The sequence below is a fragment of the Pagrus pagrus genome (genome assembly GCF_965226575.1).
Source record: "Pagrus pagrus genome assembly, chromosome: 10".
NCBI lineage: Eukaryota > Metazoa > Chordata > Actinopteri > Spariformes > Sparidae > Pagrus > Pagrus pagrus.
Genome location: NC_140194.1, coordinates 26017873 through 26547851, shown reverse-complemented (window position 1 = coordinate 26547851; position 529979 = coordinate 26017873). Strand labels below are relative to the sequence as shown.

The following is a 529979-nucleotide window of genomic DNA, read 5'->3' as shown; positions in this document are numbered from 1 at the left end:
TATGGGCTTTTGCAGGTGTACAATGTCAGCGTGAAAAAGGAGTCGGAGACAATACCCAGACCCCCTTATCCCCAAAATGGCCACCCTTGAGGATTTACAGAGCGCTAATATCAGCCAAACCCTTGAGACCTTCTGAACACACCATTATGTGTGTTTTTTCAGCAGCTGGGACCTTCACCTCTCAGGACATCTACACTGATAGAACGTACTGTGTCTTCCGTCTGCCTCCACTGATGTGGGAAAGCGGGACTGCATATTCTCCGAGTTGGATGCCTGTGCCTGCGTGGGTGTGCATATGGTATATGTGTGTGTGTGGTAGCCAGAGAGGAGGCAGGTGGCCTGTGCGCATCGCTGCGTCAGGATCGATTAGTTCCAGAGACAGAGACAAGATGTGAAGATCCAGCAGTATACTGTCAAAACAACGGGCTTGTCTCCAGACAGCTGGATTTCCACTCAGACCATCACATGGACTGCATGCGTGCTCAGGGGGGAAGGACAATATTTATAGGTAGGTTGAGTGCGATCCAGTGTGGGCTCAGAGCGCCTTGGGCAGTATTTGCTGCAGTCAGAAGATCAATGTCGTGCAATAGACTGATAGACCTACAGAGAGGTCATTCCAGGTGATTTAACACACACTGCCAGCCATAACAGTCCTCAATAGTACGAGCAACACTGCTGGTGAACAGACTGTGACTTTTTAAATGACTTTTTTTAAGTGCATTCAGACAGTATGTGAAGTTAGCCAGCAACCAATACTCCAACCAGGGCCGGATTAAGTGGACAGATTACTCTAGACTATATTTTTAGGTTCCTTCCCTTATATGCACATTTTGATATTTGGTAAACAAACACAATTACTTCAATGCCACACTTACATTAGTTATATGATATTGTTAAAATATAAATATATAAAAATATGTAAATAAATAAAGTTTTTAGACTGGAGAATATTTTAGATTTTCAAAGTATTTTAATGTTGAATATATAAATAAGTATGTTAAACATTGTTTAAAGTAGGCAGTTCTTTTCTCCTCTGTCTTTGCTCCCTAGAGGCAAATGGGCCCAAGGCATGTGCCTAGAATGTCTATGCCTACATCCTGCCCGGCTCCAGCCGTGTCTTAGCCTCAGTGTTTGTGGTTAGCTTGTGGTGAACATTTTCAAGTCATTCGGATGCATCTTCACATCAATTTGCGCAAAAATTTGAGCCTGATCAGGTCTTTCCCATTGACTTTGGGTGCAATCACACCACCTCTAGAATCTGTCTCTTGTTTTGTCTGTACACAGTAGATCATTCCCAGGAAACAAGAGAAGAGAAAAACATGGTTCTGCTATACAAGATTATATCTTTTGTTCAACTGCTCACAATTTACAGACAGTGGTGCCTTAAAGGGTGGCCAGGGGTGGCCACTGCCGCCCTGATCTTTATGCTGGCCCCCTTATTGGTCCCCCCCCATGAGTTGCACAATGCAAGACAGGTTTCTGAGTAATGAGTATTGTGGACAGTTCACAGTAGGATTATATCTGATATTTTTCATAGGTACTATTTGTTTAGAGTAAATCAGCATCAATCAGTAATATGTATTTTCATAATAGTAAGTGTGAATAAAAGTTACAAATCTATAACCAGCCAGCTGCTTTTGACCATCCGTCATTGCGTCGAAAACAAGCAGACAGGACCGCCTCTTTATGGAGTTCTCTGCCCTGATTGGCTAAGGTGGGCAGGGATTCTTGAAAATGTCTTTTTTCTTTTACTGCATGAGCAGTGGGAGGAGAGGCATGGTTTACTGACCAAGCACTCTGTAACAGTGATTACTGTTGGAATATAGAGCTATTTAACACTTATTTCAATTAAAAAAATATCACTCACAGCAGCTTTAATAATGCCGGTCATAAGTCCCTCTCTCTGTACTTGCAGCGTGTTTCTTATGAATGAAATTGGTGAATGGTTCCTAATTGACTTGGGTTTTTTCAGTTGCTGTGCATTGAGCTCTTTCAGCCACCATACTGAAGTTACTTTTTTTTGTAGGCAGCTTATTTCAGCTGGAAGGTGTTGTGTGCAACTTGTACAACTATCAATCTGGGGCCAGCAGTGAGAGAAGAACCACAGCACAAAGAGTGATTCAGATTCAGTAAGACTTGGTTACTGTGCTAAGCAGTCACTTTCATTCAATTCAACCATCACATTTCATTGCAGTGATTCTGGGGCTATTTAAGGTCTTCACACTCACATCCGCCCTGGATGCAGATGTTTTTCTTACTCACTGTAGGTGCCGCTGTTGCCAGAGGCTCCTCGCTCCAGCCTCCACCTGCTTTAGCTTGGCTCTGTTTGTATGTACCTTGGATGGTGTTTACTCCTACTTATTACCCACTGAGTGATCATGTGTATGTCGTTTATCATGTGTTGTGTTTTCGCATTGTCCTGAGCTGTTGCTGCAGCAGGGAGTCTTCATGAGGGGGAATATACTGCCTAAGTCTGATTGCCATTAGCTGTAAGTGTTTCTGACAGAACTGAACTGATCCACGCCAACATTTAATGTTCACTGGTTGGTCACTGTTAAGTATTTAAACTTTTTTTTTTCTAATTTAATCAATACTGAGCATCACCTGGTTGTTTAACTGACCTAAATTTGACTGAAGTGAAGGTGTCATCTCCAATATGTTATCACTTAATCAACTCTTACATGTTGTATCAGTCAGGAACATGGACCTCTAATCTGCTTTTCAGAGCTGACATTGTATGGCTTTTTTATTTTTATCTTGGACACATCCAATTTACCATCAGAACCTCAATTACGGCACCAGTTGCAGGCGATTCATGATGCAACAGCTGAGCCTCTACATCCTGGCAGGTTCCCCGTATGTCCGGTTGCTGTGGCCGTGTTGATGGAGCACAGACTGCACTGCTCTGCCCGTCTTTCCGTTACGCAATCTGGATAAACCTCCAGCTCTGATGGATCAGAGATCCAAACGCTACAAAATAAGACCAGTATCTGAATGCCAGTTCTCATCTGTGTCGAGCAGAAGGGACACTCACATGAAGGGAGAATGAGCAGAATTTAGAGAAAAGCTTTCGGTAATGATGTCCTTTGGGTATCATCAACCGAGTCCCACATGGAAATGTGTAATAGCTACATTGGTCCGCCGCGCATGAAGTATTAGTTTAGCAATAATGGCTGTAAAATTGTGAGATATTTCGTCTTTTTCTGCCTTTTTTTCCCATCTGCATCTTTAAGGTGAATGCAGTGTTGTGACTCTCTGAAGATGAATGATAATGTTGGACTGGATAGACTGGAGTGCACACTGACAATGAAGCTGTTGGACTGGAGAGGCAAAGACCTCAGATAGAGATCATACTTGTTTGATGCATACTTGTGTTGCAGTGTATTTAGTTCCTTATTTTTGAAATTCACCAGAATGCAGGAAACAAAGTCTCTGAAAGTCAAAGACCCTGGCTTTGGTCTCGATATCCTCCCTATTTCTAAGGTCTCGAGGTCGGCAAGTATGGTTAGAAATTTTACCAGCAGAAACTGAAAAAGACTTTAGTTGGGATAGCGTCTGAAACTAGAGAGAGCGAAGGTGCAGTGTGTGTCAGGAGAGATGATAATTATGATTCATATTAAAATCCCCTCACACACAGTAGCTGCTGGAGTCTGTCGACCTTATTGACACAGAGAACTGTCAGAGAGAAAATTACTCAGAAATGTGTCATCCTCCTACAAAGTGTTTGTATTTACGATAATTACTGTTTACAGCTAGACTGAAATTCCCAGTTTATCTCAAGGAGCTTTCTTTTGAGTCTTTTCTTACATATTTTACCTCCTGTTGAAGAAAAAGCCCAGTTACACAGTATCATCTACAGACTAACACGACCTGAGTAGATGGCTTTATTTGCTGCCACTTTGAAATACAGCATGTGTATTGGTTTTACATACACGTACTTTGCCGCGCTCTCTTAATGAATATCAGCTTAAAGACAGAAAATGTAAACATCCTGAGCCCAACACTTCTTTACCCCACAGATTGAAACAGACGATATGTCAGGAAAATCAATCAACTTGCACCATTTCTCACTTTATCAGCGCATATTGCAGAGATCACTAACGACTGTGACTTCATTAGCCGTGCTGGCCAGAGGATGCTGTCCGCCCTGGCTCCTTCCTTCGCTGTTTCCAACCATCTGTTGCAGAATCATTTCCAAACACTCCATCAATACTTTCTTGACAGCTGCTGCCATTTATTTCAAGTAGCCACAGCTCTGCTCCTGTTCCTAATCACGTTAATGTAGTTATCTCACTCCATAAGAGCATGTATATGAGAAATGGAGGCCTGGATAAGAGTGTGTCTGGCTGTTTAAAAGTGTCGCACTTCACTTTGTTAAGTAGATATTTATAGTGAGAGCTCTTTGCACCCGGGCCAGTTTCCACTGAGAATGATCGTACTGCAGTGGAGTCTTTCTCACATATTACTGTCTAGAGTCTAAACACAGTGTGTGGTTTGACCAAGAACCGACGCACCTTTCTCTCTGCCTCGCCACAGATTTAGATGCCATGTGAATGCTCACAGATTGACAAGATTTTGGAAAGATGTATTTTCAGAATGTGTCTCAGTTTCTCAGCCTTCACTCTTCATTAGGCTCATTATCTTGCTAAAGGGAGCTCCTGCTATTTTTTTGCAGGAGTGCCATCAGTCTGCTCTTTCTTGGCCGCCCCCCCCCCCCCCCCAAAAGCAGAAATGTCCAGCTTGTTATTTATCCTCACGCTGTGGGAATGGCTGATTAAGTTCCTCAGAGACCCATTAGGGCAGGCAACCTGTCCCACTCAGCCAATGCTACCATCCATCATGCAAATCTAGAACACGGACACTGTGCTCAAGTCCACCACAGTCGGCTTTATTATACCCTCATGTCAAAAACCAGTAAAAAGTCTGCTGCTAACAACTCTGGACACTTCCTTTAAAAAACTCCCATAATAGCAGAAATGGGACACCGGTGGGCGAGCGTGGAAGGAGCAACAGGTCTCGTATCAGTAGGGTTCGGTTAGCCAGGTTTGACACCCCCCCTCGGTCCTGCCCCATATCTCTTCTCCCTGCGGTAGCTGACCCAGGTAGCTGGTTCTTGGACAGCCGGCTGGCTGCTGTGTGTTATTCTGCCCTCGACTCTGGTGAAGGAGGTAATTTGCAAATAAGCTTCAGGACTCTCAGCACCGGGGCTCCAGCCTAGAGGCCCCCTGACAGGTCTGATATGGTTTTCCAATGGAAAATCTCTCAGAGCTTTGGTTTGGATATCTACCAGTGGGCCTGACTGAGCTCCAGTTTACTCTGATAAAAAAAAGTTTCCTCTTTTTGATTCTTTTTTCGGATGTGAAATTCACAATCACGACTGTTTACTACAGAAATTAGAGAATGCGCAAGAGGAAAACGGTTATTAAGGCTTCTGATGAAATGCAACATTTATCTGTTTATTGGATACCAGTGGCAGACTCAGGATGTTTTGGAGCCACGATTTATTTTTATAATGACCTGGAAGGACACACTAGAGGGCACTTTATCACATTCTCCCACTGGAGGGGCACCCTAAAGGACCCTTTATCATGTTTTCTCCACTAGAAGGGCACCCAAGGGGACACCTTATCATGCTTTCTCTACTAGAAGGGCTTCCAGAGGGCACTTTATCACATTCTCCCACTGGAAGGGCACCCAAGAGGACCCTTTATCACGTTTTCTCCACTGGAAGGGCACCCTAGAGGGCACTTTCACTGTGTTTTTTCATACCCACCAGGTTCCACCAGAGCTAAAATCAATCTCTTGGGCACTTGTTTTTACCATCAAAATCTTTCTCTTGGCATCAGCTCCTGTGAGACACTCTTGATAAGGCCTTTGGGTCTGGTCCATCAGAGATATAAACACGCACAGACCATTTAAGGCTAAAACCCTGAGCTGATGAGGTTAAAACTGCTGTCTTAGTTTAAGTTTGTTACAATGATGAAGTGTTTATTTGGCTGAAACACATTCAGCGCTGTTAAAACAATTAACAGACACGACCGCATCTCAATTCATTGTCTGCCAAGACGTGTCTGTGTTTTTCATCTGTTTAAGCAACCTAAATGCAGCCTCATGCACATGTGTGGAGGATCTGGACTCACACGCAAATGTGTCTAAAAAAAAAAGATCCCCTTTTTTCCCTCCTGCGCCAGCGACTTTTTTGCAAATAAGCTCTTTCTCAAACAATGCAGAAAGCCCCATTACACGGCTGATTGTAATTGATGCCTTTGATTGTGTCGGGCCCCGCCATACACAGCCACGCAACTACAGCCCGAGGCCTCAGACCTTCATCAAGTGAGGAGAAATCCCAAAAACAGCACGCACTGCTGCTTCTGTTGTGTATCAAAGCAGACAGAGGAGAAACCAAACAATGTCTGCATTGAGACCAGCAGCGAAACTTAAAAAGCTGTTGACGCTGTGCATTTACAGCGAGAGTGTATGACCGATGAGAAAAAGCCTTTAGATTCCCTCCCAGTCCTCAGAGCTGAACCGTCCGCACTGATGTGTTGTTCCTCTCAAAATAAAGCAACTCATTTGATATCAGATTCAACTGTTTTTGTGGGAACTTTATGACTCTGCTGTTGTTGGATACCAGTTAAACATTTTTTATTCCTTTGGAGTAATTTCATATTTTTCTGTCACCAGCCTGGAGGTACCGAACACAAATCGTTTTTCATTCATCCCATCAGTCGTCAGAAGAGTGGATTTGCTGTGTTGGAGAGTGGGAAGAGCAAAGCAGAGCTCTGGAAGCAATCAAAAGATGTTTATATATTTGGCAAAATGATATTCACTTAAAGCTGAGTATAAAATGGAACTGAGACGACCGGTGGTTTAACTGCTTACTATCGCAGCCATTAGGCTGTCACTTTTAAACCAGTCATATTTCTTCATTAGCTTGAACCACAGTGATTTACTGGGCTTTGAGGGCTTTTTATGATGAGAGTCTAAGTCTTGGTGAATGTGTGCAGGACCGTGACCAGCTCCCCCAACTCTCTATTCAATAGCTGTCTTGGAGACTTCAGCATTTACTTTTGGGTGCATTTCAGTTTGGGTTTCATTTTTATGAATCATTTGTTCATCTTTTGACGTGCAGGGAGAATAACAGGCTTTTATATGAGGGCTTTCTTAGTGTCCAACACAAGTGTGAATGTGGTATATCTTTTGGTTTCACACGGGACACGAACAGTGGTCGTCTGAATGAAAATCGGGTTGTTTTTAAACCCCATCCATCCACCCAAACATTCTCTATACGCAGAGTTTCATAATGACGACAGCCACGAGAGGTTGCTGCCTAAAAACAAGCATTTAAAAAATTGATTTGGGTAAAAAAAAAGTTGCTTACATGGACAATCCAAACGGCCCAATCACTAAAATAAAAGTTTGGGGTTATGTTTTCCTGCAAACCATGGGTACATCAGAATTTGTACACTCCATACAACATCGCGCCATTTCACGATCAGATTACATGTAAGATCAGATAAGATATGTATATGAGCTGTCTTTCATGTGAGAAGGAGGGGATAGATACAAGAAGAACAACAAGAAGATGGGTTCAAGACGGGTTTTTTTTTTATTTTCAAGCATGAAATCATTGGATATTTTTAAGGAGAAGATGGGACATTCCACAGCCATGTTTTTGGCAACAGAACCAGGTAAGCCTAAACATGATCTGTTCCTTTCCCCAGTGTGGTAGTCAAGACCACCTAAACCGAGACCAAGTCATGGCCCAGTCCAAAGTGTGTCGAGACCAAGGCAGGGCCATTAAACCATAAACCACAGGACATAGGCACTCATAAAATTGATCTAAAACATTCATGTTCGCATAAAAACACCCACAGAAGACAAATGAAAATTCCCTTCATGTCAGTGTGAATAAAACATCCCAGATTGACTTTTTTGTTGTTTGTCTGTTGTACTTTTATATACAAATGCTGCTTTTCCACTGGGCTGAATGCAAAATGTTATGGCTGTGGTGCATGTTCTCTACAATATGAACTCTCTGGCATGTCCACAGTATTATTATCTACCAGTCAACATTAAGGAGCTCTGATATGGGAGTGTTACAGTCACTGCTGATGCGACTCATCTTAGTGAGGACAGTGATAGGGAAAAGTATGATGTTTCATTCTTCACATCCTTTACAACCACTGGGGGATATTAATTTAGTGGCATGTTTACAATGAGACACAACAGAGTAGCAGGACAGGACAGCCACAATTTAATTTAGAATGTTATGTAGTAAAAGAAACAAATGAATCAGATTCACATCTCGTCTGCAGTGTTTGTCCAAGCAGATGTGAGTGTTCAGGATATTAATTAAAGAGATTCAGATGAATTCAACCTTCCCAGGGGCGTGTGAAGCCAAATCATTACTGGTCACACACATGGAAGTGGATTTCCTCTCCATTTGCAAAACAAACAGATAAATTGCCTGTTTCTTGGTGGGTGACACAAGAGATCAGATGTGGCTTGTGTTAAACCTCCATTATCGCCTTCTGTTTAGAGAAGTGATGCTTATAAAGAGCTGATAAAATTGTTGTCTAAATAATGATGAAAAGTCAAGCCAGGTGCATGAAACTGACATTTTGAAATGCACGAGCCAGTCTGTGTTTTCTCTGCACAGTTTGAACAACAATAAAAAATAAGTTCTGCTTTCTGTTTTGGACCACTCAGCAGGATTTTAAAACTCGAAGCAAGAGTCTCACAGAAGCAGATTGGTTTCAGACGTCCTGACAGCCGGGCCTAAACTGAACACTTTTGATTTAATGTTTCATGACTCAAATTGCGGACTTTGTATGTTGCAAAATCAGTTCAGCAAAAACATAAATTCCATCCTACCCAAAGGGCTCTGTTAGTTAAGAACATAACTCAGCGGGATCCATTCAGCTCGTCCACTGCCTCGGCCCAGCCTTAGAAAAGAAGCATGATGTTTTAATAACGGCAATCTGTAGCAAAGATGGTTCTTTTTAGGCTCTCTGTCATCATACAGCACCACGCACACGCCTCAACATCTTTGATATCAAAAGGCAGCGTGTTCGGTCTTGTTACGATGAAATGTGCTGTAACCTTTTGCAGATATTCTGATAGTTTACATTGAAAATCTAGTCTGTGCTGTCAGCTGGTCAGGGGGTGGAAGCGCAAAGTGATGGCAGCAAATCTTTGTTTAAAGATTAAGTTGTGTTGGAAACTGAGACGGAGCCTGTTGGATTTACAGGACGTGAATTTTAGAGCGATGCTTTTCAAACTTCTTTTGAATGCACCAAAACACGCAGCACCTGAACAAAGAGTTCATTGTGTGAGTGCTGCTTTGTAATGACCCTAGGTGTGGTTTGAGTCACAGAGCAGCTCTTTGTGTGATGGACACCTGGAGGAAATAGTGGAGGAGGATGGAGGTGGTGCAGAGGCAGGACTGGTCTGTGGTTCAAAGACTCCACTTCTTCCTCTGTTCTAAATGATTTACTGTGTGATTCATAGCCCTGTAGACTGAATGAGTTCCTGGACATTAATTTAGTGAAGCTGCATTAGTCTGATTAATTAAGATTTTATCAATCAAGAAATCAAAGCTGTGGAGTCACAGGCGTCCAACAATCCTTTTTTTGTAAGTGCGACTCTGGTTGCCAGACCTCTGACCGGACAACAACGTCCAGTGACCTGCGAAGAGCTAAAAATGTTCCCCCGCAATTAAACGCTCACCACAATTTCCTGGAATTCCCAAGAGATCATAAATCACTTTTGGGTCGGTCGACTAAAACACTTGTGTTAATACAACATCAACTGCAAATGACCCTTCAAATGAACATCTGTGGGCCATATTAGGCAGACTTCCCTTTTAGCTCAAAATGCAGGAGACCACATGTGAAAGGTGCTGGTGATTCACAACTCACTAAACAAAAAGGTACAGGTGAGATGAAAAAAACAAACGAGGTTTTATGTTCTGCCACAGTGGGAGCAGGCTACCCTGCCTTGCTCAAGGGTGTTGTTGTAATAGTTGCTGAAAGGAGGTCGAGCCCAACTTTTTGTGTTTTATCTGCCCTTTTCCTTGTTTGTTGAAGGAATTAATGTGGTGACCTTTTGTTCACACCCAAGTTTTGTAAGCTTACAGCTACTGACACTACAGTGGTTCAGTCAGCAGACTCACATGGAATGTAAATCAGTGAAGAGCTGATGTTTGGCTCCCCACAGCAGGGATTGGGGAGTGACCGCATGGTTTCTCCTTTGGGGAATGCAGGCTCGGAGCCTACAGGTGGATGCTGGGGTAGAGGTGAGGTTTTGAAAATGATCTTTATGAACAGCAACAGTAGCAGCAAAATGGCATTCAGGTGAGCAGTGAGGCAGCAGGCCTGGTAGCAAAAATAATGAGCAGTCCACCGCCAAAATGCAAAAGGTAAGTTTGACACAGTTCAGCCTTTCGTGTTAATGAGGACACACTTCATTATTATCATTTACTTGCAAATACCAACATTCATTGCCAATGCCAACACGTCCTAACTAAACAACTGAATAGGTTGATTGCTAATGACTCCCAATTCTACATTTATGTCCATGAGTACAAGCAATAAGTGCACCAGACTGGTTGTCACATGGTTAACGTTGTGCCATGGTTGCAGTTTGATTAGGTTTTGGTACTAAAACTGTTGGCTAGTTTTAAGTATGGTCACTTAATTACATTTTATACCAGGCCTAAGTTATGTGCATTACGCTTTTTTGTTTTTTTGCAGGGAAGAAGATAGCATTGGAATAAATAACACACTGATGCAAAAATGGGGGAGTACAAAGTTAATTTGGTAAACCACATTCTTTCCTTAACCTAAAAGGTGCCATATGTAAGAATTGCAACCTGTTAAATTCATACCCAAAACAAATAGGGGGCAGCATGTCACAGCTAAATGCTGTTAATTGTAGCTGCCAATAGCTAATTAGCTCAGTTAGCTGTGCAGCTAGTGGCCCATACTGGGAACTCGGAGCACCTGAGACTCGTTGGTGTTTACACTGCTAGCACAGGAGGTTTGGACCAGGACAGGTCAGGGCTAGCTGGTTAGCATGCCAACTTCAGTAGATACATCTACCATTGATATCATAATGTCAAAACTGTTATTTCTTCACATTCTGTTAATTATTTTATTTTTCAACTAAAATCTTACATATTGCACCTTTAACCAGGCAGCAATATTCAAAGTGTACATACTCGACATACACATTGTCAGTACGTTCCAGGGTAAAGCAGAATAAGCCAAGTTTGACACTGTTGTTTGGCGACTGGGTTGGAACAGTATGTTCTATGAGACTACAGACTCAAGACTGCCTGAAATAGCTCGCAGGCCTCGTTTCATAAACACCAAGACTGCATGTGAATGGTATGTTTCCATACTGTTTGCTCTTATGAAAACAAAACATTGCAATCAACAGAACATGATCCAAACCATCTTCTGTTCACGATCCAACTCAAATGGTTCAAGTTTTGTTGAAAAGATTATAGTGTAAATCTGTAAGGTAAACACCAACATGCTGCAGTGCCTGCCGCCTCTGTGTTTGGCACATGTGCGCTCATGATTTCGTCGGTGAGGAGGGGAGAGTCGTGTATCAGATGTGAGTAAAGAGGGAGTTGGAGAGGGAGATGTAATCGAGATCGAGGTGAACTGTGCCAAAATATATTTCTTTCTTTTTTTTCATAAATAATCAACATGTCACAAGATTTGTTCGAATATTGTTTCAAGGTTGGTTTTATGACATCCATTTTCCCTATTTATCCTGCCACCATGTCGGCCTCCTCGGCTGGCTCCAACACGTGCCCAAGGTTATCACAGGACAAATTAACCAATCACAGCAGGATTATCCAACAAGTGAGCAAAGCGAGCCTCGGCAAACCTCCAGGGTAGAGATCTGAAGAGCTTTGTTTTGGTCGACTTAAGAAGCACGGGCTCGTTTTAATGTTCAGCGCTCAGCCACAGTGGATCGCTGCTGGTGTGCAGACCTTACATGAGATAATTATAGATTTCACCATGTAATCATCTCTTCTAATCACAAGAAAGACTTTTCTACTTTAGGCATCATACTTAAACGCAATTACTTAAACTTTATGGTCGACTGTCGAATTCTCAAGAGCTTGTTTATATGTAAGAAATGTGAGCTCGGGTTTTATCGCAGGGGCATCATTGAGTCAGATGTAAGAGTGGCCTGGGCTCAGGGCAGGGGGGCAAATATTGCTGCTGGGCGGTTGTGGTTTTTGGAACTGTTGTTTGTAAGAAGGAAGAGGGTAAAACGAGAAACCAGCTTATTTCAGTTGATTGGGTTAAAGGTATTTAAATGATAAGCTGACCCAAAAATGGAAATAAATAATGGAATTATTTCATAACTAGCCTCATGCTGATGGAGAGTCGGGTGAGGTTTCATAGACCGCAGAAGATTTAACAGCAATCCAACGATGCAGCATTCTCCTTAAAAACTGAAGTAGATGGGGACTTACGTAAAAAAAACAACAAGAAAATAAATAAAATGGCTCTACACAGCTAGTCTGTCATAAACCAAGTCTCCAGAAGCCCTAATATCACAAACTGGTTTAAGAAAAGACATTATTTACACATTTTTTTAACACTGAGGGTCAGTTACATCATCATGAGGGTGAATAGATAATGACTGAATTTTCATTTTTAGGTCAACTTACCCTTTAAAGTGATACTTCGGGTTTTTGATGTGGGGTTGTATGAGGTACTTATCCCCAGTCAGTGTATTACCTGCAGTAGATGACTGTCAGCTCTCCCCCACAGTTATAAGTACCTCATACAACCCTACATCAAAAGACACAAACTTTCCCTTTAAATAAGGGATAATGCCAGACGAGGTGTCCGTTATCAGGAACTATTATTATGATTATGAACACCCCGAAGGGCATTATCCCGCTTATACCACTATGTTACTTGGCAAAGAAAAAAACATTAAGACCGTTAAAGTATATTTTTATGTGTTTCGCCATTGAAAAAAGTTTTTCACGAGTAGTAAGTCTGTTTCCCTAGTAACACAGAAGAGTTTGACTTATAGCTGAAACAATCATTACAATCCCATAAGGTTCTCATGTAATGGAAACATTGTTCACTACTCCAGTAAATAGGACGGACCTTAGATACAACTTATGCTAGCAAGATACAAAGTCGATAACATTGCATACGGTTGACAAACTAGTAACTATAATTTCACAGGGTGTTAAACAACATGACTTGCTCTCTAACCAGCCATTTCACTGTCCCCAAGTCTATAAACATTTTCACAAATAATTGACGTTCATGAGTACTGTCGGACGCAGCCTGACATAGTGAGTTGAACAGCGAATGGGATTGTGGGAGGATCTCTTGGAGCCAGTAAGGACAGTGCAGCAGGGCTGTAGTGGGGAGTGAATGCACATAAAGTCAGTTCAGTTCAGTGTTTTTAAATCAAACGGGGTTTACTCAGCGTTTTACGAGTTATCTATTACTTATGGACAGTTTAGCCAGCGGACACTAAGGCTGCCCACTTTTTAATTTACAACAGCCCTGACTGTACGCCTCTTCTTGCGGCTTGTGTGTTATGAGCACCAAATTACACAAGAGAGAAAAAAGCACTTTTTATTCTCTTGCATGTTCTTAAAGCATCACACTTGTGTGTAATATACTGGTTTAACCCCGCAGATCTGACTTTTATCAAACATGACTTACACTCTCACCCAGATTGCAGTCTACAGCACGCATCCCTTTACATTAATCAAATGCTGTATATAAGTTCTCAGCCAGTGTACTCCACAGTTGTCTGCACTTCACTAGCATCATCAAAATTTTGATGCTCCACCATCTGTGACTAATCTAATGCATCCTCTCCCTGGATGACTCCTTTCACCACTCATAATTTTTTCAATAAACAATCCCAAAGGTCGACATGGCGGGGAAAACACAGGAACGCATGAAACAGGTCTGCTTTGGTAATCAGCTTGAACAGATGTGCATGGCTTTGTACCAAGAAAGAAAAGCATTTGGGAAATAAATGCAGCTTATCACTTAAAAGGCTCCCGGTGGGCAGGATGCTCCATTTGTTATGAACATGAAAAAGTGGAACCGGTTTTCAGTGCTGAGAAGAGCTTATCCATCATGCCATGGTATGACAGTGGAGACAGTGGCCTTATGAGCTGATGCATCGTCCTGTGTCATCACCCTGAGATCTGCCAGGGTTTAGCCTTCGATGGGTGCTGACTATATTAGTGAGAGGATCAGCTGCATTTAAAGATGGTTCGTATTTATGTGTCTCTGAGGCAAAGTGTGCTTTGCAGCCAGAAAAACTTCCAAATTGTATTTCTTGGTTAAAGTGTAAAAAAGTTGATGAGGGGTGTTGACAGTAATCAGAAAGCAGGAACTGTGCTTTGGCAGTGTTTTTACTGAACTTGTGTGGTCTAAGCACATTGTTTTAATCAAATCAACGAAAAAAATCTAAAAGAGAAAATTACTTGAGTTGAACAAGTTTCAAGCCTTCTCCACATCACCGAGCACTGAAGAACCTGACAATAGTAAAATTACAATCTGTCTACACATGAAAGCTGTGTACTGCATTGACCGAGACTCCTGACACGCATGTTAACATTCATTTCCCTGTCAGGATGAATCGTTCGGTGATCCCCTGACTTTCATCCAGCGCTGTGATCACTTCAATATTTTATTTTGTTTAATACTTTGATGTATAATAAATCATTACAGGGCGGCTGCTGTGGCTCTGGAGGTAAACAGGGAGATCCACTAATTGGAAGGTCAGTGGTTAAATACCCGGATCCCCCCGGTTGCACGTGGAAATATCTTTGGGCTAGATACTGAACTGAATGTGTGTGACTGGCTAAGCATAGGGCCCTTTGGATAGGAAGCACTGCACACTGTAGGTCCTGATGAACAGGTCAGCACCTTGCATAGCAGCCTCTGCCTCAGTGTGTATATGAATTGTAAATGTGACACTGTGTTGTTCAGCGCTTTGAGTAGTTAGTATAGCTATTCTTAGCATTAATGTGGTAGCCTTGTCACCATGTGCATGTTAGCACGCTGACATTAGCATTTAGCTCAAAGCACCAGTGTGCCTAAGTACAACCTCACAGAGCTGCTAGCATGGCTGTAGACTGTCACTCTTGTCACACCTTCCATCCACCCTGGCTATGTTCCACAAAGTCCGTGGACTATTGTCATTGAACGCAATCCAGACAGAACTTCTGTTATTTAATTTAACATTAATTTTGGGTTTTGCATTCACGGTCAAAATAAATAGGACATTTTTTTCTGACATATTGAAATCATCTGGCGAGGGAGAGTAGCCATATTTTAATATCAGTTTGATTTTAAAGCTCTGTATCGCAAATGCATCTCTTTTATTCATACTGACCTTCTACAGCTAGTGCCAATCTACATCACAGCGTATACACTTATACATAATAAAATCACTGTGAGGCAGAAAAATGTTGCAGGAATATTATCATAGTAAGTATTTCCAACTATGTCAGTAAATCCATCTTTTTGGCGCTTCAGCAAGGGTTTCTTCTCTGGCTGAAGCGCCACAAAATCCAAGTTTCCAAAGAGCCCCTAATAAATCATCACATTTATTCTTAGACTTCTTTGGAAGGAACATTTAAAACACAAATTCAAAACAAACCAGACTATTGAAACATTTCAGCATGGAGACAGAAATTATCAACTAATTAAACATCACACACTTGCAAAGCTTCTGGCTCTGACAAAACGGCACAGTATCTTGGCTCTGTACCTGACAAAAACCAAATACAGAAATCAATCTCAAAATAAACAGAGGATGATGTAGCATTTCTACACATTTCTTCTCTCACCCCCACCTGGGTGGTTACAAACTGGCAAAAACATCATTATTCTCTTGTCATTCATCACAGGCTTCACCATCCAACACAAGCACAGCCAAACCTTTTAGTGTGTTTGGTTTTCCATAAATTTGAAACCACGTTCCCACATGTGGGCATTGTTCATTATGAATAGGTTTGTGCATTTGAGGCATTATGTCTGATACTTTGCAGAAGGCCATTTGACTTCCACATCAGCGAGAAAAGGTCAGCAAATCATTTTCAGTGAAGAAAACAGAACACTACATTATATTAAAAATGCACACTGCTTGAAATCCTCCATGTTCCTGTAAAAACACAAGTTGCAGTGCATCTGACCCACGTGTGACACTTGTTGCATTATTTATCATTCATGAATAACGAAGCGAACATTAGAACAGCCCTGAACATCCCAGTGAGATATCAGACAATAATGTGCACAGTTCATTTTAGGGTAGCAAGCGGATAATTAATTTGACTTTGTGTAGCTGCTTCCAAAACCATGAACTGCAGGAAAATAAAGACTTGGATGCTCTAATTGAAAGCTGAAAATGATTTAAATATTTACATCTTGTAAACTATCCTTGCTGAAGTGAATTGTATTGCATCTGACTTTGGCATTTTTTTTGACACTGCTGCTGAATAATTATTCAACCACGCAGGCGGAGGAAATGTACCCAGTAATTGCTTTTGAAAGAAACCATTATGCCTCCATGAAAGACCAGTTTTCAACCAAGTTACATTAATACTGTTGGCTTGTTTTCATCGGGGGCTCAACAGACATTTTAGGATGTGGACCGTTGAGCAGCTTGGCTATGATAATTAGCTGCTGCCTTTTCCTTCATTTCATTGCTTTGTTCATTTAGCCAAGAGAGGAAATGGGACAGTGAGAGCAGCCCAAAAAATACAAAAAGTGCTTATGGAAATGCGGTTTAATCATTTGTCTTCCCAGCGTCCATGGAGTCTAAAATCAATCTTGAAAGAATAATTTACCATTTGTGTTCTTGCCGAGAATAAGATAAGAGGACTGACCGGCTACTACTGTCATGTCTGTACGGTAAATATACATGTAAAGCTACCGGTAAGCTGAGTTTAGCATAGCCCTACACATAACCTCTAAAATCAATTGTATTTACCATACAACCATGAGACTGGGAGCTAATCAATCTTCTTACGTCTCAACTCTCGTCACGACTGAGAGAACAGGCGGATATAGCTAGCCTAGCTCTGTCCAAACACAACATAACACCTTCCAGCACCTCCAAAGCTACACAATTAACACCTTACAACACATATGTGTTTAATCCATACAAAGTGTGAAAGCAACAATTCACCATTTTATGGGCGGTTTTGTGCCAGACTCGTTTCTGCCCCGGTTTCTTGTCTTTACATTAAGCTAAAATCTAACCAGCTGCTAGCGTTAGCTCAATTTCTGTATGGATGCAGAAGTGGCACAAATCTTCTCATCCAACTATTGGCAAAGTGAATATGAATGAATACTACATTTTTAAACTCACACTTAAATTCAATCGGTAAATCAGAGCAAACTTACAAGCATTACACTACAGTAGTTTAATAGTGTGCATTTTACATTGTGCAGTCGTGTCCTGAACGCAGCTGACACGGCCCGTTGTGAACCGTGTACTGCCCACTCACTAGCTTCCTCTCTGTGCTCAGATAAAGAGCCTGCTTTCACACTTGTCATTCCTTTGCTAATTCAAGATCAGCCTTACACTCCTAATTACTCACTCATTCATCCTCTTCACACAGTCTTTCTTCCTTTCTGTTTCACTGCACCAGCATGCAGGAATGCTGGGAGAGCGTCCTCATTACGGAGGAGACAGCAGTTTGGGAATAGTTCTTCAAACACAAGTTCGGTCGCCGCTTTACTCGGAGAGATACAATCGACCTTGGAGTGTCCCTGTGGGGAAAACACTAAAGCTGAGTTATGCGGTTGAGTGTGGGAAGAAAAGTGTAATAACTTTCACCTGAATGCCTCCACTCTACCAAACACCATGGGTTTGTCATTCACAGGCGTCAGACCCCCCTGTATTCAGAGAAGGAGGCCTGCAGGGATCTAGCACTAATGAGGCAGCAGGCATTTCTCTGGCTCGTTACAAACCGCTGTGTGTGAAGCCTTTCTCTTTACCAGAAGCTGCACCCAGTACCAGCTACTATTTCTTAGACTGAAAGGGATTCACAATTAATGATGCAATTATGCTAATGGAGTTGCCAAGCTGCTCGTTTGCCTCCCCTCCTACTAAGTATCAATCCTGCTGAAGAATGAGAAAGTGAAAGCATCGCTGCTCAGATTCAGAGCGTATATTTGCCCGTGAATCTGAGCTTTCCTGAGAAATGGCAGGCAGTGAAAAGTTGATGACAACAATTGGCTGAGAAATAACAGAACTCTTGTTTACTGTCGCTCAGCTTTCCATGCTAATGTGTAGGATAGCATTGGCAGGCAGGTCCAGAGTATTTTCTTGAGATTCAATCAAGTTTTGGCCACAAAGTGAGCCGTTTAATATTGACAGCATGACATCATTTATGTTGCTGCAGCCACAGAGCATAGTGTGAGCTATTCTGGCATGAAGGTGCTTTTTCCCTCTGTACAGCCAGGTCCAACTTTTCAAAATCCACCTTTAAGTTGTATAAGTCTAGTCGCGGATGGTCTGATTGAGTCCATTTTCTTGTCATTCATGGGCAAACTCAGTCATACTGTTGGCCTGTGTAATTCTCACCAGACCATATGGGCGCACCTTGACACCCGCCAGCCATACAGACGGTTGAAAAAGCTCTTAAGAAGACAAATGCCGGTGGGAAGGACTGGGCTTTTTCTCCATAGTGACAAATGGCCATTTAATGAAAAGAGGGCGGTAATTGTGCTTGAAGTTGCCATAACAGTGGCCACATTGGAAATCCAAGGGAGTAACCCATATTTTCACTGGCACTTCCACTATCATGTAATAACGATTGGTGTATTTCTTACGTTTCCATCCAAAACCAATGCTTAATTTCATGCAGTGTTTAGTTAACCTTCTAAATAGCGCCAGAACCGGAATCCAGCAGCAGCAGCAGACTGTGCTAACTCACCGTATCAGCTTGCGCTCTTGTTTTGAAAAGCAATGAGATGATAATCAGACTGACCCTTTGTACAATCATCTGCTGAGTAAGAGACACTGCCAGAGTCTTAGGTGAGTCTATCAGCCACTAGGGTTATAGAAACATCTCTTTGTGACATTTCTATGGTTTTGGCCGTGCAAAATTACAAGATTTTTGAAGCCATTTTGAACCACATTGTTTCCCTACTTTAATCCACTGACTTTATACGTCAAACTCTGTTTACAGCTCTTCAGGATTACTGCACTTTTGTGGCTCCATAGGGAGCTGCATGAAGCTGATATATCGCCTCAAATAATGTCACTTCTGTTGGTGTGAAGTCTGAAAAAGAGAAGACAAGAAAAAATCTGGGGGTGTGGCATTAGAAAGAAGTGAGTTTACAGACTTACTAGCTCTCTCCTTGTCTCTGCATGAAGCTAGTGGCCCGAGTCGTTCATGTGCTGTGGGAATTATCGGGGAAAAAAACATTTTTCCAACTGGGAAAATTCGCTCGAATGCCGTCTCAAGTCGGAACAACAACTCAGAAAAGTCTGAGAAAATGTTGGTACACGAGTTGCAGAGCTGATGTTATATGAAACTGAAAAATGGCGGACGAAAGTAAGCATTGGGTTGACGGTAAGAAACTTTTACCATAGTCATGTATTGTATAGTCACTGATAGTTTCCTTTGTGTGTCCTTGTCACTCAAAGACTGGAAACAGCTGTCAATGTGTTGTCGGTGCTCCCACACTGACTCACATGAACACACTGAAGATGGAAGAATGACTATACAGCTCTGAAAATGACACCGTCTGAGGAGCACCTGAATGCAGCATAATGTTCTCTGACTTTCTGATTTGTTGTTCCGACTTGAGGTGGTGTTCACATTAATTTTCCAGGTTTGAAAAATGTTTTTCTGATTATTCTGACACGCCATGAAGGCACAGTAACACCCATGTCTCCAACCAAACTCTCTGAAGCTGAGTTGCATTGTGGGTAACAGTAAAAAGCGATGCATTGTCTGAAATGCTCCTCACTTTATTTGTCTCTTTGCACAAAGACACAAAAAAGCATTCATCGTACAATAATCTGTGCTAGTTTGTGTAACTTTGAAGTGATACATGGGGATTCTTTTCAACACAACACAAGATAAATATCACAGTGTTCAGAAAGTGAAAATGTGGCAGCAGTTGTTTTGTCTGCCTTTGTTTCCAAGTGTTCAGCCTCGTTAACATAAGCTGTAGTCAGTCGCTATTGTTTGCCGTCTCGGCTCTGGAATCATCTCAACTGTTGGATTGCCAAATCGCTCACAGCTTGGATACACACAACTAGTGCCAAAGCTGGTAATCACACCTTATAATCAGGCAAATAAGATCAACACATCCACGAAACACCTCAACCAAAACACTTGTTTTGTCACTTCTATAAAGACTAAAATGACGGATTTTGATGTTAATGCAACACTGAGAGGATGTGATTATTTCAGCAGCTTTGACGGCACACCACCCACAGTCCAAACATCACACAGCGCAGTCAACCCTCTAAACTTCATTTCACAAACATGTGGATGGCTGTGCTCAGGGGTGGTTGTGTTTTGATTAAATTGAGAGCAGCAGTAATTGGAAATGTTGCACCTGCGAGTCCCTGCATAATCATATTACTTCCCATGCCAAGATCTTTCCACTGCTCCTCATTTCATCAGAGACAAACTGTTTTGGGAGCATGAACACATATGCTCGTTTGTTTCGCTCCACTGTGTTTTTGGCTTGCACGGATGAGAAAAGGTTAATTATATAAGCAATGCACAGAGGAGTCCTGTGTGTCAGCTGCAGATGAAATGATGAATTAAAAGGCTAGGACAGAACCTGTATAATGCCTTGAAGTATTTGCATTAAGTACTAAAACTTTTATAGCACCCTATCACTTTATTACAGCTTGATACAAAGTGTTATTGCATTTGCCCTTTAACGAGCCTATTGCCAGGTTCCTGTCGGCTTTACCAACAATAACTGTCACATTACACAACATCTAAAACCACACTACACAACCTGAACAATGGCTGACAATCAGGCAGTGGAAGAAATGAATACTAACTAATGGTAGACAATCGTGTCTGTGTATGAAAAGGGTTGTAAATGTGGGGGGAAGTCTGCTGACAGTTCCCAGGAGATTTCCCCACCGTGAACAATAGCATGGCTGCCTGAGTGTTTGCTCTTGTCAGTCAACTTCCAACACGATGACAGAGACGAACCAGCCAACGGCAGCTTAAGTCAACTCCAGACGATGATGAGAGACCCGTAAAACTGCAACTGAGCGGCCCTCTTCTTCACCCTGCTGCTTCCAAAGTCTTTACGAAGGCAAAGTGTGTTACGTGAGGGTGATGCAAAAACTAAAGCACTTGAATCGGTCGTGTTGTTTTTCTGGATGAGATGTTTTCGCCATGCCGTGCAAATGCAGGTACTTAATTTTGTTAAATCATCAGATGCATACTTCAAATGTCTGCATGTTTTAGTTTGTCACAGTTTTCTATTATAAATCACGCCGCACTTTGTTTTTCATGCTGAAAGCATCATTAATGAAATAAAAATAACCATGCTGAAATCATAATACCCATAATATTTTGTTAAACGGACTACATCAGCGCAGAGCACATTTCAGAAAGTGTTCTTGACATTTGGACCTCACAGGCTCTCCCAGTTTCCTCACAGAGTGACATTTCATACGTGTGATATATTGGAAGTGGAAAGCGTAACACAACACTTGCACAGACAATTAATGTTGTAAGTGAAATGTAGAATATGCGGGTAATCCTCCACAGATGGAAAGAGTTTACAGTGATTCAAGCTGGATCGTTATTCTTCTAGTCACGATGACAGTGTTTTTCATGAGAGTAACTTCACAAACAGAACACACATTAAGCTAGATGTTTCTTTTTAATAAGGGAGCATGATGATGACTGAGATTAAATCTAATCATACAGTAGATTTTGTTTATATTTACAAGATCACGTTACACACTCTTGAGGAAGGTCCAGAGGGACTGAAATGTCAGGAAAATAAATAAATGGTAAGAGCAGCGTGTGGGATCTGCTTTTTTCAAGACTGCCTGAATATCTTCTTTGATTTATATTCACAAAGAAGATGCTGTTGAACCATACAGCCAGTGTTGTAAATGTGCCCAAGTCATAATTGAGTAAGAGTAAAGATATCATGTTGAAATATATTTTGGTAAAAATCAGAGGTCACTTTATAGTAATACATGTACTTAGGTATCAAAAGTACAAGGTAAATTATATTACTGTAAATGCATACATACTGTTTACTACAAAAAAGAAAATAATATAGAAAATACAAATCACAGATTCCACACATAAATGTTGTTTTGATATTTTAGTATACAGTATAATTGTAATTGTAAATAAAGAACTTTTTTATATCTTGTTTGCACATCAAAATATTGTTCTAACGACAAAACTCAGAGTCTGTGGCTACGCTACATGTAGCAGTTTTGTGAGGCTGTACTCAGACACAGCAGTGCTTTAAGATAAATGCTAACGTCAGCATGCTAACATGCATACAGCGACAATGTTAGCATGCAGACGTTTAGCAGGTCCAATGTTCACCATCTTAGTTTAATATGCGTTGGTTTGCTAACATTTGTCAATTAGTGCTAAATGCAGTACAGCTGACGCCTGCAGTCATAAAACAAAGACAAATTGACATTTCGACCTGATGATCACGCCGCATGAAGGTGAACATCCTGACGAGAACATGAATGTGTGCACATAGAAATCCATCCATTGAGATATTTCAGCTTGGACCAAGTTTGTGTCATCAAAACCAGATACTTTTGACTGGACATCGGGACATCTCTGGCCATGTTTGTGATGACCAAAGCATGTATTTTATGGCAAAACATGATCTCTTTCCCAACCCTGACCAAGCTTGTTTGTTCCTAAGCCTAACCAGATCATTAGAAAAGCAATTTCACAACATAAAATAGAAAACTGAACCTAATGAATCATACAGTTGCATCATAAAGTAATGTAAAGTTTCAGCATATCAGTAATGTGCAGGTAAGTGCATTTCTGTTTATTCTGGTAAGTGGGTTTGACCAACATTACCACCTCTGGAGCTACGCCATTAGCATAGCAACAGTACCTGCTCTCATGCAACCGAGCACTTATTCAGTCATCCAGCAAAAGAGTCCTATTTTCTCCTCCTTAATGTGCCCGTCATTGTGTCATGTATATGCCACAGACTGCACCGCTGCAGATAAAAATGTCAGCTGATGGGAGATGAGCCGCTTTATTTATTCTAACATTAAAGCCCTTCACCTCAGCAACTTGCTTTTGAAATCTCGTCATCACAGAAAGGCCCATCAATGTTTAAAATATGCATTTTATCTCTATATTTAGATAATGTCATGATGAAATATTCCCCCCGGAGCTCTGAGCAACACATTAGGAAACAATGGCCGTTTTCATTTAGTCTCATTCCTTTTCAAATTTTCATATTTTTTTTGGACCACCTAATTTACATTACAGTGGCCGTTCTAGTGGTAAGACTAACAAGGGGCTTTCAAAGCCTTTGGCCCAGGGCTTCTTTTCAGATGTGGCCCACTGTTTGACAGATGAAACACCGGTCAATCCCCCTTTCAAATCCCGTTCCCATTGTAGGGAAATAGTGCGGGTTCTGGCAGTGGCTGACTTGCTCTGAGTCCACCGCTCATATTTAGACTGAGTCACAGTGAAAGGACCATACTGTGATGAGGTTTCTTCACGGTCAGATGGGAAAAAAGAAAGAACATACATCTACCTTAGCTTCCTAACAGTAAACCAGCAGGGTTTAAAGGAGCTTAACAATATTTTGAAAAATGCTTCTATAGTGTTGTAAATTACATGAAAATGCACCAAAAAAAAAAAGCTTTTCATTTGATTCTCACTGTAGGTTCTTGTTCTGAGGCCATATCAAGCCAGTAGCAACAGGTGTATACATAAACAAGGATAAAGAGCCTTCTCAGTGTGGCTTATCACCATGTGTCCACAGTAAATGAGCGTCCCCTGCCCATCCTTTCACATCCTGTTCTCCTCACACTGTGACATTTCAGTCATGTCCCCCATAACAGAATGTCAACCTGGGCGCTGTATCCCGGGCCATTAATCTCCCTAATTGAATAAAGATGAAGAGAAACCGCTGTGATGAGAAAGGGCAGAAGAGTGTCCTGGGTGTGATTTAATGACCCGAGTGATTTATGGCTGAGGATAACACCCCGTTTAGGACTGTGTGGGTGGCGTGTCAGAGGACAGCTCGCAAAAATGCCCTTTCCACCGTTCTCCCTGTTGAGCTCAGGGCGAACACCCCTGCTGCACCTCAGCATCGTAAATTTCAAGCCAAAAGAGAAGCCAGTGTGAGAAGGAAAGTTTGTCTCGTCTGTTGAATGCACAAGTAGTCAAACCTGAGAGGGAAGGAGAGGAAAGAGAAGACGTGAACAGAAAATGTACTGGAAACAAAGGGAAATGATGAGAAAGGTTAGGTAAGGAATACATAAGCAGTCAAAAGGAAAGGAAAGGAAAGGAAAGGAAAGGAAAGGAAAGGAAAACAAAGGAAAGGAAAACAAAGGAAAGCAAGGGGCTGCAGGTTGCCAGGTCAGTCCTTGTGGGGCCTGCTGTGCTGAATGCAGCATTAACTTGACAAATTAAAGGCAAACCTTTGTGGAATACAGTCCCTTTCAAGGCTCATTAGTGTGCAATCACAATTTGTTAGATATAGGTACACGGCTACTGGAGTGGCTACTGTAAATACTGTTTGATTCAGACGTCAGCACAGCGTCCATGAATAGAAAAAACCGAGAAACAGCGCACCATCCCCGGATCTGTCTTATCTTGTTTGATGGATTTCATGTGAATTATGAAAATGACTGGCACACTGCAGCCTCTAGTTTAAAAACCATAAGGAGATTTTTTTTTCACAGGAGGAAGCAAACGTGCGCGCACACACAACCACACACACACACACACACACACACACACACACACACCTGTTTTTAAAAAGCGAAGCCTCCTTCCTCCTATTCCCTTACATATTTCAAAGGAAGGCTAATGGCATTCACAGACGCAGCGTGATTACATGGCATGTTAACGCTCCTGAAGACAAAGTCATGTCTAAGGCCTAGAGGGGAAATTTATTTTACAGCAGGGGCAGCCTGACACAGATGTTAACAGAATTACAGCCATCTGCCTCGAGGTGGCCACCGCCGTATGCCCCTGCTGGTGAGTCATGCCATGTTTGAGCAAAGCCACACTGTGCCATCAGCTGTCAAGACATTCATAATGAAGCAAAGGGTTAAATGTGAGCGCAGACACACATACACGGCTGGACGGACAAGCAGCGGTATCGTGACAGCACACACAGACACCGGGGCTCCTGCTTGTCATTTGTACACTGTCGTCACGCCGCAATCTATCACACAAAGCTCAATGACTGCACGTCGGTGATTAATGAACTTCTCAACATGTCTGAGCCTCCGGGTGCCATCACAGAACGTGTGCGAGTGTAATATTAGATCCTCGAGTACAGCAGCCACGAGTGTGGTGCTGGAGTATTTTTACACAAGCCCCTGGCAGACTGTGTGGGCTTGTTTCAATATCTACAAATTTGCCTTTAATTCATTTATTGTTCCCATTATTCCAACCTCAAGACATCTGGGCTCAGCCAGGGAAGCTCAATACACACAAATGTGCCTAAATAGGGGCATATCTTTCATCCTTCAAGTTCAACAATGTGCTCCAAAAACATTTTCAAAGTAAATTCAGGCACTTCCCTCCATAGTGACTCTATGCAAACAGAGGATCAAGGACCCAGGATGCAGCAGGGGTTTGTTGCTCGGGCGAAGCTGGCAGAATCCTAAAAAAAAAAAAAAGAAAAAACAGGAAACAGGCAACAGCTGTGAAATTAATAGAAAGGCAGGGCACTATTCTTGGATGACTGGCACTAAAAGCATCGCCAGCCTGTGCTGAAAGTTTGGAAGAAGAGAAGAGGACTGTGATTTCAGATTTCTGTGAAACCGGATGTAATGAATGCAGAGGAAGAGGGTTGTATGGAAACGAATGAAGCAAACCACCAGTGTAGTCATGTAGGCCTCATTATACTCTTCATCTGTTTCATGACAAAAGAAGAGGAGTCAGAGAGTCTTCACTCTCACAACTTTTGCTGGAAATTGTTTGATGTCTCATCAAACATCCATGATCTGACTGAAGCTCTGAAGCTCTCCAGTGAGAAGTAATTGCACCTCAGTGGCAGCACCGCAGCTGCAGGCTCCCACCCTGCAAGTGCACATGTATTTAGGCCCCTTATTGCCACATTTACATAAAAGGAAGAGACGAAGGCCAGAGTGAGTTGGACGAGACAGCGAGATAAAGACAGTGGCCCCTCGGAGATTTAATGCAGGAAGCACGCATAGTCTATATTATGGTTACATAATGCCACCATGATGTCTTAAAAGGGAATTCACACACTGCATAAATATTGAATTATGCTCTCTCAGAGAAAGGTATATTCATGTATATTCATGCCCGAAGCAGGACATGGTTTCAAGACATTTCATAAGTATGTCTGTGAAATGCTGAAATAGGAACAGTTGCGTTCCAGCAGAGCTTGTTCTTCTCTTTTCTCAGGTTAGAATCTGAAATGAGGTAAATCAGGGCAGGTGAGTGAAAGTGAGCTCTGTTGCAGCTTTTGTAACAAAATGCTTTTGTAGTAGCAGCCATTAATTAAAGGAGAAATAATTGCCACCCATATTTACCCCTGATGTTGCACATCTAAAGCAGAATCAATCTTAAAAACTTTACTTTTTTTCCCATATGATATGATAGACGTGTCTCAAGTTGAATATATGTTTTAAAATGTTGTGGGCAATGTGTAGCCCTCTGCTGGCACGAAGAAGAAATGCATCTTTTTTTTTTTCTTTTGGAGTTAACAGGGAAATACATTACTGTGCCAAATGAGAGATTTGTGTGTGTGTGTGTGTGTGTGTGTGTGTGTGTGTGTGTGTGTGTGTGTGTGTGTGTGTGTGTGTGTGCGCGCGCGCGTGTGTGTGTGTGGTATGTATGATTTGTAGGACAGACCCACCCTTGATGACATGCGCGTTTCCTTCAACCAGAGGCAAATGGATAAGCCACTGGGGCAATGAGGCAATAAATTAATTAAATAGCACTGATGGTCTTTGAGTAATATTGGATTTTTATGTCTCTCATCAAATCCTCATTTTCCTCTGGTCGGCCTAATTTTCCAGCTTTGGAAACGGGTCAAACTGCAGTCCGTACAGAAAACTGCACTTCTTGGCACTGCCTTCAGTATCCCTGTGCAATATTAGTGGTGAAGTTGGGAGAGAGCCTCATATATTGAAGTTGTATTCACCATTTCCAGAGGTCAAGTAGTTTACCACCATGTGCCTGGTGTGACTCTTTTCAGCAGCATATAGGGGCAATATGAGGATAATAACAGCAGAATATATTATATATAATAGAACATATTATCACTAAATAAAAAAAGAAAATGAAACTACATTTCCTACAGACATTTTGCTGTGTCATGATAAATGTAATAATAATGCAAGACTGCCAAAGACTTTTGCATGTTTATATGACCAACCATCAGTAACATATTTAGTCTGGTCACAAATTGGCAGCTGTTTGACTGACAGCAGAGCAGATATCAGCTTCTATGACCAGCCTAGAGCCTACAACAGCCAACGAGTAATTGTGTTGACCCACTCTCTCGTCTTTCTCCTTTCTCCTGAGCCACTTATGTGCCAGCTGATTTGCTCTTTGAATAGGCTGTTCTCCACCTAAGCACTTGCTATATGCACAAAGTTAGTGTAAATAAGGAAATAAAGAACCATGATGAGTTTTTGCCCCCGTTACTCTCAAGCATGGGTATTTTGAGTTCACAAAATGGCAGGTTTTTTGCCAGGCGACTGAATATTTCTCTAGAAAAACATGTTAAGTGTTCATTTTCAGTGATATTGCTATCTAATTTGAACTTGGACCATGTAATAATACACAATGTGGATTTTCCTGCTAAAAGGGGCAGTTACAGGTCACCTGCTGGTTTATTTTTGCATTACAAAATTGAGGCGAGAAAAACAGATAAATAATTCAGTGTGTTCAAACTCCTATAGATCAATGACAGAAGCACTTACACAGCTTCTGGAAGCTTTGGGGGAAAAAACAGCTTATAACCTGTCAAAAGAGCCCCAAAACCATGCCTGTACTACAAATGTTGCAACAATAGCTTTGAATTTACTTTGGGCTGGACTGGGATAGGTGTTTAGGAAAATTTTACATCAATTTCCAGGAATGGTAACAGAAAGAAAAAGGGAAAGGAAAAGGAAATAGTACAGTTTAGAGTCCATTTTGAATGACTTTTCTTGCCCCACATTAGATAACTATAAATTGTGTCCTACTTTCATGACCGTGTAAAAGTCAAATAAATGTAAAAAAGGCACCCCATTTTATCCTGAAGGCTAACTGAGGCCTCCCTCTGTGATAACAGCAGCACTCTTACAAAACTTTATCGCCTCTTGCTCAAATGCTGCTCTGTCAGTCAGCAATGTCAGCATATATTTGTACACATGGAGCTTATATGACCATAAAGCCTGGAGAAAGAGAGCAAACAAACCATCTGTTTGGCAGTAGAGGACAGAAATAATATTCAGGGCAGTGACGTGGATCCTGTTGCGATTCCAAACCTCAACTTTTGGTCTTAATCATTAAAAGTGCCGACTGATTTCAAGTTTCTATAATCAAACTTAACTCCGACTCTCGAGCGTGCTAGAGTAGCAATCTAACTTTTGGTCTTAGTCCCACTGCAGATCAAGCAAAACCCCTAATACTGGATGTTTAATGTGGTAAGCTCGTCTGAAGTCATCACGATGCCTGTGCTTGTCCCTGGACGTCATGCTCGTTGTAAGAGGCTTTGAAATATTAGGAACAGTCAGATAGTCCCACAGACACAGTAGCTGAAGACTCCGGCATGACAGGCCGCGTCGAAAGGCCTAATCCCACTTTCCACTTGCGCCAATCCATCAATCTGTAATGATTCATAATGCTATAATCTGGTTCTCCTTACCCTTCAGTCCCTCTCTCGCACATGCACAATAATACTTTGTCATGTGCAAACAGTAAAAAGGTTGGATAATACTCTTTTCCTGTTGTTTTTAGCTGTTGAATTATGCATTAGTACATATATGACAGAAATAGAATTGTTGTTTTGACTCTGTCTCTGGCAGACAAGTGCAGAATGCTTTAAATTATAGATCTAGTCATCCTTTCTTGAATAATAGAACTGTTGAACTTTTTTGCCTCGCAAGATAATCATTGTAGTTGTAAAAATATTGAAAAAAAAAAAACCCAAAAACCTTGGTGTTTCTTTCTGATGCAAGGCATTTTTATCTCAAACTTATTCAGTGACTTTTTCATTCCAAACTTTTGGGCTCCGTGTTGAAAAGGGGCAAAGTTTATTTCCTTTGATCAACAAAAAACAGCAAGTGTTGAGAGGCACAAGTTTCTGCTATCTATGTCAGCACATATTTCATGAACCTGAGATCGGCTCTGGGAATAGTGTAATATTCCAAACAAATAACCGGATTTTCTCCTGCTCAGCTTTATGAGTGTGTGTCAAGTCTCCCATCCCTCAATATTCTATAAGAGGGAGAGCACACAGGCCGGGCCATCCTTCTCTGAGTGGATTAAAAAGAAAACTCCCTCGAGATAAAGATGAAGACAGATTCCTTTAATATCTTTGTCATAACACAACCAGGACACTCTGCCCTCAGACTACACTTCTCAGAGATATTGTCCAGTCAAAAATGATTACGGCTCTCTGGTTAGCAAGGCCACCGAGTTGATAAGGGATCAGCTGTCGGCTCTCACAGGGCACTGGGATGATCAATCATTTGTTGTCAGGGTGTAACAGACATTTAGAGGAAAGGAGTAAGTGCAGGGATAAGACGAAGACCTTTAGCTTTCAAAACTGAGGTTCTGCAAATAGTAATAAATTATTCATTAACACAAACCCTCGTGTTTGGTTTGCGGTGCAGACAAGCAGTGCCCGAGTACTTTCAGTCAGGGAATTATGTATAAAATGATACACAGGATATTTTCCATTTGCTGTAAAAAAAAAAAACAGCATCTTACTGTAGTTTTGACCTCGAAGAGTCCAGTAGTAGCCTATTCAGTGATTGAAAACTGGGTTTTGATATCCAACAAGACTGAGAGTCCATTCGTGCGCACGGCTGTGCTCTAAGCTAAATATAAACATAAGCATGCTAACAGGTTTGTTACGACAATACTAACATAATGATGTTTATCAGGTATATTCACCATTTTCACTATCTTAGTTTAGTGTGTTTGCATGTTAACATTTGCTAATGAGCAGATTTCATTTTTGACCTGATGATGGCACCAAATGGGAATATAAAGGACCAGTGTGTAGGATTAAGGGGGCCCTGTTGGCAGGAATGTGATATAATTCATTAGTATGTCTTCATTAGTGTATAGTCACCTGAAACTAAGATTCTTTGTGTTTTTGGTACCTTAGTTTATATCTAAAGCGGGAGCAGGTCCTCTTCCACTGGTTCCATTCACTATGTCTCACTGCCATGTTTCTACTGTAGCCCACAACAGACAAACAGAACACACTTTTTTTTTTTTACACTTTTTCACACATGCTCGTAAAAACATGCTAACATAATAATGTTTTGAAGGTATACCATTTCCACTATCTTGGTTTAAATTTTGACCTGATGATGGTGCTCGATGTAAAGTCATCACCACAATGATTACAATTAAGGGGAACACTATGAATGTCTGTACCTTATTGTTGAGACAGCCCGTCCTCATCAAAAAACCACCACAACTTTGAAAGCAGCTTATTATGACCCATATTTATGTCTGTTGTTACATTTTGACCTCCAGTGGCTGTAGTAAACATAACGGCCACAAAGGAGGAAGTCAGGGCAAAACAGCTTAGTCCATGTAGTGAGGGGGAGGACGGATGGTTAGATTAAACAAGCCAAGTGCTTTTACCCCAGGGACCACTGTTCATGTCGCATGTTTGACCGAAAGTAAACAGTGACTTTTTTTAACTTACAAACATAGTAAACTGGCTTCAAGTACATTGCATAACTGAAGTTATATAAGTAACGTAGTTCTTTTCCCTCAAACCACAATGTTTGCAACAGTCATGTTGGTTTGGGAACTGCGATATATGTCGTTTTGGGAGTCACTGGCAACACATCAACCTGTTCAGTCGTTTAGGTGTGAGGATGTTATGTTTGAATTGTGAATGTCTGCAGAGTTTTTCTGTTTTTACTGCACTAACCGCTGGAAAAGAAACTTTTGTCCAGAGTAATACTGATTTTAACATGTTTTTGATGAATTTCTATTGATTTCATCACGACAAATGAAGTTCCATTCACATTGGAGAGTAAACAGAAATCCCAGGGATGGATATACAAAAATGCATATAACACATATAAAACCAAAACTACCTGCATGAGGGAATTTTTATCACTGGAAGCAAGAGAAAAACAAATGTTTGAACTGATCCTCCAGTTAGGGTTTGATTCAGGGCATGATAGTTTAATATAGCAAATGTCTCTTTTCTTATTTTAATGATTTTTTATCATCTGCACATGTCATAAAAAACATCTTCTAAATCAGCCCAATAGTCCCACAGAGCTTGCATTTAGTGTTAACTCAAATCCAAAACATGTTTTATGGAAACCTCCTGGACCGAACACAAAAACCAGCTCTCCACAGCCCTTAAAAACCAATTTCTTAGCATCTTACTAATGTTTGAGACATTCCACAATGGTAATGTGGTTAAAAACAGCCTGAAGGAGCTCCCAGGGTGAGAAGAGAGTAGAAGATGTTAAATCTTATTCCTCCACTGTAATTCACGTATGACACACACAGGACAAAAAGAGAGAGGCTGGACCTCTTGAAAACAAGCCTCTTCCCGGCCACAAGAATGCAAGCGAGCAGTGTGTTTTCAATTATATGAAACCAGCTCGACCATAGGTTGCTTCATTTAGCTGCCTGTCTTGGAGTCGGCATAATTCTCCTTTTCAATGAATCACAGTTTAGAAAATAAAAACATGTCTTTGTTCGCACGCTGCTAATCACACAGTCAGTATCAGAAGCTTCTAATTTCCAGATCAAACTGGTTGTGGATTACTGGATTTGCATACAAAAACAGGCTCTCCGCCCTGAGCGAAATGTACATTTTTGTGGGATCTGACAAAAGAAAACGCCACAGCAACAATTCTGAAATCTGCACGACAGTATTATTTCATACAGCGGTGGCAAAGCAGTGAACTGTGTCAGCCCAACAGCGCCGGAGCATGGAAAGAAGTTTTTGGAAGCATTTGACATCATGTACTGACACCAAAAAATAAATTGCATTCAGAAATTTCTCATGAAAGATACATGTCATCATCCATAAAGCTGCAACAAATGACATCTGTAGTCACGGGGATCAAGTCTGGTGGTTTTTGCTTGGTGACACAACTTGGATTCTTTAAGTTCTCCGGACTGTGGTTTACCAAGTCTCCCAATAGACACATTAGCCCGACAAATCTTTCCCAGGCTCTGTGTGTGCCAGATAGAGATTTGCTTAATTATTCCCCATATGAAGGGCCTGGTGAGCACAATGTGTGTTATTATGCTCATCCACTGGGTGCCGGTTTTCACATTGTGCCCCCATGCACTCAGGTTTTTCAGACTCTGTAATTTCCCCCGGGTCTCTTGAACATGGCTGTCAGTTTGACTCTGGCTCATAGTTGGGAGAGTGGCCACCTTCTCCTAGGCAGACATCTCATACCCGCTTGCCTTGGCGTGGAGACAGGAGGCTCCCAGTTCCCATTCCAGCTTCCTGCTCTCCACGGAGGGCCCGGCTTGGTGTGCAGCCCTGGGAATAGAGGTTGAGAGGTTGGAGCGGGGACAGAGAGGAGGGAGCGGAGGCCGAGGGGAGAAGAAGGGGGCACATTTGAAGGGATATTTCCTTTCACGGCTTCCGCTCCTCTCATTTTCTCCTTATTATCAGCATGCCTGGTGCCAGACCTCCAGCTTGATCCAGCTGAGGTGGGAGATGACATACAAAGTGCAGACAAAAAACTCAAAGTGGCAGTTGATCATTTTAAGAGGAAAAAGAGCCGGCTCCTGTTCTGGGGGTCTGCTTCTGATTAAGCGTTCCCCGGTTCTCCGTGTTAAAGAAAGAACACCAGCCCCCTTTATTGGAAAAAATACAAACAAGTTATTTATTCATCTGCACACCCTCCCTTTTCTAAACCTCTCATTCTTCATCAGCAGCTTATTCCTCTTCACATCTCAGCATGTGTTGCACCTCCTTGACTTCAGCTGCCTCTCTATTCACGGGGACCCACATAGGCCTGTGCACATCCACTCCCACACTCCCACAGCCTTGAAGGCAGATAGAGCTTTATCTCATGTTTAATTTACAGTGAACACTAGCTGCTATACATCCAGCAGCGGGCTACTGCCCTCCTCCACCACACCACAACCTTTGTTGGCCGCCTGTGATGAGTTGTGCAGCCGCAGCCAGCGCTTTTATTCACTGCCAGAATAAGAGTTGGGCAGAGAATAAAATTGTGCTACAGGCCAAAGCAAGTCTGCAGGACTGCTGAGAGACTGAGTGGTTTCTCTACCACGGGGATCCACAGCACAGTGGGACGGACAGAGCCTCGTGCACGTGGAGACATTCCAGACGTGCACACACATCACTACAGACTACCGTCCATCCGTCTTACCTCAGGTTTCATGTGTTTCACGAGGGGCTGATTTGATTGGCCTGTAATGTATCAAGTTCAACTAAAGACATTTTCTATGTGATGTTATTATTTATAAAGCGAGTTAAAGTTGTCCTCCTCAACATTACAGTTTTTGTAACCACCTGTTGTTGGCATGGTAACAGCATGTGCAGTTTAATACTACAGCAAACACTCACTGAGCAGCTACTTTGTCAGAAATACACCAGATGGCTGTCGTGTGTGTTTGCACAGCAGTCAGCACTGTGTGAAACTAGGGATGAATCGATTGTGAAATTCTGCGCCGTTACTGATTCTGATGTTTAAAATGACAATTTGGCCGATAGCCAATGCAATTTGTTGTTTATTTCAAGTTTTGATGTGGATTCCAATAAAGTAACAGATTTTTTACGTTTTTCTAACATTGTGATTTTTCCCAAATCTAATTGTATTTCTTATAATTCATATCTGTATTTAATTGTTTCTGTGTTTTTATGTTTGAAAAGTTGAAATAGATAATTGAGAAAAATGACAGCAGTATTGTGAGGTTTGATTGTGAGGCTCGATTTATTTAGTGTCATTGTGAAACTGATGTAAAACTATTTTCAGAGTTATATGCTTCCATACAATATAATCTAGTGCGGGTCTTAATAGGCAGCTGTCACAGGGTGCAGTAACTACACCTACTGCAGTCTGCCTTGGATTTTGAATGTATTTAATAGCGACTGCAATTTTAACTTTGATTTCTCTTAGTGTAAGTCACATTCCTTCATTCCTACCAATGCTTTCATCAGTATTTGAGGACCTGGGAATGAGACTCAACAGTGTCAGCTCATGAGCTGTCTTTGAATGTTAAGAAACGTCCTGAACACAGCAAAATAAGGGAAAATAAGAAAGTGCAGGCAGAGGGCAGGGACGCAGATACAGACACCACCACACTCCTGCACAGTATACCTTTAAGGACTATAACTTTAAATGACTTTGATGCTTGTTTGTTTGTGACTTAAAGATAGTAACAGTAGCAGGTAAATATAAGCACCGCCAAACCTAATCTTACTCTCAGACTGCGTGCACTGACTTTTTAAATGGAGTCACAGCATGCATTTCCTTGGCAAATGGTTTTCTTTCTAGTCGGACCTTAAGCTTCACTGCTCTGCGTTCGCCGCCCTGTATTGAAATGGATTTAAAGCTAAATCAAAAGTGACTCCCAGGAAAACAACAGAGAGAACCTGCTGACAGCCTATGTATAGACAAATAAAGACTTTATTGACCCAGTCCCTTTTACAGTCCACTTTGAGGCTTTAAAAAGGGATTTTCTCTCCGGGCAACATTAATGAGGTTTACCAAACTCTGCTACCCGAAGGTATTGTGGTCTCCCTTACAGCTGAGAAACTCTCTAATTCTCCAGTATATGTGAATATTAAAATCTTATGGGGAGTATAAAGGATAGGGTCATGATTTTTGGGGTAGATGGCATCAGCCGCAATGACAACAAACATTATTCTGATGCGGTGTACAGTACATTAGCCTGAGACATTGATATATGACCGTTTCACAGCAGAGCTCCTGCTAAACGCTGAGGTGTGTGTTTACATTGATCATAATCAGTGATATTTCTGCAGCCAGTCCTGCTTCCCCTTCGCCATAAGTCACTGTCATAGCTGTTTGTCCCTGAATATGCACAAGTGGAAAAGCTCACAGTCAGGGGGTCAAACCGAGGCAGCATAAGCGGAACAACTTTGAGACGGTGATATTTTGCACGAGGCACTCCGACAGGACAGCGCAGAGGAGAAACCGGAGAGGGCGCTCATTATGCTGCCTTGACCTCCGAGGTCAGGGACAGGAAGGAAGCCGGCGGACACAGCGCCAAACTGGAACTGAGGTATTTTTCTGTTTTTAAACCAGCCACAGATAATGAGATTTATTGTTTACTAGAGTAATGAGAATATAAAAATCATCTGTGAACATCTCTACGTACTTTATTATCACAAGTCAGTGTTTATATCCAGGTTATTTATCTACTTTGAGAACATACAAATGTGCATGACGTGATATACTGTATATGAGAGAGGTCCCTCCCCCACCACAACACTTATAATGTGGGAAATACAGGAAATATGTAGTTAAATGAGGTATACTGATACAGTAGATAACTGCAAAGTGTCCTTTTGAGAAACTGGAATAAACAGCATACTGTTACTACAATAAGTTATTAATGTTTTATCACTTCAAATTAAGTAATCAAGCATTTATATTAGTATATGCATAGCAATATACTAACGTGTACAAAGTATCCTTGAAGTTGTTCCACTTTAGCAAAAGTACACTAAATACACTTCCAATTGTGCTTTTCTACAGTTTAATTCCAAACAAAATATACTTGGTACAAAATTAGTTTTTCTATTTTGGAACAACCGATCTTGCACTAAGTATATTTATTATTTTATATTTTAAATAGTAAACTTTAATTTACCTAATCATTAAGTATACTCAAGTATGCTTAGATTTAATATACTTTGTATATTTTGTTTTCAAAAGGGAAGAAAAGAAAAACAAGTAATGCTCCTCAATCAAACACGATATCAACTACATGTATAGCTTGTGTCTTTTGTGTCTAAAATAGTGAAAGTTCAATCTTTTTGATTCATACAAAATAATCTTTATAGGCACATGTCTGAAAAGGATAACTTTGGACGAAGAAACATGTCAACACGTGGCTTACTGATGTCCTTTTAATAGTTTTTGGGGAAATAGTGAAGCTTTGTGGCAAGAAATAAGATACACCAGGCTTTGGATAGAACAACAAAGTGTGTTATTTTGATGAATTCATTGTTGCTTTGGGTTGTCTTCCAGGTGCAAGCTCGAAAAAAGTTTGGAAACCAGTGCTGTTTAAAATGCACGTAGACCATATGAGTGAGGGTTTTGTCAAACTAGTGTCAAGTTAATATGTTTGTGCACAAAATGAAATCAGTGCATAAAACAACATGTTTGCCATCGTCTCTTGTGGTCCTACACAAAGAGCCTGGAGACCTGCACCAGGCTTTACACTTACTGAGAATGGAGCCAGTGATCTACAGCAGAGTCACTGCAAACGCCTTGGAAACATCCCATTGGTTTGTGAACGGGTCTGTTTTTTATTGCCTACAGTTGTGAATAAATGAATGTAAACTGGTTGCGCCTCCCATGAGACTAGACAACCAAGTCATTAAATGTGATGAAGCTTTGCTGGAAGGATGGAGGGGAAAAACCAGGAAGGGACGGAAAAGGGAGGGCTGGAGGAGTGAAGGAGAAGAGGAGGAGGAGGAGGAGGAAGGAGGATGCAGTCAGGAGAGAGAAAACACTTTGGTTTAATTAAGACTAATGTGCATTGGGTAAGAGTCATCATGTTTAGGGAGGACTAGTATGGAGAGTGCAGCACAGCAGGAGAGCGTTACAGAGGAGTTTCACAACAGATGAAGCATGGCCTGGTGAAATGAAGTGTTGATTTCCTGCTGTGTTGATCATGTTTTGCCCGATCCAGCTGGAAGCGAAGGTCAGCAGATATACCGGAAAACAATTAAGAGCACAAAGCTATTTTACACGAAGGAAGGAACTTAAAGGTAACTCCAAAACCCATGCATTTGATATTTAAAAGCACTTATAGTTTTAATTTGTAACAAATTTGGCTCCAATGAATCACACAGACTCATTACGAGTGAAGAGTTTTTTCTTCTATTCTGTAACAACCACACGCTCATCTGCAGCTGTTAACCCCAGCTTAGGAGGAGGCAGGCTTAATGACTTTAATGACTTAATGGATATGAACTTTATGATCAACATTTGGCTCAAAGCAAAGCCAAAAAAAAAAAAAAAAAACACAGAGTCAAAATCTGTGAGAAACTCATTTACAAAGAGATTTCCCAACACCAATAACCGTATAATGATCACAAGTAACAAGGATCACAGCACTGAAACAAGAACAGTTCATTTCTTACCATTTACATTTACTTGTTCAAGCAATTTTCCCTGTTTAAAACTTTCATCTTAATGACCCTGAATTCAACCAAATACCTCCCTTCATCTCACCGTTAAATTGATATTGATCTACATTATAGGGGTTGTGCACATTACTGTGAAAATAAGGCCCATAAATGAAATAGCAAAGGAATGCATGAAGTAAACCATGTGTAGGCCCATGTGTCTTGTTGTTTCACATGGACAGAGTGCTAATCTTAAGGGATTCTGAATCAACAATGTGGAATTTCTGCATTGTATGGACATAATATGGTTGTATGTGTATTAATATCTGTAAAAGTGCAGTGTCACTGATGATTTTTCTGATTTTTTTAATTTAGTCTCTGATCTGGCCCATCTGATTCAACTGGCCATATTATATCTACTGTCTATCATAACAATTACAGCAGTGTGGTGGTAGATCCACCACTTTGGTGCAGACTGGAGGAGCTTGAAAACTTTTAAATGGGTTCCCTTGAAATGTTGTGCTCATGCTCCCCAGAGGATGAAGCCTGCTGACTCTGGTGGTCTTGAATAAGGGTTCAAGGGGATTGAGTCTTTCTATTTATGCATTTTATTTAATGCTGATGGGATCATGTTAGCATGTTAACAGGTAAACTTAGTTGATAAACATTACATCTGCTTGACATCAGATTGTTAGCTTTGGTATTGTGAGCATGTTGGCATGCTGATGTTAGCATTTCAGTCTCACAAAGCTGCTAGCGTGGCTGTAGACTCTTAAGTCTGGTTCCCCAGCCCAGTCACCAGGAAAATATGTCAGCAGTTAATGTTTCTGCTCACCACTGATTTGTTGACATTTGTGTGTCATAGTACCATACTGATATTGTTATAATACGTGTCAGATCACGTTACCTGCAAACCCAATCAGCAGAATAAATGTTAGCCAAGTATGTTTCTGCAAAAACAACAGATAAATTCAAACTTAACAGTTCTTTTCTTGTCATAACGCTGTAGTTACTGACTGCTCTGCTTAGGTTTAGGTACATAAACTACTTGGTTATGGTTAGGAGAAGATCATGGTTTGGCTTAGGATACCTGTTTTGGTCACCATTAAACCAGCTGGAGATGGTCCGACTTCCCATTAAAAATAGCCAGTTTTTGGTCGCCACTTAAATGGATGGAAATGTCCCCACAGATTCCAACTGCGGTCGCCTATTTGCAGCCTTGTGTGTAATAACTTTTGACATGGGACCACAGCATTTCAGCATTTGTAAGCATGACATCATTTTATGTTTTTTTGGAGCCCTTAGGACAATTTCCAGCTGTGATTGTGGAAACCAAAGCAGGTAGTTTAAGCCAAAAACTAATCTTTTCCTAACCCAAGAGAGTGGTTTTTGTGATAAGCACAGCGTTGTCGAAACAAAAAAACTGGAAATTGAATCTAAAGAAATATAAAGTTGCATCATAAAATTTCTTTATGTTTCGACATATCCGTGGTTTGTAGAAGCTACTTTTATTTTGGCGATTGGGTTGAGTTCTCATACTCCTCTGGCCAGAGGCCCTTTCATCATGCACTGAATATATAAATGTTTGATCACAAAAGTACAGCTGTGAGTTGATTTTATCAGCAGCTGCTGTTACCGTATACTGTTTGTCTGCAGAGATGCTGTCAGTAACCATTTACACAGTTTTCAATTGTTTCTCCTCACATACCTCTGACCAGCACGGTCTCCAACATGTTGAGGTTTCAGCACACAGACAAAAGAAAAACCAGTGTTTACGAATGTGGTGAGATTTAATTCTTTTATTTATACATTTTCGTACCCACTTACTCCATTTCATGGTCACAGGGGTCTGGACTCTGTCCCAATGAGCACTTGGTTGGGAAGTCAGGTTGTGGCAGAATTTGATTTAGGCAGCGTGAGGTCTGGAGTTTATGGCACTCTGTGTCTAAACAGACAGTGAAACATGTCGTAGCTACTTCCTCCAGAGACAAATTTCAGAGTCATTTACCAATGGATGTGTTCACTTCAAACAGGAGGCACACACTGACACTGACATTAAATCATGTAAATGGTCATTAAAATCGGCTCTTTCATCAAATCTACATGCTCAGAGACACAGAAGATACGCATGTGTAACTCATTTCTGTTTTCTTCAAATTCCTGAACACTTAATAAACAGTCGCAATGCGAACAAAGCGGGGGAATGTGAAGTAACAACAGCAAAGTGATGCAGGGTGATCCTCAGCAGAGTGCTTGATGTATTTGATCCCTGTAACACATATCCACATGTGTATACACACACACATACTCATCAGCTGCTGTGAGGCAGCGCAGGCGAGCTGTGGAGACCAAACAGCTGCTCTCACGTATCACCTTTCACTACCACACTAGAAGAGTAGCTCTCTGGGCCCGCTAATGTCCATGTAGATACAGTCAGAGAGGAAATGTCACGGTTCCCCACAGAATGTTAATTGAGCGACCAAAACAAACAGTGTTTGAGCCAGAACAACACGCAGGAATCCTTTAATGACACTGTGGCGAGCAGCTTCTAACTCCTTTTAAATTACAAGAGGAGATAAAATAATGAAATGAAAGTAATTGCATTGTGTACAGTCATCAATTTGCCACGAGCGATAGACACAGAGTAATTGGTTTCATTTGTTCATTTTCGTCCACATACGCAATGTATTCTCATAACACACAATCCTCACCATTACGGGAAACTAGACAATCTGGCCTTCATTTTAAGCTGCATTATATTTTGAAATCATTATCCCAAGTATTCCATCCACTTAAAATTCCACCCACTTAAAATTGCAGCTAACAACCTGCCCAAGTGTGCTGATTAATGAGATCCTGCAGCAGATGAGGCCATTACACAAGGAAATCCATGTTGTTTGTACCAGACAATGAAGTTTCAGTTATGTAATCTGTCATCGGTGTTTGAGGAATGAGCGAGTTCAAAATGGATGATGGTGCCTCGCCTCCATTAATTTACACACACATACCATGTAACTGATTAGGAATCAGTTATTAGCTAACTTCAGCTCTTCTGTATCAGACAGCTGAATGAGGCGCACTGTAAATCTTCGCTTCTCAAATCAGTGTGACGGCTAAACTAAATATTTATATTGCTCTTTTATATGATACATTTCTTTCCCACTGAGTCATCACTGAGCTGTCTCCTGCCAGCACTCTGAGACAGTGGAGATGATGTAAGCCAAGGTCTGAGATCCTGTTCTTACGATCAGTGTATTGCTCATATCCCTGTTTCTACCTATGACAAACCATTAGTCACATTACTGAGCATTTGTCTTTGGCACACAGTGATACTTGTGGTCCACAGCATCCTTCTGTTATTGTTTACAATACAGTGATACCGCCCTCCTAAATCAATATATTCTGTTATTGGTATATTACATTGTTTGTTTTATGTCGCTTGTATGAGTTCTTGTAAATATGTACAATGTACCACAAATGAGAATCGTTAAGCGTGAGAAAAGTAGCCTTCACGGCTGAGTGTGCAGCAATTTGCTCCCCCAGGCAATAAAATTTAGCGGCTCACATTTTCAGTAAGTACCACAACAAACTACTGTAAATACCTGCGCACAGTCTGAACCAAGCTCTCCCGTAAGTGCGTGACACAGTTGGCGGTCGGACCACAGAAGGGGTGAGCCACCCACGCATCATTCCCGTAGACAGAGAGGTTGTTTTGATAGAAACTCTATTGCATGTGAAGGAGGAACTATCCATGAGACTGCACAAAACTGATTCCAGTAAAACAATGCGTCCCGCCAAGAGGCCGGCGTGGTCATCCAAGTGCAGCATTTTCATCATTAGTCATGTACATTGACAAAAGCTGTGGTGGCGCTGCAGATTTTGTTTCTCTGATACAGTGTTGTGTAGAGGATAGAGGATCAAAAAACACTGCAGATGCAAGACTTATATTTACTGTTAAACTTATCACTTGTAAGTTTGGATGATTAAGTTAGCCGTGTGTGCACATGTTGGATATGTTGTAACTTAAAAAGTCATCAATATTCACTGGCGGACTCGAGATTTTTGAGGGGCAGGGGCGAAAAAAATGAGAAGGGTACCATGTGCATGTCGGGGGGGCACCAGCGCAGAAAGTTGTGATACAGTACATTTATAGTGAAGAGTGGGCACTTCACCATATTTTGTCAACTGGAAGTGTGACCTACGGGGCACCCCTGCACCCCACCACCTGGATCCGGCAGTGTCGATATTTCTGCCATAATGCCTGAGAGGAGAGGAGAGGAGAGGAGAGGAGAGGAGAGGCTGGATGTTCTGGAGGACAAAGATCCATATCCAAAGACTGCATCATTTCATGCCATAAAACTGTCTACATGCTTTTTAATTTAAAAAAAGAGAGATAAAGATTACAGAATATTGCTGCCTCTGGACCAGGATACCCACACACGGGGACATGAAACATGAGTGCAGCAGTAACCTCATCACTCTTCCTGCATTAGAGCCGGATCCCTACGTTTAGCACTGCCTGGGTCTATGATTTCATTACAGATGCTTGATTCAATACTAACAACTCCGATGACTTCAGGTCAATTACTCAATGACAGCGCTGCAGGCAACACCATCCATCACCTACAACTAACCTTCATCTCTTCTCCCCCGTACACCGCAGCTCAACCTGTCCTGTTCACTGTTACAGCACACTCCGAGTGCCTTTCACCCCTCTTTTGAGCTCAGCTTGCCTGATATTATACATACCACTCACTCCAGCCAAGTGCACAGCTGTGAAAACAATCATTTCACATCTATTTCCCAATTCTATTGGCTTAAAATCATCTGTGCATGGGCTTTTGCTTGTACCTGTATATTCACATGAGGGGGTCTGAGTGAGCTGCCTTTTTATACTGTATGTGATGGGTTACTGAGATTGAAAGCCGTCAGATCGACTAGATAAGGCTTCTCTTTGCCGGCACGAGGTCAGACTATACCTGTCGCACAGAAACAGAGATGGTGCTTTACACTCACACAGTGGAAAAGATATAAAGAAACACGGCTAGTCCAATGGGTTTATTATTCACAATACAAGACAAAGGTGTCAAGCAGGTGACTTTGTGGTCAAGTGGGTTCAGCAAATTCTGAAAAAGGGGAGTTTCACCTGCTGACAAAGGAGCTGCAGAATATTCCTGATCACTTCCAGGTGTGTTTCAGGATGCCACTGGTCCAGTTCTATATGCCGCTAGCTGTACTGGAACCACTCATTAAAAAGAAGACCATAGTAGAGACACCACACACGTTAGGAAAGGTGCGAAGAAACACAGAAAATCAAACCTGTTCCAACAAAAATGACGAGCAAACGTTTCAGAGTCAGTTTGTTAACATGTATGAAACAACATGAGGTCGTATTTATTTAAACATATTTATTTGTTTAGGCAATTTCAGATGAAAAGATGGACTTGGTGCGCAAAGGCCTTTAGAGGGTACAGCCTTACTAGCTACTCCGGAACTAAATGCTAACGTTGCACGTGGCATGCTATCTAGCTCACAGTGACAATGCTAGCATGCTGCTGTATAATGTTCACCATCTTAGTTTAGCTTGTTAGCATGCCAACGTTTGCTGATTTGCACTGAAAACAAAAATGTTAGATCTAATAGAGGCTCATAAAACAATAAACAAAACAAAAGTATTTTATAAAACAAATGTTAGGTCAGGATTTTGGAATGGACTCAGTATGACCTCTGTATTTCTGAACTCCTGGCTGCGGTCCTATTTGGACCCAATGATATCGCTACAGGGCAAGTCAAGAGTTCACCAAAATTATCACATTTTGAGGGCGGTACGTCTTGAAACAACTTGCATAGCAATCTATGGATAGTTGCTGAAACATTTCACTGAAAACCAAAAATGTTAGCCTCGTGGTGGAGGAAGAATCTGGAGCTCACTGAAGTCAGCAGCACTGATCCTCTGGGGACTGTGTTTATCTGTCTAAAGTTTCATGGCAATCCATCCCGTAGTTGACGAGATATTTTAGTCTGGCCTAAAGTGGTGGACTGATAGACAACGCTTCCCCTATTCCCTGCCACTTGTAAAAAGGGAGGAGAAAATAGAAAAGAAAGAAAGGGAGGACTCCGGTCAAGTGGATTACGGGAGGAAGACAGAGTGAAAGAGACAGTAAAAGCTGGAGGGGGCTAATAGAATCTCCATCAGCCTGTGAAAGAGCTCATAGAGAAATTCAGGAGGCTTAATTGTCAGCTCAATGAAACTTAGGTCCATCAGGATATTGACCACCCTGTGACATAAACTGAGGCAAAATGAACACACGCCTCAAATCATTTAATCTAATGAGTTCATATTGACATTTTATTAGGCCTGTGTGACTGCATGTATAGAACTAGTTCAATGTTTACACACCAGACTGACTGTAGCTCACCGTCTCCCTTCTCTTTCTTTGTAATATTTTGTTTTATGGCCACTAAAAGATTCAAAGAATGAGTAAACGAATGACTTTGGCCAGTCGGGTGAGACACAGACCCACTCCCCAGCTCCCAGCAGGACCCGCAGTTATAACTGAGGTAATGGCCTTGAACTGCAGGAGTCTTTGCAGCCTCGAACAGAGCCCTACGGTCACTTGCCCAGATTATTGAGCCATTACTACAGCTTAACTAGGAGTAGGAGGTGGAACCAAACTCACTTCAAAGAGCCTGAAGTGAGCTGGTTGTAAAGTGAAGAATTCCCTGTGCAGTACTGACATAAAGATAATGTTTTTGTGTGCAATTTTGCGTGATGGTCTGTGTTCTGTATGCCTACGTTTTGATGTCTAAGGAAGACAGTGGGCAGTAGACTGCCTCTGTCAAGGTCAAGGCAGATGGGAGGAGGCGACAAAAGCTCCAAGAGCTGAAGAGGATGTGGAGGAAGAGGGATGTGTGGAAAGGAGCAAAAGACCTTGGATTTACGTCAATGACTATTGTGGATCTGTCTGAGGGTTTACAGACAGGCACAGTATATTCTAATAAAAGTGCACGCACAAACTCAAACAAAGACTCCGAGAAGTGAACGTGAGTGATGAGGGGCACATTCAAGGCCTCGCCACAGCAGACAGCTCATCTGTCGTCCTCAGAGATAAGAGGGGGATTCAGGCGGGATGGATTCAGAATGTGAGGCAGTCTGTGTCTCTGTCTGCAGGCCGAGCATTGAAGATTGAAATCTTTGAATAACAGCTTTGAATGAAATGACAAGCAATAATGCAAAACTGTGTATTCACGGATCTGTTTGAAGTCATTTTATATGAGTTCTTGGAAGTATGGAAGTTCAGGACTGACAATACTTTGTTCAAACGGAGGTTATTTATTAAGTTAATATGATTTTAATATTCTACAACATGTGTGCATGATACCATATATGACAACATTTAAATGTGAATACAATTAAATATGGTTTGCATTTACATTTTTTTAGAACGCATGTGTCATGCCAAAAATAAAACAAAAACTCAAGTATTCATCATCCCTAAAAGCATAATTCTTCTGTTGTTATAATGAAACTGCAAAATAGACCTTATGGATTATTATCATGTTTTTTTGTTCTGTCCAGTGTTTACAAAAAGTTTTGGAAAAGGGTAAAGAAAAACATCACTCTGATGAAAATGTAGAGTAACACATTAAATTGCAAGGGAGTTATTTCATTTTAAATGCAGAAGCCCAGTTTGCTTTATCATTTTCATATGCTGAAGTGAAATGCAAAAAAACATTTCATTTCAGAGTCTTTGCTGACAAAAATATACAGGAAAAGACACAGAAATACATCAGTTTGTCCAGTGATCATGAACAAAATATTTCAGCGATACCTCATTTATCGTTATTTCATTGATCAGTAATGAGAAACACCCCCCAAATTTTGCTTGCAGAGGCCCAGTCTGCAGAGATTGTTTGCCTATTTGAACATGACACAAATGCAAAAATAAATTTCATTAAGTGTTAGTAATTCTTTCTCAATATATATAAAGGGCCATGCATTCATACATTTTATTTCCTCCGTTTTCCCGTGATAACGAGTTAATTTCATTTGTTTTTTCGAGATCTCGAGTTATTATCTCGAAATAACAACTGCCGTTTGCCCGAGATAACACTATAATTTTCTCGACATCTCGAGATAACGAAACTATGTTTTCCCGAAATAACGATATAATTAATTAGAGATCTTGAGAAAACAAAACCATAGTGTAGTATATTAAATCATTGCAGGAAACATCATTCAGTGTAGCAATGTCAGAGGAGCAGGAGCATATCGATCACCGCGTCACATATCTTTTCAATCAAGGCCTGACACAGGCTGAAATAGCATTATGCCTTGCTATTACAGATAATATACACAGTAGTGTGCGTAATCTAAAAAGAAGGTAAGCAAGGCTTCAGCTATATCAGCGGTGCAATCTAAGTGAGCCTGATGTTGTCGTTAACTACATAGCTGACCAGATACGAGGTCCCGGGCATCTCCATAATCTCAGGCCTATCATATCACAGTCATTATCCTGAGATCTTGAATTAATTATATCGTTATCTTGGGAAAACAAAGTTTCGTTAAATCAAGATCTCGAAAAAATTATCCCGTTATCCCGTTTCGAGATAATAACTCAAGATCTCAAGAAAACAAATGAAATGAACTCGTTATCACAGGAAAACGGAGGAAATAAAATGTATGAATGCATGGCCCTTTAGGGCTTCCGTAGTCGTAGTCATTTTGGACATTGGTGTTTTATTTTTAAACATGAGAATGAAAACTCTTTTTTTTTTTAACCTGATTTATGCCACCGGCACATATATGGCCAATTACATTTCAAATGCATTTAATCATTTTAATATAGAATTGTCAGTTTGAGATTTGTATAGAATGAAAAAAACATCTCTTCTTTTGTGGAAAAGTACAGTTTATACATAAATACTCTACAGATTTCCGCCATCTGTCATTTATTTCCACACAAAGAGATGTTGAGCCTATTTTTTCTTTCTCGCTCAGTCTGCCTTTGTGCCTCCTTAAAACCCAAGAGAGAAAGATATACCAGCTCAGACAATGCAGTTGCTGTTTCGATGTCCTGATAGGGCTGGATACGTGTTGCAACCTAAACCCAAAACGCAAAAACACAGGTCATTTGTCAAAGTATGGTAGCTGCGTTCAGCCCAGAGCCCTGTTCCCACCATGCTATTTTTGGTAGTGATTTGGATGCAGACTGTCCCAGAAAGTCACGTTCTGAGCGCAGTCTGTGGGGATTTTGAACTTCTCCATCCAGCTAATTACAGTCGTGGCTCTGCTCTTATACTCTGTGTCTATGAGGAACAGATGGACAATGGGTTTGACAGTCTGACTGTGTGACGCGTTATTGCGCCAGCAAAAGATCTGGTCAGGGAGTGTGTCCCAGAAGTCAGAAATTATGGGAAGTTAGTATCATTTTAAAAACAGGAGGGTGGCTGAACGGATCATAAACTGGGTTTGGCCTGAAGACAGCAGCATACAATACAACGGCATAATGCTGACAGATGGTGTGTGAAAAAGCTGGGAAGTCTGCAGTATCAGGCTGTGAAGTGGCAACTGCCCAGGGTCTGTGGATGCTGTGTACAGTATCTCCAAACAGTGGCACAGAAAATGCTAATGTGTTGATATAAAGGCCGTACATATGACAGCTGACCAAGGTATTGTGTTTGGAGATGTATTAAAAGTTCACTGCTTTCCTGAGTAAGGTTGAATTTTAGACCCAAAATCAAAGAGTGATACAAAATTATGGTGCATGTTCACAAAGGTTTTCAGGATTATCATATTAGTGCTTCAGATGTGGAGGAGACACAACTAAAATCTTTGATTTGGGTTTTTCTGAGGGCATGCCACAGTGGGTGAGAGTTAATGCAGATTAATACTGCCATCTAGTGGAAAAGTGTTACTATTGCAGATTATAGGAGCTTTATTGAAATGGGTGAGGCATATCCTTTTTTTTCTTCATGCTGCATTATGTCTTTTTAGTCCAGTTTTGATATGAAAACATCTGACAAATTGGCATTTACATGTAGACTCACTCCATTTACATACTGAGGGGTTCTCCAGATGTATAATACTGCACTTCCATGAAGTTGGGAGGCTTGTAAAAATATGTTTTATAAAGCAAAAATACAGCAGCAGAGCTGGAGACAGCCTTACTTGTAGTCCCTAGCTTGGCTCAAACCCTGGTCCTACATTTCCCATGATGCAATGACATAAAGACGTGTCTATCATTATGCTCCGTTCACGTCAACGTCGGAAGTTGGACTTTCATAGTTGCAATTTTCAATTTCTGACATCAAATTAGATACAATATTACAAATCCTGTAGTCTACAAATACACCTACCTCCTCTCATGGGGGATGCCACTGTTGTGTAACATCAGACAAATTTACAAGTAAGAATTCAAGTGGTGTCAGAGGTTGGACATTTTTGATTAGCAGCGTTTAGACCCATCCTGCCTGATAAACAGCCACTCCTTGTAAGCTCCACACCCTGTTTGTAACATAGGCTTTCTAGTATAGGCTACGTGCAGAGTCTCTAACTCTCGTTATCAGAGTGTTTTTTTCCAGATAGATATTATGCAACAGTTTTCACATGTTGTATAGGATGTGTGTGTAAAATTGGCGGAAGCAGACATTTGGACTTGTCGTGGCAGGAAGAGCACAGGTGTTACTAATAACATTAATGATGGCCCTGTTCCATTTAAGTCCACTTGGCCATGTAAGTAAGGCCAGCATGCTCAATGCTGTGGCCCCGACACTGGCACTGCAAATGGATTGCAGCCATGAATAACATTATTAGTTACAACTGCGTGTGACGCTTCAGAGTGCCTGCCATGAGAAAGATCTGTGCCCTGTCCAAAATCACACACACACAAGCGCATTCCTGTGTTTAAATGTCAAAAATACTGTAATTAATTGAGTTATCTGTTCATTTATTTATTTATATTTGCATTAAAAAGGTCCAGTGTGTAAGATTTATGTTTTCATTTGGGTAAAATCACCTGAAAATAAGAGTTATTGGTTCTCCATTAACTTAGAATAATCCCTCTATATCCACAGAGGGAGCAGGGCCTCTTCCACTAAGTCCACCATGTTGTGTGGCATGATTTGTACGGTAGCCCAGAATGGACAAACCAAACAGTGGCTCTGAAGAGGGCCGTTTGCATTGTTTCCATTTTCTTTTGCATTTTTAGTGGCCACTTGGTTTAATCTCTATATCATATTATGAGCTGATCAAACATTTTGTATGTTTCATGTTATTCTGTAAAGTAAATAGCGAGAACAGCTGTTTTTAAAAAAGGATACATTTCACTCTGTATTGTGGTAGAGGTGATGTAGAAAGTGGCAAAGTGGAAGTACTCAAAGTATACTACAAACATATCATATATTATCAAATTTGACTGGTTTATTGTCTAAATAGATAGAGCTTTTTGTTTAAGTCACAGCGCAGAGGCCATGTACCACATCTGGTTGACAAAATAATCTGGCAGCGTGAGTAGAGGAGGCCAGGGCTTTTAACCTGCCGCTGATTACCTCAACCCGCTGCAGGTGTGTGTGATCAGCCATAGCTCAGGCCCCCAGAAAGCCACGCCCACCGACTCCACAGCACCTCTGAAACGCATAAGCACAGAACAACCATCCCAAAATAACACAAAAAAAATCCAAATGTAACACAGAAAACCAATAAATATATTCTTAAAAAAAGGAATAGTGATAAAGTGATAAAACAGGCAAAATCACAGAAAAAGAAAGAGAGAAATAAAAGTAATGCAAAAATAGAAATGAATAATAATAAATAAAGAATAAAATCAATAAAGGACGCTAATAACGATAAGGAGACAACATCAGACTTTAGTGTGTTTGAATGCTAACATTGGCTCAATATTACAGCTGAGGCTGATGGGAATGCCTTTACCTTTGATATATTGATATTTGATATATTGCAGTATGACATCACATATATGCAACAAACAAAGTCATTTCAAGCTGTAACTTGTAAATGAAAACATGTTGCCAAGTTTCCTTAGTGTCTCTTTGGTGTTTAGGAGGACAAAAGCATCAAAGCCAGATAGAACCTACAGCAGTCTACATAAGGTCTTCAACATTTCTTCAGTCCGAATCTTCTTCAACCACTGGACCAGCCGTGAAAACAAGAGAAAAGCTTCAAGAGGAAGACGTCTGATCTGTTCAACGGAGACAACAGCATTTTTCTGAGACAGATTATACCAGCCGAAGGAAATGGATTTCTACAGCGAGCAGCCCAGCGACATGTCTCGGCAGAGACTTCTTCAAGAGCTGGAAACGACAAAAGGACAGCTGAAAAAGCAGAAAACCCTGAAAGAAATGTACATCAACAGGGGGAAAGAAACAACCAGAGAGCTAGAGCGGCTGAGAAAGTACAGCGATGATGTAACTCTCAGCAGCGCAAAGATAGCTACTCAGGTGAGAGATAACACCAGGCAGAAGGAGGACCTTCATAAAGATGTCAAACAAAAAGTCGACATCTGGCCAATCAGAATTGCTCCCCATACTGTGTCTTTCCGAAGTAACTTCAAGCTATATGTGCTCCGGTTTCTCCCATAATTTTCAAAACAACTGTTTAAATTTGGATTTGAATAAAAAATAATAATAAATTGGGAAAAAAATAAAATTCCTGCTCAAATAACTTAATTCTGTAGTATGTAGTAGTTGTGTAGTAATGTATGTAAAATGTAGGACTTTGTCTTTCTTGAGGTGGGAACATGTTTTGCCCCTCAAGTGGTATTTCATTTTTTGCACACTGTCATCATGGTCAGTCAAATATCCTGATCAAGAGGGACATAACATTCAATATCAGCATGTTAACACGCTCAGAAGGAGAAGGCTAATATGTCACTGCAAAGTTAAATTGATCATGTTCAATGGCGTACTTTAATAATAATAACAATAATAATAATGATAATAATAATAAACTATATTTATATAGCACCTTTAAAAATAGAGTTTTCAAAGTGCTTTGACAGTTAAGCTAAAGCAGGAAACTGAGGAAGACAATATTACAGAATAAACACTCAACAGTCGAGCCAAACACAAGGAAGCCGAGTCTAAAGCTTGTTAAAACAGACAAGAACAGACCATGTTAAAACACAAAAAGACAATATGAGATAGTCCAAGTAAAAGAAATAAAAGCATCCTGTTCTGTCATGCCAAGCTTACCATTGCACTTGTTTTTGTATTCAGCAGATCGTAAACGCCTAAACAAAAATACAGACAACCCTTTTGTATCAAATATGATTAACCTTTGGTTTGAAACTTGTATATATATATTTGAATATCAATCCTTCCTGGTCACATTTTAGCCCCATTTGGGGCAATGTCAATGTTAAACCAGGGAAAAGTGATGCAGGATTTCGGCTGTGGGCTGATAAGGGGTTAACTAAAATGCACAATATGTACAGAGAAGATGAAATATTAATGTCCTTCTCAGAAATATCAACTAGTGACAAAACGGCTCTCTCTACAGATGAATCGTTACTGTTGAGATTCCCCTTAAGGATTACGTTGCAACCATTACAGCTGTGTCAACAGCTGCCAGCTGAGGAGATCTGCCAGACCTGTCCCAAAACTTTTGGTAAGAAAGAATCATTTACACACCAAATAAATACAGGCCCAGGTTTAAAAACAGCGGAATTCCCCTTTAACACTAAATCGCTTACTATGTATTGAGTTATACCTAAATTGAGTTCATAAATGATAAATTCTGTAGGATTTAACAGTTTGAAGTATCTGGAGACTTTTCTGTTGTGTAGCAGCTGCTGTCAGTCCACAGGCATGTCCCGTCCTCCTGTCGTCAATCTTTATTCTCGTCAGCACTGCCAACTTCCTTTCATTAAGGAAGAAGTTCAAGTGAAGTGAAGTGGAGTTCAAGGCATTATGCCTTCGTGATTGTAATTACCCATTATGATCATCCTCTTATTTAATATAATCACAATGCAAACCTAATACTCACCCCAGGCTCTATCCACGTATGAGTCACTCAATAAGTACACCAATTTGTGAAAGGAAATTATTTGGGGTACGGCCTAGAATAACATTTTCATTTAATTTGCCCATTGAAAGAATAATGTGTTTGTTCAAGTTTTTGAGCTGTAGTTCTTGGAGGTTTTGCAGAGGCCACAGCTCTCCTGCCAGTTTCAGCTCAGTCTGCGTCTGCATTCCTCTGCAGCAGCACGACTGCCACATCTGAGCCTGAGTCGCAGCTTTGTCCTATTCTGACTTCCACAGAAACACATCTGGGCGTCTGAGGGCCACATGTATGGAAATGACCTCTAGAAAACTGTGTGCTGTGCTCGCATGTTGGCAGTGCTGTGCATCCTAAATGAATGCTAAAATAGCTCTAAAACAAATAAAAATAATTTTATATGGTTGCACTTCTGGTAAGTGTTCCTTAGGCTTGTGGAGAAGGTGGACTGTGCCAAGCAGTGAACAAAGTCTTTCTTTGTGGTTTCTGCATTATGTTACGTTCCAGAGCGTGGGGTGCGTGCATTGTATAATTGGAAATAATCACTTAGCTGAGTTTCATGTTCACGGAGTGTGAACTTTCCACATTTGTCCTCCTGTGAACCACAAAACCCAGCTAGTCGCCGGCGGTCATTCTGGCACCGTCACGTACGCTTCGGCCCGCTGAGGGAGCATGCAGTTGGCAAAAACAGAATTAACTTGTACACAAACATAGCTCCAGAAGGACTATAAACATGGTCACTCACCCGATCAGTTCTGCAACCCACAGAGCGAAGCCAAGATAAACAAGATTGTTTGAAAGAAAAAGAGATAATGTCTTAACCATACCATCATTTCAATCTAAAAGTATGACGACAGCAGAGTCGCCAGATTAAAATGTTGGAGTTTTATATCACATCAACATTACTACTGTATGTATCATACATTTCTCATCAGGATAAGGAGGATGGTGTGGTGGCGGTAAGATAGACAGGTGCGAGGGCTGCCAGACGTTTCTGCAAAACATGGATATGTTGAAACTTTGGATTTCTTTCATTGTTTCTTTAGGTTTAATTATCTAGAATTTCATAATGTGACAATACTGTTTGTGATCTGGTTAGGTTCAGGCACAAAAAAACCTGTGGTTAGGGTTGGGAAAAGATCATGTTTTGGCTTAAAATACCTGTTTTGGTCGCCACAAATGCGGCTAGAGATGTTCCAACATCTGGTCAAAAACATCCTGGTTTTATCACAACAAACAGGGCTGGAAACTGCGCAGAAGTCCCCTTAAAAATATCCTAAATGTTGAAATGCATCCTCGAACTGCAGTCACTGGCGTGGCTTGCTGTCTGTATCTCCAGCACTGCCTTGGATATGGAAGTTAGGTCATAAACATGCGATTTGAAAATGCGAACATGCTAGTGCTTTGTAGAAATGTGCTCACGTTTTATTCTGGTGACTGGGCTGGAGAAACAATGTTCGAGACCAGTTTGCTTCCTGCTTCAACTGACAAAACTGGGTAATTTTAGCACCGATTGAGACATTTTCCAGCTGCTGCTAAACTGGCTGCCAAAATTTGATCTGTTCATTACCCTAACCAAGTGTTTTTTGCGCCTAACCTAGCCGTAAACCTTAACCATAGCGTTGCCACAACAACTGAAACATTTATCCTGGCGGCTGGGTTGGACTTGTTTCACTGTCGAGTTGCATTAGCACAACAGTGGATTTTAAATTGCTGCTAGAGATGAAAAGGATGCTGACCATCAAAGACAAAGAAGTGTCTTTAACATATAACATATCCCTGTAAGTGATGAGAAAAGGATTTTTTTTAAGACCGTCTATAAACCTGGTGACAAGCAGCTGAAAGCATTTAAAGAGACGAGGTGCACAGTCAGAAGAGGGAGGGAGAGAGGGAGAGAGAGAGATCAGATGTGGATGGGAGGGGGGGAGAAAACACAGTCCCGAGGACAGATGGGGTGGGAGAACATAAGTGATGCAGAAAGTGCACAGTCTGGTGTTGTGCGAGGCTGCAGATGCAGGGTAAAGAGAAGGAAGGAAATGCAGCAGAAGAGCATCCTGGGTACTGATGGGCAGAGACACAGTGGCAGATGATACAAGCAGCCAACACTGAGAGTGATCAGGCCACCATGCTGCCCTGGAGGATGGTCATTGTTGGTCTTTTCTACTGCTGCATCAAAACAGGTGTTACGCAGCATCAGGCTAAAGGTAAGACTCGAGCTGAAGTGTGATATTTGAATGCAGGTCAGCAAACATTTCAGTTTGTGTACGTAGACACAAGTTTTCTCTACATGGTTCTACACAGAGAAAACAGTACTTTGCAGCAGTGTGAATGTTGCTTGTGTTGGCTACAGGAGAATTTCACACAACAGAACATTAAGTCAATTATTTATACGGTGTTAATGATGTTTTTGTGCAGGGGAGGACAGTGATTGAATCAGTCCTGGCTGCAGACTGAGTGTACTTTGGTTTAGTGTAACATAATATTGAATCATGAAAACAGATTGACTTTTACTCAAAACAAATTAACAAAATCTTGTACAAGCATAGCTTTGTAATAGGAATGACCTCATTGTGTTTATTGGACACAGGAATATTTTTATCTCTGCAGTCCTCCTACATGCGTGGGAAATGATCCGTCTACAGCAGCCCATTGTTTTGTTTTTCACCTACAGTAAATTTAATAGAGCAGAATCCAGTACGGTACAATGCAAAAAATGCAAAATAAGTGCCGTCTCACTCATTTGTCAGTTGAATACTGTGTTTTTAAGTTGAAGCACTTTATATTCTCAGCATGCTTTTATTATCATCTCACTACTGAGTTCAGATGTCATCCGCACCTGTTTCTAATACAAAAGGAGGAGCAGGGGGATCTAAAGACAATCTGACAGAGGAAACTCATATTCCTCAAGTGAATGAAAAGCATACCGCTGAGATATCCAGCCCTGCTCCTGTCATGAATCTCTTTCGTCTCATCAGTTGGGATCTTTTGATGATTTGATCAAATGTTATTGGTTCTATCGTTCACGGAGACATGAATTGAAATTAAAATCCAGGGATAACATGGCAGTGAAATAACTCAGATGTTTGATGTTTTCTGGTTCTGGCTGGGGACACTTCTACATTGACAGGAAGCACAAGCAGCACTAATAAAGCACTGAGAGTCATCAAAAGCACATATTTGTTCTCTGTTATCCCTTTGATACAGAGTTCAGCTGGTAAACATATGAACTGTTCTGTGCAGTTTTACTGATGTGGGTAATTTTAGGTATGTCCAAATTGCTCCAAAATAAGCACTCAGTGTATTTCATCAGTATGTTTCACTAGAACATAGATTTATTTAATCGTGGTAATTTGGAGGACCCCTAAAGAGTAAAAGTAATCTTTCTCTATAGTGCCAGGCCTTATTGGCCTTATTGAACATAGATTAATGGCGATCATTATCTAAACATTACAACTGACTCGTGTAGATGATCTGATCCTGCAGAGTCTATTAAAATATCATCATCTTGTTGAGCTTGTTACTTCTGACACCAAGTCAGTGGCGAGACGGAAAGAGTTGGCAGCTGGGTCGTTGACTCTGGCTCAGACATCTAATGGATTTCTTGATTTTGTTTCTCTCTCTGGTCACAACATCTTTACTCCAGACTGGACTCCAGACAAAACTGTACAGGTTTAATGGTTTGGATTGTGCTGCTGCAGATTAAATGGATGACATCAAACAGCACAGTCCAGTTCAGTCACGAACTCTACCACTGTCTCCAATTCTGCGTGACAGGGTAGCTATCTGTCTGGATTTATGTCTGCACGATTTCCTCTTCAGTTTTTTTCTTCCATCTGTTTTTTCTTTTCATCTACACTACATAAACAGTCAGTTAAGGTCAGGGAGTGGTAACCTAGAATTTATCCCATATACCAATACTGAAAGGAAGTACTCAGATCTTTTCTTTAAAGGTGCATTGTGTAAGAACTGGCCACCTGTTGAGTTCATACTCACACATAGGGGGGCAGCATATCACCAGAGTGACCAACGACTGCTGCCAACTGCAGCTGCCGTAAGTTAGCTATGTTAGCTCAGTTAGCGGTCCGGACTGGGAGCTCAGAGATCCAGCTAAGTGTTGGCGGTAACGCTGCTAGCACAGGAGCCTTAGAATGAGGTGACCAGCTGGTTAGCATGCTAAGCATGGTTTACAATATAATACGTAGACGTCTTAATGTTAAAACTGTTATAAAGTCACACATTCTGTCATTTTAGTGAAGTTTTTCAACCAAACTTCTCACATACTGCACCTTAAATACAAGTAGCAATGCCACAGTGTAGAAATACTTTACAAAAGTTACGCAAGTTATTATATTATAGTTATTATTTTATAATAATAGTACATAAGTAAAATGGACTGTCAAAACATCCTTAATATACAAATTACAATATTTGTCTGCCTCTGAATAACCGTACAGTAGAAGTAAATATTGACAGAAAATGGAAATACTGAAATAAAGTAAGTACCTCAACTTGTACTTAAATATGGTACTTTATTTGAGTAGATGTACTTAGATACTTTCCACCACTGCTTTATACCAAATGAAATTTAACTGTCTGAGCTTCAGACTTAACATGCTTTCATAAAAAAAAAAATGTTACAGACACTGGACAGTAAGTGAAAACAGCAGTCTGAATTTCTTTCCTGTTTGTCCCCTCACAGCCATGATGGTGGATCCCCCGACTTTTCCTTTAGCGCCACCAGCAGAAAGTTTCTTCTTTCTACTTAAACTTCATCATAGCATTACCATTTGGAGCATTTAGCTCAAAGCGCAACTGTCCAGCCTCATAATGGTTCTTGTAATTCAACCCAATCTGCAGAATAAATGTTGGCAATCATGTTTCTGCACACATATCTTGAAACTTTAGATTTCTTTGCCGTTCTTTTTTAATTTTGTCTTCTGACAACACTGTGTTATTGATCTGGTTAAGTTTAGGCACAGAAAACACTAATTTTGGCCTATTATACCTTTTTTAGTCACCACAAACACGACAAGATATGTCCCAGAGTCTAAAAAATAGACCCGACAAAAAGAATCCCTTTCAATCATCACTCTAGATCCACTATAAGCGTGAGGCAGTGCAGAGCCCCTGCTCACTGCCTGTTTTTTTTTTTTTTTCTTAGTATTTTGCTGTGTTCAGGATGTTTCTTAGTGTTTACAATACTGGACAAAGATAGTCGATTGTTGAGTCTCATTCCCAGGTCGTCAAATATTGATGCAACCCAGAGCGAGGATACATTGAACTCAGCAATCAACTGTCTTTATCCAGAATTACTTACTGCAGCTCTGAGCTGTTTGTTTACAAACAGCAACTGACAAATCCTGCATAGCATGCCTTTATGTAATGTGACTGCACGGTATTCATGGGCTGTCTATGCAAGTGCATTACAGTATGGTTATACTTCCTCATCGTCAAATCAGGGGGAAGGTTTTTCTTGCCTGTGAGTTTTCTTTGGCCACACAAGATTTGTCGTGGTTAACAGCCTGCACTGAATCATGCGTCTGAGGAATGCTGTGAAGAGGCAGAAATGCTAAGCCAGTACACTTCATGTCGAAGTCATCTGGATCCTGTTGTGTAATCCGTGTGCTGCTCCGCCTTTGATTCTTCTGCTGCTTTTGAAGTTCGAGGTCACGTCTCATCGCCTGCAGATAGAAGTCATCTGTAAGGTCAGAGAGGTCAGCGTTTCGAATGCACAGTGTGCATATCGTAGACTAACTGCAGTATAACGTGGTGTGAGCCCGGTGAGCCTCGGCCTCACATGTGCCAAAAGTCAGCGCCCCACTGAAGCCTATATTTCACGGTGGAGTTTAGGGTTTGTTTTTTGCTTTGCCTTTGGTTCCCCAGCAGTAAATCACAAGACAAAAATGTGACGAAATTATGAAAGCAAAGGTTTGCTCAGGAATCTGTCCTGGCTTTTCTACCTCCCTAATTCTCACTTTCTGTCTCTCTTTACCCACAAGCCCTATTTCCAGCTGCAAGCAGAATAAAAAGGGAATCTGCAACCGCGGTGAACCCCACCTTCCAGGACTCCTTTGATGATGTTCACCTATTATTTGAGGTGAGACAAATCTATCTGTTTGAAGTGCAAAACCAGCAAATAAACCTCAATAATGAGCATTTCTTTTCCTTCATTTCATCTACTAGATCCTGCTGGCTGGCGTACACTTTGAGGCCAGTGGAGCATTTTCAGTGCGAGATGCCGAGCTGGCTTCCCTCCGCAAGACGAGAAACCTGAAAGTCATCTGTGAGGAGGTCATTCCCAGGGAGCTAACAGACATATATCGGCTCATCTCTGACCTTTCAGATCACAACGGTCACCTGCAACAGGACGATTTTGAGCGCACCCTGTTGACGTTGGTGTACACCACCCAGCGGATGGTCAATTCCACTATTGAAAACCAACGAGACATGTGGGAAGAGTCTTTTGTTAGTCTGTACAAAGCCATCAAGCAGGATCTGACGGGAACGAATTAAACAGATACTGTGTTGCTACACAGCGGCCCCGTGTTGGACACATGGGGGGTAGTCCTGATATGTGCATGGATGAAATGTTTTGCGTCTTGTACTGTATGTTGGCAGGTTGTAAATGAGCCTTAGGCCCTGCCCACACGTTCACAGGTATTTCTTAAAACAAAGCTATTTCAGCTAAGTCACATGTGAACTCTGAGTATGCGTTATGATTGGAGTATGTGAGTTTGTATGTTGACGGAATGGATGTTTTATTGTGTTGACGTATTTAGAAAGACACAAACAGACAGTGATAACACAATGATGAAAAAGAGAGACAAAAACGGTTTGTTTTCTGACAAATTATCCAAGAATTCTGTGAAGAGCAGTCACACTTCTGTGCCTCGTTCGTAGTATTTTCTGTAACTAAACAACCGACCACAGGGCAAACAGTCACTTTCTTGTGCATGTGAATGGCCATGGGATGTGTGTTTTCAGGTGTGTTGTGTGGATGGAGATTCTTTCAGAAGTGGTGCTAAAACACTTGGACAGAGGTATTTGTTTTAAAAACCCAGTTTCCAAAAATACCCATGTACATACAGTACTGTACTAGGCCTAAGAGAGAAGTCAGAAACTGTTGCCACAAATCGTTAAGGTGCATGGACTGTAAAGACACAGTTATTAAAAGTGTTAATTCAAACATGAGGTATTGTGTTTATATATGTATGAAACTATACATTGGATTAGTATGCTGAAAGTGGCAATAAACAGCATGGATCTACTTACATTCACTTGTCTCTTCAGTGTTTGTTCACGAGCACCTGGTTTTGACTGACAAGATCGAAGAAAAAAAGTCTAAAGCTTTAAACCAAAGAAATCGTTGTTTATATTCAACAGTGTAAGCTCTGTGAAAACCTCAGCTTACTGTCCAGAAAAAACTTCAAGATTATATATACATATAATATATATCAATGTCAGCTTTATATCATTTATAACAATAATTACAAAATATCAAATAAAACTACAACCCTACAGGAAGTCCATGTATTAATATTATGCACAATGTCAATCGCAAATGTCACTCCAAAAGTTCATGTGAAATACTTTGCACCATGTTGTTACAGTACAAGAGAAAGAGGTCCAAACTGAGCTGCCTCTGATGGTTTCGTTTTTGGAAAATCCTCAAACTGGCATGTTGACGTGAGTGCACCACTCACAGCGAGACTCCGATAATGATCTGCGAAGGCTCTGGATGTCCCAGCGGCTGCTTGGGCTCCAAGGCATTAGTATCTGTTCCAGATCCATCCAGTGAAGTGGGCACACCAGGAGGGCAGAAAGGTATGTACCGGAGCCAGGAGGAAGAAGACAAGTAAGAGGTGATGCCGAAGGGAAGGTTGTAGACTTCTCCGCTCTCCAGGGTGTTGCTGGAGTCGTCCTCGTGAGCCTTGTTCCAGGCCAGGATGCCTCGTTCATGCTTTGATCCTGTTGGACACGAGTTAGATGTGTTAAATCATAGTAGCATGGTCTACTGAAGGTGCTGACTGTCTTCACGTTATTTTCTGACTGGACTTGTTTTCTCAAAAAGCTTGGGAACGCTGCATTATGTTCCAGGAACAATTATTCTTAGAAAGTCTTCCTGTTCTACTACATGTAAAGTACAACTGCCTCTCCTCAAAAATAAGTGTGATTTCTAAACTGTTTTGGAATTGAGTTTCTCTTTTTCTACCTGGATTGTCTCCTATTGAACAGTGAAGGAGGATTAAAAGAAGGAAGTTGCCACAGTATAAGATGCTATAAGTTGCTAACAGTGTCTTCAGGCCCAGACTTACAAAAGCCAGAAAAACCTGTTGCTCTCAGGCCACGTATATCAAGATAGCCTTTTCATTTAGTCCCACCACCACCACCCCAGCATCCTCCTGCAGGCTCAAGCAAGAGGCTTCAAGATATCTGCTCATCAGTGCCGAATATTTCTATGTAAACATATCCACGGGGGCTGATGAGGTCAGAACTGGGACACCAAACTCACTTGTCTGACTGAAATATAGTAACCCTTGACCCCATTTTAACAGCCACTGTGTCCCTGTTGTGACCCTTTTTCTTAATCTAACCTAAGCCAAATGATTATGAAATAAGGTTTATTGTGTCGAGTATTTTGACCTAAATTGAATCTTTACTTGACACTTCTGCTGAGACTACAAGTTGCATATTTTTACAATGTGATTTCACTGTTAATAGGATGATAGTATAATAAAGTATACAGATTTAAATTACTTAAAGATGAGAGTTTAAGATTTCATGGCATCTAGCAGTGTGTGTGCAGACTGCAACTGAATAGCCCCTGTCTCACCCTCCCATAGGGTGGCTGCTTAAAACATGAAAAATGCAGAAGGCCCTCTCCAGTGCCAGTGTTTGCTTTGAACATTCTGAGCTAACGTAGAAACATGGTGGTGCAACATGGCAAACTCAGTTGAAGAGGACCCACTCCCTCTGTAGATACAAAGGGCTCATTCTCAGGTAATATAGCATTACTAATAAAGTAGACTAAATCAACTAAATATATAATTTAATGGAAGATAATACCTGGGATTGTGTTGTCCAGTATGAAGCCAAAGAAACCTCCAACAAACATACTGGTTGTCAGGAGGACCAGCAGCACCTGGTCGAGTTCAACCACACCTGAACACAACATAATGAAATGAGTTCAATCTTAAAAATTAGAATGATGCTTTTTGTAATTAAGATTATATGGTGTGATTTTATTCATGCACCTGTAGCAATAGCCTCAGGGTGCTTCATTATCCAATTAGGAATGACCAGGCCAGAGAACATGGAGAAGCCAAACACGAAGATGTTTCGAGATGAATTCATGTCTGCGTACTGAAAATGTGAGGAGAAAAAACAACATTGGAGAAAGTGTTAGTCCTGTTTTTATGCAATATTTATGTCACAGTATAAATGTTATTGCTGAAATGCTGAGTGTACCTGCAGATTAGATACTCCTGCTGCAGAGATGACGCCAAACATAACCATGAACATGCCTCCGATCACGGGAGTCGGGATAGTGGTGAATATAGCGCCCACTTTACCAAACACACCCATGACAACCATCAAGACTCCACTGGCTATTATCACCATGCGACTGCCAACCTTTGAAAAGAAAACTTGTATTAGTACAGCTTCAATATACCCTTAAAGAAAAAAAGCGGTTTTAATTATCACAAATCCATCAGATTGAATAACAGCGGCTCATCTTACCTTCGTAATACCAAGCGCTCCAACATTCTCGCTGTATGAGGTGGTACCGTTTCCTGTACCCCAGGCTCCAGCCAGCAGACAGCCCAGTCCCTCAATGCCAATCCCTCTGTTTATAGCATGTTTAGGGGGAGGTGGAGCCCCGGACAGCCTGGCACAAGCGTGGTAGTCCCCAACAGACTCTATCATGGAGGAAATCACACCAGCCAAGATGCCAACCACCCCTGCCAGGCTCACAGTCGGCATCCCCCACTGACCTAAGTTTGGATTCAGGCATAAGGAAACATAGAATGACACAGAACATAAGGCTTGCAAGACCTTTTTTTTTTATTCTTATTTTTTAAAAAGAGTCACTTCAAATGATAGTTTGGCAGCTTCTTACCCGGGTATGGAAAAGTGAACCAGGGAGCTCGGCTCATAACATCTCCCTTTAGATCAGTGCGTGCCATGTAACCGTACCGGTGTGGATCAGTAGGAAGTACATTGTAGATTGTCAAGATGTAGCAGATTAGCCAAGAAATAGTGATTCCAAGCAGCACCTGAGGATATGTACCAAAGAAAAAATCACCTCTTATGTCTTGTCAACTGATGTGAAGACAAAATGCATGATTTATTTTTATATATCTCAACAGTTTGATACATACAGGGAGAATCTGGAAGACGTAGACACGAGAGATGTGCAGTTTTTTATCCTTGCTGTACGAAGGAAATGGCACAGGTATGTGACGGAGGTACTGAGAGAACAGGGTGATCAGTGCTGTGGTTCTGTGTGGGACAGGGACAAGGAGAATAATTCACATTGTTACATTCACAGTGTAAAATATAAGTAGCACTGCACTTATTTGTGCTAAGTAGAGCAAACTTTTAATAGGCTTTCCTGCCCTGCAGAGAGATTAAGGCTTTACACAGATTTCAAGTCTATTATTAAATTTAGAAAACCTTGGCTGTACTCTCGACAGGGGATCAAGCAGATTTAACATCACCTATAAGATAAATTGTTTGGCAAAAGTGCATTAAACTTGCATGAACTCATTTTTACAGAGTTTTCCATTTAGTCGATATCTTGTGCTGCTGATCCCAAACTTTAAAATGACACTGGGGAATTTTACCCACATGGCAGCCAAGCCCCAGTGGTTCCCAGCACTGGTACCAGCTGAGTCAAACAGGGACAGTCCGATGAGAGAGATGGTGGGAGCGATGGTGAGAGGTCCAATGAAGCGCATGAAGAGACCAATGAGGCCAGAGAAACCAACGAACACCTGCAAGAGTGAGCCCACCATGATGGATCCCTGCAGCTGAGGAGAGACACAAGGAATTTACAGTCAAGACGTGGCATCACTCCTGTTACAAAGGTATTTACCAGAAATTAACATAAGTTATAATCTTCAAAACATAATATATCATTGTCATCTCATTTTTGTTACCATATACAATTTACACATTGGTTGAGATGGCTGTTCATTCTACAGTGATACCATTTGTGCTGCTTAAATACACTGATAAGTTGTATTGAGGTCTCAAAAAATCTCCTCTGATACAGAAAAGTCAATGTCTCGTGAGTTCAGACTGTTACTGTCAACCACAACTATCCATTACAAATAAGTTTTTTTGAGATCCATCTGTCCTATTCCCACACAGCTAGCCACTCACTACTGAACCTGAACAACAAACAATCAAAACAGCTGTGGCTCTGCATTGATGTTTTAACACGGAGCAGAATATGTTCAAACTAGCATGAAACATGCACACCTAATACACCCAATACATAACACAGCAATTGGACAATGGCTACTTCTGTGCAGCTGAAGGTTCTGTTAAACAATGAGCATCTGTCCCTGCCCAAGCACCAGGGCTGATACACAAATACTAATTTGACACACTCGTCCTTGCCCGTGGGACGGTCCTAAAAACCAACACTGTCACGTAGAGTGGTTGACCTACTTCCAGTGCGTGTAAAAACTCAAACCCAGTCTACCAGTATATCACATCTGGCTGTGGCCGGATCACCACACGAGCTGCAAGTGTTGTGCTAGCTTCGATACACAACTAAAAAAACAGGTAGAGAGGTCATCCACCAATTGGAGGGTCATTTGTTTGATTCCCAGCCCCTGCAGTCTACATGTGGAAGTACCCTTGGGCAAGATACTGAGAACCAAATTGCTCCCGGTGGCTCTTCCATCTGTGTGAGTGTGAATGGTTAACGCTCCTCATGAGCAAGTGGCAGCTCACATGGGAGCCTCTGCCACCAGTGTATGAATCTGTGTGTGTGAATGCTAACTTGTGTTGTAAAGCACTTTGAGTGGGAAAAACTCTATATAAATACATTAAATTTACAGTCCATTTGGGCTGTTTACACCTACTCATTTTGAAAGAGCAGTGGCCAGTTGGGGAAACTCCAACTCTCAACCAACTAATAGTTTAATTTCATCACTCAGTGAGTCAGAGACAGACTTCTTGTGGACTTGGCCGTCCACACAGAGCACCTGTTGTTTTGTCGTCGAGCAGAGCTTCGTGTTTTTCCTAAAAATAGTGAATTTTTGTCAATTTAGGGGCATAACTTTACAACAAGCTGAGCAACATTCACAATGATATCGATAGCCATGCTATGGCCTTATAGTTGACATGTTAGCAAACAGAGCAGCATTAGCAGCCATGTTTCTAGCTGCCTGATAAATGTATGTCCTATATTTGGTGTTATTTTAGTTCTGTTGCCTTTACCAATTCTTCAGAAATATACATGTGAAGAAAATAGTCTTTTGTCAACTGTTAACTAAAGTTCAGTTGGGATTAGAAACATCAGAAGGTTTACTCACTGCTCTCATTCGGCTCTGCCACACTTCTATGTATTCTGGGGAGGAGGTGTTGACTAGGGTGGCATTTTGGGTCCAAGCAGGACACGTCCACTCTGGCATGGACAGCATTGCCATGGAAGGTGCCAATAATGTGAACGTACCACCTTGGAGAATGGGCAGTCTGGAAATAAAGAGGTAAGGCAATTAAGAGAAGGGCACCAGACATCCTCAGATATCATCATGTCAGATGTTCTGCTCCTGTAGACATCCAGTTTGGAGCGTATAACAAAAGACATGAAAAGATTACGTTTGCTTGACGTCAAGAGTGTCTCTGTATCTACAGCCACTGCTTGGTTCACTCACATGTGACTGAATGGTTGATTTAAATCATGTGAAGGTGGAGAGAGTGACTCTCTTATTAGGCCGGTTGCTGTACTAGAGTTTAACTGAGTTAAAGTCATCTGCTATGCAATAATCCTCATTATGCTGCTCACTTGACTGTCAGCAATTCACATCAGATTGTTACAGACTTCAAATTTGTGTTTCCGTCTCTCACAGTGAGTCAGAATAGTCATATGACAAGTATATTTGTGGAAAACATGGAAAACTCAAGGAAATAGCAAAGACACATTTTAGCAAATATCTTTTGATGGGAGTTTATAATGTTTTCATCCTAAGGGGGTCAACAAAAAAATTGCATTATTTTTCTTTTGGCTTCTCTGAAACATTGAACGAACCCATTGTTTTCCTCACAGCTGACCTCCAGGTATTTGGAGAGAGACAAGAAAGCGTCAGTGGTGCTAAGCCAGGAGAATGTGGATTTAGCAAGAACTAGATTCCAAAAGTAATAAGACGGAAATTCCTTCACTAATCCTGCTGTGACACAAATATTCGGCCTGGCTGAGCCTGCGCAAGCACAGCACAAGTTCAGAGCAGCAAAACACGGTTTAAGTCTGTAGTTCTGATAAACAATAATCAGCCGTGACATCATTTCAAGTGTTCGGTGTTCATGCCACTGCACACAAGTGATGCTACACATTGAGTAACACTGAGAGAAGAGCTGCTGGTGTTGACTTCTTTATTTGGTTTATTTGGCTTTTTTATCGAGAAGAAAATTTATTTCACAACATCAAATTGTATCATGTTGTACCAGATCCTATTGTTTTGTGTTCATGCTGAATTACATGTATTTGGATTGTATTGTATCATATCATAACAGAATGTATGTTGTCAGATTGTACCGCATCATATTGTGTCATATTATACTGTATTAATCAGTACATGTACAGCAGTGTACTGTTGCCATGTCGAAGAAGAGTCAACAGATCAGTATCACATCAGAGCGTGAGGTTTATTGTTGTTACAAGATGTTTTCACTTTATAACTTGATATTTTCATATTTTTATGAAATACAATCTTGTTATTATGTAAAATGGTTCATGTTATAAAGATTTTTTTTTACATTTTATCACATTATAACATGAAATGTTTCACATTATCACATCATAACAAGATGAATAGTATATTGTTATAACAGGATAAATTATGATGGTATAAGATGAAACATTTTATGTTATAATAATAAATAAATTAATAAACAATAAATAAAATCTTGTTTCATGTTGGTTTCATGTTATAACAGGATAAATATCATATTTTTATAACAGAAGATTCCTATTATATTGTGATAAGTCTGCCTGAACATTTGAAAGCATCTTTATGTAAAAGCTCTACTTCCCCTCTGCTAATCACTCGACTAGAAGCTGTGCCTGCTGTACCCACACACTGGAACACTCCATTGTGTTTTTGTGGTTCAGGCTGCACTAACTTTGGCAGCCTCACAGTTCAACAAGGTTAAGAAGGACTTCTGAGAGATGTTTTGTTCTACCTGTTTAAGAAGCAGCCGCATGGTGAATTCCACTTTAATGAACCTGCTCCACACTCTTATCTTATCTTCTTATCTTACTTAGTAAATTAATGTTTGGAAACAGACATCTATTGTCTTTAACCATTCCTAACAAAAGTAAACATTTAATCCCCCAGCATCCTATCTGCCTGCTCATTAACTACTTCTTCTTTACTTGCTCACCTAATGCCGAAGGTAACTTGCAGCAGAGTGCAAATACCAGAGACGAAGAAGATGGTGCTGATGAGGTGGCTTTGTGTGAGGCCGTCGTGCTGCAGACACAACCCCTGAGACAGGATTAGGGGGATGGCGATGATGCCTCCAAATGCGGTCAGACAGTGCTGAGAGAGCAAAGAGAAAAAAAGGGGATGTTATGTGCTGCAGGGTAATATTCTGCCTGAGAGACTAAAGCATTATACCAAACATAAACTGATCTCTGCATGTGTGTGGGACACTGAACATTACTGTATGAGTGCATTACCCATAAAGTTTACCATCTCAACTGTATCTGAAGCAAATTTCACATCAGGCCTGCGAACATAAAACCAAGTCTAACCAACTGTGAAGGAAGCATCAAACAGAAGCTCTCATGCAGCCCTGCGGTCGTGTTTGCATTGTTACATAACATCATAAACAACACAGGCTCTTAATCAGGAAATGAATGGGGACTAATTGTCAACATGACCTTAAAACCACTCTACTGACGTACCTGGATGCCTAGAAGGATGCACAGGTACCAGGGAGGAACATCTGTCACACAGTATGCTAGCTTATTGCAGTCCCCCTCCGTGGACGTGTCCATTTCCTCTCCTTGTTTTGTGTCCGGTAGATCACAAAAGCGCCCTTCAAGCTTCAATTAGTGGGACAGAAAGGCAAACAGAGGTCAATTAGAGGTACAGAGGAAATGATGGCACACTGCAGCAGTCATTTATTTAAATAACAACAGAATGCTTCAACACGTTTGAACTCCCATTCAACCAGTCCATAAACTTGTATTTTCCTAGGGAGCGGATGTGATTAGCTTGTGACTTTTATCAGCCATAAAAATAAATGATTTGCTTCAGAAATCAATTTTCTCAATCAAAACAAAAAGCCACAGTCTAATTTTCAATAGGTTTGAAGCAAGAATTGTTTCCATAATCAATCATAGATTTGAAATACAAGTATGCATAATGTCTTTCTATATATTTTTTTACATCATTCAAAAAAGCAGTTTCTTCTTGTGTCTCTGACTAGACGGCGTTCCCTGTACCTTTTCAATAATGTGATTTTAGGCATGGAAGAGCAAGAATGTAAACAAGTACATTCATATGTATCCATGACTACGACTACTTTACTAGCTTATCTATCTGGTATCAATTATTAACTGACAATAAAATCTAGTTTCCACTACAATTAGAGGAGAGATTAGTTAATAACTAATACTTATATACAGTAGTCTGCTCACCTTCACAAAGTTTAAAAGTAAATCACTGGGATATTTACTGGTAGACACACTGGAATAAAACGTATAAACAAACTAATTAAAATAATATAGTTCAAGCTTTACAGCCATCAGAAAAAGCTTCACAAGTGTGCAGTCTTTTCAAATCACATCCTTGTAGTAGAGGGAGTAAAATCCATACTCACTGCAAATGCATAGTTGTCAAGACCGTTACTTTCCTTCTCTGGAGCCATGTCAACTTCAGCCTACAGGCTCAGGTGCAGGTGGTGGTCCTCTGAGCCCGAAAACAAAACAGAAAAGTGAAAAAACATGAGTGAGAGAGGAGGGAGCACATCAAGAGAGGACCGGGGGAGTGTGAAACAGAGGGCGTGGGCTGGGCAGCTTGCTGGGAAGGAGCAGAGTTCAGACATGAGACTGTAGCGCATGCTGATTGAAATGAGTCCCACCAGCAGCTCATGTGAACCCAATTACAACAGTAATAGCAGCTGACCAGGGGATAGGCTATCAGACTGGGGATGACATTTTTCCTGCCTTTGCTTGGCCTCAGAGAACTGTAAGGAGAATGAAAGAGCAGAAACATATATAACTCCTTGAGAGGAGTCTACAGGGAGCAGTACTGTACTTACTGCTTGTTCTCGCCGGCTGTTCGACACACAGTCAAGTCAAATTTCTGTAGTCAGAAGTACTGAATGGTTAAAAATCCAGTCTTCGGGGCATAGCTCGGGTATGTCTTGCCTTTTTCAGCCGACTTCCTTCTAATTTTAACACCGAATGTTTGTTTTGGGAGGGCAAACTTCCACAATCACATGTTGCCAGACTATCACATGGTGCAAAGCAGTTAATGATGACTGGGATATGTTCAGTAAATTGCATTTCCTTATTTACCGTATAGCTCTGCTTTCCCTGAAATGATGTTAGATTAAATAAGTTTATTAGACGGAATTAAGAGATTGATAGCAGCCCACATCTACTTCATTAAGAAGGTCCAAATGAGGACATTCGTTAGTGATATGGCAGCAGATTCTCACACTGCTGGCACCGCACCGGTGTGTGGGTGAGTTTTCACATGCTACAGGATTGTTTATCTGCGTCTTTTCTTGTTTCAAGGTAAAAGATCCAGGTCACAAACCGGCTGATGTGTCAAAAGGTAATTTGGTAAAACTCATCAAAGGAACACCTCAGCACATTATTCCCAGACACAGTCACAGCCTCCAGCTGCCCCTGCTGAATTTTATGTGAGGCATAATGTCTGGGCACTAGTTTTTCCACTATTTACTTCACAGTTTAGTAGGTGATTAGATTAAAAAAGCACTTTCCGCGTCTAGATCTACAAGAAATTTACACAAATCATTACTGCATAACCCACAATTGTCAGTCCTCATAAAGTACAAAGTATTTCAATAGTATAGCACCCTGTGGCCATATATATCTACATAGACTAGTATAGTCATATTACAACATGTGGAAAACTTTGAATATAAAATAATTTCAGGAAATTCATAAAAATGTATTTGACTGTATTTACTTGCCATAATATTAATAAAGTAGTCGTAGAAAATGTTAGTTGTGTTATGAAAATACATTCTAGCAACATCATTTTTTACAGCAAATCACATCTTGTAATCTATTAAAGGGGCAGTTCAATGCAAAACCAAAAATTGATATTTTTCGTCTTACCTTCAGTGCTATTTATCAATGAAAATAAATGGCGCTCGAGACCAATACGTGAAAAGACTGATGCTCGGGTCCGATCACATCACTTATAAAATCAGTGAGTTGATCAGTCTCCGTGTTCGGCATGATGTTGTTTAATGTCAGTGACAACTTCTGTAGTCTCATTTAGCCACTTGTTAGCAACCGCCGTTTTTAAGACACGTAAGCGCTTAATGATGTATTTGATGACGCAGAACAAAATGTGTAAATATGTTCAATCTGTGGTAACCACAGACCTTATTTCAGGCACTTAACTCAAACCCCATTCAAAAAACTCATTGACTTTCGGAGGAGGGAACCGGATGTGCAAAAATGCTAACAGATTTTTGTTGTTTAGGGCTCATTACTACAGCTCTCTCTATGACTGCTAACCTAGCTGCATGGCTAACTGCACTAGCTACCTAGCAACGAAGCTAGTGGTATCTGTCCATCAGGAAACGCCATTAAGCACCTTGGTGTTCTTGGAGGCTACGTACAGCACCAGTCTGGAGGTGTTCATTTGGAGGCTGCTTGTTAGCAGTAGCTAGCAGTTAAAGCTAGCTATCCAGAGCTGAGGCAGAGCAGCCAGAGGACAGCAGAGGGAAAACCAGACAATATTTTTCCATAAAATATGATCTGATATGAAGTTTGACCCAAATCAATCAACTGAAACTGTAACTCCATGAGACACGCTCATCAGAAAGCCTCCACTCTAGCTAGCTGCAACCTTTTCATACATCCATGATAGCGTGATAAAAATTAGGAGAGCATTTCATGGATGTTAAATTGAGTGCTGAGTGCAGGATGAGTCATTTTCAGGAAGTTACAGGCTGATCATTTAATCATTGTTAAGGCAATTAACTCAAAACCACAAATCACAAATGTCAACCTCAGTGCACTGCTGGAGGAAAAGTCAGGGGAGTTTTACAGCAACCCATCTAATATTCAAGATATTTCAGTGTGGGTTGACCAACCAGCAACCAACTGGTACCTAGTATTTATATACCATAGGGCTATGTAATGCTCTCCTCCAACAGTTTGAGCATATTTCAAAAAGTAGTTACAGTAGTTAAAGTAAAACTTTTCTCTTGACTTTTCATATAGTCGGAATGGGAGCTTGAAAAAATCCCCCAAACAGAGTAGATAAAGGAAATTGAGCTCACATGAAACTTGCAAAGCGAGAGAGAGGCAGTGCTGGCACATCATGAGGTCTCCTGCTTTGTGTGCATGTGACTGTGTGCAGTATACAGTGTAAGGATCCAGCACATGTCAGGTAGTGAAGGCCGGGGATTGGCAACAGTATTCTTTCAAAAGACTTTATTAAGACTGAATCAAAATGTAAAATGTGAGCCATAGAAATGAATGTATTTCAGCCAGTGGTTGAACTGGCAGTGATAATCAGCTAACACATTGTTGTCATCTCCTCATTAAAGCTTGCTGACAGCACTGACAACCTTGACATGGATCTTTGTTAATGTGTGTCCAATCACCAAAGCAAAGCCAAAGATCTTTCTTTCTTCTGGTCATGTCGTTCACATGTGAGCGTCAGAGGCACATGATCACATTAGGACACACAGACAGTGTACTTTTTAAATGTGTGTCTCTGAGACCGTTCCCTAATCAAATTGGGTGAAGGGCAGTCTGCAATCAGTCGCTGAGCGGACAGGGAACCTTTTACAGAGTAATGTGTTGCACGTGAAGAAATTAAAGGGAGAGAATGAATTGTTTTCATTTTAGGGTCAAATGTAAAAAAAAAAAGAAAAAAGAAGCAAAAAACAAAAGAAAATGATAACATTTCTGCTCCTGTGTATGAGAATTGGATTAAATGTGTTTATTAGGGTTTGGTCATTATATTGGTGATAAAAGATGAAAAATGTTGAATACTTTTTATAGTATTACAAAATATCAACTTTTTTTATTTTAATAAGAAGTGTACAATAGATGTTTTTGATGTATGATAACCAAAATATCTCAGAACCTAAATTTGGACAGCATAAAGAATAAAAAGTTGCGATCTTAGAGGTAAATTGTTGTCTCTCATTAATCAAATGAAGCAGTATGCAATCCTTCTCCTGTGGATACTCAGCATTAAATATCTTCTATCCAGTTCTCTTCTGTGTTCATGCAGGCTCAACTAGGCACTATACAGTTATATAAATAATACAGTATCATGGAAACAGCTGCACAAAAGAGGTTGAAGTAAAAAACAAACAATGAAGTCATTATCCTGGGAGACTGTAATATCATTCATACAAACTGCCTGAGTCACAACATTTGATCCAGAGTCTCACTGCATCTCGTGATCTTTCTAATTGTAATAAGAGTACAGCCTTGAGTGCCTTAACCTTTCTTTCCGCACTCATCTGTGACAGAAAGCAAAACTTTTATTCACAAAATATTTATTTTTTTCACCATACTTCATATAGTAACATGTATGTACTTGTTTCTTTTATGTAACTGTAAATTCTCCTTTGAATGGAGTCTATTTTTTCAGTCCACTCACAACTCCACACATTATTTACAGACCATGGCAGACACATGTGGGTCACATTTTGTGACTCATGTGTGTGCAGAGATGTAGAAAACAGCACCACCCAAAAAAGGGTTAACTTTCATGTTGCAAACCATATTGGATCAGAGAGTGAAATCTGTTTTGATTTTTATTTCCTTTTTTGAAAAAAAAAAAAAAAAGCATCATTGCTGCTGAATAGAGACCGAAACTTATATTTAGACATGCATTTACCATCTGTCATTAATGTTAAGTTATATCAACTTTGCATGTGTGGACGTACAGTATGTACAGAGGACTGAAACTGCCAGAAAAAAGAAAGAAAGAAAGAAAGAAAGAAAGAAAGAAAGAAAGAAAGAAAGAAGTGGTTCGATATATAAGTAAATATGCCATTAAATGCACCAAGAATAATACTAGAAATAAATGTAGGCATTAAGTAATTTTAAAAACGTGACATAAATTTACATTTCTGTTTTATTTTTTCAGTATTTTATTTATGTTGGTTTTAATTCAGCAATTTTTTTCATTCCCAATAATTGTATTATTTAATTTATTCATGTATTAATTTTTTTATTATTTTTTTTACTTACGTATAAATGTATTAATTAATTTATGCATTATCTTGGTAAATGCAAAGGGGGGCAAATACAGAAAAAGTAAATTAATAAAAACATTTGAATATTAAATGGAAAATGAAATGGCAAAGTAAAAAAAAGGGAAATTACTACAAACATAAATAAATACACAAGCAAACTAAAATATCAATTTGTGTCACATTTCATAAAAAATAATACCTACCTACTGTACCTGAAAATACCTACATTTATTTTTGTTTATTTTTGGTGCATTGAATATATGGAATATAATTTCTTTATTAAGCAATTTATTTATGTTTTTATTTTTGGTCAGGTTTGGTCCTCCATACATGTGTGTATGACGTTGATATATTAAAGGTGCACTCCAGTGATCTATCACATGAATGTCAACTTACTCTGCATAGGGAGTATATTCAGCTTGACTCTGAAGAAGTTTAATCATAAGAATGATCCTGACAGTCTCGTCTGGGTTATGTCACTTTTGGACCAGTTTTACAGAAACAGAAAACCTCCATTACAACTGGGAGCACCAAGCTTTAAAGACAAGGACATTTAGCAGGCAAGGAAGGTCTAACAAAAAGATCTTGTTGGTTGCAATACGGGGAACGTGTGCCTCAGATGCCAGATAAAACATGATAAAGTGTCCTCAAGGGCGTCCTCGAGGTGGAGAAAACGTGATGCAGTAAAGGCTTTACAGGCCATACATAACACGCTAGATAAGGGTTTGGAACTGTTTGACCATAAATGCATCCAGGCATCACTGGTCTTTGTCCAGCTGCATTTAAGATTGATCGCTATGTCACCATGTTGAAACTACTACGATTACTACTTGCACACCCAAACCACTTTGTTGAGACTTTTCACAGCAGATTTTTTGACTCGACTGGTGTGATTAAAATATTAACAATGTCTCACTTCTGTTAAGGGGTCCTGGTAAGAGCGAATCTGATGAAGCTACATGCTAACATGTAGTTCGCTCCCTCTTGTATTTAATGTAACTGTTAATAAAATTGTGTCAATTGTGTGTACTGGAATATTGATTGTTTGATTGTTTTTATCTACTGTTATTTGCCCTCTACTGGCTGCACCCAGAGGGGAACACTGCTGTACACGGTCTATCTTCTGTTTCCTAGTAAGATATTCAAGTGAGCCAGAGCAGGCAATACCAGGAACTCCTCTGAGTTAAGTGCAGCCATTGTTACATCATTAAATACACCTGCTATGAAATGACAGAATGTCTGCATTTAAAAAGGTCTATTAATATCAGGGAACCTCATGATGTTAAAATCTTATGGTCATAATCATCAAAAAATACATGCAATGATGAGCCACCACCAACAGATGGAGACACACCAGACACATAAGACAGTATGTGTTCCCATTATCATGTGTGGAAAGGTGAACTGAAGTTTGAGAGGGCATTCTGAGGACGAGGTGATAAAGGTTAGTCCTCCTGTAAATCTGTTGATAAGACAGAGAAGCTTTAATTTAAATATGTTTTATCTTTGAGTAATATCCAGGTGTTGATCCCACTACATAACCACAGAGGTTTTGTCTGAGCTCGGCCCCTGCAATGCAAGTATTTGTTTTTATGCTGGTTACACTGAAGGCAATAAAACTGGACAAACTCAGTTCTATTAAATGGTGTGTGATAAGAGCATATAATAATATCATCAGAGGTACACATTTACACGTTTACAATGAGCATGCTATGAAGAAAAGGTGACTTGGGGAAACTTTGACATCAATGGATGTTGATTGCAGAGCTTTCCTAGAAGTATTGAGACACTGCCAGACGCTCCTCCCTAATAATGACCATGTGATACAGGTCAAACAGAGGCTGACAGGATAGGGAGGCAACCTTACCTTCCTCACCTTGTGGAAAAGAGAGTGCAACACATATACCAGCGACTGGAAGAAGAGTCTTCTTATCCTGACAGCGGTGCAGATAAATATATTTTGTGTCTTCACCGTATAAATTCATCTGATGAAAAAGGATCAGATGGCAGGGGTTAAACTGCTGGAAATGTGGAATAGAGGAAATACAGAGAAAGAGTCCTGTATTGATGAAGAAAGGGAATCTCAGCCATGCAAGAAATTGTCCCATTCGATAGAAGAAATACTGAGGGAGCCTACATGTGTCAGAAAAGAGAGAAGAGTTCATCGTGAATGGTCTGTTATCAAGGAGAACACCAGAATATCTGACCAGCTCTCGTCTGCAGGTATGTTTTGTATTACTCTTTTATATACACTGTCCCAAAAGGGCTTTCATCATCAAAGAATGATTACAAAAAATATCTCTGTTCATGTTCAAATTTTCTCTTTTCCAACAGAATCTTCCCAAATGAGACTAGAATCTCCAAAAGCCACCACAAACTGCTTAAGTGAGTATAATAGTTTTTTAAATTAGGAACTGTGACAGCCACATGTTTAAGTGGATGTTTAAATGGTGTTGACGAGGAAGATGTCAGTGACGATAATTTGTTCGCAGGTCAGAGGAAAAAGAGGCAAACGAGGGTCACGTTCACACCGTTTCAGGTCCAGGAGCTGGAGAAAGTCTTCCAGCAGAGCCACTACCCAGACGTCAAGACCAGAGACCAGTTAGCCTCTCGCCTGCACCTCACTGAGGGCAGAATACAGGTACAGTAGGACACATGCAGCTCATTTCACATAAATAACTGCTCATTTAGGTGTATTTGTTGGACTTTTACTGTCTTTAATGTCTTAAAGGTTTTTTTATTATATATATATTCAGCGTTGTAAATGAGGCAATATTAATATTTGTGACATCACTCTGATAAATTTCCAGACATGACCGCACAAAGCCTTTTTCTTGCACCTGATTTATTGCTGATATAAAGGAGTCAATAAGTCAAACTGTGCTAACCAACAGTTTATTGAGTGTTAGACTGATTATACTAAATAATCATCAGTGGAACAATAGTAATGGTCTTTGGACAGTCCCAAATGATAAATGACACATAATAGTGTGCACTAAAAGCATTGATTCATTGTTGTGCACACTGAAGATGACTGGGCAAATATGGACCCAATTTAGGTCAATACACTGATGCCATAAAACTTTACCCAGAACTACCCAAAACCAGAGATTTCTTTGACCAAATGTTAAATTACACAAACTTTAATATGAACTGCAGTATGGCTGTGTGTGTTACATGTCACTTTGTTAATGATGGTTATTAATATTGCAATTTTGAATGTCCCTTTAAACATGGTTTTGTACAGCTACAATACATTTGTGACAGTTTTTAAGGTCAAACTTGAGCTTAAACTATTGTAGTTTGAATAAATAACTGTAAGATTTAAAAAACATAAACCGCTAACACTTGGTCAAATCAAACTTACTGGTTAAAAAAATGTTGTGTTGGTGCTATATTGATCAAACTGGGTGAATTTTTAACCCATTGATTTTTAGTGTGTATGAGCATTTGTCTTCAAAGTAAAGTGATGACAAAACAGGCCTTTCAATACACTGTTACACATGTGTTTATGACTACATTGAGAGTTTATTTCACTTCTTGTTTCACATATCTTCTCTGTGCTTTAGATTTGGTTCCAGAACCGCAGAGCCAAATGGAGGAAGACCGAGACACTGAAAGAAATAGAAGTGGTGACTAAACAGCACGTACAGTCTGCCCGTCATCCCCTGCTTTATTATGAGGTAACACACGACTTAAGATTTTGTAAATAGCACATATGATATGAGAATAATTTGTTTCAATGCACCATATTTATTTGTCCATCTCAATTACATTTATAATAAAACACTTTATTTATAGAGCGTTGTTCTTAACAAAGTTAAGTGCAATAAGTGCTTTACAAAAGAAAAGATAAAGTTAATTAAAAGTAAGTAATACAATTTTAAAATCAGTTCTAAAACTAACAGGGTGCCAGTGTAGGGACGCTTGGATTGGCTGCCAAGATAAACTCAAAGAGAGCTGGTGAAATCTGGAGAGCTGAAAAAAGAATGACCTCTGACTTATCATTGGAAACTTTGGAACAGGTTGTGAGTTTAGTTCGGCTGCTCGGATCTGAGGGAATTTAACGGCATGTACTGTAAAGCTGCGTGTCGACCGCATAAAAATGGTAAAATACATAATAATTTGAAACACCTGGACAAGACGCAGCATATAAATAAAAAACAGAAGGGGGCCAAGAGTAGAGCCGTGAGGGACACCACAAGGAGCAATATGAGCCTTGTAGGCTTAGAGCAGTGCCTTTGAGGCCTACCCAAGTCTTCAAGCGATTCAAGGGGATGATGTGATTAACAGTATCAAATGCGGCACTTAAAGAACTAAAATCAAACAGCCGCCTCTATCTGCAGTTAACATTATAAGCCGTTATAGCATCTTTCATACACAAAATGCAGCTCAAAGTGATTTACAAATAAAAAAGAAAAGAACGACAACTTAAAAAGCAGTTTAAACAGATTAGTACAATCAAATGCAGTGTCATTGAAGTACATTTAAAACACAGAAATAATGAATATATATATTGTCCATATATTACAGCAACAACAGCAATAATTGTTGGAAAAACAACCTTCATTATCAATATTATCCTAACAGTTGTAATCCACAAGTTGTATACAAAATCAAAAAAGATATGTAAGATATGGGACATTTTCTGTTGCAATAAGATGCATCATCAGCCTTATTACAAATACAATAACGTGAATTGATACTGGATAATTGACTGAAGCAGGTATCTAATCTAAAGGTAATCTAAAGGTGATCAAACTGTACAGTCATCACAGAGTGACTGAGTAACTGAGATAACTTCTCATCAGTATCTGCACTCTCTTACACAGCTCTTACAGAAGCCTCAGCTGCAGGCAGCTTGCTGGCTGCCGTGCTGTTTACCTGAACCGCTCCAGTCCAGGCAGTTCCTCAGAGCCGCATCAACACCCACCTTCCTGAGCGACACACATTTGGATCACACAACTCTGTATTTTGATTCTCTGCGGACGGACAGATACAGAAGCACCTTCAGTATTCTTACAAATGAGGGATCACATTGAGTTTCTGTAGACTGTAGTCTGTAATAACTGTTTAAATTATTTTTTGTAATGTGTTCTATGTGTTGTTTTTTCAACCTGGAAATAAAGTTTGCATGTTAAAGGTGTGAGGTGTAAGAACTGTGTAGTTCTGGGGAAGACATTATCATTTTTATGCCTTAACAAACTAAATAAACAAACTTTCTTTGTTTTCATGGCTGAATAAACTGAGTAAACACACTGATCTTAAAGGAAAACACAGTTTCATACTGTTTAACTTTGTTTATATGTGGCGGACCCTGCCACCTCTTTAGCTTCAAACAGTGTTCTGGGACCTTATTTTCCTCTGAGAACAGCTTGTTTATTCAGTTATGGAAAAAAATATTTCTGACTTTACAATATTAATGAGGTAATAATACAAATATTCAAATGTTGAGTTTGAATTTCTTCTCCAAAACTACATAGCGCCCCTTTAAAAACTAAACTTTTTTTTTCCTTTACCAATAAAGTTGACATTCAAAATCGGCCAGCTACTGTACTGAATGCATTCAACTCTTCCTTTGTAATAAAAGATCTTGTGATAAGTCTGCACTTGTGATGTATTATGTATTTCTACAGATCAAGGTTTGAGGACACTCAGTTCTGCGACATACTTCTTGGTAGAGAGCTGTTTGCACTCTGTTATTGTGCCGTTTGATTTTTTTCATGACACCACACTTCCTTGTCAGAGATAAGATACGGCACTGCCATAAACTGTTCATCTGTTTGACTCTCTGACAGCCTGTGCTTATCTTAATTTGGTATCATAAGTCGGGGTTACTGGCAGGTCAGCAGGGTTATTTAGAGAACATGTTAAATGTCATCATTGGGGAAAAGGTGTGGACAATTATTGTACATTGCTGCTGTAAAAATATGCAAATAATTGTGACTTAAACTTTAAAAAATCATGTTTGTACGGCTGTCTTTACCCATCTTTATTTATTTTGTTTAACCAGTATTACATGTTAGACTACTGTAAATGTATTTCACAACCCTCACTGTAATAACGTAACTGCCTCTGTTGCTTCATTTCACCATGAAACCTGCTTCTTGCGACAGTGATATTGTTCTGCAAAACGGCTCCGACGGTGACATGAACTGCTCCCATCCCCTCCTTTTCCAAAAAGTGTTACAGAGGGCATTTTCCAAATAATCATCAATTATAAGAAAGATAACACGGCCGCCTTCACTATCAATACCATAACTGATTACACTTAACAAGCCTCTGAGTGCAGTTAAACTTTTCACCCCGGTCTTATCCTCCTTTATTGCATCTATTTACTGTTAGATAACTTTATCTTGCTCCCGGTTAAGGAGGACAAAAAGGAAAGATTGGTGGAAGCAGTCACAAAAAATACTCGCTCTGCCATGCTTGTGTAACCATAATTTCATCATAACAAAGGTCTGGCTTTTTCTGCTATTATAAATTGGTATCATGACACGACGTTCCTCCTCTGAAATTTCACAATTTCCAAAGACATTTAAAGAAAAAATGGTTTTCATAACATGGAAATGGTAGACCATATATTAATTGTGATTGTCCAGTACAGAATGCCTTCAGGTCAAAGATGTGACACATCAGATATGACCAGTAGGCAATTTGTTAATTTTAAATGAAGGGAATGAAGCCGGTTTGTTTCGTTCACCTGCCACGAGCAAACTGACTCTTCTGGTTCTATGGTTTTCAGAGCCATGGTCGGGACCATGTATTCAAACCTAAGTCAGATAAAGGATCAGTGAGTCAGGCAGACTAGGCTAATATACTTAACTGAACAACCCCTCTGTCCCTGCATTCTTTCTGCTACAAGGGAATAGAGAATTTGGATGGCACGTTAACAAGGAGGATGAATTTTGGTCATTTTGTTAACAAGGGGGATGACATCCCCCCTCAAATTGACTGCCTGATATGCCTAAAATAAAGATGTTATAATAACTTGGCACTCAATGTGTGATAATTGCTCACTCATACAGTAACACAACAAGCACAGTTTTTCAGAAGTGCCATAAATCCATCCACACACACTGTACTGTAGAGCAAAGTCTTGTAGTCTTGTACTCACCCTGACTCTCCTGTATATAAAGCATGACAGTCAAGCAGTCAACACTACTGAGTGAACATGTCTGAAATTCAGTTTGGTTTGCTTTGTATACTTTTATCTTGAATCAAAAACGTCAACTGTAAATCCCCCGATCCTTGAATTGTGAATATAAGAAATATAGGATTAAATTCATATATTAGATTCAATTTAAAACAACAGTGTTTAGAAATGTTGTGCGATTTGGCGCCCCCCACAGTTTCTTTACTGTGGTAAATACAAATTCCAGGTCTGTAACAGTTTGTCAGATGTAATGTAGGTGCTAACTACAAACAAACTTTAGGTCAAAACAATGTTGTGTTTTGTTTTATGTAACGCTGTGATCCTGCCCTCTCACTGAAGTTAAACAGTGCAGATACATAATGTTGCTTTAATTTATGAAAACTAGTGAGACCAAATGAATGACAAAATTGTCACCCATTTAGTCAAAATAGGAAATTACAAAACAGCCTGTTTATAAAACAAACGTATATCACATCCCATGCAGTAAACTTTTAAAACGCATTACTGACCTGTACATAAGTCATATAGATGAATCCAGGGAACACATGCCAGGAGTAATATTGAACTGATGTCACTGCCATTTTTATTTTCTGTTCATATTTTCTGTCTGTTTTTCTTTTATAATTGTGAACAGAAATTCTCGGTTGTTCAGTACAATAAATGAAAACAGCTATAGAGTAGACAGCCGTGCAGTGGGTAATCAAGACATCTTGACTTGAACACAGGCGTCACTAACAACATGAACAGCTGCAGCCCATTAAGCCATCATTACTGTTATTAATAACACCTGCTGAACACCTGCACTGCTCCTGCTATCACAATGCAATGAAAGTGGTCTATAAGAGAGAAAATTATAGAGCACATCCAAAGTTGAAGTTGAACTTATTCTTTACTGATTTAATATTTTTTTAATAGCAAGTATGAAAGTGGACAATAAATACATACAGTGACAGCTTGGAGGCCTGTAGGCTGACTTTTCCTTGTAAAAGAGTTTTGTGGGGAGTTTTTTATGCCCCTTTGGGCAAATTTGTGATGTGTGATATTGGTCCATAAAATTATATATTATTATTATTATTATATTACTTAACTGACTTGGCAGACTTTATTGTGTTAAAACTGTACACACAAAGTAAAAGCAATTCCTTCGTTCCCTTACCCAGTGAGAGGTGCTCTCACTAGCAAGGACCGTGACAACAATATGTTTAATGTACCGTATAGTCAGGAGGTATTTGATATAAATGACAGCTGAATGGATGTAGAGGGGAGGACTATAGATACATACTATAGATATATTATATTTATAGATATATTATGTATATAAATATGTCATGTGGGGATTCTTACTCAGGTATGATTCCACCTGAGGAATCAGCTGAGCTCTAGAAATTCCCAAGAATTAGATATGGAAAAGATACAGTATATACTGGATTTAATTGTTGGGATGAGAGAGGATGATGTGATGGGAGTAGGGATGATGAGCAGAGTTATTGAAGGGGTAGGGATGAAGAAGGAGAGTGAATGGATGAAGGGAGGGCAGGTCGAGAATCTGAGACAAGCAGAGCACCAGGTTTCATGGCCCGTGCTCCTAAATCTAAGTAAATAACTTCATTTATTCATCCAACACAATAGTTTCATCAAATACTTGTTCATAATCAGTTAAATATGAGTAATGAGAGCGTGCAGGGACATTTCTCCTGATACAGTGTGTGTGGTTACATTATATAGGATTTGATAGGTTACACCCAGGACTTGGAGTCATGTTTAGAAATCTTCGACCCTATGCCTGAAAGCAGCAGACAGGTGGCGCCCTTTCACCCATGAATAAGCAGAAATGATGTTTTGCTGAGTGTCACACTGGAAGCAACCCTGACCTGATTTTATATCGCAGGGTTTCTCTCTGACAGCATTTCTGCTCGCTTCAGGGTGATTTACCTGCTGCTGGGTGCTGCTGACAACACCTCTGAGCTAATTGTAAACACTCTGTGTTTGTTTAGCTTGGTGTATTTCCACACACTGCCTGCACTGGCTCTCTCAGCAGAGGACAGGGGGGCGGATATTGAGCATCTCTCAGCCTCCGCCCGCCTCCGCGCCTCTGTCCAAAGCGAGCGCTGGAGACACAGTGGGCACCGCAGAGCGACCGGGGGACACACAGAGAGGGGCGATGGCCGCCGATGGAGGATGCGGGGAATCGGTGGATCAGTACCGGGCCGAGCTGGAGCGACTCACCCAGGAACTTGCCGAGGCCAACCGGGAGAAGATCAGGGCTGCGGAGTGCGGTCTGGTCGTGCTGGAGGAGAACCAGGCGCTGAAGCAGAAGTATGTAGACCTGGAGACCGAGCAGGAGACCCTCAGGAAGGAGCTGGAGCAGTTGCAGGAGGTAAGAGGAGCTGCTTGTTTTTCTGACGAGCCAAACGCACTGCGGGTCAGGTGTGATGAGCTGCGTCCAGACAGCAGGGTGTCCACAGCAGGTTAATGTGGCTGATGTCTTGTTTGTTGTGTTAATGTGCGCTCAGTGTGAGTCCAGACAGAGTGTGTGGGAACCAGCAGGGGTCGTTACGTGGTCTCCAGGGTCCCCAGCAATTAAGGAATACTTTAATATCACTTAAATTTGATTTAATTGGGGAGGATGTGGTGCATAATTCCCGTAGTGCTCTAGGTTTCATCCAGTAATCTATGCTGTTTCTGTGCAGGAACAGTGCTGGACAATGCATTAATTATATTGCAAGCTCAGGACTCAATAACATCCCACACCAGTGTGTTTCACTGTCTCAAGATTCCTTCCCTGTGTGTGCACAGCAACAGTCATCCCTCTCAAGCAACTGTGCTGGGACCCTGGGTGCTCTGGTGCTTTGCCAAGATATGTATTCTTTCTCAGAAACCCCTCAGTAATTGGATCTTCAGAGTTGTCCGCTACTGTTTGTGTGCTGGCTCAGTTGTCCATTGATCTTAATGTCAAGATATGCGCAAAGACACATCAAGACTTACTGTGAAGTTGTTAGATTGGAGTATATAAGTTTGGGGTTGATGATAACCTGGAGAAAGTGCAGAGAAGGGCTGTCTGCTCCCGCTCCAGCCTGAATAATGAATGCTGGCTGTGCTCATACATATAGTCATTAATGCATACATGCATATAGCAACAAGAAGCAGATGCTGACAGAGCTTCACAGCTCAAGGTCGCTCATGGAGATGCTCTTGAACCAGAGGGCCAAGAGGAGGAGGAGCTGAGGGCTGTGTTTTTGTGGATGCCTGTGACTGACAGAGAGGGGACATTAGCATATCAGGCCTTTGCTGCAAACTTGCCTCCTCATTAGTGAAACAGTGTCATCTCTAATCATAACAGGCAGTTCCCTTCTAAATTAAAAGTCACCAAGTCACAGGAAAATGCTTGAAGTATGAAACAAAGTAGAGCGGCAAGTGTATTGAAGTGTGTACACCTCTGACAGCCTAACTCCAATATAAGAATTTGCTGATTTTCTTGGTTTTACATGAAAGTGAATGCAACATTTACTGGTTTTGGACAGTTGGCCTGACAAAAACAACAACAAAGGACAACTTAAGGATGTTTCATTGCAATTTAGAATATTGTGATGAGTATTTTTCATTGCTTTCTGGTGTTTTACTGACCAAATGATTATCAAAAAATTGTGAAAATAATAGTTAGTTGCTATTAATTTATTATTATTATTATTTATACAGCACAAGTGCCCTTTTGGATGCCCCTTTGGTAGCAAAACATGATGACGTGCCCTTCTTGAGCCCTCTCTTCACTATAAATATATCACGACTTTTTGAGTGCTAGTGTAGTGTACATCTGGCTCCCTTATATATATAGTCAGGAAAAAAAACAAGTTAACACCACATACTGCCTGACTGGCAGCACCCACCACGATACATTTTGCATGCCCGGTTATATAACGTATTTACATCGTCCGCTGTCTTCCAACTGCCCTTTCCTTCCACTGCTTGACTAGTTGAATATTTTGTTTTGACTTGCATGCAGAAATCGCAATGATCTTTGTGCGCATTACAGCACAAAGTTAAAATGAAGAGACGGCCTGACACAGCCGGCAGCAGAGCACTGTCCAGCTGATATCTCACACTTATGGATTATTGGATGATGTGGCGGGTGATGGCGGAAAATGTGATGAGACAGAGAGGAGAAACAGAAAACTTTGACTGCGCAGGGGAGGGGATGAGATGGAGAGAGTAGACGTAAGGAAAACAGTCAAAGTGAGAGATGTTGGCCAAATAGATGCCAAGAGAGGGAGAGAAGATGATAGGCTAATAAGTCAATAACAGCTTCTTGATCTTTCTCAGTATCATGGATGGAGGGTCATGTCGTCACCTAACATACAATATGGTGCTTTTGCAAAATCCTGCGTAATAAAACTTTAATTTGTGCTCTAAAATGTCAGCTTTAACTCTGCTACTACAGCAGAAGTGCTGTTTTCTGTGATCTGTCATCCGTTAACATCTACACCCTTTGTATTCTCTGCTTCCCCACCTGCCTGTCTGTCTGTCTGTTTGTCTCTCTGTCTCAGCAAGAGGGAACATTTTCCGGAGGTGATATTACTTCCACAAAAAAAAACACGTCCTGGCTCATATCTGTCTGTCGCACACTTCTATGAATATGAGGCAGAATGGCACGGTGCAAACCTGCCGCCACAATAAAGTCACGTCTACTGTCGCCGTGCTCAGGAGAGGTGCATGATGAAAGGGCAGGCAAACCGCAAATGGAAACTGGAATTGCTTCTGGGACCGAGTGACCGAGCTCACAGCTGTTATTTATTCTTATGATAGACCAAAAATCTATTATACATTCTGACCAGCTTGTTTTGTTCTTTTTTTTTGAGAATAGATTGTATCTTCTGTTTCACCCAGCTGGATTTCAATTTTCAGAAGCTTTCAAAAAGTGTTTTACCAGATATTGAGTTATATCTTATGTATAAAAATCTCTGAAAAACACAATATTTCTGGTAATAAAAATACATTTTTTACTGGAATTTTGCGTGAATGTTTTGGCCTTTTACTGTTTAAATAATGATATTTACATGAAAACAATGACATTTCCCTTAAATATGGTTGAATACTGTCATAAAACAAATAATCAGACTTTAAATTGCAGAAGGGTGCTGTTATTGGTTTACGTTGTGAAAACTTCCTTAATGATTATACAGGATGTGTCAATTAACAAACAAATCTAACCACACAATTCTGGTAAAAGTACTGTACCTACAGAACAAATACTTATTTTAATTGTCACTAATTTTATCTGACAATTCACAATTCACATTCTTGTTTTTGTGATTTTGTGGAACGAGTGCGTATTTTAGAAATACAGGGAAAATCTGTAAAATAAACAGAAGAGATTCCATTAAATGTCAGTGTATGCTCTCAACAGAAAACAGAGTGCTGTATCCCATATGTTAAAATAATCGTGTCATGCCTGAAGCATATATTTTCCAAGTATATGGCACTGTGTGTGCAGGTGTGTTTGTGCACGTTAGCCAGATTTGCATGCATGTTCCTTCTGTGTTTGCATGTATTCTGTGGTGACACATATGTCCGCATGCACTGGTTGTCTGCCCTCAGTCCAAGTCCCAGCTGGTGGAGAAGAGTACTGCTTGTACTACACTCTGTCTCTCTCACACACACACAAACACACACACACAAACCCCACAGGACACTAGTGTCACAGCTGCTGTAGTTCTGGACTAATTTAATCTTTTTGTAAACTGAACTTTGCCTTTGTATGTGGCTGTATTTAATATTAGCCATGATTAAATGACCAAACACAGGGCCATGACGATGGGAACAAACAGACCAACACCCTCCAGGGGAAATTTTGGCTGTGTTTAGCGATTATTTTCATTATTGACTAATTTACTAATTGTTTTCTCCTCTAACAACTACCCAGAACCTCAGGCGACTTTTTCAAAGAGTTCATTTTGGTTGACCAGCAGTCAAAAACACAAAGCATTTAAATTTGAATTTTTGGCAATCTTGCTTGAAAAATGCCCAAAACTATTAATCAATTAATCAAATAGTTTCCAAACCATTTTCTGTTGGCTGACTCTTTGAATAAGCATCTAATTGTTTCAGCTCTTGTGGAGGCGCAGCAGTGCAAATCTAAAATTCAACATGGCCTCCTTAGTTTCCTTCTCAATTCACTGAAAAAAAACTAGAAACATCAATCCTATATTTCTCGACATAAAGCGGGCTTATTGTTGTCTTTTTCAAATAAATTCAAAGCTGCTATTGTGCATTGTTTCTCTCATTGTTTGCACAGTGCACTCTCCCGTCTCTGCGGGCTCAGGCAGAAACAGAATGCTAAGAGCGTGTATTGGCTCTTAAAGCAAGAACTGTTTTCTTCTCTCCTGTGTCCTCCCCTCTCTTATATTATTTTCCCTTCAGCCAGCTCTTTCTCTCAACCTCCCTCCCTCCCGTTTTTCTCTCTGCCTGCCGGCCCCGTCACTCTCTCGTTCCTTGTATCCCTGTGTGTGCATGTACTGTATGTCTCTGGATAGCTGCCGAAGCAGTGACGGAGACACCGTTACCCCCGTGGTTCTGGCTTGTTAGTGCTGTCTCTGGGCAGATCAACCTCAGATTGGAGGCGGTAAGGAGGAAGATTCCACCACTGCCACCACAGAGTGCTTGCTATGTGTTATGGTTTACAGTGATGTTTTCATGGCACTGTCAATAGGGCGTTAGATTGAGAGAACTGGAGGAGCAGCCTTGTAGTCATAAAGTCATTTTTTATTCAATTTAATCATTAGGTTGTTTTCTGAAAACTGCCCTGTACTCACTAATTTGGAGGTTAATCTCTCTGTCTCCCATTAAAAACAATCTATTCATCTCTGCAACTCACGTCTGAAGAGTGTGAAAAATAAGTTAGTCATTTCAGCCACTGTCATAGCTCATCTTCTCAGCCCTTCTGAAGTCTGCAGAAGAATTGACATTTATGATAAGTTGAGAACACGCATTTCTCAGGTCACTTCTGCTCTAAAGGCTTCAGGCTGAGAAAGATGCCAGAAGAAATCTACATCAGATTCTTCACAGAGTTACTTGAAATACCTTAAAAGAAAGATTCAGTCATGATTCATCAGGCCCACATGAAATCTGAATCTTGAAGACTGTCTCTTAATGTATCTTGCAGCTGTGTAGTCATCCCTCTCCTTTACACTGTTCTTGGTGGTGTTTGCACACATTTAATATTTTTGGCGTAAAGCGCTTGCAGCCATTGAACTTCCAGCAAACATAAAACATTTTTTGGTTTTATGGATTTACTGTTATTCTGATTAGTATTCATCTTGTGTAGAAGTCTGACACCACTCTCATGTCTGTAGCTAAGTTTGAAGTCAGAGCCAGCAGTCAGTTAGCTTAGCTTAGCTTAGCTTAGTTTAGCACACAGATACATACAGTTTCTTGTCGGGGAGTAGTGACTTCCTGGAGTCCTGCACACAACATAGATGACAGAAAATGTTGTTCTGAGCTCTACAGGCTCTGGTGGGTGGAGTTGTTTACCTTTAGACAGAGCCAGGCTAGCTGTTTCCCCCTGCTTCAAGTCTTTATGCTAAGCTAAGCTAACCCCTGCTGCCTCTCGTCTTATGTCTCATGTATCAAATGACTCTGCAGTAGTCACAAGTATTTATCGGCCCCAGCTCTGATCAGCAGTGATGAAACACAACACCCAGGAGGACACGCCATTTTGCCCCTTTCCTAGCGTGATGCTAGGATGCAGTTTAAAGTTAAGGAGGCCGGCTCGTTTAAACGTGTCCATCCGTCTCTGTTCAAGCAGCACTCGTACACTGTTTAGTTGGCACTGAGTTTGAAAGAGAGACTGAAGTAAAGAATACAAAAAAACAACCACCGTAACACTGGCATTGCTCTATTTGCCAGCTGCCTGATCAGTACTGCACATGTGCAACTCTCAACAGAGATGATAAGGAGGCGAGATGTCACTCCTCAGCTATTTCCATCATCAGCTGCGGAAAAAACTGATAGGTCTAATTTCTAATGTTGTTTAAACTCTTTTTTAAATAAGTTTTAATGTTTCTTGGACACAGTCTGCTGCGCCCTGTTTTCCCAAAACAAAACAAAATAACAGATATTCAAACATGTTTACTGGCAAAGGAAAAGGAGTCAGTCGGCTATATTCAGCAGGTTTACACATGTTTAAAAAAACCTGCATACACGTGCTAATTGTAGTGTAAAAATGTGACTCTAAAAAAAACTGCTCCTTTAAAGGTATCTTCCTTATCCAAAACTAAACAATTTGAAAAACAATTGAACCAGACAACACTGCAGTTGTCTAACTGCGTAGGCAAGCATGTTATCTCATGTGGCAAACTATGTTACAGTATAAAAGTTATTCTCAAGGGTCGGCTGTCAATTTCAGGAAGAGCAACACACACCTTGGCTGTACCGTAGATGATTGATTCGCTGTCAGTTCATTCCCTCTGGGATCTTCTCCACAGTAACCATCATCTGCACGAGTCAGGCTAATATCAGACGACTTCTTGGTCATCGGGGACCGGTGATGATGAGGGTGTGAAGCTGTTGGTTGACTCTACCTCCTTCTGAATTCATTATGAAGCCCCGTGAAGGACCTGCGCAAATTCACGCTTCAACCTTCAAGACTGAAGCAGCAGAGTTGTTCTCACGCTTACGTCTGCCGTTTTTTCTTTGAGGTGGTGAATCAGTGTTGAATAGAAGGATTAGCAAAACCTGAATAGTAATTAACCCTTTTTTTTTTTACTATTGTGGAACTTGCTCAGTACACCCTGGTGTGTTTGACTAGATGTCCAGTTCAGGGGCTACAGTCACGAAAGAGAGCAACTGTGGTTGTAAATCAGTCTTTTTATGAATGCGCAGAAGGGCTACATTACAGGTTTCTTGTTTGCTCCTCTTTTACATTAGCCGGGATTCGGAGGAGGGCATTAAACATGGATGGAGGAACTGAATCAATAGTATCTCTCGAGATGGTATTCCCTTCTTTCACCATGAGCCCACCATCCCCCTCCTCATCTCCTGGAGCCCCTCTCCCATCCACCCCTGTGATCCCTCCCCGGAGTGAAGTGGGAATTATGCATCGATTTCTGTTCTGTGTGGTGAAGATGTATCATGTCTGAGCTAAGCTGTGGACTATTGTGTGTACCGTCGCATGCGTTGGGGAAATCAGCGCTTGTTGGTGAAACATCTGATAGATGTAATTTCTTTAAAGTGGATCACACAGCTGCAGAATCACTAAAAAAAAAAGTATTTTAAATTATTGTAGCCATTTACTTTGCTCCTTCAGTTTGAATGGCATTGGCGTTTGAGAGGAAAAAAGGTGTGCTGTGCTGCAGGTTTCATGCTGTTGACCTGTGACCCCAGCAACAGGCTCGGGGATGCAGTTGAGCATATAGATAAGGACCTGTCTGCCCTTGTGTTATGGCCTCTGGTGTATTCTATGGCGGTGTTTGACGCGTGGGTGTTTTGTCAGGACCTGAAGGGAAGGTCATTTGTCTTTGTAGTTGAGTCACACATCGGGACCACTTTTTCCTGCATGTGTGTGTTCTTTTTTCTCTCCTGTGTCTGCTGCACATATAGCGGGAAAGGTTGGGGAGGGGAGGGCGGTGTTGGGTGTGGATGTTGTGATTGAGACCAGAGAGGGAAGGAGGGGCGGCAGGATAGAGTGGTGGTGGTGGTGGTGGTGGAGGTTGTGAGTGTCTCTTTGTTGTTTCAGGTTTTTTATGGTTGTGTTGACTTGATTTAGAGGATGTCAGGAAGAGAGAGAGTGCAGACCAATTGCTGTATAGACAATCTGACAACAGAGCTCATGATTTTGCTGAGTTATATCAGAATCTGACCCATATTCTTTTCTTTCCTCCCTGTTTCTGAAACCTCGTGATCCTCACATGAACAGGACTTAATGAAGCTGTTCTCTCCGCAGAAACCCTTCAGGCACGCCCCAGCCCCGCATAGATTATGTTTTTCAGAAAGCTCCTTTTTGCTGCAGTGAAATACAGTAGTTGGTGAGAGGGAAGAGGGAACAGGACTCCCCTGCCTGCAGGCTGCTGTATTGATTAGTCGTCTACTTTAGCTGTGTGCGCTGCAAACTCTGAAAGCATAGCAAAAAAAGCAATCCGCCCTCTCACAAGGAAAACTTTTGTTTTTGCAAATCAAAGGTCCTCCTTGTGTGCATTAAGCGCTGCGGTTGTGGCATCTGCTGCCCATGTTTGTTGTTATCGCTCACATGAATTACATCTTTTTTCATTAGTGCTTTAAAGCATCGCTGAGTCCAGTTATTCTGCCTTGGCTGTGTCTAGACAAAGCAATTTAGTCTCAGCTAAAGTCCTCTTTCATGCTTATCATCTCTGCGGCCTCCCATCTAGATGTCCAGAGGCCATTATATCCAGCAACGATGTAGAGCAAGAACGAGCATGATCCTCTGAACGTTCTGCCTACCCACCCTCGCCACAATTACAGTGCGCATGAGCATGAGCATGAGCATGAGCATGTACACGCCAAAACATGCACTTAGAGACTCAGAAACAGGGTCAGATGATCTGTCTTTGTCACTTCTACCCTGTTAGGGGATGTATAGGATTAGGCAGGTATTAAATCATCCCCTAGTTAACCCATTTAATTAACCCTGTCCTCCATCACAAGAGAGATGATGTCAAGTTAGGCCATTGAAGTGAAAGAGAGTACATTATATTAAGTATATGTATGTTGTTTTGGGCCTGCTTTTGGAGGGTTCGGAAAAATGCTGAAAAAGAAACGTGAATTGAATCATTTGGTCTATCAAATGCGAGAAAATACAAACAATTGCCATTACAGTTTCCTAGATCACTGTGTGAGCCACATATTTACAAAATTATAAAACAGAAAGGCAGCAAATCCTCACAGTAGAGAGCAGGAATCTGAAAATGTTTGGCATTAGGGAGGCATTTGTCATTCAGTCGGTCAGTTGGTCAAGAAGAAAACATTTCAATGTCTGTTATGTGGATTGCCCCCATATTCATGGTCACCTGAGGATGAATCCTAATGATTTCCCCTTTACCTCTAGTTCCCTTTTCTGCTCATACCCCAGTCAGGTTCAAGTTGTCATTTGTCAAAGTGAAATATATCTTCGTCTACAAGATGAACTGGCATCAAATTCAGGATTCCCAGAGGATGAACCTAATGTATTCTATGATCCCCTAACTGTTGCACCACCATGATTGATTAGCACAATATGTCCATGTTCTCCTCAGGATGAATTGCAGTAACTTAAGTGATCCCTATACTAAGCAGGTCAAAGCTTTTATCTGGCCAGTACTACTAGCAAAACCTGCAGAACTAATGGTATTCACAACAGCCTTAGCCATACTTTGTGTGTAGTGCTAACTAGCGATTGTTATTATGCTAACTTGCAAAACTAAGATGATGAACATGGTAAACATGTCACATGTAACTCCACTGAAAATAGCATGTCTACCTGGACAGTCAGTGTACCTTGAGTGAGTCTGGGTCGAAGTTGTCGCAAACTCCAGGGTTAACCAGCTTCACTCAAATCCATGTCACGATGTCTCTGTTGAAGGGATGCACTAATATAACAGCTGAACATTGGTATTAGCCCATATTCTCCTTGTTTACTGCTATGGGCCAATCTGCAAATAAGATAACATACACCCTTATGTTTATCTGACGTGTCACATCAATTTTGTGCTGGCACATTCACAGACTACTGGTTTGTGACATCCCTGCCGACAGTTTGTAAGGCTTCTTACAAATTCTTAGTAATGAGTTGATGGTTGTATAGCCGGCAAAATAATCTTTTGAAGCAGTAATTTTAAAAAAAAATCTCAATGTGAAATGTTATATTAAAGGTTGTTTCAAACATTTGAATTTGTATGTTATTTGTATGATGATTTATGTTTCCTTAGCACAAAAGGGGGAATAAATTTGAACCAAAACTAAATACACAACAGCAAAAGAAACATTGTACCGGCATCATCGGTCAAATTGTTATTTTAAAGTTAGTATCAGCCCAGAAATTCACAATAGATGCATCCCTAGTCTAATGGTAATGTCTTCTGATAAGAAAGAGATTGAATTCCAGCCAGAGAAAAAGTATAATGAGAAGGAACAACAATGTTTGGATAAAAGACAAAAACAGAGGTAAGAGAGTAAAGAATCCCATTTGCCTGATGAAATGCTGCTGCCGGCGTCTTCTTATTAGTATCCTGTACAGTGCGAGGGTTCCCACAGGTCTGCGGGCCTGGCATGGAGGCTCTCCTGTGGCTGCACAAAAGCACTGAGTCACCCAGAGGCCCCATGTGTCAATACCAAGAGGGTCAGTGTGTGCAGGCCGGCCGCTCCATTGTAGTCTGTGTTTGTCTGGCTTGACTGAGTCCTCTTTATCAGCAGAGACCAACTACAGAGACCGGAGACAATGTTATCAGTCGAATCTGTCTCCTGTCTTTCTGTCTCTCTGGCTGCCTCTCTGGGTGCGTCTGCTGGCGCTGACACAGAATACCAATCAGCCTGCGAGCTCTCCAACACCTCCATCTTTTTATTGCTCATTGCCATCGTCATTGCTCTCAGCACACTCGCTTTTCCCTGTCTCACATTCGGTCCCTTGTCTCATGGAATAGCACTTAGTCTTACAAAGCAATGAGAGACTTTAAGAAGGAGGGAGTGAAGTGTGCGGCAAAGAGGAAGCAGAGTGGGTCGATCCCCCCACTCCCCACATTAGCGCTCTAATTCTTCTTCACCCCGGGCAAGTCCCTGAACACTTGAATGACTGAGGAGACTCAGTGCTTGGATAAGGATCATAATGGAAGTGGTCTGTTGTCATTTAGGAGGATTATGATGGAATGAGAGAGCACTTAAAGGATTCTGGACAAGGGAGGATAAAAATATTTGAGTCAAAAAGATTTGACTTTTGAGAGATTAGGAACAGTAAGTCAGCAAGAAGTCGGTAAAACAGTAAAATAGGCCGTTTGCACTGTTATGTAAGACCTTAGGGATCATGATCACTGAAACCTTTTATTTAGCCCTGTTTGTTCTGTGAGTGTTCCTGAATCTGTGAGCATCAGTGTATTGCTGTGTTTATTAGGCTCTATCCTGAGGGAGAGAGGCAGCTTTAGTTTATTGCAACAGCCCATCCCCACTCACACAAACACCTGGAGGCACAAAAATACTGAGTGTCTTTAAATTTGGCTGCAGCACACCTGCCACAAGCTACAGCGAGAGGCTGCAGCACGGAGAACTCGTTGACATTAAGCATTAAAGAATGTGTGGCTGAGAGTGTAAAGTAGAGGACGGTGCACATCGGATGTTAAATTTCTTAAAGGTTCCATAGTGTAGAAAGTGAGACAACATAGACTAGGGACTTGTTATCTGCATTTTCTCACAATTTTGAGTTACTAACTTATGACTTAACTAATGAGTTCATCAGAAAATAACTGGCCAGTTAATGGATAATGAAAATACTCATTATGTGCAGCCCTATTCAAGTCTTTGTGTGTTGAGTTGAAACTGTTAAATGACCTGAGCATCAGTTAATCATTTATTTATCGAGAACCATTACTTCCAAATACTCTGAAATGTGATGATTTGTTGTTGTCTTAGTTTTATTTCATTTTAAGTGGAACCTTCTTCTTCCTTCCTTCCTACTGTCTGTGTCAGACACTCACTCTGCATTACAGCCTCGTCTCTTCCTTCTCACTCAGTGCTTTTATTATTTTCCCTTGCAGCCTGCTGGTACTTTCTGCCTCTACAAATGAATGGCAGGAGTCCGGGATGAATACCAGTGAAGTGCATGTCGGAGTGTCCCCGTAGCCATGCATGTTTTTTTTTTAATATCAATTTGTGTGCTGGGATGGCCCACAGGGTAGGACATGTGTTTTTATGGTTGACTTGCTCATGAGCTCCTGCAGGGCCCATTACCGAGCAGAGAGAAGGCTACATATGACACAGTTACAGCTGGTTTGTGCAGTGTGTATGTGCCTTAAAGTCTGCTTGTGCCGATCAGAGCTTGACAAAGCAAACAATCTGTCTACGTCCACGTCTTTATACTGTGACCCCTATCTTACAAAATGTCTCCCAAGATTGGTGTAATGGCTCATCGTGGAGCGGTCCACAATTTAATTTAACGCTGGGTCGATGTGTTGAATTCATGAAAAGAGTCAGCAGGAGAGGAGAGGAGAATGTAAAGATTCAAGGAGAAGTGAAAAAGGGAATAAAGAGTCACTTGGGCTCCGGCAAACAAATCTTATGCCCAGCTGCTTCTCACTCTTCAAATTCAATGTCCATTCAGCCAGGCACTGACTGAACACACTTAAGTGATAGGCATTCTGGGAAAAAATCCAAGCATCATTGTTATCAGCAGCAGACTTGAGCCAAATTGAATCACTTTAACAAGCCACATCTCTTCAACTAAACCCCACATGTCTCCTGGCAGACCTCTCAGCGTCACTCTGCATGTACTGTACGCATTGTGTCGGTGAGGAAGCGACAGATGTGATACCATTGTGGATTTGTTGTAACTGGCTGGGATTTTCCACTATAAAGCTTATTAAGGCGTTTTTTCAGCTGTTATCCTGCATTAGAGCTTTTTTTTCCTCGAGTGTCAGTATAATAGCATATTGTCATGGAGGAATAATAGGCCTCACTGAGCTGAATAGCACTTCAGTGAGGAGGAAGAGAAATCAGGGCAATACGCATTCCCCCTCCCGACTATCTATAAAGTATTCATATCATCCCCGGCTCAGTGTTTATGTAGACAGTAATTCATTAAGTAGAAGGGCTTTAAATGGTGCAGCGGAGCATGCCTGAGCACTCAGCATTATACTGATAAACTATACACATCCCTGTTGATTCACTGGAGGACAAGTCGCTTCCAGCACACACAAAAACACACAAAATTTAAATTTTATTTTTAGTGTTTGCACAACTTCAACTTCACACAGGACAACACACTACATGCAGGGTTCAGATCTCAACACGTGTCACCGAATGTGTTTTTGATCATGAAATTGCTCCTCAGCATCTGCTTTGTTTGTTAATTGTGTTAGTGTGACTGACCTCCATTCCTGCTGGGCTATGATTACCCAGCTTCCCCTCGCTCACGAAAATGTGCTTGTGTGTTTTTTATAGATGACAGATCTCTTGACTTGGCACTTTTCCCTGTGGCTGAGAAGCACATGGGGACGTTTCGGTGTCCTTGCTAAAGGGCAAGCTATGCCAGGGCGACGAGGCCCATAAACCTGTACATCAGTGGCTCATCATGGATATGGCTTTTAAGTACATCAGAGGATACTAAATACACAAGTCTGAGAGGGAATTGCATGTAGTAAACGTCCTTTAATGTCACACTTTAACGAGAGTCTGACTTTTGTGTGACACTTAATTACTTGCATTTAAAGAGGCACTCAGTTTGTCATGAAAAGTGCTATCTATGAGCTGTTTAATGTCCTCTGTGGTGCAGAAGTGAGCTTTCTTAAGTTTGTAGAAAAATAGTAACGTGATGTCGTTGTGATATCAGATTGATTTGATCAGGAGGCTTGTATTAAAAAAAGGAGGTGTGGAATTTAAAAGTAGGCTCTTAGAAGGCAGGGAGGGTCTATTGGATTATGATAGTTAGGAGGAGATAGTAGAATGTAAAGGTGGATCGGTGAAATAATAATAGGAATTCAAGTAGGGATGCATGCCGATTCTGATAACCAATAGCTAATTACCTGCTTCTTATGGTGAGTTATTATTTTAAAAGAAGTTCCTATAACCTGTAGACAACATGTTTGGCTCTCCAGTCTACGCTGTGTGGCTCTACTCAGGTCGTCTTCCTCTCCTCTTCTCTGTGTTTATTGGTGGACGGCGATCTAACTTTCAACATGCAGACAGTCGCCAACTGTATTGAGTTTGTAAATGCTGCTCTTGTTAAGTCAAAATGTCCAATATGCATCGTGCAATCCTGAAATAAACAGTCTTTTGGGCAATCAAATCTTTCACTCAGCTTTCTATTGTAGAATAATCATGGGGGAGTAAAGTATCATTTAAAGAGTTTGCACAATCACGTAGAGGTTATTCACTAACTAAACTGGCAAAGCCGGACTCCTGACTGACGGCTCTTCTATAATTTATGCTGTTGTGGTGTTTTGTACCTGCTGGTCTTTTGTTTTTAATGGATTTTTTGGCTCCGTCTCAGACACTCGTGACATGATTTAAAACTGATGATTGACACAATGCAAGTGACCTGAATACCGACTAGTGAATTCACACATTTCCTGGCATGCAGGTGCACATTTATCAAACTATCTGATCTCTAACACACACACACACACACACACACACACACACTTCTCGTCATGACGGCTGACAGCTGTGTGGCTTCTCAGCAGCAGTCCTGCATGTCTCTCTCCATGGTACTGAAATCCCTGATGTGGTTGGCTGGGTCGACCATCTGGACAGGACACAACAGCGTGTGTGTGTGTGTGTGTGTGTGTGTGTGTGTGTGTGTGTGTGTGTGTGTGTGTGTGTGTGTGTGTGTGTGTTTGCGTGCGTGTGTGTGTGACTCTGTACATGTACTGTGAGTGTGTGTGTTCATAAGAATTTTCCTACTTATGGCTTGACTAATACCCTGATTTCCCCATAACTTATCAAAATATTGGAGCAGCGGCAGAGATTAAAGCTCAGCAAGCTGTCTGGTTGACATTTCAATCATTCTCGTGATCCAAATTTAAAGATGTCATCTCTCAAATTGAGCCGTAAAAATTATGTGTTCCTTTCACAAAATAAATAAATGGCTTGCTGCGACTAATTGATTTTAAGTCTTTGAATCTTTAATCCACATCCATCACGGTTCAAATTAATTTCCCGTGAATGCATCAGTTAATTGTTAACTGTACAGTTAGAACAATTCATTAAGTCAATGTCATTATTAATAGGTTAGGTTATCTAGATCATGTCATTAAAATTCACATTAATTGGAATTTAAATAAACAAAGGCCCCATTTATAGATCACAAAAAAATTCTACTCTTGCCTCCGTCAATTTCTCATTTCCCTTCTGTTTGAATTTAAAGTGCAGCATTTAGCTCTAAGCTTTGCTCTGTGACCTTTACAATGTAATTAAGTCTATACCCCTTGCTAGCATTACATTTGTATCTATAAATAGACTTGTTTTGACACTGGGAAGACCTTGTACAGTATGACCCAATAATCATGAAAGTTTGCAGTAATAAATCAGACTTCTTCTCCCTCCTGGGTGTAAAAATAGCCTCCTCCTGCTGCTTACACACACACACACACATGCAGGATCGCACCCTCACAGGTCCTCCCCTGACTCCTCATTAAGAACTGCAGCAGTCAGGGAAGGATTTCAGGGTTGCACACGCTCCTCCTCTCACACTGGTGCAGCGATGGGTCGGTTCCCTCTTTCCATGGCCCCAGGGATGAATATCTATAGAGGGGGACTCTATTGTCTGGACTTTATCCACTGTGGCACAGAAGGCAGAGGAGCCTCAAGGTTGAATGCATTATCGGGTTTTCAGTACACAAAAACGAACAGTCTGCCAATCAGTGACTACATATTAATATCATCCTGTGGAAAATGGCATTAAACTTTAATTATCCACATTGTTCTTCACATGTTGTCTGGCTTGTTAGCTGTGTTGCATTTGCCAATTAGGGCACAGATACAGGGCCAATGCTAATTCATCAACATAATGAAACAGCGAGCAGGATTGTCAGTGACGTTGATGTAATTAGGGTGAAAAATGCAGAGCTGTCAAAGTGTTATTTTTAGCCCAACAGAAGCTATGGTGCAACAGCATCAGGAGGGCCAGAGCACACTGTGCTCCGTTATGTGTAAATGTTCGGCCTCAGTGTCAGTCACTGTGAGATCCTTTGAGAGGAAAAGGAAGCAGATGGAGCAGGCAGACTTGCAGTGTTGCTGCATCGGGAGGATTTCCATTGAGTTGGGTGATTTTGGATCTCTTTGTGTGGGATAAAATGGGGTGAGGAGGTGTACAGGATTCGGGCTGGTTTTTAAACACAGTTTACAATTAATTACAGTTACAAGATAATTACAATTAATTACAAGATATATTAAGAAATTTCACTCGTTGGTCGATCAAAGACTCTGAAACAACATTATTCGTTGGGATTGTGTGCAGTCTCTCTGTCGCTCTCTGTCTCTTATGCATGAGTGTGTGGGTAAAGCTGGCATATTGTCAAGGCTTGTTTCAGTTTACCAAGTTAGATAACACCTTATTTTTGTTATTTTAACCATCTTTTTATTTTTTTCTTCATTTTTAAGGTAGATGGCAGTAATGGTTTAGTAGTTGAATTGTACAACGTAGCCTCCTGTTTGCGATCTAGCACACATGTGAACACTTGAATTGTTGTCTTATCATTATGTCATATTGAAAGAATGTGATGAACCAAAATACTGTTGTTATTGTTTATTAATACATTTGTTTAGTTTATTATAAAGAATATTTGAGTGATTTTTTCTTTCCAAAGTTAATGAGCTGGAAAACATCAAACCAATCTGTCAGCACTGGCTTCGAGGAGCACAGCTCAGCCTGTGAGAGAGGGTTGTTATGAAACCTTCTGCCTTTTCTTACGCATCCAAGACCCACCGATTCTCCATGGATGACTTGCTGCTGAATCACTGTCTGCAACTCCTCCTGTCTGTGTGTCTGTTGCTGTGTGGTTCTGCCACACACCATCAGGCAGAATGAAAGGTGCCTGCAGAGTATTGAAAGTTGGGATAGAGTGCTTGGCCAGATTTTTCTTTACTTCGACAACAACTAGCCTGTCTCATTATTTCACCAAGACTTTAACACATTTGTTTAATCTGTACAAAACCAAAGTGTAAAAACAAGAAGATCTAGATTCGCAGGGGGGAATCTGCCAGCCTCTTTATTGGGAGCAATAACTGGGAAATCGATGCTAGTTGCCTGGTGCTCACCTCAGGTCATTCCTCCCACACAAGAAGTAATCCTGCATGTACACTCTGGTTTATGTAGGGATTAAAGAGACAAGATATAAGGTGTTAATTATTGAGCTTTAGAGGGCTTGGTAGGTGGGTTTTGTTTAAGACAGAGCCAGATGAGATGTTTCTTCAAGCTAACTGGCTTCTTCTGTCTGAAGCTTCTTAATTAGCCTGTTGACATGAAATGGGTGTCCATCTCCTCATCAAGCCCTCGGCAAGAAAGCAATTTAGCATATTTCCCACACACACGTCCATTTCTGTTTTCAAATTACCAGCACATGAAGGGCAAGACTAAAGCCTAAACTGTTGCATTTCACATTTCACACACTCTGCTCTTTTGGTAAATCTTTGCTCTCTCCTTCGACTGCGTCGGACTAAAAGCCCGACAGCAGGACTCTGTGGGTCCAGATTTTCCTCCTGCAGGGTCCAGCTGTTGCTGTGAGGCCTGCTCGGACGTTGACAGCCTCTCATCTGAAGCCAGAATGCGAGCTCATTCAGTCACATTGTGCTTGGAATTAATCAGCTGTTTTGTTCCTGAGGCCCTCCTTCTTAATCATTCACTACAATCACACTGTGCCTCCCCCGGAGAGCGACGGAGGGCGCGGGGCCGAGTGAACAAGAGAGTTTGAACATAAAAGATATGTGGTGAGCGACTCAGAAGGAGGAGGAGAGAGACAATTATAATACAGTACTTTTATTCTGCACGAGTGTTCCCAGTCATTAAAAAGCAAGCCCTTGAGTACAGTGTTTGTGGCTGGATGGCTAAATGTTCTGTGTATTTATAGCTGTTTTGCTGGGCTGATTATTGCTGGCTGTTATTCACATGCTAACTGTTACATTTGTAATTCACAGGGAAAACAAAGAGGTGTATTGAGTTTGAATAAATCCATCTACCTAGGGAATCGGTGCCCTTCTGAATAAATAGTGTTTTATTTACCTGATTTACAGCACGGAGATGAAATGTGGGTCCATATTGACAGAAAGGATAAGTGGGTGCACAATTTTAATTCATTTGACTAGTGACTGGATCTATTGTTCAACCTACATTTACTGGTGCTCTGCTGGCTGGTGTCGAGTACTCAAAAAGCAGGTGGCATTCGACAGAGGAAGGTGGTCAATGAAGCTCATTAACTGACATTTTGCTCCTGTAATTTACTCTCATGCAACGATACAGCAGATAATTCATCCCAAATTGTCATTGAGTCATACATTTAGATTGTTTTGTTTATTTTAAAGGAGGCAAAGTTTTTGTACAGCTGCTGTTAAACCTATAATAAGACATTTTGGGAAACACACTTAGTCACTCTCTTGCCAAGAAGTTAATGTTTTATATATTGTTATCTACAACACTGGGCTTGCAAAACAAAACCAAGTTTAGTTCCTTAATGCGACATAACAGAGAAAAAAGAAAGACAAACTAATTTATACAATGGAGCGTGGAGTATGAATGCTGCCCTGTAGTCTGACGGTACGGCAGTGGATACTTCTGTATCTTTTGCCAGATGGCTGTGACTGCTGGGGTGGGTGTTGTCTTTTAGTAGTATTAGTAGATGAGAGGATCAACACCACTGTCATATCTGTCTGGTAAAGCTGCTGTAAGCATTGTTTTGCAGTTAGCATTCCCTCTCTCCCTCCTCTCTACGTCACCACATGTATGCGCTGCAGTAATCGGCAGACATACAGTAGAAGCAAACAGGAGGATCCTGCTCTCTGTGTGTTCATTAGCAGACAGGACCGTCTCTTTATGGAATTCTCTGTCCTGATTGGATGCAGTGGGCAGGGATACCAAAAAAATGTTTTCCCTTTTTACTGACCAAACACTCTATAACAGTGATCACTGTTGAAATATAGAGCTATTTAAAACTTACTGTAATAAAAAATATATCACTTACAGCTGCTTTAAATGGAAGGCTACAACCAGCAGCCAGTTAGCTTCACTTAGCATAAACAAGAAACATTTGGAAAGTGAGGTTAACCTGCCTCACTTATTAGCACGTTTACACATATTTGTTAATAATCCTTCACATTTTAGACATTTGTGGTAGCATGTATATTAGTCACATATTGGCTCAATAGCAATCAATCATTCTGTATGACCATATTTGACGATAGGTTATTGAGAGTTTTCACTCAATCACCTCCTAATTACGGCTTCTCCATAGTGAGTAAGTACGTTTGCATGAATTAAGATCTTAATATGCTTTGCACAGTGTGGGCATGTAGCTTATTCTTATGTAACAAAAGACAAAACTACAAGTGTTAATAGTGTCCAAATTACTCTAAATTGAGTCCTTTTTTATCTTTCGAGCTGGGTTGATAACTGTCAAACTGCTTGTGAATAAGTTATGAGCAAGATGTCACTTCAGAATGGGGAACAGACTGAGTGATGAGGTTTTTCAGGAAAAGCTCTTAGTTAATAGCCTAGGAGTTGTAGAATAGGGTATTAGGAAGGGCTTTTACAATGACTATTAAAGAGCAACGAAGGCAACGAAGATGCAGGCTAAATAGTAACTAGAAAATGAGTAATATGTGTTCCCTATATAAAGTGTTTGCAGGAGCTCATAGGGGCTAAACATCCATGAGATTACCCCCTTCTCTCTGCGTTAGTGCTCTATATACTCTTTATGCTCTATATACTGATTCATGACCTGCTCGAAAACAGATTTCTAACTGTAATAAATCGCCCCTGTCTAACAAGAGGACCTCAATGTACTGCACGCTGCTCACTTAACCTGTTAGCTTGTGAATCAGAAGTAAATAGAAAAATGAAAAATGACCAGGAAGAAGAGACAGCTGCACACTGAAGCTTTTGTCGTCTCCAAATAATAGATGCTTGTACCTTATAAATGATTCATCTGGAATAGAGAAAATGTTGTTATTATGTCGAGGTGGGATTAGGAAGACTCATTGTGAATTATTAATACTCCAGGCTGAAATGTATGGCTCCCTTATGATTTATGCTGCATCGGCTCTCAGGTCGGGTAACTCTGTCCAGGAACTGCGCCCTGTAGACGTCACAACTGTACATGCTGCATTGTTTACAGTTTCATGTGGAAATTGTAAACCATAAAATATTTTTCAGAGGAGACGGTATTGATCCATTGTCTCTTACCGCGGGCAACATACCCATTTTTCCTGCTGATCTGCTGAGAAAGTGAAGGATGGCTCATAGTATTTATCGAGCCGCTGCCGCATGTGTGTCGAGGAGTGTGCGGTTACAAGTCATGAAATTCTGTCTGCACCCGAGGCAGCCTTGTCAGGGAAATACTGCAGGATTGCACTCTCATATAATATAAATGATGTGTTATTCCCTTAACCTTGCAGGAAGAAACTGTATATATCTGAATTTCACTGAGCTCGTGTGCGTTTGTTGCACCACTAGTTTAGGTACAGTATGGGAGGCCTGTTTTGCTGTTGATGCTCGCTTTGATTTTCTCAATCAAGCCTCGGCTCCTTTATCATGGCAAGTCAGCTCTCAGTGCCGTGAAAACCTGTGTCAGGAAAATGGGAACAGTGTGTCTATTGATCCCAGTGAAACATCATCCCACATAGACAGAAAGCAGGTATCCTTGAGGGACAGGCCCTGCAAGTGTGCTGTCGGTGGTCAAAAGTACAGCAGGAGTGCGCCTAGTGGCCGTAACTGTGAAAGACGTGGTAGATTTATTCTACATACCAGTGGGTGCAAATCCCTCGCATGGATTAGGATGTTGATGTTATATGACAGGATTTGCATCAGTGTCACTTCAATTTTGACTTCCCAGAAGATGATTGTTGGTCGTTTTATTCTTTTTTAAATTATGATTTCTTTTGCCGTTGCTCTGACCATCCCGTTTCTTCCTCCCCAGGCTTTCGGCCAGGCGTACACCAACCAGCGTAAGGTTGCAGAGGATGGGGAGACCAACGAGGAGACGTTGCTGCAGGAGTCGGCCTGCAAGGAGGCCTACTACATGGGCCGTCTGTTGGAGCTGCAGACGGAGGTGACGCTAAGCCGTTCTGTGGCGTCCAACGCCCAGGCGGAGAACGAGAGGCTCAACTCACTCGTGCAGGAGCTACGAGAGGTGAGGTAGTCCGCAGCAGACAGGGGATTTATCACTCCGTACAAGACAAGGAGAAGTCAGTCAAATGATAGATCTGAGAAAACAGCATGGTATTATCTGACAGTGGAACACATGAATGTATATATATCCCTCTTTTAGTAGTAGTGGTTTACATGATTAAGATGTTTTTATGTATACATCGTAATACGATAAAAATGCAAGATCCCTCAGGAAGACTTTTCAATGGCATGTCCTCTTTGAATATGCTTCAGTCGTGTATTAAAGACTATTATGCTTTTCCGTTTTTTTCCCTTTCCTTCAGTGTTTTATGTTCTTGTGCATGTAAAAGATCTTGAAAGTTAAAAAGGCTGAAGTCTGCACCAACAGAAGCTCCTCTCTCCCACAGAAAACACTGCTCCTGAAACACCTCATCAGAAGTCCCACCTTTAATTCTGTGACTTGGTGACATCACACTAAGTCATTGTGTCACACATTTGCTTAAAGCCAAAACAGAGTTGTTGTGTTTCATACAGAGCTGCAGCACTGAACAGGTTGAGAAAACTTTTGTTTTTTGGAACACTAAGGCATGTACATTTATTCTAGTAGTAACCCAAAATAAAATTATGAACCTGAAAATGATCATAATATGTCCCCTTTAAAAATGTGGCAACTGGTGATAACATTTTTGGTCTGTTAGTTTTAAAATGTATTATATGTTTAAGACATGCAAAATAAGTAGTAGTTGCATAGATTCTCATTTATTTTGGAAGTTGTGGGGACTAAATGGATTTAAGAAATATTAAAATCTGCAGCTTAGTCTATGGTTATGAAAACTTTGTGAAGAGTTCTAACAAAGGTACCTCTGGATTTAGAGAAAACTGGTAAAACATTATAAACATGCAATTATTTAGTTTTAAGCTGACTATTTTCCGGTTTCTGCCTTCTTTATGTACAGTACATAAACATACATGAGGTCAGTGTGTCTGATAAAGGCCCAAGGGTCACAGTGACAGGCAGGCAGATAGGGGGTCAGACCTCACACAGAGAAAACAATATGTATGTGTGAACGTGCGTTGATGCATCTGTACATGTCTGCAGCCACTGTGTCGGGCAGTGCAGGAGTTCGAGCGGGGGTCAGACGCCGCGGCCACGACCCCATTGTGGGGGGCAAATCCGGTGCTAAGCTGGGGAATAAGTGAAATGCCCTGAGCTCGGCACATGTGAGCCTCGCTGCTCTCATCACACAACTAGCGATACACCCACAGGACACACACTCATTCACTATATTCAACAGGGAGTGTTGTGAGGCTGAGTTGTTACTGTGACACAATAAACTGAGATATTCCAAATTATACAGTACGCTGAACAAACCAATATTTTCAATTGAGACGCTGCTCTTTCTCACATAAACACCTGTCACCTGTTGGCATCATGATCAGGGCTCTTTGAAGATGCACTCGTCTCTTTGAAATGTCTATTAACGAGGAGCAGTCGCCAGATGTTGCAGCCGCACTGGGAGATTTTCATTTGTCAGAAGTCGCATCTAATCAAAAGGTTTTTGCAGGTTCCAAGCAACTTTTCACAAACACCCATCTCCACATATACAGATTCAAACTCCTGGGAAAGTTAGATTCAGCCAGTGAATGTTTGCTTTTGCTGTTTTCAGTCAGAACATGAAATAATTAAGAAATAAGTTGAAATCCCAACCATACAAACATAGGACATTTAACAAATGATATGTTTTTATAAGCCTAAGCTTACAAAAAAATGACTACAGTTATCCAAAATGTTATTGCCTTTATTTTGATTTAAGTCACAGCACTGTCAGTGCATCCTCCGTCCTGTCAACATTTTGTATTTATTCCCCATTACCACTGCATCAGTGGTGTTAATGATGAATGAATACGAGATAGTTGGACCTCTGCCATATTTGCCATTGTGTCATGAATCCAATAAAGCTGTCTGTGCTGTGAACTCCAGATGAGGGGTGAGTCGCCCAGTTCTGCCCCTGTGGCGGGCTCGTTGCCAGCGTTGTGTGCCGCACTGTCCCTGACCCCGGCCGCTGTAGCCCCTGATCAGAAAAAGCCTCTATAGAGCCTCACTGACTGATAATTGGCTTCTAATCCTGTGCAGTTCATACCCAGCTCAGTGTAAATCCCTGCATTGACATGAATATGTAATTGGACAACAACAATACAGTGCGCTGTACAGCAGTGTATTATTGTATGACTGGTTATTTATGGGAATACTGTTTGTTCTTATAATGTCATTTGGTTTCTATTATCTGATCCTGTATTTGCAGTAGCCATTCTACTGTACTTCTGTGTACTTTGCAGTTTAGGCTCCATTAGCTTCTGAATATAAGAGCTGCTGTCAGCAACTGTACAAATCAAAAGGTTCACTGTATCATAACGGTCTTTAGTTTCAGTCCAGTTGCCACTTCAAATAGTACAGTCATCCCCACTCAACACACACACACACACACACACACACACACATACTGAGGTACTGAAGAGGCCATATGTGTCTCACGTCTCCGAGTTTCTTCCTCCTGTGCTTGTACCCACCCACCCCTGACACTGTCTCTGGGTCAGCACTTCTGCCATATGCACAGCGAGCTGCAGGGGAGGTGCAGGCGGCTCTGCATTGAGACAACTACACACATGCGCACATATACTGTAAATTCCACTTTATATAATGCTTCAGTCAAGTTAGATTGTACTGTACATGTCTTCGTTCAGAACCTCATTCCTATTCTGCTCGTCATTTCTGACTTGTGAGTACATCTTTAGGAATGAAACCATGACTGTGGGAAGAGATGATTTTGCTGGTCTGTCACTATATTCCCACCGCTGTACTTAGATTTATGACTTACGTGGCTGGTGCATTACTCTAATCGGCAGTTTATCCGCTCCAGCATATGCTCATGTTTCTATCGGTGCACAGCAGGTGACCCGATGATAATAATAATGATGTGTCTGGAGTCAGAGGGTGCTGACTCATTGCATTTAACATAATGAAACTCGCTGCCTCATTCCCATGCCATCAGAGGGGAAAAGTTTGCACGGTATGTGAGGGCTGAGATATGTTGATCCTCAGTACGAGACAAGTCTTCCAATCGTAAGCAGGAGGGAGAGTTTTTAAACTTTGGCTGGGATTAAGGTTATGAACCCTTCTTTCTCCAACTTATCTTCTTTCTCTGCTCCAGAGTAACGAGACGCTGGAGCTACAGAGGAGCAGGATGAGGGAGGAGATCAAGGAGTACAAGTTCAGAGAGACCCGGCTGCTCCAGGATTACACCGAGCTGGAGGAGGAGAACATCACGCTGCAGAAGCTGGTGTCCACGCTCAAGCAGAGCCAGGTCAGTATGAAGGCCGTCACCATTTTAGTACCTCAGAATACTTTTATAAAATAAATTGTCTCATTGCCTCTAATGATGAGGCACCATATGCCATCTCCGTTCAGATGCATGACTCAGACTAAATTTCGAAATATAGCCTTTGAATGTGGTCGCCTTTATGTCTCGGTATCAGTTCCAGGACGATAGAGTGATCTCATCTAGTTGTTCATCATCCTTTATTTCCCATAAGGACTTGCTGATCCCCCGCTCAATTACATAAAGTTTAAAGTGTCTTTATTGGCTTAAGACTCAATTTCTAATACCTGTGCTGGGCTGGAGTAGAGTAAGGTCATATATCAACATTAAATAACTACTTTTTTAACTGAAATAAAAAGTTAATGCTTTCTCCTGCATATTTCTCATGATGCAGGCGGTTTTTCAAATTTTAAGACGAAATATTGTATGAATGCACCAAACCTAACCAACATACTATGATATAAATTACAAGGTGCTGAGTTTAAAAGCAGTTTTTAGTGCTTGATTTAAGTCAATATTGACTGGATCTAAATTCTATGGTAACACGTTTTATAATGTCTAAAGTGTGCTTTTTCTTAACTTCTCACAAAGTAAATTTTTGTAGTTACTGGTCAAAAATATCTTATTACACTAAGGTGCAATATGTAGGAATTGGCCACCTGTCAAACTCATACATAAAACAAATAGCGGCAGCATGCTGGTAGGCAACCACCACCTGCTGCTACAGTACATATAGCTGCCATTAGCTAGTTACCGCTAGCACAGGAGCTATGGACCAGGACAGGCCAGGCCTAGCTGCTTAGCATGCTCACTTGTTTTCACTTGCCTCATCAGCAGATTTTTTTTTTTACTTATTACAAGCAAGAAACCAGTCAATGACCAGGGATTAGAAAATTCTAGCAGTATAATGGTTTGACAGTATACTGTGGTATGAACATTGACAGTTATTATTCCATGCACACTTGTTTATCTGCAGTATTGAATTTGAGTGTATGATTGTTATACAAGGTGAAGTTGTCTGTCAGGACATAATATTATCAGAAGTTATATTAAAGCATTTGTTCAACTGAAGAAAAAACAAACAAAATAACTTTTTTTTTTTTTTTTTTAATCCTTTTTGGGGTCATTCGAACTGATAGTAATATTGTATACTGTGACACTGTGAAACTGTGATATTTATAAAAATCTCAATCTCAATCCTTAACAAATAAGATTCTTGTGTTTTAGAATTGAATTAAGTAATTAAATTACATGTTTCCTTGACGTGTTCTGTCCTTTCTCCTCCTCCTCAGGTGGAGTATGAGGGACTCAAACATGAAATCAAAGTACTAGAGGAGGAGACTGTTCTTCTGAACAGTCAGCTGGAAGATGCATTACGTCTGAAGGATATCTCTGAGGGTCAGCTGGAGGAGGCCCTGGATGCCCTCAAGAGTGAGCGTGAGCAGAAGAACAATCTGAGAAAGGAGCTGGCCCACCACATCAGCCTGAGTGACAGCGTGTACGGAGCAGGGGCCCACCTGGCGCTCACCGTCACTGGTGTCGAGGGCCTTAAGTTCCCAGAGGAGACCAACGGCACCAATGGCACCAACGGCAGCACCATCCCTGCTGCTAATGGCAACAATGAGGACAGCAACCGACGCAATGGCCACCTCCACACAGCTGCCGGATTGGCTAAGATGAACGGGGAGTACCGACCCGGGCGGAAGGGAGAAGGCCTGCACCCCGTGCCGGATCTGTTCAGTGAGCTCAACCTGTCGGAGATTCAGAAGCTCAAGCAGCAGCTGCTACAGGTGGGTCATAAGAACAGGCCTCACAACAGAGTCAATCAGATTACCCATAATATCCAGTAAAAGTAAATCAGCAGTGCTGACTGCTTGAAAGCACTTAGTCTTTGTTCAGGGCTTTTAATCATGAATGTTCCTTTTAAAGGTCAGTGCTGACGTCACTGGAACATCACATTGTTTACTATCTAGTTGATTTCAGTCACTTTAGAGCTGGTTCAAATCCTAAACTGAAGATAATGTACTGCACAGAAGATGTATGAATTGCAGTGTAGAAACTTAGGGGTCTCTTCAGTCGTCTTGCTAAATTCTGTGTGGGCGTGCGTCTGAGGTTGTTTGGTGTGTGACATTTCTCTGTGCTCAGTGCATATTTGTAAACTGATGAAAGCAGCCCCAGCAAGGAAATTACAAGGTGATGACAAGAATATAGACAATGGCACAGCTGCAGTCAAACCATAATGACACAAAGTACATCTGGTGAATCATATAATGCTTATACAGTATTATTTTGACAGTGAGAGACCACACATTACACAGGAGCATTTTAGCCCATATGAACTCTATAGCACATGTTTTACATAACATATGCTTCCATAAGTGCTCATGCCTTAGTGGAAGTAATAAAGCCAAATCATAGCAAAAACAAGAAGAGTCCAGCAGTGGAGGCAGTACATTTGCGTGTACTATAGGGAGCCCTGTCAGGGAGATTATCGTCCAGTAGGCACAGGGAACAGATGCAGAGGCAAGGCAGAGACAGAGAGTTTAGAAACAAGGGGACAGAAATAGTCCAAAGATGGAGGGAAAATGCAGAGTACACTTACATTTATACCGCAGTGAGTTCAAGCCTTCTGCTGTGATAAGCTAAATCCATATAAACAGAGAGTATAAATATAGAGCTTACATAATGTAGTATAGCAGTCGTCTTTCTCTTCCAGTCACTAACGCACTGAGTCAGCTGAGTACACCACACGCTCATAAACATGGAATAGGCCCACAGTATGTATGTCTCAGGTAGATTAGATTCATGCTGAAATCTAGTTAAGTAATTACTGCACATTTTTGCCTTCGCTTAACTCCGCTGGGAAAATAGAAAATGAGATCAGTGGCTGCTACATGAGCGGTGTGCCTTTCTCTGTAAACACAATTACTCACTAATCAATTTTCTCTTTGGAGACGATTATTCTGGAAAAGATGTTAACGCCCGCAGCCTCTAGCTTTATAATTGCCAGTTAAATTGAGGAAAATCAATTTTGTCTTTCTTCAGTATGGACGCTGTTAAAAAATGTTCATAATATCACAACAGTAGGTATCAGTTATCATGATATTTTCTTCTCCTTCTTGATTTTCTTGTGTTTGTTCACTTCCTGGCGCATGATGATGGTTGCATGGTACATTGTCCTTATCTTTAATAGCCCCTTAATGTTATGGATTTCTGCAGGTCATATTGATTATACATTAGCATAATGGAGTCCTGCTTTTCTGTATTTTCTAACAGTGGAATCTAAATATTACTACTATTTAAATTTGACTGTGGGGAAATGCTATAGTTGGTGGTCAGAACTTGGAAGTCACACATTTTCATCTGTTAACATAACAGGAAACATCAGTGCAGTGAGTTCTATAAAAATATATAGATGTATAATATGATAATAGTTAAAGGATAAGTTCGCCCCACAAATAGATATTCACTCATTATCTACTCACCCCCATGCCTATGGATAGTCGGGTGAAGTTTCGTAGTCCACAAAACAATCCTGGAGCTTCAGTGTTGCAGCATTCTCCCAAACAACTGAAGTAAATGGGGACTTGTTTTAAACCCCAAAAAAACCCACATAAAATGGATCCATACAGCTAATCCTGCATAATCCAAGTCTCTGGAAGCCCTGAGATCTCAAATTAATTTGTTCAGACATTACTTACACCCTCAATGTGTTGTCGAGCTTGTGCATCCACTTCAGAAGGGTTGCGTGCTAATACTTTTAGCTTAGCAGCTATAGTGAAGATTTCAGCTTAGAGAAGGGTGTAAATAATGTCTTTTCAAATGAATTTTGAAAGTTGAGCTTTCCGGAGACTTGGATTACGCTGTATATGGCTATATGGTTGTTTTTTTGGTCAAGTCCCCATCTACTTCAGTTGTTTAGGAGAATGCTGCAACACTGTTTTGCTGTGAAGCTTCAGAAATGTTTTATAGACTACAAAACTTCACCTAGCTTTCCATCTGCATGGGACCAAGTAGATAATAACTGAATTGTCATTTTTGGTTGAACATGTCTTTTAACTAATTTCCTTGGACTCAAAAACACACTGTCCTGGGTTGTACCGTTAAACATATATGCAGTATTGTATTTTCCCCCCTCTGTCTTGACTGCCGCTCATGTCTTAGTGTATCCTCCCTTCCTGCAGGTGGAGCGTGAGAAGACTGTGCTGCTCATGAACCTGCAAGAGTCTCAGACCCAGCTGCAGCACACACAGGGCGCCCTGAGCGAGCAGAGCGACCGGGTCCACCGCCTCACAGAGCGCATGAATGCCATGAAATGTCTGAATGGAGACAAAGAGCTTGATGACCTACAGGAGAGGGAGAAACCTGATGGTGGCTCCTCATCACCGCCAGCCAACGGTCACCATGATCCGGATATCCACGGGTTCGAGATCCTGGAGTGTAAATACAAGGTGGCGGTGACGGAGGTGATTGACCTGAAGGCGGAGCTCAAGGCCCTGAAGGAGAAGTACAACAAGGCTGTGGAGGGGCAGGGAGACAACCACAGTGATGACAGGGTCCAGGCACTGAGTGAACAGGTTTGTCATCGTCCAAATCTTTTTCATTGGAGGGAATAAGCTGTTTTGCATCCCATGATGTTGCTTCTGATTTTGTCCAAGCAGGTAACTCATTTGGAGCGCAGTTATCGTGAGAGCCGGGAGAGGGTGGTGAGCCTGGAGGCAGAGCTTAAAGGAGCCGCGAGCACAGCCACAGAGAGCCAGGGCATGCTCAATGCAGCACAGGATGAGCTGGTAACCTTCAGTGAGGAACTGGCCCAGCTCTACCACCACGTCTGTCTGTGCAACAACGAGACACCCAACCGTGTCATGCTGGACTACTACCGCCAGAGCCGCATCACACGCAGCGGCAGCCTGAAAGGCTCAGACGACCCTCGCGCTCTGCTCTCCCCTCGCCTGGCACGACGCCTCGCTGCAGTATCTGCAGCCTGCTCCTCCGAACCCCCGCGCAGTCCCATGGACTCCCCATCCAAAGACGGCCATCACAATGAGACAACAACCAACACAACAGACCCTCCATCCCTCCATAGCAGCCCCACCCGCAACCCCCCAGGCTCCCCAGTCATCAGCATCTCTCCTTGCCCGTCTCCGGTGCCCTCAGAGGTAGGCGGGGACCTGCGGAAGGAGCCCATGAATATCTACAACCTGAACGCCATCATCAGAGACCAGATCAAACACCTGCAGAGGGCCGTGGACCGTTCGCTGCAGCTTTCCAGGCAGAGGGCTGCAGCCAGGGAGCTGGCTCCGATGCTTGACAAGGACAAGGAGTTGTGCATGGAGGAGATACTCAAACTGAAGTCCCTGCTCAGCACCAAGAGAGAGCAGATAGCCACACTCAGACTGGTGCTGAAGGCCAATAAACAGGTGAAAAATCATTTTTTCTTTGTAGGTAATATCTTCAAGGAACATTTGTTTATCCATGCAAACAAAATAAATGATGCAATATCTCTGGTAAACCAATCATTTTTGGGGGTTTTACAATCCAGACTTAATCTGAACTAGGCCCTACATGTTGTAATTAAATGTTAAATTATCGTTGCAGACAGCAGAGGTTGCACTGGCTAATTTGAAGAGCAAGTACGAGAATGAAAAGTCGATGGTGACAGAGACCATGATGAAGCTGAGGAACGAGCTGAAGGCTCTGAAAGAAGATGCCGCCACCTTCTCGTCTCTCAGGGCCATGTTTGCCACCAGGTGAGAGGGGAAATAGAAAGCCATACAAGCTGGGAAAGTGAAACTTTGTGGAATTTGCAGAAATCTCCTACTAAATCTTTGTTTCTTTGTAGATGTGATGAGTACGTCACCCAGCTGGATGAGATGCAGAGGCAGCTGGCGGCAGCGGAGGACGAGAAGAAAACGTTGAACTCCCTCCTCCGTATGGCCATCCAGCAGAAGCTGGCGCTGACCCAACGGCTGGAGGACCTGGAGTTTGACCAAGAGCAGACCCATCGTGGCCGTGGCCCTAAAGTGCCCAAGATAAAAAGCAGCCCGCCCAAAGTAAGTCGCAGAGGCACCTTGACAGCTCCCTCCAGCCCCACCAGGCTCCACAGCCCCTCCATTATCACCACCCACACCCTGAACACCTCCCTGACCCTCCTTAGTCCTCCCTCTGTCGAACTAACCGCCTGTCCGTCCATGTCTGCCTGTACCCCTGACACATTTTCCGAAACAATCCGGACCTCAACCCTGCCTAACATCAGCTACCCTAATTTGCCTCTGGGCACCCATCCCATCACGATAGACCCTGAGTGGCTAACCTTAGAGTTCAGACGAGTCATTTATTCAAGACAAGACTTAGTTCAACTGTCCCCGTCTCACAGCACCACTCGCCCTGTCTCAGTGTCTCCTCACCTTCGACGGAGGCGATGACTCATCATCATCTCCACACCCAGCACCAATATCTGCTAAATTCCCGCAAGCCTCTGGATTAGGTGGGATACAGAGAGGAGGAAAAACTGGTTTAACCTGTCTTTGGTTTGAATATGCAGAAATCCCCAGGATGAAGGAGCTCCTGTTAGCTCGCTACATCCTCAGAAACAGCCCAGAACAGCCTTTTGGTTATTGTTAAGGTTGTGTGAACATCGGACTGCGTAGATTTTTATAGATATCTGGCATCTTTCTCTGCATTTTAATAACTGCTGACATAAAATGTGACATCATGTATCACTCTTTAGAGTACAGGGATGGGTTTCGAATTGGAAACCAAGCACTGCAGCATTTGCTTCAGCATACAGTGACTCACAGCACCTCCCTGTGGCAGACTGCATAAATTACATGTCTTTTTGTGTATTTTTCGTAAAATGTATAATGTTCTATTCTATTATATGTTAGGAAACTATATTTCCTTAAGGGCACTCCTGCATGCTTTGTCTTGTCACATCCAAAGTTCTGTCAAAAAGCATTTGACAGGCTCAAAGTGTGTTACTGAGTCGTATAGAAACCAGTCAGACCTCCTCTCTGTGCCTCAGCCTCATGCCTGATTCTCCATCTTTTAACTTCTCCTCTTACCTCACTAAACCAATCCATGTATTCCTCCACTGATGGTCAAAGTCTTGACTAACCTCTCTCACAGTATTTGTCCACCAGATGTCAGTGTCTGAGCACATTTCCATTCTCCTTCCTGTCAAATGCTGTTTGACACCTCTCTGTCTTCGTATCCTACCTCAAATAATCAGATATGAGTGAAACAGCTTAAATAACATTAAGATACCATATAAACTAACAACTTTTAAGTGGAGCTAAAAGGAAGACCGACTTACAATTGAGTTCATGATTATGATTGAGCCGTGAGCAGCAGGTGATCTGGAGTTGAGCAGCGTTGTTCAGCATTAGCCTCACTGTGTGTATCCTTCCCTGTTTGTGCTGTACAAATCAATATAATAATGGCTTTTGGAAGTGTGTGTGTCTGTTGTGTCCATGTCTCTGACTCATTCAGTGTTTTGTGTTTCCCACTTCCAGTGCTGATTGTCTAGCTGTGCAGAGACTGGCCCTGTCAGTGTGGTCAGATGAGACTGGTTTACATTATTAGTTAGATTCACACTTTGCAAGCATTTACGTTAACTGACATGCAATAGAAGCAGTCACTTAGGTTGTACTTAAGTACTTCCACCTGGTTCTTCTGCTCTTTTGCTTAAATTTCCCCTCTTGCTCTCTCTGCATCTCTGCCTGCATTTACATTGTGCAACGCTGATTTTCACTGCAGGAAAATCAGATTTCTTACCCAAGAGAAACCCATGAAGTAAAACTACAAGAGGATGATTATCCTCTACATTATGTAAAATAATTAATAGTATTGTGCTTTAGTAGTGCCATAAGAACATATACACCAGGAGCAGACTGGTGCTTAAAGGGACAGTTTGCTCCAAAATCAAAAATGCATATATTTCTTTCTTTAACTGTAGTGCTACTTATTCATCTGGATTGTTTTGGTGTGAGTTGCAGAGTTTGGGAGATATCAACTATAGAGATATCTGTAGTCTTGCCAAAAAACCAAAACTAGTTGGCTTCTGGTGCCTAAGCATAAAAAAAGAAACATGAACTAAATACAAAAAGCACTGTCTGTTTCCACCTGCCAACCATATCACCATGCAGAAGGAAGCATGCCTCTATCCGTGACCAAGAGGCTGGCTAACTAAGCAAGCTAATGTTATAGCTCAGCTGAAGAGGATGCTTTTAATGTTTACATCCTGCACTGTTACGAGTCACTGGTCCATGAAAAGATGCATGCATGATTGTCTTAAGTAACCCGCTCATGATTTCTGGAGACATTGCTGTCGAGTTTTTCTATGTATTTTTCTTTTTGGGTGCTTTAAGCACCACAAGCTTAGTGCAATCCAGTTCCATAAGACTGGAGACATCTCTATGGCCGATATCTCCAAAACTCACACCAAAACAAACTACATGAATAAATAGGATTTCAGGTACAGTAAGAGAGAGATATTTGTTTTTGATTTTGGGGTGAACTGTCCCTTTAAGTATGAAAATCAGAGCTTCCATAGCAGCAAACCAGTAGTAGTCTCTTTATCTCTGACAAGGCCTCCCCCTGTCTAGTCTTCCGTGTTTTCTCTGTTGTATTGTCTAATCTGAGTGTCACCACTCTGTATATTTGTCTAATTTATCAGTCTCTTGTAGATTGTCAGCAGCCTGCTGCCTCAGTACCGTCACTCTCCCCACAACTAAGGCGAGGGAGAGCCTCCCTAGTCCGCAGGTAACAAGCTGTAAAACCGGTTAGTAGTAGGCTCACTGACATCTATCTATCTATCTATCTATCTATCTATCTATCTACCTATCTATCTATCACATGCCACAAAATTGTAGATGCAGCAAATCACATTCTATTTAATGCACCTTTAATATTTTAATAGTTGTCCTGCAGCTGAACAAGATTAATGGTTAATGCATGCTATCACTTTACATTACTAGTTGTGAACAGGTTATGGGTGACAGCCTTATGCTGCATAAATAATTAATAACAACTCTGGCGCGGCAGTGAAGGAATTGTATTTTACCTTGCATGTATTCTTGCATGGCATTTTTTTTATACATGCTTTCACTGTATATATAAACATCTAGATTCAAAGTTCAAGATTAACCTTCAATGTCTTTTGTAGTTTTCTCTCTTACATACTTTTTACATGGCAGACATTTTGATTTCCCATAGTTGTAATTGTCGGTGAACTGAGAGATTCATGCAAGGCAACAAGGAAACTGCTGACAGATCTGATGTCTGGTTTTATTGATGTGCTGGTTAGCCTTTATCTTCAAACCTGTGTTGTTCTGTAGAAGTTCTCACCACTACTTTATCTTGAAGTATGATATGAACAGCCCTATTTTTGTCTCTGGGGTTGTTTTAAAGGAACAATTGGCTTTTTGGGAAATACTCCATGCTTGTATGCTTTCTTGCCAAACTACTGTAGATGTGAACTCATGAATGTACAATGAATATGAAGCTGCTAGCAGCAGGTTAGCTTAGCTACGCACAAAGATTGGAAACTGGAGGAGACAGCTCACCGTGCTCTGTCAAAAGCACCTTAAAGGTTCATTAATCAACGCAGTATATCTAGTTTGAATAGTCTGTACAAAAACGTAAAAACAACAGTGTGTTTTACATGGAGGTGAGGCTATACGCTGGACTATTTCTTGGCTCGGCACAATAACTTCCTGTAGTGTCTGCCAGTTGCCTACCGTCCTCAAGATGACAACAAGACTACAGGAAGTGAACTTTGGACAGATTTTTTCACCTTATGACGGAGCGAGGCTAGCTGTTTCCTTCTTTTTCCAGTCTTTGTGCTAAGCTACGCTAAATCCCTGCTCACAATAGCTTTATATTTAGCATACCGACATGAGAGTGGTATTCTCATTTCAGTCGCCAGCAAGAAAGCAAATGTATTCCCCCCCAAAGAGTTGAAATTTTTCTTTAAGAAAACCATGTCAGTATTTTTTCCCTCATCACGTTGTTGGCTGTTTTCTTTGTTGATTTGGTTTGACCTTATCCTTCCAACTACTGTTCCCTTCTTTTCCAGCTCTTAGATCGCTGGTCTTTTTCACTCAATCTTATTTATTCTCTTCTCCTGTCTCTCTGCATTCTTACAGTCCTAAATATTTGGCCGACCTCCAGGAACACCACACTGTCCTGATCGGGAACAGTAGCCTTCTCTCCCCCTGCGACCCTCGTAACTGTCTGGCCCAGCAACTCCAGCCCCCCGGCACCTAACCCTGCTGCTCCGGCCCTGGCCCCGGCCTCGGTCTGGAAGGAATCATGCAGAGACAGAGACACTCTAGACGGGGGTTCCCGCAATTTAACTCCCCCAAATCTAGCAGTCCAACCTGGTGCTTACTGAACTCTGTGAATCCTCCCCAAGCCCTACTGTACATGGTCCAGCCCTCGGCAGGCCTCGTGGTTACCCGGGTCGCAGACGAAGAGCAGGACGCTCTCTTCTTCTCTGGAAGTCGAAGGACTGAACTGAGGCGCAAAATGCCAGAGTGACAAATCACGGGAATCTTCTCCCTTATTCGTATCAGTATTTATTTATAATTTATTTACTCTATTGATAATTTATTTACACATTGATTTGTGAGGTATTTATTACTGGAATGTTTTTTCTGTGTTTGTTGGTCATTCTTCAAGATGGAAATCAAGTTTTACTGCTGTGGTGAAGAAAAACCAAAAGCAGAACTTCTACATTGCAAAAGTTCTTTCGGGCCTAGAGAACAGGTTTAAAACTGGCCTAACCATACTATACGGCATTTCAAATGTTAGACTTTGTCATTATAATAATCCAAAAAATAGTACGCTGGGTTTGACATTGCAAACAGACTAATGAAGGTAAACATTTTATTACAAGAAAGTTATTTCTTGTGGTGGTGGTGATGGGTGATTTCAACTACCTTTCTAACGTCACTAGTCTTTCTTGGGATGCTTGTGTTTTTTTATACAAAGATTTTTTTTGCAAATCATGTGCATAAAGACTATTTTATACCTCCTATAATTTTTATTTATTTTTACAGCAGACTCTAGCGACATGGTTGTGTCTGTAACGTAGCCCAGATCTCTTCAGAGACTGGGATAGACGAGAGGCTGAGCGTTTGAGATCAGGACTAGGGCTGTTGGCCTGGTTTTTTTGCCTTTTGAATTGCACAGGTTTAAGTGACCGTGGAGTGAACTGACCTCCATCTTTTTAACCTTAATTAAGAACAGAGAATCCCCCCCTTCTCCCCAAAGGTGTGCCTCTTCTAGAGTTACCATCTTGGTCATGTCAGCATTGTACTCTCACCATAAAGTATTCTCTCTTTTCTCTGTGAGCTCGGTCACAACCCCAGATAACTGCTACTATCACCTTAGTTGCTCCTACAGTGACAGAAATGTCAATCAGATTGATATTTTCAGTATCCCAAATTACACTTGTCTGTCTCCATGTTTATTGTCTCTACATGCTTCCTCCAAACTGTATGCAGTACTGTCCAAGCACAATTATGCACTATGCATTATAGCAATACAGTAGCACGGGTTGTGGACTGATTTGATTAAGATGAATCAATCAATCTGTCACCATGAACTAACCAGCAGGCTGACAAGAAAGGCAAGCCAGCAGGAGTGTCCCCAGCTTTCTCAAACAAAATGGAGGCACAGCACTTCTGTCATTAGATGCTATCAAGATATTGTTTCGTTTTGAAACACTGTTTTGATCCGAGAGGAACGGGGCTACGTCAAACCAAGATGGATGTAATGTGTAGCGATTGTTGCATAATTGAAGTCCCATCTCTCTGTCGTTATACCATCATAATGTCTTTAAAGTTAATCTTCTCCTCACTGCACTGAATACATACTTTTCCAGATGGAGATGAAACGGATCAAGTGAAATAACATAGCCAGTATAGTGTTGTAATGACAGATAAAAGCATTTCTGTTACATCAGCAATGAATGAGTGGATCTTTTTGTTCTCAGTGTGTACATTTGTTGGATTTGTCTGTGTTAACAGTGTAGATTGTTACATTTGCAACTACAGAGTGATGAAAATGTCTGTGGTCCAAAAGTAGCTTCTGTACCCGTGCAGGCTCGTCAGTGACCTAACTCTCTTGGTTTGTTTGCACAATATAGCATTGGATGGAGAGAAACTAATTCAATGAAAGAAAGAAAAAAAAACTTGGAAAAAAACTGGTTTAAAAAGAATGATAGCTGTACTACAGTGGATTTGACAGTTTCTCCACCTTTAAAAACAGTGTTTAATTGGTTTCACAAGTAAATAAAAGACCTGCCCTTGGATTTGTATGTGACTTTGTGTTTGTGTCTGTTTTCTATCTCATCATTAGACTGAAATGAACTTTTTGCCTCTGAGCCTGGTACCTGTATCCACGCATCCACACAGAGAACACACAATAGATTAAAATGTTAAAAATAAAACCAGGTATAACCCTCATACTGTATATGGCTGGAACGGGTGTGGTCAATGTGCTAAATTGAGATCAGTATGTAATATACATGTAATAATTTTAGTTAAAAAATGTAGAAATTAACCAACACTTTAACAGAATGTGAAGAAATGTCTAGCTGCATAGCTTACTAGCTAATGAAAGCTAGCCGCTACAGCCACAGATAGCTTTAGTAAAGAGTATAGTGAACAGCAGCAGTGTGTGGTTACTCTACTGATATTCTTCCCTTTATTTGTTTGAAAAAAAACCTTTGACAGTTGACCAATTTTTACATAATGCAACTTAAAATGTCCATCTGAAATGTGTAATGGCCCCAGTAGCAGAGAGAGCACGACACACTGTGGCCTTGAGGACCTCACTCTGCAACCGGAATTCTTGGACTTCCTCACAAACAGATTTCAGAAAGCTCAGATTGGTAGTTATACCACCTCCAGTTGTAATGCTCAACACTGGAGTCCCTCAGGGCTGTGAGCTTAGCCCCCTCCTGTTAAAACTATACAGCCACTACTGCAATGCCACAAATAGAGAGAACTGATCTTGGCAGGATTTCAAACAACAATGACAGTTCACCTGCTTCTTCTGTGTGCAGCAGGTGAACAGTTTTAGGTTCCTGGGACTCAACATCACAGAGAATTCATCATGGTCTTTACACATCTCCACCCTGCATATCATAAGTTGAGAACTTATAATAAAGTTATTATTACTAACAAAAGTACCCGGTATAAGATACTATCTAACACTTTTGCAAATGCAAAACAAACAAAAACAAAGCAATTCCAGGTTGAGCTGAGCCTAACCCATACCTTTGAGGGACTAACCTGTTTGAAGAAGAACTATTTCACTAACATGTGTACATATGTACAGATGATGAACAGGTTCAAACAGGATTGTTGTGGAACTCCAAATGTTAACTGTAGTGGCAGTAATTAGAAACATTAACGTTAACATGAGAAACATTACACACATAATTCTCTTTAAGAAGTCTTTAAACTACAACAGCATAATAGAATTCTTGAAATGTGGTTATGTCTTTTGGTTTTGATGTGCAGGTTTGATTTATTATCTCATGAGCGATTTAGCATCTTAAAATGAATATATCATAATTATGACTTACTATCTCATAAATCTTAAGTGAGTCATACATTAGAATTGATGTTGACTTTATTGAGTGACAGTATCTAGTGACATCACTTCTTAACCTCTTAAATCTGATTTTCGATGTCCAACCAATAAAAATACAAGATGATCAACATAATGCATGAACATTTTAGTGTGTGTGTGTGTGTGTGTGTGTGTGTGTGTGTGTGTGTACAGCACGGACACTGTGTGGCTGTTATAATAAGGATCTCTGCACCATCAGTACGCGCTCAGCCTGAGGGGGGGGGGGGGGCGTGGCTTGAGAAACACCCCGTCAAGGTGACACTGATCGGAGAAAAGTGGGTGATGTCGACCGAGCTGACACATGTGCGTACAGCTGTTTACCAAACAAACCACTCTCTGATGTTACCGACCTGCACAGGGCTGGACTGAGTGTCGGAGGAAACTTTTGTCGTTATTTCCGGTCACTCTGAATGCGTTGCACTTTGGTATCTCAATGCTGGAGCGGTCGTTGTGTCACGGAAGAATGGACAGCTTCAGCAGGGTCGCTTTTCGGAGGAAACAGCGGAGTATGGACATTCATGAGGCGGAGGAAGCAGGTGAGTGTTGAGGGAATGCTTGAACAACACTTTCACAGCTTAACTATCCCAAAACTACTGCAGAAAGATTAGTCACTCTCCTTAGTATGTTATGATCTTTTACAAGCTGTTGTAAAAACCCAGTTCTCCTTATACCAAGAATGTATCATGTCTCAACTGATTTTATTTTGAAATCTTATTTTTACTAATTGTTTATGTGTCTTATTGGAAATGTTCTCCTGTGCAGCTCTATCTTACAGCATGAGTCAAAATCTATAAAGAATGACCACAGAAATCTTTGATTGACCTACTTGTGACTCACTTCTTGATTTCTTGGATTTGCCATCAGGTGTTTTTGTCAGTGTGGTTGAGAAAGCTTGGAATGACCAGACTGTAACACACCTACATTACAGAGATTGTTTACCTACCATTAAGTGGCTGCTCAGCAGGTATGAAGGTCTCAAAGACGAGCCCCAGCCTGTTGTGTAACCATCTACATGCTGGAGGGCACATTTTTTTCATTCCGGAGAAACACCACCTTATAGGAGCCCCTAGAAGATTGTCTTGCTCATGGTGACTGCAAAGACAAGTTATCTGCTCCTCTGCAGTCACGTATCTCAGTTTTTAAAGTCTTGGGATCTGTTTCCACGCAGCCGTCCAGATGGATCTCTGCAGAGCTGCAGCCTGCCAGCTGCAACTGAAAGTTTGCCCAGGCTTTAGCGTGATTAAGCAGTCTATATTTCTCTGAAAACTGGGATCCAAATACATGTCAGCACTGCTCCAGTCAGTGTGTACTGTCTGGGCATGAGAGTCTGAGACAGGAGGCGCCCACATGGCTTCGTCTTATCTCGCAACTCTGCGGAGTGCTTGTACAAACACGCAGCCGAGGATAAACTGTACTGTAGGTTGGATTTGAACTTTGCTCTGTGGTTAAAAGTGCCAAGGTGTCTTCAGCTCATGAGGTGTGTGTCAGCAGTCAGCCTCTGTCACTTATCTCAGGTAATGAGCTGTACCTCAGGAAGTGAGGTAAATGAGAGAATGCACAGAGATGTTATCCGTCAGTTAGTCACTGTGTGTTAGCAATACTGGAGTCAAATTTATAAAGGTTATATTCATCCTAATCTTCCCCTAGTATTGCACATCTCAACACATTTGGTTATATACTGTTGGCCTCCGATATATTGAATTCCTTATGCTTTATAAAAAACCTGCTTTGGCAGGAGATAACAAGAGAGCAGGCAGTACTGAGTCCAAGTACTGAGATTTATGTACTAATGTGAAATGTCAGCCAATAACCGGGATTGTCTGACGCTGGCAGAAAGGCTGTTGTCATGTGGGTTCATTCGCTTTGCACACCGTCCTCACAGCTCCTGAAACTATTGCCTTCATCCCAGTTGCTTTTGCTGCCCAGTCTGAAAGGTAGTCCCAATTATCTGTCAAGCTGTTTTTGCAAAAATCAAACTGACCTCGTCATGAACCGCCGTCGATTTTAGAAAGTAAAAAGTATAACTCAGTTTCCCTTGCGACAGTTAAATAGTCATTTCTTCCATTTGACCGGGTTCAACTCTTAATGGCGAAGACATTTCATCGTGGCTGGCTGACCGCGGATGGGATTTCAGTAGAGAAACTGCTTTTCGCTTATAATGATCTGTCATGCTGTATTATTTTGCCTTCATTCCTCCTGGACGAATGCTTAAGAAGTCTGTTGTCCTATCAGCCCACTCATCTTTAAATGTAAACTGCAATACATCATTATCCTCTCAGCTCTTGTGTAACAGTAAATGTCAACACTATACTCTCTGTGGATACAACTCAAAGAGGTCTTTTGTCTCTCTGTGAAGTTGAGATTGCAGTAAGCAAATAAATTGAACCCCTCCCAAGTTCCTCTCTTATTAAAGCTCACGCGTGGAGTGAAATCTATTTTGTGTTTACAGCACAAATAGCCCCGGGGGCATGTCGCAGCTTTGAGCTGGTGTTACTGTGAGGACAGCTGTATCTGTCCCCGACAATGAAGCTGCTTGTTTTTCTGTCTGCTAAGACAGAAGCTGTGGGACTGTATGAATCAGATGCTGTGTGGCCGGCTGCTAGCCTACTGCCTCTGGTATTGTTTTGCTGAACTGGTGCCTATTCATCCTGAACTGAGCCCTCTCACTGTCCTCCGCTGGCTTTAACTCACTGCAGGCAATAGTGGTTCCTTTGTGCGGCTCAGTTCATGATGGCTTAAAGATGATAACTTTTTATGCGTCGTGTATTGCTTTACCACATTAATATAAACTACCCATAAATCCTAGCTGCGGTAATAAATAGGCACTGAACATTTCATGTGTGATATTTGAATTGTCACAGCTAAATTGGAAAGTACTTCCTTTTCCCCTCGCTGCGTTGTTGAACAAGCAGAGTTTCAGTCGTATTAATACCCACTGAACAAGGTAGAAGGTTCATATTCTCAGAATAGAAAACTTGCTAAGAGAATGTAGATTAAAGTTCAAGTTCCCACAACCAGAAATGTACAAACTTCACAACTTCAACCAACAGCATATGCCTTGTTACTTCAGCTCTTCTGTTCTATAAACTTCTCTGTTCCCCATCATTGACTAGTAAACTCTCACTGAAGTTGCAATAATCAATATATTTGTTGTGCTCACTTCACACGAGGCACTATTATGTAGTGCTTCATACAACAGTAATAGGGAGTTTTGGGTTAAATTTGGCTATCAATAATAATGAATGATTATCAGTGATAATCATTAATTATGATTAATAATAAGATCCAATTTACATTAGATCACCTCGGGGCACCACCCTTGAAGAAGGGAAAAGATAGCCAATTCACCAAATCAGTCTCAGAAAAGGTACTAAACTGTTTGTAACTCTGATTAATAATGTGTGTTTGTGTGTGTGTGACGTGATGCCAGGTTATAAGATGGTTAGTTGCATGCAAAGACCCTGAGTCTGTGTGAAGCATCATTCGGCTAACATCGAATTAGCCATCTAGGAAAGCAAACTACCAATAACCCGACCTGAGATCACAATAACACTCAAACAGTGGACACACATAAATTGAACACATATGCATTACATCAACCAGAGTTTAAAGTCCTGTGCTTTGCCGGCAGAGGAGGAAACGGTTCGCTCCTTTCATTTGCAAGGATAGCAGTTCGGTGCGAACTTGCTTGGTGTTCCTCAGATTGTGAGGTTAGCTGGCAAGCTTTGTGCCGCGGCTGCTGGTGCTAACTGATCAGGAATACTGGCAGGATCTCGTGCTGCTGCAGTGAGGAGAAGTTCTTTGGGCCTGCTGCAAATGCAGCTTGCAGCTCTCCGGAGCTGTTAGGCCCAGAAGAAGAAATCTTGAGGGCAGGCAGCCCTGTGGGGTGAGATGGAGAGGAGCCCTTGAGGATAAGAAGTCGAAGTAGTGGAGGGTGTTGACTTGAAGAGAAGAGAAGAGAAGAGAAGAGAAGAGAAGAGGGAAGGTGCTGAAGTTTTGACTATCTGATCAGAGGGGGCTCTGTCACCCTGACCAATAGCTCAAAAGCTGAATTTTGCACCTAGTTGTGAACAATGGGGAATTCTGGGACACTGAGTTCAGTTCAGAGTCCATTTTGAAATCCACAATGAATGACTTCATCTGTGGGTCCCAACATATTCATGTTTGAAAATTAAAAAAAATGCGTGATGTCAGGGGTGTCGCTTGTAGTGACAGATCCACAGAGTGTTATTCCCCTCAGCTCTAATGGCTGTTTTAGTGTCCTTCAGCTCATTGTTTTGGTTTTACAACCTGCACCTTTGGTTCAGTCTCACCACTTGATTCCAGACAGGGTAGTCACCTGTTTTCCGCAGAAAAACAGGTGACTACCCTGCGCAGCTTGTGAACAGGCAAGGCAGGCAACTGCTTGGGGCCCCGACTTGCCAGGAGGCCCCCGAGACTCGGGGCCCAAGGGCTGTTTTAGGAATGTTTCAAAAATATATTCGACGCATGTCCCCCGCATGCACCCACAGAGGGGTGCTTTGGCACGGTCAAGATTAGGAACTGAGGAGGAGTCCTGAGGAGTGAGGAGTCCTCACACAACAGTCCCTCCCGGCTGCAGTCAGAGCAGGAGAAGTTCACCCCTCGTGTCCAGACTGCGAGTCAAGCATGCGCGAATTAATTTGCTAGCTTTGAGGGTAGAAGAAAGTAAATAAGCAAACTTATTATGTTATGGAAATTTTTGCTTGGGGCCCCAACAGACTCTAGAATCGCCTCTGCTTACACCACCTGTCTAGCACCAAACAGCACACACACAGTTAGCAACTTGCTGGTTAACATAGTGGATCATTTAGCAGGTAAAGAATACGAATACGAATACGAATACTGGACCTGCAGTTTTTTAAAGACGGCAAGCATGACTTCAAATAGAGGCTCGTGTTCCTCTGTGTTTCCTGGATGTGCACCTCGGCTGGTTGTTGGTCTTACGTTCACCTCTAAGCTTCATAAGTCGGCAGAGTTTGAAATCGATTAGTGTGAATTAAAGAAGAGTAGTAGTAGTAAAGTAGTAGTATAACTAATTATTATTTGCCACCCCTTGGTCTTCTTGGAACCTTTCTGCTAGTGACAGGACAATACAAAATGAGACAAAACTGAAACATGTCAGAGTGGCAAAGCCTCTAGCTGTGTCTCAAAAAGCTTGATCATTTTGTTGTCTTTGACATTACAATGACAGCTTTAATTCAATGCTGCATTCAGGGTTTTGTCATTTAGCTGTGCTGCAGGAATGACATTTTTGTCCTGTATTTAAAGGCTTTTTATGTCATTGATTTGTTTCCTGTTTTTATGTTGCCATGTTACTAAAGACAACCTGCACCATCTTGGATGTTTCGTACTGAGCCTGCTAATAAGTGAAGCACATCAGTAAATTGTTCTTCATCGCCTGAACGGACTTGAATGACTGCGTGACATATAAGTGATTATGGTGCATATTTCTGTCATGTGCCAACAGTGATTAATGCAAGGTGACTGATTGTTCTGAGAGCATATTCTTTCTTCAGGTAGACAAAGATCATAAAAAGTTCAACACCTCATCTAAGAGGATATCAATCTTTATAACTACCTAACGTCTTTCATTTCCTTATTTGAATTTTCCCCCTGAGTTTACACTGTGTCTAGTAGTGAAATTTCGGACTAGATACGATTGTGTGTGAAGGTGTGGAGGAGGTTATCAGTTTGCTCAGTTGATAAATTACAGTGGGTGTGGGCTGCCCTTAGCAGGAAATGTCTGATCTGTGTGTGTGTTTGTGAAATATTCCTCAGCAGTTGCACACACATGCTTTCACAAACAACAGTATCTAGGTTAGGTTTGAGGTACGCCAGTTTGCAAATGTTCCAGTAGGTGGAGGTAAATGCTCATAAATGTCTCACCCATTGGGCAGCTTTTGGACCGTCATGCTCAGTGTGAGATTAGGACACACGCAGAGTTATGTACTCCATTACAACAGAGGAACCATCCGCATACACTGTATCCTGGCATGAAACTGTGCTGTTGCTCCCAAATCAATTAGAAAACAATCAACAGTCGTCAGTTTAGTTAGATTGTCTCTATAAATCTAAATGCTCCTTCCATTTGAAAGCACATGACTGTGCTTTAGCTCTTTTGGTTATTTAATTTTGACTCAGTCTTAAAGGATATTTTTTTAAAAGATAGAAAATTGGAAATCGAATATAAAGTCTTACTGTAACACACAGACGCAGTAGTCCTGTGATTCTGGGAAGGCTGAGGGGGATTTCTCACAGATGTCTGCAGGAAAAACAATGAGGTGGACAGAGGAAGCTAACAATGAGCTACTTTTAGACTGTTTGTGTAGAAATGTGTAAATTTCTCAAGGAGAAAAAAAAGGCAGACAGAAACACAGCCTGTTGACACTTCCTTTATTGTTAACCGCGTGTTTTGCACATGCACCTTAAGTGTCGGACACCATCCAAGGTTTGTTATCCAAAGTCATCTTTTATTTGGCTGAACAGTTACTCTAAATATTATCCAAATGGCAATAAGGTTAAGTACAACATGACCGGAGATGAAATTCTTGGATAAAAATAAAATGTGTGACAAAACAGTAATATAATGAAGTACGGTAGATCTGCAGAGATGTTCTGGCAAACTAATCGTGTTCTCCTGATGTGAGATAACATGCTGGTTTGGCACAGAGCCCAACTAATGTCACATCATCATGATTTTAATAGTTTTTGCTAAACATGAATCATATCGCAATTGTGATATCTGTCAAAATAATCTTAAATGTTGGGGTTTTTTTTCACTGTTGTGTAACAGCACTGTTAATCAGTTTTTATGTTGCTTCCAAACCTAATGACTTTGGGTTTGTTAGGACAAACACGAAACACAGTCAGTACTCTCCATCTTGAATTAGAGCCACACAGAATATACTGTATACATAAACACACACACACACGCAAACGCATCCAACCATCAATGCAATATGTGACAAATAATGTATAATATGTGCCTTACTGCCAGTATTTTTGTTGGGCCATCAGCTAGTACACTTTGTATTGCTTTTACACCTTGTTTTTATACTTCCTGCTTTTAAACATTGTTGATGTTGATATTTTTGATATACCTATACACCTTTTTCCTTCTGTTCCATACCTATTCCCTGTTATACGTTTATTTGCTTTATACCTTATTGATTACTTTTACTGCTATTATACTCCGAGTGACAATAGACATATTGAATCTTGACTATAAACTCACATTTTTTGCAATGATCCCTCAAATGTGGTCATCAAGAACTTGTGACAAAGATTCAGGTATGTATGTAAAAGCAAACAAAAAATCATATGAGACAACATAAACACCAATATAAATTGATGCTTATATATATTTCATAGGCCAACTGCCGACCAGTATATCGATCGGGCTCTAGTCTGAATCCCAAGCCAATAGGTACCTAAGTATCTGCTGTGTTTTTCCTGTCCATGTGCCAGCCAGGGGTTTCCTGACTGCATCGTGTCATTTCCCCCTCCTGACTGGCATTGTTAGCCTGAGAGGTTCTTCCCAGAAAGCCCACTGTACTCTCTTGTTACCTTACAAGCGTCGTCTGAGCTCGGAAAAGGAGAATTCAGACCTGCAGCAGTGGCCTGCTGGACTCCGAAGTTCTTTGAGGAAGTAACTTTACAGAGAGGAAGATGTGAGGCGACTGTGCAACCCTTTTTTTTTTTTCTTACCTTTGCGAAATGAAGGACATCCTATTCGCAAAGGAACAGACATATGTGATGGTGTCTGTGGTCGGATGAGTCGTTTTTTTCTATAGTGCTGTCTGTGTGCTCTTACGCAGAAGAGACTCAGCATAGCAACCTGTTAGGGGGTCTCTTCAGCCTCTTCACTTCACCGACTGAAGTCGAGGAAGGAAGGGGTGAAAGTACTTAACAGAGGTGTATTTTTCGGCCACAGTTTCCACGTAGGAAGTGAAACAAACTAGTTGTTTGTACTTTTTCTTGACCTGAGCTTATACGCCTCACCTTCTCCCGCTGGTGTCTCTATTGCGCTCCGTCCACCGACGTGGACGCAGCATGGATTGGCTGGTCGCTCGTTACCGGAGGTCCCGTCTCAGACACATCGTCTCGGGTAGGTCATCCTTGCGGGCTGGAAGGCACAATGCGGATGAACACTGTCATTAGTTGAATATATATATTGGGAGGAGATCTTGGGTTGGTATTTCCTTTTTTTCTTTTTCAAAATAAAAGACACTGGACTGATCATGAAACGACGTCGCAAGTACTGGTTTTGGAGCCGGAAAGGTAAAAACGCAAAGATGTGTCTGCTCTGCTGTTATGGTAAGATTTGGAGATTCCATATTTGGCTTTACACTGAGAAATCATGGATTATTCTTAATAAGTGGAGAAAAGTATTCTGCCCATCCTTTCACAAACATCATCTGTGACTCATCTCTCATTACCACAAACATTTCCATGACTCGTTTAATCGCTTCTGCTCTGTTTGACTGGCATTCAGGGATCTTCTACTTTCTACCAGCAAGCAGCATTTTCAAATGTTATCATCTGGCTGCACTCCCACATAGACCATTTATTTACCACTCTGCTGATCTGCTGTTGTTCCTCTCTGACTGTGTGGTTTTTAGAAGTTCAGCGGCTGCGCGAAACCTGAGCAAATGATATGAAAAGCTTCCTCCCCTCTGCAGTATAAATTTGCAATGCTTATTTTGATCAGGTTTTGTTAGCAGCCAGTGGTTTTACCAGTGCCACTGTTTTGTAAAGGCATTTGTTTCAGCATTACTTGTCAGATACAGTGCTTGGATAGAGTGTGTTGATTCACTGAGCCGCAGCATCGGTCTCCATGTGGACCGGCTTGCTGCTGTGGAGCGATACAGCAGAGTGGAAGGCAGCATTTAAATCCACCATGCTGGAAAAAAAAGACAGTTTTGTTCTCAGAAGCCTGGGAACCGTTTCCCCCTCTTAAGACCCTCTTCCAACCACTCTGGCCTTTTGGCAACCTCCCTGAAGGCCCATTACCCAACTACATTTGTGCTGTGTGTGTTTATGTGCAGTGTAGTAGGGCGATGAAAGTGTGAGTATGTGTGTTTTGTAGCAGTGCAACCCCTCAACTGTGTACTTTCTTAGGGGGGGGGGTGAATTGTTGGTGGGCTGGGGGTGAGTCACCCGCATTTAATAGCAGAGGAGAGGAAACACAGTGAGGCTTTCTGCTTTCATTCTCATTGGCAGGAAGGAAAAGGCTGGGAACACCAGCAGGCCGGGTCCTTTCACCACGCTCATTGTTTCAACGTGGGAGAGGGTGTCACAAGCAGTAGTAACACTACAGAGCGTATACACTCATATGTTTGGATTAGTTTTTTGTCTATTTTTATAGAAAGCCTTTTAAAGGTAGTTCTAACAGTTCGGGAAAAGTTTGAGCGTTTGATGGTCTTGAAGATAAAGATTGAGTTTTCATTTTGAGGTGAACTGTTCCTTTAAAGGTGCAATATGTAAGAATATGTAAGGCCACCTCTTGGCCACCGCTTGGGGACGTTTGGTGTTTACACGGCTAGCACGGGAGCAACACATAGACATCATAATACCAAAACTACTATTTATGCACTCTGTTGATATTTTTTGTTAATTTTTTAATGTTTTAAACTCAAATGTTTACCCAGTGTCCAGATGGGCTCACAGGTACTGAAATGTGGCACCGATTGAATGCATGCTCTGTGGTACCGAGGTAATTTGTTCGATACCCTTAAAAGAATGGAGTTGTTGTTACTTATTGTTAGAAATATGTGTATAAATGTATATATAACTTCAAAACTAGGAATGACTACATTAGTTTCTGAATATTTAATGTAATAGTAATATAAATATTCAGTACGCGCAGAACCTAAAGATGGCCAGGTCAGGTCGTATCTCATTACTGTTCAATCTGTGATTTATTGTTGTACAGACATTCATAGTCTCCAGAGGATGATAGGCTTTTGATGACCTTTGATGACAGGATTTATTTTCTGTAGCAGCATCGTCAGGCCAAAACTTTCACATTTACAAAAGAAGTCTCAAGAAGTATGGGACTATTGACATTAGATGCATGAAATGAATTCATGCTCCCCAGAGGATAATCCCTTTCTATTTTTCGCACATTCAATGTGTTTGACTCCTGATTTGCACCATATTCAGGCCAAAATGTTCACAAACATTTAAGTAACTGTTTTCATCATTTAATATGGAGAAATGTGTTGAGGGCATTCATGGCTTAGCGGGATAAATCCTTTTAATTCCTGCCTCAGCACCTCTCTCATGACATAGTTTTTATTTTTAGCCCCATTTCTAGTCAGACTATACACAGATGTGTTCCATCTATTGTATTATGAACCCTGTAGCTTTAAGAGGCTTGACTGGTTGTTCCTAACATGGTTATTTATTCATTTCCCCTGTGGCTCATGTGTATACCCTATAGCTCTAAACAACAGCACGGTATGTTCTAACAAGAAGTGTGTGTGGATGCCTGGAGGCAAAACTAGACAGTCAGGTAGTCAGGTGAAGATGATGATGATGAGCTAAATATAGAGAGGATGTTTGTTTCCACTTTCTCTCTCAAGCCCGCTGTGGTTTTCAGCCTCCTCTGCCTTTTCTTTCTTTCTTCAGTCATCGGTTTTTCCTTTCTCATATTTACTGTTTCTTTAATTCAACCTTGTTTCTCTCTTTACCTCTCTGTACATTGATCCGCATTCCTCCTGTCATGCCTGAGTCCTGACATCATGCTCACATTGTTTTACTGGAATGAAATAAGAGATGTGTTGTCACGCACACACCAACAGACACTGAGAATGCTGAGATACACATAAAAACAAAGGCTAATGAATATGTTTATATTCCCTGAATCTTGTACTGTGTGTGCACCCATACACATTCAAGTAAAGTCTGTTTGCAGACTTTGTGCACGCAAATGAGTAACACCTACGATGTGGTACTCAGACACTTCAGACACCAGGCATGAGACGAGTGAACCGCATCAATATAGCGAACCTCTCAGCAGAGTTCATTCACTTCCTGCAGAGCTGAGCGATCAGAGGCATTTACCTGATGTGTGGACTGTCAGCAGTGGGCATAGTGTTCCAAGATGGCAGCCTTTTCATTTCAGTAAAATGTTCTCACCCTGTGCAGTCACTGAAAAAGTTTCCCAGACTTCTTTAGACCACTTTTAGATTGGATTCTTTCTGTGGTTCTGCCTGACTGACAGTGTGCACACGTTACACAAAAGTTAGATGGAAAAGTTTTTATTTATTTTTATATATATATATATATATATATATAGTATATATATATATATATATATATATATAATATATATATATATTTATTTGTTGACCATATGAGATGTTTTCATCCCACTCTTGCTGATGAATTCATCCCTTTGGATAACATTAATGTGAGGAAGCTTGATTTGTCATGTGTTTAATTCACTAGATTAGCCAGAAATAGACATTCCCATCTGTTTCTCCATGATAGGGCTGCAACTAATGATTATTTTCATTATCAGTTAATCTGCAGATTATTTTCATGATTGATCTATTAATAATTTTGTCTATAAAATGTCAAAAAAATTCAGCTCCTAAATCAATTTCGCAGAGCCCAAAGGAACTTAAATTTCGTATTTTTTCCAACAGTCCGAAACCCGAAGAAAAGCAGCAAATGTCTGATATTCTTGCTTAGAAAATGACTGAAACAATTAAGTGATTATCAAAAATAGTTAGACTAATTGTTGCAAAACAATTTTAGCAATTTAAACTGAAGAGAGTTTACCACTGGATGACGTGCAGCACATTGTATGAAGGAAAAGGGCTCTCTCATCAGTAGGCTTCATGTGGCCTGTACTGTAGACTGTGACCACAGGAGGGCTTGTTAACACTGTGTGAGCCACCAGAACAGTGGGCTTTCTTGTTGTTCCACCTATCAGAAGTAAAAACGGAAGTAGCTCATTGCAACCAGCACCTCAAAGTGACTGTACAGTGGTGACGTATATTTTTGGGTCAAGAGAGAAGTTGTTTTATTCAGTGTGATTCTGCAGATTGGGCTACCTTTAGTAACCAGCGCTTACCAGCTTATTGTGTTAAGATTATGAAAACCAGAAGTACAGCTTGCTGGTTGGTAAATGTTGTTCCAGTTAGTGCATGAATAAAATCTAAGCCTCCCACGTTGCCTGTTATCAGTCAAAGCAGAGAACTCGATCAGCCCAGTCTGCTGAAATGTGATTGCTCCCTAGGAGAGTTAAATGATGTAAAAGGGAGCGCAGTCAATCCTGTCGGCAAGGACGTGATTTGTGAAGCTTGCGCTGGATATTTGTTCCAGAAGGCAGAGTGGAAACTAGAAAGGTGAGCACATTACAATAACTTCACTATCACACACATCTATAGATAAGAATTATAATCTACTTGACTGCAAAGGCACTTGACTCAATAAACTGTTCATTTAAACAACAACTGTTTCATCTAGCTGGAATCCACTCACACAAACACACAGATACAGTCACTGATGCACTCCCAAACATGAAAATAATGAAGCACTTATCGCTCCCGGTGATCGCTCTCTTGTCTTGTTGTTAATTCAGGGTGGATTACGGTGGGACTTACCCTGTGTGTTTACTCCGAGGGAAGATGAGGAGGATAAGGTGGATAATGAAAGCAGCCGAGCATCGTCTGTGCTGAGATGGTTCTCAGACACTCCCAGTAAACTAATTGTTTAATCAATTTGGTGTCTAGATAAACGCTATTGTCTGGCAGCGTTATTATATCTCTCAAAGTGCAGAGCTCAGGACCGACTCTGCACAGTCACCATTGATTTAAGCCAGTTGTTGGTTGTTTCAGGGACAGATTGACAGCTGGGGTAGCATGGTGGTGTGTGTGTGTGTGTGTGTGTGCCAGGTTGATGGAACCAATCCAAGGTGGGTTGTTCCTGTGACGCCGGGGCAGATGTCGACCCGTGCCCTAACGACAGATGTGCCCTGCTGCTGTAGAGACAGCGGTTCAGCTCTTGTACCTTGTTTGTCGTGTCTTTGTAGCTTTTGTTCTTGTGTATGTGTGTGTCTGTAAACACGTGTGTGTCTGCAGACAATACCCATCATTCATCATTGACCTTCATAATGTGCATAGAGCACCGGGAGGAGGGGAGAGAGTCAATGAAAACAGCGAGGGGCTCAAATGCTGTGTGTGCATGCCAAGTGTGTGCATGTGTGTGTGCATTTTAAGTGATGTGGGTTTTAATTGATGGTGTGTGTGTGTGTGTGTGTGTGTGTGTGTGTGTGTGTGTGTGTGTGTGTGTGTGTGTGTGTGTGTGTGTGTGTGTGTGTGTGTGTGTGTGTGTGTGTGGAGGCCTGTGGTTCTATGCTCATAGAGACGTGGTGGGTAATGGCCTGGAGCCATGCTGCTGTCCTCCCCTCTCCCCTTTTCTCAGGCCAGGGAGAAGAAAGAGCTGGACGGTGGAGGGAGAGGTGGACTTGTAACAGAGTGGTAGGTGGATGTGACAGAGAGGAGGGGGGAGTGCTAGCCGCAGTGGTGAGGAGGTAGCGAAATTGTGAGATGGCCAGCGTTTGTGTCTGTGATGAGTGGGAGGAAGGTAGTGAGGCATGAGGAAAGAGAGGACAGAGGGAAATATATGCACATATATTATGTTGTTACAAGCTTGAAAGCAGGGTGACAAAAAATGAAGAAGACCATTTGCAATGCACAGAGATGAGGTTTAGAAACCAACTGAATCAATCAGATTTGCATGCTTTTAACTCAAAATGATTTGAAGGTGTTTCTTTTCAGTCAAACATTACAGCAACAGCTGAGAAATCTTGATAAAGTTGAGCGATTTTGACAGGTTCAGTGTTGATGTGTCTCCATTCTGCATAGCCAAGCAGAAGAGAAGTGTAAATCCAGGTGGGAATTCTCGAAAATCACACAGACACACTGAGCTGTTGGCATTTGACGCTTTAGTTTTGACCTGAAAATAAAACCAATATTTGGTGTACTGCCTTAAAGCTGCACTAATCAATATTTTCTTAAATAACAATAGATCCAATTATCTTGCGCAATGTCAAAAGTTTGGGCTTCAACCAATAATTACATTCATTGTCGATCAATCTGTTGAATATTTTCTCAATTAAACAATTAGTTGTTTGGTGTATGACATGTCAGAACATGATGTCAGTGTTTCCCTTAGCCTAAGACATTTAAGGAAGCCTGAAATGTCTTGTCTCTTGTCACAAGCCAAAGATATTCAGTTCACTGTCACAGAAGAGTAAAGAAACCAGAAGATATTCACATTAAAGAAGCTGAACTCAGAGGATTTTGACTGCTACTCTCATCAAAACCGTATCCTGCGGCAGGCAGATGTCTCCAGCAGAAAAGCCCTGATGAACCCAGGGGACGCTACCTGCGCTGCATTAAACAGCAGACAAACAAAGTTATTTCCCCTTAGGAGTTATGAGCAAGCAAATATTGCTCTTATGTTCATCTGTTACCTAGAAACCAAATTCAACGAACGCTTGCCAATATTTCTGTGTTTCTGGTGGATCTGTAATCAGGCAGTTTTTGCGAACACGTTCGCCATTTCATCTTCAATTCAGTGATAATGTGTCAGTGTTGTGTTTACACCTCGTCTCACTTCCCCTAAAAATCAATGAATGCAGCTTACTTATACATCTTTATTAACTCCTTAACAGTATGAAAGCCGACATCAGTGCGGTCCAAACAGAATTTAATCAATACTGTTTGGACCTATTAGACCCTCATTAGGAAGTATACAGTATTTGCAGTATTTAATCTTAATAGTCACCCATAACACAGTTTTAAACCAACAGGTTGAAGCCAGGAAAAAGGAAATTAAATTATAAAAATCCTGCTGCTTATTTTGTTGTCCTTCAAATCCTACAATTTGAAAGACAGTTTACTGGACTCTCTCTTTCACTGTGCTCCTGCTGTTGTGCTGAAGGGCGATCTGACACATCTCCACAAAAGGAATCCTTCAGAAATTTAATTAGGATCACAATGAAATTAGGCTGAATCCCTTGCCCAAAACATTTCTAATTAAAGACAACCATTTGTCCGAAGAGAGCAGGATGTGAGGAGCAGAACTCACAATAATTAAACCCAACAATTAAATGATTGTTAGACTTAATTGAATAATTAATTTGATGAATTCTTTGTTAAATTTTAGTTTAAATTGTACAGCAAACGCATAAAAACGAAAACACAGTTGTGAGTTCAGACTGCTAAGTGAGAGGTTTACCATCTTCCATCTCTTTTACCAGTGCAGCCACGCTGTCAGGGGTATGAGGACGTCTGCACGTTGGGACATGTGAGAGCTTCAGTGTCACCCAAGTTTGAAGAGGAGAGTTTGATTCTGACAGAAATAAGGTGCACAAATCATCCAGCACGTTGGTCTTACATAATGTGGTTGAATCTCACCTGGATTCCGACAGAGGGGGTTTAAATTAGGCAGTTTGTCTACAGTATGTGCGGAAAGGATTCTTCAAGCTGACGTTCACAGTGTGTGACAACAGATCGATCCGCGGTTGCACAGCAGCGAGGACGGGCTTATCTGCCACCCAGCAGCGTGCGTATTAAGTGTTTGATTGCATTTCTCCGTGTGTATTCCTGCTTTCGTTTGTGTGCGCTGTGTGCACGTGCTGTGCGTGACATAATGTAAATACAATCTGTGGATTTGTGGCCTGTCATCATGACGGTAATGCACTGTATATATGCCTGTGTGCTCACCTCACTTCATATTGCGTATTGTATGGAGAATACTTAAACAGACCCATTACTCACTGTCTGAAAACCAATACTTCAGTTAAGCATCACCATGGAAACAATAGGCATCTCTGCTGATGATAATCAATGAATGTGTTTGAGAGGTTTGATTTGCTAACATCATATTCCAATATTCAATGCCCTACAGGTGCCTGATATTCGTCCTGGTACGCTGTTCGACTCCCCGATGGCAATCTCCAAAACAGCCAGATGTTATCCTCTTATTTCACATCAATTCCAATAATGCTGTACATATTTTGAGATAATAGCACCATATTTTTTTTTCCCTAAATGACCCAAATGAGGCTGAACGTTGCTGTCACATTTACGCTACTAATTTGAAACGGTCTTACTAATGTTGAAACAATCCCTGCAAGTTTTTAACTAAATTAGCACCAATTAGGTTGAAAGCTGACAGGGACAGTACATTAGGATGAATTGAATGTGAGCTTGTTAGCGGCGGGTTTCTTGTTATATCCTCACATGTCACTTTTAGTTTGGCAGTAACTGCAGTGCTTAATTAGGTCCTGGACTGCTGTGCCTAGTGTTATTAGATTCATGAACAGTTTTTTTTTTGTCTCACCACTTAAAGCCCCGACTGTCTTCTCTCCTAGACTTTCTTTTATGGAATCAAAGTCAGCAAAACTCCATGAACACATACAAACGAGCTTGGATGATTACAATTCACTATGTAGATTAACATCATAAATAAGGACTGAAGCTGTAATGATGCACAAAATTCACAGTTGAGTTTGGAATATTTTGGGTACAAAATATGTAAAAGATGTTAATTAATTTTGAAACGCATCAACATGGATCTAGAAATCACCAAAAGTTCCTTAAAACCACGGCAGTCAAACATTTGCATAGAGATAGTAAGTGATTAAAATAAATACAAAAGAAGCATCACTCAACATGACACTCTACCTCTACAGTAGTTATGGAAGCACGCAGGTGATGCTGTTGAAAATAAGTGTGTGTGATGTAGACATCTCCACAGATATTACAGTACCCATGACGCGTATTGAACCTCCCCAATGACTTCACCAGGAAACTCGTGGACACAGAAGAATGTCATTATTTGGTTTGTTGGGTTTATCAAAATGTAACATCACATAAGCAAGTGATTACTGTACTGTTACTGATTTGTACCTCAGTAATTACATTACCCTTGCTAATCCCAGGAAGAGCACAGCTACTTCAACTATTTGGGGGCGGCCTTGTTTGCTGTCTTAGTTGGTGTTTTTCACACGTTACATGTTTTGTCGTCTTCCAGCAGCCAGCTTGGCAGCTTTGCTCGTACATACCTCCAGAACTTTTGAAGTGCTGCAGGCGGTCAGTCACCGGAGCTAAGCTAACGTTAGCTGTTGGTCATCTGTAAATACCTGTCGGCTGCCTGATGGTTTAACCAGAATGTCTTGTTTTCTATTTCTACATGTGTTAAATACTTGACAAGTTTACTTCTGTTGATGTATTAACAAAGTTATCTAAACTTTTAAAGTGGTAATTATTAATTGATTACTTTTTCAAGTAACTTGCCCAACACTGACCATTACATCGGCTCATTAAACCCAACAGAAGTGCTGCATGTCATATCTGTGTTTAACAATGCAATCGACTTGATAGTTGCACCTTTTCTTCCAAATACCGAATGTCTAAACTAATCCAGCAAGGAGTCTTTTTGATTTTTCAGCCTTTAGTTTGATATTTTTCCTCTCCTTTTGCTCAGGTTTTTAACTATTGCTGTAAACCTTTACTCACTCCTAGAATAAGGACCATGAACCCTCTAGTCCTCGGGGTCTGCATGTGTGTTTTTGTGTGAGTCTGTGGCTGCAGGCTCTGTGACCATAGAGCAGCAGTACTGACCTGTTGGCGGTAATGGCTCTACAGTTAAGATCCAGGAAGCGTACAGTTATTTCTGTAGCACCCTGAGTTCCTGTATGTGGTTTACACGTACACACAGTCCACAAAGACACACGTACCGCTGCTGATGGTGAGGTCTGGATACAGTTATTGCTCTCTCTGCCTTCCGGTCACTAATTAGCGCGTTGTGTAATGAGGTCTGCACAGACTCACAGTGTATCAAGGTGTGTGTGAGACTGAATGTGTGTATGGTCGTTTTATGTAACTGCTGAGAGGATTTCATTTTAATGAGCATCTGTCTGGGACTGCTTATGAAGGGTTAACATGAAAGCGGGTGTTGTGCAGAGAATCACCAGCTCCCCACTGAATTTCCAGCTGTGGTAAAACATAAGAAATTGCAGATCAGTGGAACAGGTTCAAACATGGATGATTCAAGTGAGGTAAGGTTAAAAGTACACAAAGACAAGATAAATGCAATGACTGAGAGGATAATAGAAAGGAGGTCAGGACTGTGATGGCTGCCAGTCTGATTTAGAAAACGAGATGGACGGAGTGCGGCTGCTTGACACAAACACAGTTTGTTATTAGCTGGATGCCTGAGGTGTGAATGTGTGTGCATGTATGTTTCCTCTTCACACAGCTTGTGAGAGCAACACTTCTCTCTGTGTGCTACAGTCACACTTAAGCCGTAGGTCATTTTCACAGACAGGTTTGACGCTATGACAACAACAGAGAGCTCTTTCTCACCCTGTCAACACTTCAGCCACTCCAGCCAACCACAGCAAAGATCTTCCCGCTCGGTAGTGCGCTTTATTCCGCTGATGAGCACAGAGTGACAGAAAATGCGAATAGAATAGACGCCACACTCTGAACCACGCCAACCGGAGGGAAAACAGTCGGCGCCACAATATGCAAGCAAACAAATGATGAAATGAAACAAAAAGCCTGAAGCTAGCTCAAAACATTAGATTTCAGCATGCCAGATGAGTATTTCTAAGCCTGCTACGTCTAATTATGAAAAGACTCTTACAGTACCAAAAAGCTATTTATGTGAACTTCATTTTTGGTATCTTCTTATTCTTTTACCTCAGCTGGAAGCTAAATTGGTTCTCTATGGGTTGATGACATACTACTACATGACTTCTTCAGCTTATGAAATCAGCACAAAACCCAAAATATGAAAAAAGTGCGTTGTCATCAAGCTAAAAAAAAATGGTTAGTTCCCGTAATTGAGACATTTTAGAGGCTTTCGCAAGACCTTCAAAATTTGAGACTTGATCCTGACTCAGACTCAGGCTTGAGACTTAAATGGACCTGACTGACTAGAAGTCACTTGAGATTTGAAAGCATAAAACATTAATGTCTTAAAGATATGATATGTAACACTTCTGCCTTAAAATGACTAAGTCGGCGAGCAAGACTAAACATAACATGAATAAAACTTTAAAACTTGGACATTTGAGCCTGCTTCATGCTGATTTTTATTAGTAATGGTGGTTGCTTAATAACTGCAACAACTCCAACGATCCTACGCTGCTTAGCCTACGTCTTTTGTTTTGTTTTGGCTGAGGCAATGGCAGAAATGACATAATGTGCGTTTAAGTTAATAAAGAAAACTCAGTCTACAGCCATGTTAGCAACTCTGTCAGGCTGTTCGCAGACACAGCAGTGCTAGAAGCTGATCACTATCTCTAGCATGGCATCGTGCTCACTTAATGGTCATGTTTTGACAATGATCTATAGCAGGTATAATGTCTACCCTGCTCACCATCTTAGTTTAGCATGCTAGAATGCTAACATTTGCCACTCAGCACTAAAAACAAATCACATTTGTATTAGCCATTTGAATTTATTATATTTCTTTAAGACTCAAGGGTTTAAAAAACAAAACTATGTTCGTGTCCTTTATGCTACATCTATTTTAGAAAACGAAGTGTTGATGATGAATTGGGATGTTTCTGGTGGTACGGCAGTGGGGACAGTCTGGGAATTTAGCCTTCCTGTGTTTTATTAACTACATTAATAATAGACACAATTAAAACAGGCAAAAATAAACCATTTGAGTAAAGAGCCTATTCACCCATGGAAGAACAGAAGCACAAGCAGCCATAGAGACGTGCCCGGAGGAGTCAAGGCATTACACTTGACTTTTAAGTCTGAGTCAAGTCTAATGCCTCCTCTTGTCTAAAGACCGCTACAGCTCTGGCTTTCACAATGTGGATTTCTACTCAATCCTTTTGTTGTTTTTGTAAATATTTCTCCATGTAACCACTCATTTGGTTGTCATGGGAAAAGAGTAGGTGGCCTTCACTCCCACTACCTCCAACCCACACAGTGCTGTTCACTATTAACCCTGAAAGACGTGAGTTCAAAGCACATCACACAAGCCACAGAGAGACACTGACAAATGATAACCCAAATTCTATAAACCTTTACCTCAGGCTCCTACAGATCAATTCCTCGTCATCTCTCTCTCTCTTGCCTTTCTAGCGTCACCCCCTCCTCTCTCTTCCTGGAGGGGGTTGTTTTGTGTCACGCTCAGCACCTATATCTGCTGTAGCCACCGGCAGCAGCAGCAGGGACAGCAGATGAGTACGGCCATTGGCTTCTTCCCCTCTCACTGGCCCTCCCCTCGCCCAACACAATGGGGCTGATTGTCCATGCGACACACACTCACACACAGAGGGGGCTTTACTCTTCGGGGCTGAGTGTCGCTTCCCCCGCCATATGCCCCATCTCCGCTGGAATGTGATTATCTTTAATCGGCATAGAGAGGAATGAGGAAAAGGGTGAAAGGAGAGAGAAGCATCACAGAAGGCAGGAGGGGAGGTTGAGTGAAAGGGCGAGCCGGTCTGTCACTGAGCGTGCAAGTGTGTAGTTGTGTGTGTGTGCGTGTGTGTGTGAAAGAGAGAGAGAGAGAGGGAAGGAAGGGAGGATGCAACCGATGCAGCGAGGCAGCAGTTTAACACAAGCCTGAACCTGCCAGTGCGAGCGACAGAGCGCAGAGAGGGAGAGAGGGAGAGGAGGGAGAGGTCTTCTCACTTCAGTCCAGCAGTGAGTGGATTTTAATTTCTTCACTGGACTCGGGACACAACCTCCACCCAGGTTAGTGCTTCTCTCTTTTGAGACCGGTTTACCAGTCAGCTGTGGAGCACTGTATCCACCGATGGCACAATGCAGCTGTGGGGCGTTGGGTTAACGGAGCCGATAGACAAAATGTGGGTGGTTCGCGACCACAGAGACACCGAAACGCCGTTGCTATTCAACACACACACACACAGACACACGTCGCCTGCTGAGGCTGATGGTTAACAAAGAGGGGAGCACACATCACAAAAGACAAACCCTGGATCTCACCGCAGCATGTTCCTCTGGCGGGTGCTGTAAACACGAGTGGCAGGGGTGGCTGTGTGTGTGTGCGTGCTATAACTATGTGTGTGTGAGGGAGCTGTGGGTGCCCTGAGCTGTGGGAGCTGTTCTGGCTGGAGGGGACTATTAATTTTCTTAAAGGCGTTTACTGAGCCTCTCAGCTGCAGGCTGTCTCAGGATGTGCACTTCAACTCGCATGCACACAAACACAGACACACGCCTGTGCACGTAGAGGCCACTGCTGCTGATTTCAGTTAACTCTGTTTGCCATGATTGCCGTAATCGGCCTCAGCTGTCCACAGTGAAGCTGTGGGAAAATATGCAAGTCCGTGCGCGTATGTGCAATTGCACGCGCGTGCGTGTGAACTGCACACTGTGATTTAAGTCACCTTGTCATTACAGCTGTAATGCAATCTCTTGATGATAGATGTAATCCTAACTGCCTGTAGTGGCTGCACTCTGTCTTCCCAACGCCGAGCGAGGAACATGGCTTTGTAAATGTTATTTAGAGAATGAATAGTTGCAATAATGACTTTTTTATTATCAGACAAATAATAGTCTCCTCTCTCCATCTTCCTGCTGTGTGCGCTCACTGTAACTCATTTGACTGGCTATCTCTGCAGTTAAAACCATTAACTTTATCTGCAGCGATATATTTTCCGTAGCGCTTCCTCCACTCACTAAGCCTGGCTTCCCATGCAGGCAGGCAGCGGCAGGGGTGTTATCCGATCCTGCTGTTTGTGCTGGGATGGAGGCAGCCGTTCAGCGGCCCTTATACTAACAAGGCACCTCGCTGGGTCTGTGTGTGATCCCACTGAGCCTGGGCCTCCCCCCCCCCCTCAGGATCAAGGAAGTCCCTGCAACAAATCCAAAAGCTCGGGTGGAGTCAACTGCAGGTTAGGAGCTCATACTGTAGGTGAGGCCTCACCTAGCCTCTGTGGTTTAAATATGAATCAGTAAGGGGATTTTCAATGGGTGTCGTAACTGTAAAAATCGTCATGGACAGCTGTGGTTTGGTGTTGCCTCATCAGAGAAAATCAGCCTTTCAGACGCTGATGAAGCCATTATGTGGGCCAAGATTGCAGCTTCTCAGAGTTAAAGGGAACTTGTCATATACGCAGCAGGGGTCAGGTATGAGTGAGCATTTTGTTTCTAAAGACAAGCTAAAAGGAGGAAGAAGCACTAAGAGCCTCAACCACAGTGAATGCTAATGTACGCACAAGGACACAAACTTCTAAGAACCCTGAAGTTCAGCTTGTTCTTGGATTTTTTCACAGGTGTCTGTGCATGTGTGTGTCTGCGTGCATAATTTGCATGGATATAAGTTGCTTGTGTTCTGTATCTGACTCTGTGCCGGGATCTATCAGCAGCTGCAGCGCTGTCGTCACGGGATTCTTCCTCCCCACCTTCCCTGCCTCCTCTCTCTCCTCTTCGCTTCCTGGATTATTTATCTTATTTCTTCGTCCCCACTTTTCTCTGAATGCTACAGTAAAAACGCTCCGTCACTGCCACGCACAGGCATCGCTGGCTCGGTTTTTGGCAGCTGTCTTGTCATTCTGTCTGCGTCTTTCTGCTGAGCCTCCTGTGACACAGAGAAGAAATGCTGATGCTGTTTGACACTTTATTCCAGCAGGACGTGTCAGATTAAGTGCTGCGTGAGCTCGCGCGTGTGAATGCAGACTTACAGAAAAGCAGATGAGTCAGTTTATGTGGGCTATGAGGAGTCCAGATCCGGTTTAAGAGAGGACTTTTTTGACAAACGTGGTGTCAGAAATGAGGAAGAGAGGATATAATTTCAGTTCAAGCTTTATCAGCTAAAGAGGAAGTTTATTTTGAGTTGAATGTTGGTCGTCTCTCTTTCTCTTTCTGCCTCATTAGCGTCTTGGCATCGGGCAGGCCTGCTTTCAGGCTTGCAGGGTTTTCTGTGCATTCCAGCTCTGCTCTGAGAATATGGGCTCCAGTGGCTCCAGTCAGAGGGGCTCATTCATACTGAGCACAATGATCCTGTTTGAGCCGCAAGTTTTGACCCACGCTGTTTGATTGGCATTATATTCAGCATCTATTTACTTCATCCATAATGCATTGAGTCCGATCTGCTAAGCATGAATCTCTGCTGCTCACTGTTTCTTCAGTGCAGTGGAATCAATAGACGGAGATAAACAAAGAGACGTTTTAATATGAACTTTGATGTGCTGAATTAATTGATGGTTCACTAAGCACCGCACAGTAAATCTGTACAGTATCTGTGACAGTTAAGTGTGGCAGCTTTACCACTCAGGTGGGAAGATAAAAGCGGGCTATTTGGGCTTTGCAAACTGATATGCCAGCCATCAGCTTTGTTTTATCAGTTGTAGATAGCTTGATAATTAAGCTTGCACTAGCTTCACAAGTGGGTTTGGAAACGTCATATGCCTAGTTGACTTTCATAACTTCAAACTGCTGCGATCCCAAACTGATTCAAAAAGACGTTTTTTTGTGCCCATTTTAAACCAAAGTATTTGCTGCTAAGCTAAAAGCCTTAGCACACATCCCGTCTGAAGTGAGCCAGCCATAGGTCAAGGGCATAAATTATGTTTTTTGAAAACAATTTGAGATTTCAGGGCTTCGGGAGACTTGGATTACGGCAGACGGGGTGTATGGAGCCATCGTCTGTTGTCTTTCTGTTTTTTAACATTTTTAAAACAAGTCCCCATCTGTTTGAGTTGTTTAGGAGAATGCTGCAACATCTACCTATCTCGACTTTCAATCAGCATTAGGGCGATCAGATAATGTCTCTATTTCCATCTTTGGCTGAACTTTAACTATAAGGAACAGCTGTGTATTTGTTTTGCATTGTAGAGCTGGTTAGCCGAGTCCCCAAGGAATGAAGAAGTATAAGGGAAATTTTGACTTGTATTTCCTTCTTACGTAACTCTGTTGAAATCTTGGCATACTTTGACAAGCACCTGAAAGATGATGAAGATGTAGCCTATTGTTTATTGTTTGTATTTTCAAACATTGTTTCAAGTTGAATGTTACAAAAGGCTTTCAGGCAAATGTCACACTAATACTGAGTTGCTAACACGACTAACACCACTCCAGTGTAGTTGCAGCGATCACACAGGGAAATACTACACAGCTTGTTTTTTTTTAAGCTCCGGCCCCACAAAGTTTGAAATGCACCTTGGCCGTGGATACAGCGCTGACTTGCTAATGTTGGTTAAAAGCTAAGTTAGGAGGACATGCTAACGCTTGCAGCTCACACGAGAGAACATAAACACATTGCTTAATCAACCTTCAAACACTTCCCCTCTTGTATGTCATGTTTTTTGGAGAAAAGCTTGAGAGAACACACTGCCATCCAAACTGTTTATATATGGAGTACCGTTTTTTGATTGTAAACAGTAAAATAGCCAAGTTACAATCATCCCTGCAATGATTCAGACTCGCTGCATGACAGTTAGAAATCAGCTCAGGAAATGTCTGCAAAATATCTGTCCACCGCGACCTTTCACAAGTGTCATGTGCTGTCTCTGGTCCTGTGTACAAGGCCTCTGTTGTGGCTCGATGCCTCATACTCAGCGCATTAGAATATGACCGAGTGTCTGTCTTTGTTTGCCTCATCAGACAGCATGAGTTGTAGCCGCATCAGATGAGCAACAACTTGCTCGTTAGCATTGTGAGAATTTCTCATGGGGTTATTTTTAGAGATGGGGCTGTATTTTTAGGTCCAGGAAGTCGTTTACTTTTGCCAAGCAGATGGGAAACTTGAATGGTTGTTTTTGGAGATGTTTTGATTATAAATGGGCTGCGTGGACATTGACTGGAAACATAGCTCAATTATAGGATGAAATACCCTTGGGGCATCTCTGCACAGTTCAACTTGACTGAATTAATATAAATATGAGAGTGCTGCTGGTGTGATTGAGTTTACTGTAGTTTATACTCACATTCTTGTGTGTGTGTGTGTGTGTGTGTGTGTGTGTGTGTGTGTGTGTGTGTGTGTGTGTGTGTGTGTGTGTGTGTGTGTGTGTGTGTGCGTTCTTTACACACCAAAAGAGGAATGGTCTTTTATGCTGCTGGATATAGGTCACTTTCACGTATCTGCTCCTAATCTGTGAGACATTTCAAATCCATTTGGTTCAGTCTTATCTTAAAAGAGCATGCTGTGAATAAGAGCCGTTGTCCATTTATGAGCAGTCTGCTGGGGCCCAGTCAGACGTGGTGATTGGGTGGACAGGAATATTGATTGACACATTTGGGAGCTCCTGCCCAGCAGCTGTGATCTGTTTTCCAAGGTATACAGGCAGGTCACAAGGGGGTTGGTGGGGAAGATAGAGGGAATAGAAGGTGAGAGAGAAAGACAGAGCAGGCTGGACGAGAAAAGAAAAGAGGTACATTGAAAGGGAGGAAGTGAGAGAGATAGAGTAGGAGAGAATGACTGCCTGTCGATGCTATCGCATAGTCTAGTTCCAACAATCAATCCCCTTTTCAGTGCCCAGTGGTCACAGAATCCACTGTCTCTGTGCTAGTGTTTGGATCTCAATCGTAGGACTCTCCGTCAGCTTCATTCATTAATGTTTCATACCTGCTTATATTAGTTATGGAATTAAATATGTCTGCCATCTGATATCCAGAGCACGTTTCAGTATTTAGTCATGGCTATTCTCCTCTGAATGGTAATTATCACTAAAATGGCAACCAACAAACATACAGTAAACCCCTCTCGCTTTCTTTATGTGTTCCCTGAGGTACGGACAGGAAGCATTTAATGCAGGGGGGCACCATTCAGGTTCAGGATCACAGGACGCTCAGTCGCCTGCCCTCATTAGGCATGGTCCGGAGAGCATGTTCAGATCATGCTAAAAGCTTATGTTCACATGCTGGGGCCATGTAAGAAGCACGCTGGGATCCAGAAAGTAGATGGACAGCGTCTGCACACGATGTACGAATTTGTGAGGCACACGTTAAAGTTAGTGGAATGTGAGGAAGAGCGAAGGGGAACAAAGTGTACTGATAGTTTTTGAGCTTAAAAGGAAGATTTTTTGAAGGAAGCTAAAGATCCAGCTATTTCCATTGGAAATAGCTGCAGCTGTGTGACAATATATCGATGTTGTATTTAAAGCTTGTTGACCTGCCCCCAGTTGTGCCAAAAAATCAATGAATACTGCCTTATAGTGACTATAATCAATATTTTGTATTACCAATTGATCAATCAATCAATCTATCACATGGCTGCTCGTGTGTAAAAGGGGTCGATTGCAGTAATTAAGCGTCAGAGAATTATCATCTGATTCGTTGTTTGCACTTCTCAATGTGCACTGTTCATGTTTTTGGTTCACACTTACCCAATTTAAACCAGCGTTTGTGGTGTGACAGGCAGCTTTCAGCTAGAAGGCTCTAAAACCTACTGTATGCTACCTGCCCAGTAACAAACAGCAGACACATAAAGTTAGCAACTAGCTGGTGAACACAGTGAGGCATTAAGCAGCCAAAGAGCCAGAGATTTCCCTCTGGAGTTTGTGGGGACCAAAACAAAACTAAAAGAATAGTGAATATTGGATTCTATTTGCCCAACAGGGAGCCGCTGCGCCAGATCACTAGAAATATGCTTGAAAGACTTTGTTGATTGGCTCGTTCTTTGTACAAGAACGATCACAGAACTGAATCGTTAGATTTTGAGTCAACTGAGCTGGAGACAGGGGTCTCATCTGGTTGCCTTGGCCACATAAAAGCCTTACAAGGCCCTTTTAATTTTCACTCTATTATGTTTGTGGCAGAAAACCATAACTCTTTTGGTAATTGTCCATTATGGAGGGACGAGAGAGGAGGAGGAGTGAGACAGACGCATCTGGTCTCATTCAATAGCCAATCTCCACTGTGTCAAGCATGAAAACCTCAGACATGTGCTCACACACATGCACGCGGGGACACACACATTATCACCAGCATGAAACTCAGTATGATTAAAGGGGTGTGACTTGGCATATTAATACATTCTAACCCTTTCCATTATTTATGAGTCACATTTGAATGGTAGTTATCTCAATCTAGGGCAGCCATGCAAATGAGGCCGGGGTTACTTTGCATTCTTGTGTCCTTATGGACCGAAACTGTCTTTTTTTTATATTTAATAGTATCCATTTCTAATCATTATAGGATGATACGTGCAGATTCCCCTCTGTGATTTAGATTTTTTAATTTCAGAATCTCTTTCTGCAACATCCATTTCTGCAGCAGTATATCAGGGTTGAGATTAGGTTAAAATTGGGCTTTGGGGGTTTGCAGCACTGGCACAAGAGCACAAAATAGGCGGTAGCGTGGTTCATCATGATAAAATGTGTTTAATAATGGGCTGTCAGAGAATTTGTCAGGCCTGCAGATGGTTAAATATTAACTGTTATGGCTGGTTAATCTTTATCTTTCTCACTTCTCCATCTTCACTCCCCGCTTCCTCTACCTTTCCTCACCAGTGGTACCAGTGATTTTATTCCCCTCCTTCGGTTTGCCTCCCCTCCCCAATTTCTCTCCTCCCACCCTGGGGTGACTTTGTCCTTGAGTGCTGGCTAACCCTCAAAACACTATTATGGAAATGGTTCAAAATGACCGTGAATCAACATCTTGAAGGACGGCCTCACCCTCCTCCTTCCCTCCTGTTCTCCCTCCCTCCCTCCCTCCCACTCGCTCCAACACCTGGTGACTCTGGTTTCCAGGGAACCGGTTTGTACAGTGACGGAGAAGGCACTCTGAGGGTTCAATGGGTAAATACTAGAGATAAAGTTACCAGCTGACGGGGAAACTTGTCTCTGAAGAACGGACTGCAATTTCCTTGTAGATGCTGATAAAACTAAACTAAAAGAAACACTGAGATGGATAAGCGTTATGTGATGGACAGGAGGGGGAAAACCCAGCTGTACTGGAGAGGAATACTCACAGGTACTGTTCACATGTTTGTTTTTTGTTCAACAGTCTGGCAGCTTAGAAACATCAAGAAAATACAGTTTGTTTTGGTTTCAGTTACGAGCCTTTACAGTTGAGTTGTAGATGAACCACTGAGAAAAAAAAATACTGGAGGAAGTGCTAGTTTTAACACAGAAACCACACACACAGGTGTTGTCAGACAAGTGGATCCGTCATTGTGGGTGCAGCCACCTTAAAAAATTTTAGATATGCAGGGTATCTGTTGTGGGGAAACCATGTGGATAATTATTTATGACAAGGTGACAGGTACATCGAGCTATATTTAGCGTGTATAAAAGGTCTGGTAATTTGTCTGGCTTAAAGTGTCCAGGAAAGAGATAATAGTAATGAATTAGATATAACTACTATGTTTTTTATGTCAGCCCGTGTGACATGTTGAATTACCATGTGTGAATATGGACAGAATGTAATTGTTGTCTGCACATGGTGTACTTTCTTTTGTTGTCGTTCCTTCTGTTTAGGAAACAGAAGTCTGAAATAAGTAGACTAGATAAGTAAACTTCAAGTTCAACAAGTTTCTTGGCAGATTTTTCAGAGGGGACTTCTTTATTTTTTGGATGAATTGTTTTTTATTGCTTTGGTTTTGCTATAGTTGGTATTCTTTTTATTTTCTAGTAGAATGAATGATGAAAAGACCAACACTACCAATTAATTGATCTTACTTTCAAGTATTGTGCACTTGATCTTCTCTGATGACGTCAATATTTAAAAACGTGTAACAAATAAATGGGTTGATTTTTTTTTTTTCTTTGCTTAATAATTTATTGAAACAGATGGGCACTGTAGTTTTTAGCAAATGTTACTCAAACACTGGTAATTAATGCATTTTATAGGGGCATCAAGCAGCAGGATGGCATATGTGTTTCTGAGGACTGAACACTATATGATGCCCATGTTGATGACGAGATTGATCTGCTTGCGATGGAAAGGTCGATGCCCTATGACTCCCAGTCACCCTTCTCAAAACGACATGACCATTGCAGCGTACACGTGACAAGCGTATCAGACTTTTTGGTTGTGTTTAGGCAACAAAAGCACTTGGTTAGGTTAAGGAAAAGATTGTGGTTTGGGTTAGAATAAGTATGTTACTTCTGTCACTTAACTTCCGTATGTTCATAACTTAGTCACATGCCGTATGTGACATGACGTAGTTATGTGACCAAGTCTGTCTGGTCTTTTCACAAGATTTTCATTGACAACAAGATCGATAATATCATTGGCCTTATCTTTAAGATATGAGTGAGTTAAGTTCAGTGTGATGTGTGTATTTTGTTTCCCCTTTAAACTCTAAATACTTCCATTGAGTAATATCTTATTTCTGCTCTGCTTGGCATCCGTAACCTATAGCATGTTAAATGGTCCAACTCCACATTTTCTGATGTGAAATACAAGGCGGCGAACGTGTGCAGTGAAGAGACCGGGATTTCATTTTGTGTGTTGACTGAAGGTCAGACTGGGGCCATAACTCATTTTGTGTTCGGCACCGTAAGCGTCTGTCTCTGTGTTGCTACAGAGCAGGTGAATGTAAACAGAGACAGAGCTGCTGTCAACAGTGATGATAGCTTGGTTCACACCATTTTTACATACACACACATGCACACACACAGTCTGAAGATTTAATATCACAGCTCATTAACTGTCCTTTGTCGGAGAAGTCACCGCTTTGCATTTGATCAGCCTCCATCTTTACAGCTTTGTGTAAATAAAACAAACAACCAGTTTATAGTGCTATTAGAATGATGATGGAGGCACTACAGCTTTCTTATGTGATACTTCGGTCGTTTCAGGAGAAGCTAAAGCGTTTATTCAGAGCACTGATTGGATTGCTGTGAACGTAACTGCTAAATTAGATTTTTATTTTTCTCTCGACTGCCATCACAGGAGGATGTGCTGCAGTTTGCCACCTGTCTTGATGTGTGTTTAATTCATGCCGCTGATAAGAGGAAGCTGAAGCCCAACACCATGCAGGAGGCAGATGATGGAGACCATGGCAGAAGTTACTTGAGATTCACTTTCACCTTTTGCTGTGACAGTAAATGAATAAAATTGCCCAGTTTGAACTTCCTCAATTTCTCTCACAGGATCGGTCATTTTGTTTGGACAAAAAGAATCGCTTCTTTGACGACGTATGCTACGTATTCAGGCCTCATCATGAACGGTGGGGATGGGTTTGTGTCCACTGTGCGTGTTAATGTGCAAGTTCATTCTCACAGATTCCCTTTCGTGCTCGGATCACAGTGGCCAGATTATAGAATAAGAAAAACAGGAAGTCGAGCGATAGGAAGAGGAAGTTTTAGGTCAGTCCAGTAGCTGGACCAGTAAACGCTTCCCATCATACATCACCCCTGAAGTAGGTTTCCCCCACACCCATGACTCAGAGCGGTCATTCGTTCAACCTTTGTATCCTTCTTGGATGTTGTCACTTATGTTCTGGCAGAGTGTGCAACATTTTCTTTTCTTTGTGTTCGTATGTTTTCAGTGCTGACATAGAAACACATCCCCCCACTTGAGGAAACAATAGGCGTATGATGACTCTGGTCACATGTCTGAGAGTCTGCTGGAGGGTGGGGGTCACAGTTGAGTGGGTGGGATGTGTCTATAGAGAAGTGTCTGATATTTGCGTCATGCTTTTGATAAGCTGCTTATGTCTGTTATATTCTGAATATAGAACTTATATAACAGATTGGGGTTCACCTAAAGTACTGCGCACACACACACACACACACGCATATAAACTGTAAAGTTGATATATGTGTGTGTGATAGAGGGAGAGAGAGAACAGCAGGCAGGCCTGTCATGAGGAGTCCAGATGGTGGGTGGAGAAAGCCCTCCTTTAATCCCTGAGCCAGGATATTATACCCCCCCTTCACACACATGCACGCGCTCAAACACACACAGACACAGTCATGTGTACATCCTCTTGACTGCGTGCACGGCCCCACACTGAGTTTGTCCACTTTTCTTTTACGTGACATTAGCCACACTCCATTATGTCGGTCTCAGTCCACCGCTCCTCTGTTGATATATCCTGACTGATACTAAACACTTGCAAATTATAGTTTGGTGCATTCTGGGAAATAATGACAGGTGATGTATTAACATTGACATGGCAAAATGTGTGTAAGTAGGCTCATAGTATTAACCTGTCATGCTTTCTTTTTTATACTTTTTGTGATTTTTGATGCATTGCTTCTTTATGTTCTTTATGATTTGTGAAAACATCAAAGAATAACTAATTCTACGATGATTTTTTTAGGCCGATGTCGATACTTTGATATTCTTTTAGTACACACATACAGTACACACATTCTGTGATAAAGATGTGTGTTAAATATTTTACAGCTAAAAGATACTTTTAAGGATCTTTTAGGAGATCTAAAAGATCTAAAAGATCTTTTTAAGGATTAAAGATGAAAGTAAAAATGATTTGAGGCTGAGGCTATGGCACTGTCATTTCTTTGGCGGACACTTGGTTGTAGACCAATGTAATGGACATGTTATAATTTTGACCTGATGATGGAGCTAGATAACGACGATTTCATTGAGGGAGACATGGATGTCTGTACCAGATTTAATGAGAATCTGTCAAATGATTGTGGAGATATTTCACTCTGAACAATGAGTATCAGCATCATGCTGCTGCTAGAAGAAAATCAAAGTCATTAGGATTTATAATCTGGGTGCATGAATGCCTTTGCAAAATGTGTCAGTGCATCCAGTAGATGTTGATCCACTGGATGAGTGACAGCTCTGACCTGACCAACATCTTCAATAACATTTGTACCCAGACAGTCAGGAATGAATTTGATATTTCAGTTTGGACCGAATTGGTGGACCGACTGCCACTAGCATGACGAAAAGTAAGATAACAGTCCATTTCTAACAGTAATATTCATTGGAATTTAACATATTTTAAATAATAACTCTAAATACATCATACAAAACTATATAATCAGATACTTGAATCATATTCTACAAAACATGAAAAATTAAAAAGGGATTAAAGACAATAACACAGATTTTTCACTGTTGTGATTGGTTGGTGTCATTGCCTTGCCAGCGCATTGAGTGAAGAAAAGTTGAATAAAGCCAACTTTAATTTGTCATGTTGTACAGCTGTTATCTTTTTCTACGTGTCACTCGCACCTGTTGCTGCCTGTCAGCGGCTACATTGATAATCCAGGAGCTTTGATGCCTCATAGTAGATCAGACAGAGCATCACTTTCTCTGTATGTGTGTGTGTGTGCGTGTGTGTATGTGTATGTGTGTGTGTGTGTGTGTGTTTGGAGGGGACTCGCTTATTCTCATGTGAGCCCATCATTGTTTTTACGACCGTTGCTATTTTCTCTTTAATCTTTTATGTGCATATTAAACGGCTGTGTTGAAAGAGTGTTAGCTCTCCCCACAGACGATGCCCTACATATCACAGACAGACTAATTAGGGTTTCTATCTCCAAGGGGCGGTATATTCCTTTTCATTTTCAAAACAAACATAAGTCGACTCCTGATCTTGATAAATGCAGCTACCAGAAGCAGCTATTTGAATATCTCCACCACCGTGCATGTCCAGCTTGTTGACTCAGCTGCTGTTTAGCTCATACAGCCTGTGGAAGGTATAAACTAGTACGATACGCTCCCTCCTGCCTCATATTCCACCATTCCTCATTTTCATCTGCTCTTCTTAAATAAAACATGGGGTTGCCTGAAACAGCTTGAAGCTCCTGCCTCAGATGCGGGTCGAGTATCAAAAATATCATCCTGCTCCCTAGCTTGCTCGTATTTCTATTTAAAGTGAATCTTGCGTTTTGTTGTTGCAGAGAGGAAAGAAAAAGCTGTCTGTTTCCAGTCTAAGAACGCTGATGAGGAGGCCTGCGTGGCGGTGAAGATCGAACACTCCAGAGGTAGGCTGCAACACTTTCACTCACCTTACAGCCTCCTTCTTTCTGCTTTTTTGATCTCTTTCCTTTAAATGCAGATTTTTCTTGTCGTGGCACAGAGAGACGCTCTCGGCGGTCAATTAATAAGGGCATAACTATCTCACAGCTTTACTTGTGCTAAGATGTGAGGAGCTTGTTCATTTCCTGTGGTTTCGTGCCTGTCTGTGTTTGCGCTGGGGTTTTGACGCAGCCCTTTTTTTTTTTTAATGCCTCTTCTGGATCCTCATCTTGTGATGTGTGGGAGGTATACCGCGCCACAAGCCGAATTAAGATGCAAAGCTTTGGTGCTTGTCAGTCACCAACGCTGATTCACAGCAGGAGGGCTGCACGTATTTGCATACAAAATCAATGTCACGGTGAGAGTTTGGAGCCCTTCAGTCCTCTGTAAGCCTGACCAAACTTAGCGAAATCTTTTGCTTCTTCTAAGTTAATTGGCCTTGGTTAAGTAAACTTTAAGATGAGGTTGAGATGCAGAGAGGGGTTGCAGTACGGCACTGTGGAGGGTGAGTATGAGCACTCCTCCCTGCAGCTCACAGCTATGCAGGGGTGTGAAGAAAGCTGCTGGTCTCTGCTCTATTTTTATATCAAACTTGTGTGTGAGCGTGTGTGTGTGTGTATCAGTGTGATGAATGGGTGCTTTCCTCCGGCCCCTAGTGTCTCCCTATTTTTCACCTTTTCTCATTTTCTCTCCTCTTCATGTGCAGCGTCTCGCTCCCGCTCATAAATCCCTCCATGCTCCATCCTTTCACCCCTCTTCCATCTCGCTTTTCATCTGTCTGTCTTCTCTGCGCTTGTCTGTTTACCTCGTGCCCTCACTCTTCCTTCCTTCCTGTCTGTTTCATCCTATCTTTCCTCAGCACTGATAAAACTTTTTTCTCACCTCTTGCCTTTAACACATTATCTCTGACTTGCGAAATAGATACCACTGTTCCCATTTACCCCCATCTCTTTCACCTCCCCACGTTTGCTCCTCTTTTTCACCACAACCCTCTGCCACTTTTGTCCCCCCGTCCCGCCTCCTGTTTCCGGGTCGACTGGGGTTCTAATCTCACAGTGGCCCTTGGATTAGGAGATGAGGCAGAGTTAATCTGAAGAAAGTCTGGGTAGTTGAACAGAAACAGCTAATCCTCCATTCCTGCTGGTTATCTGTCACCCTGTCTGTCACACACACACAGACACACACACACTGTGCCAGCATGATGCGCACAATGAACGCCTCGTGTACCAGAGCAGAGCCAGACGTGTACTGTAACTACACTCTCTCTAATCTCATTGACTGATGTAGGGCACCAGGAATGGTTTAAAATAGGGTTTTGTGTGTGTGTCCACAAAATCCACATCATGAGGGAATAAAACATACAATTGAAACATGAAAATATAAAACCTGCACCTAAGTAATTTGGATTTCTCATCTTTTGGCAGTAACCACATTTTTTACACTTGATAAGAATTAGATTGAGGTGTGAGAACGGCAGAGTTCGAGTGAAACCTGGCCTCTTTTGCTGTGTACGCTTTTTGACATCCGTGTGCACACACAAGATGAAGAATTCAGATAGGAGAAGTGTTTCTGTTGCAGCAGAATGGACGGATGAAAAGAAAATGTGGATTAAACAGATGAATCCACGAAGATAAATTATCCTAAATAAGCCAATCCTGCACATAAAGGGTTGGATAATTCACCAGAGAACCTGTCCTTTCATCAATCAGTCCAAACGCTTTGTCACAAAAACACCACAGGATTCAGCATCAAAATTGAGGGCATAAATCTGAAAATCGGATTAGCAGCATGTAAAATGTGGCTTCATAAAGTACCCAGGTGCCTGGAAAAACATTTCCTGTATTTCCTGCATAATAGTCAGTGAATGGAAGTGTTTGAATGCAGTTTTGCGGAGGGGCGAGGTTGGGTGCCAGTCAGTCCCGTCTGTAGAGACTCCACTGAGACCCTGCCAACAATCATGCTGCAGATGTTGGCTGCATCAAGTGTTTACTGGCAGCAAATAATCGTTGCGACACAGAGACGCGAGCATGAGAGTGCAGTTTTGGTCACCGTTGCACACTTCAGGGCTTTATCACCGTGCAAGATTTTTCTTTATCCCTTCAAACATAGATTTTGCATCATTTATGTGAAATGTAAAGAATGTGTTTATACTGTAAACTACAGCAGTGCTGCCAAGGTAATGTAGAAGGAATTGCTACTGGCCAACAGGTATACTGGGAGAGTAATTCCTGTCATTCATGCTCTGCTGACGCACGAGGCATGTCGGTGGGCATGACGCTGTGTGAGTGTGAATATTCATATTCAAAATTCACTCACACACACACATACCTATCACAGTTTCACATACATCACAAGAACAAGCATGATTGAAACTAAGGTTAAACTGAGGCTTCCTGTGTTTTCTTCTTTTGTCACCATGTGATGTGGCCTAAAGTTGAAATGTAACACTGTAGGTCAGCAATCACTCTAAAGCTCTGCACAGAGGATACATACAGAACATGGAGGCGCTCGACTCGCAGTTCCCTGTCCCGACTTCTGCAAAAGGTACATCTTGTTCATAATAAGTAGCGAGTTCCTGGGATCTTTGTTTCAATTTCATGTACGCTGCAGATTTAAAGGGGCACTATGTAGTTTTGGAGACGCAATTCATATTCTTTTAATATTTACAATATTAATGAGGTAATTATACAAACTCAGAAATATTTATTTTCTCCATAACTGAATAAACAAGCTGTTCTCAGAGGAAAATAAGGTCCCAGAGCACTGTTTGAAGGGTTTGAAGTAAAACAGCATGAATTTGTGTCATCCTTTAAAGCAGTTTATTCAATCATTAAAACGAAGAGGGATTGTTTATTTAGTTAGGCGTCAATGAAGATCTCTCTCCTCTGATTGAAATTCCTTTCCCAAACGACATAGTGCTCCCTTAAACTCATATGAAGTCGGTGGCTTTTACCACGTTTGTTCACTTTTCGCTCAGTTTGTCGACTGTTTTAACTCGCCCATCCTGTTCCTGCATCTTACATATTTGCACGAGAACTGTGCCTGAGGAGATGAAGTTGATGGGATGGTGGTTTGAAATAATAGATTAGAGGCTCTGGGCTTCATTTACATTGCGGCAAGCAGATGAGAGAAGTGGTGTGTGGCGCTCCGGGCTGCTTTACTGTGCTGATTGTTAATCATTGATCAGACTGACTGACTGATGGCAGGCGTAGACGGAATGAGAAGTGCATCGGCTGTTGCACAAGCGGGTCAGTCCTCTTCTACTTTTTTCCCAGCGACTCTCTCGGCATTGTTTGATCCTTTTATGATCTGATTAAAACGGATGAGATCTAACAGGTGAGAGGAAGCTGGAGAGCACTTAAATCATGCACGTACCGCACAGCTTCATACTCCCTGATTGATTTATTACTGTTACTTTCTACAATGCAGGAATGTGTTGCCGGTCTCTCAATAGTGCTGTTTGTATCTTATAAAGTCTAAATGTGCAGAGTTGTGTGTTGTGAACCACTGGATATGTGTGTGTGTGTGCCCCTGTACTTAAAAGCCACTTTAATAGGGGGTGTGTGAGCGAGAGCGAAGGAGGAGTCTCGTCTTGCTCTACTCTCTTCTCTGAGCTGAGTCACTCAGCGGCAGCGCTGCCTGGGAAGAATCGCATGTAACCTAAACTTAGTCGTGCTCTTCTGGGACACACACACTCTCACACACACAGCGTGGTCCCTCACTGAGGAGGATACACAGTTTTCCTCTCGGTTTCTAGCGCAGGGTGAGTTCATCCACAGGGATTTATTTCTTCTCTCTCTGTTTGATTCCTCTCAGATTGCCTTGCCTGAGTGTGAGCTTCTCTTCTTCCACTTCTTGTTAGATCTGTTTTTTATTTTTTTATGTTTGATTCGAGGTTATTTACAGCAGAACACGCAATCACACCTTGGTAATAGAACAGGCTTGTATGCTATCAGGCTGACCTGCTGTGGTTGTCTGTCGATTTATGAGAATGTTGCAATGTTTGCACTCCACAGCTGGCTGAGCCTTTCACTTAATAAATCACTTCATATGCAAACGTGCTCACATCACTACACTCCGTAATGTGCGCCTACCATAATGTATCATTTGCTGAAGACCGTGTACGTGAAGGATTTCTGATATTCTTCAGCTAACTCAAATTTCTCCTGTTAATCTTCTCTTGTTTTTCCTGACATTGCTGTAGCAGCGTAGAAGCCGCCCAGACCTTTTTTAATATGCCAACCCATTTAAAAAGAAGAAGCAGAATTTGTGATAAGTCCTCTCAGACATTCCGTGTGAAATGAATGTGGTGCCCGTGGGGCCACGAGGCAAAGCCGAGAGAAGACAAAGCTTTAGGTTCAAGCGGTGTCTGGCAGGGTGGGGACACACTGCGCCACCATTGCACAGGTGTGCCGTTTGTTTTGTTCACCTGGAGACCTAACACAGTATCGGCACACATTTAGCCAGCGGGGGTTTTGGAAGGAGGGACACGTAAAAAGACAGGTCAGGCAGGCCTACTGTCAGATGACAACGCTTCAAGGGGAAGTGTTGATCTCACGAGCATGAGGTAGAAATGTCTTGTACGTTCACTTGACTTAATGGTGTTTGACTGAGAGGCTGAGTGGAGATTAACCGACTGACACAGACCTGCCTGTCTGCAAAGGCAGGAGTTTGTTTGTGACAAGGAAGTTTCTCAGACTTCACTGCAGACGTTCGTCTCATGTTGTGTTGAAGTGCATTGTTGAACAGGTCAGCAAGTTTGTTTTGAACCATGCTCGCAGCAAGGCTCCAGGGATGACAGTGTTGGTCTGTGGGTCCACCAAGACTGTTCAAGATTGAAATATCTACAGTGTAAAATGGATTGCCATACATTTTTGTGAAGAAATTCAATGTCCCTACATCCAGTGACAGGATGTACAATTACTACAATTGCTACAAAGTACAGTTACTCAGTTTTGAGGTACTTGTTCTTTACTTGAGTATTTTTTTATTTCCTTTATACTTCCACTGCACTACATTTTGGAGGCAAAGTTGAGCTTTTTATTTAAGCTAAAGCTAAATTTAAGCTACTTGTTACTTTCAGATTGCCTGCTGCATCAGAACGAAAGTAGCGCATTTTTAAATACTTCAGATAAAACACTGAATACTCGCACTTTCACTCAAGTACTATTGTTATGGGTGCCTTCCACTTTTACCCAAGTTACAGTTTCGCACATTATCTTTACTTTTAATCAAGTATGACCACTGGGTACTTTTTAACAACACTGCCCAGATCCCAATGAATTCGGTGAGCCCCTGACTTTTCCTCTAGCACCACCAGCAGGTTGACGAGTGCCTTCATGTGAAATGTCCATACATTTCTCTGTCACATTACGGAGATTAATGGAGATTTGTAAATTCCATCCCCATCAAAATTTTACTTTTATACAGGTGAAAAACTGTACTGAAAAGCTTTGTGCTAGTGCTAATTAGCAAATGTTAGATGGTAAATATGACTGCTGTGACTGTATTGTCACTGGGAGAATGTCAGAATAAAACCTCTGGCATGACTGTTTGGATTGTTAAAGGTAGCCTTGTCCTGCAAGAGAGTACCATACATAGTCCGGCAGGTATTGGGGTGCCAATATTTATTATTCGTGGAAAGAAACTGTGCTTTTGTTGCTTTTGTCCAGTTACTTTAATGTGCTTTCTTAATCAGACTGAAATAAGAGTTAACCATACAGCTTGTGTGGGAACTTCAGTTCAAAAGTCATTAGGATTGCTTTTTTAGGGACCATAACTGTAGAAAAGTGTACAACATGTTGTGGAGAATCACCAAATAGTGTGTGACCAACAAAGTAACCGACCTTGCCATCCCTGGAGCCAAACTATTTTGGGCACAAGTTGGGATGATTCCCTATTTTCGGACACGGTTTGTTTTTTTGTTGCAGAGAAAGATATTTGTGCCGGAGTGATACATTCCTTCAGCCTCCTTTGCTGGCTTGCAGTGAACTCATTCCCCTACTGCTCTGTGGCAGAGCTGGAGGGGAGTGGGGGGGTGATACCTTTCATGCTGTAGTACTACGGCAACATTGACCACACACACACACACACACACACACACATGCACACAACCCGCTGAGCTCAGGTAAATGTTTAAAGTGAATTCTCCTTACTGATTCTCTTTGAAACATGGTGGATCTGGTTTAGTGTTTCCAGAGAGTTGACATATAGCTCCGTCTCACTGAGGGAAGATGCTGTTCATGTTTTCAGATAAGTGTGGAGGATATTTATAATAAAATCAAAAGATGCAGAGCACCTTGCGAGCCAGCACAGGTTGTTCTTCCTCATCTGCACTTCCACTGACACCTGACCTTTATGCGAGCCTTTCTCATTTTCTTGCACTCGCTGTGCAGTTTTGGATTTATTGAGATAGAAGCAGATGCCTTCAGGCTCAGTCCACTCAGTTGTGAAATAAATGATCTGAAGGTAACCGGCTGGTTGCCATGGCAGCATGTCTCACCATCCTTCAATAAGGACCGAGGCAAAGGTTAAGTCTCAGTTTGACGTGTGAACTCACACTTCCTGGATTGCAACTGTGCTCCAACAGGGTTTCGGTTTCTTTGTTAAACTTACAGTATGTAGATCAGAAGCATATCGTATCATCAGTTAAGTCCAGCTGAAGTTCCTCTTCTGTTTGTATCGTCTCACACCCAGACAGCAGGGTTCCTTCTCTGCTACACAGACGGAGGGGGATAATCAAAGTGTTTCTGCAGGGTGGTGGCTGGCTGCTTCTAATTTACTGTACAAGGCGGTCTGTCACTTGTGCCAAGCCAGCTATAATGAGAAGATGCCAGAATGAGTGTGTTACCAGGAGCAGTAGCTCCTGTAGCACTCCAGTTCTGAGAAAGGAAGTAGAGTTTGTCCTATTTTTACTGAAGAAACTGACTGTTTCCCTAATATGTTTCATAGAAGAGCTTCAAGATACTTGATACCATCTTAACCGAAAATCATTTTCTGCGCAGTTTACAAAAGAATTGGTTCGCAGATCCAATGGCAAATACATTTGCATTTCCGGACACATCTACTCATACCTCTGTTTACATCTCTCTTTTCTTATCTGAGGCAGTAACACTTAAAATACCTGCACGACTTTCTCAGGCTCAAGTGAAAGCAGAGGTGATTTAAAGCTGAAGGACTGGTGTTTGACACAGTTAATAACAACCCTCAGAGGGGAAGCCAGGCTGTGGAGAGTGGACCCCCTGCAATCATCCCAGATAAATGCCATATGTGCAGTACAATCTTCATTTTTAGCCATACATGCATAATATGGCGCATGAAGTTTTCTTATGATCTCTTAATGTGGCCACGAGGGGAAGCCAAGCACGTAATCAAGAGAAATTGGGGCCGTGTTTAGAAAGTCTGCTCTCCCAAACGCAGCGTGGGACTGTTTCCAGTCAGACGGTTGCTAGAGCTGTTGTCTTTAATTACGGTCAGGCTGTAAAAATAGGAACTGTGACTATATGATTCTGTGGTTGTTGTTTTCCCTTTCTGTTTCAGGATTGGTAAGATAAAGATCACTGTAAGGGAAAATAAACAAGGGGCCCCAAGCAGTAACTATAAACTGCATCTGGAAGGGTACACCATATAGTGTGTTTTTCACTCAAGTATCAGTCGTTCATATAATTTAGAGCCAGGGTTGCAACAGTGTACCGGTTTTCAGATATACTGTAATTGGGACCGTATTTAGGGCTGCAGCTGACATATTTTCATTATCAGTTAATCTTACGTTTATTTTACTTGATTAGATTGCTGATTGTTTGGCCTGTAAAATGTAAGAAAACAGGGAAAAATAGGCCCGCTTGTTACAGTTTCCTAAAACCCAAGTTTCTTCAAATCTAACAGTCGAAAACCCCCAAAACTCAATTTTCTCAAACGAAAGACAAAGAAAAGCAGCACAAGGTGGGTGTCTGCCGTAATGTATACAATTAGTGCTAATTAGCTGACGTTAGCATCAAAAATAGTTTTAACAGTGACTCAATAATTAAAATAGGTACCTCCGCAAATGAGGTTATGTTTTCACTCATGCCCGTTTGTTGGTTGGTTGGTTTGTAAGCAGGATTACACAAAAACTACTGAGCAGATTTCCACGAAACATGGATGGAGGATGGGTCTCAGCCCAGAGTAGACTCGATTACGTGTTGGTGGGGATCGACAAAGTTTTATCTCACTTCCTTTAACATGGCATTTTTTGAAATTTTCGTTAATTTCTCAGAGAATAAAACATGCCTCTTGATGGGGGAAAAAAACACGCCTATTGAGGTGGCTGGTATCTATGAGTGAGTGCTTTGATGTGGCTCCTAGATGTGGTGATCTTAAATTATGGTTAAGTGGTTCAAATGAAGAGTGATACAGGACTGTCAAGTTTGATATTGGATTCGGCTTGACTGAATTAAAGGGGACTGTTGGGCCGTGGTGGACATATGCGCTCTTTGCCTTTCTAGTTGCAGATGAGATTTTTTTTTTAGCTTTTTGATAGTGTATTCATCTAAAGTTCAGAAGCTTTTAACTATTTTCAGACATGAAACCAGGTCTATCAATGAATTAAGACCTCTAATCAATGATTTACATTAGGGGGTGGAAAATGTCTCTTTCAATATTAGCATCACTGAGTGCCAAACAAAGGTTGATTAAACTTTACTGTCTTTGTACTAGACGTTCTTGACTGAAAACAGAACAGATACTAATAAAAGGCGCCTGAAGGTCTAGTGCGGAACTGTAAGTCTGAATCCTCTAAGGTCCCCTCTATGGCTATTGCACTACACACACTGTTTATCCATGCAGGTTAGCCAAGCGCAGGGCTACATTGATTTCTGCATTCAACCCATACATCAGCGCCACTTGTTAAATCACAAACACCCATTTAAGTGACCACCTTAAATGGAAACTAATAGCTTGTAAAATAATGAGTGCACCTACCGGCTATTTAGTACCATATATGGGCATTTGCCTTACTGGGCTGCATGTCAAAGTACACGTGTTTCACATGCATGTGTGTATGTGTGTGTGTGTGTGTGTGTGTGTGTGCTGCTGAGGTCAGAGAGAGAGGCAGATTTAGGCTACTGTAAACACTGCCAGTCGCTTCATTAAATCAGTCTGTCTGCTCTATCTAAACACTGACGCTGTACCATCTGTGGCCAGCTGGTCGAGTAAAAGCCTCGCCGGAGCTGATCATCAACGGGATCATTAGCTGGATAATCAACTGAACTGCCTGACACTCTCTAATATTTACCCTGCAGCTGTTTATCATAAACGTATTTGCAGAAATTAATATATACAGTAAGCCCTGTGTATAGATGTCAGGAGGGATGAGATTTGGGAGGAACTGTGTCAGAGTGTATGAGGCACACTGAGACGTATGGAAGGGATCCTTCAGGCCTTTACAAAAAATTCTTGGGAATGGGCATGGATTGAGAAGATTTAACTACCTGTCCTCCACTTGTTTTATAATAATAGAGATGTCTTCATGTTCTCTCTCTCCCTGTCATTCAGCTCTAGGCAGTAGCACGGCGCACCAGCACCGCAATCCACCCAGTGTGCAGGCGTGCCTGAATCGGGCGGGCGGTGGGACGACTTACAAGAGCCGGGGAGGCGTCAATGGAACAGGCCCTAGAAACAGGCCGCCCTCGCTGTCTAAACCACAAGGTACATAATGACAACTCACAACAATTCAGCCAAACACTGCAGTGGGAGGGTCAGTTGACACAATTGTATCGGTCCATGATTCATGTGTGGAGTCAGTGAGAAGGTATCGGCACGCACATGCTAATTGTCTCAGAGTGACCTTTGTCCTACTTTCATATTGTCCCTGTAGTTCTTAAGGGACACAATGTATCCCATAAATTTCGGTGGTGGAGGAAGTATTTAGATCTTTTGCTGTGAAAAATGCTTTGGAACAGGTGAAGGTATTGGAAATGTTATTTGAGTAAAAGTATGATCAGGCAAACTTAATAATACTTTAAGCATGAAAAGTACTCAATGCAAAAATAAACTCTTGTGACTGTTATACTATAGTATATTATATCTTTACATTACTGTCACTCAGTCAAAAATATAAAAGCAGGATTTCACTGGTGTAGTTGGTTGAGACGGAGCTCATTTTGAACTGTTAAATCGTTTGAATGCTTGGTTTGTAAAAATTCTGAAAATAGTGAGAAATTAGGATACGAGGAACAGGCGGATGATGTCAGCTGTACTTGTTTATACTGTTGGGTGGTTTATTTAATAACAAAACATCATATTTATAAGCTCTTCATATGTTTTGTATAAATAAAATATACATTTTATATATATAAAAATCTTAATTTGTAAAGTTACTAGTAACTAAAGCTGTAATTTGACTCATACTTAAGTATGCATCACACCATGTAATCTACTCAGTTACTTTTAAAATGATAAATGAGTACCGAGTACAATTTGAATCGGTACCTAAAGCATTTATGTGCATTCTTGTAGCCAACAGAGCTATCTGATCACTAAGGGCCCAATGAAAACCCTGGCATACAGCCAAAAAACCAAAACTCCAGGTTTGGAGAGGAGACCACGACCACTGAGCAGAACAGAGCAGGAGCTGGCAGTAATTCAGACTGAAGATTTGGAGAAAGAGAAACCCTTCTGATTGAATGCCTGCTATTAATAATGTATAAAACCCCAATGGTTAAAAAGTAACTTATTCTCTGAGTAGTGTTTGAGAAGAATATCAGTGGTTTTACTTGTAGTTGAGTAATAGTTAAGTGCTGTAACTGTACCGGTACTTTTTCAGCACTCTTTCCACCACTGCTAATTACGTTATGGGTCCAAACGTTCTCAGTCCACCTCAGGGAGAGTGAAAACAGGAATAGAGTTACATAAGATGTCCTGGGATCAGTGGACCCTGTGCCTCGTTCCTCTTTTTATTTGCGCTGTGTAAATCATTGTACACAGATAAGACAAGGGACAGAGCTCCATTCTTTCCGCTGCTAATAATCATCCTGGAGCTTCAAGTCCTAACACATGACTTGTGAGTCAAGTGAAACTGATTGATTACTCTGTGCTGAGCTGGGTAACTTGTTTGTCACATTAAGGACGTTAACAGCTCAGTGTCCTGTGTGCTGGTCATTTGAGATAGCTTATACCGCCCCCTTCAGGTCCAACCCCACATTGTAGTAACATATCCCCTGATGAGTGAAATCAAAGCAATCATCTGCATCAACCAGCGTCCAAGATAATCACTAACTGCTCCTCTGTCTTCTCTCCAGTGCCACCAAAGCCAGCACATCTCCAGAGCCCGGTGACGGAGCTACCGTTCCCGCTGGGCCGCTTCCAGAAACCATCGCTTAGACCGGGCATGGAGGACGGAGGAGGAGGAGGAGGAGGAGGAGGGAGCAGAGGAAGAGGGGCTGTGAACCGGGAGAAAAACTCCAAAGTGTCACACCTCATCAGCCGCTTTGAGGAGAACAGGTAGGCGCACTTTACTCCCTGGTGTTGTGTGTGTGAGAGATCAGGACAGTATGCTTTGAAAAAGTTGATTTGTGGGTTTTTTGTGAGGAATTGCTCGTTCCTTTCGACCCGTGGTGCAGCGTTATTCAGTGAAAGTGGCTCTTCAATATTGAAGTTTGGCTGCGTCCAGCATGGCAGGGTTCATCATGACAGATGGCTGAATAGCTGCGAACTACGTCACTTAATAGCTTTTGTAACAAAACGACCTCATTCAGGCTGTTGCAACCCACAGTGGCGGAAAACTTTTCTGTCTTTCCTAACGTTTCCTATGCCGGTTATTTCAAGGATTAAAAGCAGAAGTGCTCTCGATCAAAGTCTCCAGCCTGACTCATTGATAGTAGCACAGACGAGGGCTGTAGACAGAACAAGCCGAGATTAGCCCGTGCTCGACAAGCCAAGCGTTAGCAAAGGGGATGAAAGGAGATTTACACAAGCAAGGGGGAAACACCGCTCCTCATTCAGTCGTGGGACAGTGCTGGGAGATGAAACCCAGGAGAACGAGGTAAGATCTCTCGCACTATCTTTAATGTGTCTGCTTTGATCGCGAGGCTCGTAGTGGTGATGTAAGTATTCTGTCGGCTTCTACGCAAACTCTTCCCAGCAGAATCTACTGAATCTAATGCAGGCTTCCAAGTGTTTCTCCCTTTTTTTTATCTTATATTCCAAGTCATGTAAGTTTTGATTGCTGCAGCCTTGTCTGTGCGAGGGAGGCCCGTTGAAAGTGGTGGAAAGGCACAACAATGGTGCCCTTGTCCCCGCCGGACAACTGCTCATACAGTAGAGCCCGAAAAAAATGCAAGCAGTGGCGTGCCTGCTTAGATTTCCCTCAGTATCATCAGTCTGTAGCCTTGTATTTTGGATCTCTGGAAACAGAATTGGAAACTCCAAGCGGGATCCCGCACCCTTTCATCACATGTCCTCGTGTCGAAGCGAGGTTAATCAGAGCAAACGGGTGTATCTTTCTCATTCAGACTCTGCGGGGGCTGTGGGGGATTAGCCCTCCAGTGGCCTCGGTACAGAAAAAAAGAGAAAGGCCCGCAGCTTCCGAGAAACAGAATTAGCCTACTAATATACTAATCTGGTTCACATGGCACTGAAGGCACCTTAGAGGACTGCCACATGGCAAGTGGAGCTGCTCTTAATTCTTGTCTCGTTCTGCTCACTTTAAAACACTGTCATGCACTGCTACACTTGGTGTGTTATTTATATGCAAAGAGGAACTGCTACGTGCACCTTCCTACACACTGCGAGGTGAACAGTGCGTTTGTGTTTTTTCTTATATAGTAATATGAAACAATGTCTGCCAATCAGGGTGTTATTCAGCCTTGCTCTGAGGGGGTTCGACGGTATTGTCTGAAATACAAGCATCTCAGGTGGCCGACAGCCCAGAAGTGATTCATCCGTAGAGTGTTTCACCAGCCTGTTGTTGTTCCTCTATTTATACATACTTCCTGTTTCAATCGGACAGTGACAGTCGTTGCAACAGCGAACAACTAAAGCTAAAAAACACCTGCGTGGCCGATGGGTTTTTTCGTGGGTTTTCATTTTTGTGTAGGTCATCTTGGTTCTTTGCTGCTAGAAATGGCGATGCTTTGACTCCTGGAAGTATTTTTTGTGGCCGGTTTTACGACCGAGTTGGGATCAGCAAGCCGAGCTAAGATACAGTAGCTACTGGAGGTTTCTGCTTGCTGCGAGACTGGAGGGTAATTTACAGGGAAACAGCTGGACCGACTGCCGGCACAGGATGTGGAGCAGATGAATGGTGACATTGTACATCCATGTGTGTGTGTCTGTGTGTGTTAATCTAGCCTCCATTCCTCCGCTGTATATCAAAACGTCTTGTTCAAACTGTTTTTTCCATTTCATTCATGCTCAAGCAAAGAATGGAAGAGACATTACAGCACAATATATAATGTGGGTTCTCCTTGGAAGTAGGACAGGGTCTGTCTCTGGGGAGTAGTGTTGTACCTCTCCCCCTCCTCCTGTCCTGCTCATTACTGTACTTCCATTCCTCCTCTGCTCATCCACGCACACACACTCACACACACACACACACTCACACACACACACACACACACACACACACACTTCCTCTGCACTACACCAGCTCTCAGCAGCCTCATAAGACAGAAAGAAGTTTTTGCATCTCCACAGTTTTATTTTTAACTCTCACACTCACGTGCAGAAGCTCTCTGCTTACCGTCGGGTCTCACACTCTCTGATCAACGTGCCGAAGAGACTCCTGCAATCTATCTTGTCTCTCTGCGCTCTTGCCGTACTGACCGACTTCCTCCTTTTGCCTTTTCCTCCGTTCCACCAGCAGCAACACAGAGAGCAAGAGAGACGGCTCGCCGCTGAAACAGATCAGCAAGTCAAACAACTGCAGCCCGGCTCACCGCGCCCACCAGAAGCAGAGCGAGACCGGGGGGACTCAGGAGAACGACTCCTCCGTACCGGCTGCGCCGCAGGATGCTCAGGAGCCGGCGTCTAACGGGGTGGTAGCGCAGATGGAGCAGGACAAGGAGAAGGCGGAGAGGAACAGTGAAAGCGTGAGGATAGAGACCGCCGGGCTGGTGAATGGAGATATGGGGGACGGGAGCGCAGAACAGAGCAATGATCATTCACCTCCACACACAGACAGGACTGGTACAGAAAGCCACACTAAGAATGAGGACAGTGGAACAGAAAGTGAGCACAGGAACGGAGAAGGGAGCACAGACCAGAAGGTACGTGCATGTCTGCTTTGTTAGAGTGTATTTACAGCCTTTGTGTCGTATATTTAAAGCCGTCCCGTTGCTCTGCAATCTCAGATATTCTCAGATCTCCAACATTCTGCATTGATTTACGTTCTGAGCGTTAAGTGAAATTAAATCTTGTGAACTAATTCAACCATGGGTTACTCTAACAGTGTAAGGGTAGAGTTACAGGAGTGTGTGCGTGCGTCTCAGAGGGGCTATTATCTGCGAAGGCCGAGCAGATGTCCAATGCTCGAGCAGCTGAGTTCATGCCTCAGTGAACTCCCCTGTGGGAACCTGCTGGTGACTGCAGATTATAAATATCTCAGGTTGAGATCAATCTCTGTCTTCTCCCCTGCTCAAAACAACCACACAGTCTCTCTGGCAACAGGAACAACAGATATCTTTACTGGTGCCGTGGCCCTGACAGAGAGCTTTGTCAAGTTGAAACTTACCGTTGGTGGTGAACATGAGTCTTTTATTTGTGGACATGAACATGATCTCTGGTCAAATCTAGTCAGTCAAACTGTTTGATCAGTTTCCAATCAGATTGTTTTTGCTGTTTGTGGAATTATCTTGAGCTAACATACAGTTTAGCTCCTCTGTGTGTCTTAAATACTTCTGTTCAGCTGGGTTATTGGTCTTTATGTGTGCCTTTTGCATTAGTGCATCAACTACATGAATCCCAATAAAACCATGTGGAAATAGTCCACTACAAGTTAGTAAGCACTGATTATTTTGTTATTATTAGCAGCAACATGTTAGAGCACTGCAGAGATTTAACTTTGCACATTTTCATGTCACGTTGATGCAGCAGAACCAAAGATTTCCTTGTCGTAAAGTGGCGCCTGCATTAACCACAATTCAACTCAACTGCCGAAAGTTTGAGTGGGGATTTGGGTGTGTTATGCTAGTGGCAGCTAATGTGACCACTTTACTCCACGCCCTTCATATTTATTCACGTTCAAAGGTGCAGTCTTCAGACCCAACCAGCACTGATTCAGGCTGAGGACAGTTCTCAGACTTCACAGCCCCTCTAGAGGGTCACAAGATATAATGGATAGGTCGTGAGATGATTAACGAGAGAGGAAAGAACAAACGAAGAAATTCTGCTACACAAAAAGGACGTACTTGGGATTTCTTTAATGGTATTTGTACTATTGTGAAGTATCGAAAGTGAAATGGGTTTTTTTTTTTATCTCTTTGTGGCCCGAGCAGTTATTTAAATGAAACCATCTAAGAGGTTTCACTCTTAGGTGGAACTGCTAACACCTCAGAGACATCTGAAAGGGGCCCCAGCTACACGCAATTACAGTTCCTTTTCTGTCAGGCGTCACAAGTCAGAAAAGATTAGGAACAACTGGTCCAGTCTTTAGAGATGCATTCAGTTTTAAGAAGCTCACCGTGTTTTGTTATTTGTTTGTTTTTGTTACCTTGTTTTGTATATCAGCCTGAAAAGAATTAGTCAAATTAAGGTGTCCAGTTAATGTAGTCAAATAAAAAGTGCAGTATTTCCCCCAGTAACTCAAGCAAAGTACCTCATTACAGAACCTAATTACTGTACTTGAGTACTTGTTCATGTGGAACTCTAGCGCTCAAATGCATTTCAGATATTTCTCTACTGATCAGCGTTGACTTGAAAACCATATTGAATTGCATTTCTCTTACTCTGTAGCATAGCATGCCCGGGAAAAAACACACTCAGCAGAGAACATTGCGAATGTGTCGACAAATGAATTGTGTTGAAATGAATGATGTGCTCTTGGGCCGCTTGAACCCACAGAGAGAGGAAGATACTTGTTCCTTGCAGTTGCGTAGTGCGAAATATTCTGCTGCCATGGTCATTGTCACGGGAAACCGTCCCAGCATGCCACAGTTCATCCGATCAGTATGCAAGAAATCTTGAGGCTACATTTGCAGTTTGTCATACGTATCAGTATGCATACGTACTGCATACATATCGACCTCTCACACAGACCTCACATGTTTGTGTCCTTTTTTGATTTAGAGTCATTTCCCTTATTCTATATTTTCATTTCCTGTTCTGAGAGCCTCAGTTTTGCCACAGTCTAGCCCACCATCAGCCCGGTGTTGCAGACACACACATCAGTGCCACATGCTGCTGTTTGCTGTATGCAGCAACTAATAGTACATACCTGAGCTCAAACAGCAGAGGAGTCACTGAGGCGTTGAACCTGAGTCGGTACAAGAATATGCACAATATGTAGAAAATGTCGTTCCTCAGCCGTTCACTCTCTGATGGCTGTTTTTAAAAGAAGTAGCGTCTCTTAAATCAGTGACCTACCCAAACAGGAACTTGCAAAGGGTCAGGAATCGAATTACAATAATGTGGGAATATAATACTGACCTCAAATGCATGCACTACAGACCGTTTATACCACACTTCTGCATTATTTTATTTTTATTTAGCTCCAGTCAGTGTCTCAAAAAGCTCGTAAGGCCCCATTTTCCTTTAAGCATTCGATGACGATACCAATTACTCACCGTTAGAGAAGTATTAGAGTGGAAAAGGTCATTATGCAGACTGTGAACTGTGAGACGGTGCGGCTGTCTTCCTGGCCCAACAGAATAAGATCACTTTCGCACCTCACTAAGTCACTAATGAGCAGAAGTTATATAAGATCACCACACATGTGAAAACTCACGGTGATGTGCTCTCTGTTCTCAGGAGACAAATGAACAGAAGCTGTTTAAGATCGCCAGCGAGCTCTTGCATACAGAGAAGGCCTACGTGGCGCGACTTAACCTGCTGGACCAGGTGAGGAACTCAGAGGGAGCTCCAGTTCCCTTTTTTTTTTTTTTACACAGGAGGAAAATCATCATGTGAAAACAGCCGGAAACTGAATTAACTTGGGCTTGTTCCTTTTATATGTCGTAATCGTTTCTATGTTGTGTACGGCTCTTCAGGCATTCTGTCTTAAGCTAATGGAGGAGGCAAATAAAGGGACGTTCCCTGTGGAGGTAGTGAAGAACATCTTCTCCAACATCTCCTCCATCCACGCCTTCCACAGCCAGTTTCTGCTTCCAGATCTGGAGAAACGCATGGGAGAATGGTGAGCTTCAGCGGGAATGGAATGAGAATGAATGCTAGAAAGTTCTGTATCAAACATTTTTTAACGTACTGTAAATAGATTTTTCATTGTAATGTAGTAACAACTTCAGGTCAAGCCCTACCTCCTCCTCTCCCTCCCTGCAGGGCGTCCAAACCTCGCATTGGAGACATCCTGCAGAAACTCACACCCTTCCTCAAGATGTACGCAGAGTACGTGAAGAATTTCGACAAGGCCATGGAGCTGCTGAAACAGTGGACTGATCGTTCGCCTCAATTCAAGGCCATCATTCAGGAGATACAGGTACTGCCAGCCAAAATCCAGTCCGGATAAATTAATTTATTTTTTAGAAATAGGTTCGAGTTTCTGAACAAACACAGACTCGTTGGATAAGCAGATTTTACGTGCACAAATTTGCTACAGAATGTAGAAAGTGAGCTAATATTACGTTTGGTTTGGTTATTTCTGGACAGAGTCAAGAGGCCTGTGGCTTCCTGACACTTCAGCATCACATGCTCGAGCCCGTGCAGAGAGTCCCTCGCTACGAGATGCTGCTCAAAGACTACCTGAAGAAGCTGCCTCAGGACGACTCCGACCGACGAGATGCAGAAAGTAGGTCGAAAATGCCTTAAACTCCCACTCTAAGGGGCCATTGTTATTTCAATTAGCCTATCTTAAGGTAACCCATCTTTTTTACCCCCCTAGAATCATTAGAAATTATCGCCACAGCCGCTACTCACTCCAACAGCGCCATACGAAAATCTGTAAGTACATTATGTTTCAAACCAAGACAGAATCTCTCCGACTCATCGACATCTGACTAAAATGAAATGACCCATCCTCATTTAGGAGAATCTGAAGAAGCTGATAGAGATCTACGAGATGCTGGGTGAGGAGGAGGACATCGTGAACCCCTCTAACGAGTTCATCAAGGAGGGCCACATCCTGAAGCTGGCAGCCAGGAACACCTCAGCCATGGAGCGATACCTCTTCCTGGTAAGAGATACTGTCAGGCACAATAACACCTTCTTATCTAATGAAGGACGCTGCAGGGAAATATGCTGCAGCGAGACTTCCTCTGCACAAGTCAATTGAAACAAGTGAATCATTTGGAGCCAGGAACACCTCCATGTGAGGATACACCAGGGGCACATGAACAAATCTCTCAATTACTGAGATTGCCAGATGATGTGATTACGTCGTGGCTGTTTCTTATTAGCTTCAGGTGGAATGTCTCCCGTCCGTGTAATTCATGTTACCCGCCGTGCGTAGGACTGCCCCAGCTGGAGGAAAACAATGCCAGAGAGCTGAACTAGAATAGTGCTGATCTATTCTCACACATGTTCTTGTGTTCCTTTTGCTGCCAGTTCAACAACATGCTGCTGTACTGCGTGCCCAAGTTCAGTCTGGGGGGGACGAAGTACACCGTTCGGACGCGGATTGGCATCGATGGCATGAAGATCCTGGAGACACTGAATGAGGATTACCCTCATACTTTCCAGGTGTCAGGGAAGGAGAGGACACTGGAGCTACAGGCCAGGTACAATTTATATCAGGCAAAGTGCAACAAGAGTAAAAATTTAAAATTCCAGAATATATGTTTATTAAAGGAGACATATGATGCTCATTTTCAAGTTCATAATTTTGCGTTACTGCTAGGATAGGTTTACATGCTTTAGTGCTCAAAAAAGAAATCCATCCTCTCATGCTGTCCAGTGCTGCAGCACTGTGTTCCCCCTCTGTATGAAACACTCTGTTTTAGTTCCTGTTTCTTTAAGGCCCCCTCCTCCCCTATACCCAGTCTGCTCTGATTGGTTAGCTCACACACGCTTGAGCACTGCTCACTGTGTCTCTGGTCAGCTCTGTCGTGTTTTCATCTTCCAGTTAGCTTCACTTCTACCGTGAATAGAGGCATAAATTACGCAAACGTATGACATGGTGATGAAGAGTGATGTCAAGAAGTCACAGAGAGAGGTGTTCTTGTTGGCGCAGACTTTGGGCTTTAACTTCAAGACCTTTTACATGCACAAGAACATTTATTTAAAAAAAAAAAGCATAATAGGTCTCCTTTAAACATTTTTTATTTCTCAAGTTCACCTGCTAGATGCAAGATGTCTCCTTCTTTACTGTAAAGTCCATTCTCAGTGTATGTGCACTGGAGGCTTCAAGTTTTCACATCACACTTGTGTGTGATGAATGTTGGACCAGGATTTTTCAACGAGATCAGAGAAAATGGCACTTTTAGCAAATGAAAGTGAAAACAGCCTTCTAGCATCAAACCCTGCACATACATCATTCTACACAGTGAGGATAAATATTCAAGTGTAGGAACAAGAGGAAAAGCACATTTTTGACTGCGGAGGGACAAACTAGATTTTTCCCGTGGGTAGCTCTGCTGTAGTTCAACTTCATCCAGTGTGAAGTTCTGGTAAGTTTGCAGAGCTATCCTTTCAAAAAGCTTCCCACTGGCATTCTGGACCACATACAGTATAATTTCAGTATGGACGACCACCACAGCACACCCAAGCTCCATATTTAAATCCTGTAAATCTCTAAATAAACTCTGACCACATGTAACTGCTATGTTGGTGTGCCTGTCACATAAAGTTAAGGTTTATACATTCTCAGTGTCTTAATGCTAATTCTGGCTTTGTTTTTACTCTTCAGCTCAGAGCAAGACAAGCTAGACTGGATTAAGGTACATACAGTACATATTGAACATGATTTTCACGTTTGATTATGTGTCTGTGAAGAGAATATAAAGTGACTCACATGTGTTTTTTTTATCCTTCAGGCTTTCCAGGCGACCATTGAGATTTTCCAACAAAAAAATGAATCATTCAAAAACGCCTTGAAAGATGTGGAGGAAGTGTCTGTAAGTGTCACATCACAGTTGTACACGCACAAATAAGCTGTCGAAAACCGTTGTGCACTGTCATAATGAGCGTGTTTTTATTTAACCACAGAACGCAGAGCTGGGGAAGCGTGCCCCTCGATGGATCCGCGACAATGAAGTGACAATGTGTATGAAGTGTAAAGAGCCTTTCAACGCTCTGACACGGCGGAGACACCACTGCAGAGCCTGCGGCTACGTAAGTCATCTTGATGGTGTCGTGTCATGCATAATGTATGTGCGGGAGGTGAATGAGAGTGCGTCAATCAGGATAGACTGGCACAACAGGGAACCTTTACTGCATTCAGAGCTCACAACTGCAGTTCAGATGTAGCAGTGGCACAATCTACAGGTGTCCTGTGTGTAGTCTACAACATGTAGGGATGCTGTTTCTTTGGTGAAACTTTTTGTCGCTGCTGTTTTTTTAAATCCAAGGCCACATAGAGGACTCCTCTCTAATGCAAGAGGAGCACTTTAAAAAAACAAAATAGTATTAGAGAAATCTATTGCCCTTTCAATGTTAGAGCTGCTGTCCTTCAAGGAATATGCACGTGCATTTAAAGTTTTAAGTCAGAGACCGTGTAACAGAAATGTCCCTGACTGGCAAGGGACATTTGTTGCACATCGTCCCTCACCACTGGCTTATAAATAGTCATGGTGAACTAAATGATGCTCAAAGATAGTTCCTGTGACAGTTTTAGTAAGCATGTGCTGTATATTTACCGCTCTTCTCTTCCTCTTTCTTACAGGTGGTGTGCTGGAAGTGCTCAGACAATAAGGTGGCGCTCGAATATGACAACAACAAGACGAACAAAGTCTGCAAAGACTGCTTCTTAATCCTGACTGGAGAAAGGGTAGCTGAGGGCAAAAAGAAGGGCATCCTAGAGGTAAACAGGATGTACTGATACATACAGAAATCTTTCTCTAAACAGAGACAACTGACCTAGAAGTAAAGTAGTGTTGCCTTATTGATTTTGTCCTCATTTGCCGTGGTCTTATTCCCACCGTGCAGATCGAGGCAGCTCAGTTCTCAGGCAGCAGCATCATGTGTGGCTTCCTGCAGTACTGTGAGAAGAACAAGCCTTGGCAGAAGGTGTGGTGCGTCATCCCCGAGAAGGAGAGTCTGGTGCTCTATCTCTACGGAGCTCCGCAGGTAAAACACCAAGACAAGAATCGAAAAATGTGATTACCAGCATTCATATAAAACTCATCAATTCACATGACGATCTGTTCATCCCTCAGGACGTGAAGGCCCAGTCTACCATCCCCCTCCTGGGCTACTCTGTGGATGACAGCGCCCGGCCCACAGACCCTCCGGCCACCTTCCGCCTCTCTCAGTCCAAGTCCATCCACAATTTTGCTGCTGAAAGCGAGGAGCTCAAGCAGCGCTGGCTGAAGGTGATCCGGGTGGCAGTGACGGGAGAGGTGCCGGAATGCCCTCCGACCAACGGCAGCAATACCACCGTGACGGACAACAACAACACACAGGAAGCGGGCACTGACAGCTCATAAGGTGCAGGCTGGAGGATGCTCAAGGAAGACAATATGTGCAGATGTGTGCTGCACGCACAATATACAAATGCACTTTCTCCATGCTGTCCTTAAATCTGAATCTTAAAGACAAAGTGGAAAAAAAATCAGTGCTGGATAAGCTGCCTTTCCTTGCCACTCAACTGTTTCCCACTTTCTTCATGGATTTTCTCAGCTAGAGCTGTGCTGGATTACTAAAAGACTTGTCTGGTACAATCAACACTAGAGCAAAGGGGCCTCAGGATTGATTGACTTCCCTCTAACAGGCACTATTAAAGACAGCTCAAACTTCATAGACTCTTAACCTGAATCAGCTCCTCTTGAGCCAGTGGACTACCATGGACTTGCGCAGCACCCTTTACAGGATGTGAATCAAAGCAAAAGGACGGTCCAAACGAAGTCTGCTGGTGCTGAAACTCAACTCCGTATACCTGTACAGTATAAATGTTTCGTTTTTGTTTTTCTCAAAAAGGAAAAATTGTGTTTTCATGTACAGAAATCAGTCTGAATCTTTGTTTTGATAATATAGAAAACATCTAAGTATGATATAAAGTATTTACAGTATTCCTGCTTTTCTTTGCTTGAGAAGATGGTTCCAAAACTGGGGGGAAATGATCATGTGGTTGGATAACGATGATCTCATCTCCCGCTCTCGTCACTCAGTGAAAATACTTCTAATCAAACTATGGATGCATGTTGGCTGATCTGTGTATGTTTGCAAATCTATGAAGCGAAGGAACTAACTTGCAAATCAGTATGACCACAGGAGAAATAGATTGTCCTCGAGTTGGTGGAGTTTTAAATACCAGCGTCTTATGCCGCTATATGGGAGGGTGATGTGGAACTGGACTGGCAATACACATTGTAATATCCTAAATTTCTGTACATTTTTTTTTTTATGTTTTTGGCTCGTTCAGAAATGCCTGACAAATCAAGGTGCTTCATCATCTTGGTGCAAATTCCTTACAATCCATTACTACAAGTCAGTCCTGCTCATTGACTATCCTGTGATGACATGTAGTGTAAACCAAGCTTCAAAAACAATGGATCCTACAATTCCCATAATGCAACTCAATACTGACTATCATTGAAACGGTCCCATTTCCTTAGTTAGGAAGTTGTTCGTTCGTTTACAACTCAATACCATATTACACATACATGTGAGCAAAAATTTGATATCTTATGTATGAATTTATAAAAGTTTCTAGCCATCAAGCAAACATTTACTTTCGTCTGCCATGTTTCTGCGCATATGACAACATTTTCGCTACTTTCAGAGTTGTTGCTCCAATTTTAGGGGGTGCTCACATCAGCAATTTATTTTTCCAATTATTCCAACATCATATAAATGCACAGTTTAGACATTATACAGCTTGAGTCTTTATCTCCTAGACAAGTAAACTGACCTTCATGTGGGAAAACCAATGGACCAGCCCTTTAATTATAAGTAGAAACAGTCCAAAAACATCTCAGATTTCTATGGTCTCCCACTATGTATTGTCTTACATCGCCCAACCCTGTGGCCCAGTCAGTGCTGTTAGTATTAAAAACTGAGAATGTTTGGTAAAAACTAGTCCAGCTACAGGACAGTCTAAAACTTTAGTTCACGCGGGGAGAGCTGAGCGGGGATCATCGTTGTCTTCATGTGCCAGGGTTTTCTATTTAGATGCAAATGCAGCACAATCAGTTATAGCAAAGCTGGTGCGACAAATGTAAATGTGTTTTTAATGCTGTAATTAATTTTATTATTTAAAGTAATTTATAGAGTATGATGACAAGCATGATCTGTTAAAAGTAGCACAAAGTCGTTCCCTCACTGTCAGCTAAGAAGTGCAGTAGGTAGATGTTAATTTTTCTTTCCGAGAGCAAATGTTTTTCCACTAACTCGTCAAAGATGTCACCTCGGTTGTTCAGCGTGACGGCGACCGGTCACTGCGCTGGATGGACCATGTTCATTCCCTCTCTGTGCTCGATGCTGGTGCTCACCTGAGTCTCACCCCTCTGAACTCGTTCCCTTCTTCACTATTCAAAATAATAAAACAAGAGCACAAAACTTTCCTGTCTGAAAGATCTGAATGTATATCCAGATTTTTTTTTATGTGTCCTCTCATCCCCCGCCCTAAAGGCTTGAGAATCTACGCACTTTACAGTCTTAAAAAGTGTACCTTCAAAGAAAATAAAACCAGATTAAATATGATTTATGTCAATCGAGCTTGTTTGTAATGTTCCTGCTTCAATGGCTTTACCTAGAATGTCCTATCAAACCAGTATGACATTTCTGGTCACATGAGTCATTGTGATGCTACTTTCACAAAGAAACTTCTTGTTTTAGTTCCTTGTTTTGTTTCTCCCGATAAGAACTTTTCACAATGAGTCAACCCAGACATGCACGCAACCATAGGTGAAGTTAATAGTTTGTCAGAAGTGGTTGACTGTCTCATGATGTACGTGATAAGCGAAGCACTAAACCATCTGCAGCTTGTCTGATAACCACAAAGTACAAGCAAAGTGAGAGTGCCATCGTGGAACTAAGAATTGCCGTAAACAGGGAAAAACACTGTATTCTCACCCGAGTACAGGTTAACAGAAAGTGACTCCAGTTTGCCATTACTAACAAAATAAATTCTGCTTATTACTGGTGTGGTTTAGGAGGGTTGTTGCATAATGTTTGAATGTGTATGGTGTACAACTACACAAACATTTAACAGATTTAGAAAACATTTATTTTCACAAAGAAATCAGAGCAAACAAAAGATATCAAACTTCTGAACGAGTAAAAATTCCATAAGTGTGTTGTGCAAGTTACTTTATCTCACTTCTTTGAGGAACACTCCTTGCACAACTTTCGCCAAATGTAATTATATTGGTCACGCAGAATGCACCACCTGTTGTGATGTGTTAACATACAACACTCAGAGAGGAGCTGCAACAGGTCAGGAAAAAGGAGCGATGTTGCCAGAAAAAACACACCGACACCTTGGGAGTCCTTGGATGTTTAGTCATCTGGCGTTGCTTGGCAAAGGTTTTCAGAGTGTTTTAGTCTTGGCCAGTCTTTGTATTTGTGTGTGTCTGCCTCAGCTTTTGGGCTGTCGCAGCAGGCCACGGATCCTGCGAACCAGGGCCTGGATGAAGGTGTAGCGGGAGCGGACCTGGCTGTACAAACCCTCCACCTCCAGCAGCTTCCTCTGCAGAGCCTCTCCGAAACCTGCGCCCATGTCGCTCTTCAGCTGCACTCACACAAACACAAGACAGAGAGATCAGGAATTATGTTGGTGGCAACCCACATATGTTGTCACAGCAGTATTCAAAGTGTACCAGCATTATGCTCATGCCAACGTGTGCAGCTGGTTGCCAGCTCACAGCCATTCTTACCAAGTCGAGGTCTTGCTGGCTGACTCTGGACAGACCGAGGCCACGGCCTCCGCTTGCCTGCAACCCGCCAAATGAGTCTGAAGAAAAGGAATATTGACATTAGTGATCGCAACCAAATATACATTTACTTAATTCCAACACTTGCTTAAATGTGCATCTATCTGTGACATCTTTTCTCACCATCTGTGAGCCGTGATCTATACAAACTGGCTCCAGGCAACAGGGAGTCCTTGGGGTCAGTGGGAGTACAATGCAACAGGTAGTACTCCAGGTGGCGCCACAACACAAACAAACAGGTCTCGATAACATCTGAGGAAGATGCAGGTCAAGGCATTTCACAGCAATTCATGATGTGGCGTTTATACATGGTTATTAATCGGATTCACTGAACAAAACTCCTAAAGACAAATGTGACAACCTAGTGATGGACAATTAGTGGGCCTATTCTTAATTCTGGTGCGCTGCAGTGGTCAAAAACTAATTTTGTTTAAGTCCTGTGAAAACAACCGTGCTTGCAGGTAACAAAGGATACAGGAACACAGGGCCAGCAGCTTGGCTCTGTTGTTGATAAGCTGGACCAGTCGCCTCTTAGCCAGCAAGCTCCTCTGGACTGATGAGATTTTCTCCACCCCTCCTGGGCCTGACACCAGGCCTTGGCACAACTACAGAGATGATGTCTAGTCAGAACTCAAGACAATGCATGTTGGAGCCAATTAGGTTCATTAAATAAAGAAGAGTTACCTCCTTGAGCTCCTCAGGAGGCAGCTGATCCAGGCTCTGCAGCTTGCCCAGGCTCTGTCTGTGACTCTGGTGGAACCGGAAGAAGTCTGCAGCACTGTTCTTCAGCAGGTACAGGACCATACCCAGGCTAGGGGTCCGGGAGTAAGTCATCGATGGCAGAGCGGATGAGAGATCTTTAAAAAGAAAAAGTTTAGTCTCATACCTGTAGAAACTTGTTGTAAAAGCTAAAAGAGCCTCAAGAAATTGTGGATTTCAAGCTTTATATATCAGGATCCTTTAGAAAAGTATGGCTATAGTATACAATAACACAAGTCAAATCTCTTTTCCTCTTCTACGGTATGGGCAGAATATTACTGACCTGTGCGTCCTCCGTCCCGGCCAGCTGGCTCGCTGCCTGATGGGCTGAAAAGGCAGATGCTGAACTGGGCCTGGGCTGAGCTCTGCAGCAGCAGGGTTTGGCAGTACTCCATGATGTTAGCACACACCTGGGCACAGAGGACAACACCTCTGAGGTCACTGACAGTGGACTTCTGATGAATAATAATGACTATGGATACAAGACCTGACACACATTGTTTCAGTGCCATATTATTATTTTACTGCTGGAGTATGTGAAGAGGTACACTTTCTAACTTCTTACAGGAAAATTACACTCATACTCCCTTATTAGAGAGCTTTTTGTCACACCTGTTGCATTGCCACCTCCATCTCTTCTCGTCTGTCTGCTGAGTCTCCGGGTGCAGCGATCTCGGCCTGCTTTAGCAACCTCTCCCGCTCGCTCCCCGCCAGACGACCAAGCAGGGACAGACACAGGCGCTAAAAAAGGGAAAAAAGAGACGTATTGGCAACTGTGCAATTTTCACACTGGGATGAATGTGCATTAGCAGGGAAGACAACAACAAAAAAACCCATTGATTAGATAGAAACCTGGAATCTGTTGATGTGACCCTGAAACTCCAGAAGAGCAGCACTGTTGACTTCCCCGCCCATCTCAAGGGCACCTGAGAGACCAAGCAGCAAATGAGCAACATCATTTACAGAATCTACATATGAATATGTGGTTTGCATGATGGAAAGGGGGAAATACAATAAAGGGTGAATAAAAAGAGAAGACTGTTATACTGTTATTGATTGTACCTGGCAGAGCCGTCTTACTGATGATGCCAGTAAGCAAAGAGAGCTCCTGCAGAACTCCCATACTGAGCTCCTGACAACGCAACAGGGACTGAATGGTGTCTGCATGGACTATCAGCCACTGGAGAACCTGTAGATTCAGAAAAGGAGAAAATTAGAATGCGAGTGCAATGTTTATAAAGCGAACACTGCAATGACATTTACATTTTTGCAAAATAATCATTTCTGTGCTTACCTGTGCTGCACCCTGCTGGTGATTCATGGTGGTAGAAGTCAGGATGACCTGAAAAAGCCTCAAGGTTGGTAACAGAATCTGCCTGTAGCGATCCATGGGACTGGGGATGAAGCCTGATGGGTCCCTCATCACCCTGTAAACAAACGAGGGAACAGACACACACTTAAGTAACACCATAAATAGACCTCTTAAGATTAGAGGTCACTTAGACGAGAGCAAAAGAAGCTACAATCAGCTAAATAATCCTCAAGGAACAATTTGCTGACTCACTATATCATCCTATTTTCTCCTTGCAGAGTAGCCATCCCAACATATATTTAAATCCTTATCCTAATTTGGTAAAAACCAATCTAGAAGTTAAGTATGAGTGAAATAAACTGACTTCTTCCTGTGACGTTTTTATTCAAAATGACCAGTCCAAAAAAAAAATATCAAGAACAACCCAAATTAAAATACAACTGGAAGCATTCTCCTTCACTTTCCACATTCATACCTGTGTGCATCGCTGTCAGGGACCATGTCAAACACCTGACACTCTATCAGCTGTGCCACCAGGCCACAGCGCAGCAGCTCCACAGCTCCCTGACCGGTCTTAGCCACACGAGTCAGCAGAGCCTGAAAACACCACAGCAGAGTTTTTACTTTCAAAATAATATTACAAACTTGCGTGTAATCAAAACATAGTGTGTCTCTCTCCTCACCATCTTGCTCTCATAGATGTAGAGTGGCTTGAGGAGGGGAGGCTGAGGTGTGAGCAGGCTCTGAAGGGCGACATCATCCTGTCTCAGGCTCTCAACCAGTGACCGCAGGTAGCCACTGTTGCAGACGTAAACCAGCCACTGATTCTGACGGTCTATGGACAGAATCCGGTCCAGCACGGCCAGAGCCAGCATCTGATAAACAGGGAAAGGAGACAAGGATGACAAAGGAGTCCTGAGAGTAAAAGAGTCTGGCTAGGTACTCATAACAAATATGTCCCAGCTAATTCAACTCAATAGACATTTGTAGTTTCACTAATACTACTGTTTGGCTCTTACCCTGCTAATTTCGTGGCCGTCGCAGGCGTCCCGACAGACCACCTCCATGAGAGCCTTGCCGTAGCTCTCAATGATAGCCAGGTTCTCTCTCTGCAGTTTGGAGAAACCATCTTCGGGGGCAGTGAGACGCTCCCACATTGCTTTCCCTGCTGGATGGATGGAGAGGAAGACAACACAATATCTATACATTGTCTCTTTGAAATAATATCAGATAAGGGACTTAATTACACACTTTCTCTATTAATGTCTCTTTGTTGTACCTGTCTGCAGAGTGTCTGGTTCATCAGGCTTCTGGGCGATTTGAAGGTAGTACAGCAGAGAGCCGTACAGGTGGGCACGCAGACGCTGGTATCCACCTCCTTAAAGTGCAAAAGACAATATTTTGAAATCTAAACTGACCATGGGTTATCTCAGCATGTGAGAAATGTGGATTTTTATGGATGAAAGCTCTTTAAAAGTCATCACTTACCAGTACAAAGGATGAAGTCCAGCAGCTTGCGGAGAATCAGGTGGAGGGCAGAGTTAGCGATGGAAGCAAAGCCGGAGGATGCCTCTAATCCCGCCCCCTGCTGCTGCTCAGACAGGACTGATTGACTGAGGTGGGCTGTCAGGGTGAAGACTGCCCCCGCAACAATGGGCATGAGCTCTCCTGCTGCGTCCTCAGATAACACCTGGACAACATACAGCAACATTGACACTGAGTTGTTATTACAACCTGCAGATTTGAGGCATTTGTTATCTGTCAGCTCTGACAGGAACTAACTAGCAACTCTGCATCATTTTACAGTAACAATGAACACTAAATAAATGCCATGACACCCTTGAGTATATCCCTTACTATGACTATAGGCTGATTCCATGGCTGTCAGGTCAACGACTTCATAAATGACTTCACCCAAAATACCCTCCATGAAACAAATGTCCTCACTGACCTTATCATGCAGGTCTAGCAGCAGGTCTCTGATGATGAGCTGCCTGTCATCAGCAGGTATGAGATCAGCCGGGCAGGCGGTCAGCAGCGTCTCCACCAGACTCCTCCAGGAACGCAGTGCATGTCGCTTTGCACTCAAACTGCGGCGCACACGATTGCGTTCCACCACCTGCTGCAGGATGGAGTTCACCTCCTGGAAGAACACAACCAGGGACAAAGATGAATGTGGGCACAACATTTCTAGCTCCAGGTTTACACAAAAAATTACAGAAGACTCAGTTTGAGTTCCCTCACCTCCATTAACAGGGGCCTCTGTCCAATGGCTGCCATTCCTTGCAATGCATTCACCTCAGCAACCAGCACTCTATGTAGCAACTGTGAGGAAAATTAAAAACAAAATCAGCGGAAGATCAAACATAAAAAACAACACAACAGAGAGATTATGTGTTCAACCTTTAGACCCACCTTCACGTTGCACACTGTGTGTCCTTGCTCATTGACGTGCTCACAGTTGGAGATCACCTGCTCTATTTGAGTGCGCTCGAAGAAGTCAAGCTGCAGCAGCTCGGGCATGTCCTGACTGAATTCGATGGTGTCCAGCACACTCAGCAGCTTCCTGCGCACTGATTGCATGGAACGAGGACAAGATGAGAGCAAAAGTCAGAATCAGTATGCTATAATATAACAGCCTGTATGTTGATTGTATTTAGTTCACAATATATTTGATCTAAATATCTACAGAGGTGGCACAAACCTTTAGATACAGTGTCAAAATGTAGGAAACCGCTGACTGATCTCGTTTCCTCTTCCATGCCTGATTCTCCATCAGCTAAAAAGAAAATAAATATGAGGTACTTAGGTTCATGCATTAATGAGCTTTGTTGTGTGGTCAGGGAGTTTGGGAGTTCGAGTTTAAAACAACGACCATTAACAATAAAAGGCCAGATTTCACTCAGTTGTTTTCACCAAGTGCTCATCATGGAGAATTAAATAGTTTTAGACAAGATATACCTGTATGTTGAGTGTGTGGCTGGTCATCCAACAGAAGGCTGACGAGGCGCTGAGTATGTGAACGCTGGCGGTTCAGCGAGGTCACTCTCAGCTCAATTGCAGCTGTTTTCATGAGCCAAGACATCTGGGAGAGGGCAGCGATCTGATTACCTGACGAGAGCAGAAAGAAGAATTGGGACAATGATAAGAGAAGACAATGTAGTTATTTTTATCTTTTTATCAACACAGTCAACAACAGTTTATCACTCACACACCTTTGTAATATTAAAATCATAATTTCAATTTTGCAGAAATTCAAAACAACCCCCAATTCCTGTTCTGTTCTGCATTTCCTGCTTTTCATTCATCACATCTGATACTCACTAGACAGGATGAAGGGTAAGTGCTGCAGGTGAGAGAACAGAAAGTCCTGGCTGGTCCTTAGATAACGCATGGTGGGTCCAGATGTTTCTGGGCAGGCACACAGCTGGTAGATCACCTGACAGAGGAAGACAAAAAAAAAAAAATCACATTACTCAGACAATCAAGGGGTGCTATATCGACATCGATTGCCTTTTTTAAGTAGAGGATGAAGAGTACCTGGTAGCAGAGCTCAGCCAGGTGTGGGGCCTGCTGTGTGAGTACAGGTCCTGATCTCTTCTCAGTGCCTCTCTGCAGCAGACTCAGGATGGCGTGCAGGCAGCTCCGTGGACATCCTAACACACCTATAACAAACAAATACACCTTCAGCTTAAAGATAATACTCAGGTCACCTGATTCCAATAAATACTGCTGAAATCACAACAGCCAGCAAAATTAACATGCCAGCAGCTAAAGCTGTGGTCTGACCTGGGTCCTGGAGGTTGGTGGAGGACACAGGCTTCTTCACTTCATATCCCAGAAGGTACAGGGCCAGATTTGGTGTCTTCAGCTCCAAGGATGTGATGAGCAGGTTCAGGATGTGGATCTGGGTTTCGTGTCGGATTCTTCCAACTGTCTTCTGTGGTTCAGAGTCTGGAAGTTTGGGGATAGTGAAGTGAGTGTGTTTGAGTGTGACAGCAGGACTTAAATCAAACACAGAAGATGGTACAGTTTTTCCACAACAAGTCTCTCTTACCATCTCCTTTCTCTGTTCCCTCTTCTGCCTCTTCATTGTCCAGACACTCTACAAAGCCTGCCATTAGCTTGTCACTCACAGACTGTAGGACAGAGGCAAAAAGTGTTGCCAACTTCAAACACAACAAAACTTTTCATAAACATTGAAGTGCCTATAAGTAGAATGCATGCAGGATTTTTTTCTATTCCACTTAAAAAAATGAAAATAAAATTTTTGTTATCTTGGTGACTTTTATTCTTTGCTTAAGGATTATAATTTTGTGAAATATCCAGAAGCTTTGAGGGGAAACAGTACTTTTTAATTCAATAAAACTTGAGACTTTATTTACCTGGTCATGTGTGAAATCTCCCACCAGCCGATTCTGAATGTTGGGGTAGTTGGCGATACGACGCAGGATCTTGGCACTCTGGAATGCAGCCTCTGGGTTGGAGCTGCTGTGGTACAGATACCTGTACAGGAAAAACATAGGTCACCATTAAGTTCTTCCACTCTGAACAAATTAGTCTTTGAAATGATAGTTTTCCTTAAATACAACCTACAATGACTTCTGATGAGGTTTTATTTTACATATAAACTTTGCTATCTAGAAAAGCATTAAAGGATGCAGGAAAAATAAACAAATCAAACAAAAACAGACTCAACAAACAGTATCTATCAGAGCCTGGATGCCCCTACCTGGCAATATTGACAATGTGATCAGCCTTCCTAGTTTGAGGACTGACCCCCTGGAGGAGCTGCTCCAAGGGGGACACCAGCAGGGAGGCCTGGCTCTCCCTGAGGAGGTCCATGAACACCACTTCCTTCTGCAGTGCCAAGTCTAGAAGGCGCAGGCAGTGCAGCACGGCCGACTCCAAGTGCTTCTTACCTGTAGGGGAGGAGTAACAGAGCATGACGTCAGAACACACAGACATGAACACAAGCGATCTTTCATTCTCGGAGCGCAGAGCAGCATATGATCTCTCACCAGGGAAGGGTGCATAGGTGTCCAGCTGCCGTACGCCCTCCTCCAGCAGGCTGAGGCAGAGCACGAGCATGGGCGAGTCGTTGAGCAGGTGGAACATGATGCTGTGTCCGGGGGGCTTGTGGGCCGGGACCTGCTCTCCCTGTAGCTCCACCATCTCTTGCACAAAGTCTGACGGCTGGGGCTCGTAGTCCCGCAGCAGCTTGTGGAACACCTCCAGGACAGCATCAGCAACCTCCCACTGAGATGGCAAAGGAAAGACAAAAGGAAAAACAAATAAAACAGAGTTATGTGTAGTTCAAAGACCATATATACATACATGCATGCAGGTAACTACATGTCTTCTCTTTTCAAAGACATGGTAAAAGCACTATACAGCAGTTTACCTTCTCCGCTGGACGGCGATATGCTCTGGTGGGGAAGGGCAGGAACACAGAATCACGCAAGAAGTCCAGGTAGGGCTGAAAGCCTGGCACGCGCAGTCCGGCGCCCAAATTAATGGGCAGGCTGTTCTCAACCAATGTGCTGATCAGATGGCAGAAGCCTCGTGTCAGGGGGTACTCCTCACAGCTGGACTCAATCTCATTCAGTTCCACCTGAGAGCCAAAACAAACTAATCAGAAAGTTTGCCGCCAAAATAGGCATCTCCTTACAGGTTATATAACTTCTGAACGGGACGTTTTTTAGACCGATGCAACAGAAACATCACATATAAGACCACAACACATCTAGGTTTTCACTCTATTTTGTTTGGTCATCAGTCAAATGTATCTTAATGCAAACAAATCAAAAACATCCTTGCAACCCCAAGTTGTCTAATTGCTCTCCGCACCAACTAATTAACTTTTTTGAATTTGAGCGTGACACAAACACTAAAAAATGTCCCTCAGATTGGGTTGAGCAGTGGGTATACAGCATTATATTCACTAACCACAAAACACTCACCTCAATTCCAGCTGCCTGCCTCTGTCCTGGGGCTCGCACTGTCTGAAGGATCTGTTGTAAAACAACATGAAGTTACAAAACTTTACATCTACTGCAAAGATATTTTAAACGCAGCAATCTGCCAAACTCAAAACAATGTCACAACCCTACAAGAATTAAGTGCTTCAGATAAAAAGAGATTACAGCCACCGTACAATTTAATGTTTGCATATTTGTTGTCTGATATTATTGACACTTTACAGATGCAAACCTGAGCTTTATATTAATATCAAAAGAAAAGCTTTCAGTAATTATTTTCATACTCCATATGACAAAAGGCAGACTCTCTTCATAGAAAATGAGTAAAAATTGTTTTTTGGTCAATTATGAAGGCTAACCTGTGTGTACTCCAGCGACTGCCAGAGTGAAGCAGCAATCTCTGGTGACTTCCCAAAGGCTGCCAGGCATTGCAGGACATCAGCCTTCAGGAGAGGAGGAACACTGCACTGAAGCAACCCCAACATCACTACAACTGGGGTCCACTGGGGATGCTCACACAACGCAAGTCGTGCATTTTCACTCTGAAGAAAAACATCACACACACACACACACACACACACACACACACACACACACACACACACACACACTACCGTTAGATAAGAACTATCTAAACAGCCTGTATATCACAGGGTTTTCAAAGATTAGATAAGGGATTTACACTCTTGATCTTATCCTGAATATTGTACCATACCCATGTGATGATGGTGGTGAGCAACTGAAAAAATGAGGTGAGTCCTTCCATCTCTCTTTGGGTGATGCCCCTTAGTGGCGGGTGGCGGTACTGTGCTGCGTCTGGATTTGGAAAGTCTCGTCGCAGGTTCTCATGGTAGAGCATAAGGGAGTGAAAAAAATGTTCCCAAGACACTGGGCTGCCTGAAACCCCCTGGATATTATCACCTGCACATATAAACATGAAGTTAGTTGGTATTTAATTCAAAATGTATAAAATCAATGCAATCAGCTTTTGAAGTCTGATTTCTACTATTGCTTCTCCCAAACTTAGAATAAAATAAAGAACTTGAACATGTACTGAACAGCCAGGAGCCAAGAGTCAATACTCTAATGGCAAATATTCCTGATCCAGATTACGAGTCAGTTCACATAGGGCAAACTGCACATCAAATGATATCAATTTCACAAATCAATCTGAAAATATCTACAATCTGCTCTTACTGTGTGTGGCTCCATTGGTTTTAAGCAGGCTGAAGCAGTAGTGGGCACACTGAGGACCATTAGCCAGGCCTTTTAGCATACGGAGATAGGAGATATAGAGGGTGGAGGGAAGAAGGTCTCCCATCTGACGCACAAACTTGGACAGAACCACCTGCATCAAAGCATACGGAGTGAAAAAAAAACAACAACTTTTAACAGAAAGAATGGCACCTAAAACTTTTATTTCAGGGTCTTTTCACCTTTAAGTACAATTCTTGCCATGAAGAGAGTCCAGAAAATACAGCTCTTACCTGTTTATGTGGAGGTCTTTGCAGTGCCATTCCCAGGTAGGATCCCTGCAGGGAGGTGTGTTGGAGAGACTCAGTCGGACACCAGAACTCCAGACCCAACTCCAGCCCAAACGAGTCCTTACTGTAAAACTCTCCTATCTGGAAAGACAAAGCAGTAACCAACACTGTGAACAAATATTATCAGTTAAACCCTTAAAATAACATTAATATATAATATTGATGATTAGCTGATATGTGTGTACTGTACAGCTGCAACTATAATCCATTAATTGATTGAAAGAAATTGCCAACTTTTTAAATAATCAACTAATCAATTTCAATTATTTTTAAAGCAAAATGTCAAACTTTTAAAGTCAGAGCCTTTAAACGTAAGGATTAGCTGCTTGTTTTGTCACTTATGATATTAAATGAAGAGTGTTTGGGTTTTAGACTGTTGGACAAAAGAAGCAATTTGAATAAATCGCCTCTGGCTCTGGGAAATTGTGGTGAGCATTTTTTTTTGCAATCTTATCATTGCTTATGATAAAATTCTTAATCATTTATTAAGCGATTATTCATGTTCAGTAACAAATGAAATGCTAGCTGCAGCACTAATGTAATGAATGTGTGCAAGAGTTTGTGGAAAACACTGACGAGGATCATGAGGTGGTCTAAGTCCTTGCGTAACGATGATGGAAGCTCACTGTCCATCTGTAGGGACATGTGCACCAGACGGGCATCCTCATCAGCGCGGTTACGAAGCTGTTTCACCTACAAAGACAATAAAGTGTTTATTAAATAATCTAATCAGTCAGTAGAATGATAAAACAATGTGATAACGAATCATTGAATTTTGACAAGCTGGTGCATGATATATAAACGAGTCAAACTCTTACTAAAGAATAAAAATTGGTTGTGGACAACTGTGGCCCCTCTCACCTTCATTGGCATAAGTGCTAGGAAGTCTGTAATGAGTGAATGGAGGCGGCGAATGTAAAACTCTTCCTGGCCAAAACTCTCACATCCCAGCACGCCCTCCTTCATAAACAGGAAGACGTCTCCTAGTAGAGCCTGGTCGGCCAGAGCCTCGTCTGCCTCCGTGAACTCAACCAGGGCTGCACAGAATACACAGAGAAATACACAACATTTAAATGGCTGCTATCTTTGAGAAATCATATTCTTTTAAAAAGGTTTTCTTCACACAGCTTGAAGGCATTTAATGCCTGTCAAAAGAATAGGGACCTTACCGCATCCCTGTGGTAGCTGAGAGAGGACCCTCAGAGAAAGAGCCCACGCCAGTCGACACAAAGCCTGCAGGCCTGGAAGCTTCCATGGCTGGCCGTCCATCAGGCGACTGTGCACTGCAGACACATACTGCCTCTCAGTGAGCAATGGCAATGCCTGGAGCAGATCTAGAGGAACACAACACACAGAGACAGTCCTTCATTAGCTGTAAAATCAAAGCATAACTCTAATCAATCAATCAAAATTATAGACATTTATTATTATTATTTTTATTTAAACGTGTTCTCACCTTCTCTATCTTCTGTTCCTTGTTCTATGAAGCTGACATCCAAGCAGTACAGCAGTGCCATGACCAGAGCCATGTTCATGCTGTCCAATGAGCCATCAGCTTGAGCTGTCACTGTCTCCAGGTGGCCAATAAGAGCCAGGGTGTCATCTTTACTCAGAGGTGATTGGCAGGTCCATAAAAAGAGGCTGTCTGCCAGGGCCTGTCTGGATTCTTTGATGAGGTCAGAAACCTGGGGGACAAGAGTGTGACTTAAGAGTTGTCCATATTCATCTCCGTATATTCTAAAACTCCATGTTTCTACTTCAGTTATAAACATTGTCTTTGCGTGAGTCAAGTATGATGGAAAATACATGCATGTTGAGAAGATGATTATCTCAGTTTCAAATTAACTCAGATATTTTGCTGTCACCTCTTTTCTGTGCTTCTCGTTGCCCAGGCCACGCTCCTTTTGCAGCCTTTCAAACTCACGCGTCACATTTATCTCTGACACCAAGGTTAGGATGCGTTTGGTCAGACCCTGGTTCATCAATTCATCCGTAAAACGTGTTGTCAAAGCCACCAGCTCCCCACTGAGTGAGAAAACAAACAGCAGTACAGATAAAAAACAAGATCACATAAGTATTACGGAAACATGCTCATCATGTAGACTTTTAAAGAACCTTTCGTTTTTTGAATGTACTACTTATAGACAGCATTATTACCTCAGGTCCAGTGTGAATGTCTTGCCCTGGCGTGACTGGAAGAGTGTGCGCAGGGAGTTGGCCACACAAAGCTTTCCATCCCAGTAGAGCAGCACAGCTACTAGACCTCGTGTCAGACCTGGAAAATGGGGCTGCTGCTGCTCACCTAGAGACAAATAGACACGTTCAGAGAATCAATCACAGCATGTAAGGCCTTGTCTCTAAGTCACTGATTTGATGAGGACAATTCTAAAACGAAATAGCCATTATAAAATAATGTGACCTCTGTATGATTAACACAGAAAACAACTTAATAAACACTCACCAAATTTGCTAAATCACATTCTTGATAAATTGCTTGCAAGTCATTACTTTTTCTCATGTCCACATACCTGCCAAGAGGAGCTCCAAAGCTGCCAACTCTCCAATATCAAACAGGTCACTGAGGATGAAGGCCTCTTTGAGAAGCTGCTCTGGAAGGAGCCGTGACCCCTGCTGACCTTGGATGGCGATACCCTCTGTGCTGGCTTTACGCACCTTCTCTCTCTGCTCTGCACTCTTTGGCTGAAAATGAGTAAAGAAAAGACTTGGTGTTATTTACATTACAGTCTCAGAAGACATACTGCATATGAAAAATGTGTCTGTCAGCACCAATGGAGTGGAAGCCTACTCAGGATGAATATTATTGTAACATCCAAATATGAAATGACAGAAGGACAAAGGATGTGTATTTGCACAAAAGCTTACCGGGTTCCTAAAGAGTGAGAGAAAATGCGATTTGTGTTTCTTCAGCTGCAGGTCAAGGAGGTGGACGCTCTCTGGCTGTCTCCTCAACACCGCCCCGTCCACCGTCTCCCATAACTCCTTCAGCGGCCCCCACAGACTGGCTCCTGGGTGGGAAAATGAGCTTTTAAATGTCTTGCCTCATCACACATACACAGAACTGATTTCTACCAATACCATTATTATCTTGTCCTAATAGTCATACAGGTTCTGCTGAATCCTACTCTCATAATCAGACTCAATTTTGATGAAAATCAAATTGTCTTCTGGCAATATACAGTAAGTGAATAATCTTAAATGCAGTAAATAATCCTGTATACTGTGAGGTAATTGACTGACCGGACTGATGTTTGGAAGTGACATTTTCATTATTTTGACATTGTGAGCCTCTATCTGACTTCGACAAAGTGTTATGACCAATACGAATAAGATGCTGATGTATATACACCATACAGTTCACTGATGAAAGATGGTCATGTGATGTGTAAATGACAGTACCAGTGAACAAATCTTATGAGGATACTTATATTTCTCTTGAATCTAGCAGTTTTCCCTTTTATGTTTGCTATTATAGATTTAGCTTCATTAAGCCATAACACTGTGGTTATTGATTATTGTATCACAGACCCCGAGGATGTCACCGAACATCAATCAGATCTGTACAAAGACACCTGACTGTCACCAGTAAACATCTGACACTCATTCGTCACTGACAGGACATGAATATAGTAAACCGGAGATTAGTTTAAATCTGGTCTGAACTGCTCCATGTGTGTCTGTGAGATGATCTAAGGCGCGGTGCACCAGTGTGCAGTGTGCCAAGTTATGATGCCAAACATTTCCTTGCTTGTTCGGGTCAGTTAGTTTCAGTTTTGTTGTTTCCAAATACGTAATCTGCTGACCCATTTGACAGATGAGGGAGGTCATGTTGCCCGTATGGCATCGGTTCTAACATGCTAATTTTTTAACGTTAGGTCTAAACGAGCTTGCCCTCTGGTTAATCGTTTAACTAACGTTAGCTAACTTAAGGTTTACTTGTAGGCTAGGCTAAATTAGCCTAAACTTGAATGGCCCGTCACCATGCGGTCATAACATATGACTTGCGGCACAACTCGCACTGAAAAGCGAACAAGTACATTCTCATATATGAAATGACAATCAATAGCAACTGTTAGATGTAAACGCATCAAAGTTACACTCGTTGAAAGACATATAATTCATACCCGAATTTACCGCCATCTGCGCCGCCATGATACGCTCGGAAAATTGGACAGAAGATTTTGGGATTGTGCCGGTGTGAAATTCAAAATTATAAATTCTCTAAACACGCTTTGCTGGCACTCGTTCAACAAAAAAACACACCAGTTCTAATTTAATGTGTATGCGTGTTAATTAAACGGGTAGGATATTTTGAACATTGCTATAAATCTGTGTAATCTCTTCAGGCGGGGTCCTCGGATCGTTGGAGTCGTCTAGCTGGACGGGACTTGTAGTTTACCAGTGCAGATTAACTCAAGAAGTGATTTAATTGTATTTCCTGTGGATTTGAGTTTTATTTTACAAATTCCATTCTTTTTCAGATATTATTCTCATAAAACTTTAATAAAGAAATGCTTGCTGCGCTGACACGCGTTCATGAACCTCATGTGGCAACAACATTGGTTCCGCCCTGGGTTGGTCCGAACGGTTTTGAGGTTACACCAAGATGTCCATGCTAGTCTGACAGTTGTATATCCGTGACCGCTGGGATAGAAATGTGTCATTCGTGATTTTCAAGCTTCGGTGCCTCCGTAAATGTAGCACCGCATTAAAATAAAGGGTTCGGGGACATTTTAATTAAAGCCATGGCTCGGGTTGTGAAAGTGTTTCGGACGCTGCGGAATCACTGGAAGAAGTCCACAGTCGCCGTGTGCGTCCTGTCTTACGGGGGTTACTGGCTGTATGGTAAACACTGGTGAGTATCTCAGCTTATGGCATTTCCACTGATCAGAGTACAGGCCTGTTCGTGTGTCTTACATTTTTTGTCTTTTGTCTTATCAGTGATAGTGTTCTGCGGACAGAGGCTTGTCTAGTGGCCAGGGTGAGGCATTACTTGTTCTTCCAAACTAATTGTCGGCCAAAGACATGATACAAATCAATCGTCTTCAAGTGCCCCTTATAAGTCCTAATCATCATCTTCATGTCTGATAGGAATTTGGGCGTCAACAGATCGCACCAGGGGAGCAGCTGAGGAAAGCAACAGTGATCTTGAACCCTGCAGCATGTGGGGGGTAAGAAAACAGAAATGTCAAACTTCTGACGTCAAGTTTGGTGTTGACTTCAAAAAACAGGTTTTTCTCAGAATATTTTCAGCTCCCTGTCTCAATCTTCCCTCAGGAAAGCCAACAACCTGTTTGAAAAGAATGCTGCTCCCATTTTACACCTGGCTGGTGTGGAGATAACAATAGTAAAGGTATGCCTATCTTTTCCCTTTCAATCCATCTGTGGTTTTAGTGTCTCTATTCAGGATTCTACTATGTGACACCATGATTGTTATTTATTGCCTGCTCCTCTACAGACAGATTATGAAGGCCAGGCAAAAAAACTGATGGAGTTGATGGAAAAGACAGACATGCTGATCGTAGCCGGAGGGGATGGCACCTTGCAGGAAGTCGTCACAGGCTTACTGCGAAGGCCAGATCAAGTAGGTGGCAGGCAGTCGTCGTGCTTTGGTTTAATGGTCACAGATCCAAACGTTTCTTTTAATAATGTCACTGATGGATGATTTATGGCTACAGGAAACACTCAGTAACACACCGATTGGATTCATTCCACTTGGCTCTCACAATTCCCTGAGTCCAAGTCTTCACCTCCTCAGTGACAACAAGGTCAAGTAAGTATCTCATCAGTATCATATCTAAAGATCCAGATGTGTAGTGGATGTGTCTCATTGAGTAAATATTTGCATTTTTCAGAGACATTACGTCAGCAACACTGTCCATTCTGCAGGGAGAAACTGTTCCTCTGGATGTGCTACAAATCAAAGTGAGAAAACTTAGAAAATTACAAAAGATTCCTGTTTATGTCCGCTCTTTTTTTTTTATGGTAAAATTAACAGATAGAATAAGTATGTTTTAAGTAATTTCATTCTTTCTTCATAATCAAGTAAAATGAAAGATTGTTTTATTTTTACAATGTGTGTGTTACTAGGGCGAGCAAGAGCAGCCAGTCTTCGCTCTGATGGGACTACGTTGGGGTGCATTCAGAGATGTGGCCGCAACAATAAGCAAGTAAGATTCCACAATTGGTCAATGGGACTATAATTCTGTGTAAACCGTGACATAATTCCCCATACATAAGAGTAATCAACCATATTTCCTCATAGATATTGGTACCTTGGACCACTGAAGACAAAAGCAGCACATTGGTTTAGCACTCTTCGGGTGAGGCTTTATTAAAACATGCGATTATCTCATTGATACAGTAGATGTTATGAGGTGAGATGTTGTATCTTACACTGTTGTAAAATCTTTCAGGAGTGGCCCCTTGTCCGAGAAGTCTCCGTGTCCTACTTGTCTCCCAGTCTTCGGCCACCTGACCTGCCCCCTCAGAAGCCCCTCAGACCCAGCCTGCTCTCCCGCATCGCCCGAAGATGGAGGAACTACTGGAACCCTCCTGTTGAAGGTAGCGTGTGTTACTGTGTCGATACTTGGACCACAGCATGGCAGTAAACTGAAGTTTTGAGAGTAAGAATGTTGGTGTGTGCGTGTTTGCTCAGAACCTCCAAAAGTGGAAGAGCCAGAGGTGTGGAGGGAGCAGAAGCTGTCTACGTTGGAGCTTTTTATTCAGACGCACAACAAAAACCCAGTGGAAATGGTCAGTGCAAAAAGAATTGTGCTTATAAAACCCTGTACCTGCTCTTATTGAGTGCTGACATGATCTCACATGTTGTAATTATTTCCTGTTTATTTGGACTTGCAGCGCATAAATGACTCCCTGATGATCTGTGCAGAACCAGACGACTTCACAGTGGGCGAGTTCATCACTGTCGGGTTAGTGGATTCTGTTTTTATAAGTAACAATAGAGGCCCAAACACATTATATGAAAGTTCATGTTTACGTTAATTCAATAAAAAATGCAAATGTTCTTCATTTTAGAAATAAAAAAGAAGAGGACCCAACTGTATTCACTAAAACCTCCACAAAACTGGAGGCCAGTGCTTGCCAGCTGCAGCTGCCAGAGGTCAGAAACCCTTTTACGTGACCTTATTGCAGTTTGTCACATCAAAGCAAAACTATTTTAGGATTGTCAGCTCACTTTTTAAAGCTCAGTATATTAGTTTTTGTCTTGACATCAAATTGTATGTCCTGACCCCGCAGGGTACCGCTGGCTTCTACAACATCGACAACGAGGAGTATGAAGCGGTGCCTGTGGAGATAAGGCTGTTGCCACGGAAACTACGCTTCTTCATCAATGCGGAGCGCAGGGAGCAGCTCCTCTTGCAGATGCAGTGATGGAAAAAAGAGATTAACCAGAAAGAAGACAGGAACAGTGAGACACAAACTGAAGTCAAGAAAAACACAAAAGCAAAGATCAAGATGCCATGAAACTCTGAAAACAGATGTTTGGATTAGGAGCCGTTTGAAATAAAAGAACGATTAATCTGTTTTGTTACATGTAAACATTACTTTAAATCATATGAGGAGGATTTTATTACATGTCATTGTATGTGAAAGGACCAAGGCTTTATTTCTTTAAGCCAGTAACTCATGTACAGGTTGTCTTACACATGGACTTTATGTTTACTAAATGGTTTTCTTTTTCCATCACAATTGAACTTGGTAAATAAATTAATGTCTGTCAAATTCAAGTGTGTTTAATCAGTGTGATATTTAGTATGGAAGAATTCAGCAGATGCCTGGTGTAGATAAGGGGCACAGGCATTTGTTTGAGGACTGAGAGTAGCTAATGAACCGAGAAGATTGTGGATACGTTTGAGGTAAATAGATGAAAGTATGAAAGAACACAGGTATGATCTGCAGCATTTGGAATGTGTTGCAAATGATCCAAGATCTTGGACCAGGAATTTGGCATCTCCCCGATGAGGCTGGGTCTGATCTGACAGATGGTGTAGACAGAAAATCTGCAGGATAAAACAAGTGGCTGCTATGCAGGCCTCTTATCATATTCGGTTGTTCAAGAAAACTAAGAGGAGGCTCTCGCTTTTATTTTGGTTGTGTTACTGGGCTGGTAAAATCTTTTTTGCAGAATGCTAGTGGATGACGGTACATTTACTTGATTACAATTTTGAGGTGGTTTTAGTTTATAATATAATGCTACTTTGTAGTTATAGCAACAGCTTCAGTTACTAGTTACTTTGTATATTAAGAATTTGCATACAAAGATCAACTTAATTTCAAATATAACATCTGAATATGATTAATTGTTATTGTGGTACCCCAGAGATTTAGTATCACATGTCCAAATAATTGGGGAATTCACAAGAGACAGATTAAACAAAAGAATGTTCACAATAGTCTCTCGTACAGGTCAACCTCTCAAAGTGCTGGAGCATACACTTCCCATAATACAACCAGGTAGCGGCGTTTTCTACTTGTCTTTTTCTAAAGGCCACCTCTTTCAAACCTCTCACTGCCAGTTTCTAACTTAAGGTTTCTGTTAAATCTTTAAGTCGGAGGCCCACACACTCAAAATAGCTCTGATGATGTCATCAGGGTCTTTTTAAAAAAACTTTGGAGCGCTCACTCCAGAGCCACAGAGGACATTGTACAACTGTTTCACAAGCTGAGCAGTTATCTTTTGTTTTGTACTTACAATCTGTGCATGTCTTGTGGCATATATTTTACACAAAAAAAATTGTTCACTTACAAAACTACAGTAGTGCATGTGTATTGTTACTGCTGCAACTTTTGAGTTTTGTCTGTTTGTTCTTGTATAGTTTCTATTTTATGCACATTTTTTTCTCTAAGTTTCTCCATTTAGCTGTAATCATTCTGTCCATGGGATCAACAAAGGATGATATTTTATAGGTTGCACAATTAATCATAATATAATCAAAATTGCAATATGGCCAAGTGCAATATCCTAAATCACAAGAAGCAGAAATTTTTTGATAAAGGTCAAATGTCTTTAAAAACATCTAATTTTCTTTACTCTGAAAGTTTGGGATAACAAGTCATGTAGTGTAGTGATTGGACACAATGTCAAAGAGATCTCTCTTTAAACGCAGGATTAGGAAAATGTGCCGATTACCATATTGTAGAAGAAGGGTTTTGCATATTTTAGGATCTTATTCAAATTCCCCCACAAGAAAAGATGTATTTTAAAAATGTATTTATTTTATAATTTTATATACACTATATTTATTTACAATGTTTGTGTGTGTTCACTGTTCTTTCTTAGGCAGACGACACATCAAATATGTCACTAGTTCATACAGCTGTTCTAATGACAGTGTCCTGCCGGGGCACAAAGCCCTGTGCTGTCTGGAAGTACGACTTCAGGCTGTCTCGGATTGACACTGCATCCTGCGATGCCCTGGCAGTTGACAGTCGTCCTGGCTCCAGCAGGCTGTTGTCCCCGGCAACCAGCCTCCTCCATTTACCTGGCAGAATCTCCCCTGATGCTGCTGTCCCGTCAACAAATTCAGGTGGGATGTATCTGGTTGTATGAGAGGCTGCAGCGTAGGTGTAGGTGAGCATGTTGTGCAGGGCCACACAGGCCTTAACCACGTCCACAGTCTGGTAGAGATCTATGGGCCGTCCCAGAATCCTCCAGCGGGCAGCCAGAACACCAAAAGCATTTTCGATCACTCTCCTGGCCCTTGAGTGGCGATAATTGTAGACTGTCTGTGCATCATCAAGGTTGATACCTACAAGCGAAGAGATGTAACACATTAGACCACACTGAAAGCAGAGAACAAATGTATGATGTTAAGGGAATGGCAAATCTGCTGATGTCAGAATAGATTACCTGAATATGGCCTCATCAAATGTACATTCAGTGGGAATGCTTCATCGCCCAGGAACACATGTGGTGTTGAGGTGTTCGTGTCATTCAGAGGGGCGGGTGGAGGAAGATCCAGGGTCCCCTGCAGAATTTGTGATCCAAATACACTCTCCCGGAAAATCCCACCGTCACTTTCGCGCCCAAATGCACCGATGTCCAGCACGGTGAAGCGATACTCTGCATCGCAGGCGGCCAAAAGCACGACAGACCTGTCTTTGTTATGGAAGCTGTCACTCCCCGGGCCGGCTGGTGCCTTGGTTTGCACGAGTCTCGCATCAATGGCTCCCACGCAGTTTGGAAAGTTCCAAACTCTCCAGAAATCACAGGCGATGCGGGTCCAGTCTCTGGCCGTGGGTGACAACACAAAGTCCTTTCTCAGCGCCTTCCAGATGGCCTGACACACCTCGGACACAATCGAAGACAACGTCGCCGCATCTAGCTGGCAGCTGAGCGCAAAACTTTCCTGGTCACTGCCTGATGCGAGTAACCTCAAAGTCATAGCCAGCTTCTCTTGCAAACTCACCGCCAGCCTGCTGCGAGTTTCGTGTTGTGTGAACGGTTCAATGCGATGCAGCAGCTCATCAAAACGGAGAGCGGACATGCGAAAGTAGCTGAAGTGCATTTCCTCGTCGAGAGCGCGCATTGGCCCCAGAACACGGTCAAATTCCCCGGCGACAAGTCGCTTTGCGAGTAAGCGACGGGCAGGCCGCCTCCTTTTGTGTTGCATTTGTCGTTTTAAAAGCCACAAACAGATCATTTCTTCCTCCGCAAGCAGGAGCTCCTGTGCACTGCGGGCCGCCATGTTGGATAGTGACGCTCTTCCGGCAACACGGTTGACGTTCTTCTTCGTTGGAAGTTCCGGCAGGCTGTACGAAGCTGCTGCCCTCCACCGGTATAAAGTAGTCACTTCAGTTCATATTCTAGTAGCCGACAATCAAATTTCAACTGAAAGGAAAGACTTCTAATCAACCAGGTGGTAACGGCTCCTTAACTGGATTGACACTTGCTACCTCTTGGCTAGTAACATTAGCTGTAATGTTAGCCTCCTGGCCATTGATCACCTCTTTAGCCTGGTTGGAGGCAGCTTTCTGAGCGCACAAAAAGAAAAAACACATTCTCCATTTCATAATAATTTGGGTTTAAAGCTCTTGCCAGCTCCATCCCGTTCTATTCCTCTTTCCTGGCATTCCAGTTTTTGTACAGGTCTTGGCACAGCAAGGAAATTCACTCCCAACATTAGCTAGTAGCTAGTTTAGGTGGGTAAATATCCAGCTCAGGTCATGTGGCTTCCACATGCAGTCCACTGTTGACATTTTAATAAAAATAAAAATCAAATTTGGTCACCTGTATTTCAGTTAAACATTATTATTGCAGGCCTCCACCACCCCCCTTAGCGGCTGGGCCCCATAAAGCCCTCCCCCATGGACGGCCCTGGATGTAGGTTAAATGGGATCGTGTAAGAGGAAACTGAAATTGTTTTTAAAGGATAAAAACAGAGGATTAGATAACACCTAAACTGTATCAATGTTTTATTGTTTTACAATGGCAGTACAGTGAAATTAACAGTTGCTCATGCTATTGAGTTCATGTGTACATTTACTGACATCTCTTTACAGTGTTTCACATTAGTAGAGGTGAAGACTTATTTGTTATTCAGTGAACACTCCTGATTTACATTACAATCAAGAAGAAAACAGATGTGTTTCGGATGTGTTGCTGCATGTGTGCAATATTTTTGCTGTCTTTGACATTCAGTAGAGTGACACGCTGTACAAACGACTTATTTAGCTAATGCTGGTACACACCGGTGAACGGCTCTACAAAGAAGGCATTTTATACAGTGGTGTGTGTTGTGTACATTCCCTTTTACATTAAACATACACCTGTAAAGCCAATATAGACAGAGGCAAGATTTGCCTATACGTCTGTTGACGAGTAAATAGACCAGTCAGAGTGAACAGGTTTCACTGGCGACGGTAAGGTCACTGGGAACAATGTACTTAATCTTTCAGCAAATACTGTTGACGCACATACAGAAATGAGTCAGTCACTTTGCTGCAGTAATTTTGAGAAAATCACATTTCTTTAAGGCCCCATTTAAACAACACAGCTTACGTGCCCTTCTCTTTCAAATACAATACTTAGTGCACTTTTTTTACTTTTTAACCAACCCAGAAAACATCTTTGGGGGCGGTCAAGTCAAAACAGTATAGGCCAAGACCATTAGTAGTTTTTAAACCTGGAGATCAGCCTGCGACAGATCATTACTGAAATTGTGACAATGAAAAAGAATGAATATTTGTAGACCATTGAATGAAAAAGACATGTTTTTAAAAATTACTTGGTGTTTTAGCTTGCAAATGCATACAAGGCGAGTATCAGCCTCATGTGTTCCAACATGGAACAAATTATCGCTCTGATTGGCAACGTGATGGATGAAATAAACCAGTCTGCCAGGGTAATTCAAAAGACACATTTGGCTCGTCTCTAGAGCTGGATACGCTCAATGGGGCTGTGATGAAAAGACCGAGAGAAACCGTCAGTTGAATCTGCCCGTAGAGGAGGAGTTAAAGCTTCTGCTCAGCCCTCACTGTGACAAACGCCACATCTCCAAAATCACAAAGAGATCTTTGTCAAGGACACAGACAAGCAGAGAGGGTCTCTTTGAAGCTGATCAACAAGTAAACTACAAACGGCTCCATCAAGGACTTAACAGTTTCAAAAGAGGTGGATAAGCTTATGCTGATTAACCAGCCTTGAGACTCAAATAAAAATTCAAGCCTGTATACAGTGCAACACACACACACACAAAACCCCTCCACTCCATAACCGTTGGATGGCTCAGTCGTAAACGTAGCAATAAAAAAAAGGTACAGTTAAGTATGATCACTGTGTGCATCAGGAGATAGTCCAGTGTTGGACATGGTGCAGCATTCATGATAAATTAGTGTTTAAGAGTCACAGTCATTGACAATTCAAGAACCTCAGCTGAACACGACGTATGACGGTAAAACAAAGCACAAAGGTTTCCAGAACAGCACGCTCAAACACAGAGACACATTATCAGACCGACCTCGTGTTGAAGGTGCATCAAGGTGAGCAAAGTATTTAACAGCATTTCCCCTCTTGTTCTTTGACTCACCGTCATAATAATCCATCCCAGTTATAAAAAGAGGATATCTTACAAACATATCTTACCTTACAATTGTGAGAGAATAGTTTTTAAAAAAAAAAAAGCATTTACATGGAGAAGCCCGATAATTTCAATTAACATAGAGACTCCTATTGCTTCCTTTTTAAAAGGCAAATTAAGTTTCCAAAGTAGCTTTATCAAGACGAGGAACATGATCATCCACGTATGGTATCATTTCAAATGGTCGCACATTATGACGGCTCAAATCTCTCATTAGATATATTTGAAGGATCTTCAGCAGTGGAAACGTGCCCACATTATATGAATCTATTCTTCAGACAAAGTGTTAAGTGGACACCAAAGCTGCAGGAGTGTGTTGTTTCAGTGTCTTCTTCATCGTGATGGGTGCAGATGAGAATCATTCTGCTGTGAAACCTGATGATACTTTTATCCAGTGCTTCAGTCATGGCCACATAAGCCGGAATCAAAGTCAAACAAGGACACACAAAAAAAAAATCATTACATGACATAAGGTGTGAGTGGCTTTAAGAGCTCACCGCTGTCAAGCGTCACTGTCCGCTGGGCAGGAGTTTCGTCAGCCACCACGGACCGGTACACAAAATGTCCTCAGCCTCCACAGCGGTTGGGAACAGTCTCCGCAGGTCAGATGAGACACACACAGAGGGAAAACAGACACCCAGGAGGGGACAGCAGGCAACAGATGGAAGTCCCGGGGTGGAGGCAGTGTCTTCAGTGTCTTGGTGTGTGCGTGGGCCTTGAAGGCACAAATATCCAGTGGCAATCCAAGTATCCCAGACTGAGGGGGGGCCCTCAGGGGCAGCAGAGGTTGTCTATGATCAGTGTGATGTCAAAACCGTACACCTCCAGCAGGTCGACCAGGAAGGAGCGATCGCCCTGGGGATCCAGCCCCATGGCCCTCACGTGCTCAGCGGTGAGGGTGGGATCAATGCTCCCTGCTACCTCGGACAGGGTCTGGAAGATGCGGTTATTCAGCTCCATGAAGAATCTAGGACAGGATTAAAAACAGCTCCGTCATGCCTTGGTCCCCCGCATTTTCCTACAATTATAACACCAACAGTACCACCTGTGATTATGACTCAAGTAGCAGCTACGAGTACGCTTGCCAAGGACTCACAGAATAAAAAGATCCTCTTCAGTTGATGTGCAGTCTCCATCCACCTCCTGAGAGTACAGCAACAATTGCCTGGGGAAAAAAAATTACAATCAATCAATCATTATGAAATCTGAATGATAGGATCTTGAGGCCTCTAATCTTTTTAATTTTGCAGCATTTTCTTTATAACTGAATAAAATCAGATCATTTGACAGTAAACATGATGCTATTTTAGCTGTGCTACAGTGCGTAGTGTACCTCTGCTCCGTCAGTTTCCTGTACTTTTCCTTATCTGCCGCATTCAGTCGGAGAAGCGGCTGCAAGTGGCTCCTGTGCGTTTTCACATTCTGGTTATCAATGTAGACGTCGTACAGCTCCTTCTTCTCCTCGAATATCTTCTCTGTTGTGCCTTGGAAAGGAAATATGGAAGCATGCTCACAAATAAGGGATCATTTCCATAGATTATACGTAGCATTTACAAGCATTTACATGCAGTAGAGCTTCACTCACAGGCCACGTATGACATCTCTGTTTCCAGGGCAGTGATGTCGGCTACGTTGATGTAGAAGAAAGGTCGTAATTCAGGCACAGAGACACCGATTCCAGGTAAAGAGACGTTGGCCAGACAGCAACAGCAATACACTGAGGGAGCACAAGAACACAGGGGATGAAACATATTCATGGAAAGAGAAATAAAAGACCAGTTAGGTTGCAGCATTAGTGCATTTATCAGACGCTGAGCTTTAAGTGTGGAAGAACAACAAGGACAGAATCTGTGCTGCAGCCACAGATTAAATAGCACTTGTCTTTGTGTGAGCATGCATGTTTGAGCTTCTCACCCCGGTAGCAGACCACGCCTACAGGTGGAGGCGAGAAGATGAGGAGACGTTTCCTAAGCAGCGCAAACTTCCACAGCACCATTATCTGCTCCCCGAAGAACTGGATGAACTGGGACATGCAGCCAGCTGGGTGGGTGATCTGCAGCGAGAAAACAAAAAAAGATTTTTTTAAATTATTTGTTGTTTTTTTATTTTGAGGTCGTTTTCTGACTGAGCAAACATGCTGTTCTGCTGCTGCCAGACCTTCATTTCTGGGTGCATACAGCGGTTGATGGTGGTGACGCTCCAGGTTGGGCAGGCGGTGACCAGCCCGTTTCCCATAGGGGGAAGGACCGCCTTCTTATCCTCATAGAAGGCCTCCAGGGGAGAATACTGTCCTGGACACTGCAGCTGGTGTCTACAAGGCAATAACAGGAGGAGGAGGAGAGAGAGAGAAGAATCATGTCGGGTCAGTTTTGGAGTTGTATATTTAAGCAGATTCAGCTTGCTTGAGTGTATTTACACAAATCACACATGCATATTAAAAGGTCCCATATTATGCACTTTTGTAGGTTAATACTTTTATTTTGGGTGCCTACTAGAAAATGATTACATGCTTTTAAAGGTCAAAAACAACATTATTCTTCTCAAACTGTTGATTTCTGCAGCACCTCTATTCACCCTCTGTCTGACTGCTCTGTTTTAGTGCCTGTCTCTTTAAAAAGGTGCAATATGTAAGAATTGGCCCTCTGTCAAATTCATACTCCAAACAAACAGGCGGCAGCATTTCACCAGAGTAGCCGCTAACTGCTGCTAACTGTAGCTGCCCTTCGCTAGTTAGCTCAGTTAGCCATGCAGCTGGCTGTTCAGACTGGGAGCTCAGGAACCAGGGGGCTGTTAGTGTTCACACCGCTAGCACAGGGGCTTTGGACTGGGACAGGTTGAGGCTAACTTCAGTAGGTAACTGCGCAACACAATACATAGACATCATAATGCAAAATTCCTACGTATTGCCCCTTGAAGGCCTCTATCCTAACAAGCTCTGCTCTGAGCAGGCAGGATGTTTCTGAAACCCTGGCTGCGCTGGGTGCGTGCAATTGTGACATCACAACCTTTCAGACGTCCTGATTCCTCGTTCAAAGTCACAGTCTCCAAGACCTGCTTTATACTAAGAAAGAAAGAAAATCTCACTTTCTACGTTATGAGACCTTTAATGATCTGCACGTCATGTTTGCAGCTCATGCAGAGTCATCCGACAGATTTACAGACAATTACTAAAGCACGCATCTGAAACTATCCACTCAAACTGATCCAATCTGCTACACACTGTAAAGGGAAGTCTATGTGGAGGAATTCTGTATTCAGTATCAGACACTATCAGGTCATCTATAATGCAAGATCACAGATTGTGCTTGGTTAGTCAGCATCGCTTGTTCTTAAATTGCATTGCGGGATCACTTGAGGCCACTCACATTACATAAACACCACTTTTTTAAATTAGATTCAGCCACATCGACTCATGCTTTACATATTTCTACCACCACCCGAGGCATCTGCTCACTACTGTAAAAAAGCCACAGTAGCCACACATAAACTAGATCACCACACTCCGTTCAGATGAATTCAGATCCACTTGTACTTGCTGGTAACCTGAGCCGACTGTGGCTGTGTCACATATTTATGCATAGTCAATGAGGAGATAAGCTTTTTTCGTGAGAGGACTGAAGCAGAAGAGCAGAGTTACTGAAGAGAGGAGAGGCTGTCAAGGCTCCTTCCACTTCCTCGCTTAGACTTCATACAAAAACTGCATGTAAATGGGCCCTGGTGACGATAGCTGTAACTGGGACTCGAGGCTCATGTTTAATAGATGAGAAGAAATTTGAACAAAGAAGCAAGGACAGGAGGTGCACACATAAGAAGGAAAACTAGGAGAGAAATAAGGTAAACAGAATACCAACAGGGTGGTGCACAGGCAGCAAAATAGGATACACACACAGGACAGTATGTCTTACCTGACTTGGTTCTCCAGGAAGTGCATGTAGCGGTAGAGCAGAGTGTAGGAGGGAGACAGAATTCCCACAGACTTCATCCTCGCTCCTCGCTCCAGCTCACTCTCCACAGGCATGTTCGCAAAACAGGCCAGCCCAAAGTAGGAGCCTTTACGGAAATATCTAGCCAAGGGGCAAAACAAAGGGGAGGGGTAAACACGCAGTGACAGAACTCTGGCAGGGATTGAAAAGACGCACGTTTCCTCTATACATACATGAAGTCGCTGGTGATCCGATGGGAACCGCTGGCCATTGACTTGAACTCAACTCCGTCTAGATTGACGTCGTGAGGCAAGCACCACTCCACCATATTCCCTGCCATTCACACGGAAATTAAACCATGAAGTTACTTCCCACACGGACTACTTTCATCCTGACCGCTTCCCCTAATTCTGCGTGTCAGTCACGCTGTCGCAGGAGGTCAGACAGAGAGAAAGTACTGACTCAGCAACTGTGACTTTCTATACCTTGGCCTCTTCCATATATTAAGGGGGCATTATGTAGTTTTGGAGAAGAAATTTACAAATTTACATAATCATAATACATCATCATAATGTCATAGGCATTTTTTTTTCCATAACTGAATAAACAAGCTGTTCTCAGAGGAAAATAAGGCCCCCAGATCACTGTTTGAAGCTAGAAAGGTGGCAGGGTCCGCCAGCTATAAACAAAGTTATAAAGTATGAGATTGTGTTGTCCTTTAAGGTCAGTTTGTTTAGGCATTAAAAAAAAAATCAGTCAATGAAGTTCCTTCTCTTCTGATTAAAAACAACATAGTGCACCTTTAAGTACCAACACCCTGGCCTTGTTTGCTGAACTATTGACTATATTTTTTGTCTATTTTGAAGTACAGTCTTCTATTAGGACTGTCTAATCTAATAATCTGATCTAATAATCCAATAGGACTGTTTTCCCTTGTTCCAGCCTGGGCTTCAGTCACTCAGCTCCTGCTCACAGTATGTTTGAAGGCGTGTAAATCAGACCAGGAAGTTCATTTCTTTTGGAAGGGCTGCCCCACTGGTTTGATTGTGAATCTTTATATCTGGGTCTTGAAAGTTAAAATGCTTGACAACACCACCTCTATAATGTCTTTGGTTAAGAGCAGCATTACCCCTTCACTCCCATGACTCAGTATAATGCACCGAAGCACATCAGACAGAGAGACGTTTCAGGATAACGATCCTTCAGATTGTCTGGTCGACAACAATTTGACCGATGACAGATAAGAAATCACATGCTTTTCCTGCAATTCGCTCGCTTACCTGATCTTGTATCAAAGGTAACCACGAACACAGCCACGATCTGGTCCTTTTCCTCCCACTGATCCCTCACCGAGAGGCCCGGGAAGGGAATATGACGGTCTGTGCCGAGGGTGTGCGGGCGATCCCACCCGTGCCCGCAGAGCACTGTTCGCGGGCGGCCCGGGCTTCCGTCCCCGCTGGCAATAACAGCTGTTAGACTCTTCGTCGGACTGCAGGTTATGGCGGTGGTGGTGGTGCCGCTGCTCCACCCAGTAACAGCCGCGGTGCCTGTCGGTGAGCGACGCCCGGCTGGCTGCGAACTTTTCGCCGGCGGTGCGTCGTCCTCCCTCGGCGGCGCGGGCTGCGGAGCGGCCGCCTGGTTCGGATCGGGCGGTGGGATCTCCTCCCAGTCCAGCAGCGGGGCTCGGTCCGACTGCTTCACCATGGTGCTGCGGCTGCCTCCGGGGACTCGGGAAGGGAGACAAATATGACTAAAGTCCGCTGTCCGGTTGAACTAAAACACACTAAACGCGGTGCTGGAGCCGGATCATGATGTCCTGCTGCCTGCTGGGTTGTTTTCTGTGTATTTGTAAGCGTGTCACATCCACCGACGGGCTGCCTCTCCTCCTCCTGTCTCACTGTTTTGATGACGTCGGTGACTTCCGCCCACGTGTCTATATTACTATTTAATACAATGACCTAATTTCAGTTATGGACTATTAACTTTGCCCACAATCATTCATTTTATTATAACATTCACACAGAGATTCCGCTTTAACGTGCTTGTTGTACTTTAGTCTATTACAGGTTGGTTAATGGTATTTTCATGTTGTTAACTCCGTGTATTTATGTACCCATACACATTTAACAGTTAGATTCTCATAGTTTTAGTGGGACCGCTGTAAAAAAAAAAAGTTGTTTACGCAATTAACAGCCATTTTAAAGTCAGGTGTGCTGTTTATGAACAAGTCAGCCAATCAGAGGGCTAGATGTGTTGACCCGGGGGCATAGATCATTTAAACAGGAAGTCATTTACATACAAGGCGCGAAATTTAAGCGTGGTGGTGGATGGGGGAAGGCGACTCGTTCGTGAGTATGCATCATGTATCATCATACAACATACATTATTACTCAAGCATAAAGTACACACTGGTGTGTGAGTGAGTGAGTCATAATGTGAAGCTTCTGTTGAGCTTTCAAATATGTCTGAAAATAACATCACAGCTTGACAGATGTGACGCTTTTCAACTGTCTTGCTTGATGTGGTGTGCAGAATGTGTTCTTCAATGGGTGTGGTGGAGGTCAACAGTGAGCTGACAGTAGGATATACTGGATATATATAGGCCTACTGCTTTTGAGGTCAAGAGAGTATAATTTTTTCTTCCAAAGAGACTTGAATGCAAGCATAATAATCTAAAGCGTGCTGAATTTAAAAAAACAGTATTTTTTGCTCTCCAGTGGTAATCAAATACAGGATTAAGCATATTAAACCAAACCTTTGCCAAAACTCAGGCCCCAAGCATGGCGGCATTGTATGACGGGATCAGCCAGCAGCTGGACTTCACTAGCTGTGGAGAGGAGGGGAGCAGCAGCAGTGACAACAGTTCAGATGACTATACCTCTAGGATCCGGAGTCCCAGGATTTGCAGTCCCAGGATCCAGAGTCCCAGGATTCGCAGTCCCAGCTCTGCGTGCAGGACGCCCCGGGTGCAGCGCCACCGCAGCAGAAGCAACACCATATCTTCCCCTGTAGAGTGCACCAGCCCCATACCTTACGCTTCCTGGAAGAAACTGAGGCTCTGTGACTCTCCGAACACTCCTAAGGTGGGGAATAATTCAGACTGATTGTACTTAAGTGTGCCCCCTGTGGTCATGAATTGAGTCTCAGTATGTCAAAGCAGTTTAACTTGATGAACTGTATTTCTCTCTATATTTCCCCTGTAGAGCTTACTATCAAAGTCGTCCCAGCCTTGCTCCAGCACTAAGATAAGTCGCAATCAGAGGGCCCTGCGTTTCACCGCAGCTGCTCCTAACTACGTCCATGCACCTTGTGTCAATGTGAATCCTTTCACCCCTGACACAGTGCGCAGGAACAGCGAGCTGCAGTGGAGGAACAGTTGTAGGAGTGATGATGATGAAGATTATGGACGCAGGTAACTATTGCTGAATGTTGTATCATCATCTGTATTAACTGTGAACCCTAGTGCATTTTCAGCCGCCTTATGCAGATTTGTTTAATGATCATGTCTGGAAAATCGCCCAAATGTGTAATTTAGAACATCTCCAGTCACATTGAAATCAGTCCATTAACTGTGTGGGTGTCTCATAAGATTGAATGCACTACTTTGGCTCTGATGCAGCAGGAATCTGCAAAGTAACTAGTAACTAAAGTTGTCAAAATAAAGTACAATATTTGTCTCCAAAATGTAGTGAAGTGGAAGTATCGGAAAACAGAAGTACTCAAGGAAGGTACAAGTGCCTCAAGATTGTACTTAGGTACAGTACTTGAGTGAATGTACTTCACTGGGTATGGCCTTAAAATGATATTGTGATATTTTTTGGCTATATTGCAATACATTATATACTGGTAAAGGCCAGTATTAGAACATGTAGAACAATCTGATAAGTTGAGGCATCAAATGTCATCACTTTACTGTAACACAGCCTTTTAAAACCAGGAAAAGGTACCACTTTGGCCATATCACTATATAAAAACATCCAAAATCAATTTGTTTTTAATGCCACTACTCATAGGCCTGACTTTAATCCCTTCATGATGCAGTTTTGTTCTGAACTATATAAAAAGGTCTAAAGGCCCTCTTTAACCTTTCAGGTTGAAACACAGCTTAACGTCATCTGAGGAGGATGATGAAGCCTTTCTCCCACCAAAGGTACAACTATTTTTATCAGTGCTTTCTGCTCGATGTGCGCCTCCCTCTCAGATGCCTCTGATATGATTTCATCATCAGGCTTTGTCATCCTCGCCTGCCTCCTCACTTCTTGTTTTGTCCAAAAATTACATGCTGCCAGTCCTGCTTCCGGGATTTCTCTAAGGAATCTCCAGCTCCGTCAGACTCTTCCACCTCTTTCATTATGGAAGTACGACCATATTTGGTGATGCATGAAAGAGGTTCCCCGGTTCTTCTGGCTAATCAAACTCGAGACTGATGACGCGTGTTGCTCCTTTTTAGAAATGTCTTTTGGTTTAACCACAAGGGCCTCCCGTCTGTTTATCTGGCAGAGACGAGCCATCCAAGCCTTCATGCTGTCGCGCTATGAGAGCGAGTTCCTGGAGCTGGAGTGCATTGGCGTGGGTGAATTTGGGGCAGTTTATAAGTGTGTGAAGAGGCTGGATGGTTGCTGGTACGCCATTAAACGCTCTCGCCGACCCCTGGCAGGCTCTGCCAATGAGTGAGTCAGCATTATGTCGTGTCTCTGCCAGAATCAGATCAGTCCACTTGTTTTACTGTTCCTGACTTGATCAAATTTATCCTTGACTGTATTTCTTTTTTTTTTTTATGTCCTCAGGCAGTTGGCCCTGAAGGAAGTGTATGCGCATGCTGTTCTTGGGCACCACCCACATGTTGTTCGCTATTATTCAGCATGGGCAGAAGACGATCACATGATTATTCAGAATGAATACTGTGATGGTTGGTTTCTCCTTACGGTCAAAAACGGTTTAGGAAGACTTTTGACAAGACAATTTTTGGTTGATTTTGAATTATGTGGTTTCTTTAACGTGTGTGTTTGTGGCAGGTGGAAGTCTCAACGATGCCATCGTGAAGAAGGAGATGCAGGGTGAGCTGTTTTCGGAGGCCGAGTTGAAAGATCTGCTCTTACAGGTGTCGATGGGGCTGAAGTACATCCACAGCTCGGGCCTCGTACACCTGGACATCAAACCAAGTATGCCTCATTGAGCAGTTTGTATTTCTTATATTGTCCAGTCTTTTAAAAAATCTGCCTTGTTTCAACTCTTTTGTAGGTAATATATTCATTTGCCAGCGTCCCAGTGCTGCAGCTGAAGGGGAGAGTGAGGAGGAAGATGATGGAAGCACTTCAGCAGGAGTCATTTACAAAATTGGTATTACTGTACATGGCATGTTTTCTAAATTTCTACCTTAAATGTTTGATTGCTGTAAAATCTGATTCTTGTTGTTTTCTACAGGGGATCTGGGTCATGTGACGTCAACCAACAGCCCTCAAGTTGAGGAAGGGGACAGCCGTTTTCTGGCCAGTGAGGTCCTGCATGAGGTAAAAATGTTAAAAGCAAAGTAGTCATGGTCTCTCATTTGGTTGAACCTCACTGCAGATCAAAAAATGTCCAGTGTGTAGAGTTTAGTGGCATCTAGTGGTGAGGTTGCAGATTGAAGATCCCTCGTGTCACCCTCCTATAGAAATGCTCAATGTCCACTGTAGACCCAGTGTCACTTGGTTTGTCCATTCTGGGCTACTGTAGAAAAATCGTTGCACAACCTGGGGGACTCTGTGGAAGAGGACCCACTCCTTATGTACTGTAGATACAAACTCATTCTAAGGTAACAAAACACTGAAAGAAAACATAATTATGAATATTAGATTTCTGAAACCCCAGTAAATCTTGCACACTGGACCTTTTTTAAAAAAATAAAATAAAATGAATAAAATCTAAAATTCACATGTTCAGTTGTATTTGCGTTGTTTCTCGTGCTCATTTCAGCTATGTCTCTGCTCTCCAGGATTACAGCAACCTCCCCAAGGCAGACATCTTTGCTCTGGGCCTCACGGTGCTGCTGGCAGCCGGCGCTCCTCCCATGCCGCAAAATGGAGATGAGTGGCACAGCCTTAGAGAGGGGAAGCTCCCCAAACTGCCCCAGGAGCTATCGGCTCCCTTCAGAAGCCTACTTCAGGTACTCCTTTATTTTTGGGCTGATGTTTTTGTCATGATGTTTGAATATTTTAATCCAAAATAATCTAAAGGGATTTGATTTTCAAGATGTCGTCTCAATGGATAGCATGTTTATGTTGTAACAAAAGCATTTAAATTCACTCCTGTTACTAGCGTAGCTTGTCGAAAATACCTTTTGTTTGTTTTTTTTCTTTATTTCAGTTGTTGCTGGATCCAGACCTCACAAAGCGTCTATCTGCCAGGGAGCTGTGCAAGCACACAGTCTTAAGGGAGGAGAGGACTGGGAGGCTGGCTGCTCAGCTACGAAGAGAGCTCAATGTAGAGAAGTTCAGGACTGCAATGCTTGAAAAGTAATAGGGGGGAAAATAAGTTTAAATTTAACCTTAATAAATTGGTCCTGCTTTATACTCGCATGCTGATGCCGGTTAAAAGCAGTCACTTATTTCCATTTTCTCCTCAGGGAGCTGCAGGAGGCTCGTCAGGCTGCTTTGTCACCCAAGCAGAGCCTCCCTCCTGGGCTGAAACCCCCTGCTAAGATGGGGCCTCTTCCAAAATCAGGGAGGAGGCTTGTCGGTAGGAAGACTGCCCGATCCATGAGCTTTGGTTGCCCAGGATATGGAGTGTGATGGGACGTTGTGAGGCCCCAAGGCTCGACCGCAGTGTGACTCCTTCTGCAACAAGGTGGTGGCACAAATGTAGCAATTCTTCATGAGAAGACCACGTGACAAAATCCCTGATACAGTAAAGGTTTTGCTGGAACTGATTGAAATAACTGGATGGACAACCCTACGAGTCGTCAGAGTGGACACAGTTCAACTGGTTTTAAAGGACTAATCTGCCTTTTTGAGTGATTTTCAACTGCTTGTTACTGCCACAGACCATTGTACTTAACCAAAGACTGTTTTTTTAAGTGTAAATAAACTTTTAAGCATTTTATCAGACGGGTTTTGTCTTTTTTGATTTTCGCTGTGCAGCTCCAGGGTTAATGGTTTACCCTGCAATCCAAAAAAGTCCACTGTTCAAGCAGGGACTTTCCAGTGGTGTGTTGCTCATCTTATCTTTGACTCCAGCTAACTGTGACTGTGGACTCAGGAAGTATGAGCCAGCGTGCTGTAAATTCAGTTGTTTTGTTTTGCAGGTCATGTGTTACACTGTTTGTGACAATACTTTAATAAACATCAGGTCACAGCTACCCAAAGTGGTAGTTTACTATCAATCTCACAGGTTTCTATTAAGATAATTAAAGATACCCTGGACACATTTCAGGCTCTGTCATATGCCTTTCCGAGGCCACTAGTGGAAGACTACTTTTCATTTTTCTGTTCCAACTAAACCCTTATTTGCGTTTTTTATAATGGGGTTTCAGTTTTGTTTTATGTTCAGACTTGCTGGGGCGATTTCCGACGACATGAACGCATCATTTGGACCTCCCGCTACTCTCGCTGTGTGACGTAAGTTCAGGACGTGCAGTTGTTTTCGTGCTGCTCACACAGTCACACTCAGATCAGCCACTGCAGCAGCGCGGCTGGCTGGTGCTCTACATGGCGCATCACTAACCAAGAAACTGTTAATTGTATGAAGTTAACGCTAAACGCTGACGCACCCGGCACAGGAAACGACTGTGAGTAAGATGAGAAACACTTTCGAAACTTATTTAGCTACAGACAACAGTTTTGGTTTTGCTAAGTCAAGTTAACTTTGACGCCCGCAAGATAAGATAGCTAATGTATCGATAACCAAACGTTAGCATTAGCTTGTCGTCCTAGCTAGCTTGCAGTCCAATCACAACAATTTCCTGAATGCGGTCTAGTTGTTGTGGTTTCCCCCGGATTACATTTGTTACATGTGACATGAATATAACTTTTTAAATGTCCCTTTGTGTAAACTGAAGTCACCTCCCTCCATGGTGCAACTTTTTGAGCTGGTTAGTGTTTGTTTCACTAACATTATCCTCATCGCTCTTCCTCAGGCTGAGATGGATGACCTGGGAAATCTTAACAGTGGCAAAAACGCCGCCCTGGTCATTTTAGCCTTCCTTCAAGCGGACTGTAGAGATTCAGAGTACAGCAAGAATCTTCAGTCCTTGGCCCAGGAAATAAACCTCAACCGGGACATCAATTGCAATGGCCTCGTGGAAGACCATTTGGAGGATGGAGACCTCGAATCTGATGGTGGTCATTTGTCTGGTAGCATCACAGATGCTGTACGTGATATCCAGCCTTCAGTTGGGGTGCTTGGTGAGTGATAGCTACGATGTGTATATTGTGTCAGATGATTCTGAAAACAAAATGCAAGCCTTAAGGTAACAGGCTCACTCACATCTGAAGTTTAACGCACCTGTTTAACCATGTAATGGAGAAGCTCTCACTTAATATCAGCCCAGAAGTCAAAGCATTGACATTCACATCTGATCAGTTGTTTTCAGCTGTTTAAAAAAACAACCTGTGCCTCAAATAGAAAGCAGGAAGTGACAGCCGTCAACCATTTCATGTAGCCAGTGTCTCATTAGATGCAAACTTACATCCACATTTATGCATCTCTCACTTGATTACTGTATGTGTTCAAAACCTACATCATAAAATGTGCTACAGAGGTGAAATATGTGATAGGTTTTTAATTTTATGATAGATTTACAAATACATTTAATGAGGGCTCATTTCTGCATGTTCATTTTCTGGAAAAGAATAATAATAATTTCTTTGTCCTTCCTGTTGGATCCAGAAACAAACATGTTGACTCCTTTTCCTGTAGGGAACCGTGCAGATGCAGAAGTCTTCCGGCAGGTTGCAGAGGGTCTGAGAGAAATTGCAGCCCAGCTTGAACACAATGTTGTAGCTCAGGCGACGCAGAACCTGAGCAGGAACATAAACGCCTCCACTTCTGAAGTGAGTCATTTTTGAATTGTTGATGTTTTGATGGTTAGTGTCTGTCACAGAGAGGACAAACTATTTAGTTTATAATTGCTTTCAAATGAACATTCAGTTTTTTTTGTTAGAGGCCAAATTTTCCTATATTTAACTAGGGCTCAAGTGACAGAAGTGTCTTTATCAATTTGTAGATTTTTCTTTTTAAAAGTTGGTCAAAAATAATGACATGATAAAAGTCAAATTGCCAATAGGTAAAAATATCCCAAACTGCTTTGTACAGAGACACAAACTCCATATGTAACAAAGAGATCATCACACAGCCTGAGCTTATCTGCACACTTTGTGGCTGACTAAAGTAACTTAAATACTCAGAACAGCACTTTTCTGTTGCTGCAGCAACATGCTGTTAATCTTACACACCTTCCTACTTGACGTTGGCCCTATTGGCTCCTATGAAAGCAGGATATTTTACTCTTTCTTTTTGTTTTCTAGGAGTGGGGAGAACACCTTTCCTTTGAGGTGGAGAGGGTGATGAGGCAGGGCGTAAGTCTGAAGGATCTACCCAAGGAACGTGTCATCTTGGCCCTGAGTCTCACCCTGGTGAAGGGAGTGTGCGAGCAGGCCCCCCAATGTCTAAAAAACCTCTTCCAAACGGCCGTGCAGTACATTATCAGCTCTGCATGGGCCAGGTGACTTTTGAGCTGCGGGCTGTGAGGAAATTACTTAGAACACAGCTGAAGCTGAAACTGACACCTGCTCCTTGTGACCAGTTGACTGTGTAATTGGTTGTGTTGACTTGCCGCTAGTGAGAACACTTCGTACGAAGGAAAGTGGTGATGACTCATTTTTGTCACCATAATTTGAAGAAGGGAAATTTTGTTTCTAACACTTGAATTTTTCCCTTCCTTGATGCGCTCTAATTTGCATTGCTTATGTTTACTGTTTAAGTGTATGTTTTCGTTTTATACTTGAAATACATGATTTCTTTGCATTCAATTACTTTACTTTTGACATATACAGTTCATGTATGTGTATTGTTTGTGTACCTTAAATAAATAAATTGTTACCAGGATTGAGTTTAATTTCAATCTCAAAACAATACTGTAAGTGTATATTTTTACATATCATATTTACATACATAGGGGCTGTGTGGAACGTCTGTATTGTGCTGGAAGTCAGTCGATAGTTTATGTTAGTGGACTCCTATTCTACAATAATGTTGGTTGCTTTTGCTCTTTGTTTGCCTACATGAAACCGCTCCTAACAAGGTCTGTGGAGTATCCTGGGTGATGATTTCTGGAAAGAGCGATTCTGTTGAGTTTTTAAAATGTGTTTTTTTGAGATTTGAGCACCACAAGCCAAGAAGAAAAGTCAGACATCTCGCAACTCTGCAACTCATACAAAAATAATGTGAACGGAAGAATAGCACTATATGAAAAAGTATAAAGTAAGTAAAGAATATATTTTAGATTTTGGGGTGAACTGTCCCTTTAAGCATTTTAACAAACCACCACAGAAGAGCTTCTCAAATATTTAAATCTTTTTATTATTCTCATTTTAAACAGTGTATTGTAGGAAACTCAAGGTACAAAGTGTCATGTTTGGGACCTTTTGACATCCATCCTGCTCTGTACTGTGACAGTTTCCCTTTGAGAGCAGGCATAGTTTGAGTCCACGAGTATTACTTGTGTGTAACACTGACTCACGTACATGGAAACATCCTTTCTGTATCAAAGAAGATGGTATCTATCCAACACTGTTTTAACAGCCATTCATGAATTTTCATAGTGATACAACTTACTGCAGAAGAGAAAATATTTAAGTGGTGAGGCAGCAGCAGCAATGAGGGCAGAACATGGTCACATTTTTTAAATCATAGAGTTCTCAGAGGAGGGGAAACTCGCTAATTTTCTGTCTAAATTTAATGTAAAAGTGGTAAGGAGACATTCCACCATAAACAGCTCACGTTTTCTGTTTAAGTACTGTATATTGGCGCACTAGTAATTGCAGAGTTTCACTAGCCAGGTGATCTAAAAATGTCATTTCATAGCAACACAAGAGGCTGAGTGGGTCTATATTATAACTGCTTACTGAATGCACATGTAAAGCCATAAAAACATGTTGATGCTGATTTGATTGTCACTTTTTGCCGTTAAAACCCTCACAGTGGCCTACCACCTCTTTTTCTACTTAGGGAGGGAATGAAGTTGAAATAATAACTGGACAAACTGGAGCAGATGCAATACTCACTAGAAAGCTGTGACTTGAGTCATGTGCATCAAACGTGGTGAAGTAAAAGAAAAGGGTAGAGAGCAAAATATGAAAGACTAAAGTAACCTGACAGGAAAGAAACTGCAGAGAAAAAGTTAGTCCAATAAATTCAATCAAGACTCAATTTATGTGCCGCAGTCACGTTCCTGCAACTCCTTATCTGGAGAAGCACTGCTCACTTTGGCAGGGTAAATATAAGCCATGGCTGACAAGTGCCACCTTGTTCTGTATAAATAAAATAGGAAAATCTATTGCAACAAGAGTTAACACCATGTTACATGCTGTATTTAACTGAACCTTCACAGTATATTCAGATTTACATACAAAGGATAGCAACAGAATGACTCGGGCTCCAAGTATATCAGCATACTTGATGTATCATTTCTACAAATGCAGCAGCAGTGCTGTATCTTAGGACACATTTGAATACTTTCATCCATTCTAGGGCAAACTCTTTAATGTTTCGACACACAACAACTAAAACACGCTGCTTGTGAAGTAATACAAATCATTTGTGCAATATGGAAAGATGGGACATAAATCTAATCGAATCTGTTTCTGTGTCAGTAGTAGTTTCAAACTGACAAATGAAATCAAATTATTGGTTTCATTTCCATATCATACATTTGTGGTTTGGTAAACAGAGGAAGTATCAGACCAACTCATCACAGTTAGTTAGAAGGGAAAATGTAAATAAGTGCGAAAGAAAGGCAGCTTGAAAGGCAGCTGGACAGCAACAGTAAATGTGGGCTTGAGGTTTACTTTAGCTACAGGGGGGGCGATGCCAGTGAATTTTCCATGGAAGCACACCGACTCAACTGGCACAAGACAATCCTAAACAGTGAGCCACAGACACAAAAGAAACCGAAAGTAGCAGAAGAGGGCTAGAAGTCAACACATTTTCCAGTCTAAGAGCTGCAGGGCTCGAGTCTAAAGAATCTTAACACAAAATTGCCCCAAAAGGACAACACAAAAACTGAGGAGAACAGTGGAGTGCATTGATTGTTTGCTGGGGGCATTTTCACATTGCCTTGAAACCTTCATAAGCATAGCAGATTTATTTATTTTTTATTTTTTTTAAATGCAGCCTCGTTTGATAAATCCAACAGAATTTGTAAAGGGAGTCCCACCATGTGTGCACTAATACATTTATTTCTACCTTAACAGCTTGTAATTTTTATTCTCCTTCCCTGACAAAGATACTTTTCTACTTCCTCCTGTAGCTTATGAGACCATACGCCATTACAGCAGCCACGACCGCCAGCGCAGCACCGCCATAAAACAGGAGCTCTGATGCTGGCTCTGTCTGCGCTGGGGGCTCCTCAGCTGGTGCTTCTTCTACAGGGGCTTCTTGGATTAAGGGTGCAGCCAACAGGGCCTCCGGCTCTGCCACAGTCTCTGGTTCTGGCTGGGGAGGCACTGCGACAACGGGCTCCGGCTCCTGTTCTGGTTCAGGAGCTGGTTCTGAGGTGGCTTCAGGCTCTGCTGGTGCTTCCGGGGCTTCCTTAGCTAGAGATGGGGGTGCCACCTCAGTAGGCACTGGGGCAGGGGCGGCAGCTGGTTCTGGCTCAGGCTCTGGTTCTACTGCAGGAACAGATAAGGGTGCTGGAGGTTCTGGCTCAGAAGGAGGGAAGACAGCAGCTTCTGCGACTGGGGGGAGCAGCTCTGGTTCTGAGGAAACGAGGGAAGGCTCTGCAGACAAGACTGCAGGCGTCTCTATTACAACTGGCTCCTCTAGTGAAAGCAGGGAGGCTGGGGTTGCGGAGTCTGCCTCGGCTGACTCTGGAACAGGTGGAGTCTGGCCCCTAAATTCTTCCCTGAGCTCAGCCAGCTCGCTCTCTGTCCCTAAAACACTCATCATGCTCTCTTCTATCGCTGCCACTTCACCGCCTTCCTCGAGCAGCTCGGCTTCCTCGCGTTCAACGTGGACAATGTCCGAGTTCGAGGAGTTGTTCTCGCTTCGCTCCTCGGCCAGAGCCACGCCCTCATTGCTGTCCAGGCTTTTGACGTCTTCAGGGTCCATCACACCGACCTGTGCCCAAGACTCGTGGCCGGCCAGAGACACAGGTAAGCTTTCCGTCTGCCAGGAGCTCTGCTCACTGCTGTTGTCTCCAGTGCAGAGCAGCGAGGAGGGGGGGCTGAGCTGGTCGTGATGCTGCTCCCCGGAGAGGATGTAGATGTCGTTGCTGTCTTCGGCGATGGTTACACCTCGCTCCTCATCTGACTCAAGGCTGTATATTTGACTCTGTGGTAGACAGAGACAGAGATGGTATCAACATTCTGTTTATTGTAAACCAGATGAGTAATATTAATATTAATATTTCACGATGAAGAATTTTGAGTTATAGATGGAAAAGTTTCATTTATTATTTTGTATAGTGAGTTTGCACTTTTGGTGCAACATGAGCTCAAAGAAAGTCAACAGCAATCCCCAAATGGCATACAAAATACAGTGTTCCCTCAACTTGTTAAACACCAAATTCAAGGACTTTCCAGGCCCAATTCCTTCAAATACAGATAGTTTGAGACATGGATCAAGGTTAGTTACTGTTTTAGAACACTGGGAATTTTTATGATGAGACCTTGCAGGCTTTACAGAAGCTCAGACAACAATTAAAACGAGAGAGGCCTGAATGTGTGAACACTTTTCAATTGCGCTGCTGTGTTACAGTGATGGCAGAAAACTACGAGAAATGCATAATAATGTACTTGATCTTGCATATCAAATATTGACCTGTGTCTGAATGTGACTGCATTGACTGTTTGTTTAGATAAGAACAATGCTGCAAAACACTGAGTGAAAAATTAAAAAGCTCTTGATATGACTACATACTGTACATAATATAATACCGCACTGCTTTACACCTTCAGTTACCCTTGTGTGCCACCTAGTGGTATGTAGCTACTAACCAACTACATCAGGAGCCATCTGCAAGGTTCTATTATATAACAGATAATATTTCATATGATCATGTGGGTATGAGTGACTAACACAGAGGTCAGCTCGCTGAAGCTGAATATGTCGAAATCAATCAAACTGTAGAGTCTGCTAAATTAAATCTGACCTCAAAATATTAAAACCTTTTCCCAAAGCTCATTTTTCATGTCAACTGCAAGAACCAAAACCAGTACTGAAGCATAACAGAGTGAGCGGACCAGCCATATCTTTTATATTGCTGTGAATGCAGTGATGTGATACAGAATCTACAGTATGTGGCTCATAAATAGGCGAGTAATCACAATGAGCACAAAACAACAAGATGCATACGGACATGCTTATTGTCTTGAAATACATAAAGAGGTTAACAAGATGCTGCTGTTGCAGCTTGCTACACTTGAGTTTTATCCTCTCCCACTGTCCAGCAGCAGAATCTAACGCCGCCTACATAACATCCCTGTAAGTCCACCTGTGCACATTAGCATCTCTCTCTTAAATCACAAAAGGGCAGTGATATACAGCTATACCAAAATACCCCAGTGTCTACAGCCACGCTAGCAGCTTCCTAAGGCTCAGTGGTGCTTTCAGCTAAATGCTAACACGCTCACAATGACAATGCCAACATGCTGATGTTTAGCAGCTATGATACATCTGGTTTTAGCATGCTAACGTTAACTACTTATCAGGAATCACAAAGTACAGGTGAGGTTGATGGAAATCATCAATTTAGCAGGTATTTGGTACAGTCCATCCTGAGGGAAACACAAATGTGCAAACACACTCCACAGCAATCTGTGTTAGAGCTGCACTAGAGGACAGGGCAGGGAATAATCGAAGTCTGCAGATCATGAATGACTATACAGATCAGTCTAATTCAGTCTGGACGGAAGTGGTTGACTGGCAGACCAACAATCTATCCACAGAACCATATTTGTAGCACAGCCAATAGTAGAGCTGCAACTAACAATTATTACTTTATTGATTACTCTGCCGATTGTTTTCACGTTTAATCGTATAGCGTAGGAAATGTCAAAAAATGGTGAAAAACCCTCCTCACATTATTCCAGTCCAAAGTCCTAAGTGATGTCTTTAAAATGCTTCTTTTGTCCAACCAATAGTCCAAAACGCAAAGCCTCTTCACTTACTGTCATAAATGACAAAGAAAAGCAGAAAATCCTCACATTCAAGAAGCTGGAACCAGTAAATGTTCGACATTTTTGCTTAAAAAATGCCTGATGAAGTTACTGTGGATCTGTGATGAGCAGGCTTCTCTGCTGTGTTTCCTTGCATGTCACACACCTGTAGGTGTGACCTGAACGGATGAGATTCAAACTGACAGTGTGTGTGTGTGTGTGTGTGTGTGTGTGTGTGTGTGTGTGTGTGTGTGTGTGTGCATGTGGTGGAGTGCGCGTGCAGCAGACAGACAGGTTCTGACAGCAGAGACAAGCTCCCGAGGCAACACCGTCTCATTTGAAAACATGATAATATACTATTGTGGTCTTCAGAGCTGTGTGCCATCTGACCTGCACAGTATTTAACCTCTGAGGAAGCATATAATATGTAAACTACTACTGACCTACGTAAATGAGATTGTTAAACAAACGGTCGAGCTGTGAAGGTTATTTTCCTTACAAGGACACTCACATGGCAGATGCATCCCGGGAGGCAGGGAAGAGATTAAATCTAACAGCGCTCCATCATTATCCAACATTTGCCTTCTTCATAAGCTGATTTACATGTGGGAGAGTGTTTCACCGAACGCTTGCCCTCAGGATACAGGCTCCCCATCAGCTGGACAGGGCACAACAGGGATGTCATGTGGGATAACATCCACAGCAAAAGGTTGCTGGTGGTATTCAGGAGCAATGACAATCAATCCTGCTGCATTTGTAGTTTCAAGTTCATACTGCTGCAACGTCCTCACTTATCTTATATCTAAACTGAAATTACACCTCTAAAAGGAGGATAGACTGAGTTAAAATTATGTACGCAGTTTAAAGGATAAGTACCGTTTTTTACAACCTGGACCTTATTTCTGGCAAAATATATGGTCATTTACTCACCCAGATAACTTTGGTGTCATTCGGCGTCGTTCGGACGAAATTAGATCCAGTGTAGCGGCGATATATCCATATAATGGGAGTAACGGGGCATCGACACACAGCCTCTATATAACACATTATCTGCCACGAAACTAGTTCATTTCATCAATATTTTGTTACGATATGCTAGCGCTATTAGCCTCTGAGTCCGGGCTCGTCTATTGTCAACATCCGGGGTCTGTAGGCTGATCTACTACCTCTGACCTGGAAGATGTCGTCTCTGAGCTGCGCGCGCACCCGCGACAGCGCGCCTTGTTTACCTGTAGCTGCTGCTGCTAGTTTGACCCCGGATGTTGATAACGGACGAGCCCGGACTCAGAGGCTAATAGCGCTAGCATATCGTAACAAAACATTGATGAAATGAACTAGTTTCGTGGCAGATAATGTGTTATATAGAGGCTGTGTCGATGCCCCGTTACTCCCATTATATGGATATATCGCCGCTACACTGGATCTAATTTCGTCCGAACGACGCCGAATGACACCAAAGTTATCTGGGTGAGTAAATGACCATATCTTTTGCCAGAAATAAGGTCCAGGTTGTAAAAAACGGTACTTATCCTTTAATGGTTGTGAATTACGCAACAAAAATTCCTCCGAAGCTAGAGGCACAAAAAGTAATAGTTAACGTCTGTGCAAAGGATTTATGAACAAACAAAAGGGATGAATAAACAACAGTTCTTGAAAAACAACTTTTAAACCTGCATCAATAATTAAATCAAGAATAAACAGTTAAAAGAAAACACACCTGAGGAGAAAATCCACTCTGAATGTGCTCTGTGCTCCGTGTTGTTGTCCTCCAGCACTGCTGAAGCTGGGAAACGCACCAACGTTTTAACTATTTGGTTGTCAGGTGTGTCCTACTGCTCTCCACCCTCCGCCCCAAGACAAAGACTAATCCATATAAAACACATTCCTGCTGTAGAGCCAAGGGTGTACAGCCTACCTGTCCTTGCCCTGCCTTTTCATGTCACACTAATCAACACTGCTTTGACATTCAGTCTGAAAAACCCTTAAAAATATCTCTAAACTTACTGACATATTCAGAGAAGAAATTAGCTGCCACATTTTGGGAAACTTGTCAAGTACTTGCTACGTTGCCACATGACTGCCACATACTGTCAACATGCAACATACAAAACAGGACGTAGTTGTTTTTTTCACAAGTAAAATACTTTAGATCAAATTAATGCAGTACGATGATACTTGACATTTATGAGGATTATGTCATCACTGTTCCTAATGGACAAGCACTGCAAAAGGTCACATGGTATTGGACTGAGATCAGCAAAACACAGGATAGAGAGGGACAGCTACACTGCTCATTAGGATTTAAATACTTCTTTGGAGGAAGAATTTTCATTACTAGCAGAGATCATTTTCTTGATATTTTAAATACTTGACTAGAATAGCCATTGCACACGTCTCCATCAACCCACAGTAAAACAATACAACAATATTATGGAAGAATACTGTGACCCAAGCTCACCCTGTCATCTACAAATAACAGGAATATAAACAATTTAATAGATTATCTTCCTCTAAAAATAGCCTCTGGCTCAATAATAGATGTGTTGCATTTACTTGCATTCTTTCATGATGTTAAGACACATAATATCGCCTTAAGTTTCATATAGAAGCCAAGACAAGTTTAGGACTGAACAATTTTATGGAATCTGACAACTCTGCATCAGCCTTGGGCAAACTCCTTTTAAAACTCGCCTCCTGCTGATGTGCAGTGAGAAAATTTGCAGCAGTTAATATTGGTTTTTGGCCAGTCATCATTAACGGTGTTGTGGTAGCGGGTACACTGACAGATAAACAGAAGGGCAGAGAGATGGTTTGGTGCCCTGTTTAAACCTTGGCACTCAGCCCGTGTGCTGCTGCTTATGCTGCTGTAGCAAGTCTTTTAGCAAGCCACAAGTGGGCCAGTCAAGCCCCTCGTGATGATGTTGTCGAAGGATTAAGAGTTATTTTTGGGGGCTTCTTCAGCCTGCAAAGATGCTGTACTCTAGTGGAGTCTAATGTTGATGCACAGAGATTATTGCATATTTCGACCTGGCGAGAGGGTGCTTACGTAACATGGGGGAGCACTGTTAGTGTGCAGGGTGCAGCGTGACGTGCCCTGACACGGCCTGGGCTGGAACCCTTGCAGCACCTTGTCCTTAAAATATCACCACTGCAGCATCATTGTTTCTACGCAGCACACAACGCAGCTACAGCCAATGTAAAACTGAATGCCTGTAGAAGTTGCTTTATTACCTTTTTAGATAAGCTGCTTTGACTATCGATTTGCTGCAGTAAAATAAAGTATGTCTTCATTATCTCATCGCTAAGAGGTCAGGTGCATTTGTCAGTGTGCCACTTTTAAACCTCAGGAGCCGCATTACATCACACTCACAAGGACTGTCATTTGAAATGGCTGTTGTGCACACTCAGTTCTCATGTAGCAGTTCTCACTCTGAAGGACAACTGTCTGACCGGTAAAAGCACGTAAGCATTCAGACTGACACCCAGGAGTCAGGCTGTGAACTAACTACTAGAGACAACCCAGAGAGGTTGGCTGGTGTACAGGCACTCGATTACAACCACCCCAGTTTGGCATCAATTCTGCTCTCCAGTTTTGTAGTACATCACTTTTATTTTAGAAGAGGGCTGCAAGATTTGGTAAAAAAAAATCATATTGCCATTATTCTGACAAATATTGCGATTCACGCTTAGTGGGAATGAGCGTCACAATTTTATTAGCCTCGGAAAAAACGATTAAAATCATGATGACGTGACATTTGTTGGGGTCTGTGCCAAACAAATTTGTTTTCTTACATCTGGAGAACCAGAGTCGTAAGCCATGACGTCTCTGCAGCACTACAGTACTTCATCATTACGCTGTTTTGTCACACATTTTACCTTTATCAAAAAAATAAATAAAATCGCAGCGATTTCAACTATATTTCGATTAATTCTGAAACCCTATTTTTTTCACCATGAACGCCATCTTTTTTTTTTGCTCCCCCCTTCCCCCCCTTGTGCTTCCCCATCATGTCCTCCCCCTGCCCCTGGCTGTGCGCTGTCTGAGGGCTGCTGGTTTTGTTCCTGCCAAATGAAGTGGACACCGCATTAGGGTCATAATAATCCGTATTGTATTCTGATGTAAGTAACAACGGCATTACGAGAGCCACCCAAACATGGTGCCTCACTTACACTACAGTCACACCATGTCCTCCGAAAAGAGAAAAGGCTGGTACTCATCGGCTCATTTAGGGTTCATTTTGTGTCGTTTCATCTAAACTAGAACATCGGATTAATAAATATGATAAACATTAATAAATGGTGTTCCTCATGCAGTAGCGATTAGCATTTTCATATTTTTGCCCTTTAAGTTCACATTTCACGATATTATACTATGATAAAAATCAATCTGTACGTAGTGTTCACTTGCGACCCCGAAACAATGACCAGAACTGGAAAGATTGACCTATTCTGCTGTCAAGAGTTTGTCACACACTAGCACGCACACATCCAGACCAATGAGCTCACTCCGTTTTCGCTTCAACATCACAAGTAAAACATCCTACCTCGGTATGAAGTCCTGCTTTCACTTGAATACACAAAACTCAAGTCGTAGAGATGAAGAGGATTCAGGTAGCTAGCTGAAGAGAAGCGTGCATGCAGGCAGCTGTCAAACTAATGGAGATTTCACTTTGCTCTCACTGGCACACCACGCTTCTCGCCCCCCCCTCCTTTTCTCCCTCATCTCTCACCCCTCCCTCCTTCGTATTCCCTCCCCTCCTATCGCAAACTCTCTCTCCGTCTCCTCCTGATCCTGCCCCAGCCGTTCATCTGTTCATCCCCTATGACATAACGCAGAGCAATAATGTATCTTTGTCTGCAGCCAGCACACTATGTTCAGTTTAGGTTGCACGAAACCAGGCAGAACGTCATGATAATGAGGCAATAGTGATAACAGCGGTGGCTAACAAGTCATGTGACCGTTCATCAGCATGACCTCTTTCACAGGGAGCCATCTGTGACGCAGTGCTCCACTTATTACAACGCTGGAACATTAAACCCATCTTCAACAAGAAAAGTTGCAAAAGTCATATTTCTATAATATGAAAACAGGGAAAGTGTGAGCATAGGAAACATTAAGAAATCATATAGCAAGGCGTACAGTATCACTATACTCGCAGTTATATATAGCTCATTTGTTGTCACCTGAGGACGTGTCAGTCACAACTTGCACAGCTCATCTGCATCTGCTAGGATTACTGTCCAGCTCTAGCAGCAGACTTCATGTTTTAATAGGCACGTTATCTTCATTAAATATGCAAATAATTATTATGTAACAGAAATACTATTGCGTTTTGTTCTGAACTATGATTGAATGTAGTCGAAAGATGGATAATAAAGTTTAAGTGACCACAAAGCATCCGACTCCTGACTGACAGCAATCTGGGGCTGCCAGTTTGGGTTTTAACCTTTAAACACCCACCCTTTTTTAAAAAGGAAACTTCCACCTATTTTGCATACCCAAATAGAAAAGCGTATAACAGAAGAGTGTGATACTTCAATTACATCCTCTAGTTTCTGAAAATGTGCTACCTAAATTACATCAGTTCAAACATAACTCAAAAACTTTTTTTTTTGTCCTCGTCTATATTAAGTCATATCTGAACAACAATGACTAGGACATGCTTAATGCCAGAACTATGCCACATCACCACACACCTTCTATATATTGTCAGCTGTGTGAAATTTGTAATGTCTAGGCCTAACTTTGTGTGAGCTAGGGACTTTTTAGTTTGTTGTGTCACTGGCGCCATCAACTGACTATAAAACCTTTTACCATTATTGAAAACATTACAGAATGCTAGTATATGATACATAAAGACAAACCATGTTGAACTTAATTCCAAACGAGGGTTTGTTTTGTTTTTTTATTTCAAAATGATTTGCACTGTGACAAAAAAATATACTGTAAAACTATATATAAGAAACCATACAACTACAAACCTAAATTTTTCAACATATACAAGATGCTATACAAAATACTATACAACTATATAGAAAACTATTATACAACTATATACAAGTATCCTGTACAACTATATATAAATGACTATACTATACAACTATTTCTAAAATTTCAAAATATTTGTAATGCTGTAACCAAGGCAGTGATCAGGGGGCCAATGAATTTCTTTCTGTGAGTTCCAGGTGTTGAAGCAGTTCCTCTGTGGCCCAAAACACACATTAAATACAGCCAGCTGGTGTCTTCCGGTGGCAGAGTGTGCATTTCCTTCTGCATGTTGTGGCTGCATCCTTTTTGGGCACATCAAGTGCCTCTGCAAAGAAGCGTGGCCTGTGTGAAGCAGCTGGCTTGGGGGGTGCAGTGTACCCCGAGCGTGGCGGTTGAGATGCTGACACAGAGCCGAGGTTTGCAATCACTTCTTTTTGTGTCATGGCAGGACCTCTCTGTCATTGTTGGTGGAGAATGTGGGCGTTCACTACAGCAATGTCTACAAAGGAAACCAGTTCTGTCTAGACCTATAGTGCCACAAGCCCTGAGCTTCTTCAACAAGTCCTGAAAAAGTTTAGGACTGGTGTAGAAGTTGTCAACATACAGGTGGAAACCTGTGCCCAGATCATCAAAATCCATAAGGGACATCACACCGTCATTACTCAGTCCATTTCCAGATCCAGATGACTTGCCCTCATACACAAAGAAGGTTCACGTGTAGCCACATTTAGAATCGGCCAGTACAAATAACTTGTACCCCCCAACTTAGTGAGCTTGTTTTTGATGCACTGTTTGATCGAGATCCCTTGTCTTTGACGCCACCATTCTTTCATCGATCGAAATGTGCTGACCAGGTTGGAAATGGGACTTGCAGGCTTGAACGATATGGTTGTAGAGAGGTTTTATCTCGCCGAGACGGTCATATTCTGCTGTCCCCTCTTGGCATCATTCTCCTCATCAGCTTTGATGTCACTCACGTGCAGAGCTCGGCAGATGGTCAGAAATGTATTCCGGGACATGACAGAGGCAGGGAATGGGAGACTGTAGAGTCAGGATCCTTTCCAGTAGTCAACCAGTGCAGAGCACTTCACCAAGCCCATGTAGATCATCATAGCAATGAAGGAGACCATGTCACTGATGGTGATGTCGTGCCATGGTCCTCTCTTCTCTTCTTGATTCTTCGCATCATATGCTTTGGTGTTGGTCAGCAGGGTCCTGAGCACGGCTTCTGTAAAAAAAAATTTTTTTCAAAAGCTTTTAAAAAATCCAGTGGACTGCAGGCAACCCTGGTCCCTTGCTGCGGTCCAGCCTGTCTTACAGGTATGAAGATCAGTGGAGCAGGCTCAACATCCTCATCATCAGATGTATGCCACTGCTCTTGAGCTGTGTAGAGGGCATGAGGAGTCTCTTGCAGTGTCTTTCCTCTAGCACGAGAATGTGTAAGTCCAGCAGTGGTAGATGTGTTGGGAGCGTCGTCCCCTGATCCAAAGCATTTTGAATAGCCATCGGAAGCCAGAAACAAGCACACTTGGCTTTCATTTAGATGTCACTCAGGGCTAGACAAGTCACAATGAAAACAAAAAAATAATTCCAGATACTCACTGATCTAAAATGTAGTGGAGGCCATCAGCAAACATGTCTTCTCTCTGTGAATCATATTCAATGTCCTCACTGACATCAGACGCTAATACCATCTCAATGACCTTCTTTTGGTTGAATCAGGTCTTCTTTCCCGCCAAAGACATGGTTAAATATACAACCAAATACAAAATACGAATACGTCAAAATGCGGTCAAAAAGTGCATTTCTCTCTGTGACGGTTGTGCTGTGCGTTCGGCTGCGTAAAAGGAGGGACGGCGCACAGTGACGCATTGAAATAGTCTGCTTAGATAGCTTGGCTCAAATGTAACCTAACTATCCATGCATACCAGCATTGGAAAGGTAGAATGATTGGCTCCAAGCGTGAATGATTGACGTGTTGAGAGGCAATAATACCTCGTTCTAGCATGGCCGCGAACAATACATGACAGAACCCACTGGCCTTTCAAGCTAGGAGCACTAGCTGTACTCCAGGGGTGGTCCCGAGGTGAAAAATAAACAGAAAGGGATAGGGTCACTTTCATGTTGTAGGCAGCAACATAAAGAAAACAAACATACCCAACAACACCGGTCAGGAAGAAGAGAAAACATCTCCTCATGAAAGTAGATTTGTTTTTGTTTTGCAACAAAACTAGTAAAGTCATGATGATGTGGCATTTTTCCCGGTCTCTGCCAAACAAACAAGTTTTATTACGTCTGGAGAACAAGTTTTGTAGGCCAGAGCATCTCTGCAACAACATTTCATTAAAACACTGTTTTGTGACACATTTTTCCTTTATAAAATAATTGCACTTCTTGCAATTTGGATTTTACACTTAGTCATATAGCAATTTCGATTATTTTGTGATTAATTGTGCAGACCCACTTCACAGGACACTTAATTTTATGAAAAATCCTTTTTGATTTTTTGATCACTGGACCCTTACAGGCTGAAGGAAAGTAAATTATCAAGCCATTGACACGTATTCAGGCCTCATGACCGCTTCAAAAGGTACGGAGTCGGCACTTTTTCCCCCCCCATCTCTTCAGTTTACTATGCTGGTAAATCTGAATGACTCATAATTTGGTAGTCATGGTTTCCCCAAAATGAACTATATGGCTATACTGTGGAGAATCTAACAAGGTATAACATGCCTATATTAGTGTATAGGCATGTTATAGTGTAAACATATTATTTTCTCATGTGTGGTGCCGACCCGCTTTGAACGAGCCGAACTGTTAACCCCCCTAAGCCGGTGGGCTTAGGGGGGTTTAGGTGGGGGTTAAATTCTGTCCGGTTATTTATGTAAATTGTCTGTTGAGGATTTACTGCCATGCATATTTAGGTATGATGTATGTCCTAATCTCGTGTATGGTAACGTGGCTGTTGTTGGAACAGAAACAGGGACTCAGGGGTATGAAACATCTGTATGGGAAGCACACTGACGCCCTCATCTGGCTATTCTGAGTTCTGTGCATCAATTTTGAGGAAGGTGGAGGCATTTTTTTCTCTTCACCTTACATGACATCCCAACTTTCTGTTCCTAACATGCTATCTCTGCACAATCTTGCAAACATATTTAGACACTAAGAAGCACCAAGTGGTTGCCTTTGATCATATGAATAACTAATAGGCTTAAACTTTACAATTTCAATGCTGTCACTATTTTTTTAACTGTTGGTAGGAGGGCACCCTGTAGTGGTAGCAGTACGGCAATCTAAAATCCTCACTCATCCAAATATGAATATTACAAAAACTATTTTTGAATTCCAGCTGGCCTCAGTATAAAGTATTGATATAAGCATAGAAAGGTGTTCCTCCATTGCATGCTTAAAAACTCACCCATCCCCCTTGCTGGATGATGTAGCCAGCTTCGTCCTCCTCTAGGAAGCGCACCCCCAGATGCAACAGAGTTGCCAGTGACTGGCCTTCGCTTTGTAAAGCCTGGAGCAGCACCAAGGGCACTAGCACCTGAAAGAAGGGGAGGAGAAAGGAGTTGAAGTTAGAGGTGAGGAGAAAATAAAACAACAAAAAAAAAGAAATTGGGACAACTTTTGCATGTCCTAAGAAATCTGTTTGTTTTTTTTCTTTTAAACCAGGCCTTTGTATAGAGAACAAATAAAACTCACCTTGCTCCAGCCTTCCTGTGTGTGTATTGAGAGATCCAGTGCTGTGTCTCTGAATCTCTGGTAATCCAAAGGCCTGAAACACACACATACATCATCCCTGGTGTTAAACACAAGGACTACATATAACTGTCCAGGAAATATTAAAATGTGCTTAAAGTCCAAGAATTATTGTATTGTTATTTCATGGCCAAACCTAGATTTATCTTCTAACCTGAGTGTAACCACTGAGATGTTGATGTGGTCACACCATAAATGTGTTTATATTGTCCAGGGACTTATTGCTTCTCTTGAATGTGTCGCAGTTTCTTTATATATCCATGATTTCTGTCATCATCTGCTTTCAGGGAGTCAGATCGAAGTTTTCCAACTGATCACTTGTGTACCAGAGATAACTTGTGAAGTCACACCTTCCCTTCCAAATGAGTTTGTCTTGCAACATGTGTGTCAGCCATGCTTTAAAATAAAGGATTTTACTATAGTCACAAATGTGTTTGCCTGTGGGGTTTTCTTCCTTTTTTTTGCATATGACTGTATATGCAAAGGGAACATCCAAAAAGCTGCTTTTTACTCTCTGGGTTAGTTCCCTTTGTATAAATGGTCTTTTGTAGCAATATTCTGCTCAGTTACACACAGTCACAGTTGTCCAGTACAACCACAGTCTTATCTGTTGGCCACAGAGCAACTCTACTGAAGCAGTGGATTAGGCGTCTCGCTTAAGTGTGCAACTTTTAGCAATCAGTATTTGACGACCCGAGAATGACACTAAGAAATCAACTCTCTTTCTTCGCAACCACTTTAAGAGTTTGCCTACATTACAGTGTGTTGCTTTAATTGTCCACATTAATGCACGGACACTGGCTTGTCTCACTTTTTCTCACTTGTCTCTTTCATTGTTACATTTTTTTTCCATCTGCGATTCTGTTGTCATAACAGCAGGTGAGCCGCATGTGGAGGAAGCTGGTTAATTATTTAGCCCATCAAAACCAAGGTGCACCCAATGACATTGCAACACCAGGGTGCACTTACAAGTTTATACAAAATAACGGCGGTCAGTAGGCTGAGATTAGATAAGATAAGTCGCATCACAATCAGTATGTTTCCAGGATGGATGTAATACCAGAGAGCCTCTCTCTCTCTCTGCAGAGCATGTGTAATTGACAGACGGGATGGGAAGAGCAAGGGCAGATTGTCCACTAGTTTAATCAATCACAAATGGCATTTTTCTCTCTGACTGATAAAAAAAACGATACAAGTGTAAAATAGGTCACCAAATATACTTGGGCAGGCATCAATATACACAGATCAAGTGTACGTGTAGGAAATACTGCATCTACAACAGTTGGGTTTGATTTCAAAATTCGAATTGATACAGTACAGCCTTTTTTTCCCTCATGTGACTGCATCACTGTGAAAGTTCAATAGTTCACTAAGGAGAAAAGAACTAAACAGCCGTTTATCAACACTGACTCGGTCATTCCTCTGAGATTGTAACGCTCACCATGTGGGCACACATTTCCACATACTGTCTGAGTGTAGTGTGAAAAGAGCAATCAGTCCTGATTAGTGTAGTTGCTGCACCGACCCTCACAATTCTGCTTCCATATGGACCAAGTTTTGGATCAAATATTTGTAAGCAGTCAAGAAATGCAGCAATCATGTCAAAGCAGCTTTTGTCACATAAACAAGTCAGAGTGCTGCAGACTGACCCTGCGAGGAGTGCGTGTACGGCTGCTGCCAGGTGTGCATCAAGCTCTCTGGCCACCTGGTCTCCCACTGCAGCGAGGCAGTCTTCAATAGACGTCTCCGGGTTGGCCGGATTAAACACCAGCGATGTGTGTCGGTCGAAGCCTGTTGTAGAAAAAGCTGCAAACACACAGGACAGAGTGATACCTCAGACAGGAAGTGCAGTTCATTTTTTAGGAATTATTCACATGACCAGAGAAGAAAATGTGGTGATAACACTGGAGAGAGGCAAAGAATTGTATCATATCTTTTGAAGGCAGAATAAAATCTAATGCACACTTAAACACACTGGTGATAACTCAGACAATCCACTCCACATAAAGAGTTTGGGAGACTCTATATGGTTCAGTGTCTGAGTAGCATGAGAAGAAAAAAAAAAGAAAGGATGCAAGTTGTCTGTGCACTGGCGTTACACCAAACAATCCGTCATTCGTGATGCTCAGCTCCTCCTTTCTACACAAGAGCAAGGACGATTGCCTGGAGCGTCACTCAACCGTGGCTATGTAAAGAAACCAAAGTTCTCTTTCAAAGCATACATTTCATGTTTTGCATTGACAGACTTTGACCTCTGGATTCCTTTGAACAGGCCAACCAACTGTCTGCATGACAGAAAAGCCAGAGTATTTACAACTGAGAAACTACAAGTACCACCTTGCAGTGTTTGCCTCTGCAGACAAGTCAAGTTACTGTTCCTGAGCTATACTGTTGAAAAGTGGCCAGTACGTTTTCTTGCAGAAATTATGACGTCACAGTGAAGTTGACTTTTGACCTTTTGGATATAAACAGTCATAACATCATCATAATCATCATCATCATCATTTTCAGCAATTAGACATTTGTGCAAAATGTTGTTGAATTTATCATAGGAATTGTTAAGTAATGGCTGAAATTGTGTTTTATGAGTTCACAATGACCTTGACAATCAAATCCTAATCACTTTATTCTTTAGTCCAGATGGACGTTTGTGCCCAATTTGAAGAAATTCCTTCAAGGAGCTCTGGGATGGAAGGACAGACAATTGCTATAGCTAGTACAGAGGCATAGATAAAGAGTTTTAAAACACATCAAGGTGTTTGATTATGCGTTTCCTTCCAGTTATTTAAGGAGAACTGTGCTTTAAAGCGTCATTATAGTGGTTCACATGCATATAAGCATTTGTGTTAAAATGTCTTTACAATGACTGAACCTATGCAGACTAAATTCCTTGATTTGAGACTTGAATATTATTTGGAATCTGTATCCAATAAAACAAACAAAATCCACTGGAACGGACTGTGTGCATATGTGTGTGCGTGTGCATGTGTGCGTGTACTTGTACAGCTATCTTTGTGTCCACTTACAGTCAGCGATTTCATCTTCCAGTTTTTTCAGCTCTTCCTCTATCTGCACTTTTATCATTGTGGTCCTCTCTCTCTCATTCTGGGCATCTCCTGAAAGAAATAAACACATAATGTAATGACCAACGACCTCACTCCCATCTCAAACACACACTCACTGTTCACAAACACTATACAGTACAACGCACTTTACAAGGTCATTTCTGTTTATGCATCTTAACATATTATTGCGTTTACTCTTTTGTAGTGTGTAACAGCTGTCTGAAGTCTTGTTTATGTTGTTTATAGTTATTGTTGTAACAACCTTTGGCTTGACACCAGTGATGCCTGCACATGTAGCATGACACTAAATACACACAGTTTGCTCAACAAGCCTGTTATGCATGTATAAATACTAACTCTCCTGTATGGAAGAACAGTGTTTGCAGGCTGAGGAGCAGCTAAAGTCATATCAACAACCTTTACTTTCAAGTCACTCATTTACTCCTCCCCAGCACGATGTTGCTGGAGTCGAACAAGAAAAAAAGAGGGAGAACTGAGCTCTCTCGTTGCGTGCATGTGGCAGCAACATGCAGCTTGTGCTTGAGTAAATAATTCAAGAGATTCAGTCTTCACTGCTGAGGACATAATGAATCAGACTAGGGGCAACAGTGACACAAAGGCTGCTTGGGTGTATGACCACGAGCTTCCACATTCATTCACTCACACACACACACACGCACACACACACACACACACACACACACACACACACACACACAAAGCCATTCAGCTTGTGAAGATCCAGCAGTCATTTGATTAAGAAGTGAAACAGTTGTTAGTGCTCAACTTGGGACTAACAGCCAAAAAAAGAAAATGGCATTTAAGTATTAGTCTTTATCAATTTAGCAGCTAGCTGATGTGACTTTTCCAATTAATGTTTTCATGACACAAATCAAACGCTGACGTTGTTCTAACAGGAAGGAAGAGGGCCCTCAGTCTTTTCTGTCTGTGTCCCTGCGGCCCATACATGACCGCCCTGAGGACCAGTGTTGGTTTTTACCGAGCTTGGTGCTGTTTCAGCACTGAGCCAGACAGCTAGCCGGCCAACTATTTGCTTCAGTCCATTGGCGTGTGAGTGATCCTGCAGTGATTACACATGACAGGCTGTCAGAAATTGGACCGGGTCAAGCGGAAAGCAGGGATCAGCCACTCCTCTGACTTTCTCCGCCCATTCCAAGCATGCACACAACAACAAAAAGGGACAGGAAATACTGAAAACTTCCCCTCTCTCTCTTTGACCATCTCTCCTTCTGCTTTTAATCCACCTGAGCTTCTCTTTTTCAGAGAGCTCTGTCCATACGCTGTGACAGAGGGAATGACAGGCATGGCCTAACATGGTCCTCCTGCAAACCTGTAGTACCTTCCAAGTGGGATGTTTCTCTCCCAGTAATTGATGTCACCACTAACTCACTGTGTCCATAGTTTTATTGCACAAAGTCAGAGCCATGACATGTTGTTGGTGGCTAGTGTGGGATTTAGTTTCACACAGCATTTCTCTAACAGTACAGGACACACACAAATATGACAATTATAGGTCAAAAACTGTTCAAAAACAGTCCACTGTGTGTTTTTTGTATGCCAGACACATAGGAAACCAGATGAAAAACAGCTGCAAGCCTAAGGTCACAACACAAGGCTGTTATAAATGCCTCTATAAAGACAGGCCTTCGGCTACTTTGGACACCATATTGGAAGGCTTATACAGAGTGTCACATGACATCTATTTGTTTACAAGCACTTCTTCACTGTCACATTTAAACAGACACACTAGTAGCTTGACGAGTTTCTATGCCAATGTCAGAGGAGGCCAAACTAAGTGGTGGTAAACAGGTGGCAACCTGCATACACAACCTGAATATTTTCCTGCTATGTGTGCATGTGCACACAAATCTATTTGTGTGCTGTGCGAATGCACAAGTGTGAGGTTTGCCCTCACATATGCGTCACATACCGCCTGAATAGACTGTGGAAAGCAATAAAAACAGGGTGTCCTTGGCAGTGGTTGCACTTCATTATGCGTGTCCCTTCAGGACATACAGACAACTCATTTTCAGATTTAAGCAATACTTTCTATCAGATTGTGTTAACTACATTTAGAGCCAAAATTAGTCTTTCTTCTCACCTTGAGTTGCAGTTGTGTGTGATCTACCAACAGGCAGCATTCCCAGGTAGTTGAGAACAATGTACTTGGTTTCATAATGGAAATCCTCAGGCACAGTGGCGGTAATGGAGGCAGAAGAGGTAGAGCCTGAGGTAGCCATTGAACAGACCTGTGTCAGACTCTCAGGCACATAAGTTCTTACAGTCAAAGATGGACGTATCACCTGAGGACATGACGGCAAGAAGAGAATAATGTACAATCAGGATTGGTGCAGTACAGTCACATGTTAACAGGACATGAGAGAATCCACATCAGACTCCGGAGAAAAGTCATTATGACATCTGTTGTGACACTGTAAAACAGCTGTTAGGCGTATGACATAAAACAAATGTCCCACTTAGTTTCATTGCAGGCATGATAGCACAATGTCCTTCTCCCATTGTGCCAGGTGGACATGTCCATCTGGCACAATGGGACAAGAAGCAAAACTTGATAAGTAAATGTAAATACTGCTGCATCCGAGACACAGATGGAGCTAGGCCCAAGACATGTTGATCTATTGCATGAGTACGTTTTGTACCTACATCATGACACACTAAAACTTACATAACACACGTGGCGGACAAAGGGGCGTGAAAGGTCTTTCCAATAGAGCCTTACTGAACAGATGTATGATGGATATTTAGATATCTCTGAGCTGTACTTATCAGCCCCTTAAACCACCGTTTACAAACTCACTGACTTGCAAAGTTTCACTTGAACAGCTCACATCGTCCTTAACAGATGAGCTGAGGTGTGACCATGTGGACCACGAGATCAAATTTACCAGATTAAAACAAAAAAACGGAAAACTTCCGGCTTGACCTGTCAGAATAAAGCGTCTTGCTGACTTGCTCCCAAACCGATAAATATCAAAGTTTAAATTACATTTTTTAACTACTATACTAATTAAAAATCAAGTTAATACAATCAATATTGTTTTTTCCAAATCGATAGCATGGCTCAGTGAATAGTACGATTTAACGTTAAACGCTCATATTCAATTAATAACCCGACGTACAGCCCGTTAGATAATTACCTGACATGTACCTTTAATGTCTGCCACACTGGACGCTCCGCTTTTAGTCAGACGAGCGCTCACTGGAGTATCTCACCACACATGCAGGCTACAGCTAGCTTAACATTACACGTTTTAGGGTGCTATTTCAGAGACGCAAAACTTCATTTGAACTTCAGTTAGGACCAGCGGGAGTCCATTTCTTACCGTCCGTGTCCAAAGGCAACCAGGTGCTGACAGACGACAAGCTGAATGGAAATATGCGACACAATCCCCAGCAGCGGCAGCGGCAGGAGCAGTGAAAGGGATAGTCCACCACTGGCAGGCAGCTACAGCACTAGCACACAGTGTGCTTTGGAGGCTACACAAGCTAGTGAGAGTGTAACGCCAACTTTCCGGTTGTGACCTTCAAAATTAAACTGTCACTAGTTAGCGGACAGGTGGTGCTACTTATTTACGCGACGCTAATTTTACACTGAAAGTGAATGATTGAGCGTTTCCTGTGTGTCATGGCAGAGCGGCAGTTGAGCAGGGGATTTTGGATGGCTATTTAACTGTGACTTCTTCTGAATGAAAATAATAAGCTTACATAATGATTAAAATTGCCTTTCTGGAAAGTAAAATTTAAGTTAGCACTAAAATCCACACCCCTTGTTTAATCTCAAAGATGGTAGACACAGTCGAAGATGACGCACGGCATTGTCAAAACTCACCCCAAAGCCAGTGAAGGGACTGAAACTACAGTCTGTATGTGAGGCGACGCCCCCCGACCTTTTACAGTAAGAGTCAGCATACACTGAGACACAGCATGTAGCTAGGCATTGTTGGAATAATTATGTTAGTAGCACTCTGCTTACGTAATATCTGGAAGTATGTGAAAACACACGTGTTTCTTTCTGCTATTAAAAAAGGAGGGGAGTGGCACTCTTTCCTCATTGCTCCATTCCAAGGACTTGACCTACTGAATGTGTGTCTTATTTTGAAAGTTACGACCGGATATTGTGTTCTGTCTTGTGTCTGTCTTCTTGTTTAAAGATTTTTCTCACATTTGATATACATTGATTAGTAGGCTACATACAACATCTTAGTCACAACTACAATGAGATTGCATACAATTAGGTTTGTGTGCATATTTATACATGCCATTAGAGGGCTTCAGTTTTGTCCCATTCGTCCCTGAATTAAATTCTTACATTTCAGTAATTGTCTAACACCACAGACAAGCATTTACACAGCACTGCCTATAAACTTCATTTTCTAAATGTGTTTCATTTCACAGTATTTGGATAATTGTTTGCTACCACGAACTTTAAAGTAATCCACTTTAATCAGTAAAACCACAGGCTTTTTCTCTGACTTTAGGCTACCTGTGTTCCAGTCTCAGGATTTGTTGATTCAGGCTTGTCAGAGACGTATGGTGTACTTTTAGCTTGGTGTCTTTAATGTTGCTAACTAAACAAGTCATCCTGTAATATGTGAGCATTTGTATTTTTCATAGGGTCCCCAAGAAAGCCCCAGTTCATATGTTCAGACTAAGACACCAAAGGTGAGACACCAGTCCTAATGTCAGCTTTAGATAAATGTCCAATGCGTGTGAGCATCAGAAAGCTTTCTTGGCAGGCTGAAGACTGAAACTGTACGCTTAGTTTATGAGCAGACTGTGGCCTCCGCACTTTACCTCGAAATTACACTGTTTGTTCTCATCCTGGCCGTTTTGACCAGTCTGAATAAAATAAAACCGCACGTATTAACACATAACATCCCACCATGAAATCCCACTGTATATGTGATGAAACACATAAACACTTAAAGGTTTGTGATTGACAGTCAGGCATTCAGTTTTGATTAAAAGCAATTCTGCTGGTTCAAATAAAAGTTGAATATAACTGGTGTAAAAATGTTCTTCCTGCCTAAAGACAGAAAAATGAACAATTGCAGCTTTCATTGCTAAAATGCATAAGCCTATCTAGTTTTCATATCAGTCTCCTGGCATCAGTGTCTACTATTTGGCACCGTTGCTTACATTTGCGGTCACAAAGCTGGAATCTAATACTGTCATAGTATCATAACCCACAAAGATTTCTCTGTGACAGTGTGTCACTGTCGGCCAAGATGTGTTGTAACTCCAGCCTTTGACAAAAAGGGGCAAGGAGATTACAGATTGCAAGAGCTGGCACCAGAAAGCCTCATGTCTTCATCAAGACTCCTGGTGGCAACAAGCCCTGTCACGTGTTAGTGTCAGAGTTTGAGTCAGAATGTTTTTTAACAGCTGCATTTATATTAACATTGGGGAAAAGTTAAAAATCACTGTTGACAGCAAATCCCAAGGAGCAACATGGTTGAAAAGATGTAGGAGACTGAGGATTTGAATATGACCACTGTACATCTGGAGTATATTACCTGTGAATAGGCTACCTGTAAGAGTAGTCAGTGGCTCTGAAACGGCCCTCAAGCTGCCTAGGTGAAAAAAAGGTAATACATAGAGTTTCTGGGACATAATTAGTGTTTTGTCTTCATTCGTTCAGTCTCAGTTTTTGCCCTTTAAACTCGTGATCACCGTCATATAGATCCTGTCTTAATGACTTTATTTCCTCCAACAATAGCACTATGAGGAGGATGAGAGGATATAATAAGACTGGGCTTAAATCAGGGGACTGCTGCCCCCTGGTGGAGCATTGCCCACCCAACTATAACTTCCTGAAGGCTGCCAGGTCCATAGGCTCTGGTAGGGGCCATGAGTGAGGTCATTGCAGTGGTTTATAAGAGCTACCACAGCTATTACACATTTAACACTGGTTCTATCCTCTGTTTAAACAATTTATTTTTATTTATCAGTTTATTTGTCAGTGGCAATACATGTACCTGAGGTGGACCAAGGTGACGTTGACCCCTGTTTCCATCCAGGGGGTCAGTGTGGAGCATTATAAGTATCTGGGGGTCGAATTTGATAATAAACTGGACTGGGTAAAGAACACAAATGCCCTCTACAGGAAGGGACAGAGTCGTCTCTATTTTCTGAGACAGCTGGGGTCATTCAACATCTGCCAGACTATGCTCAGGATGTTTTATGAGTCTGTGGTGGCCAGTGCTATACTCTATGCTGTTGTGTGCTGGGGCAGCAGGCTGAGGGTAGCGGACGCCAAAAGACTGAACAGACTGATCCGCAAGGCCAGTGACGTGGGGGTAAGGCTGGACTCTCTGGCGGTGGTGTCAGAGAGGAAGATGCTGTCCAAGTTACATGTCATCTTGGACAATGGCTCCCATCCACTCCATGACGTGGTGGTCAGCCACAGGAGTACATTCAGTACTAGACTGATCCCACCAAAATGCACCACAGAGCGCCACAGGAAATCATTCCTGCCTGTGGCCATCAAACTGTTCAACTCCTCGCTCTGAGAGGAGGAAGTGTCAGAAACTGAAGACGACACAGGATATAATCCAGACCAAGAATTAACTGATGGGGAGGAGTCCGGTGATGAAGGGGATGGCCATGCTGAGGCTGCTGTCACATTCAAGTCAAAGAATGGGAACTTATCCTGGTCTTCATCCCCACCTGAGAATCAAGGTAGGCTTTCAGATGAAAATGTCATCAGGATGACCCCAGGACCTACAAAATATGCCGTATCCCGAATTGATGACTGATTCCTGACTAGTACATCGAAACCATAGTGGTAAACCTGACCGACTTGGAGGGGAAACAGATTTACAAAGACAATTGGAAGGAGGTCACCCAGACAGACATCAAAGCATACATGGGTCACGAATCTACCAGCAGTTTATGGGATGCAGAAAAGGAAGCGGTGCAGTCTGTGTGCGCCAAGAGATGTGAAAACAAGCACAACGTGCCATAAATGCAATGCATATATTTGCAAGGCACATGCAACAACCTGCACATACTGTCCAACATGTGCATGAGAAAAAACACCATTGAAGTTTGAGTTAACCCACTCCACCAAGTTTAGAAGCCTGATTTTGTCATCAGTTTTCAGTTTTTTTCTGTTATCAGGTAAAAACACATCTGACAGACTGATGAACATTGTAACGTTATTGTAGTTTTGGGATAATTTCCTTTGTACACAAATAAAATCTTCCCGGTCACTTTTGACCGGGAACACAACAGGTGTTACTTTATGTGACTGTATAAAAAATTTAAATGGTTTCAAAACAAATGTCCTTGGTAACTTTGACCCAAAGTAGTCTGTGATAAACAGTATACTATGTTTCATCTGATTATTTCTAATAGTCAAAATAATCCAGAAATTATGTTTTTTAGAACTCAAATTCAAGATGTATAAGCTCAGATCATTGAGGTATGCAGACCATAAATAACAAATATAACTTAAAAACTTGTAATGTTCACAAGAACTTAAGTTGATAAAAAAATCTAACACAACAAGTAGTAATAATATATGTATTATTACAGTTTTTATGACAAGTCTTAATGGAGCGGTCATTTTTGACCGGGAACGCTAAATTGTTTAACATGAAATGAACACAACATGAGGGCTAGTCTTTCCTCTGTGGTACTAAAGATTAACAAGTTGTAAGTGATTTTAACTTTCACATTGAGGAAACATCTAAATCACTTGCCACAGATTTTTTTAAGCATTGCTTAATCATCTAACCCTTTTGCAACATGTTTCTTGCCTCACACATAACCGTGGGTACACCCTTGAGCTCAACCTGGCCTGACCCTAAACTTCTTGCACACGACTGAGTTAGTTTCCAAATGCAAACATATTATTTTTGACACAGTCTATATTGACTTCCAAAAAAACAAACAGTACAGTCTGCAGCTAAGTTCTCTGCTATTTTCTTCAATATGTCAAAAATAATTCCCAAGTTTACCAATATTTAATGAAACTGTTAACTGGCTCAATGATCTGTGCGCCTTAGCTCTTGATATTATAGCTCCAAATAAGACCAGACTAGCCCCAATTCTGAACCCGTTCCACTGGATAGGTGATTACATTAGACACCACAGAATGGCTGAGCGGAGAAAAAAAACAAAAACAAAAAAAGCCTCCACGTTTGAATAAATGATGTTCATCTGAGTTTCATGTGTCAAGTTGTCAAGTTTCAACTGCAAAGTGTGAACCACAAACCAAAAATAGCAAAAACTAAACAGGAAGCAGCAGGTTAGCGATGCATGTGCTTCATACCAGTTCTGACTCAAGGCAGAATGTGGGTACTACTTTAACCAGAAAACCACAGCTCTGTTTTCTTCATTCCACTGTATGAAGGGATGTTTTATAAGATCTTAAGGAAGGATCTTATCATAAAATATAAAACAACATAATATATAGAGCAGTATACTATAATATTATTATTATACTATTATAGTAATACTATAATATAAAATTAGCTGTTATAATACAATCATGTCTGCATCAGATCCAGGCCCATGGTTCAGCTTCAGTGTATTCATATGAAATAAATTGCATTTATTTTATTTTTTTTAAACATCTTGCTAATTTCCGTACTGTTCTGGGAAAATGGCAACATAAATTTTCCAGCATTACACCAACACCTCGGTGGAAAACCCTGTGATAGGTGTGACACTTTAGTCTCACATTTATTTAGGTCAAAGCTTCTTCTGTTTTTTCTTTGTTTTTTAAGGTCAAGTTGTGCTAACCATGGCACCAACTGACTTTGCGGTGAGGCTGTTCCAGGTAAAGGTAGAAGAACAACAGACGAGGAGGGAGAAACACCATTTCCCACAATGCTCCGCCCCTTGTCGTCAACGTTCTCTCTGCGGTCAGCTGATCCGTCTGAAGTCAGCCTACCGACGGAGACGTACAGCCTGTGGTACAGTGTAAAGTAGCTTAGTGAAATGACAGCAGGCTCCATATCTCTTCATTGGCTTACAGCCGAGATTTCACATTTTTAAATGTTATTTATTAGAGAACGAGACGAGTCCAACGGCTTCTCGTCACCAAGGAGCTATTAGCTTAATTGCTAACGTGAGTTAACCAACGCGACAGCTTTTTAATGCAGCTAGCTAGTGACCGGATAGTTGATTGACCTGTGATGGTCTGGAGCGCTTCATACTGACGAAGGAGAGGCTGAGATGGAAGACTGCGGTTGGGAGGACTTTACAGAAACACCTGAGCTGCCTCTGGAGGTCAGGTCATGTATTGGTCAGACAAAGATTAAGCTAGCACAGACTCTTTTTTTTCTTGTTTACAGTAACACTCTGCTGCATATTCATACTGTCACACACGTGTGGGAGGTGAGAGTGCAGCCACAGTGACCAGCATCATTTACTGTATTCAGTTAACATGCAGTATGCTGTCACTTGGGTCAATAAAGTGCAGTTAAGTAGGCCTATGGTGTACTCTTCTCCCAGGATCATAAACTTTAATGTGATCTAATGCTGTTTTTCCATCTCTCGCTGTAGATTATAGTTTACATCCTGAGCTTTCTGCACGCTTCAGACAGAAAGGAAGCCTCACTGGTCTGCCGCAGGTGGTACAGTGCCAGCCAGGACCTGCGCTTTCAGGTCATTTGCTTTGCAGCATGCTGTAACTACTGATTGCATTATACATTTGCATAATGAAAGTGCCCCTGGAAGGAAGAGTAAAAGTTAACCCCATGTTCCCTCTCCGTCTTCTCTTTGTGCAGAGGGACGTCACCTTCTGCTTCCCTGCTTCAGCCTCGTCCCTGGAGCTGATCAGGGGTCTGGGCAGAAAGTCACGCTGCAGTCTGATTATAAGTCAGCTCGATGGCTTCAGTCTGTCCAGATCGCTGCTTCTGGAGGTGCAGTGCGCCGTCGTTATTAAAAACACTTCACGGCATGAGTGTGGAAAGAGAGAGAGAGAATAATAAGATGATTAGTAATTACTGGATGACTCTGAGAGAGCTTTTATCGTGATAGATATTCCATGTGGTCATACACTTCTTTGCGAGTTCAGAGAATTCCCCCACCTCGAGGGCTTATAAAAGCTTTTTTAGGGAAAAAAAAAGTTAAAGGAGCCTAAGTCTCGTGGACTTTATTCAACTCTGAGTCAGACTGCTACCAGGCAAGACAGGAAGTCTGTGCTCCTGAAAGGAGTTGTTGTACAAGCCAGGAACAAGAAAATTCTGACAAAACTTTTTGGGTTTTTTTTGTCTCTTATCACGAGTGTTTGCATGGTTGATGTGACTCTTATCATTTTAATTTTCCATCATACTTACCAGGATGTGGGACAGTCATAATGAGACTTGTCATGGTCCAAAGTTCATTTCACCCTTATCACAAAATAATGTGTGTGTGGACGTGCAAGCATTGAATTTCCTGTTAAAGCTTTGCTGTAAATTCTCAACCGTTGCCTGTAACGATAAGGGGAGGGATCTGCTAGTGTTTATGCAAACTGTCAGAGATTGATTGTTTTAAGACATGGACTGATTGCTATGATCAATACACACTGTCCATTATGTCATTTTTAATGGCACAGAGAAAGCAGGAAGTGAAGTTACCTACTCTCTCTCTCTCTCTCTGTCCTCCTGTCACCTCCCCCGCCCAAATACTTCCATATTTGCTATACTTAACCCGTTTCTTTACCTTCTCTTCCCTCTTCAGGTGGGTCTGTGCTTGGGCCCTAAGTTGAAGAGCTTGGCCCTGCCTGGCAGCAGTATAACAGAGGCCTCTCTGCTGGCCCTCCTGCCTCGCCTCACCTCCCTCCGCAGGCTGGATCTCAGGGGCCTGGACAGCCTCTTCATGTCTGGGGCCTTCCTCTCCAGGGAGGAGCACAGACAGCAGGTATTTATTACTATTATGTAATAATAGTGGAATGGTGGGCTGAGGTCGGCCATTGTTTCAATAACACCTCAGCTGTTTTTACTTTTGCCTACATATTTACCTGTAGCTCTACTATAAACCAGGATTAGCATCTCTGTCTATCTGTAGTCCTCTGTGGAAAACAGGGCAGTGATTCCATGCAGTAAGTTTTGAGTGTCATTGCTTTATTGTTTTTCCACCTGTAGTAACGGTCCCATATCAGGTCAAACTCAATCCTCTTGTTACAGGTCAGATCAGCACTGTGTGGTTTGGAGGAGCTGGACCTCTCTGACCTGCGCTACCTCTCCGACCTCACCTTCAACCGGCTCACGGGCTGTACCCCGTGCCTCCGTCGCCTCTCGCTGGCCGGCTGCCACATCGCTTTCGAGTTCGACCCGTATCGAGGGTGCCCGGTTGGAGCCGTTGAGGATTCGTCAGCATTGCTGTCACTGAGGAACTTGCGGAGGTTGTTAACAGAGCAGAAATCCACCATTGTAGCTCTGGACCTCAGCAGAACCTCCATCACCCCCGAGTCACTCCGCATTGTTGCACAGGTCGGATAACCTTAAGTCACTGCAGCTTCTTTACTGCTTGAAGGAATGATTCTTGATCTTGGTTCCTATGGTTTATATAGACTAAGATTTTATTTATGATTAGAATCTTTTCATGATTTTAGCGTGTCCATCAGTTTCTGTAAAGATAGTTTCAACTGCTTATCTTCATAAGACCTTTTTTTAATTTCTTGATTTTCTCTCTGTTCCAGGTTCAGGGTTTAGTCTTAGACGAACTATGTCTGCACGGCTGTAAGGAGCTGACCGACTACTCAGTGGAGGTTCTGGTGAAGCACCAGCCGAGCCTCAAGAGACTGGACATTAGTGCCTGCACTGAGCTGACCAACAGGTCTGTAGAGGCCGTAGCCCGGGGCCTGAAGACACTGACACACCTCTCCTTGTCCCGTGACTGGAGGATCACTGAAAAAGGTGCCCATAGTGTGTTATTGTTTTTGAGTGAATTAAAGACTTAAAGATTGAAATTTAAAGAATTGTCAGTGTTGTGTTTACAGCTTGTTGTGCTGCCCCCATGTCGTCAAAGAAATACATTAACATGGGAGTGATGCTTGTGAAAAACATTATATTTCCATTTGACACCCTCTGTGCACATTAACTAGTAACTCTCTTAGTGTTCTACTTCAATTAATGATTTCCTGTCATCCACAGGCCTCGCTGACCTCCTGTCTGTGTCGTCCCTGAGGAGTCTGGATCTGTCCGAGTGTCTGCACATCAGTGGGACAGAGATAGTGAAAGGCTTGACGGGATCCGTAGCTGCCAGAGCACAGCTGGAGACACTCAGCCTTAAGAGCTGCACCTACATTCGGGTCAGATTGTGTTTGTACACTATGTGTGTTTATATCTTACTGTGTCTATGTAAAAAATACATGAGAAACCTATCTTCTTCCTCCTCTCTCTTCAGGATCTTGAAGTTTTCTCTCTGACCCAGCTTCTTGGGGATACTCTCCGTGAGCTAGACTTGACATCATGTGTCAACGTGACTGACCTGTCTGTGCGCTCTATCGCCACCTACCTGCACAGGCTGGTGGTTCTGCGGCTCGGCTGGTGTAAAGAAGTCACAGACTGGGGGTTGCTGGGGATGGTGGAAACAACCAAATGTGACCCTGACAACGAGACGGTGAGAAAGACAGACATTTTGTGGCTGTAAGGAAAGAGGGAATAGCTTTCCTTATACACTAGAAGTTACGGTAACTGTAGTTTTAGCAAAGTGTGCTAAAGCTGTGCATAAATATACTTATCTCAACAGAGTGACAAGGGTCCGAAGTTCACCCGGACCTTCGGCAACATGGGCTTCTTCAAGCCTCCTCGTTTGCCTTTTGAGGAGCGGCCCAAGCTGGTGACGCAGAACGACCTGCAGCAGTTCAAACAGCAGGCTGGAGCTTCACTTTTAGCTCTCAACAGACTGCAGGAGCTGGACCTGTCTGCCTGCGACAAACTCACTGACAGCAGCATCACACAGGTGGGAGGCTGAGGAGCGGCCAATGTGTGTGTGTTTGTAGTAGAAATGCAGAATATTTCCAAAAGTCAGGTGTCAGTACTGTTTCTCCTGTCCTCAGGTGGTGCGTTACCCGGACCTCCACAGTCTGTCACTCTCCATGCTGCCGGAGATCACCGACGCCAGCTTGGCATCAGTAGCCTGGCACTGCCGCAGCCTCACCAGCCTGGCCCTCAGCCACTGCCCGGGGATCAGTGACCGTGGAGTGGCGCAGGCTGTACCGTATCTCCACAGACTGCAGCATCTCTACCTCTCCTGTTGTAATAACATCACTGACAGGTGAGTGGCTTACAACCACACGTTGGCCTGTATCTGCAGCCTCAGACAAAAAAATGAATTCCTAATGTTTTAACCCTCGATCCATCCAGATCTTTGTTCCTCCTGGTGCAACATTGTAAACGTCTGCGAACACTCGACATCTCAAGGTGCAAAAACATCTCCATGACAACTCTGGAGCTCCTTCAGTCACAGCTGCCCTTCTTGGAAAATGTCCACTACAAATTCATAGGTGGGGCAGATCATATACTTGCACTCTGACTGACTCCGGCTGGACCTTTTTAATAAGAAAACCTGCTGACCTGCCTTCTCCGTGAGTTGAGCTTTTGCACATTTCAGTCATTTGCACAAGAACTGAAGGAAATGTTGAAATCTATATGTTAACTGTACTGTAAGTGGTTTTAAACAAGGATTGTCCAGGTACAACTTGTATGATACAACACCACATGGCAGATAAAATTGTATTTAACCACCATATTTAAAGGTCATTAACTGTTAAGTCCAAGGGGAGAAATTTGTAATATTTATGTTCACTTTATGTGATGCATCATCACTGAGGGCACAGATTTAAGTGAGGCATTCAAAGGTGGCGCATCTGTGCACAATTGTCTGTTTAAATCAAGAGAAACTCTGAAAACTGCAACATACAGCTGCCAAAGCAAAAAGTACTTTCACATTATCTCAGTAGAACGATGTGAAGGTGTCGACGAGGTGTAGATATCACTGAAAACATTTCCATCACTGAAGGTTGAAAGAAAATGGAGGAAGCTTTCTTAAGAAATCATTTTGTTGAGATTAAAAGTTGATTATTTTTGTAATGCTTTAGTTTTGTTGATTTCTTTTCTATTGCAGAGAAAAGAACGTTAATTCTTAATAGTGTGTTATTATATATTTAATACTTAATTACATTTAGTCTACAACTAATGACATTCCAATTTTGTTTTTTTTAAATGCTAAAAGGAGATCAGACTTCAGTTCTCATGTTTGTCCATTTCAGACTTTTTTCTTTACTTATTTTTTTAAATGGCAAAATAGGTTTAATATTTTTTGTAACAGTTTTGTGCTGCTGAAGTAGAAGTAAAGATGTGATATGAAGTGAAATAGTGGTTCTCAAATAGTTTTCTCAAGGTCAACTGTCAGACCAACCCCGATACCAACAAAGGTTGGATACTGTGTAAAACATAAATTAAACAGAATGTGATAATTTCCTTCTTGACATAAACTTGACTGAAAACATTACAAAGACGATGTATGTATCATGATTGCATTCTGTTTTTTCATTTATGTTTTACACCGTGTACCAACTCTTTCTAAATTGGGGGTTGTAGAAACAAATCACTCCGATGCTTAGGTGAATGATGAAGAGAAATTTATTTTGCATGGTCTCTTTCAGAGGTTTTCCTTTTAGAGGATGTCAGCTGCCCCTGACAGAGGCAGAGACTTACAGACTGTAAAAATGAAAAATCAAAGATAAAAGATGTTGATTTTATAAATAAACCAAAGCTTGGCTCTGAGCAAAACACACACATGCTTGTTTTTTTTTCTCAGTATAAATCAAACTGTTTATTCATGTGAAGTCCCCCAAAGCACATGACTCAAAGTGAAGGTTATCACAGAGGGTTGTGCATCAGGAATGCACTGCACAGGACAGTGCTGACTGAATAACATAATGTGAAAAAAACACTCGAACACACTCCGTGATTATGCTGTAGACCTGTGTCAGTTCTAACGTAGCTGCTTTGAGTGTCGCCACTACAGTGCTTTGTGAGTGAGAAAGTCGTACACTGTCAGAGCATGTCGCTTCTATCATAGTATTATAAAAATGTACCTTGTAGGCAATTGATCAGTTACAAAACAGTTCAGGAAAAGATCATTGATTGCATACTGTATCATACCGATTTCCTGGGATGATTGCTGGTTCGATATAAAACTTGTTACAAGTTTTTTTGTCATTATCAAACGGCTAATTATGGCAAAGGTTTACAAGTACCTATTGTTAAAAACCAAAAGGAGAAAGGTAAGTTTGGTACCTAATGCAAAATCAAAGTTGCACGGAGCATCTTATTGTATTGTCTATTTGTGGAAATGAGCATAACATGTACCACATCTCGAGAAAGCACTCAGTTTTAGTTAATGCCCATTAAAATAAAAGCAACTGAAGGTTCAAAGCATCTGTGACCTCCTCACACATGGGATCATTCCACGTATCTTACATTTTAGATATATTTAGAAATATAAAAAGATTAAAAAACAATTTAAAGTACCATTGCTTGACTGGCTGTATTGTATAAGAAGAAGTCTTTGTTGTTTTTGGAGCTGTTTTGAAGCTTCCAGACAGTTGAGGAGGAGGAATCATGAAAGGAGATATGAGCAGTGACAATGTGCAACATTAGTACAGTCAATAGCCATCTGGCAGCAGTGCACACACACACACACACAACCACTATTGTAGTTTAAAGACGTCACTTTCGGCAGGGTTCCTCCTTTTCATCGTTTCACTTGGATGCAGAAGAACGCAGAAGAAGAATCTAATGTCAAGGTTATAAATCTGTGTTATAGGAATAAGTGCACGGATGCACAGGTCGTCTCTCACCACACATACGCCTTATTTCACGCACACACACACACATATATATTTACACATTCACACATCCTAGTTGCACTCCAGCTGATGCACATGCTCTACTGCTCAGTCTGACTGAAGTCGTAGCAGAAGTTGTAGTTGCTCGGTGGTTTGGGGACGACCGGCGCGCAGTCGGGGATGGGAACGTTCTCGAGGTCCAGGAGGCGGAGCTTAATCTCCATCGAGAGGAGGATCTCCAGCTCGCTGCGCATGGATTCACTGCTCATCTCTCGGCCCAGGAGGACACTCAGTCCATCTGTCCACAGGCAGAACTAAGACAGAGAGAGAGAGGAAGCCTCTAATTAAACTGTTTATACATTGTAATGCACACAGAAAATAAGAAACTGTGATAATGAGGGGAATGTTCTGTAGATTTTGGGTACAAGTTCAGAGCGAGACTCACATCAGTTCTGGAGGGGGCGATGAAGTTCAGGCTGTACTCTTCTACATCATACATGATGCTAAATGCCAGGTCCAGCACCTCCTGAAGCAAGATGGATAAACACAGTGAGATCTCAACCAATGAGAGGTGAACATGGACAGAATCTGAAAACAAGAAGAGTGTCGTTGACCTTGTTCTGTTTGCCTTTATTCTCCTTCATGTGAGGACAGTCTTTTCCTGTCAGCAAGCCTTTGATATCTGCTACAGGAACTGAGGAAGAGTCATACACAGAGACAATCAAGTTTAATTAATTATTAATTGAAATAAATAAGTCAGGGCTCCAACTCATGTACAAGTTGCCAATTATTCCGTTTCGACTCACTCTTCTCTTGAAGTGTTTCGATTGGTGGATTGTCTGTGTCCTCCTCCACGTCACCGTAGTGAAGCATCTTGTGATTGGGTGACAGGCGGCAGTACCACAGTTTATCTGAGAAAATCAGATGATCACAGGGTTTAGGTCGATCAAGACAGGATCTACATTTTTTTCAATAGGGCGTTATGTATGTGCGTGTGCTGTCTCACCCTGTCTGCGTCGGCTGCTGATCTTCCTGAACATTGTTCCTTGACACAGCCGGTTGAGTCTCTGCTGGCGGATCAACTCGAGCAGCTCTGGCTTCAGGCGCTCTTTGAGCTCACTGAGATGACATGATAAAATCCTTCAGAATGCTTCATCACATGGGAGTACCGCTTCTTTTTGTTTTGCAGACACGGTTGCAAACTCAGAACCAGACAATCAGAATTTCATGGGAAGTCAGATGGGGATTCACAAATGCCAATAAACTCAATCTGCATGGATGACCCATTAATGTGGCAGCAACACACTGTTACACTCAGTGTTTAGTAACAAACACTGGCAAAATAAAGAACAGTGTAGCTGCTGACCTGTCAGCTGGCTCCATGAGGGTGGAAACTATCTGGAGTCGTCAATAAAGCAGCTGTTCAGGCTGCACTACAGACACTGTGTTGCTTTACTTTTTCCACATTTAAAAAAAAAAAACGACTTAACCAACAAGAATCTCAACCCATTAACTCATTTTTCTGGAGGGACATCGAGTTAAAATAGCTGCTCCAAGAAATGAAATGCCCGAAACAATCCACACAATTAAACAAATCCTAAACCCAGTGTGCATCAGGGCAATGAAACTGAAATCCATTCTAACTCTATTAAGCTGTTTCAACAGCTAACAAACAATTAGATTCAAGAATGGTTTCTTGTCTGAAGAAAATTCTTTGAAGTGTCAAGCTTCATAAAAATATTTATTTTAATACTCGCGACTATATGAGAGGGGCATCTTCTGTCATGCAGCTGAAACAAAGGAATCAAATAAGGCAACAAGAAGGTGCACATGTAAGTGGTAAGCATCCTGCTACTCACAGTACAGGTGGAGCAAGAGTCTCTTCTTGGTGCAGCCGTTCTGTCTGCCGCAGTTTGAGGATCTCGCTGTAGTTGAGAGCATTAACTTTGTTCTTGAAGAGCTCCAGGGAGGTCGGCTTACTGGACAACGTCCTGGTGATCTGCTCTCTCACCACCTGCATCACCTGGGGACGGACACACAGAGTTTAGTTAAGTTTGGTTGTGTTGATATTTCAGCTGTGTCCCATGCAGCTCTCCCTTACCAACACTTCCCCTTGTTTCAAAAACAGCCCTCAGGTTAAATTATCCTTCTGAGGAATGGTCCTCTACTAATAACTTGTACACATCGGAGGTCAACAGCAGAAAGGAATAATGATGAAGGTATGGAGAGCTATACATTTTTTTCCCTCTATTTTACTTTTCATTTTATTGGCTTTTAAGTTCAGTTGTGTACATCTGCCAAAGAAACATCAGTTTGTCACAGTCACAGTCATGTTTATGCTTGGCGGCGTCGGAAATTTCAACTGAGAAATTCCAGGAATTACCACAATCTGTCCACTGCACTTGCAATCAACTTCAATGAAACAACGTTTTGGTACTCAGACCTTAGTCAGGTTATCTAAACTGACAAATTCCAACCCCCAATACTGACCTACAGGAACACAGCTTAATTGCAGTTTGTGGGCTGAAGAGTACTTCACTTCCTCTCCTCTACTCTTTCATGACTCCTAAACCACACCCCCTGTCTTTGAGCCATTCATCCATTTTCCCGCCTACTCCTTTTATTAGTTTGAAGTTAAACTCCCTCCTGGGTCACACTGTCCAATCACATAAGCCTATATGTACCTCCCCTCTTCTCTGACCCACACAGTCATTGATCAGTTCGGTCATTATCAACCCAATTATCTGCTGCGTCCACCCAACACCGACCATGCTGAATTAGCACAATCAATGATGGAAAGACTGGGTGGTTATTTTACTGATGGAGTTCATTATTATAAATGGATGAACCTCAGGTGAAAAATCAAAAACACATTTAACTTCAAAACTAATGTGTGAGCAAGTCTCTCCACATTGAACTGCTGCAGCAATGACTCAGCATTTGCTCCGATTTTGTGTGTGTATGTGTGTATTCTGCATGACTTGTTAAACTGAAGCTAACACTGAGGGACGGGGGGTGACCCTGGCAACCCCAAAACAAGAACTCAGGGCAGTTGTTCAAACAGTGTACTTTCTTCAGTATACGTGCCTCAGCTGTAAAAAGAGGAAAATCTATTTAAAAATCTATAATGCGATGAGACCAAGCCAACTCCAGCACTATACGTCCCGCTCTCGCTGCTCTGACACACACTCTGCTGACCTAGATCATTCCTGTTCACACCCAATTTGACTGATTGTGAGCAATCAGTGACTAAAGTGTAATTTGATCCATTCAGTGCAGCTCTGTCCAGACTTCTCTCTGTGACAGCAATTCACATCAAAAGCAGAAATCTTTAGCCCATGACGATCCGATAAAGCGTGTAACCAACGGAGAGGGGTTTTTTAATGCGACCGGATGGTTTACGACGACAGAGAATGGCCGAGTCCATCCATCTGGCAGCCGTGCAAGTGCAGACGGTGAAATCCAGACTGTCATCCTAGATTGTGTGAACATGCAGGGACACAAAACAAGCGACTAGTGTTTCACACTGTCAAGCCCTCTGCGCCAAAATAACCTCACTGTCCAGCAACGTTCACATGACACAAGCCTTGGGCAGCCACTTCACACCGTTATGTCATCTTAACGCTCCTGCCACAATTCATGTCTGTTGATACGTGTAACCCTTTTAACAATTTAGCTAAACTGTGGATGACAAATCTGAGATTTGTCTTCACCTGGACCATTTGATATCACCAGCCTGATTAAACTGAATGAATAACAAACTAATTAAGTGAGAAATAATACCAAAGACAACCTTACCTCCATCTTTTTTTCCTTTCAGGCTGACTATTTCAACAAATATTTCAATCCCAACTTCAAATTCCACCCGTCGTCAACGATCAGAGAAAAGCGACGGGGATGATGAGCGGTTAACGTGAGGCAGAGAGAGGCAGAGATCACCTACATGACAGGAGAGGTGCAGGCCTGTGGCTGTTTTGTAAACAGACACCCTGATACTCTCACACACATGCACACCCCCTCCCGTCCAGCCCCTCTGTCATTGAGCTGAACTGGCCAATGGGAGCGATGACTGGCAGCTGTCCCTGTTCCCTGAAACCCTGCAGCATGTGCACATATGCAAAATGTGTGTCCATGTGTGCGTGTGGAGGATGACCGTTATCACAGCGGGTCTACAGAGCTACGCAAGTCCATTCACATGGTTAGATGGACAGAGAGCGTCCATCAACACTTCCAATTAATTCTCTTGGTAACGAAACCTAAATTTGTGATATCAAATATACCAACACCTCTCTTTTTCTCTGGTTTCTCCCCCACTCCGGCCTTCTCATTCTCTCCCTCTCATAATGTTTCCAGGAGTTTTAGGTTCCCTCTGTTGTTGTGTAATTACTGCTCATGCCCCTGAGCGCTTTGTTTTCCTCATTTCCTTCTCCCTCTGTTTCTGCCGCCCACCACGCTTCTCTTTGTCCACCTAATGCCTCTTTGTCCTTGCCCCAAAGCACCCTGGGTAGGGGGCCGCAGGCAGACACAAAGGCCGGACTGCTGGCCTGGCGCTCAGGACACTGGCCCGATGCTGAAAGGTCGAAAGGTCACTGAGTTTTATGACTGTCAGGAGAGACTATCTTTGTTGATGTGCGATGTTGAAATGCGGCTCAGGACAAAAGCTTGACCGCTCTTCTTTTCAGGACTGCAGATTCTCAATATTTCTCCCAGACAAGAGCCCGCTTCTGAAGGCTTGGCTCAACTTACTACCATAGTTTACACACTACATTGTGGTTGTAAGGTCACTGTGTGTTCCTAAATGCAGGGTAAACTATCTGTGGGGGTCGGGGATGTGTAGCATAAGAATGATCCTGTACAAAGCCACTAGTACAAACTTAAACAAGTCCATCATAAAACTCTTTTCATTTCATTTAAACTCTGTGTCTGGAGTCTGCCTTCAGTTCAAATTTAATTTGTTAGGCCTTCATTGTCCACATAACATAACTGAGATGACAGAAATCACTCAGAGCTTTTGAGGTTTGTTTTATGATTCATGATGCTACTGTGCAAGATAATAAGGGATTTATGAACAGAATGTGGTAATCGCTGCTTTGCTTTCATGCATTTAATAAGTAAAACAGTGGGTAGATACAAGGAAGTGACCAATTTCAACATCATTTCATCATTTATATAAGTGTAATTGTGGTTGGGCCTTTCCAGCTTAACGGAAAATGACCACAATTGAGTCCTTAAGTACTTAATAGAAAGCACACGGTTGCTATGTCACTGTATTTGTTTGCAATATTTGCAGTAAACAGGACCCTTCTGGCCATGGTAGGCTTGGATCTGAAATACCCTGTGTCATCTTTTTACCCACACAGCGACAGTCGGTGTGCCATTATTCATGCTAGACCAGCAGTCAAAAGTTATTTGTCTGTGTAGCAACTGTGAAATCTGCAGATTATACAAAATTCCCTTTGCAAAGCTGTAATATTTCCCATCTCTGTGGGAAGACCTCAATGCAACTGTCACCATAGCACAAGAAAAAAAAAATCACAACTGGCTTGTTGGCAATAAAATTTGTACATCCAAGAAATTCAACTTTGTCCTTCAGCCTCAGACATTTCTTTCAGCATCTTTGAGGAAACACCATTACTGTTTAATTGTATGTTCCTGGATTACAATGACCTAATTTATGCAACACGGCTTGCATCACAGACAAACTGTGTTGTCTGCTTTTAACTTAGTCAGTTAGCTTAGCTAAGCAGAGAGACTGGAAACAGGGCAAAGAGCCTAGCCTGGCTCTCTCCAAAGGTTTCAGAGCTGCTGGCTCAAGGTGCGTATTTTCCATACAGAAATAAGAGTGGTATAAATCTTCTCATCAAACTCTCAGCAAGAAACCGAATGAACACATTTCCCAAAAGGTTTAACTATCCCTTTAAAGTGAAAGAAATTTGAAGTTTGAAGTCGGCCTGCCTGATAAAAATCATCTTGTATGATCCAACAGTTGTCGCTAGGCCTTTAAAGATAGCGATGCTATGCTATTGTACCTTGTCGAAGTCCTCCTGTGTGGCTCTCATCTCCTTCCAGGTCTTGTTGAGCAGCTGAATGCAGACACAGAAAAGCTCCTCCATCAGCCGATCCTGACTGAAGAAGATGGGGTGGTAGTCAGATCCCGTTTCTGAGGCTGTTAACAGAGGAAGTGATGGAAAAGATGGAGGACAAAAGCAGCATGACGCAACATTAGTTGTTTGAGATTCAGTTTGGCCAAGACAAAGTTATGGCACTTGGTGGGTTGGAGTTGAACTTACGAGGCTCTCCAATACGAAGGATTTCACAAAGGATGAGTGTGAGCTGGATGCTGCTCCTTGCAAATGGACACTCATGTTTGTCTTCCCTACTGCTGTTCTCCAGGACAAACTGGGGGAGGGCAACAATTTTAGACTGAACAGTAAACACTCCAAATTAAACTTTAATTAGTCATAAGGTGAAGCATGGGTCATAGAGCGCTCACAAACATAATAAACATGACATTATGTAACCTCACGGTTAACAGTTGTTTTAAGATGTTTTATTGCGCCACTAATATAAATTTAAATGGAGAACTTATCAAATTGTCAAATGAACAGCAAATAAATCATGCTCACCCTACTGTAGGCGTCAGGATAGCGTGCTGCAAAATAAAACATGGTGTCCAAAGCTAAAAGACCAGGAGGCGTTCGCACCAAGTCCTGACCAGGGTTACTGTTGTTCTGAAAGGAAATCATCAAAGACAAAATCAATCACTGTAATGCGTTGCTAAAAAATAATACCGCAAGGAGTACTGATAATAATGCTAAACAGAAAAAATGTGAAATAACCTATGAGTCAGTCACTTACTGAGAAGCCTAACTTCTTGAACTCTTTGGCGCACAGCGAGCGCCGTCTCTCGTGGCTCAGGCTGTTCTCGCTCTCTGTCTCAAACGCTGCCTGACGCAAACCATGGAGGATGTCTCTCTGCTCCTGGAGTGACAGAGGGAAGAAGCAGATCAGAGATGGATGTTTACTACAGAGATGGATGTTGATCTTTGAGGGTTTTCAATATTTCAAGCTGCTATTTGTTTTTAACCTAACAGACAATTAATCGGGGTATTTAAGTAGTTCTTTCAGCCATGCACTTACTCCTAATCAAGTGTATCTGGTCATTTCCACTAAGAATGTTTGTTTTTTTTGTCTATGATTAACTGTGGCGGCTAATGTTTTTTTTTTGTTCCCGGGCAAATCTGTTAATCTTTCAAAAGGTCAATTGAGGACTGGTGATGAATGCTAAGGGGTGTGTGTGCAGGGTTAAGAAATTAAAGTATTAAATATCTACATTTTTATAAAACGTATAAGAAAATGTGTGTGGGTGTAACAGTCCGATAAATGAGTTTGACTTGTTATGTTGTAGCTCACCTGGTTGTAACAGTCCAGAGGCGTCCTCATGCGAGGCTCCAGGTGATTCAAGGTAACGGACTGTAGGACGTAGAGGTAGTGGGCCATCTCGTCCTGGACTGAACCAGAACTGTGGATGATGTTCTGCAACAAAATGCACATTTTTTGTGAATAGGCCAGATAGAGTGCTGGCTTATCTACATTCCTCTGCAACAATGTGGTCTTCTGGCATCATATAATCACTGAGATATGAATGTAAAAAAGTAAAAAAAGAAGATCATTTACTTTATAAATGTACTGACGGAGATTCTTCTTATTCAGGAACGCAAACATGTCCTGGAAAAGAGAAGACGAGAGAACAAAATGCGTAAAGGTAAGCTGTGTCACTGAGGTGCAATGACATGAGTGTAACATGGGGTGGCGATATAGTGTCAGTAACTGATTAGTGGGCGGGAGGAGAGTTAGTGTGTGAGACTTTGACCTCTGTGACGAAACCATCGCTTGCTGGTACATGCATCACTAACCCCACCTCGTTTTGTTCGGGACCAATTTGCTGATAAGAAGGGTGGATTTGTTGACCTACTGTAAAAGTGAGGAAGTGTGTGTGAGAGTAACAAAGAGAGTCTGAGAGAAAGGCGACAGAGCGCTGAATGAAGGAACTGTGTCCGTACAATGGGAGAGGAGCAGGAACAGAGCAGAGGGAGAGAAAGCCTCGACTGTCCGAGCTGACCAGACAGAAAGAGATAGATGGGTCATTTCCAGCTATAAGAAGTGGCTCTGACTCACAATGATGGCCTGCTCATGCAAATAACCACCCTCCAGCCCAAGTCAAAAACTTCACATCAGTGCAAGAATGCACCACAGTAAAGAGCTAAGATCAGTGAAGATGTAAAACATCCGCAAATTTAGGTATAAAAGTATGCACTGATTTCCAGCTGCATGGCGCCTCTGTCTTGAAGTCACAGACATTCAGGAAGGCCCCGAAACAAGCTAAATCCCTTCTAGTCTGCATGCTTTGAAGTTTGAATAGCTACGACAAGAGGAAGTTGATGAAAAGTGCGTTGGAAAGTGAGAAACAGATTGCAGCAGCACCTGTCTGTCTGAGTCCCCGGCTGTTTGTAGTAATGCCATAAGTAGGGCCATGGCTTTGGTCTGTATCTGCTGGTTCGTCCTGAAAGAGGTCAGAGAGGCCAGTGTGAAACAAACACACAAAAGTTAAAGGGTTTCAATTCTCCAACCAATACAGTACGTGTGAAATCTTAGTGTGATAAATAGCAGAGACAGTCAGCTCTAGTGTTTTACATATTTAAAAAACTTCCTGTTAAAGTGACTTTGTTGATACTCATCACACTCAAAGAGGTGTCAGTGTGTCAGAGTTTGTTTTCTCTTTTACTTACACTGATTAGAGATGATCTTGGTTAATTAAACTTATGTGAAAAATAGAGAGAATTTACTTTGAAAAGGTGCAAATGTTTCTAAAAATGTCTTCCTGTCACTTACACCTGGAGGTGAGCGATGAGCCTCTCCATCGTCACTTCCTGCTTGACCTGCAGGAAGAGGCTGTGGCTGCTCAGTACCATGCTCTCCAGGATGTCCAAGGACACCTGCTGTATTGAGGCATCGGTGGGCTTGGCGTTGACGAAGCTGGCAATCTGAGAGGAGAGGAAGAAGGTGGGAATAGTAAGAGAGAATGTGGCTAGGGTCAGTAAAAAATATAAAATGACAGAGAGAGCGCGGCAGACACAGCACCTTCTTGATAAAGACAGTCGAGAGGTTCTCCCAGGAAACTATCCCGTGATCCATCAGTTCCATGAAGGCCGTCAGTGTGTGGGTCATGATCACATTACTCCTGAATGACACACACCGAAACATTTATTTTGAATATTTGCACCCACATACACACATGCACTGACAAACAGCATTCAAAAGGACTGCTTGTGTAGAGCCCCTTCAGTCATTCAGCTACTGGTTTTAAGAGTAAATATTTATACAAATGGACTCAGAACATTTCCATCTTGTGACACAGCACTCAGGATTAAGCTCACTGTGCTACATGCTACAGTGATGCTTGTCAGTGTTATCTATGATCATGGAAACAGATCAAAATAAATGAGCTAACAGTCTCTAACTTTAACTTCTGCAGAAGATAGCTTAGTATTTGTGTCCCTCGATACAAAATTCTATACAGTCGGCTTAGCAGGATCTGCTGCTACATGCATGAGATCCAATCCATCCCTCAGACCACTGATATCTATCTGAGGAACAGGATTCCACCTCAGGGAGGGAAACCATGCAAGCACTGACACACATCGAGTACTAACTCATTAGAGTCCTCCACTATCTTGACCAATAACAGGTGTCCGTCTCGGCTGATGAACTCCTGAGCAAAGGTCACGTCTGTGGATACGCTGGCCAGTTCCTTCAGCGAGTCGCATCGCACGCCCGCGTCCGAGCTCTGGATGCCCTTGAACAAGTCGTCTGCACACCGGCCCTGCGTTCACCAGCATCGATGAAACACACAAAAACAAACACATATGCTCAAACACACCATACTCAACAGCTTTCTCCCTTTTTTCATTGTTCATATATTGCCGCTCTTCTTGAAACTTAGCTTCTTGTAGTTTGCAGTGACAGATGAGTGCTGACTTACTCTACCGACTGTGAATGCAGCCGATTGTGTGAATTTGCTTCATGCAGAATATAAAAGAAAGAGTGACAGAGTGAGAAACAGAGGGCGGCAGGAATGTGAGAAGAGGGAGGTGAGAGAGCAGTGTGGCAGGAGGATGCAGACGTACCGGTGCCTTGGTCAGACGCAGAATGCAGCCGTTCTTTATGTCCAGACGATTCTACAACGCACAAACAAACGGGCGCACGCACACACACGCACACACAAACACAGAGGTGTTTAGAAACGGGTGAAATCTAAAACACACTGACGTATACCGTTACATTTGTTCAGGAAGTAACACTGACAAAAATAAGTTGGCAACACAAACCTATACAAAGACCTATACGCACGCAGACACATAAACAGCACAGTAGCTCACAGACAACCTTACACTTTGATAAATATAGTCACCTATAAACTGCCAAAAAAGCTCTGGCTAGTAGTTAGGCCTGTCACTCTACTTGCTGTCAGTAAAAGAAAAAGCAGAAGGGTGTGATAAAATACATATTTAAATGCTGAGTCAATTATTTGTGTCAAATTTTTCTCCAGAGCGATAACAAGCTCTGCAGCTTCAGGCCAAGTACAGCTTTCTCTAAAGAGAAGACGCCCTGAACTCTCCTTTCAGGGCAAGAGCAAAATGTTTTGTGCTCTTACAGGGGATGAGGGGAGTGATGGGAGCTGACAGCCAAAACTCAACCTGCTGATACTGCATTGCTTCTAATATAAGTGCATTTGTCCTACTCCAGCCTTGTGTCTATTTTACAGGGACAATACAGACAAACCTTAAATACAACAGATGTAGTGTATCTAGCTTGTAGCTGATGTCATTTTTATCACATGTAGGGCCGAACACAAAAACAGATTTAGGATAAAAAAAAACAAAAGAAACAGAGCAAACAAAACAGACTGTGTGTATATTAATATTGATACATGTGTCAGTGCATGTCTGTATTGTAGATCTATATTGTGCACATAGCTGTTGGTTCCAAAATGTTCAAATTTTACCAGCCACAAATGTGAAGCAAATCTACCAACCACTTGCATATTTTACCATTTGTCTTGCCACTTGCATCTGGCGAGTGGCTGGTGCTAATTTTGAACAATGAGTGTGCGTACATGAGCATATACATGTACACGACCACTGGATGCATTCAAAAACAATTCTGTTGTGGTTAAGCTGCACATCTAGTCACCAGAATTGCAATATTTGGTGTCTTTGCTGCCCCAAATAGCGCCCACATTTGTGCTCTTGCCCACTTTGACAAAGACAGAGGCAAACGTGTTAGACTGGCATGCAACTCACAGATAAGTTTAGAAACTCTGAGTCTGACAGAGCAAAGAAGCTTACTTGAACTTTATGTATATGTGAATTCAGTATTTATCGTGCTAACCTGAATAAATAAGACAGTGTTGGCATCTCATTGTACTTTGTGTTGCCTGAATTGAGGAATCAGAATCAGTATTGGAAAATAAAAAATTGCAGGGATCTGTCTGAACTCAGGTAACTGTTGAAAACAGGAAATGAAGCATCATTACACTGCATGCATTCAAGCCAAGCTTTCCTAAGACTCATCAAGAGGTTGCTCTTAAACTGAAACATCTGCGTTTAACTACACTCACTTTAAAGTCTGAATGTTATCATGCAGAAAGTAAATGCCTGCTGTGTGTTTCAAGCTCTACACAGCAGCACACGTATGGTTGTCTCACTGCAGTTCAATAAATAAAGCATATTTCTTTGTATCTATCGGATGGCATTGTAATGGATTCTGCAGCCCTGTCTCCAGCCCAAAGAGGGGGAGGGCCTTCAGTAGCAACCTTTTCAAAAGGTCACTTGACACCAGCTGAGCGTAGTTCCAGCTGCTTTTCTCTTTTTTTCTTTTTTCCATGTCTTTTGCTTCTTCAGCCTGTCTCACTCAATTCTGAACAGCATTAATGACATTGTGTTACCTGGGTTTCATCTTAAGACAAGTAATTGAATGTACTTTTGGATTCTAGGGAAAAACCTGACAAAAGCAGACAGGGGTAACGAAGTGCTGACAGCGTTATGAATCACTGCTTCACTGCTGTGTTTTTAAATCTCACAGAGATTTACAACATTCTCGTCCTAAATGTAGAAGCATCAGAAAGAGATGACTCACGTCTGTTGCTCAATGTCCTCAAGATGTGCTCAGACGTTTACCAGACAGATTTCCTGGTGTAGATAAATATTTGTATCGATTTGTGCATAAGATGTGACTCACAGATTCAGTGATGTACGTCCGCACCCCATCAGCATACTGCAGAGCGTAGTTCTCAGGACCTGGGAGATTCCAGCTGCAGACACACAAACTGATATTAACTATCACGGTAATAGGAACAGTTTACTGATAATGATGTCAAACATTACAAAAAGAGACGCAGCACAACAAATCTGATCCATTACCATCAACTTACCCATCACACACCTCCTTTATTACAGCAGACAGAGGCTTTTTCTGCACAGACAGCAAAAAGGCATGTATTCAGTCAGCTACATTCACACATCATAAATAACACACACCTGCTGCATACATGTGGGTCATAACAACAGGATTTAGCGGACTCTACTACTAAGTATTTTCTCTGTCAGGGAGCTGAGGCATGCTTCAGTAATAACATGCTGTTATGGGATCACGATACCGCAGCTATTCTCTCTGGCTGCAAACCTTGTTTGCTGAGGAGAGGAAATCCTAGAGCTCCCCAACGCTTTCTGAACAATGTTACCCTCACTACCCAGATCCCTCTTTGTACGTAAATAAAAGCCAGACTACTTCCATGTCTGACTCTCAGCTATCCTGCTATTAGTGGTCAACCCGGTGGTCAACCAATCAAAATGTCTTCGGGTTCTGTGGTAGACCCAGTGGCTGCTCTGTTATTAGTGGCAGCCAAGAAGGTCGACCAATCGGATGAGTTTAGTGGAGAAGGCTGGGACAGGATTGGTTGTGATCTAAAATAAATGGGAATTCTCATCCAAATCAACACTCCTGGAGGCTCGATTGTTGAGCGACTCCAAAAAAGAGTCATGAAAATTGTTGGTTAAGGTACCAGGGCTTGAAAAAGTGTGAAACTGGGATCTGTTTTCATTCCAGTTTCAGTTCTGCAGTTTCAGTCCAACTGTGAAATTACCAGGCAGGCTAGCACGTACCAGTAAACCCACTCCCTTAGTTCAAAGTGATGTACAATGTGTGACTGTCAGAAACACACCCCTGCTGTCTGGGATACAGTTTAAACTTCTGTCTAGTTTCTTGCGCAAAGTACAAGTTCCCCAAAGTTTCTCAGAAAGACTGGCTCTGAGTAACGGAGCAAAATGCTGGCGAGGTCACTCTGAACTACTCGCTGCCATTTCTGAGTTTCTGTGCCTGAGTCTGAGTCTCTTGTTGATTCAGAATTATTTTGACGTTAACAGAAGCTAATTGGCTAAATCTGGTAGCAGGGGTGGAGCTTGCTTAAGAGGCAGAGGGCAGTTGATTGGCTGAAAGGTGAGGGCCTGTTGTGATTTTCACTGTCATGAAAATGAAGAAAAAAGATGGGAAATAAAAATAATAATAATATGAAATTAAGAATGATTAAATAACAATTTATAACAAAGAATTGAGTTTAAATAATTTCCTAAATCATTTCACATAGTATCATTTTATTTTATACATTTTACCCAATGTATTCATATTCATTTTATAATAACTTAGGCCATAGGTCATGGTAAGAAGATGTTGAAAGGCTGACCTGTTCTGCTGTAAGGCCTGTTCTGACCTGTTCATCAAACTACAAGCCAATGGCTTTACAAGCATTTAATATTGAGGCAGCAACATTGTAGGGCTAGTTTAAATATCACGTGCCACAGCAGTTTGTTTCAAACCACACTGGTAAGGAAGTGATGACAGTTGACTTCTGTAGGTACACACCCCACACTGTCACCCAAAGGCTTTATAGCACCATCATAATCTTCATCTTCCGGTTTACAGTGGAATAACAACTACCTCAGCTTTTGAAATGTAACATTTGTGTTGATGTTCACTGTATCAACATGTCAGCAGCATCTTGAGCAGATTGTCGAATTTCAGTGTGTATGTCTAAAACTGTCAAAGGCTGCTCAATGTAAACAGAATCTGTCTGCAAAATCAGATTGTCTGCAATCTAAAAAAGAATCACACAGCCAGAGTGATCACTTTAATCATGTGTGATTCTCGGCTTGATGTTTCAATTGTCCTCTCAGACCTAACTATATCTCCACCAATTGGTCACAGCATTAAAAGGATGAGCAGGTGTTGTGAAAAATATTGATTACTTTGTCACAATGCAATGTTCTGCTGGGAAACCTTGGGTCCTGGCATTCATGTGGATGCCACTTTGACACCCCCTCATGGCTGGAACAAGTCAGATGCGCCGCTAACGCCCTGGTGCCAGACAGCACGGGATCCCCCCAGAGGTCTTGTGCCGATGACTCTGTGGGTAAGAGCCAAATCTGATCTATGGTGTGGCCTCTGTGGATCAGGTTTGTTCCTGCACATCCCACAGTTGCACTGTCAGATTGGGATCTGTAAATCTGGAGACCAGGTCAACGCTTTTAGCATTGTCCTACTGGGGGCCACTGCCAGAGGGGAGTGCCCCCACCATGGGGGGGTTTAGTCAGTCTGCAATAGTGTTTGGGAGGGTGGTGCACGTCATGTGGCATCCACATGGATGCCAGGTCCCAAGGTTTATGAGCATAACATTGCACTATAACAAGATGATTAATTTTAAGCACTTAACCTGTCAGTTTTTCAATGTTGTGGTGTGATCGGTGTAAATGCTGAAATTCAGGTTTGTAAGCAACATGACAACAACAGCAACAGGGCTCCAGAGTGTAGGAAAATATATTTTATTTTGTTGTGGCCCGTAGCGCTGCTGTAGATTATTTGTCTGTTTTGCCTCGGAGAGCTTTCGAACCATACATTCAACTCCTGAGCTCATGTTTATGTCCTGGCAGAACTAACATTAGACTCAAAGCAGCATAATCAACATCTCTTAAAAAGTTAGGGTTATGGTTAAATGAAGCAGCTGAGAGGAAGTGCTGCCTGAAAAGGCTCAACTAAGAGCAAGAAATTCCCATGGTGGTTTGCTGTCAAAGCAGCTAGCTTGATCCAAGTCTGAGAACAGGCAGACACCAGAGACTATACTGTATACTATACCGTATGTGTGTGTGTGTGTGTGTGTGTGTGTGTGTTACCTGGTCCAGTTGTATGAGCTGGGGGTAGGCCCCAGGCATCTGGATGGCTATCTTCACTATGTCCTTTTGTTGTGGCATGTTGGCACCTCTTGACTCCACCACTCTGTAGCTGATGATAACAAAAGAGATGAAAGGGTAAAAAAAAAAAAGTGGAACATCACATTACAGTAGTATGTCCCTTCACCAAATGTCATGACATTTACTAGCTGGAACCAGAAAAAAAAAAAAAAAAAGACTTCATTGTGTACCCTAGACAAGACAAAAAAGTATGGGCTCTAAACTGACGACAGACACAATGTTGATCATAAATCTGCAAAAATGTGGTCTAGTCTTGACTAAGACAGCTGTGAAGAACTGAACAATCATTCTGTTCAGTTCAAAGACTGTCAAATCTTTGCAGTGACAGGTGATCTGGCCGGAGATAATATTGCAATCTACTTAATCACGATCACGATCCACAATCTAAATTGCTTTTGATTCCTAAATTTTGACACGCCCTGTAGACTACAGCTAGACTTGAAAGAGCCGATACATTTCTCTATCTCTATCTCTCTCTCTATCATATCTAATTTGTCCAATCATTCAGCATAGCCATCTATTTGGCTACATTCATTGGTTTGTTCATGTAGGACAGATCTGTTAGTCAATGAGGTCATGTAAAGTTTGGAAACAGAAGTAAGAGGACATGAAATACAACAAGCTTTAAAATTCACCTGATATGTAGGTTTAGGTAAGATTGTGGTTGTTTTCAAGATCAATCCTGATCTAAAATCTGAGCTGTGCTGCTGTGTTAAGCTGGAAAAGTTCATAAAACTGAGAGCTGTCTCTCTGTCGTTTCATGAATGACTCATGTCTGTCAACTATCATTTTCAATATGAAGCTGTAGAACAGTGTTCCTCTTTCACTGGATATTTATGGATCACTCAGTAAAGAAGAGAGGTGTAATACCGTCTGTGCACGCACTATGGATTATTCACTCTTTTTTCCCTTTCCAACTCACACACACACATCTTCAACACTTCCTCCTCGGCCTTCAGACAGCATTCCCAGAGGATACAGAAGAAGCTGTTGTTGTGTTTCCAACCCTTCCCCCTTCCTTATCCTTCTCCGTCTCTCCCTCGCTCTCAGCACATGGAAACAATACAGTTGGATCTAAATTCTTCTGTACGTTCGTGAGCTCATGATGAAGGAAAAGAGGTGGAGCTTGTGTCTACAAGTGTTCGGTGTGATTAATAACCCCCGCCCTCTGCTCTGATCTCTTGAATAGTTCACATACCATTACTCCCGTCTAAAAAAGAAAGCCCTCACAGTTTATTGCAGGTTTCAAAGCAGCAATACTCAAACTGTCAAAACAACCACACGCCTTTACTGTCTTCTCACCTTACTCAGCCTGAAGCTGGATCTTTCCTGATAAAGAACACTTTCAAAGCAAGAATGAAAACAGGGAGGGCAAATCTTCCAACAGCAGGACTGACTGAGGCCTGCTGACTTTTTTTCAGGAATATGCAAAAAATAAATCACACAAGGTTTGATTTGGATCATTCAAATGGATTAGACGGCAAAGAAAACCTGTGGCGCTGAAATCATTATATCGGTGCTGGTGCCAAAGGTCAGCTTCACTACAACAAATAACAACAAGAGTTTGCAGACTTAGTCTTAAAGAGATTTGGGGGAATGCAGGTTTGTTCTGGGGCAGCTTATGAGTCAGCAGATATAAGGGCAAACTCTGGGTAATGGCATGTCATGTCTTTGCAACGGCAAAGACGGCCTGTGGGTTTTAACTGAGAATCTGTCTAAGATGCATAATGATGATTGTGAAACTGAGTCCACGTGTCAATTAGCTGAAACCCAAATTATTGCTTTGCCTGCTGAAAAATAATGAAAGGAGAGGCGGCTTTCTTTTCTAAAAACAATTCCTCACAGGTGCTTATTAATAATGAAATGCACACTGTGGGGCTTCCACAACAGCTGTATCTTAGAGTTGTTTTTAGCTAGCCACTGGGAACTTGACCTTTTATTTTTGTTTACTATGTTTTTTAATGTTACAGAGAACTACTTAAAGCATTTAAATGAAGTTTTAAACTGAATAAGGTGATTTTTGCAATACAATTTGTGCACCACTGTTGCTTTCAAATGATGTTTACAAAATATCAACATTTTGAGAAACTAGGGGTGGGAATCACAGAGTAACCCACGATATGATAAGATTCACAATACATTACCTGCGATACTATACATCAATATATCTATGTATTTCTTCACTTCACTGTGGTGCCATTTTCACAGAATTTGACATGAACTGAGACGAAACCACATATAGCAAGTGCATAGTGTCTTGGCTACGTGCCTCTTTATCACACACACGGACTGCAACTTGTCCATGTCCATGTAAATAAGCCATAATCTGGCAAAAGGCCAAACCAGTGGAAAGCAGAACAGTTAAAATGTTTAGAGGAAGGATACAACAACTATGCTTTACTAAAAACTTTTCAGCCAGTAAATTATGCTTATAGAAGTTTGCCCCCCAAGGGGTAATGAAGTAGTGACTCTGGTAAGACAAATTGTCAGGGAAATCTGTTTTGAGCAACTGCATGTTCTGATAAAAATATCAATATTTGGCGCCAGTTTATCAATAATCGCATCATTAAGGAAGTAATGTGATATATTGCCATATGGATATTATGTCCAACCCCACAAGAAACTGTCATTAATGTGGCCCAGCAGCATTCACTTTTTGGTGTATTCATCTTCTGTAAAGTCTAATCATTTAAAAAAAAAAATGTCTTCAATAACAAAAAAAGAGGCAACTGATATCATGATCTTACCATTTTCAGATTTTCAGAGAATTTCTTGTCTCATATCACAATACCATTAATGTTTTGATGTGTTTGGGTTTTCCTGAACTGCAGACTGAAGTGGAAGACCCACTTTCCAGTGCGCTCACACCCAGTAGTGAATTTAATCATACGACAGAGAAAAGGGCTGATAGAAAAAGGAAATAAATGTAGCCAGTTACATTTGTTACGACAGACTAGTCAGAACAGAGAGTTAAATATCTGGTTAAGTCCAGAGGACTTGTAGCTCTCTGGGTTAACCTGAGCTGATGACAGAGCACTATTAGTCTACATTCATCACGACCTGTCTGTACATGCTTCAGGCCCAATGCAACACTGGGAAGAGCTCAGGATGCACCGACATTCTCCCGTCATTACAACAAGACGAAGCTCGTTTCTTCCACTGCAAAATAGGACAAGCTTACAAAGTGTTGTAACCTGTATTGTGGTTCATCAAATGCCTTACATACTATTCAAATCAAATCCCATTAGGTATCAGTGAGAAAACAGATGAGATGTTAAAACATTCAAACCCTTGTTCTTAGATAATTCCACTATTTAGTTGTTCCCTTGTAACTAGAAGGCAGAACAACTGTTTTTTTGTACTTTTAAATAAACTGTCAAACCAGCCCTTGGTTTGTTGTGAACCTCAGCTCATGATTCTCAACAGAAAGATGCTGATGTGTAAAAACGATTAAGCTGTTCGATGTTTCCCTTTCTGAACTCAGCACAGAGAGACGGAGATTTTCATCTCCGTCTCTCCACAGTGGTTAACCACCGAAGTGAGTGTGTCTGTGCCTGTCTGTGGTGCCTCCTGAATTAGATGGAAGACGAAACTGCACCTTCTTTACATGTCTGTCTGCATTAAAGTAAAGGTGAACACTATTGTCAGCAGACTGATTCCAGTTAACATAATAAAACATTACGAAGGTTATCTATGATATAATCCAAGCTGATGTGACATTAGTCGCAAAACTGAACAATAAGTCAATTATTTGATTAAATCAGCAACAATTTTAATCTCAGATAGATAGATAGATAGATAGATAGATAGATAGATAGATAGAGAGAGAGGTCAGGTCATGCAGTGACGCCTGAAGCATTTCAGGGTGTTTTTTGCATGTCACATGAGCCATGCTGGCAAAATCCTTTACGGTGTCTAATTATTTTGGCATGTTTACTTATAGCCACAGCAAGTGTGCATTTCTGCTGTGAAATAGAGAAATGGTTGTTACTTACTAGTTTTATATCTTAGCCAGTCTGCTTTACATGGTTGTAAATGAAACTTTTGGCCCTAGATTGTATTTCCACAGAAATCGACAGACAGAAGGGAAATGCCAGGGTTTCTGCGTGCCTACCCTTGCTGATTTTGAGCAGTTATTGTGAATGCACTGCTGAATAAATGTTAAAAAAATAATGCTTTGTTGTGATGACAGTTTTAGTTTTGTTTAATTTCACAGCGAGCACCTCTGCGCTGTCCAACTTACTCCAGGCACTGTGGATTTGCGATGCATTCCCTGACTGTTTTTCTCCTCCTGACCCAGTCGAATAGCACCCTATTTTCTGGGATATCTTGATTTACAATTAAGCACTTGCCAACACTGATATATCTGCAATAGGCCAATATTGAGCGATAATGTCTGCTGATTGATACATTGGTCGGCCTCTGAATTCTAGACATCTTATAGACCGACCAATAAATAGACAAATCAATAAAACGGTTGTCAAGCTTCATGTTAAGCAAAACTGAAAAGTCTAAGATTGATTTATTTCTGAGGACAAATCATACTGATGTTACAGTACTAGGAATACATCTAGGCATACGTTTACAGCTGTCATAATATACTGTAACAAATACTTTGTTAACCACACACTACAAAGTGGAGAGGAGGGGGACTGATCTTACAAACCCAGATTTTACAGAATAAAGATTCAAATGTCCACCATGTTGCTGACCAGCTGTCAGTGCCTGTATTCTTCCATGAGCACTTTGCTTCATTAAGCTTAAAACCACCAGCATGGCCAGACCTTTTGTTAGCCTGCAGACTCACCAGTGTGTCTCAGACCCCCTGGACTGACTGACCTCCCCTCCCCTCCCCTCTGTGGTGGTGGTGGTGTGTGTGTGTGTGTGTGTGTGTGTGTGTGTTTTACCCTGTCAGGTTAGGAATTTCAGGCAGCTGAGAGCTTCCCCCTTCACACACACACACACACACACACACACACACACACACACACACACAAGCAAATAGATCTCAATCCTTCTACTGAGATTTAGTGGATTCTGACTTTGTCTCTATAAAAACATATACATATAAGATGTGAATTTGACACTGGTACCCATTCATTACAATACTACAGTTGTGTTTGACACATATTAATGTAGGCTAATTTAGGTGCACAGTCATGTGCTGCTGTATAAATTCAATTAGTTGAAGCTAACTTAGTGTGAAGTAAACCCATCGATGCAAAGTGAGGCGAAAACAGCACCTGAATTGTTCGTACGTGTTTAAAAGTAATGCCTCTTGTTAAATCTTTGTAAAAACACAGAATAGGGTGGAAACAGAAGTGTGAGAGTCAGCTGCAGAGCTTTTTTTCTAGCCTGCGTCCTACCTGGGTTGAAAAGACAAGTCGAGGGGCTACTGTCCTGCAGGAACCGCCGCAGTCCGACCGAGAAACATTTGCAACTGTGTTTTTCCCCTCAGACGGAGCTAACCGAGTCCTCAGAAGTGACTTATCTCACAGAAACATTCGGACTACTCGGAAAAACACAGAAGAGCCTCTTGCAATAAGCTCCCAGGAATGATTAGTTAACTTAAAAGTTCCGGGTTGGTTGGAGTCTTTCAGTCGAGTTTTTAAGTCAAGCTAGCTTGATTCAGACGACGAGTTTCCGGTGACGACTTTCAAGATAAAGCCCGTCCAGGCCAGTGTGTCTTTGCATGAGCATTAGCGTGGAAATAATGTCAAAGACAAGTAACTTGCCCTTATTGGATCTTTTCATGGCATTCAATTGCACTCGTATGCTATCATTTAAGATGTTACCTTTAAACCTTTCAGTGTGCTTCTTTATGACCAACATTGAAATAATTTAAATTTGAGCGAAACAGCGCTTTTATTTTGAAAGTAAAACGATATCAATTGTGGCAATGCTGTCGCTGCATATCCTGAGCTAGATCAACTTTTCTTAAACATTTCCAAGAAGTCGATGATGAACTAATTCAAAGTTCCGGGTCGGGTACAGCTGGTCACAGCCGCCCTCTGCTGTCCCTCCTGTCTCCAAGCGTTTTGTCATGAATAATATATACGCTCATTTTCACCGATTCTCACTGTTGTTCTCCACATGCTGGGTGTCCTGGTGGCTTATTGGGCCAACCATGACCTACACTACTGCACTGATTGCAAAGACATTGCTGCACGTAGTGTCTCTCCTCTGTACAGCCCTATAAGTATATTTCGTTTTTATGCCCTCGGCCCAGACATATGACAGTAGAGAGCTGACAGGAAATGAGGGGAGGAGGAGATAAGGAATGCAACGAAAGTCTCCAGCTGGAGTTAAAACTGGGTTGCAATAACATGGCCAGCACCCAGGGGCCACCAGGACACCCCGTGCAAACCTTTCATTTTCTAACCTATAATGTTGCTCATATTCTGACATCATGGCAATCTATATGTCAGCTGTGTGCTGGTGCATGTAATTAAGCCATTCATCTTGCATGGTAACCTGATGAGGCTGACGGGACTTATTACACTACCCTCCAAACAGATGACTCAGCTATATGTTGAGCGATGGAGTTGAAGGGATAACACTCTAATCTCAGAATCTAATTACCTTCATATTTAACAGGTCTTTTTAGATTTATGGATATTGTGAGGTCTCTGTGGCTTCATTTGAGGCCTGAGCACAACAGAAAAGGCGCTGTGTAAGCTTAGCAACAAACAACCATGAATTTTATACAAGTACTTAAGTAAAAGTATGCAAGTATAACCAATGAATCTTCTTAATGTGTTAAAAGTAAAAGCACTCAATGCAGAAAATTGTTCCCTGTGACTGTTAAAACTAGTATAGGAGATTAGCTTATTATTACTTATGCATTGGGATAAAAGCAGGGTTTCACTGCTGCTGTTCAGATATACATTTTTAACTGTTTTACACAGGACTGCAACTAATGTATATTTTCCTTTTTGAAATAATCTGCATATTATTTTCTCCATTAATCGCTTATTTGGTTTGTGCAAATTCTGACAATAGTGATAAATGTTGTCGCAATTATCCGGAGCTCAAAGTGACCTCTTCACTGTTTGTTTCGTCCAATCAACAGTCTAAACCTTTAACTTATATTTTCTTAAAAGCATACATTTAGGTTATTACAATAATTAAAAGGGAAGGCAGCAAATCTGCACATGTGCAATGCTAGAATCAGGACTTGTTTGTCAAAATAATCACACTAATCACTTCAGCTGTACATTTTGAGGTTTTGCATGCAAGAATCTTAATTTGCAAAGTAACTTATAATTGAGGCCTTCATTTAATCGTAAAAAGGACATTTCCCTTTGAAATGTACAAGAATAGCAGTAGAATTTGCCATGAGATTCAAAAACTCAGGTACCTCAGACTTATACTTAAGTACAGTCCATGTGTAAATGTACTTGTGTTTCATTTCACCACTAAATTTGAAACTCTCTTCTCAAGTTCTGCCCAATCAATGAGTTTTCAGCTCAGTGCACTGTTAAGAGACAAAATCAAATCAAGCTTCTGTTAACATTTGCATCTTGACTTAGTATAACTGCTTTTTCGTGCTAGCATGCGTGCATTCAGTTGGGACTTTACCTGCTGACTACAACTTCAAAAATAATTAACGGTCCTAGCTCACATCGACATATCAGGTCACCATTTTCAGGATTCCCCTCAAATGAACTTACAGTAACAGCATATATACTGAGAGGAAACAAGCACCAAGACTATGACTCGTCACTTTAGTTGGAAACCAAGGACCCCAGACATTACAAAGAATACCAAAGTGTTTATTTTGACTCATTTGATGCAACTACAGTTTAGCAATAGTGAGCCTGTTAAAAACAGTCTGTAGGATGGAGTCTCTCTCTCACATTCACACTCACACACCATTCATTCAACCCAGTACTGTTGAACTCCCTGGCTGCTCCATTTAAGGATTAGGCAAACTCACAACACTGTCCAAACACAATGGCTGGCTACTGATCAAGGAGTGGATGAGTAGCAACCAATCTGTCCACACACAGTGATGTAAAGTGCAACAATGAGACCAGATGCTTTTGATAAAGAAAGTTTTGTGGAAAAAGTCCTTAAACTATGACGTTTAGCCCCAAATTAGTAGCAGTAATAATATATCTATCAGGTATAAAAAATAAACGCTATTCTATACAAGCGGTAGAGAGGGATATACACAGTACATACATACATACATGTCATTCAGGGCAAAACAGCACATTAATACGCAAAAAGAAGAAAGCAATGTAGAAATATGAATACAGCCTGACTTGTAACAACTCATCCTGAACTGCTACTCACCTGCCCCCTGCACAGAGAGAACGATTAGAGTTGAGAAATAGATTTAGAGTGATAAGCAGTATTTCATTTACCAGAAACAGAAAGAACATTGGAAAAAAAACAAAAAAACTACTTAATAGGGATCTGTGCCAAATATACAAAAACAAGCAATAATAGGAGCATTTTTCATGGCATGACTATATTCAGTAAAAATACATCAGAAATACATACATATCCATTTACATACAAATGAACTCAGTACAATGGTATTCATATACATACATAATTGAAAGTCATTTTGGAGAGGGGGGAGCCATTCCTCTGACGTACACCAGTTAAGTCATATATAAATCAGAGCCAATAAAAATCTGCAAAGTCCAAAAGTCCAGAGGCAAAAATTTAACTCAAAGCAAGAGTTGTTTCATCACTAAACACCTCTGTGTAGAAGTGCCGATTCTGAACCAGTTAAAAAACAAGGTGACCATAATGTGGAGCATAGGAGGCTTTATTTTAATTTTAACAAGCACCTTAATTACCTGAAATTGTTCATTTAAAATAGTAAAAGTCTGACCCCCCCCCCCCCTAAAACCCCTGCATTATTTTGGTGCTTGGCTCTTTATGTCACAAAGTGTATTGGCTTCGGCAACTCAACATTAAGATCCTCTATTTTCTAGCTGGTGCACAAAAACACTGAAAGGTTTAATTTGGACAAATTTCCATTATTTTAAACAAAGCACTTCATAAATACAACATGATTTTTGAGTCTGGTGCCTTTGTTTATTTGCAAACATTTGCTCTGCCTGTGGTAGAAATGTAGTTCATTAATACACCATAGTTTTGCGTGCTGGTAATACAAAATATATATTCTTCTATGTACATGAGGACAGTGCATATTTAACCAGCTGTGTTTGGACTCGAGCCATGCATGAGCAGCTGCCGGGTGATAAAGGCTGTGCTGTTAGTCTGCCATGATTCTTTACCTGATAAGAAAAGGACTTCTTTTGTTTTACTGGAGACGTCTGACTCAAGTTAAGAGAGCGTTCAATACAAAACTCAAGCGCACACACGCACGCACGCACGCACACACACACACAAAGTTGCTTGCAAGTATGCCCACACACAATCGCTCACAAGCACACAGGAAAGCTGATACACAAACATTAACGCTTTATCATACATAACAATCCAAAAATATAATTATTTGTTTGACAATGTTTCCTTTGAAAAGCAGTAAGTAAAATGTTTTGTTCTCGCCTGCATTTCTTTACGATGCTGTACATCGAGCTACTGTCTGACTGAGCTCAGCTTGAGCTCACCGTGTCAGTGCAGAGGTGTCCTTGAACGCTCATCATATCACGCCAGCTTTCCTGCACCTCGTTTCACCTTCACTGTCAGTGAGGGGGGACATCTTGGGAGAAAATTAAGGTAGATTAGCATATTTGGGAAAATGCTTCCCGCTCTGACAACAATCTCAGGGGTCAGAGGTTGAGAATGGGGACGTCAAAGAGGTCACACAGGCCTTCTGTCTCATCCAGGTTGTATATGTAGTCGTGGTCGCTGGGTGGAGGGGACAGACGGAGGAGAGGCGAGAACACTGGAGGTGAAGCAGACAGAGACAGGGGTGAGACTATGCACAAAAAGAGGCCACGAGTCAAAGTGCTGAAATGTTTTCAACAACCTCTTTGTTACACATATTATACATAATCAATTTACACAATTTCAATTACACATTTTTCAAACTTTTACTAAGATTGCTTCTGTAAAGAAAACTCACCTTCTGATGACATCAAGTCCTCCAACAGGTCTCCACTCATGATCTCTGTCAAGATTACAGAAAAGCATTGAGAGATGATTTTAAAAGTGAAGAAGTGATTGACAGGTAATTACTACATAATCAATGGCGGAATATTTTAATTGTGTGTAATATTCAAGGGGAGTTTACCTTTTGTTGGATCAAACATATCAGAGAGCTCTTTGGGAAAGTCCAGCACTAGAAGGCAACAACAGGAAACTTTCAGCTGTACAGTCACTACATTACACTGAAGTGCATGATATGAATATTGAAATGTTCCTTATACTATGCCTCATGGTCCTGCAGTAGCCATTTAAATATATTGGTTTGCAAAATTAATATCATCTGTAAAAAGTGAAACTATCGAAATTAACATCCAATGAATCGGTGTGTAAGATGTGATTCCAATTACATATATGGCACCAAACTTTTGAAGCGAATGACAAAATATCAAAAAGTCTATAAACTTCATCATCCCTGACTAAATATCTTCATCCTTCCAGGCTGCATTTCAGAGCGAGCGATATATAAGGAGAGAGCGAAATTGAGGTTTCAAAAGAATTAGAAACACGGAAAACTCACATTCAGATGGATCCGATTTAATTGGTTCAAACACTGCAGAGGCAGCAGAGGCAGCAGATCCATCCAACGAGGCAGAAGATTGTAGTTGCTGAGTAACTGCAGCAGATGTATCTGTTGTAGGGGTGAGTGGCGTGGTGCTTGTCACTTCTGAAATAAGTGTGAGATAAAATAATGTTGTTCTTGGCATTATACTACAGTACATCACAAATGGTTCTGTGTAAAATATGATGAAAATGCAAAATTACAGACTAAAAATCTGCCTTAGGGCTCATGTATTCAAATCCAATGGTCACAGACTGGGAGTCATAGTCCACAGTGCAAGCATACTACATTAGGTGTAAATTAAGGCATGTAATATACAGTTGTTTTTCCTTAATTTTATAAACATAAATAGTGGGCAAAATTCTACCCCAGTCCCCGGGAAGAGGTTCTTGTCTGTCTTTGACACTTGATGAATGTTCAACATAAAGTAAAATGAAAGAAAAGTAACCCCACAGTTGTACTGAACTCACACACAACCATGACTCCGAAACCGTAATACTGCTATACCCCTAATTCAGCTCACAATGCACTCACTGGTCTGTTATCCCTCCTTACCTGTCACTGAGGCTGTCTGGTTAGCTGCTGTAGCCGACGTTGTGGGAGGACCAGGTTTTGTAGAAGTTGCTAAAGCTGCTTTGGGGACCTGGAGGGTAGAAGGACAGCAAAGTTATAACATTGTATCATGAAAAATCATTGTGTGATGAAAAAGAGAAGTCAGTGTTTTGATTAGTTCTTTTTCATTGGTGATTAAGCATTTATGAGCTCTATCTCAAATGCAACTGTCATATGAATGATGACCTGAAAAACAGAACAATATTGCTGTCTTGGGGTCGATGTCAATGTGAACTCCCAGACTCTTACAGTACACACATCAATACATAAATAAAACTAATTGCAGAGAGAAAGCTGGCATTTGTGTGGACCTGGGAGGCAGCAGTGGGCAGCATAGAGGTAGGTGTCGGTGCTGGGAGGCTTTGAAGGACATCATCTGGAGGAGGGACGGGCAAAACAACAGGAGAGGCACTGGACGGGTCCTTATTTACCAGCAAAACCTCAATGGGACCAGTTGAACTCTTGAGACGGATCTGGTATTTCCTTTGTCCATTGAGGACCTGGATAAGAACAAATATACCCAGTCTGAGATACAACACACAACAGCAGCTGGACGAAAGGAGCATTCAAAGTGCACACACCACACATCTAACTTACAGATTCTGGTATGGGGACCTCTAGTTGTGTGCCAATGGGAGCACGGATTGCTAGGAGTGTGTCACCTGAGGAGGAAGGAGAGGCAGGTGATGAGTGATAGAAACTGTTTGTCAACATGTCATAGATGAAGAAAAATGCCTATAAAGATTGAGCATCTGAAACAATTACCTTTGAAAGCTCCACAGAGGTCATCATGTTTTATATAGGCCATAGTATGAATGTGTTAAGGGTTTTCCAATAAACATCATGTATTCCATTCAAATGAGATGGTTGGTTAACTAAGGACATGATGGTTTAATGAACACTTTAATGAACAGTGTGAAAGGGGCATAAATACACCTTTCATTAGACCCTCCATTAAATAAAGTATTTAAAAAGCCCCCTTCAGGCTGAGTGATACTTTCCATGACCTTTATGTTAAAAAAAAAATTAAAAATCTTTGTAGTGGCCCTTTAAATGACCGGGACAGAGAGCCTCGATATGAGCTGCGTGGCCGGCCGATCTGGCAGAATCTGTGGGGATGCATGCCCAGGATTATCCCCTATGAGATGCCAGATGGTGCTGAGATTGGAACGTACATTCATTTCATTGTGTCTACTGTTGCCCAGTGCCACTGAGTGCCACATGCATGTCCCTAAATACTGAACACGAGTGGTTTTCACAAAGCATATGCTATATCCAACTTATTCATCATAGTACTTCAGGTCCATTTTATTCTCAGGTTAAACTGTCAGTGATTTGGCACTGCTCTGCTCAACCTCTGACCCCTGAGACCCCTTTTTCCATAAACAGGTGAAAGTTAGAGCACTACTGTCAGATGGGAATTTAGTACAACAAAAAGCATGCATCAACAGATTTTATTTTTATTAACATCCGTCCTGAGCGATCTGATCACAAGTAGATTGCTCCAAGTCCACCAGTTCATAACCGGCATTATAATACATCTCAGCATGCGTCTCGAGTGACCACATGTGACTGAATCAGATAGACAGTGTTTCATAAAGTTTGTTCTAACTCAAAAACTCATAAATTTGCACATTATTTTAGGAGATTTTCTCCACAGGTTACAAATAAGTAGACTATATTTTGGTTACTGTTTACTGTATTTGTAAAACATTGTTAATGTCAATTAAATATTGTTTTCTTCCATAAATTCAGCTGAACAGGCAGTCATTCAATTTGACCAGCGTACGTATGTGTACACACTGCTAAGCAAATGCGGTCAGAGTGGCCCAGACCACCTCTGAATGTTTTGTGTGAGTGATAGGATCTCAAATGCATCCTTAATGCATCTTGGGGGCATTCACACTTGGACTTAGAGCTGTCCACTTGTGATCATTCATAATGGATGTTAATACCAGGTCTGAACAGGTCCCAAGAAAATCACTACTGATGTCACAAGAGTTATCTTGGCTGGGGAGCTTGAAAAGCACCAATTATGAAAAAATGTTTTTAGGAATACTCGTCCGTGATTTAGAATCCAGGAGAATAAATTAATCGCCTAATAAAAATGACATCAGCACTAATCAGAGAATAGATCAGTGGAAAACTATTTCTAGCTTAAACATAAACACACTGCGCAGTGAAGGATATGGGCTGTTGTTGGAGTCGTCTGTGACATTCTTGATGCTCTGTTGGACCCAGACTCTCTGCTGGTCCAGCTCGTGTTCCCTGAGAGCCAAGTCATCTAGCTCTGCCTTCAGATCAATCAGCTTATCGGCTATCTCTCTGGTGTTGCAGCCTGGACCTACACCCCTGAAACACAGAGACACATAAATTGTGATGCACAGACAGCAGGCAAAGACAGATTCAAAAATATGCCATCTCTCAACACCCTGCTTTATCACGGATACGACTGCTGATCAACCTGCCTCATCTCAGAGCTAGGACAGAACAGGACAACTGCTGCGTTGACAGGTATCATGTTTTAAAACAGATGGTAAGTTTACCACATAGCTTGAAATAATGTTTTTTACTGTTACATTCTTTAATGAAGTGGTTTGACAAGTACAACAACAATATGTTCTGTTAAGCAATGACGAATAGTACTGAACCATATTGTGAGCAGTACTGAACACACCCAATCGGTTAAATGGAGCAGAGCCAACAATAATGTCATTAGTAACACCTGTGCTGTTCGGACTATGACACATCAGAAAGTGAATTGGAGGTTGACAAACAATTGATTTTCAAAGGCTGACACAATAATAATAATTTGGAGCACAAGCAGGACTTAAATGGTCTATACTAAACCACCACCCAACCCTGCAAAAACAATAAATAAATGAAATGATACTGTGGGAAATTAACAATGTTTGGCTTGATGATCAGTGATGTACATCCCCATGTGTCGTGTGGAGGCTGTGCAGCCACTGGCCATTATTGGAGCCAAGTTCAGTCAATACTGTCCTATTGGCCGACCTCTAATATGAATACAGTTCTGACGATGTGGAAGCAAACCTGCAATTAACAACTGAGAGCTGCTAATTTAACATCAAAATCATTTCATTATTCACTGAAATGTAATGCCAGACCTAAACCATCTTGACATTTTCATATGCGTTTGTAACTCTCAGCTTCAGTTCTGCAGGAGGTTTTGACAGCGTACATACTGTAGTCAGGTCAGGTGTTTTTCCATTCTTCAGGTCAGTTCCTTATAGCGTCAACAAATGTAAGTATAGGAAGGTGACATATAAAGCACACATTGTTTGCGATCAGTTCTAACACCTAAAATAGAAAATCTGATGCAAAATGGGATTCTAGTTAGTTTCATATGGTGGCACACTGTCCTGCTCAACACTACTTTCTCTACTGTTATGACTGAATAATGCAGTCAGTCACAGGCTCATGAGCATGTTTGTCACACAGATTAACACACAAGCAGAGTAGGTACATGTTATTTGACAAGGAGGGGTGGAGGTGGTGGTGGGGTTGCTGCAAGTGACTGCAAGACACATATTTAGTAGTATGGTTTCAAATAATTCAGCCCTCTCCTTACTTCAACACAATCACAGTTCTGTTATACATGTAAAGGTCATGCCAGGTCAGGAGAAAAAAAACCTCCAAAATATTATTTTAATTAACTAATGAAGTGTGGAGTTTTGTTTTGTTTTGTTTTTTAATTCACATTTACTAAGGGAAATTTTGCCTTTTCATGAAGGCAAAACGCACAGAATCCTTTTGGACAACAAATGCAGTACTTATTAAATGTTTTTTTCATTAAAAAGAGTCTTTCACACTTTGGGGAATAAAAAAATGTACTGGGGACTTACTTCCATTGGATGCTGTTCTTGGACTTCTTCTCTATCAGTCCAATTCCTTCCAACACATTAGTGATGTCGTAGATACGTCGTTTCTGCCGCACAGCCAATGTATCTGCGGCCTGAATGACAGGACAAAAGCAATACAAAATGTCAGAGATTACTGGCATTTCCTTCTTCATAGACTGAGAGACCACAGTATCTGTACCAAAGTATTCAATTCACTGCAGCCAAAAAACATGAGGTTTCACCACCCAGCAAATGACATTGTCATTTAAACTTCCTTCCCGACCCAACCACTTGCTGTTTAGCAAACTAATGATAACCATATGGGTGTTGCTGATAAGTGTAGGTCTGGGCCCTCTGAGTGCATTGGAGTCACAGACCTGCTGAATGGCTGCTAATGAGGCTAAATTTCACAGTTTATACAAAATAATACAATTATTCACTCATGCATAACAAAGATAAGGATGTCTAGTTCAGTATGGGTGCGGAAGCAAACTGAATGTCATGAGCTATGTTTTACCTTTTACAGCAGTGTCAACATATTAGGGTTGCAGCAGTACACTGGTGAATATGAATCTTTATGAATTGACAGTGTGCATTTGCTTACCTACGGCATTTAATTCTACCATACCAGTGTTATCATAATATATATATTTCAACTTTATATCAAGTTTCATGTCTATCAGGGCATTACATTTTGTTAAGTTATAATAAAGCAATTGCTCATAAAAAAACCCATCTGTTTTCATTCCTTTAAGGGTGAATGTAACAGACAATAAAAATAATAACTGCGTAACATCATATACAGAAAGACAGTGAAACTGATATTTTTCTGAGATGGCTATCGTACCATGAAAATCTCACACTTACTGCAACAACAAGTCAGAGCAGAGTTTCTATCTTACAAAACACATTTAAAACACAGCGTGTTTACAAAAACCCTTGTACTGTCTAAAAGATGTGTTATAACAGAAGAATTACCATATATCAATCCCCAAACATCTATGCTAAGACCTACACAGGGGAACAAGTCTGTTGTCTGTCCGGGACACAATGTTTAATTGCACAAAGTTAGCTGGTTTCATTATTCAAACATGTTGTATTTTTACAGACAGGAGAGAATAAAAAAAAAAAACTACATGTCTGGTATTTTCACATTCATAGGCTATAGATTGAGCAAACAAATGGCCCATCATGAGTGCCTGCGGCTATGAATCCAGTTTGTCCATCAAGTCACTAATGTCACTGTGAAAGAGAAACTGTTGTATAATATTAAGTAATGCTTGGCTGGTCAGGCTGCCATCTGGCTTCGTGGTTTTGGTTGAGACAAAAACATGGATGGAAGTGTTTAAGATGTTTCTATTTATATTCCAGGTAGACAAGTGTATTAACATCTTTTGATAGGTCTGGTCCAACCCCACTTTTTTGGTATTTGAGCTCAGAGTTTGCCAAGTGTTAGAGCCCCTGGCTGAGTAAACACCAACTCATTCTTCAAGAAAATGAGCTTAAGTGACTCTGACACCAACAGGCTGATCAGCAAGTAGGATCATAGTTTTGTGGGAGTTTTACTATAATATCTAAACAGCTCAAGAGTAGGATGATGACCTAGACTGCGGTGCAGGACACAGCGAATGTTATTAAATGTACATGTAATTGAAAAGCTAATGCATTGTCGTTAAAAGCCTTACGAGTAAATACTGAAAGCTAGCTCGGTGGATAAATGTCGTTAAGTGACAAAGACATTATCAATCAGAAAAAGGTTGTTCATGTGTAAAGATGCAGTAGCGTTAGCTCAAAAGGGGCACGACAAAAGCTGACCCACTTTTTTTTTTACTTTGAATCTGCAGGGGGCAGAGTCTGAAAAGTTGACCGGTGTTCTCAAAGTTCAGTTCGTAACCTCACTTTGCTCCCTGTTGAGGAAAGCCAAACTAGCAAGACACAGCATGTGAGAGGAAGTTTGAAAGTAACCTAGGTGCTTAAAAACTACAGAGCCAAAAGAGCTATCGCCCATTGAAATTAGCCTGTCACACGGCTAGGCTAGGCTAACAGGCAAGCTAGCGAAAGTGCATGTAACCGAACGACAGCGGGCTGGCTCAAAATGACATGTGCTAGCTAACAACAAAGACTCTGTGGCTGCATGCTCACCGCTTTCAAATCCAGCACTCCGTCCTTTGCCTCCTGTAGCAAAGTCACAAACTTGGTCGTGAGCAGTCCGAGGCTCTTTTCGTGCCTGCTGGGAGTCTGTGGCTGCAGCGAGTCCCCCACAGCTCCCAGTTCGCCTCTGTTACTGGCCGACTCCAGCTCCATCATCACTCGGGACCAGCTCCGTACTTCCCCCTGCCTCCCCGACCAAACCCAGCCAGCGAGCCCAGGAAAGCACGCTCTATCGCCGCAGTAAGACAAACAGAAGGTCGGGGAAGTGTGTGGCGGATAACAGGTGTTAAATGAGCTAGTCCGACCTGGTTTGCTCCAAATTATTTCACTAAATCGAGCCGAGCAGGCTGAGTGCGGCTATTCAATGAGCGGCGAGCAGTCGGCGGAGAGAGCCGTTGGCCACGCGAGGTATGACGGGACGGTTCAATCGCCAGAGGGACCGTCTGCAAGTACTCGCATCGATTCAAAAGCGTCTCACAAAGTTTATTTAAACTTGTGAAGTCAATAAATATAGTCGCAGCCGCCAATTTACTGCATCGTGGCCATACGTTAATAACATGCAATGATTACGTGTTATCGTTTTTTTTAGGTTTGTGAAAAAAGGGGGTTTCCGGATGTATCCAGGAGCGCTATTGTCACACAGTCCCTTGCCTACTCAAACTTGAAGAAAACACACGCACGCGTTGGTGAACGTGCACATATACACGCACACCTCACACACGCGCGGGCACACACGGTCATGAACATTTTCCAGACACATCCAGTAAACTGCCAATGAAAGCATCGAGTTGAAGTCTTTGTAAGTATACTGTAGAATTTTGACTTGATACATGACTCATGTTTTTATATTAATATTGAATTATATGGACTATAGTAATTTATATTTGTCTATGACAGTTCAAAGCCCTAGAAAAGTCATGTTGATATTTCATTAGACTGTGTAGTACTCAGCTACTACTACTATTCAGCTGCTAAAACAGCAAGCATCTAGTAAACAACCCTTGTGTAAGCTTACTTCGGTCTCTGTCAGTAGTTGCTTGCAGATTTATTAGATTGTATATCAAGTTACGCAGACAAACAAATTAACTATATTATCTACGTAAAATAAGTCTAAACTTTAAAAGGTTTAACTTTCTTCCAATAAATGGCAAGAACATGTTGGAAAAGGTAGTATAATTCTCATTTATTCATCTTAATTTATTTGGCAAATATAAATCCAGTGTATTGAGATAGTTAAATGTTACTTATAAGTTATGCTTGATGTCTTTTTCCATGTTGAGTGGGTTGCATATCTCTTTCAGATTATAGTGTCCTTTATGTACAAGAGTAATCTCCAACCTCTGCTACTGAGATGATGTTGTTAGGCTATGAAACATCATCATTACTAGGCCACGAAATATTATTGATTTAATATTGGTTAGGATTTTTATTCATCATAATTATGTATTTCTATTTATAATTATTTTTCTCTCTATATATTTTTTTTTACATTAGATTCACTTAAGTTCCACAGTTAGTGTGTCATAACAAATATTCATTGCTTAAGTGTCTATTTTCCTTTTTAATCTAAACCTTACTTTGTCTATAACATCGTTTCCTTACTTAATATTTGAAGAAAAAAAGAAATCGGTATCATTCATATCAACAACCACCATCTTTGGCCAGCAGGGGGAGGTATTGCCCAAGGAAAAACTACGCCCCAGGTAAATTACGCTTTCGGATCAACAGATTCGTTGCTCCGCTAATCTGCTTCGTACGTGAGAGCGAGCCACCCAAATAAAAAGATTAAACATTTTGTTATTTCAATCAAGCTAAACACACGCACAGATACCACAGCACGTTTGACGTGCAATAGAAAACATATCCATACACAGCTGAGCCTCAGTGTCGCGAAAGTGCTGTTACTGTCACACTGCTGCACTCAGCTGTAGTCAGCTGACTGAACCAAACAGGAGCGCTGTCTCTCCAACAGGAAACACCATATTTATTCATACTCGGGTAAATTTGCCTCTTATAACATTTATATGTTCACCAAAATTAAGCAAACATCGGTACCTAGCAAAGACATGTCCAGGGCAAAGTGCCCCACTCTTATTAGTTTAAGCTTCGTATCTACACGTTAGCTATGCTGCTAGCTAACATTGAGCTAATTGTACACGCAGAGTAAACATAGATGTCACATAGCGGGGATTTCAGTCCGCTATTAGACATATTCATTTTAACAACTGTAAAGAAATTGTCCTTTGCTCGTTATAGTTCAACATGATATTACATATGAAGTCTTGGTCTCAGTGTGTTGCTTGTACTGTTTTGTCTGTCAGTAGGTTAACATTGGTCATTATCAGTATATGACAGTGAAAAGGTGGTGGTAGGCAGGTCCGTGCTGCTGATAGACTTATATGTTTGTATATATTATTATATATGTTGTCAGTTCTTTGCGTCACAATAGCCCATTCGACCCCCATGACTTTAATTCATGTTTTACTGTTGCCCTCGTTGTATTTTGCAGCTGAAACCATGAAGAAGAACAAAAGCAAAGCGACCACTGCTGCAGAGAAGGAGTTTGTGTTTGAGTTCAAGGCAGGGAAACACAACTGTGTCCTCAAAGTGCCTCTGCAGTTTCCTGTTCAAGAGAACATCAGCGACCTTCATGGACGCCTGATGCTGCTGCATAAAATACCCTGCTACATAGAAAATGGTGAGATTGTATCTCTCTTGGTGAAATGAAAATCTATTCAAAGACTGTATTTGCACTATCATCTGTACTAGACATTATATTCCCAGAACAAAAAAGACATTATTTTTGGATTGGTACAGACCCCCTAACTACTCTGCAACAACTCCCCCAAACCCTGTGTAAACCAAACCAACATTAGGACAAGAAGCACCAGATTCTGTTTATTTGAAATGGATCTATTCAAACAATTACTCTCACACACGTCTTCCTGGGAATGAGATGATATAGTCAACATGCATACCGTTAGTTTGAAACCTGAGCGGATGGAGTGGATCCAGCCAATTGATTTTGCGGCGTACTACTTGGCTTGCACGTGAATGAACATTTTTTTTCAATGACTGTTATTTGCTGCGTGTGCATCTCTCCCCCTGCAGAGCTAAAAACCTCACTTTCCACCTTCATCGAGAGGGAGACCATCCTGGATTATGACAGAGAGGCAGAGCTGGCCCTGCAGAGACTCACAACAGGAGATGTAGATGTGAACCAGCTCACCAACGCATGGACCAGGTCTTATGTGGAGGTGATAAATGAAGATTTTTCTTCTTTTTCCTCTTTAAGTACATATGACTTTAATGGTAGATTTAGTTAGATTGGAGAATAACACCATTAACATGATTTATTTTTCATTGAGTGAGTGAGATAGATCATCCCTGTAGGAGTTTTTAATTCAGTGACTAATCAATGACCTCGACAAGTTTCATTCAAATATCCAGTTTAGAAGGACTGCCTTCAACACAGTGCGTGTTTGTGTGGTGGTACTTAGTGATTTGTGGTACATCATGATTATATTTGATTCTATAAACAAATTGTCCCCCAAAACTTTAGGAAGATATTTCTGTAAAAAATGTGGACAGCACCTTTAATTCTTGACAGGTCATTCCAAAAAAAATGTCATATATTGCTCAACACACCACGATTGTACTGTTTATCCACTGCTCCATGTCTCTGTAGTAGCACAGCAGTGTTTCGGAAGCGTCCTCGAATGCTCCGTCTAACTTCAGGCCAGTCACGGATCATTAAAGCGATTTAAACGGAAGGAGTGCAGTGCATCTGCAAATTGATTATTCATGAGTTTCAGAGAAGAAGAAAAAATCCCATTGCATAAGCCTGCGTGCTGTGTTTAATGTCTCCCCATTGCACTTGGTTACACTTTGATGCGTTTCTTCCCAGAGATCCAATATGTGTTGGCGGTTTTCACATATTTGAGAATAGAGTCATAACTTTTATTGCATGGATCCATACAAAACAAACAGTCTACCGACAGACCGAAGTGAACTCTGTGGTTTTTTAATTAAATCAGTTATGGTCCTCTCACTGAAGAATTTCTTTGAAAGCAAATGTTAATAAGATCACTTGGTTTTGCACATAAAAGTTCATGAGTCTGAACTCTCTGCTGTCACTTGCCCAGACGTTTATAAACAGACAATGGCTGCCTCAGCTCGTGTTGTCGAGCCCCTCTGACCCACTGCACTCAGACATTTAGGACTGGCTACCTGTTCACGTTTTACTGCAGTCACACAGAAATACACATGGAGGCCTTCCAGCGTCCATCATGCTCGTGGCCGGAAGATTCCTGAGCCTGTATAAATAGAGGAGTTTCAGATTCTGATTAATGCTCTGTTGCTTTTCTAATTATACACGGGGCACATCAACTGCCCTGTCTTATTGAGCAGAGCAAATCACACAAAATGTGTTCATATTCCCTTTTGCCTTCCTCTTTTGTCTTCCTCCAACCACAGAAAATTAGATTTCCACACTTTCTGCTCAAAGTCAGCATCTTGCTGTTTCCTCTTTCGCACAACACATGCAGTAGTTTATCACCCGCAAGTATTTTTTTCCCCAAGCAGTGTAGAGTGTAAAGTCTGGTTAGGTTGTATTTCTTTTTTACAATTACCACTGTGAAATAGAAATTTTCTTTCTACTATAACTGTTTCAGACTACACTGGAGCATGCTCGGCCTGAAGAGCCTAGTTGGGATGAAGACTTTGCCGATGTTTACCACGAGCTGATCCACTCCCCTGCCTCAGATACACTTCTCAACCTGGAGCACAACTACTTTGTTAGCATCTCTGAGCTCATTAGTGAGAGGGACATGGAGATCAAGAAGCTGCAGGAGAGGTTGGTATTATGGATTAATGCCTGGATCCTTGGATTTCCTGCACATACTGTATTTTTCCCCATTCTTTCTTTGTAACCCATTCCCACGCACATACTCATACCCTGATGCCAGAGGCCACCATGCACGGTGCCGACCTGCTCATTAGGAGTGATAACCGTGATATTCCTGTGCCCAACCATTCACACGCTGATGGAACAGCCAATAGGAGCAATTTAGGTTTCAGTATCTTGCTGACATGCAGCTATGGATTGAACCATCAAACCACCAATCCCCCTATTAGTAGACTTCTTGATGTATCAGGGGGTATCCCCACACTTGCATGCACCCATGATTACCTAATGTATTTTATTATGATTTTTTTTACATAAATACGGGCGACACAGAACATGTTGTGGAGTCACTTGTAGCGAATGTTGGTGACTTAATTAACATAGAGGACGTCTGTTATGATGATGTATGTATTATTTGAATAACGTCAATGATTTCTCTGTCTGGCAGGCAGGCCGCCGAAATGGACAAAGTGATGCACGAGCTGGGGAATACTTTGAGCGACCAGGATGTAAATGCAGTCGCCTCTCAACACTTTGATGCACAGCAGGTAAGAAAAAGATGTTTGGGTCCTCTGTAGCAGTGTTAAAAGCAGGTGTGCCTTGATGCCAGTACAAAGTTATCATTTCACCACAGGCATTTCAGAGGATTCATTTAGTGAATATACAGGTTCCGATGTGCCCCAGCATGACCAGTCAAAATGTGTTGCTGTCATGTTAAAGTCCCTCAGTGTTTGACGTTTATCTTTGTTGAACAGGTGTTGGAAAACAAGTGGGCCAGTGAGCTGAAGCAGGTTACAGGCATTCAGAAGCAAGAGTATCAGGAGTGGGTCATCAAACTGCACCAGGACCTGCAGAAATCCACCAACAGCAGCCAAATTAAGTGAGTTCTTCTGTATGTGACCAGACAAACACTTGTGTTAACAACTTGTTTTTGTGTGTGCACTGAAGCTCAGTCTTTGGTTGTGTACACACATCTGGCATCTGTAGGCTGACTGTACACCCACATGCACCTGAACAGGTTCTTTCATTTACTCCCCTTTTTTTTTTAGAACAGGGTAAAATCAAAACTGCTGATCCGAGGTAATGAACACATGAGTCAGGTGCTTAGATGCTTACTCTTGTCAGGTGAAAAAAGAAAAGCTGCAGTGCCGACACGGATGATTGCAATGTGCAGATGCAGCAGCTTTGAGTGGCATTGTCCAAAGTTACAGGGTGGTACTTCATGATCTTAATTCACTGACACTGTGTAATAGGTGCAGAGGCTTTGGCTTGTCTGGGCTGTGTGGTTCAGATTCAGCTCAAGTTTATTTGTACAGAGATTATGTTGGAAGTAGAGTTATTATTGAACATTAAAACTATAAAAGGGTGAATAAAAGAAGAAGTAAAACTAGGATCTAAATGATAAAAGGTAAAACTTGTTTTGTTGACTCATAAAACTGCATGAAACGTATCAAATAACATGCTTTAAATGTATATGTGAACTTAGTTTCTGGAAAAGTCCCACTGAATCTTGACTAGAGGTCAAACTGGCCCTTCACTAACAGGATCTCAGCAGCTGCACTTCTGCAGCACTTCTAATCCAAAACACGACACGTCTAATGGTCCTTTGAAGTACTGGCTCCATTTACATAGAAATTGAAGTGATTACAAGAGGTCAAAAGCTCATCTTAGTTTGACTGATGCTCAGCCTCGCAGTATCAGTTCTGACTGGCATCTCGGGATAAGAAGTCTAATAGAGCTTAATAGTAATGTGGTCCCAAAGAGCAGTGGTTTAAATTCAGGTCTTAACACTCCTCTGCATATATTGGATATTCCATCAAAACACAGATACCACCAGGACCTGTGTGCTGAGAGCTCCTCAGACAATGTGCTGACCTTGCATTACTTTTTCTTAATGATGAATATCATTATCTTGCTGTGTGTTGTTGGTAAAACTTGATACTTCCGCATCAGCACTTTGAACTTTGTGTAAATATGCGTTTTTGAAACTGCAGCCTGTAAAGGAAACCCAGAAACCGAGTACAGGTTGGACTTTTGATTCTTTTGATATTTTTATTTCACTTTTTTAGTGCCCGATTAATACAGTATATCTGTCAGCTGATATTATCTCGCTGATATATGTTTTCCGATTCATGCCGATATGAGAACTTTTTTTCAACTGAACATAATGCAGAAAAATATGCTTGTGGTATTTATAATTATTGAACTCCCATTAAAGTGTACTGTTTCAGTGCATTGATGTAATTTTGGATGATAAAGTTTATAGTTAAACTGTAAAAAAAAAAATAATAATCCTGCCCATGTTAAATATTAAAATATTCTGTCACAATTTTTTTTTTTTTTTTGTAAATGAAGTGCTGCAACAAAGAAATGGAATCCTTATAACGGAAGACTTGTTTAATCAAATTTTCAACTACATTATATCCTGTTTAATTAAGTGTTAATTGTCCATGAACTAGCCATGAAAAACTGACGCTGAACAGGTGTGTTTTTTCCTTTCAATAATGTGAAAGGTGATTTTTATCTATCTATCTAAAAATCTCTTGCTCTGGGCAGCATAGCAATAGTTTTTTGAAATATCAAAATATAACATCCGCATTTTATTTTTGTTTTTTCTGTCAGTTCTTTCCTTGAAGCTATCAAACGATTGAAGTGTTTTTAAATATATATATGTATCTTCTGATTGATTTGTTTGCTTGTCTGATTTGCAGTGAGGAGATTAAGGTGCAGCCCAGCCAGCTGTCAGAGCTTGCAGATTCTGGGGCCAGGATGTTTGAGGAGCAGCCTCAGCTGGAGGAGAGTTTCACCATACACTTAGGTACTCTGCTTCTAACATGTTTTCCAAGTATTTGTACACAGTTTGTTGTCAACTGACATGTAACACACCACGTGCATAACACGCTTGTATTGCATAGAGTAAAATGCATAATCACTTTCTGATTGATGTGTTTTAGTGACTTTGTGTATTTGTCGTATATCATATTTATATTATATATATTTCGTTGATCAGGAGCACAACTGAAGACGATGCACAACCTGCGGTTGGTCCGGGCAGACGTGCTGGACTTCTGTAAGCACCGGCGGCACGGCAGCGGTGGAGCAAAACTAAGGCGGCTACAGACGGCCCTTTCACTGTACTCCTCCTCGCTCTGTGGTCTGGTGTTGTTGGTCGACAACAGGGTCAACTCCTACAGTGGCATCAAGAGAGGTCAGGGGACATTTTTAATGATCTTCGTCGAGACGTCGTCACTTGGACAACCTGTGGTGTTTCATAGAATATTAGAACTGGCGTTTGGTCAAGGTGTTTACATGTTCCACAGTAATTTTAGCAGTGCTTTGTGATATTTTGGCACCAGTAAATTGTACAATTTTTATTTTGGTTCCACTAATGACTCACTCTTGTCTCTCACCTTTTCTGTGAGAATAACACTAGTCTTTTACACCTCTTTTAAATGATTTGTTTTAAGCACTCCATTCACCCCTTCAGTCTGGATTCTTTTTTTAGAGTGGCAGCTCAGCATGGAGACATGATAACAGAGATAAGCTCTTGCTAACTTTAGCCTTTCATTCATTGTTTCATTTTCTGGCCTTTTCTGTGTTGACCTGCAGACTTTGCAACTGTGGCGAAGGAGTGTACAGACTTCCACTTTCACTGTCTGGAGGGGCAGCTGGAGGAGGTGCAGCAGGTGGAGCTCTATGCTAGAGCCCAGCGGAGCAGCAAGCAGAAAGACCAACCTGGTTAGACCTTTGGCTTTACTTGGGTCTCACTGTCAGCACAGCTGTAATGTAGACAGAAGATTCAAAGATGGTTAGAAAGAGAAAGGGAAGACCAGCAAGGCAGGGGCTTTTTTGAATAGCTAGTGACATGGACACACTTACTAAATTGATTACTCTAGATAGCCGGGTGCCTTTTTTTTAGCCAGCTATGCACTATAAAACATTTTTTATTCATGGCCTTGTTGAGCAGTGCCACAGAGACATAAAGTGACAGGATACAAGTTGTTCCTCTCAGCATACAAAATATATTCACCTTGAGGTTGAGCTCTAATTGATCTAATATGATGTTAAGCAAGACAAGAAAAAGCAGCTTTATCTCTCATTTTCACACCAGAAACATGAGAGTAAAATTCAAAAGAAAGAACTGAAGGGGAATTTAAATACAACCCTGAATCCCCAAAAGTTTGGACGCTGTGTAAAATGTAAATAAAAACACAATTTGCAATCACAATGTGACTACTGACGGGACTTTTCAGTGTTCCTGAGCCCATGTAATAATATCTGTTATGCAATGTTGAAGTGGTGAAACAAAGTGGTGAAACAACTTGACTTGGAATGTGCATGCATTTACAGAAACTTTGACCCACTCGTACAAACATTTTGCAGTCTGGGAAAATTGGTGCTGCAGATGGTGAGGTGGTTAATGGATCCAGATAGCAGACATTAAATGTGAGAGGCATCATTAAACATGATGCTTCCCACACATTTAATTGTACTTCATATCACATGTTTATTGTAGATTCAAGTCATTGTAAACATTCAAAACAGCAGTAGTGTTTATACTCGTGCTTGTACAACAATTAAATTAGAAAAGATTTAAGCCATTTAAAGAACGACTGGAGTGCTACACACACTCTGCCTTCTTCAGTCAACTCACCTGGGACATGTTCACCATCCTGCACATATGGATTGTGTATGCAGTTCCCAAGAACAAAACTTAGATAAATAAATAAAATGTGTTCATCAAGCTTCCATCCTCAAATGAGAACCCAGCTTGGAGGATACCACTGTTTGGTGCAATCATTTTGTCAAAGCAATCTGATTCCTGTAAAATACTGCACTGACAGCGTGATGCTGAATGACTAGAGGACTACGTGAATGGAAGAATTAACAAAATGTGCTTTCTAACCTCCACCTCACTCACAAGCACCTCAATTTCTGTGTCCAAAAACCCAAAGAAATTAACCATCGATCAGCAGGTTCAATTCTGTGCATCAGCATTCATGAGGTACCTTGCAGTGACTGTTTATGGTTGAATGTGGGCATGTAGAGGGCGGGAAATGAGGCTGATCCACATGCAGATCTTTTTTGGCCTACCTTATTTTCCGCATTTGTACTTAAGCAAAAATGTAGTGTGGAATCTCTGCAGTTTTACAAATGAGGCCCCAGATCCTTATCACAGCGAGTAGTTCACAGAGTAGAGATCATAGATATGGTCTTTCTAGCTTAAAAGCCTTTCGAGGGAATTCCTCCTGCTATTGCTGTGGAGTGCCCTTATGAGGTCTTTTGAGGAGTCTTTTGCATGCAGATTTTTATAGTAACTTTTCATTTTTTGTCCATACAGAGATTCCAAGGAATGGAGGTGATGATAAGAACAAAAATGTTGAAAGAAATCCATCTAACATCTTACCAGGTAATGGTCATGTTTTACTCTGACTCACGGTCAGATTATTAGACCAACAAATCACTAATTTTGTGGTCATTTATAGACTACACTACTTCTGTATAGTATTCTTAACATTTATATGTTCTTTACCTGCTGTGTCTCTTCCTCAAGGTGAGTTTTACATCTCACGGCACTCCAACCTGTCAGAGGTACATGTTGTCTTCCACCTGTGTGTGGACGACAACGTGCGCTCAGGGAACATCACGGCCCGGGACCCTGCCATCATGGGTTTGAGAAACATCCTGAAGGTCTGCTGCACACATGACATAACCACAGTCACCGTACCGCTGCTGCTGGTCCACGACATGTCAGAGGTAAGAGTAGCCAAGAGCACTGTGAACGCTTGCACGTATGATGTTGTAATATGTCAAACTCTCACACACAAAACACTTTTAATTTTAATAATAGATTTTAATAATGTAGTCATGTGATTCCTCAAGGGAATAATGAAACCCAAATAGTAATTGCAGTTATCCCTTTAACTGTGTGTGTTCAAACATTGTTTAAGATAAAAAAAAAAAAACAACTTAGAGTGAGTTCCAAACTAAACAAGTTACTTTGTACCCTTCTACAAACAGATCGTAAGATTTCTCCAAATGGAGCATATGAGAACATAGAGTACATATAAAGGTAAATGTTTGAGTTGGATAATGCAATTGTTTGGCTATTAAACACTTGAATGATTAGGAAAGGGTTGGAGATAACCACAGTATGCAAGCAGCTCTATAGTTACCTTAGGTAAGAAGAAAACGGCTGAATTGTTTTGGTTATACTGGATTCTTGTATCCCGGTGTGTTCTTCTGCAGTTGTCAGGGCATGTGGAAAGATAATGGAGTGCTTCAGCTAATTTGTAAAAATTAGTACAACTTGATTTGAAAAATATATCCAAATATTCAGCTCACTGTAGCATCTGAAAAGTTAGCTAGAATTCATTCATAACGATTGAAATAGATAGCTAAAATTAATGGTTAATGTTTGAAATAGTTAGATCAAAGTAATGGATATTGATTGAAATAGTTGGCTAGAATTTAATTATGATTGAAGTCGTAAGCTAAAAGTAAAGAAAAAATGGTTTAAATAAATGCCTAAAAGTAATGGTTGAAATAATAAGCTAAAAGTTACCGATAATGGCTGAACTAATTTGCTAAAAGTAATTGATAATGGTTGAAATAGATAGTGATAGGTTGGTCAATGGTAGAAATAGATAACTTAAGGTAATGGATAAATGGGGAAACTTTTCATTTCTGTCACTACAAACACAGCAGTATGAATGCAAACTTGAGCCCACCAGCCTTAGCACTGACAGTTCAGTGTTATCAGAAACATTGTAATATCCACCATTATATACACTCTTGGGAGTTAAGGAGTCAGGTATGGCTAACACCACCTCAGGAGCTGATGTAGATTCACTGTTGCTCAACAACACATCAGTGGTGTAGGTTCAGCTTTTGAACCTCCGTCATTAACCCTATTAGGATAATCTCCTACCAGCTTTGGTCTTGTACTTCTCTGTAAAGCCTCGGTAGTTTGTGATTGTTGGTGGTCAAAGGTGAAGAAAAGCTGCTGGCAACACAAGTTTCCATGTCCTTCCCTGATGGCATAGTCACAATTTCTTCCCTTTCATTCTGCCTCAGCTTGTTTATGCACTGCATCCTCAGCTGTGGTCTGGCTTGTCAGGCACTGGCTGTGTATTTAGCCTAGAGCTTAACATTTCCCAGGTTTAAAACCAGGAGGGCAAAGGAGAGAGTCATGAACTCTTGTGTTTACGTTGTACCTCTGAGTGTACAACAGCACTCTGTACTCACACAGTAGGGAAGAGTAACAGAGAGAGCTTTTAGAGAATGATGAACTGGGCCCGGATCTAACAGAGTTTAGGCAAATATCTGATCACAATAAAGGGGATTTTCCATTGAAATTGGAAAATCTTTTTTTTTTATTTGATTTGTTGAAAATTAATGGAATTTGGATTTACTTGTAACCCAAATAGCAGCTCATTCTTAGTCCTTTTACTGAGTAAAATTAAAACTTAACAAACTGAGAATCCCATGAGATGGGAAGTAAATTCTCAACAAGCCTCCATCTGGAGTGCACTCATGCCACAACATGCCCAGTGCAATTTTCCTTCTCATGTTTAATCAAGGGTCTTTGTTTACATAACCAAAGACTTCTTACTTTTGAAGCCTCGGGAACCAGAGGAACTTAAATTAATAGCTTCTGGTTCATCAAAACTTTCTGTGTGTCATCTTCCTTTTGGTGTTGTTTGCCATTTAGTGGAGATGTCAGCCTGTTTGTACAAGCCTATTATTGTGTTTTGGTGTTTAAAACAGCTGACATAGTTTCTCTCGATGAACTGCAGACCTCAATCAAAACACAGCAGGGCTAGGCCTCTTATTCTCTTTGTTTAATGTTTTTTCTTTTTGTCCTTGAGCATTTACTGTGTCAGAAAAAAACACAGGATAATTGCTTAATAACAGTTCAATACATGTTTCAAATTTTTGCAAAGGGAAAACTTTCCTAACCAGTTTAGTTCCAGATTGCAAACAATAACTCACAATTTCACAACTGTTAATGTTCCTTTTTTCTGGTTGTAGGAATGCCTCATTTGCCGCTGGCACCCGCACCACTCGTAATGAAAAATTCTTGAGTCTATTAGCCTATTGTGAGTGCGTCAAAACCCCATTACTTCAGCCTGTGTAGTTGATCCCACGACGCAGTTGGTATGGGCAAAAACATGAGCCTCGATGACACGCCTGCCTCCAGTTCATGGATCCAGTTTGTTGACTTGGAATGGGTGCAAAGCATTTCTAAGTGGGTGAAAGACTATGTGTGTGTGTGTGTGTGTGTGTCTGTGTGTGTGTGTGTGGGAGACTACCTATCTGGTGGTCCTTGTTATTCGGAAAGGTCTACTGCAGAGATGACTGCCTGCTGAGTTCACAGTGTGTAGCCAGCAGCCTGGAGCCAAACACACAGAACTGAAGGCAGATGAGAAGTGACATACGCAGTAAGCGTTGCAGGGGCATTACTGCAGTTACATTTGTAAGAAATGCCAATTCTGCACTTAGACATTGTTTGTGTGTGGATATAGTTACCTGACACGACACCTTGTGGGTAACCTAGTTAATATATATCAAATACAGTGTCTCATTTTCTCTACCTGGGTAAAAGAATATGACATAACAAAAATACTCTTATTGAGGTTTTTTTTTTTTTTTTTTTTTACAAATTAGCATACAGAAAACACAGCTCAACACGGGGGTCAGCAATTAGCAAATCGCAATCATGAGCTGTATATGATATACAACAATTATACACAGCACAGGAAAGGTTTTAACCCATGAAGACGGGTTTAAAAAAATAAGTAAAGAGAAAGACTTCTGAGTCGTAAATTAAAAAGAGGTAATAAAACAGATAAAGAAAACAGGAATATTGATAATACCAATACTTTCTTTTCAGGTCTAGTTAAAGAGATCTATAAAAGGTGACCATGCTTTGTGAAATTTAACCTCTTGTCCTTTTAAGTAACCGTTATTTTCTCTAAATCTAAGTGCATGACATCTTTTCGCTCCCGATTGACTGAATCGATCTTTGTGCCAACAAACTAAAACATATTAAGTTGTCATTCGGAAGTGTTTTTGCTGCACATTTTTAAACTCAACAAACAAAAAAAAATTCAATGCTGTCATTTCTCATCTCTCTGTAGGAGATGACCATACCGTGGTGTCTTAAAAGAGCTGAGCTGGTTTTCAAATGTGTCAAAGGTGAGTTAAATCATTTACGGTTCAGGAATTATTATGATACCAATATTAAATCAGCAATTGACGTTGCACCAGTTTTGCTCTTTATTGGTGTATTCTTTATATTTTAGTCGACAACTATCCAAATATAAAGAACATGACTTGATGAGATGCAGTAATTCAAGAGGAAGCTTCATAGCAGAGATCTGTCACACCCAAGTTAACAGCTTTTTAAAACGTATAGCTGACTCCTGAGGTTTTGTTTTCAGTTCCTCAAAGTCAAAGAGCGAGAGACTCTTTTTCTCCTCATTAAAGAGATACACTTACCATTGTGACTGCTGACAGTATTATACACTTTCCATGACACAAAGCTTATTAAAAATGTAATATGTTGTTACTAAGAGGCACAACGCTTACATCGTCTTGACTGCCATAACAGTGGCTCTCTTGCTTAAGAGGAAGACAATACAGCTTGAGGGAAGGAAGACTGGAATACCTGGAATACAGCAAATATTACAGATAGATATTTGAGAATGAGAGATGATTTCTTGGTAGATGATAATCAATTTCACGTTGTTTAATTTGCAGGCTTCATGATGGAGATGGCCTCATGGGATGGAGGTATATCACGCACAGTCCAGTTTCTTGTGCCAAAGGTGAGAACAGAGTTTACTCCCTCTGCCTTTGGTTTGATCGCTAAGGCAGAACACAATCATCCGTTGAGTAATTGCTTGCCAGCAAATCTCTATGTTAAATCTGAAATGTATATTTAAGGCCTCATATGTACACAAAATCACAAAAGGCACACCTGGCCTTGCAGTACACACCTTTGAGTGCAAGCAGAAGGCAGCGACTGTTTGTAAAGCATGCCATAAATCACGGTTTATAGAGCTTTACGTTCCATGAACCAGTGTTTACACTGCTGTGATCAAAGAAAGCCCAGACATTCAGCCAAGTAATTGTAGAATAGGCAACAGGATCAACGTGTAGCTTTCCAACACTGAGGCGTAATCTTGAATTTATTTGGATATCCAAATCTAACATTGTGTTTTTAGGAATAATGTACATAAAGTCAACCAATTTACAGATGTTGATTTGCAAGTAAAAGAGAGAAAACATTACAGTTCAGCTGTAAAGCAAGGAAGAAGCATAACTGTTCTTTTATTTTAGGCTTAGCAGAGCGCCGTATACCTATAGCTTTTGCGGTTTGTCAGGAAGGCAGCAGATCCTATAGCAGCATCTCATGTTGACAGGTTAAGATGATAAAACCAGCGGCATCAAAGGACTCCCGGCTGCATTTGCTTCCTGTCAGCTACATGCACAGACACCATTTAAAATAGCACTTCTTGTTTTCTGTGCCTCAAAGAGAAGCGGCGGCTAAATATACGCCCCGTGTTTGTGCGTCGCTGAATGATGCGCATGTGACTGTTTCTGCTCAAAGATTAATACTTAACATTCTTATTTGACGGGTGGTGATGCTTAGGGTGACACGGTATGTTCCCCCGTTAAAGTCGCAGGCAGCTGCCGGAGCTCACATCACTCGAGCATCCCTCAGAAAAAGAAAAAAAAACCCTGTGATGTCGAACTAAAGGGCACCCAGGGCTGTTAACACTCAGCTGTACGCACACAGTCCAGATGTATTTTTGTTTGCATGGACACAATTTCAGCTGGGTTAAAAAAGGAAAAAAAAAACAAGGTTTCTATGGTTCCCTTCAATTGTCAGTTTTTTTACACTGGTGCTGCACAAAATCCCGGTCCCTTGTCACTCACTAATCCTGGCTGTGTCTTTGTGTGTCTCTTTGATATTAACAGAGTATCTCAGAGGAAATGTTCTACCAGTTGAGCAACATGCTGCCTCAGATCTTCCGTGTCTCCTCTACCCTCACCCTCACCTCAAAGCACTGATGGATAGAGGTGCCCCACATTACATCCTCAAGACTTAACAGAGACACAATTATTTTAAAAGCTGTGACAAGTTATGTTTCTTGTGTTTTGCTTGGTTTTTTTTCTGGCCGTGGGGTGTGAAGATTTGATGAAGCAGCCCAACCCCATTCATTTCAATATGGTGGCATTAAAGCACTTACAGTACAGTTGCAAAGGTATTTTAAAGGTCCTATATTGTAGAAAGTGAGGTTTCTGTGTCTTTTTCAATTATAAAACTGGTCTAGGTGCTATATTGAAACATGTGAAAGTAATAAAAGGCTCAATGCACAGAATAATGTGCCTTCAAACAAGCCGTTAGGACTTCCGTCAGGTTATGATATCGCAACTATATAGTCCCCGCCCTCTGCCGCATCCCCAACACAGCTGTGATTGCAATGAAACAGGCAGAAGAGACTCCCTGTATTTTTTGCCCCTTTCCGAAGCTCCACACGCGGTTAATGCTTCTGACTGAAAGAGGACTTGATTCAGTGGCTCAGTAAAGCAGCTGCTCAAATTTTCATTTCAAGCCTCCAGGGTGAGGTTCTGGTGACAGAGTTTTATGACATCAACATTAGCCACCGGTGCTGCAAGTGTTCCAGCTCTCCTTTTAAAGCAGTTCTGTAACTTTCTGCACGTTCGAGCCACAGCAAAATGGAGACATTGGTGTTGCTGAAGTTGTTTGACCTGGCAGGTACGGAGTAAAAATGCCATCAATGGAGCAGATGAAGTAAATGTGAATACAGTTTGTTTACCAAAGTGATGAACCGGCACTGGCAGTTGTGACCTAACAGACATTAATAACATTTCTCTATAGCAGAGTTAGCAGCCACACTAAATGTGAATTTTGTCGTGTTTTCCCCACCAATTTCCACACAGATGGCTGTGATAACAGTTTGTTGATGATTAAAAAATATCACAGATCTCAGCTTTTAATAATTTTTTGTTTGGATGTGCAGCATGAGGTCGCTGCCAACATCTTATGTCATCTGTTGAATCTCTTTAAGAATTTATCCATTACCACACTTCAGCCATCATATGAGATTTCGCAGACTAAACCACTGGGTCATTGGCTTCATATCGGAGGGCTGGTTTGTCCAGAGAGAAGTGACATAAACTTGGCTCCTCTAGTCCTAAAGACTAATGGCGTTGCTGCTGAAAGAAGCAACGTGCAGGTGTTTTTAGCTGCATTGCAGTGAGTTGTAGCGAGGATCACTCTTCGTGTGAGTGTGTGCGCACGTGTGAAGTGCCTCCCCTCCACCTCTGTAACAGCAGATGGCACTATTCTTAAAGATGTGAAAAGGGTGACCACACACACACACACACACACACACACACACACACACACACACACACACTTATCTTATTAAAAGAGATAAAGTTTAAACACATGTAATGGTGGCCTAAAAGCTATTTCAGGCAGACTGAAATCAATTCAGCTTGTCAGAAAGTTTGCTCCAGCCCCGTTCAGCGGTGGCATTAAGATTATTAAACGAGTCGAGTGTGGCGATCAAAGCAAGTTTTCTTCTCTTCTCTCAAGATAAACAGCATGGCCAGCAGCCCGGGGAGAGTTATGAGATTTCTTAATAGCTTTATGTTGAAACCTGCAACTGTTTATATCACACTGCCATGCTGAGAACCCACAAAACCGTAAGAATATGTATTGCCGAGTGTTTGGCATTCTTGGGATTGGTCTCAGTGGCCTCGAGTGTTGGGTTTCCTCGGCGAGAGAGTGTAGAGTGCTGATTCAGCACGATAGTCCAGCTCTCCCTCCTCTCTCGCATGCTTGAAAGTGATCTGGGCAACATTCACAAACTGGACATGAGAAGCATCATCCATATAAAGTTTTTTCATCAAAGAGTTACAGCACACGTGGAAAACAAACAACATGAGGCACCTGTTAATAGCTGACAATCGTGAAACATAAGGGCCTCCTCAGTCAAACGAGTATGGGCTGATGTACTCCAGGTAGTCACAGGCGAAGAAATGTGACCAAGGGAAAGTCATCTACAGCATGTGATAGACCATGAATTGATCTGCTTTGAATTGAACACTGTTTGAAGTCAGGTCAAGTGGAAACTCATTAAAAGAAACATAACATTCATGAAGTGAAAACGTTGTCCTTCCTTGGGAAGAAGTTAAGTTTTCTGTGCCTAGCTTTACCCTTACAGAGCAGGATTATCTGGTGATAATTGATTTCCCCACCTAATTTAACTTGCCTGGGAATAAGAGGTCTGAGGAATGGCATGCCCGCACTTGCTGTAAAGCAATCTGGTTATACACAATAATTAAAGGCAGTTTGAATGAGAAGGAGAAAAAAAGTCATTGTGGTTTAGAATGACTTGGCAAGAAGATACAATCAAAACCTGCAGGTACAGTCATGATGCTTAAGATTACAGAAGCAACATGGATCAAGAATATGATACAGAACATAGTAAAGAGCATGTTATTCAATTCACATTCAATTACCAACTTTTAAGATAAGAGCCTAATTGATATATTGAGGGACTGCTGTTACATGACATAAAAATGTAGACCGATGTCATATTTCTGTGCCAACCCTTTAAAAAACTGTCAATGTGTCAATGGTCCGAAGATGCCTGGCCATTTCTGTCTTTACTAGAAGGAGCAGGGTGACAGATGAGAACACATGTATGCGTAAAGTGACAAAAGAGGGATGAGTGGTAGAAGTAACAAACATAAGAATAAGAAGAAAGCACTGAACTAAAAGGGCAAAGAGAAAAATAATAGTTAATTTAAATGGAAGACAGCACATAATAATATCAGAAGCGCCTTAGAAAAACACTGAATCTATTCATTCATTTATTCATGTTTTTGTTTACAGCAGTTTTCCCCTCACGTCACAGGTACTGCTACCGGAACTTGCTATGTTTCTCGCTTTGAAAATAAAGTGTCGTGAACCTGATGAAGCCACTTTGAAAAGAGCACTGCAAAAACATTAAAACGTTTGTCTTCGTTTTGTTTGGTACGCACACTTCTCGGATAGTATATTCATTTTGTTCAGGGTTTCTTGTTTTATATGAAGTAATACATTTCAGTCATAACGTCCCGCTCGCGAGGTCTTTCTCGCCCTTTATTTCGAAAGTTTAAACCGGAAGCCGTCGCCATCATTGCCGCTCGCGTGACGGCGCTTGTCACAGCTGGGTGTCTGGCTCTCTGTACAAGTTGAGCAACAGCGGTATGTCGGTCGGGAGAGAGCAAGTTGCTGCACGGATTTCCCGGAGCTGCACATAACTTAAGGTAAAGTTTGCGCTTCATAGAGACCCTCATTGGTATAATACCTTCATTTCGCAGATACCGCACTTATTTATCCTTGTTTAACAGACTCAAATGTAACGCGGCAGTTTGTAATGTAACGGTCTCGGTGCGGGTTAAAAACTTCTTCATTGTATGGGGCTGCTTCACAGCGGTCCGGCGCGTCGACACCGCAGACAACCGGGTTACATTTCGACCCAAATGTCGGCGTGTATCACTGCTTTTCAGCTTAATTCATACGACGCCAGAAATCGTGATTGAAGCCGAGCCGAGAATGGAAGTGTGTAATTGTGTTTGGTCGGAGTCTGCGGCTGAAAGGTGTATGGTGAGCCAGCAGCAGCAGCAGCAGCAGCGTGGTGCTTTCTGGAAGTTTTTTCCACTCTGCGTCGCTGACTGCATCTCCCCACACCGCCAGGCTCCCTGAGTGCACACTGATGTGGTGCCAAGTGCCATGGTGGCAATAACTTTACAGGCTTATACCAACCGATATAGCCTAACCCTTTCTGTCCCACAGGAAAGCCTTCAGTCTAATTCGCTGTAAACCTTTTGGCGCTGTGTTGGCGAGCACCCCGCTATTTTGACACATGGATTTATGGGGGGGGAGGAGGCGTTTCAGGACACCCTGTTTGGAAAGTTGTTCCCAAACTCTTCCAACTGGCACTGGCGTTGATTGTGATGGGGCTTTAATTGAAAACCTTGTTCCTTGTTGTTGGCTTTTTTGTAGATTTCAGTAGGCTGAGAGCCAACTGAGCTCTGATCTGCCGGTGCAGCTGTGAACACAGTTCTCGGCTGATAAACGTCACTGTGTATTGTTCCTGTAAGACTTATTTCATTGTACTGAATTTAGGAAAGCTTAATGAAAAGACATGCTTTTTTGGGGGGGCCAGAGTGCTTTCCAGATGAACTTGCTCAACGGCACTTCAGCAGTATTGTTGATGATGAAGACTGAGTCACTCACTGCTCCTGCAACATTTCCGAGGAAGTGGAAAGTGTGGGAAATCAAAACGTCCTTGTTCCACTGATTACTCACTTACTAAAAGTCTCTATATTCTTTGGGAAACAAGCACTTGAAATGTTAAAGGCGACAGTGGAGTGACTGGCACGAATCCTGGATTCAAGTGTAGTAGCGTGTCGTAACTGTTTGTTATTGATGCAAAGTATCACATTTTTGTAATCTCGTGAAGAATCCATGACTGGATCAGGATAATTTGTCTCGCTTTTAGTAAAACTAACAAAGCAAATTCACAAAAAGTTGACACTGCTTTGCTGCTGTTGCGTCCTTCTCACCCAGTTGTGGTCAAGTTTAGCTATTTTTGCACTATGGAGCCTTCTTTTTGCTTCCTTTCGTCTCGCTTTCTATAGCCTCTTTCTAAATTTAATTTCTCTATCTAGACAATGCAATGTCTGGAATGTAAACCACATTTTCTACTGAGTAAACTCTTTCTCTAGCGAGCTGCAGTTAAGAGATAAAAGTTTCCGTGCTTGTTTTTTTTTGTGAATCTGGTTCTTTGACTTAACTCAAAACCCACATGAAGAAGGAAGAGGATCAAAAGGTTAAACGGCTCTAACCCATGAAAGAGGGACTTTTTTTGTCACCATGACCATGACTCTGCCTCTTACACAAAGACCTCTTTCCCCTCTCCATAGACCACTCAAGTGTGTTATTCATTCCCCCCTGGAAAATAGACTCTTCTCGTCAGCCCTGTTGGCCCCGCCAGCTCCTCTCTTCTCCTTATATACTCTCATCAGTGTTTACTTCTAACAACTTTTGTCCTTTTTAAAATTGATAAAACATGTAATTATGTCCCCAGCCAGTTTATATAAAAGTAGTTTGCATGGGAGATGCCTTTGGTGTAATGCTTTAACATCATCCAAAACTCTGAATACTGATGATCAGTGACTAGCAGTCATTATGATCAGACAAGGCTGATCTCAGAGCAGCCACATTCTAAGCACTCGCTGCTTCGCCTCAGGAGGGGTTTGCGCAGCTCTCTGCGGAGCTCATCTGCTCCACAGTGATAGAAATGCTTCTTTACCCAGGATGCTGTGGCTAGACCAGCTGGCTGTTCTCTCACTGCTTTCTGACAGTCTAATATACCCCCAAGCCGAGCGCAGGATAATCACCCACCGTCGAGGACACCAAGCTACTTAGGCAGACTGAAGGCTTTGCAGTTTTAATCAGTCGTAGGCTGTTTATCTCCAGCTCCGAGTGCTCTTCTGTGCTTTATATGTGTACCTGGATCCTCAATGACTTACACTCCGCTTCTGCATATGTTTTTTTGAAGACAGGTGGTGGATTATGTGGTGGGTGTGAGTGATCTTTTTTTCTTTTTTTTTTAAGCTACCTCTTCCTAACGGGTAGGGCCCCGAAGAGCTTTTGCTGGAGGGGAGGGGAGGGGAGGGGAAGGGGGGGGGGTCGTCGCTTAAGCCCTGTGTCCTCTTCAAAGCATTGTGTGCTGCTGTCGCTCTGGTATCATGTGTAGCCATGAACAATCACAGGTATGCAATCTGTACAATGGCTGTCTGTCACATCAGAGAAGTGCAGGAGACACTCACTTCAGTGGGAAAGCACTGCATTATGGCTCTCATGACAATCCCGTTTCTTTACATTGCCTTTAGGTTTGAACTTTCATGGTCTAGTTTAGTTGGATTACTCAAATTGCAGCGCTTTCACGGCCTAAACTGTGTTTTTCTACAGTTTTTATGAGCATGTCACAGGAGATTTATCCTCAATTTTATGCATTACAAAAAGTAATATTTGCCTTTTTTGATTTTCTGACTGCAGGAAATCAGATGAAACCTTGTCTACACTTAAGTTGGACCAATTGCCTTGGGGTTTTATGTAATTTGAGCTGTCGCCTTCATATTGACAGAAACCATGCTGCTGCCTCAGTTTCCTTTGTCTCTGCATGAACTGATTTAGCAGGAGTTCATTTCTGAGATCTGCATGGTGTATTCTGTTTTTATCTTTAGGCAAACATTCAAACCATTCGGGCCCTGTACAATTACTGCTGAAGTGAATGTGTCCCTCAAGGGCTAATCATTGTAAAAACAGTGAGCTCATTTGTTGAAACAGGAGGGGGAGAAATAAATGGTTAGTAAAAGAAAGTTGATGGGGAAATTTTTTTCATTCGTGCTGTATGTTTTTCCCTGGAGGACAACAACCACCGATCAAACGCAACACAACAACTGCTGCTTACAGACTGGGAAAATCTTGCAAGTGCTGGAATGAACATTATTAAGCCCACCATAACTCACTAACAGTGGGGTGGACATGGCTGAATATTAAGCAACCTGTCTGTTTCCTGGATCTCTCATTGACGGGAGGCAGAGGAGCGCAAAAGTTTTTCCCAGCTCTCTGCAGGCTGCGGGGTCAAAGTCCAAACAGTTTCCCTGTAATAGTGCTCCGAAGCCAGCTGGGCTGGAGAGAAAGAGCGCTTACAAGCTCCCCTAATAGGCCAAAGCTCAAAGAAAAGATGTCAGCTACCCTAACACCAAGGAATGTCACCTCTGTGACATTGTTATCATTCAGCATTTTCTTTGTTTTTCACATTATGGCCACTTTCTCACAGTTGTTGCTGGAAGTCCTAACAGCCAGTTGCCTTTTTATGTTATGACGAGGATTTTGATTAGTGTTGTGCTATGCTGGAATCTGTATTGGTGAGTACGAGTCTATGCACCGATCCAATACCACATAATCTATTATTTGAAACAGGACCCTTTTACTTCTAAAGACTCATTTATGGTCATCGTTACTTACAGATACGAGTGGAGCCTTTCTTTGTCCACTTATTTGACTCTGAATGGCGCCCTCCAGTGGTTGTAATATCCATGCTAACGTGAAGGACACGTGGAAGTATGTGGTTAGTGACGGTTATATTGTTTGAAACAATTCTATTTTAAAGGGAGCGTAAATGAGCCTTTAGTAGCGTCCCGTACACCTGTGTGCAACTTAACAGATTTGTTACTGCACAAGTAGCCAGTATCCATAACTGGTAAGAGACTTGTGTAACTTCAAGCACAGGTTGGTAGAATTTAGCTGTTACAAAATAATGATATTGTGCATATATATGTGTATATATATATATTTCGACCAATACACAAAGTTCTGGGTATCACAATCTGTATCGGAAAGGAAAAAAATGGTATCTGTACATGTCTGATTTTGATTAAAGAGGAATGTGACTGAAACTTCAGTTAAGAAACTTGTTCCACCTTGAGTTCATTCAACACTTGTGAAATATCTGAGACCTGATTTTTAAATATGGAACAACATACTAACACCTCTCTCCCACTGGCATCATGAAAGTGAAGTCCTCTTACAGTATGATGTGCATGGCTGAGCTTCTGTCACGATCACAGTCCTCTTGGACCACTCCCGGGATCATCACTAACTTTAATTGGTGTGAGAGGCTGAAGGCATGTTCAATTCAGTCATCTCTAGGTTGTCTGTGTTCTTTGAATGTCTGGTCTGATTAAAGACGTGAATATTCCCTGTCTTCTTTTCACTTTGGCATGAAATCGCTCCATGCCAGAGACTGTGGGTGTGTTGGCACCGGTTCAGTTCTCCAGTGGCTTGCTTGGCCAACTGCTTTTCTCTTTAATCCGAATTTCCTGCTCTGTATTTTTGTCATTCAAACCTAAATGCACTGTAACACAATGGGTAAAGGATGCCAACTGGCCAGTCTTTCTAAAAACAGAATCATTAAGTAAATTGTGGGAACATATAAGTGGCCTTTACTTGGTTTTGCTGGCAAGAGCAACCATCTACTGATGTACATCTTTCTCCTGTCATTGTGAAGCACGAGAATAAATGATGGAAGGATACTTTGTGTTTTCTTGTACAGAGGGGTAGAGCGAGGGGAAATTGTCGACTCGTTGAGTACAGATGGCGTTGTTCTCTTACATGGATGGGGAAAAAAATCAGTGCTAAGATGCTTCACCAAATATACTTAAGCAACCATTAATACACCTGAGCAGACTGCCCAAGTAAATGTGCAGTTCCAAAAATTGGAAATCAATATAAATAAATAAATAAATAAATGAACGTACGGGAAACCCTGGAAGAGTTGTTTAATGTAAACCTGAATCCTCCCTTGTCAATTCTACCTGAGTGCTTTGGCCAAAAAACAAATTACTTGTAGCAAACGTGGCAGCACTGCACTTCCTTATTGGCGAGAGAAAGTGACAGTCTTGAGTCGGCTTGCGTTGTTCCACTCTCACACTCTGTCTGCTAGCCTGATTCAATTTGCTGACTTAAGTTATTTCTGCCCACATGGTTCAAGTGTGGAGGGGGGACTGCGTGGCATTGAAGGCAAAACAGCCTCGGGTCCAGCTCTCACGAGAAGGCGGAGGACAGACGGCAAACGAGCCTATCGCTTTCCCGTAATTCCCCCTAAATGAGAAGCACTACTTTGAGAGTTTGACATGCCTGCTAAACCACAGTTGAAGTCCAGATGAGACAAGTACGGGGCCTGGAGCAAGGATAAGACAGGCTTGTCCTTAGACATTTTCCCATGGTGATAAGGACTTGGCCAGATGTTTGCAATACATATTCACACCCTCTCCTCTTTGACTCACACTGCGAGTCCGAGACGCCCCAGAGAGTGTCTGAAAGTCTAGAAAGAGCAGACCTGGTAAGGCCCCTTAGCATGCTGAATTATGAATGACCCCGTCACCTCCTGATCATTTTCCTGAATTTACCAGAACATATCAGCCAACAGGACAGTGAAATGTTTCCAACTTGATTTAGCCTTCTTTGAAGTTTGCCTCTATGAATGGGGAAAACGGCATATTATGAGACACCACAGTGTTCTCTTTCATGTAGTAAGCTGAAAGGGATGCTATTGAGTGTTTGAGGGAGTCCTTTGATATGTGAGATGCTCCATGCCTTGTGAAAGGATCAAGCTTATGATTTGAGTCAATATGTGTGTGAGTGCTTTGATGCCTGCTCCTGCTAGTTCAATGTTTTGTCAGAACTGTTTCGTATAGCAGGCTTAGGGGGATCAGCCATTATGGGCCCCTGAAGGTCCCTACAGCACACATATGTGTTAAAAGGCGGCTGCTCATGCACACATGTGTATGGTTATCTCCATACAAAGACACAGATTCACACAGACTGAGGCGTTAATGGAGTTAATGGAGTTGCCGTTCCACCCTTAATTGATGGTAAACAATGCCCCAAACTTGGTTTGCTAGTTTGATATCCCAGTGTTTAGAGGACATGATTAAAACGAAGGAAAGGAACAATTTGTTTTGATTACATGTTTCTTTGGTTGGCAAGCTTTTCGGCCTGTAGAGCTGATGATTGACATTTCTTATTTTCCCGTGAGGCCCAGAGTAGCCTTCCGCCTTTTAGTCTGCAGTTATGGGTTGGGCACACAAACATAGTAATGTCGTAAAAACCTTCCTATTGTGTAATTGTGTTTTACGCTGCTGTTTTTATCCTTTTAAAGGAAAGGCTAACTTAAATATGATTATAACTCCACTGAAGAGCACTTTGTGACTGTGGACAGACTGTTTATTAAAAATGATTTAAATGTGTGTTTGCGCACAAGGTTAAGCATATGTGGCGGGTCTTGGTGTGTGTATGTGTGTGGTTTCAAGCCTTCCTGTGTATGCTACTAGTTAGAGAGAGAGAGAGAGAGGCTTTGCCCTCTCCTCCATCCTTACCATCTGGTTTGTGTAGCATTTGACTGAGGCGTTAATCATTGTGCCTCGGGGCCACTCCTGCTCTGACAACAGCTGGAAAAGGGAGATGGACCTGTTGATGTCCTTATGTCTGTCAGTCCTCTATGCACTGCTGTATTAACTGTATCCAAGCAGCTGGAAGGTTCGTGACCTTGGTGTTTCTAGTTGGTTGAAAAACAGCTGGAATGGCCTCCCTGGCACTGTTTCCTCTTTCTATAATGTCTCTCAGCCCTCAGCTTCTTTAAGTTGCCCAGTGCTTCTATACTGCGTTTTTAAAGTATTTTTAAAGTTTGCTGACCTGCCTTTATTTTAAGGAACTGCACGAACACTGGAAAGGCTAATTCATCTGCATGTGCAACATCAGTCCCCCTGTGCTGTGTCAGACTCCAGATGAGCTAGAAAAGCAAACTTGTAGCTTATTTCGTGTACTGTATTCCCCGTCTTCCATCCTATTCTTGTTCGGCTGTTGCACACACTGTCCTCTGTTTTTAACTTTTCCTTGTTGTTCAGCCAAACACAGCAAACAAAGGAGCTCTTTTTCTTGTTGTTGGAGAGAGAAGATGTGTAGAACTGGACTGCGCTTGCAGACACCCGATTGTAGTACGGTGTATGCATGCACAGTACGTGGAGTATGAAAAAAGCGCAATACCTCCATGGGCGTCATCTTACCTGCAGCCAAAAAAGAACCTCCCAGTGTAAATGAGACCCGGTTACATGGCCTTTAAATATAATTACTAGGCGAGACAATGTATTGTTTCAGCATCAGCATGCGTTGTTTGTATACTATAGTCAATAACTCAGACATTGAGTACAACCCAAGGCAACACGACTCATTTTAAACATTTCATCCTAGTGGCACAAATGCATGTATGATAAGTGCAAGGCCAGAAACAAATCATCCATCAGGACAAAGGTATTTTGGTTAGTCTGCACCAGGACTCTGGTCCTTGTCTTGCCTCTGAATGCCTCGAAAAGCATCTTCAGGTAACTGATTGTGTTCCTAACTGGTTGTTTGAAGGCATCTCTGTCTGAATCCCATGAGTGCTTTTCTTTATCGTCACACAACAGCCTGTGCATGTTCCTGTAAGGACACCTCTTTACTCAACAGCTTAACATCATGTCCTAAAGTGAGGCTCCTTTTCAGCCAGTATGTAATACTCTCCTGAAAGCAGTGCTGTTCCTGATGTTACATGTCCAGCTTTTAGCTAATGGATAGATGGAAGTAAAGCAAAATGATGTGATGGATGAAGTGATTCATTCATGCAGGAGTTTGCTATTAAGATGCCAATGTAAAATGGCCATAAAAAAACACAACTGTTAATGAAAAGAAAGCCTTCGCTTTTTCAACATTGTGTGTTGTCATGGTTTTATCTGGACTAAAGCTGGCAGTAGTTCATCTCAGTTCTATGTGAAAAACCCCTGTGGTAGACTTGTTACATTGAAAGTGGTAAAAGAGAGCAATTACATTTGTTCAGGGAAAAGGCCATTCACACGGTCAATATAATGTTGCAGTCATTGTTGTTAGTAAGTCATTTTGACAAAATTATACATAGTATAATTACTTGTCAGAGCCGAGGTTTATGGCTCCGGTCTTGTGATAATACCAGATGGTAATGCACCTATACGCAGTGGACGCTGCATTATTTGGTGTCACATGTGTTGGTATGTAGGAAAAACCCTCCAAACTTATGTTGTTGCTTTGAGTCCTCTCCTCAGGCATAGGAACAAACATGTGTACAGCAGTCATGTGCAGAGCATGATTGATCTTAAAGGGGATGTAACATCGTGTGCGCCTCTCTTGGTGCAGCTTTATGGATCGATTCATAATTGCATTTTCATTATTTATGATACCGTGGCAGCTGTGACAGTTCTGTGGCAGTGTGCAACAGATGGCCTTGTATAACTAAATGCTGCTGGGATTCTTGAGCCTTGGGGGACTATATAGAAGTGTCTTGTACCATCTATGTTATGTCCTAGTATAGATAACTTCTGGAGAATGTTGTCTGGTTCTCTTCGATAGTCTTTTCAAGTGGTGCTAATCCTGAGGGCTATTGGGAATGTATAGAAGCTCTGTGTTTAAGCATCAACGTCACGTATTTACTTAAAGGTTAATTTGCTCTGGAAGCACACAATGAGTGATTGATCCTTCCCACCCTTCGTGCTGCGTATAATGTGGGTGACATTTAGGCTTTATTGGGACCCTGCTGCTCTGCCAAGAGTAGTGGCCCCTGAGTCCTATTCCTGACACACTGTTTTGGTTTCCTTGGTTTATCAAAGCAGGGAGCAGTGTGTCGTAGCTTATTATGGGCATGTTGGGTTTGGCCCTCGCTGGAGAAGCCCGGTTTGCGGAAAAGGCTACCATGGAATTAAAACCTTCTCAGCCTGCCCAGAGTGCTGCTGCATCTTTAGCCAAGGCTGTAGTCAAGCACACACCCTATGTAAACAATAGAAACATCACTGCAGCACATCAAAATGGTTGAAGATGTGCAGTACCATTTATATGTAGCAGCGCAGCCATTTGTAGAGAGAGCCGTCAGCTGGTTGGGGAAAGCAAATGTCTGGTATGTGTGGAACTTGAGGTTTTGGGGGGGTGTTTGGCTGGAGCCTCTGTTTTCTTCACTCTATACCTCATTATCCATATTTCCATACAGTTCTCCTGGACTGACACAATGAAAACTTTTTTTTTGGGTGTTTCCATTCCTAGTTAACCATTAGGCTCCTAGGAGGGTGTGTGTTTGAGACATGCCTATTTGTACTTGGGATGGCTAGTTGCACACCAGTGAGATAAAAAAAAAACCTTTGTCAACTATTTTAAAAGAAGGGCATTGATAGTTTTATGCAAGGTTATGTTCCAGATTTGTTTTAAAAAAAAAAAAAAAAAAAGATTGGAGACATTCAGTAGGTCCAGACACAGAGGTCCAAGCTAAGTGAGTGAGTCCCGGCCTTTCACCAAAATGGGATTTTCAGAATTCTCTTAATTCCAGACAAGCCGCTCCTGTTGCAGAGGGAAGTGCTGCCAGCAGCCAGTCCCCGCACTCTCTCTTCTTATTGATTTGTCTCTGGGCTCCAGAAATGGAGATTCCTTAAAGCCAGCCATAGTCTAATGACATTACTCAACACCCACCACTAACCACCCTCCCCATTTTAGATCTCCCTCTGCTCCACTTTTTTTTTCCCCTTCCTCTCACTGTTATCTAATTAAAAGCTTTTCTATAGAGGGTTGGTCTTGGCCTCCAGGCGTGGGGTACAGACATGGCAACCGGCGGGGGGTGGAGTGATAGTGTGTCTGTGTGCGTGTGTGTATGCACGCGAGAGAGAGCCATTGTCTGTGCGTGTGTGCATGTATGTGTCTACTCAAATAGGCTTACTGCTGGCTGAGCTAGTGAACCAGGAAAAGGGTTAGAGCAGTCCATGGACAAGCGGTCATGCAGGAGCATGAGCTTAACTAAGACTGGGCTGCAAGAAGAAGGGAGGTAATGAGAGAGGGTGGGAGAGCTGCCCCTGCCCTGATAGGCAGCGGAACATGATACTGGGTCAGGGGGTATAATACAGAACTTTTAGGGAGTGGTTATAGATAGTGAGAGAGAAAGGATGGGGGAGTGGCCTCAGTGTGAGGTTGTTAGATGATATCAATTCATTCTTTGTTTCCCAACTGCCTGTGGTGCTGGTAGTATCCAACACAGGTGAGAGTGACTCTGCACCATATTTCAGGTCAAGGTTTTAGCTATAGGCTGCATGTTGTCTTTAAGACCTTGAGGGCAAAACAGAAAATAGACTTTTTTTTTTTTTTTTTTCAGACCGATACAGACAGACAGACAGAAAGCGACAAGATTCCTCAAGTGCTTTGGGATTTTCCCCAATTCCCACCTTACAGGCTGAGGCACAGAGGAGAGGGAGGGAAGGAGGGAGGGAGAATAATGGGAGGGAAGGAAAGGAGGTGGGCTAAATAAGAGAGGAGGGAACAGGGGACACAAAAAGCAGCAGGATAAAAAAAGAGTCAGACTCTTGAGCATAGAGTTGAAGCAGGTGGTCAACAGAGTCAGTGCAGATATGCTGGGAGAGAGTGGAGGGTGTTGATTGGATAAAGAGTGTGAGCAGCCTTTAAAATAGATTAGATGCTCAATTTTCAGCAATGCATGTCTGTAGATGGACCTTTGAGCTTTGCTTCTTTGACTGGTGAGTATCAATTTGCTTAATATCGCCACTTCAGTGTGGCTCGTCGTGTTATTTGACTATCATTACACTTTATCTTACATTCATTCATTTATGTATGAAAAACCAAAGGTGCCAGTAGTTAATGTAGAGGATATCTTTGTAATAGCACAGATGTACACTTTGCAGTCCTGCTGCATTTGGGATTTTTAGATGCTGTCATTTAGGCAAGCAAGATGAATTTCCTCTGAATGTGATGAGCTCCCTGTAGTCTTTGAAATGAAACGGTACCTCTGAATTGTGTGTGCTAATGGTAGTGAAAGGTCAGCTGTATCCTTTCAGTAAAAAAGTGTAATTCAAGCCCTGTTTTTCAATAAGAAGTTCTTGTGACCTTCTTGTCATTTTAACAAAAATGTTATTTCATTAAAATTAATCTGCCTGCAAGGGATGGAAACCAAGCTGATTTTGATTGAAAAATGAGCCGAAAAAGGCAGATGCAACAAGCTGATGACTGAAGTGTTATATTAATCACTTGATTTAAAATACATATTTTATTTGAAATAAGGTGAAGGAATTCATAAACATCTGCTTCGAGTAACTAAGATGATTTCTGATGTGTCACCATGAGTTTATTAGATTAAGAAACAAAAATTGGCAGTGTAAAGTTAGAATAATATGAAACACAGCTGTGGTATTCAGACATTAATCACAACATGTCATAATTATAATCGTAAATTAAATTTAGTGTTGATCAGAAAAACCCTTTCACAGCAATTAACCAGTTGTTGATTAAACCTAATTAAAATCTTGACTGCTTTATTAACGAAATGTAAACACACCTGATCATGCTTGAATGAAAACTCATTAGTGTTTGCATTCCCTCTTATTAGTCCTTTCACCTTGACACAATAGGTTTTCAGTGACTGGAAAGCCACAGTCCGTGGGGAGGCACCTTATCAGCCACATTGACTCACAAGAGGCTACAGGGCTGAACTCTGCTGCACTCCATTGTTGTGTTATTTGCATGGGCCAGTATGATAACGTTCCTCCCTGAGCCATGACTTGCTTCATTCTCTGGTGCGGGGAGAGGTGCAGGCTTCCAGTTCACCCTCTGACACACACACACACACACACACACACACACACACACACACACACACACACACACACACACACACACACACCTAATCCCACACCAGGGCAACCCAACCGAGCCTGCATTCCTCCCATATTCACCTAATAAGTGTGATATGTCTGGCTGTTTTTGTATCTGTGTGGATCCTCTGTAGTCCTCCTCAGATAAGGACTGATACATTTCTCCACTTTGGAGTCCATTAGTGTAGAGATGCTGTTTGAAACGGTATTGAGAATTTGAATGATTGCTCTGATAATAATTTCCCCCCAGAAACAGAAATTACATTCTTACTAATATAATTTGTGAAGAAACTCTCAGGAGCCATGAACTATTCGTTTTTTGTCACTTTTTTGGTCTTTAAAACTTAAGGGACTTCTTCTGAGTCATCGTCCTAATTAGGTGCAGAGATGGAAAGAGCACTTCACATTTTGGCACCGCAAAGAATGTCATTAGACCCTCCAGAAATAAGACAAGGTCGTCTTTCCTGCTCCATTATAAGATGCATGTCCTTCCATCGAGTCTTCTCTCAGAAGCACTCCTTTAAAATAACTGGCGACAGGTTGACTGTTCATTTAACTAGACAGCAAAAGTACAGGAGGAGAATATTAGCAGCAGACAGCTTTGAAATGTTACGTTGGTCACATGATTTGCGGTGAAAGGCCGGGTCAGGGGTCACAGTGACGGATGTGGGCTTAAGATTACAGGCTGGGGGGTGGGGTCAGCATGGTCAGGGCTGCCTTTCAAGTGAGCAGAGACAGAACACAAATCAAACACTGAACTTTTTATTGAAGTAGGTTAAACAAGTTCCATGTTATTATCCAGTTCTCAGTAGCAGAAGGAAACGGTGTGTTTGGAAAAAGGGTGCCGGAGGTCTGACGGTGTCTTCATCTGGATGACAGGCCATGGAACGATGGACAACACCTGGTAGATGTGAACGCAGGACAGATGGAGAAAGAATAAAAGAGGGACTCACAGAGAGTGCAAAAGTGTTCTTATGCAATTTCATGTGCTAATGGCTTGCTGTGTCTTACAATAGCATTTGTTCGCATGTGAATTATTGTAGTGTATTTTAAGAACTAAAAGGGTTCGAAGTGGCAGTGTGAACATGAAAAATGATTAGTGTCATTTGAAGACTGTTAAGAGTGTGAATCGAGCTATATAATTGGCACAATTGCATACAATGTCAATGAAGACGTGATAAGATCCAAATGTGCCTGGAGTCCTGCAAATTGATACAATGAGACACATTTGTTGAAAGTGTTGATGTTCAAAGTAAAATAGAACAATTAGGAGAAAAAGGAGAGAAAATGCAAGTTAATAACAAAACAGACATTTCTGGTGAGCTCTGAGTTGAACAGAAACACATTTGCATCACTTTCCGTTTGACCTTAAAAGCCTGGGAACTGGGCGAATCTGTCGAGCTCATTAAGGCTACCTAAAAACCCGAAAGCTGTTGAAGTGTAATCACTGCAAGCATCTGAAATTGTAGTTCCAAGTTTGAGCCTTGCCTGTAGTCGAATCATGAGTGTGTATGCAAACTGTGTATGTACTAAGGGCTGAAGAACTGGAAGCAGGACAACTATTAGCTGATTAGTGAGAAGTGAAAGCAGCTGAAATGTCAGTTGATGTCTAACTAATGGAAGAAATTAAAATGCCATTTAACGAGTCAGCACTGAGAGCAGTTGGAACGTCATTTAAAGAGTAACTGAATTGTGAATTAAATGATAAAGTCTGTTGGCAGAGGGAGTGAAATAAGTACTAACAGTGCAGATATTTATATGTATTAAAGGATAAGTTCACCCAAAAATTAAAATTCAGCTATCATCTCCTCTGCAGTACTGGTGGAAAGTTGGGTTTCAAAGTTTCAAAACATTTCTGGAGCTTCATAGCAAAACAGACGTAATGAAATCAGTTTAAAGCTGCAATCTTTATGGTAACTGCTAAGCTAAACCCATCTGACGTGGGTGCATGAGCCTGACTGCGTGTCAAGGGTATATCATTTAAAATCATTTTTGTTTTTCTTTTAGTTGTTTTTTACATTTTAAAACGAGTCCTTAACTACTTCAGTTGTGTGGGAGAGTGCTGCAATGCTATTTTGCTGCTCCAGAAATGTTTTGTGGACTACAATACGTCACCTGACTTTCCATCAGCATTGGCTTCAGTAGATTATGACTAAATTTAAATTTTTGGGTGAACTTATCCTTTAATAACAGCCTCTTTATCAAGGGTTTTGTTTTTCAAGTTGAAACCCCGACATTTATATCTCAGAGGACACGTTAAACAACTTGTCTGGGGCCATCATTTGGAGATGTCTGGCTCTTCTCATGACCTCCACAACAATGCCAGTCTGCACTGCCAAGAAAAGCTGTGGTAGTGATATTTTGGCAGCATTGTTAACAGTGCAGTGTTCATTAGTGGTTTGTCCATCCTAACTTGTTTTAGTTATTCAGAGAGTGGAGAAGTAGAGCCACAGAGAAAGGGCTTGCAGGAAGTAAGCCAGGGAAGCAGTCAGCGTAAAAGCTGGTCCTGCTGTCCCTCTATGCAGACGGTCAGGTCCATTAATGTGCAGGAACTCAAAGAGAGGAGGAAGGCCATAGTGCTGCAGCCATTCAGCATGAGCCAAACACACAACCCAGACCCTCCTGCTGAGGTTTCTGCAGCCACAGCCTTCACTGTGCCTGTGGGTCTGATGTCATCTCGGAGCAATTCCTTCCCCTCTTCCCCCTCCAAACCCTGCTGTCTGCTGGGAGGAGACCCCCCACCCGACAACACACAAACACACAAACACACACACACACACTCACTTTCTATATCCTACCATCTATATGAACACTGCTGCGTTAATAAAAGACTTGGAAATGGACTTGATACCTCACAATATCACATTACTCTCCCAGGCACAATGTATACAAAGCCTGTTTTGTATTGTAAGAATACAGCTCAGAGTCATTAGGACCGATTTTTGGGGGGCCTGCGGCTGAATAGGGCTTGGTAATGGAGCAGTGGGAGAGCTGACAAAAGCAGCCCCCCACCAACCACTACCCCCGCCACCTCTCTTCTCAGCAGCCTGGCTGATATTGTAGTGTTTAAACACGTAAGGTGACAGGGAGAGCTGTCTGTCTAACAGTGTGTACGTGTGTTTGTCTCTCCAAGGCTATGGGAAGAAGACGAAGGGCATGACTAGAATACATTGTAGAGTCAGAGGTGTCATTAAGCGAGCGGTGGAACGACTGCGTGGGTTGCCAGTTTGTGTGCGTTTCTTCTTTCTGTCCCTATAATGCAAACTTGAGTGCTTGAGAGCTGTGTTCTGCTTTGTGTCCATGCCACAAACATTGTGTTGGCTAAAGAGTACTGTATTTAAAACAAACAAGTGTTTTTTTGTTTTTTTTAATGTTTACTTTTGAGATGGATAATTGGACTCTCTGCTTCTCTGCTAACCCTGCCGCCACCTTCCTCGCTCACGTCCTAACTTCGACTTGCCACCACCACCCAGGTAGCGACTTAAGCAACCGTTCATTTTACAAAACCCTGGAAGCTGACTTGCATTCAGGCAGGCGTCCAGACAAGCCGTGGCTGCTCGGATGGACAAATCAGATTTCTCTATTCTTACCACATGGGGGGCCCTTTTCTTTTTTCAGTGAGAACCTCTGACAGAGAGTCAGCTGGGGCTGCAATAGAAAGCATTCACAGTGGTTATGCCTTTATGGTTCTGAATCTCAGTTGTGGGCAGATATGTCAAAAGGGTTCTTCTTAGAATGCAGGTCAGGTCAGAGATGAAGCTGACCTCAGGGGTTGTGGAAGGATAAGGAAGAAGAAATGCAGAGGAGAGGGAGTGGAGGGGGTATATATTCACATACACATACACAGAGAATCTGTTGGTAGAGGAGTTGTAGTGGCCAGACAGGCCGTAGGGCAATGGCTGGTCCCCTGATGGGTGTCTTTCAGTGTGCCCAGGCTGGGTGGGAATGAGATCTGACGGGTGTGAAATGGTCCGCTCTCTCAGTGACCCAGGCCCCTGTTAGGTCCAGCCTGCTAACACTGTCGCTTTGTCCTTCACATTCTCAAAGAGTCCGTGTATCAAAGGACCCATAATGACTGAGCTGGGAATGTATGAATGCTGTAGGAACTCTGAATACATTGATGACATTCAGTTAACATTTTTGATAACAATGATGGGAAAGTCACAAGAGGTTTTAGACGGGCCTTGTAAATGCCTGATGACAATAATTCATGCAAGTGATGTTATACTAGGACATTTAAGGACAGAAACTACTTGTTGTGATGCCCGAAGCCACTCGAGTTTCTTGAGAAAACCATATGTCGTCTATTTTGTCTCTTCAGCACTGTACATCGTACCTAACGGAACAGATTTCAATATTTGTTTCTTTGCTGTGTGAATCTGATTACATCACTTAGTATGCACATTTCTGTGATTAAGTCTCGTTGGAGATGATGACATCCATTTTGTTTGCTGGGAGAGAACAGATGGGCAGCATTGGCAGAGAAATGTCACACCAAATGCAAATATAGCACCTTGTTGTTTGTGTATTTGCGGCTGTTCTGACTGTTCTTGCTCTTTCCCTCTGCTTTAAAAGAATGCACATCTCATTGGTGGATGATGACGATAATAACTTTTTGTTTTTGCTCCTCGAGAGGCAAACAGATCGGTGCATGAATACGCACAGATTGGAGGCAGTCTGATGTATTAACTGAAGGCCATGTCACCTCGTCAGTCTGTTTCTCCACTGTCTTTTTAGTTTGACTAAAGTGGTTGTTTTTTTTTTACTTTAAAGGATGTCAAAAGTGTGAAATCTTTAATACTTTTTACATATGATACAATATCTGCATTCAATTGTATCAAACTTTATGTGCATGGGACTTTGAACCCACCTTCTTGCTCTGGTATCAAACGAGGTAAAGTATTGTTTTTTTATTATAGTAGTGTATCAGAGTTTGATATTCTGGTATCCCAACAATCGTATCGTCTTTAGAGTGAGCCATTTCAAGACTGTAATCTTCAAATTGCAGAACTGTGTTTTTTTTTTAGAGTGGACAGGGACAAGATGAGCATGTTGTATCTTGATGGTAAAGTATGTAATTGAGTGTCAACTATTGTCACTGGAAAACTTACCCTTCAAGGTGTGGTTGACTTTGTCAGTGTAGGACAGTGTGCAGAAAATAACAAGGTTGTTGTGAGTTGCACTGGTGTTTTGTTCTTCTTGATACACAAAGCTTAACCTCCGACTTCAACACCTCACCTGGACCACACACTTTTCCGGTACCTGGCACAACAGCTCTCTGTCTCTAAAGCAGGCGTAGTAAAACATATATCATCATCCTTCTCTAACTTCCTCTACCTCCTGCTTTATAGTACCTTTCTAGTTTTTTCAGGTGCTTAAGACAGTCTAATCTGCCTACATTTATGGAAGGAAGAGACACGTATGTGAGTAAAACTGCAGTTGGAGCTTAATAATACAGATACTGACAGGGTCAGCTAAGGATAGGCTGGATTTTAGATCCTCCCACTAACACTAGACTTATCATGGAGAAGGAAAAGGGAGACTGAAAATTAGAACTTAGACTCCCTTTTTTTTTTTAAAGGTTGAACTTCCAAACCTCTACTGCGCTGTGTGTGTTTTGAAACATGATGAAAAAGGCAAGCAGAGCAGCAGGGGAAGAAAGAAATCTCTTGGCAAATGGCTTGGTGTGTTTGCCACGTTGCTCCAGCTGACTCATCTTCTCTGTCAGCCTGTGGTTGTTCCTGCTGTCCTGAAGCTGCTGGTGAGGAGCTTGGTGAATACATCGATATCATGTCCTTGTGACTGTCGCCGCTATTTCCATGTTTCTGGAAAAATGTCGGAATCTCCATTGTTTTGGGGAAAAAAACATTCCCCATGCAACCTGAGGCCAGTGACGTCCAGGTGTTGTGATCTGGGAATGACCTGTCTAATGTGGCATGCCTTAGCCCTTCTTTAATTTTGCTGTTCAAAAGTTGCAAAAACTTTCTCCCCATTTCTCACTCCTCTCCTTTCCTCTTCCCCTGCCCTTCAGATCCAGAATGCTGAGAAGAGGATGAATCCTTCAGGTCATCTGAGACATCCGCGTGTCTTTGCCGCTGTCCTTCCCCGACAGCTCTCTCGTCCCACTGGGGCACCATCTGCCTCCCTACGCTCCCCCCCTTGTCCCAGTCCAGGTCCTTCCCCCGTCCCCTGCCCCCAGTAGTCACCATCCCAGAGGGGAGGAAAGGCGAGCCAGCCAGCCCCTGTAAATATGCCTGGATGGAGGTCTCAGTGGCGTCTCGTCCTGCTGAACTCCCTGACCTGTGGCCTGGAGATCTGCGTGGCAGCTGGGATCACATACGTGCCCCCACTGCTGCTGGAGGCTGGAGTGGAAGAGCGCTACATGACCATGGTGCTAGGTAAGGGACTGAAAGAGGTGGGGGCAAGGGGTTCTGGTTACCAAGGCCTCTTTGCTACCTCATAGTGTGTGTGAATTTAAGTGCACATGTTGTGCTTCTGCTTCATTCTTTCTCTCATATATTTATAATTTCCCTCTTTGTCCCTTTCTGACAATGTATTCATTAAACATGAAAAGCACTTGCACACACTTACAAGGATAGACTGCTCCATGGATTGGATAGCTGTCTCCTCTGAGGCTTGTTTACTGACCACATGAGTGATTGTGTCTTGTCCAAGTGTTTCAAATGATCCATTTTTATAGCCCTCGAGAGCTATTTATTCTCTTTGCAATACTTTGCTAGCAGTTAGCGGTGGTTACATTAAAGCCGTGATACAAATGGAAGACGATTTTATTTGTTGCTGTTTGTATGCCAGAATAGGCTGTACCCTCTAAGGAACCTATGCTTTGTAAATTAGTTTGATACATAAATATGTGACCTTGTCCGGTGTTGAGGCGTGACTGAGCTGCAGGGCTTCTAATATCTTCTTTCCCATTTAGGTCATAAAGACATAATTGAGGCCGTTACACAAATCAGTGGCCAAATCACCTGTTGTTTTGGAGAGGTGGTAATCAGGGCGCTAATTTAAAGGCAGCAGAAGGGCCGACTGCCCGAGGAAGAATCTCCCGACACAGACTGACATGCAGTTCATGGGATTTATTTCATGGTCACACTGTTTAACAGAGAACATATGATTTTCACAAAATGCATTTTATTCGCCTTTCTGTTAAGATCATAAATCATTGTCATGATCTTAGTAATTAGTATGTTTTTTCACTGAATAGACTATTGCCAAATATGATATTTACAACCTACCACTGCTTGTTCCTTTTTTAAAAAAAATACATACATACCTAGTGATATTTGTACTTGCACATTACAGCTGCACAGAGCACAAGGCTTGACAGCTCGAGCTGTTCTGTGTCACAGCTTTAATAGTGCCTTTTGTATTGGATCCGAACAAGAAATTCAGGACAGGATTTGGACGGCCAAACCTTGAAATTCAAAAGCAATTTTAACTGTAACACAACTTTAAAGGCATTGTAGCACTGCTGTTAAACAACAACACTGCTTGGCAAAAAAAATGTGCAGCAGGTTAGAATGATGAGCCATTAAGTCTGTGTTCGTCCGACATTCCACTTAAGATAGACCACAGGGAACAATCAGCTTGAAAATACAAAACATTGCTGCATTTTGCCAGCTGAAGGTATTGGTAAGATGGAGGAGCTTAGAAGAAATGTATCATGCAGGCAGCATCTGTTCAAATCCAGAATGACCGTCCTCTGTGTTGTTCATAGGGAAACAGTTTAAACAGAGAGGTAATCATCATTTTTCTCAGCATAATCTCACAGTCGCTTAACCAAAGAACATAAGTATTATTTTGTTTTGCTGAGACTGTAAGAGAGAACTATATGGTTATTTTTGAGGCTTTGAAGTTAGTAGCTGTGTCAACTTGCACTGCATAGTAATCTAGGATGTTTAATGGGAATTATCTTTGCTTTTAACATACAAAACATTTTACTGTTAGAATTTTTTACAGTTTAAGTGCAACGTCATATCCAGGAATTCTGGGAAGAGCCATGAAATAAAGCCTGTTTTGCTGTTTGTGCAAAGGCGGGTATACACACCACAAACACTCTGGAAAACAAGCAGCTGATGATCGCACCATCACGTCTGGCTAACATGTTATTCGATTTTGCCAGTGGTTGTGTTTCTGTGGCTGTGGTTGCCTCAACAGTCTGTAAGAATTTCCTGAAAGTATTTGGAAACCTTCCTTTTTCTAACGGCCAGTCATGTTTGTGCTCACAAATTATTGGCGTGTGTGTACTGCACATTCACAATATTTAGCCTCACCCATACATTTGCACACTGTAACTGAGTTAACTTGTAAGCAATGTGAATAGTTGCCTTATCCTGTCTGCCCAAATGTCGTCCACATGGTCTCCACTGAAGGCTTCTCTTTGAGATATTCTCTTGTGACTACACAGATGACACATACAATCAGCCAAAGTAAAAGGCACTGTGTGGATGATAGAAGTGACTATTCAAGTATAAAGACTGAACAAACTACACTTTTACTCTTCCGTTTCGGTAGCAGCTGCTGGTAATATGAAGAAAAATGATTTCATTGTAGGGTTCCTCCCAAACAGGCTGCACTGTAAGCCAATCTGGAAATGGCACTCAACCTAATTCTCATCTCCCTGCATTATAATGGAGTGCCTGAGTGTTATGTGAATGAAGATAGATATTGTGTCCTGGGAGGGTTAAAGCTTAATTTCCCCCAGCAGTAGTGTCAGGTTCTCAGATGGCTGCTTTCTACTTTATCTAATAGCCATTTGTTGGCTGCCTAGTCCTCCAGTTGTTACTTTCTTTCTCCAGTTTCTTCTCTGTAAGTAGAGAACACACTGAGGCATCCATTCCTCTTGTTATTTTAAGCATATTTAGGTGTATTTAAGTAACAAAGCACAATGGGTAATGTGACACGTTTTACATTAGGTCGGATCATATGTGGTGTGTGTGTGTGAAGCCACACTGATTTATGTGTGTGTGTGTGTCTGTAAACAGAGCTGGAAAGCAGCTTGCTTTGTATTCAGAGGCTGGGAAGCAGTCTTTGGTATGTGTGTGTGTGTGTGAGTGTGTGTGTGTGTGGTATATGGTATATTGCAGGGAGTATTTAGCAGTGACTGAGAAATGTGTGTGTGGATGGTGTAGATTGTTATGATGGGCCTCCACAGCTGCAGCAACAAGAACTGTATGGGAGTTGTGGACTGCCTGGCTGCGGTCAACCTGTCTGTCTTTCTCACATTGCCTGCCTGTCTCTTTGCCTGCTCTTGTCCATTTCACTGCTCACCTGCCTGGTTTGGGTTTTGGAGTGCTCATCAGACACCAGAAACACATGTGTTATCTGTCAAACCTCTGTTTCTGTGAATCAGTTGGTTGTCAAAACTGTAAAACGAATACAAATGCAATCAATCATGGGTTGTGTAGTTGTGTATTCCAGTCATGTGTCTTTGCTGTGGAGTTTTTGACCCCTAGTGGCGCTGTAGAGCAATGTTTTGATGGGGAGGTTAAGGTTACTTTATTGTCTCCCTAAGGAGAACATTAGCTTGGATTAAGGGAACTACTGCATCAAGCCAGATGTTACAATAAACACTCGTGTGTAAACATAAGCCTGAGATAAAACAACCAAGCAAAGTCAGAGTTCAACACATGGGAAGACTCACATTAAATCCTGTTGACTGCTCAAACTGTATTGTTTGTATTTTATGTGTTAGTAGCATATGCACGAGGACAGATGTGAATTGTGCCTTTTAGTGAAAAACTCAGAATGTAAACCAATTTGTGCTCATCTATAATGAAAACTCCACAGGACACCTTTAAATGTCATTCTGTAGCCCCAAGATTGGGTCGTTTTAGATATTGTGTGTGTGTTTGTTTGAGTGGGAACATGGTGTGTTTATAATTAGCCGGAGCTGATCGCGGGTGGAGGATGAGCATAGGGTGGGTTACCTTCAGGCAGCAGCAGCCCATCTGTAGGAGCCATCACCAGCCGTCAGGGAGGGCAGCAGGGAGTAGGACTTGACAGGACCAGTAGAAGGCACGTTGAACACAAGTAAACCAGTCAGAGTGGCTGTTGGAAGCCTCTAAAGCTGAACAGAGATGTTACAGACATGTGTATTTAGGGCTGCAACTAACGATTATTTTCATTACCTATCAATCTGTTGATTATTTTCAAATTATTCAATTAGTTGTTTGGTCAATAAAATGTCAGAAAATGGTGAAAAATGTTGTTCAGTGTTTCCCAAAGTCGAAAATGACATCTTCAAATGTCTTGTTTGGTTTCTCAGAGTAATTCAGTTTACTGAATAACCAAACCAGACAAAGATATTGAATATGAAAGATATTCAGATTACTGTCATTGAGGAGTAAAGAAACTAGAAAATATTCATATTTAAAATGCTGTAACTAAGAGAATTTTGACTTTTTAATTGAAAAATTACCAAAATAAGTCGATCAATTATGGGAATAGTTGCCAATTAATTAAATAGTGACAACTCGCTGCAGCTGTACTTGTGCTTTTGGTGTGGGATTTTGTGAAAAATCTGTGTGGAGATGCAATGTGTGATTTTTAGATCTTCATAACAAATTGAAGAGTGTGACAGTGGAAAATACCTTGACCCTCTTCTGCAGTCTGTTTCAAACAGTAAATTCATATTGTGTGCAAATAACATCTCAATTTCTTTCTACTTTATTGGCTGCTTCCCCTCAAAATATTCTGTTAGCGTTGTTTGTGACCTCTTCTGTGTTTCCCCGGTTCTGTCCACAGGCATTGGTCCAGTGCTTGGCCTCTTATTCATCCCTCTGATTGGCTCAGCCAGTGACCACTGCAACAGCAGTTATGGCAGACGACGGCCATTCATCTGGCTGCTGTCTTTAGGAGTCCTTTTGGCGCTCGTCATCATTCCCCACGCTGATGTACTGGCCACACGCCTTGCCTGGGGTGGGCAAACCCTTCAGGTATGATACCCGTTTATTGTGTGTGATTGTCGTTATGGTGAATTCTACATACCATGAGTACAGGAAGTACCTTAAAATGTCTTTCAATGTTTTTTTTCAATGGTGTTCCTTTGCTACAGGTGGGCTTCCTAATCTTAGGAGTGGGGCTCCTTGACTTTTGTGGACAAGTGTGCTTCACACCTCTGGAGGCCCTTTTGTCGGACCTGTATCGAGAAGAGGAGGACTGTGGCCAAGCCTTTGCCATGTTCTCCTTCATGGTCAGCTTGGGAGGCTGTGTGGGTTATTTGCTACCCGCACTTGACTGGAGTCGTGGCCTCCTCTCTGTTTACCTGGGAGGCCAGGCTGAGTGCCTCTTCTTCCTCCTCATCCTCATCTTCGTCTCCAGTGTGCTCATCACCATGAAGGTGTCTGAGGAACCCTTGTGTGCCAGCAGTGGCTTGCCGGGGTCAGGATCGTTACTGGAGACGGGGGCTGGCACGACGGAGGCCAGTCGGTACGGCGTTCCGCGCTCATGCTGCTACCTGCTGAAGTGTAAGCTGAGGCTGCTGAAGTCTGGACCACTGCTGTGCCTGCTGAGAACATGCTGGTCCATGACCCCGGCCATCTACAGGAGCTACTGCCATGTCCCGCGGGTGATGAGGCAGCTGTGTGTGGCTCAGCTCTGCAGCTGGATGGCCGTCATGTCTTTTATGCTTTTCTACACAGACTTTGTGGGGGAAGGCCTGTATGAGGGCGTGCCCAGTGCATTACCAGGAAGCGTGTCCAGGCAAAGATACGATGAAGGTCAGTTCTCCCTATTATTTTGAAGGCTTATGTGTTATGTGAGCTTTATTTATTTTCTAAATGTGTAAGCAGCTCATTGTGGTATACAACCTAGAATCCACTCTGCCTCCTAAACCACAGCAGCCCCTGGTTGATAGAAAATATTGCAATATGTCTAGGCTAGATCGCGATACATGATGGATCTCTATATTTTAAATTCTCCTTAAAAGCACCTCATGAATAGGTAAGGGTTAGGGTTAAATATCACAACATTTTTGACCAAATACCTCTATCCATAACAATATTCTGCTAGTAAAACAGTCTGGTCAGTTCAGAAAATTACTTTACCAAATGCAGCCTTTCAAACCAAGAAGACAACACTAATGCCATATCACAATATAATGATAACCAAAGTCTAACATATCTAGTCTCATATCACAATAACTATATATTACATATATTAGCACTTTATGAAGGAAACTTCCATTGCACTAGACATGTCCTACCTCTTGTCATAATGGCTTTACCTCCACCACCTGTCCACATAAACTGGCTCGGGGTTCATCCTAGCCAGACAGGATGCACTCACATACCTCAGGCACAGGTGGAGGACTGCGCCTGTGGTTCTGCATGCCTACATGCCTTCTTGTTGCCCTCATTTTTGCTCCTGTCAAGGTAAAGGATAGCCAAGACTGGCCGTTAGCGCAGACTAACATGAGATGATGAATATTTGTGTAATTGTGCCACTGAACAATTGACAATTCCTTTGAGGAAGTCCAAGTCAAGGCAGTCCAAGTCATTTCAGGTATTGCTTTCCTCCCCTGCACTTTTTGGTAATTGTAAACAAATGAGCACAGTCTTTATCCGTTCCCTTTTTTGCTCTGTAAATCATAATCATAGTCACTAATCCTCTTCGACAGATGTATGGATACACTCTGTAGCTATGCAAATGCAAAGCTGTATGAGTCTACCGAAATAAAAACCTTTTGATAGACTGTGTGCAGGCAGATCGACTTGAACAAATCTGTTGTGTCAGTGTTGTAAGAAGCATGCTTAGAAGACTTCTATATTTGGTATATTTTACCAGACCGTGTTTGAGAACGAACAGTAAAGGGGAAGAATGAAGTTGAGGTAAACTGATGTGAGGACCATCTCGCCCATGTTGTGTATTTGCAGTGCTCTTACATAGCTGACATGTTCTTCTTTTTAATCCTTCTTCTCAACCTCTCCTCTCTCTCTCCATTTTCCCTCTTTCATTTGCTATTTCTATCCGTCCATCCACATTCTTTACTCCTCCCTCTTTCTCCACCTCTATCTCCCTCCCCACTTTATTTACTTTTTACTTCCCCTCTGTCTGTCCTCCGTCTGCTTGCTGGACCAAGAGGAATGTCACACTCACAAAGAATTAATGTCAAGGAATCGGCACACAAAGAACATGTTCATTCAAGTCAGGTAGAAGGCCAACGCACAAAAAATCCGTGGTCTGTCTGAGTGGGGTTCCTTTAATCAGAAATGCATTGGATGTTATTAAAGCACATTATTCAGCCTGCAGATTTGTCCCTGCATCAAGGTTATCTGCTTTGTCTGTAGCACATTCTTCAGTTTTTCTAATCATCTTTCCTACTGGGAAGGGTTGCAATGCAAAGTGGGTATTCTTGAAGGCTTGTACTACAGGAACGGCCATTTTCCATTCTGCAGCACTTCTCCTGTGCACAGATTCAGTAGCATTCTGGCTCGGTCCCATATCTCTCTGGGCTTGAATTTCGGTCCTCATTAGCTTCTGTAGTGTTTGTAAAGTGGACGCGGCAGCTTTGCTTTCCAGGAGTAACACGATACACATACTCCTTTCACATAAGCAATTCTCTGCTTTGCTGCTGAACTTCTGACCCACACTGTTCGCAGAGAGCAAGCCGAGAGTTCAGACTGAATACAGACTGAAATAAACAGTCTAGACATGTAGGCAGCCCTGATTACATGGACTAGTACTAAAAACTTTTTAAAAAACTTAATGGCTGAAATAAATAGGTAGGAAACATGTTTGAAAATGGGACCATTTTCCCACAGCGGACAAAATCACATGGTTGAGAAGAGTTTTTGTAAATTGTTGTATTCTGTGATTCATTTGAAAAGATGGAAATTTTTACTTTTGCATCTAGTTTAAATGGAGAGTTGAAATAGAGAATACAAATGCTCTTATGATAGACCGCTACAGGGATGATGTCTTTCTGAAGGCCAACCCAGAAGTTAGCATTGCCTGGTTTCCTCAACACAAAGTCTGTCAGATTTTTGTATTATTGCAGAAAATAGGCTCTTTGGCAAACTCAAGTTTATGATACACAACTTTTATGATTTTTGCAATGTAAAGAAGTAAAAAAGTTCACGGTTACATGTTTTTATCGTCACCATAAACTTCATACTACACTATTATACATACTTTAACTTTACAGCTTGCAAATTGATCAATGTATGTAGAGTCGAATACTTTCCACCTGCAAAGATGGACTAGTGAGTAGATAAGTCTCCATGTTCAGCGTGATGACGTTTAACATCCCGGCAGCTTCTGTACTTTAATTTCACCACTTGTTAGCAACTTGCTTTTTAAAAGGGGCACTATGTAGTATGGGGGAAGAAATTTTAATCAGCAGAGAAAACTTTTCATTGACTGATCATTTCATTTGTTTAGGCATTAAAAAAAAAACCCAAATCAAACTGTCTTTTTTTTCATGACTGAATAAACAAACCGACCTTAAAGGACAACACAATTCCATACTGTCTTACTTTGTTTATATGTGGCGGACCCTGCCACCTTTCTAGCTTCAAACAGTGTGCTGGTGACCTTGTTTTCCTCTGAGAACAGCTTGTTTATTCAGTTATGGAAAAGATAAATATTTCAGATTTTGAATTAGAACCTCATTAATATTGTCAATATTAAAATTCTTAGTTCTCTGAAACTACATAGTGCACCATTTAGACATGTAAACGCTTTATAATTCAAATGTAGGCTGACATTTTATGTTGTAGAACAACACGTGAAAAGCATTTGGCATATAACTGAAAACCTTTAAAAAAAAAACAAAAACTTGACATCGAGACAAGGAAGGCAGAAGTGCAAACAATTCTGTGGCACAGTACTGCACTGGATTGTAGTTGTGGTTTATTGTTGGTTTTCTCGTAAAAACACTGTCTTTACCTTTTGTGGTTGTGACTGTATCGCATTAAGTTTTATTTAGTGTAAATTAGCACCTTGCTTTTATGGGTTGGCATTATTTTTATCAGATGTTAAACTTGATTCATCACAATATGAAAAACGTGTCACTGTTATGGTGGTTATATAGACTGGAACTGACTGTTTAATGTAGCATAAAAAGGAAAGCATAAAAAAAATATTTGATGCCATCAGCAGCATCATAAAATAACAGAAAGAAATTTCCTTCTCTGTTGTTTTGAACTTAGATCTCCTCCTCAGTCAGTTGGTGAGACCTAATCAAATGTTTGTTGTCTGGGTGGCTGATTGGGCCAGACACGGGCCAGGAGGCACATTGCTACAGTAAATAAAGACTGGTCTATGTGTGTGTGCCCTTGTGGCTTTTTTGAAGGGTTTATTTAAGGCTAATGCTGTGTGTGTGATGGTCCAAGTCAGTCAGCCCAAACAGCGTGTCCATGCTGCAGAGCTCTGTGAATGTCTCCCCAACCGGATCTGTGCCTGTGTGTTTACGGGCTTGAGCAAACAGTGGGGTTTCTCGCTCAACCAAAGATTTGTTAATACAACACAGTTAAAAGTTAACATCATCGTCAAGCATGCTGTGCTTATTTCCCTAGATGTGGCCATAAAGCGAAATTATCAGAGTTAATGCAGATGTCAGAGGGTTTCTCTACCGGCAACAAAATAGACGCCCTCTGTGGGGGTTTATGGGCTTAGCTTGCTGTATTACAAATCTTCTTTTTCTTACAGGTATCCGTATGGGCAGTCTGGGCCTGTTCCTGCAGTGTGCTACCTCAACCTTCTTCTCCCTGGTCATGAGTCGTTTGGTTCGCCACTTTGGCTCACGGTGGGTCTACCTGAGCAGCATGGTGAGCTTCACACTCTCAGCTTTGGTCATCTGCCTGTCCAAAAGTGTGGTCTTGGTCACTGTAATGGCAGCCCTCACCGGCTATGCGTACGCCACTCTGCAGACTCTGCCCTACACACTCACCTGCCACTACCACAAGGAGAAAGAGGTAAGTTCGAACAACTTTGATACGCAAGGACAATGTGTTGACAACTTATTTGTGATTGATAAGCTGACTCTTTTCTTGTCTCATTTCAGGTCTATATGCCAAAAAAGAAAACCAAAAGCGTGCATAAAAATGGCATTACATCCAAGCTGGACTCTGTGTATTCGACTCCTGTGGAAGAGGAGGCTGGACTGAACCACAAAACAGGGACTCCCTACGGGAATGCCTTCTTTGGCCAGGACAGTTACTACCCCGGCCCCCACGGCCAGAATGGCTCCTCTCACAGTGCTGTCAGCGGTGAACAGGAGGAGGCCGAGTCAGGCTTTGAGAAACGTGGCGTGGGTTTGGACTTTGCCATTTTGGACAGCACCTTCCTCCTCTCTCAGGTTTTCCCCACCCTCTTCATGGGCACGATCGTTCAGTTCGCACAGTCCGTCACTGCCTACATCGCCTCCTCTGCCATCTTCGGTGCCGTCGCCATCTACTTGGCCGGTCACATCATCTTTGACCAAAAGGACCTCAAAAGATGAGACTTGGATGCAAAAGATGCAGCAGTGATGAATAATCAATCAGTCATTCAGGTTCCTTGGGTGGAACTCAACGATGCACTACTGTTTCCAGAATGCCTTGCGCTATTACCGTGTGTTTGCTCTTGCTTGGGAAAATGTGTGTCTGTCAGCGTGTGGCAGATTACAAGCAAAAGGCCATAAAAGACATGTTATCTGCCAATAAGATGCAGGTTCCATATCAGAGCAGGGGCTGTTAGGCTATCTGCCTCCTGAAGAGTCAACACCAACTGTGCTCAAGTCAGGTGCAACACTCTGCACTGAGTGTATTTGAATTCTATAGAAATCTCCCTCCAGACCTTTTGTTGTGACATCTTTTCTGTCCATTGTCTTTTTCCTCAGGTACCACAAACAGATTTACTGTAGAACTCATCAACCTCAGCTACACAGCTACTAAACTTTAAATGTTCTCTTACAGTCTCCCATTTTTAAAAGTACAGTCAGTTTTTTACTCAAACAACATGTCGAACACAGTTTTGACCTGCTCATACTCATCTGCAGCTTTACTAGGCCAGTCTGGAGACTGGTCATCATGTCATTGAGACAGGCCTGTCTTTCTTCATAACGGCAGCATGGAGAGATTAACACAATGTTTCTACCCCTTCAGAAAATACAGTTACAAGTGGGACCATTGAACTTGTCCATCCAGGATGACAAACACACTTAAAGGGGTTCTTCAGTGAATAAGTATTGCAACTCCATAAAGTTTGGGAACTTGCAAGAGACCGATTTAAGAAAAAGAAAAAAAAGTGGTGAAAAAATCTTTTGGTCTATCTCCAAAAATGTTGGCTCCTACATTTCCCATAATGCATCTTTGCATTATCTTTCAGTAGAGGCCTCTACCTTTTAAGTGCCATCATCTTTTTAATGTGATGCCCGCAGTTTGTAAGGTCGTTTTTCTTTCCGATATTTCAAATCCAACACCTAACTCAAGATAACACTGATGACATCACTTTATGACATCATCAGGGTTATTTTCTCAGACCTAACAAAGCAAGGGACATTTAAACGGACCTTTTATGTGTAAAATTGTCGGGATACCCCTTTTAAACTTTCAGCTGTATCCCCACATCTAGTGTCAACCAATAATTAATGAACAGTTTTACTGTAAATATTTTGTATACAAATTTACTGTATATCCCTATGGGAATTTTGTTATGCAACCTGTTGAGGTGAGGTTTCCAACTGTGGTGGTTCAAGAATGAAGCTGTTTACCAGAACTGGAAATACTGCATCAAACGACCTCTGTCTAAATAATCAAGAGTAGTCTAGTCGAGTGGGACTGCTCATTGTGCCCAAGTATGCTTCTGATCAGGACAGTCGTCTCAGGTTAGTTTAAGTATCCCATCCTGTCCTTGTGCCACTGATGAAAACACTTTCCATTCTGCCTAATCCTACATGTTTTCCTGTATTCTCAAATGACAATCTAGGACATCCAGATGGGCCCGTTATATAATGTAAACATGTAGGGCGATGTCTGATTGAATCCCACTTCATAGCACCCATTCCTGAAAGACCAAAAAAACAAACAAACTGTAATGCAGCAAATGGAAATATTTGGTTACTGAAAATTATGCGAGAGTAGGCACTGTATATGGTGGGCTGAAGGATAAGGCGCCGAATAAAGGTGTGTGTGTGTGTGCGCGCGTGTGTACGTGGAGGACAGACGATGTGAAAGCATGAGTAATATATAAGTGTAAGGCTAATAAAAAGGGTGTGCTGTTCTTTCTCATTGCTTATGACTTCAGCCTGGCCCATACGATGCTGTATGTTACGATGTATCGTGGCCTTCAGTTGAGCTTTTGAAATTGGCCAGTTGTTGTAAACGCTGGTAAGTTCCGCAGATACAAATAGCCCCTGAAGGATCTTATTGCCTGAGGCGCGCTCAGCGTGAGACAAGTAAAAACGGCAAAGGATTTGTCTGTCATGTCAACCGTTCAAGCAACCCAATTATCCTTCTTACCCCGAAATGCACAGGAAAATATTGTCTAGCAGTAGCTGAAGTGTCAGAAAAAGATGTTTTACAAGTGCCTGTACATTTTTCAAACCTTTTCTTTTTGTACATATGTATTTATTTATGCTTTTATTACAAAATAGCACGTATTAAACTATTGGCCTCTTTGCCATCTTTCGTAGATGCAAGGGTGAAGGCTGTTTCTGTGAAAAAGATAAATTATTTGTATAGATGTGGTATAGAAGCATCATCAAAGCTATAATTTATTTAACATTACCCACTTTATCCTGAAGCTTCGATAACATCACAGAACCTTTAGCTGCTGTATCGAACCAGATGCAGATGAGAATACCGGAAAATGATCAGAAGTTGCCCCTTTGTAGCCTGTGTCTGCTTGAAAACCTTATTCTTATCACAACTGAGATGCTTTTTTGTCAGGTGTGAATAAGAAACCTCATCATTTTATCAATACTGCTTTACCTGGGTCTTGTATAACCACTTGTTTCTTATCAGAGATCTGTTTTATTGTTAAGCTTAGCAGATAAACACTGCAGATATCTTTTACTGGATTACTTGTTTTCAGTCCCTATCGCTCTCAACCAAATGTCCTTTTTCATTCTAGACAAAAAAAAAAAAAAAAGTGCCAATGGTCCGATCATTGTTGAGGCCAGAAGTCGTGTTCTGATGTGATTGTTCAGGTTTTTAAATCATATGTTTCTTTGTCATAAATGCATTCAGCCATAACAAAAAGTCCTATTTCTTTTTCATTGTACATCCATCAGATTGTTTATAAATATGCAGTTACCAAATAGATTTTATACATAATAAAAGAACTGCATTGTTAATGAGATGTTGTCCTTGAGTTATTTTAGGAAACACGTTCTCCTCAATTATAAACAAATGGTTCATTATTGCTTACAGTATTTAAACTTGCAATGTTACATATTGTCCGATTCATCTTGTTTGTGCCTTAATTATATGCATTATTATCATCTGAGGTGCATTTTGACCCTCCTCTTCAGTTTAAATGGGTGTTTTAAAGCGTAAAATGTCCAAAAATCCCTATGCAGTTTGGTGTGCGGACGCTTTAGGCCCTAAAGGTTGCTCAGGAGTGGCTACAATGAACTTGGAAATGGTGCCATCCTTTGGAAATCTCGGGGAACTGATGTGTGCAGGAGAGGCTGCTGGTGCGCAACTGCACGGGCCTCACTGACGCATGGGCATGCTGCTGGTGGCATTATCTATTACATGGAAAAGACGATAGGCTTTCATGTTGCAGGGAATGGCATGCTGACAATGTGTGCCATTTCATGACGGGCCTCTCCAGTGTGCTCCTCGCAGTTCTCACGAATGCACCATGGGAAATTCACGGGTTATGGCGAGCGCTTATAAAAATGTGATACTTTATTAAAATGCCACTCTGGGCCTCCGTGGGGGGTGGGGGGAGTCTTGCTCAAGGACACGTCAGCAGGGCGGATGCTGCTGGCCGACACTGAGGTCTTGAACCCTGATCTTTACGCGGCTGAGGGGTGTGTGGGCACCCTGCTGGCTCCCTGGTCCAGCTGATTGTGTCGTTTTAGGTCCAGAAAAGCAGCGATTTTGCTGGGGAAAGTTCTTGAACGGCGCAGCAGCGGAAGAAGTCGCACCACGAGAGCCCTGTCATTGCTCTCCGGTGACAAGTGGGCCTGTTTTTACACCTTCCTTCTAAATAAGGAAGCGGCCTGACAGACATATGACCACCGACCCAATTTGGGAGCAGCCCGAGCGCCCCATCGCGTCCCACGGCCGCTGAACGCCACCAATAAGCTTTCTCCCCTTCCAGCCCGGCAGTGACACTAGGCTATTTCCCTCAACTCTCAACAGAGTTGGTAATTTTCCTGCTGTCAGCACCCTCTCTACCCTTGTATTGTCCCCGCGGTGAAGTCAGCATGATGTCATCTAGGGATGCGATAGCCGTGGCAAGGTTGAAGCAGGGTTTTTGGTGAGTGGTTGGAGGATTTCTTCTCAACTCTTTACCGAGAGGGAGCCGGAGAGAGGGGGAAGAGAGAGAGGAAGAGAAAGAGAGAGTGTGTGTGAGAGAGAGAGGCGCGGAGGAGCTGCAAAACATGGTAATCACCACCACCAACATCACCATCACCATCACCTCCAGCTCTGCCGCGCACTCTCCCGTCTCCTCTCCTCCTCTGCACCGGGGCTTGCGTTTCATGCCCAAAGCCCTGATCCGCGCTCCAAAAATAACCCTCAGCCAGCATGCCGAAGGAAGCAAAACAAGAAGAGCGGTATTTTTAGGGTCATTAATTTTGACCACGTGGCCCGAAGGTAAACCGGATGGCCGTTGCGCAAAGGCTCCTCGTCAGTATGTCCTGCGAGGCCGGCACGCCGCACTGGACGCTGACCGCGGTGGTTCTCCTGGGCTTTCTGCTGGGGATCGTGTCAGCGTACCCGTTACCGAGCAGCAGGACAAACGCAACTTTATTGGAGAAAAGATGGGAGACCCTCTTCTCCCGCTCTGTACTGGGGATCTCCGGGGAGAAACCGGAGCTGAACTGGGAGAGTGACTATCTGCTGGGCATCAAAAGAGTGCGGAGGCTCTACTGCAACGTGGGCATCGGGTTTCACCTTCAGGTCCTCCCCGACGGCAGGATAAACGGTGTACATAATGAAAACCAGTACAGTGAGTTCTACCTACCTCCACCAATGTAATGCAATAGACATAAAGAGAGAGGCAGAGTCAATAAGCATGGATCTGTGATGCGTGTCTATCCCCTCTATTAATTTGCATGATCATGTGTCATCCCGGCTCTGGGGGAGAATTGAATTTCTTCCACGTCAAAGACAAATCTATTAAAGATAAGTATCCATCAGTGCTGAGCCCCCCCCACCCTCCTCCCCCTCCTCCTACCCCCCCTTCCTCCCCCCCCGTCAAGCTCAACCATGACATGAATGTATGGACGCTTTTAGACACAACTTATTTTTACGCAGCCCTGTGAGGGCGGTCCGGAGACCAATGGCCGTGCACGTCGACGCAATTACCGCAATTATTGCTGCAATAACCGGCATGCGCTTAATTGGCACGCGCGCCCCTGGGTGCCAAGTGTAAGATGAGGGTGAAAGATGCAGAACAAAGGCTCGGCATGCTGCGCAGCAATCTGCAAGGTTACACCCATAGACGCAGAGAGAGAGAGGGAGCACAATGCTACAGTCACCGTGATAAAACACTGAGTGAGCCAGGAGGAGCGGTTGGTGTTCTGTGATTGTTTTCTCATCCTCTGCTCTAAAATGTGATCACTCTTTGTCTCGCATCAGGTCTCATAGAGATCTCCACGGTGGAGAGAGGAGTGGTGAGCCTCTATGGGGTGAAGAGTGAGCTGTTTGTCGCAATGAACAGCCGTGGGAGGTTATACGGAACGGTAGGTATGCACAGTATTTTATTTATTGTCCAGCAATGTGGGGAAATGGGAGCCTGGAAATAGGACGCACTTGCAGCAGCTCCATCACTCATATTTTTGGGGATGGGACCGCCGGCACGAAGGGGGGAGAGGCGGGCTGCTCATTACGCGCTGCGAAATCCATATATTTAAATTTCATCAGGAATTTATAAAGCTCTATTTAAAGAGACTGTGCCAGGGCCTGGCGGCCTATGGGTGCATAATGCTGAGGTTAACAGATGCAGGGTTGAGTGCACACGCCTGTGATGTGCTCGTGTGTGTGTGTGTGTGTGTGTGTGAAGAGGAGGGAAAACCCCCTGACGCAAAGGAACCTGTCAGCAGTGCTGGAAATCGATTCTCATGGCAAAGCGCTTATTTTTGCAGGGCAGCGCACACAACGCACATCTTGAGGGGGCAAAGGCCCAACTCGCTCACCGCACCACCACCACCAGCTCCCCCCCCCCCTCAAAAAAAAAATTTGAAACACACTATATTGGAAAGAAATTTGAAATCTGAAAGCAGAACATCTGTCTCCAGAGGTGTTTCTTGGACAGCGTGTTTGTTTTCTCTTCTCACCAAACTGCAGCTGTGCTCCTTACATTTCTGGGAAGCGTCCAACACTAGGAAACAGGCTGCTGTGTGTCATTTTGGCACATTTGAGGTGTTGTGGGAAATCCAGAGACCTCGATGCACAGCACCATTTGGAGTTTATCTCTATAAACGCTGCACATCCGACAGGACATTGGTTATGGCACTAGAGCTTAATAACAGTGATGGGCATAAAGGTTTTGTACAAAGTGTAAGAACACCTGTGAGGATATGTATTTCTCAGCAATGTTAAAAACTTGGCCTTTTCTTGTTTTTTAATCAGGTTTTAAATGGCTGCAGTACAAAACTTGAGCATTTTTAGAGGGGTAACAATGGCAATAATGATCTACAGTTAAAACACATCCCAGTATATTTTGACAATGGTTTTATGGGTGCGTGATTCTACTGCTGAATGTGTTGGATATTTTGTGTAGTGATGATGTCACGATTTGGAATTTCTAACTTCGATACAATACCTTCAAAAATATCAATATTCAACATGGCGATTTTCACGATAACTGTAATATTAAAAAATGAAATACTGATATTGTGTTAATGATACACACATGATAATATCGTCAGAATAATCCAGCAAAGATGTTCGGTCTATTTCATCTTTTTCTCATGAGTTTTAAAAAAAGGTTGCTTAGTAATTGAGTAGTTGATCGTAATTGTTCTTTTTATATTTAATTTACAACTTTTTTTTATGGTCACAGACTCTCTCTCTTATGTGCCAAACAGAGAGACAAAACAGTAAACAAAGATAAAGATGCATTTGATTTCTAGCCTCCCTTTCAAAATATATATGTGTTGATATTTTGTTAAGTTGGACAATATGGTGTACATTTTTTAAGATGACAATACATTAAGAGGTAACCCCTTCAACATGTACAAACATATAAAGTAGTCTAGTCATGTCATCATATGTCATATTTTGATTCAATATATCGCTGTTACCAATAAGGCAACACAGGTTCAGCTGTCATTATTTATGGTCGAAGTGACAATTTAATTAAACTTGAGCTTTTGATTCTCATTACACAGATAAGACGCATCTGCAGAATTACTGCCGATAACCTTTAGAAGTTGCCATTTGTTTGCTCCTAGAGCAATGATGGCTATTAATACATAAACGTTGCTGGTGGTGGGGGAGGAAGCATTGTGTTTAGCAGAGCCCTGCTGACACATGGCTACTGGTTTGCTCGCTGTGGCAAACGTATTTGACAGACAGAATGTGAGTCGTTATCTGGTCATGAGTGATGAAGCGTTAGCTTGTGAGCAGGCTGATGATCTGATAAGAGATTGAATTAGGCCACATGGCCTCTGATGGGGAGTATTTGCTCTGCTGCCGTTCACTGTACAAGTCGTGCACTGTCAGCTCAGTTATTATAGTATTTATAGTGGCAGATACTGTGTGTAGAGATTATTTTATATGGAGGGACTTAAAGCACAAAATATTGATCAGTGTTAGTCGCGTATCTAAAACCTTTCTGTTTATTTTAGTGTGTATTTAAAATTTTACAGTGTTTACCAAGCAGTTTTTCATTTTAAAGGAATAGTCTGACATTTTGGAAAAAGGGTTTATTTGCTTTTTTGCTAAAAGTTAGATTTTAAGTTATATACCATTCAAATACAAATACCCTTCCGAAGCTGTTGCCACAGGAATATTAGTTAGACTAGCATAAAACTTGACATAGAGTGAAACTGGTAGTCTGGTTCTGTCCAAAGGTTAAAAAAAAGCAAACAAACAAAAAAGATATAATGTGTTAATAAAGTGAGCATGAGAGGTGCTGGTAGGCAGAGTTTGATGCACTTTGTTTATGCTAATTTAAGATAAGTTAAGCTAAGCTAAGCTAACCTCCTCCTGGCTGTAGATGCACGCATGAGTGGTATCAATCTTCTCGTCTTATGCTCTGCAGTAAAGTGAGTGAGCAAGTTTCTCAAAATGTGAAACTATTCCTTTAAATTCCACAGTTCAGTTGGATTTAAAGGTACTGTTCAAAGGATTAAGTGGCTTTCATAATTTGCAACCAGCTGAACACCTTTGTCTCACCCGTTCCTATGGTGGCTGATAGAGCCAATGTTTGGTTGGTCCATTCTGGGCTACCATGGAATCATGGTGGTGCAACATGGTGGAGTCTGTGGAAGAGAATTCGCTTACTCTGCAGATATAAAAAGCTCATTTTAATTTTAACCAAAACTCAATGGTTCCTAGTTTTTAAGGTGATAATACACTAACAAATGCATAATTATGAATATTGTATGACATTTCTGACCCTAAATCCTACACACTGGTCCTTTAAGTTAATTTTTGTTCTTTGAGTAGACCGTCAATCAATGGAAGTTCCTTCTGTGTGTAAAAATACCAGCTGATTTGGCTCACTTAATCTAAATTAATAGCTATTTTTGAAATACTTAATACGCCTTTAAGAGCGCTTGGTGCTGCTGGGAGGCTGCACAAAGACAACTCTCAACAAAATGTTAATTCATTGTTCCCACTGCTGTGTGCAATCTAAATTTAGCTTTATATTTTCGTGCATTGCTCAGAATCTTTTGAAAGAGCTTTTTAATGTTCTGCCATCATAGCTTCACACTACATCGCCTATTTCTTCTGCACTTTATTAAAATGCATGCTGTCTTTCTCTTTGTCCCCTCCAGACAGTCTTCCATGACGAGTGCAAGTTCAAGGAGAGCATGCTCCCGAACAACTACAACGCCTACGAGTCTCTGGTCTACAGAGGCTCCTACATAGCACTCAGCAAGCATGGCCGTGTGAAGAGGGGCAACAAGGCCACCACTGCCATGACTGTAACGCACTTCCTACCCCGAATATGATGAGCAAAAACTGGCAATAACAAACTTATTTGCACATGAGGATTTATTCCCCAGGTAACATAAATACCGTATACGTACGTACAAACACAAAAGACAAAATGGACTGTAACAGGAAAGAAATACAACTATATCTGATAGTATTTATTCAAACTTTATATGTATATTTGGGTAGCTTACTTTGTATTAGAAATGATGGAAATGCCATTCTTTGCTGCTTTTATGATTTTCATCATTTTGTGATATGAAGGGGATGGAGAGGCGTCATTTGTCCCCTCAGTTTATATGGGTGCTTGCTGGAATTGGTTGAGTCCTTGCCCTGTCAGTGGATGTCGGTTCATCCTTTTGGAAATGAAATGGATACGTTATTACCTCAAAGCACCATATCCTGAGAAGAGGAGGAGGAAGAAGAAGAAGAGGAAGAAGAGAAATGTGTGCATGAAATTTCTACAGAGAAGAATGCCTGTTTACTTCAAATGTTTTTTCTTGTCATCCATCAAGGACTTTTCCCATCCTCCATGTTTTTAGATTGTCACTGTCAGGGCAACTAGAGCACTTGCGAAACATGGCGGTGGTTTTTCTTGCTTCGTCATGAGGTGGCGGTGCCTTGAATTCCTACTTGCGACCCCCTTACCCTAGCATGTGAGAAACGTGGTGCTCGAGTCAGAAATAGGAACGAAGCGCAAGTCATCACTCCCTCAGACACCACCGGGGGGCTTTAGCCCAATTCCTGGAGGGCCAGAGGTTTCTCCACTTTATTTTCTTTCCATAATTAGATCAATTAAGTAATTGAGACTCTATGCTGCACAGGACCCACTGGAGCCTCTTGTTAATATGGAAAGCTAGATTTAGAGTCAGCACTCACCCCCAACCCCCCCACATCATGTCCAAGGGAGCTTTGACAATCCCAGGTTTTACTTTCACAAATTTTGTAGCCGGATCATCGGGCCAGATTGGGTGTGTGTGAGTGTTTACTGTATGTGTGGGCATGCTTTTATTTTAAGTATGCTCGGCTTGAGAGCTGCTTCATGTGAAAGGTTTTATTTTCTTCTCATTGTGGGAGGTCAAGGGGGCGTTTGTGTAACAGAATATCATAGACCTGACACTATGAAGCAAAATGTCCTCCAATGTCTGTCTGCTGTATGCTATACTGTATATCCCTCCAGTTCAAATTGAGTCGTAGCAATCTGTTGCATCTGGTCTGTAGCACTGGTATTTTGTTTCCTGCTGACGACTCACGCTAATTTATTTGACTTTATTTGGAAAACTTTGTAGCAAAAGCGACGATCGGCGCTGTTTGACTTTCACACTGGTTTAATGATATTTGGCACTTAAAGAGTCGTGTTTATGCATAAATGAAGTAACAGCCAATTCACTGTAAATATGTTGGTCTGCTGCATCAATTTGAAATGCTCCAGCTTGGTTTAGGGAGAGCTGGAACTGCTTCCGATTTGAGAACGACACTTCAGGTAACTCAGTCCGTCTGACATTTAGATGTGGTTGGCGCTTATTGATCCCAGATCTTTTAAAGGTGCAATATGTAAGAATTGGCCACCTGTCAAATTCATACTCAAAACAATCAGGGGCCAGAGTAACTGCAGCTGCAGTTAGCTAGTTAGGTCAGTCGGCCATACATCTAGTGGTCTGGACTGGGAGCTCAGAGTGTTACTGGACTGTCGGTGTTTCCACCACTAGCACAGGAATGTTGGACTGGGACGGGCCGGGGCTAGCTGGTTAGCATGTTTGATTCAGTAGATATCTCTGCGACACAAAATATAGATGTAATAGCACTGTTAAATTTCACATTCTGTTGATAATTGTTGTCAATTTGTGAATGTTGTCAACTAAAATTCTTACATATTGCACCTTGAAGCTATTTATGCATGATTCAGATTGGTCACTGAGTCACAGTATGGCTTCTTGTAAAAAAACAGAGCAATGTTGCAGAAGGCATTGAACCAAAGGGTTATATTAGCGATGTTAATTTAGGCTTTGTGTATGCAGCATACCATACTTGAATTCAACAACTGCTTGTGCTCCTCTTTCAGATAGTTTTCCATTGTTGGAGACGAAGGGGAGGGGGGGAGGACAAAGAGCAAGCAAAGTTGAAGGTGGCAATGATGCACAGAGGACTTATATGGGACTCTCCATGTGGCACTGGTTGTTTGTTTAACTTGGTGAGGATGTGGATAATGTGGGGTAAAATACCTGAGCATCAGACTGGTGGGCCCCCCTCGTCTGTCGATGTCAGACCGGACAGTCAGGGTCCCGGGATTCCTGTCCCGCTCATCTGAGCCATTTTTGTACCAAGGTCAAAGATGTGGGATTTCTGTGCTTTGTGTCACTGATGTAGGCGTGTTTTCTGGTCCATCTCAATGACTTTTACCTTGTTGTCGTACGGAGCTCTGCACCTGTTATGCTCAAGACAAAAATGGTCGTCTTGTCATGTGCAATGAGTCTATTTAATGTTGAAATGGTGCGACCGAGCTCGCTTTCTAATGATTTTGAATTCACTTTTGGTACTTGACCTGCAATATTCTGTAAGTAGCAAACCACCAGTCAGACCTGTGTGGTGGCATATGATTAAAAAAAGAAAGTAGCAAGGTTGTTATACATACTGTTTATGTTATCATATTTTACCTCATGCCCTTTCTAACATTACTGTAACGCACTGACAAAATGTCTGTGAGCGATGGTTTACGTGCCCTTTAAGCTCCAGCTGATGTCTAGTAGCAGAGACGAATGTGCAGTATCTTGTCCGAATGAGTGCCTATGTAGGCATGTGTGTGTGTGTGTGTGTGTCCGACTGAGCGCGCTCCTGTCATGTTCTGTTTCTGCCAAAGCGACAGTAGAGATGGTATCGGATCGATTTACCTTGAGTCAGGAATAACAGGGCATTGTCTGACTGTGCAAGCAGGAGAGGATAAAGACAAGAGGGATGGAAAAAGGCAACACAGAAGCTTCTGAGGGAGAGAAATAAAGCACTGACTGTGGTTCGAGCTGGTTGCTATGTAGCAAAAGGCCACTTAAAAAGAATCTAATGCTTCCAGGAAAGGGACAGTTAAAGAGGTTGTCTGGTGGACTGAATACTGTGATCCAAGAGAGCAACTTGACACTCCCAGGATGTTTATTGTGATTGGGGGATTTTTTTTTTTTTTTTTTTTGACTGATCAGCCTTTATCACATCACTGTGATCAGAAAATGATCACCTGTAGCTGTTTTCGGGACTGATTTTGTGGCGGTGAGGAGTAGGTTGGAGATGTATTTTGGCGAATTTGTCAAAATATAGAAAAGGTGCAAATTTCTTTTTTTTCTTTTTCAACTTACTGAGCAGGGATGGATGTTGTTTTCCCTTGCTACGCGTTCATCAAAATGAGCTAACACTTGTTTTTGATGACGACGTTATGTCAATTACTGTATGTCATTTCTGATTTATCATGGTATGTTTCAGAGGACACTGTCAGCACAGCGAGCAATGGGTTGAATGGCAGAATGGGAAATGTAAAGCTACAATGGCCACTCTAGTAGGACACCCGAAAAGTTGTTTACACCAAAGGAAATTTAGCTTGGTGTCAGATTTTGAAATCTTGAGAATTGAAAATTTAAAGGAAATATCCCTCTGTTACAAGTTCTACAACTTTCGCATGATGTTTTTCTCAAAGCAGAAAAGGTGGTACGATGTGTCAGTAACTGAGAGGAGGTAGTTAATGGTAAGAAGCTATCACCTTTCAACATTAACCCATATTTCCTTGATTCCTTTATTATGCATATGGAGTTCTGAATGGACTAAGTATGAGTCACCCCTGTTGATTAAGGATCCAGTGTCTGGATTTTGCCATTGTGCTTATCATACCTGTTCAGCTGGTTTTAAAATGTGTTGGTTCACAGGGAACTGGAGGTCTGTGGGAGGATCTGGGATCAGACTTGTGTGTGTGAATGTGTGAGTGTGTGTGTGTGAGTGTGTGTCCCTGTGTGCCGGCAGCCTTTGTGTTTCTCTCTCAGTTTTCTATTCCTGCACTGAGGGGAGAGTGCTTCCTCTGAGTCCCCCTCCTCTTTTTTAACATATACCTCACCTTCTGCCTTAGTTCCGATTATTGAAATGATTGTAAATTAGTTTGAAACAACAGACTTCTCCAATCATTTGTTTCTGAAAAATATGATGACGAGTAAGTAAAATACTATATTACAAATGGTTTTCCTTTTATTTTTGTACGTATGTGCTGTGCACAGCAGTCAACTGTATTCCTGAGATGGTAATAAAAGACGTTTTGTAAAAGCTGTCGTGATTGAATGCTTTAAAAATCAAATGGTTCATTCGTCATGCTTATTCACGTCCAGCGCCCACGTTGTGTAAATAACATACGTACCTGCGCCCACCTGTGCGCCCCTGGGCGTGCTGGTCGTGTTGAGGTGTGGTCAGGCGCACTGATGGTGGGTTGATAAATGTTGAGGCAGCAGAAAGCGACAGCGCCATAGACCAACAAAAAGCTGGTCTAAAGTCAAAGGCGCAGTCTGTTTCCTGCTATTTAAAGGACGCATCAGATGCGCCCACACACCGGGTTCACACCGGTCATACACTCTGATTTTATGATTTGAGAGGCTGCTTCCAGTTATTTTAAACATGTCAATGAAAGCAGTCATGTCAGTGTCACAAATATCGTGGCACATTTAATCAGCAAATCTAAAAGCTGTAGTTATTAACTCTCCAAAGGAAACAAGAAAGGCGTTTTAAATAATCCATCCAACCATTTAAGTGTATCAGCTGTTCCTCCTGTGCAAAGTTAATGTACAGATACACATATGGTTTCTATTTTCTATTGGTATTCTATTTTCCTCATTAAGAATGTATTTCTCCCCTCTCTTCCCACCGTTACTGATCAGGATGTGCTTTATGACCCGTCCCACCTGATCCACGGGCTGAGATCCGCGCGTACGCAGCAGCGCTCCTCCTCCTTCTCAGTTAAATATCAGTTATTTTCTTCATATACAGTCATACAGAGTTGTTGATGGGACAGATGATTGCGAAATGGCGGGTCAGAGGGGGTCCGCCAGCTGAGGGTTACATGTTCCTCAGCGAAGACGAGGGCCACTGGTTAATATGTGCCTGGTTCTGGCGCACCTGGCTCTTAGAGGGATTGGGAGACGACACTCGGATTGGTTTGATTTATGTTCGGCCCAAAACACACCCATGACTAATTCAGAGTTTTGCTTTATCTGCCTTTTAACAGGCAAAATTAACTTGGACACGCCCTAAACGCAACAGCGCGCTGCGCTGTAGACCGTCTAAATTGGGCCCTGTGAGTGCCAGTGAAAATATTAAACCTCAGTCCAAAGTCATGGTCACTGAAGTACCAAGAGTCAGTATGTGGCGCCCTCTTCTGGGGAAACATGACGACAGGTAGAGGGGCAACGTTCTGACAGAGGTGAGAGTAAATGTAGATGGAAATAAACGGTTACAGAAATGAGTGCAAATAACGGCAACACTTTATTTTATGGGTTCTAGTCTTAATAAATATCTTGTAATGTTCTAGTATTTTTCTTGAAAAAAAACTTTGTAATTTGTTACTAAAATATAGGTAAAATAAAGACATGGTCAACTGTTACAATACCAATGAATACATTTTAATGAAATGCTTAATTTGAATTAAGTAGCTATATTCGTTTAGTCGCTCAGGTCAGCTGAATGTAAATAATAAATGAATAATGTAGTGTTTTTTTACTTGGGTTTAAATTGTTCTGTTATTTCAAGGAAATTCTTCCAGCTGATACTCAACACAGCACAACTAAAATAACTCAGACCTTCATCTATATTTCACCTCTTACTAGCAGTGAATCAGGTAGTTCTTTCCAGGGAAGTTTCAAGAAATTATTTGGAAATAACAGACCTGTAACATAAAGTGATAATTATTTTTTAATTGAGCAACTTGAAACTTTCAGTGTCTTGTAATATTCTTTCAGGGAAGCCAAAATGTATAGTTAAGTCTCAGGTCATTACTTTGGCATTTTGTGTTACGGCTCAGACTGTGAATATAAACCACCTCCAAAGTCTCAGCTTCAGAATAGACACGCTTTCTTAAGTTATTCAAAACTTATTGAAGGAGCACAGGACATTTTGATTTGTTTTAATGAGGTGAAAGTCTGAATCCCACCAAAAATGAGCGGAATGAGAGGAAGTGAGACGTGGGGGGAGTGAGAGGAAATGAGAGGGAGTGTGTACGGTTAATTAATAAGCAAGGTTTGAGTCATTCTCCTTGGATGTAAGTCAACATATTGTGACACAGGAGAATCAAATTATCATACATATAATTAAACATTTGACGTCACTAATTTATAACTAGGTTATAAAGGTATAATAAAAAAACCAAGTGATTTTGACCTGTTGACCTGGGAGCCATTAGGTTCTATATACTACAGGTTTTGCTAAATGTTTGATCTGTTAGTAATTCCTCCTTCCTTGCACCTAGCAGGTAGGTGAAGTGTGTGGCAGAACCCGTACTCTATCCCTGTTAGTTTTTCCTCTGGCCAGAAGAAATACTGAAGGGAAAGTCTGATATAAACAATAAAAGCCAGTCAAACAATAAAGACTGTACGAGTAGTTTGGAAAGTCTGATATTTTTACCTCACTTCTTTTTCTTGATCAGATGAGTCTTCATCATCCTTTCACAGCTCCTGCTGCCTTTGATGTCTCTCCTCTGCTCCAGCCTCTGGATTTACAGGTCTAAACTTTGTGTAGATTTTACGATTGAACAAAGAGTAAACTATGCTTCCATCTACGCAGAAAGATTCAACTTATTTCCACTGGAGTGATGCAAGTAAAGATAAAATGGTGTCAAAGCTGGCAGAGTTTCCACCTCAGCAACCCCTAACAGAAAAAAGGCAGGCTTTGAGTTATTTGGGTAAATGAGTTAGCCAGTTAATCGACCCACTGTTTAAATAAACCTGTTGGACTTTCTCCTCCTCCAGTAGCTGCCCCACACACCGTCCTGAACTTTTGTGCTGTTAGGGTAAAGAGAACACGGCATCCCCATTGATCATGCAACCGGCTTTCTTCTCACTCGTCCTGATTGCCGTACATGTGTCTGTACCGGTGGATTGTACAGCGAGGCTCCAGGATCCAGAGCGACTTTTACAACATCAGCAGGGCAGCTTCAACACAGGACCACAAGCAGAGTCATCCGCCGGCACGGGACGTTTCTACTTGGAGCTGAGTGGATCAACGAGAAAAGGCATTCACAGTCACTTTCTGGGTAAGTCTGCTGATATCCATCAAAACTATTTAATTACATTACAAATTAGAGACAATAAAAGCCTTTCAAATACTAGATGCAATTATTTCTTTGTTCATTTAATTTCACAGAGGGGAATAGCCTGCTTTATATAAAATTGGCAGAACAATGGGCTCAAAATGTTTTTCTACATAAATATAAAAGTTAGAAATAGATTCCGTATGGCATATTTCTGGATAGACCAGCACAAAGATCATTTACATGTATATTTTGCTTGTCAGCTATACAAACAAACATTATCTGAACATGTTGCAACATCTCTCTAAAACTATTCTGAATCTACAGAAGCCTATATCAATTTCTTTTTGATTTGATATTTTTGTCATTTATAACTGATGCTAACATGTTTAAACCTCTGTTCCCACAGTTATTTTGCCAGTAAGAACAGACACAGGTAATTTTGTGTCAATATTTGATTTGAGAAGAAGACGCTTCCTCTGCATGGACTTTAAGGGGGAGCTGCACAACTCTGTGAGTATTTTATAAATGCACTTGATTTGAATGAAGTCAGGAAACAAGTGCAGCGAGATTTAACAATTTGTGTTTGTCCACTTTTGTCTACCCAACAGAGGCAAAAGGACAGAGAAGACTGTCTCTTCCAGCGCATTTGGTTAGATCTGGTTAATCACCATGACGTGTTTTACTCTGTAAGCGCGGGCCGGCTGCTCAAACTGGAAGGAGCAGAGCTGAGAGTCGCTCACCCAGAGCCACCCAAGCCCTCTTCAGCCATCATGGAGAGGTTCCTTGGTCCCTTGGTAAGGAGACAAAGGAGGAGCGAGGAGGTGAACCCCTCTGATCCGTTAAGATCAGAGTCACATCCCTCACATCCTGCCAAGGATCACAAGGATGCAGATCACAGGCAACCTGAACAGGACCAGGCCGGTGCTGTTTCCAAAGAGACCATCACGTCGTGTGATGACCCCCTGCGGGTCTTACAGGCCAACGGGCCTGTCAGTCCTGTCAAGACTAATATTGCAGACCGAGCGCAACAAGACTAATACTCACCGTGAGGGGAAAGTCAAGAGGGGCTGCAAGTCTTTATGTTTGTCCTGAAAACTTACTTTATGTTTGACTTCATGGCTTTGAGAAGATACTGTACTTGTAGACACTTTGTCCTGTAACATCAGCAAGAGCCACAGAGAGCTGGTAGAGTCAAACTAACATGAGAGGGTGGCTTATTATCTTTCTAGGCCACATGAAAGCATTCAATATTTCACAACTTCTGAGAAAAGAGATTTTATAAACCCTGAAATGTTTTCAGAATTTGTTTTGATTTAACTGTTAACGCTTGGTAATGTACTCATAAAGCGTGTTACATCACAGCTGCCTGTACAGATCCTCTGTTTGAACAGCCAATAAGTTTGGCAACATCTGACATGACCATGCAGCGAGTTTGGTCCAGTGTCCCGCTGTCCTTTAACCTATTTTGTCAGTTAAATTTTAAACCTTGAGCCGGATGGGGCAATGTTTGTTTTGCATATGTAAGGATGTGTAATCTGTGAGTAATTATGAATATTTATACATAAATTTGTTGATACAGTAACGCTTCATGGCAGGAGTGTAAAAACTAAACAAACATCTACCAGTGCTTACTTTTGTTACAATCAAATTACGCCAGGTGCCGGACACCAATAGTCACCGCAATGAAAAGGTATATTTATTTATTGAAATGGGTTAAGTGACTTCCTTCCTAGCCTAATGTTTTATTATTTATATATTTCACGTTGTGTTATTTCTAATGTGGATGAATAAATGGTAACTATTCTGTGGATTGTCTGTGTGTTTGTCCAAAGAGAGTTTTTTTGCCTTGCATTTTAGACAACAGGGAGTTCAGAGATATGTTTTTAAACCTATTCTGGGATTTTTGAATAACAGGACAGTGGGAAATAGCACAGGGGCACATCCTGTGACAGACACATGGGAACCGCATTGATTCATCTTACTAATCAACCACAGCTCCATGCAAGACTCTACATATATCTATCTATCTACAGATCACTAATAAAAGTAATCTTTCCAGCAAATCATTGCATACTGATGGAAAAAGTAAAACTTGGAATTTTTTTTTGTAAGTATTTGTGTCCTTCCCTCTCATCCTATTTTCACATTTTCATTGCGGTCAGGTTATGGTGATTAAGTTAGAGTATCACGCATCAAGTATTTTAGTCACTTGATATTTACGTTTACAGTGTTCCCGACCACAAACATTATGAAAACTGCATAAAATGCAATTCTTTTGCCAACCAATCCAAAAGGCACAGATATCACATTATGCACAGTCAATTGGTTATATAACTGGCAAATATTAGAGCTGAACAAACAAGGTCCAAATGAAGTAACATCAAATAGAAAATATAAACATGTATTTCACATATCAGCATATGAAACAAATGTAGACGACCTTGTACGTATATGAAGTAAGATTACTGAAATGAAAGCCTTGATATGTTCATAAATTAGAATGTAAAGTTAAAGTCATTCTGTATGTCATGCAGAGATGAACAAATGAGACCGAGCCTTGACTAAATGTCTGATTTTTAGGTAGTTTTATTTGTTTGTATTTAGAAAATGAACAAGAAACAGGTAACAACCAAATTTTCTTATTCAAGAACTAAACTAAACTTTTTTCACTTGCTTTCATCCATTGAAAGTGTTTTTTATACAATCCAGTTCAGTAGTCACGTACTGTAAATTCTCTTGATTATGTTATAGAGCGGAGTGAAAGTAGACAACCAGTGCATGAACCCTACGGCACAAAACGTAGTGTGAACACTCGCTTCTCGACAAGCATTTGTCCTTGTTGACCGAGGTGTTAATTCACAACAATGAAAGAGTCACTGATTTCCAAAAAGTCAACACCGCTGCGGTCCAGCTCTGTGTTCCTACGCAAAATCCATGAACTTCAGGAGAGTAAAAATAGAAACACGGACTCATTAGAGCTCAAAGTCGCCCACATTTACAGTAATGAACAGCCAGACAGTAACAAAGTAATGACGACACTTCCCTGCAACACAAACCATCCGAGTTTAAATGAAGGTGCTCAGACCATTAATGTAAAACATATTCTAAGGACAAATAGATGATTGGTTGGTTTATGTAAATCAATATAGATAAAAAGTTATGTTGGGTGTTCAAACAAGAAAAAGAGTACTTCCAAAATAAGAAGACAATCCAGGCCCTCTGAATGTAAGAAAATGTGTCAGAAGAGCAAGGGAATATTTTTTAATATTTTGCATGTTTTGATAATTGAATTATAAAAAAAAAAATCATTCATTAATTATTAAAACATTATAAAGTGTAAAGAAGGAAAATTAAATAGACCTTTTATTACTGTGGCTAAATCAGGGCTGTGTTTGGAGACCTAGTGACTGGAACATGTTGTCTTTTCCAATGATTTGTCTTTTTCAGTGATTTAGCCACAATAATAAAAGGTCTATTTAGGTTTCCTTCTCTACATTTTATAATGTTTTTTTTAAATAATAAACGAATGATTTTTTTTTGATAATTCAATTGTCAAAACATGCTTATATTGATCAGCCAGGAAAAACTTTGTCCATCCATTAATTTCAAAAGTGAATAAATAAAATGAATTAACTGTATTGTGACAATGAATACAAAACTAAAAAATAAATAATAAAATAAAATAATCTAAATTGTAAACCTTAATTGTTGAGTCTTAAGTTTTTCTCACATTGTACGTCTCACTTTCTTCTCTTAGTTCTCTCACAAACATTTCTTTAAAACCTCTCTTCATTTAGCTCCTACTGTTTAACATGGTCCCCCCTGTGTATGAACACACATCTTATCCCTGACAGTTTGAACCTGTCGTGCTCTTCTCTCATGGTGAGTATAAACCGACACAGACCTGTGTTAGGACTTAAAGAGAACATATGTGCCCGGTCAGAACCCGGAGGCAAGGAGCAGTGTAACTCCTCCACAAAGTAACGCACTGCCATGCACATGTAGGCCCCGTGGGTGACAACCAAAGCATGGACGGGGACGTCCCTGACACCGTCGTCTGCCTTTCCCTCGACAGGAGACGTTTCTGGTGGCGCAGATACGGAGGTTTCATCCTCCCATCTGTCATGTTCGGTCCCAATCTGCTGGAGCATTTTCTCCAAAAACTCTTTGACCCGCTCCTTCACCTGAACAGAGTAAAATCTGTTGTAAACTGTGCCACACTTCTTTTGCATTTTCTACCTTTTTTTTTGCACACTACCAGCATTCCATTGTCGTGGAAATGTGACAGTAAAGGTCGTTTTATTCACAACAACATAGTCACAACCTTCCCCATAAAAACACACACACCAACTCCAGTTTCATCCTGACACAACAACCTGTTACTCGTTTAGGAAAGCTGGGAGGGAGGCCTCTAGCCGACACTGATTGGGGCGCTCGGTGCTTACGTCAAATCTATCTTTGTATATCTGCATCATCATCATCATGTGCTGGTCACGTACTGGGTTGGACCAGAGTTCACGTCCAAGCCAAGATGTAGCCTGACGATGTACCTTTGAAATAGAACATCCTTCCTTCCGACCCCCCCCACCCCTCCCACACACACACACACACACACACACACACACACACACACACACACACACACTTTCTTCCCACGCAGCCTCTTACACAAATAACACAAAGTGGTGACTTTTTAATCAGGGGCAGTGACGAACACTCTGCAGTTGTTTGACAGTAATAGGACATGTACTTTGATCCTCCTGATTCACACCAACAACTCTGGCAGATACAGAAGAAATACAATCATGTGGATGCAAAGAGGCCCTGACATAGCATACTGCATCCAAGCAGAGTAAGTGGCTGTGTGAGGAAATTGGTGTCTTCTGCCACCTAGTGGTAGTATGTGAGTATTGTGACAGGACATTTAGGCTGGGTCCATATCTGAAGTTAAATATGGATAAAAAAGGGATTTGATTATCGTAAGGATAACAGCTGAGCACCCATTTGCTTACAGTTAAGTCGATATGTCCAATAGTAAGTCTACAAGCTAAGATTATCTTAGCATTTAAGGTTCAGTCCCACTAAATAATATATGAAGTTACTATTTTTCATAATCTGCGCATGGTGTGCAGAGTGACACAGGAAACCAGTTCAGTAAAGAGAACTTGGGATCCTATCTTAACAAAACGATACAATAAATGCAATACAACAGGAGCTTGCTTTTGGCTTGTGGCGCGACATTAAATTTCAGTTGTGATCCTCCAAGAGAAAAGGTTTGGGCATCCCTGAACTAGAGCCTTTTGTATTTTTGATATTCTTGTTTGTTGCTCATTAAAAACACATTTCCTCAACAACAACAACAACAACAACAACAACAACAACAACAACAACAACAACAACAACAACAAAAAAGCCACATTAAATACTATATTATCTATTTGATTTCTATTATTATTATTTCTATTTTCACTCAATGTTGGAAGTCAATAAACTACATAAACTTCTGATTTACAGACAGAATGACGTCTATGAAGCAGTACGTTTTATTTTCAACCTCCATGCAATATTTCAATGCAGACATGCTGTATTTCAAATTCAACTAAGTTGTAGTTGTCAGTGTGGGATTATTTGTATTTGTTATTATTTATGGAAGCGTATTAAAATACAAACATTAAACAAGTATGAACACTAGAACCAGACTGTTAACACATTACTTAAGTAATTAAGAAAGTTAATACATAAAGATGTAATAATAACTTTGAGTTACCATGAAGAGAAAGAGAGCAAAGACTTGGCAAAAGACATGAAAGAGGACTGAGAAAGGATAAAATGAAATAAAATAATGGGTGAAATAGATACTGGACCCTTCTGTCCTCACCTGTTCCTGAGTCTCCCCTCCTGGAGGGGTGAAGCCTGGAAACGACTGACCGGCTGCCTTGGCCATATCTTTCACATCCTGCAACCGTCCTCCCTCTGCTGTCCCAAAGCTCTGAAAAACAAGTAATTGACTCAGGTTTATTAAATAACAAGTAAATATACCTTACTTGAATGTTTGAGTGGGAAAATACTTTTGTTAAAAATGTGTTAAATCGCACAAAAGAAAAAGGTACTCACTATCTCTTTGAGTAAAGGGTCACACACCATCTGTAGACCAGAACAGCTGCTGTTGTGTTTCATTATTGTTTCAGCAGTCTGGAAGAGATAATGCACAATCATCACATTAAATCGTGACATGCTGTATTTGTGGATGAACATATACAGTCTAATGAACACAGTGGAGGGTATTTCCATTAAATCTTATCATACAGTGAAATAAATATATCCTGCAATGTTTCAGTCATTATTCATCTCAACATTCAGAAGATTCCTGCTCCCACTGTACAAGTAAAGCATTGTACCTGCTGGGCCCGCAGCATATCACTAACAAACACTCTGCTGAACGTGACATCTTTGAGGTAACAGCCTGCAGCCTCGGCCTGCTGCAGCCCGATCTCAGACAAGGGACAATCTATAGCCTGGCCTGTGCAGAGAAGAAGGGAAGGATATAAGTAAGACAAAGAGAAAGAACGGGAGAGGGAGAGAGAACAATTGATCTTATATCTTCAATCATACTCTACCTTGTAGCAAGCCTTCTTTATTGTAACGTGTTTCTCCACTGCAGGAAATAAAGGATTTATCAATGTCAAAGTACCATTATTAGTATCAAGGTACCCATAACAGATTAGTTAAAGATGCTCTGGGAGGCTACTGTTCAACTGTCATAAATTTGAATTCATGCCGTTCATCATATATATACACAAAGATATATTTTGTTTAGCTCAAGAACCTTTCTGTTGGCAGATGGTCAAAGCTGGCTCCCGTTATTTAAGGACTATAGTCACCATAGTGCTCCACTGTGCTTACTTATGTACGCCCCAAAGATCTGGAACAGTCTGCCCAAAGGTCCTATCCTGCTTGACCGAGGTCTAATAATAAAATGAATTGTTTCTTTCTTGTCTTTTTGTTTCATCATAAGTGTTATGATTATCTGGTTTATGGTGAGCACTTTTTGTTCCATTTTTTTATTCTATATAAATAAAATTTATAATTTTTCATCATCAATCAACCTATCAATTTGTTTTTATTTGATGAACTCATCACTTAGTCAATAGAACATCAGAAGACACTGAAAATGGCTTTCACAGTTGTCCTGAAGCCAAGATAAGGTCTTTAAATGGCTTGACATGTCTGACCAGCAGTAAAAAACCCATAGATATTTCATTTACAATTATAAAAGGAAACAAAAGCAGTGAATCCCTGTATCTGAAAAGCTGGAACCAATTGTTTTTTTTCCGGTAATGGGCTCAATTTTTTAAATTATTGCCTGCTGATGTTTATTTGGATGGATTCTGGTTATATTTGCACAGTTTCTCTTGACACTTACATGTGCTAATGATTCATTTTCTTTTATAAATGGACCTGAAAGAAATCTATCTATACGAAAAAGTGGATTTCATATGTTTATCATTATAACATTCACATTATTATTAGTTTAGTTTTACAAAGTTGGTTTTTGGTAGTAACTGATGAAGGGGGTAGACCCATCATTAATACTGACCTCTGGTGGTCCCGAGGAGGTACTACAATGTCCACAGCCTGAACCCGGCATGAATGCAGAGTACCATAAAGTGGACTGGGACAGCCGAACAAGGGTCGTGAATCCTCGCTAGCTGCTCAGCATATACAACTGTTCTTGTTTGCAGTTGTGCTGAAGTTATAACAAAATCAGGCTATGTGAAAAATAAAAGCTAACACTGAGCTGACCATGCCGAGGTGTACCTGTCATTCATATAAGTTAAGGCTTTGTGACACCTGTTGGGGTTAGCATGTAGCTAAAGCTAAATACATGCAGCCTTCAGTCAGTCAAATAACCACTTTAAAAGTACAGTAGCCGATAACACAACCCGAACAAGCTGAACATGCTCACTGTCATTTTTTCCCCACACATGTGAATATGTAAATATATTATTACTGTATCAAAACCAGCTCACAGTCACGTCCACCAGAGAGACCATGAACTATACCCTTTTTAAAGTAGGACAAGTAAAGCAGCACTCCTCGGAGCCTCTGTGCTGAGGACAAGCTGCTCATCAGACACAGTGAATATAAATGAAAACGGTACTTACTGTCGAACAAGGGTTAGCCCAAATGTTAGCGCTTTCATCCTCTGGAAGGAAACGACGGAGTAATATCGCATTAAGCTAACTGTTAGTTTAAAACATTGTCCTGAAGACGACTGCAGGAGGCGTCTCCCGCCCGGAGAGGAGCTGAAGTTGACGGACAGAAATGTGGACCACTCCGGACGCGCTACACTTACTGGTCCAGTTTATAGTTAGCATACTTTATTACTGTAATATCCCAGACACGCTGTAGCAGCTCATTACCTACCGAGATATCAGGTTAAACCCGACCTGAAGTATCCACTCTACACTGTAGGTCTCTCTGCAGTAAGGTAGTAAGCCTCCTTCTGATTGGCTCATCAATTAACAGGTAAGTTACCTGCAACCCAGTCACTGCACTGAAGCCTTAAAGGAGCACTATGTAGTTTTGGAGAAGACATTCAAAGTCAGAATCTTAATACTTACAGTAATAATGAGGTAATAATACAACTCAGACATATTTCCCTCCCCCATAACTGAACATAACATAACTGAACATAACATAGCTGAAAATAAGGTCCCAGAACACTGTTTGAAGCTAGAAAGGTGGCAGGGTCCGCCACATATAAACAAAGTAAAACACACAAAAACTGTGTTGTCCTTTAAGGTCAGTTTGTTTAATTAGTTAAGTCTTATCAAACATGAAAACACAGAGTTTGTTTATTTAGTTTGTTAAGGCATAAAAAAGTGAGGTGAAGATTAAAATGTCTTCAGCAAAACTACGTAGTGCACCTTTAACAGGCAAGTTTTTAACAAACAGGTCATGACGTAGGCCTAATAAGGTGCTACACTTCTTGATGCACGTGCACCAGCCTCTAAAATCATAATGAGCCTCTCTTAAATTAGACTATTACCTGGTGATACTAGTTCATATAGTACTGCATATTATGCATTGACTTAATTTATTAATTACACTTGGACTGTGACAATTTTGGAATATATATATGTATATAGTAAGTCAGTGATGGAATTTAAGTAATAAGTAAATAAGTCAGTAAGTAAATTGAGTAAGTAAATTTACTCAAGTACTGTGTGTACTGAGTACAATTATAGGTACTTGAACTTTACTTCGACTCCACTACGTTTTGGACTTTTACTCCATTACCTTTATTTGATGACTTATGTACGGGTTCCTTTGCAGATTACATACTGCATCAGAGCCAAAGTAGCACATTTTTAAATTTAATTAATTTATTTTATTGTCCTTCAGATAAACAAAAACAAAAAGCACCTGATTCCAACAAACGCAGAATATCATATCCAATAATTGGCCGTGCCAGTAATTGGTCGACCCATAGTATACAGTTTATACGTACATTTAAACATATGTATAAATTACTTTTACTTCTACTTTTGATACGTAAGTACATTTATTGCCAGAGAATTACTTTTGATACTTGAGTACATTTCATACTTCAAGACTTTCACTTTGACCAAAGTAGTATTTTAACATGATAGCTTTACTTTTAGTCAAGTATGACTTTTGGGTAATTTTTACAGCACTGTATAAAATCTGTTGTTAATGTCAGTGGATCAAGTAACTTTGCTTCTATGAACGCAGCCACTAGGGGGCATAGTTTGACACTTTCCCTACTCACAGAAGTCCTCTGGCTTTATTTGGGACTTTTCTCTGTCGACATCATGGACTTAAAAGAGTGTGTTTAGGGGTTGACAGTCCTTTTTTTCTGACCAGAATATGATCATTTTCATTGGCCTGAGCTGAACTATTGATACATCCAATTTTTCTTGCATGTTCACATCTGCAGGGAGTGTTTACAACTGCTCTTCCTTACATTCTGGCCGGGGGAACACATATTGTCCCACGTTCGTCATCGGTGCTTTGTTTGGTTTTCAAGTCATCAAGTGCTACAGCTGAACTCTGCTTCGCAGTGTCATTGCTGACTCACACACACACACACATACACCCACACACACAAGCTAGTCTATCGATCATGAAACAATTAGACACAGAGCCCAAAAGGAACACAGGCGTGGGAAATAGTGAGCTGATGTGGTGTCACACCCTTTAAAGCAGAAGTTTATTGAACAGAGGTTGTGCAACAGACATTTGAGGTACATGACATGAGTTATAGTGGAGGGGGGGGACCCAAAGGGAAATCTGCACCATTGAAACTTCCAGATATCAGAATATTTATGGTTGGACATGACAGGTGTAGCTCAGCCCATTATTATGTGGCCGTTACAATGGTGCACAGACAGAATAATTCAGACCAAAGCATATCTTTCTCACATACAAGATTCCATGTTTACTGACATTCAGAGCGATTGTGTTTGTATAAAGCAAGAACTGTACTTTGGCCATCATAGGAATGCTGTTTTTCCCTCTCTCTCTCTCTCGCACACAGGCAAGATGTAGCACCAACATGAACAGAAATGAACATGCTTGAACTATCTACAGAACAAACCCCCCTCGAAGATAAACGCTGCAATGTTGATGTGTCCCCCCTCCAATATAGGTTTAAGTCCAAGTGGAAGCCTTGCATATTTCCTGTTTCCCATCTCACTGAGCAAGTTGTTTCCCCTCTACAACAGTGAGAATCATCCACAAAAATGCTAATTTGTCGTTGCTTTTCCCCCCCTCCCCACTGTATTCTTTCTCCTCCGTTCCAGGCTCCCTAACTGCAGAGGTATAGGCGATGGATTTGTTTATGTTTTTCTTTTTGTCCAGTAATCCTGAGGTATAGGAAATACCACTGATGCAGAATGTGACTGAAGAAGGAGAGCAAAATAGATTAAAAAAAAAGGGGGAAAGGAGACATGCTATCTAAGCAAACTGTCAAACTGTACAAAGAACATTTCCAGTCGAATACTCATTTCATGTTCTTCTATCACCATCTACTTCGTTTCTGAATGTATCTCTTAAGCAGTAAAATAATTATATTATAATACAAATGTTTATAAAATAGCAGCACACTCAAGTGACACATCACAACTAGGTAATGTTATTTTTTGTATAAATGAAACAAATTCATAGCTTTTAGCAGCGCAAAAAGACAACAATAACTCAATAAAAATATTGACACTTTTTTCTTGATGTCTTCACACCTCCTCCTCTGTCCTCTCTTCACTTTGGAATACAGTATCTCTAAATCTTAGAAAAACCCTTTTGCGGGTCTGGTCACCCCATAAAATATATCAAACACAAATTGAAAAGGTGGTCTCAATATATAACACATGCAACAATAAATTGCAGGAAAGAAAAATCACAACCATTAAGTTTGGGAGAGAGCTTACATCAGGCAAACAGAGGCAAAAATGAAGGGGTCGTATCAAAGATTCAGACGGGGATGTTTTGGCAAAATGTGTCATTAAATTGCCCAGTTTTACTGAAAAACATCACTCAGACATTATAGAACCCCACATTTTTCTTCAGTCTGACAAACATACACGCAGCAAAGTCACATGAAAAAACTCAAGCATTAAGTCGAAGACACCTTGCTGTGGCAAAGCAACGTGTCCCATGAAAACAAAACAAAACAAAAAATCATCTGTCTCTTGTTTTGTGCTGATGTCTGTCTGGCTGATGAACCCCCTTGCCAATGATTTGAAGCAGCAAAGCTCACAGGGGACACATGTGTTCACTGACAGACACTGAACTCCACAAGCCAGCACCATAGAAAACTGACCAACCACTGCAACACACATCAGTTAAGGTGGTTTCAAACAAAGACTCTGCTCTGTCTCAAAAAATGCAAACCTCATTGCCAAATGTGTGCAAATATCGGATGTTACGACCACCTTATTGGAGCTCCTCGCTGCCCTGTGTGACTATCTGTGGCTGTGATGCAGATAAATATGAAGAAAAAATTCAAGTAAAAACAAAAAAATTTCATTTCTTGACAATATAAAAGAAAATCAAACAGAACCCATGGATCAGTGAACTCTGTGTGTAGGCGTTTTTTCAATTCATATTGGCGTTTGCAATTCGTTCAAACTCTCGGAAATTTCAGACTCCCCATCAACTTGCACTTTGCTTGAACAGGAATGTTTTTTTTTCGCTCGGAATGTCCTCTCGTCGTAAGTTGTGGAAAGCCTTGTTATTAATGTGACTCTTGCTTGACAAGGGTATGTCTGATGATTGGGAAACCAGCCCTACAAAGTAAACCAAAGAAAAGGCTAACAAGGAAAAAAAAAAAGAAAACATCCATTCACCTCCAATCACCACCCGACGCATTTCATTTTACTTATCTCCTGGGGAGCATGTTCTCAAAGTGCTTTGCCATTGAAATCATATAGGGGAGCAGAAAACAACCCTATGTGGGACTCCAGATGCATTGACAGTATATCATCAACCTGTACTCCTCTAACCCCCCCCCCCAAGAAAGTTCATGCTCACATGATCTGGCACTGTACAGTCTTAGTTCCTCATTTCATTTCCATGCATATGGAAAACCAGAACGCTTCTTTTCACTTAGCTGAGTCATTGTAGACATCCATTCTGAGAAGTTAATGTTGATTCCACCCAAATATGCAGATGTCAAAGTTTTATTGTGAGGCCTTTGGCCATCTTTTTGTTTGTTACATCTCAGCCACTGGCTGTAAATCCTCCTCGTCTCCTACACAGCAGCATGCTCCTGCACCACTCAGATCCTCTCTATCCTACCATCCTGTGCTTCCACAGTGACTTCTTGTTGTCCCTGTCTTTCTAATCCTTTCCACGCCGCACCCTGTCCCCACCCTGCTAACGAATACAGAGGAGCCTGACATCCTCCAGACTTTAAAAAGCAAAGCCTTACTTTCTTCAAGACATCGTCCTCTCCGGTTTTCACGTGAGCCATACACGCTGGCACACGTGAGAGGTCATTACTACTCTGTCCAGACTCAAAGCAGCCTTTCACAACTAAGGAAACACTATATCGTAACAATGTGAAAAGGAATGAAGTATCTGTAATATTTCATTAACAGAATGGCAGTAATTAACAACACCTCACATGACCTCTGAGTCTGGAAAAATGCTTTTAGAAAGGTAAGGGGCTCTAAGTCAAAGTCCCTTCGCTTAACTCTCTCATTCATAGTCCATGCACATGAGTTTATTGTTGGCCAACAACGAACCATGAGACATTGTTAATGCATGGAGGCAGTGATATAGCTTAGATGCCCTGTTATACTGATGGACAAAGTATTATGTGTAGCCTCTGCTTGCTCCATAGTCTTTTAATATAGAATGTAAGTCTACGACTTGACTTTTGCAACAAGTGCCTCACGCCATAGAATGCACACTGCTAATATAGATACAGGATCACATGTAGCATTCACAACACACACACGCACACACACAGACACACACGTACACACAGGCGCGCATGCAAGCTGGCAGACTCGCTTGCACAGTGCACCCACAAACTGACACACACAAGCAGCCTGACAAAAGGAGCTTATTGATCTCTACTACTCAGTTCCAAAATATTCCAATAATAATATTAATAATAATAATAATTACTAATACTACTAATAATTATTATCATTCTGTCTCTTCCCTGGAATTGGGACCCACCAACTTTTAGCACAATGTTCTCACGGCTTCCACTGTCTATCTCGTCCTCGACACACACGCGGACCTTGTGACGCTCGAGGAGCTCGGGCATGTCCACGGATGTAATAGTGATAATACTCATATAAAACAAAACAGAGGAGAAAACGAACTGAAGCCCCAGTGTGATCCCATGTATGCATTTTTCTGAATGGTTTCCACAATTTCTACCATAACAGCCTCGTCATCAAGCTATGGTTAAAATATAACTTAAAGGACATACTATACAATCAGAGGCAGAATGCAAATATGATTGGCTTCCCTTCTGTATATCCAAGGCACCACAGAGCTTCATTGTATCAAATTTGACGTTTTAGACTAGAACATCATAGAAAATCTATTTCGTGGGCAGGTTTTTTTTTTTTTGACTTGAAGAACAGAAAATCTACACAAAAAAACTAGCAAGCATTGTTCTTTTTTCGTTTAAAGGGCTTGTGTTTTTAACATTTTTTGTTCTTTTTTGTTCTTTTTTTTCTGCTTTTAAGAAAATTGAGGTTTTTTTCATGATGCTTTTTTTTTCTTTTGTAAAATCCTGTGCAATGATGCCCCTCTTCTGGTGGTTCACAAGTTGACATCGCGGACGTCTGTCGGGGTGGAGGATTGATCCAGCTCGTCCAGGCCTTTCCCGCTGGGGCCTCTCTGCGTCTGCTGCTGCTGCTGTTGCTGCTGCCGCCCCTCACGCAGGCTGCTCACCAACACGCGCTCGATCTGCTCCTGGCACTCTTTAAGAACATCCTGTAGCGAAACAACAGAGGAAGGACAAGATGTAAAAAGATATCCAAATGATTGTGCTAATGGTGGACAGGAAAGTTATCTCATTTCCAAAAATCAAGTCAGCAAAACTTTGCTTGAATATTTGATTTAAATGTCTGATTTAATGTCGTGGATGTTAAGCTATTTGCAACACATGTCTTCTGGCACAAAGGCCGAAGCAAATATTTTCTGGTATATTCTCATTTTTCCCGAGTGAGTAGAAAAGCTGGGCCTGTTTCAGTCTGAATCAAAAGATAAGTACCACAGTTTCTCAGTGCGGAAATTGGATTTTGCAGCCATCATCATGAGAAACAAGAGAAATCTGAAAACTTTTGTCAATGCGTGACAAACGGGGGCCCCCAGTGTGGCAGCAGAGGGGCCCCTGGGCAGTGGAGGTCACGGGTTTTAAATGACCACCGACTTACTAGCAGCTCCAACTACTGCCAAAGCTGCGCACAGACACGGACCAGACCCAGGCATTACATCAGCCCACCAGGGTTGTGCACTGAGCACCACCCCTATAGTGCTCGTGTGCACATACCGACACACATGCGTTCCCACACGCACGTCTGTGCATACACACCCCCATCCAACCACCCACCTATCCCACCACCACCACCAAACAAACCCAAACAGAAGTAGCCTTGACAACGGCGGCTGAAAACACAGGTAGTACTAAAGCTATGTTAATTACATCCACCTCCTGTGGGAACACAAAGGTGGTGCTTTTTTAACGAGAGCCAGTCTGTGTGCCTGCCTGCCTGCAGGGGATCCATCTGAGACCTGGCCGGCTCGCCTTTCACCATCAAAGGCCGCGGCGGCAATCTGAGAATCCACCTGGGAGAGGAGCCTCTCAACAGCGCTGAGCCCTCATATCCTTCCCTGATGGAGGGTTGACAGAGGGGACAGCGTAGCTCATGAAGGGGGAAGCAGCTCATTGGGGAGGGGGAGGGTAAAGGGGAAGGAGTGCTGAATGGATTGTTAGCAAGCGTGTTAGAGAAGGAGAGGAACAGCCAATCTTTAAATATATTCAGAAATAACAAACTAATGTGAAAGTTCCTGTCTGCAAGAGCTGATTAAGAGTTTGCACTGCTCTCTGGTGGTGAAATACAAGAATGCAACGGAAGCAGAGTTGCTTGCTTTCAGCTCTACAAACGCACTAACACACACATGCATAACCCGTTGCCTTGTGGGAAACATGACTGAGAGCGCCCCATGGCCGGAGGGATGGGTGAAAGTGTACCGCTTGTGGAGAGGGGAAACATTCTTCAGAAATTTACAGCTAATTTAAACCTGATGGGCCACAGTTTGAGCCTGTGTTATAGCTTCTGGTGCTGCTGGGCCTTGATGAAATGAGAACTGAGACCTCACTCACATCAGAATTGCTCTTCGGGAGCTCCTCACGGGTGAGCGACAAAAGGTCACGGTGTCAAAGGTCAAACAGCATGACACATTGCAGGGTGAGACATGTGCTGTGTTGTCACGGGGAAACTGCACCAGTTTCTGACTTCTAACTCAACTTTCAAAACTGGCAATTTGTTGAAATTCTGCACATGTGGACACTGTTATGGAGGATTTCTTTACGAGTGGAATCTCCTTAAAAGACCAAGAAATCTATTCCATTACATGACCACTGACAAAATGCCTGAGCCAACAGGGGTTTTGCTGATATCTGAAGTCAGCAGGAAGTAATTCCTGCCTTAACATCTCTTTTATTATGAGCTCTCCAGCATCGAGCGATGATTAGCTCGGGAGAGTTTTTTGGATCACAATCCGTCAAGAATGATTTGATGTTGATGAGGTTGGAGCGATCTGGGCTGGGTGCCTCAGGGAGAATGTTTCCCCCAGCAATGGGTCTGACGTGGACGAAACCCGACCAGCGTCTGTCCCTTAATCTCCTCCAGAGGTTGGCCGCTAACATGGGCGTGTGCACACACACACAGTAACACAAGATCTTCCCACCAACATGTGCCCCATTGGTCATAAAAGCTCAATTCCTGTGAGAAAATTAAGTAAAGCGAAGAACATGTAAAGGAACTGCCTGTGTCTTACCGCAAGAATGTACGCCTTCACTTCTTAAAAGACATGCTCCCCCTGTCTCGGATCCCATGCCAAGCCTCATGGGCTTTATTCGAGAAACTTTAATGACTTCAATGTGTGACTACTGGAAACACCAATACTGTTTTCAGAGAAGCTCTAGGTACTTGGATACCGAGGGGGCCAACAGCACTGAATAAGTTGACCATGGGAGGTGGTGCTATACTCGAGCATCTTATTTTGTAGCCTCAACCCGGAAAAACACATAACCACCTCAGATCCTCCCTTGCTGTTACGGTCCTCCATCTGCCCTGCCTCAAACATACATCACACTGCACCAATCTGTCTTTCTGACAAATCAAGGCATGCACATGATTCCCGGGCTGCCTTTGTGACACTGGCAGTAGGGGGGAAGTCGTGCAGACAGACAAAACCAAAAGGAAGAAATGTGTGAAGCCATGGAATGTGTTTTAACTGCTGACTGTACCACACAAGACAGCGTTAGCTACTCTGGGAGGACTTGGTGGTCAGACAGCTGAAACAAACACACAGGCAGACACACACTACAGATCTCAAGGAGTCTTAAGAAAAAATATCCGGAGGCTGACACTGGAAATGAGGAGTCACCACATGACTCGAATTTCCACAAGTTACAATAGAAAATGTGACCTTTCTCTTACTTTTGCGCCGCATGCCGAAACACCACAAGTGGTGACGCCACAGGCTGTGTTAATAGAGATCAACTTTCCTAATAAATGCATCTTTGTTGCAAGCAACATATTACTGTTCCCACTCTAAAAAAAATTACAATTTCACATGCATCCATCGTGCAACTTGAATGAGAACGTCTCAGTGATGGTTAGGCCACAATGGAAACCAGGGTGATAAAAAAAGAGGAATGAAAACAGGATGACAGGGAGAAGTGGGGAAATGTGTTTCCGGTGTCTTGGTGAGTGACCCTGACCAAAAAAAAAGATGAATGAGAGACAGAGAGAAAATGAGACGATAAAATCTAGGAAGTGGTGTTTTCACACCGTTGCACTTCTTGAACCTCTATTTCCTGTATTTATCATTCAAGAATAAAGGGAAGCTCTACACACTCATGTGCTCACTATTAGTCTGAATTGTGTACTGTAGCATAAAGTATATTCTGTCACTGCAGATGACCTCTGCAGTTCAGTGAAGTCACAACTGATTAGTCTCCCACTAGAAACTCAACACATTGTCACAAATTCCATATTTTCTCCCTTCACATTATGACTTGGCTCTCAGACACTGCTGTCCCTAACAGGGAGCCCCTCTTGGCCACACCAGGTGCATGTGAGGCTGCACAACATTCTTCCAGCGGCCCAAGATGGTGACTTGGCCCTATCACATTTCCACTGGAAAACCACAGCTTCTGGATACCACAGATGCCAGCAGGGTGCCAGGGGGGTGGCGTTGGCCATGATGCTGTTGGCAGCAGCAGCTGCAGAGGTTGGCCAAACTTGCTTTGCCTTCATATTTTGCCTGGCTCTTTGGCCCGGCTGGCTACGGGACGCCGCTCTACCATCTTGCCGAGCCTCTACACTGCCGGCCAAAACCAAAGACAGTATGTATACACATTTAGACTCAGGTTCATACCTCCACCCTGATGCCTACAGTCAGAGTGTGAGGGTGGGTGTTGAATTGAAGTATAAAGTGAGGCAGCTTTCGGGTAAAGAAGACATGGTAAGGGTTCAAATGACATGGTCAGTGATCACCATTTCCTCTTTTTTATATGTGTAAAAGCCTAAACCCTCAAACAGTGACAAACAATAAATAGCGCTGAAACCACTTATTAATGCTGTTGTATCACAAGTGTTGCACGAGTCTGATGCAGACCAAAAGATGCTCTCTGTGTTTAGTTTTGGATTGCTCGTGGCAGTTTAAACTAAAGCCTCCTCTATATGTTGAATAAGGGAGGGTGCCCTCTGCTTTGCCTCCCGTGTTTACTGCGAGCCATGGCTTGTCTGAATCCAGGAATGTGAGGAGTTGATCAGAGACACAGAGCGACTTAATTCCCTCAAGTCGAAAAGACCTCGCAGCCTAAACACACTGAGGCCCTGTGCTGCTGAGGTCAGCTATTTGTTTTTCCTCAGCTGCTGAGCGAGACTTCACACAGCTCGCACCAGAGGGAGCCATGCTTTCCAGCGGCGATGCACTATGGACCGTAGGAGGAGACGAGAGAGGGCTGATTGTCGCGAGGGAAGGCATGACACCCCCTCCCAGTGTCCTTTTCACACTTCAACAGCTTTCTTCCACCTCCTCCTCCCTCTTTGCCTCTTTTTGGGGACAGAATTGAACATACCAGGGCTGAGGCTCGGGATCTGTGTCGTGCCCTTTGATCCGCTCCCTCCGCAGTGAGCACACATGAACTCTAAATGTTCATGTTTAGATTAAGTCTGCTGTTACTAACTAAAAGCCTTTTTTCATCATGTTTGGTAATAGGCGCTCGTCTGCCAAGGCTGCAGCCTCCGAGCTGGAGCTGGTCCCTGCCCACTGCTCCTGAATAGTTAGGATGGGTCAAATGTAGAAGACTAATTTGTCCAGAGAGACTAATAAAGAATAACTTAATAAATCAACCTATGCTGCAGCTTTGCCCACCCTTACAGCCAGCTACAGCGAGCTGAAGCCCTCTCCCATCCGCGTGATGAAAGCCAGGCATCTCCGAGTCAGTAGAGGCCCTGCCTGTGTTTGGACTCAACTCACCCACCACCGCAAAATTCACTGTACCCAGACAGCCACACAACGGCCTGGCCAGCATTCCTGTCAGCGACAGAGCATACTGTATATGCTCTCAACCTGGCTCGATTTAGAGGATTCTTTATGCGAGGGGGCCCTGAGCAGCCTGACCGGACGGATGGAGAGGGGAAAAAAAACCTGCCGCATGCCACCTCTCAGTCCAGTCAAGTGTATGACAGAAGAGGCTGCGTGTAAACTGATGAGCTTCTTTTAATTAAGACGTTTTCTGGTCTCACATTTGTAGTTTTTTTTCTCTCGATTGGCAATAAAATCTCCTCAAAATGGGTTTGTGGAATCCCAGTGAAGAAGCCAAATGTGAGTCTGTCGCAAACACACGACCTCAACAAACATGTGGCATTTCTTAACTTTTGACATAAATAACAGGGATATTTCCCCTCAGAGAAGCAGCAAGTCTCTGAGACGAAAGCAGGATTTTCTTGTTAACACTAAGAGATTGTAAAAGTGTGTGTTTCAGGGGGAACAAGATGAGTTAATTGCGGCATTTCGCTGGAAATGTAAACCAACTAAAGAGAACGGCAGCTGATTCAGCTTTGAATCATAGAGCAATAATTGTACTTATCTAAATACCAGAGAGCACCTAACTAATCTCACAAGATATACTCACACTTATTCCTCCTCCACACTCAAAATTACTCAGAAACATCCCCCATCAAATTTTCCACACACAAGTATCAAGGTCTAAGCTCAACCCTTTACTGACAAGACCACACTGGAATGTTTTAAACTCAGTTGTTGTTTTGGAAAAAAATATGTGTGTCCGGCTGAAATCAGTGTAAGACAAACTCACCACTTCTGTGTTTGTGATTTTGGCCAGCAGGTCTGTCAGACTGTCGCCCCACTGTGACTGGTCGGTTGAGTCCAGCTGTAGGCCGCAGATCGCTGCCCCCACACTTCCTGTGGCAATCATGGAGGGAGGGTACATGGCGAATCTGAAATCTGTTAAAAGGAAGGAATGAAAATTGAGTTAAATGTGTCTTCGGTGCTTAAATTTTAAGTTCAGTGGATAAATGACTAAAACTGTTTTTCTTTTTCATTCTTTATTCACCTGGTGCCGTTCCTAAATTGCACTTTTCAATTCATACGCTCCACAAATACGTCCCTCCCAGAGACAATATGATTTGGTAATCTAGCAGTCAGCTAATAAATAATCCCTCTATTGCACCGGGCCTGAACGCAGCGCTCACTAATGACCAGGGGCCTGGATAATGAGGGTTCACTTGGCTTGTAAAGGAGCTGAAAAGCAACCACCCTCACCCCGCTCCCCACCCGAGTCCCCCCTTTCCCCAGCCCGGCCCCTTTTCTTCCATCTCCTGAGTAAATCGTGTGCTCGCTGAAAAAAGCCCCATAGCGCTTGGAAAGGGAGGAATAAAGAGGCTCAGTGCCTCTGCCAATGCTCACTGCTGTAGGTCCTTTTTCCACGTGTGGTCACAGGCGTGCGTCTCAAAGACCAATAACCTTGTTAGCTCCCCTCACTGTCATTCATAATGCAAATGAGACAGCTTGTGAACGGGCCAGAAGCCCGAAAAGGCAAGGCAACTGGCATACAGGGAGAGAGAGGGAGAGAGAGAGAGACAGGCAGGGAGAGAGAGAGAGAGTTTTTCTCTTCACAAACAGAGACATACACACAAACAGACACACACACACACACACACACACACACACACACACACACACACACACACACTCGCTCCTTTCTCAATTCTCTCTTTATGTCTTGCTCAACTTCTACCTTTCTTTTTGGACAACACATGGCTTGCTTAGATGGGGCCAGTGAATGGCACACATGCCCCAGTCTTTGTTGCTACAACAGGCAGCGGTTTGCATTGGCGGCCCTCCTATCTTTTAGCATATTAATAGAGTGGCGGGCCTGCGAGAGGGAAGGCAGAGGAGTGTGACTCCATTGTCCAGAGTCATCACCTCATTTCACCCAATTGAGAGACACAGCATCCATCCCTTCTCTGCTGATACCAATTCAGCGAGACAGGCCGGACAAAGAGCGTGGCTGGACAGAGGGGGGGGGGGGCAGGGGGTCGACTGGGGGGAGGAAGATGAAGAAGGAGGGATGGACGGTGTGGCGACAAGGCGACGAGGAGAAAGGAAGGGGAAGGTGGTGGGCTTGGTGGGAGAGGAGAGGGGGTGGACAACTCCGATTGCACATCACTCTCAAGTCTGTGTCCAGACTCTTGTGAGGCTTTGGAAGAAGAAAAGAGTCGCCCTCCAGCGACCCTCACCTCCTGCCTCCCACCCCCCCCTCACAAGTATGCCTCTGTTCCTGGGCCACCTATGGGCTAGAGGAGTGGGCAGTGGGGGCATAGAAACAGCCTGCACATTAACATATTGCCATATTCAATTGCAAAGCAAACTGCGTGCGATGGCTCTGAAGGAGATTTTTCTTCCTTCTTTTTTTCAAAAATCTGGAATCAAAGAGGTAGGCCCTTTGATAGCTGTAAAGGCAGCCCCTCACTGCCTTTTTAACATGCACAGCCAGGCGCTTTCTCATCTTGTGGGCTCAGTGTTGACAAATAAATGAACTTATTATACACCCCTGTGTTAGCCGCTGGGCCTCTGCCAAGGGGCGATTTATTAAAGGCTACCTCGAGCCAAGAGGAAAGAGCACACAAAGCCCCTCGGCATTACATCACTGCTGTAAGAGCACAACTTTCTATAGAGGGCTAAAAGGACAAAGGCATACACGGATTTACTGTACGTGTGCAGTGAGCGCAGACTGACAGGCGAGGAGGCAGACACCTAAGAGACGCGAGGGGGAAACAATGCACTGATGCCTGCATGGTTTAAGATGCAGACACACACACACACAAACACAAACACACAAACACACACACACAGCACAGACGTAGGCTTGTGGGAGAGCTGAGTGGCGGGCAGTGGGCAGCAAGCTGATTTTTCGCACTCAAGACAAGACAGGTCTGTAGCAGAACAAGGACGCGCGCGTGCAGCCGATGCGGGCTGACACTCGGGCCTGGTGGCTGCTGCATGTGGGGCGAAGAATGGCCGTATTTTAGGAGGCCCTCATTGATATTCATGTTGAGGATAAACAGTGTATGTAGCTGAGTGGGGACGCCTGCGATGGAAAGCTCCCTGTGAGCAGCGGCTGGCTGGCCTGGCCTGCACGCCTCTCACCCCCTTCAATGGCCCTTTCTCCTCCCTGCGCCCCCTCATCTCCATTCCTCCGTGTTCCTAACCCCCTGAAACACCATCCTCAGGCCTCTGGTCGCACAGTCTGCTGCCCTGCGCGGCCCACTCCTCCTGGGTGGCTGCAATGCACAGTGTGCACATTAAACTTGTAAATTAATTAAAGTTGGAAAGTTGAACAACGGCCAGGAGAAGAAAGAAAAAAAAGCTCTCCTTCTCACCCTCAACTCTCTTTCCAGCGCTATAAATCAGGGTCTTGTGTTGTATACATGTAGCGCTTATTGACCTTGTTTATTAAAGGAGTAGCATTACGAGGACCCAGGGCCTGTTGACTGATTAAGGCCAAAAACAAACATAATTTTGGGGGTTGGCATGACAGTAAGTTTCACCACTAATGCAACACAGCCTGGTAGTCAAAACATGGCCTGTAGAGAGCTGCTCAGACACACCAACACACCAAAAACAACTTCCCAACTGGGCTTACGGAGCTCTTCTACATGCAAGAAGGGGAGAAATCACTGATTAACAACTTGATACAGTTATCTGTCATATTCCATTACCTCTTTTCCCCGGCTGTCACTCTGGAGACAAACAAAAAACAGAACTGAGGAGAATTTGAGTCATGCGCCCGTGCTCAAACTCTGATCAACACATTTGCCAGAAAACAGAATTCCTCCTTAATTGCAGCATCCTGTGACAGCTCGCTTCACTCTTGCACCATCAAATCCACTGTCACAGCTGCACGGGCGTAATGTCAGTAACATCAGCGATCAAAATGTGGGACGGAGGACACTCTGGTGTCATGACAGGTCAAACTAGCTTCCACTAACATTTACTTTGCTTCAAATCACAAATATTAGTCTTTGTGGTCGGCCTGACCTCCAAGGTAAACATGGAAGCTTAAAAACATTTTGATTCCTAAACCTTTTTCGGTGGGATAACTGCAGCTTTCAAAGCAAAAAATCTCAGTCTTTGTGTTTCTGGTGTGACTCAGCAGGCCTCAGTATTTATAGTGTGGTGCTGATTACACCAGCGAGGTGAAGGAGAGGAGGAGGGGGGGGGGGAGGATTCAGGACATGCCACTCGATGATTCACTCTGCGTGTCACATTTTTGGGCGCATACTGTCAGGAAGCTTCTCCCCGCTCCATGTGTCGACGGTGCAGTCGGACCGGACGTGACTCCTCACATCAGCGGAGCTTGCGGAGAGTTGATAATTTGTCGGAGGAGGCGGCTAATTTGTTAGGGTTCTGACTCATCAAACATGAAGGGGCTTTTATGTAAACAAACACCAGTAGAGACCATTTCATTGACCACGTCTGAGATGAATCATTCATCTCTAGAATGCGGAGCTGGGCCTGGAGGGGATTCTCCTTGCGGCAGCCACTTGGAGAGGAAGCTACAAGGGAACATTCCTGCCTCTGGACCAGTGAGACGTAACAGCTAAGATGAAAAGAGGTCTTATGAGTCATTTGAAAACATTTTGACGGTTGCATAAAAATGGACACGTTTGCAGATAGTTTGTCTCTTTCCTGGAGAGGAGAAAGATTTGAGGCTCCTTCCTTGTAGGATACAGACAAATCTGTCAGCTTTGGAGAGCTTTGATGATCCTCTGTGCATATCTTCATTGCTTCAAAATAAAAGTGAAACAGTGGAGGAACTTTACGTATGTGAGCACGTCATCCAACAAACTAAACAGTGGAATATGCTGTATACTTCCGCAATGTGCACAGTTTATGAATCCAGGCAAAACTATGTGAGAACACTTCTTAAAGTGCAGGGTCTCTATTATACATGGGCCACTTTTAAAGGTGCACTATGTAGTTTTGAGGAAGAGAGTTTAATCAGAAGAGAAAGATCTTCATTGACTGATTTTTTATGCCTAAACAAACTAAATAAACAAACTCTCTTCATTTTCATGACGGAATAAACTGAATAATCAAACTGACCTTAAAGGACAACACAATTTCATACTGTTTTACTTTGTTTATATTTGGCGGACCCTGCCACCTTTCTATCTTCAAACTGTGTTCCGGGGACCTTATTTTCCTCTGAGAACAGCTTGTTTATTCAGTTATGGAAAGAAAAAACAAATTATGAGTTTGGATTTGTTCTCCAAAACAAAAAGTGCCCCTTTAAATACTTTAAATAACACTTCAGCTACAGGAAAGGCAAATAACTTATTTCAATTCTACGGTAGAGAGTGCCGTTATACAAGAGGGAAAATGAAGCCATGCAGCAAAGCTTGACTTCTCCCATGCTTGTTGGCTGGTGAATCATTAGTTTGTCTCTGGGAAACTAACCAGTTAATCATCAAGTTACTTCAAACAGTCCAAAGACACTTCCACATACCAAAGAACGCAATCAAATAATATTTGGAGAGTACTCAGTTACTTAAACCACCTGTTATTTACATCCAAACTTGTAGCAAATTCGTCATTGTCTCCTTCAGGACAATTGACTCTCTCTGGGACAGCACTGTTGGCCCTGCTCCAGAATTTTCTTTTGATCCACTTCTATGACTATTGTCACCATTCCATCCATACCATTACAGAGAGGGCTATTGGAGTCCGTATGAAAAAAAATAGACCATAATCCCTGCCAATATGGCAAGAAGACGGAGCTCAATAACTGCAGCAGACAGGTTGGGGTGCATCTGTCTGCCCCCTGCACCCCGTCCTTTCTCCCACTTTACCTCAATTGAATAAGAATAGAAGAGGAAGCTCGGAGTGCTCGGTGTCTGTGTGGAGGAATGGAGGTTCATAATCTCCCTTAATGAGCTTGTTTCTGGGCTATTATCCGGCGGCCTGCCTGAGGGAAACGCTGGTGTTTCCTATCAAGTGGCCCCGCAGCGCTGACCCTCGCATGGCTCTGCATATGAAATGTAAGGGCCAAGCCTTTTGTCTCCTTTCTCCCAGCCTCTAGCTGAGCTCCCGAGCCATTTGCATAGTCCTGAAAGGAGCGGCCAATGTTATTAATTAATACAGAGCCAGCCTGCGCCACCTGACAAAATCCCACCGAGTGGCCCGAACGGAACTGTTTCATCAAAAGAGAGGAGCCATTAGGAATGAGAGGCCTTATTCTCCACTTCTCCTCTTCTCTCTCTTGTTCGCTTGAAAACAGAGAGCCGTGGTTTTATGCGTGTTTTCTTTTTCAGTATGGGGGCGGCGGCGGTGGGAGTAGTGGTGGGTGGTGGGGTTGAATGAGACTGTATGAAATAGGAAGGCCACAGGTGACCCGTTGTCAACTGTCTTGCAAATGTAAATCCTCCTGAGAGATCTCCTCCTTCTGCTGCGTCTTTACCTTCTCAGCTCCGCTCAAGTCGGAGGATGTCTCAAGGAGGATTCTCACCAGATAACCCGAAGATTTACGGCTGGGAACGTTCCACAAATGGGGTTTCGAATTCCCAGAGATCTTCAGATGCACCAAATTGTTGACTCACCCGCGCTCTCTCTTTCTCTGCCTTGCCCTCACTCTCAGTGTTTGCCTGGATACAAAGTCTGAGGAGAGCATACACAGATAAATGGCCTGTTGCTAATCCAGAGCTATCTCCAGAAAAAGTCTCTCTCCTAAAACACAATGTCGGGGAGGACGACTCCTGGAGGCTCGTAAATTTATTTCCACTGCCTCATTGAAGCAATTAAGGACAAAGTGCATGCTGAGTCTTTCACAATGTTGCTTTGGGAATAGGTCCGATCACTGACACGCTGTCATTCCACACATTAATCCGCTGGCACAAAACAAGGGGCGAGAGATGTGGGGTGAGACAGGGAGAGGAAGAGAGCAAGAGATAGTGAGAGAGAGACACGGAGAAACAGAGAAAACAGGCGTTCCTCCTTCAGAAGTGAACTTTTGCAAACTTTTCTCACCCTATCAGATCCATTGCACAATCAGTGCAGGGGATTCCATCACTTTATATTGTAAATACCTGTCACCTCCCTCGTATTTATTCATCTAACTACACACACAGACTCCTCTAAATGATGTCAGCACAAGAGGCTGTTTCCCATGGGGGGTTGGTAGGGGGTGTAGTTAGCATTCCTGCAGAAAAAAGGAAGCTGGTGGTGGTGGTGGTCACCCAGACAGTGAGAAAAAAAGGAGTGTCAAACAGCCTCATTGTGGGTTAAATGTGTATTTTGCCACGTCACTATCAAGATAAGACCATAAACATGTTAAGGACTAGTAAAACCGGCAGTTTCAATCAACACTCCTGCATTATTAGCAGTTTGAATGTGATGTTGGAGGTGACGCAAAACAGGAGAAACCTGCCCTATGGTGAATCTCAACATGGGAAAGCTATCATGTCCTCCAGCTGTAGGGCGGGGAGGCGTGAGAAGTTATGGGGGAGAGAAAGAGGGAAGGAAGGCGGCAGGGGAAAGAGATATGAAAACATGACATGCCTCAGAATTGGCAGGGCAAAAACAATACACTCCTCTGGCTTTTCCCTCACTCCCTGTTCCCTCCTGCATCTTCTCCGTCTCCGACCTCGCCGTCTCTTCAGATCATGTTAAAGGCTCCCTGTCCCTCCCACGACTCGCTGGATGTTTGATCTCGGGGGGAACAATTCACCTCAAGAGCAAAAGAGACAATGGCCTGCCTGCCTCCACCCCTGTCCATTCCTCTTCTCGACCCTGTGCGACATGGGAATGCCCCTCAACCGGGCTCAATCTGCTTTGAAGTGTTACTGGATGCTCTGGAAGCCACTGATACTCAACAACATGACCACATACCAGCCTGGGAGAAGACTAATGATGGACGTGAGACTTAAGAGTCTAGCGATGAAATGTCTTCCATGACACATGCTTTTCTCAGGCCGAATACTTTCCCATCGGAGGTAATGCTTCTCACTTCAATTATGGCGGGCCGTGACTGGCCCGCAGCACACCTCTGAACAGAGTTGTTGCCGCATGTTATTGAGAGAAGAGGGCTTTGAAAGAAGAATGTGCGGATAAAGATATTTTGCAACATGAGAAAGTATGTTGATGCAAGCCATTATCGCTTGGTTTGACTTGGCAGCTTGTCCATGATCAGTGTCACTTGCAACACCAATAGAAAGAAAAAAAAAAAGAGAAAAAGATATGATATCGAGATGACATCGCACTCTGTATAGTCATCGTTTGGATCTGTTAACGTCACACTTTATTCAGACAAGCATCTATTGATAAAACAGGACCTAAAAACGTGTCCGACATTGCGTCCTACCTGTGGCGCAGAGGGCGATGAAGGTCTGGACATGTTTGCGTATAAGTGCCAGCTTATCCTCAGGCAGCGGCAGCCTCCTTACAATGTGCTCGATGAAGTCGTTCGGCGTTACTGCTGCCAGGTTCCACTTCAACTTCCCCAACACCACCAGTTCCCATTCCTTCAGACAGCGAGACAGAGAGAGACGGACAGAGAGAGTAGCGAGCAGAGAGAGATAATCAAGAATGAGACAGACTAAGAAAGATAAAATGACACAAAGTACCACCCCATATTTACATACATGTTAAACACTTACACTACAGCCTGAAGTGAGTGAGTGTGTCTCTGTGGGCCCCCGGCCCCGTACATTATATGTGTGGAGGTTAAGCGTTATTGTTATTATGTTAGTCTCTGCTTGGCCGAGCCTGGGACAGAGAAACACCAGCAGCGCCACCAACCCAGGTGACCTCACAACACTGTCTCCCTCCCCGTCTGTCTGTCTGGCATCTGGGGACTTTCCTAAAGAGGCCCACTAGAGGTTCTACTGTGTGTGTGTGTGTGTGTGTGTGTGTGTGTGTGTGTGTGTGTATGTGTGTGTCTGATTGTACAGTGAAAATGGATAGGAAGGCTGTGCTTGTTGAGCAGGATCAGCGATAACTGTCTTTTATCAGTATTTAAAGGAGGAAATTCAAACTCAGAATTTTAATATTTACAATATTAATGAGATAATAATACAAACTCAGAAATTTTCCATAACTGAATAAATAAGCTGTTCTCAGAGGAAAATAAGGTCCCAGATCACTGTTTGAAGCTAGAAAGGTGGCAGGGTCCGCCACATATAAACAAAGTAAAACAGTATGAAATTGATTTGTCCCTTGAGGTCAGTTTGTTTATTCAGTCGTGAAAATGAAGAGTTTGTTTATGTAGTTTGTTTAGGTATAAAAAGATAAATCAGTCCGATTAAAATGTCTTCCCCAAAACTACATAGTGCACCTTTAATGTCATCTCATTCCACTCATCATTTAGTCCATTAAACCTTGCAACAGGTGATGTGATTAATTTCTGAATTGTGTGTTATTCTTCATATAAACAACATTAAGTGCCAAATTTAGTTAAAGACTTTATTCTAAGCATATTAAGCACATTTCTGGCTCACAGGAAACGTAAACTTGGTGCAGCGTTTGACTTGAACCACTTTGAATCACTTCACTTTGGATCCCTTGGCAAAATGTGATGACATGCTAGTCTCGATGAGTGTCTGTGTGAGTGTGTGTGGGACACTAGGTGTGGTGTTCTCTTCTCTTAGCATGTATTGTTACTTTCACTTCCTAGAGGAGGAGGTGATTAACCGAAGAGTTGGTGACTAATTTGGGAAAAAATGTCGTGGTTTGGTTCCGGACTGCAGCCTTGTGACTGGGACCACGGATGCTCTTCATTTTCCCTTTCAGAGCAAGCGAGAGACCACATGGACTCATAGTCATGAGACAATTCAACATGGCTGCCACTGACCCGCAACCAGCTGGCAATTTTCTAATCAAAGTGACCTTTTTCAGCCTGGTAATGCTTTCTGATCTCGTTGATGCCGTGGGGCAAAGAGAGAGGAGAGGAAAGGCTCCATTTAAAAAAAGAAAAGAAAAAAAAAATGTTCTGTAATCATGTGAGAGGAAATGAGAAAATAAAAGCATCTGAGTTAAAGGTGAAAGACATCTTCCTGTGTTTGCTTGGAGATGTGTCGCCAGTATCTCAAAGATTCAATTATTTGATCATATGCAAATCATAATGACAGGCGGTGTTTTCAGGGGTGTTAATAAAGACACTGGGGGTGGGGGGTGCCCATTCAGAGAGCAGCCCCTCTGAAGAAAAACGCCCCTGTGATAGATTCATGTTGCTACCTCAGAGATACGCCTGTGTTCAAAGAACTCACAGCGTTAAGGCATAAACAGCTCCATTTGTTATGTGGCCTTGAAAAGGCAAAACCATCTCCACCATGGCTTTCATAACAAACTTTATACCAGAATTATTTGCTTTCCCGTGCAGTATAATAGCCTCAGTAACTTACTTGAGTCTAATGTCTGCAACATGGCTGCCTCCAGCTCCCAGAAGCCTTCACCATCAGTGCCAGCTAGCAAGATTCAAGCTTACAGCAGAGGACTATGACAAACCTTGCAACACAGACTCTGTGCTGACAGAGTGGCAGGCAGGCAGGCAGGCACCCACTTCCTTCTGCTGCCTTCCTCTGGTCACACCTTCTTTGAAAATTGCGGTTCTCTTTACAAGAAATTGTTACCAAAGACGAGGACAAAAAAACGATCACATGCCCCGAGCAGCTGATCTCTGTTTCCTGTATCTGCGTGTCAGCCAAAATACTGCCTTATACAGAGACACTGAGAAGAGGCCCCAGCAAGCCAGTTCAAGGACTGGAGGCTTTGTCTTCAGACATGCACATAAAGGTAGGACGCACTCAGTTTTCTTGTAAAAATGCAGCGTGACGTACTGTTTAATACGAGCCCATCACCGGCTGACAATGCTGCACTTTTCCCTCTTTAATGCACATTCTGTTTACTTGTCACGCTGACCATTGAAGCCCTCACTGAGGAGTGCGGTAAGTGAATCTGACACAATATTCCCGAGCAGAAACACATTCCAGAAAATTATCAGAAACCAACAAAACCAACTGGAACTTGAATATACTGCAGCAATCAGCCCGGCGAGCGGAGCCGCCAGTCAGGCAGCGAGGCAGGCCTGCAACCATCAGCCACGTCTGAATCATAATATGTGGCCTCTTTCACAACATGGGTGGGATTGGCTGTTGTTTACTGAGGAATGTTTATGTAGCACCACAGAGCAGTGGGGGAAACACTTATCTGATGGGAAACTGAGTTAATTAATTGGTTTGCGCTGGTGAAGGCAGCTGGTATTATCAGAACCGACGAGGCCTTATCGAACACAGGACACAGAGGAATGACATTTTTGTGCTCCAAATGACACACAGCGTCCCCTGCATCGTCACTCCTGACTGTGAGCCACATTTCTGCGCTGCAAAGAAATGTGTGAGAGTCAGAAACAGTGCAGCATGACATAATATCAGAAATGTGTGCATCCACGGTTATTTTTGGACGAGAGCTGAACTGTAAAAGGCAAACTTGAATTTCTCTGTGTCTCTCCCTCTCTAGCCGACAGGAACAGAGTCAGAACTTTGGCTGGAGTTCAAGCTGACCTCGTTGCTCTGTGCAAATATCTGCCACTAGATGGCGATGGAGACCACTGCACAGACTGGATGGATACTGTAAAAGCCCAGAGGGTCTTGTACAGTAAAGGGAGCCCTTGTGGAACAATTCACTGCGAGGCTTTCGCTTTTTAATGATGACGGCGCAGTCCAGAGAGGAGACTGGACATCAGATTGAGTGGAATGACAACAGCACCTGTGTTTACATGTGATGTGTTGAGCTGAGTGATTAAAATGAACATCTTGAAAGTGAATGTGTGCATTAAAACAAGTGAAGTTCCCCAAAGCAAGCATGATGTGGAAATAAAACACAAACATATATCATGACACCATGTTCAAACAGCTGATGAGGACAGCACAAAGCCTCAAAAGTGTGAATTTTGTGAAACCAACTGTTGCTTACCAGCAGCTCTTGTGGTCTGATGGAGTTATCTGTGTAGATGCAAAGCTTCTCTGCAGTTAATGGACGAGTCTCTTTCAATTTGGATGCAAGAAACATGCACACTGCTCCCAGCAGCTGCAGGTTACACTTTTTGGTGGGTACCACGGCTAAAAATCTGTCTAAGTAGTTCATGGCCAAGGGAAAAACTTCTTCCTCGCACTTCTGCTCCTCACAAACCTGAATAAAGAGAGGGCAGACAATGCGGCAATGTTCAGCATTTGGAATCAGTAACCCACCCTGCGGTGACCTGACTTGTTTTCCAGCACTTGAAATGTATATAAAACTTTTATGAGATAACGAAACAAAAGTCTAATCACATAAAGAGCACATATAAATTCAATGACACACATAGTTGGGGCCCGGCCAAGAATTTGCGCCCAGCCCTAATCGGTTGCGACATCATAAATTAATTCGAAATAGATTATTTTACAGAGAATGAAATAAGTCCCGGACACATACTGTCAATAGAGTCACATTCCTGCAGTTCATTCACTAAGAAATGAATTCAAGTCACAATCAGCCGAGCCAAAAAACACCCCGACAGCGCAGCACACGGAAACACACTTTTTTTCAGTCGTCATATTTTCATAAAATAATTAAAAATATAAATAAATTATCTAGAGCGATTTTCTTCGCACCATAATGTTCAGGGGGGTCTTCCACATCATATCCGACAATTCCTATCCAAATGCACGCGCGATAAATAGGAAGAAAATGTCAAAATAAAAGGCGAGTCGCGAGAGGTTGGTCTGATGTGCGTCACCGCCGACCCGATATATATATTTCAAAAATTAATTAAAAATCTCCAGTCGGTCGGATTCTGACAATATTTACATGAAAATAAAGCTCAAGGGCTCGAGATTGTTTACAGATGGAGGATGACCGGAAATATTTGACCGAGTGTCAAAAATCGAACATAATTCCAGAGTGAGGCTTTGCGACGGGGGGAAGACCAGAACGACAGATAAGGCCCTCGCCCCTTCCGACATTTAAAATAGATACCTAAAATGTTTGCATCGCTTTTTGGGATCATTTCTATATTCAGCGGACACCCAAGAACCTCCTCTGTCATTGCCGATGGGTTATAACCGCTGTTATTGCGTTTATGACACTGTAAAGTCCTCTTAAAAGCCCAAGCGCTCCTGTAAAAAACCAACATGGCGATAAGCAGCGCTGGGCAGCATTGCATCGCGGAGTGCATACGTGTGCATGGAAATATTCAGGCTATCTAAAATAATAACATTAAAGAATCAACAGGCAGCCTGTGCGGCCAACATGTGAGGCATATAGTGGAAATTCTCCGGTGTCGCTGATATCACAGCTCGAAGTTTCATAAGCACCGTCTTTCATGAGCGGACTTTAAAAATGGGAATATATTACGGAAAACGACACATTTGGTTAATACGAGGAATAAGCAGTCGGAAATGAGAGCAACAAGTGTGATCTACTGTCCAAAAATTGCAAACAGCGATCGCTAAAGCAGCAATAGAAACAAATCAAGAGGCTTTAAAGTCGAGCACGGAAATAATAAGACTTGTCAGCAATCGGTGTTTCGGTATACCTCCAACATCCAAGTCGCGACCATCCTCCTCATAAACGGCTGGATATCTTTCTGGACGCCTTTGAAATAAGAATATTGGGGTAGAAACCTCTCCTCTATGGTCAACAAGCTCTGCAGGACTCTGTCATCGCACAGGAGGTTCGGATCGGGACGAGCTCGTATGATGGTGTCCATTTCGAGGCAGAGCAGCTCCATGGTGCTGGTGCTTTCACTTTAGTCAAAAAGTAGGATTTCTCTCTCGGAAGCGGTTTTGCGGAGCCAAAATGCAAAGGGATGGCAGGGGAAGTCTTTTCGAGGCATAAAAAAGTGAGACTGCAGGGGCTCCGTAAGAGTAGTCCTGCCTCTCCTTGTGAGAACTTTTTCCTTTCTCCCCACAGTGCGCCTCTAACTTTCATCCGCCTGGCCAGATCAGGCGCATTTCAAGCCTGCCCTGCATGCGCCACTGACGCAATTCACTTCATTACCTCTGTATAGACCAGACGCAACATGCTGCAGTCCCGTCCCTCTTTCTTTCAGGCTGACATGCAGGACAACTTTAGGCAAACTGGTTTCATTTCTAAATGTTAAAGGCTGACACTGTCCTAACAGCAGATGCACAACAAAGGTGCAGAATAAATCCTTCTAAACCCGAGTTTTACCTGATTTTTTCGCATTTCCCGACTATTTAAGGCTGAAATACACAAATTATTTAATTTCTTGGGGTATATTCAAGTATGTGGCTGATTAATGTTCAGTTGAAACATGCTGCCATCAGATAAAAGAAACATTTGTTGTGTTTTAATAGATCTATATCTTCATGTTGGTGCTTGATTGCCTTATAACGAGTGAGGACACAATGATATTGTCGCTTGGCCCTAATATAAATAAATACATGCAAGCTTTATTGATTGTTGTGTTATTATAACACACATTTTCAGCCTTTAAAAAAAGCCTTCCACAACTTTAACTTGCTAAAGTGCAGCAAGTGCCCCCTTGTGAAAGTAATTTGAATATTAGTTTGGATAAGAAGGCAAGAAAGAGAGAGAGAAAGACAGAAAAAACCTCTAGAAGAAGCGACTAATTGCTGCTCGCTTTCTTCTTAAACCAACTTGTCTGTCAGCTTTTTTCAAATGGACTCGGTGAACCTCGGCGCGGAGCATGACGCATGTAGATACTGTATGCATGTGGCCATAAACACTGCATACTAACTCACGGGGGCGTGTGCGCGCGCACGGACGCGCACGCAGGACAGACCCACCCACCCACCCACTCACACACACACACTCACACTCACACATACTCACACTCACACTCACACACACACACACACATATGGTCTTACAAACTTTTTTTTGCAGCTACACAGCTTGTGGTTTTATGATAGCTTTCTAGGAAATTTGAGGCAGCGTTGAATTTTTTCTTCTTGCATAATCTTCTGTCAAAGATAACACAAAGATGAGACTCATTGACTTCAGCTCAGCTCGAATAATATCAAGCAACCCAACAATTCCTGCCTGATAATCTCCACGTTTCTATTCATTTTTGTGATCAGGGCTTCTGTAAGAATCGACATGGAAAAAACAAGCAGGTGGAAACGGAGCCGAGAGTGTAAGTCATTGAGATGGATAATTAAAAAAAATGACTGCCAAATGATTTAGCCTCACATACAGTCACAAAGAGAATCTGCATGGGTAAATATGTTAATCCCCCTCCTATTCTTAGTCAACTTCAAAGACGGAGCCTTGAATGAAACGAGACTCGAGTGCGTCAGGGGAAGACTGGGGACTGTAAAGTCTTCACAGCTTTGGAGCTGTTAATTTCCCTGAGAAGCTTGTTGGCTATATAGCAATACTGGTGAGAAAAGTGGGGGAAATGTCTCTTTAAAGTTTTTTTTTTCCAGTCTAAGTTGTTTCCTCCTCCCTGTGTCTATTTGCATAGCCAATAGTTCCTCAGCGCTCGACCGAGGCTGTGCGATTGTTACTGGGCAGAATTGACTTCTCCTATACCTTCCTCTCTCTCTCTCTCTCTCTCTCTCTCTCTCTCTCTCTCTCTCTCTGCTGTGGTCATTTATCAGTCTCGCCCCTTAGAGGATGTCGCTGCTGCTATCTGACACATGACGAGTTTCTTGAGTAGCATCATGTAGGTTTGAAGATTCGTGAACTCGTGTTCTGTCGGAAAAGTGTCTGAAACTCCCTGTGTTTTCATTCTTAGTGTTAAAATATAGAGGAGGAGAGAAACGTTGCGTCTGTAGGGACACATCCGTGCAGACACTGGGTAGATGATGACACGTCTATCAACAAAAGGACCCCTGACTCAAGAAAATGACTAAAAAACATAGAATTTAATAGAAAAAATAAAATAAAATCGAAATTGTGTCATCCTTAATGACAAATGCTGTATGTTGAAAAAAAGAAGAATTTCTAGACTCTTTAATGGTTTAAATTAATTATTGAAATTGCAAGTTTTACAGCTCATTAAATCCCCCAAAAAGTGTAATCCTCTCTTGGATGGAACACACCTCATACAACCATGTTTCTGCTGAGATGAGAAATAAATATTTTGAATTAATCGACACTAAGACATGTGCTTTTTCTGATTAAAATGACTCCTTCACAAGAGTCTGAAAGAAGCCAGACCGAATCAAATGTGGCTGAACGGGGCTGCTGCTGCGCGGGAAGAGGCAGGTGCTCCAAACCCTCCTCCATGCGCACCCAGCTCCATCAGCTGTCCCCAGCTCACCATGCAGGATGCGCAATTACGCATCTCACATCCATCGCCGCCAACATTTCACCACAGGCTGATGCCACCAATGGTCACTTGTGCTTTGTTACACGGAAGTAAGTAATTTAAAGTCACAATAAACAATAAGGATATGCAGAGAACCCAGTCTGCCCTGCGCTGCAAAACGTCCACATGGACAAACTTAATCTTAAAACCTCGCTGCCTTAAAAAAAAGTGGAAAAAAAGGGAGTGTGGGTGAGTAAAGTGGCAGCTTGTTGAAATAATAAATCAAATTTTAAGGTGTTTTATTTATCACGTAAATACCCAAAATAAGGTTCATAATATAGTCGAGAAACTTTTCAAAAAATCTATAAAAATGTTCCTCTTCTTTAAAAAACACTTTCATGATAAAATAACTTGTCAGGACTTAATTTAACACACTTGTCAAGCAGTTTCTCCCCCCCCCCCCCTTCCCCTGAAGCTTCTGCAGCGGAACAGTGACGCCAGCGGCTCCTCTGAGATCAGAAGCTGCAGCGGCGCATTTTCTCCCCGGAAGCATTCAATTACCATATGACAATAAAGTCGGAGCACGCCCTGTAGGTTAGAAAGTTGTCACAACATGCATTCAAATGTATATTGGGAGGGGAACAGTCGAGAAATGGTGAAGTTTGAGAAGTTTGGTGAAGTTCCTGCGCCGCACACTGCAAGAAATATCCGTCGGGTGGAAATATTTCTATCAAGTTTCGGCTTTGGAAATGTTTATTTTCTTTATTAAAAGTTTCAAAAAAATCAGCCAAAGGGTGTGAAAGAAGTCCACGTGTTGACAGCTCATCAAATGGCGCTATTTTCTAAAAAGCAGTGGAATTATCTGCCTCCATCAAGCTTTGTTTTATGACAGATGGCTCCAGAAAATGCCCGACGTGTGCGCATTAAGAACAAGCGCAATTATTAACCCTTCCCTGTGTCGTTGCCGACGCCTAAACGAGATTTAAAGGCGTGAATAAAAGGGTAAGGGTGGTCTCTTTTTGCAGCGAGGACCGCACCTTTCACTGATTAAATCACCGTTACAACGACCAGTGACAAGCAGGCACCACCCCGGGGTGTCTGCCGATGGTGATGAGAGTGGCTCTGCCTTTTTTTTTTTTTTTTCTTCTTCTCCTTTTACCGACATCAACATGGGAATCCTGAGCTGAGAAAAATGTCCCACATGACACGAGAGAAGTGTCGGAGGGGAATTTGGCAGGTTCCTATCAAAGCAGAGACGGTTGTGAAATGACAGCAGCTCGAGTCTGAGTGTGTTTGTTTAGGAGTAAAACACAAACAGCTCTGCCTGTCACACTGACAAACCCCTGAGATCTATTTTCTATGAATTTATCAGGCACCTTTCTTAGTTCTGTGACTCAGAGGGGCCATTGATTTTTTCATCATATTTATTAGCAAAAATCATGCAAAATTGTGTATTTTTAATTCATATTTTTAAACACACTAAATGTGGAAATATATATATTAAAAGAAGAATCATCATGTGAGGCAGGCTATCTGGTTTTCCAATAAGACTGCACCCCCATGAACCTTTAAGTGAAACTAAAAATGAAGAAGAATGCTGCATGCAAATGACATTTTTTAACACAGCTTATCTAAACGGTGGCTGGACTAGTTTGAATAGATAAGATCTGCTCAGGTATGTGAGAAGAAAACAACTCAGACACAAACTGAAAACAACACACCTGCACCAGCAGGTCAGCAATGCAGGAAATACACTTCCTTGTAAAATGAACTGAAATGAAAAGATAACTAGTATGTTTTCCAAACATAACATGATCTAATTCTTCATCGTGTTTCTTTTAAGAATTCAAAGAAACAGAAATATTAAATAAAGTTTAATGAAACAGAGAAACTTTGGTGTATTTATGTGAAATTCCACCTGTCTCTATTCAGATTGAATTATGTATTAATTCTTTATGTATCCATTCTTAAACAGTTTATATATATTATCCTCATTTTTATCATGTTTCATCTGAATAATAATTTTTGGAAGATTTTTGATAGAGGTATTAACACTCCAACTATAACAGATTATTGTTGAATGGCTGAAGATCTGCTTTATTGACTGAAATTAATTCAAAGATCTAATTATTTGTGAGGAAACGGTGTGAATAAAACGAAACATTTCATTCTTTAAATTCAAATCAGCTCATTTCTTAATTTTCTGGATAGAAAATCTGATTGATTTCTTTTTTGTTTAGATTCTATAAACATATAAAATGTTCAAATATAGACTAAAAAATAGAGCAGACAGGGACTAATGTTTATGAAGGTGGAAATCAAAGGAAGATAAATAAATTCAGTGTATTAAATGTCAAAATATTGACTCCAAAAATACATCTTTTTATGTCAGATCATAATAGAGGGGATCACACCAACAAAATGAAGCAGTTTAACAAGAAAGTCAGTGAATTCCAACAATCAAGCAGCAGGTGAGACGTCTGCAACAGTCTGGACATGAACATCCAGCAGCCTCCTCCCTTTCTGCCTCAACTTAGGGATTCATCTGCTAACCCAACCACTCAGCTCACTTTCTGCCAGTTGAATAATGAGCAGGATCACAGAGGAACATGGGAACATGTCAGAGAGAAACATCCAACAGCAGCAAGACGCTCAGGCAATCCGAGCAGCTTTGCAACAAGCGATGTGACATGAAATAAAAATCTAAAATGAGAAAACGGCTTTCAGACGCTCTACAAGCTGCTAAACTGATCTTGAGGAGCTGAGTGATGAATCATGATTAAATTTACATGAAAACATCGCTCCTACATACAGATAATTTGTTTGTCGTACCCGCATTTCCCCATTTTTGCAGTATTTTTCTGTGGTTGAGCAACTGCAGATGTGCGAGCCAAACAACAATATGGAGAAAAACTTAATCATCCATGATAAAAAAAACACCAGACTTCATGCAAAACTTAACTGGAAAAGCAGTTTCAAACATCACAAACTGTAACATGCAGGCATGTAGAAACATTTTTGCACCTTTGGTGTCTCACAGCGCTTCATCGCCTTCTGATGCACCAATGATCCACGAAATAAAGAGTCATTTAGCAGAAAAACGGTGAGTGTTGTGCTTTTTTTATTCTGACATTTTAGACGGTTACAAACCGTGTTTTTGTTGTTATTAAAATCAAAATGAGAATGCATCCTGGATGAAGCTGAACCCAATTAAATGCAGAACCGACTGAAAGCACTCAAAATTCTGCATTAAATTCTGTTTAGACACAGCACCAAGAGGATCAGTCACACAAGGACATCAGGTCATCACATCCCAGATAGAAACAGGTCTATTTGTTGCAGATTAACATCAAACAGTGGTAGGAAAAGGAAGTTACGCACTCTAACATCTGAAGAAGTCCAGTTCATGATCTTGTGACTATGCAGACAGAATTTCCAGCTGCTTTTAGAAATTCAGGATAAGCAATCATCTGATTTGATCAAAGGCACTTTGTCCAAATAAACATGAATAAACCTTCAGTTTTTAACTCCGGCACTGTCGGGAGCATTGCTCCTGCTTCGACACTGTGTGATGTGAGTGTTTGCAACACTTGTCCCTGACCTCTCATCTAACCACCTGCGGGATTTCTCTGATTCCCACTCCATGACTGATGTTACAACAATGCAGCTTTGGCATTAAGCGCTCGCCCTGCAGACTTCCCTCCGACTCCCTCAGAAATTCTTTACGCAAACATGTCCTCCCGAATTCTTTGAGACATGCCCTTATCTCATTAACTGGAAAAGAAACAAGGAGCGGTAAACGTACAGAACAAATTCTTAATTGTCGTCTGTGGACGTCTTTGGGAGAAGATGCTGAGAGGGTGATGCCGGGGGAGAGGTGGAGGACATCTAACTCAGGTAGATGCCTTTCAGAGCCTCTGGTGGAAATGCTTGTGCTGTATGGTGCTGCAATAGGCATTACACTGCCCTCAAGGGCAGCTAGGATTCTCAACTATAATGTGAATGTGTGACATACCTCTATTCATTAATTATACAGCATGGAATTGACAAAAGACCAGTTGCATGCAGCGTAATTCCTTGTTGTGCTTGTCAAAACTAAATCTTGAAATTCATGGCTCTGCAAGACACTCTGGTGCATGAGGGTGTCAGCTCTACATTTTTGAGGACTAGACAATCATCCCAAGCATTTTCTTTAAAGGACAATAAAGGATTAGTCAGAAATTAATATTCTCTGCCTTTGGGAGCAGAGTTGCGAACACAAAGGCTCCTTTTGGTTACAGATGCACCCTTCTCTGTGCAAATGACTTTCTGTTGGCTTGTGGCTTTTCTTTGAACAAGATGTAGTTTGATCAAGGCTGCGTCAGATAACATTTTAGAAGAAAAACATCCAAACAATACTGCAGTTTGCTGATGTTATTTCATTGAGCATTCTTGACTGTTTACTAATTAACAAGGTGTGTTTTCCTCTCAACATCATGTGTTAATGTGCAGAGTGTTCTCAACTAGTTTTGAATGGAGAGTGGCATTTACTCAGTCACAGCGTAGTGGCCGTGTTTTTATATGAAGACCCAATCTGCCAGATGTTGAGCTCAACCATTTCTTGTCCCCATATGATCCAAAACTCAATCATTTACTCAGGATGTGTGACAGAGTCTGCCGCCATGTTTGGTGTGTTCTTCAGGCAGCAGGTGATTTCTTCATGTTCAAAAGGGTTCATCCCCCCGATGGACTCCTTTGGTTCTTTTGGTTTCGGAGCTATGGTCAGGGTTATAGATTCTAACTAGCACAAACCTCATTCAGGTAAAATAAATGAGTCAGGCAGACTAGAATTACATATTCAACTAAACAACATCTCTGTGCCTGCACTCTCTTTTCTACCAGGGAATCAAGAGAGGGGATGGCAGGTTAACAAGGGGGATGGCACCCCACTCTCTGCTTCTTGCTGCTTCACATCATAATTTGTCTGTTCTGCCTCCTGATGACTATCAAAGACCCTCTGACTGAGTGCAGCAATGGCGCCTCTGACAAAAGTTGTTAAAGGGGATGTTTTCTGTTCCCTCCTCCTGCTTAAACGTCTCTCACCTGAAAATTCAAATATGTTTCAATACCTAATATCAAACGTGGCTGCTTTCAACTTTGCCTCTTCCTTTAAGGGAATGAAACAACAGAGTAAAAGCACGTTAAATGAAACTTGAAGAGTGCCGATCTCTGCCAGGTAAGTCTGGGGGCACGTGGGTGGGGAACAGGAAGCGCAGGGCAGGCTGTGTGTCCAGCGTGTACGCATGAGAGTAGAGGAGTGAAGGGCAGACAATGCCACCAAAAGAGTCAGCCAACACTAATGTGACCGCCATGTAAGCTGTCCCAAGGGGAAACAAATTCCAAAGTGAAGAAGTTTTTCATCCCTCGCAGCTGCTAATGACTGGTTAAGAGAAGGACTGAGCAGTCATAAATGTACACAAAAAACACAAGGCGGCTGTGTACACTAGTATGCAAGATAAGTTACAGACAGATACACAAACAGAAACACACACAACACCCTCCAGGCTTATGTCTGACGGAGATAATAACCACAATTGCCAGTGTAGCTACTGTGTTACACTGCTCACTGGTTTTCTCCATGCCACAGGTGCAACTGCCTGTGGGAAAAGAGACTTGTATCACTTGTTGCACTTTGCTCTCGCTTGTCACAACAAAAGGTCCAAACCTCCAACTACAGTAAAGCATTCCACACACACAAACAGCCCGTCTGGAGAGCCGAGAATGCAAAGTGAAAGCACGATTAACAACTAAAGGCAGCCTTGTGCTTCATCTCAATCCATCACAGGTACTGGCGACAGCTTGTTGAGAGACAGATGAGCCGCTCCACAGACTGCGTGTTGTGGAAGGAACTATAAGGTCTGGTAGCTCTGGCCAAACCTTCAGTTAACACAAGAAACAAGCCGTCTGGTATTCATTTACCTTTCTGCTACCCCTCCACCCCATTCCTTCATCCCTGCCTTCCTCCCTGCCTCCATCCCTCCCCTCTTTCACATGCTTGACCCTGCCTTTTGAACTCCGCCAACAACTTTCATGTGGTCATCGAATCTGGGGCCAAATGAGCCAGATAGAGAGGTGGGTTGGGAGCACCGGCTGCTAAATAATGTCAATATTTCCCTGCCGTAACAGAGGATAAACTGCTTTCTTTTCTGTTTCTTACACTTTTTTTCTCCACAGTGAAGGCTGCCGGCTCGCACCACACACAGCAGTGCAGAGCGGCTCAGCTGCTGCTGCTGTCTCTTCCCCTCCAGCTCCTTCAGGATTTTCCCATGTTCATATCACTAGCCCTTGAATTTGTCACTCATGCAACAGCTGCTCGCTGATACCACACCACAGTTCCAGCCTATTGCTCTCCCCTTCTTTCACAACGCACACCAAGAACAAAGGCATTGTTAATCCAGCCGAGTCCTTGGTGCAGAATGCAAGGACTTCCAGGGAGAGGTTGTGTATGTCAAGACAATAAGCACATTTTTGCACAAAAAAACCTGCCGGATTGTTTGAAAATTGTGTCTCATGGTGCTTTGGGAGGATCAACATCCTGAGGACTTCCACCTGGGATCACAACAAGCTCAGACTAAAACACACTGAACTTGACGTCAGAGAGATCTCACAGCTGGGTAAAAAAGTTCACTGGCATCCGAATAATCAAAAAATCTACCAATCTCATCACACATAACTTGTTAAAGGAGACATATTATGCTCATTTTCAGGTTCATAATTTTATTTTGGGTTACTGCTAGAATAGGTTTACATGCTTTAATTCTCAAAAACACATCAGTTTTCTCACACTGTCCAGTGCTGCAGCTCTGTGTTCCCCCTCTGTCTGAGACTGCTTTGATTGGTCAGCTCATACATGCCTGACCGCGCACCGCTAACAACAACAGAGCAGCGGTGCTAAATCAATTCTTACGTGCCAAACTAGCCGCTAGGCATAAATTATGCAACTGTGTGACATGGTATGTATGATGTCACAAAGTCACAGAATTTAAGGCAGGACTACTGATGAGGTGTTTCAGGAGCTCCAGTTGACATGGGCTTTTGAACTTTTAAGATCTTTCACATGCACAACAACCTACTGTATATTACAGAAGAAAATTAAAAAGCATAATATGTCTCCTTTAAAACCTGTATGCAGAATAACACAATAAGTCAAACCATTCACAGAAATCTTGTTTAATCTATGATTCACACACCGCTCCCATGAATGAACAAAAGAAACACTGCCTATTTACATGGAGTCAGTCCAACAGATGGAGAGGTGTGCAAACATAAAGAAAGCTAATCATGTAGTCCCCAAAATAACCCGTGCCATTAAAAATAAACCCAAACACCAAACATATAACACCTGAGCCCTCACACGCACACATGCATGCACTGAACGGTGCTGCTGTTGCCCTTGTTTCCCTATCTCTCCTGCAGATGGTAACAGATGGCACATAGATGAGAACAAGATTACTTCAACAATTATAGAGGGTTTCCTCCAACTGCATCAGGTGCTCACCTACCGACTGTCTCTAATAATAAACACTGGGTGCTCTGCTTTGGGATAAAAAAGCTAAAAATAAAGAAATCAAACACGTGCCGGATGGAAGGGAAAACGCAGGTGTATTGACAGAAAGCAAAACACCTGATCGGAAAAGCAACATTTATTAAAATAGACAAGCAAAGAAAACACATGCACACCCACACACACCCACACTATCTGATCCTCTCACTGATCAGTGATAGAGACAAATGAGGGGGGGCCCACCACAGTGGCTCCCCTGGCAGACGTGTTGCTTCATTACAGCACCACACATGAATGTACGCCATCCTCCCCACCTCCTCTGGATCATGCCACAATAATCTGATCCTTTTGGGAAACTGAGGTGTCGGACTGTAATTTATAGGCCGTATCTTTCAAGTTTTTCCCCTCGGCTCGGCTGGTGGCGTCAGCCGCTGAGCCACTGTGTGTGTTTAACGGCTACATGTGTCGCTCCCTATCTCGCTGTCTGAGTGGCACAAAGGTAAAAGGAAGCTTAACAGCCTGGGAAAAAGTTGAACAGTGTGAAATTACCTTGATCCAAAGATTCCTGCCACATACCAGCCCAATGAACCCATAACAGAGCAGGCACTCAGTCAGAGAGCCCTGCCTGCAGGGAACAGCTGAGACATTACAGAGAGAAAGAGGGGAGGGGAGCGGGAGGGTGGGTATGGGAGGTGAAAGAAAGAAAGATAAATGGGAGCAGGAAAGAGGCCCACCTCCACTAATCTTCAGTCTACAGTCAGTGGTAGGGGTCAGAGTATCTCTGTGTACATCCTATGATAACGCTGGACAACTGGTACAGTAGATGGGGTACCACTGGTTCAGTCAGATTTCGCACTCAGAGGCCCTTCTGGGGGGTTAAAGGAGCAGCAGCTGTAGTTGTGTATGATGGTGGACACATCAGATGATGACGCTAAGAATGGATTCTGTTTCAATGTATCATTATCATGAAGCAATATTTACACAACTTCTCCGTCAGCCTGGAATAAAAGCTTGCTGAGGAAGTTTAGAACCAAACTAAATCTCTCATATTGAAAAATCGCAACGGCTCTTATTCCAAACAAAATCTATTAAAGACACAAAGACCTGAGGGCTCTATGATGTCGAAGCATTTAAAAGAGTTTATTTAGATGGATTTAGACGTTTGTTGACCGACCTATTTGCCTTGACCAGAGGAACCGTGCTTTGATGCCCTAGCTGGTAGAGGCACGTGAGCCAAAATGTGATGGTAAATCATCTACAGTAAATAGACACTTTGAATAAGTCTCACTTCACAAACCTGAGCCTTGTTGCGTAAAGAATGACTCTTACCTTTCTGCTCTTTTACTGCTCATCCTAAACATAATCTCCTTTACCAAAGAGCAGACTCTATAGAAAGTTTAATGATGCAGCCAAAAACGTTTTATTTATTTCAGTTACAACTCAGTTTGATGCTCTTATGTTGGTCTAAATAGAATTTTCCTGTATCGGATTTGTGTCTTATGTTCAGGCTTGGGGAGTAACGGAATACATGTAACAGGATTATGTAATTCGGATACAAAAAAGTGTATCTGTATTCCATAAGTTACACAAAAAAAGATGTCAGTAGATTACAGATGCATTAAGTACCTTCAAAAACAATGATATACTAGTCTGTAACCAGAAGACGCACTTGTTATTAAGACTATATAAAATTAATCTCATTGATATTTCTTTTCTCTTGTCTTTATTTGCATATGTTTGGTACTGAAGTAACAGCACGTAATACCTTACTTTAAAGTTTTGATACTTGGAATACGTTACTAATGACATTTAAGGTAATTAGTAACTGTATTGGAATACATTTCAAAGTAACCTTCCCAACCCTGCTTATGTTAATCAAGGACGTAATTCATGGCTAGGTGGAACTCATTGGTTACTTAACACTTGTACCCAACACACAATGATTAGCTCTTCATGTCTTTTCACGAGTAATAAATAGCCAAAAATAAAAGAACTAAATAAAGTTATCTACTAACTAAATGACTATAAAATCATTATCAAGCACAAGGTTTTCTATTTACTACGGCAAAACATGAGGCTTAACACACTTGTTTTATTCAGTAGTAGATTGATTGGTTGTACTTGTTTGATAACACAAACAACAAAATATAAAGCAGGGAATACAAAAATCAGTGAATGTTAAATCATAGAAAATGTGCAGGGACATTAACATTAATTTTGATAATATTTTGTTTTAGTCATTTTCACTCAATTATGTTGGATTTTCAGTTTATTTAATGACATGTCATTATTGAATATCTTATTATTTTTGTACTAATTTGTAGATTTATTATAATGGCTCTGCAATTATGATATGATTCATGAAATTGTTTTTATTCCCCAAACCAAACCAGGAACAAAAAGCTGTTGGACAATCACACCAACCAATTAGCTAAATAAGAACAAACATTACTCTACTACAATAATTCCTGTAGTGTGACTTTTGGCCATCACAGGTCTGAGAGGTTGGTGTGATTGTTGCCTCAGACACACAACAATGGAGGGAGACATTTTGTCTTTATATATTTACATTACAGTTGCCAACCAAATAAAATCATATCCGTGGGCAAAAGTAAAAAGTCCCTACAACAGTTCTTTTTATTTGTTGCTAATAAAAAAGTTCCTTGCTGATTTCTACAGGAAATCCCCGCTTCATATCTTTTTACAGTTTCATCAAGAAAGAGATGTTATGGTTGATTAAGATTAAGTGAAGTTGAGATAAAAGGGAAAACATCGCAAATAAATAATTTCTTTTGCTTTGGCTCTTTAGTTATGCAAGAGCAAACCGTATTAACGTTCTCATTTATCTATTAAAACATTGGGGATTTTCGTCTTACACCGTTCAGCACTGTGGGGATTCCACTCTTGATGAATTACTCTAACTCGACACGGCGGCATTCACTAATCAAAAACACTGATGACAGCTGGAGGAGGCAAACCCGTTTCAGGGTAACTCAGAAACGACCGGTTCCTGTGTTTGTTGGTTGCACCTGTCGGTGTTGTTGTGTGCCAGCTTGTGACGAGTAGACTCTTATCAGAATATCTGCCACTGCAGACGTGCTCTCTCTGGGTTTGGAAGTGTGACAATTGTTTATACTCAATTAGAGAAACATGCCTCAAATGTCTGACTGTGAGAACGCCGGATATGAGCAGAGGTGCACTTTGCGCCACATGTAGAGCAGTGTAACCTGAGTGCTGATGGGGAGTGTGTCATCAGGTTAATCAGGTGCAACTCTCATGCTGCAGAGCTGGAAGGAATAATCAAACTGTCTTTTGACTGCTGTTGTATGTGTATACACATGAACATGTCTGTATGCAAAGGGCACCGACTCCCTGTGTGTTACATGCCAATTTCCTGAAATATCAAGTTCATAGCAGCCCCAGCGCTCAGTCTGCACAGTGATGTTGCTGCATTACGGAACAGGTTTATCAATGACAGTGTTATTACATATATACAGGTTGGGTAGGTTGAAGCTTCCTTGGAAAATAAGAAAACTGACATGACCCGTATCCAAAAATAAAAGTAAACAAGTATGCTTTTAAAAACAAAACAGATATTGTTTGCGCTCTGGCTAACTCAATTTGATTCAGTCAAGAAATTTCACAAAATTCAATTGAAGTGAAGCCTGTCTTCTCTTTCATCTGTAAGTAGTGATATATGAGCATGTGAATATCCCCAAATGTCCCGGGCGAGCTTTCACCAGAAATTAAACCTTATCTAAATGATAGTTCCACTGACTACTTGATGTTTGATGTGTTGTTTCCCATTTTCCCTGCTTTATCTGTGACTGAAGGTGCCCTGCAGATTTTTCATTGTAGACAAACGCTGCTTTGAGAAGTAAGAAGTAACACAATGCATCCTATCCACAAAACATGTTTAGAGCTTCACAGCAAAACAGCATTGCAGCATCCTCCTAAACAATAGAAGGTAAAAGTTAAAAAACGTACCAAAAAAACAGCTCGTCTAGCATAATCCTCTCATGAGTCTCTGGAAACCCCAAGATCCCAAATTGATTTGATTTTGATGTGTGTTGATATGTGATGTTATTTATATCCCCTTTTTAAAGCTTCACTATAGCTGCCAAGCTAAAAACATTAGCCACACCCTATCTGAAGTGGGTGTCTGGGCTTGACTGTCCATTGATGGTGTAAATATTGTCTTTCTATTTGGGATCTCCGGACTTATGGAGACATCTTATATTTTTTTCTTTTGTTGTCCCCATCTACTTCAGTTGTTTAGGAGAATGCTGCAACATTGTTTTGCTGAATGAAAAACCTGACTTTTCGGCCTGAGGCTGAGTAGATAACGACTGAATTTTCATTTCTGGTTGAACTTATCCTTTAACGGCTAACAAAGGCATTGAATGCACCGCGGAAATCTCATGCAGTCTTATTCTCTAACCCTTTTATTGGCACATGTTCTCTTTTGTGCTGCATTCCTGCCCACACAATTTACACCCTCTGCAGTAAAAAAAATTGTATCCTTTGCTAATGGCAAACGTGTGCATGTTGGTAGGGCAGAGATGCAAACAAAGCACAGTATATGATAAGTGGTAACTACCAATAATTAAACTTGCTGAAGGATATTCAACTCACCTCACCTATTAATATTTTTGCTAATCGTAGTGCAACCTGCGTTGCCACTTCACCTCACCAGCTCTATGCTTTGAGGAATGATTGTCACAGTTCCTCAAGAAAGGACCCCAAACAGACAAAGACAGGAAGTGAAAAGTAAAAAACAACATACAAGTATATAATAATAATAAAAAAACACGAAACAACTAACGAAAAACCCATGATAACAATGATCTCGGAATTGGCAGCAATTTCTAGATCTTTTTAACTATTAATTGTACTTGTTAGCACTCGAGCCTTTAAAGTATTGAAATATTTGTACTCTGGGATTGATGTGTATTCGTTCCAGTGTTCTTCAAAGGTCAAAAATGGCCCAATCTGAGAGAGACCCTGGGGCAGTTCAACCTAATCCAAATAGATCAAAAGATAAACTGACCTGATCAAAAAAGCCTGTCCCTGACAGCATCAGTCATATCAGACATTTCCCAAACACGACATGTTTACATTGAAGAGACAAAGACCTCTTGTTGGAATTATGACTCCTGTCAATCAAGAGCATAGGAAGGAGGAAGTAGCCACAAACTCCACGTAGGGAGGGGTTCGGGGTATTCGGAGGGGTCAACAAACCATTGGAGTATGACGAGGGAGTTCATTGGTCACTTCCTGTTTCCTACTGACAGTCACTGATGGTTTCTTGACCATGACCAAGATTGTTCCCTGAACCAAAACATTTTGTGCAGAGAAAATGCTTATATTTGTCTTTCTGGAGGGTTTTAAAAACAGAAATTTTATTGTTTAAAGGTCCAACTTGTGAGAATGTTGATTCCCAACTCTTTAACTCTTTTACGCTTTGTGATTGTAGGAAGGGTTGGCCACCACCCCAAAGCATCAGTTTTTGACAATGAAAATTTCAACATCTAAAATCAACTTTCTTACAAATTGGACCTTTGAGTTGGAGGACTTGTTGGATCAAAAATCAAAAGGACCCAAGTAGAGACAGAAAACTAACATTTGCAGAAGCAAAAAGAGTAGTAAGACCTGTGAACAGGACCCTACCCAGCCCATTAGACCTGGACTGAATGGTGACTCAGGTCCCAGGTCGGTCTTGGTCACTGATACAAATGAATACCTTAATTCCCAGAAGCGACCAAAGCAGTGTAATTCTTCAGTATTTGAACGATGCTGACTTTTCTAACTCGGGAACTGGCAAGACATCAACTCAACTTTGGGTCACTCTCCATTGGCATGACGGCGGCGGACTCATTCATGTTCCATTACCTCTGGAATGTCTACTGTGGAATAAGGGAGCAGTCGCACATCACAGGCTGGTATTCACCTTTCAATCACCCCCCCTCCTCTGCCCCTCACCCCTGTAATCATGTTAGCTCATACATAATCGCATTTCAATTACTGACAGGAGTGTGACCCTTGCCTCCCAACATGCCTAATCTAATACATGTGTTTTACTTCAAGACAGAGGGATGCCTTGTTTTGGTAGACGGAGGAGAAAAAAAAAAGGGATCGAGGCACGCATCAACATGCTGTGTCATGCCGTAACTATAAAAAGGGATGTCAGAACTTTTCTGATTCAGCCGAGGAAGTCCACAGCTATTTTTAGCAGAACATATACTGTCCATGGCGCCTGGAAGTGATGTAAACACGTTGTCGGGTTTGGATTGGAGAGAAGAGGAGAATAAAACAGAGAGGAAGGAGGACACAACACATGTATGTGTGTGTGTGTGTGTCTCTATCAGCCTCTCAGTCTGCATCAGGGGCCCTCTGAACTCTGCAATCCCACCGTTCAGGAGAGTGGAGAGAAAACACCAAAGATACCCTCAGTCATAAATCTACCTCCCTCTCCTCCCCTCTCTGTCTGTCCCACTGGGTAAGGTAATTCTTTCCTCCAGGACTTTTTCATCTTTTCTCCATCTTTCTCTCCGTCTCTTCCTTCTCTTTCTGCCCGTCTGCTCTTTCGCTCTGCAATTCCCACTCTGTCACTCTGTGTCTGTGTGCTTAGCGGCCTTGTGTCATTATTATGGGCCAATTTGTGTCAATGCTAACATCCCATTCATCATGGGGGGAATAGTTTCCGCCAGGGCTCGGGGGGCTCGCATACCTCACCTCTCACATTTTCACCATGGTGGCATCCGCTCCGCTATGGGGTCGGAGGTCAGAGTTCCAGACCTCCTGAGTGATCACTGACTTCTCCGACTTCTCTGCTCACCCCCGATCCTCCTCCCCCAATCAGTCCTGCTCCTAGTTCTTCCAGCTCGCTTACATTTCCAGGTCTTCCCCCCTCCTTCACTTGATTGGTTGTTCTCTTGCTCTCCTGCAGTGCACTTCTTCTCTGTCTTAAATCTCTTTCTGTCTCATTTCTTCCTTCTTTTTTTCTCACTTTCGCTGGGATTTTACACGAACAGCACAACCCCGACTCCTACCCTAGGGGAGTATGTAACCAAAAAGCCAAATCGAGTTTGATCCATTGTTACTTGTCTCATTACCCTGATGTTTCGACAGAGCGGTCTGCACCATGCTCCATACATTATGCTCCTTTTCCCAAGCCTTATCCCACCCACCCACCAACCCTCTGCAACCCAACCCCCTATCACATCAATGGCTGACAGCCCTTACTCTCACTAAAACCCCTGCATGTGGGTCGATGGTTTATTTCTTATGAATGAAGGGCCCAAACGAAAGTGCATTCCTGTCTCAACTCTGAGAGGAAGCAGCTGGCTGTTTGGTGAGTTCAGGTCAGATGTCGGTGTTTTACATCCACGTCCTACACAGGGGAATATGATTAAGTACAGAGTAGAGAAAAGAGGAAGAAGTAGAAAACCACCGAACAAGAAGAACATCAACAACAAAAATAAAATGGGGCCCAGGAGGGTGATGTGCAGAGAATCGCTGTGGAAATGCTGCCACACCACCTGAGGTTGCTCCTCCTGTGAACTGCAGGCCGGGACAAAGGAGGAATTGAAGTCGATGTGGAGGTGAAAGGTCAGAACGCAGAGCTAATATCTACTGTGATGGTTTGGGCTTCTTTATCTCAAACAAGTCTCACATGTCTGTGTCACAGCCATCTCATGGACAATTTTGTTCCTATTTTCAGAGCGCGGCAAACGAATTAAGACGTGTGCAGTTGACCCTCTTGTTTACATTCAGAAAAAGTCTGCGAGTTAAGACCTTTCCTGCTATGGCCTGAAAATAAGCAGCTGAGCTGAAAGGATCCTTGTTGTTGTGAAGTTTCCCTTGCTTGTTTAGAGATGGTATTTGCTGTAAATCTGTGCAGTGAGAGCTTGGCTCCGGTGTGTCGCAGGCTGCCAGACGGAGGCAGGCATGGGGAAGGAAGGCATGTGGGGCACGCAAGTCCGTCTCCATTTCTCTTCTGCCAGCTCCTAATTATGCTCAATTACACCTTTAACACAAGTGGGCCGCTGTGGACATTTCTCAGGGTGTGAGGTCAAGCATTTCCTGTGTCTGTGAATGACCCAACGTCAGGGGAATTGTCTTGCATGGGCCTCCCTCTCTCCCTCCCTCCATCATTCACTCTCTCCGTCTTTTTGACCCCTCCTCCACTAAGCCCCGATCCCAGACCTCCACCATTCACCAATGAGTCAGATAGTTGGGGCTTAACCCCTGTGACTTGTGAGGACTCTCTTCTCTCAAACACAAACAAACAGGAAAAGGCATGCACACCCTGACTACCTCACGTACACACATGCACGAGCATACGTGCACACTCATGCATGCAAACAGAACTTGCATAAATTTCTTAAACATCTTGAAACACAAAACTCAATGAGACCGAAACTCAAATTCCATTCGATTTCATTGTAAGTTTCTGTCAAGGCATCTAAGTATCGTATTCTGCATCCGGTTTGCCACTTGATCCTCTTCAGTTGGAGTTTTCTATTTCCTGATGGTCCAGTTCAGTTCTTAACCTCTCCATTGTCAACAAAACACCTTAAAGGTGGCTTTCGGTGTGGGCTTGAATGTAAATTACAGATTTGATCTAATCTTAACTAATCTAATTGACTGTGTGAGTGTGTTTGAGCGCGCCAACGTGTGTGAGTCACAGCCTCAGAAGAAACAGCAACCCGCCTCACAATGGTGGTGTACCAACAGGTTGGGTTCCCACACCCAGCAGGAAAATAAATACTCCATAATCACCGCCTATCAAAACAGGCACCGTACGCGCAGGGTGAAGCGAAAATGGCGCATTCCATGGGAAATCCATAGCGAGCAAGTACATGCTCGCTCCTCTGCACTGACATTGCAGAGGCACAAGGGAGAGATTAGAGGCACATATGGGAGGGCCACAAAACCAGGATGAAAGATGGCTGAGGGAGATGGGGGTTAGGCCCCCTGTTTTTATAAGATGAATCGACGGTTGATGTGACACCACAACGATTGAAGGTAAAATCTGCAAGTGGCTCAAGTGAGCAGACTGGACTTAGTTGGATGATTTACTTCACATAAAAGATTTGGAAATTGCACAACCCCACTGTTAGACCAGGCTCATGTAGGAGGTGACAGTTTTGTAACATGTATCAAATCACAGTTTTGTGACATTTTTGAGCTCAGTGGCCCCAAAAAACCCAAAAGGGTTTCATTCCAAAATAAGAGAGTGGGAGTAAGAGATTGTTTTTTTGGTGAATGAAAAACCTCACTGGCAAGAGGATGTATGTTTTGAACATCTTTAAAACCACCCATCTGCCCACCCACCACCCCACACAGTCCTGCAAGCCACCACGCTGTGGATACAGTTACTGCAATGACCTAGCATTTCACTCTGCCAAGAAGACAGGAGTGGAAACAAATATGAGAAAAAAAAGTCCTCAGAGAAAAAAAAAAATGGAAGGATTTTTTTTCTTAAATGCTGAGTAGAGGAGTTTGGTTATTATTGGAGGTGGGGAAAAATGAAAGAGGTCATTCATGACAAAGAGCCAAGATATGAGGAAACCACACTTGTGTCTGAAACAGGCAGTGGGAACACTGAGCCAAGTCTTAGTCTCAGCTGTTGTTCCAAGCCACACATTTATCACACAGGCACTTCCCCAGCAAGAAAAGAGCTTCACAGGCAGCCACGGAGGGGTGCAGACTTGCTCAAGTGACTAGATGACCCTGAATACCAGAGAGTGGCAGGTCTGCGGGATGAAAGGAGACCTTGTCTTGGCCTCTGTCTGTCGATGTGACTTTAAGTGCTGTCCCACGTTAAGGTAGAGTGAGCCTTTAGAGAGAGACAAACTGCCTCGCAAATATTTGTGCGCTGGATCCACATTGTGGGCCATACGAAGAGGAGGAAAGCTGAACTGGGTGGAATATGGCCTAAAGCTATTAAACACACTGCTTTCTCCTCCTTCACATTCTTCACCTTGGAAAAAATGAACAGGATAGAGAAGGTGGAAGGAGTGGGTGAGAGAGAAACAGAGAGAGAGGGAGTCGAGTCCAACCTCCACTATACTAAAGAGCATTGTATGTAGCACTTCACAGAGCTAACGATTATAGGAAAGCTTTTCCAGGTTTTGGCCATCTGTCACTTTTATGAACAGTGCGGTAGGAAATTGGGTCTTTGGGTTGTTTGGCCTGGGAATAATGAGCCACTGAAAATGATTGTTATAGATGACCTCTCGGCACTGCTCTCATATGGAGCCAATCGGGACCCAGCTCCAGAGGCCTCCTAACAATCAGGGATAAATCAATTGGATGTTACGGGTCAGGGGCAGGGGTGCTGCAGGAGGTAGGCCTGGGAACAAGGTAACAACGTGCTTCCTGCAAGGAGGAGGGCTCAACTCTGGGGTGTTTCTGAGAGAAAAAAGACCTTGCTCCAATCAGAGTGGCATCAAAAATGTGTTAATGCAAACCTGAAATCTTGAAAGGCACTGCGTAAATGGACTAAAGAGCCTATTTGAGGATGAAGTTAGGTAAATGTAAACAAACAAAGGCTTATGGGAAAAAAGGAAGACAGAGGAATGGAGGGAATGATACAGGATGAGTGGGGGGTGTGTAAGGAAAGAGGAGAGAGAGAGAAAGAGGTGTGTATTCCAAAAAGCCTATCAGTCGTAACGCCAAGCCCTCTTCGGATGCCCCTCAGACAAAACAGACAAAACACCCGATAAGGTTGATTGTGAGAGACATTCCTCAGCTGAATGTGTGTGTGCCGATGAGGGCACGTTGTGTGGTCAACAGTGCTTACAAAACTGATACCAAAAAATCCCCAGTGAGTTTGCAGAAAAATGTCACACAGGTAAGTCATAAGGATTCTTATCGTCATGCAGAAACTTTCAGTCTCTTTGTATGACTACAGATGGATAAATTATGAATTTAAACGTCTTTACATAATAAAGGCATACAATGCATGTAACCCAAACTGTTTCATTCTAACTTGTAGAAAAAATACATAGCATGGTGTATATATAAATATTTCGGAAACATTATACAGGAGTAAAATTTACACAAGAAGGTCCTAAAGATACATTTTTCTTTACTTATTATGTCACTTACAATTAAACCTTTGATTGGGTAGTTATCATTTCTGAAGTAGAGCAGACCGTATCACACTACTTAGCTGTGATACATTTAGATATTCAGATCTGAAATTCAGCCACTAATCCCAGCTGGAGGTATCGGGAGGCTCATTTAACCTGAGCCCTGCCGCAGCTTCGTCTTATTTACATGTTGTGTAATCTTAGTTAGCTAGCATGCTAATGTCAGCCACTAGTAAGCCCACATTCAGTAAACCTCTTACTTTTGCTCAGAGTTGGCTAATGTCAAGCTAGTTGGTGATGCTCAGAAAACACCACGATGGCTTCAGGCTGGAATTGAAGGGTTCAACCTTGCGACATGGGGTAAACTCTCTTCCAGGTGGACACTTTTCAACTTCAATGTAGGCTACTTACCTCAATTATTGTGCTAATAATTGTACTACTTTTTAAAGTGAGCTATGCTTTTCCCACCTCCCCCATCTGGAATGAGCACTACATGGGGTCATGTTTGATAAAATGTTAATAGAAATTTACACAGAAATACAATATTTTAAGCACAGAAAGCCACTTAAGACAGCTCTGAAACAATGTTTGTTTACTTTTCAATACTTTCACGTAAATGGCAGCCACATGTGGCCACAAAGAGAATGTTGTACAAAACATAAACTCAAACAGGCCTTTGCAAATAAGAATAATATTATTTAATCATCCACTTGATTATTGTTATTATTATTATTATTATTATTATTATTATTATTAACAACAATATATTTTTTGATCAATTTAATTTTTTTTGATGTGCTACTACTCCGTGAATTTCTTTTATACTTTAGGGTTCTCACAAAGAAATAATAATAATAAAAAAAATCCCCACTACACACTGCAGAAAGGAGGAGAGTACACAGATAATGAGATACAGTTTCTGAAATACAGTTTGTTTTAACATTGGATTAGTATTGTGAAGTGTAACCACATATTATACTAAAATCAAATCCAGAATTGCATCCATTTTTTATTTTGCATTTTCATTACAGCATCTGTGGATAAATTGCTTTAATGCCTCCATTTACTCCACGTAATTGTTTAAAACATATCCTGTTTAGTCATACAACTGTCAAAATGTACAATCACCCAGAGGGGTGTTTGAGCAGTGGAGATGATAGCACACATCCTAGTGTTACATCAGTTTTCAACAGCAGACATCTGGTTGGTCCAGTTTCTTGGTCATTTGTTATGTCATGTTTGAAACCACCTCAGCAGTATTTGACTCTCAACTCTTAACTTCCTGACAGTTCGTTCCCCTGGGCTTTTCGCAAGCAAGGTACAAATGCCAGTATATCCCCAGGACAGGTCATGCAAATGCGGAGGGTAAAAAATGAGTTATGTGTGAGCGTTTCATGTTTCAACACGCCTCTTACTGTCCCTCATACCACCTGTCCAGGATCTATTTTATCCTGTATCTCATCTTTGCCTGCCTCTGATCCTGAAGGCTTTCTTGACTCCCCACAGCCTCTAGTGGACCTGTACTTGTTGCTCTACAGTAATGAAATGTCATATTGAATAAATTGGAAGAGACTGTTTCAACTGGATGAAATGACAAACAGACTACTACTTCTCTTCTCAGTATTTCTTCACATGCTGCACTCCTGGACGGCAGCCTTGAGGAACCCTCCTTTCTTGTCTCCTTCCCCACAGGAGGCATTTTGCAAGCTGCACACTCTACAGTCAGCTCATATCAGAAAGAAGAGAATGAGAAGATGCTTATAAGAGAAAAGAAAAAGAGACAATATGTGTGTGTGTGTGAACATTTTAGTGACTTTGAAGCCCCATAGTATGTTGACAACTCATCCACAGTGTTTTAATCCCTGCTGCCCAAAGCATGCTGGGATAGGCCCCAGCCTGCTTCAACTGGAAGATGTTTTAACCAGGTAAAGAAAGTGAAATCAAAATGAACTGATATTCAAGAGGAAGATAAATGAAAAAAGGGTTTTCAAACAAAAAAATCCTCTCAGCCAATTCAATGCAACAGGCTTTGTTGGCATTAAGTGTATCAAGTTCCTCCCTCTTACTCTGTCCCTGTAGCTGGAGCCGGAGTTATGAGGTGCCACAATCACTTGCTACACGCAGACAGCTGCCCTGGCAAACTGTGGCAAGCAAGACAGTGTATGACACAGTGGTAGAATAAGTATTTAGATCCCATTCATTTGTAAAAAGTACCAATATAGAATGTAAAAATACTCCAATAGAAGAAAAAGTCCCGTTGGAAAAATCCCTTTGAAGTAAAAGAACGTAATTATAGGGCTGCAACTACTGATTATTCTCATTGTTTATTATTTTCCTGATTAATCAGTTGTTTGGCCTATAAAGGGTGAAAATATTGACCGTTTTTTCCCAAAGCCAAAGATGACGTTCTCAAATGTCTTGTTTTGCTCCCAAGAGTAAAGAAACCAGAAAATATTCACATTAAAGAAGCTGGAATCAGATAATTTTTATTACTTTGAAAAAACAGTCACATTGATTATCAAAATAGTTGCCGACTAATTTAAAAGTTGAGAACTTATCGATTTGATTAATCATTGCAGCGCTACATCAGTACTAAGAGTAAAATGTGCTTAAAGTATTAAAGTAAAAGTACTGCTTTGCTCCCTCTGACTGTTATATATGGCATAATTAGATAATCAATACTGAAGAATCAGTGTGTAAGCAGCACACTGCTGTTGTAGCTGCTGCAGGTGGAGCAAGTCTGAACAACTTAACATACAGTTAGCTAGTTTGGTTCAGTGGTTCCTGACATACAACTCCAAAGAGTCACCAGATAAATCGGAGGGGTTGTGAGAGGATTAACGGGCGAGGAAAGTTGAAAAAAAAAACCCAGTTCTGATATACACATTTATTATTTATTATTTTTGTTGAAATATTGGATAATTTGAGCATTTAGTGAATGGAAATCATGAGAGTTTAGAGGGAAAATTACTATTTGGTGGAGGTGATCATCACTCATAGACAGACTGAAATATGACACGATTAAATACTAGTGTTTGTAAGGCATCAAAATCCAGAAAGGTTGGAAACCAGTTACAATCTAAAACAACATAGTATACAAAAAATAATATAATATAAATACAATTTAATTATCCACTGTGTCAACTCTTCATCTGTAAAGTAACTATACCTGTCACATATAATGTAATCGAGTACAGTACATTATTTTCCTCAGAAATGTAGAGTTGAAGTAAAGTAGCATAAAATGGAAATACTCAAAATTGTATAGTCCTTGATTAAATGTACTTAGTTACTTTTCACCATTGACATGAAGGCGATGGGGATTACTTACCAGAATGATGACTGGGGTTCAGTTGTAAAACACATATAAATATGCTAAAGACACACAGGACGGTATGAAAAAACACTTTTTTTTGTGCCTGCACAAAAACATACCCACACACAGCTGGTCAGTACATAAAATAAAAGAAGAAACAAAAACCTCAACAACCTGTTGGCTACTTTTCTTCTTCGGTACAGTTTGACCATGAATTGCCATTAGAGTCCACTGTATAACTCTGCCTGTCAACAGCCCATTGTAGTTCTCAGAAAGAGCCCATATGTTCAGTCCTTGTTACCACTGTCATTCTCATGGACCCCTTTATAACACAGCCTAACGAGAAGCATCATGACAATACAGAGAGGGGTTTCAGTACATGTACTGTACATCTGTGGTCTATAAAGTTTGTGTGTATGGACAGGAAGGCAGGAACAAAATGTTGCCGTGGAAACAACAGTCCCACATAAAGTGGCTTAAAAACAATAACAGATGCACAAACTGTTGGCTCAAGTTAGAGATTATAGATGTTGTTTTCCAATACATGTGAGCATGTAGTTACACACATATACCAGCTGCCACACACAGAAGCATGTTCACAGAATAAAGAGCTTAGCATGTTCCCAGCGCCAAACTGTGTGCCATGTCCACTGTAGCCGCACGTGCACTGTCCACAACAAGTCATGTGTTTTTCTTGCAGCTTGTAGTAATGTCATTGCTCTCCAAAGAGTGCGTGATAACCCATCAAGCACATATAATCATATGATGGGATCTTAAAGTCGACAAAGACAGGAGAAGACATCTGCTTTACAGTAGCTGCATGTAGCCAGCAAATGTTGTATACTGTACTTGCTTCCCTGTTCGTCTTGTCTTTATAAATAGCCTGTCTACCAGGTTGTCGATGTGTTTTTGAAGCAGTCATAAGAGGAAATAAGCAGCTTGGACCAAGCAGCCAATCATCAACAGGCGTCCTGGCTGTAGACAGTGATGTTTCAAATTGTGCAAATTGCAAATGCTGTGTCTTTCGGTTACATTATTGCAAAGGTATGTGGTTGCACATCTCTCCCACAAAGCACAGGAACAATGCTGAGGGCTTAAGGTTGTCTACAGTCTCAGGTGCACTCTCTGCTGGGATGGGTGCAGAGTCAATGCTGAGGGGTCATTCGAATGCAGATACATCACCATTTAACTTGAAAATGTCTAAATGAGAAGCCAAAAAAGACTCTGTGTGCTGTGTCACTGAGGACACTTTCTTCATGTTTTGGATTTTTAGGTTTGGACTTTAAAGGAGACCTATTATGCTTTTTCATTTTTGTCCTTTCCTTCAGTGTTAAACATATTTTCGGTGCATGTAAAAGATCTTGAAAGTTAAAAAAGGTCAAAATACAGACCAACAGAAGCTCCTGTCTCCCACAGAAAACACTGCTCCTGAAATGCCTCGTCAGTGGACTCGCCTTTAATTCTGTCACTTTGTGTCAAATCTGCAGCTAGTTTGGCATGTAAGAATTGATTTAGCACAGCTGCTCTTTTTCTGTTAGCGGTGCTGGTTCAGGCGTGTGTGAGCTGACCAATCAGAACAGACCAGGTAGGAAGGAGGTTATAAACCTGAAAATAAGCATAATATGTCAGTTATTCTTTTTTAAAAGTGCATTGTTTGCACTTCTGCATGTTGTTCATGATGGTGTATATATGCAAAAAATGTTGGCAACATTTTTAATCTCACACATAATGCAAGCACAAATGTATTTATTATAACTGAGGTGACACAAAGTCAAGTATTTACCAACTCCAGTGAATCTGCACCCTAAAACATGACTACGTGGAAGAAACAAGTGATACCATAAAAGCCAAGAATGGCCATCATAAACTACAGATGCATTGTTTTCTATCGGCTTTCATCATCAACACAAAAGAAAGATATATATAGATAGGAAGAGGTGGGAGATAGGAAGCCACAGAGAGAGCAAGAGAAAGTAAGCAGAGAAGAGGGGAAGGGGAACTCTGCACAAAGGAGAAGCCTGGATTAAGTCATGAGTGGCAAGCGACATAGGTTGGATTTTTAACGAGTGAGATCACATCCTCTTCCCTAAACAGAGGAGGAACTCATCCTTGGGTGGACAGGACGGCTGAGCTGAGCCCCGCCACTGTCTGTGAGTGCTCGTGTATGTGTGTGTGTGTGTGTGTGTGTGTGTGTGTGTGTGTGTGTGTGTGTGTGCAACAAACGGGACATCCATTACCGAGCTGAGACAGTGGCATGCAGCCCTGGCCCCGCACGCAGGAGGCTCCACACATGTCAGCAAGCTGCACATGGAGGGACACACAACCGGAGTGTGTGTGTGTTTAGGTGATCCATGTGGGAAGTGGTGTGCGTCGTATGTGCGTAGCCATGTATCACATTATAGAATTTGTTGATGAGCCTGTGTACATATACACTCATCTGCTAAGTGTATTGAGGGGTTAAAATCCACACTTGTGCTTCTTCTTTAAATCATTTCATTCACAGAGCAAGACCAGTCATCTACTGTATGTAATTCACATGCATAGAACACTGGATAAGAATCATATCTTGACCTAATATGCTGCTGTTAACATGCTACTTTCAAAATTGGGACAATATTCAATCTCGTTAATTGACATGGCGCTATCAAGTCATTTTTGTGAAAATAAACCGTACAAATAAATAGATACATATTGTGTAAAAAGTAATATTAAGCGATAACCAAGAATTTTGTTACAGTACTGTTAAGCCCTGGGGTTTGCTATTTACTTGATAGTCACTGAATGCAACACAGAGGCTGCGACTTTCCAAACTCAGTGCTTCCAGTTTATATCAATGGCGTCGGGCTGAAGTCAGGTGCGGACGTAAAACAGGGAGCGCTCTCTGCTATTCACCCTGTGTAGGTATTATGTTACTTTCTACCTTGCAACCAATATGGACAAAATTCCAAGAGATACTCAGCTGGAATATTCATAAAAACGCATAAATTGCTTTAAACTACTCATGCAGCATAATGCAAGTCTCTCAGCCTGCAGAGACACCTGTAACATTTATATTTTTCACTGTTACCAAAGAAACTATTCATGCAAAATCCCCTCATCCTATCCAGGTGATCTGTTCCTCCGTAACTCATGCTGGACCAGGACCAGTGAATCATGGTGGCAGTCTGCACAGCTGTGGGAAACACGGCCTGAACCTTCCTAATTTACACTCATCCAAGGATCAATCATCCAATGACAAAACCTTCCTGACGTGACTTTGTTCCTCCAGTCAGGGTGCGCGGAGGAAGTCAAGTCAGCAGCGGTTCTGTTTCTACTGGAGATTTGGGAATTTAAAAAGCTGCAGACATTCCAAAATATCACTAAATAACATAGTTAAAAGTCTTTCCAGGAAAAAAGGAGCTCAGCGTTCGCAGGTCTCGGCGTCTATAAATCTTGTTTCTTGAGGGAATTCTATCGCAAGATCAGGCTGAAGGATGCCGGTGTATTTTTTTAGATTTATGTGACGAACACGGCCTCACTTTTGTTATTGAAAAAGACACAAGTGTGGAGGCGCCGGAACACACCAGGAATGCAGGTCTAATCTTGATCCCTATCACATATGTTAGGTACCTATCCATTTCAGGACTGTGAATCATACTTATTGCATAAAAGAAGGAACACACACATATAGCCCTCATACCCCTACTTAACTCCGAAAAGGCTGGGACGCTGTGTAAAAACATAAATAAAACAGAATATGATGATTTCCCTGTGTGCGTATACTCATGTGCAAACAGTATATTTAATAGCTGCCCCATCAATTTAATACATTTTTGTGAATAGATGCTGAATTTGATGCCAGCGATGCGTTCAAACAAGTTTGGAATGCTCCAAAAACACCTGTGTGGAACATCCCACAGGTAAACAGGTTAACAGTATCAAAATGAAGGAGCATCCTCGCAAGGCTCAGTTGTTCACAAGAAACACTTTGAGTAGCATTAATCTTTGTAAAAAGATTAATGCTACGTGGGCTCGAGAACATTTCGCAAACCTGTTTTACACAGTGTCCCAACTTTTCAGGAATCGGGGCAGCACTAGTTCTCCCCCACTTCCAATTCTGACGTAAAGAGATACAACATACGAAGCCAATCCTGGCTTCTCTTCCTCCCACACTCTTTTCCTTCCTTCCCTCCCTCTTTCCCTTCACTTCCCATACCCAACCAGACATGACCCTATGTGTAGACTACAGGGTGGAGTAGTAAAAGTCTGGGCTTGGTGTGCTGAGTGGAGATGGTGCACAGATGGAGATGTTCTCCCCTTACAGCCACGACTCTGTAGAAAGATAGAGAAAAAAAGAAAGAGAGAGGAAGAGCTAAAAGAAGGGATTGCAAAAGAGAAATAAAAACATTTGCAGCTTGTTATGGGAATTTTCCTCCCTCGTGGAAACATTTCCTTCATGTCTTTAGCTGAGTAGCCTGTTATTCATCCCTCCACCTCTCTCTCTCTCTCTCTCTCTCTCTCTCTCTCACTCTCTCTCCACCCCCAGCCTACTCTCCCTCCGCCCCCCCTCAACACCCCTCTCCAGACTGGGCTTTCACTTTGGGGGGCCCTCAGCTTCCCTCTCGGCTGACCAGGGAGCTTTCAAGGTACCCTGATGGATGCTAATGCCGGACTCTTTCAGATCGTTTTACAGCCGGAGCCTTTGATCTGCCAGCAGGCCTCTCTCCACGGGCTGCCTGTCCTGAGAAAATGTAAATCCCCGCCTTACAGACACCTGTAAAAAAAATACAGCAGAAAGGGGGACAGAAAAAGAAGTTACTCTAAAGAAAAAAGGGGGAAGAAAAGATACAGTATTGTGACATTTGAAAAAAGGGGGCATAGTTTAGATTGCGGCAGAGCGACAAAGAATGAGATGGAAATTGTGCGGAAATAAGAGCGAGTGGCAAAAAAAAAAAAGGGGACAGGACTGCAGAGAAAGGAGCGGAGAAACTGAGACATGGCAACCAACAAAGACGGAAAAGAGGAATGGGCACCACAAAACAGAGAGACAGAAGGGACACGGACGGAGGCAATAGAAAGAAAGGCTACAACGGCAAAAAAAAAGAAGGAGAGTTCATCTAAAGACCCAGCATGGAAGACAGGAGGAGAATGGGTGGGCGAGAGAAAGCAAGATGGAAATAGTGGAGAAAAAGTTGCTAAAGGCAGAGACAGATGGACAATTTGACTCGGGAAGAAAGAGAAAGAAAGACAGAAAGCCAGCCCAGACAGACATATGAGGCCTGCTGAGCAGCTCAAGGGCGGATGTGTCTGTACGGTTGAAAATTTAGGAAGGAAGAAGTGAAAAAGAAAGTATGGTGAAGGGGACTCCAGTCAGCGGCGCCGGTGACAGCAGTGAAAGAGGCCTCCCTCACCAGCGGCAGGGCTCTCTGAATAGCGGGGGCTGCTGCTAGACAGCTGGGTGCAGCTGATCGGTGGACAGACTCTGTGGAAGAGCGCTTGTCTTCCTGCAGCCAGCTGCTGTGTCCAGAGGCCAGCAGTGACAGCACAAGGCTCAGAATTGATTACCAGAGCTGGCAGTTCAATGGGGTGGATGGAGTGCAGCGAGGTTGACTTCTCTGAAGTATGTGTGTGCACTGTACAGCAGCAGCAGCAGCAGAGCACAGCTGGCACTCACTGTATCCTCTTCTGAGAAAAAAAAAAAAAAAAAAACAGAGGAGGGGAGAGAAGAGAGATTGCTATTATTGTGATCCTCCTTTCATTTTGTCTTTCTTTCTTCTGCTCTTTCAGCCACTTGCTATCATTTCTCTTCCCTTCTTCCCCCAGAGAACCGTGGAGGAAATGGCTGTCTTTGCAGAGGAGATAAACTGCATTGAGAAGAAGTGCTCTTAAACTACAAAGCCTATATGAGTCTTGCTGTACAGACAGCTTGCAGGTACAGAGTTGAACACTTAGACATGAGGTTGCTTTGTATAGCCGGGGCCCTTCCTGTGTGAGGTGCAAGCCCTGCGCCTGCAAACGCTACGCGCTGAATCTGAGACTGACGTATAAAAGAACTCTTGTGAGGCGAATCCGGCTCAACTCTTAATTCACTTTGTTGATTTTATTGCTTTATTAGATTCTGGAGGAAGAGGAGGAATGGACCGAATATCTTGAATGTTTCTGGAAATAAAAATTCCTCCACCTCCACTGGCATTGTCACAGCCTCTGATCAACACTTCCTTTTGTTTCCTCATACTCCTTCATGCTCTCAGCCACCCTGCTGCTCACCGTCTCCCCTCCACCTTCCTGTTGTCCTATCAAAACAGGAATGATGTCATTCTCCTTGTAGCTCCGGATGGGAAGAAAACCTAGCTCAAAGTCCACAGTAGCAGCAGCAGCAGCAGCAGCAGCAGCAGCATCCTCCTGTCTGCATGTCTGTTCCTTGTCAGTCTGTCTGTCTGTGCGTCTGATCGGGCCACATCCGGCCATCCTGACTCCCCTGCGACTCCCCCAGGCCTCTGTGTCAGGAGGAAGGAAGGAAGGAAGGCCCTGCGGTCACACAGGAGGGAGGGTTTGGAGAAAGGGAGGGAGGAAGTGTGAAAGGGTGTCTTAGCTGGAGCTGATCCACTCCATTGGAGCCTCTCACTATAGAAGGGCTGTTTGGACAGGGACAAGGCCAAGCACAAGTGTGTGTGTCTGCATGTGTGTATGCGTCTATGGCTGCGCACCAAGATCATCACAGAGAGGCAGAGAGTTGTGTTCTGTTGTATTTATTGATGGCTCCACTGAAAATATTCAGCATATAATCACTGCTGGCTGCAAGCTAGTTGGGGACCTTAGGTAGTGTATGTGTGTGTGTGCATATGTGTGTGGTGTGTGACTCAGTGCTTCTGTTCATCAGAGTGACAGCTTACCTCAGTGGAAATTCAACTGAGTCATCATGTTCGGTGACTGCGCTGAACATGGCGGGTTTAGCACCTCTCTCACTGCACATACTGTATATAAGCGCACGTACGCACGTCAACACGCAAACACTCATCCATTTTTGTGTTAGAGAAGTTGCATGAGAAAAGGGACAGTAGCTCATCTATGCGATGTGACAACGGCCCGGAGAGTCACCTCACAGATTTTGCTTACTGTCATTTCCGAAGCCACATACGACGAGTGTCAATGTCGTCACGCCGTTTCAGCAAAGGGAAAAATCGAGGTGTAAAAGCTGTGTAGGAAGACGGTTAGCGCGAGAGGAGTGCGAGCATTTGCCAGCAATGGATCTCTTTTGCTTCTGGCTTTGTCGCTGGAGAGCAAGCAGGAATTAAGTGCATTGGAGAATGAGTTGGAAAAATACATTTCCTGGTGTGAGCAGAGGGGCGGCTGGGAGGAACACTGCCAGGCACAGAGGCAGTGAGACACCGCCACTGTCCGACACTTAGCTTCCCCACTGCTGCAGCCGCTGTGTCTGCTAATACAGACTGGTGTTACTGGTCGGATCCCTGGAAGTTAAGGGAAGATATCGAGGAATGGCTGGCAGCTGTTGCTGAGGAGCCTTTCAGACAAAACTTTGGCCCTGCCAGGGAAGTTGCAGGCGCACATGATATAAACCACTGTGTAAACAAAAGTAACCGTCCGTTTAAATGTGTCACTGGAAGGGAAAATCCAGGTGACGAAGCCTGGCGCCTAGTGCTGATCATTAAAGGAAACATATTATACTCATTTTCAGGTTCATACTTTCAGGTTTACATGGTTAAATGCTCAAAAACGCATCAGCTTTTTCATACTGTTCAGTGCTGCAGCACTGTACTCCCCCTCTGTCTCTTTCAGACCCCTCCTGAAAACCCAGTTGGCTCCGATTGGTCAGCTCAGAAATGCTTGAGCCAGCACTGCTAACAACAACAGAGCAGCTGTGCTAAATTAATGCCATTATAGCCACTAGTCATAAATGATGCAATTGTGGGACTTCGTGACATCGTGTGATGTCACAAAGTCACAGAATTAGAGGGGAGAGTGTGTTGTGAGTGTGTGCGAGGTGTTTCAGGAGCAGTGTTTCTGTGGGAGACCGGAGTTTCTGTCCATGCAGACTTTGACCTTTTCAACCTTCAATACCTTTTACATGCACAAGAACATATATAAACACCAAAGGAACGGAAAAAAATGAAAAAGCATAGTAGGTCTCCTTTAAGTTTCTAGCTAAAACGAGAATTTATTATGCCTCGAGTGCGTGCACAGTGCATCAGTGAGAAAGAGAAAAACAGAGACAGTGAGACAACATTCTTTCCCTATGTTTAAAAAAGCTGCTGCCCCAGTATTGTCTGCCAGTTACAGTTAAAAGTTAAACCATAAATCAACACATCACTTCCTGTATTGTGTCATTATTGTTTTGTTTGATTTATAATTTCTCTCCTTTTTTTTCTTCCTGTGTATTCAGCTGATAAGACTTAACAGCCGGGGCTTGAAAAGGCACACCCTTGCCTGCTCTTGTTCGCCTACTAAAAATAAGCGGTGAAGTAATGCGAAAAACACTGCTCTATTTACATTCTGGTAAGTTACAGCCTCGACACTGCCTGCCTGCCTGCCTGCAGTGTTGAATCTGGGCTAAATGACTGAGGGGAAATTTTGCTGCCTTTTTTTTTTTTTTTTGCTGGCCAAGGGACAGGGAGAAAATGGTGAGAAAGTGCAGATAGAGAGAAAGAGGGAGAAGTGAATAAGAAAAGCAGAAGCTTGTCTGAGAAATGAGACAAGTGAGGTCGCCTTTATGAAAGACAGGGGAAATAAAAACAAACCAAATGATGGACATAAAAGGTAAGAGGGGACAGATATGTCAGAGATGCCAGAGCGAGATGAGTAGAGGAGACGGACTGCTGTCATCACCATCAGACATGCGAGTGTGTTTGTGTGCATTTGTACTGTGGCATCTCATTCCTCCCTAATAGCCAAAGGGAGGTGGTGGGCACAGATAACAGACACTGCAGGGCGGACGACGGATACAAATCTCCCTGGCTGAATTTATGAATGATTGGGATCAGAGGGGCACGTGGATGGATGTGTGCGACCCGCTCAGGCCATCACCACGCATCCCCACTGACGACACCGCTGTCCTCAGACAGAGAGAGCGAGACGGAGACCAGGGACATGATACCAAACGCCAAGAGGATCCACAATCACCCTCACTGTACTCAGCTGACTAGCTTCATGACGCACAGATTCTTGAAGGAGGAAGCACATCTGATGAATTGTTTTCAGTAAACAACAGCAAAACAGCACATGGGTCGCTGGAACGGATTAAAGATGCATCTTATTAAATTCAAGAACCCGCGTGATGGTTGTGACTCAATTCATCTTTGATTTCACTGCTTTCAAAAGTGATGATGACAGCGGTAATTTCTCTTCTGCCTCAGCGCTGGTGAGGTTAAATGACAAAATGTGGATTGCAAAATTGTAAGTAGTTAATCGGATTTGACTGCGGCTGCATCGTGCTGTCACATCCTTACACTTCTGAGTAACTTACACACTGAGCTGAGCTGCTTTGGTCTTCATTTGCATAACTTATAAAACAGTTTTGATAATCATACTGTGACATCTTGGGCAAATCGTGCCGTAAGTGGCATCAAAGATTAACTTTAATGACAGCCTGCTTGACAGTAAGATGCGGCTGAGCAAGCTGTTGTTGTTTTGGACTGATTCACAATGGATTACATGAATCCCTTCAAAGGACACTAGTCCTGTCAGTGATGTATTAGTATCTCATGTATATGATTATAACATCTGAATCACACCTCTGCCAAGGCCCAACAATCCCCTTTAATTCAGTCAAGCCTAATCCAAAATCAAACTTGAAAGCCTGTATGACTTTAAATTATAAACCACCCGTAACTGCTTAACCATCGTTTAAGCTCACCTGATCTGGGATCCACATTAAATTTTACTCACTCATAGATAACGGCCACCTAAATACGTCTGATTTTTTTCATCAAGATCCATGCGTTATTCCCTCAGAAATTAGCTCAGGAGCTTCGGACTGAGACGGGCTGCGGCTTAGCATGCTAACTTATGTAGATATTTCTGCAACACAATATATATAGACATAATAATATGAAAACAGCACCAACAGTTAATGGGGCCGAAACACATCCTCCATCCAAGTTTCGTGGAAATCTGTTTAGTTTTTTTTGTGTAATTCTGATGACAAACCAACCAACAAAGGGACACTGGTGAAAACATCCCTCCTTGGTGGAGGTAATCAGACTTTAAAACCTTTTCTTTATGTCCTCTTTCTTTCCTGTATCCCTAGAAAGTGGACCATTGTTACTGTCAATAGCATCATGTCTTTTTGCAGCAGAGAATAGAATAACCTTTGGCTGCATTTGGGACATAAAATCAAAGCATCTGCTTAAATCAACCGAGCTTCTTTAATATTAGAGTGAAAATCTGCCAAAAGCATGATTTCTTTTTTTTAAAGCAATTTTTTGACTGCAAATCTGGTGCCTTAAAGAAAGACAATGTGTGGACACAGAACTGCAAAACTGGAGGCCATTCCATGTAGCATGAATATCTCCAACAATCTCCTTTTAAGCTGGAAACAATTTAGAAGGTCTTGGGTGAGTAAAATAATCACGTAACAAAGTCTTGATTAAGCCACTTAGGGACTGATGGAGGGCAAAATGGTTCGATGTGGATAACTAGATTTGGTTCTGTGCACATAAAGTAGCTAACCTAAATTCATTCCACTGTTTCCACTTCATTAATGACTTCTCTGATATGTTAAATGAATGCAAAGTGATGGCAGGCATGGTTACCACAGTGAAGCAGCGTTGCACCCAACCAGCTGATGATGAAACAGAGCACGGACTTCATCACGTATTTTGCCACCGCTCACCCTTCCCTCGCCTCCCAAACCTCTGATCAGGAAAAAGAAGCAAAAGGAGCTTGTTTGCATCTTATCTGCAGGAAATAGCATTAGCCAAATTGTGCTCTTGGGTTAGGGCATGAAAGGGATGGCATGGCTGTGGCCATCATTAGTCCTGTCCCCCGACGTGCGGCCTGCCTCTGATCCGGAGCCAGGGCTGGGCAGGAAGGCAGAAGGTGGGCAGGAGAGAGTCGGCAGCCCCTGGGTGGGCTCGACCACTTGGGCCTCGCTAATGGGCCGGCAGCCATCAGCCTGGTATGTCGGTATGCAGGCCGCCACTGCTCGTGCCGACGTCAGGGGATTTTAAATCGGCTGGAGTAGACGATTGTGAAACAAGAGGGGCCACCCTGCCCACCTCTCTGCCACTATTACTGACCATCCACTTCTCATCTTCCCATCTTCCCAGTGAAGTGAAGCCAACAGAGCAGAAACTGCAGTGAGTTAGTTCTGCTTGGTCTGGTCTAATCTCGGTGCTTTTTGTGTCCATGTTTCCATGTTTCCTCCTTCTCAGAGGGAGCAAAACAGTCTTTCTCAGCTCACTCACATCCCACAATGCCCCTGCACCGCTACCAATGAGAACTCAGCCTTTTTCCCAGCAGTTTCCACAACGACAGCTATTTTTCCCATGCTCTCCTTTCAGAGAACCTATTTGGGGCATTGAGGCTATCAAACCAGCTGAGAATGAAAAATAACTCTTTGAGAAGTCAAGAAAAAAGAATCAATTCAATGGTTACAAATCACTTCTCGATTTAACCACACTATTGTTCCTAATTGCACACACGTCTTTGTAGAAGTCTTTAAAAAACTTGTTTTTTTAAACAACTTTCTCCCAGCACAACTCTCCTTTTTCTCTAACAATATACTGAAGTGTTATATGATGTTTCCTGTGCTTCCAGAAACAATGAGCTAATCAAAAAGCTGAGTGCCTGTATTTACAGCTCCTTTTGTGACCAGTGTGTCGGGGTGAATGGCTCGTCTGGCCCCGAGGCAAACATACAACCTGCCATTGAGGATAACGGCCGTGTCAATGGGAGAGGCATATCACCTTTGCTCCCAGTATTTTACGACACAAGGCTCCAATGGTAACACAGCTCTGGGGCAGCGGGCAGCATCACAGCCCCGACAGCAAAAACTGTCAAAGACGCAGTGTCAAGTGTCTACTGATGGGACACTCAAGTGTCCCACATTGTACTGTAAAAAGGCTGTGATGTACAGTGAAGCACAGGGAGAAGAACAAAAACAAGAAAGCGGGGGAATGTATATTCTATAAGAGCTCTTTGATACTATAACAAGAGGTTCTCACAACGAGACGAGCAGGCTGTGACACCACAAGGCAGTACACTAGCAGGCTTATCAGAGGACTACTATTAATACCAGTGAGACTTGTCCCCCTGTCCCCTGAGGGAGAACGATGGAGGAAGTCATCGATTCTTCCCACCATAATCTCTGGGAAGGACAGACCTTGCCTTTTCCCTTTTGGGTGACAAGGGTTATTATTCTAAAAATTTGAAAGGGCCCACACAAGGGCTATTTCTGTGCCTTGGTGATGGCGAGGCATTAGAGAGTCCGAGTCTGATCCACTGTAGCACTGAAAAACATTCGTTGTTGAAGTAGCCTCCCCTTCCCAGGACTGTTTCTTCATCTCATTTTAATCTTCGTAAGCTCGGCCGATCTGTCATAACAGCATTTTTTTAAGCTATCTTTGCAAGAAAAACAGCAGTATGAGTTGTTTGATGAGTTGCTTTTGTTTAAACCACAGTTTTGCTTTAATATTGACAGCTTTAAAATCATTTTATGTCTTTATTTCTGAAATTTTCTTCAGCATTTCGCCAGTTTGCCGTCCCAACTAACTGCTCCCCAAGTAGCGGTGCCTTTGCTATTATATTTATATTTCTGACTGACTACTTCTTGACACATGCACTGAAAAATCAATGTATTCGGGTTTGTTTTTACTAGTCTGGAGAAATGCTCAAGTCGCTTACGGCACAATCCAGTCCGCAAAATGTTTGCTTGTCAAGATAGATAAGCAGAACGAGAACAGACAGGCCAATATAAGGTCACACAGAAAATGGCACTGATAGATTTGGATGCCAGAGCAGCTGTCAGAGCAGGTCCTGATGGCAGAGACAGAGGGCTGGAGGACAAACTGCACAGTGGTTGTGACAGGATGAGGATGAGAGGAAGACAGGCAGCATCTGTGTGCGTGTGTGTGTCTGTTGGTGTGTGTGTTTAAGTATCAATGCATGTGTGCTTTGTGTAGTAACACTCTTCCTTTGGCAGGCCCAACCACTACTGTAGGCCTGCGTGTGTGGGTGTGTGTAGATCTGGAGCAGTTAGAACAGCAGTAAAGCAGATGTTTCCTCTGTTTGGCTCTAGAACATGAACATGAAGAAAAACAAGGGCCTGACCCAGAAGACAGGATCTCATTGATGATACCTACAGTAACGGGTCAAAACTAGGATCATTAAATAAAGAAGCTAACACTGAGGAATTAATCACAAGGTTTTTATATCTTATTGAATCATATCTTACTGACAGCGTTGCCAGATCTTGTGAGAGAAACAAGCAACCAGGTCTATGGAAACAAAACTAGGCATTTTCACTTCATTAGACAGGCGAGACAGGAAACATGAGGGCAAGTGCAAAAGAAGCAACTACACTTTAGAAACAAGTCCCAAAAACACACCAATATCGCTTTATAGAAAGTCAAGCTCAAAGTCGCTTATAATTAGCAGACTTGGCAACCCTGCTTAAAGGGGCACTATGTAATAATTTATAGCAATCTACATGTATAAATCACCATTTTTAGCCATATGTGAGCGAATATGTAACATGACATGAAAAATAATACTGTACATCAACTGGCACATAAACCGTGTGCATTTTGAGCATTTATGACGAGAAAGAGTGAATTAATCTGCGTGTTCATACAATCTGTACAAAACACCTGCCAGTGACAATAACTAAGCGCAGCATCTGTGAATGAATATGGGTGTGAGGGTGACTGATAGAGCGAAGAGGTCCACTGAGCTCCACCTCTGTCCAAATCGTCCCAGTTTTGGTCAGCTGTGAGGAGCAAAGCAGCTGCACTGCGCTAATCCTAACAGGCAAACGTTGTGAACACAAGTGTTCTGCTGCTGCTGCTGCCGAACAGCGAACCACATGTCAAAAGTGTCGAGTCACCCTGAGAGCAGCCACTTGACCCAGGAATGCTGTTTCACACTGGACTACACTGTACGCTTTTCCCCTCGCAGACTGTGGCCAATTAGCGTTGAGAAAGTGCACGGTGAGGTACAGTGTGGAAAGAGCAATGCAGTTGTGGAATGTAACTAAGTACATTTACTCAAGTGCAATACTTAAGCACACATTTGAGGTATTATTTCCATTTTATGTTACTTTATACTCTCACTCCATTGACCTCAGAGGCAAAACATCATGCTGTTTCTTTCCACCACATTTATCTGACTGATTTAGTTACAAGTTACTTTTTCGAATACCATTTTTCAAACCTTTCCCGTCCCGTGAAAACCTTGTATCTCCAAATTTGATGATTTTGAATTTTTCTGATAAACTGTTTTTCTGAGCAGTTAAAATGAGCTCGACCGTAAACAATTACAGACGTAAAATGCAACATACACGCTAATGCAGCAGTAATTTTAATACAAAAAAATCACTGAACAACATCAACACTGACAGGAACATTTTACTGCACAATGAGTACTATTACATTTAATACTTTAAGTGTATTTGTTTGATAATACTTGCAAATACTTTAGCAAGTGTTTGTGGTGTGGTATTTTCACAATTTGGTATTAGTACTTTAATTGAAGTAAAGGATCTTAATACTTCTTCCATACAGTGTCAGTTTATGTAAGGTGAGCGGGTCTTTGATTGATCACTTATTTGTGTCTGATAAAACACAGTCTGGGTCATGTGCCAACGACTGTTGAGAAATGCTAGTGCAACAGGGATTAACATCAACGAATTCAACATGTATGCAAACCATTTCATAATTATAGCGCCATCAGGTATTTAATAACATTGGTTCACATGAAAGGCCTGTGCCGACATGCCTGTTCCAACTGTTTCAGCATTTGCTGTATTGGCCTGAACATAAGACTTATAAATACATTTTTGTCTCCTCTGAAGGAGATATAATAAACTGGGAAACGACTGGGAATGAGTTAAGATTTTGATGATATCAATATTTACACATCAAACAGTCCCTCTTTTCATCCTTTTTGCTTTTCACATTGTTGTTTTCTCTTCCTCATGCCATGCAGTTGAGTCATGACGTGGATGCGTTGGTGGACTTTAATTTGTACCTGTCTCTGACTCTCACACACTCCCTGACTATCACTGAGTCTTTAGGCGATGTAGAGAACAGCAGGGTACTTGTGAAGGCATCTCCACCTGCTGCTTCCATGAGAGATGATAATGGTATGTTAGTGGTTTACATCGTTTCATGCATACTCCGTTTGAGGTGGTAAATGTAATATCATTCGGCTGCAGTTTGTAATGTTTTCTGTATTATAGGACAATATTTTTTATAAAGTTGGCTTGTTCATGATTTATGCATTTTTTTATTTATATTTTTATTTCAATGTGAGAACACGTATTCTAAAATAAATATTTAATTAATTATTTGTTTTATTTGGAGTGCCTCTTATCCTCAAAACGTCAAAACCAAGTGTTGCTAAAGAAGAGCGGGTGTCATACAATCATGGTCGTCTCTTTCTCTTTCGTAGTGCATACATTTATATGAATGTATTCATACTCCAGTGTTTACATACTAATAACTCACTGTAAAAGTAAGATATCGTGAAAAAAAATTACTTTGGTTAAAGTCAAGTAATTGGTAAAAGAATAGTACTTGAGTAAAAGTCTTAAAGTATCTGATATTAAATGTATCAAATGATCAAGTAAAAGTAAATTATACATATATTTTCATGTATTTATATATTATATAAAAGATATCACATCAAAAATATTACTTTGGTAAAAATCAAAAGTCGTCTATATGAATAGGACTCGAGTAAAAGTATATCTGATATTGAGTAACAAAATACATTTTCTGGCAATAAATGTACTTAAGTATCAAGAGTACAAGTAAAAGTAAGTAATAAACACTATATGTTTACATGTACGTAGATATTGTATGTTTTGGGTCGAACGATTACCCCAATGTTTTAATCAGATTGACGATAATTAAATTAATAACTGAAACTGATAATTGAACTTATTAAATAAACATAGTGTATTACAAAGTACAATATTTGCCTTCAAGCTGTAGAGGAGTGGAAGTAGAAGAAAATGCAAATACTCAAGTAAAGTTAATGTACGTACAGTACGTACAGTGAGCACATTTGCTCAGTTACATTCCATCCCTGCTGTATACAGTGGGTCGACTGATTACTGTGTCCAATCAACTTTTTTAATTCAACTTAAAAATAAAATAAAAAATGCACTACTTTGACTCAGATGTACCCGGCAAAGTAACTAGTAACTTAGGTTACCAAATTTCTTTTTGAGTCAAATGTGCAATATCTGAGTCTAAATGTGGTGGAGTGGAAGTATAACGAATAAGAAAACGGAAACTCTCAAGTAAAGTACAAGTACTTCAAAACTTAACTTAAGCTAGGTAGTTGAGTAAAGTTACATTCCATAAATGTGAACCTCACCTCTGATAAACACATTTGACACCATGTGACAACACTCTATTGTAGCTTTTCAGCATTAGAAAAATTTTGATTAGCAATTTATAAAGCAAATCAGTCATTGTGTGCAAAGAGACAGAAGTAGAGAAAGCACCTAAAGCTAACATTTACAGGAATTCATGCTTGTGAGGTTTCAATAGCAGAGAAAGACACAATAGTGGTATCAGATCATTGTGATACTGAAAATGACAGTAACAAGGTCAATAATAGATTCTCTGCTGACCTTTACCTCACTGAGAGCTACTTCTATTTCCCATTATCAGGGATTTATACACCTGCAGCAAGTCTGAGAACAGATCACTGGAGCCATGAACTGGACAAACCGGACTGTGAAACAAATGTCAACATCAGCACAACTGCCGGCAGACTAATCCCAGCTACATCAAGTTTAATTTCTGAAGTAAGATCACAGAGGGTGTAATGAGCAAACATTTCCACTACTCCCTCAGAAACAACCCTGACAGAAGAAGCAGGCAGAAGAAAGCTTTTCAGGCTCCTGCGCGAGACAGACAAGCCAGCGAGACTGGTTTCAATCAAAACAAAAGTACAAGCCCAGCAGTGCTGTGATCTATTGTTAACAGAGCTAGTGGCATCTGGGGACAGCTGGGGTACTCACTAAGACAATCTATACTGTCGTCTGTAGGCCAAACATCTAATTGATTATTTCCTCTGTGATGTTTCACGTGTATGTGTTATGTTTCATACATTTTCTTAAGATACACACATCCAGCCAAGAGCCATTTGACATATCTTGTGTCAGTCCATACACGGCTTGTGAGTCTCAGTTTGGCTTGAGATCCAGCGGGTTGAAACACATAAATAAGGCCAACAGCCGACACATGAATCAGCAGCTCACGTGAGCCCAGTGACAAAAAAAGGTAATTCATCTTACCTGAGATCACCTCCTGAGGCCAGTCCTGAGCACCATCCCACTGTCAGGTTCCCATTACTAGAAGACATAACACACAGTGAAGTGTGAAGACAGTCAGAGTTTGACATTGTGACATTTCAAATATCACACTGAAGTTTTACCGGCTGACAGGCTGTGGGTTACTGCTTTGATCAGTAAGTTGTCATAAGTTTGATACAATGTCGATAACAAATTGGAAATTCCTGTTTCTGAGTCAGACAAAATAAGCTCTGACACACTGTGATTATCAAGAAAATAAATCTTTGATGTGTCATACTTTCCATTGTCCTGTCAAATAGTGTATTGTTGCAGATTAAGTGTATGTGACAGCTCAAGCACTGAGCTGCACAAAAAAGTTTTGAAAAATTCACATTGCCTCATCACATGAAAGAAAGTATACAGGATGAAATGCTGGCAGTTTCTGCAAACTACTGATACGTACCATATTGATATTGCAACAATGTCTCATATTACATTCACATTACGTGTTTATGACCTGACTGTCATATGTGGAGACGGAGGGGACGGTGGTGGAGTAACAGGCAAGGAGGCTGGCAAGCCATTGTCCGCAGTTGAAGACTGCATAACAACATTTGTCAATGTGAAACTACTGGATAGTTTTGATAAGGGACCACAGTGCTTCCACATTTTTAAACAAGATACTTTTAGGGAGACCTCGGGACAATTACCAGCCGTGTATGCGGCGACAAAAACAGATATTTTTGACAAGATGTCTGGACATCTACTAACCCTGACCCCTATCCCTAGTTTCTGGTAACAGATAGGGGTATTTTAAGCCATAACACAATCTTTTCCTAACCCTTACCAAGTAGTTTTTTTTTGCCCAAACCTAACCAGACCTTGAAGAAGTTGGAACATTGCCTAATCCTAACCCTAACCCTAGTTTGTGGCAACTGAAACAAGTATTTAAAGCCAAAACATGATCTCTTGCTCACCCTTAACAAGTAGTTTTTGCGCCCAAACCTAACCAGAGCATAAGCAGAGAGTTGTCACAATATAAAATAAAAACTGAACCTAAAGAATTGTAAAGTCGCAACGTAAAAAATGTTAAGTTTCAACACAGAAAATCTTGTCATAGTTTTTTTGTGTAACAGGCGCTGGGTTAAAACATTACTCTGCTAATTTTTTTCTCCACTAATATACACTTGAGACCTTATCACTCAACACAATGACTCAGACGAGAAGAGCGGATTATTCCACAAAAGTCTCCTTCCTATCAGATGTAATCTCCTGCTTTCCCCACAGAGATCATCTTATGTGAGCAGCGCAGCGAAGCCTGAGGGCCTTTCACCAAGGCGGGTCAGAGAGCTACCTTCACTTCCGAAAGGTAATGTCCCACCCGTTTCTTCTGAACTTCATTGAACGGTAAGAAAGGGTTCAATTCACCTAGAGGGAATGCAAGGAGTGGGAGAGGAGTGACGGATTGACGAAGCAGGTGAGGCGGGGAAGCCACGAAAGCCAGTGAAATGTGAAATTGTCAAAACACATATTTTCTTTTTTTCCCAAACAGAGTGAATACAGTGGGAATTCAAAGCAGCTGGAAAGAGGAGAGGTTTGAATTAAACCCTCAATCTTCAGAAAGCAGGAAATGGGATAAGGTGAATGACGAGCAACACATCCAGGACTTAAGATCCTGCATGCATGGCTTTTTAAACGTCTTCCATTATCCAGCCTTGTCTTTGAAACCTGAGCTCCTGGCAGAGCACATCAGCTATCTGCTTCCTGATAAACAAAATGTTAAGACAACTTCACCCGGAAATTTAATTCAGTAGAACCCAACTTGACTCTGAGCTTTGTGCTGTAACTCTATCCAAGCCGGTCTGATGGCGTCTGATAATATTTATTACAGTTGATGAATGACAAATCACTCAGCTCTTGCGGAGGAGCTGCAACTTCCCCTTTCTCTTTGAAACTCTGTCATCATTTTTGCGTATTTCCCGACCCTTGCTCTCTCTCCCTTTAGCTCCGTGCATGAGTGTGCTGACCGGCTTTAAGGTCTGCATCATGTCCCGAACTGACAGGAGCTGCTGGGCCGAGCCACACTGAGAGCAGCCAAATGCTTCAGTGGAAGGGGAATCTCCCAATCTGAACAATGCTACGCTCATTAGTGCTTCAAACAGCCTTCACTGGGCATCCTCGGTTCAGAAGAGGAAGATAAACAGCTGCATTTTATTGGAGGATCACAAAGGTGTGTGTGTGCATCTGTTTGTGTGGGTGTGTACACGTGTTACGCAACGTTAACACTTCATCCAGGTGGGTGACAACAAAGAGACAAGGGTGCAGGTAGAATCCCAAACCTATTCTGGCTCCCTAATCTCTCCATTCTGACACACACTTTGATTTGTGAGTCAGTGAAAAGCCTGAGCAAACAGCCCGTCCCATCGCCACCCAAGTAAAGACTGCAAGTAACTTTCAGTCAACTCTTTGGTCTCCCCAGCGTTTGTTCAAGGAGGTTCACCTATCTTTTCAACCCCGGGTAACCTGGAAAATAATCAGTTGATTGGCAGACTTCAGTGTCCTCCCCATTCCTCTTTGTGAAGTGTTTTATCTGAGGCCTGTTAAGAAATCTGTTTGTCCCCCGCTAGCATGACCAGACAGATGTTCCTTCACAGAGATCAGGACATACCCTGACGTATTAATGCATTAAAACACACAGTCACACAATGCCGACAGAGATGCTTCAGATCATCAAACATAAAGGCAAGATAAAGACTAAATAATAGATAACCAAAAGTAAAGGCAGCAGAGAGAAAGAGAGAAAGGAAGAGCTGCAGGCACTTTGTAGGACAAAACCACTGATTCCTGTTCTGTTTTTGCAGGTTAGTATCATTTGTTGTGAGAGAGAAAGAGACTGTCTTTTCTCTTGACTTCCCACTCAAACTGAGAAAGTCATAGCTCTGATAAAGCATCAAGCTATGTGTGGGGACTGAAAAAGAACCAATTTCTTATATCTGCCAACACCCAGCTTGTCACACAACCCCACCCAAAACCAGTGAACCTCGCAGTACAATTTGAACATTTGTAACTAGAGGGGTAATGTTGATATTCAGCTTCAGCTGGTACTGTATGTGCCCCATAAAAGGAACCCTGGCAGTGTTTTTGACATGTTTTTGGGTTTTTTTTTCTTACAGAGACACAGTATCACTATGAAACAGTAATAGCTAGAAGGTGGCTAAATGCTAACGCTGGTTATGAAATATGTGGATTTACCTTCAAATATGGCCAGATGGTTTTCACTTTCCAATGTCTTTGCCGTTGCTGATCAATTGGCAAGCGGTGAAATGACTGACCCATGATCATGATGTCAGAGGAAAAAGGCCTCTGTGTGAATATGTTCTATAGAGGGCATAAAACTTTAGATTTTTATTAGAAGATGAATATAAGAAGAGTATAACATGACAATGAGGTACAACTTTTTTCTTGGCTATAGTAGCAGGGAACAGTAAAATGACTTAAACACATTAAATTAAACATGACCAGGTTCCGACCAGGTCAGAATGGACCCACTGTTTATGTGAGAATCAACAAAAACCCTCGAGACATAATCCACATTGCTTCAATTTGCGCTTATTGTTTATTAAACGCACCTGTTCTGTATTTATAGGGACAGATTTTTAATCTGCAGGTGTAACTTTACTCAACACAAAAACAAAAAGTTAACTTCAGCTCAAAATGGACCAACAACAGTATACTGAAAACGGTCGATATCAGTGACACACATGAAGGACATACATGAAGACAGAAAGGGAAGAGTGTGGTGAAAAGTGATGGAGTTAAAGAACATGGAGCTAACAGTGATAACAGTAATAAATCAGATGTGCTGCGACCCCACACAGTGCCCTGCAGTGTCTGTGCGTCCCACCCCAATCCCTCACACACCCTACTTAAGACGTGAAACCTGTGCCGACAGCTCAACCTGCTAACCTTTGTGACCCCTCTACCCCTTCCCCCCTGGAGAGGGACACCACTGGAAAGAGGAAGTGACACCGCCACGGAGGGGAAAGGTCGACTCAGACGATGCATTTCAAATGTGAGAGAACAAGATGGATGGTGGCGGCTGCAGTGGAAGCAGCATGTTTTTACTAGTCAAAGAATCTCAAATAGCTTATTTTCACCATGTACAACAAATTTGTCTCGTTTGGTTCAGTTGCTTCCTGAGGCTGGGGGCGATTATTGCCTCAGTCTCTTGTCTTAGGTTTGGCTTCTGCTCTCACCTTTGCAGCCTCAAAGGAGAGTATTTATGTTTTGTTTTAGTGTTTTTTAAACCTATGTCTCCAGCCTGCCCACTGCAGTTATGATTTTGGCAACAGGCGCAAACGGGAGTAAACAAAACAGTAGAGGATGCCAAGCCAAAGACAGTTACCCAGAGAAAACACGGAAGTCTCATTCTTGCATTGTTTTATTTCTGTTTAAGTGTCTTTTATAGGGAACAGCCCTTTAGAGATTCCATTATACGTGTACACAAAAAGTTAAGGAGTAAATCTTGCCTAAGTTACGTGTTCAATTACTTATTTCTACTCATGTCAAACTGCTTTTTCTAATTAGGAGCTGCTACAGATCCACACAGAGGATACAGAACTAGATAATATGTTGCTGAACTGGTTGTAAAATTGATCTCAAACAATGAACAGCAAGACCACATTTATTCTGTTCCTCTCTCACTCAGCCTGGAGTCTAAGATCATATTTCTGGCAGCTCTAAAGCTAGATCAGGAACTTCAATATGTGGTTTTCGGCTTTAAGCTTCATCACTTCAGGCGACTCCGATACAGTCGACTAATATTTTCCTGATATAATTGTGGAGGTTCTAACTTTGGCCATCATTCAGACCAATGTCACACCATGCCATTCAGATTCCTTCTGCATCAAAAACAATTATTTGACGGTCACTACACCACTGTTTGTCTTGAAAAACAGACTCAAGAAGGAGCTTAAGCATCCAGAGGTGATCAATGATGCAGAGAAGCAGTCTTGAAGTATTCCTGTTTGTTTTCCGTACTCCCTGCAAACGGCTCATACAACCAACAGCATTAAAGGGAAAAAAGGAGTATAATTGATGCTGTCATCGCACTACCACCCTCCTGATTTTGGCTTTTAAATTTTCATTAAGGTTTTTATGATTCTGTTCAGTCACAGAAGAGAGGTTGAACGTTTGGGAAGAATGACTGTCATGGTTAGAAATGGCTGGAAATGTCAGCATTGAGGTGTTGAGGTATGAGGTATATAACTTGAGGTATGAGATGGGACTTAAACGTAGCCCTTCAATGTCCATCATAACTGTATGCCAAACCCCTTCACGTTACCCTGTGTCTACACAAGAGGTGTTTTTCATCCATGTCATGCGCATCTGATAGAGCAGATATGCTTCTCTTTTAAAAAATCTGCGCACTACCTTGGTCGTGTAACTGATCGTGTTTCACTTGCACGATATGCGTGCAAGCACAACATTTTTTTGTACTTCAAGTCTATTTTATTCAGTTCTACATGCTTAATTTCAGTGAATTTGTGTTGGGCTCTGAGCTGCGGCTGCACTGTTAACACGCTTTTACTTCACAGCCTTTACTGTAGACATTACTGCGGAGCTGCAGATAAAATCTAATTTTTACGATCACATCATTTTCAGACGGAAGACACTAAAATACAGGTTAATGATAGCAGCCGCACTGTGAGATAGTGATATTTAAAAGGAGTGATAAGAAGGTTTATAGAAATAAAGGTTGTCATGCTCAAGTAGAGGTCCGAAATGCATCTATTACCACACTGGAGTACGGCCAGAACATTATACAACACATTCAGCAGCCCAATCACCACCAAATGTTGGCACGGAATGTTTCGGCAAACCACTCATACGTTCAAGTTTGTACGTGTCATACGTACCATTTAGACATTTGTCAATACTTGTCACATCACATGTTTATGACCTGACTTTCTTACTGTGAGGTAGAGGGGACGGTGGTGGAGTTACAGGCGAGAAGGCTGCCAAGCCAGTGACCGGAGTTTGAGACTGTGTCCAACATTTGCAACACTGGAAATTTTAAAGGAGACTTTGGGAACATTTCCAGCCATGTTTGTGACCAACACAGATATTTTAAAGAAAATATGATGTGTTCCTCACCCTAACCAAGGTGTCTTTGTGTTGGACAGTGTTGTCACAACATAAAGAGAGTGGCACACATAACCGTGGTTTGCAGAAACTTAAGTTGCCACCATTTATTCAGGTGATTGGGTTGTTATCAGTGTTAAACTGTTAAAGCATTTATGTTATGTACATATGTATGTTGCATCAGACAAATAGTATGAGACAGTCCTTGATAATGTTCACAAAATCTTTTACTCGGTATGGTTTGCTCTCAACACAAAATTGAAGAAAAATCGTGGTGTTAGTGACATCACTTGATTTGAAAGCACTTCTCCTGAATAATCTGCTGGGATCTAATAAAATGAAAGTGTAGTTAATTAAACTTGAGGAATGCTTTAAAAAAAACCCACATTCTTTTCTGATCAGAGGTTATTATTCAGTCTAAAAAAATATCATTAATGCCCAAAAGCATGCCTCATATTCCAGTCTCTCGCTCTCTAACACACTGAATAACCAGAAGCTGAGTCTGGGGGCCACATTCTTGCCCTCTCCACACTCAACTGCCAACACAGCACGTGGCTTTGTGCTGGCTTCGCCGATGGCTCCTTTTAGGAGTTCTTAATGGGTCACACGCACAATACACTTTGTGTTGCCGAGCATTAAACCTCCACGGACGGGATTGGCGGTGTCACTGGGGTTCAGGTGAAGGAGAAGGAGAAAGAGCGCCAAGTATTGGGGACATATTGGGCAGGAGTTTGGACGTGTAGGCCTACTGAACACGCTCATACAGCTCCTATAAGAGTCTGTCCGTCCCTGACGTGCATTCTCAAAGAAAATGATAGTGAAAGTGACAGGAGAAGACTTTGAGAGGTCAGAATCTCCTAAATGAAATGAAAGGGGCATTGTAGGCTCTGCTGACAATATTGCTTTATGAAGTACACACGCACACACATATAGACATACTGTACACACATAAATGCATACACTCAGACACACAATAGAGACACACACATATCAGCGCATACAGACACACTTACAAGTACGCACATGTATGCATATAGCCGCACATATACACATGTACCCCCGAACACAGGCACGCACACACATGGATATGTCCAACAGTGGTGAACAGCTGCATGAGTCGGTCTGGAGCGAGACCAGCCACCTCTTGGCCACAAAGGGCTGCTTGTGCCCCCGGCTCGCTAGGAACATAAAACACAAGAGATAAGACCAGACACTGTTTGCCAGGACCAGCGGACCTCCCCAAACAGGAACTGCAAGTGCAAGTGTTTGACACACACATACACCCACGCACACACACACAGACAGGGATGCAGGAAAAGCAGACACATGTACGCGTTTGCATGTGTGGAGAACGTTGTTAACTGCAAAGAAGTTAAACTGGTTGATTTGTTAGAGCCCACCTCTGCTGAGCAACTTGCCCCAAATTCCCAAGCTCATCTGACCACTTAACAGCTCGACAGTAAGTCGATCCGCTCTTAACAGCACATAAAGTGAGGTTTCCCTCTGCAACAGGTGAATTGAGACTGTAATTGTTGGTAGGAAACTAGCTGCTACTCCTCTATACTTGTGAAGCCTGCTTGAAATATTTTAGATTGCTGATAAAGTGATCACTGAAGGAGATTAGTTTCATTTCTTGAGAAATGATTCATTATCACCATTGCCTCACGTGGTTCTAGTATCTGTCATTTTTTTTTTTTTTTTTAATGATCTGTTGTTTCTTAAAGCAACATTATGTAACTTTTTCCCCCTTAAATTAACAGCTTCGGAATCATGTTGATGGTACAGTGTCTGGTAACAGGGTGAATGGTGTCTCTGTCTCAGCCACTCCGCTCCCCCATCACTTGTTTCTGCGCTGTGTAACTTCAGTGAGAGGGTTGGATCACAGCGTTACAGACATGTGTACTTTTCTACACATAACATGGTTATGACCTAATGAGTTTTGTTTGTAGTTAGCACCTACATTACGTCCGACGATATGTTACAGACCTGGGATTTGTATTTACGACAGCGGGGGCGCAAAATTGCACAAAATACCAATTTCTACATAATGTTGCTTTAAGCATTTGCTCTGTAAAATGTGCCTTATTAATAAACTTACTTACTAATAGAAAACACGAGTTTGCGATTGCAGCCAAACAAGAACTGAGTTTCGTTTCTTCTTTTGGACAGTGGTGCCCGCCCCCTTATTTACAGTAAATAAATAATGACAATAAGAAACGCATCGCGAGTCGGCCGCTTTTCACCTTCACTCATTTACCTGCGCCCCTTGCTTTTGATCAACTGTTCTTTTGCTCAGTTCACTGCATTATGATGTTCCTTTGTGATTAGACATCATATGGAGAAACATGTCGTTCTAAAGAAGTTTAAAAGTGACACTATATCACATTTTTCGAATAAAGCAGGTAGAACACATTTTTTCGCTTCCAAATGAAAACGCTGAATTCACAAGCAACAGAGTGCATCATTGCTCAATTCCACACACTCATGGCTATCGTCCCTATAACTGCACGTGGTCTGGTATGACCACTAGCTCTTGGTGGCTAATGCTATCTGTTGTAAGCAACCTTTAGATAATATTTGTTGTGTAACTGACATTACCGAGAACTGATGGAATTAATTTGCTTTTTTTGACTCCTCTATACTTGTGCTTCTCCTGCACTATGATTTAGCACATATTAGCATGTCGTAACTGCGCTTGTGGCTGCTGTTATGTAAAGGTTTCATGAGCTCACTTTAAAGCTTCTGTAAAATGCAGTGATAGCGATCTATTTGAAGATATTTCCACACTGGTTTCCTTTAAGTGGCCTGTAGAGGTGACGCTTTAGAGGAAGAAAACTGCTCCTAGATGTTCTGTGAAAAGAGTCCAACCTATTGTGATCTGAAGAGCGCGGCTAATGCGAGGCCAAAGAAACCCGCTTCTTCAACAATGAAGCTGTGCCCTATTCTGTTCTATGTGGCTCTATTTCTGCTGAGTCATGATTTGTCCAGTCACCACTTGCAGGCCCACACAGACACAGGGCCACACACACCATGACACAGTAGAGTCTGTGTGGCTCAGATCAAGGTCCACTCGCAAAGGGGAGGAGGGAAAAAACCCCGAAACGTGACTGATGTCTTTGTCCTTATCGTTGCCCTTCTTCTTCCTCTCTCTCTCCGTCTGTCTATCCATCAGCAGCTCCATCTCTCCCTTTCCCTCTCTCTCTGTCACCTCCCCATCTCTGTCCATCTGTCGCTATCACCACTCCCATCTATTGCTCACATATCTGCCTGCTGTCTATCACACTGCCGTCCCTTCTCCTCATTTCATGCAAAATCACGTTTCATATGAAATCACAAAGTATCAATTCATGATCTCGTGGGAGTTCCCTCCAAGTCTTTCGAACAAACCTGATGAACTTTTGGTGTTTTAAATATTTGTGTCCGTTGCATCAACAGGGTGTGCATCTTTGTAAAGCCAGATGTGTGAGGAATATATCGATGGAGAGATATGGAGGCCAGACGCATGGATGTAACTGCATCACCCGGCAGTTTATTTTAATAATTTCCACTTCATTCATCAGCTGTCCATACTGACCAGTGGGCCATGCAGCTGTAGCTCATTCATAACCTCCACTGGCCACCACACACACACAAACAGATACGCTCCCTGGACTTAAATCTGCACCATGCAAAAGAGAAGAGTCAAATGTGCACGTCCGTCAAAAACAAAACAGCGCGCTCAAACACACTCTTGGGTGAAATGATAGTTTGTATGGTTTGAATGAGGCTCAAGGGGATTTTACAGAACTGCAGTATGTATACAGAAGGTGGAAGCTTAGACATCTGTGTACGCAAATAAGAGTGAGAGGGTACTTTGGTGTCTGAAACACCTGGGACTCGGTCCCTTTTGGGAACACACTCAGTATTTAATCCACAGAATCATCATAAAGGTTCTCACTGGTGTAAAAGGCAGAGAGATATGAATGGACGCACATGTATGCATATACAGTCATGCATATACTTACATGTGACTGTTGTTCTAAAAACAACACTGTTTAGTTCAGTTAAGGTTAAACGATTTGAGACATTATGAGCTGTGACAAAAGTTTATTTTACAACCAAGCCTGCATTCTGAATGATTCAGCCATGGGACATGCAGAATATTCAAAAGAGACATCGATCCATATAGGGTTATTTCCACACACAGCGAAAATCTATCGCATTGAGTGAGACTGAGAGTGTCACAATGATGAATAGTCCAGAGGTTTGTTCATAATGTAGCTCGACTTTCAAATTCCACTCATTCATGATCGTGAAGGGAAGTTCGGACGGAGCTAACTCAAAAAGGGGAAGTTCAGAAAGACACAGCAAATGGCCATCAGCTGTTGCTATAAGGCAACACAAACATACAGAATAGCAACACTTAAGTTTTTTTAAGTACCAACTTCCTTTCAGATAGTTGTGATCCTGTATTAATACTCAATACTATATATGTACAGGTAATCGGAACTGAAAAAGGTCATGTTAGAGTTCTTATTTCTATGTCATGCCAATATTCGGCCTGACAAAAAGGAAAATAAACAGGGCTTTGCCCCTCATCACCCACATTTTCTCCCAATAAGTAGTTGAGTAAGGGAATAGCTAACAGAGCCTTTATTCATTATCATTATCCATGTATTTTAAATGTTTTTCTACATCTAACTAAACAGTATTTTGGATGGCTCATAGTAATTAAAGTCAACAGAAAACAATGGAACTCATTGCTATGTGAATGCGATTCTAATAACTCAGCTTATTATCTTCCATGTTGTCACACTGACCGGGTTCAACATTGGGCGGTAAAATACAAGGTTTCACCTACACGCAAAACAACAACAAACTGCTTAATCAGGACTGATAGCACCTTAAAAGATTGGATATGTTCAGCTTCCAAGCTAACTCTGCTGTGGTTTGTTTTTGGTGTCAAAGCGAAGTAAAGCTACCAAAAGATGTCATGTTTGCAGATTGTGATTTCAGTATGAATTCAAAAGCTGAAACACAGCCTTGAACTGTGGTCACTGGCTTGGCAGCCTTCTCGCCTGTCACTCGCACTTTTAAGGAGACCTACGGACCATTTCCAGCTGACAAAAAATGTAGATTTTTGATGAGAAGTCAGGACATCGCCAGCCATATTTGTGACAACCACAACAAGTATTTTACGTCAAAACATTTTCCTAACCCATACCAAGGTCTTTTTGTGCCTAATCCTAATCAGACTTTTGTAAAACTAAAAGTGCAACCTAAGGAAACATAAAGTTGCAACATGAAGAAATGCAAAGTTTTAACATATCTGTAATATGCAAAAATGTACATTTATTCTAGCGACTGGGTTGATTAACTATTCAAAATACCTCACCAAAATCATATTTGTATTTATGGTCACGTCTTTGAATGGATTTTACTTTTACCACTGTTGCTCTTTGCCACTATTGCAATCACAACGCCAGCCAAACATTTGCCGCACCCACAGCAGCTTGTATACAATAAAAATCCAAGAGAGCTAATAGTAGAGCATGTCAACACAAGGTCATAGACACGGACTGTTTTTTTAATGAAGGACATTTTCTTTGATGATCAACCGGCTCACTATGGAACACTTGAAGAAGTATATCACTGAATAAAAAAAAAAGTTTTCCGCTTGTGATATTCCAACAGTCATCAACTCTCTGGCAGAAAGCAGCAGCATTCTCAAAGTGTTTCACTGATTACAGCTAATTCCTACGTCACCTCCCCGTGCCTCAAAACATTCCAGCGCCGTTTTCTATTTTGGATTGAGGCATTTGCCTGTTTTTCTCCTCATTTAGCCACTTGAAAAAGGTCCTGTGATTTAGCTCCTTGTGAGGAACTCTCCTTCACTCCCAGAGGGACCTGACTAAACTTTAACTGTTGTCGGGCAAAATAAGTCCACATGACAAGAGGGGGACTGATTCCCATGTGATTGGTTGATAATTGCCATGTTTGGAATGATGGAAAGATTCTTTGAAATCTGTCGCCACTGTTCATGGGCAATTTAGCGTACATGAAAGGAGAGAGGCGGTATCACTGATTAACAGAAGCCAATATGTTAGAAGACTAACTCTACCTCTGGTGAACCCTGATCCAGGAACAATATATCAACTAACTATCTAGAGGTCGGTCATTTACTCTTTGCAAATACACACACCTTAGTGGGAGATTCAGCCTCCCAGAGAAAAGATATAAAGTGAAAGTATTTACAAGTTAACACCCTTAACACTGATAAGATTTTAAAAAATGTTTCCATTTCATTGCTTTCAATTTAGTCACAGTTTGACTTGTGTTAACTGCTGTTGCAGTGACTCATAATCAACAGGGTGGGCCAGGAGACATACAGTAAATATGCTGCACAGTTAACTGCCTGTTAAAATGTGTCAAACTGAGCCAAGCTGAAATAATGACACGTTGATAGCCAGCAAACAGGATGTTTCTTCGGGTTTGCCAGAGAAGGATGTGAAACAAAAGGTGAAGTGTGAGGTGTGGCGAGCGGCAGTCTGCAGGTTTGGAGCAGAGACCTCTCGTTTTGACTCAGCATGTTGGTACACTTCTTTTCTGCTGCATCATGAGTTGAACCACTGGCTGCTATACGATTATTTCACAGTCCTGAGTTGACACAATGGGAATGACAATACAGTTTTCTGAACAGCTCTTTAAAGGTGCAATATGTAAGAATTGGCCACCTGTAGAATTCATACTCCAAACAAATAGTAGGCAGCATATCACCTGCTGCTAACTGTACTCCATACGTCCATGACTGTAGCTGCTGTTAACTTGTTGGCTCACTTTCACTGTGCAGCTTGCAGGAGTACTGGGGGAATCTAGGTGTTTACATTGCTAGCACAGGAGCTTTGGACTGCTGGGAGAAAGAGGCTTTCGGGCCTGGGGCTAGCTGGTTAGCATGCTAACTTCAGTGGATATCTGGCAACACATTACATAATGTCAACACTGTTATCTCTTCACATTGTCTTGATAATTGTAATTATTTCTGAAATGTTTTAAACAAAAATCTGTACATATTGTACCTTTAAATAAAGTGAAATAGGTTTCTTGTTTTCATATCCTTCTGAAATAATGTCCCCCCCTAACTGAGCAAATTAGCTGCACAGCTAATTGAGCTAATTAGCTCAGTTAGTTGTGCAGCTAGTGGTCCGGACTGGAAGCTTGGTAGCACCGGGGGAGTGTTGGTCTTGTTTGCTCCGCTCAGTTCAGGAGCTTTGATAGGAGCTAGCTGGTTTGCATGCTAACTTCAGTGTATGTCTCTGCAACACAATACATACATGTAGACATCATACACACGTTATCAAAACTGATATTTGTTGTCCTGCTGATTATTTTAGTTGAATCAAATGTTTTAAACTAGTATTCTTACATAGTCTGTCTGTCCTCTTACCCTGCGTATACACTCAGCTGCCAGTTTATAAGGTGCAGTCAACCAAAACTAATGCAGTCTAATACAACAGTCTTGCTATAAACCCCACCTACTTGAAGGTTATAATGATCTGTTAGGTTTAGAAAGCCATTGATTCATCTAATATTGTTTGTGTGTATTGTTAGGGTACTGTATTGCATTTCTATTATTATGTCTACCCTATTCATATTAGTGAGTACTGGCTGTATAACAGAAACACCTATAACCTTCAGGAAGGTGGCATATTAGACTGTATTTGTCTTAGTTTTGTGTGTAAATTTACTGCATGTCCTGTTGCCTCTCCAGCTCTCAGCAGCAGCAGCAGCAGCAGCTACTGACTTTCCTCTGTGCCTTCCAGCAGCTGCAGTCAGAAAGTGTGACTAGCGCCCTCTATGAGTGGCAGCTACTAAATGTTTCTGCAGGAACAGAAACCAGCAGAGCAGGGCAGGCAGCTGGACAGGGACAAGTGCAGCACGGCCACCGGTGGCACTCATGCTAGAGACAGTGGTGCAGCCCCCAGGAAACAGCTGCTCAGCTATCAGTCACACTTACAGAACAGACACAGGATTGCAGTGAGTTAGGTTTGTGGGATCATTCTTTATACGGCTCAAGAGTGTGTTTTACATTATCAAATGTTGATGACGAGGGAAATTCGTTGAGATATAAGCGCATTCAAAATGTGAACTCAGTGATTTGTGAGCCAAGTTCATGCCTGCATTTCATCTGAAGCAAAGCTTATGTCACAAACAGATCACATGGGCCACACTTGTGTTGTTTTGTGGGCACTTTCTGCTTTTGTGTGTGTTTAAGCCAGCTGTTAACCACAGATCTACCAGCCAACAAAACAACAATACAACAAGCAGAGTCCAGGATGTGTACATTCAGAGCAGTGGTTGTTAGGGTTTGGACTAAGCTCAGGTGTTTAAGTGTGAAAAATACCTAATTCAAACAGCAAAACAAAGCTCAAAGAGATTTTATAAAACAGGGAAATTCCTCTGTGGACACTGAGACAGAGAGAATTTGAATGAAACAAAAATAGTCTTCGACATACAGCAGCTTACATATGTTTTGTATGGAATCGTGGGAAAATGCCTCTGTCTTTTCCATAAAGCTGTTGAACTACACATGTGGCTTCTTTTCGTCTTTCTGTTCTCTGACTTTAAATTACTGTACATACTTTCATGTCCTGGTTACTGTCTGGTCGCACCTTGTGTTTTCACTTTCTAGGCATTTAAGAGCAAAACCCCATTCTCCCTCACCTTTACAGTTTAAATAAAAAGACTTCATCTTCAGTTTACAGAGATGGAATACAACTCTCAATTTTAAGTATTAAATACTCCTGCTATGATGTTGATGAAACTTTGGGGGGCTAAAACATAACAAAGTAGGTGGGGAAATTTGGTACATGATTTATTCTGTATGCAATTACTCAAAATGAAACCTGATTTTCATTCATTTGAAATTGTTTATGCATGACGGACCAGAACATGTGTGAAGGGAATTCATGAGATTAAAGACACATGCGTTAAAGAAAAGGACTATTCTACATTAAAGGGGCAGTATGTAGCTTTAAAGAAGAAATTCAAACTCAGAATTGTAATATTTACAATATTAATGGGGTAATGACACAAACTCAGAATTATCTTTTTTTTCCATAACTGAATAAACAAGCTGTTCTCAGAGGAAAATAGGGTCAGGACAGTATGAAATTGTGTTGTCCTTTAAGGTCAGTTTGTTTATTTAGTTTATTTAGTCATGAAAACAAAGAGAGTTTGTTTATGTAGTTTGTTAAGCATAAAAAATCAGTCAAAGAGGATCTTTCTCCTCTGGTTAAAATTTCTTCCCCAAAACTACATAATGCCCCTTTAAAAAAAAAAAGAAAAATCATAATTAGGTCCTTCAAAAAGCGAGACTGGCGCTTAACAATTAGGCCCAGAGTTGATACGGCCACGTCCTAATCTTATCAGCTGGGGTGGAGAGTGGAGACGAGAGGAGGGACGGCTGGTGTTATTTCCGTTGGCACTCTTTCACATCAGTGTTTGCAGTGGCATGACCACTCCAAATCAACCGTGGCAGGGAAAGGTTGGTCACTTATCAGTGTGAAAAAAGTTCTTTAAACATGAACGTGACGACTTCAAAATGGAAAATAACACAGTAAAATGAAAAATTCCCCTTTGCTGTGTTTCAGACATGAATCTATCTGCTAACAGGCGCTGGTAGGCAACACTTTCTGTCATTCAAAACACACTGGTTGAGAAATAAGTCATCAATGCTTCTTTTTATTTGAGATAACAGTACCTAGTGAGTAACAGAATCAGTCAAATGTTCCAGTCTCATGCGAGCAAGCCTCTAAAAGAGCTTTGTGACATTTTTCAAAAGCAACAACAGCTCGTCATCAATTAGCTTGTATTTTATGGACAACACGCCTGTTCCTGGTGTTTCTTTACTCGAGAGTTCTTGGGAATGTGGGGTCCTGCCAGGGCCACAGTTAATATCACCGGGGCAGGTGAGGAGAAGGGTGAAGCACAGCGGGGTTTCATATCGTATGTCTTTAATGTCTGTCTGTCAGACATTCCTGCTTCCCAAAGCCTAGTGTTCCCATACATCTTCACGTACACTGTCTGCCGTCGACTTACAAAGCGCACAATACCACATTTCTTTCCCCTTTCTTTTTTTTTTATTCCATACATGCACATAAACGCCTCCACACACACATGCATGCGCACACACACTCACAGTCATCTTCTCTGTTTTCCAGTTGGGAATGTATGGCATTGAAAAATAATACTAATGGCCAAAGTGCAGCGCCTCAACAGTATCACTGCCACAGCCGGATATTGAACCGCTGTGTTCTACTACATGATAGGCAGACTGGGATGTTCCCTGTTACCACTCAAGCACATGCACACACTTTTTTTAATGAAAAAACTATAAAAATCTAAATGATGTGACATTTATTAGAGTCCGTACCAAACAAACATGTTTTCTTACATCTAAAGAACAAGATTTGTAGGCGATCTCTGCAGCAATGGAATCACTCAACATAATGCTGTTTAGTCACACATTTTACCTCTGCTTTACCTGAATTGCAGCTTCTGCGATTTGTATCAATTGTTGCGAGTGTTCAACTGGACCACTCTTTCATTAAGCTGCCACCTCCCGCCTGCCTTTCCTCTCCTAAGCCTCTGTTCACCCCGACATGGCCTCATGAAGGCCCACACCTCACTTCTGGGCTTCCTGGCTACTGATTGCAGCGTCTGACTCACAAAAGGCAAAACACAAGCTGCCGGTGTCTGTACCAGGTACCATCTGGGTCTGGTTACCAAGCGGTGGAGAGGCAGTGGAGGAGGAGGGGGCAGAGGATGATGGCAGGGCAGCATGTGTTCCCCTCTGAAATTAAATAAGGGGGCCATGAGAACCTACAAAAGAACATTTACATAAATGACTACAATGTGAAACACACTCACAGGCAATGTTTGGAAGATCTTAATGTGTTCTGTTTGTTGTCTGAAGTTTGAAAACTGGCAAAGGGTCTGAGAAAAGACTATCTTAAAGGTTATGCTGCTGTCATCACATTAACTAACGCGAGTATGTTTGGTTTCTATGTAACTCCACCCTTGGGTTATCAACCTGTTCGAAACCAGTTGGATGAATAGTTGCAATTGTATTTGCATGTCCTGGCACATTTTGGAATTCGATGAATCACACCATAAAGCAGAAGTTCACAACATTCTGACCCGTTAAAGCAAAGCTTTGTCCAGTTACAACACCTCTCACAAGTTGCACGTGTCAACATGTGGAGGCCAGTTTTAATTAAAGGCATACTATGCAGGATTTAACGGTTGCAGCTTGAAACCACAACATTCAAAGATAATTGTTGAGTGTTATTCACATGTTGTTGAATACAAAAGCTTTGAGTTGGCGAGCCACCAACCTACAGCCCTCGCAGCTGACCACCTGGGAATGTGACTCAGCAATCAACTATCTTTCCACAGAATTGCTGAAGCTCAACAAACGTCACAAACACAGCAAAATATAAGAAATAAAAAGAAATACAAGATGAGGGCAGGGTCTCAGCAGCTACAGACACCACCACACACTTCTAGTGCATCATAAGTGACCAATGAGAGACTTAACTTTGAAAAAGTTTATGACATTTATATTTTGACAAATGTGATGCAAGTCATAATTCAAGTGGGAATAATATTTTTTTGCAATTCATCTTCATGAAAATAAACAAATAAAGAAAAAAGTTCTCAGGCTTGAACATTGTTTTCTTTTCTTTTTTAAGAAAAGATCCTGCATAGCTTACCTTTAAATACTTTTTAGGGCTCTCGTGATGTCAAATTATTTACTATGTAATTCACATACACAAATCATGCATAAAACTTCATAATCTTGTGATCGTCATCCCTAGGTTAAACCGCTGCCATTAAGTACCCTTGAGGCACACCAAACAAACTAGTTTTTGTGTCTATGACTGATTCTTCTAAAGATTGCTCCAGTGAGATACTCATTCTGTCACAGACTTTTGAGACTTCTTAATGTTCCTCAAGATGTATGTACAGTCATCTAAAGTCTAGACTCCAGACTTTTTTGTAATGTTTTCCCCACAAAAAACCCTGAAATCACATTAAACAAATTTCACACACATTTCAAAGTCACACATGCATAAATCTCACACAAAACAGACATCAAATTGAAAACAGAGTGCATACATACTTGTCAGCATCACTGTCTCAAAATGCATAAACACACCCAGTGTTGCCACATCTCTATTTCTATATCTCTCATTTTGGTAACACTTTAGTCAATAATAATTGGTTATATATTATATTGGTTATAATTTCTATTACTTTAGTGAATAGACCTTAATAACACGGCAGCCGTTTTCCTCCAAAGTCACACTCAGGGTGGGAAACCTGAATGCTGGGTAATGTAATGCTGCTGTGTTCCAGGTCGCAAGTCATATAAATGTGGGTAATCTGACTAATTGCTGTCATTTCACTGCTTCCCAGTTCATCTATGATGGATAGTTAAAATCTGGAGGCACATTTGGCCATATTTCAAAGTAAAACAGCACATTTGATAACTCTGAACTGATGTTAGCATTCAACAACATTTGATTACATCCTGTGTGTTTCACTTCCATGTTTAGACAAATGCCTCGAAGATGTGTGTTGATATTTCTGAACTAATTTACACATTTCCTAAACGTTTTGCATCAAACAGTAACGTTAGCTAGAATGTGGTTGAATGCTAACAGTAGCTGTTGTCTAATGGAAGTTAATCTGTTATCAAAACTGTGGTTTTAGCTTGAAATGTTGTCCAACGTCCCTCTGGATTAAACTATCTGTTGACTTTACAAAGTCACTAATCAATCACGAAACAGTGAAATTATAACAATTTATCGGATTGCCAACGTTTATATATGAGTGTGATGTCAGAGGAAAATGGCCGCCTGTGAGTATGGTCTATAAGTACTTTTAAAATCATAATTGAGTACTCTTGGCCACATGACAACATCCTCAAAGCTATCTTTACCATCATTCCAAATAAGCCAAATGATTAAATAATACTTAATATACTATGATTTTCTGAGAGTGGTTGCTCGTTATTGCACGTGTGTCAGTATGTGTATATGTGGAAAGAGAGACAGACAGACAGACAGACAGCAGCAGTGGTGGTGGTGGTGGTGCTTTCCTCTGCCTGCACACTGTCCACTGTCCTGTCTGTGTGTGTGTCCGCTGCACCAACTTTATCTCCCAGTCATGCTGCTGGGTGACATTACTGTATGAAGGATGTCCTGGACAGAGCTGATAACACGTTCCTCATCACTGAGGTAATTTCCTCTACCCACAATGCATCTGGGCCAGCTGCTTAACTAGTTTATGGGTTAGCAGTGGGGTCAACCTGCAAACCCTCACTGCTGAAGCGATATACTGAACGTCATCTCAATATATCATACCTGTGTGACAGCAAGTGGTTAATGTCTTTTTTTTCAGGTTTTCTTAATTTAGCCTGCAACATACACACTGTACGCTGAGGACGGACTTTTCTGAGGACGGAGTATTTTAAAAAAAAATGTATATGTCTTCCCACATGTCCAGAGGGGATGTTTAAGTTATAGTTCAACAAAATTAATTTAACAAATAATCTGCATAAATAATCTAACCAAAACCATATATAACTCTTCACAGTTAATCTCGATGGAGCACCTCCTTCATTTTTTAGATTTTTAGATTGTGACCTCTTTTTTTAATCATGTTTCAAAAAAAACAAAAGAAAAAGTTTAAAGACCATGCTTTAATGTACTAAGTGCTTGTAATTCTTCTTCCCTTTAATTCCAGATGAGTTTATTTGTACATATTTGTTTGTATGTGAATTTCCAAGTTCAAAGTTTCTTAAATACATTACATGAAAAAATCATTTTCAAACTCAGCGGATACCTTACTGTACTCTGAAATATACCTGGAATTATATAGATTAAATGATTAGACTTTATTACATATTGAATTAACACTATTTTTAATTGAACAACAATGTATGGTTTAGTTAAAGATTCATCCAAATATCTAAGATTTTAATATTAGCGAGTAACAGATTTCATTTTTCTTTAGGCCTACACAGAATATTGGTTAATTATTTTCACTTATTACACATCCTAAATAGTCCTGTACTTTCATGTGGCCCTCCTGTCACCATTTAATGTTTTATCCATATCAATTTGGTAGCCAGTAATTTGGAGACCATTTAATATTCAGAAATAATTCTAAAGATTTTTCAGAGTTTCTTAATTACAACAAAAGATCATCAGCAAATAAATTAACTAGGTACTTAAGAATGTCTCAACTTAAGCATGTATTTCAGCTGTAAAAAGAATTTAAACTATAATCACATTAAATACTTTTTCAGCATTATCAGCTGAATCTTTTTATGTCTTATACTAAACATTCTCCATGTGCCTAGTGAGCCCAGTTTGACTCATATAAATCTGTCAAAACCTTCACAAAAATGTAGTTCTTTATATTTACTTATTGTTATATTTCTGAAGGGGATCCTCCAAACAAGTGCTGTTTTAATTGTGAAGCAGAGTTCCTACCCTTTGCCCAGCTACTGACTTGCAGTTTGCCTCAGCCAGGGACTACAAACACAGAACCGCCGCCACAGCGTTGCGGCACCTTTCAAGAGTAAGTACCGCTGTGACTTATGACTGAGTCAGGGAGAGATAAAGACAGGAAGAGGAGATAAACTAAGTATATAAAGTGACTCAGTCGGATCAATGATTATCTACATCATAGTGAAACAGAAAATACATTTAAATGCTCACAAAGAAACTAATGATCAGTACAGCATGCGGTGCAGGTGAGGACTCCATCTGACTCCACAGACTGCAGGACTGAACAGAGGGCCGGAGGAGGGTGTGTCTTTGAACAAGAGGCCAAGCATGGCCAGATCGCTTCTCAGAAAAAGTTTGCAGAGGAACTGCTGCTGCTGTTGGCTCTGAAAGGAAAAGCCCAGTCAGGGTGGCCGAGGATGATTCCTCTTTTGTTCCATCTCTGTCACCTAATCAATTTTCTTTGGCAAGTCCTAAATAAAGTCATATAGTGGTACTAATGTTTTAATATAACGCCATGTGTCTGTGGCACAGTTATGGCCCCAGACCTCCTGATCCCCCCTTCTGTATCTTGATTCATTAGCAGGCTAAGGGGGCGGCATTTGTTCTGTGGCCCGGGCACGCATGAAGGGAAGGAAGATGAGCAAGGAAACAACAGAGGGCGAGGGAGGAGGGAGACAGGGAGGGATGGAACGAGTAGGAAAGGGAAGTGAGTCGAGAAAGAACGACATAAACAAAGAAAGAAAGAAACAGAAGGTTCGTCCAAGCATCCTCATCAAAAGCTTTAGACTTCAGGTAAGCTGGAATATGAAGAGGAAAGGGAAGAAGAATAAAAAAAAAAGAATAGAGGGCGGAAGAAGGAGGAAGACGGTGAAGAAGAAGCGGTGAGAAAGCAGCCCGTCTGAACAGGACTGCTGGGCTCAGCAAGTTAGTGATTACTGATTAGCCAGCGCGGTCCTGTAGGGAGGCCTGTCTGTCCTTGGCTTGGGAAAACAACATAAAAGGGAGCCGGCTGTTTTGTGACGGGACTTGAAAGCTTGGTAGCTATCGGGAGACATTAGCCTTATCAATGGCCGGTCACTAGAGCCGGGCTATATGAAGCAACAAGGGCACTGCTTTTCCACAAGGAGATAACCGGCGCATGCCTCGGCCCACATTTGCATTCGCCGGGGCAACAGGCAGGCAGAGACACACAATATGACAGAAAGAGAGAAAAAAAAACAGATAAAAAAATCTAGTGAGGCTGGAGAGTACAGCTTTGCCAACTGAGGTGCCAAGCAGCCAGTCAGACAGCCAGTCAGTCAGTGTGTCCTGCTCAGTGCCCATATGGGTGTGGCAACCTGGCAGACAAGTGGACTACTATAATGAAGGCCTGCTTGAAACCTCACCACCCGGTCTTCTACTGTCCTATATGGATGGAAGTGAGAGGTTAACAATTGCAACGGCACCTTTCAATCATTGAAAAGACCACATTGCAACTTTGTGTGTGTGTGTGCTTGTGGGAGAGTTTTCCATTGGGTCAAGTCCACGAGTCCAAACTGTTGAAAGTAAAAAAAAAAAAAAAACAGCTTTGACAGGGACAGGAGGACAATGTGAGAAAACATCAAAAGACTTTCTGGGAAGATCCCTGTTCTTCCTGCATCACCACTGTACATAACACATTGGACCAGAGACCACCACGCACACACACTTACTTCCCCTTTTTTACCGCTCCGTTAGCCCCAGCCCTCCCAGTATGTTTGTGCTGATTGATTTTTGTGGGGTAAGGTCACTTGGAACAGCTGCTGATAGACCTGCAATTCATCTGGAGTTCAAAGATTGCTCGGGTCGGTCAGTGCCGTTCCTGTTTGTACTCCTTTTGCCCTGCCTTGGCAAAAGCGTGGGTGGCAGGGCAAGTAGTCCGTTCATCCGTCGGTCACTTTTCCTTTCCAACTCTCGCCTAATCAATGCAGCAGAGCCACAGTTTAATCCTCATATGACTGTATGTTATCATCAGGGTTTCCAACTTTGGGTATCCCTCAAATAAGCATGATTCTCCTGGATAATGAAGAATCACACCCTCCGTTCTGAAAAAGCGAAAGAAAATGATCAGTTTTCTTATTACCCATACTTATTGTGACTCAGCTGGGTAATCAGTCCCAGAGGAAGTGAAGCACTGATAAAGATCAAAGAGGCGGTGAATGAAAGTTACCTGGCTGTAATACACCTGTCATTAACTAAATCCTAGCTTGATCCTGCTTGTGCCTGCTACGATATGTTTGCGATATTTGCAATGCACAAACATCTGGAATGAGGTTCAAAGCGGCACACTCCGCACTCCGGCGCCACTTTTTCTGCATTCTCGCTCTCCCTTGTTTTCTCTCTCGTCTCTTGTCCCAGCTCTAAATGCCGCTGCCTGCTTCAGATCTTGTTTTCCTCTCTCTCAGCTGACTGCCTGGCACACCTTTCGGAGGGCAAAGTCCCCGAGTGAGGAGATGAAAACACATGCGCGCACGCACATCGGAGCGCAAGTGAACACATGTAATCATATGCAAACACAAGCGCGCGCTGGGATGTGGAGACATAGACACAATCTGATACACAGATGAATGTATGCACCCAGAGAGGCAGCATACACACACACACACACACACACGCACACGCACACACACACACACACACACACACACACACAAGCACTCACTTCCAAAGTCCTCCAGCGTCATGCCTTCCCACCCTACACTTGATAAACCCTTGTGTGAGCCTGACAAAGCAGGAGAGGGCACTCAGCAGCCTTTGAACACTGGAGCAGGTTGCATAAGACAGCTCAGTGTACCAGTAGACTGTATTCACACACGGAACTGGAGAGTACTGTACCCAGTACTGTGTGACTCCGGCAGAACTTTCCAGGAATGGGTTTGTAATTTCACCTCTAATTAATTCATCCAAATGGTGGCCAGTGGTTAGACAACTGAGATAAGTTTGGGTGTTCCACAGCTACAAAATTTGATCCATCTGATGCTAAAGTAGGGATTCACATTTTTGAAAAGTGTCTGAATCTCAAGCTGAAAGGATGGCTGAAACAAGCAGTGGGGTAAAACATGATATGGAGCTGACTTTTAAAATTATTCGCAGTATTACACAATACAAGGAGAAACAAATGTATCATCATCATGTGGTGCTGTTTCTGCTGAACAATAATAGATGATTGCTGCACAAGTCAAAATAAAGGAAACACCAAACTCAATTACCAGGACAAATGTTGGAAATGTACTTTTCTGCAAACCACAGATATGTTGAAACTTTTGCTGTGCACTTATGATCCGGTAAGATTTAGGCACAAAACGCACTCGTTTAAGGTTCGGAAAACATGATGTTTTGGCTCAAAATACCCAGTCCTGGTCGCCACAAGCATGGCTGGACAAATCCTGACTTCTCATCAAAACTGTGCCACAAACAAGGTTGGCTTTAAATATCCAGTGGTGTCACATTTAAATGTTGAAAGACTGTCTCGAACAGTGGTAACAGGCTTGGCAGCCTTCTCGCCTGTAACTATGAGCGTGGGAAGACAGCACGTAGAGCCAAAGTATTTTCAGCAAGACAAATACCGAAATCACCCTTTAAATTTGGCAGGGAATAGCCTAATCTAACTTCTGTTTCAATGCAACCTGTTAAACATCAACGAGCATTTTTATTTGTAGCATTTTGAAACATTTCAAAAGTCACACTTTATTGGAAGCAGTTTGGCTCTCATGCAGATTATGCAGAACTAAGTTCCGAGTGTCTTCATCCATAAGGGATGAATGGAGAAGTTGTTGAAGTTCAAAGCAGCAGTTTCCATCCCTGAAGAGGAAACCAGAGCGCTCTGTTTGTCATTGATGTCATCGCCAGCAAACCACACTTCAAACTGGTAATAAGGCAGCAGGGGCATACACTGCAAAACACAGAGGGCCCTATTTGTTCAATCCACACACCCCACGTGTGCCTCCATGCCTCTACCAAAACTGTGCGCTAATGGTTCCCACATCAGACTCTCTCAGCGGCCTCAGTCACATATGACTGCCATGCTTCGCCATCTCCATCTCCATCCACCTCACCTCACCTCCGACTGGCTCGGTCAATTAGTAAGTAGCATGGAGAGCGCAGAACAGGCTTCTGAAGGGGCGTCCCAGTGGGGGATGTGAACAGATTGACTGAGGAAGCAGAGCCGTATTTACAGAAAAGCAAAACTGGGATGCACTGATAGGAATCTGACTTTCATTTAACTTGTAAAATAGCGATGTGAGTGTATGCATGTGTGCTCCTATGTGTGTAAAAAGCTCGGGGTTTGTGGGAGCGCTGCACTGAGTAATTGAGACCGTATTTTCAAACAGTCCAGACCAGATCTTGACTCAATCACGTCTGGCCCCATGGATGGGGTAGACCAGGGTCTACATCATTGTTTGACAACGTGTATGCTGCAGATTGATTTTCTGGTTCTAGTGGACGGGGGCAAACGGATGTGAAAGGGAGGTACAGTACAAGATTATGCATCATGAGGAAGGAAGTACAGAAAAGCGTAGCATTTGGACCATGTGCTGCACTCTTGAGATTTTTCTTCTCCTTTCTCCTTTCATTTCCACTTTATCACATCAAATGTTATGTAGAAAAAGGCGGAGGAGGAGGAGATGAAGAAGAAGAATAACAAGAGAATCAATGTCTTTATCATTCCCTTTGATAAAAATTCAATCAAGCAAGAAGGCAGATCACTTACTTTCCTGTAAATTCAGCACATAAATTTACAAAAAATGCCAAAGGACCACAACAGTAAATGTGCTGCAGAGGCGTGATGGAGAGAGCTAGGAGGTGGGTGGCACATAGAATCATAAATTGTTGCCTAGTAAAATTGAGATTGAAGTCACTCCTATAGAAAAGAGACAGCTAATCATACTTGGCAGAGTAAAACCGCCAATGACTTTTTACTTTTTTATGATTATTCTGTGTTAATTTTAAACAGACGCCAAGGTTCTATTTTTTCTTTTGGCTCTTGGGAAAGACATGGTTTCCTTCTTCGTCTTCTTGGCTTTACTTAAAATACAAAGAGCATTCTAGTTTAGAGTTATGATGGCTGAGTTTTACAGAACAGCCTCCTAAACATCATGAGATACAGCGATGGAAACACCTGTGATCAAACGCTAAAAGAAGGTACTTGCAATTTTTACCACCCTATAGTCTAATGGATGGGTCAAACTGATGGGTGTTAATTAAAAAAGCAATTATGTGTAGACAAATCAGATAAAGGAAGGTTTTTTTTTGCCGTACTTTATAAAACATACTGTAGGCAAAGAAAATCAACAGTGGAGACACATAAGTGTGAAGAGAAACAGACAGATGTGAGGCAAACCAGTGTGTGTGCATAAAGGTGGCCAGTTAAAGTATCACAGGTACACTGTCATTCTCTGGGAAACAATGTAATCATGCACTACATATAGGCTTATATGTGACTAAAACATGATTATTAGAAGCAAAAATGAAGCAGATCACAAATGAACACAATATCTGATTAACACAAAGGAATAGTGGATAGATGTAGCAATGTGGACTGCAACAATTTTGTTGTCAAGACATGTAAGTGTGTGTTTGGCTGCAGTTAGCTCAGCATCAACCATTAACACTCATCTCCTCCTCCACCTGCTCCGTTAGTGCGTCTCTCTTTCTCTCTCCCCCTCCACCTGTTGAGGTGTCGCGTGTTCCCCCTGGAGTATCTGTCTTATTATATTATTTTTTTCAACATAAAACACTTTATTGGCATGTTTCAAGAAACAATACTGCCCATATTATGAGTAATATTTTTGAGTAATATTAAAAGTTTTTCTCAGGAGCTGTTGAACCATGGCCAAAGTTTTCATTTTGTAATCAAGATCACTATGCAATGATGGTTCTGGCAATGCAACAGCTCAGAGATCTCCAATCCCACTTGTGAACATACCTATGAGATCTACAGGTACATTACCAGGTGCAATCCAGGAGCTGACAGTGTGATGAGATGATCCAATTAAGCGGAGTTCACACTACAAGATTTTATCCCTAATCTTCCACTCACCAACAATGTTTAGAGACTCATAGCTCAAGATCAGATGCCTTTTTGGCTTGTCTCGTTTTGTTTGCCATCAGAATATGTGTTAGTGGTGATGATGGTCCTGGTTATATCCTCCTTGCGACGAGGAAACTTCGGTGACGTCTCAGAACGGTACTGCTCTAGGAAAAGAGCTAGGATATCACCGTACTTTGATTGGCAAGACTCCCAGTCCACATTTTCTTGGATTTTGTTTACTTTATATTCAAGTGTGACACTGAGGAGTAACTCCACTTCAGTATCAGTCAGACACATATGATTCTCCCCTGCTGCCATTGTTGTTGTTGACTCCTTTTCCGTGAATGACTTCAGGCTTCTGATTGGCCAATGTGGTCTTACGGTAGCCTGCGTTTGCGCTTTCATGTGGACAGAGATTTTACACCAGGGATGTTTTTGAAACCAGAGGGAAAAAATGTGTTTTTAAAAATACCTGTGTATGTGTGGACTATGCCTTAAAATCCACAGACGGGCAAGGAGCTACAGCCAATGAGAGCAGCCGCTCCTCTCCTTTCTCCATCTCACCTCTGCTGTCATCTGGGCTCAGTCTTATCATGCATCTATGTGTATGGAGTGCTAGGGCACAATAATCTGCTTATAGTTTCAATGATCAGAATACGTACACACATGCTTTTTAGTATTTGTAACCATGTTGTCCTTACTAAACCACAATACAAGCAGGCAGTTATATGTTTTCAGTGCAAAATAGTCCTAGCTACCTGTCAACCTAATGAGTTCTCTAACTCACATTCTTTTCTTTTTCTTCCTTGTTTTTTCGCTGCAAATCAGCACGCAAACAACTCGGGCTATTTGGACCTCGTCATCCCTGTTCACATGTGTGATCTTGTAACGTGTGACCCTCTGTCGATGATCAATCATGTCAACTGAAGGCATTAGCAAAGGCGTTATAAATCTGGCTCTCAGTGTCGTCCTGATTCATAGAGGAAGACGTCTAGCTAGCATTAGCTTTTTCATAAGAAAAACAAAATTCCTTCTTCTTGGTAAACAGAGATTACTCTGATCAGATGGTTATGTTTTCAGTCAGTTTGTCTGTGTTTGTTTAGAGGTTATTTCTCAAAAAACATGTAAACAGATCGAATAAATCACACACAGACAAGCCATTGGCCAAGTGTTTCATTCTTGTTCTGGACTGATGTGTGTATTCAATAATTTCTTAACACTGCACTCTCTACTGAACATTTTTGAATTTTTGTCTTACTATTTACTGGACTGTAATTACTTCAAACTTCTCAATGTGTATTGTTATGCAGATCTGGATCCATATTCATCAAAACTATTATTATTATTGTAATAAATTTAGGAGATTGTTCAGCCTCTGCAATTACAGTATGCACACACACACACACACACACACACACACTGACGTATGATAATATGTAATATGTGTTAGTGGTGATGATGGTCCTGGTTATATCCTCCTTGCGACGAGGAAACTTCGGTGACGTCTCAGAACGGTACTGCTCTAGGAAAAGAGCTAGGATATCACCGTACTTTGATTGGCAAGACTCCCAGTCCACATTTTCTTGGATTTTGTTTACTTTATATTCAAGTGTGACACTGAGGAGTAACTCCACTTCAGTATCAGTCAGACACATATGATTCTCCCCTGCTGCCATTGTTGTTGTTGACTCCTTTTCCGTGAATGACTTCAGGCTTCTGATTGGCCAATGTGGTCTTACGGTAGCCTGCGTTTGCGCTTTCATGTGGACAGAGATTTTACACCAGGGATGTTTTTGAAACCAGAGGGAAAAAATGTGTTTTTAAAAATACCTGTGTATGTGTGGACTATGCCTTAAAATCCACAGACGGGCAAGGAGCTACAGCCAATGAGAGCAGCCGCTCCTCTCCTTTCTCCATCTCACCTCTGCTGTCATCTGGGCTCAGTCTTATCATGCATCTATGTGTATGGAGTGCTAGGGCACAATAATCTGCTTATAGTTTCAATGATCAGAATACGTACACACATGCTTTTTAGTATTTGTAACCATGTTGTCCTTACTAAACCACAATACAAGCAGGCAGTTATATGTTTTCAGTGCAAAATAGTCCTAGCTACCTGTCAACCTAATGAGTTCTCTAACTCACATTCTTTTCTTTTTCTTCCTTGTTTTTTCGCTGCAAATCAGCACGCAAACAACTCGGGCTATTTGGACCTCGTCATCCCTGTTCACATGTGTGATCTTGTAACGTGTGACCCTCTGTCGATGATCAATCATGTCAACTGAAGGCATTAGCAAAGGCGTTATAAATCTGGCTCTCAGTGTCGTCCTGATTCATAGAGGAAGACGTCTAGCTAGCATTAGCTTTTTCATAAGAAAAACAAAATTCCTTCTTCTTGGTAAACAGAGATTACTCTGATCAGATGGTTATGTTTTCAGTCAGTTTGTCTGTGTTTGTTTAGAGGTTATTTCTCAAAAAACATGTAAACAGATCGAATAAATCACACACAGACAAGCCATTGGCCAAGTGTTTCATTCTTGTTCTGGACTGATGTGTGTATTCAATAATTTCTTAACACTGCACTCTCTACTGAACATTTTTGAATTTTTGTCTTACTATTTACTGGACTGTAATTACTTCAAACTTCTCAATGTGTATTGTTATGCAGATCTGGATCCATATTCATCAAAACTATTATTATTATTGTAATAAATTTAGGAGATTGTTCAGCCTCTGCAATTACAGTATGCACACACACACACACACACACACACACACACACACACACACACACACACACTCAGTAATTTCTAGTTGCATCTGTTTTTGTTTTGTTTTGTTTTTTCTGATGCCATCACCAAAGCAGAGCAATGTTTGGTTTTTAAAGGAAGTGAAGTACTTAACAGCTCACACTTTGCGATGAGTGTCTGGAATGTCTGATGTAAGCACAAAATTAATATTGTGCAACAATGAAAATATAGGCTAAACATTTATCAACTCAGGGCTGTTGACATATCTAAGCAATGTCTTTCCTTCACAACAAGATATGTTTTCAAACTTTTCATTGAACTGATTGCAATATAAGCATGCTGTATTTTATTATAACAACACAATAGAGCCAGTTTTCCTCTACCTTGTTAGCACTCGCCACTTTATCCATTTTCTGATGTTAAGCACATGATCAAAACCAACACACAACAAGGCTTGGGTTTCACATCTTTAGGGATCATCCCACACTAGCTGGGAAACTGAATGTGCGTGGGTGGTTGTTTCATACTTCCAGTTTAACTCTGACACTACCTGTAGGCCCAGGAGTTTTTGTTCTCCTCTGTCTTTGATCTCTGCTCCATTGTGGCAGAATCACTGACCTCAGTTCGAACCGATAAAACATTCCCCACCTACAATTATTCTTGCAATTCACATGAAGAACATGTTTTTCACAACAGGATGATCTCGAGAGTTGTACGAAGGCTCCATCAAATCCAGGCATTGTATCAGATTTCGTCCGCTGGATTAGAAATTGCATTTCTCTTTGCGCTGCAGGAATGCAGCACAGATGCAAGTACTCAGCAGGATAATGTATACAATATGAAACCAGAGGAAACAAACCTATTATATGAACCTGGTTAGGTTTTACTGGAAGTTCATTAAAGAAAGGAAAAAAAAAAGATTTAACAAAGATATGATGTGAATGAATGTATGAATGCATGACCTAACGTTTTCATAATGTCAAGCAACATATGAAAACAGTTTTCCTCCGCTGTGACGTCAGATTATTATATGACAGAATACCATAACATCCTGACTGTGCTGTACACTTTCTTCCTTGCTCGAGACGTGGGTAGCTCTACTGAAGGGGGTGCAGATCAAACGCGGTGGCCTGGGGCAAATTAGATCCAATTCCACTTTGTTGCAGAGGCCTGCATTTATTTTCTGACATTTACCATATAGTAAAGTCAGACGTAGCCCTTGCGGAGGAGGCCCCCCTCAATCAGAGTCTCCTAAACCTATCAGCAGGCGGAGAAAGGAAAGGGGCGACTTTAGACAGCAAAGAAAGACCCCGAGAGCATCTGACTTCCATTGCCGTGCTCAGCTTGTGTGTTCCATTTAGCCACTGGTGTTTTGAGGAGATGCACAGCACCGTTACCAGAGCCCCAAACTCACACACTCATGATGTCATTGAGGTTCTATCATTACAGGCTGCAGATGATGCTGTGTTGGGCCGGGTGAGTTCCCACGCTTGTTTATGCAAATATTACTTTGGAAGAAATTGACACTCATGTAAGAAAGGAGGAAAGAGAATATGGAGTCATTATTTACTAATGGCAGACGAAGACTGGAGGGGAGACATTAGTGGTGAGAAGGTGCAAGCGTGCATTTGTGCATGTGGAGCAGAAAAGAAGATGTCCGTCTGTAAGCTACTGTGCACTGTAAGTCCGATGTGCACACATTTCAAGACTAATTAGAGGATAGAGGAGGTCTATTTCTTAATCTTTCAAGCTTTTTGTCTCTTTTTTAATCTAGCCATCGCAACAGCCTCTTCCTCTTCAAACAAACAAACAACAAACAAAGAACCAAAACAAACCGACAAACAAACATACAAATACTGATTTGGACATTGATTACCATGGCAATGGTTGAAGCTTTGGAGCTCAGGTCAGGTGCAATGCGCCAGACTTCATAGAAGAGGACACACAGTAGATATAACAACTCTTTCTAAGGTAACAAAAACACAATCTTTCTTAGTTTCAGTTGATTATTCAGGTTTAAAACATAATTATGAACATTATATTCCAGTATTTATCAGTCCTGGTCCTGTTTCCCCGTTCCAACACACCTGATTCAAATGATCAGTTTGACATCAAGCTCTGCTGATAATAACCCATCCATTTGAATCAGCTGTGTTGAAGTGAAAGCTTGTTTTCTTTTAATTTTTTTTTTTTTGTAATTTAAGTCATGCTCAAATGTCTTTTACATATTCTTATTGGCCCAAAAGGCAAATCCTAAATAGCTATCAGCATCTTTTAGGATCACAATACATAAAATATGCATAGTGAACACAGTGTGATTTTACCCAGCTGGCTGTTACAGGTTTACAGTGTGTGTTAACTTCCAGATAAGCTCAACTGTGCTGCACTGCATTCATAATGTCGGCAAGCAGCTTTCTTGAAACATCTGAGCACTTGGAATGAATTCTTCACTTAAGATAAGGACTCCAGGTAATCTGGTCCAAATAGGCCATCTGCTGTTCCCACAGCCAACAACACAGGCTAATAACATGCTGCATCCAATCAGATTGTACCAGAGTCGGCCGCGATAAAGGCAAAGCAATAAAATGAAACAATCTGCTGCTTTGACACTACAAGCAAAAGAGCTTGCTATTTCACTGCTGGGCTGGGGGCAGGAATGTGCTCTTTGAACCAGCTTTATTTAACAGCGGAGCAGCATGTGCACAGCACGCCCTGAGTCTTCGAGCTGGCCCAGGGACCGTTTGCTCCTGGCATGGGCACGTCAGACGCGGGGCCACCGGGTCAGGGAGCTGGCATCCTCACCCCTGGCACAAGTTGCTCCCCTCGGGGGCGTAGGGGCTGACACCAGGCTCATGGGGAGCACCAGACAGACAGGGGCCTACCAAACAGCTTGTGACCATAACCAACAGTGGCAGAGAACAATGAATGCAATTATTTACAAGAACACAGTCCAAGTCTCTTTTAGTCTCTCCCTATTACGCCTGTTTACTCCCACTCTCGTTTTGCGGGGCAGCATGGAGGGGCTGTGACCCTGTCGGTACAGTCGTCAGCAGGACGTTTTCATAGTGCCCAGGGCTACCCTGCTATTCATGCTCTATCGCCATCAGGCCTGATCACTGTCCAGCTGCAGCCTCTTTCTTACCAACTGCACATTTTGATGACAGGTCAAGGGAGACACATCAAATTGAGTTGAGCAGATCTTTTCGAGCTTTACGCAAGAAAAGAAAATGTATAAAACGGCATGAAATGAGTAGGGTTTTCTTTAGGTGCAGTGTTGAGGTAATGTGGAAAGGATCCGCCAAGGTTCAAACAATAATACAGTGGTGAATCATTACTTTCATGCACCATTAGGAAGGAATTTCTCTTACTATTGGTTTTAACTGCTGAGAACCGGGTACAGACCAACAAGTTTCTGTCAGCACATGGCTGTGAGTGGTAGGGAGGAACTGAGAGCCGAGTGGGCAGAAAAGTCTCCTGCTATATATTTAGCCTCATAAAATGGAATCATAAAATAAAATTTCATGTAATGCTTTTATATAGGATGTGTTTTTAACATGGCACAACCAATGAGTGGTGTCATTTTTTCTAACAGAAAGATTTCCATGACAATTAACATTCATCAGAGGTTAAACCCAGCAATACATTTTCCATTCAGAATCTGCTGCTGTATGTTTTCCCAACAACTACAGACTCCCACAGCTTTTTAAAAATCTGCTTAAATCAGCTTGCAGGGACTTCCTGCTGCCACATAAATATTCCACCATTACAAATAATGATGCTTTTTCTCCTCTCCTGACTTAATTAAAGACAATCTAAAGAAATCACTGCCTGTCTTCACCAAGACTTTTTTCTTCTTTGCATCAGTTTTATTTTTTCATATCCACTGTCACCTCCACAATGAACACATTGGTAGCACAGTTCACCGATCATAAAGTAATCTCAAGAGTTTGTGCTATACGTCTGCAAGCAAGTGGAACAGGCAGTTGAGTATATATTTACAGGGAATATATATATTGGTGGATTTAGACCAAGTTGCAACCGGGCACGTCGCGACCGTAACAGTCGCCAGAGCTGATGGACATTCTAGACAATGCTTGTGTTTCCACCGGCTGCGCCATGGCATGTTTCAGCAGCGTCCCAGAAGCGGCTCTCGGATCTGCTCCGCAAAGAATACGCCCAGAGTCTATTTTTGGTGGAAGCCGACTGCAGCTGCATCAATTTGCACAGAGCAGATCAAACCAGACAGGAAGTGAGTCAGCGGAACGGCATAGTGTATCCGGCCAATTTCAAAATAAAACACCCAGTGCCGACTCAGGCTCTACTGCACAACAAAGTAGAATATATTAACAATAAACACACTTTAAACAGACAAAAATGATTTAACTACGTACAGTAGCTAACTCAACCACAGTAGAAGCACAGAAAACAAGGAGAAATTATTAAATTAACACAATCTTAACAAGTCAACATTTTCAAGGGGTAAGATACTTCGTCAAATTGTGGTTCTATTACAGTTTGCTTGTTCTTTGGTGGAATGATGGGCCTAAGTGAAGCTGCATGGAGCCTACGAATGACTGATCTTCCTGTTAAAGTTCAGTAATTTTTAATGGCTCTTGTTTCTGCACTTTACCTACAAAGTTAGGAGTGCACTTCCTTTGTTATTCTGTGTTTTTTAGATGTTTGACGTTAAAGTGAAGAGTCTACTGTGATCACACCGGCATTACATTGGCAGAAATCCAAGCAAGATTTTGTCGTTTCTGAATCTCCCCTTCTCAATCTGTCAATGCTGCAAAGAAACAATAAATGAAAAAAAAAAAAACGAAATGTATTACATAACATAAAGTGCATCGTCAGATCTGAAAGGAAGTGCATATTGACTGCTGTAATGACTTTATTGTGACTGAGACCCCAGTGGAAGAAGATGGCTTCCCCGTCTCCTCAACACTGAATCAGCTCCAGCTGAGCAAACAACACACACTCAGTGCGGAAGCTCGAAAAGAATAATAGCGGCCAAGATTGTACAATAAGTGTACATTCCCACTGTACAACGTAAACACAAAAGCATACATGCTCTCTCTTTCATACACATTCACAGTGACACACACATACAGTAGATACAGTCAGTTCCATTTTTCTTTTCCCCTGTGGCTCTTGGCTGTGGCCCTTTAGGAGTCTCCAGATGAAGAGAGCGTGGAGTGTGGCAGAGGGTCCTTCCATAAACAATAAACAACAGTTATCTTGTGTGCGGCCGTCTGTGTCAAGAGGCGAATGAAGCCAAGCCCAGCATCTGAGAGGCGTCTGCTCCTCTTTCCGCCTTTGGTCTTGTCTCTTTCAATGGCTTATAAAAGTGTGGATGTGTGTTTACGCCCAAGGGTGTGTGTCTGTGTTCACAGCACAGCACAGGGCTCCTCTGTATTGTATTCTGAAGCTGGCTGGAAGTAAAAAGGCAGAATTAAGAGTGGTGGGGGCAAGAGGAAGGGGGCTGCCAGCACACTGCAGAACGGCAGGGAGCTCCCCCAGATCCCAGCTGCCCAGGACTGGCGGAGAGCTTCAGGCGAGTGCCAGGCTTCCTCGGCCCTTGTGGAGGTGGGCCAGAGAGAGTGGGAGGAGTGGGAGGTACACGTCAGAAAAAAATGCCAAAAATAATGTCTGGGCCTATATAAAGAAGGCCTTGGGAGACACACAATGCTGACATACATAAGAAAAACTCAATCTGTTGGCAGGTGGGAAACATCAGGGGCTTTTTTCAGTTAGCAGAGAACAAAACAGAGTTTTCAAATATTAATTGCTTATATAAGGTGCTCATATTTTATGGAGCACTGGTACACAGAACCAAAGAACTTCCTGAGTAGCCCAATGAAATGGTCTTCCAGTATTGGTGGCCTGAATGCCTCTGCTTCTCCACAGGGGCTGGCAACTCAGTGGAAAACAAAGTTTATCTGGAACTGTTTAATGCATTATTTGTGTAACAATCAAGGAAGCGAGTTTATTTTGCAGATAATTATAGCTTTTGTTGCGTTGATGGCCAAGATAAGCCAGGGTTCCGAACCATTAACTGGTTGTATTTATTCTGGCAAACAACAGCGCTGAGTTTGTGATGCAGAATGCACTCTAAGTGTACTGGCAGCAAGCTAGGAGATGCTTGCATTATAGTCTAGGGCTCTTTTCATTGCACAATGCGAATCAATCGATCAATCAATAACTCCTTTGAATAAAACTATTGGGTTTTTTCAGTGTTACACTTAATAGGTCTTTAATTCAACAAGAGATATTTATCACCACAACAGTTCCCACCCTCTTATCTCTTGATCGGCTTAGATCTCAATGAAAAATTGAGGCCATTAACTATACAATATTCAAACCATATGTAAAGCCAATGTCTGATCTGACGCCCACCACACACTGAAGGGAGTAATGCCGCACAACCATCTAAAGTGGAATGTGGGCCCTGAGAGTTGGGGCTCTACTGTAAGCAGTAATAATCACAGCTCAGGCAAGAGCCTGTGGAAATCCCCCAGCTGGTCTGGACACTTTTGCCCTCTGAGCTGACCCAGGAACAGGCCGGGGCGCTAATCATGGCACTTGGCAGACAGCAGCATTTTTCCATACGTCCCTCAGAGAAAGCCCTTCCTCAGAGGCAGGTAATCACAACAAGCAGCATATCCCGCTTCAGTGGCAGGCCAATGAGTGCCTGCTTCGTCAACTCCAGGAGGAGTCCGAAAACTATTTCTGTGCTTCTGACAGAAACAAATAACCCCTGTGTCACCCTGCCTGTCAGCCTTATTGCCTGTTAGGGAACTTATGTGGGTGGTGTTCGTCATTGTGTGCTGCTGCCCTGGGGCCAGTGACAGGAAGTGAGCTCAAATATGACAAGGGAGAAACCAATTTAAATCTACAAGCTGTTTACGCACCAAAACTATATAAGGGTGATGGGAAGCTCAAATCTGAGGTGTTGAAAGTTTAGGAATGGGACTGCGTATTGGATCATTGTCAATTTAGATCCTGTGACTCAGCAGAATAAAATTAGTGCTACATGTGGAAAAAAAAGGCAAAAGAAAGCAATATATTGTATATTTAGGCTTCTGGTGGTCTCAGTTCTCCTAATACCTCTAGTTTCCTGCTTTACAGCATCACCTCCATCCATCAGGGTCCCCAGGTTTGCTTCCCGTGTCAAAATCCTGACGTGCGCTCTCTGTGTTTTCCATAGCTGAACCTTTTCCTTTGGACACCTGGACTTCGATTTGTCATGTCCACAGGGGGCCATTTGGATGCTTTTCATTAGCAGTGCTGACATGTTGTTATCGCTAACATCAGGGCTATCGTCAGGGATGCTACTGTTTGACAGCGGTGGATGTTGAGGGGCAGGGGTGAGAAACACCAGTGGACATACGGGTCCACTACTGTGATGAGATGAAATGTGAAAATACTATCCATCCATCCATCCATCCTATAGGAGAGGTGGTCTCTAAGGTTGTCATATCACGTCTGTCCACAGGGGCCGCCAGAATCAACATAAAATGAAAGTTCCTAGTAGCAGCTTTAATGTTGTTTGACTGACTGACTGACAAAAATTGAATTTATTCCTTTTGTTTGGATGCTATAGGTGAAAATGTAAGCAAAGCCTCACAGAAGTTGTTTATTTCACAATGAGGAGCTGAAACATTGGTTGATTTTACACCATCTGTCAACCAGTTCCCACAGTCTAAACAGGAGGTCCCAATTTCAGTGGCCACCAAATAGTTTGGTGTCATAAATGTGGAGGACTTAGTGAAAGATCTGATGCCAGACCACTTTTCCTCTTCTCCACAACTCTGAGTGATAAATACACTAAAGCATAGACTGACGGAAAAATCCAATTTTCAAGAAAGCTCAAGCCCGGAGACAAACCCAGAGCAGGTACTGAGCTCAGGTGGCGTCTGACTGCACACACACACACACATACATACACACACACACACACGCACGCACGCACGCACGCACGCACGTACACACGCACCCACCCACACACATACACAATGTCTTGCTGGCACCACATCAACACACAGCTGTTTGTTTATTTGTTTTTTTAACTGACAGACATCACATTCATCAACCAGAAGGGGACCTAGGGTGGCCAGTTTACAATCTCCAGGCCACATGATCAATCATACATAAGTTTGAACATAAAAAAATTTGACTTACATTAAATCTTGGTGTGGTTACAGTAGGGTTCAGATCTGCGCTGGTCGTTCGTTTCAGCCATGTTCCTGATGTCACTCAGGTGGCCAAGAAAACAGCTTTCCTGACCCAAGCATGGGGTCTTATGTTGGGCCAAAACAGGCTTTCTGCTGCTGCTTCTTTCTGCTTTTCATCGCATCATTCCTCTTGTCTTCATAAATAGTCTGAGTGAAGTTTTATTTCAACATCTGGATGGCCGTCTGTGATAAAAGAATACAGAAAGCAAATTTAGAATACAGACATATTTGTGTGTGTTTCTATGACATTCTTGACTCTGTGTACATCCTCCTCTCTCCCTCAGCTCTGTGGACTCCCGATGCCCACATTGATCTAGTCCGTCTTAGCCAGACCCACCAGGCCTAGCCCACCCTGGCATTGGCACTGAAACAGCCAAGCTGACAATTATTATCTACCTCACTGCCCTTGCTAGCAAGCTGACGGGATGGGCAGCATTTGTCTGGCTCGAGTATACAGTATCTGCCTGTGTAGGGTCAATGAGTGCATCCTGATCCCCTCTACCCAATATTAGACAAAATCAAAATCGTTTACAATGAGTCTGGTAACTCTGTTGACAAAAGTCTGGTGAAAGCTTGTCTAATAAAATACTCCTCTCAAAAAACCTTTGTTGTGAAAATGAGAATGTCAATAAACAAGCCTGTTATTATAGAAAGAGACTCAGATCTACACAATGTGACAGGCTTGTGTTTGCAAGAAAACCCCACTCTAACTGACAAAAGCTGTGGTGTGAGTCATCCTGGGATCTTCTGATACTGTGGTCTCCTCCTCAAATCCTCCTCAACCTCTCATCTCATTTACTGACTGGTGCTCTCCCAACAGAATTCCTCACAGTCACCACATTCATTCATTTTAATCATCCAGGCTAGCAAGCAGTTACTGATGCTGAACCTGCAGGGCTAAAGTTGCTACTTCCTGAAAACGATTACAGCCACTTTGATTTCAACAAGCCCTTGCAACGTCATTGTATACCTTTATGACTCAACCACAAGTGACAAACCGATCTGGCTCTGGCAGAGCCAAAAGCTCTTCCTTTAAAATGACTCAACTGTGACATTATACAAGAACCATCATCTCTACCGCTGTCACCAAAGACTAGCCAGCAGCTTTTTGAAGACCTTTGTGACTCATCAGAGAAAACCCGGTGCTGAGGATAAGGGCAGGAACAGGCGGTAGGCAGTTAGTTCTATAGAGAGAACAATAAAATTCAGATAATGACAGATATGGCCTGTGACACAGATGGGCCAGGACTGTTTTAGAAAGACACCCTCCTCACTAATCTGAAATTGCAGAGTGGAAAGAGCACTCTCTTGAAGGAAACATAACTGGAACTGAAGGATCAAAGAGAGAAGACTTATGGACTTACATTATAGCCTACAGATGGTGCAAACTGATGTTTTGGTGTGGTGATGCAGATGACTGTGTACAATAATTCATACTCTCAGTCATATGTGGAAATGGTTTTGAAAATCTATTTATGACAACTTCTCTGTTGTCTGTCGTGTCATCACGCATGCCCTGTAGCTAGCTCCATCCAACGGAAGTTTGGCCCAAACTATTAATAACTGAATAAGTGACAAACACTCTTGACTGTTGAACTAAGTTAAAAATAAACACATCAACATCTAAAAGAGTCCAACTGTTTATTTTAAGGCATGTTACAAGTAGTCTTTTTATAGGTTTGGGACTGTGGTGAGGAGTGGGTGGCCCGGCCCTGACCCCCATTCATCTCAGTGAGATACAGTAGGCTAATATGTGGAGGGATGTTCAAAGGAGGTGCATCCCCCAAACATGAACATACAGAGGTCAAGGAACAGGCTAACCACAGCAGCAAGACTGGTTTGTTGACCACTTATCTATACGCCCATCCATCTGTGCATACACCCACCCTGAAAGTGAATGTTGATTAAGGAAACAGATGGAAAACAACAGGCAGACAGAGAGATGAAGAAATGTGTGTATGGCACACCATATCGCAGACACTGACAGAGGAATTAACATCGTCTGTTTATATTATTCTGAGTTTAAATCTTCCCATCATTCCGCTCCATTTTTCATGCACAATTGATGATCAATCGATGAAATGATGCAGCTGAGGAGTGATTTAAGTTTAAACAACTGAAGCTCCTTCTGTCTACTCAGTAGTTCAGCCTCAGCGCAGGAAAACCTTGGTCAGTGAATCAACTATGTCAACAAGAAAATATGCTGTAAATACTACACAAGCATCATGTGGGTCATGCACAAATGTCTAAAATTCATGAAGCTGCGACACCCTTGATAACCCTTCCTGCCTCCATCTACAATCTCTAAGAGCTGAAACATCAAAGCATGGAACAGTGCCTAGTTCTCAAAGTCCAAATGATCACTTGTCTCAGCTTGGATGTGATCCTAGAAGTTTTTGACATCCATGTCAATGAGACAGGCAGGCTCATTCAGACAAACTCGCTCCTTCCTGGCTTGGCTCTCTTGTTCTCCCAAGATCCAATACATTCATAACTAAACAGTGGTCAACAGCACAAGAGGATCAAGGACATAAAAAGCCTGCGATTCATAAGCAGCGCCAAAGGGTTTTCCATAGTACTTTCTTTATAGACATAGTCATTTTAAATATCAATAGCCTATCTCACAGTATATCTGTGGTTTTGTTCATCTTGCTAGACAATATAGTGATCATAAAATGGATGGAGGACTTTATCTGCAACAGTTTAGTAATGACTGCTGGTTAAATGATTATTTATGAGCCGGGATCAGATTTCCCACTACTGCCGACATCAGAAAAATGTATGGATGAGATCAACTACATTGCAAATTTGCTGACTTTCGAACAGACTAGAGGTTTGAAAGAGACCATCTCCCTCCCTCCTGCTCTTGGTCTTTCCCTAATTACAAACAGAAATAAACTAGTTTTGCTGTAAATGTGTTAAGACAAAGTCAATTCTTTGTCAACTGTCAATAGTCAATAGGAATTTTGTGCTTCAGAGACGTGAGCAGGAATATGCAGAATGGAGATTCAGGCTTTTGTTGGGTCTTGTCAGGATTGGCAGATGGATAAGGGATTGCAAATGGATTCCACACACACACTACATGGACAAAAACAAAGCTTTTTCATATGTACAGACAACAATGTTTTACGTTGCTGAAAATTGTGCTTTTGGGAAACTTCTTGAAGATATTCAGAAACTCTGTTTTCAGTGTTCACTTCTAGACGGGCAGAAACTGAGATTTTTGGAAACCATGGTGCAGACACACACGTTTATCAGTGTTTGTAGCATCATTGACAAATGGATGTTGTATTGTTTAACGTTATATTAAGGAGGACACAAACTGAAATTGATTATACAGTGATGGAAAAGAGAGAGAAAAACAGCTGCTTTTAATGCTTGACAAGTTATCCTAAAAGATTCTGTGAAAATGACTGCCTCGTCCACAGTTTTTTCTGTAGTTAAGCAACCAACCAGAGTATGCAATCTAATTCCTGTTTAGAACAGCACGCACATGCCTAATGTACATGAATGGCCATGAGATATGGGTGTTCAGGTGTGTACATGTGGACTAGGCCCTAGATTAAGGAGTAGAGTCAGTTCTGCTGTTTAACAGTAATCATTGCCACCACACAGAAATGCATCTCCACCAGAAACTTCTTCTGTAGAAGCAGAATAGAGAGCAGTTTTTAAAGATTGTATTTTAATAGATTTGTTTTTATATTTTTATAACAAGTTAGTTCCAAAATATCGCCATGAACAAATAATAAATCTGCCATCCTGATCTGATTGATCTGATTAGCTATGTGCACAGACATCCGTTTGTCATCAGCCCATTATGTTTATCCAGCTTTCTCCTTTTCAGTACTCCTTCTCTGTGGTGTTCCCAGGGGTCAATCTTTGGTCCACTTTTGTTTCCTACTCCAGGGTCACCTATTTCATTATATGTATTGGCAAATAATTATCATATATCACATTATATCAGACAATATGTCATATCATCAGTATCATCTTCTGTTCATCATCCACACCGCCTTTATATTTGTATCATTGATTATACTAACACTGGTGTATTCAAGCCTTAAAATGATATCCCTTGTGTCTAATTTTGCATATTATGCTGATTTCTACTTCCCTTCCTCAGTCACTCACATGCACACATTTAATCTTCCTCTTTGTCTCTCTTTCTCCCCTGTCTTAGACACACACACCCCCCATTATCTGTCATTCTCATCTCTTCGATTCTGCCTCTCACTGGCCCCTGGCACCATCTTGAATATTCATAACTGCCCTCTGATGAGCATGCTAAATGGGTGTCAAGATGATTTGGCCACATGACAGAACTGGATTGTCTTTGATAAGCCCCGACTTGAGCCAGAACAAGGCAGCAAGGAGGAAAAGAGCGACAGAGAGAAAAGAGACATTGACCCAGAGGGTTTTTGGGTGCTTTGTTGAACCAATCAGAACCAAGGGAGCAGGACCGATGGAGCTACGACTGGGCAGCAATGGAGAGGTCAGTAGGGGGGCGGACCCCTGCGGTGGCCTCGGGGGTGAAAGTCATTGTCACCAGGCTTTAATGGGTCCCAAAATTCCTCAACTGACCAAAACCTGTGAAACGTTTGAGAAACGAAAGACATTTGTGATTCAAATAGGGCCTCTGGGGGCTCCACCATGAGGTCTGCAGCTTCTCAGAGGAAACAAACACTCTCCCATACTCGCAAGGATAAGCCAACCTGGTCCCCTTTTTGGCCACAATTTCAAATCTTCATATTTTTACATCACAAAACTGTGGGATTTAGCTTGGTTTACTTAGAGTTGGGGACAAAAGCAGCTTCTGTTTGAAAAATGAATTGTTTAATTCATATGGCTGTAAGGCAAAGTGAGTAATCATGGTGGGAAAAACACAGTAACATGATTTTTCCTGTGAAGGAATTCCATTAACAATATAAAAAGGTAAAAGTCTTCACAAACAGGAACACAAACAGCAACACAGCTTGTTTGCCAGGGGTCTGCATTAGTTTCTCTACATCTGTCACGATAAATGTCAATGAGTCATTTCAGAAGGGAATAATTACCCTTTCTTTGTTAATTTATGTGTTATTCTGCTCGTTTTTGGTTTGACATAAGCTATTCAAGCCATGTCCAACCTCGACAGCAGCTATAATAGGAAAAAGTGATTTACTAATTTGAGTAGTCCAACTTTAATATAAGCACTTCAGACAATGGCCAGAGAGCAGAGCTGAGCTGTTTGTTTGTATATGTTTGCACTGTACTGTGTGCTGCTGTCCAGGTCTAAATTGGAACCATTTCTACCTCTTCTTTATAATCTGTTTTTGGTTTAGGATGCAAAATTCCCCATACACAGCATGTCAACAAGTTTAACCATTAAAACTGACTTTTTGCCTCAGTTGTACACAGACAGGTCAGAATTTTGTTATTTTGCTCAAATCAGGTATCTATAGTTATTATGCTCATTACTAATTACTGTCAACTTACAAGGGTTTGTTGGTGACAAGCATTCTTATGACAAATGTTTATGATTATATCCATCATATAGAAGGACATGTAGGAATCCTGGCCACACTTAACTTAGGTGGTAGTCCGATCTGAGTTTATGGACTGAGTTGTGATACCCCTGATTGCTACATAAATCTCATCATCCAATGGGAGGAGTAGAGGGCCGGCACTACAGGCTTTGTTTCTTCTGTCAGCCTCATCTGCCCTCACTGTCCTGTCACACAGTAAACCCTGCCCAGGCTGGATGCCTGACAAAGACCACCAACCACTCTCCAGCCCTTCCGTCCCACAATCTGCTATTGGCACCCCCACATTTACCAGGCGCATATAAACATGTGCATGCACACTCACACATGACGGAAACCTCAGTGGAAATCACAAACCTGCTCGCTAATCTTCACTAAATCTGCCTCCCCATTTGGCTTTATCTGTCTTTTGTTATCAGTGCTTGGACTGGAGAATGGCAGGGGGTCACAAGGGTAAGACTTCTTTTCCAGCATCTGCTTAAAAAGAGGGGGGGCAGGAGAGGAGAGCTATGCAGGGCAAGGGGCCACCCCTTACTCCACTCCTCAACCCTCCATACCCCCAGCCCCCAACTCTGATATTTTTGGAAGTCTTTTTTCCTTTATTCCTTCTTTTTCCTTTTTCCTTTCCTCTAAAACCCAAATAAAGTGTGTGATGGATGAGTGAGCAGAGGCAACACCTCCCCCATCAATCTAGAGCTCGCCGGGGTTTAGGAAGAAGGGGGAGGCCGTCCCTTCACAGGCCTCCAGAGGATCCAGCAGCATGCCCCATGTTTCTCTCACACACATCCACCGGACACACACGTGCATAGTCAGCCATAATACACAGTCGTGATGCACAGCATCCACAGATACCCACAAATGCAGATGCATGTTCAAAGCATATGCACAGTAAACACATACAGTATATATGACTGATAACCAACTATGTCAAACCTCAGACCTCTGCACAAACAGAACTCCACTGCAACGCAGCACAATTTAGCAACCCTTTTACAGCCCCAAAGTCAGTGGACACCCTATGCTCACTGAGAGCCTCATTTCAAACCAAACAATGTAAAATTGCTATAACCCAGACAGGAAGGAGAACAAGTGAAGGAAAAAAAAATTAGAGAGAGTAAATGCATAAGAGAGAACAGGGGGGTAAAGAAAAGAGTGCGGAGAAAGGAGACACCAAATGGTCCTAGTTAGTGGCTGCACAGAGAGATCTGAACAACACAGTCAGTCTCTCTCTCTCTCTCTCTCTCTCTCTCTCTCTGAGAGCACCACCAGCACAAGGAGTAAATTCCAAGAGAGTGTCGTCACCAGGAGCAGGCGAAAGGCAGGGAAGTGGTTTTAAAAGAAAAAAGAAAACCCTGGTTTAAGCCTCTGGGTGAGTTTGTGGGTGGTTTGGTGGGTGGTGTTGTATATATACAGTGTGTGTCTGTGTATGTGAGTGTGTGTGTGTGTGTGTGTGTGTGTGTGCTACATATGTATGAATACATACATTAGCGTGCGTGTTTGTGTTTTTAGAGATGCACCAGAATCGGAATCAGAGTACGTTATTTGGTAAAGCATAATAACAAATGGTTAGTCTCCTCCTCTGTTTCTTTTTATTGTTCATAAAAAATAACTCAGCTCCATGATCGCATCTTCATTTATACACAACCATGGCGAGCATCGCAAGTGACGCAAATGAAACGCATCCACAATGCTGCATGTCCAAGGTGCATTATGGGTCTGGCTAAACAGTCGATGCTGTAAATGCTCACTGTGGACTCTCCAGTGGTGATATGTATATTTATTTTTATTTCTCTTGAACTTAAACCTTCAGTGAGGTTTACGAGGACTTGCTGCAGGACTGCAGACTCGGCTCAAAATGCTTTAAAAACCTTGAGGAGTGCAGTGGGACTGACTGAGAATGGTCAAGCGAAGAAGTCGAACCTAGAGCAGACTGTTGAGGACTTGCGGTGCACAAGGCCAACAGAATGACATTCAGGTGAGCACATACACACAAAAAGCATACATTATTAACTGCAGATGTGCAACATTCACCATGCAAATGAGCTTATGAGAATATGGACTGCTACAATGACGCTTGGGATTGTAGGTTGGGTCGGCTGCCATCCGAAAGAGTCAGTATTTGATGAGTTAGGAATGAGACTCAAAAGTCAACTATCTTACAAACAGGAGCTTCAAATCATAAATAGGAAGGGAAGTAAAACCAGAAACATGTGCCAATATAAAAAGAGTGGCATATTTCTTGTGCCACTCTCCTCTAACATGGCAAGGATTCGTGAAACCATGCAAATGTGTAACTATAGTCAGTGTGCAGATGGGTGGAGACTCTTGACATTCAAAAAAGCTGACTGCGTTTATTTGCATACCATCCTCTTGTACTGTGGGCTTCTTGTGTAATGCTGTAGGTTGGTCTACAGCGCCCACAAACTAAAAACACTGAATAAGGACATAGAGGTTTGAGGACATCATAAGCTTTTCAAAGACAGAATCTATTGAATCTATGACCATTATATTGGATTGCATTTGATTGTACAGAAGTTATAAACTATATATTTGTGTCACAACTGGCAGAGATCAATGTATCAAATCAGGTATTGGACCAGCAGCTACTTTTCTTTGTCTGTGCAATAAAGATACAAGCATTTGCCCACATGCACACAATGTCTTTGTTTAGACTGACCAGAAGTACACTTTAGAGGTGGCGCAACTGCTCACGAAGTGAACCGACTTCTAATGAAATGTCTTAATAGAATTAAGAGGAAGATGCGTGCCTACAAGCTGAAGTTCATTCAACTCGAGTAAACAATGCGAGCCAGCCTAAGCTGTATCAGTCCAGTTTATGAATGTAAAGAGACGAGAGGAAAAATTAGGCGAGAAGCAACCGGAGTTCAAGGAAAGTTTTGGAAATCAGTCCAGGTTGTAGCTGTAGCATACCCCCAAACACACAGCGATGTCTATACTGTTGGTCCAATGGCTGTTTGTAGTGAAATGATCCATTTCACATGAATAAAGAGCACCAAAAATGTATCTCCTATTCAATCGGAATGCACCTAAACTGTACACCTGCTGGTTGGCTTGATCAGAGGTCTGGTCTTGTTTCAGCCCTCAGGGAAAGTGGCTGCTGCTGGAAAGTGTGTGTGCAAGCGTTTGAGTGCTCTACACCTGAGTGCAAATGGATGAACTTTGCTGTCAGCCAATATGGTTGTGATGGACACACATACACACTCACAAATAGTTTGCATGTATGTGTGTGCGTGGCAGGCAGACAGAACCTCCAGCCAGCAGAATGATTGAGCCTGGGCTCATTTGTAGCCAACACAGCCCAAAACTGAGATCGCAGATCCAATTCATGTGAAGCCAAACCAGATTCATTAGACTCCAGACAGCTTGATGTGGAGACGGCAACCCGGTGTTGTTGTTGTCATTTTTGTTTGTGGGTCAAGCGAAGGCTTCCGGTGTTTTGATGCCACACATTGTCAAGTGTGTGGGTTTTTAAACTATGTGTTTGGATACAAAATGGACTGCAGCCCTTTTGCTGTTGGGCACCCACATCGCCAGACAATAAAAAGATGTTGGTGAACTAAATATGTGAATATGTTGTATAAGTATTAAACTCAAAATACAGAAAAAAAGGAAAATTGACCCGCAGCTAAAAATACTGGTTATCACAAGCACACGAGGAGGGGAGCTAAACATAGCCGCAAGCTTCTGACACAGTGAGAGAGGGAGAGAGATGGATAGATAGAGATGGAGAAACAGAGTGAGAGAGATAGCCTAACTAACAGCTGTGAACATTTTCCATTTGAAGTGAAACATTCCTGTGTGCTCGTGGCCCTGCACACTCCAGCGGGCTTCCTCTCAGCTCCATGTGGTATTTGTCCCCAGCTAAGATCCAGAGAGTGGGAGAGCGAGCTGCAAACTTTCCCAAGGATACCATCCAGCCACATGCCACTCTCGCCCTCCCTCCCAGCAGAGCGGCCCTGCTTTCCCCCTCGTCCCACTCTCCTCCTACACTCCCTCTCCTCTGCTGCCTCCTCATCACCATCCGTGGTTTACAAGGACATCACATTCATTAAGAATGTGCTTCTGACTGGAAAATGATTCTATTTTAATAATGTCCATGTACTGTAAAGTCTCATGTCTGAGCAGTATTCAAAATATTTAGCAATGCAAGCGGCATTACATCTCAGACGTGTGACTCAAGTCAATTAGTCCAAGCCGCGCGGAAGTCTCAAGTCATTTTTTCTTGGGCAAGTCAAGTCAAGTCGAGTCCTTAGCTAAGGCAAGTCGAGTCACTTTTAGCCCTACCCAAGAAATGTCATTCTTTTTTTTATTGAGATTCATTGAAATAAATGTAAACGAACAAAAAACTTTCCTACATTTTTCTTAATTAAAAAAATATTCCTTCGTCATCACATTTATAGAGTGAAATACTGGAAGCAGCACTATGAAAACTAAACTGAAAACACAATATCAACACAGACAAGTCATTCGAGTTCTCATGTCCCAAGTCAAGTCACAAGTTTTTAACTTGTCAAGTCTCCAGTCATTTATTTTCTGTTGAGTCAAGTTGCAAGTCACAATGACTCCACAGCTCTGGTTGTGGCTGTCAACCACAACAAATATTTGATGAATTGCAATGACATTTTGTACAGACATTTTGCTACGATGATTTTTGATACCCTTAGTCTGACTCAGCCGATGTAGACTGGTGGTGTAAGCCTGCCATGTTCTCCTCTCCCTTCCATCTGCGTGTTTTCAAAATTCAAGTAGTTACTGTAACACTAACCTGCTTGCTAACGGTACCAGCTAAAACAAGCTAGCAGGTCTTTTCATATACTAAGATTTAACCTTTTTAATGCCCGGGCTCACCTCCCCATGTGCAAAACAAGTTCACCCTGACACCATTGTGAAGGGACACCCTCGCTGCATCCTTTATCCAGACTAAAGACGATTGTGACTTGTGCAGCCAGATCTTTCTCCAGCACTGACACAGTGCTATGGAGATGGTCTGGCTATGCGTGACTACAATCAAATTTTCTTTTGTGCTACTTAGCAAATGTCTGCATGCAAACCATTAACATAAGATGGTCAACATGGTAATCATGATACCTGCTAAACATCTGCATTGTCAATTGTGGCCTGTTTTTTTATGGCTTCATTTGATAGGACAGCTTGAGATATGACAGGAAATGGGATGAGAGAGAAGGGGGATGACATGCAGCAAAGGGCCACAGGTCGGAGTTGAACCCTGGGCCGCTGCAGCGAGGACACAGCCTCTGTACATAGGGCGCACGCTCTTCTAACTGATCTACTGAGTTGGAGCCTGGTGAAATTCATTCACACATCCTTGCGACCTAGGTGGTGCAAGGAGTTTGGACTGTTTGGGGTCATCCAGTGGCTACCATTGGTTACGGCTTGGATTGCTGAGCCCAAAAATGGATGCTAAGGGGAAATATCTATTTGCGTTGCTTCTCATCTGGCAGAGCAAGGTTAGATAAAACTAGACGTGTTGACCGCTAGTATGCTAACTTCCTCCATTTTGGTTTCTTCCTCAAACGCCATCAATGTCAAGATGATTTGCAATCAGTCAACGGTGTAAATTTCCATGTCAAAGTTCACCAATGTGGAACCCTACCTGATGTAAAAATTCTCTGCTATAAATAACAGTATTTGTACAGTTTGAATTTTCTGAGTATTGAAGAAGCAGAAAGTGACTCTCCTGCCTACCTCACTAAAACATTTAGCGTTTGATTTTAAACGTTAAAGGTCTGTGTATTTCCATCCAGTAACGTTCTGCCATTTGGTCCCACCTTGTCTGCGTGTGTCCAAATGCACAATAAATAGCCTGGACCTCTTTCTGCTCCATTCACCGCCACATCTCATGGCCGTCACAACTGTAACCACTAAGAGATGTGTGTGTGTGTGTGTATGTGTGTATGTCCTCAGGATCTTGGCTGAGCTTGTGTGTCCTCAGGATCTGTGGGTCTCCAGTTGTGTGGGTAACATGACGCTTCGGCCCCAGCCAGTTGCCGCAGATGGTAACAGCACAACAGCTAAGCGCAAGAGGGGAGCGAGGAGGAAGTGTTGTTATCACCAGCTGGCTCAGTGGCTCAGCCAGAGCAGTCAGTGAGACGAGTGCAGCAACAGGAACGCGTGGGTGTGCATGTAGGCTGTACGGAGGCCCCTCAAGTCTGAGAGGGCGAGTGTGAGGAGTGTGTGCATGAGAGTATGCTGTTTAGGTACGTTACGTGCATTCACGTTTGCCGGTGTGTGCGCGCATGCATGCTAGCGTGTGTGGCCCACACATGACGTACTTCGAGCCCCGGGCATTTTCTACGACCTTCATCTTGCTTGTTTGTGCAGCCTTCTGAGCGGACGCTGAGGAGCTCATGTTGTTTTAGTCCTGATTACCCAGCGATTAATGTCTAAATGTTGCGGCAATTTGCAAACATTTGAGATAAGTCAATAGCGTATTATAAATATAACTAGAAAAAAATCATCAAGCTTTGCTCTTTGGGCAGTCTGTTCTGGGCTTCAGTCAGTGAGGGAACATCAGGATTTGAACCCCTGCAGTTTGGGTGTTTGGATGCTTTACATTAACGCCTGTCTGAGCTGATGCCTCTCGCGGTCTCTGAGGGATTCAGACCTAAAGGAGCGAGGGCCTCTGACGGTTGGGAGGATGCAGCCATGAGACCTTGCGTACCAGTAAAACTAAAACAAGAACACGTTTCCCGTAACATACATTGATTCCCCTCCCATTTTAAGTCTGTGTGTGTGTGTGTGTGTGTATGTGTGTGTCTCTGTGTGTGCGTCGATCAAGCATCTCTGTGTGGCCTTGTGGTGTTACTGAGTTCACACACTCTACAAGTCTGCCTGGGAAATTTCTGTAACATATTGTATAAACTTTGAAAGATGAAACAGAAAGTTACTTATCACTGCAAATCTTTAAGAGTCTGTTTACAGCGCAGGCCTAGTCAGGACTCCGCTACAAGCCTGTAAAGATATGACAACACATCATTTTCCGAGCGCTCTCTTTCCAAGCAGGCTCTTCTCTTTCCACATAAATCTTTCCGTATTTACATCTCGATTTATAAAAAGTCCAAGGCCGACATTCCCCTTTCTCTCATCATGTCATCCCACCCTTTCCTAAAAGCAGTTATTGTTAGCGCGTGGCATCATCACAGCCAAACAACAAAAGGGATTGTCCACTGCAACCAAAAAGCTGACATCATCTCTTCCTTGTGTCTTTTAATAGCTTTTTGATGTCCAAATTCAGTTGCACCTCTGCCACACTACATCTTTAAGAGAGTGGAGCTCCTGTTAGGGAAGGCGATGTTACATAACAGAGCCCCCCCACCTCCCCCCTGCCCCTTCCTTTGCACATGTTTCAGAGTGTGACTGCCATGAGTTCAACACTGAAAAGGGGGACAGAGGACCCTCTGAATGATCAGAGCTGGAGGAGGGAGGATAAGAGAGCGGGAGGCGAGAGTAGCAATGCGCGATGTCCTCACAGTACATCATTCCTCCTCTCTCCGTCACCCTCCACCCTCTCCCCCAGGCAGTCAGCCGTCCCCAGTCCACGGACAATGGGACTGTTCAACCAAAATAGTACCTTGCCTTAGCCATGCTTCCTGCCTGAGCACTGGCCTTGCAGTATTTCTTGCCCCTTATCAAAAGGGGATTCCTAACTTGACGAGGTCTGCTCAGTTGAGCAGACAATTACATCAAGGAGAGGTGAAGATGGAGGGGGTCATGACTGAAGAGACATCACACATGGCAGTATAATGTTGAAGGTACCAACACAAGCTTCCTGTTTAGCTCACAGTCCGTTAAGATGCAACACATCCACAGGCCGACGGACTTCTGCTAACTCTCGCAGCTGGTATACTTAACCCTTTAGAGATCAGTCGACTCTGACCGAATTAGACCACAGACAACAACGCTTCACGTTGCAGGAACAACAATGGACACACATGCTGTCAAAAACAGGCTGCACTTGGCCACAGAAAACACAAATGACAGCTTTAAATAGGTTCAGTGAGTGAAAATCCCCCTGAAATCTTGGCCTGGTGAGGTTACACCAAGTAAAAGGAAGTACTGTAAGAGTCATCAACACACACAACTTGAGAAACATTTGCATTATCCTCTGAATATTTGTTAAGCGCTGGGTGAAATAAGAAAAAAAGTCAATCTATTTTGAGACAGATGCGTTATTACTCAATGTGCAGAAGAAAGACTGCTGTGCAATACGGGGAAATCTCAAAATAATCCCATCAGCATTTCAGAATCTATTGATGATTCATTCAAATTGTTTACACATTTAGAAACAAAACAGTTATAAAAAATAATTTCATCAACTAAATATACCCTACAATCACAAATGTTTTCAAGGCTAAGGTGATTTATTTCAAATCAGTTTAAATGGTATAAATATCAGTCATTAGTACAAGAAATCATTGGATCATATCAGGTCCTGAAATCGTTGACATTGTTTTCATTTGTAATGAAAAAAAAACACAACAAAAACAAAACAACATAGTCGGTCGGGGCTACAACAATTACAAAGTCTGGGCATGTTATCGTCTGAAGAAACAGTGTTTTGTGCTCATTCTGAGTTCTTTGGCCTTCAGCCATGGCCAATCACAGAAATGGGGCGCATTTCATGTGGTAGCTGGCCTATGTGGCCTCCTGTCCACAGCATTTTATTCTTTTATTTTGTTAAGCTGTCATGTTCACATAATGCTGCCTCAGTCGGAGCTGATCATTAAGTAGTTTTAAACACGACCAAACTGACGAGAGCTCCTATCGCCGTCAGACACTTGAACTCTCATTAAAACAAAGCAACATGCGGAAAAACAAAAGTAAAACCAGTTTTGCAGTTGACAATTTTGCAAACATGGTATAAAACGAGCTCGAGACCACATGAAGGACTGAGAGTAATATGACACTACTCTCCAGATTTCTGAGAAAAGCAGCCCATCTCTCTTTCTCTAAATCTCTTTCTCTCTGAAGCTCTCTATGCTCTTGCAGCCTGAAGACAGACCCTGTCCTCCCTGAGGGTTCTGCTCGGTGCAAACCCAAGAAGGAGTTTTTCTCTGCATTGTGTAGAAGACATGTTGTGAAAGGTTTTGGCTCTGACTGTCTGACAGCAGTGGGGGCTGTCTGTGTGAGGGCCTCATTCATGGCTGTGGAAATATGATGTGGTGAGTGGATGCATATGGGCCTGTACATCTCTCCCCCTTTCCGTCTGAAGTGTATTCAAACCACGTCGTTCCTACTGAGAGCTTTATTATGCTGCCCAGGGGAACACGTCGTCTCTGTGGCTGCATCGTGGATCTCTCTGTGGACTCTGCCTCTCTGGTTTCTTTCTATTCCACAGTGCAGTGACTAACTGGGAATGCACCTTGTCTCATCCCTGGAGGACCACCAGGACTGAACAGCACGCGTCCTCTCATCAGCAGATATCTCCAACTCATCCTGCCACCTGCTTTAGTTTACTGTGGGAACTGTGGGGAGAATACTCTAAACGCTTAAGTGACTTAAAAACATTTGTCCCTCTTTTATATCATGTAACTATCCAATAAGCTTGGGATGATCCCTAATGACACGGTCTACTTTCATGACAGCTACTGCAGGGGACAATACCAAGGGGAATTTTCTAAGTGACTGCTGACAGGTATCAATATATTACCTATGAAAGCACAGTGAGGTGTGTGAATGCACAAAAGCTTGCAGGTTACATTAAAATGAGCTGTGTGTGAGTGTGCACAATAAAACAGGCTATCCCTGAACAATGTGAACATGTGATGCCGTTAGAAGATTGGGGGGGGGAAAGCATGCAATCCACAAAACCTAAAATGACTCACAAGAAACAAAACACAAGCACTGATCAGCAGTAAGTATACTTGTCTCTCCAATTCAAAACCAGTAACACATACCAGTAGCACTTGGGATCGAATGCGGCCCCATACAATTAACAACAATTGGTTGCATTCCCTTAAGGATTTTCCCAGACAAAAGTGCTCGCCGTATCAATACTGTCCCTAGCTCCCTCCCTCGCCTGCAGTGCTGTGGTATCATATCTGGCCTCTTTGTGCGCAGGGGGATTTCCAGCCGCTGAAACGGTGAGCTGGTTGGGAATGGGCATCCGACCTCTGGGCAGCGTTTCTTTAACCGTGTGGGAACGGAGCGCTCCGTGTGGGACTGGAGGACACGTGACAAACGCACACATACTTTTTGGGGGAACGCACACACAGTGACACGGTGACATAGTTGGTGTGACACTGTGGAAGTAGCGGGACAGATCTTGAAATGACACCAGGCCAAAAGGCCGGGCTGCGGAAGCGACACGTCGGGGGCTATTAATGCATGTGTACATACAGCCTTAAAGGATGAGTTCAACCAACAATGAAAATTCATTCATTATCTACTCAACCCCATGCAGATGGAAAGTTGGGTGAGGTTTCAGAGTCCAGGAAACATTTCTGTAATTTCACATCAAAAAAGTGCTGCAGCATTCTTCTAAACAACTGAAATAGATGGGGACTTGTTTTAAAATGTAAAAACGTGTGTGCCCATCCGTGAACTGAATGTTTAAACAGGTACTGGTTTACCTCAAGGGAGCAAAGAACGTTCATTGAACTAAATTTCATGCAGATTATCTGATAAAGCTTATTCTAGAGCTGAAGTATGATTGGGGACATCAAAAATGTTTTTCTTACTGGGTGTAGTAGGAAATATCAACCGTATGAAATTTCCATACACATGTACCTGGACAAATAATTACACAGTTAATGAGTTAATTTTGCCGCACCAGTACTGTTTTTGTGAACCTTGGCCATATGTTGGAGAGATTGCTGCTGTCCACCATTTTTTTAAATGTTATGTAAGTATTCCTGCAATTTTAAAAGGGATATAAACATACTACAAGTGCAGTATGTCCGAACTTCGCTTTCAGGAACTGAAAACCTTAATCAAAAAACCTTTTTATACATGAGTCCCCTGGGTCTTATACAATGTAAAAGCAGTTCTAACCTAGAACCAGTTCTCAAATCAAACTAGAGCTTCAACTAATGTTCATTTTCTTTATCGATTATTCTACTGATCATTTCATAATTAAACATTTAATCTCTTTTTTTATTAATTAATTTTACAAAATGTCAAAACATTGTGAAAAATGCTACATCGAAAGTCCAAAGTGACATCTTCAAATTGCTTCTTTTGTCCAACCAACACACCAAAACCCAAACACACTTCATTCTTCTACCATATATGACAAAGAAAAGCAGCAAATCATTACTTTTGGCTTGAAAAATGTCGTCTAATCAATGAATTGACCACTTGTTGCAGCTTGAAACCATACCAGCCAACTATAGTCTTAATAACCAGAATAGCAATATCAGGTATCACCTATGTATTCATAGTCTCCTCAATTTTTCAGTCAGCACTTTAAAGTCATAGTCATGTATAAATTTCACATTTAGTGCCCATAAGAAGAGACGTTTTATTGTTCACATTTTTACAGACTGCACTATATTTGTCATCTCTGACATCAGCTTGGACAGAAATATAATTGCAGTTGAGGTTGAGTTCTAAATTGGGTGTTTACAGGGCTCTGTTTACATGCAGAAACTCCAACTAGTGTGGGAACAGTAAACAGCAGCATCAAATATACTGAAGTGATTGCCGATGGTCAGCCCACAGAAAAATGCAGCAAACTAATTAAACAACCTCAGCACACTGCTCCTGCCATATGGATTTTCTAGTTGAAAAATGATCTCTGTTTGCTTCTCAGACTGGCGCACATTTTTAAAGCCTGAAAGGCACATGTGACCACTCTGCGGTGTGACAAATTCTTTACATACTTTCTGATCAAGGGAATTAGAAATATTGAAGAACTACTCAAAGATGCATTTGAAGCTGATGAGTTGGCTCACAGTGTACTCATTAAGTGTGAATTATAATAGAGTAAAGAGAATTCATAATAGATGTAAAAATCTACAAATCCATTCTTCAGATAAAATTGAGTAAAAACTCTCTCTATTATAACAATGTAATAAAGCCACTCAAATACAATACTAGAAGTCTAATGCAATAGCTGATAAATGGGACACGTGTAATTACAATTAGAGGGCTCTGACAAAGAACCTTACACGCAGTTTGTGACCTTACATAGTGCAGCTCTTGTACAAGCAAAAACCTAATCTCGTGTCTCAATGACTGAATCGCTAAAAACATGTCTGGCCAATGGTCAGTAATGAGCAGACAGAAGGTTAATCAGATCTACTCGGCAAACGCAGAAAAACCCCAGCTGCACAGAAACCATTCTTCTCTTAACAGACTTGTAATTGCAGAGACAGACAGACAGATGCGGCTTACAAAACAACTCGTGAAGAGGAATGCCAGCCATTTGGCATGTACAGTACAACAGATGAATGGCTTTTGTTGAGGGGTTTCACCGGGCCCAGTTGACAGAGGGCTAAAGTCAGTGCTCCCCAGCCCAGCAGACAGACGGGACAAAGACGGGCCAGTGTATTTCACCCACAGTTTTTCTCTAGGGGCCTTTTCACAGCTAATCCACTGGGCCTGAGAGGAGCAGCAGGACAGGTCAGTAATGCTGCTCCACCTCTGCGGAGGCCTGAGTCTTTGGCAGCATTATGGAGGCAGATAAAGGAGCTAGACGCTGCCTTCTGTGTCTCTGAAGTCACTCTTGTTGGGCTGATCCTGATCCCTGACATCGTACTATTGGAAGGAAGGCTGGCAGGTCATTGGCTCAGTTTGATGGCCAGGTAAGCTGCTGTAGAGCCTGCTGTTCCTATAGTCTGCCCTGGCTGGACGCTCACACTATGGCCTGGCTGTCATGAGATCAACACCAGACACCTTCCATAGCCACCTCCCTCCCTGGTTGATTCTCTCTCCTCGGCTCACTTTCCCAGCTCTCCACCCTACCTCTGGACACCCTAAATCACCCAGCCCACTTTTTTTAATAGTGGCCAATGCCTCTGAATCCAAAGCACTCTAAATATGTCACATTCCACATGGTACCTATCTCTGTGGTGGCGGGACTTTCTCACAGAACTTAAACCCTATTTTTCTTTGAATGAGAGTACTCTATTGTTGTTCAAATTGTCCATCCAAACCCTAGCAACTTCCCCAAATCGGTATGCCGCAGGAATTCCTGGCTCCACTGCCAACTCTAGCTACCTGGTAAAGGGGATTAGGGTGCTTTATCCTTTAGTCAAGAATGCGGAATGGCTGAACTTCTGACCAAGTCAGACAGGCTTGACATTCAAAGCTTGTGTTCCACGGTGATGCCTCCAGCCTCTGTTGTCCTTCTCTCAAATAAAAATTCCATCAGGACAATTTGATATCAATAACACTTAATTAACTATTTAACCCATAACCTACTGTATCAAACGAACAGTGGTGCAAGGTGAAAATAAGGAAGGATGCTGACACAAACACTTTTATGTAACGTAAAGATCAAATGTAGAAGAACTAGGTTAACACCCTCACAAACGCTTGGCTAAACGCCATATCCCTAACATAATTATAATCCTTACATTCATGTTTGAACACCATCCATCCCCATCAAAGACATTGACATTGAATAGGTAAAACCGTGTGCCCACCCATCTGTCCCACTCCACCTCCAGGCGATCATGTAAAAATAGCTATCATCGGTAGCATTCCTAAGTCATGACACTATGCTTAAGGTGACTACCACTCCCAGTACCCCGGCAGCAAGTCTCTCACACTCAAGCCCATTCATGAACAGCATCCCAGTGCAAGCTTTCCCATCAGAAAATGTGCCGTGAGGTTGCACGTGGCCCCGTGAGTTTGCTGGATAAAACAGGTCCCAAGAAGAAGTACGCTTCCAAATTTCACTCAACTTGGTGTGAGACCTTCCCCTTTATTGACATTTCTTGCTTGCCCGTCCTCTTGCCTCCACTCTGAAGACCCTAGTCCCGCATCAGATTATCCCTTCTCTTCTTCTGTTTGAGGGTCTACCTGGAGATGATGGCTCCTTAACACACACACACACACACACACACACACACACACACACACACACACACACACACACACACACATACACACACTTATAATGTTTGCTACTTTTTGTGATGTAAATGATGAGATCAGATGACTTTTGATCACTGTTTGTACATTTGGTGTGTTTTCTAACGACAGGTCACTTTACTTCACATCTTTAGGGTTAGGGTTAGGTCGATGCTACAGAAAATCTCCCTCCTTTTCACATGTTGGTAGGTATGCTGTTGGCAAGTTATCAACTACAACACATCTTCCATAACGTCAAATACAGATCATCTGTTGATCATCTGAGATGCTGCATACTCCAAGAATACAGATATAACAGTGACTTCAAGAACATAAAAAGAAATACAGCACAGGTGAAAAATTTATGCATTTTTAAGATTCTCCAAATAGGCAACATATGTCAGTCTTGTGAACTGGTAATGATCTGAGGCACATGTCAGGGCAGGACTGTGCTACAGTATCAATGCACGGTGATGCCTTCCCTCCCCTTTAGGCTAAGTTTAAATACTATAACTTAAACTGTAGAGAGCAACTTGTAACAGCATTCTGGTCTTTATTCACAGCTTTATTCAGCCAGACCAGAAACATTTTCAATATGGAAAATATAGAATAATATCAGCACCAGATGGAAAAAAGAACAGCCATTCAGAAGACTTTGATAAGTAGGGCAAGCACAGCTACGTACTGACTTTAACCAGTGACTCATCACCTCAAGGTGCGTCATACAGCATCGGATTAGTTATTTAAGATCTTAGTGGTCTGACTGGATAATGCTTCCTGTCTAAACAGTCCCATCCTCACCCATCTACAAGGGTATACATGCCAACACTGTGTACAAATTACATTTATATTATTGTCCTCTTTACATTATCTGCACTTGACCTCTTTTTAAATTCACAGTCACACTCACAGTCACCTGTGGTGCATAATTATACAGCTAATAGCACTACTTTTTAGGCTTTTATCTTGGAAATTAATTAAATAAGTGCCTCATTCTCACACATCGTAAAGATGTTTTGAAAACCAAACCATCATGTGGGGTAAGGGAGGTTCTGCCTGTGTGTAAAGCATTAAATTCTGAGAAACGGTTTCTCGGCCACAGCCCGAACTATGATCAAACATAAAAACCAAATCATGCATTTATCTCAAATCAAAACCAAACGGGGCTTTTCCATTTTTAGTCGCTGCCTACCTAAGTAAGACCACATAAGACAATTGAAGAGCATAAAAAAGAAGAGAAGAATCTAACAAAACAAGGTGTGTCTTGGTTTTGGCAAGGTTACCGTGTCTTCCTTTAGAGAAGAAAAAGAATAAACAGGAACTTCTGCTGTAAATATGTGTATTTTGAAGATAAAAACTGAACAGTGCACTGGCAGGTTTGCAGCCACAGGACTTTCAGTTAGAAATACCTGTCCTGCTGCTCTTGCAGTTGGGTAAGGTGCCAGTCTGGCTACAACTTCTACTAATCTTTCAGCTTCACTACCCAGTGTATGAAAGTACATCCGACAGCAAAAAAGAAATTGAGCGATCGATATTGGAGTCTTGAAGCCAACCTTTCAGAGTGTGCAGACACAGTTTTGTAAGAGCAGAATGGGATTTGAACACATAATCCTGATCATAGGCGCTTGTTTCTTAGACATTCAATTTTCTGCAGCTGTTGTTAGCTTGAGATGACAAGAGGTTCCTTAACAAACATCAAGATCACATCTTTTTTAAAGTTTAAGTCTGCACAAGGTAAAGGCTTTTGAATGCATTGTTCCTCTGACAACTAAAAACAGTTAAAGGTGCAATATGTGAGAATTTGTCATCTGTCAAATTCATATTTTTAAGCAAACACACACACTAAATACTGCTCTTTGTATCTATCTTGTGGTTTAAAAAAATGCCACTGTCCTAGCTTTTATTTTGAAAGTAGAAGAAAGCCTCTAAGATGACTCTTCACTTCCAGGACAAGTAGAACAGGCGATTCTCTGCACTTAGTTTGAGTTTTTGCTCAGGGGATTCAGACAGCCAAAACAGCATGAGCAGCTTTGGCCATACAGTCACCCAACTCCTCTTGAATGCTCAAATCATCTATTACGCATCTACTTCTACTCTTATAGATAGGTGCGTGTGCACTCTCAGGGGCTGACTTGCAGACTGAGTAGTGCTCAAATTTGTTTTGTGCTCTCTCAAATCTTCTGTCGTCAATATACTTCCATACCAATGCCTCCGTCCTAACGGAGGATAGGAGGCAGCTGTGAGGGGGATGCTGCGGTCGGCCTTGCCCTCCTCTCTGTTCTGGAGACCAGCTGACTTATATCAGAGGGCCATCAAGGACAACAAAAATCAGGCATACCACTGAGAGAAAGCAACTAACCTCCTTCACCATGGACACAAATCTTCCCCCGACACAGACCATACAAAGTTGTACATCAACACAATAATTCCATTCCTCAATTTAAACATACGTTGTTATTTATTTTGCTCCATTCTCTGTCATTATTCCCCAAGTCTTAGCTTGGGAAAATCTCAATGGCGTTTTCATTCCTCGAAAACTCCGGAGCAGCCAGAGCAGGGAGGACTGAGGCCCGACACCTGATGCCCTCCTCCTGGCACCAAGGGCCACTGAAAGATTCCTCAGGCCTGTGAAACCAGCCGGCTGTGCACAGGGTTCAAAGATTCAACACATTCCAGGGCAGCTCTCAGGGGACAGTTACTTTGTGAACGGCCAAACAGAACGAAAAACCCACCAAATATTTGAGATCGGTAATTATAGACTCACTAAACTTATCAGGGACCATACATGTTCCTTTGATGAATAAAGTGGATACAGTTATCTATAGTTTTATACGATCTTTACAATATTACTTAAATGAGAAACTTTATCAATACTGAAAACACAATAATCTTAGCTTATCATTGCAACATTTTTATAAGAATAATAAATATTAAAATGGAATTTCAAGGTTACATTACGGTGAACTACAACAAGCAATAGTCCGTAAGGTGATGACTTAAGGCCATATGCAGACCTAAATGAAGAGGGAAAAACAATATGCAATTTGGGACTCTACAAAACTTCCTATTGGGTTGAGAAGCCGGGTGCTAATAAAGAAGCGTGTGTGTGTGTGTGTGTGTGTGTGTGTGTGTGTGTGTGGGGCCTGTCCAGATGGACAGAGGGCCAATATGGACGTAGTGGGGTCATAACAGAAACCAGAGTATCAAAGCCGAGAGGGCTGATTCCAGAAACTTGGCACTTTCAAGTAGCACTTATCCAGGGGTATCATATAAACTTAACCCTGCTGCCAGAATGGCCGCCTGGAAGGAAATGAGTCGAGGGTCATGACCTTGAAAGCACAAGTCAAACGTTGCCGGCCACGGCGCACAGATAGTCACAAGGTAAGCTGCACAGCCACAGCCTCGGAGTGCCAGATGGCTCTAAAATCTGAGTCGACGGCTGATGGAAATCTCCGAAGACCCACGTTCTGTCTCAGCCCCCTCCACGAGAGCAGCAGGATGATACATAAGTATCATGGCAACTGTCGCAGGGCGACCACACACCACTTTGGACCAATTTTCTTCCATTTATCTTTACACTAAATCTAAAAAAAAAAAAAAAAAGAGTTCAAATTAGGCAACAAAGATGTAAAGCCAAATTTGTTAACTAGCATGTTACTGTCTTGATAATCTGGATTGGGGACATTCATTATCTTGTTTATCAAACTTTGGATAGTTGTCATGTTTGCTTCACAGTGTCAAAAGTTTTCAAGCTTTTATTCACCTCCAGTCAAACCTAGTGTTAACACTGTTATGCCATTAACCACACGGCCTTCAACACAAGTAGGCTATAATGACGCATCACTACCATGCACCATGGTAACAAAAATAACAAATAATTGACACACTCTCACTCCACTCATCCATCAGATACTCGTCTCATATCATGTGCTATATCTTGCCTTTCGTTGCAGCCGGGCATGAACATGAATATTGCAACTGTTAGTAGCTACCAAGTGTCTGATGAATGTGCTATTTCTGTCACGCTGGTCTTGCTTTATTGTCAATGACAAGATCATTTCTTGACTTTTACAGGCAAGCGATGCAGCTTGCATGTCCTCCACCCCCGTTTGCTCTGAAGAGTGAAATACAGCTAATGAATGCTTTTGGTCAGGCCTCTTGACTGACAAGGTAAGATTAAGGAGTCTCCAAGTGTCTGCTCTCATTCCAAGACCCACTGAACATCCAAATAGTTTGAGGTTCAGTCAGCAAAATTTTGTCGTGAAACCTTTAAACAAAGTAACAGTGAGCCTGGCTTGGTTCTGTTATTCATCACACATAAACATCATCACTGAGGACACTGCAAGTTTGATTATTTGTAATTCAAACTACCACCTTTACAAATATAGCAATGATGCTGTCAAAGGAAAACAAAAACCCTTTTCCCCCCTCTCTAATCCCTGGCTTATCCCACCAGGTCTACACTTCAAACATTCAGTCACCAGCTCAACCTGAGGCCTCCTGCTCACTGCCATTACACCATGCACAATGGCTCGTCGAGGTGTCTTATTTCCGAGTCACATTCTTGGATAAATGCTATCCTGAAATCAAATCATGTGGAAATGAACAGACGATGCATATACAGATTACAGCCCGACCGATGTGTCGGTTTGCCGATATTGGCCTATCAGAGATATGTTGTTATTGGCGTGTGGTCATTTTTAATTACGTGTTAAACTCTTAGTAAAGTTTATTGTTTCTCTGCACTGATGTCATTCTCAACAGATACTTTTTATGTTAAACTGTAAAGTATTCTGCCTGCGTTACATACAGTACCTTTATCACAAGTGTTTGGTCACAACATTTGAGGGATCACAAAAAATTGTGTTTATCAGCTGATATATCGATATCAGAATAGTTTACTCTCCAATATCAGCATTGGCTCCAAACTTGAGTATCATTCGGGCTCTATTACTTACTAAAGCTTTTCATTAATGATCTAAACACTGGAGCCGATAATGGCCTATCAAATATACATCAGTATCGGCTTATATGTTGCTCATTAAGCGCCAATATGGAAACTCTTTTTTTAAAGATCACAATGCAGAAAAATATGCTTTCCGAGTGAATTAAACTGTTTCAGTCATTTTAGACTGTTAAGTTTAATTGTTAAACTGTAAAATATCCTGCCTCCGTTACATATCTTTGTCACAAGTATTTGATAATCCAATTTGATGGATCACTGCAAAAAATGTGTCTAAAATTGAATTAACTGTCGGACTGTAATACCTATTTATAAGAAAAACATCTGTCTTGCTCCAAACACCATAGGTTTGCTTCTTTTTCTCCTGTAAGTCATATACTTTTAGGTTCTCGTCTTGTACAGTCAGCAACACTTTCAACACAGACTTTCCCGTCATCACTGAAGTGACATCCTACATTTTGTGTCCAACAGGAAACTTGAACATGCTGTTTCCAAATCATTTCCTCTGTTCAGCTGTTCTTGTGTGTGTTTCTTGATATGTAGCAACATATCTAATGAAACTGTCTCTTATGAAATAATCTCACTGATGGCCTTCCCGGCACTGGCTCTAACTGCCAAGAGTGAGTGCATTCGCATGTCATCGCCAATACATGTTTCACCCGCAGACAACTGACTCATTGATTAGTCCAAAGCCACCACAGTTGTTTGGTATTGAGCTGTTATGATGGATGTCAGTACTCATACAAACAGCTTGTAATGTGACTCCTGAAATCCACTTCACCTCAAAAACACGAGTGATCAAAACTTTTGCTACTTTCACCAAAAGAGAATCCTTAATTTTGATAAAATGTACCTGAAGAGTGTTAAAACATGAAAAAGTCACATATGAGATGCTTGTCTGATGTATCATTTCTAGACCAAGACTACACCAATACATGCTCTGTGAAATATGTGAAAAATAGAAGGCCTTAGCCAACCAGATAATCCTTATCTATATCCATGTATCTATACCCATTTCCGGTGGCCACAGGACATGAGATAGTGCCCGACCCTCAAACCTTCACTCAACCTGAGTCCTCCTGTTCACTGCTATTACAAATCAGAGGTGGTGGCCCTTTAAAATATCACGACTAACACTAAAACATGAAGAATATGTTGATAACTTGCCGCCCCTCTGGGAAATCAGTAAAGCCAGAAGGTTGAGGCTGTGTGGATGGTTATTTAAGAGAAAGATCATTTAACAGTCACCAATCAGGTTTTTTAAAGATTTCGTTCTTTGTGAAATTAGCCAGCTGGTGGTTTTGCAGATTGTGTTCATTATGGTTTCAGCCAGCTGGTGATTCTCCAGAGAATATTTATGAACTTGGTTTTGGTTATTTGTTTCTCTCGCAAAAAGGCAAAAGTGGGGAGACTTCTGTGATCAAAAATAAACCCCTCAGTACTAACCCTCAGCCCTGACAATAGATATTTTTCCTTTTAATCAGCAAAAATGTAAACTGCTTTAAATAGTGTTGGAAAGTAAAAAGTTGAATATATACAGCCTACATTGATGTGTAAATTAAATGTTGATTAATGTGCATTGTCCTTAAATAAATGAATGATTAAATGGATTAATAAATACATTAGTTTAGTTTAGTTTAGTTTACTGAATAAGGAGCAGTGCAAATTAACAAAAGTTATAAGTACTTATAGAATGACACTGGAAACAAGTAGAACACATACATAGCAAGCAAGTTTAGTGCTGATATGTCTATGTATTAATCATTTATTATTTTAATTGGTTACTAAAATATATATATGGAAAAAACACCAAAATAAACAAGTAAATGTAAATAAATAAATCAATTCTAAATTGATGTAATGTATGAAATAAAATGTATAAAATTATTGAGCATGGCAAATGCTACAATTTAAAACTTTAAAATCGTAGACGTACAAAATCACATGCGTTACTTTACTGTATAATATGTATATAGACAGGATTTATTTGAGAAATCTGTCAACTCGTTGCTCCCTTAGGTGCCAGGTGAAGACTGGGCCTTGTGATTACCAACCTTCCACCTGTCGAAGTCTAAACTAATGAAACCCCGACAACTGTTATGCGAAGAGCGAAAACGACAGTTGTGTATGGTAATGAGTTGTGACCAAATGAAAAAAAAAATACTAAACAGGAAATAGAACCCAAAACACCAGTTGCCTCACATTCCTAGAAAAAAAATGAATACCAAGAACAGGACGTGCATGCAGTCTTCACTGCGTCACTGTGTTTCCATTCTGCTGTTTGGTAGCTTGACAACAGCGGCTTTGTTGCCTCTTGCACACATCATGCTCGAACTTTTAGATGTTATATGAACTGTGACGACAATGAGGTTGAGAATTATTGGTATATGACCACTAATTGCATAACTGCATGATACTGTATCTCTGCATGCATTGAAAACCATCACAATTATCGCACTGTAGATAACACATGAAATGATTTAAGAATGAGAGCGTGAATTAAGGTTACTGAGATGTTGATAATTGTCACGTTTGTGGTTTGAATGTAAGACTGTAAATAGCACTGTAACCTAAAAAAAAGTACTTTGATACACAAAACGATGTTCATGAGTGACCATGTGGTGTTCTAGTGAAAAGTGTGGTTAAAGTCAGGGAAACTACCACACATTTCTCCTCCACCTCCTTCACATCTGCCTACCAACAGCTGCATAAACAAACGTGTAAACATGGACATTAAGTTTTACATAAAATCCCCCAAAGAACAGGTTATGCGCATGCAAACACACGCACACGCTTACAGTACATATGACTCATCCTCAATCATGTTAATCTATTGGAACGGTCAAACATACGCTCAATTAATGTAATTCTGTCTACAGGAGAACTTGGAAAGTCAAGTTGTGGAGTAGGTAAGGTGTGACTGGATCAAAGCGAATTGTTGGTTTGGTTAGCAGAGAGGAGACTGGTACAATGGTTAGGCCCCAGATGGGTGCACACCTGTGGGCCTCAAAGAATATACCCAGCCCCTGAAAATCTCTAGAGCACCAGGATGCATATTCACAAAGCATCTGAAAGCTGGAATCTGATCCATCCATGACCACAGATCAGGTTACACAATTCCAAAAAACATGGGACCTGTCAAGTCATAGAAAAAAAACTAAATATTTAAAATGCGATGACTCTGATTTGAGATCGAAAAGAAACCTTGAATGCCCTTGTCTGTCTGTCAACACATTATGCCAGGCCCCTCATTCAAAACTCCCAACTGTTCAAACATAGCTTTTGTTGTGAAATTCTATACATACATATGCCAAATGTAAACACTCTATTCTGTTCATTGTATTCAATATATAAATCTGACGCTATGTTCTTCCTTTGTTTCACTATAATCACGAGCGGCCATAACGCAACATAAAAATGTGCCTCAAAAGCAGCACAGGTGGTTGAGTCGATGTGCCATATGGTGGAATTTAAGATGTATGAATTGTGCTTGGCTTCAGCCAATCTCGATAAATATTAAATGAAAATCAATTATGTTCGGACGGTTAAATTGTCCCTGTGCTTATGAGCTCACTGTTTGTGCTTTTACACCTGCTGCCGTATGTGGAGATAATTGGTCTCAATGGAGTGAGTAAATCACTTAATGGTTTTCAGGGTTTTTCTCCCCTCACTGAAACAGTAGAGACACTGAGGGAGAGGATATCACACTACCTCAGAAATGGCAGCTTCACTGCAAAAAGTGAAATCTAATGAAAGATGAAATATCTGAAATCAAGGCAATATATTTCTGACGAGATATTTCTTCTTACCAGACAGTTTTCATGTTTGAGCATTTCACTTGTTTCAAGGCATTTTCGCCTTAATGATCTGAGTACGATTATCACGGTTCATTTAATTAGACAATGGGTAGGACAAGGAAATTTCACTTATAGTCCCTTGATACAGAAGGAAAAAAATGTATGGCGAAGTGTTGAGGATGAGTTCAGGAGTCTCTCAGCCTTAGAAAACAAGCTGCTTTGTAGTCCGGTAGTACGGCAGCGGATACTTCTGTATCTTTTGCCAGACGGCAGCAGCTCTGCGCGACCTTACGCTTGAACTTAAAACTAATAATAATCATTTCTTATTTTAAGGATCTTATCCTTTTCATCTATTCACATAATGAGAGCAGAACTGTGTGTGTCTGCTGATCTGAGAACCGATCAAATAACCTTTATTAATGTAAAAGCTGGTGTGTGTTGTTAATTATAATAAGGTTTAAAGCACTGTTACATTTGTTATCTTGTCCAGGCCTACATTCTCGTACAATCAGTAGTTAATTCCAGGCCAAGACACCTGCAATAGCATTGGATGCTAAATTTGATTAGTTAACATGATGACTCTTTTTTCAAAATGACGTAAATTCCTTTATTCAGATATTGATGCTGTTTCATCTAAAACCAACGCTCAATACATCAGTTATTCATTATTCTGGCTAATGATTCCACAATCATGTGTAAATCAACATATTTAACCTTTAACAAGTGCTCACTTATCACATAATGTAGCCTGTCTGAAAAGGTATATACAGAACAAGTTTTTAACTTTAACAAAATACATTCAACTCTGCCCACTCCCGAATACAGTCAAACAATTAAACAACTTTTATCGGCCATTAAAAGGAGTCCAGTAATTCAGTACAGCACTTTCATAAAGTTTGTGTGAAAAAATTATTGAAAAGAACAGGCTGAGATATCCTGTCTTTTAGTCTCGAAAACACAGGATTCTACATTTCCCATAATGAAATTAGATAGCACCTTCCATTAGACTCCTCCCCACTAAATGTCTCAAATCTGAAGGGCAGGCTTTCTGTTAAAAAATGTAAGTCTCTCGCCCAAGCAGGACCGACCTTGATGGCATCATTAGGTAGGGCTGGGCAATATTTCTATATCATATTATTATCGTGATATGAGTATACAGTATATCTATTTGGATTTCGTTATATCATGATATGGCATAAGTGTTGTCTTTTGCTCGTGTTAAAGGCTACATTGCAATATCTTGAACTTACTAGACTGTTCTACTGTCTCTCTAATACTTGCCTTTAACCACTTAGTGATTATATCCACATTTCTGATGATTATTTATCAAATCTCACCATCTTAATATTTTGTGAAATAGTCATCCCTACAATATTGCCACAATATCAATAAAGGTATCTGTTAAAAAAATATACTGAGATTTACGAAGTGTTTTTGAGGAGATTTCAAAATATGGAGATACTTTGTGTTCTGTGATATAGCCTATAAATATTGCAATATTATTTTAAGGCCATATCGCCTAACCGTATTACCAGGGTTATTCTTTCAAAACTGGAAAGCTTCATCACAGACACAGTATATACCCAGTTGTTTTCATTACTGGTACTTCTCATGATGAGTAAAGTGAGCTTCATGTGTCAGAGTCAAGGCTGTAACTATTATTTTCATTATCAGCGAATCTGCTGATTGATCGATTAATTGATTGATCATTTTGTCTATAAAATGTGTATAAATTGTGAAAAAATGCTCATCACAATTCCCCAGACTCCAAAGTGACCTCCTCGGTCCAACCAACAGACCAAAACTGAAAGATTCTTCATTTACTATCAAAAATGACAAAGAAAAACAGCAAATCCTTATTAAAGGACCTGGAACCAGCAGATGTTTGACATTTTTGCTTGAAAAATGACTGAAATGATTGATCAGTTATTAAAAAAACATCAACTAATTGATTAATTGACTAGTTGTCACAGCACTTGCTGAAATGGGGTTCAGGACATAAAAATATTGGGCTTAAGTGATAGTAAAGATTACCATTACCATGACCAATGTTGTCAAAAAAATTCATCATCATCATCATTAAGTCCCTTTCTCTTTAAAAACTGTCGCTGTGGGCCTATTGTACACGTGATTCCCTAAGAGCCGCTGAGCATGCCATGGTGCGACTGTGCCGTCACTGTTGTCTAGTTCAATTAGTTGGTGCCAGAATGAGAAGTTTTAGAAATTACACATCCACACATCACATTTTACAAGCCTTGGGGTCTTCCTTCTTATTCATTCTGCCCATATCAAGCCATGTAATGACCATGTGGGGTTTTTGTCCTCATACTGCCTGACTAACAGTATCTTCCAGTATACTCACTGTGGCATGTGAACACAACTTCACTCTTACTTTGGAAAGCATTAAAATGAATGCAGCAGTTCCATCTTAAGGTCACCAGTAGGTACTACAACAAGACACAAAACATCTTTCAGTCTTGGTCCTTCTTTCTATTTATACGTCTGTTTCTCTCACATACAGACACTCTTTTTCTGCTGCCTACGGAATTCAAAACAAGAGGATATTCATTGTAATTGTGCAATGCATCTGCAGGAGAGAAAAATATGCATTATCTGCGTAGGAAGGCTCCATCAGTTAAACTATTGAGGGAGTTGTCCTCTGAGGAATTTAAAAGGTCTGCATGTCATTGACCAGAGGGTTCCTGCGAGCTATGAGCCCAGTTTATTTGTTGCAAATGGAGATTTTTTGAATTGTTAGCAGCCCCATTATTTTCAGGCACACGTCTTTCCTGCATGAAAGACCGGAAAAGTCCTCATGCATAGATACACAAATACATTGAGTACGCACACGCACGCACACGTACTGTTTCGGGGTGGGATGTTTAAACCTCTCTTGGCACCTGATCAGACCGAGTTTCCCATGAAGTTTTCTGTGGAGCAGAAGTGACTTGAACTGATTGAGGCTGATAAGTGGCCCGAGCAAATGGCCCTTCCACTGTGACAAGGGAGTGGAGAGAGCAATTAGTCTGGATTCGAGATCTGCAATTCCATAACCTCAGATAAACCTTCTTGATTACCCCATAAAACTGGCCTTTCCTGAATGGCATGTCATTGAGGAGAAACGGGGCTGTGTAAAGTGCAAGGCTGGCAAAAGTCCTGGAGTTCGGCGGGTTAAAACTTAGTGCCATGGGAACCAGGCCAATCATTCATATTATAAGTCGTGATAGCTCTGGGAATAAAGGCATACCAAATGAACACGCAGGAAGCATTTAAGTGCAAACAACAGCAGCACGCTGCTGGCAGGTAAAAGGTGTTGTCTGCCAAGACGAAGACGAGTGCGTGCTCTTCTGAACTGCTTTTAAGCACTGGCACTCAGTGATGAGACTGAACTTTATGCCAATCCTAAGTCTTAAGAAAAATGAAAGAGAAAGTCATTGATTCAGCAGCAGACTGGGCTGCTGTTAAGGCTCATTTAACTTCAAAAGATAACATTGTTTCTATAGGGCTACATTAGATTAACACATCAAACTACAGAGAAAACTTTTTTTTTAAAACTCATACTTTCTAGAGCTGACTGATTGATCAGTTGGCCTATTTGTATCGGTGTATAGGTTGTCTGATATGCAGTGATATGAAATCCCAGTGCAGATTGTTGTTTCACTGCACAGATGTCATTTTATGCAGTTAAAGTGTAACTTTCGCCAAAATGCAACCTAGGCTATTTTTGTTAGCAGTAGCTTGCTCCGCTCGTCGCCGTCCTGCCAGTCGAGATGCGTCGATCCCCGATCCCCGGCGTAACATGGAGCTTTCTCCTCCGTGTTACGCCGCACTCAGGGATCAACTCTTCTCGACTGGCAGGACGGCTACTGCTGCTGCTAACGTGAGTTGTTCAACAACTTCTTTTTAGTAAACTCTGTGTACACAAACAATGTTCTTAATGCTCGTGTTCATGTGTAGAGACCCTGGTGATACTACGAGCAAAGTTTCATATTGTGTCGAGTCTTAGTGTTTTAAAAATAGCGATTTTGATGCTACCATACAGCTGCCCCTAGCACGCAATTGAAAATGATTTTGACCCGAAAACGAAACTACGGTATATCTTAAAAGTGCCTTTTTCGTCGTAATTATGCTTTAACACGAAGGATTGACTCTAACCCTAGGTTGCAGTTTGGCGAGAGTTATACTTTAAAGCAGACCTGTTATGCTTTGGTGATTTTTTTGTTCATGTTCATGTGCATGTAGGAGAGTTGAAAGTTAAAAAGGACAAAGTCCACACCAACAGAAGCTCCTCTCTCCCGCAGAAAAACCACTGCTCCTGAAACACCTCGTCAGTAGTTCCGCCTTTGATTCTGTGACTTTGTGACATCACACTACATCACCATGCCTACATTTCCATAATTTATGCCTAGCAGCTAGTTTGTAGGAATTGATTCAGCACAGCTTCTCTGTTGTTAGCGATGCTGGCTCAGGTGTGTGTGAGTTGAGAGCAGAGCTAAAACAGAGCGTTTCAGACAGTCCTAAAACCCTAAAACCCTAAACCCTAAACCTAAAAGTCCTAAATCTATTCTAGTGTTAACTCAAAATAAAATTATGAAACAGAAAATTAGCGTAATACCTCTCCTTTAAGTTGATTGTTTTACGTTATGTATCTGTCAAGTGATTGATAACCACTTTTGAGGCATCATTGATAAAACTACATCTAACTGATTTCTGTGAACTTGCTTTCCACTTGAACCACAGGCACTTTCTCCTTGTTGGAACTGGCAGCTGGATTCAGAGTGTAACTGTGTGGCAGAGAGGAAGGCGGAGGGGAGTCACGGTTACAGTATAGTACAGCACATACTAGCTAACATCTGAACAGCTGATGGTTTCGGAGTTCACAAGACAGCTCCCACAAGGGGATGCCGCTGCTGGAAAAGACACAGCAAAGTACAGTACGGCACAGTGCAGCGAAGTATGATCTAACCAGGAGACTCCTACAAATTCAACAGTATGTGCCTGGTACAAACACAGTACACCACAGTGTGGCTCAGACTGTCTGGACTGCAGCAGACAGATACAACACAGCATAAGGTATGATTGAGCAGACTGAGTACGACACAGTAAAATGCTCTGCAGTGGAGTCTGGATGGGATGTAACCAAAGCACCCAAGCACAGGCCCAGCTAAAGTACAGTAAAGGGATTCAAGATGAGGGGGCTGAAGGGATAGAGGGCGGGAGGGGTGGAGAGATTGAGCGTAACAAGCAAGCACACATAAAGCCGGTCTCATTCTTTTTTTTTTTCTCTCCTCCCCTCCCTCCCTCTGTCTCTCCCTCTCTCTCACCATTACAGCAGCATTAGAAGCTGAGCTGCTCAACTGTTCCAAGATGTCAGAACTACAAAGCTCCCTTGAATGAGGGAATGTGGGGCCCAGGGCGGCGAGGGGGTCTGGAACAGCTGGCCCAGTGGTGGGGCCTCCTGTTCCCTCGCTCTGCAGCCGCTAGCTAGCTGGGACAAGACAGGGATGTCTGGCTGGGGGGTAATGTGTGTGCGCGTGTGTGTGTGTGTGTGGAGGGAGGGAGGGAGGTGGATAGAAGGGGGTCAGGGAATGTGTCTGTCTTCTCAGTGTGGGAGGGATGACACGGGGATCACCAGCCAGGTCCCCCTGACCAATGCTGGAGAGGACGGGATGGGTGGAGACAGAGGAGGAAGTGTGTGGCTGGGTGAGGCTGACAGTGATGTTCAAGTCTGCGATTTCAGTAAACAGCGGTTGCCAACGTTGCACAATGACACACAGGGCACATCAACTAAAAGGAAGTGAGCAAGAAGAAAAAAATGTAGATCACAAAGTAGAGAATGAGAATGTATGGATTTATTTTGTAACACAAACACACAGAAATGTGTGCACATGCTCACATGTGGACAGAGGGCTGCATCTCCATCTGCTCATGCTCTGCACTTAGGGAGACATGGAAAATTACAGGGAGAGAACACTTGTGGCTTCGATCTCATCTTTGGTGTCAGAGAAGTGTGACTTAAAAGGGAGGCGGATAAAAGGAGACAAACTATTTTCGACAACTGTAAACAGGAGAAAGCTCAGAGCTGTTGAAGCTTAGCACACAGAAGGAAAGAGAAAAAAGGATATCATATAAGGTTACAGCAGAGTTCAGGGAAGGTATCAAGTTAAAATGAGGCTTAATTCTGCAGCACAGCGGGCCTCCATTTCCCAGAACATGAACATAGGGTGTTCATGTGAGCTTGTTGTGGGCCCGCCACACATGATGCTGGAAAAGGGCTGTAGAGAACAGGCAACAAAGCGGGCAATGGAAATGGACTCTAAGCAGCTACATCTGCACTCACGGATATGGAAGAGCCACAATTACTAGCTGCAGTGGAAACACGACTTTCAAGGAACAAACTCGAGGCAAGCATTTAATGTAAACCACCATACAGTAAATGTAACCAAATGACGTCGGGTCCCATGAACGGCTTCTGTTGTTCATTTAAGATATGGCACCATTCAAGAATCGCACTGTAATTGTATTGTTACTTGTTTTTTATTGCTGTTTGTTTTTTTCCACGCTTTGGGGGTGTTGTCATGTGCATTAATGAGACACATATGAATTTTCTGGAGCTTTCTCTGACACTTATACACATAAAGATGCACCCCACTACCACAAATAACACAAACGAGCATGTACATAGAAACATATGAGGATATAGAAGCCAATGTGCATGCACGCACACATCCACGCCAACACACACTGCATTCCTGTTGGGGGTGTGAGCACTGGAGACCTCATAGATTGTGAAGTGCACAAATTCCAAAACAGCAAAGTAAAACATCCCCTTTTAAAGAGAAGACTGGATTATTTTACAGGAGTTTCCGTTTGAGGGCGCCACACAGTCGACCATGCGCTCGCTCCACGCAACAACATAAAGCTCAGTCTTTGGGCGGCCTAGAGAGCCATCCAAGTAAGATTAGAGCCAGTCTTAAAACCGGATCTTAATTGTGTACATTTGTAATTATACAATGGTTCGCCTCTTCCCTTCTGAGTAACTTAAACATCTGGAATTGGGCACGACAGAGGATTTCTTTACCCCTGCAGGAGAAGAAAGAGTAAGTGAGAGGAAAAGTGAACAGGAGAAAGAACAAACAAAAAGAAAGCACAGAAATGAGCCGGTGAAGATTCAGCAGCGAAGGCTTTCCTTTCTGGTGTGCAAGCATGTGAGGTATGTGTGCTGGAGGAGGACACAAAAGATGATTCCTGGAGTTCCTCTTTTGGTCCAGAACACAGCAGTGGACCAGCCAGCAAGCTTTTCAATCAGACAGGCCCAGCTGCAGCAACTAGTGCGCTCTAGGTCTCTCTGCAGCTTGGTGCAGAGTGTGAGTGCAAGCAGGAGAATGCATATATGCAGACTTCAACAGTGTAATCTTAGCTAAGTACGTTTCTAAAGGTTTCTTTATGTCTTCTTTACACACAACTTGGTTAGGGTTAGGCAAACATCATGGTTTGACTTAAAATATCTGTTTTGGTCCCTACGATCACGGATGGAGATGGTCTCATTTCTCATGAAAATAGGCAGTTTTGGTTGCAACAACAGCTTGAAATGTCCGAAGGGCTCCTTAAAAATATCCATAGGTGTGACTTGAACTGTGTTCAGCCATTTGGCAGCCATGTTGGCTTGTAATAACACCACCATCCCCTGCACCTCCTGATGTGAAAGGTGGCTAATTAGCATATAATGTGAATGTGATATGCCACAGTTGTTACAAATGTCAACCTTGGACTTATCTGTGGTTTGCAGAAACGTTAACTGATAACATCATAATCTGGCGACTAGGCTGAAATCTTTGGAAAAAGGTTCAGGGCTGGATAAAATGAATTCCAATTGTGAACATATGTCACATTTGTGTAAATATGTTATGTGTTTGTTGGATTTTCAGTTGTCAGAAATGATCTACCAATCATGACCTTTGTATCAGCAGTTAGCTTAAAAAAGTCTCTTTGGAAAGTCAAACTATGGTGCAAGATCCCTCTTAAATCATTGGGTGAACATCATATTTTAAGCACATAGTTTGTACAGGACAAACACGTAACACTGAACACTGTGATTCTTCTTTAGGAGGGGTTTAAGGGGCTCCATCATGTGTGTCACAGGTTTCATATACAGTAGTATCTGGTCATCCTGCATAACAACTTTAATGGAGTTCACACTGCCACTGTATTGGACAATTGTTTGCTTCAGGATCCTATCTTGCCAGATCAGTGAGACGTATTCACTGAGACGTTTTCCCCCTCCAGTAGATAAAAAGATGTTTTCATGTAGACCTGGGTCAAACCCTAGTTTGATTGACATAATGGCGTGGAAACAGTTCATTCATCTCCCCCATGAACTGCTGCTCGTGACAGCCTGCACTTTGAAACCTGAGCAGGGCAGCAATCTACCTCCTGATATGTATAATGTTAACATTAAGTGAGGCAATAGCACTCATTTCCTCAGTTTATTATTGCACACACTAGTTACACAAAGAGAGCAATCTTACACAATTCACTTCTGCAGAAGGATTGAAAAAGGAAAGAGGAAGCTTCCTTCTGTGGGAACACTGAAAGTCGCAGGAGCGCGGTGGGTCATTTGGAAACAGAAGACGAGGCTGCTGCAGTAGTATGTTGGTATAGGAATAAGGCGATCTGAAGAGTAATAGAGGAAAGCAAGAAGAAGAAAAAAGGAACAAAAGTTATTGAGGAAAAGACTGATTTTTATATGATCAATTATGAAGACTTTGTGCCTGTCAGGTCTTAGCCTAAAAGTCATATCACTGCACGCCTTTAATATGCTTTAATATGGTGGGATGTAAAGCTAGACACAAGGGAAGATGGATGTGAGGAAAGAGTGAAAATATGGCCAATTCCATTTTGATGAACTCACTTTTCCTGTCGAGCCTTTAGTAGCTGGGACAGATCAAACAATTATCCGTCTAAAGAATAATATGTTAAAGTTGCATGCTAATAAAGACATCTGCAGTGAGTCTGTCCAAAAACCTAAGATGAAAGGACATCTCACAGCAGACAGATGGACTGACGAAGAAAAGTGGCACCGCAACCACATTTAAAATCTTTTCCCATTTTCCCGAAAAAGACAGACAACCTATTCTGCGTCAGATGAAACACCACGAAATGTCACTCGAGTATCCCAAATCCCTACAATGAGTCAATTATACCTCTCCTCAGTCACTGGCAGAGTACATGAAGCCAAGACATTTGGTGACCTCAGAATGACTCTAGAGAAAGCAGGCACAAAATGACAGTCCAGCTACGATGCCTGTGAGACATTAGCCTTAAACTGTCTCTGAGGGTATTTTCTCTAATGCTTCTAAAAGACACCGTCCGGCATACTGTGGCCAAACTTAACAGAAATGACATGTGATGGTGCAAAGGCAAATCTGTGTTGATACAGCGTCATTATGGTAAAATATTATCAGAGAAAGTCAGGTGTGTGGATGTGGAGTGTGTGCATGTGCCTGCTTTCCTTGGCAGGTGGCATTCACACACAGAGGCACACACACACACACACTGTCCTCTGCATGAGATGACTCACATGCCGTGACATCTGGTTAGTGTTGGATACATTGTTCGGGGCAGCACGGTGACTTAACCCCACGCATAATGGAAGGAAAAAGGAAAAAGAGAAAGCCATGGAATGAAATACATTATTATAATATTAGGCCTCAGTTCTCTATTAATGTTTTTTCCTCTATTAACAATGGGACACTATGCTGCCAACGCAGGGGACAACTGCATGCTGACTAGCTCCAGGACAACTTTACCCTCTGGTGGTAGGAGAGGTCAGGAGCAAGAGGTGGAAAACATGAGAATCTGGGCAGAAAACTAGTCGATACGTGAGCTTCTGCTGTTTTTGTTTCTAAAAGTGTGAGTGAGATGAAAAACATTCCTCGAGAGAGGTTTTAAATCACGCACTCCTTTTTGTCAAATATTCAAATCAACCCAACTCATGTCTGCACATGTTCTCCTTTTACAGACACGCAGTAATAGCTTGTTCTTGGACTACACGGGAGACATCGGTATGACAATAGTGTCAGGTGTAGTGTAAATTAAGCTGCTCTTGTCAGAGAAAAAAAACCTCAAAACAATGGCAAAGACTGTGCATGGAAATGAGCACGAGACACTTCCAAAGCAAAAATAATCTGCAGTGAATTTACCCTCTCATCCCTCATTACTGCATCCCCCCACGGCTTCATGTGGGAGAGACACTGGTAGAGAGAGGCTGCTGAAGAGACCCACCTCCCTCTTCTCCCAGCACTGCCTCAGGAATGCTTTTCTTCTGGCCCCCTCAGCCCCATGTGTAGACGCCCTCTCCGCAGGGTGTGTTTTGCATGTAAAGCAGGCTGCAGATGCTGTCCGCAAAAAAGCGACCAGGAGGGACAAGGGGGACCAGGACACAAGGAGGCCCCACTGCCATGCCACCCGCCTGGCCTCGCCTCGCTTTGCTGCCACCCCCTCCGCCGCTCCCCTCCCGCAACACCTCTCATTACTTCACCCCTCGACAGCAACCCCCCCCCAACCCTCCTTTCCATCCCCGGTTCGACATGCCACCCCTCCATCACCCCCCATCCCCTCCATCCGCCCCCTCGACCATCCCTCTGCCACCCTCCTAGCACACGCAGTTGTGTGTCTCCTGGGAAACAAGCTCTGGTTGGTGTATGGAGGCACGCTGAGCTTCGACACGGACACACACACACACACACACACACACACACACACACACACACACACACACACACACACACACACACACACACACCATACCACTTCAGCGGAGAGAAAGACCTGAGAAATAGCGTTTGGACACAGAGAGAGAGGAGGGAGAAAGAGAGTGATCACCTCTAATAAAATGGTTCTTTACAATCCTGTTATGCATATTCGGCTTGACATGACCACATTCAGGGGAAATAATTAACAAGTGTATGGCGTGCATTAATATTGTGTTTGACAGCAGACAGGTGGCTGGCTGGGAGCAGATGTTAGGAGGGAGACCAGAGAAAGAGACTGAGTGAATGGGAGATGGAAAATTATTACAAGGTTTTGTACTATAAACACAACTAACATGTAATCACTGGAGTTTCACACACTTTGCAATTTAAATTGATTGTTACTAGGAAACAGTCAATTAATTTATTAATTGATCTACAGTGAATGTTTTGCTGACAATTCTGATGAAAAGATTAGTTGTTTAAGTCATTAATCAAGAAGAACCGAAAAACGGTCACCAGTTCCAGCTTTGCAAATGTGATGAATTGGCAATTTAAAGGGGCACTATGTAGTTTCGGAGGGTAAAGTCAAATTCAGGATTTTAATATTTTAATATTGACAATATTAATGAGGTAATAATCCAAACTCAAAAATGTTTATTTTCTCCATAACTTAATAAACACGTTGTTCTCAGAGGAAAATAAGGTCCCCAGAACACTGTTTGAAGCTAGGAAGGTGGCAGGGTCCGCCAAATATAAACAAAGTAAAACTGTGTTGTCCTTTAAGGTCAGTTTGTTTATTCAGTCATGAAAACAAAGACAGTTTGTTTATTTACTTTGCTTTGGCTAAAAAAATAAAAATAAAATAAAAAACAAAAATCAGTCAATGAAGATCTTTCTCTTCTGATAATATCTTCTCCAAACTACAAAGTTCTCCTATGAATGATTGTAAAGTAGGTACTTAGACCATCAGTTGGACAAAACAAGCTAACTGAAAACATCGACCTGTGTTCTGTAAAATTGTGGTTGTATTTTTTCCACCTTTAGTTTGACAATTTTTAGGTTCAACAATTAATCAGTGATTAAAAAAATAACCAAGAGACACATCAATATTAAAAAAATGCTATGCTCTACATCTCAACAGTGTCTCTACACTATCTACAATAAAGCATCCATTACATTATTCATCCCTCCAGCTCCTCTTTCTGCTGCACACAAAGCACCACAGTGTGGCCAGTCATGGAGGGTGCAACTGGGATGACATAATGGTGTTTTCCATCCAACCTCTCCACTCCCAGGATTTGTACTGAGCTGAACAAGGTGTGGTGGTGGTGGTGGTGGTGGTGGTGGTGTATGTGTGTGTGTGTGTGTGTGTGTGGAGTGTGGCAGGGTGAATAATTGTTGTGACACACTGGTACATTTGGATAATGACCTTTTTTGTTACTTTTACAGTATTCCCACCTCGGCCAGTCTTTACATGTGCAGCCCTTGATCCCAAAGAACACCTTTGTGGCGCCTTGCAATGCTTATGTAATCCACAAGCCTGCTTTATTCTATCCTGTTTGACAAGGAGTTACTGCTCCACAAAGTAACACACATTTGGACCGGCTGGTCGAGATTGGATTGACTGGGATGTTGGTTTCTCTTTTGTGTTGCTGTGTGGTTAAGTGCAACCAGTTTGCTAGCTTGTGTGAAAGCTCTGCACGTGGTCATGAGGGAATAGCACCTGACTGAACCTACAGCCATTCACATAGCATATAGTGTATGTGCAAGGCAACACCTGAGTATTGAACATTAACTTTGGAGGACAATGAGGAACCATCATATCAACAAGAGTAAACATTCTTTTCCTCAGGTAAAACGTGGAAGCAAGGAAGGGTTGATTTCTCTACTATGTGAAACTGAGATGGATTTGGCTCGAACATCTGTTTGGGATTCCCTGTTTCCCTCTAAGCTGCACCAATCCCCTTCATTTTACAAAAATGTCAGGCAGCAGATACTTCTGTATCGCTTGTCATACAGCAGCAGGCTAAACAGACTTTGGCTGGGGTGGGTGTTGTCTTTTAGTACCCTTGGCTTCACTGACATCACTGATGGTCAGTAGATGGGTACCAAGTGATGATTGCTCTTTTTGTACTGAAATGGAGTCTGCAGGTAGGACATGGCTCTATAACAATACTGGATCTTGAGGGTGAGAGGGGATAGGCATCAACATTGATATCAAGAGAGAAAAAATCAAATATATTCCCATGGAAAGTTATTCCCATGGCATACGACTCGACGACTCTCATTCTCGAGTTCTTCACACTGCAATTCATCACTGCATCTACTTTTGTGTCTATGGTTGCTCACAGTTCTCGAGTGTCTGCCTCTGCAGCTCAGGGGACAGCAGCAAACACATGGGTCAGGAGGCAGGAACTCTGGGAGTCTCCATGCTTTGCTCCAGCATTTGGAACCACTCTGGACCTATCACAAATTCCTCTTTCTTGGCAGCTATACAGATTTCCCTCTCTCTCCTTTTCCTCTTTTCATCAGTGCTGGCAGTAGAACTGTAGTCTACATTCTGCACTAATTAACAACCTTCGGAGGAAGACCACCAAACTGGCAAACTGGCACACTCGAAGCACGCTTACAGTAAGACTCTTTTTCATTCTGTTTTATATCTGTCTCCATTCTTTGTCCGTCCTTTTAGAGGCTGTGTTGTGTTAAAGGTTGTGTGGCATTGGTCAACACAACTTTCAAACTAAGATGAGCCTCATGTAAATGTGAACACACACACATGCACACACTTAACTAGAAACAATCTATGCCCTTCTCATTGGCCCTGCTACTAATTCTTGCATGGCAGCTAGCCTTGCAGTAAAAGTTTGCTGTATGTTATCAGAGTATCTGAATAAACAAATTCAACATCCACATGGGCCAAGTTGGCAGCTTTTCCTCGGTGACGTACAGAAAACAATGAACAATACTTGTTCTCATGCTGTAACAGACCTGGGCGATAAAACGATAGTGATAGCCATCAGAAGCAATAAAAAAATGGTTTGATATGATGTTCAACAGTTACACTTTAATGTTTTTAATGCAAACTGCCATTCAATGACAACACACAACAAATATGCCATATTCTTTAATAATGGTGCGATTTTTGATTGACACACAAACAGACAGTTATTTAACAGGTGTGTTGTTCAGATGCACCGTCACATTCCCAAAATGCTGGAGTTTTGGAGAAATGTTTCGACGAAGATAAGGACCATCAAGTCTCCCCTCTTTTTCCAGTTACTGCCCCTGTGTTGAATGTCAAATGAACAATGAAGCACTGACACTAAACAGTGTTGGACCACAGAGAACAAGCAAGTGATCAGCATCAGATCAGTACTCCGGCAGTGTATGCCTTACAGTTAGCCTGGCAGCCAAACGCTCATCTCAGAAGATTCATATATGCACAGACGGCCAAGCTCTTGAGTGTTAATACGCCAAGTAATAGTATCAAGTACCCCGGTTTGTTCGACATGACATGCTCTAAACAATGCTGCAACAGTATTGATAATTATTGACATCCACTGAAATTTCATAGTGCTAAATTTTTAAGCTGTACTACCGAATACCCAATATTTGGGATGTAAAACTATGGAATATTAAGTCAACTTGGACTAGGGGTGAGCTTTTTCTCTGGAAGAAGAGTGTTTTCCCATTCCCCTTAATAAAAGATGGGACTGGGATATTATCAGTTGTGTAATAACTTCATAGGGCTTAAACCAACAGATTTTTTTCCAAATCTTAAATTCAAGTCTTTTCTAGGATTCCTGACATCTACAACAATGAATAATTTCTATGTCTACCTTAAGCTGGATGGATGCTTGATACAGGTGGTTAGTGAGAGTCCCACTGTAGTGACGTGCATTGTAGGTTTGGATTTTCAGTTCACAACAAATTTTACCCATTGGTGGCATCCCTGCAATACTGCTGCAACACTTTGCTGATTTATTGATTAGTGAATCCGAAGAAAATTAGTTGGCAACTATTTTGAAAATTGATTGATCGTTATTTATAATTTTTCAAGCAAAAATGTCAAACGATTTTTGGTTCCACCTTCTTAAATGTGAAAATTTGCTGCCTGACATTTTATAGACTAAACAGCTAATCTTGGAAATAATCAGCATATAATTCGATAATGAAAAACAGTAGTTGGTTGCAGCCCAACACTGCAAACTAGGCAGATTTATTAAATGGGATCGGCCATGTCCTGTTCCAACTGCATTCTCCACAGTTAACTGCTTCACCTCACTTTGTGACAGATATCCTCCTAGATATCCAGCAGGCGTCTGAGACGTGTTGATGAGCTGTCATGAGCTCCTAGATCACGTCTTTGAACAGTTCACACATGGCGATCGTTGCGCATGGGAGCGAGTGCCAATTTGCCTCTGATCTAGGGCTTTTTGTCTGTGATTTTCATAAACCATCAGTGAAAGCTAAAATGCTGTAGCGTGAACTCAATGGGATATGTTTCCCATCGCACTATTGTCTTTTCTTCCGTGAAAATTCGTGCAGGAATATTCAAGAAGCTCGACATTCACAGCGGCGCTTAAACACTGGAATGTACACACACACACACATACACAAAAAAAAAAACGTCAAAACCCCAAGCTGCCGGTCCGGAGCATCAATCGAGCCTCTGTTCCTTCTCCTCACCCTCCTCGTCTCCACTGCCATCTTCCACCACCAACATCCACACCACATAATTTGTCATAGCACAGCACAACCAGAAGAGCAGCCTTCAAAGCGCATTTAAATTAAAATCAGGTACATGCTCTCCTTTGGTAACACAGTATGCTGAACAGTCTCACTGGTTTCCATTCTTGGTCTTCCCTTGGGAAAGTTACTGAACAAGGGGGCAGAGTGGGGAGGTCACAGACTCTCTCAAACTCTTGTCATGGAGTAAATTCTTAACATTTCTCAAGCTTAAATTGCTCGATTGCCAATGTTGCACACAAACAGTAGCTCCAAAATGGAAGGAGTGCATTGATCTGGGCCACAGTGCCATGAAACAAGGACAGACGTCAGGGAAGTGGTCTTGTGATCATAGGGGCAATGCTAGTTCAAATCTCTGGAGCAGCTGGTTAAAATGTGGTAGGGGAAAGTGAATGCAAAAGCTCCCGGCAAGTTCTGTAAATGGGCGAATATTAAGCAAATAATCGAGTTAAAGAGTTGACAGTAGAAGGCAGCACTGCTCCAAGGTGTGTAGTGTTGTTTGAATATTAAAGAGTAGAGTGTGTTTCAGTGTTCTCTGGATAAATAACGGGCGTAAAACATCCCTGTGTTCTTGGAACCCTCATGAAAAGTGCCCAACAAGCAGAGACCATTAAAACAATTAACAAAAGGGGAGGAACAGAAGAGCAGAAGTTGACAAGTGGTATTTCTTGTCCACTTTCATTTGACAAACTCAACTATGGGCTAAAAGCCTGACAAGACGGCTGAAACATATAAAACAAGAGGCAAGAGGGTGAAGAATGAAGGAATTCCAAGAAGACAGTGGATCCAAGGAGACAGTTGGCCTTGTTTCCCAAAGAGATGCTCTGGCATGCCAATGATCACAGAGAGCCTTCCAGCGTTAAGTGACTCTGAATAGCACCAAGGGGACAGCGAGAGGACAGAGCAACAAGATTGCTGGACCAGAGCGGGCGAGTGTTGCTGGCAGGGCCGGCGTATTGTTCTGGGAGCCGAGCAGGAGGCTATCACGGCCCGGGCCAACCGCTAGCCACGTGCTCCTCACCGAGGCTGGCATGAATTATTACATTTCATTCTGTTATCTTTCATCATGGTTCATTACAGACAGACAATTGAGCTTCAAGAGGAGCACCACGCTCAGGGGTCCCCCCAGATGCCCTCAGAAAGAGAGAGAGAGAGAGAGAGCGAGAGAGAGAGAGAGAGGGAGAGAGAGTAAAGGGGGAAAGAGAGAGAATCCCTGCACTCTCCACTGAAAGGGACGGAGGAGGATGGACAAAAACACATTGTCCGTGGATTTAAAAAGGAGGCTTATGGCTGCTATGAAAAAAGAAATGTGCTTCTTAAAGAAGAGAAGAATGAATCTGCCCGCTGATGCACACTCAATGAGATGTACGCTAGCCGAGCCATAGAAAAGAAGCGGGAATTGAAAGGGATGGAATCTGAGGCAAATGACATTCGAGTGTTTTGAAAATAACTGACAGCTGCACAATAGGACACCAAAACAGGCTGCAATCTGGCCATAGATAGATGAAAAGACAGGGACTTGAATAGAAGTGCGACCAAATACATACAGAGATACTGTCCATTCATGGAAGAGGAGGATAAATAGACAGCCGTGAAAATGGACATGAAAGGTGAGGTTTCGCTCTGATAAATGAAACAAACAAAGAGATAACCGCAAAGAATTTGTGGAACAATTAGGCTTTCTCATTTTAAGCACATTTTAAAATTAAGCCTTGAGAAATTTTCTTTACCAGAGAGTCACGCTAAATGTATAGAGAAACATCCAGATTCACATGGAGACAAAACAGGGACCAAAAGCCACCTAATATCTGAAATGTAATGAGTTCAGTCGGGGACATTAGTATTGTAAGACCTAATCACAGCTGATTACAAACCTGTCTGAAACAATAATGTATCACTGAATGAATGAGCCAAACCATCCAGATAAAATGTATTGGATTAATCACAGTGTCTCTCTTCATTAAGCTTTGTTATACGCGTCTGTATGCGTGTGTGTGTGTGTCCAGAGAGGTGAGTATCAGAACACACTCCTCTTGTCACTTGCTGTTCGCTGCATAACACAGACATTTTCCATTCTGTCAGCGCGAGCAGCGAGCACACTGGCTCCCTTCTAAACTCAGCCGCCACTTCATTAAATGACTTCAGACTCTTGGCAGAGTCAGTGGGAAAAGTCTATATTAACTGTGTGTGAGATCCACGGGGTGACCAACAAAGGCCATAGTTGTTCCTCTATGCTGGGTGCTGCTCGGGAGAATTCTGGGGCCTATCGGGGTACCCCTCCGATGGGCCCTCTGTCTCACACATGCTCCTGCTTCTTCTTCTTCTCTCTCTGACCTCACATACATACAGACAGACACAATTAAACACACGAGGATGCGCACTAGAGTCACACAAAGATTTGCTGACCTTTGCCCTACTTTCCAGGAAATGGTGCTGGGATTGTGCGTTACTGTAAATCAGCACAAGCCAGCCACATTGGAGAAAAAGGTGCATGTGCCTGTGCACGTTATCGTGCAGCAGGATCAATCGCATTATGCAGGATCGAGCCAAGTTATGGGCAGCATGAGAGAGTGTGGGGATGAGATGAGAGGGACTGCATGTGTTTAGACTGGAGAATGGAGAGAAGGGTCCAACGTGACGGCAGGCTCATTTGTTTACAGGAGGTTCAGATGGAGAGAGGCATCCTGATGGTACCTAATGGGCAGGAGGAGAAGCTGGCGGCTGAATCAAAGCATCGACTGTTACTCAGCCAGGTCAAAGTGCTGGGTCATTTGGGAGCGGATGGGCAGAACAGCCAGTGGATCAGTCACTGTAGTGCCTCAGACTTTTTTATTTTGTAATAGGACTATGTGCTGGAAGGTGGGATCACAACACATTTTCACTCCCGACTTGTACATCAGCTATATCAGTGGCCTTAAGCTCTGTAGTCAAGTTAGCAACAACACTTCCATCACCCCGTCCACCCCGTTTCTCCTTTTTTTCTCCTCCATCTCTTCACCAGCTCTAGACACAACTTTTTATCAGACATAGTCTCTTTTAGAAGCAGCTATATTAGCGAGAGATGTCCAAAAATGGTGCTAAATCATAACAACAGTTTGAATGAATGAATGAAAGCTTTATTCCAGACTCACCCACTGGGAGGTCCATAATACAAACGACACATACAACAACAAAAAAAAAGTTTGTATATCCACAGAGAGGCATTTCTTTCCATTAAGCACAGAACATACAGGCTTGTTGACTATCGATGTAGTCTTTGCGTTGTGTTCAAGTGCAGCTCGTGGGCCAAGACACAGGAGACGTGAGGTGACGCAGCTAGTTCTCCGATGCTAGTTTGGTGTGTCAGGGCCTTGAGACACGTGGGGCCACTGACCAGGCTGCTGTAGTTGATGTGTTGGGAGTGGGAACGGGCAGGGTATCATGGGACTTTTGTTGAAGGAAAAACTACTTACAAATTAAGTTTTACTTCTGCAGCTCAGACAAATGTTTCTATCAGCTATATGAGAACTCAAAGTAACTGACGAAATCTCTGGAAAAGGCAACAACACTAAAAATAGGTCCAGAACACTTAAGAAACATGATCAAATGATCATCGAAGTAGCAAATAAGCCAACAGTTGGAGAAGGATTATCTAAACCACTTCCCTTCCAGGTAAAGCTGAAAGTGAGGGAACCAATAATGTTGGAATTAACCGTTCATTGCACAGGAAAACAGTGCGTATTGTGAGTCAAAGTTGAACAAGGAACCCTACTCGTCAAACGGCGTACATAGTTATTATGTACGCCGTTAATGCAAAATGGTTTCCCCCTTTGCCTCTTCTTCCTCATCCAATTAAGTTTGACTAACTTGGGTGCTTTGTATACAACTGAATGAATAATTGGTATTTTTCTTACCTTGCTGGACATATTATAACTGATGTAACCATGTTCCAAGATCCAGGTTATTACTTTGAGTAACAGGCTATGACAACCATTAGAAATGGCCAAGGCTACAAAAAAGTAAATACAAGAAGCAGTTGAAGGTTATAATCCTGCAGCTTTTCATCACATCAAACCCCACGTGATGGAAAAGCACCAGCGATTTATAAGGAAGACTTTTTTGTCACGGCCAAGCAAGGAGGAATCATGAAACATCTCAGCACGTGATAAATGAAAAATGAACCAGTAATTTCGAACAAATGTCTGGTTATTGTGAGACGTGACTGGACATGATAATCAATAACTATTCAGTACAGCGTGCCTTACTCTTAAATATTGATATTAGGATCAGCCTACAAAATCCAGTACTGGCTGATCAGATCATCTAAATAAGCCCAGAACTGCATTAATTACTGACGCTTTATTGCATTCTTCACATCAAGGAGAAAGAAATGAAATGATGAAAATGAAAACAGTTTACAGCTGTTCTGGAGAGACACAGGAGAGTAGAAGTCAAACGGGGAGTTTTCAGAGACAGCCAGATGAGCAGTGAAGTGTGGGAAGAAGAGAGAGAAAAAAACATATTTATGTAAAGTATCCTTGTTTAACCACAATACAATATTACAGTCTCACCTGTGGTTTCACACATGCAGACCCAGGCACACACACCTTTGATTGGGTAGTCTATTTTTACAGTATTTCTTTGTGAACACATCCACTAACCAGCTCTCACACACAGGGCAGATGTACTGAGAAAAGTTCAAGACACAGCAAGCAAAAAGAACAGCAGAGCTGTACAGTCAATCAGGCAGATTGACTTGATATGCCAGCTAACTTCAGTGTCGACCTTTAGCCAATCTGCTGGATTTATTTGTTCTAATTAAGCAGGTTATTGCCACATGCCTTGACAAATTAGGCCATTTATCACGATGTGACATGTCAGAGGAGGAAAGACCAATTACCCCCCAGGAAAAAGAGCGATTTCTTCAATACCTGGAGGTGAAAGAGGCGTCAGAGAAGGTTCACATTTACACCCACACATAATAAAAAAATGCACATGAGGGTACAACCATTACTTGATTGGTTTTCAACTATGACATTAAACCCCAACTATTTTCATTATTGCTTAATTGCTTGATTAATTAAACAAAAAGTCAAAATTCTCTGCTTCCTTTTCTCCTTTTTGAAAGCACACTGAATATCTTTGTGTTCTGGCATCTGAGGACGTCATCTTGGGCTTTGGGAAATACTGATATACTGAACTGAACACTAAGTCTGCAACCACTCTTGTAGACAATGCACTAACTGCACTATACTGTCACTCCAGTGTCAACACCAATTAACCATGTCAAATGTGCCCATGTGCTGCAATTCAATTCTGATTTCACCTTGATGGAGACAGTCACCTGGGCCCACCTACACACACAAAACACACACTTTGAAGGAAAAAAGTATAAGTCCGGCAAACTGAACACAGCTTACAGCATGGCCCCGGGGTTGAAAATAGTCCACAATGTCTGGATCAACAGAGGCTGGAGCCGGCGGGGGCTCGGAGGTGGACTGAGGCGGCCCAGTGAGAGGCCTCCTCCGCCAGCCTGGATAAACACGGTTAGCTGGGGAACTCAGATTGTTTCTCCTCCTGTAATCCCACACACTGGAACCTCTGTGCATGTGCAGTGTAGTGATGAGAGTATATGTTTTTGTGTGACTGCTTCAGAGAGGGCGTGGGTGTGCGCTGTACTGTATGTATATAAGCTTGTGTCTGCACCACTGAGCTGCACATCTGATGCTGGAAGCTAATTGAGGATACAGGGATGCATACGAGCCCAAGAGCAGCGCTCCCCACGCGGCTGTATATTCATTCATAACTTTTTATCTCCCTCAAACACAAAGCTCCATTATCTTCCACACACCAGAAGACACGTCATGATACGATTCAGTCGAGCGTTCATCCTCTGTGTTGCCAGGACTACACAAAGCTCACCTTTCACTGGAAACTCCTCATCAAGGAAGGTTTACTTTCAATTAAATTGCACCACAAAAACATTCACACGCGCACAGCCACTAACCTCCGAGTGACTCCCAAGCATCCTGAGCCATCCACCACATTACACAAGGAGATTCAGAGCACAAAATGAAGGAATAACACCAGGCAACAATATGGCTCAGTTCTTTTCACCGTGGGGTTTCACTCTGAGAAATGTTTGGCGTTTCAAAGCACTACATCCTTCCTACAGTACATGAGCATTCTGAAAAGGGCTCTCTGTCTCTAATTGGTCTCTTTTACCTTTTTATCAGTGTTCGTTTCTCTCTCTCTCTCTCTGTCGTGCTTTCTGCCGCTCTTACAAACACACACGATGGTGTGTGCATGTACATACAAGCACGCATACCCACGCATGCTACATTCCCGTCTAATCCACATCCATCCTCTCGCCGATTGGTTTTGCTTCCAGTATAAACTTCCAAGTAGGGGTCAGACTTCAGGGGTCACGGGGGCCCACAGAAGGCCATGTAGCTCGACTTCAAAGAGAAACAGGCCTGAGCAGGGCAGCTAGCTTGTTAGTGCTTTCTCTGCCCTTAGTTGCACCCTCTCACGTCCCCTTTATGTCTGTTTCCTATTGCTGATGCTAGACAGTCAAGGCTACATTAGCTGGCTGCTGCATTTCAAATGTCTGACTTTCCTTGGATCCTTGTTTCTGCTCATGTATCTACCTCTGCTGATTGGTTGTTAGTATTCATTAGACTTCAAAAATGTCATCGTTTGGTAACTCTGGCATTAAATCTATGCTGTGACAGAAATGTGTCCTAGCAATCCATTGACAGGCACAAAGACTAATTTAACAGCCTTGATTATTGATCTGTAGGAACCAATTAGGGCTGGATATCAAGCCTCAATAGGTTTTTGTTTCTAACAAGTAGCCACAGTACACATCAAATACTTCATCAGATTCATATAATTTTTTAATAACGCTTTAATTAGATAATTACACCAGCCAAGGAGGTTGTCAACAGCATCAGTTTGTTTGGTGGGTGGTTGGTTTGTCAGCAGGATTACACAAAAACCAATAAACAAAGTTCCACGAAACATGAATGGTGGATGAGTCTCAGCCCCGAACAGACGCCATTTACTTTTGGTGCGGATCCAAATAAAGGGATGGATCCAGGATTTCTTTCTCACTATCTTTAACACTCCAACAAAGGGCATTTTGCCATTTTTGTTAATTTCTCAGGGACTAATTCATGAATCTTGACAAGAAAGAAATCAGGCGTATTTAGGTAGCTGGTATGTACGAGTGAATAAAAAGCTTACTGTTGGGCCTTTGTGGAGGTATGCGGTCCACTGACTGCCATTCTAGTTGATGAATCAATTTTAAAAAAAGAGTCTGCTGATGTTGCCCACGTCATGGGTGTTGTTGTCAACTGGTATGGCAGATGAAAATATAGCTATGACGGAAAGTAAAGGTTCATGGACAAGGTACTGTATCAAAGTGTAATTCATGTTACATTTTTCTGTAGTTCGCTGACTTCCTTCGCTTTTGAATGGCAGCCGACAATCCCAAAGCATCAGTATTTGACAAGCTGGGAAACCCAAGGTGTCAGTATTACAATCTTACCAACAGGAGTTTTAAATAAAATTATACATTTCTTAGCATTTGAACACTGTTTAATTGTTTAATAATAATAATAATAATAATAATAATAATAATTAGGGAGAATACAACTCACTAGTTATTTTTAGACATTCTAATGTGGAAATGTAGAAAACGTCTTCAATGGCTGCTTGTTAGATTTTTTTTAACATAAACTGCACATATTACATACTATACATCTTGTATGTAATATGTACATTCATCTCAAAGTAAGGTTGGGAAAAAATATGTTTGTATTGATACCGAAACTGAGGTATCAACAATGAAAAACACAAACTTTATTTTGTTAAGCCCTTTCACTGAAGCTGACAGATGTTCTCTTCACATACTATAACCATGTCACAGTGAGGTCATGTTTCTCACTGAGTGTACCTTTAAACCCTCACTTTTTTATCTCATCAACATGACTTTTCTGCCCTCTAGTGGTGATGTATGAGAACATAGTGTGTGTGTGTGTGTGTGTGTGTGTGTGTGTGTGTGTGTGCTTCCAGTATTAAAGGGCAACGCCAATGTTTCTTAGCAGGATGATGTGCATGTAAGTGCCTATGATAATTCTTTGTGTGTTTCAACTTTTCTTTTAGTTTTATTAAAAGACTTAATAAGTCATGATTGTTTTCTTTTTCACCGCTGGCACATATTCCTGAGGCATGCAAACATCTGAATTGGATTTTTTAATTTTCCTATCAATTTCTACCAGATATATGACAGAAATGGCTTTCATTTGTCAAAAATGTAACTATTATGAAATCTATATGTCTTTACACTTTATATATGCTTTGTAGAGGTGATTTAACCAAATCACACATGATTGTTTCCTGAGGTATACTAATACTATATTAACATATATATATAACAATGATTAGTATTATTAGTGTTATTTGTTTGATAGCTATATAAAGTTGAATGAAAAGAAGAATCGTACAGAATTAGCTAGAATGCAGTAGAAGCTCTTATAAACCAACCATTACATGTGGAAATTATAAATGAACATACTTATGAAAGTCAGTGTGCATATGCATTAGGTTACAACACTGTTGTTTTTTGACGTCCGGACAGATGTGTCTACCAGGTGTTCCTAAATTAACATTACAGATTCACCTAAAGGGATTACTGCTCGGTTTAATTTAAACAATCATACTAGATGGTGATGGGATGACTCATTTTGCACAACCTCTCCTGAACACTAGAGGTCAGAGTTTTACCATCTATGGACGACACCCTGAATAGAAGCCACTGCCACATTAATTACACTGTCTGAGACGGAGTGAGGAAACAACTGAAAACAGCAGAGTCAAAACCGAAAGAGCCCAAGGGGAAAACTTAATCTTATACTGCTTCTTCTGCAGTGAACGAACACCATTCTGCTGGAAAATCACCTGCAAAAATGAGTGAAACATTGTATCAGGACCTAGAAGTGCCACAGCTCTTTGTGATGATTTATGAAATTATGATGTACTACCCACACCACAAAATATTAGTCAGTCATCTAGTCTGAATATCCTGTTTTTTTGGAACAAATGGAACACTTCACCAAGGAAAATCTTCTTATTTTATAACAACACTTGTTTATAAAAAAGTGTTTTTAAAACAAGTGGAGCTTTCTCCCACAAACAGGTTTCTAAGACTGAATTTTTATCTAACAGATGTAAAGATAGTTTGCCCGATAAGTTTAAATGCACATCTGTTTCAGAGAAGTGGCTCAGTCTACCCTTCAAATAAAATGTCCATCCGGCAGACTTGGTGACATAACATGTCTCACTGTACCTTTGGGAAATGTGTTGACGTAGGTACACAGGGGGATTTTCGATGCCACCGCATTGCAATGTCAGCAGCTGACACACCTATCGGAGAGCATGTAAACAAAGCTGGCCGCAAAACAGCTGTTATGTCTGACTTACTGTACAGGCTACCAGAAAAAAAAGCTTTTCCGCAAAGAAAGTTATGTTTCTACCCTCAGTGATCACTGCAACAGACATCTCATGACAAGCCTCAGCGAGCAGGCAAATGCACACATTGTGCTGCTTTTAATAATGCAAACAATGAATTAGAGTAAACAAACGCAGCACATGAAAATATACAGAGAAAAAAAAAGAAGAAGTGTGCTGGAATTGACTGGAAAAAGAGTGATGGATATAAATACATATAAACTGATGATAAAATGAAGAAAATTGCTTTCCCAGCAGCAGCAGAAAAATAAATAAACACAAGCTTGGCTTCAAGGGAAACATACAAACAGCTTATATGACATGAGCACATTAATGTATAACCCATGTAAACCCGCATAATGAGCATGGCCAAGCCAGGATGTTCTTCCAGCAGAGCACCTGCAACATCTCATAGTTGATTCTGGTCCAATTCTATAGTAGACACATCCCTACACACAATCTGACACTGCTCTGCCTCCTCCTCATCCTCCTGCTGCTGCTGCTGCACTGCAGAACATGCCAGCGGTCATCCATTGAAGAGCTCCTCAATGTTTTAACCTTGTCTCTAAGTTCATAGACACATGACACATGTTTGTTCACCACTATATACTGTGAAAAAAATGATATCACAAAAACGTAATATTCTGGCAACAAGGGGCACCAGGAAAATAATGTAAAATAAAAGAAAATAACTGTGTTGTAAAAAAAAAAAACACATGAGATTTTGTTTATTTTTTGGCCTTTTAAAAAGGTGCACTATGTAGTTTTGGGGAAAACATTTTAATCAGAAAGCAAAGATCTTTATTGACTTATATGTTTTATGCCCAAACAAACAAAATAAACAAACTGATACTGACTATATTTGGCGGACCCTGCCACCTTTCTAGCTTCAAACATTGTTTAGTTCTTTTAATATTTAAATATGGATATTTGAACATACAAAAACAAGGAAATTACCTTAATGTTTATTCACAGTTGGAGATTTTTGGCTGCCCAAATGAACCACAGAATCATGTATATGACGGAACACTTACGCAACGACTGATGCTTATCATTTTTACTGCTAAAACGTTTTCACTTGAAAACAATTTGTTTGTCTTTTGTACTGAGGATGTTGCTACATGCTGACACACTCTTTGTCACCAAAAAAAATGTAACTCTTCTGACACTTAGTGAATGCATGAATAAACACTGTTCTGCTTTTTCCTCTATATGCGAAGCCGTTTCTCTTCGCCTGCCCGTGTTTGAACAGCGCAGAGAACATACAATTGTTCCTCATTCTCCTCAAAACTACAGCATCCTCTCAGTGTCTCAGCACCACTGCAGTGTACATTTAAAGCACTCAAACCACCAGAACACTGCGGTCTGTATGTTTGTGTTTAGATTGTCTGACAGGAAGTGATGACGTCAGTGTGTTTCGTGTAAAACAGCAACTCGGGTTTCAGTGAGAGCAGCTAGACATCAAAACAAACTTATCTCATTGCAAGATCACTACTTGAGATTACTGACACGTAGGAGCTTTTGATTTTCAGCCGAATTCCAACAGCTATATATTATTCACAGAAACTAAACGTGCATGATGAGATATAAAATATATTTATCTGAAAACCATGTGAAAGTGACCGCACCTCATCTTGCTCGCTCAGCTGTTACTGGAATCGACATCCGCTGAGGCTCCTTTCAGTCCGTCAGAGGTGTGTTGGACCAATCGGTGACGTATTGGGAGTTTTTAGAAGATGGCTTGCCGTCTCTTAAAACTCCCAAAGTAGTGAAACTAAGTGATATAACTAAAAAGAGTTATGATTCAGAAACAGCAGGGTCTGCCCCACCTCAAGGCAATTCAATAACAGATTTGACTTGATAGTTTGGAATTGATTTCGCTGTTTCCAGGAAAGTTTTTTCCAGTCATAATATCAGATGATTGTTGTCAAAGTGAGAACTGTGGGCTGTCTTTTATCAGGTAACCGATCCAACATATACATTTTATTTTGGCTGCATATTTGCATTATTTTGGACATGATATGACTGGATACATCTTGTAGGTCACATCAGAGCAACAGTGGAGGAATCTAAAAGAATTTGTGAAAACCAGTCACCACATTTAGTAGTTGAAAAACACACACCAATGTTCAGCATATAGACAGAAATGGTTAAAGGTGCATTGCAAGAATTGGCCATCTTGAATTCATGCTCCCAACAAATAGGGGCAGCATATCACCAGAGTAACCGCTGACCGCTGCTGCCTATATTCTGTTTTGACATCTTTGATTGTAGCTAATGTTAGCTCAGTTAGCCAAGCAGCTAGTTGGTGTTCACACCGCTAACACAGGACCTTTGGACGCTGGGAGAAAGAGGTTTTTAAGCACGGGGCTAGCTGGTTAGCATGCTAACTTCAGTACATATCTCTTGACTTAACCTAAAAACAGTCACATTTTCTTTAACATTTTTGAATGTTTTGAACCAACATTTTTTACATATTGCACCTTTCATGTGATTAATATGTTTTTGATAAATGGCCATAACAACAAAATACAATGTAGATTGAAATTCTATCTATACTACATATATTGTATACAATTCTGTTGCATATTAAACTTGGAGTATAACAACATGTAAGGTGGCCCATCTCTGAAATTTGTCAGGTTTTTTCTGAGGTGGTCAGAGTTTCTTGCTCCATAACTTACAAAACAATCCATTGTGGCTCACAAGACTGGCTAGTTGATTTTGTCGATGTTGATTTTTGAGTCTCATTCCCAATTTGCTTTGGAATGGCTGCCGACCCCACCTACAATCCCAAAGCATCCATATTTGGTAAGTTGGAGAACCCAAAGCATCAGTTTCTGATTAATGTGTTGGATTGCACAAGGGATCTTTTTTTTTTTTACTAATTAATCTTTGTTAAAAAGAAACATGTTGGATTTATGTGAACACACTGTTGAAGACCCAGGCTTAAAGGCCCCTACAGGAAATGATATCAAAGAGCTATCTGCGACAAAGGCTGATTGTTGCAGCGCCTCCTGTCACCTTATCTTGGCCAAAAAGCTGCACTTGAACATACCGCAAAAACTACAGCTGACGGCCAACAAGCTTGTATGTTCTGCGTCTGCATGAAAGGAAATACCACTCTGCCAATATACAAAACCGCTGTTACGATTAAGCGGAATTTTTTACGCCACTCTCACTAATGCAGCCGCTCCTAATGGAGAATATGTTTAATAAAAAGTGCAATATGGCAATGACGAAGAGGCAGAGGAGAAAAATAAGGAGAAACTACAACTAAATGGGTGAAATCATGGATACTACAGCGACAGGCTCAAGGTGCTTTCCCTTTCTTTTCTGTTTGTCTTTTCTGCACTGATCCACTTATCTGAACAGCCAATCAGCGTGATTTCTCTCACCGACAAGCTGCCGCAGATTCTACATGCTGAATCAGCCACACGCGGGACACACCAGAATGACTCGAGCCCTGTAGGACTGCCCTGCCCTACAGAGGCCTTAAGAGAAATCAGCTTTATGACTCCAAGAAAAATAAGGACTGATCCTACCTTCCCACGATTTCTGTCTTTGGGGAGATTTATTCAATATGGGTAAAATGTCACTGAAGCTGACGTACACAGTTTACATTTTAACTTCTTTGCCAGTGTCTTTTTACAACCAAAACAATATCAAGAAGCCAGAAGCTGCCAGTGACAGAGCCAAAAATACCAACAAGAGTTTCACGGTCCAAGGACTTTTGGAGATGAGTAGGTAGTGCCTGTTAAGCTTTTACTGAAAGCTGTTTGTCGAAAAGTGACTACCAGAGCAGAGATACACTTCTCCAAAACAGATACCCACTAACAAAGACCACGGTACAATCAAGATGAAAAAAAAACTGCAAAACCACAAATGTACGTAAAAGAAATGCGTCACATTTCCAGAGAAGTTTCAAAGAAGAAAGTCATCATTGCATATACACAGAGCAAGCCCCCCACCCCCACCTCCACCACCACGTATGACTCTGTGCCAAAACTTCAGCCGATTCAGTTTCTCAGCCTGTCTCTCTGACAGGAAGCTTTTCCCTCCCCCTTCTTCCTCAGCCCCTCCTTCAGCTGAGGTGGGCGTGCTGAGGGAACACAGAGCGTGCAGATGTTGACGTTCCACAACGAAAGTTGTGCCCACATCCGCTCGGAGAGGAGACTCGTGTAGCCTATAGCAGGCTGTTCAGACAAACAGTAAAACAGCAGGCGACAAAATACGGCACTTCGACAGCACGATTCACTTTCAGCACCACCGGAGCTCAGAGACATGAGCAGGAGAGGCTCATTTAAGTGAAACAGAAACATATAGTCTGTGAGAGTGAGAGAGAATTCCAGGAAATGTAGCCTTATTCTGAACATGACAAAATAGCTGTCATTAAAAAGCTTATGCGACATCATAAGGAGCTTTTAAAACATAATAAAAGACTATAACATGAACACTTCTCCTTTAAGTATCCACCTGCTAAGTTGATGGATTGTCACATTTCCTTGTCTCACACTTAAAGCAGGCCGAGCTGCTCTCGTTGTCGTCACTTACCACCACTCAGATGAGGCCGAGTCGCTGCATATTCACGGGTCATGTCTCAGTCAGCGGGCAAATGCTGAGTGATCTTCAATGAACTCCGCGCCATCATTAACCTGTTCGTTGAATTTACCCAGATAAACCAACCTTGTTACGTTTTAACCGCCTAGTCCTCGCTACATAGCACATAAACATAAGAGTCTGACTGGCTAGACTGTTAGAGGGAGCACAAAGTATAACAACTATGAGAAACACTGAGGTGGAAACATCACAAACCTTTAAAGGTGCACTATGTAGTTTTGGGAAAGAAGAGAAAGATCTTCATTGATTGATTTTTTTTTTTTAAATGTCTAAATAAACTAAATAAACAAACTCTCTTCATTTTCATGACTGAATAAACAAACTGACCTTGAAGGACAAAACTGTTTCATACGGTTTTACTTTGTCGTAAAAAACAGTAATTTTCTGTGACTAAAATACAGTTTTTAGCTTTCATTTAACATCGGTTAGGGTTATGAGATTGAGTTTATTTTCTGGCACTTTTTAAAAAGTGCAGTTTTGGGGCAGAGATTTTAATTAGAAAGATGTCCATTTATTCATCGGTTATGCCCAAACAGACTAAATAAACAAACTCTCTTCGTTTTCCTGACTGAATAAACTGAATAAACAAACCGACCTTAAAGGACAACTCAATTTCATACGGTTTTGTTTATGTGTGGCCACCTTTCTTTCTTTTTTATCACCTCACTAATATTGTAATTACCAAATTTCTGAGTTTGAACTTCTTCTCCAAGATAGTGCCCCTTTAAAGTCTCTCCGAATGATTAAAGCCTCTTCTACTGAGCCACAGTTTGAACTGTTTCCAACACGTCTGCTGTACTACAGGATACAGACTCCTCCGGCGGTGTAAGAGCTGAACTGAGAGCGAACCAGGCAGTGACAGACAGACAGACAGAAACTTGTCTTCTCAGCTGGACCTGGACGTTTTTTACGGTACACTATTGACGTCACTCGGTACACTGTGACATCCTCTATCACGTAGGCTGCCGTCCGTAGCTATACTATTGTTTTTTATCCACTTTCCACAAGTCCCGTCTTCAGTCTTTCCTCTACATGACAGCTGTTTTGCACCAGCAGCGCTACTACTACTACTACGGGTCACGAGGACACCACCGCCTACTACGAACGCTCGGCGCGCGCGCGCACACACACACGTACGCACACACGAGCACACACATGACAAACACGTCTCCGTCTCACCTGTTTCGGCGATTTTGGGCTCACCTGGCAGCAGCACCGTCGCCTCTTGTCGTAGTAAACACAGTAGACTAGCTGTAAGACAGCGTGTGAGACTTGTTTACAAAGTTTCACCGTGAGCTCCGATTGGTCTGAGGGAAGTTTGGTCGACGCCCCAAACCCTCGGTCACCGGGCCGCGTCTCAAACCTTTGTTTTCTGCAGTGGCTGCCTTCCTGTAGAGAGGAGACGCAGCCAAGTGAAGGAGGCGAGTTGTGGCACCTCAGTGAGGAGATTTAATGGCATACGTTAAGCTGTTATAGGGGCACTATGTAGTTTTGGAGAAGAGAGTTTTGATATTTCAAATATAAATGAGGTAATAATACAAACTCAGAAATATTAAACTGAATAAACAAGCTGTCCTCAGAGGAAAATAAGCTCTCCAGAACTCTGTTTGAAGCTATTAAATTGGCAGGGTCCGCCATATATAACAGAGTAAAACAGTATGAAAATGTGTTGTCCTTTAAGGTCAGTTTGATTATACAGTTTATTCAGTCCTCAAAACAAAGAAAGTTTGTTTATTTAGTTTGTTGAGGTATCAAAAAAAACAGTCAGTGAAGATCTTTCTCTTCTGATCCCAAACTACACAGTGCACCTTTAAACCAATTTTTACTGTATGCAGACAGTTAAAAGGCCAAACACATGAGGATCACGATATGCCGCTTTCTGTGCTACTTATAGTGGGAATTAGGGAATAAGGGTGACAGTTTACAGCAGCACATTCAAATCCCACATTTCCAGAAGAAAAAAACAGACCTCACTGTTTTCTACACCAAAAGAAAAAAGGTGTGATATGCCTCATAGAGGGGGTAGTTGAGGGAATAATTAATACCTGTAAAGTTAATCAAAATCAGTCACATGCATCCAGAGATAGACCTTATTTTCCCTACAGCAGCCCTTGCTAATGCGAATATAATCAAAGAGTGTTCAGTCAAAGCATGCTTAAGTAGGCTATGAGTGGTTATAAGAACACTTTTTTGGACTGACAATTTATAATGTATTATTAAAAGAAACACAATGCAGCCTAATGCAGCTTTTTATATTACTTTTGAGCTGTCAGGTGAAAAGCCATATGCAGTATTGTGCTGCACAGTGATTTAGTCCTTAGCTGTAGGCCTACAAAAGTATCCCAGTGCTCACCAGCTTTAGGCTGCTACACATAAAACTGGAAAAATCCCTGTAAATGGATATCTGTGAAGATTCTAAATATTTCATTGGATATTTCTTATAGAACAATAAATCATACGGCTGTGCTGTATGGGCTCACTGCTCTTTCTCAGGCAGCATTACAGTAGAAAAAGAGACATAAAAATCTCTGAATACTTCTGGAACTTTTTGTCTTTGTTTTTTGCACCCAATGTGCCTTATTGAATAGAAGTGCCTTTAAGCAGTTAATACATCACTGTCTTTGCATTTTGTGGCTTCCAGTCTGATTTACACTTATACTTTAAAGGCCTTGGACCTCATTTATAAAAATGTTCTGAGATTTATACTCAAACTTCTCTGAAGATCATTTCCAATGGCGTGCTTCAGTTCAATTCATAAAAGACACTGAGCATAAAACACCTTGCTTAAGCAGGTTCTGAGAATCCCATTTGCAACTTACTCACCTGTAATCTATAAATCTCAAATCAACTTCCAGTGATGGCACCTGCCTTGCGATTTCCCCCTTTACAAAAGGCCAGCAGAAATGAGGGGTTTATTCAGATATAGAGACAGACCCAAAGAGAAAATCAGAGATTTTGGAAAATGAGATTGCAGCGATGCAGAGGAGACTGAAGCCAGGGAACATATATTATTCAGTAGACTAAATAGTGGGTTGTCACTGCACATTGTTCATAAAGCTCATGCAAAGTTTATCACAGGCTTTGACGCAATACTCCTACATAACCGGCAGTGAAATCGCTTTAAGTCAAGCCTAGACTTTCCAAGTCAAAGTAAGGTATTATCTATATATACATGGTTTATAAATAAGGCCCCTGCATTCTAAACGCTGACCGCATACTGATCTCCTTTAGAAACTACTGCTGTGCGTTCATCAGGTCATAATTTTCACACGACTGGGAGTGATTGCCTCCTATCCAGTAACATGCTATATGCTGAAGTGCTATCAAAGAGAAATCTACTGGAGACAAACAGTAGGGAATAATTTCAGTTGAAAATGGAAACATTTATCACTTCACGGATAATTTACTGTACGTTGCCCACTGGGTTATCAATCTGCTTAAAAGCTGTCATGTTGCGATGAAACCACAGTATTACAGGTGCAAAAAATATATCATAATATGCTGCTAATTAAAAGCCACAAATACATTCAGTAAGAAAACTGTTGCCACCACGATTACTTCTTTAATCAATATATAAGGTCTCTTGCAATACTGTATCCACTCATAGAAATTAAAGCATAATGAATAAGTGATATACATTTCTCATTGTTCTGTTTAAGCATTCAACAGCGTTATTAAATACTGTATAATCAAAACCACAATCTTTACCAACCTTAGCCAATGTGCTTTTGTTGTGTAAACCTGACAACACACAAGATAATAAGACAGAGCATCACCCGCTACAAAAAACGTTTATTTTACATACAAAACATAAGTGAGTTGTAACTTTGTCCTACAAAATGACGAACAAGGGAGCTGAAGTCTTGAAATGTCTTTCAGGACCTTAATTCAACAGTCTTCTGCAAAAGTATAATTTTGTTGTTAATACTTTCATGCAGGACTTTTACTTTACTACTGCTCCTGAAGTGCCTTAAATGCCTTGTCAGTAGTCCCGCCCTTTAATTCCGAGCCTTCTTGACATCACACTACATCACCATGTCGCACATTTACATAGTTTATGATAGAAGTGAAGGTAACCACTTAGACATGAGCTAAAACTATGAACCTGAAAATGAGCATAATATGTCTCCTTTAAGTTAAACACACTACACCCGAGCAGCAGGCCATCATCTGGACAATGGACTCCTCTCACTGGCTAGTAGAACTGACGAGGCCTCACGAATGAGTGGAAAAATGTTTCCAACTCTACACCTGTTGTCCAGTGGAGATTTCCATTTTTACCTGACATTGTTGTGCATGGACAAACAAATTAAATTTCACCAGACTTTCTTCAGCAACTAATGAAGACAAAAAGTCCCCAACAACAATTAGTAAGTCTTTACCCTCCTGCCAGTACATCACATCAACTTGTAAAATCCCTTTTGTTAATGTGTAATTATAGTTTTAATTGATTGGAGCTCCTTTCCAAGCACTGTAATGACCTCTTGTCCACTGAGACTGTCTGTAGTGTGAATGGAATACAAACGTTCATTACACCAGTAGCACTGAAGTTTTGCTGCTGTTTACAATTACTATGACTCAAATTCAAGATGCACTGTGTGTTCATGTATAATCATATAAAGATAACTGTTTATATGTTCTGTAATTTACATAGCATGAAGGGGTTTATGATCTTCTATATTGTTATTCTACCCTGTGTTGTATAATGACGATTGAATTATCTTGTACCTGATGAGGAAACACACAGCAAAGACAACACAGGCTATTTCTATTATTGATCCTCATGTCCATGTGGTATTTCCTGTGTTATAAGTATGCAATGAGAATTGATGTGTGTATAATGAGTAAATGTCCATAAATGAATGCATGCTGGCTTATTTGATTTAAAGGTGTCACATGTCATCCTGTGCGCCCGCTGTTTCGGTTTAAAAGTCCCATGTACGTCTAAAGCCTCACATCAGGTTCTGATTTATCAATATGAATTTCACAGGAAGAGCCAGAAATAGAAACCACCACCTTGGTGGGCTCATGATAAGTCGATTACAGCAGTGAATTTAACTGAAGGGCCGGCTTTGATGAGACAATATAACACTCTTGAAGATAAGAGGAAGAAAGGATGGAATGTATTACTTCACAGATGGTCATGGTGTCCATTTCAAAGGGAGCGGGGAGAGATGACGTCAAAGAGGGAATGAAACAAATCTGTTCAGAGGTGACATATAATATCACAGGACACATGGCCGGACCTTTCCCGGGTTTTTCCTTCTTTCGACTTAATATCATGAACACATAAATGCTCAAATACACACAATTGCACACACACAACAAATCTCAAAACAAATTAGGGCACCCTAGAGGGATTCCTCTTGGCAAGGAAATTTTGGCACGCTTTTGCAAACTACAATTTCAATGTGTTTACATGTGGCATACTGTGTGTTTGTGACAGGGATTAATATTCAGTGGAGATTCTTTGTCACGGGCAGAATAACCAATTTCATACACAGTAGCAGTTAAGAATAGAAAACATGCAAAGCAACTACTTAAGTCAGGTCAATGTTATGTATATGGGCATATGTCACACATGACAATGTGCCTCAAGAGGCTCTACAATTTGAACAGCACATGAACAGGACACACTCTGTCCTCAGAACTTTGATTCAGATAAGGAGACAATTTTGTATTGCGTAATTTGTATTAATAAAGATATGGAAATGGATTTACCCCCCCACTGCAGCACTGACTGCAAATTACAACAGAGTAGAACATAAACTGACAAAGAGTTCCTTCAGCACCTAAAGTGACTGGTTTGATGATTTGCTGGGTAGGTTTGCAACGTAATATACCTCTTATCATTTTTTGGTGAAAGAACCTTAATAAGAAGTAGTCATGCACGAGTGGTTGTGGTTTTCTCATCAAAAATAATTGTCAAGAAGAGTCATTCAGTCATAGGTATTTTAGCCTCAGTGAAGTCCAGCTTCAGTTTGCTATCAAATAGTTCTTCTGAGAAAACAGCACTGACATGATGTCTTTGATTGCTGCTATCCTGCTGTGCTGTATGCTGAGAAATGGAAGTCAAACAACCCAGGATGTCCACTATTTCCTGATAAGTGTGTGCAAGTTACGTGGGAAAGAAGCAACAAGGAACAAGTGAAAAAATGCTTCAAAGGGAAATGATACAATTTACAACCTCGCAAATATAGAGACATCAAAGACTTCAATGACAACAATGAAGTTTATTATGTGTATTTGTCACTCAATCTTCAGCAGTTCAATTGGACTATTTGAGAGTCAGGAGACTGGACAGACTAACATAACATAATAAGACATTGTTATTTTCATATGTAGTTTTTATTGTTTTTACCAGTGTATCACGATGGACTATTTCATCACGTACTAACTCTACAAGGCTTATTGCCACCCAGAGAGGTGGTTGTATGATAGCAATCATGTTCTTTGATTGCACTGCTTTTGTGGACATCCAGCGCCTCCATTTGAGGCTCAAAATGAGGCAGGTGAACAGCCACATGATGTCCTGGATTACAGACTATTTAATTGACAGTACAGTTGGGCCTCCTGCAGAGTATTGTGATTGAAATGCAGCAGAACAAAAAGGACGCTTGCTGAGAGTCACACTTTGTCACCTTCTTTTTTTTATCACACTCTGCACTGCAGGTTTCATTTTTTTTCATGGTTTTTTGGTGGCTCTTTTGCTGTAGGATGTGTCAGTAGGGCATAGAGGACAGATTCCATCTGCACCTGAAAATTAGACCCAGTGGGGGAGAGCCTATTATAACTCACTGGGTGCACCTACCTAGTATGCCTGGTGGGAAGATCTGCTACTCTGCCTCTAACTGGATATACCCTTCCAGAGGTTTCAGGCGTCTGCTAATTGCTAACGTTTGCCTAGCCATGATGCTAACTGCCGCTATAAACTCGAATGGCCTGGGAGGAGGGAAAATTTGCATCAATGTTTTCGTAGTTGAAAAACTTAGAATTTGCTTGGAATTTAAGCAAATTGGTGCAACAACAAACCAGCATCTGCTGGGTTCGCTTGTTAGCCAGCCAGCCATTCATGCTCATAGACCTGCCGTGAGCTGGCTAGAACTCACTTAATAGACTGGGTTATCAACAGGAACCTGTGTTAATCTGGCTTGTTATTCCGTGGGGTGTTTTAGGATATGCTAATCATTGATGTAGTCAGAATGACTATGGACAGAGAGTGGTTGTGGCTGTGCTTGTGCCTGATGAGGACTGGAGGGGACAGATTTTGAAGTGTTGAAAGGGAGAGAGTATAGCAAGGTTAGGAGGTTCTAGGTAACAGCGCTTGGTATGGTCAGCTAAGCCTGGCAGGTGATAATTTCTCCTGCCTCTACACAAACTTAGAAGTGGCTGTCACACTCCTGATTCTGTGCCCTAATGAATCTGGCCTTGCAACTACCTCAGAGAACCTCCCCCTACGCCCCATTCACCTGACTGACCCTACCAAGATTTGAGTGAACTCCTGGCATTAACTCCAATACACCGACGCATGCTATAGCTTTTGATTGGCTGAAAGAGAGGGGGCTTAAAGGCTCACGTCATAACATTTAATATTTGAAATATCAACTACCAGCGTTAACTAGCATGGAAAACCTTGGTCACCTGTAGATTGGAAGTCAGACAAGTGCAGACTCACCATTGGGAAGTCTTGTGAGGTGCAGGCTTTTATTTTATTTTATTTTTTACCAACCCTGGCATTGCAGGATGTAGCCATTATAGCCTACAGATATTCAGTAGGTCATCTTATTGGCAGAAACATGGCAGGTGCAATCTGCAAAAGCAGGGACAGTTGAAATCACAACTAAAACTGCAAGTATCTAGCACTTGCACACTGAGTACGCGTTCCAGCATGCAGGATTCATTCACTGTTTTGTTTTTTATATCACAATAAGTTAATCATATTCTCTCAATATCTAAAATTCCCTCAAAAGCAAATTAGAGTGTTCAAAGAGCATTTTTCTCTCTCACCCCACAAACACTTCATCCCATAGCCCTGTCAGCACGTTTCTGCCAGAGAAAAATGCTAAGTGGACACACATCCTTATGTTGTTGTTATTTAGCCTGTTATTTTCGAGGATATTACATTGTTAAGTCACTGAATTTTAGGTCATGATTAATAGTTGGCAGATGGGGTTGTTGTGTCCCTCCCAATGGTGAGACCAAACCTTGCCCTTGGCCCATAATAATAATAAATTGGACTATTTGTTACATTAGTATTATACTAATATAACAAATGGGATACAGAAATATGTGAACAAAATCATAGTTTTATGCAATGTAAAAGCAAACATGCAGTGTGTTGTGCCTACTTCCTGGATTCATTTGCATTGTGAATGTACAATACATGTCATATTATCTTATAAAAAAGGGTTTTGTCTCATTTAGTTCAGAAACAATCAAACTGGCTACATTGGCCTCACAGCAGTAATGGAAATGTAAATAATAGAATTATGCATGTTTCCCAGTTTCTCTCTGTAAGACACGCTAATGGCTAGCAACAACTACCTATCTCTTAGAATACAGTATGTATACAGGTAACGATTTAAATTTAATTGGAAGATATGAGAATAGAATGGGGTTGTTGTTTTTCAGACAGGATGCAAATCAATAAGAAAAAGGAGACATAACACAATTTGATTGCTTAATTAAGCCCCACAGTTTTGATCTTTGGCTCTAACTATTCTAAGTGGATGCAGCAGTTTTTTTTTTGTGGGGTTTGCCTAATTATGATGCTTAATCCATAGGCTCTCCTGAGGGTTGGACTACAGCAAAGCAGTAATTAAATCAAAGAGCTGAATGGAAATGAGGAAATGTTTTTCTTTCATACTTAATCTTTCTTTCTGAAGTCGAACAATGTAGGGAAATCTTGGTATATGTTAATGTTATATTGTTTAGACGATAAGATTCAGAGAAAGTTAATTATTTGCAGATTTGAGATAGCAGCCGGCTCGGGATGAGAGAACCAAACACGAGCCGGAAAAGTACAACAGTGCAAGAAAATGAATGTGAGATAACTTTAATGTGAGGAACATTTTAAGTCAATATAACCTCGTTATTATGAGCCTTACAGGAGCTACTGTAAACAGCCAATTTCAGCCTGAACCATTTTCCAATTATTTTTAATCATACCGATTGATTCTGACAAAATTCTAATCAATGCTTCATTGTGGAGCTCCACTATTACCTGCTCTTGATATCTGATGAATTGAATGGAGCAGATAAGGAAAACACACAAGCACAGATAGACACACATCAGACAAACGCAGGTATACACAGGATGTCCTGTTGCTAATCGCCAACAGGACATCAGTGAATCATTTGAGCTAACTGTTGTTGTTGTTTTTTGCGCAAAAAGAATTTGGATCGAATAAACTCCCAGTCTGACTTTGAGATTTTTGATGCATTGTTGAACAAACTGAAGCTGAATTTAAAGCTTGCGAGATTAAATAATTGCACCCCAGCTTGCACAATGTTGGTTTGTTCTCTCTCCTCAACTCATCACAAGGGTGTAAAACAGCATTTGTCGGTATAGCACCTTTCATACAAGAAATGCAGCTCAGTCACAAAATGAAAGATTTACTCGAGGACCATACTTAAAGGAACGTTATGTAATGTTTTTACCTAAAATCATCAGCTTCAAAATCATTTTGATGGTACACTGACTTGTACTAGGGAGAATAGTGTCTCTATCAGTCTCACTCTGTGCCCCTATAACTTGTATTTGCACTGTGTAACTTGCTGGAGGGAGTAGTATCTCAAGAGAAATGCATGGTGCTTAACAGAACTATGTCACACAATACCAATTATATTAGTGAAACTAGACCTTATTTTATGAAGAAAATGTTTTCTTGGTCTCCCTCTACTGTCCTCCTGGCTGCTCTGCCTCAAACCTGCTGCTAACTGTAGCTGCCATTAGCTAGTAAGCTCATCTGACATTACATCTGATAATATTGTAACCGTCACAGAACGGAAGTGTTGCACTCAAAAACTGTTGGGCACCAAATCCCAGATAATACCAATTCATACACTGGCGTTTCTTCGCCATCCTAACAGCTTCTTGAGTGGTAATGCATATAAACAATGGTGTGACATCATGAGAAACCATTGTTTCATCTGGGTCCAGTGTTATATCAATGCTGTGGGCAATAACGTCAAGTTCACACGGGATGATGTCAGAAGTGACAGTCTGCCCTTCTTGGACTGTGCAGTAGCTACACATTGAAGAAGATAGAAGCCTCAACATTGAGGTTTACAGAAAACCTACACACACAGATCAGTACTGGCTGTTCGACTCTCATCACCCACTGGAGCACAAGCTGGGGATCATCAGAACCCTAAACCATTGGGCTGAGACTGTGCCCACTAAGTCAGAGGGGAAGGAGAAGGAACAGAAGCACATCAGTGGAGCACTTAAAACCAGTGGCTACCCAAACTGGACCCTTGTCAAAACCGCTAAAACATCCAGAGCAGACAGAGAGGAGGAGACGAGAGAACATAACAACATCCTCATTCCCTATGTCGCAGGAACATCTGAGAAAAACAGGAGGATATTTAATAAACATCATATCCCGGTTCACTTTAAACCTACCAACACACTGAGGCAGAAACTTGTCCATCCTAAGGACAAAACACCCAGGCATAAACAGAGTAATGTAGTTTATGCTGTTCAGTGCAGCCAGGACTGCACAGATTTGTACATTGTGGAGACGAAATAACCTCTCCATCATGAATGGCACAACAAAGGGAGGGCCAACTCCTCAGGTCAAGACTCAGCTGTCCACTTACATCTGAAGGAAAAAAATCATTCCTTTGAGGACAACAATGTAAACATCTTCACCAGAGAAGACAGATGGTTTGAAGGAGGAGTAAAGGAATCCATCTATGTCAAACTAGAACAGCCATCTTTGAACAGAGGAGGTGGCCTAAGACATTACTTAACACCCACCTACAATGCAGTATTGAGTTCTCTCCCCAGATACCTTAACAACCAATCACACCTGGGCTCACCTAGCCTTAGCAACCCACATGAAGGCCGGTTTGACCAACGACCCACAAGTGGCCCTAACGACTCTGAAACTTAGAGCGCACACGTGTCCTTAAGGACTCTGTAAGGACACTCCCACAAAGAGTTTAAAAGCCTGCAACTCCCCTCCAGCTTCCAAGAAGCCTCTTGGATGAGAGGTGAAATGTCTTCAACAAACTGAAATATGTCCAGTTGCCTACAATACAGCATCTAGATTTACCATGACCTGGATGACTGAGAACCTTCATCAACACCTAAATGTACAGTATATAGCGTGAAAAACTCCACTTCAGCCTCTTCAGGAGAGGCTTTAGGAGGTCAGAGGCCAGATAGGGGCCAAGGAAAAACTAAGTGCCTCCCCTGTTTGATGGCTTTTTTTGTCGGAAGCTCACATTGGGGTGCCCAGGGAGTGCTGGCGGGCTAATTAGCACAGTGCCAAGTGCTTAATCCCCATCTAAGTCATTAGTCTGTGAAACAAACAGTGGTGCTCAGATTGAAGGTAATTAAGGGCGATCCCTGACACACAGGCTGAGTGTTATTCCTCTTAGCTCAGCTGCACAGTCAAAACTTTTTCATTTGTATTCAGCAGTGTTCCCAAATGTATACATATGCATATCCATATATGTGTGTTCATACAGTACACGCCTTGACTGACACTCCTAACCTATAGCCGGCAAAACTGAGTGAGTACTGTAGGTCATCAGCAGAGCTATACTATTCTTATTCCTGGAAGCTCATGGAAAACTAAGCTAAAACACCCATCTCAGTCTGGCCCAAAATAAACTCAAAGCTGCTGTTGAACCTTCTGGAGTACATAATGGTTTGGGGGCTCTTTTGAAAGGTTATAAGCGGATTGTTTTCTCAAGCTGTCAGAAGCTCTGTAAGTGCATTGTTTGAACACGCTGAATTATTTAAAAATTTTTCTTGCCTACATTTGTTAATGCAGATATTGTAAGAAAAAAGACTGCAGATGACCTTTAACTGCCCCTATTAGCTGGAAAACTCAATGTATCCACATCATATAGTCTTACATGTGCAATTAGATAACAAGATCACTGCAAATTATCACTTTTTATAAAGGAAATATTCAGGTGCCTGGTCAAAAAAATGCTACGTTGGGGACCTCAAAATACCCTGCCAGAGACGTAACAGGGGCAAAAACGTATTATAGTTCTTTATTTCCTTATTTAAAAAACAGCCTGTTTAAAGAGCAAAATGCATACGACTACATTAACTTGCATACTATCCAAGTTTAGGGCTTTAAAAAGTGATATAAACTATATACTGCTGGATTTGAAATCGCATTGGCTACATGACGCATCAGTCATCTGGAGGCTGCCGTGTAAGTGACTCAGGAGAGAGGAGAAAGAAGAGAGAGTGGGTGACATGTCTTCATGATCACTCCTTGACTGTTGTTGGCTCTAGGCTGGGCATAGAAGCTCATATCTGTTCAAATGAGTTGTCAATCAAACGACTGCCATTGCGGGATATCCGGTGTGGAGGGATAATGGCGTCTGCTGTGAAATGAGAAGAGTCAGACAGATAAAAGCATGAAAAGGCATGTTTTGGACTGAATATGTTACTGAAAATGTTCTTGGTAAGTTGGAAAATCTTCGTACATGCTGGTTTGTCAGCTTGTTTGTTGCTTGTTTGTTGACTGACTGTTACTTGTTGATATGCTTTTATCTTGAAATGGTTTGCCTGAATAGAATCATGAGAATCTAAGCTTTGTAACGATGTATGGCATGACTATACACTTCAATTGAGGCGTTCACCTTTTTGCTTAGCTGTGTTTGGATTGCTTGGCAAGCTAGCCGGACACAGCTTAACAGGTTAAATAAATACGCTTCTTTTCCTCACCCCTCTGCAATCATTATTTCCTTTCTTGCCTGACATTCAACATCATTAAATTTACTGTCCGGATATTACAGCCAGGTGTGTTTATGTTCTCCAGGAACACATGTCTTATAGAGCCCGTGTGAAATTTATGATTCATAATTGAAGCCAGTGAGTGGAGGAAGCTCTGCTTGACTCACCGTATTTAATTCATGTTATCATTACCGAGTAATTTTTATCAGTCTCACTCCAGTACCTTGATTGCAGTGTCCAAACATCAACTCTGCCCTGTAGACAGACTTTGTTATTATAGCAATCACTGGTTTGGAAATAGAGCAACATGGACAATAAATACACACTGACAAACAGTGATACAGTATGTATCACAGGCCAAATCACAACAGATATTTGTATATCCTATCATTGCCTCTGTGCTGGGCCTTTATTCATTTAACGGCAGGTTAATTGTTAATGGTATGCCCACCAAGGACACAAGCATGATAAATGGGGGAGAACAGAAAAGGCATCACTTATAATCTCTGTGGCTCTAAAGTTAAGTCCGCCAACTGCAGTCACTGCCCTTCTGTAATATCACACTGAATGGCACATTAATTTGCACGTCCGGAGCACAGTGACTAAAACAACTCATCCACTTAATAATTAGCTCTGGGGTTGCACCAGTGATCCGTTGGTTAAACATGTGGACTGTGTTATTTGTGGATGCACAACTAGCTGGTTATATCATGTCACGGATTAATCCACAGTCCACTGTGAAAACAGGTGGATTACCAGCTCCTGTAAACTACAACACTGCACCCAGCTTGTATTTAATGAAATACAGAGAAGTAATGATTCTCTGAAATTTAAGAAGTAATTAAACTGGCTGCTAACGGTGGTTTCATATTTACCGAACTGATATGCGGCTCAGTGGTATCCATCTTCTTATTTAGCTCCCAGAAAGAAAGCAGTTTGTGTGTGTGTGTGTGTGTGTGTGTGTGTGTGTGTGTGTGTGTGTCCCTTTGTTCATTTTCCTGTGACAGCACCAAGACAAGCAGGTTGGGTGCATCAGAGACACTAATTGCCTATACAGTACGTGTGAAGTGTTTCGTGACTTCATCTTAAAGCATGCTGGAAAAAATCCCCAGCTGGTTTTGATTACAAAAAAGGCTTATGTTGTCGAGACAACAACTAAACAAGTCTATGACAAGTGATGAAGATAAGCTACTGCCTTAGGTATGTGAGTTTGTGTGTGTAAACAATATGGCTGTGGGAATTACACCAAAGTCGATTTTTCTGAGCAAAATGTAGGCATTTTCATCAGCAGTCCGAGTGCTTGTATACTGTAAAAGGAAATGTGTGTAATATATAAAAATGTATTATTGATTAGACAAGTAAAAACATTTTTTAAGGACTGGATTTTCCATTATCCTATCCTCCCCCAAAGGCACAGCTCCTCAGATCAGC

At 41.9% G+C, this 529979-nt stretch overlaps 20 protein-coding genes and 2 long non-coding RNA genes across 41 annotated transcripts; 11 read left to right on the top strand and 11 right to left on the bottom strand.

Annotated features, from left to right (window-relative positions):
• Window positions 1–53760: 53760 nt before the first annotated feature.
• On the top strand, window positions 53761–59164 carry LOC311263436 (protein FAM180A-like). The gene is made up of 3 exons (XM_084363499.1): window positions 53761–53984; window positions 57780–57877; window positions 57964–59164. The coding sequence occupies exons 1-3, from the start codon at window positions 53867–53869 to the stop codon at window positions 58291–58293; spliced, it is 546 nt and encodes a 181-aa protein (XP_084219625.1). The 5' UTR covers window positions 53761–53866; the 3' UTR covers window positions 58294–59164.
• Window positions 59165–59337: 173 nt separating this feature from the next.
• On the bottom strand, window positions 59338–67934 carry slc23a4 (solute carrier family 23 member 4). Its single transcript, XM_084363497.1, has 12 exons — window positions 67846–67934; window positions 66926–67066; window positions 66400–66557; window positions 64332–64491; window positions 62632–62813; window positions 62163–62283; window positions 61901–62057; window positions 61522–61775; window positions 61249–61413; window positions 61035–61143; window positions 60847–60942; window positions 59338–59748 (listed from the first exon to the last, which is right to left on the bottom strand). The coding sequence occupies exons 1-12, from the start codon at window positions 67891–67893 to the stop codon at window positions 59480–59482; spliced, it is 1860 nt and encodes a 619-aa protein (XP_084219623.1). The 5' UTR covers window positions 67894–67934; the 3' UTR covers window positions 59338–59479.
• An 8030-nt stretch (window positions 67935–75964) lies between these two features.
• LOC311263708 lies at window positions 75965–80326 on the bottom strand. The gene is made up of 3 exons (XR_014623392.1): window positions 80122–80326; window positions 77341–77438; window positions 75965–76070 (listed from the first exon to the last, which is right to left on the bottom strand). It is a non-coding gene; the product is annotated as an uncharacterized lncRNA (long non-coding RNA).
• Window positions 80327–81468: 1142 nt separating this feature from the next.
• bicd1a (bicaudal D homolog 1a) lies at window positions 81469–118319 on the top strand. 7 transcript variants are annotated; one of them, XM_084365058.1, is made up of 10 exons: window positions 81469–81989; window positions 102427–102639; window positions 105827–105979; window positions 107287–107784; window positions 110179–110571; window positions 110656–111414; window positions 111593–111744; window positions 111837–112047; window positions 114672–114757; window positions 116143–118319. In XM_084365058.1, the coding sequence occupies exons 1-10, from the start codon at window positions 81774–81776 to the stop codon at window positions 116261–116263; spliced, it is 2802 nt and encodes a 933-aa protein (XP_084221184.1). In that variant the 5' UTR covers window positions 81469–81773; the 3' UTR covers window positions 116264–118319. The 7 variants fall into 7 exon arrangements, with proteins under 7 accessions (XP_084221184.1, XP_084221183.1, XP_084221187.1 ...); XM_084365057.1 differs by having other exon boundaries at window positions 110653–111414; XM_084365061.1 differs by having other exon boundaries at window positions 114682–114757; window positions 116143–116232.
• A 1673-nt stretch (window positions 118320–119992) lies between these two features.
• Window positions 119993–176514, top strand: fgd4a (FYVE, RhoGEF and PH domain containing 4a). Of its 6 annotated transcripts, none has more exons than XM_084365331.1 (18): window positions 119993–120177; window positions 152454–152537; window positions 162103–162255; window positions 163848–164049; window positions 166412–166814; window positions 169513–169602; window positions 169752–169897; window positions 170041–170197; window positions 170368–170506; window positions 170600–170658; window positions 170744–170890; window positions 171262–171434; window positions 172562–172592; window positions 172689–172769; window positions 172861–172986; window positions 173537–173674; window positions 173800–173940; window positions 174030–176514. In XM_084365331.1, the coding sequence occupies exons 1-18, from the start codon at window positions 120075–120077 to the stop codon at window positions 174297–174299; spliced, it is 2643 nt and encodes an 880-aa protein (XP_084221457.1). In that variant the 5' UTR covers window positions 119993–120074; the 3' UTR covers window positions 174300–176514. The 6 variants fall into 6 exon arrangements, with proteins under 6 accessions (XP_084221457.1, XP_084221456.1, XP_084221459.1 ...); XM_084365330.1 differs by having other exon boundaries at window positions 119994–120177; window positions 166409–166814; XM_084365333.1 differs by lacking the exon at window positions 119993–120177 and adding an exon at window positions 127302–127769 and having other exon boundaries at window positions 166409–166814.
• A 503-nt stretch (window positions 176515–177017) lies between these two features.
• nup205 (nucleoporin 205) lies at window positions 177018–191590 on the bottom strand. The gene is made up of 42 exons (XM_084363211.1): window positions 191485–191590; window positions 190226–190368; window positions 189871–190042; window positions 189500–189644; window positions 189208–189367; window positions 188799–189027; window positions 188512–188676; window positions 188204–188379; window positions 187919–188035; window positions 187286–187423; window positions 186996–187146; window positions 186514–186719; window positions 186158–186340; window positions 185781–185831; window positions 185222–185431; window positions 184839–185076; window positions 184550–184739; window positions 184203–184323; window positions 183875–183956; window positions 183607–183771; window positions 183358–183482; window positions 183142–183256; window positions 182779–182928; window positions 182522–182596; window positions 182233–182390; window positions 182062–182142; window positions 181769–181960; window positions 181306–181507; window positions 181097–181195; window positions 180837–180985; window positions 180501–180692; window positions 180293–180414; window positions 179800–179932; window positions 179568–179694; window positions 179358–179431; window positions 179118–179246; window positions 178789–178915; window positions 178431–178603; window positions 178222–178351; window positions 177870–177998; window positions 177690–177766; window positions 177018–177544 (listed from the first exon to the last, which is right to left on the bottom strand). The coding sequence occupies exons 1-42, from the start codon at window positions 191510–191512 to the stop codon at window positions 177392–177394; spliced, it is 5982 nt and encodes a 1993-aa protein (XP_084219337.1). The 5' UTR covers window positions 191513–191590; the 3' UTR covers window positions 177018–177391.
• A 356-nt stretch (window positions 191591–191946) lies between these two features.
• Window positions 191947–195111, top strand: agk (acylglycerol kinase). Its single transcript, XM_084363270.1, has 14 exons — window positions 191947–192215; window positions 192302–192341; window positions 192452–192531; window positions 192638–192713; window positions 192819–192944; window positions 193039–193133; window positions 193216–193285; window positions 193451–193530; window positions 193626–193683; window positions 193777–193924; window positions 194019–194116; window positions 194222–194292; window positions 194399–194483; window positions 194621–195111. The coding sequence occupies exons 1-14, from the start codon at window positions 192106–192108 to the stop codon at window positions 194753–194755; spliced, it is 1272 nt and encodes a 423-aa protein (XP_084219396.1). The 5' UTR covers window positions 191947–192105; the 3' UTR covers window positions 194756–195111.
• A 1454-nt stretch (window positions 195112–196565) lies between these two features.
• LOC311263736 (uncharacterized protein) lies at window positions 196566–198102 on the bottom strand. Its single transcript, XM_084364010.1, has 2 exons — window positions 197235–198102; window positions 196566–197133 (listed from the first exon to the last, which is right to left on the bottom strand). The coding sequence occupies exons 1-2, from the start codon at window positions 198070–198072 to the stop codon at window positions 196694–196696; spliced, it is 1278 nt and encodes a 425-aa protein (XP_084220136.1). The 5' UTR covers window positions 198073–198102; the 3' UTR covers window positions 196566–196693.
• A 682-nt stretch (window positions 198103–198784) lies between these two features.
• dennd11 (DENN domain containing 11) lies at window positions 198785–206214 on the bottom strand. Its single transcript, XM_084365318.1, has 9 exons — window positions 205667–206214; window positions 204620–204719; window positions 204369–204527; window positions 202621–202774; window positions 202378–202516; window positions 202049–202180; window positions 201797–201947; window positions 201560–201628; window positions 198785–201430 (listed from the first exon to the last, which is right to left on the bottom strand). The coding sequence occupies exons 1-9, from the start codon at window positions 206088–206090 to the stop codon at window positions 201235–201237; spliced, it is 1524 nt and encodes a 507-aa protein (XP_084221444.1). The 5' UTR covers window positions 206091–206214; the 3' UTR covers window positions 198785–201234.
• Window positions 206215–206627: 413 nt separating this feature from the next.
• Window positions 206628–211466, top strand: wee2 (WEE2 oocyte meiosis inhibiting kinase). The gene is made up of 12 exons (XM_084365317.1): window positions 206628–206734; window positions 207158–207469; window positions 207590–207798; window positions 208479–208536; window positions 208887–209056; window positions 209174–209295; window positions 209402–209548; window positions 209628–209726; window positions 209811–209896; window positions 210361–210531; window positions 210732–210880; window positions 210991–211466. Exons 1-12 carry the CDS (start codon window positions 206714–206716, stop codon window positions 211154–211156), a joined length of 1710 nt encoding a protein of 569 aa, XP_084221443.1. The 5' UTR covers window positions 206628–206713; the 3' UTR covers window positions 211157–211466.
• Window positions 211467–212010: 544 nt separating this feature from the next.
• Window positions 212011–214469, top strand: bida (BH3 interacting domain death agonist). Its single transcript, XM_084363982.1, has 4 exons — window positions 212011–212151; window positions 212500–212767; window positions 213282–213415; window positions 213890–214469. Exons 2-4 carry the CDS (start codon window positions 212506–212508, stop codon window positions 214088–214090), a joined length of 597 nt encoding a protein of 198 aa, XP_084220108.1. The 5' UTR covers window positions 212011–212151; window positions 212500–212505; the 3' UTR covers window positions 214091–214469.
• Window positions 214470–216107: 1638 nt separating this feature from the next.
• On the bottom strand, window positions 216108–236485 carry bcl2l13 (BCL2 like 13). 4 transcript variants are annotated; one of them, XM_084363465.1, is made up of 7 exons: window positions 236430–236485; window positions 234681–234882; window positions 232520–232609; window positions 231143–231299; window positions 229437–229509; window positions 229150–229278; window positions 216108–217913 (listed from the first exon to the last, which is right to left on the bottom strand). In XM_084363465.1, exons 2-7 carry the CDS (start codon window positions 234817–234819, stop codon window positions 216876–216878), a joined length of 1626 nt encoding a protein of 541 aa, XP_084219591.1. In that variant the 5' UTR covers window positions 234820–234882; window positions 236430–236485; the 3' UTR covers window positions 216108–216875. The 4 variants fall into 4 exon arrangements, with proteins under 4 accessions (XP_084219591.1, XP_084219588.1, XP_084219590.1 ...); XM_084363462.1 differs by lacking the exon at window positions 236430–236485 and adding an exon at window positions 235924–236075; XM_084363464.1 differs by lacking the exon at window positions 236430–236485 and adding an exon at window positions 235402–235467.
• A 4982-nt stretch (window positions 236486–241467) lies between these two features.
• fbxl9 (F-box and leucine rich repeat protein) lies at window positions 241468–247339 on the top strand. The gene is made up of 11 exons (XM_084365426.1): window positions 241468–241840; window positions 242117–242218; window positions 242341–242475; window positions 243278–243457; window positions 243724–244029; window positions 244239–244455; window positions 244693–244850; window positions 244946–245161; window positions 245291–245503; window positions 245601–245818; window positions 245908–247339. Exons 1-11 carry the CDS (start codon window positions 241787–241789, stop codon window positions 246074–246076), a joined length of 1968 nt encoding a protein of 655 aa, XP_084221552.1. The 5' UTR covers window positions 241468–241786; the 3' UTR covers window positions 246077–247339.
• On the bottom strand, window positions 247168–269370 carry elmo3 (engulfment and cell motility 3). Of its 2 annotated transcripts, XM_084365425.1 has the most exons (22): window positions 269125–269370; window positions 268666–268705; window positions 263681–263789; window positions 260890–260930; window positions 260697–260769; window positions 258584–258634; window positions 258110–258279; window positions 257538–257637; window positions 257289–257440; window positions 256881–256959; window positions 256074–256124; window positions 255810–255932; window positions 255255–255377; window positions 255023–255127; window positions 254687–254795; window positions 254426–254562; window positions 250256–250419; window positions 249403–249515; window positions 249203–249307; window positions 249011–249090; window positions 248842–248922; window positions 247168–248710 (listed from the first exon to the last, which is right to left on the bottom strand). In XM_084365425.1, exons 3-22 carry the CDS (start codon window positions 263756–263758, stop codon window positions 248498–248500), a joined length of 2148 nt encoding a protein of 715 aa, XP_084221551.1. In that variant the 5' UTR covers window positions 263759–263789; window positions 268666–268705; window positions 269125–269370; the 3' UTR covers window positions 247168–248497. The 2 variants fall into 2 exon arrangements, with proteins under 2 accessions (XP_084221551.1, XP_084221550.1); XM_084365424.1 differs by lacking the exon at window positions 268666–268705.
• A 2147-nt stretch (window positions 269371–271517) lies between these two features.
• Window positions 271518–281498, bottom strand: e2f4 (E2F transcription factor 4). Its single transcript, XM_084363241.1, has 11 exons — window positions 281075–281498; window positions 278936–279045; window positions 277258–277418; window positions 275832–275876; window positions 275664–275728; window positions 275378–275566; window positions 275010–275097; window positions 274413–274559; window positions 273981–274028; window positions 273813–273857; window positions 271518–273632 (listed from the first exon to the last, which is right to left on the bottom strand). The coding sequence occupies exons 1-11, from the start codon at window positions 281237–281239 to the stop codon at window positions 273517–273519; spliced, it is 1179 nt and encodes a 392-aa protein (XP_084219367.1). The 5' UTR covers window positions 281240–281498; the 3' UTR covers window positions 271518–273516.
• A 287-nt stretch (window positions 281499–281785) lies between these two features.
• On the top strand, window positions 281786–298468 carry ferry3 (FERRY endosomal RAB5 effector complex subunit 3). Of its 2 annotated transcripts, none has more exons than XM_084364688.1 (14): window positions 281786–281882; window positions 283593–283781; window positions 284195–284340; window positions 285757–285938; window positions 286438–286537; window positions 286745–286869; window positions 288701–288807; window positions 289000–289197; window positions 289599–289727; window positions 291331–291399; window positions 291544–291746; window positions 295133–295190; window positions 295755–295822; window positions 296979–298468. In XM_084364688.1, exons 2-14 carry the CDS (start codon window positions 283601–283603, stop codon window positions 297069–297071), a joined length of 1659 nt encoding a protein of 552 aa, XP_084220814.1. In that variant the 5' UTR covers window positions 281786–281882; window positions 283593–283600; the 3' UTR covers window positions 297072–298468. The 2 variants fall into 2 exon arrangements, with proteins under 2 accessions (XP_084220814.1, XP_084220813.1); XM_084364687.1 differs by lacking the exon at window positions 281786–281882 and adding an exon at window positions 283006–283081.
• A 1787-nt stretch (window positions 298469–300255) lies between these two features.
• On the top strand, window positions 300256–331656 carry LOC311264101 (solute carrier family 45 member 3). 4 transcript variants are annotated; one of them, XM_084364683.1, is made up of 6 exons: window positions 300256–300347; window positions 318391–318757; window positions 323124–323314; window positions 323434–324097; window positions 328029–328294; window positions 328384–331656. In XM_084364683.1, the coding sequence occupies exons 2-6, from the start codon at window positions 318610–318612 to the stop codon at window positions 328819–328821; spliced, it is 1707 nt and encodes a 568-aa protein (XP_084220809.1). In that variant the 5' UTR covers window positions 300256–300347; window positions 318391–318609; the 3' UTR covers window positions 328822–331656. The 4 variants fall into 4 exon arrangements, with proteins under 4 accessions (XP_084220809.1, XP_084220812.1, XP_084220810.1 ...); XM_084364686.1 differs by lacking the exon at window positions 300256–300347 and adding an exon at window positions 302843–302861; XM_084364684.1 differs by lacking the exon at window positions 300256–300347 and adding an exon at window positions 311135–311228.
• Window positions 331657–332728: 1072 nt separating this feature from the next.
• LOC311264050 (fibroblast growth factor 6-like) lies at window positions 332729–341929 on the top strand. Its single transcript, XM_084364584.1, has 3 exons — window positions 332729–333485; window positions 334118–334221; window positions 337486–341929. The coding sequence occupies exons 1-3, from the start codon at window positions 333140–333142 to the stop codon at window positions 337660–337662; spliced, it is 627 nt and encodes a 208-aa protein (XP_084220710.1). The 5' UTR covers window positions 332729–333139; the 3' UTR covers window positions 337663–341929.
• Window positions 341930–344504: 2575 nt separating this feature from the next.
• On the top strand, window positions 344505–346083 carry LOC311263348 (fibroblast growth factor 23-like). The gene is made up of 3 exons (XM_084363336.1): window positions 344505–344906; window positions 345313–345416; window positions 345515–346083. The coding sequence occupies exons 1-3, from the start codon at window positions 344693–344695 to the stop codon at window positions 345941–345943; spliced, it is 747 nt and encodes a 248-aa protein (XP_084219462.1). The 5' UTR covers window positions 344505–344692; the 3' UTR covers window positions 345944–346083.
• Window positions 346084–347476: 1393 nt separating this feature from the next.
• tigara (TP53 induced glycolysis regulatory phosphatase a) lies at window positions 347477–353270 on the bottom strand. The gene is made up of 6 exons (XM_084363335.1): window positions 353072–353270; window positions 351524–351561; window positions 351305–351426; window positions 351021–351098; window positions 350785–350895; window positions 347477–349090 (listed from the first exon to the last, which is right to left on the bottom strand). The coding sequence occupies exons 1-6, from the start codon at window positions 353140–353142 to the stop codon at window positions 348707–348709; spliced, it is 804 nt and encodes a 267-aa protein (XP_084219461.1). The 5' UTR covers window positions 353143–353270; the 3' UTR covers window positions 347477–348706.
• Window positions 353271–355106: 1836 nt separating this feature from the next.
• ccnd2a (cyclin D2, a) lies at window positions 355107–378209 on the bottom strand. The gene is made up of 5 exons (XM_084364020.1): window positions 377791–378209; window positions 376191–376406; window positions 372583–372742; window positions 365017–365165; window positions 355107–359390 (listed from the first exon to the last, which is right to left on the bottom strand). Exons 1-5 carry the CDS (start codon window positions 377983–377985, stop codon window positions 359217–359219), a joined length of 894 nt encoding a protein of 297 aa, XP_084220146.1. The 5' UTR covers window positions 377986–378209; the 3' UTR covers window positions 355107–359216.
• A 41713-nt stretch (window positions 378210–419922) lies between these two features.
• LOC311263744 lies at window positions 419923–516856 on the bottom strand. Its single transcript, XR_014623398.1, has 3 exons — window positions 516797–516856; window positions 457607–457842; window positions 419923–419981 (listed from the first exon to the last, which is right to left on the bottom strand). It is a non-coding gene; the product is annotated as an uncharacterized lncRNA (long non-coding RNA).
• Between the last annotated feature and the right edge of the window lie 13123 nt (window positions 516857–529979).

Coding starts and splice junctions, on each gene's coding strand:
- bcl2l13 (XM_084363465.1), bottom strand. CDS start 234,819: ATGGCTACCTCAGGCTCTACCTCTTCTGCCTCCATTACCGCCACTGTG. Junction 231,300..232,519: donor GGAAGATGAAATCGCTGACT/GTAAGTGGACAC, acceptor GTGTGTTTGCAG/CTTTTTCTACAACAGGCTTC. Junction 229,279..229,436: donor CACAGGAAGGCTGGAGCAAG/GTGAGTTTTATT, acceptor CCCTTCTTTCAG/GTGCTAGTGCCCTTGGTGCT.
- nup205 (XM_084363211.1), bottom strand. CDS start 191,512: ATGGCGGCGCAGATGGCGGTAAATTCGG. Junction 188,677..188,798: donor AGGAACAGAAGATAGAGAAG/GTGAGAACACGT, acceptor GTGTTCCTCTAG/ATCTGCTCCAGGCATTGCCA. Junction 179,695..179,799: donor ACCAGCAGGGTGCAGCACAG/GTAAGCACAGAA, acceptor CTGAATCTACAG/GTTCTCCAGTGGCTGATAGT.
- fgd4a (XM_084365330.1), top strand. CDS start 120,075: ATGCTGGAGCGGTCGTTGTGTCACGGAAGAATGGACAGCTTCAGCAGG. Junction 170,198..170,367: donor CCATCATTCAGGAGATACAG/GTACTGCCAGCC, acceptor ATTTCTGGACAG/AGTCAAGAGGCCTGTGGCTT. Junction 172,593..172,688: donor ACAAGCTAGACTGGATTAAG/GTACATACAGTA, acceptor TTTATCCTTCAG/GCTTTCCAGGCGACCATTGA.
- LOC311264050 (XM_084364584.1), top strand. CDS start 333,140: ATGGCCGTTGCGCAAAGGCTCCTCGTCAGTATGTCCTGCGAGGCCGGC. Junction 333,486..334,117: donor ACATAATGAAAACCAGTACA/GTGAGTTCTACC, acceptor GTCTCGCATCAG/GTCTCATAGAGATCTCCACG. Junction 334,222..337,485: donor GTGGGAGGTTATACGGAACG/GTAGGTATGCAC, acceptor TGTCCCCTCCAG/ACAGTCTTCCATGACGAGTG.
- dennd11 (XM_084365318.1), bottom strand. CDS start 206,090: ATGGTGAAGCAGTCGGACCGAGCCCCGCTGCTGGACTGGGAGGAGATC. Junction 202,775..204,368: donor TTCCTGGAGAACCAAGTCAG/GTAAGACATACT, acceptor ATTGCCTTGTAG/ACACCAGCTGCAGTGTCCAG. Junction 202,517..202,620: donor GTATGCACCCAGAAATGAAG/GTCTGGCAGCAG, acceptor TTCTCGCTGCAG/ATCACCCACCCAGCTGGCTG.
- elmo3 (XM_084365425.1), bottom strand. CDS start 263,758: ATGCCACAACAAAAGGACATAGTGAAGATAGCCATCCAGATGCCTGGG. Junction 257,441..257,537: donor CGACTGTCTTTATCAAGAAG/GTGCTGTGTCTG, acceptor CTCTCCTCTCAG/ATTGCCAGCTTCGTCAACGC. Junction 255,933..256,073: donor TCCGTCAGTACATTTATAAA/GTAAATGATCTT, acceptor ATTTTGTTGCAG/AACATCATCCACAGTTCTGG.
- LOC311263348 (XM_084363336.1), top strand. CDS start 344,693: ATGCAACCGGCTTTCTTCTCACTCGTCCTGATTGCCGTACATGTGTCT. Junction 344,907..345,312: donor CATTCACAGTCACTTTCTGG/GTAAGTCTGCTG, acceptor CTGTTCCCACAG/TTATTTTGCCAGTAAGAACA. Junction 345,417..345,514: donor AGGGGGAGCTGCACAACTCT/GTGAGTATTTTA, acceptor TCTACCCAACAG/AGGCAAAAGGACAGAGAAGA.
- agk (XM_084363270.1), top strand. CDS start 192,106: ATGGCTCGGGTTGTGAAAGTGTTTCGGACGCTGCGGAATCACTGGAAG. Junction 192,532..192,637: donor AACCCTGCAGCATGTGGGGG/GTAAGAAAACAG, acceptor ATCTTCCCTCAG/GAAAGCCAACAACCTGTTTG. Junction 193,684..193,776: donor ATTGGTTTAGCACTCTTCGG/GTGAGGCTTTAT, acceptor AAAATCTTTCAG/GAGTGGCCCCTTGTCCGAGA.
- bida (XM_084363982.1), top strand. CDS start 212,506: ATGGATGACCTGGGAAATCTTAACAGTGGCAAAAACGCCGCCCTGGTC. Junction 212,768..213,281: donor GCCTTCAGTTGGGGTGCTTG/GTGAGTGATAGC, acceptor CTTTTCCTGTAG/GGAACCGTGCAGATGCAGAA. Junction 213,416..213,889: donor TAAACGCCTCCACTTCTGAA/GTGAGTCATTTT, acceptor TTTGTTTTCTAG/GAGTGGGGAGAACACCTTTC.
- wee2 (XM_084365317.1), top strand. CDS start 206,714: ATGGGGGAAGGCGACTCGTTC. Junction 206,735..207,157: donor TGGGGGAAGGCGACTCGTTC/GTGAGTATGCAT, acceptor GCCAAAACTCAG/GCCCCAAGCATGGCGGCATT. Junction 207,470..207,589: donor ACTCTCCGAACACTCCTAAG/GTGGGGAATAAT, acceptor TTTCCCCTGTAG/AGCTTACTATCAAAGTCGTC.
- slc23a4 (XM_084363497.1), bottom strand. CDS start 67,893: ATGGCTCCAGAGAAGGAAAGTAACGGTCTTGACAACTATGCATTTGCA. Junction 61,776..61,900: donor GTTCACTTTTCCATACCCGG/GTAAGAAGCTGC, acceptor ATCCAAACTTAG/GTCAGTGGGGGATGCCGACT. Junction 60,943..61,034: donor CCCTGAGGCTATTGCTACAG/GTGCATGAATAA, acceptor TGTTGTGTTCAG/GTGTGGTTGAACTCGACCAG.
- ferry3 (XM_084364688.1), top strand. CDS start 283,601: ATGAAGAAGAACAAAAGCAAAGCGACCACTGCTGCAGAGAAGGAGTTT. Junction 295,191..295,754: donor GGTTTTCAAATGTGTCAAAG/GTGAGTTAAATC, acceptor TTTAATTTGCAG/GCTTCATGATGGAGATGGCC. Junction 295,823..296,978: donor TCCAGTTTCTTGTGCCAAAG/GTGAGAACAGAG, acceptor TGATATTAACAG/AGTATCTCAGAGGAAATGTT.
- tigara (XM_084363335.1), bottom strand. CDS start 353,142: ATGCGATATTACTCCGTCGTTTCCTTCCAGAGGATGAAAGCGCTAACA. Junction 351,562..353,071: donor GGGCTAACCCTTGTTCGACA/GTAAGTACCGTT, acceptor TATTTCCTGCAG/TGGAGAAACACGTTACAATA. Junction 351,099..351,304: donor ATATGCTGCGGGCCCAGCAG/GTACAATGCTTT, acceptor TATCTCTTCCAG/ACTGCTGAAACAATAATGAA.
- bicd1a (XM_084365056.1), top strand. CDS start 81,774: ATGGCCGCCGATGGAGGATGCGGGGAATCGGTGGATCAGTACCGGGCC. Junction 105,980..107,286: donor CCACGCTCAAGCAGAGCCAG/GTCAGTATGAAG, acceptor CCTCCTCCTCAG/GTGGAGTATGAGGGACTCAA. Junction 110,572..110,655: donor TCCAGGCACTGAGTGAACAG/GTTTGTCATCGT, acceptor TTGTCCAAGCAG/GTAACTCATTTGGAGCGCAG.
- fbxl9 (XM_084365426.1), top strand. CDS start 241,787: ATGGAAGACTGCGGTTGGGAGGACTTTACAGAAACACCTGAGCTGCCT. Junction 241,841..242,116: donor CACCTGAGCTGCCTCTGGAG/GTCAGGTCATGT, acceptor CTCTCGCTGTAG/ATTATAGTTTACATCCTGAG. Junction 244,030..244,238: donor CACTCCGCATTGTTGCACAG/GTCGGATAACCT, acceptor TCTCTGTTCCAG/GTTCAGGGTTTAGTCTTAGA.
- LOC311263736 (XM_084364010.1), bottom strand. CDS start 198,072: ATGGCGGCCCGCAGTGCACAGGAGCTCCTGCTTGCGGAGGAAGAAATG. Junction 197,134..197,234: donor TTTGATGAGGCCATATTCAG/GTAATCTATTCT, acceptor CTTCGCTTGTAG/GTATCAACCTTGATGATGCA.
- e2f4 (XM_084363241.1), bottom strand. CDS start 281,239: ATGATGGAGCTGGAGTCGGCCAGTAACAGAGGCGAACTGGGAGCTGTG. Junction 275,098..275,377: donor TGCCCACTGCTGCCTCCCAG/GTCCACACAAAT, acceptor TCTACCCTCCAG/GTCCCCAAAGCAGCTTTAGC. Junction 274,560..275,009: donor CCAGACAGCCTCAGTGACAG/GTAAGGAGGGAT, acceptor CACTTATTTCAG/AAGTGACAAGCACCACGCCA.
- ccnd2a (XM_084364020.1), bottom strand. CDS start 377,985: ATGGAGCTGCTCTGCCTCGAAATGGACACCATCATACGAGCTCGTCCC. Junction 365,166..372,582: donor CATCGCCCTCTGCGCCACAG/GTAGGACGCAAT, acceptor TCCTTTTAACAG/ATTTCAGATTCGCCATGTAC. Junction 359,391..365,016: donor AAATCACAAACACAGAAGTG/GTGAGTTTGTCT, acceptor GTTTCGCTACAG/GATGTTCTTAAAGAGTGCCA.
- LOC311264101 (XM_084364683.1), top strand. CDS start 318,610: ATGCCTGGATGGAGGTCTCAGTGGCGTCTCGTCCTGCTGAACTCCCTG. Junction 323,315..323,433: donor GGGGTGGGCAAACCCTTCAG/GTATGATACCCG, acceptor CCTTTGCTACAG/GTGGGCTTCCTAATCTTAGG. Junction 324,098..328,028: donor CAGGCAAAGATACGATGAAG/GTCAGTTCTCCC, acceptor TTTTTCTTACAG/GTATCCGTATGGGCAGTCTG.
- LOC311263436 (XM_084363499.1), top strand. CDS start 53,867: ATGATACAAGCAGCCAACACTGAGAGTGATCAGGCCACCATGCTGCCC. Junction 53,985..57,779: donor TACGCAGCATCAGGCTAAAG/GTAAGACTCGAG, acceptor TTTACCCACAAG/CCCTATTTCCAGCTGCAAGC. Junction 57,878..57,963: donor ATGTTCACCTATTATTTGAG/GTGAGACAAATC, acceptor TTCATCTACTAG/ATCCTGCTGGCTGGCGTACA.